Source organism: Carcharodon carcharias, chromosome 3, assembly GCF_017639515.1.
Source record: "Carcharodon carcharias isolate sCarCar2 chromosome 3, sCarCar2.pri, whole genome shotgun sequence".
Lineage (NCBI taxonomy): Eukaryota > Metazoa > Chordata > Chondrichthyes > Lamniformes > Lamnidae > Carcharodon > Carcharodon carcharias.
The window spans coordinates 45436661-46013376 of NC_054469.1; the positions used below are offsets into that span (position 1 = coordinate 45436661).

Consider the following 576716-nt stretch of genomic DNA (forward strand, 5'->3'; position numbering starts at 1 on the left):
AATTTAACAAGATTGGGGATGAATTAGCTGAAAAAAAACAGCATGTGAATAACGCACCTTGTTACTAATGGGAAAAGATCAGCCGCGATCTTATCAAATGGCAGAGCAGGCTCGAGCGGTTGAATGGCATAGTCCTGCTCCTAATTTCTTGTAGTCTTGCATAAACCGACAGCCTCTTGTGGCGAGGAAGAGATTCTCCATGAATTATGAATCAAATAAACAGTAATTTATTTTGATTGCAATAATCGTAGGAATGTTGTGTATTTAAGCCAGGTTCTTTTGCTGTCTGACGTTGTGCTTTGTAGGATGAGACCTTGTGGTGCAATGGGTAATGTCCCTGTCTCTGAGCCAGAAGCTCCAGGTTCAAGTACCACTCCAAGATGTAATGGCCAAGGAAGGTATATTCATAATGCAGCCAAACAGGTTGAGTATCGACTTGTAAATCATTCCAACATACACCAATGGCAGGAGGTAAGAGTGGGCAAGATACCTGGTCAGCCATGTGGTGTGATGAAATGATAACCCCATTAATGACCCTATGTGATGGGGTCACTGTCCATAGCTCCAGGTTACAACATGTATATTGTGATGAGCTCTGATACTTACCTTAATTAGGAGTTTGGAGGCCAGGAACTACAGTTCCCAGTGGGCCTCAGGCCTCCTGTGCATGTGCCAGCCAGGAGATGGCCACACATGCGCAGTTTGTTGATTTTAGACATGTGCTGGCCAGGAAAGGAGCCACACATATGCAGCTAGTGGTTTTTACATCCTCCAGGCTGGGAACTGCCCCTGTGCACACGTGCAGAAGATAAAGAAGAAGAAAAGTGAAACAGCACGAAACTGGAGGTCAGGTGACCTGGAAAGGAGCATCATTTCAGAGAAGGTGCCTTAGGGAGCAGAACACGGGGAGGGGGATAGGGAGAAGGTCCAAAACCAGGGAGTGGGGCAGAAAAAGGTCACAAAAGACGAACATACAAATCAGGAACAGGAGTAAGCCACTAGGTCCCTCGGGCTTGCTCCACCATTCAATAAGATCATGGCTGATCTGATTGTAATCTCAACTCCACACTCCTGCTTACCCCCCAGTAACCTTTCACCCCCTTGTTAACCAAGAATCTATCTAGCTCTGCCTTAAAAATATTCAAAGATTCTGCTTCCACCGCCTTTTGAGGAAGAGAGTTTGAAAGGCTCATGACCCTATGAGAGAAAATATTTCTCCTCATCTCTGTCTTAAATGAGCGACTCCTTATTTTTAAACAATGAGCCCTAGTTCTAGATTCTCCCACAAGAGGAAACTTCCTCTCCATATCCATCCTGTCAAGACCCCTCAGGATCTTAATGGTTTCAATTGAGTCGCCTCTTACTCTTCTAAACTCCAGTGGATACAAGCCTAACCTGCCCAACCTTTTCTCTTAAAACAACCTGCCCATTCCTGGTATTAGTCTAGTAAACCTTCTCTGAACTGCATCTAACGCATTCACATCTTTCCTTAAATAAGGAGACCAGTACTGTACATAATACTCCAAATGTGGTCTCACCCGTGTCCTGTACAACTGAAGCATAACCTTCCTACTTTTCTAATCAATTCCCCTCACAATAAATGATAACATTCTATTAGCTTTCCTAATTACCTGCTGTACCTGCATACTAACATTTTGCGATTCATGCACTAGACCTCCTCTGAATTTCAGAGCTCTGCAATCTCTCACCGTTTAGATAATAAGCTTCTTATTATTCTTCCTGCCAAAATGGACAATTTCACATTTGCCTACATTATACTCCATTTGCCAGATCTTTGCCCACTCACTCCACCTATCTATATCCCTTTGTAGCCTTCTTATGTCCTCCTCACAATTTACTTTCATCAGCAAATTTAGCCACCATTCCTTCGGTCCCTTCATCCAAGTCATTTATATAAATTGTAAAAGGTTGAGGCCCCAGCACTGATCTCTTTGGCATACCACTTGTCACATCCTGCCAACCAGAAAAAAGACCCATTTATGCCTCCTGTTAGCCAGCGAATCTTCTATCCATGCCAACATGTTACCTCCTATACCATGAGCTTTTATTTTCTACAATAGCCTTTGATGTGGCACTTTATCAAATGCCTTCTGGAAATCTAAGTACAGTATATCCACTGGTTCCCCATTGTCCACAACATATGTGACTCCTTCAAAGAACTCCAATAAATTGGTTAAACATGATTTCCCTTTCACAAAACCATGTTGCCTCTGCCTGATTGCCTTGAATTTTTCTAAGTGCTCTGCTATAACATCTTTAATAATAGCTTCTAATATGACAGATGTTAGGCTAACTGGCCTATAGTTTCCTGCTTTCTGTCTCCTTCCCTTTTCAAATAAATGAGTTACGTTTGCTATTTTCCAATCTAATGGAACCTTCCCCAAACCTAGGGAATTTTGGGAGATTAAAACCAATGCATCAATTATCTCAATAGCCACTTCTTTCAAGGTCTTAGGGCAAAGTCCACCCACACCTGGGGATTTGTCAACCCGCAGTCCAAACAATTTGCTCAATACCACTTCCCTTGTGATTGTAATTTTCCTAAGTCCCTCCCTCCCTTCCATTTTCTGATTTACAGCTATTTCTGGGATTGTTACTTGTGTCCTCTATGTGAAGACCAAAGCAAAATACCTGTTTAATTTATTCGCCATCTCCATACTTTCTGTTGTGGTCACTTTGACAAACGGGCCACAGGATTCTCAGGTACAGGTCACGATCGTTTATTCGAGCAATTGCAAGAAAAGAACCATCCCAATGCAGCTTAAGATAGCACTCTGCTAAATTACAAGTGTTCAACATATTTATACATTATTGGTCACATACAAGAACAGTTTCCAGATTCCAATCGCGTCAACATATAGGTTTACATTAAACAGACATCTCTGGTAACAGGTACATGCATCGTATGTCCCTATTTTCTCCCAGGCAGAGACCTTCCCTCCTACCTAAACTGGGACCATCTGTTCTTTCCCTATCTGCTGTAAACAGGCTCAATCTTAATTGTTTGTTACAACCTAAGTCTGACTCCCAGGGCCTTGCTAGTGATTGCAAACCCTGAGGGTGTACCAAGTTCGAGAGTGTATAAGGTTCATCTGGTGCTTTTTCACTGTTTATGTACTTGCAGGCACTGGCTGCTTGGAGATTTCAACAGTATCATTCCCTTACAGTAAGTTCTTACTGTACCCCTTTAAACCGCCCTAACAGTCCCCCCTTTTGGCCCTTGGCCTAGCCCAAGGTAGCCAACTACAGTGGTGCTGTCCGCCCCCTTTACGCACCGCCACCCATTGATGCTGGCCAGTCATCCAACTTTGGGTTGTAAAAGGTACCGTCAGACCATCTGTATCATCTGGCCCTTCAATTCAGGCCTCTGGCTTCTAAAACTCTTTTGCCACCTTCGGGTACGATGAATCAAGTATGTTAAAATATAACTAGTATCAGTTGATTCACAACCAGGGCATGGGAGGTAATCTGAATCCACAGGTGTATTTGTACATTTGAGCTCCAGTTCCACCACCACCATGTGGAGGAACCTGTTTGCTCAATATCCTCTTTTAAGGCTCTAACCTGTTGCTGCAGTGTATAGTAAGTTCTGTATATCTGCTGAGCCTGTCTCTGAATCATGGTTAGGTGCTCGGGTAATAAGGGAATTTCACAGGGCAACTGGTTCAAATACTGACAGGTTATCCTCTCTTGTATATTTTGACCAGTTCCGCTTTCCCTACCCTTGCTGGCGCCTGTGAGTGTAGGCACACTGAATGAATATAGATGGGGCATATCTGGTTGTTCCCATATTGGATCTTCTGCTGCCACATGGTAATACAATATCTCCCATTCCCTGTATATGCAACATGGGTCGGTTCTTTTGCAGTCCATATAGTTTCCATTGTACAGTTTGCTGCTGCTTTAAATCCTCACTTTGCTTCTTCCGTCTCATATATGGGGTGTGCACATACTACTGCAGTGGTTTCCACACTACACCCACCTAATGTAGTGCTAACTATATTTCCTTCTTATGTCTACTGCATATGGTGGAATGTCATGATACCTAATATAGTAATTCTCCCATATAACCCCAATATTTTCTACACTATTTAATATCCTGCCGGGTATTGACATAGGTATGACAGGTATTACTAATACAATGCCTATTAGCATATTATTATTCACTACACACTCAACATTCCATAAGACCATAAGACATAGGAACAGAAATTAGGCCATTCGGCTCATCGAGTCTGCTCCGCTATTCAATCATGGCTGATAAGTTTCTCAACCCCATTCTCTTGCCTTCTCAGCGTAACCTTTGATCCCCTTACCAATCAAGAACCTATCTATCTCTACCATTCATTCTATATATGCATGTTAAACCTCTGAGCTGCCAACTGGTCAAGTCATGATACTTATGTCATGAAAGATGAAATAAATATTCATTAGTTACCCATAAAGAAACTACCCCTTCATTAATCTGTCTTAAATTCTCTCAGGCTTGTTCCAGTGCCCAGGATCCATATGTGTTGCAAACATCATTTCTGCTTGCTTCGTCTGAAATATTTTCCCCTATGTTAATTAGTTTGTTGATAGGTCCTGCATGACTTTCGGGCATGGTAGCCAGGCTTTGGATTAACCGTGTCATGTCTTGGTCTGTATTTAATTGGGTGTTATGAATTCCCTGTCCCCGCTCTAAAATTTCCTTAAGCTTGGAGCTCAAGGTCCGGACCTTCTGGTCAACAGTTGCCAGGTTCTGAATCAACCACTGATGTCCCTGTATTGTATATCATAGAGGCATCATTTATCAGGCTGTGCTTAACGTGGTTCCCTCCCAAACCTGATCACATCCCGCCATTGAACTGAGATGCTTCAGTCATCAGCTGGCCCATTAGAGCCATATATAGTGCTCAAATATGGTTGAGCACCACTGGGGCGGGGTAATTCTGGATATGTTCAAGACTATGGATACCAGTAAATGATCATACAAAACTTCTGATTAACCAGTACCAAACCATTTGTCGATCCTGGATGCATAGCTGGACAAGGTGGGGCAGTTGGTGTGGTTTGAGGGGCTTCAATTATCTCTACTCGGACTGTGGAAGTAGACATGGGAGGTGGCTGGATAGTGGCTCTTTTGGGTGGACCTCCCATGCCCGATCTGAAGCAAACCCTTACTACAATTCAAAAGCACTTGTTCTCCTACTGTTACATTTATCATTCCCCGTTGTGTGTCGCATTCGGCACTGTCCGTGCTGTACCAAAGTTCCTCCTGCGGTGCAGGATGAGCAGTGATGATCCCCGACCTTGTTGCCAGTACTGATACACCCACGACCAGGATTGTAGATCTGCGGAGACATTAACATCGGCTCCCGTTCTCTGGGTTACCACTTGGTCAATTGTCATGTATCTTTAACTGTGTGTAATGCCTCCATTTACTTCCCGTTCTCATATCTACAAGTGCGCATGTATCACCGTCATAATTACCTCATATGGTCCATGCCTGTTCGCTCCAGACTTACTTCGACCATCACTTTATTCCCCACTTGGTCCATTGTTGCTCTTTGGATTTGTCTGTTTCCATATCCTTAATCACCTGTTGGTCTCTGACTTCCTTCCTTAACTCATGCAATTGCTTACGTATTTCCTTCACATAGTCTCGCATCCTTCCTTTTAGTGGTCCTGCATCTTTCACTCCTTCTATGATTCCCTTGGGTAACTGCATTGCTCTCCTTGTCATTATTTCAAATGGGGTGAACCCCGTGGTCCTGCTCGGGGTAGCCCTAAGGCGCATTAGAATATTGGGCCGTTCCCTGTCTCTTGAATTGCTTTTGCGATTGATGTTTTTTTTTAAAGTTCAGCTCATCCTTTCCACCATCCCCGAGCTCTGTGGCTGGTAGGGAATGTGGAATTTCTGTTTAAATTTAAATTTATACATTTCTTTAATGACTCTTCCTGTGAAACAAATTCCTTGATCTGAATCCATCTGGATAGGCACCCTCCACTCCTTCCAGTCTAATGTCTCCTGCTGCCGTCCCATGTCGGACCTCAAATCCTTAAGCTGCCTACACAACTCTACAATGCACCTTCTTATCCTATCTTTCAATGGTTCAGTATCTTCACTTCCAGTGGCAGTTCTCTCTGGGAGCCACTTAACTCTGCATGTGATCATAGCGTTAATCCTGTGGTCTTACTTTTTGTAGCTCGCAGGCACATTAATACAATCAGTAATACATCTATTTAGCCTTTTTCCAGCTTTCCCTTTATCTGTATCCATCTTGTGGTAAATTGTTGTTAAGTATTATTTCTCCATACCCTTCAGTTGCCTGAACTACAGATTCCACATAGTTTTACCTCTGAGTTTTTTTGCCCCTGACCATGATCATCCTAAGATTCTCTTGAGGTCAGTTTCTTTATTGTCTTGATCATTTATAATGTTTCTTTGCTCTTTAGGCCGTATTAACTATTCCATGTCAACAGGGATCTTTGGTCCTTGCTTATCTCCCCCTGTGCACATCCAATGTCTCAGTTGATAGCCAGATTATCAAATTCACTTCCCTTAAAAAAGTTTTGTATATTGTGTCCTCTTTCCCTAACTCTTTTTCCTATTTGCCTCATAACATTTTACACATGCAACAGCTACCATCTTTTCTTGTTCAGGTTGCCTGGAGAGACTTTAAAATAAATAAAATATTCTCAAAACAGTTTTTAAAACAGAAATCAGGCATTGACATGTTCCTTATCTTCTTATCAAACAACATTTTATAGTCTCAGTAGTAACCTACTAAATTGTGTCTGACCCGTTTCTTTTAGAATTATCCCAGATTCATTAACTCGGCCAAAAATTGAATTTCTGCCAAACTTTGTCAAGGTCTTGAGCTTAGCTTCATATTTTGGGAACAGACTTACAAATACAAATACAAAAGCTTGCAGCATTTGAGTTATTGCCAATTGTTGTCAAACCTTTTAAAATGAAAATTCCCTTTTGAGAACTTTATCACGAACCAACCTCAAAATTTTAAACTTTGTAAGAAATGTAATTTACACTATCAAAATTAAGACAACCTCTTTTTCACATGTAATAATTTGTATCCAAGTTAAAACTCCCATATGTTTATCAACACATTCTTTACCTTTGGATAGCATCCTTGTTATTCAAAGAACCTGTTAAATTACACTGTACTTCACAGCTCAAGCCTTGTTCCAACTTCAAAAAACGGTGCTGTTGGGATGCAGATTTCCTTTCATATTTAATTCATCGCTTCAAAAGAACCCCTTTTTATCCATTGGAACCACTTAGATTGTGTGTTTATGCCTTTTGGTTTTCCTAAAATCCCTTGAACTTCAGGTAATTTTTCCCCTCAGAATTTTAGAATACTAACTCATATGGGTTAATATAACTCATATGCATCAATCCCAATCAGCTTGGAAGCTGGTGATAGTAGTCTGCAAGGGGGTGGTACAAAGGTTGGTTCATCTAACCCTGCCTAGCTTCATGATACCTTCAAATTGCGACCCTTTTTGCCAGAAATCTCAACTCAAACCTTACACTCAAAACCCTGGAATATTTCAGTATACTTCTCCTTCAATCCAACATGGGGCCTTCAACCCTAAAGTGCTGAACTACACACACAAATGACAATTTACGGAAGAAAACACATTAAAGCTCACATACAAATGCTTCTTTGCACACAAACATACATACATTTAGAGGTATGTATTTATATTCCTCTATCTTTAACTTAACCACTTAAAACTCATATTCTAAACAAAACATCAAATAGCAGTGGGGAAATAAAGGGATTTTGAAGGTTCCAACTATAGGGACCATCAAACTGACGAAAGCTCACATTTCCCCTGCTACTGCCTGTCAGTGCTTATTAACTTCCTAGGGGTACCCCCCTTTTCTCTCTTTCTGTCTCTCTCTCTCTCTCTTCAGCACAAGCAGCTCTTGTAACTTAGATCAATTCATTTTTTTAAATTACAGAAAATTCAGTAGCGGACCTTGTGGGTCCCAATCATCCATCCACATTTTCAGGAAAATCTTGTCATCCCGCTCGGGATGCAGCTGTCCTGAAATCTGTACATACGTCTCCCACTTCCACTCTGCATAGTCCATTACGGACTCACCCTTCTTCTGTACCAGGGACATTATACACCCCCAATTCATCTCTCCCTCCCCCAAGGCTTCCTCAAAGTCCCCGTGCAGGGCTGTCACCTTCTCCCGATCTGGAACGTCCCCAGGTTTTGCCCAGTCACCACTTCTAAACTGTAGGGGCAATCTTCCCCAAATATCCCCTGGGCATTTTGCCTTCACCAGTATGTGGGTATCAAGGGGGTGCATTGCATGGAAATCTTGCATTTCCCGTAGTTTGGTCCAAAATTCTTGGTTGCTATGCCGAGTTTTAAGTCTCAGCAGTTCTTTAAACAAAACCTGTTTCTCCCCTGGGCTGAATGGTACTTGCTTAACATTCTCTGTAACCCTCTCAATCTCCTCATCCTCCCCCCATTCCTCAGCCCTTTCCTGACTTTACTTTTCCTAACAGTTACTGTCATAGGGGCCATGGAATTCAACACGCACAGTCGGGCGGCTGGTTCGTATGAGGGCAGTTTTGTCTCAACTCCATCATAGGTTTCTCCTTCGGAGCTCTCCTCCTCTTGATCAGTATCACTAAAAGTTGCCGCCACTGTTCTGATCTGTCCTGGATCTGACTTTGTCTCGCTCTCTCTAATCGACTAGAATTTAGTATTAATCTGTCTACACAACTGCAGGTACAAGATAATAATAACCATCACCCCTTTCTTTTCCTTATCCTTTTTCTGCTCCATCCACCACTGTTTTTGATCTCTGGGGTTTCCCTGTGGATTCCACCCCTCCTTCTGCATTTTTGTGATTAGTCTTGACTGTTGTTTCGCTATGAACCTCTTAATGGAGGCCACGGTTCCCCAGTCAAGTTCCATAGCTCTATTCTGTTTTCCTGACGGCCTTCTGTTCTTATATCCCTGTCTGTCTCAGCGTGGTAGGTTCGCGCGGCCCTAACAACTTAGTTATTTGCGGACTACTTGTTTCTCTGGGGTCTGGCCTCCTTGCATGGCTTCAGCTATGGTTTTATTTCAAACCGTAGCCCGCCAGCACAGCACTGCCCCCTATTTTCGGCAGTGGTCTGGCCATCCTGCGTGACTTCGGCACCGCTTGCCCGCCTGTGTGGCTCCGCCTCCTACCCTGGCACCTCCTATCTCTTGTCCTGAGTCCTCCTCCCGATTCTTTTGATACTTGACCAGACCGTTCTCGGATAGGCTTACTGCACTAACTACGGGTGCTAAATAAAATATACTCACCCACTTTGCAGAGCCGTCCCGAGGATCTGATCCAAGTATCCTGCCGACTATGCCAAACTGTTGTGGTCACTTTGACAAATGGACCACAGGAATCTCAGGTACAGGTCATGATCATTTATTCGAGCAATTACAAGGAGAGAACCGTCCCAATGCAGCTTGAGATAGCACTCTGCTAAATTACAAGTGTTCAAAATATTTATACATTATTGGTCATGTACAAGAACAGTTTCCAGATTCTCATTAACATATAGGTTTACATTAAACAGACATCTCTGGTAACAGGTACATGCATCGTATGTCCCTATGTTCACCCAGGCAGAGACCTTCCCTCCTACCTAAACAAGGACCACTGTTCTTTCCCTATCTGCTGTAAACAGGTTCAATTTTAGTTGTTTTTTACAACCTAAGTCTCCAGTCTGACTCCCAGGGTCTTGCTGGTGATTGCAAACCCTGTACAAAGTTCGAGAGTGTATAAGGTACATCTGGTGTTTTTTCACTGTTTATGGACTTTCAGGCAATGGCTGCTTGGAGATTCCAACATGGAACCATAGAAAAGTTACAGCACAGAAGGAGACCATTCGGCCCATCTTGTCCAGCCAGCCCAAGGACACCCAGGTGCCCTTTCTAATCCCACCTTCCTGCACCCAGCCCATAGCCCTGTAGCTTACAGCACTTTAGGTGCAGATCCAGGAACTTTTTAAAAGAGTTTAAAGTTTCCGCCTCTACCACCAACTTGGGCAGCGAATTCCAGACACCCACTACCCTCTGTGTAAAAAAGTTCTTCCTCATGTCCCTCCTACACCTTCTGCCACTTATTTTGAATCTATGTCCCCTGGTTCTAGAATTCTCCATCAAGGGAAACAATTTTATCCTGTCCATTCTATCTATTCCCCTCATAATTTTGTGCACCTCAATCAAGTCACCTCTCAGCCTTCTTTGTTCCAAGGAAAATAACCCCAACCTATCCAATCTCTCCTCATAGCTACACTTTTCTAACCCTGGCAACATTCTTGTAAACCTCCTCTGCACTCTCTCCAGAGCTATTACGTCCTTCCTGTAATGTGGTGACCAGAACTGCACACAATATTCCAGTTGTGGCCTCACCAGTGGTTTATACAATTCCAACATTATATCCTTACTTTTATATTCTATACCTCTGCCAATGAAGGAGAGCATTCCATATGCCTTCTTTACAACCTTGTCTACTTGAACTGCTGCCTTCATGGACCTGCGTACTTGTATGCCAAGATCTCTCACTTCATCTACCCCTCTTAGTATATCCCCATTTATTTTGTAATCCCTGTAACTGTTTGACCTCCCTAAATGTATGACCTCACACTTCTCTATGTTAAAATCCATCTGCCACTTTACCACCCATTCCACCAACCCATCTATATCGTTTTGGAGATTATGGCTACCCTGTACACTATCCACTACTTGGCCAATCTTTGTGTCATCTGCAAATTTCCCAGTATCATTCCCCTACAATAAATTCTTACTGTACCCCTTTATTCCCCCCTAACACTTTCCATTATCATTTCCCCAGACACACTTTCTATAAGACCGCTTTGTTAACTTTTCTTATTTAATTATCTATAGAAACTCTTACTATCCGTCTTTATAATACTAGCTAGCTTTCTCTCATACTCTAATTTTTCCATCCTTATTAATCTTTATGACATTCTTTGCTGTTCTTTGTATTCTTTTCAAGCTTCTGACCTGCCACCCATCTTTGTATAATTATATTCTTTTTCTTTAAATTTGTTATGGTCTTTATTTTTTTTTTAGTTAACCAAGGATTTTAGGTCCCCCTCTTGGAATTTTTGTTTCTCATTGGAATGTATCAATTCTGTGTATTCTGAAGGGTAAGAGATAAGGACAGTGATTAGAAACAGTTCCTGTTCAACAAAGTTGAGGGAAAAGAACAGAGCAATAGGCTCCAAATTAAAGAGATAGAGCTGCAGGGAGCAGACTCGAAGCAAAGTGGGCTCGAGAGAAGCCCTGAAGATCTTTGGAGCAGTGGTGTTTTGCTCGGCATGGCCAAAGGTCTGAAATTGTGCTTGGAAAGTGAAGCTTGAGTGTACGCAGCAATCCTGGAGAAAAGGATCTCAGAAGGCGAGATTGAAACCCTGGAGGTGAATCCTGGTTGAAGCCATCCAAGTGGGACCGATGTTTGGAGTGAATTCTAAGGTGAGTTCTTCGAACATGGAGATTGGAAACACTCGTGAGAAGGACAGTGTTTCAGTGAGACCCTTTGGCTCATGATGTGACAAGCACCTGGATGGATTGTTGAGAAATCTATAGAATCTGCTTCGGTCACATCTGTCATTTACTTTGGAGTGTGGTGTGTCTGACCACAGTTCATCAGTTGGTTCACATGCATTACATACTTACCCTGAATATTAGAGTATAAGACAGATATGGTGAATTGTTTTGATCTTTCCGAATATGTGTGTGTCTTTAAAGAGATAGCTGGGGTGAAGGAATAGTGAATATTTGAATCATTTTCTTTTGTTTGTATTGAGGTCTTTCCAACCTTTCTGTCTGATGTAATATAGTTCATGTCGCTTGTTTACTAAATGCTCTGTTCTTTGTATTAAAAGTTCATCAGCAGACTCCTGTGAATTGCTCCACAGTTTCTGAAAAAATAAATAAAAGTTAGGATTTATCAAGTCAGGTTTCACTCCGGGATCTGACTTGTCCAGTATTAACATCAGCTGGGATCGTAACAATATATAAGTGAATATTGCCACAGCAACTAAAACTTGGTCAGGGGCAGGTTGGCTCAGTTGGTTGGAAGGCTGGTGTGGATCAGATTGGTGCTAACAACACAAAGTTTGATCCCTGTTCCAACTGGGATGGATTTGGGACCTGCTTCCTTACCCTACCTGTGTTGGGGATCACGGCTTGGGGGTTGGACCTGCCTTTGGGCTAGCCAAGACAAAAAAGAAGATTGTCCTTTGTTCCCTGCCAGTACACACCCCCCCCACCCCCACCACCACCACCACCACCAACAACCATTAGCTTTGCAAAAACAATAACACCCTCAACTTCCCCATGAGATTTGTGAAGTTGCTGCATTTGCATATTAATTGTCCATTAAGTGTTTCAGCAGTGGGAGTGAATATTGAGGAGGAGTTGAAGGGTGTGCAATGCCGACCACCACTGTTTTCACCAGCACCACAGCAGGTGGTGCCCAGGGCCCCCTCTCCAAGAAAGGCTCGAAGAAAACGGCAATGAAAATGTTCAGGAAGGATGACAGGAAGCACAGGCGGAACAGGAAGGAAAGCTACAGCATCTACAACAAGGTGCTGAAGCAAGTCCATTCTGACACCAGCATCTCCTCCAAGGCCATGCGTGTCATCAACTCATTCATCAGCGTCATATTCAAGTGGACTGCCAGTGAGGTTTCCCGCTTGGTCCATTACACCAAGCGACAGACCATCTCCTCCAGGGAGATCGAGAGTGCCATCCGCCTCTTGTTGTCACAGGAACTGGTCAAACTTTTCTGAGGACACTAAGGCGGTCACCAAGTATACCAGCTCCTGCAACTAAAAAAAACTTGCCACAGAAAGTTAAGTCTAGCAATTAATATTGTAAATAACCTTTTAACAATATGATAATTCTTAATGACTGTCAATCAAATCTCTTGCACAGAAAGTGAACAATTTAAAGTGTGGAATCTCAATCCTTCAGGTAGTGAATTATTATTGAAGATTTTTAAAAATGTCAATTTTAGTTTTTTTTTTCTTGCTTCTCCTTTTGATCACTTCCTTTTCCCTCCAATCTAATCTTTCTTTCCCTCTCTTTAATTCTTTCTGGACCTGAATCAACTCACTCCAGTTCACCCTCCCTTCCCAGTCCTTGCATTATTAATCTCTCAATCCTTAAATCTCATTGGTTAAGGAGATACACTGTTCATCATGTCATCTCATAAGGTCCCAGATGTTCCGTTGCTCTTGTTATGTCACAATCAGCTCTTCTTCCAGCAACCTTTTGGCCAAAAAATCCTTGAGCAAAAGGTGCAGAAGAATATTTAACTAACTGGGCACACTGCAAGATGCCCTCCTCTAGCAACTTCTGGTCCATTAACAAAAAGGGATAGTGAGCGGTCTGAACCAAGTCCTACTGCATATTCCACCCCTAGTTGCTGAGCTTACAATCTAATTCTATTTTTGCAGGCATGGTAATTTTGAGACCAATTTCTTGTAATGTCATATGCAAAGCAAGATATACCTCGTATATGCAATTAATATCTCAATGAATACTGATAGGACAATTAGATGCAATGCAGTTGGGTATGGTTGAACAATAGATTGGAAAATGAGAGCAAGCTGGCCATTGACATGCCAATCAGCATTATCATCACCAAAGTCAATAGAGTGCAAGGTAGCATCTTTTAATCCTACAATTGGAGAAACATGACATAAATCAAAAAAGAAAATAACAATCCCTGAATATTAGTCAGTCCTTTCATAAGAAAGAAAAGTCAACCCATCGCCTCCAATCTTGTTAAATTGAATTCACTAAATACACTAAGTTGTTATTTATTATGTGATCCTTGCACTGCAACAACACCAACACTGAGTTTGTACCTACATACCAGCTGAGTGTTCAGATTTGAAGATGTTTGCATACAGCCAGATTTCCATCAGCCTCCCCCAGATGGAAAGGAGCTGCTAAGTTCCATTTTCGCAGAAGTAAGATATCTGCTGTAAGCAGAAAGCTATAAAATACCTGTCAGCATTCATGATTAGATGCACAGTGTAATAATACAAGAGGAGCTGATTTTTTACACATCTAAAATTGATTTGGATTTGGAGATAGAGCTTTTTCTGCTTGAGTGGAGTTTTCCTGAACTTCAATTTCAAGATAACCAGCCCCTTCACCTTCCACCAAATACAAAAATTTAAAAAGAGATAAAAAGAATTGTGGCATAATCCATTGACAGGCGAGCTGTGACGAGAGAAATGAACAAGTACAATGGAATAAAAGGAATGAATAAGACAGTTAGAAAATAGGAGAATGATAGTGAAAGATGGTAATAGAGGAAAAATAAGCTATATATTAATGTCACATACATGCTCCACTGAACACTACTTAGATTCATTTTACTGTATTCCAAATAGGAGTTATATTTTTCACTACCTACTTAATTGTGGAGTGGGAAAAAAGTGGAGCTTCATGCATCCATAGTTAAACAAATGCAGAGCCCTGAATTTTTCGCTTGCCAGGCGCACACAATTGGTAGGCCCGGGAGCAGACAGGAAACGAACCCCCGAACACGACCAGCCCCCAACTGCAATTTCAGGCCGGCTGGCCAATTAACGGCCAGCGAGCACGCTGAGAAAGGCACCAGAATGCTGGTGAGGGTGGGGAGAGGGCGGGTGCCGATGTCACCTCGGGTGCTGGTGGGCGCTTCCAGTGAGTTCCCTGAAGGCAGACAGCTGTCCCAGGGAGCTGCAGCCCTCCACAGGATAAACAAAACAACAATAATGCAGCAAAATAAGCCCATGCAGCACAATCAAGCACCTGAAAGCATACCTCATAAAAAAACTAGCCCCAGATATGTCATTTTATTTCCCCACCGAGATTTCATCCTGCCCTGGATCGAGGTTTGAGCAAAAATGTAAAGGCTGCTTGGGAGAATGGCCCATCTGCCAACTGTAAATGTGGACAGGCCACGAAGTGACGCTTTCAATTGCCTCCTTAATGGATTTCATTGGCCACTTAATTGTTGGCGGGCGCGCCCGTTGAGCGAGATATCGCACGAGTGCACGATGATGTCGGGATGCTCGCCGAACATCATCTTGCGCCATTTTGCAGCCGGATGGGTCGGGCACTCACCCGCCCACGGGAAGTAACATTCTGGCCATAGAGTTTTCTGAGGTTGTCTTCCTGGGGTGCATTTGAATAATTGAAAATAGTCCATAAGATCTTCAGCTCTTTTTAATCATTAAAAGGCGGTCTGAATTGGCCCCAGGGCATGTATGAGCTTTGAAGAAAGCTTGCCTGCAGGGCAAGATGTCATGTCAGCTGTTTTTATATGGCAGCCAGTGCTCCCTTCCAGAAGCGAGACCACCACTTAACTTGTGGCAGGTGATTGGCTGTAAGCCCTGTAGCATTGGAATTTCTTGCAACGCTTTTGCGTGTGGATACAATATATAAGCAGACCAAGTCTCTCATGAACTGAAACCTGTGCCATTATATTTATGATGAGTGGGGTAGCATGCCATAAAAATTAACAATGACTCCATATTTACCTGAGATAACATGGGGTGCCTTCTTATTGCTTTTCTTATTGTCTTTAAAGGCTAAAAATACTGAGTCGTCCAAACAATGTGAACAGGTTAAAAGTAAAGTAGGTTTGTTTGCAGACGAAAAAATATATGGAAACAGTGAACAGATGAACTGCAGGAACTCACCAAGGATCCTTAGACAGCACCTTCCAAACCCACGACCGCTACCATCTACAAGGATAAGGGCAACAGATGTATGGGAACAGCACCACCTGGAAGTTCCCATCCAAGCTACACACCATCCTGGCTTGGAAATATATCGATAAATCAAAAAACTGCGGATGCTGGAAATCCAAAACAAAAACAGAATTACCTGGAAAAACTCAGCAGGTCTGGCAGCATCGGCGGAGAAGAAAAGAGTTCTGTTGAAGGGTCATGAGGACTCGAAACGTCAACTCTTTTCTTCTCCGCCGATGCTGCCAGACCTGCTGAGATTTTCCAGGTAATTCTGTTTTTGTTTTGGAAATATATCATTGTTCCTTCACTGTCGCTGGGTCAACATCCTGGAACTCCCTCTCCACTAGCACCAGGGGTGCTCCTACAACACGTGGGTCAGGATTTTCTGGTCGTTGGGCGGGCTGAGCCGGGGCGAGTGGGGGCAGCCGCGAAATGGACTGCCCCCGGCCGCGATTTCATGCTGGCTAGCCAATTAATGGCCAGCCAACTTGAAACATGCGCTACAGCACCCAGCGCTGTCGGGGTAGGGGTGGAGGAGCATGAGCGCGGAAGTTTGCGCATGTATGAATGCACGCAGTAAAAGCTCCCTGAGGCACAGAGCTGCGTCAAGGAGCTGAAGCTTTTCAAAATAAAAAGTAAAGAATTTTAAAATGAGCAGGGGCATATTAGAAATGAGTCTGAAAATTGTTTATTTTTTTATTCGCTGATTGAAACCTCATCCCACCCGTGGATGAGGTTTCTCAAAAAATCCAAAGACCGCCTGGCCGATTCGCCAGTGAGAAGTTTATTTTTAATTAGTTCATTAAGGGCCTTAATAGGCCGCTTAATTGTTGGTGTGTGCGCTGCCGACTCCCGCCCGCGCCCGCCAAGCGAAATAGCGCACAGGTGCATGATGACGTCAGGACACTCACCCGATGTCATCGCTTGTCATTTTATTTTGTTTGGGTCAGGCGCACACCCACCTGATGTGCGCAATATTCTGCCCATGGACTGCAGCGGTTCAAGAAAGCAGCATACCATTACCTTCTCAAGGGCACTTAGGAATGGGCAATAAATGTTGGCCTATCCACTGATGCCCACATCCCTTGAACGAATATAAAAAAACAGCAACATCAGAAGTCAATGCTGTGCTCAAGTACTAGCAGGGAGCCCCACCCGCTAAGGATCAATATGGTACATGAATTCGGGACCATTTCTGGGCACTCTTGAATTTCTAATATGTGCTCCTAGAAATGAAAACATAGCTGGCTAGCTGCTTTTAACCACCAACATAGCACTAAAACCAATATAAAAACAGTGGTAGAGATACAGGGGGCTGAAACTGTTCATTTAGAAAAGAAAATTGGTCCCATCTATCCAAAATTACATGTCATAAAGGTCAGAAATCTCCTGATTTTGCCATGACCCAGGAAATGAGATTGGTCTGCATTCATGATAACTGAAGAAAATCAATGGTTCAGAGCAGCCCAAGCAGTATTAATAAGGCAGCAGACGCAGATTAAAACCCAGACACGCCAGCTCTTGCAGTGTGTGTGACAGCTGCAATAGGCGCTTTTTAAATCATATTTATATTTCTGAGTGTGGCTCACTCACAATGAAAATTTCTCGCTTTGTAATGTTTGTTGCCTAGTCTGTCCAGTGACCCGCATTCACTGCCAATTTAAATGCATTACATTCCCTTTTTAATGATCCTTTTGAAAAATCATTCTTGGGAACATAGTAGAAATTAAGGACTCCCCAAAACAAGTAACTTCCCCGGTGTTGTTTTTTCTGATTTAATTTTTATGTGCAGGATTATGGGAGGAACTGGGGAAAATGCCCAAGAAAACATATTCCTTTACCAATAAAGTTTTGCCAGCCTGAGTGTAACATAAATTATTATCGACATTTGGGACAGAATCTTTTTTATTCCCGTGTGAGCTCCATGCTAAAAGCAGTTTTTATTCAAATAAATCGTTGGTAGGCAACATGGACCTATGTTTGGAGCCCACCCAAGATCAGTCCTGGTGATATTCATCATTATAGAATCAATTTACTGCAGATTATGTTTTCTTCCAAGTTTCCCCATCTTTGCTCCCCCCTCCTATCCTGAAGGTGTTGACATGTACTGGTATGCAGGCATGGCGTTCCAGAGGAGGTGACCATTACAAATGTCATATACTATTTAAAGAAATAAAAGAAGTTCTCTCAGTGTCCTGGGCAACATTCCTCTTTTAACCAACACCAGATAGAAATTGCCTGGCTGATCATCTGATTGTTGTCTGTGGAATCTTGCTATATACAAAATGGCTGCTTTGTTCACCTTCATAGCAACAGTGTTTCTATTTCAAAGTAATTCATTATGTGTGAAGCATCTTGCCAAGAGGCACCATGTAAGGCAGAGCTCATTCTTTCATCAATGTCTGGTGTCTAAACTGATTTACTTTTAAATGCATGAATCCAGGCAGCGAGTGTCAACAACCTATTCAACTGAAGGCCCAGCAGAGTTAAATTTGATTGCATATTCACCTTGACTGGGATTTTCCCATTAATGCTCTTGTCACCCTGCAAGTCTTTCACCGTCGAGTCATCTTAATGGAGGGAAAATTGCAGGCTGAAAAATGCAGAAGCAGAGAACTTTTGCCTATTGTCTACGCAAGTGCATCTTCCAGCATAAGTCACAGGATATCAGTGGAAACCCTGGTTGAATTGTCCACTCCTTTGGCATGGTCGCCAATTGTCTCACCCCCGACTGCCACTATGGTCAATTAACTCAGCACAGATTGGTGATCAAAACCAGTAGTGGATGATTGCTTCTCAGACTGGAGGTCTGTGACGAGTGGTGTACCTCAGGGATCTGTGCTGGGACCATTGTTGTTTGTTGTCTATATCAATGATTTGGATGATAATGTGGTGAATTGGATCAGCAAGTTTGCTGATGACACTAAGATTGAAGGCGTTATGGACAGTGAGGAAGGCTTTCAAAGCTTGCAGAGAGATCTGGACCAACTGGAAAAATGAGCTAAAAAATGACAGATGGAATTTAATGCGGAAAAGTGTGAGGTGTTACATTTTGGAAGGTCAAACCAAGGTAGGACATACAGTAAATGGTAGGGCTCTGAGGAGAGCGGAGGAACAAAGGGATCTGAGAGTTCAGATACATAGTTCCCTGAAAGTGGCATCTCAGGTAGACAAGGTTGTAAAGAAAGCTTTTGGCATACTGGACTTCATTAATCAAAATATTGAGTATAGGAGTTGGGATGTTATGGTGAGGTTGTATAAGACATTGGTGAGGCATACTTTGGAGTATTGTGTGCAGTTCTGGTCACCTAACTACAGGAAGGATATCAGTAAGATTGAGAGAGTGCAGAGAAGATTTACTAGGATGTTGCCGGGTCTTAAGGAGTTGAGTTACAGGGAAAGATTAAACAGGTTAGGACTTTATTCCTTGGAGCGTAGAAGAATGAGGGGAGATATGATTGAAGTTTACAAAATTATGAGGGGTATAGACAGAGTAAATGCGAGTAGGCTCTTTCCACTTAGATTAGGAGAAATAAACATGAGAGGACATGGCTTTAGGGTGAAAGGGGAAAGGTTTAGGGAGAACATTAAGGGGAACTTCTTCACTCAGAGAGTGGTGGGAGTGTGGAACAAGCTACCATCTGATGTGGTAAATGCAGGCTCACTCTTAAGTTTTAAGAATAAATTAAATAGATACATGGATGGGAAAGATCTGGAGGGTTATGGACTAGGTGCAGGTCAATGGGACTAGTGGAATAATATTTCGGCACAGACTAGAAGGGCCGAATGGCTTGTTTTCTGTGCTGTAGTGTTCTATGGTTCTATGGTAAAGAAAGGGTAAGTCTAGAGGGCAGTCTTGTACTGGACAGAGATATGTGTAGAGGCAAGTATGGAGACAGCTCCTAGATTAGACACTATATTGTATAAATGTATGTTTTTTTTATTCATTCATAGGATGCGGGCATTGCTGGCTAGGCCAGCATTTATTACCCATCCCAAATTGCCCTTGGAAGTGAGCTGCCTTTTTGAACTGCTGCAGTCCATGTGGTGTAGGCACACCCACAGTGCTGTTAGGGAGAGAGTTCCAGGATTCTGACCAAGCAACAGTGAAGGAATGGCGATATATTTCCAAGTCAGGATGGTGAGTGGCTTGGAGGGGAAACTTCCAGGCAGTGGTGTTCCCATCTGCTGCCCTTGTCCTTCTAGATGGTAATGGTCGTATGTTTGGAAGTTCCTGTCTATGGACCATTGGTGAGTTCCTGCAGTGCATCTTGTAGACAGTATGTCTTGCAGATGATGCGTCGGTGGTTGTGGAGTGAAAGTTTGTGGATAGAGTGCCAATCAAGTGGGCTGCTTTGTCCTGGATTGTGTCAAATTTCTTGATTGTTGTTGGAGCTGCATTCATCCAGCAAGTGGAGAGTATTCCATCACACTCCTGACTTGTGCCTTGTGGATGGTGGACAGGCTTTGGGGAGTCAGGGGGTGAGTTACTCACCGCAGGATTCCTAGCCTTTGACCTGCTCTGTAGTCACAGTATTTATATGGCTAGTCCAGTCCAGTTTCTGGTCAATGGTAACCCCCAGGATGTTGGCAGTGTGAATTAGCAATGGTAATGCCATTGAATGTCAAGGGTGATGGTTAGATTATCTTTTGTTGATCATTGCCTGGCACTTGTGTGGTGCAAATGTTACTTGCAACTTGTCAGCCCAAACCTGGATATTGTCCAGGTCTTGTTGCATGGACATGGTGGACATGGACTGTTTATAGTTACTAGTAGTTTAATAAACACTTACTATTGAAAAATATAAGACTCAAAATCTCTTCATGAGGCCTACTGAACAACACACATCTAACAGTCCATATGAATCATTTTTACTTTTCACAATGTATTTACCTACCAAGCTCCCATAAGAACCTAATATACATAATATATATATGTAATATAGGGTATTTTAAAATTATTATTAAAGTCTCACAGAGTACTTGATGGTGCACTAAGTTAACACTCATTTCTCTCCCTGGGATCTTAGTACAAATCTGTCATTGACCAAAGGAAAGCAAGCTTCTCTTCTTTCTAAATTGTAATGCTTTGAAATTCAGCTGTTCAATTTTAGCAGAAGTGCTTAACCTTTTGATTTGAAATTCTTTCATATGCTATTTGAGGGATTAACATTTATTTTTAAATCCTTTGACTGCTATTTTAATTGTGCCTCTATTAAAATAGTGATTAAAGAAATTTCAGATGAGCACATTAAACACTAATATTTAAAGAGATTAAGTTCAAGTTATAATTGTGCTAAATATATTTGGTAGGAGAAATACATTTCCCGTTGGAAATGTATTTTTTTTATTTGTTCATGGGATGTGAACATCGCTGGCAAGGACAGCATTTATTGCCTATCCCTAACTGCCCTTGAGAAGACGGTGGTGAGACACTTTCTCAAACCACTGCAGCCCTATTAATGGAGGATATTCCAGGATTTTGACCCAGCTATAGTGACGGAATGATTTTGACCCAGCGATAGTGACGGAACAGCGATGTGGTTCCAAATCAGGGTGATATGTAACTTGGAATAGAATTTTGGTGCAAGGGGATCATTTTCTGTGTTGATTCTAAGACATGCTGAGGGAAAATTGTTCTGGTCAGTGTAAGTAGTGATATGGCAAATACATTCATAAAGAATATATTTAAAAAGTAAGTACACAAACTCAGTAGAGCAATTCCTTTCCCATTATGGAATCTGTCAGTGCTGTACATGACCGTCGGATATTTAACACTATTGTTAGGTCTCCTTTAGGAACACTGGGATCAATACCCTGACAAGAATATTTATCAAGGGCACCAATCTTTAACATAGGAATATAGGAATAGACCATTCAACTGGCTGGAGCCTTACCTAGCACGCAGGAAGATGGAGGTCAATTATCTCAACCCCAGGACATCGATAGGTGCTCCTGAGGCAGTGTCCTAGGCCCAACCAGCTTCAGCCGGGAATTCTGTGGTGAGTAACTCACCTCCTGGCTCTCCAAACCACCTATGAGGCACAAGTCAGGAGTGTGATGGAACTTGCCTGGATGAGTGCTGCGCTGCGCCAACAACACTCAAGAAACTCAAGACACCATTCAGGACAAAGCAGCCCATTCAATTGGTACCCATTCACCACTTTAAAAATTCACTCCCTCCACTGCAGTGGCTGCAGTGTGTACTATCTACAAGATACTTACTAAAAACAAATCAGAGGGAGTGACTGCCCCTGGTGGGGCACGGTAATTAAAAGAAAAATGTGAAAGGAAACTTTACAAAATTAAATCAAAATGTCCAGTTCAGATTATACTTGCAACGACATTAGCAACTGCCCATCGGGGTACACACAACCCTTTCTGCTCATTATCAAATAAGTCAACCAGCAAAACCATGAAGCAACAATTGTAGGGTTCCCACAGTCATGAAAAACCTGGAAAAGTCATGGAATTTGTAAATGTAATAGAAATTGCCAAAAAAAGGCCCAATGTTATTGAAAAGTCATGGAATTTTGTAAAGACATTGGGTGTAATTCCAAGATTTTCCAATGTTTTTCCAATGTCCACTTCCCTCTCTCCATAATTGTTTGCTTCACTTTGCATGCCTGGGATCCAGCACAGGTTTTGTTCTCCTGCCTGACCCTGCCCATTGCCACCACTGATTGTCTGATTTGGAAACTGCCAAAACAACAACAGTTATTGGCCCAGTAGCTTGTCAATCGGAGATGGTCCAGGCACCAACTTAGTTGCTTTGGACACTGCTAGAACAACAGCAGCAAATTGGCTGAGTAGAACGTGCCAGATTCCCCAGCGTCTCATTCTTGCTTGCCTCCTGTGAGGAGAGGTGTATTTGTTAGTGTCAGTTGCAAATGTTTGTTACTGTGAAGGTGGAGGACACAGCAGGCACAGTCTTCAGAATCAGAACACGGTTACAAGGTAAGGCAACAGAATCAAACAACTGGTGGAGAAGACAAAGTTGAAAATGATGCTGCATATTTATTATCAAGACCTACTAGCTCTGATCTTTCACATGAGACCCACAGAAAATGTACTCACCAACAAGAATATGTCCAGGCTTGAAATAATACATCACATTCAAATATTGGGATGTTAAGGTATTTATTTGCAAATTTGATCAACAGTTACTCTTTATTAATTATGTTCCAATTGTGATGCATAAATGCTAACTTCATTTAAAATGTTTTATTTATTACTATAGGCCTAACAATGCCTGGGAAATGCACGTCCCACCCTAAGTGTGTCACCTGATTACAGTCCTTGGATCATGAAAGCCCCAGATCCTCACAAGGTTGTGTGTGTCATATGTCACAAGTCATTTGACATTGGCAATATGGGCAAGGCATTGGTGAATTGTCATGTGTCTGGTGAAAAACACGAAGAGCTAACGTTGGCCATCACAATCAAAGAAGGTGCATTTCCTTCTGTGTCAATGAGGTCTATTGTATCATATTTTATACCAGAGATAGTGTACAAGCTGCACCATCACTATCTTGTGCAAATTTATCATCTTACTTCACCCCTGAAACAGAATTGAAGGCTGAAGTTCTATGCAGAACCACACTATACTTGTCATTCTGCTGGTGATATCTCCAACTTGTTTGAGCTAATTTGACATTGAGATTGCTGTTCATTTTCAGTGTGGAGAGAACAATACAGCCTATTTGGCAATGTGTGGTTTAGGTCCATACTGTCATTACTGAAACTCAGAAACATTGACAGTTATATTCTTCTCTTTGCTGAAAGATTGAACAAATCTCTGCAACTGAAGCAACTAGACATTCATGCTAGATTCTGGGATGGCAGTATAGTAAAGCCTAGCTATTTCATTTCTAAATTCATGAGCCATGCCACTACAGATGATCTTCATGAGAGGCTTGTATCTGTCACACAAGAGTTTGGCACAAGTAATCTGTCACAGCTGTCGATGGATGGGCCCAATGTAAACTAGAAAAATAATGACCATTTTTGTGCAGATGTGAATAAGTAGAAGGCAGAGAAGAAATTGTTAAATGTAGGCAGTTGCAGAATGTACATTATGGATTATGGATTCTGATGTAGATATCTTGTTTTTGATTGGAACTTAAGAGACTCTCTGCAATGTGTATCGCCTGTTTAAAGATTCTCCTGCCAGGTTGGAAGACTATCAATCACTCACTAATTCATCAATTTTACAGGCACGTATGGCTTGAAAATGTTAGTGTCATGTGGCAAGTTCTTCATATTAGGCCACAACTACAGCAATGTATTGAGGCTACCAAAACTGGCAGAATCACCAAGTAAGGATTAAGAAATATGAAACATCACATGAAGCAGTCAAAGATTCTCTGTTCGGGCCAAAAGGAGAATTCTTCATTTCAGTAGCCAATTAACTGGAACTGTTTCTGGCAAATTATTGAAATCTTCTGACCTCTAAATGTAATGAAGAACCTTTTGGAGTGCTTCGTGGAAGGGAATTACTTGCTGATGCAACTACAGTCCTCAACTTGACTAAAGTTAGTGGTATGGACAAGGACAACCTCAAAGAAATCTCAAAGGTGCCTGTGGGATTTGTTGCCAAAGATTTGTTACCACATCTGAAATGGAAGGGAAAGATAAGTGATCAAGCTCTATTTCAGTTCAAACAGGAATGCCAGGCATTCCTTATAAACAGTGTTGGAAAGAGATTTTTTTATTCGTTCAAAGGATGTGGGCTTCATTGGCTAGCCAACATTTATTGCCCATCCCTAATTACCCTTGAGAAAGTGGTGGTGAGCTGCCATCATTTATCCTCTGGTCCACATATCAACCTGGTTGAAACAAGCACTCATTGTATCTCAACCAGTGAACTGCAAGACAACACTATCAACATGTTTGCAGTTGCTTATGGATGTAGGCCGTCATGATGTATATCATTGTGACATGATCCTGAAAGAATTCCAGCAGCTAGTTGACACCTGGAGAATGAAGAAACCCACATTCAGTTCACATCTTTCAGCAAGGAAGGAGACAGGTTGGACACCTTTGCATGAGGAGAGCCAAAATACAAGCATGTATGGGCTGTAATTAAGTTACTCTTTTCCCTATAACATGGCCACATGTCAATGGAATGTATATTCTTAGAGAACAAAGAGTTGGCCATAGAAAACTGTCACAGATAGGAAGGGGGTTAATTTAAAAAAAGCTCTGATTTCTCCTCTCGCCACCTGTCCATAAGCAGAAAGGTGTTTTTATTTGTTTCCCCCTTTTTAAGCAGTGGCATATTTCCCAACCTCTTGGCTTTGGTGTGATCCAATTTTCTATTAATAACCCCACAGCAAACTCAAGATAGGATGAACTCAGAGGGTCAGTTTATTCGCACACTCTCAAACCGCAGTAGGAGGTTCACCATGTTGCTTCCTGTGCACTCATAGAGTAAAAGAGGGATAGAGAAAAGAAAAATTTACATGGCAAAAACCATAGAGAAAAGAATTATTGTTTCACCTGGGTTCCAGCATCCAGAATCTAAGTCCAATGAGGTATTTCTTCACAGAGGTCAGCAGACTGAAAACCGATGCTGTATAATTCACTTTTCCAGTAGTGTTGACATCACACAAGGAGATAGGCACGCAGAGATGAATCAGTCTTGTAGGTAATGGTACAGAAGTTCTGGTAGAAACAGTGAAGATGGGGCCAGGTATTCAGTATGGATGGAGCCCATTTTCTGTGTTGCTGCTAGTTAGTTCATAAAATGTCAGACTGAATTTGCAATATAGCAAGGTAATATAACTGGTTCCACTGGTTCATGGCACATAAATCCTGTCTTTCCACATTACCTTTGACAAGGAATGTATATCCCTTATCTGGGTTCTCAAGATGGTTAAATGTTCTAACCATTAAGACTTGAAAGGAAGGTTGCTGTTTCCTTTGCCGTAGCAGATGGATAGGCCAGCCTGGCTTATGAGATGCAGATGGCCTTTGTATCATTCTCTTTGAATTTGGTCTCTGCAGCCCACAATGTGTTGTTAGTGTCTCTACAGAGATAATGATGTGTAAATTCCTTTGAAACTGCAGATAACTACTTTTGTTCAGGGGTCACAGACAGGTATAGATTCAGCCATTTTAAATGTCTTTGTCCAGTTTTTGAAATAGCTATGAGGATATCTATATCTATTTTATAAAAATATATAGGGTGAGTGTCTTAGTCCTCTCACAAAACCAAGAAAGAAAGAGTGCTTGCTTCAAGGAGAATAATTAAGGAGCATGTTAGAGCTGTGGAAGGTGTCTCCAATGTAGTAACCACTAAAGAACTTTTAGCATCAGCTGGTAGTGCCAGGCAGTGCCATAGAACCCACCTAGAAGAAGAAGCAGCAAATAAAAAGGAAATCCAGAAAGGAGAAAAAAGGAAGGAATTGGAGGGACAAGTGCATAACTCAAACAAATTGAGGCAGATATCAAAGCAAAGCACTACAGCGTGATGCAAATGAAAAAGCAGAAAGTTCAAAATGCATCAGTGACTTGAATAGAAAGCAAAATAGAAGCAAAACACTATGGATGCTGGAAATCTGAAATAAAAACAGAAAATGCTGGAAATACACAGCAGGTCTGGCAGCATCTGTGGACAGAGAAACGGAGTTAACGTTTTAATTCAAACATGACTCTTCTTCAGAATTGAAGGAAGGTAGAAATCTGATGGGAATGTGATGCAAATCCACAAAGGATTACAGTCATCTCCAAGACATACAATGTTCCTTGGACTGCTGTTTTCCCCACATCCTGAGATCCACACTCAGTACCATGCGCTGCCACATGTACACACGCAAGTTCTCTCTTCAGCAGCACCACCTCACCCTATTTCAAAGCTGTCCTGGTCTGTAGTTTGATTTCATCCTTTGTCTCAAAAACACTTTACAATAAAAACTTTTTCTCTTCCTTTCAGGTGTTAAGGAATGCAAGCTCTAACAACTTATGGATACCAACGCCTCCTCCAGATCTTATTTCTCCTTCACTTCTTTCTGACTCCATCCCTTCTTCTAATCCTACCTCTTGCCAAGTATTCACAATACCCTCTGACCTCCCCCCCTTGGATGTACAACAATCGGTACTTAGCAAAGGACTCAGCTTTATCTCCTTACATCCCCACTTCAATGAATTCTGAGCTTGGCAAGACATTGAACTCTTCTTCTGTCACCTTTGCCTTTGTGCTCATTTCTTTCTTTTCATTGAGAACTGTTGGCATGACATCGGCCATCTTAATTTCTCTGCTCCCCTCATTCACTCTAACCTGTCTCCTCTGAACTTGCTGAACTCCATTCACTCAGGTCTAATCCTGGCATTGTTATCCAACCTGCTGACAAGGGTGGTACTGTTTGGTCTGGCATATTGAACTCTACCTTGCAGAAGCTGAGCACCAACTCTCAGACACTTCTTCCTACCTCCTCCCATACGTTAAGCTGTCGTTTCCAGGACTGTCATTGACCTCATCTCCTCTGGAGCTCTTTGCTCCACAGCACCTTATAGTGCCCCAGTGCTGAACAGCCCCGCTTCTACTTCTCCCCAACACTACCTGTTGTAAACAGGACTGTCCTGGTAGATCCATCAGTTCAGCCTGATCCTGCCCCACTGAACTTATTTATTCAACTCAGTTGACTCAATTTTTTTCTTCCCTTGTCCAGTCTTTTTCCATCTACATTCGTGACTCTCTGACGACCTACATTTCAACATTTTCCAGTTTCCCTGGGCTTAACTGCCTCCTCTTCACTATGGACATCCAATCTGTCCACCATCCTCCACCAGGTCAGAGGGCTGTTTGTTTCTTCCTTGAATGGAATCCCCATCCACCATTCCCCTCCGCCTGGCTGAACTAGTTCTTTCATTGAAAAAATTCTCCTTTAACTGGTCTCACTTCCTCCAAATAATAGGTGTTTCTTTGAGCACCCACATGGGCCCTAGTTATGCCTGTGTTTTTGTGAGCTATGTGGAACATTCCTTGTTCCAGTCCTCTCAGGCGCCCTCCGCCAATTCTTTTTTCAGAACATTGATGACTGTATTGGTGCCGCTTCCTGCTCTAGCCCAGAACTGGGAAACTTCATCAGCTTTGGTTCCAATTTCTCTCACTTATACATTGTCTATCTCCAACACTTCCCTTCCCTTCCTCAACTTCTCTATCTCCATTTCTGGAGATAGGTTGTCTACTGATATTCATTATAATCCCACCAACTCCCACAGCTACCTTGACTACACTTCCTCACACCCTGCCTACTGTGAGGACTCCATTACATTCTCCCAGATCCTCCATCTCCATCACATCTGATCCGGTGATGCTACCTTCCACAACAGCACTTCTGATATGTCTTCCTGTTTCCTCAGAGGAAACTGTCCAACCCATGTTAAAAACATTCAGCCCTTTGGTGTCAGTTATCACACAACTGGTGAGCCCTGCGGGTATTCCTGATGACTTCACTGAAGCAGCAGCACCTGGACATGGCAGGTTGCACATTTACTCCCAAAGGAGTTCTACACAGGTCCAACTAAGGCAGGACATCTTTCTGTCCCCGTGATTGAGCTATCTCCTGGCCTAGGATTTTGATTGCTTGTTTTCTATCTATGGCAAGAAATATTTTGTTTGATTAAGCTTTCATGGTTTGATTCACATGAGTCCTTTCCTATGGCTAGTGACTTTGTTTATAGGACCTTTCGATGGCTAACTTAGGCACCTCTCCTACTTCACAAGTCTTAAATATTGACTCCTTCATATTCCTCACTTTGTTTCACCAAGAAAATCTTCATACATTCCAACCATATCAACCAAGGATAACAACCTAATTCACTCTTTCAATACAATTGTATAGCACATCTGCGAGCTTCAAATCAATTTTGAATGCATGGAAGAATATCTGAAAAGATCCTGGTAACAGTTATTATGATAGATTCAATGGTCCCATACTCCCAGTGGGTGAAATTCTCAATCCTACTCACCACCACCTCAAACCATGGCTCGTAGTTTCCACTTCCAGACTCTCACCAACATGATATGCTGATCTGTTATCCTTGTATTTCCACTCTCATCCTAAGGCTGATCAGTGCAGCCACAAAATGTACTCCAGCAGTATTACATTACCAATCAATCCTACACTGAATATAGATACTGTATGAGGGCAATCAACAAATCAAAACTAATTGGAAACCATAAGTTAATAGGGATAAATGATACCACTACAGAAACTACAGAACAAGTGTGATTAATGTTTAAGTAGAGGAGTGAAATGGTGTGATAAAATTGGAAGAACTCAAGATTACTCAGAAACTCAAGAAATAAATAGTTTCAAGACAATACATGGAGCACACACCACTAAAGAGTTGCTAACTCTACCTGGCCTACAGGCCCACTCCAATCCACCCATCCTTTTGTCAAATAGACAAAGAAGAATAATTTGAAAAGTGATGGAGAGGTGCACTAATGTTTCATTGTGCTATGCCAGACAATACAGGTTCACTGATACAATTCTCCATAGTAAGTCTGTAAGAAATTGAATGGCAGAGCAGGCTTGATGGGCAGTGTGGTCTACTCCTGCTCCTATTTCTTATGTTCTTATATTCTAGTACTGGCTATGCTGTCAGGGAAAGGCAACAACCCAAGGCTACACTTGAGGGGAAGGGTGATTCAATCGCAGGCTGCCACCTGCTGCTGCTACTCACCTCCTCAATGGAATGTGTCATGTTTGCTGCTTTGTGCATTGAGGTTACATTCTGACTGCCAAGGTTAAACAACTTGTGTTGAAGACCCCAGAGACATTAGAAGCACTCCAAGTCTATTCTGTTGCGAGTATCTCTTTTAGGTTTTGGCAGCCATCAAATTATATTTTGATTTGAGCTCATCTTCTCCCCTGCTCTTTTTAATCTCGTTACTGACAGCATTATAGACTTGAGATTTTCCAGTTGATAAAAGGCTGCTCGGAAGCAGAATGTGAGCATCTGCGTAGGTACTGTGTAATGTTTCCACTGAATATTGTTTTATTTTAGAAAACATACTTTGAAAGAGTGTTTTAATATTTATGCTACTCTTTAAAAAAATTAGATTATGCAATGAAATGGTATGCTTTTCCATGTGTTTTTTTAATGTTGGTATTTGATATATTGGTATACTATTACATTTTGAATTACATTGCATTAATATTGAGATTTGCAGCAGAGTTGTCCCTTCCAAAAGTCTGAGACCATTGTTCTAAATCATACATGTGGTTTTGGTTACTGTGATTTATTCACTTGCTAGACAGAGTTGGCAGGTTTCCTTTGTGTGATTGATGGTTGCATTGTGTTGGCCTTTGTCAGAAAATTGGAAGCACCTGTTTGAAAAGGACTGAAATGGTAACTGTTTCTTGTGTGACAGAAAAGTGAAGATCCTTACAGGCACGTGTGTTAACTGCATTAAGGGAAGAATAAACCCAAAGGATTTTTTCTCTAGCACATCTTATATTTGGTGAATCTCAGTGATTTATTTAACAGAGGCAAAGTCTCACATCTGTTGGTAAAATCTCTGCTTATTTTCCTGCCAACAGAAAATTGAATGCTGAAAAAAAGTGCTTTTCTCTGCCAATCCAAATGCTCACCGATGTTTATTTGGAGAAAAAAAAAGTATTGGAATCCGCTAATATAATCAATTATTAGGAGTGTGATCCAATCTAATCAGGAATTGACCTGATAGACAAAATCTCATTTCTATAATACCTGGCATCTATTGTATGTCCGTAGAGCACATCTGAAGTGTCGAAAGAACAGAAACTCAAGGGCTGATTTTCATATCACAATGTAAGTCAGTTGTAAATAATTCAGAATTAGCACAAACTTCACCAGAATGGTAATGTGCTAATAACACTCAATTCTCCAGGTTTGGTTTATTTGCACCAGTATCTAAACCTACAGCTGCAGATTTGAATAATGCAGCAAGCATACTCGTGGTGGAAGCAAGAACAATTTTATCTTATGCTGTTTATATCCTCAAGACATTCCAGTGCACTTCAGAACCGATTAATTACTTCTTTGAAGCATAGTCACTGTACTTGCGTAGACAATGATGGACAGAATATTCTGGTCCTGCTAGCAGCAGAAATTATGCTAGGTGGGGAAATTTAATTAAGCGTAAGGCCAAAAATCAGTTTCCTGACATCAGGATGAAGTGTCAGAATCCTGTTCTCAGGGCTTTCTGAGCAACAATGTTGGGAAGCCCTTTTGCATGCATTAGCAAGTCATGCATGCTTATTAAAAGGCCACCTCGTCAGAATTAAGCTTCCCCGCCAGCAGGAAATTAGAAAATTTAGTTTTATGACTGTATATAAATGGCGTGCGCCTGGTGAGCTCCACTTCTTCAACGATGTTGAGGTCAGTAGATGGCTGCTTTCGCCTTCACAGGGACCGCTCATAACTTCACTCATATTAGGTACCAGTAGCACAAGCTGCACGGAGAAAGGGTGGAGCAGAGGTTGGACCTGGGAGGCAGGCTGGGGGTGTGGGGGGAGGAGGAGAAGGGAGGGAGACTGTCCGGTGCCCTTTAAAAAAGGCGTCCTGAACTTTGGCCCCCCTGAGGTAATGGCAGGGGAGGGCAACTTCCTGCCTGCTCCTGCCACAAGATTCAATATGTTCTGTGCGTGTGTAGGCTTTTAAAGGGACATAAATTCTCACAGCCTTTGGAAAAGCAGATAAAAGTGTGTCAAGCTTTACCAAGGTTGAAGGAAAGAAGGGGTTAAATAGGAGCATACTGAAGTGAAGGAAAGGAAACCTTTTTCAGAGAGTCTGCAGATAAATGAGAAGGCAGCCCAGCACACAACCCCATTTAATAGTTGCTGATTCCCCCACTTTCTGTAAACTTCAGCTTATCCAAAACTCTGCTGCCTGTATCATGTGTAATCAAATCGCATTCCCCCATCACCACTGACCTATATTGGCTCCTGGTCCCCAGCACCACAAAGTTAAATTTTTCACCTTTGTTTTTAAATTGCTTCATGACCTCACCACTTCATAATCTCTGCAATCTCTGCCCCTTCTCAAGCTTTGCTCCTCCGACTTCAAATTCTTATGCTTGTCCCCTGCCTTTGTTTCACTATTCGTGAGTGCGCCTTCAGTCTGCTGATTGTTTCTCACAGTTTCTGTTTTTATCTTAGATTTGCTTTTGTGTTATTAATTTACACTGCCCCGCTTTAGTGTTAAAATTAACTTTTTGACTGTTTCTTTTTGTGTCCCTGGTTGGCTCCATCTTAAAAGGAGATCTGCTCATTCCAATGTGTCTCTCTTCCATTATTATTCATTTAAATTCAGTCAGGATCATAGCCAAGTAAGCTGGTGGACTCAATTCTTAAGAGTGGTGTGGGGGTTGAGGAGGGGCAGCGGGAAGAGTGTAGTCATTCTGACTGAAAGCAGACACTCTAGTCATACTATTAAAAAAGACAGACGAATCAGGTATTTGGAAACAAGACTGCACAGGCAGTAAAATGCAGAGACATTGTTCTCTTAATGTTAAGTATGGCTTTGTGCGTGTGTCATTATGCAAATAAGTTACATTGATCAATCAAAGCAACTTTGATCTTAGCTATTACTCTATACCTTTCACTGCATTAGAATAAAGCAGCTTAGTGTTGCAGACCAAGCTTCACTTCATCTATAATAAAAAGCAAAATACTGTGGATGCTGGACTTCAGAAATAAAAATAGTAAGTGCTGGAAAAGCTCAGTAGGTCTGGCAGCATCTGTGGAGAGAGAAACAGAATTAAAATTTGAGTCCAATGTGATTCTTCTTTGGAACCAGAAGTCCAGCACTTTGTTTTTATTTCATCTCATCTAGTTTAACTCAGACCACCTTCAGAGAAAGTGCAAATGGATATACAGTTTAGAGCATAAAAGGGTGGTGCGGATTGGGAAGAGGCAATTGGCAGGGAGAGTTCAGTGTTTCTCCCAATACATAAGTAGAGAGCAGTTTGATCCAATTCTCATTAAGTTGGCCTTATGGAACTGATTGATACCACTAAACCCAAGATATCTATACCGGACCTGATTTCATAATGAACATCATCCCAAAACATTGTTCTATTCTCTCTGCAAATGCTGACTTATTGGGTTTTTCTACCTGTTTCGATCCAGATTTCCAGCATTTTTGTTCTATCTACATGATGCCCCCAGATGCTGGGAATCCTGTAGGTTGGGTGATTTGTGATAGTGTATTCCTTGGCATATCTATTTTTCACTCAGGAATTGTAAGGAAAAACAGCAATCCTGTAAATATGAGAAAAATGCATTGAGTCCCCCTTCTTTCTCACACACATACTGTTACCTTTTCAAAAATAACAATCGCCATCAGATATGTGCACACATAGGGCGGAATTTTACACCGGCTTGGTATTACAGTCCCACCGATGTCAATGTACTTTTGAATGGTTTGTTGCATTTTACAACCTTGCCCCCAAAATACCGCCCATAAAATCAGTTCATTTGCATTATGAAATTGGTTACCTTTATTTTTAATACTTTATTTTTGTTTTTTATTTCAGGGTCACTACAATAAATCACTGGGTGAAAATCATTCTGTAATGACTAGAGTTTCTTCTAAAGCAATCCCATGGAGGAGGTAACAAAGCATCATGGGGACCACAAAGTATAATAGCTTCTGTTGTTTTGTTTGCAGCAATCTTTCATGTAATAATGGCCTGTCTGCTTCATCGTTTCCGCATCATGGTTTTGGATATCATCACTTTGGCCCTTTTAGCATATGATGAGCTTGTTTTCAACAGACAATGGAAAGGGTGTAGTCTGGGGTGAGGTTAAGTCTTCGACACAAAGTAGGTCTCCCAGTTAAAGGAAATTGTCCTGTACATTTCTGCCAAAGCGTCTTCCACCTTACATAGTTTTGCTGTAAGTGAATGTTGTCATTTGCTTGATATTTTCAGAAATAATTTAACTGAATTAGATTTGGAATACAAACGTAAGTTTGATTTAATTCTGTGCAGACAGCGGCTGACATAATTGGCAGTTCTTCTGTTACTGAGCAAATAGGAAAATTTCTTATTTTCATTCCAAATAAAATGATGAAAATTGAACCAAATTAGTGGATGACATCAAGTTAGACTAGGTCAGCCACACATCTAATAGAAACATAGGCCCACAGAAATTTACAACAGGAAAGGAAGTCGTTAGCTCATTGTGTCTTGCTCATAGTCATCTCTTAGTAACAATTTTAATGACCTCTTTTGCTCACTCTAATAATCATACTCTATTCACTTGATCAGTATTTTAAATATTTTTTCGAGAACTCAGTTAAATCTCATTTTAGTTTTCTCTTTTCCAATGGAAAAAGTCACAGTATTTTAAGTCTTCTCACAACTAATAGAACCACAGATGTTTACAGCACAAAAGGCAATTATTTGACCCATTCTTCTGCAGTATTATTTAGTAGTAGGTTCATTCTATGATGCAACACTTGGGAGTGACCAATTAGCACCTGACACAAAGTTATGCAAACAGTGGTGCCCCAATGATTCTTTATATGGTACATATCTGTCAGTATACCAACTGCAAATCTCTTGCTTTCAGACATCTGTCACCACTACTCTGTAACCGGATGCAAAGTAGTTCTACCCCTTTGTCCTCTGCTTTGTACCTATTACAGGATCTCACACTGTAGGACAATGCAAAAAGGAATCTGCATCTTATTATTGTGGTAGTCTCATTGAAGTTTCAACACAATGGGCAGAATTTTTGGGGCGAGAGCAGAGGCAGACAGTTGTATAATTTTGCACCACTGGTTGGGTGTGCTGCTTTGCTAACACCATACCATTTTCCCGGAGGCTGGATTAGGGCGGAAGGTCTACCCATTCGCAAGCAGTGGGTAGCCAATTGAGGCGAGTTAGAGGCCAAAGAAGCCAACAGGAGTTTTCAGGTTGACCTGCAGGCCTCATGCAGCTTCAGGATCAGGCCAGCTACCTCCTTACAGCAAAGTATGGGGTCTAAATCTCCAGGATGTCTTTTGAGGCCCAGCAGCCGTGATTTAATTCAAATTAGTTAAAGTTGTTGAGAGGACACTCAAAATGGAAGTGCCCTCTCTTCCCCTTACTTGCAACTGTAGTATGCAACTCTTCCTACACTTGGTGGGCTTCCTATTGGCTTCTCCAGTTGAGGGACCATCCAAAATCCTTAACTGGTCCATCAAGGGAAAATAATTGCCGGGTGATTGCTCCCATCACATTGCCAAGTCGAGACCCTCATTTGACTCAATGTCCAGATCCCAACCGAAAACATAAAATCCTGCCCAACTAATTTTTTTAATGAAACATATTCAGCCTTTTATTCACTTTATGCATCAGAAAGGGAAAGTGAGTGTGCGTCAATTTTTAAAATTCATTTATGGGATTTGGGCATCGCCGGCTAGGCCAGCATTTATTTTCCACCCCTATTTGCCCTTGAGAAACATCAGTTATACTTCAATGATGATAAATCTCAAAATTCTAGTTAGAGTCTGTACAATCAGAAACAGATTGCTGAATCAAACTGGAGATGAACTGTAGTAGTAAACTAATAAAGGAATGGATTTTATTTAGTCCGGTGAGAGACAGGAAAATATTTGCATTTGCAGAGATCTGGGTGTCTTTGTATTTGAATCACAGAAAGTTAACCTGCAGGTACAGCAAACAATTAGGGGGTCAAATGATATGTTAGTTTTTGTTACAAAGGGATTTGAATATAAGGGTAAAGAAGTCTTTATACAATTATACAGGGCATGGGTGAAGTCATTCCTGAGGAGAAGTGTTTGCAGTTTTGGTCTACTTATTTAAGGAAGGACATACTTGCTCTAGATGGAGTGCAACAAAGGTTCACTAGACAGGATCTTGGGTTAAGGGGAATGTCCTATGAAGAGAGGTGGAGTAGACTAGGCCCATATTTCCTGGAGCTTAGAAGAATGAGAGGTGTTCCAATTGAAGCATATAAAATTCTTAAGGGACTTGACAGGGTAGATGCTGAGAAAATGTTTTCCTGGCAGGGGGAATCTAGTACACTGGGTAACAGTCTCAGAATAAGGGGTTGGTCATTTAGGACTGAGGTGAGAAACTTCATCACTCAAAATATTCTGAAGCTCTGGAATTCTCTACACCAAAAAGTTTGCGGATGTAAAATATACCAAGCAACATTTTGAAGATGTGCAAGGGAATTATCCCCGGTGTCACAATAAACAGGTTATCTGGTTATTATCACCTTAATGTTTGTGTGCACATTGGCTGTCGATGTTTTTTTTACATTATTACAGCAGTGACTGCACTTCAAACTACTTTATTGGTTGTAAGGCACTTTGAGGCATCCTGAAGTGATGAAAGGCGCTACATAAATGCAGGTCTGTCTTCTTTCTCATAGTACTGTTTTAGCAAATGTTGGCAATAGAATAGAGGTAACTTTGTAAACTGGAAGCAGTAAGCAGACATGGTAGTAAAATCTTCAAATTATATAAATACCTGTATTGTGTATAAAAATAGGGAAGGTCAGGAGCAAAAAAGAGCCAACAAGGGAAAATCTGGCTGAACGAGGAAAACAAAAAGAATGTTGGCAAAAAACTACAGGTAGAGGACAAAAAGACAAAAATCTGAGTTGGTAAATCAACCAAGAATTGAAACGTAAAGCAATTAAAATTTATATGCCAAGCACACAACAAAATTAGGATGAAAATTATGATGGCATCATCAGGATAAGCTAAATTATAAATATGTTACTTTATATACCTCTCTGGAGAGTCCATCAGAGAGTTCCTCATATACAATCTTTTGAATAAGCACAAATATGCAGGGTGTAACCAAATTGGCACCTATCTTTATTAAAATGGTCATTCATCGTCACAGTAATGGGAAGCAATGGGAAATAATCAGAGTTTACCCAAATTTCTAAGCGGGGTGCAGCCCTTTGGCAGATTACTGCTTGTTTGAGAATGAGAAACAGTCCAGAACATCTATTGGTATTGTGCAGTTTATCCAAAGATACAGTTTTGTATTTGGCAAAGTTGACCGAACAAAAAGGGAGAAAAATGCAAAGCACTGTTGTTTTCATTAATACAAAGAAACATAAAATGCTCAATGTAAGCCTTTTTTCCCAGTTTTACATATTAGTAATCAAACTGAAAAAATAGCTACAGTAGATTTTCTTAGCACAAGAAACATAATCAAGGTACATAATCAATTTGTCACAAAAAAAAGCTTCATCTGTTCCAACTAACCAAAGATCAGGGGAAAACTCTCTATACAGAGGTAGAGTCCAGTGCACAAGGCTAAACAAGAATCACCAGTCTAAACCAGACTGAGCAAGATTCTACTGAGACCACTTTACATTTTAAGTAAGCATCAGACTGTATGTACATACATACAATAAATAGGTTATACAATCTTTGACAAGTTTAATAAACTTCACAAAAGTACACTTGTACTCAGATAATTACAGATTTCAATGTTCATCTCACTAAAATTCACTTGCAGTAATGCTAACACGATGATCGTTCTCCCTAAAATACTTGGAAAATTGTGTATCAAAAAAATTAAACTATTGATTAAATCAGTAAGGGTGTGAAATAGTAATCTGGACTTAAAATTTTGGTCAAAATAGATCAGAATTTTCAGTATTGATTTAATAATTAACTCAACTAACATTTTGTTGAATCTTAATTTTGCTCCCCTTTTCTTCCGACGACATTGACCTTTGCTAGGGAATGGTCCCACAGATACCAGCAGCTTTCCGGCACATCACTCCAACAGTGATTCTTTACATGAGGCTGGGCAGTCACTACTAGAACCAATCCTGTCTTCAGTCACCATCCACACAGTTCCCAGCAACGGATGTGGGAAAGCACGAAGCAGCCAAATGTCTTGTCCAGGGTACTGAGGCCAACTGGAACATTCAAACTACTACTCCATCCCTGGTCTGTATGGCTTAGTACTAAACTGTGCAGTTCATTTACCCTCTGAGTCATTGGAGCAATGCAGTTAAATAATTTTCATCTCTAATCATTTTATGGGATCTCTTACAGTTGGTTCACAACAATTTGCCTCTGATGAGCAAAATGGAACTGATTAAAAAAAAAAGAATTAATGCAATTTCCGAGTCACGCTTATCTTTGACAAACATGTTGGCATTAATTTGCCCAGTGCTCAGATACTTTTATTTATTTCCCTCAACAGGGCACACATTGTGTTTTCAATGGTTCATTTCACGCAAAAAGGAAATTAAGAAGGTGTTTGCCTATAAAAAGGAGTTAAAACTCTTCACTAACTAGTATGTGCAGTTTTATCTGTGCTTCAGTTTCCATCAGAGTCCCACATTGCAATCAGTCCAGTACAAAATACAAAATTATGTTTTATGAACAGTCCAACTCTTAGACCCTTTTTTGACTAAAATTGTGTACTAATAACACAAAAATAAGCTTGATTTGAGTGTGACAGACTAAAGTGTAGTATAATAAAGTATAATAATATGCTTATTAAGGAATCATACAAAAGAAATTCTGAAAACTTCCAGAAGAGGGTACTGTTGAGGTCTATGAATAGCGCATCGGAACAGAAAAGCAATTCAACTACATCTAACCCCCTTGAGATCATGTTTCTGTGAATAGCAGACCAATGAAAAAACCTGTTTGCATGTCATGTAACACATTGTTGAAAAGTGTACAAAAGGCAAAAAGATCTATAAGATTAAGAATGAGAATGCTTTTTGATTTATATACAAATTTTACTATAGTGACTGCATGTGCATGCTAATATAAGGTGAAAAGTCAAAGCTACACATTACAAAATGACAGATTATAAAATAAAACTTTGAATATATCCATAAAATGAATAGCAATATGAAAATAGAAGTGGCTACCCTAATATGGAGAGGGGTGGAAACTTGTGCTGCTTAACAGCCTCTGAACTAAACAGAATACTGCACCAAAAGCACAAAGAAGATAATGCACTGGGACAAAAACATCAATGTGTGGTGTCTTGTGGAATATGCCGAGGGCATCTGACCAGGGTGTGTTTTGTGTGTGTGAAAGACCCACATAAGACAAGTGCGCCAGAGTTGTGGGCATCTTATGGTGGTTATTCACAGGACTGAGAAAACGCCTTGGGTTCTCTAGGGAGATAACTGCCTTTGTGTTTGGTATTGGTGCAAGCAATAGAACCTTAAGCACACCTTGAAACGGATTCTGAAATACAGCAGATTGTTGCTGACCATCGTGTGACATTTCACACGAATGGCTCTTGTCTTTACACACCCGTGAAAGTTTTGTTCCTGCAGGCCATTAATTTACCAGTCACACATTCAGAATAAATTAAGTTAAAACACTGCCACTCCACAAATTGCTTCAGACGCGCATTGAAAGCAAACCTCTTACTTTTCCACACGCCTCTGCATTTTCCCTGCAAACAGGCCGACTGCTTAAAACGACGCTCTTTCTCCTCAACTTTCCGTCTCCATACCCCCTTTTTCATTAATTATGTGGCCCCCATATTAAAACCCATTTTAAAGGGGGTTAGAGGCAGTGAAAATGCTAGATATGACAGTCCTTTCTCACAAATTCATACTTTTTTCTCCAATGAGATTTTCCATTTTCCTGTGCTACACAAGATGGAGGCACTGTAAAGGCATCTTGCCAAAGTCTTTAAAAGTCTCTTTTTCTCCTCCCAGGCAAAAAATCTGGATGGATGACAGCAAATGTACTCAAGCAAAATTGCCCACTGTTAGGGAATGATGGCTGGGGACCATCTGATCACAGTCAGATTATCTGCACTGGCTGAGCGTTTCCGAGCAGATTTCCTCAAGTCTTTGTACTTGTCCTCACATAGTCGGGATAGTGCCTGCAAAATTCAAAGGTGACAAAGGTTAGAGGTTCAGAGCACAACTGAGCAAACAACTTTGAAACTTAGGGATTGTGTCATGGGGTTCATTTTCCATTTATAGATGATCTTTTACTGAAGGTTATTCAGTCAGTCAGAACTACAGCTGACACTTGTGTTAACAATTCTTATGACTTTTGACCCTCCACACTTCAAATTGTCAGTTGGCAAAATATACTGCGTATTCTGCGTATATATACAAATAACTAGGTTCATTGCACTTAAAGGAAACTGGTCACCGTGGACTTCTGGTTTGCAAACAAGACATGTAAACAGGGGACAATTGCAGGGCGATTATTAGTGGTAGCAGCTATATATAAAAAAATACTATAAGTCTCATGAATATTATATTTAAAAGTTTCAAAAGATCCAAGATGCATCTTTGAAGCATTACAACAAGTATCTTATGGAAAGAACTAACAACACCTTGGGTGTTCCTACAACACATGGACTGCAGAAGTTCAAGAAGGCAGCATTTCATTATCTTTTCAAGGGCAATTAGGGATGGCAATAAATTCTGGTCTAGCCTGGCTGCAGCTGAGCTCTATCCTGTGCAGTGAATGCAGAAGTTCACCATTATGTTGAAACTGCATTCATCTCTTTTGCCTATTTTCTCACCTGCATGTTTCCTGAAGATAAGACTAGGCAACTCCCAACAGTACCTCACCTAAATGCCATTATTCATGGGCGAGTCTAGAGAGTGAGTGGTGAGTATTTAACCATGGGGATTGATCAGGACCACAGGCGTGCCCAATACAGCTTTCACCCAACATGCACACTTGTACTTTCCAGAAACATTAATTGTGTAGCAATCAGGTTCAGCTTTCCACCTCCCTACTACAGGGAAGCAAAGTTCAGTTGCAGTGCACCTATTGCCATCCCAGGTGGCGATCAGCCACCTCAGCATAGACTGGGATATTAAACCAGGGCCTGCTGACTCATTTACACACAATCTTTACAAACTTAGCTATTTCAGAAGCACCCAAGTTCACTTCTTGCACATAATCTGAAGAACAAAACACTGCACAATTTACCACGATTAAATCCTCTATAACCTTTGCTTATCAGCCGCTATAAATGTGGAAAATGCTGGAAACACAGTAAATCATTCAGCATTCAAGAAAAAAGGTGACGGACCCTGATGGACGATTCACCTACCTTTTTCTTTCAGATACTAAACGATTTGTTGTGTACTCCTAACATTTTCCATGTTTACTTCAGGTTTGCAATTTTTCTTTTCAACATGAGCAGTAGTCATTTTTTCTTTTCTACATTTATCACCTGTTTAAGTTTTTGTACTTTGCTCGCGCCTTAAGTTTGGTATAATGAGGCCTGCTCAACACTAATAAAAAATCCCTCAAAGGGTTTCACTGTACAGTTCATGCCCATCATAGGCTACCAATACAGAGACCACTTCCAGTAAAGAATAAACTTTCCTTTATATAGTACAGAAATTATTGTATAAATAACAGTCTTGAAGATGGTAGAATTAGGTAAATTAATTAAGGAATTGCCTATTTGGTCATTAGATGAATTAATGGACACTTCAGACAATTCAGTCTCTGACTTGGCCTCGTAACATTTCATAAATCTTGGTTCCCTTACTCAGCATAGAGGAGAATGATTCACCCCTCCATTCTTCCACATTCACTGGGAACTATAGTCCAAACACCCTTCAGCACTGCTCTGTGGAGGCACAGCCAACACAAGGAACTCACCAAATCAAAACATTATTAGTTAAACATGTGCCGCAACTTAGAAGCTGCTTTTGTGTTTGAAGGCAACATTTAGAAAACCTTGACCCCAGTTGACAGAGAGGCAAGCTGTATCCTTGACTGACAGATGACTGGGATTGAAATAAGCACCTGTTTAGGTCAGGCAAGGCAAATTCAGGCAACAACAATTATTTTTACCTGACCCTGAGACAATGTATAGAGTTCAAATTATCCAGCGTTAGCTTGTGCCACAAAAATGAAATAATTCAAATACCTCCCCAGTGCATTACAATCGGCTTGCGTGTGATTCTAAAAAGCCTGTCACCTGAATACCTGCACCATTAATCATTTATCGTTTTAGTTGCATCTGAGAAAAGTGATCGCTTTGCTCCCTCATGTGTTTTCTCAAATGATTACTACTCTCAACGATCGATCATTGCTGCAACAGGTAGTAATAGGATTACCGTTAATCTCAGATAAACATAGAGTATCTAAATCAATTCAAGCTACTTAAAGAGCCTTCAAATCAAAGTAATTTTCTAAATCTCATTTATATAGATGTGAATCTCAAAGCAATAGGAAAACATCTCACCTTTGAAGTTCTATATCATAATTCACTGTTATGAACAGATTATGGTTCATGTGTGCTTTCAATTACAGAATCAAAAGTAACCTGATTCTGCAACTGAGTGCAGACATAAACCATAATCTTATCAATAAATCAATGCAAAATGAATAAAATCAGCAAAGCTTCAGGAATAAAGGAGTCTTTTAAACAAGTCCTGGGTTTTATGGACAATAGACACATCGTAAAAGTCAAAAATACGAAAGGATATATATATTTCAAAATGATACTGGGCCACCATCAGCGCACACTCCAATATGGCTGCATCAGATACCTGTCTTTTCAATTATATGGTCTCTAACCATATAAGTAAACCAAAAGCTGTACTTTACAGAGGTGAAACTGAATTAATTCTTGGCGAGTGCTGACAAACTGAGACCAACATAAACAGAGAATAATAGGTGACTTGATGTTTGCATCAAAACTGAAGGATACTTAAGGTACCCTTCAACTTAATAGCAAAATTGAAGTGGTTAAAAGTTATCAGGTTCTAGGGGTTGAATCACAGGTTGAGTTAAGTTCTTTAGACAACCTTTTCCTTTTTTTGAACAATCTTCAATTTTTCACTCGCACGCTTTACCGAATGATGTGCATTCTTCTTCGGTCACTATGTATTGCCTTATAGCCACTTAATTCTTTACAATTTGATCAACTTGTCTCTGGATAGTTCTCACAGTGACAGTTCCACATAGGCCAGTAACCCTGCTGCCAGAATGACATTTTGTCATGTGCGATTCACATGTGTGCATATTAAAAGACTATTCCCTAAGACAACAGCCTGTCCTCACCTGTCATCCGCACATGCCAGTGTTCCAGTAGGAATCAAAAGAAAAGTGAATCATGGCCAGAATCTCGCGCTCTCACTGGTGGTGAGCTTACAGAGGGGAAGTGCATTTACTTATGCTGGATGGCGGCATACTGGATCCTTAAGGATTAAGTTCCAGGCAGAAAGACCCAAGGTCTGTCTTCCTGCCCTGCTGCCATTTGAGGCCCATAAGTGGCCAATTAATGACCATTTAAGGATCTCATCCCACCACCACTGGTACCAATGCAGCTGCAGGCAAGCCTGTTGCCATGTGGTGTGCATGACAAATAAAACTGTGCGGCCAGCTTATCAGCTCTGGAGAGGTCCCTCGATCAAAGGCACTCTTGGTGCCTGATTAACGGTCTAGACATCGGGAAGCGGGAGGCCTGCTGAAAGCCACCCCCCTGCTGTTGCTGCTGATCCCCCAGCACCCCTCTCCCTCTGACTCCCCCACCCCATGAAACTGTCCTCCTCATAGACGTTTACAGCACAGAAGGAGGCCATTCAGCCCACAGTGTCCACACTCGTCACAAAGATCTGACTACACTAATCCCATTTTCCAGCACTTGGCCCATAGCCCTGGAGGCTATGCCAATGCGAGGGAATATCTAAATACTTCTTAAATATTACGAGTGTTTCTGACTCAACCACCCTTTCAGGCAGTGAGTTTCAGACTCCCATCACCCTCTGGATGAAAAAATTTCTCCTCAACTTCCCTCTTAGCCTTCCACCTCTTACCTTAGATCTATGCCCCCTGGTTATTGACCCCTCTACTAATAGAAAAAGTGCCCTCCTATCTATCCTATTTATGTGCCTCATAATCTTATACACCTCTATCAGGTCCCCTCGCAACCTTTGCTGCTCCAAGAAAAACAACCCCAGCCTACCCAATCTTTCCTCATAGCTCAGACCCTCCAGCGCAGGCAGCATCCTGGTAAATCTCCTCTGCACCTTCTCCAGTGCAATCACATCCTTCCTATAATGTGGTGACCAGAATTGCATGCAGTACTCCAGTTGTGGCCTAACCTAGCCAGCATTTTATACAGTTCCAGCATAACCTTTCTGCTCTTGTATTCTATGCCTTGGCTAATAAAAGCATGTATCCCATATGCCTTCTTATCTACCTGCCCTGCTACCTTCAGGGATCTGTGGATATGCACACCAAGGTCCCTCTGATTTTGAGTACTTCCCAGGGTCCTACCATTCATAGTGTAATCCCTTGCCTTGTTAGCCCACCCCAAGTGCATCAGCTCACACTTTTTGGGATTCAATTCCATTTGCCACTGCTCTGTCCATCTGACCTCCACCCAAGTTACTTATCTGTGGCCTGGGTCACACTGTGATCCTGGGACTCCAGTGCCTTTCCTTTAAGCAGCAGCCACTGCCTCCCCAGTGGCGCTGCTGAGCACACGAGCTGCCGGCTTCTGATTGGCCAGTAGCTCTTGACAGGCAAGACCTCCGCCCCAGTGATCTTGTTTGCAGGGGAAGATCTGCCGCTGGCCTCACCACTGACTGATTGGTGTGTGCTTCAGCAGGCCCTCCCGAAAAGAGGCAGCGCAGGTCTCTCGCCAGACCTTCAGCCTGCAGGTGAGACCCTTGACGCCTCAACTAGATACTGCACCATGACTGGAAACCTTAACCGATTTCTTCTTTCCCCAAGAACAGAATCCTTTTGGCCAATTGTGAAAGACCTACCAGCACCCTTGAGAGGCACAGGCTCAAGGTAAATGACCTATTATGTTTCATGTTGTGATCAATGAGAATACCAGGGATATTCAGGTTTCTCTTTTCAGAATTATTCAATAATATAACAAAAGTACTCTGTTGGAAAGCAATATCCTCCCAGGATCAGGTCTACAAACGAGCATCATTTTCGGCAACACTGTATAAATACAAAAGGATAACATAAAATTAAGTCATATGGTGCTGCTGGTGAATCACAATGATAGCTGCTCACCTCTAGCTTCTGCGCTCTTTCCCTGCTGAGTGGCTCCAGTGGGAAGCTAAGGTTGTTGGCTTCTGCTAGGGAGCGTAGGTCGAAGTAATACTTTGCGTAAACACTGGAGGGCACATTGATGTTGAACTGTAGCAGTTCCAGAAACTGACGCTCCAGCTCATTCCTGCAGGAAGTAAGTGGAGACCATCAGAAATGCCGTGTGACACCCTCAAACCAAGCACATAAAGCTTGTTTGACAAACCAAGAGACAGCAAGTTATGTTATAAATAAAACACTGGTTCAGCCTCAGCTGAAGCAGTGTATCCAATTCTAGGCGCCACACATTAGGAAGGATGTGAAGTTCTTGAAGCGGTTACAGAAGAGATATACCAGAATGGTTTCAGGTATGAGGGGTTACAGTTATGTTGGGAAACTTGGAGAATGCAGGTAAAAGGAACATGTCCAGGCATTGAGCCTTTCTTGAAGTAAACAAAAGCATGGGAGACTATAATTCACTGGTGCTTTCTCCATGGCAACACCTTGACCAATTAGAGTCAACGTGCCAATCAATCAGCATGCTATTTTCATCAGTATAAATTGTTGCTCCCTTTGAAGTTTGACATCCTTGCATCTGTCCTGATGAGTGCAAGACAAAAAGCTTCAACAGCATGTCTTTTTTTCACCAATAAATAAAAATAAACTGTTTTCAATGACTGAAAGGTCAATAACCAGAGGCAACAGATGTAATATGATGGGCTAAAGAACCAGAGGTAGCATAGGAAAAACATTTTTCACACAATGATTGTTAGTCTTTGGAATTTACTGCCTGATAGGGTAGTGGATACAGATTTAATAGCAGTTTTTAAAGGAAACTGCAGAAATGCTTGCAGGAAGGAGGAAAAAAAACACAGTAATATGAGAGAGCAGAAAAGTGGGACAAACTGGGTTCTTTCTTGAAAGAGGAGTGCAGACCTGATGGGCTGAATGGTCTCTGTGTGCTGCACCTTTTCTATACAAAAAGGCCAAGCAAAAAGAGACATTAAACATTATTGCACAAACAGATACATACGGCACACGCGCTTGGAATTTAAAAAATATCAGGGAAATAGCTAGATCTTGATTTTAGACATAAACATTAAAATGTCTGCAATTATAAGTACAACTCAGTTCTAACATCAGAGTTCTAAATTTCAAACAGACACCATAAAACAGCACAAGAGGGGAGAGCAGTGAGACACCATAAAACAGCACAAGGGGAGAGAGAGAGAGCACTACGACACCATAAAACAGGATAAGGGGAGAGAGAGTGGTAAGACACCATAAATCAGCACGAAAGGAAAGAGAGTAATGAGAAACTGTAATGACTCGATGGAGCAGACAGGTTTCAATAAGAAGCAGATAAAATTTATTACAGAGAGCTTTTTAGGTGCTATATGCTCAATCAGGACTCTCGTCAGGAAGCCCCAGCCGCCAGATTGCCCGTGCTTAGGGATCATTGGTCATAGCCTCCCAGAACGTCACTTGACCCCTGATAGATAGCAGGAGAGGCTATACCTTCAGTTACATTTCCTCCCCCTTTAGTTTTTTACAATTTCTAGTTACAGGGAAATATTTGAATATCCAATGATATATATACACATATACAACTTCAGTTGATTAAAGATCAAGTCTCTGTGATACTCTCCTAATAAGGCTAGAACGGTGCAGCTCTACCACTTGAGGTTCCTCAACAGGATCTGGAACTGCAGCACGAGACACATCAATAGAAAGTGCTAGCTCTGGGTTTGGCAGCTCTACAGAGACATTGCGCTTGTCTATTCTATGTCGATCTGTCACCTCAGAAATTGACATTTCGACGTTGATCACAGGCGGAACAGTTGGTTGTTGGAACGCTTCTCTGGCACGAACATGATCTATGTGCTTATGAACGATTCTATCTTCCACTTGTACTTGGAAAGATAATGGATCAGTCTCTGAAAAAAATGGTTCCATGAACCCAACAGGGTCCACTTCCGAAACTTCGCACGAATACAGTGTCACCTACACTGAATGTGAGAGCTTTGTTGTGTATTTCGTGATTAAATATTTGATTACTCTATCTTTCCCTCTAAATTTGGAAACACCAGGTGTAGGCGGCGTTTCATCGATAATTCAGATGCTGTTGAACCCATAGTCGAACGTGGTGCTGTATGATAACTGAGAAGAAAGCGGGAAAGGCGAAATTCTAGAGTACCTTCTGATAACCTTTTCATACCAGATTTGAAAGTTTGAACAGCTCTCTCGGCTAAACCATTCAATGACGGATAGTAAAGGGGTTGTTTTAATATGCTTGATTCCATTCAGATTCGTGAATTTCTGAAACTCTGTACTCAGAAATGATAATTTCAGGTAGGCCATGTATGCTAAAACAATGATGCAGCTTCTCGATAGTTGCGCTCGATGTTGGCGATTTGACTTCGTATACATCCATCCATTTAGAACGTGCATCTACGATCAACAAAGACTGGTACCTCAGAATGGTCCTACACGATCGATATTGTAGACTAACCCAGGGTCGACCAGGCCACTCCCAAGGACAGGGGGGAGCTGAAACAGGCGACTTCTGTTGTTTTTGACAATGGAGACAGTGCTTGACCATGCTTTCAATGTCACTGTCTATGCCTGGCCACCAGACATAGCTTCGTGCAAGCATTTTCATCTTCGATATGCCTGGATGCGCACTGTGAAGCTCCGTCAAGAGTGGTTCTCTACCTTGTGTTGGGACGACGACTCTTGATCTCCACAACAAAATTCCATCTTGGCAACTCAACTCTGTTTCTGGCTTTGAATGGTCTCAAATGTTCAGATACAGGTGAATTGGACCATCCTTGCAAAACAACATCTTTGACTTTCGACAATATTGGATCGCTGCTGGTCCAATTTCTAATTCGCTTCACACACACAGGTGAAGAATCCAAGAAATTCAGTGATAGCACAACTTCTTGTGGAACAAGAGCATGTGTAATGCTATCTGGTAATGGAAGATGATTGAGGGATCCGCATTTGCAATGTGTAAGCCAGGACAGTATTTAAAAGTATACTCATACGCAGATAATGTCAGAGCCCAATGTTGTATTCTTGCTGATGCTATTGGTGGAATGGCCTTAACCTCACTGAATAAACCCATTAATGGTTTATGGTCTGACACGTGGTGAAATATCATCCATGTAGGTGCTGGTGCAATTTTTTCACGAGTACCACCGATAAACCTTTCTTTTCTAGCTGGGACTAACTCTTCTCGGCTGTGAAGAGGGTTCTCGAGACATAGCCAATGGGACTTTCTTATCCATTTTCCATTCTATGTGATAAGTTTCTTTACTTTCACAAAGGCTTCTTCCTGTTGTGAATTCCATGACCAACAGTGATTTTTTTTTAACAAGTGTATTGTTGCCAATACAGTTGATAAGTTAGGCAAAAAGCGGCTATACTAAGATAAAAGGAAAATGCTGCGGATACTGGAAATCTGAAACAAAAACAGAAAATGTTGGAAAAACTCAAGCAGCATCTATTTCTAGAGTTAATGTTTTGAGACTGTATGACCCTTCTTCAGAGCTACAGAGAAGTGGGAGTGTGGTGAAGTTTATACTGTTAAAGGAGGGGGGGGTGTGGTGGAGCAGGTGAAGCTGGATAGAAGGCCAGCGACAGTTGGGGGGGAGGCAAAGGAGAAGTTGGCAAAGATATCATGACTAAAGGAAAAAGGGAGTGTTAATGGTAGTGGTGAAAGCTAAAAAATAAGAAAGCAGAATGTGACAGTAGCAGAACGAGGGTAGCATTGTGTGAAAGAACAACATGGAACAAGCAACAGATGGCCCTTTTGGTTTAAGGGTGGGGGGGAGGGAATGGTGGTGGGGAAGAAAGGATAGAAAACGGAATAGAATGGGGGATAAAAATGGGAAAACAATGAATAAAAGAATAAAGATAAAATTAAGTGGATAAAAAATAAAAATGAGCCTAGAAAAAAGATTAAAAAGGGATGAGGATGGAGGAGAGAGTTTGTGATCTGAAGTTGTTGAACTCAATGTTAAGTCCAGAAGGCTGTAAAGTGCCTAGTCGGAAGATGATGTGCTGTTCCTCCAGTTTGGGTTGGTCTTCACAGGAACATCACAGCAGGCCAAGGAAAGACATGAGGGCAGGATGGTGTATTGAAATGACAAGCAACATGAAGGTCTGGGTCATGCTTGCGGACAGACCGAAGGTGTTCCACAAAGCGTTCACCCAATCTGCGTTTGGTCTCCCCAATGTACAGGAGACCACATTGCGAGCAGCTGAGGCAGTAGACTAAATTGAAGGAGGTGCAAGTAAAGCGCTGCTTCACCTGAAAGGAGTGTTTGGGCCCTTGGAAGGTGAGGAGGTAGGAGGTAAAGGGCCAGGTGTTGCACCTTCTACGATTGCATGGAAAGGTGCCAATGGAAGAGGATGAGGTGTTGGGGGAGATGGAGGATTGAACCAGGGTGTCCCAGAGGGAGCGGTCCCTACAGAAAGCTGAAGGTGGGGTGGGGGGTGATGAAGGGAAGATGTGTTTGGTGGTGGCATCATGCTGGAGTTGGGGGAAATGGCAGAGGGTGATCCTTTGAATGCGGAAGCTGGTGGGGTGAAAAGTGAAGACAAGGGGGACCCTAACGTGGTTCTGGGAGGGAGGGAAAGGCATGAGGGCAGAGGCGTGGGAGATGGGTCGGACACGATTGAGGGCCTTGTCAACCAAGGGGGGGAAACCTCAGTTAAGAAAGACAGAAGACATGTCCGTTTTGGAAAGTGGTATCATCTGAACAGATGCGACAGAGGCAAAGGAACTGAGAGAACGGGATGTAGTCCTTACAGGAAGCGGGGTGTGAGGAGCTGTAGAGAGGGCTATAGAAATTAATCATGCCAAGGAAGAACTTGAGGACATTGAATAGTGAGGGTGCTTCTTTTATTACCCGAACATTCTCTTCTACTGGATGCAAACCCATGGCATCCACCCCGTGACCCAGATGAGTAATGTGCATTTTTCCTTCTGTAACTGGCTTCCATGAAACTTCTTAGCATCTTCTTCGGGTTGGCTTGATTCAGTCTTGGTTGACCTTGTGATCAGAACATCATCTTGGTATACTACCACTTGGGGAAGTCCTTGCAAAAGACTCTCCATTGTTCTCTGGAAAATAGCACATGCAGATGATACTGGCAAGTGCACTGATAAAGAACCTAGTTGTATGTGTTAATAGTCATGTATTCTCTCAATGTGCTATCCCCTTCTAATTTTTGGTAGGCGTGACTCATATCCAATTTTCTATAGGTCTTGCCTCCAGCCAGCTTTTCATATAAGTCATCTATCCTTGGAATGAGGTACTTGTCTAGTTTTATTGCCTTATTCACAATCAATTTATAGTCCCCACAAATGCGTATGGTTAGGTCAGGCTTCACCACTGGAACAATGGGTGCTGCCCACTTGGAGATGATACCCAGCTTTTCCAACCGGCACAGCTCTGCACCTAAGCATAAGGCACACGTCTGGCCTTAAAGAAACGTGATGTTGCCTGAGGGTCCACATATATCTTGGCCTGCACACCTTTTAACTTCCCTAATTCATCCTGAAGAATCATGTTGCATTTTCTTAGCAGTTCAGGAACTCCAGCTGTTTTCAGGTGAAACATCTCACACCAGTCAAGCTTGACCTTCTGTAACCAGTCTCAGCCTAAAAGACTGGGTCCTTCTCCTTTCACTATTATTACAGGCAGCTAGGCTGTCTGTTGCCTGTAGGACGCTGGTATTATGGTGATACCCTTTACCTGAATAGATTCTCCAGTCTATATATTTAATTTAGCGGCTGTCTGCTGCAGGCTTCTACCTTTATTAAGGTGTTTAAAACTGTGCTCTCCCACCACAGCAGTTGAGGCACCCCCATCCACCTCCATTGCTACTGGCTTCCATTAACTTGGATTGTGACAGTGATAGGTTCGGTTTTTACAGCGGTGACATTATACAGGGAATAAATGTCAGTGTCGGCAGCTTCAGGTTCTGCTGTATTTTTCTATTCAGCCGTGTTGGTTTACGGGCTGTTTCAACTTTGCCCTGCACTGCCTTTTCACGTGACCTTTCTTATGGCAGTAATGACATTCTGCCTCCTTCAATTCAAAGGTGTCCGGTCCGTGGTCACCTCCACATCTTTAACAACTTAACCTAGGAGTCGCTGCTGAAAAAGTGTTTCTACTAGGGCCTTTTCATGTTTCTAACAGCGGATGTTGCCTCTCGTTTCGATGCTACGTCTGGTTTTCATGCTGCGCCCAGCAGTAAGTTCCCGCCCCACATGAAGAACAGCGCCATGTTGTCTGTGTTTCAAAGGCCACAAGTCGCTCACAGCACTTTCCATGGCGAGGGAGGTTTCTAGGGCGTGCTTAAAGTCAATGTCTACCTCAGTGAGTAAACAGAACCGTATGGCATTGTCCTGAAGTACACAAACTAATCGGGCCTGTTGCATATCATTTAATGTGTCCCCGAAGTCGCAGTGTTCTGTCAACTGCTTAACATTTTCTACATACGTTGCAATGGTCTCTCCCAGGGCCCTAACTCTGGAATTAAATTTAAAATGCTGCCTTATTACCGATGGCTTCGGCTGGAAGTGCATTTTCACGAGGTCCATTAATTCATTATAGAACTTAGAATTGTGCTCGCTCGGGGCCGTCAGCTTGCGAATGAGATTGTATATCTTACTGCCACATACACTCAAAAAGATGGTTTTCTGCTTTTCCTCCGCAGTGAATTAGTTTGCTACAAAATAAAATCCGAAGCACTCTACATACTGGTCCCAGTCTTCCATAGTTGCAACATAAGGACGGATTCTGCCGAAGAGTGGCATGACTGGTGAGTAGTCTTTTCTTTTACTTAGGATTCAATGTACTCATGGTAACTAGGCGAAGTACAAGCGCCAGAGCTATTTTACCCTCATCACCAAATGTAATGACTCTTCGAAGTGAATAGGTTTCAACAAGAAACAGATAAATTTTATTACAGAGAGCTTGTCAGGTGTTACAAGCTTGATCAGGACTCTCATCAGGAAGACCCACTCCTCGGATTGTCCGCGCTTAGGGCTCATTGATCGGAACCTCACAAATCATCACATAACCCTTGATAGACAGCAGAAGAGGCTGTAGTAACCTCAGTTACTAGAAACACCATCAAACAGCATGAGCAGAGAGAGAGCAGGGAGACACCATAATAAATTGCAAGGGAAGAGAAACCAGCAACATACTATGAAACAAGACCAGAGGAGAGCGAGCAGCGAAACACCATAAAACAGCACGAGAGGGAAAAGGGAGAGCAGCGAGACATCATAAAACAGGGCGAGAGGAAGGAGAGAGAGCAGTGCGACACCATAAAACAGGGCGAGAGGAAAGAGAGAGAGCAGTGCGACACCATAAAACAGGGCGAGAAAAAGGAGAGCAGTGTGACACCATAAAACAGGGCGAGAGGAAGGAGAGAGCACAGTGCGACACCATAAAACAGGGCAAGAGGAAGGAGAGAGAGCAGTGCGACACCATAAAACAGGGCAAGAGGAAGGAGAGAAAGCAGTGTGACACCATAAAACAGGGCGAGAAGAAGGAGGGAGAACAGTGCGACACCATAAAACATGGCGAGAAGGAGAGAGAGCAGTGTGACACCATAAAACAGGGCGAGAGGAAGGAGAGAGTGCAGTGCGACACCATAAAACAGGAGGAGAAGAAGGAGAGAGAGCAGTGTGACACCATAAAACAGGGCGAGAGGAAGGAGAGAGCGCAGTGTGACACCATAAAACAGGGCAAAAGGAAGGAGAGAGAGCAGTGTGACACCATAAAACAGGGCGAGAGGAAGGAGAGGAAGCAGCGCAACACCATAAAACAGGGCAAAAGAAAGGAGAGCAGTGAGACACCATAAAATAGGGCAAGAGGATAGAGTGCTGGCACACACCATATATCAGCACTGGGGAAGAGGGAGCTATACTGTTGGGGCAGTCTTCACTTGAACCGTCCTGGGTCCAGTGTTCTCACAAGTCCTATAACTAGGGTAACAGAGGGGGGTTTAAACTAAATAGTGGGAGGTATGGATCATATGAGAGAAGATGTGGTAAATTAAATGGAAATAACTGGGTAATAGAGCAGGGTAGCAATTTGGGTAATGATAATCAGAACTTGGCAGGAAGGGACAGAATACTAGCAGATAAGGCCACAGAGATTATAAAATGGTAATAAGACAGAGTGCTCTATCTGAATGTGTGCAGCATTTGTAATAAAATGGATGAATTGTTAGCACACATAGAAATAAACATGTATGACCTGACAGCCAATACAGAGACATGTCTGCCAAATGACCACGGCTGGGACATGAATACTGAAGGGTATCTAACATTTTGAAAAGACAGGAAGCTGTGAAATTGTGGTGGGGTTACCCTGTTAATTAAGGCTGTCATTAGTACAGTAGTGAGATGACGTTGGCTCCAAAGAGCAAGAGGTAGAATCAATTTGGGTAAAGATAAGACATATCAGGTGTGACAGTAGTTTATAGGCCTCCTAACAGTAGTTACACTGTAGGTCAGAGCATACAGGAAGAAATAAATGGGGCGTAGAAGAAAGATGCTGCAATAATCATCTTTAATCAGCATGAAGCTTGGGTGAATCATATTGGCAAAGTTAGTCTAGAAAATGAGTTCATAGTGTGTATTTCTTACAGCAGTGCGTTCCAGAGGCAATCAAAGAGCAGGCTATTCTAAACCTGGTGATGTGCAATGAGACAGGATTAATTAATGACTTAATAGTAAAGGAGCCTCTAGGTGACAGCGATTCTAACATTATAGAATTTCAAGTTCAGTTTGAAGGTAAAAAGTGTGCATCTAACACTAGTATTTTAAATCATAAGGATATGAAGCTGGCTAAAGTAAACTGGGAAACTAAGTTAAAAGGTAGGATAGTAGAGACTTTTAAGGAGGTGTTTGATAACTCTCAGCAAAGGTTTATCCCAGTGAGAAAGAAAGACACTTTGAGAAGGATGCATCATCTGTGGCTGAATAGGAAGTTAAGGATTATGTCAAATTGAAAGAAGCAATGCAAATCGGTGAAGATTAGTGATAGGTCAGAAGACTGGATGAATTTTAAGAACCAGTTAAGAATGATTTTAAAAAAAGGAGGAAAGAAAGCTAGTTAGAAATATAAAAACAGGTAGTACATAAATAGGAAAAGAGTAACTAAAGTGAGTGGTCTTCTGGACAGTGGTTCTGGGGAATTAATAATGAAAAACAAGGGCATGGTGGAAGCATTGAACAGGTATTTTGTGTCTGTCTTCACTGTAAAAGACTTAGAAGACTTCCAAAATATACTTGAAAATCAAGGGATGAATGGGAGGCAGAAACTTAAAACAATTGCCGTCACCAGGGAAAAAGTACTGGGAAAACCTTTAGACCGAATGTATGGTTGCTAAATTTGCTGATGACACATAGGTAGGTAGGAAAGTAAGTTCTGAAGAGGAGGTAAAGAGTCTACAAAGGGATATAGATAAGTTAAGTGAGTGGGCCAAAATTTAGCAGATGGAGTATAATGTGGGAAATGTGTACTTGTCACTTTGCCAGGAAGAATAGAAAAACAATTTACTACTTAAATGTTGAGAGGTTGCAGAACTTGGTGGTTTAGAGGGATCAGGTGTCCTGATACATGAATCAAAAGAAGTTAATATGCAGGTACAGCAAGTGATTAGGAGGGCAAATGAATGTTGGTGTTTATTGCAAGGGGAATGGAATATAGTAAAATATATATTGTAGTAAAAATATAGTAAAAAGTAGAGAAGCTTTACTGCAGTTCTCCAGGGCCTTGGTGAGACCACATCTGAAGTAGTGTGTACATTTTTGGACTCCCTATTTGAAAAAGAATATAAGTGCATTAGAAGCAGTTCAGAGAAGGTACACACAACTCAATCCTGGGATGAAAGGCTTATCTTATGAAGAAAGGTTGAACAGGCTGGGAGAGGTGATCCTGAGGGGACTTGACAGGGTGGATTCTGAAAGGATATTTCCCTTCGTGGGAGACTCCAGACTAGGGAACACAGTTTAAAAATATGGGATCTCAAATTTAAGAGGCAGATGAGGAGAATTTTTTTTCTCTCTGAGGGTCGTGAGTCTTTGGAACTCTCTCTTCCCCTGAGTGTGGTGGAGGCAGGGTCATTGATTTTTTTCTTAAAGGCAGAGATAGATAGATTCTTGACTAACAAGGGAGTCAAAGGTTATTGGGGGTTGGTCAGAATTGAAGCCACAATCAGATCAGCCATGATCTTATTAATTGGCAGAGCAGGCTTGAGGGGCTGAATGGCTACTCCTGCTCCTAATTCATATATTCATAGGAGCCTGGATCTCTGGATTACTAGTCCACCAATTTTACCACTAAGCCACCATCTTCCTCCGGGGGGCACAGTTTAAGAGTAAGAGGTCTCCCTTTTAAGACGGAAACAAGGAAGAAGTTCTTCTTTCAAGGGGGTAGTTTTCTGTGGAATTCTCTTCCCCAGAAAGTAGCGTAGGCTGGCTGATCACTGAATTTATTCAAGGCCAGCTTAGATAGATTTTTAATAGACAAGGCAGTCAAGGGTTATAGGAAAATGAAGTTGAGACCATAATCTGGTGAGTTATCTTATCAAATGGCAGAGCCAGCTCAAAGGGCTGAATGACCTACTCCTGCTCCTAAGTCCTATGTTCCTATGGCAAAATCAAAACATAGCCATATCTGGCTGATTGTCAGACTGCCTTTATAGTCAAGGTTTAGTGCAGCATGCACTATTAACTGGACTACCTGGACATTTAACAAATACATAAAAATCTACATTATTGCATATATAAAAACTAATGTTTGCACTCCTGTCCAGAATTGTTAAAACTTCAACTAACCCCCACCCTGCACCCCCAACAACTATAACAGCATTTGGCAGACATGGTGAAATGATTTACTGGATACAGTTTCAACAATGAAATGTGCTCTTTTATGGGTGGTAGGAAACCCAACAATGACAGAACAGGATTCCGTGTTGATTTTTAAAATTATTCATTCATGAGATGTGGGGGTCGCTGGCTTGGCCAGCATTTAATGCCCATCCCTAATTGCCCTTGAGAAAGTGGTGGTGAGCTACCTTCTTGAACAGCTGCAGTCCATGTGGTGTAGGTATGCCCACAGTGCTGTTAAGCAGGGAGTTCTAGGATTTTAACCCAGCGACAGTGAAGGAATGGCGATATATTTCCAAGTCAGGATGGTGAGTGGCTTGGAGGGGAACTTCCAGATGATACATGGTTCCCATGTATCTGCCGCAATTGTCCTTTTAGATGGTAGTAGTTGTGGATTTGGAAGGTGCTGTATAAGAAACCTTGGTGAATTCCTGCAGTGCATCTTGTAGATGGCACAAACTATGTCAGTGGTGGAGGGAGTGAATGTTTGCGGATGGGGTGCCAATCAAGCGGACTGCTTTGTCCTGGATGGTGTCAAGCTTCTTGAGTGTTGTTGGAGCTGCACTCATCCAGGCAGGTGGAGAGTCTTCCATCACACTCCTGACTTGTGAGTTGTAGATGATGGATAGGCTTTGGGGAGTCAGGAGGTGAGTTACTCGTCTCAGGATTCCTAGCTTCTGACCTGCCCTCGTAGCCACATTATTAAAATGGCTAGTCCAGTTCAGTTTCTGGTCAATGTTAACCCCCAGGATGTTGATAGTAGGGGATTCAGCAATGGTAATGCCATTGAATGTCAAGGGGCAATGTTTACATTCTCTCTTATTGGAGCAGATGATTGCCTGGCACTTGTGTGGTGTGAATGTTACTTGCCACTTGTCAGCCCAAGCCTGGATATTGTCCAGGCCTTGCTGCATTTGGACATGCTTCAGTACCTGAGGAGCCGCGAATGGTGAACATTGTGCAATCATCAGCGAACATCTGCACTTCTGACCTTATGATGGAAGGAAGGTCATTGATGAAGTAGCTGAAGGTGGTTGGTCCGAGGACACTACCTTGAGGAATAATGCCCTGGAACTGAGATGATTGACTTCCAACAACTACAACCATCTTCCTTTGTGCCAGGAATGACTCCAACCCGCAGAGGTTCCCGATTCCCATTGACTCCAGTTTTGCTAGGGCTCCTTGATGCCATACTCGGTCAAATGCTACCTTGGCATCACAGACAGTCACACTCACTTCACCTCTGGTTTGTTTTGTCCACGCCTGAACCAAGGCTGTAATGAGGTCAGAAGCTGAGTGATCCTGGCAGAACTCAAACTGAGCATCAGTGAACAGGTTATTTCTAAGTCAGTACCACTTGAAAACACTGGTGACCCCTTCCAACACTATACCGATGATTGCGAGTAGACTGATGGGGTAATTTGCTGGATTGGATTTGCCCTGCTTATTGTGGATGGGACACGCCTGGGCAATTTTCCACATTGCCAGGTGGAGGCCACTGTTGTTGCTGTACTGGAACAGCTTGGCTCGGGATGCAGCAAGTCTTTAGTACTATTGCTGGAATATTGTCAGGCCCCATAACCTTTGCCGTATCCAGTGCCTTCAGCTGTTTTTTGATATCACGTGGAATGAATAGAATTGGCTGATCACTGGCATCTGTAATGCATGGGACCTCCGGAGGACACCGAGATGCATCATCCACTCAGCACTTCTGGCTAAATATTGTTGCAAATGCTTCAGCCTTATCCTTTGCACTGATGTGCTGGTCTCCCCATCATTGAGGATATTTGTGGAGCCGCCTCCTCCAGTGAGTTGCTTAATTATCCACCACCATTCACAACTAGATGTGGCAGCACTGCTGAGCTTAGATCTGATATGTTGGTTGTGGGATCATTTAGCTCTGTGTTTTGCATGCTGCTTATGCTGTTTGGCGAACAAGTAGTCCTGAGCTGTAGCTTTACCAGGTTGACATCTTATTTTTAGGCATGCCTGGTGCTGCTCCTGGCATGCCCATCTGCACTCTTCATTGAGCCAAGATTGAGCCCCTAGCTTGGCAGTAATGGTAGATTGAGGGATATGCTGGGCCATGAGGTTACAGGTTGAGTACAATTGTGCCACTGCTGACAGCCCACAAGACCTCATGGATGCCCAGTCTAGTTGCTAGACCTGTTCGAAATCTGTCCTGTTTAGCATGGTGATAGTGCCATACAATATGATGGAGAGTATCCTCAATGGAAACTGGACTTCGTCTCCACAAGGGCTGTAAGATAGTCATTCCTACTGATGCTGACATGGACAGATGCACCTGCGGCAGGCAGATTGGTGGTTCCCTCGCCACCTGCCACAAACCCAGTCTATTAGCTGTGTCCTTTAACTGTCAGCTCAGTCAGTAGTAGTGCTACTGAGCCACTCTTGGTGATGGACATTGAAGTCCCCCACCCAGAGTACATTCTGCACTCTTGTCAACCTCAGTGCTTCTTCCAAGTGGTGTTCAACATGGAGGAGTATTGGTTCATCAGCTGAGGAAGAAACATGGTAATCAGCAGGTAATCCTTGCCCATGTTTCACCTGATGACATGAGACTCCCTCCTGACTGCAAACCACTGTGCCGTCACCTCTGCTGGGTCTGTCCTCCCTTTGGAACAGGACATACCCAGGGATGCTGATGGTGGTGTCTGGGACACTCTAAGGTATGGTTCCACGAGTATAACTTTGTCAGACTGTTGCTCGACTAGTCTGTGAGACAGCTCTCACAATTTTGGCACTAGCCCCCAGATGTTAACAAGGAGAACTTTGCAGGGTCGACAGGGCTGAGTTTGCCATTGTTGTTTCCAGTGGCTTGGTCAATGTCGGGTGGTCCGTCCAATTTCATTCCTTATAGACTTTGTGGCAGTTTGAAATAACTGAGTGGCTTGCTAGGCCATTTCAGAGGGCATTTAAGAGAGCATTGCTGTGGTTCTGGAGTCACATGTAGGCCAGACCAGGTAAGGATGGCCACTTTCCAATTCGAAAGGACATTGGTGAACCAGATGGATTTTCATGACAATCGACAATAGTTTTATGGTCATCATTAGACTTAATTCCAGATTTTTATTGAATTCAAATTCTGCCATCTGGCTTGATGGGATTCGAACCTGAGCCCCCAGAGCATTACCCTGGGTCTCTGGATTATTGTCCAATAACAATACCACTATTCTATTGCTAGAATCTATTATAATGGATGTGATAATGGGACACTTACAATGGTCGGATTCGGCAGAGTTAACATGGATTTATAAAAGGACATTCATGTTTGACAAACCTGCTGGAATTTTTTGAGGATGTAGCTAGTAGAATAGATAAGGGGGAATCAGTGAATGTGGTGTATTTGGATTTTCAGCAGGCTTTCAATAAGGTCTCACACAAAAAGTTAGTAAGCAAAATTAGAGCACATGGGATTGGGGGTAATATACTGGTACGGATTGAGGATTGATTAACGGACAGAAAACAGAGAATAGGGATAAATGGGTCATTCTCAGGTTGGCAGGCTGTGACCAGTGGGGATCAGTGCTTGGGCCTCAGTTCTTCACAATCCAAATCACTGATTTGGATGAGCGGACCAAATGTAATATTTCTGAATTTGCTGATGACACAAAACTAGGTGGGAATGTGAGCTGTGAGGAGGATGCAAAGAGACATGAAGGGGATTTAGACAGGCTAAGTGAGGCAAGAACATGGCAGATGGAATAAAATGTGGAAAAATGTGAAGTTATCTACGTTGGCAGGAAAAACAGAAACACAGAGCGCTTCTTAAATGTTGAGAGATTGGGAAGTGTGAATGTCCAACAGGATCTGGGTGTTCTTGTTGATAAGCCACTGAAAGCTAACATGTAGGTGCTGCAAGCAATTAGGAAAGCAAATGGTATGTTGGCCTTTATTGCAAGAGGATTTGAGTACAGGAGTAAAGTCTTGCTGAAATTATATAAAACCTTAGTGAGACAATTGTGTACAGTTTTGGTCTCTGTACCCAAGGAAGGATATACTTGCTTTAGAGGGAGTGCAATGAAGGCTCACCAGACTGATTCCTGGGATGACAGGATTATCCTATGAGGAGAGATTGAGGAGACCGGGCCTGTACTCCCTAGAGTTTAGAAGAATGAATGCTGATCTCATTGAAGCATACATAATTCTTCCAAGGTTCGACAGGGTAGATGCAGGAAGGATATTTCCCCTGGCTGGGGTATTTAGAACCGGGGGCACAGTCTCACAATATGAGGTAGGCCATTTAAGAGTAAGATGAGGTGGAATTTCTTCACTTAGACCGTGGTGAATCTTTGGAATTCTCTACCCCAGTGGTTGTCTAAGCTTAGTCATTGAGTATGTTCAAGACTGAGATCGATAGATTTCTAGATATTAAAAGATATCAAGGGGTATGGGATAGTGCGGGGAAAAGGTGTTGAGATAGATCAGCCATGATCTAGTTGAATGGTGGAGTTGGCTGGAGGGGCTGAATAGCATAACTCCTGCTCCTATTTCCTATGTTCCTATATGTAGGGGACATTATAGTTAGTTAGATATCATTCTCTGCAGCTGAGTGCATGAGACCCAAAGGGTGTGTGCTTGCCTGGTACAAGGACAACTCCCCAGGGCTGGAGAGGAGCTTGGGAGCATGAGGGGAAGGATTCAGTTGTCGTGGTCAACGTGGGCGCCAATGACATAGGTAGGACTAGGAAAGAGGTTCTGCATAGGGAGTATGAGCAGCTAGGAACTAAATTAAAAATCAGAACCAGAAAGGTATTAATCCCTGGATTATTACCTGAGCCATGAGTAAAATGGCATAAGATTAGAGAGTTGAATGCGTGGCTAAAAGATTGGTGTGGGAGAACTGAATTTTGATTCCTGGGGTACTGGCACCAATATTGGGGACAGAGAGAGCTGTACTGTTGGGACGGTCTTCACCTGAACCATGCTGGGACCAGTGTACTGATGAATCATGTAACTCGGGCTGTAGAGAGGGCTTTAAACTAAATAGTGGGAGGAAGATTCACATGGGGAGTGATTTGATAAATTGGAGAGAAAGGAAGAGTCAATAGTGCACACGAACATACAAATAGGGACAGGAATCGGCCACTTGGCCCTTCAAGTCTGCTCCGCCATTCAGTAAGACCATGGCTGATCTGATTTTAACCTGATTTTAATAGTGCAGTGTGGTGATGCAGGTAATGTTAACCAGATTGTGGCAGAAAGGGTCAGAGCATACAAACATAAGCGTGCACCAGCAAATAAGAAAAGAGTAGGGGAAAAATGCAAAAAATTGGCAAGGGTTCCTGCTGAAAAACATCCATGTGTCCTCACCAGGTGAGGACAGAATCAGGATCAGTGGTGGTAGCCCTGTTGTTGAACAATCCACCAACATTTATTATCTAGCTTCACACTTGGGAGAGTGGGAGCAGGGTAGTTTGGGCACAGTATAATTAGAGTCTGTGCCTTCAATAGAGGTGGAGAAGCATGGAGAAAAAAAAGCAATAGTCAACAAGTTGATCTTGATAAGGGTGATGGAGGAGGGATTTAAACTGCAGCTTTATGTTAATCACAAAATGCTGATAAAATAAAAAATCCTTCCATTTAATAACATTTATGCTGACAACAGGAAGTCAAAGTCAATTACATATCATCCATATACTTGTGGAAATAGTGCAGAAACATTACTGTGGAAAGATACACACACGATAGTTTCCTGAAGTAGTGCTCCCAGACGGAAGGCTCACCTTCCAGAAGCACACATATCAGAAATTCAGACCTATGTGGTGCAGGATTTTCCAACCATTACTTATGCGGGTTGTGTGCCAGGATTTTCAAAGTGCACCACAAATGGAACCAAGAGTGGGAACAGGAAATCGGCTCCAGAGCCTTCAGACAGTGGGGGCACAAAGGAACTTGTCCTCGACATAACCTCAGTGCAGGGCAAGGGTTTGGCAACCATTGCTGGCATGACAACAGACAACACCTGAAGAGAGGGAACTAATAAGGGATGTTCGGTGATGAGAATCGATCTAATAGACCAAGTGTCTCCTGTATATTCAGGTTTTGTGGGCATGGCAGAGGTTAAGAGGGACAAGCTAGGTGCAACCAGAGGAGACAATATGAGGTAGTCCAAAGTTAAATTCTGAGGTCCAGTGATGGGATAGATAGCTTCTGAGATTGGAAAATTAGGAAGAGCAATACAGTGCTTCACCATTGAATGGATTTTGACTAAAGACACTCACATGTCTTCCACTGTGATATCTTTAAGGATTTGGCAGTAGTCCACATTCCAAACAGCTTGATCGTCCCATACCTTCGACGCAAGCAGGATAGCCCCCAACACAATCCGTTTCCAGTTGCTGGGGCAGATGTCAATCTCTGCGTATGTTAATAATCTTTCAAGGTACACCTGAAAACAGTTCATTAAAAAGGTAAATATTGCAGAATTTTACCTGGAATTTATCATTTGCTTCTTCCTCCAATCTGAGGGTCAAGATTTGGCTTTATTGACTACTTACATGGGGATCATCAAAATTGACTACAACAACCTGTATTTATATAGTGTCTTTAGTGTGAGTAATGGGGCTTCATTACTGGACACCATCCCCCATCCCCACCCCGCAACTGAACAGCCTGAAACATCGCTAGAAATGGATAACACTCGGGGCTGAATTTTCAGGCCCCGCCAGGGGTGGGAACAGAGGCAGACGGAGCGCAAAAATGTCAATACTGGCCAGCGTGCTGGCAGGATTCTCCCCCAAAGAGCAGGTTTCTGATGAGGCTCATTATGAACTTTGTTAAGTTTCCTGCATCAGTGGGAGCCAGGTTAGGTGCCTGGAGGTAGGCATCCGGTGGCAGGCCAGTGTGGGCCAATGCACCAGGTAGGCCTTGGGGTTCTTCCTCCCTGCCTGGTTTCAAGATTAGCCACACGGCACCCTGTAAAGGGGCTGCCCCCCCCACCTCCACAGTAGCGGCCTAGCAACAGAATCACTTTTTAATTACATTTTTCTGTTTTTCATATTATTTTTATTTTGACTCTTGACTTCACTTTAAACAATGCTCCACAATGCAGAGATCCAGTTAAACAGTAACATTAACACTAATTGTAACAGTATCTGAAACTGCTGAAATCCCATGAACTACTTTGAAGAAGAGTTCTCCCCAGAGCACTGGCCAATGTTTATCCCCCTAACTAGCATCAATAAAAAAAGATTATTAGAACATGGTAGTTTGTGGGAGCTTGCTGTGCGCAATTTGGCTGCTCCATTTCCTTCTTTACAACAGTGACCATACTTCAAAAGTACTTAGTTCTGATGAAGAGTCATACAGGCTCAAAACATTAACTGTATTCCTCTCCACAGACGCTGTCAGACCTGCTGAGTTTTTCCAGCTATTTTTATTTTTGCTTCAAAAGTACTTCATTGGATATAAAGTGCTTAAGGACGTCCTGAAAGTGCATATAAATACAAGTTCTTTCTTCTGTGCACAACATGTTCCATTGAAAAATCCTATGATGTAGCGAGGGAAAGTTGCTTTATTCTGACTTTTCAATGTGACAAGCAATCTATTAATAATCCTGAAAAGTTCCATAAAATAACTTCAACATCAGCTTTTTCCCAAATAAATGATTATCTGTTTTTTGCATCTTTTCAAGAGCAACAGTTTCCTTGCTATGATTAGGTGCTCAAGTACTTCATACAGGAAATAACCAGCACCTTATTTAATAACACAGCCTCTATCAGAAGGACAGTACCAATCTAAAGTGCCTGCACATCATTTCTCTTTCATGCCCCAGCTAAGTATCACATTAATAGTACAGTATAACCACTAGGGCAAGAAATTTTAATCTTTTGATCACAGTTTCTACTGAAGTCAAGACTGTACTTTTGGAATAACTTTAAGATTTTGCCAGAGAAAGGGAATATCAGAAAACTTTCTGCTACACTCTCTGATGCTGCTAACACACTGCAAGTAATCTTTTTCCAGTATCTGCTTCCTAACCAGCATAACGTGCCAAGAGCAGAAAAGTTACGAATTTGCACTGCCATCACTGTACTTTGCCGGTCAGAATACTGCATTAGAAATTCGGACCCTTGACCCCCCCATGACTTGTTAGTCAAGAGCAGCAATACTCTCTGGGAATGGGTATCAGGAAATCAAACTCAACAATCCCCCCTTCCCTCCCCAACAGCTTCTTCTGTCATTTTGGATGGAAAATCTTGTGAACAATACCCAGCTTCTGCATTCAGGCACATCAATTAGTATATTTATTCCTATAGTCCTTTTTCACGATTCCTTGTCCTCTTCCTGCATTAGTAAAATCTTTGTATCCTGTCAGCCATCTCTTGGCACTGAATAACTAGGTTATGTATCAGCTGCATCCAGTCAACACATAGCACATAAGCAACATATAGACACATAAGTTGCTTATAACTGGCTGGTTTGTGCATGGGTGCACTATTACAAGTAGCTATTTGATTCAACTCTTGAGACACACTTAAGATAGAAACTTCAGACTGAGGACTAGAATCAGCTTACTACTTTAGCTTCTGTTTTTTTTTAATTCATTCATTGGATATGTGCTTTGATGACTGGGCCAGCATTTATTGCCCATCCCTAGTTGCCCTTGAGAAGGTGGTGGTAAGCTGCCTTCTTGAACCACTGCAGTCCATGTGGTGTAGGTGCACCCACAGTGCGGTTAGAAAGGGAGTTCCAGAATTTTGACCCAGCGACGGTGAAGGAACAGGGATAGATTTCCAAGGCAGGACGGTGAGTGACTTCCAAGTGGTAGTGTTCCCATCTATCTGCGGCCCTTGTCCTTCTAGATGGTGGTGCTCGTGGGTTTGGAAGGTGCTGTCAGGAACCTTAATGAATTCCTGCAGTGCATCTTGCAGATGGTGCACACTGCTGCTACTGTGCGTCGGTGGTGGAGGGAATGAATGTGTGTGGATGTGGTGCCAATCAAGCGGACTGCTTTGTCCTGGATGGTGTCAAGCAGTATTACATCCATTGCAATCAAACATTTTAAAATTGACCTCTTGTGTTTAGTCTGGAATTTCAGATTAGGTCCATGTTGTTTTTTATTCATTCATGGGATATGCACATCGCTGGCAAGGCCAGCATTTGAAGCCAATTCCCAATTGTCTTTGAGAAGTGAGTTGCCTGCTTGAACCATTGCAGTCCATTTGGTTTAGGTACACCACAATTGCTATTAGAAGGGAGTTCCAGAGTGTTGACCCAATGACGATATGGCTTCAAGTCAGGATTGGTGTGTGACTTGGGGAGAATCTTGCTGTTCCTATGCACCTGTGGCTCTTGTGGTTCTATGGGTATAGATCGAAGGTTTGGAAGGTGCTGAAGGAAGTGAGTAGTTATGTACTATAATCGTAACTGATATAAGCTGAGATGGCTATACACAAAACCCTCTCTATCTGCCACACAAATCACAATAGCAACGTTAGTGGTGATAACAGAATTTATGAATTTCAGTGAAATAACTTCAAAACCCTCTGAAAACATAAGTAAAATCAAGCATTATGTAGTTACATTCAATTTACAGTACAAAAACTTGCCATTCGGCCCGACTAATCAATATTAATGTTTATGGTCCACATAAGCCTCCTCACACGCTATTTCATCTCATCCTATAAGCATATATTACTTGTTTCCCCCTCATGGGGGCTTGTCTAAATTATTCCATGCGGTAGCAATTCTACATTCTCACCATTCTTTGGGTACAGAACTTTTTCCTGAATTCCTTACTGAATTTGTTAGTGACTAGGTTGAAGTTACGATCACAAGTCCACAATGGAAACATCATCTCTACACCTACCCTATCAAATCCTTTCATCATTTTAAATACTTCTATTAGATCACCCTCAGTCTCCTACAGGGAAGATTAGCAACCTGTTCAGTCTACATGGGGTATTGAGAAGATCAGTTCTAAACTGTACGTTAGAATAAAAAGGAAATACATTGCAACCAGGACAAAGCAGCCCGCTTGATTGGCATCACATCCACAAACATTCACTCTCTCCACTCTGACACACAGTAGCAGCCATGTGTACCATCTACAAGGTGCACTGCAGGAATTCACCAAGGATCCTTAGACAGCACCTTCCAAACCCACAACCACTACCATCTAGAAGGACAAGGGCAGCAGATAAATGGGAACACCACCACCTGGAAGTTCCCCTCCAAATCACTCACCATCCTGGCTTGGAAATATATTACCGTTCCTTCACTGTCGCTGGGTCAAAATCCTGGAACTCCCTTCCCAACAACCACATGGACAGCAGCGGTTCAAGGCAGCAGCTCACCAGCACCTTCTCAAGGGCAATTAGGGATGGGCAATTAATGCTGGCCAAGCCAGCAACACCCACATCCCGTGAATGAATAAAAAAAAAGAACTGTTGCTTTAAAATATGAAGCAAAGATTTAGGACAATTACAATGGAGAAAGCATGCAGCATCAGCCATGTAATTGCTGCCGTGATGAACCGGTACCGGAACAAGGATTAAAAAAGAAGTTTACTATACAAGAAAAGCAATTCTGTGGAATTAGGGCAACAAAAAATCTCAAGTTCAGCTACTTAACATGGCACTTCAGTTCAATAATGAGAGACTGCTGCCTTATTGAAGGTGTTGGATACTGTGAGAGTTTAACTGCTGTGCAAACCATGGTTACAACAGTTAATGATGCCATTTAAAGCCTTGCTGCAGCTTTCTAAAGTATCAGTCATTCACTAAGTAAATGAAATGGTACCTGTAACTAATTGGCAATTGTATTTCAAGTGTGCAGCAAATATGGATGAATTTAACATACTGTGCTCAGTCTGACCTTCAGCTACTCAGAGCAAAAAGGAGAAAGTAACCGATCAAAGAAACGGAATCCTGTCCAATATTGGTCTCCCACTGCTGTTAACCCTCCTTTTTGTTTTGTTTGTTTACATAATAACCTGTTGAGCTTACTTGATTTTTGAAATATCTCTATTACAGGCTTAGTTAAAGAAAGATCAACTGCTCCATGAATAAAATATTAAAAATTCAAAGTGAATACAGACAAATCAAGATCACTGATCCTAATCCACAGATTTGTCTCTCCCTGGAGAATGCAAATGGAAGTTATGAGCAATTAGACTGGACCTTGAAATTTGAGACAATCTGCAACCTCTCTCTGTGTACTGGCTAAAAGACCACTTAACTATACTGTACAAAAGGAGTAAAATAATTAAAGAGGAGGAAATCTGTATACCAGCTATAATTGAGTTTACTCACCATTAGGAATGTAAATACCTCCTTTTAGTTAAGTCCCAGATACTTAATATAAAAAAATAGTAAGCAATTTGTCTTACAAGTATTCATCTTATTCCACAGAGTCCTGTAAAACTGAATTTCAGCAGCAGACGGTCATGTATTCTCAGTCAGTTACTGCAGGGCAAGTGCTGAAACTCAGGAAATACTCCAGGGAAAGTGCAAAGGAGTCACTCAGTCACTGAGGGGATTACCTGGGCCTCACTCAACCCAATGCATCCCCCTCTACTATTTAGCTAATAAGATAGAGCAGAAAAGAAAGAAAGCAGTGCATGTAATTGGTACTTTTAATCACATGTTCTGGATTTTCTAAAGCACTTTGCAATCAATGGATTACTTTTTCTTTGAAGTCCAGTTATCGTTATGGAAGAAAATGTGGCAGCCAAATTACACACAGTGAGATCCCACAAACAGCAAATGGATGAACAATGATGTGCTTTTATAGGTGTGGATTGAAGGAGTTGTTCTGAACACTGGGAGATCTTATTTGTCCTCTTTAGATAATACCACAAAACTGATTAAGTGGATGACACCATCATTAAAGTCTCAGCTAAATGCAACTCCAACAGTGCAGCACTCTCTCAGTACTGCACTGAAATCTGAATTGCTCCAGCTCCACAAACTTCAGAGACCTCTGCATTCCTTCAACTCTGGAATCAGCATCCTGATTTTCATCACCCAACTTCTGTGCCTTCATCTGTCTAGATACTAAAGCTCTGGAATTCCCTCCCTAAGCCTCTGGCTCTCTACCTTTAAGGAAATTCTTAAAATATCTTTCTTTTGACACTCACCTTTCCTAGTATCTTTTTCCGTGGTTCAGTGTCAAATTTTGTATGATGACACTCCTGTGAAGTGCGTTGTGATATTTTACCGAATCAGATCCAGTTGGTGTTGTTAAAGTACCACTAGATTATGAACTCAAATCAAAATTGAGGCTTGAACTCACAATCTTCTCACCCAGAGGTGAGAGTGACAGAAACTAAGTTAAACTGAGACAAGATGAGGAATCCTGTAAAGGGGAATATTCATACAAAAAAGTAATAAACACAGTGGGCTGGATTTTACAGGGCGCCATGTTTCCTGCTCCCAATTAAAAAGTCAGTCAGGAACCCGCCAACAAAAAGGCCAGCTGCCCTGCAGCCATTTTATGCTCAGCGGGCCTTTAATGGGTTGGGTTCAGGGCAAGATGTCCAGCCCCAACGAGGGACGAGGTCCTGCCTTAGAGAGCTACTGTAGTCCCAGCAGCACCGGGTTTGAGTGGTGGCCGCTAGTGGGACCACGGGCAGTCCCCAAAGAGGAGGTGATTTTGGAGGCCTTATTGACACGGGGATATCGGCGAAGTCCAAGCCACAGTGAGGTGGTGAGGTTAGGGTTATGGTTTGAGAGGCCAAGGTGGTGGGGGGGGCGGCGGTGGTTAAAGGGAGGGATGTGCTTCTAATAGGTCAGGAGACCTCCTTAAGGAGGTGGTCACCTGCTGCCTTGCCCATCACCTACTCACCCAGTGAAGACTGTCAGGCTACCTGCATGGCATGGGCGTCCCTGCCACAGATAAAATAGTGGCGGGGGGGGTGTGTGTGTGTGGTTGGAATATAGCACTTAAACAATTAATTGGCCACTTCAAGGCCTCAAAAGGCTCAAATGCAGGCAAGACGCCCAACACCTCCTCTCGTAAAATGGAAGACAGGTACACTATAAGTCCCGAATAACTAAAGATACTTTTCAAGCTGTAACTGTTTCTACTCCCATGTTGTAGTTAACAGCAGTTTGATTTCATTTTGTATGTTGGTTGTGGAATCACCAACATTGCAATTCTACTGTTAATATCAAATGCTAAATGTATGTGATAGCGATCCAAATATATGAAGAAATATATATTTTACAATGACGGAGGAAGTCCCAAAGAATATTGGGCAATCCCACAAACTTCAAACATCAGTACTTCAGCAGATTGTTGCTGCCTGACCCCACTCGCCTGCAGTCTGGCCCCATTTTACGAGCAGCATATCGCTCAGGGCCAAGGACAGCAGATACAGTGACAAACACAAGGAAGGTATAATAATTTTCACAATTTTATTGGAATTTATTGCAGAGTAATAGTGGGGTCTGTGTCCACATATGTGCGTGTGAGACTTAATAGAATTAAAGGCAGCTGGTCTGAAGGCTTTGATGTAACAGAAGATGAGCTAGGTTTGAAATGTTAAGTAGGTAAACAAAGGTGTAAAGGGAACATCTGCATTTTTAAATAAACCAGACGAGATTGATTTCAAAGGAGGGGTGAAATGTTTTGCCTAGCCAGGAGAAGTTAAGAAACAGTGTGTTTATTTTTCCCAAATATTACTGGTAAAATTGGTACTTTTATGGATTGCATTATTAGACAGGTAAAGTCCAAAGACATAGGGAAACAATGGGAATTTGCATTCAAAGGGGAAAATATGTGTAAATGAGTGAAGTTTGTGAGTAAGAGAAGGCATTCTAAGATCTAAAACAAGTGTGAAAAAGCCTCCAGCATCTACACCTCAAGTTGCTGTCTACAAAGAACTAAAGTTAAGAAAACTCACTTTGAACTGGATTGTTCAGGGTATCGTGTTTCTTTGCCTGGGTCTTTTAAAATCTGTGTATCTTACTGTTGCCTTAACGAAAGTTAACCGGGAGTTAGATTAATTAGGAGATTTATAAGTTATCATAGCAGTAATTTGTAGATCTATGTGTGTGCTTAAAATCATTTCTTCTATTAATAAAGGTTTACTTTAGTTTTGTCTGAAACCTATAAGACTTGGTGTTCTTGTTCAAGGCACGCATCTTGAAATTTATACAAATTGTAAAATAGTTGTGGCAGTTGTTTCAAGTTTCCCTTTGGGATTTGGGATTTGGCCAGCATTTACCATCAGCTGTGCCATAACACAACAGAGACCTTGATTCCAAGCGAAGAAAGAGAAAGAAGGGCCAGCCAAGTGAGCCCTGTGGTTACACAGCTAAATATTCATAACACAATTTTACAGAGAAAATGGATTGATTACTTTCAAAATTCTATTTCAGCAAAAGACTAATTTCTTTAAATATAGGGCAAACTTGTATGCTATGATTTCCAGTAATTATGTGCGGACAATCAAATTTGCGGTCCAACTCACTCTTTAATAAAGTTGAACACAGATAGCCCTACTGTTCTTTTTATTGCCAATTCCGGGTCAATATGTTTAATATAGTCATAAATTCTAATGACAAGAGATAACCTCAGAGGGTGAAAAGGCAGATTAAATTGAATTCCTTTACACAGAAGATGGTGACTTAGTGGAATGGACGGCCAAGGGAGGTGTGAGAAATGGATTTTAAAAATATTTCTGCAGAATATTGTGTTATTCTGTGCCCGTGTGTGTGTCCGCATGTGCCTGTGTTTTCGTATGATTTAATTAAGCCAGGCAGAGATTAATAGGAGACGTGTTGTCTGGGGGTGTAAAACATGAAAAGGATAGAGATGTTAGGTTTGAGGTACAAGTGAATAGGTTAGTTCTAACATTTGCATTTTTGGATAAGTGGAGAGTTTGTTTAAATATCAAAAAGGAGTTAGAGGTCACAAGAGACATGTTTGCATCTTGCAGGAGTTCCATAGGTAAACAGCCATATGTAAATAGAAGTGGGGTCATTACATTTTATTGACTCAAGAGTAAGGGCAAGATGAAAACATAAAAGATCTTGTATTTGGAAGAATTTGAGTTTGAAAGAGGTGCAAAAACAATGGAATCTGAGATTTTTAAAAAAATTCACTTTTGGAATGTGGGCATTGGTGATTAGGCCAGCATTTATTGCCCATCCCTAATTGCCTGTGAGAAGTGGTGGTGAGCTGCCTTCTTGAACTGCTGCAGTCCCTGTCGGTACACCCACAGTGCTGTTAGAGAGGGTGTTCCAGGATTTTGACCCAGCAGCAATGAAGGAATGGTGATATATTTCCAAGTCAGGATGGTGAGTGGCTTGGTGGGGAATTTCCAGGTGGTGTTCCCATGTATCTGCTGCCCTTGTCATTCTGGATGGTCACAGGTTTGGAAGATGTTACCTAAGAAGCCATGGTGAGTTACTGCTGTGCATCTTGTAGATGGTACACACTGCTGCCGCTGTGCATTGGTGGTGGAGGGAGTGAATGTTTGTGGAAGGGATGCCAATCAATCAGAAAAGTGTTACTGGACTTCTAATGGATGGGTTTTCAGAGTGCCCAGGGAAATGTTTGACAGAGGTGGACGAATGTACAGTAAAATTTCCTAGGCATTGAAACTGGCTAGATGGACGGCAATGAATATTCATTTGTTTTTAATGAGATAATCAAATGAGAGCAGGAGAGGTCTAAATAGCTGATTCGATTTTTCCCCTACCCACAAGAATGCTATATGGATGCCTAGTATATATAAGGCCAGAAAAATTCAAGAGATAAAGCTCGGATAACAAAATAAAGAAAACTATGTTTTGGCTGTGCATACTTGACTTATTCAATTGAAAAGTATTGAAGAGAGACCTTTTTCTTAAGATAATAAGCAGAGTATATCTTGGACAGCAGCAGAGGTAATTCTCTGCTCAAAGGTGTGGGATTGGAGTCCCCTCCAACTGGACTTCATGAAATATAAACAAACCCACAGACACAAGTACCATAAATAAAAGCCAAACCTCAACACAGAAGCAGGCAATACTGTAAGGGGCTAATTTCAAACATTCCGGCATCGCAACAAGAACTGACACAATTAAGAGGCTGGAAAGGAGGGCATTATCACAACAATGGTGCAAGGTAACTGCTTCTGCCTGATATAGTTAGAGGACTGAATCATATACAATGGCACAGAACAGCTGCCATCACATAACCCAGTTATGAAAGATTGAAAGGTTTGGGGCTGCAGTCGGAAGAAGGGTCAGGGCTGGTCACCTTGACTCAGGGCCCACATGCTGAGGGACACACTAAAGCTTGGGGCAGCAGCCACAGAGGCACATCGAGGATAGATTGCTGTCTAAGACCTTTCGGCCACAGTGCACCAAGGGGCTGGGAATTATATAGACACCTTGGGCTGTATGACTCACATTGAATGTATACAGTGAACATTTTTATGTATCAGAATTGTATTGAAGCACCTCAGAGTGCAACATGAACTCTGTAGTCAATTTAAATACCATTGCACTGTCTGACTTTCTGTCATGACCATTGTGAATTGTCCTTTGATTGTACTGAAGCACTTCAGAATGCAACATGGTCAATGTGGAAACCTTGAACATTATTGAACTTCTTGTGATGGCCATTTTGAAATGTTTTGTAATGTTCTTTCAGATATTTTATGAATAAAGTATATTTTTGCCAAAAAAAGGAGTCAGGGCCTACAATCAACACTGGACAGACCAGCTGTATTGGGGATTGTAAATGGTTTTGGCCAAATTGCAGTGAGATTGGTCTGAGGTTTTGTGGACTGCAATCAAGGAGGGGTGTCCGGAACAGTCAACTGGCTCACGGACCTGCAATTCACACCGGAAAGGACCAACTGTGCGGGGGTTTGTTAAGTTATGAGCCCAAATCTGAGGGGTATTGGGGCTGAGGTTTTTAAAGTAACTTAAGGGTAACAACCAAACCCTGGGGTGGGGGGGGGGGGGGTATTTGGGTTGAACTGAGTAAGGTTTGAGCAGAATCATGGGCCAGAATTTTCCCGTCGGCGATTTGGGGGTGGGGCCCACTCACCAACAGGAAAATTATGCGGAATGACATCGGGAGGAACCCACGACGTCATCCCGCCCCATTTAAACATTCAGGGAGGCAGGGGCACAGTGCGATCAGCTGTCCGCCCGCCGACCTGTCAATGGCCAATTGAGGCCATTGACAGGATAATTAAGGAAATTAAAGGCCCTGCCCATCCAACCTTAAGGCTGGCGGGCAGGCCAGGAGCTCCGGCAGGAAGGAGAAAAAACATGAAACCCCATCCACTGGCGGGATGAGGTTTCATGTTCTGTTTTAAAAACCTTTAATAAAGTTTATATAATATTTATTAACATGTCCCATCTCGTGTGACATTGTCACATGAGGGGGATATGTTAATAATTTTTTTATTGTGCTATTTTTGATGATTATTAAACTGTCAGCGCTCTCCCTGAGGCAGCACTTAGTCTCAGGGAGATATGCGCGAAAGAGCACACTTTGACAGTTGGGGAATCCCTCCCCCCCTACACAGGAAGCGCATAGCGTTTCCCGTTGGATGGCCCACTGGGCGGGCTTTAATTGGCCCACCCACTCAAAATAGCGGCGGGGCCCATTTCGGCAGTGGAGTTCGGCTGCCAGCCTGCGGGGCCCGCCTGCCCATTGAGGGCTAAATTCTGCCCATGGGGTTTTGCCTGTGATTTTTTAAGTTGAGGCTTTCTAATAAATCGTGGTGATTTTTTGTGTTTAAGTGGAAGCTGAGGTTAAATCGTGGAGGGATATAAATCGGATTAACCAATTAAGTGTTGTGTAGTGTCAATTTGCATTAGGCCATTAGGAGTTTTTAGTAAACAAATTTGTGGTTGGGTTCACAAGCTCCGTGTCTGTGTAATTTTGTCCTTTATAAAATCCTAAAGTCAAGAACCATCCGTGAGGGGAAATGGGAATGTGAATCTCTTACAAAGACACTTCAGCCTTTTCCATCTTTTATTAGAACATGCTAAATAAAATGGACTCCCAAAATCATTCAGCACCTGTATTCTTTTACCAAGTGACATCTGTCACACTCCCCAGATAGTTCCTACAGCTTATTCAGTAACTCTATCTAATGTATCATCCACATCCACATGCTCTATTTTAACAATGTGTTAAAAGACAACCCTCAACTTATCTTGATATCTGACAACCTGTTCTAAATATAGAACTGGCTGCTCGATGGGAAAATATCCCTCATTGTCACTGAATGCAATTTTGATAGCCAATTCATTGTTTTCTGGATGGTATACAACAGTGAAAGATGTGGTGAGGTATGCCCATGCTTTACAGACACAGAAAAATGTGCTCCAAATAGTCTGAAGTTGGACAAATGGAATATTCAAATTTTGACCCAATTTTGACTGATGAAAACTTAGAACAGTCTGTGCCTTCAAAAGGGCTTCCAGCACAGAGCTTGGCGAGAGCTGGATGAATCTGCTAAACAGAGTTGTTTGCGAAACAGGCTGAAAATGTGAATTTGGTGAGAGCGAACATTTGGAACAGTGGGAGGAAGGAGGTACTAAATAATTTAAACCAAGGGCCAATGGTAAATTGTAAAAGAAAACAGTACAAGTAAACATATGAATAATCAGAGTAATTAATTAGATCCAAGGGGACCAAACAAAAATTAACCAAGTAGGAAGCATCAACATTAAAAGGAACTGAACTTCATTAAATAAACATATGGGGTAGATTAATAATAAATGGGAATAATAAATACATTTATATATCATACATGCATATATGAAACTATAAAATAAACACATAGATATTTAAGCAAAATGATGGGGTAGCGGAGACCTGTTGCCTGCAATTCCTGCACCATGTGGGAACTCCAGGACACTTTTTAATATCCTGGATAACCACATGTACAAGGAGTGTCTCCAAACCCAAGCTCAGGGTTTCTGAGCTTGAGGAGCAGCCAAGGGCATACCAAAGAATGAGAATTTCTTGGAGTGCATGATCGAGGAGGTGATCACTCCGTAACTACAGAGAGTTCAGGGGGTTAGTAAGTGGACGACTATCTGGAGAGGTAGGAGGGAGGCAGGCAGTGTGGGAATCTTCTGGTAGGGTGCCACTCTCAAACTAGTTTTCAGTGTTGAATACCTGTAGGGTGACGACATCTCCTGGAGGAATCTAGAACTAAGGGGAGACACATTCAAAATAAGAGTCTCCCATTTAAGGCGGAGATGAGAAGTATCTTCCCCCAGAGGGTGGTTAGTTCTTTGGAATTTATAAAGGCTAGGTCACTGAAAATATTCAAGGCTGAGTTAGATAAATTCTTCATCCACGAGGGAGTCAAGGGTTATGGGGGGCTGGCAGGAAAATGAAGTTAAAGCCATACTCTCAGCCATGATCATATTGAATGGAGGAACAGACTCGAGGGGTCAGATGGCCTGCTCCTGCTCCCACCTCTTATGTTCTTATCTCAACAGAGTGCAGTCTATAGCACATCCACTGGATCATGGGGCAAAAACTGCACAGGAAGACACAGAAAAGTATGGAAGTGCAGTTGTCACAGGGGATTCAATAGTAAGCAGGATAGACAAACGTTTCTGCAACTATCAATGTGAGTTCCACTTGATGTGTTGCCTCCTTAATGCCAGGGTAAAGGACATCACTGGCCCAGTGCAGAACATTTCACATGGAGAAAGGGAACAGCCAGAAGTTATTGTTCATTTTGGAACTAGCGACATAGGTTGGAAGAGGGGTAAGGTCCTACAAAGTGTTCAATAGCTAGGGAACAAGTTAAAGAGCAAGAACTCAAAGGTAGCAATCTCTGAATTACTCCCAATGTCACATCTTGAGGCATGGGAACCAGTTCTGGGGTAGGAGGAGCCTGTGCAAGATGGAGTTCTACAGGGCTGGGGCCAAAGTCTTGGTGAGGAGTTTAATTGGTGCTCTCGGGAGGTTTTAAACGAATCTATACAATCATATAATGGTTACAGCACAGGAGAAGACTATTCAACCCATCGAGACCTTCCCAGGTCTCTGCAAGAGCAACTCAGCTAGATCCACTCCCCGGCCCTTTTCCCCTTCAGTTGCTTATCCAATTCACTTTTGAAAGCCATTAATGGATCTGCATTCACTAAACTTTCAGACAATGCATTCCAGAGTAAACCACCTTCTGTATAAAAAAAAGTAGTCCCTCACATTGCCTTTACTTCTTTTGTTTTTCATCTTAAATCAGTATCTTCTGGTTCTCAACCCTTCCGCCAATGGGAACAGCTTCTCTCTATCTAATCTGTCCAGGCCCGTCGTGATTTTGAATATTTCTATCAAATCTGCTTTCAAGCTTCTCTTCTCTAAGAAGAATCCCAGTTTCTCCAAACTCTCCATGAAACTGAAGTCCATCACCTCTGGGACCATTCACATAAATCTTTTCTGCACCCACTCTAAAGCCTTCACATCCTCTCTAAAATTAGACATAATACTTCGGTTGAGGCTGAACCAACATTTTATAAATATTCATCATTACTTGCGTTTCTATTTTATACCTCTACTTATACAGCCCAGGATCCCATATGCCTTTTCTATCACTTTCTCAACCTGCCTCACCACCTTCAAATGTACACCCAGTTTTTACTCTTCCTGTACCCCGCTTTAGAATTACCTCTGCAATTTCATATTGCCTCTCCTCGCTCTTCCTACCAAAATATATCGCTTTGCACTCTCTGCATTAAATTACATCTGCCACATGTCGCCCACTCCACTAGTCTATGTCTACTTGACATGTATATTACTGTACTCCCAAGTTTTGTGCCAACTGCAATTTTGAAATTGTGCATTCTACACTCAAGTCTAAGTCACTTATATCGATTAAGAATAGCAGTGGTCCTGGTAATCACTCCTGACGAACACTACCACATACCTTCCTCCATTCCGAAAAGCAAGTGTTCGCAACTATTTTCTATTTCCCATCACTAAGTCAACTTTGTTCCGAAGTTACCACTGTCCCTTTTTTATTCCACAGATTTCAACTTTGCTGACAGGTCTATTACGTGACACTCTATCAAACACCTTTTACAAGTCCATATACCCTACATTAACTCTCTGCATTACCTCATCAAAAACTCAATTAAGCTAGTGAAACATAATCTGCCTTCAACAATTCTGTGCTGGATTTCCTTAATTAATCCATGCTTCTCTAAATGACTTAATTTTGACCCAGGTTGTTGTTTCCAAAAGTTTTCCCACCACAAAGGTTAAACCTGCTGGCCTGCAGTTATCCTTAAACCTTCTATTTGCAGTTCTCCAGGCCTCTGGAACAACCCCGTTAATCAATGAGGATTGGAAGATTGTGGTCAGTACTTCAGCATCCTTGGATACATCCCATCCAGCCCTGATAACTTATCAACTTTAAGTACAGTCAACCATTCTAGTACCCCTCCTTCAACAATTTCTAGTCCACTTAGTATCTCAATTACATCCTCTTTCACTCAGCCTTTGGTGGCACCACCTAACTCCGTAAAGACAGATGCAAATTGCTCATTTAGTACCTCAACTCTGCATCTGCTTCCAGGTATAGGTCTGTTTTTTGGTCCCTAATTGGCCCCACCCCTAATATCAAAGTGGGATTAGATGCTAGAATGAAGCAGCAAAGAGCTGATGCAAGGTGCACAGAGGATTCAATGAGGCACACAACATTATCAAAGAAAAGCAATTCAGAAATAGGAGATTAGACAGAGGGAAGCGGAGGCAAAGGTGAATTGCGAGACTAAGAGGGGTTTACTCTGTATGTGCGGTGTTCGGTTAGCTCAGTTGGCTGGATGGCTGGTTTGTAATGTAGAGTAACGCCACCAGTGTGGGTTCAATTCCCGTACCGGCTGAGGTCATCTATGACCTTCTCAACCTTGCCCGAGGTGTGGTGACTCTCAGGTTAAACTCACCACCAATTGTCTCTCTCTAATGAGAGAGTGGCCCTCTGGGACTACAGCGACTTTCAATTTCAATACTGTGTATGTGTATAAATGCATGAAGTATTATAACTGGGTTGGTAAACGGCGGGCACATGTCACATGATATGATATAGAGGTGATAATGGCGACCTGGCTTAAACATGGGGAGGAATGGACATTTAATGTTCCTTATTAGGGAAGCAAGTAAAAGTGTTTGGGCGGTGATGGGTTAGCAGTTTTGACCAAAGATACTGTTACAACACAGCAAAAAAATTATGTACTTAAGGCTTCAAAGCAGATTCTCTCTGGTTAGAATTAGGAACAATGGATGATCTATTACACTGCTGGATGCATACTATAGGCCATGAAATACCAGGAAGGAGATAGAAAAGCACATTTTCAGGCAAATTGTAGGAAGACATACATTAGTCATAATAATGGTGGATTTCAATTATCCTAATATAAGCTGCACAAACAACATGGTAAAGGGCAAAAGAGTGGGAGAAAATCCTGGAGAATTCAAGAGAATTCTTTTTTGGTCAGTGTGTTTACAGCCCAATGAGGAAGAAGCAGTGCTCAATCGTGTTCTGGGAAATGAAGTGGGCCAAGTGGAGCATGATTCAGCATTTAGCCAAGAGTGAATATAATTGGGTTCAGAGTAGTTCTGAAAAAAAGACAAAGGCAAATGAGAAAATACTCAACTGGAAGAAAACTCAATTCACTGAATTGAGAAGGATCTGGTCCAGGTGGTTAAGGATCAAAGATTGGCGGGTAAAACAGCAAATAATCAATGCGAGTCAGACGCGAAATCTGGGGCATTCATGAAAGACTGGGTTACAATGTATTTCTGCAAATAAATTGGTCAATAGCAACATTAAATAGGAACTTAATTTACGAGACTGAATAGTGTTCAGCACCTACTTACCAACGTGACAATAGCACATTCTGCAGTGAGCTGGGCTGCACTGAATAACGTTCGAACAAAACGGTAAATCTGTTTCTGTTCTGGATCATGTCGATCATAATCTGCTGGCATTTCTGTTTTCTTTGCGAAATAAAAGGAATTTTTATATTAATACAAATTTTATTTTCTTGTTAGTTACAGCTACTTGTACAATACAAATATGTTCTGAAGAGATACGATGATCTCCAACAGGTTCACGTTCTGCCCGAATAATTTCCACTTATCCTAATGTTGCTGATTCATGATTTATGGCCCCCACTGGGAGGCCTCTAATTTTGCTTAGATAAAGACTAGATGGAAAGTGTCAGCACTCTATTTCAACATTCGAGAGATATGGTAGGCATCATAGGTGATGCCCAATGCTGTCCTCACCCAACATCTAACTGAAAGCACTTCCATAAGGGAGGACTGAATAACCATTCATTCAATTAAAGTCATTAAGGCGAACAATATGAATCCTAACGTAACTCAACCGTGTCTGGCCCATCTCCCACGCATCCGCCCTCACGCCTTCTCCTCCCTCCCAGAAACATGATAGGGTCCCCCTTGTCCTCACTTATCACCCCACCAGCCTCCGCATTCAAAGGATCATCCTCCACCATTTCCGCCAACTCCAGCATGATGCCACCACCAAACACATCTTCCCTTCACCCCCCGGCGGCATTCCGTAGGGATCGTTCCCACCGGGACACCCTGGTCCACTCCTCCATCAGCCCCTACTCCTCAACCCCCACCTATGGCACCTCTCCATGCAAAAAGATGCAACACCTGCCCCTTCACTTCCTCTCTCCTCACCGTCCAAGGGCCCCAACACTCCTTTCAAGTGAAGCAGCATTTCACTTGCATTTCCCCCAACTTAGTCTACTGCATTCGTTGCTCCCAATGCGGTCTCCTCTACATTGGAGAGACCAAACGTAAACTGGGCGACCGCTTTGCAGAACACCTGCGGTCTGTCCGCAAGAATGACCCAAACCTCCCTGTCGCTTGCCATTTTAACACTCCACCCTGCTCTCTTGCCCACATGTCTGTCCTTGGCTTGCTGCATTGTTCCAGTGAAGCCCAACGCAAACTGGAGGAACAGTACCTCATCTTCCGACTAGGCACTTTACAGCCTTCCGGACTGAATATTGAATTCAACAACTTTAGATCTTGAACTCCCTCCTCCATCCCCACCCCCTTTCTGTTTCTTCCCCCTTCGTTTTGTTTTTTCCAATAATTTATTTGGATTTCTCTTTTCCCACCTATTTCCATTATTTTTAAATCTTTTATGCCCCGCTAGTCTTTCCACCCCACCCCCACTAGAGCTGTACCTTGAGTGCCCTACCATCCATTCTTAATTAGCACATTCGTTTAGATAATATCACCACCTTCAACACCTCTGTGCTCTTTTGTCTGTGACATCTTTTGATTATCTGCTCCTATCACTGCTTGCTTGTCCCTACAACGCCCCCCCAACTTCTCCCACCACCACCCCCCCCACCAACCTCACCTCCCTCCCCCAACCTTAAACCAGCTTATATTTCACCCCTCTCCTTATATTCGCTCAGTTCTGTGGAAGGGTCATGAGGACTTGAAACGTCAACTCTTTTCTTCTCCGCCAATGCTGCCCGACCTGCTGAGTTTTTCCAGGTAATTCTGTTTTTGTTTTGGATTTCCAGCATCCGCAGTTTTTTGTTTTTAACTAAAACAGACTTCCTGAATGTTCCACACTTAGCAATATGCTTACCAACTGAAGCATCTGGATAGCACTGAAATTCAATTAGTTAATTTACTGGTGACACAATTTGGGAAAATTTGGTTCTTACAATGTGGTAGGATTCATGTTTTGCTCAGATAATGAGCGTGTTCCTATCCATCCAGGATAGGTACCAAGCGAGTTGATGCATGCCAATCTTCAGCTCCTTGTATAATAGCTCAGCAGTGTTAGTTGAAGCAGTGTTAGTTGAAGCAGTGCAGGTTGGGCACCTGTGTTCTTTAAGTCGGTCTCATCAAGAGTTTGGCACTAGGAGATGGTGAAGGGACTGAAACAGCAGAGAACTGGTTTCCTAGTTTGGTGGATTCAAAAAGCAGGATTTCATGCAAGAGACGTGCCAATTTATTCTCCTCCTCAGTAGGGTGATTCCTGTTATCCTCTCATCTGAAACTCATATTTGGGGAGTTGTGGGTACAACCTTTCATCTAATGCCCCCAAATTTGATCTTATTCAATAAAACAATAAAAACGGACCAAAAGATACTTACTGACAACGGGTGGAGCTTCTCGTCAAATATATCTAACAACATTCGTCCATCTGAATCTCTAGGAAAAGAAAATCCTTGATGGTTACAATGGATTTTGACAGACAGTTAACAAAAGGTTAGTAATAGTTCAAATGAATTACTTTAGAATTCCAACGTACCTGTTTCTGATGTGGTAATATATTGCAAGTGCTACACTGTAAAGAAAAGTGAGCATTAGTATCAGTCTTAGAAAATGTTAATAGTCTTTAACCGTGGATAACACAGGTCATTGTTAACATTTCCCACTACTTATTAATTGCAAACTGAAACTGTTACAATGGCAGTAGTTGCTAATCTTTCAGTCGATGCTTGCCCAAGGACAGACACGAAACAAAATCATTTAGCATTAAAAATATTGCCAAGTTAACGTAAGATACAAGTTTGAATTTGAGATGAAAGCAAAATACTGCAGATGCTGGAAATCTGAAATAACAACAGAAAATGCTGGAAAAACTCAGCAGGTCGGGCAGCATCTGTGAAGAGTGAAACAGAGTTAACGTTTCGAGTCCATATGACTCCTCTTTAGAGCTGGATGGCTCTGAAGAAGAGTCAGACAGACTCTAAAACTTAACTGTTTCTCTCTCCACAGACGCTGCCAGACCTGAGTTTTTCCAGCTTTCTTTGTTTTTGTTTCTGAATTTGAGGTTCAGCTGCGAATTATAGGGGACCTCCCGGCGTTCCAATCTTATCAGAATCCCCTTCAGTGAATTAGTGGGACGTTAGACTAAATTTTTGTTTGGCTGACGATGTGGGCAAGGCCACAATTTTGTGCCTCCAAGCAGCTTGCTGGCTTTCCGACAGGGTCCTGCTCCCTGTGATTTTGGGAGAGGAGGCAGGCGGGTCCTATAGCAGAGATGCTTCAGTGTGATTTGGACAAGCTGAGTGAGTGGGCAAATGCATGGCAGATGCAGTACAATGTGGTTAAATGTGAGGTTATCCACTTTGGTAGCAAAAACAGGAAGGCAGATTATCTGAATGGCTATAAATTGAGAGAGGGGAACGTGTCCTTTTACACTAATCTCTGAAGGTAAGCATGCAGGTGCAGCTGGCAGTAAAGGCAGCAAACGGTATGTTGGCCTTCATAGCCAGAGGATTTGAGTACAGGAGCAGGGATGTCTTGCTGCAATTATACAGGGCTTTGGTGAGACCTCACGTGGAATAGTGTGTGCAGTTTTGGTCTCCTTACCTGAGGAAGGATGTTCTTGCTATAGAGGGAGTGCAGCGAAGGTTTACCAGACTGATTCCTGGGATGGCGGGACTGACATATGAGGAGAGATTGAGTCGGTTAGGATTATATTCAGTGGAGTTCAGAAGAATGAGGGGGGATCTCACAGAAACCTATAAAATTCTAACAGGACTAGACAGGGTAGATGCAGGAAGGATGTTCCCGATGGTGGGGGAGTCCAGAACCAAGGGTCACAGTCTGAAGATATGGGGTAGATCATTTAGGACTGAGATGAGGAGAAATTTCTTCACCCAGAGAGTGGTGAGCCTATGGAATTCATTACCACAGAAAGTAGTTGAGGCCACAATATTGTATGTTATCAAGAAAGAATTAGATATAGCTCTTGGGGTGAAAGGAATCAAAGGATGTGGGGAGAAAGCGGGAGCAGGCTATTGAGTTGGATGATCAGCCATGATCATACTGAATGGTGGAGCAGGCTTGACGGGTCGAATGGCCTACTCCTGTTCCTATTTTCTATGTTTCTATGCTTATATATACTGTTACCTGCTCAAATGTGGTAACTAACTCATTAAGCCCCTAATTTAGGGTATTCTCCTGGCCTCAACCAGATTTCCAATCCATCACACCAGGAGGTCGGGGTGCCCTCCCAACAGCAGGGCAGATGGACATTGGAGCTAGGGCTCTGTTCTATGGAGAAGGCTTTGCTCTGAAAATCGGCTGCAAACACAGCAACTGTTGGGGGGATGGTTCTTCTCCCTACTGATCTCTTTTGGCCCTAACTCTCCCGGTCCTTCTTATTTACCTAACTTATGGCAGACAACCAGGAATGGAGGCACACTCACATCTCCCAACCACTTCAGCAGGTCCCACCTCCGATAACGGGGTTGCTGATCTCTTTGTGCTGAATGGCGTCCAATTGCCCCCCCACCCCCCCAGACTCAGAAGCCCACCCGCCTCCTTCAAAATCACTCTGTGGGTCCCACCGCCAACAATTGAGAGTTCCTGACCTGCATTTCAACCTAACTGCAGGACCAGGACCCCCAAGAGTGAAAATTCAGCCCACTGAGCTAACCCCCAAAGCTTTAATTCAGATTCTCATCCACTCCCAACTGACAGTTTCAAAGTCTGCTGTGATGTACTAAGTTTCCAACATGAAATTCATCTAGCCAAATTCAACCTAGTTCTATCAGCAGAAAAGTATCCACAATTTAGCACAAATTAATAATCACATTCAGAAAGGCCACAAAGATGGCTGGTGAGAAAACAGAAACCTCAAACTCTGCACTTTCCTACAATAAAGCTATGATGCAGAGGGAGAATCAAAATAGCATTCAAAAATCCCAACGGAGATTTTATACTAGACTCCAGCAAAGCCCCAGGGAAATGTTATTAATGTGTACTTTCAGCAGTTTCACGAAGTAGTTTCTGCAGGATTCCTGAAGATAGGGCAGAAGACCAGGAGAGACCCCACTTATTTCAAGGCCATCTTTACCAACAGAAATAGCACAAAGCAAAATCAAGTGGTAAAAACCATATTAATCTGGAGATGGTCTGCAGGTTCAAACATAGAGGATTTGAACCAAATCACCAAGTTTTACTGAACTGATGAGGTTGCTTGTTGAACTCAGAAATTCTAAGTCAAGGATAAACTTTGATAGAATCTTAGACTGGAGGAGGTGCTGCACTTTACTAAAGCTACTACCCGCAGTTGGGCGGCAGCTTCAGACCAACTCCATAGTACTCCCAGTTTAAGCTGTAGGGGTTTACAAGTAAAAACAGACCTCCATTTCCACGGTACAGCATGGAAAGGCTTGTGCACTGTATGTAACTTGGCACAGACTTAATTTAGTGGCTCTTGGCATTAGCTAGGAAATCAGAGGAATTCAGAGTGCTGCTCATTCTCATAACTGGTAAGCAGAGTACACTGGGGGTAGTATTTCTCTTCAGGTCTCAGGAAGATAAGGACCAGTGATGGAGTGAAAGGCAAAAGTTAGGCAGTGCAAATCAGTAGCTGCACTCCTACATCCAAGCCACTGACCAAGAGCAGAGAGTTCACCTCTCTTGCTCTCTTGGGTTCCCTCAATAGTAACTAATAACAGGAGAATAACTTGTTGAGGGGGAGGGGCGGGGAGAGATAGTGGTGAAAGCTTCAGGCTACATATCCTCATTGGAGTGTCCCAAAATGTCAAAAAAAAAACCTGTTTGCAAAGTCTTTCTTTACTCTTTATCAAAAGCCTTGGATAGACAGTTTATAAGACAGCAGCTGCTTCACATTGAGTGCTTTCACTGATGGGTGAGAGTTATCACAGGGATGAAAAATACGAGGTGCGATTTACAAAAGTTTTTTCACATACAGAACCCTTCCATCAAGCACCATGAAGATCACTGATTTTAGACAGAAAACACATCTCTGCAAAGAGGCCAAACCAGCCATGCCAAATTCCTCTCAGTAGCAAGCATCTAACACTTACTGTATTGAATAAAAAGCCCTCCATAAGGCCAATGAGGTGAAGGCAATTAAAAGGCTAAGGATTGTCCAATCTTTCACCATGGTAGAGTTCTTGCATCAGGAGTTCTTGTTGAGCCCACTGTTGTTAGTTTTATCCCATGTTCTCAATCTCCCTACAGATGTTCAACTTCCGAGCCAAGTGAAAATTAAATAAATAAAACGCCAAATGTCACCCAGCAATGCTAATGCCACAATAACTGCCAGGAGTCGTTGCCTTGCCTACCCTCTCAGCTAAAGAATGATGTGAAGACATTAACTTAATATGTCAAATATACATTTTGAAATTAATCAAGAAGTGTCTTAGTCATCAGAGTCACAAGCTGACTTCTGCAAAACAGGCACAATGCTAATGGTGAAGGGTGAAGACAATATTTGAACTCCTGATTCTCCAAAAAATAGACTTGATTTGATTGAGTCATTGCACTATAAAATTTGTACAGCAGATGGCAGTGTTTACTGTTAGAATTAGCCTGTGCACCCAAACAACGCAAATAACTGCGGTTGAGGTAAGAAATACTGCCACACATCTCAAAACAGATGCGTTTGAGAGGGGAGCTACATAGAACATTGACAATCCTTTAACAAACATTTAAAATACCCTACACCCATTCTGTATAAAAGAGACCATTAACTCAAAGTTCATATCTTGAATATTGAACTGCACAGAAAATCTTCGCCTTTAACATAAAGGAACATTCACAAGAGTCCCTCCCTTTTGGTGTTTGAGGTAGCAGTGGCACAAATGGCGAGGAGGGTTTAAAAAAGCGGCTATCATAGAAAAAAGGAGCCTGAAGTCATCCCTTCCCCCTAAGATGATCTCAGAATATGGACCCTTTCACTCGGAGGGTGAAGCATGGTTACTCTTGACATAGCCAGATGTAGCTTGATGAGCATCGGCTAGGCCAGTTGCACCTAATATGTTGTGTTATTGTCCTTATGTTACCTGAAGTAACATAGGAGACGAAGCTGGGTTAGAAGTGATAAAGATCTCAGAATGTTTACTAAACAAACCATGTACAGCAACGTATATCCTACAGGCACATGTAGTGACTGCTTTCACTTATTCTATGTAAATACAGACTGGTTGCAATGCTAAACTGTGCTAGACTGGAGTGACTGCTACATGAGACCACACTGTACTAACTGAAAATGGCTTTGAGATTTTATACTGTTGCATCATATGCTCCAATGTCATAATGATGTAACCACTGTGTATCTTAAAGACACAACACCTCTAAATGGCACACATAGCTACAATACATTACTTGAGGTTATACCCCTCGGAGTTGAGATATATTAAATTTTACAATCCCAGGAGGTGCTCAAGCAGTAGAGCACCAAATCTGGCCTTTAAGGCTTGGAGTTAATATTCAACCAGTGCCCCTCTGCGCTAACCATTTTTCACATTATATTAGTCATGTTTCTCAGTATCTGCACAGAGATAGCCATATCAGACTAACCAGGCTGTGAGATTTTCATTCACAAACTGATCACTATTACCTCATATCGGAAATGTACATTTGATTAAAAGCAAAATCGCTAAAGTCCTGCCAAATTCAAACCATCAAATCCAGTGGCTTAACATTATAATAGGACATAGAAATGGGGTTATAGGAGGTAAAATCACCAAGCTTTTTTGTTGGATCTGATCTCACCCACACTTTATCCACTCCTACAAACACAAGATGATGCTCCTAGTTGGTGTAAGTCAACATTCAGCTAGCTCAGCAGAATTCTGAATGTACTACTATTTAAAACTAAACTATTCAGGTCAAACAAGGTCATTTACCTTCCAATGGGTAGTGTTTTATATGTAAATCCACATTAAATTTAATTTGCCATTGTTCCCCCCTTCACGTATTTTGCAATTCCTTTTGTATTTTTTCGATGCCACCTTTACAGTCAACTATCCATCTCCAACTTTGGTTTCAAGTGCAAATTTGACCAATCTGCATTGAGTTTCTGAATCCAGATCACTGATGCAAATTAGAAAGAGTATTGGCCTTCCCACTGACCTTTGGGTAATCCATGCAGGAACTCCCAACTGCCCTGCGCCCCCCACCAACTTGACATAACTTTTAACAATTACCTATTTTTTAACTATCAATTTATTTATTCACTCCAGAGTTTTACTCTGAATACTCACCGACTAAGCTCATGTAATAGCTTTTTTGTGCAGAACTTTAAAAGGTACTTTACAGAATTACATAAGAAACATATGTCACAGGGGATCTCTTTCCCCTTGGGATGCCACTTCATCAAAGTTAGTCAGGTCTATGTTGAATATTTACTAAATTATTATTACAGGTAATCCTCAAATTTACTTATAGTAATAAATTCTATCATTTTAGACAGTACTGAAGGATATTGTCTGCTTTGTCACCTTTTATGAAAAAGGGCATAAAAAATGTGCTTTGCTTCAAATAGACTGGTTTATCAATTCTTATAACGGAACATTAGAGGAAAAAAAGTCAACAAATATTTTTGATATCATGGTTCAAAAGGTCAGAATTAGAGTTCGGGCTTCCTTCCAACACTTTTATGTTCATAGCAATTGGCAGAAAAAAATCTCCTACAAATTGAAACCTACGCCCTTAGCTGTGCTGTATCTAAGGTACTGCACGCTAGATTAACAATTACATTATGATATTGATGACAGAAAATCATGCGAGATGCCAATCTCACTTTTCTTATTCCCTTTGAAAGGTGGCAAATACCAGGCCAAAGCTTTTAGACTAATACTAATGGTCATATTTAATTATAAATAGAATGCACAGAGTAAGATGCAAAAATACAATAACCAGACTAACACTGTTGCAATATGTCTTTAAGGGATAGCAGCATGCCATCACTAGAAGGGAAGTGTGTCATGTGATCCAGTCTCAGTTTCACCTTGGCCTATGAGCAGAACACAGAACCCTGATGCTTATGTCTTCAAGCTTTCTATCCATGTATTTATCCCTAACATCTCCGAAGCATTGACCACACTTGATCAGCTCCGCTGGGCAGGCCACATCATCCACATAATTGACACAAGACTCCTGAAAACAAAGACGCTACTTGGAGATTCAACACGGCAAGCAAGCCCCAAGAGGGCAGGGGAACGCTTCAAGGGCACCCTCAAAGCCTCCTTGAAAAAGTGCAACATTCCCTACCGACATCGGGGAATCCCTGGCCCAAGACCTCCCAAAGTGTAGGGAAAGTGTCCAAGAAGGGACTGAACTCCAAGTCTCATCGCCAAGCGCTAGCTGAAGCCAATCGTCAACAGCGAAAGGAGCACATGGCAACCTGGGCACCCCACCCACCCATTTCCCCTTACCACCGTCTGCCCCACCTGTGACAGGGACTGTAGGTCGCACATTGGACTCTTCAGTCATCCGAGAACTTATTTTTAGCGTGGAAGCAAGTCTTCCTTGACCCCCAAGGGACTGTCGAAGATATATTCTTATGTGCTTAGTTTAAATAAAAGTTCAAGAGTTGCCTTTTAGTCAGGCTGGAATTCGTTAGCAGATGCAGAGAAAAGGGTACATACTGTGATTTTCCAAACACAGAGCTAACAAACAAAATTGCTGAGTTAGTATTTGAATCCACTCCTACGGAAACATTGCAGAAAGTTCCGCTGGACAAGCCCAAAACATATAGCATCGAAGAACTACTCAAGGATGTACATAAGTACGAAGTGATCCTTGCAGGTCAACAGGGTTATGAAGTCCTAAGTATCACTCCAACTGTTGACACACTTATTAGAATGCCCAAACCTACCAAGACAGGAGGAAGGTGTAGCCCTTTTGTGGCAGTAAGGGCCATTGGCAGCAGCAGTGCACTAAAGCTAAGGCCGATGCAGCTACAAAGAGCAATACACTGATCCAAAGAGACCATACAAAACAGGAAACTTAAAGCAGTAAGAATGACCATCTGGTATACCGTTAGCAACATATACATCAGGTGATTGAAAAACTAAAACGTGACGATAATGTACATGACAAGACGAAGTGGTGAACACCAGTTTCATCAATCTCGTGGAAAACAGATGCTGTCATATCGTCCAAAGTATTTGCAAAGATTCAAGTTATCTTTTATTTTTATTTATCCACAGGACATGGGCTTCACTGGCTAGGCCAGCATTTATTGCCTATCCCTAGTGGCCCTGGAGGAGGTGGTGGTGAGCTGCCTTCTTCAATCGCTGCAGTCCTTGTTGTGTAGGTACATCCACAGTGCTGTTAGGAAGTGAGTTCCAGGAGTTTGACCCAGTGACAGTGAAGGAACGGAGATTTATTTCCAAGTCAGAATGGTGAGTGACTTGGAGGGGAACATCCGGGTGGTGGCATTACCATGTCTCTGCTGTCCTTGTCCTTCTCGATGATAGTGGTCATGCTTTTGGAAGGTGCTGTCCAAGGATCCTTGGTGAATTCCTGCAATGCATCTTTTAGCTGGTGTCAAGCTTCTTAAGTGTTGTAGGAGCTGCACTCATCCAGGCAAGTGGGGAGTATTCCATCACACTCTTGACTTGTGCATTGTGGATGGTGGACAGGCTTTGGGGCGTCAGGAGGTGAGTTACTTGTTGCATGATTCCTAGTCTCTGACCTGCTCTTGTAGCCACAGTAGTTATATGGCTAGTCCAGTTCAGTTTCTGGTCAATGGCAAGCACCTGGATGTTGATAGTGGGACATTCAGTGATGGTAATTCCGTTGAACGTCAAGGGACAATGGTTAGATTCTCTCTTGTTGGAGATGGTCATTGCCTGGCATTTGTGTGACACCAAAGTTACTTGCCACTTGTCAGCCCAAGCCTGGATATTGTCCAGGTCTTGCTGCATTTGGACATAGACTGCTTCGGTATCTGAGAAGTCGCAAATGGTGCTGAACATTGTGCAATCATCAGCAAATATCCCCACTTCTGATGGAAGGAAGGTAATTCATTAAGCAGTTGAAGATGGTTTGGCCGAGGACACTACCTTGAGGAACACCTGCAGTGATGTCCTGAAGCTGAGATGACTGACCTCCAACAATAACAATCATCTTCCTTTGTGCTAGGTATGACTCCAAACAGCGAAGTCTGATTCCCACTGGCTCTAGTTTTGCTAGGCCTCCTTGATGGCCCACATGGTCACAGATGCTCTACATCATGGAGACCAAAGGCCAGCAATTGTAGGTCTACCAGCATGCCATGGCCTAGCACTAGTGACAATCCATGGAATCAGTCAGACCTCATATGGCAGATCAACCTCAGAAACTACTATCGCCTTATTTCACAATGTAACGTCAACATACCCGGAATGTTTTGACAAAATTGGCAGTTTCAAGGCATTCTGATATTCTTCAACAACTTCATCACTCACACATGGGTATAGATTGGATGAGAAGGTTCACAGGTGAGACAGTCTGTTGGGCAGGTATAAACAATGTCATTGAAGTCATCATCAAGAAGTGCAAAGCATGTCAAGAGCATTTGCCAAGTCAGCACAAAGAGCCACTGATTCCATATGATGTTCCTACACATCCTTGGTCCAAAATTGCATCCAACCTCTTTCATGGCACTGACTTCGTTGTCATCATTGTCTACTTTACCAAGTACCCCATTATTTGACAATTGCATAATATGTCAGGCATAACTGTCGCATACACACTCTAAGCACTATTTTCTGTTTATTTGTTATGCCTAGAGAGATCACTACAGATAATGATCTACAATTTATTGCTAAGTCATTTCAGGATATAAGGGAGAAGTGGAATATTGATCAACTACTACTTCTCCTCATTACCCTGGATCTAATGGCCTAACTGAATGAATAATTTGCACTGTGAAATCCCCAATTATCAACAGACCAAGCAAGATCTACACATAACAATGTTACATCTGAGAGGGGCACCTTTAAGTGCAACTATGCCAACACCGGCAGAGCTCATATTTGGCAGATCAGTGTGTACCAATTTACCTACTCTTACCCATTGTACTCTTTCAGACACTAGACAGCAACTTTTAGAACTGCAAGAGGTGACCAACATGCATGATAAAAATGCAGGTACAGAATTGAGAAGCTTACAATTGGGACAACAAGATCACACCCAAAATCCCACAGGAGGTACGTGGTACCAAGGATTTGTTCGGAACAAAGGTCCTATGAAGTCATGACATACAAAGGTGCAACAGTGAGGTGTAACTGAGGATGAATCAGGTCTATTCCTGCTCCTCAACCACAGTACATTCCTATTGCGTCTGGCACAAGATCCCAAAAGCAACCAGGAACAACACCCAAAAATGATAACCCCACAGATCGCTGTGAGCAATTAAAGAAACCTCCAGATGAGGTTACCATTACAAGATCTGGGCATACCGGAATTTTATCTCTATGCTTTCGGGACTCATAGGTTCATTAGTTCTATACACTTACGTAATGATAGCTAAACGTGAACATGTATTGTAAATAGTTGTACTTCTTTGGAAGAGAAATAATGTCTTTAAAAAGAAAGGGGGGGTGTTGTAATACACCTTTAATGGATAGCAGCATGTCATCTCTAGAAGGTACGTGTGTCATGTGACCACACAGTTTCACTTTAGCTTATGAACAGAACACAGAATCCTGCTGCTGCCTTCAAGCTTTCGATCCATGTGTGTGTGTTCTCATGTGCCTAGTTTAAATAAATGCATGCACAGAGCAAGACATTAAAAATACAATAACCAGACTAAGAGAGAAGAGGGACTGATCAAGCCCTTGGAGTTCTTCTCGGCCTTCAAACCAAGCACCTTGATGGAAGCTAAGTAGAGATTACCTTCTTAGCTCTCTTACATGGTGTCGGCAGTGCAAAGCAGGGAACCAGGAGCTACAATTATAAAGATACTTTCCTTTGATGTCAAACTAGACTCTATTGATGATCAAATGCTTTCTTCTTAAATATGTAGTTAAAATATTAACCATTTGAAACAGATAACATGTTTGATTGGCTCAAATTGGAATTAGCATAACTAAACAATGTCTAATGTGTTTCAAAAGATCAATATTCTGATTACCTTGAATTTAAAGGTTACTGGGCTGTAGCCCACAAATACAACTTGTTAAATTCTGATGAGATGAGAGAAGACATTCCAGCTCTGGATATTTAAGAAAAAATACTTAAAAGAGAGTCATCTTACTGGTCACATTCTGTACCTACCATTTGATTGTATACTTCAGGTTTGGCTGGCTGACAGTGCTATCATCCAGGAATATGGTGGAGCATGAGCTGTATTTCCTTCTCAATTGTCCTGGAGGATGCTAGGAAGCAAGATGCAAATTAGATTGGGCTGGCTCAAACTGTACTCATTTCACGACAACAGCAGTCCCTTCACATTTTGTCCTGAAACTATTCTAACAGGCTTTACATCTTATTTGGCTTCAGCAACCAATTAGCAGAATACCCACAAGAAAGTGGAACTCCATAATCATTGGAAGTAACAAGTCAGGTCATTTATATTTCTAACTGGAGACGGCAAGAGACCTGCACATGAAAACTCCAATTAGAGTTCTACATTACTCATTGTGTAAATAAGAAATCATCAGTGCAATGCCAAAACAAACCTCTTTAATCATTTGTTTAGAAACAAACAATGTGATGGCACCAATCAAATTGTCACTGTTGCATCACTGGATTATGTTATCAGCCAGAAAAATAAATGGCACACTATTCTTTTTCCAAACAGAAAAGGTTTATATGAGTCTGCTTCCACTCAGCACTGTTAACCGTCTACCTGGCCCACTACTTCAGCACATTTAAGTTCTAGGGTGTGACCTTTTTTCCCCAAAAAGTCATTTCTTAACCTACCATTTTTTTTAGCAGTACCAAAGCATCTATTTAATAGGTGAACAGCCAGCCGATTGTTTCCAAACTTTCTTCAGCCCGCTTCATTCCTGTTCTCATCCTATTCTGCTCAATAACCTTATCACTACCTCCCCCCTTCAAAGTCTTATCACGTCAACTCATTGTATTTCATGCTTTCATTGTGTCACACTGATTATTCCAAGCTCTCTTTGTCAAGTCCTTTAGGCTCAAAACTCGAAACACTGTTTTCCATTCAAATAATCAGTCCTTGCTCTAAGCTCTTATTGCCTCACCTTGCTTCATTCTGTGCTTTCATTGCCCTATCTCCCTTTGCAACCATGTTCTTCCATTTACAGTGGCTTTCATGAATTCTGAGGTTAGAGTGCAGAAGATGGCTGGAAGAAGAGATCAAACTTGGTCAGGTGGTCTGCGCAGTTCAAGTTCAAATGCATCAAGAGGAGAGGGAGAGAATATGGAGACAGGAAGGGAGTGTGAATGTGGAACAGAGCAGGGTGATGAGAGATGCCGCTAACAGAAGATGGAAGCATGCAGCTAGATTGGCTGACAGATAAGACAGGAAGACTAAATGACAGCAGTGTTAAAGGGGTGTTAGGATTTCAGAGGGCCTGGGATAGAAGGGTTAATTTTAAAAAAACTGCCCAGGGTTAAGACACAAGCCCTGAGGTGAGATGCAGGAAGGTCAGTGCTGAGAAACTATAAAGGCATGCTGGATGTTCACGCTGTGAAAATGAGGATACTCTTCCTGAACAAACATTCCATCATGCTTAGAATCACAGATACCTAGAAATTTGATTTCCCATAGGAAGAGGACAAGGCTAGTCCATATCTCTCTGACCTTTTTGAGGAACACTGAAAATTACCCATGACAGTGTCACCATAATGGGATATTGACAAAATACCCCAGCAAAGGAACACACAAAAAAATCATACTGAACAGAACCATAGCTCCCCAGAGAGAGAGAGAGATAGAGAAGGGGAGGATAAGGGAATGTATCACCAGGTTACATGGAGAGAATTGGTACAAGTACTGCACAAAAAGTGTAAATGGCACTAAAAGTTCAACACATAATCCAAATAGTTGATTCATCCTCTCTGAAATATTGTAAGTTCTTGGCCAGAAACATATATGTACAGCTGGAATTACAATCCCTGTGAAGACCTAAGTTTCGACTAAAAACAGGGAATTATCATTCCATGAACTCTTAAATGAGTTAAACTGTAACCTTATTCAGGACCAACTGATAGTGGCACTGGCACTGATGACATTATGTTAATAAACATTTGTAAGGGAAAATCGTATTTATACCTAATATAACACATCATCCTTATTAATATAATAAGGCTTAATAGTGTCTACTGATCCCCTAGCTTGCTACTAAAAGCTTGAATAACATGGCCTTGCATCAGATTCTCTCTTCTCCACACCACCCTCCCCCCACCCACATTTTAATTGAATCTACACCATGCATCATTGCATCCAGCGGCCACAGTTACATGACACGGGATCTTGGATCAAGTCATTGGAAGAAGGCCTATATTTGCAGGTTTGCCACAGCAACATTTCCTGAAATGTTATTGCTGGGGGAACACAGCTCCTAGTTTCTGCTCTATGCCAAACCTGTACTACAAGCCTTCCTTGCCAAATACCTCAGGGTCAGGATTTTTCGCTTGGCATGTGGGCGCAAGGTCCAGAGTAAAATAGCCCGCGATGACATCTGGTAAGCGTCCCAATGCCATCATGCACTCACATGATATTTCGCTTGCTGGGCATGAGCGGGAGTTAGAGCTGCACATGCCATCAGTTACGAGGCCAGTTAAGACCATTAAAAAAGCAATTAAGCTGGGTATTTTACATTGCCTGTGTGATTTTGCAGTCGTCGCACGGGCAAAATGGGCAAGGTGGGCAGCCGACAATTTCAAAAACCTCATCCAAGGGCAGGATAGAAAGGGTCAGCAGCATTACTAGTGCGAGTAATATGGAGTTTTGGAGATAGTTTGCTGCTGGTTGCTCATTGGTGCTCGGCAGCTTCATCTCTGTTCGGGGTTTCATTCTTAGCATTTCCAAGCTTCATTTCAGGACTTATTGGGGCCTGCAAAGATGGATTCAGACTGTGTGGACCCTTCCAGGTACCAGACAGCGTTCCATTACCCTGGTAATGGGGATTGTGGTCTCCGCTGGTGGCACTTCCTCTGAGGAGGAAGAGAGGGGCAGAAGGGAGAGGAGGCCAGGTGTCCCAATGTAGCCTCCATGGGAGGGACCTGTGGGAGGAGAAGTGCAGGCACAGGGGGCACAGGGCCAGCAGGAAATCCAAGGCGGAAAGGGCCACAGAAGATGCCACAACCTGCTGTCAGGGTTTACAGGCGGAGATGCAGTTGCCTCAGTATGTCTGAGGTGCAATGCCGAAGGAGGCCCCGCCTCTCAAGGGAGACCGTGACCTCCATTTGTCAGATGGTTGGGCCTGAGGTCACCTCCAACTGTATGGGTGGACACCACATGGAGCTCTGAAGGTCACAGTAGCCGTCAACTTCTATGCCTCCAGCTCTTTCCAGCGGTCAGCGGGGGATCTGTGTAGCAGCTATCCACAGTTGCATCATGTTGGTGACAGAAGCTCTGTTCAGGTGGGCACTGTCCTTTGTTCTTTACTGTATGGCAGAGGCCAGCCAGGCTGAGCGTGCCAAAGGGTTTGCAATGATTGCTGGGTTCTCCCACTTCCAGGGTGCCATCGATTGCACACGTGGCCATCAAGCACCGGTGGGTCAGCCAGGTGCCTTCGTCAATAGGAAGGGATTCCACTCTTTGAACGTGCAGATAGTGTGTGACCACAGGATGCATATTCTGCAAGTCTGTGCAAGGCACCCAGGCAGCTCCCGTGAAGCTCATATCCTGAGACACTCCCAGGTGCCGAGGCTCTTCAGTGCTCCAGCCCGACTGGATGGATGACTGGGTCTCAAGGGCTATCTGTTGAAGTGGTTCATGATGCCTCTCTGCCACCCAAGAACAGAGACAGAGCGGCGTTACAATATAAGTCTCGCCTCCACAAGAGCAGTGGTAGAGAGGACCATAAGTCTTCTCAAGATGCTCTTTCGATGGCTGGACTGTTCAGGGGGTGCACAACAATACCCCCCCAGAGCGGGTACCACTGATAATGGTTGCATGCTGCGCTTTCCAAAATCTGGCACTGGCAAGGGAGTACCCACTGGAGGAAGAGAATCTTAGCACAGCTGCACAGGCCACAGATGATGAATCCAGTAGTGAGTCAAAAGGGGAGCACGGTGAGGAGAACACTGAGCGCATGGCGGCAGACCTCGATAATCTCCAGGCAGGCAGGGACACCAAGGGCGCGTTGATCCAATGCTCCTTGAACTAGGCTGCCAAAGATCTGCTTCCACCTCATGCCAGGGCTGCCGCCACCATTCTGGATGTCTGAAATGACCATTTCATTTACACCTAAAGTCCAATCAATGCTCGTGCAATAAAGTATTGAGCCACTCTCATCCAGCAATACGTACTGGCGTACCTTGCACCAGAAAGAAAAAAGGTCAAGCGCATAGAGGCCATCAGAACCAAAGCAAATTTACTGTTATTGTCACATTGAAAGCATTACTGGTGTCGATGTCCACACCAGCAGACATAGAGACCAAACATAAATTAACAGAAAATCACCCGTGGACTGTTAGTCTTGTGCTCCTGGTGCCTTTAACTTGCGTTTCTGGGTGCTGCATATTGATCCCTGCACCCCCCCCCCCGGTCATTCTGGACCTCCCTGTTCACCATTGATGGATGTGCACCCAGCTGAGATACTGGGTGCCTCATCCATCTCTCGTACTGGCACCGCCCATTGGAGCTCACTGCTTGTATGAGGGCTTGTAGGTCTGAGTGCAACCCCAGGAACCCCTCATTCTGTTCCTGGAGCTGCTTCTCCGTGAAGGTCACCACTCTCTCAATGGAGGAGGCAGCGTGCTCATCCATGAGGGTTAATGCAGTGCTCAGACATCAGGCTCCGCAATGGAGACTACAGCACGCAGATCCTCATGGATCTCTGCCAGATCCTCCCGCACATCCAGCATCTGCCACCTAATGGACGACTCCAGAGGCTGCCCATCTGCCTGTGACTGAGCATCCTCCTGGTTCCCAGCAGTCCTCTGATTGCCGGTGCCCAGGGCACTCTCTGCCTCTTCAAGTGAGTGTGAAGTGCCCTCACCAACATGCGCCAACATTCTAGCCGCCAATTTAATGGCCGAGGTGCTGGTATCTGCGCTGGTGCCTGGTTCAGAAAGCAGGTGTGATGCAGGTGCAGATGCAGCCCAGTGGTCATCCAGTGTCAGGGGTGGCCCTTCAGGGTCCAGAGAGCGAGGGCATGCTGGTGAATCTAAGGGAAAGCAAGGACATGTCATTAGTTAAAGTCATCACACTGTCACCGTGCATGCCAGACACCCTGGTGAGACAAGGGAGATGTGCATCACGGTGCCATCGTCTTTCAATGATCAATGGGGACTCCATGTTTGAGGCTCCCATCAATGAAGAGGTTACACTAGAATGGTTGTACAATCTGAAACTTTCATCTCTGTGCGCTGAGCTCTGACCTTCGTCTGCCACCCCCGCCTCTCCACGCCCGGTTGCATGGGAAGCGTGCCGGCTTTCCAGCTCAAGGGTGCCCTGCTCGAATCTGGTGAGCAGTAACAGGTTGGCCAGGCCTTGGTTATGACTTGTCTTCTCCTGAAATAACAGAGGATCATTGATTAGTCCACTCTCTACCTGCAGTGTCATTGCAGCCTGGCCAACCCCAAGTGAGGAGCACCTGGCAGGGCACATCCAAGTCGTGGCCATCTAGCCACAAGACACTCAGTCCTAGCAGCCAGAGATCACGCACCTGGCCAGCTCCGGCGTCATTGACAGTTGGCACAGACTCTAGCACCCCTGAGCTCCATGTGGGGGAACGGCCACATCTTAACACTTCTGCACATTGACCCACACCAACACAGTATTCACCCTTCCAGGGCGCAGCAGGTCATTGAACCTCTTCTGGCAGTGTACCCATGTGCACTGCACCACGTCATAGCTGCTAACCAGCACTGCAACCTCCTCCCACACCCTCTTTTGTGTGGTGCGGTGGCCTCCTCCTCCCATCTTTTGGGGGGGGGGGGGGGCGGCGTAAGGGTGTCCCGCCTGGGAGCCACCTCCTCCAGAAGGACCATGAGGCACTCATCCAAAAAGCAGAGGGCCGAGTGCCCACCTGAGCTGCCCTCCTGCCTGGTGTCTCCAGCCGCACTCGACTCCATAACTTGAATGTTCAAGACGCAGAGGAGACTTTCTTCCGTGGCAGCCTGGGCCCTTTTTAAACTGACCGCTGGGTCACCATTGGGCCTGAGGACTAAGAGGCACCTGCCCCCACCGGCCCCTTCCTAACCAGTGGGGAGCCGCGTTTCATGCTGGGCAGGCTTCAATTGGCCCGCCAGTGTGAAATCGCAGCCAGGGGCTGATCACGGGCGGCAGGCCATTTCCCAGCCACTCCCAGGCCCACCGACCTCAAATTTCTGCCCCAGGTGTGTCCAGCATTTGCAGAGTAGTATCACTATGGAGCTCAATAGCATAGCACAGCATTGATAATTCTGTTTGACTGGCTGGAACCTAGGCAATATAGAATTATAAGCAACAGGCAAGTATAAAGAGAAACAAAGAAATGGAGGAGAATGAGAACAATTCAAAATCAATGTAACCACCATGCCATAAAAAAAAATCTATAAGAAACAGGGCCTTACCACACTGAACAAAAAGTCCACAGGACTAGTGCAACAAATGCTTTAAAGGATAAAGGAAAAACTCGAAAAAGATAAGGAGAAAAAAGAAAGGTCATACCATGATCTAAATTAAAAGTAGAGAAAGGAGTGAAAGAAATTGACTGCACTCACACTTTCCTACCCCCACACTTTTCTAACCCAATAAGGAATCAAGCCTAATCTATACAGGAATCAGAAACAAATCTAATGACAATATTCCCCGACGTTTCTTGGCATGTATTCACATGCCATTCTTTCACAGAACCTCAAAGCTACGTAAATGTTGCCCTCTTCTTGTAGTCAAAGTGCTTTCAAGTCCAAACTTGGTGCTACCTAATCATCTTATTTAGTAACCTCCTCTGTCCCAGGTTTCTCAATTTTAATAAAAAACACGGTTTGAATCATAGAATGGTTACAGCAGAGGAAGCGGCTCTCTGCAGGAGTAACACAGTCTCATTCCCCAGTAGCCTTGCAATTGTTTTCTATTCAGGTAATGATCCAATTCCATTTTGAATGCCTCAATTGAATCTGCCTCCACCACACTCTCAGGCAGTGCAATCCAGATCTTAAACACTCGCTCCATTAAAAAAAACTTTCCTCATGTCACCTTTGGTTTTTCTGCTATTCACCTTAAATCAGTCTTCTCTGCTTCCTGATCCTCCTGCCAATGGGAACAGTTTTTCTCTATCTAATCTGTCTAGGCCCCTCATGATTTTGAACACGTCTATCAAATCTCTCCTCAAAATCTTCTCTTCTCCAAGGACAACAGTCCCAGCTTCTCCAATCTACTTACTTAATTGAAGTTCCTCATCCCTGAAACCATTTGCGTAAATCGTTTCTGCATCCTCTCTTAATGTTTTCACATCCTTCCTAAAGTGTGATGCCCAGAATTGGGCGCAATACTCCAGTTAAGACTGAACTACAGTGTATAAAAATTCCCTATAACTTGTTTGCTTTTATGCTATATGCCTTTATTTATAAAGTCCAGGATCCCAAATACCTTATTAACAACGTTCTCAACCTGCCCTGCTATCTTCAAGGATTTATGTCAGTATACCCCCAGACACCCCTGCTCCTGCACCATGTTTAGAAGTTTAGAATTGTATTCCTTATGTTGTGTTGCCTCTTGTCATTCTTCCTTATCAAAATATATCACTTTACACTTCGCTGCAATAAATCTCATTGGTCATGTGCCTGCCATTCCACCAGCCTAAGTCCTCTTGAAGTTGATTACTCTCCTCCTCACAGGAGGCAATACTTCCAAGTTTCACATTATTTGTAACTTTTGAAATTGTACCCAAGTCTAAATCATTAATATAGATCAAGAAAAGAAGTGGCCTGAATACCAACCCTATGGAAAATCCATAAAATGCCTTCCTTCAGTCTCAAAATCAACCGTTCACCGTTCATCTCTGTTTCCTATCATTCAGCCAACCTCTTATCCATGCTTCTGTCCTTTTTATTCCCTGGGCTTTAACTTTGCTGACAAGCCTATTACATATCACTTTATTAAATGCCTTTTGGAAGGCATGTACACCACATTAACTGTTTTACCCTTATCAACTCACTCTGCTATCTCATCAAAAAACTCAAATCAACTTAGTTAAACATGATTTGCCTTAAACAAATCTGCACTGGATTTCCTTAAATGATCCACATTTGCCCAAGTCTGTTAATTTTGTCCTTGATTATTGTTTTCAGTCTAGTCCTTTTACCTTACAGAAAACAAATCTGGTTTCACATAATTTACCATTGAACTCAATTTTACACTTTGTCATGAAAGCCCATTTGAATCTCACAAACATGTACTATCTGAACTAGACCTCAGTGCTGCATTGAAAGGTCACTTGTTTAATAATGGTGTGATTTCATGGTTTATTAAGCGGGGTCCACTTATGCACACACATCAACAGGAGAATTTTCCCTCCTAGGATTTGTCACCCTGAGGAAACACACCAGTAATTGTTGACAGCTTTTCATTTATTAGTAACAGTCAAAAACAATGATCATACTGGAGGAGGCCAGGTTTATTTTTAACTACATAATTTCCTCTGCCCCATTGTCTCTTATATCTCAACCTGCATCTCTCCTCAATTCAGAGAATGGACAGTGCTTGACATGCTCCTCAAGCACCTAACATTCCACTTCTACCTATCACTAAGTTGTCCAACAGCAGCTTGTTTTGACTGTTCCTTCACTTTTCTCCCTATCCTCAAAGGGGTGTGAGGAAATGAAGAGACCCTGCACTCAGCATCTAGCAGGGGACGTGTATGAATTGTTGATGTCACAAACAAGGTTACAAAAATTGTTGTTTAGGCTAATCCAAATGCCTTCTGTCCCAACCCCACCCCTACTATCACTACCTCATGTAACACTAACACTATACCCAGATTCTCCTTTATTATGTTGTGATTTAGCTTTGCATTACCTCTCCATTTTTAGTTAATTCTTTCTTCATTAACATTTTTTCTTATGTTTGGCTATTGTCTCCCTTTTCCCTACAGATAATTTTAGCTCTCACAATATGGTGCCAGCTTCCAAAACCTGACCAAATTTTAACTTCAAGACAACATGAAAACTGAATTTCTTCACTTATTCTTGCCCTTTATAAGTATGGAAATAATATTTTGACTCAAATAGTTTCTTGATAGTACAAAACTTGAGTATTGCTGACAAAAGAATGATAAAGCTTTGTGTCTGGCACTAATAAGGACAGTTGCAAGAATGCCAAGTTTGAGAAAAGGGGTGTTGATTGGTTGACAAGTCAGCTCTGATTGGTTGACGACATTGCCATGGCGAATGCACCAGGGAGCTATTGCCCTCCGTGCTTTTGTTTATTGAAAAAGGTGCAATGCTTGGACATATTCCTTTTGCCTGCAGTGGGCAGGTCCCTGAGGAAACATATCTGTAATTGTTGACAGCTATTCATTTATTAGTAACAGTCCAGGTCCCTGTATATGAATATATGTAGCTTCTAGCAAGCATATGTGAGCCAATTTGCAAAATGGCTGATAATCTTAAATTGGCTGTTAGCACATTTGGGATTGTTCAGCATGTGCTGCCCAATCACGGAATCGCATCTAAAATTAAACATGGGGCTGGATTTTCATCTTCGAGGTGGGTAGCAGGAGCTGGGAAAATTCCCGGCTTGGTGTGTCCATCTCAGAAGAAAGTGCCAGCAAAGTGCAAAAATGATTTATTCTATCGCACCTTTAACCCACATTGGTGAAAATTGGAAACCTCAGGAATGAGGTCAGGAATCCTGGAATCGGGTCCCAGCTGCCATTTTCGCACCTCCACAGAGTCTCCCCGACTCTATGAAAATCCATCCCAACACATTGAGTTTTGCAACGACAGGTTGGTTGAGCATGATCAGTGCTCTGCCTATTGTGAACAGATGAAGGTAACAACGAATTAAAGATTATCAGTCAGGCTCACAATGTAGCTTACTTATGCTTGCTAGAAGCTACATATGCAGAGACCTGTCCTCTGCAGGCAAAAGGAATATGTCCAGACATTGCATCTTTTTTGAATAAACTAAAGCATGAGGGAAATTAGCTCCCAGGTGCATTCGCCATGGCAATGTCTTGACCAATCAGAGCCATTTTGCCAAACAATCAGCACTCCGTTTCTCATGCAATATAAATTGCTGTTCCCTTTGAAATTTATCATTTTTGTGTCTGTCCTGATGAGTGCAACTTTGATTCAAATTAGGGTGATGAACAAAATAACAACAAAATAGTCAGTTTGTTCTAAGAATTTATTTTCCTTGAAGTCAAAATCTTCTAGGGTATCATCTAGCTATAATGACTAAATTCAGTGTCTAGAACAGTTGAATGGCTATGCCCAGACCATAGGCAGAGCCAGAATGCAGCAAAAAAGCACTACTTACGTGGTTTATATAGAGGCTTTTCCGTTTCTCTCTCACTGTAAAACATAGAATAATAAACATTAAAATAGTAATAACAGCTTACATTTAATATCAAAGATCCTAAAGGGCTTCATAGAGGAAAATTAACACCAAACCAAGGAAGGGAAGATCAAGTGGAATGGCCAATGCTTTGGTCAAATAGGTGGGTTTTAAGGAAGGCCAGAGGATTGGAAATTATAGGAAGTAGGGGTGGAGGCATTGCAGGTATGCAGAAGGTGAGAGAGATAGAGATGGAGGAAGGGAAGGGTGTGGAGCTGAATGGATGGTCTCTAACTAGGAAAACAAGAAATAAGAAGAAAGGTTTCAGGAGACAAGAGACAAAAAGTCAGCGTTGTCTCTGGTTATGCCAGCATGTTGACCTGCCTCCCCACCCAGTTGACTGTTTGCTTATATTAGAACCATTATAATGCATCAATTGATTTTGGAACCTGTAATTTATATACATACTACATAAACAGAAAAAGATACAAGAAAGATAGAAGTAAAACTCACGAATATATGGCCAGACACCAACAGAGACAGACAGAACCAAAAGAGGACACAGTAACAGCATCAGATACATAAGGAAAACACATACTTGTAAAACACAGGGTGCCTCATGTAATTTGCTGCTGAAGGTCCAGTGAGTTATCAGAAATTACATTCCTTAAATACTTAAACATCCTGATAATTAATTCATTCATGACTGTAAGAGATGGCCTAACATGTAATTCAATAATGATGTTAAAATAACATTTTCAGGAAGTTATAGAGTTATACAGCACAGAAACAGGCCCTTCAGCCCATTGTGTCTGTGCCAGCCGTCTAGCACCTATCTGTTCTAATCCCATTTTCCAGCAGTTGGCCCATAGCCCTGTACACTATGGCATTTCAAGTGCTCATCTAAATCTTAAATGTTAAGGGTTCCTGCCTCTACCATTCCCTCAGGCAGTGTTCCAGATTCTAATCATCCTCTGGATGAAAAAAATCTTTCCTCAAATCCCCTCTAAACCTCCTGCCCCTTACCTTAAATCATTGTCCCCTGGTTATAGACACCTTTGCTAAGGGGGCAAGTTTCTTCCTATCTACCCTATCTATGCCCCTCAAAATTTTGTCCCTCCTCAGTCTTCTCTGCTCTATGAAAAACAACCTTAGCCTATCCAGTCTCCCTTCATAGCTGAAACATTCCAGCCCAGGCAACATCCTGGTGAATCTCCTCTGCACCCTCTCCAATGCAATCACAAGTTGATGTAGAAATTTAGGCTCAAATTTTTGCAGGCAAGCAGGGGTTCTGCCCCTTAGCTAAAATGGTGCTGGAGCCCCCACTCTGGAAGTCCTAGCCCTGAACCCAGCACCTACCATTTTGACTAGGGGCGGGGTGAACAAGGGCAGGTTTTAGTTTGCACATCCATGGGTCATAGAGGCAGCTGGATGTGTAAAAGCGCAGCTGCCTTCAAACAGGTGCAATTTTCATTAGTGGTATGACAAAAACATGACTGGTAGGTTTTAGACTTGTGAGGAAAAATCTAAAACTTCTGGAGTTATTTGGAGGGTAGGGTACATTTTTGGAGAAGTAGGTCCCTTGTTGGAGAAATCCAGGTGCCCCTTCAGGAGAGGTAAACTGCCTTCTGGGAGAAGTCAGGTGTCGGTTGAGAGAGATCAGGTTCCCTTTGGGAAGAGGTCAGATGCCCTTTGAGATTGTTAAAAGTAGACATGAAGCACATAGAAAGTGCATAAACTCAAGTTGACAATGCATTTAAATCCCAAAACTAAAGAACAGCCCACTGTTGAAAAAAAAAATCAGTACTTTTAATTTCACTAGCTGTCTGTTGACATACATCCCAAGGGCTATCATAATAGGGTTAGTGCTGCATGACTATTTCCACAACCTATCATCACAATGGGGGTCATTAAGTTCACAGTTTTGTTGACAGCTCCAAGCGGTTATGAAGTCTTTGATGGAGGGCTATGAATACAGGTTCTTTTATTTATTCATAGGATGTGGGCCTTGGTGGCCATCCCAAATTGCCCTTAAGGAGCTGAGCTGCCTGCTTGAGCTGCTGCAGTCCATGTGGTGTAGGTATGTCCACAGTACTGTTAGGGAGAGAGTTCCAGGATTTTGACCCAGCAAAGGAACAGCAAAGGAGGTGTGAAGGAACAGCGATATATTTCAAAGTCAGAATGATGTGAAGCTTGGCGAGGAACTTGCAGATGTAGTGCTTCCAGGGGTCTGCTGCCCGTCTTTCTAGACAGTAGCAGTCCTGGGTTTTGAAAGATGCTGTCTAAGAAGCCTTGGTGGATTTCTGCAGTGCATCTTGTAACTGTTACTACTGTGCATCAATGGGGAAGGGTGTGAATGTTTGTGGATTGGGTCTCAATTGATACGAAGTAGAGAAAGTTTAAGTAAGTTATATTGGTACTTGTGGGTGTTAGGAATGAATTTTAGCTTTAAAGTTTAAGTTTGATTTATATCACTGTGTGTTAAGAAAAGGCCAAGTTGGGTTTTAGTTTCACTTTAAAAGATGCCTGCATTTCTAAAGAGATTTTATGACTGTAAGAGAAGTTAAGCAAACACAAGATTAGAAAAACTGGGGTGTTGCTGAGCAACAGCAGTCCAGAGAGGCAGGTCCCTCCCACAGACACACACACAAGAAACTAGAAACAGCAGTTTTTGAGTTCAGTTTTGAAGATAACTGTCAAGCAGAAGCAACCTAGAGGGGGCAGATAACCAGTCCCAGGCTAAAGAAGAAAGTCTCCAAGAATCTAGGGGAACGGTACATGGGAAAGTCCCAAGCAGAACTTCTAGCCAAAGGAAGGACAGGAACCTGGAAAAATGTCCTGTTAAGTGAAGTTAAGAGTGAGGGGCATAGAAAGGTTCCAAGCTTCCAGCTATAAGATAGCTTTTGTAACTTGTGTTATCCTTACAAATCTGTGTATCTTTGTAAAGGTATAGTTGTGGGTGAAGGAGTATTGTAATATAGTTCATCTTTTCTTGTTGAATAAATGTTTTATTCTTTTGTTAAAAGCTCATTAGCTGACTCTTGTGACTCTGTTCAGTAGCCCCTCTCCATGTATCTAAACAAACAAATAAAAGTTAGGATCTAGCAAGCTGGGTTCCACCCTGGGATCAGGCTTGGTCAGTGGTAACCTCAGCTAGGGATCGTCACATAATCAAGTGAGCTGCTTTGTCCTGGATGATGTCGAGCTTCTCGAGTTGCTGTTGGAGCTGCACTCATCCAGGCACGTGGAGAATATTCCATCACACTCCTGAGTTGTGCTTTATAAATGGTGGACAGGTTTGTGGAGTCAGGAGGCGAGTTCCTTGCCTCTGACCTGCACTTGAGCCACAGTTTTTATTTGACTGGTCCAGCTCAGTTTCTGGTCAATGTTAACCGCCAGCATGTTGATGTGGGGGGGGGGGGGGGTGGATTCAGCAATGGTAATGCCATTGAATGTCAAGGGGTGATGGTTAGATTCTTCTCTATTGCTTGGCACTTGTGTGGCGCAAATGTTACTTGCCACTTGTCAGCCCAAGTCTGAATATTGTATAGGTCTTGCTGCATTTGGACATGGACTGTTTCAGGGCCTGAGGAGTCACAAATGGTGCTGAACATTGTGCAATCATCACTGATCACCCCCACTTCTGACCTTATGATGGAAGGAAGGTCATCGATGAAGCAGAAGATGCTTGGGCTTAAGGCACTATCCTGAGGAACTCCTGCAGTGATGTCCTGAACTGAGATGATTGATTTCCAACAACCAAAACCATCTTCCTTTGTGCTAGGTATGACTCCAACCAGTGGAGAGTTTTCGCCCCCAATTGCCATTGGCTCCAGTTTTGCTAGGGCTCCTTGATGCCACACTCGGTCAAATGCTGCTTTAACGTCAAGGGTAATCACTCTTGCCTCACCTCTGGAGTTCAACTCTTTTGTCCATGTTTGAACCAAGACTGTAACGAGGTCAGGCACTGTGTGAACTTGGCAGAACCCAAACTGAGCATGAGTGAGCAGGTTATTTCTAAGCAAGTGCTGCTTGTTAGCTTTATTGATGACTCCTTTCATTACTTTATGGCTGAGAGTAGAGAGGGTGGTAATTGACCAGGTTGGATCGGTTCTTTTTGTGGATGGGGCATACGCGATGGTGGGTATCCTTAAATGTGAAGACAGGGCTTTGTCTCCACAAGGACTATGAAGTGGTCACTTCTAGCCTCAGCCCAGTCTAGCAGCTCTGTCCTTTAAGACTTGGCCAGCTCAATCTGTAGTGGTGCGGCTGAGCCACTCTTGGTGATGGACAGTGAAGTCCCTCATCCAGAGTGCTGGTTGGAGTCACGCCTACCACCCTCAGTGTTTCCTCCAAGTGTTGTTCAACATTTGTTGTTCGGCTGAGGAAAGGGGTCACTACATGGTAGTCAAGTTTAACCTGATGCCATGCGTCTCAATGGGGGACAGAGTTGATGTTTTGTCTCCCAGGGCAACCCCCTTCCGACTGTGTACCACGGTCCCACCACCTCTGCCTTGTCCTGTTTTCCACCGGTGTCCTGTCCCATCAGCTGGACAGACCCAGGGATGGTGATGGTGGTGTCAGGGGCAATGTCTGTAAGATATGATTCTATGAGTATGACTATGTCAGACTGTTGCTTGACTAGTACGTGAGACAGCTCTCCCAATTTTGGCACTAGCCCCCTGATGTTAGTAAGGAAGACTTTGCAGGGTTGACAGGGCCAAGTTGTCCTTTCCACTGCCTAGATCAATACTATGTGCTCCATCCAGTTTCATTCTTTACTGACCTTCTAGGAGTTTGATACAACTGGAGTGGCTTGCTAGGCCATTTCAGGGGGCATTTAAGAGTGAACCCAATTGCTGTGGGTCTGGAGTCATTTGTTGGCCAGGCAGATTTCTTTCCCTAAAAGACAAATCAAGTGGGTTTTTTTATGACAATCAACAATGGTTTCATGGTCATCATTTGACTTTTAATTCGAGGTTTTCATTGATTGAATTCAACTTTCCCATCTGCCATGGTGAGATTCGAACCTTGGTCACTAGAGCATTACCCTGGATCTCTGGTTAACTAGTCCAATAACAATACTACTAAGCCAGCATCAAGGGATTAAGTACTTGAACGAATTTTAATGTACTGAATGAGTTATTATGAATGAGATTTTTTTTAAATAGTGAAGTCATCGATAGACAATCAGAATTTTAGTTTATTTCATGCTCCTGAGGTCTGGCCATGTTGGATTCTGAGTAAGTCGGCATGGAGGGTGTAAGGGTAAAGGGTGGGGTGGAATTGGCATGCTTTGGCACTAAGTTGGCATAAGAGCTATATAGGGCCATGGAGGTGAGCAAAGGGTTACAGGCTGGCATAGAGGTATGAAGGACCATAGCGGGGCATGAGTTTGTATGGATGGGGCCTGGGGAGTGTATGGGGGGGATGAGGGGGTGTGAGGTGCGAGGGCTAGAGACTGTTTTCTTGTTTACTTGTAACTGGGACAGAGCACCATGGCCTTTTAACCTGGCCGCCTCAGCACCCGGCAGCCCATGTGGCTGTCTCCGCGCTGTTTCCGGGGGGTGGGGGGGGGAAAGTGGGCCCAACTCCTGTTAGCACCCATCACCACCAATCCCCACACAGAATGAAAAGCCAACCATTTGGGGCACTTCCTCCCAAGTGGGGTTTGAGAGGATTTTCCTGACTCTGCACTCCCAAAATGGGAGCGGAAATTCAGCCCTTACGCTCCAAAAGTGACGGACTTTCCCCGAGGATGTTGTTTTACGGCTCAAGGGAGTTTTCAGTGAGATGGAATTCTATTCAAAGCAAACTATGCTGTGTTAACATTTTTACTTGCTTCAGCTTTCAAACCTACACACTCAGCAAGGACACAAGTGAGCACCAGCTTCACAATCTTCCAGGGCTGCCACCAGCAGAAGCCAGATTGTACGCTTATCATTAGAACAGAGAGGTAAAACACAGTCTTTGACTTACTCTATCACACCCATTCCTAGCCACCTCATGGATGCTCTAGTAGAATGCTGTCTTGCACTAATATACTTACTCCAAACTGAGATGTGAAGGAAACCATTCCCTTTGACTTGAACTGTGACCACCACTAATGCACTTCAGATTACTTGAACTCATCAACAAGGTTTTATTTAACCTGCTTTAAAAAAAATTAACGACTGCAAATCTTTTGCACTAACTTTAGTGAGTGGATTGAAACATACACTGTCTCCTTTAAAAAGGAGTTTGTTGAATGCTCCCAAGTTTAACACAGAATCAACAGGTATTAAAACTTGATTATCTTTCGAGTTCCCGAAGGGCCTGTAAATTTTTAAAAGCTGCATAACTGCATATCTTTCTCCTCCATGCTGTAAGACTGGTCTTTTCAAATCCATCTTGTATAACTGCAATTGTGTTCTCACTACTTTCTCTCTCCCAATGCTCCTTCTGCCCCAATTCTCAGCTTGACCACTAGATGGAGATTTTGTGCAGGAGTGGTGTTTCATCTCGAGGGAAATGGGGAAAAAAGACTGTGCCAACCATCCTGCCCTGTAAGACATTCTTTCTGTTTGATGATGGCGCAAGTAGATACCCATGAAGAAGCTTCTATCACAGACATTCAAAACAATCTAGTTAAAACAGAAAACGAGACTCAAAGTGAAAGTATACAGCCTATGCTCTGTTGCTAGCTAAGATTAGTAACTGAAGTTCAGCATACATATAATTAGATATATCAACTCTTCTTTTGAATGCTCCACAGACAATATGCCTTTTATAAAGCTTTGATCATTTTTAGTACTTCTTACTTGTTTCAGGAGAGTATATTGTTATTCCTACATCCTCTCACCGTCCATCCAAGCATATTTAAAAATTAGCCATCCATTAGATATTTAATGATCTTTCCATAGCAACACTCAATTGCTAATACCCAAGGGACCTTTAAAAGCACTATGATAACCAGTAATGGCTTCCCATCATTTGCATGCCTTTACACAACAAACAAGTTAAGCTGTGCTCTCTTAGGCAGAATAACTGAGCTTGTTCTTTTCATATCTGTTATTACTGGGAAATGTTACCTTATCCATCTGAGAGTATTACAGTCTTTACAAAACATTTCTGATACATCCTTTTACTAGGCCAGGTTTAGTCACGTAAGATATGGACATCCGTTAGATCAGAGAGAAAGTTGGAAAAAGATTCCTCAGTTTCTGGTGCTGCTATACTGACCCTGTTCTCAAAGTTCCAACACACATACACACACACACACACACACATATACTTTGAAAGAACAACAACAACTACTTGCATTTATATGGCACCATTAATATTGTAAAACATCCCAAGACACCTTGCAGGAGCATTATCAAACAAAACCCAACACCGAACCAGATAAGGAGATATTAGGCCAAATGAGCAAATACTTGATGAAAGGAGGTAGGGTAGAATCAAGCAGCAACCTACACAAGCTCATCTTGCTTTAGCTCATCTCCCATAATCTGTCTTAAAACAGGACCTGTCTTATGCGTATATTGGAGTTGAAGCCTTCATATAAATTCACTCCTGAAGTCAAAAGGAGCTACTCTGGAGAAGCAGTAATAGGAAAGGAATGAAAAAACCTCAAGCCACCTTCTCAGCCTTGCCTGTATTGGTTTACATCACAGCTACTGCTGATAGTTCACTTCTGTGGCAGTGATACCCCAGGTAGGTCAATATAAATGTAGCTAGAGTCAATCGGGGGCTTTTCCGACAGGCTCAACAGTTCAAAAATGTGCTTTGGTGCTCCAAATCTTCCCAAACCCCACACACAGCAGATCTGTCACAAAAAACAAAGTTACCAAGTATGACAGTTAAACAACTGCAGATATGCAAGTGTGTGTACATCTGTTGTCAGTTGGCCAGGTGCATATGACTTGGAATCCACGCTGCATATGAATATTAATGTGAATCGTTAACGAAATGCCTTTTCCTATGAAGCGAATATAGCATAAACCCTTTTCAGTTGCAAAACACTTTTGCTTTTAGACAGTGTGCCTATAATAGAGGAAATTATCACGCGAGGCCAGATGCATTCCCTCATCATGTAAAGCACTGTATTTTCAATATTCAAATTTCACCTTATTTCTTTTAAAACCATTTCTGCTGAGCCAGGTAATAAAATTCAATCTGTGTTTACTCCTAGGACCAAAACCACTGAGCTTAGTTCATGAAGCATATAGGTCGACCATTCATTTATTTTTGAGTTTATAATTAAACTCAACATTTTCACTGTCAGTGGAGAGAGAAAATTATGGTACATATTGATAAGTGGGGCAATTACAAAGAAAAGGCAGGATTTTATGAAATTAGGAAAGCAGCGTTTGTTACAAGTTTTACTCTGCATATTGGCATCAAATGCTTTAAGAAGCAAATTCCGGGTAACCAATATGTTTTAGTGTGCAATATGCTTCTTCTGTGACTATCTTAATTATCAAACCAAATTATTATTGTCATAAAGGCAAAGCTGTAATTGTATTTCACCATCCTAATGTTAAAAAAACTCAAACTGCTCACTTGGGGCCAGGCTAGTCTTCCTGTGAAGCACAGCATTGCAAGAGTAATTACAGGGAGTGGCAGCCAAACTGTTTTTTTTTAGCTGTACTTTCCATTAAGCCATTAAAAACCTCCTCAATGTTCGCAGAGGTGCAGTTGGGACAGCACTGCGTGATGAAGTGCTGAGCCACACAACTAGGAGGATTCAAGCTACGTAGTGAAGGTCAGACTCATTTAGTCAATCTTAGGACATGGGAGTACTAGAACTGAAGCCTCATCCCTAGACACCTTGTCAAGAACAAATAGACTTTAAAAGGAGCCTATTAAATCTGAAGCTTTTTATTCATTTCCAACAGTTCTAAGATGTGTATGAATCAGGATCGCTAAGAGTTTGATGCTTTTTGGCAAATGCTTGATACTAACTCAAAAACAAACATAAACCTTAGACGATTTATTTTATTCAGAAGATGGTTAGACAGAAAGAAACATTTTTAGGTTTCTGACTTTTCAGCTCTTTTATGACATTCCATTGCTTGCCACATTCAGAAGATCGATCCCATTTTAAGCATTTGATTTTAATAAAGGTTTTCCTACATTAATCAAAGCCAAATAAAATAACAAAACAATTAAGAATAAATCACAAAGTGCATTGTACAAGTTGTTCAACAAGGCAGCTCACCATCGTCTTCTCAAGGGTAACTAGGGATGGGCAACAAATGCTGGCCCAGCCAGCGAAGCTCACATCCTGTGAACGATTAAAAAAAAATCACTCCAGTTTCCCAGTCTCTGCTTTGCAAATGTTGATCCAACTGTTTATTCATCTTCTGTTGCTTAGACTGTATAAACACTGCATTTTAAGCTCTTTAAGCTGTCTTATCAAAAATAAAAAACTGCACTTTTCTAAATGAAAAAACTTGGAACAGCACACTTTGTATTTCCACCTGTTAATTCTTACCCTATCGAATAAACTCAAAAGTCACGTTTGCAAATATTTTAATGCATTCTGCATAACTATAAAAAAATTGGGGTAAAGTGGTTCTGCATTTGGCAGAACCATAAATTCAAAGCTGTTTCTCCAACACAATGGAATTCAGTTTAAATCTCTTATCAGCAAGTTACACAGAAGCTCTTGGACTAATTATGTACAGATTTTTGAAAAAGGTTGGAACAGTGCATTTTAGTTTAGTTTTAGCTGGAAAAGGCACTGATGACATGTTTAAAAATTGCAGCAAGTTTTTTTTTTACATCCCTAATCTTCCCCCTTCTTAGTCATGATGATGCAATACTTGAAGAATTTATAAATCATAAACTTGGGTATACTTTGTTTACATCTGCTTTGACCTCTATTAAATTAGTTGAAAGTTTGGCTCATGGGTTAACAACTGTTATGGGGCCGTAAAGACATAAAGGACTAAGGTAAATAAGACTAACTACCTGTCTCAGATTGCTTTCAATTTAGTGTTTGTTTGAAATATTTCCTAATTTATAGATTTTATAGAACTCCATTCTGTATCACATAAATTTGGTCCAACTGTCTTGTGCCGGCATTTATGCTCCACACGAGCCACATCCCACATGATATAACCCTATCAGCATAAACAGTCAGTTGGTAGTACAGAGCTTGAGAATTGCTGAGAAAGAAAGAGACAAGTTGAAGCTTTATGTCTTGCACTCATCAGGACACCGCAAGAATACCAAATGAGGGGAAAAGAACAATTTATACTGTATGTGACGAGACTGCTGACTGGTTGGCAAGTGGACGCTGACCAGTAGGGGTGCTGCCATGGAGAATGCACCAGCGATGGTGGCTTGACGGTTAACTGCCAAGCATTGTTTGAAAATTAAACCAGGCTGCTTGACCCTGATTGGTCATGGCATTGCCCTGAGTAATGAGCCAATGAATGGCTGTCACTTATTTTGTTTAGCTGAAACAGGTGCAATGTGTGTACATGTTCTTTCTGTCTGCAAAGAACAGCGCCCTGTGAATCAATATATGTAGATTCCAGTGTATGCAAATGCACCACACTGCGAGTCCAACTGGCAATCTTAAACTGGTTGCCAGCATAATTCTTAGCACACTGAGGATTATTTAGCAAAAGTTGTCCAGTCATGGAATCATATCTAATGTTGACACTATGGCGGAGATTTTCTGGCCCGGTCGCGGGTGGGACATGCCACGGGCAAGGCAGTGCCCCAGCCAGAAGTCCACTGCCTTCCAGCGGGACTGGAAGATCGCCACGGCGAGCAGGTGCAGAAAATCCCACCCTGTATTTTGAGTTTTGCGAGCACGGGCTGGTTGGGGTATGGTCTGTACCTTGCCTGTTGCAAACAGCAGCAGGGACATGCTGTTTAAAACAATCCGCCAGTCTTTGGAACGTACGGCCTACGTACCTAGCATCACACTGGCACTAAAGTTCATACACCATATAACTCATTTGTGTGATGGGTAGGACGTCTTTTTGGCTTGAGGGCAGCATTTAGTTAGTGGTGAATGCCACTCGTGTTGCTACTGCATAGTAGCAGCATGAAATAGCTAGCTTCACCCGTTGCTCAATTTTTTGATACCTTCCCCTTTCAGGGATATCAGAGGTAAACTGGGCACTTTTCAGGGCTGAAATTGATGACCTTATGCCCATTCATGAGATTGAGAGATATATAGCGCAAAATGATCTGATCAGGGTAGCCCTTATCCCGCAGGATGCCTTTGATGCGCTATATTTTGGCATCAAGCTTGCGTGGTGAGCAAATGGATCAGGCCCTATTTACAATGCTGCCGATAAGACCAATCTTATAGCATGTGGAACTGTAAGAATCCCAACACATATATTGACCAATGAAGGTAGGCTTGTGGTAGTCTGTGTAGAAAACGCTCTGGCAGATCTACCAGCTAGTACGTCAAGGAAGGGGAGTTCATTTGACTGCTCCAATTCAAAGGTGAATTTGAGCGCAGGATGGAGCCTATTAAGATATGTAAGGACATGCAGCTGCAGATTTAAATGTAAGGAATGTATCATCCACATATCGGAAATATGCAAGGGGTAGGACGTTAGATGTCATTCCATCGAAGACATGTTTCTCATGGAACCCAACAAAGATGTCTGTGAGAGCTGGGCCTAAAGTGGATCCCATGGCAGCACCATCTATTTGGGCATACACGGTGTTGTTAAAGCTGAACTCAACTGCGTGAGTTGTCAAGTTCATGAGCTCAATGAACAGTGATTCACAATATGCTGGCGGGTCTAGATTGCCATGATATAGTGCTTCAGCGCAAATATCTATGGCTTCCTTAAGTGGAACATTGGTAAGTAGGCTAGCAGTGTCAAATGAGCACATGGGCACAGCGTTGCTATTGATATGCAAGTCCGGTATGGCCTAAGCAAATGTGAGGGAATCTTTTACCATATATGTGGAAAAGTTGGTCAAAATTGGTTGTAACAATCAGCGTAACTTTCTATTCCTTTCTCATTTTTCTAGTTTCCTCGTAAATGCATCCTTGCTATTCTCCTCAACTAAACTATTGGGTGATAATGCATGCCACATTCTAACCAGTCTGGGTAAAGAAGTTTATCCTGAATTCCCTAATGGACTTATTAGTGACCATTTTATATTTGTGTCCTCTACTTTGGAACTCTCCCACAACTAGAAACATTTTCTCTACCTCTACCCTGCCAACATTTAGATAATCTTGAAGGCCTCCATCATGTCAACCCAACCCTCAGCCTGCTCTTTTCTAGAGAAAAGATTCAGAGAATGGGTCAGCACAGAAGGAAACCATTCAGCCTGTTGCATCCAGGCCTGCTCTCTGTAAGAGCTATTCAGCTAGTCCCACAGCCTGCCACCTTTTTTTGCAGATAATTATCCAATTCAAAAAGGACACTAGTCGACTGAGCCTTTCCTGATAAGCACATCTTCTCAGTACTGATTTCATTCTTGTGAATCTTTTTTATACCTACTCCTGACCTCTTAAACACATTTTTTACCATGGAAACCAGAACTATTCACAGTACTTTTAAGTGTAGATTACCTCGGCTCAAAGCAAGCTTGACATAAATTCTCTGCTTTTCAATTCAATCCAGTGCTTGGTTTGCTCGATTATTTTAGTCATTTATGTACCTGTATTCCTGAAACATCTTGGTCACAAAGTGCCAGGTAATGACCATTTCCAACAAGAGAGGATCTAACTACCTCTCCTTGACATTCAACAGTATTACCATCATTGATCCCCTGCTATCAACATCCTGGGAAGTCACCGCTAACCAGAAATTCAACCAGACCAACCATATAAATACTATGACTGCAGGAGTAGGGAGGTTGGGAGTTTGCAGCAAGTATCTCACCTCCTGACTACCAATGTTTGATCACCATCCTCAAAGCACAGGTGAGGAGCATGAAGGAGTATTTCCAGCTTGCCTCCATCAACACTCAAGAAGGTTGACACCTTCCAGGAAAAAGCAGCCCACTTGATTGCGAACCCATCCACCACCTTAAATATTCACTCACTCGTCACATGTACGTCGTGGCTATCTACAAGACGCACTGCAGCAATTAGCCAAAGTACCTTCAACAGCACATTGCAAACCCATGACCTCTGCCACCTAGGGAAAAAAAAATGAAGCAGAATACCACAACTTGCAAGTGCCCCTCCAAGTTACACACCATCCTGACCTGAAACTCTCATCGTCCCTTCACTGTTGCTGGGTCAAAATCCTGGAACTCATTCCCCAGCAGCACTGTGGGTGTACCAACACCACTACTATGGCTCAAGAAGGCAGCTCACCATGACCTTCTCAAAGGCAAATAGGGACGGGCAATAAATGTCGGCCTAGCCAGTGGTGCCCACATCTCACAGATAAATGTGGGGAGGTGGCAGCGTAGTGGTATTGTCACTGGACTAATAATCCAGAGAGCCAGGGTAGTGTCCCGGGGACCCAGGTTCGAATCACACCACGGTAGATGGTGGAATTTGAATTCAATAAAAATCTGGAATTAGTGAACCCATCTGGTTTACTATTCCCTTTCGGGGCTCCAGGCCCACAGCAATGGGATTCACTCTTAAATGCCCTCTGAAATGCAGCTGCTCAGGTGTATCATCCTGCTCGGTTGGTTCAAACTGCTAGAAAGTCAAAAAGGAACGAAACCGGACAGACCACTCGGCATCGACCGAGGCATCACTATTGACCAAGCTGGCCAGGCCCTAAAGGACATTATCACAGACCCAGTCTAGCAGCTGGTGGTGACGGAACCAACAACGGGGAAAAACCTATTTAACCTTACTTTCACAAATCTACTGTCGCAGATGCATCTGCGACAGGACTGGTAGGAGTGATCACAGCACAGTCCTTGTGGAGGCGAAGTCTAGTCTTCACATTGAGGATACCCTCCATTGTGTTTAATGGTGCTACCACCGTGCTAGATTTTGAACAGACCTAGCAACTCAAAACTGAGCATCCATGAGGGTCATCAGCAGCACCAGAATTTTATTCAACCACAATGTGTAACCTCATGGCCTGGCATATACTCCACTATGCCACCAAACCAGAGGATCAACATGTCTATTCTGCAAATCTATCATGTCTTCTTGTATCTTGTCGCTTTCTACCTCAATATATCACCCCCAACTGCCAAAGAATTGGTATGAATGAAAATCTAACAGCCGGGGTAGAGAATTGAGGCATCTGGAATACATACTTTCCATCAAAAGGTTATTGCGTTACTGCTTTCATTAAAGTTTTTCTCATAATATGATCAAGATATAATTAGGGTTTGCAATGCCTGGGCTCTGTTATACCAGGAACCCAGGCCATCTGAGTGACACTGAAATCTCCAGAAGCATTTAGAGCTAGTTTTTGGAACTTGGTCACTTTCACTTGTGCCTTCCTCTTCTGATTGCGCTCCAATCTTTACTGGCTGTTGGTTTGTTGCATGTGATTTTTAAAACAAAAAATTCAAATTTTTTAACTCCCTCCCTCCTGAGCGGGGTGCAAAACTGCATAGCACAGGGAGCCACAACGGCTTCCAATGGTTCCCCCTCCACTATAGTGGACTGGCAGCTGGGGCCACTTTTTATCCGACATTTTAAAAAGTCTTCAGAAGTGCCTTCATCTCGAGGTGCCCTCTCTTTCACCTACCTACATTGGCAGGTCTTACCTCAGACAATAGGGTTGCTGACCTTCCAGTGCAGGAGGGCCTCCCATGGGCCCTCCAGTCTCAACAGCCCACCTGCCACCCTTACTTGGATGGGGTTCCAGGAGGTGACCTCTTCATTGGCCACCTCTTTGAAAATTGCTCCCAGGAACCTTTCGACAGTTCCAAGATCCCAAGCCAGAATTCAGCCTGGCATTGCGATAGGGAATGAAAATCCCGTCCATTGACTCTGCCTACCATACTCCTATAAGAAACAGACGTGGGTGACTCACATCCATAGTGCCCTAACTTCTCTGCCCAAACCCACTCCAAAAGTTGGAAATGTGTTTAAAAATGCTGCCTGCAAATTTCAATCCAACTCTTAGCTAGAATTTTGCATTTGCAAGATTGCATGTTGAAATTCAGAAATTACTGTAGGTACCTTCTCTCAAAAAGTTCTAAGGAGAATTTGTTTCTATTGTGACCAATGTTGGAGAAGCTATCAGTGAGATTGCACTTAGGTTCAGCCTTGTACTTAGGACTCCAGTTCTGATGAAAAAGTAGTGGGCTAGTACCTATTGTCTAAACAAAGGCAAAGCCAACACTGTTTGCTGTTACTTACAGGTAAATGATACAGCAACTTCAGTCAAAGAGCAGACAAGTGATCAAATGTGCATATTTAACAGTTGCTGTTCAAGTTGCACCGCTCCTATTAACTTCCTGAAAATGGCATCTTGTCCTTAACCTTCTCAGGTTTATTTTTAGAACTTTGTGTTTATCCTTTAAACTCTCCACAGAGAATAAAGCATTGTCATTACAAATGTACCCTGTAATGATGTGAAAAGTGTTAATGAATGCCAATCAGCTTCTCACCCCCTCATTCCTTGAGGTTTTGAATTTGAGCTGTGACGTTATCAATTCACATCATCGGCAAAAATATTTGAGCCTAAGGCTGTAGGGACAGTATGTAACAGTAGACACTATTCGTTGTCCTGCTGCAGTGTCTGGCTCTCATATTAGTGTCTACAGAAAACTGCTGAATTAGTTTTTACCCCACAATTTCTCTGCATGGGTCAGGCAGGGATCATAAAGATTATTTGTTTTCAGTGTAGTTCTGGCCCCCCCCTAGTTGCCCTTTCCCTTTCTCCAAGATACAGTTAAAAAGGCAGCTTCTGAGAAAAGACTGTGGCTGTCTGTCTTCGAGACAGCAAGCCTCTAGAATGTTGAGCTAATGGAAGTTGTTACAAATTAAAAGGTAAAGGTCATGGAAGGTAAATCATGCAATGGCTTGAAGCTGAGGGTATAATCACCATTATGTCACAAAGTTGGGGAAAACCTACTGATTTCCACACTATGGCCAAAGGATTCCTTTGCATGTGTTATGACCACAATAAGTCCTTGTTTTAAGTTGCACTTAGCACCGAGATTTTCGTTTTAGTATTATTTCACTCAGGCCTCGTGACCTGATTGGTGTCATGTTCCTGGCACCGCTCCCTGACCCTCCCACTCACCGTTTTCCCCACTCCCTGACCCTCCCCCTCGCTACCTCTCCTGCTCTCCGACCCTCCCTGTTCAGCACTTCCCTCCCTGATCCTCCCACCGCTTGCTTGTCCCTACAACCACACCACCCCCCCACTCCTCTCCTCCCTTAAACCAGCTTATATTTCACCCCTCTCCTTATATTCACTCAGTTCTGTGGAAGGGTCATGAGGACTCGAAACGTCAACTCTTTTCTTCTCTGCCGATGCTGCCAAACCTGCTGAGTTTTTCCAGGTAATTCTGTTTTTGATCGACAAAGCCCTGTCAGGAAGGAATACTCCCCACTTGCCTGGATGAGTGCAGCTCCCACAACACTCAAGAAGCTTGAAACCGTTCAGGACAAAGCAGCCCCCTTGATTGGCACCACCTCCACAAACATTCACTCCCTCCACCACTGACTCACAATCGTAGCAGTGTGTACCATCTACAAGATGCACTGCAGAAATTCACCAAAGCTCCTTGGGCAGCACCTTCCAAATCCACGACCACTAGCATCGAGAAGGACAAGGGTGGCATGTAGATGGAAACATCACCATCTGGAAGTTCCCCTCCAAGTCACTCACCATCCTGACTTGAAAATATATCACCATTCCTTCACTGTCGCTTGGTCAAAATCCTGGGACTCCCTCCCTAACAGCACTGTGGGTGTACCTACACCACATGGACTGCAGCAGTTCAAGAAGACAGCTCACCACCACCTTCTCAAGGGATGGGCAATAAATGTGGCCCAGCCAGAGATGCCCACATTCCGTGAATGAATGTAAAAGAAAGGCAAGCAGGAGGATTGGCAATTGGGAAGGTTGGGGAGCTGGAGATGTAGTGAGCAGAAAATAAGTACAAAGGATTAGCATAAATCTTTTAAGATAAATATAAATGTTATTTTACTTATGAATATAAGAATTTAGTAATGTACAGTACTTCATCTTACTGGATATAATGTTTCAATTTTTTTTGACAAGAAAGATCCTACAGTAAATGGCAGAACCCTTAAGTGCATCGACTGGCAGAGGAATTTGGGTATACAGGTCCACAGGTCACTGAAAGTGGCAATGCAGGTGGATAAGGTAGTCAGGAAGGCGTATGGAATGCTTGCCTTCATTGGCAGGGGTATTGAGTATAAAAGCTGGGAAGTCATGCTGCAGCTGTATAGAACCTTGGTTAGGCCACACTTGGAAAATTGCATGCAATTCTGGTCGCCACATTACCAGAAGGATATGGAGGCATTGGAGAGGGTGCAGAGGAGGTTTACCAGGATGCTGCCTGGTCTGGAGGTTATTAGCTATGAGGAGAGGTTGGAGAAACTCGGATTGTTCTCACTAGAGCGACGGAGATTGAGGGGTAACTTGATAAAAGTTTACAAAATTATGAGTGGCATTGCCAGAGTAGGTAGTCAGAAGCTTTTTCCCAGGGTGGAAGAGTCACTTACTAGGGGACATAGATTTAAGGTGAGAGGAGAAAACTTTAGAGGAGATGTGCGGGGCAAGTTTTTTTACGCAAAGGGTAGTGAGTGTCTGGAATTCGCTGCCAGAGGAGGTGGTGGAAGCAGGTACAATAGTGGTGGTTAAGAGGCAGCTTGACAAATACATGAATAGGATGGGAATAGAGGGATACGGACCCCGGAAGTGCAAAATGTTTTAGTTTGACAGGCAATATGTTCGGCATAGGGCCTATTCCTGTGCTGTACTTTTCTTTGTCCTTTGTACAGAATCTAACTATAGCTTTTACATTGTTTACAAAAGGAAAATTTGATTTGCTAAATGTTGTTTCATGTAAGTTGAGCGGTGGTGCAGTTATTAGCGCTGCTGCCTCTAAGCTCCAGGGATTCGATCCTTACCTCGGGTGTCTGTCTATGTGGAGTTTGCACGTTCTCCCCGTGTCTGCGTGGGTTTATGACGGGTGCTCCGGTTTCCTCCCATTGTCCAAAGCCATGCTGGATTGGCTATAATTAAATTGTTCCCCAGTGTGTGTGTGTGTCTGTGTGTGTGCACATGTAAGTGTGTGCCCTGTGATGGACTGGCATCCCATCCTGGGTGTACCCTGCCTGGTGCCCAATGCCTGTTCGGATAGGCTCCGACTCCCTGCGACCCTGGATTGGATGAAGCGGTTCTGGAAAAGTGAGTGTTTCATTTACAGTTGTACTTTTCAGGAATGCAACTACCTGTACAACAATTAGTGAGGAATTGCTGTATTATTCTTTTAATAAATCCAAAAGCAGAAGTCTCTGCATGTAGATCCCTCATTTCTGGCACAGCAAGAACAACTCCAAACTGTCTTTCCAGCATTTTTGGAAATCATAACTTCTCTAACTGGCTGAGGGTGGATGAAAACAAGGAAAATCAATTTATTCTATTAGATAGAATAACATCAGCTATGTAATTATTCAAGAACAAAACGAGCAATATAAATCCTTGAAAGCTTACCCTACGCAAGGCTGAATGTCATCCACTCTCTTAATCATAAATAGAGCACCGGTAAAGATTTGTTAGTGGAAGCAAAGTTCGTTGTTGGCCTTTAAGCTTTAGTCAGCTCTTTTGAGGCTTATAGTAACAATTTGGCACTATGCAATAAAACACCTATCTTTGCAAGGATAGCCAACTAAAGCTACACACTATTTGCCACTCCTCAAAAACTCCTGCTGCAATTTGTTAGGTGTCTAATCAACGTCAAATTGCCTATTATGAAACACAGACACGAGGTACGTTGCAGTCAGTCACCTATTCTTTTGAATTATTCAAACGTATTACTCAGGAGAGGCCTGGCTGATTACACAATGTCATCTTAATTAAGTAGTGTGACTGATGGATGAGGAACAGAATTATTATTAAGCATCTTCATGTCTAAAAGATAAAAATTACCTGAGAATACAACTCAACAATCATGTAATTTGTCAACAATAGAAGGCCTCCTATCGATATAGTGCATTATCACCTCCTCAGACGCTCCAAAAACGTTGCAAACAATGGACTGATTTTTAAAGAGTGATTACTTGTTACGCAGGAAACTGTAGGAGCTAATTTTCACACAATAACAAAATGAATGAATGACCAGAGAATTTGATTTGGGGGTATTATTTAGAGGTCAAGTGATGTCCACCACACCAGGATAAAAGGATAAAGTCCAGTTCTTCTTCAAATATTGTCATGGGAGCTTTTACTTTCACTCAAGTGGGCAGATGAGTAAGGCCTCAATTTAATGTTTCATAAAAAAGGCAGCACCTCTTACAATGCAGCATTCTCTGAGCACTGCTCTGAAGTGCAAGTCAACTCTGCAGTGGGACTATTAGACCCCATAATATTGAAAATGGTCTTTCCAAACTTCATGCATCAATTGTGCTATATAAGATGTGCTCAAGTCACATGTGGACTTACCTCTGTGCAGTTCTGGTAATGTAGGAGTATTTTATTTCAGTTGAGAGGGTAGCAACAAGAAAAAGAGAAACAGCTTCAAGTTGATCCAATGAAAGTTTGAAGATTAAACTAAACAGATAATTATGGTATTTGTAAGTATAAGCATTATTGTTTATTATTGTATGGTAAAATTCAGTTAAACAACCTTATCCCTAATGGAGTAACTACTACTTTATGAGTTAAAGACTACTCACCGTCTGTCTGAGACTTGCTCAAGAACATCGTACTCGCACGAGGGTGGTCCGAGGGGTTAAATTCCATGTTTAAATCTAAGGAGAAAGAAGAAGAAAGAAATAATTGCCACCCAGACAAAGTAGTTAACATGATTAGCACAACATCCATTAGCTTCATCCAATCCCTCCATCACTGGCATACCATGGCTGCAGTGCATACAACTTAGAGGATGCTCAGCAAGCTGTCGAGGCTCCTTCAGCAGCAACTCTCAAACCAGTGACTCTGCCACATAGGAGGACAGGAAAGCAGGTCCTCCAAGTTGCATACCATTCTGACTTGGGCATATATCATCATCCTTCATGGTTAATGAATCTGAATTTTGGACTTCTTGACCCGGGTCACAACCTTGACCAAGCCATGTTCATCTTGAAGTGCCAGTTCCCACTCACCCTTCATGTCCCCATAAAAGACAAGGACATAGAAACTTTTGGCACAGGAGGCAGTTATTCAGCCCATTCTGCCTGTGTCAGCTCTTTGAAAGAGTTATCCAAGTATTCCCCCTCCATACCTCCCTGTGTAGCACTGCAAATTTTTCCTTTTCAAAAAAATGCCCAACTCCCATTTGAAAGTTACCCTTGAATCTGTTTCTGCTACCCACTCAGACAGTACATTCCAGATCATCATAACTTGCTGCATAAAATATTTTATTCAATATTGCAGCATGGTGGGATGCACAGGGGAATCCTTGGGAAAGACTTTTTGTGCAATAAACATAATAAAACAGTAAACCAGTTTTTAATATAAACAGAGTGCACAGGAGTAATCTCCCCTGGATGAGAAATAAATTGCTTCTCATCCTCCTGAAAGACTCAAAAGAGATAAAAACAAAAAAACTGCGGATGCTGGAAATCCAAAACAAAAACAGAATTACCTGGAAAAACTCAGCAGGTCGAGTAAACTTGAGTTACTCGAACTCAAGTTCTGTTGAAGGGTCATGAGGACTCAAATCGTCAACTCTTTGCTTCTCCACCGATGCTGCCAGACCTGCTGAGTTTTTCCAGGTAATTCTGTTTTTGATTTTTTTCTCCTGAAAGATTCAATGACTGAAATGTGCAGCAAACTGGCAGTTCCAGGCTAATGAATAGTTGGGCTGAATTCCAGCTGCTAACTAAGCTTGGCAATCACTGTCCATTTCAACCTCCATAGGGGTAAACTAAGTTGAAGTGCGCAATGACTGGCAAGATGGTAGCCTCTGAACGAATTTCTACCTGAACATTACATAATAGGTCAACAACACACCATATGACAAGGAAAATTCATCATCAAATGAAATCACTGCAAAGGAAACAAAATTCACATGCAATTGTGATATACATTATTCTTTTCTGATTGAGTTAATTGTAAATAGAAACCATCATATTAAACATCAATATAAGTCAGGTCATATCTCATAAACAACAGTCATGAATGATTTATAAGCCATCTGTGCCTGTTAAATAAAGTGATATCTCAAGGTTTAGTGGACAGGTTTCAGCTCAGGTCAGATGCTCATTGACAATTTATTTGAAGTCAATTTTATTTTTGTCATATGATTTAGAGTGCAATTCAAAACTTAGCACATTCCAGCAGCAAGGTATCTCTTACATAGAGCACCCATAGCCGAAATGGCGTTCCAAACTTGGAGAGCACTGAGTAAATAGAGGAAGTTATCAGCAAATACACGTGAAACAATGTATATTCCATAAGCAAATAAGTGAGTTACACAAGTTTCCTTCAGACATGAAATGGTCATAAAGATATGTACAGATGAGATGTAAAACTGAGGGCAGGTTTGCCTTCTCAAATGGATGTAGAAGGCCCAAAGCACTATGTGGCAATGAGCAGAGGCAGCTTCAGAGTCCTGACCAATATTTATCCCTCAACCAACAACATTAATAATAGATTATCAGGTTACCCAACAACATTAATAATAGATTATCAGGTTATTCTCAGCTGATTTCTGTTTTTGGTTTCTTATTGTGCACAAATTGGCTGCTTCATTTGGCTGTACAACAACTGTGATTAAACTTTAAAAGTAATTTATTTGCTGTAATTTGCTTTGAGACATGCTGAATATACAAAAGGTACTATATAAAGACCGGTTTATCCTTCCTTTGTTTTACATCAGTACTAAAGAAGAGACATGCTAGCAAAGTACTGACCATGCCCAAACAGCCTGTGCTTGCAAAACTCAAAAGAGTGTCCAACATTAAATGTGATTCTGTGATTGGACAACATCCACTAAACAATCCTGATGGTGCTCCGAATTACACTGAAAATCAACTTAAGATGGTCAGTCAAGCTTACAGTGTAACTCGCTTACGCATGCTAGAAGCCACATATATTCACACACAAGGACCAATACTTTACAGACAAAAGGAACATGTCCACACATTGTGCCTTTTTCAACTAAACAAAAACTTGGAGTCATCCCTGGCTCATTCCCTGGGGCAATGCCTTGACCAGAGTCAACCTGCCCGATTTGAATTTGAACAAAGCCGGGCGGTTAACTGTTCCAATGTTGCATTCTCCATGGAACCACCTCTACCAGAATCCACTTACCAACCAAACAGCACCATCTTCTCATGCCGTATAAATTGTTGTTCCCCCATTACGGTTGGAAAATTCTTGGAAGCAATCCTGATGAGTGCAAGACGAAAAGCTTTGATAGCATGTCTCCTTTTTCAGCAATACTCAAGTTCTAAACTACCAAATGACTAACTCCTTTCTTTATTCAACTCCAAAATTATCCTATTTCATTGACCTCCTTTCAAGACTGAGGAGCACAGTTCTTTTTCTTTCCCCTTAACCGGTTCCATTATAAAGGTGCCAAAGAGCGCAAAAACTTGGAAGATAAGTTGTCTAAATTCAGCCAACAGGAAATGAGAAATGAATGTCAGTCTCTTTCTGTCCATTGCTTCCTGAGCTTAAATGGTCCTTAAGTCCAAATGATGTAGAGGTATCATGCAGCATAGTTAAATTTAGGAGCAAATAAAAAGTGTACGCAACAATGGAGTTGTAGAGAGTGGTGTACTGACATCCCAGAACTTAAGGGTAGCACCAATAACTTGTGATGTTATTACATGTCAGTTGGTTAAAACGGACACTCTCAGGAAATTTGTGAATGCTGATTCTAAGGACATGAGTACATTTATTTCTATTTTATTTAGCTTGTAATTTTTAATGAATTAGCGAACATAACTAGGGAGTCAGGGTTTGCCCATTTGATGCTCTGGTTTGACAAGGGAGTTGCTACAGTTACAGCTAGCTTTCACAAATGATAAGTGCGAAAGTGTAATTTTTAAGCTGCAAGTGGCACACGTGGAAATAACATTATCTTATGGAATGATTTCCACTTTTCAGACATGTGTTAATCATCATGTATTATATATTTTGTAGGCACTTTACAGCCTTCCAGACTGAATATTGAATTCAACAACTTCAGGTCTTGAGCTCCCTCCTCCATCCCCACCCCCTTTCTGTTTCCCCCTTCCTTTTGTTTTTTTCCAATAAATTATATAGATTTTTCTTTTCCCACCTATTTCCATTATTTTTAAATATTTTTAAATCTTTTATGCTCTCCCCACCCCCACTAGAGCTATACCTTGAGTGCCCTACCATCCATTCTTAATCAGCACATTCATTTAGATAATATCACCAACTTTAACACCTTGTGTTCTTTTGTTCTATTGTTGGTGACATCTTTTGATGATCTGCTTCTATCACTGCTTGTTTGTCTCTACAACCACACCAACCCCCTCCACTTCTCTCTCTCTCTCCGCCGCCACCTCCCCCACCCCCCCCCCCCCCACCCCACCCCCCACACCTTAAACCAGCTTATATTTCAACTCTTTCTTGGACTCAAACTCAAGTTCTGTCGAAGGGTCATGAGGACTCGCAACGTCAACTCTTTTCTTCTCCGCCGATGCTGCCAGACCTGCTGAGTTTTTCCAGGTAATTCTGTTTTTGTTTTGGATTTCCAGCATCCGCAGTTTTTTTGTTTTTATCTCTGTGTGTAATTGACTGCCACTACTCTTCAAGAAATGCCTACCTCCTTGAAGAAGTTCTGTTCTTCTCTGCGCCAAGATTTCCGTACCTCTCTTTTGCCTTGCTCACCTTCATTGCTTTCCATTTCCCTCCTGGTGTTTGACAAGGTGTTTACTAAAACCCGCTTTCACAGCCATATCTCCTTTCTCAGTGACTGTCTCCGTCTCCGACTTACCCCACGTGGATTTCAACTGAAATTCCACCCCTCATGTTTCGAAACCACCCAGGATTACAGGTATCTCCGGGACATACAACGTTTCTCGGACTGCTGTTCCCGTCACATTCTGAAATCCACACAGTGCCATGCGCCGCCATATGAACACACTCGACCTCTCCCTCCAGCAGCACCGCCGGACCCTTTTTCAAAGCTACGCGTGCCCCCAGTTTCATTTTATTCTTCGGCTCATCCGACGCCTCAACAAGAAACTTTTTCTCTTTCTCTCAAGTGCTAAGGAACGCAAGCTCCAACAACTCATCGACACCAACACCCATCTAGGACCCTCCACCCCTGCCTGTCCCTCCGTCCCCACCCCATCTTCCAATCCCAGCCCCAGCCGTGTATTCACTATACCCCCTGACCTTCCCCTCTCCGATGCTGAATGTTCAGTGCTCAGCAAAGGACTTAGTTTCATACCCTTACGCCCTCACCTCAATGAATTTCGGACTCGGCATGATGCTGAACTCTTCTTCCGCTGTCTTTGTCTCCGGGCTCACTTCTTTGGGCAGGAGTCCTCTCCCAGTTCAACGGATCCTTTCACCCACCTCCAATATTCTCCCTCCACCTGGACCCCTCCCTCTGGATTCTTACCTTCTCTCGATCTTTTCATTGAGAACTGTCGGCGCGACATTAGTCGTCTCAATTTCTCTGCTCCTCTCACCCATTCTAACCTGTCTCTCTCTGAACTTACTGCACTCCATTCTCTCAGGTCCAAACCTGACATTGTCATCAAACCCACTGACAAGGGTGGTGCTGTTGTTGTCTGGCGCACTGACCTCTACCTCGCGGAGGCTGAGCGTCAACTCGCAGACACTTCCTCCTACCTCTCCCTGGACCATGTCCCCACCACTGAACATCAAGCCATTGTTTCCAGGACTGTCACTGACCTCATCTCCTCTGGGGATCTTCCTCCCACAGCTTCCAACCTGATAGTCACCCAACCTCGGACGGCCCGCTTCTATCTCCTACCCAAAATCCACAAGCAGAACTGCCCCGGTAGACCGATCGTCTCAGCTTGCTCCTGCCCCGCAGAACTCATTTCTCGTTATCTTGACTCCCTTCTCTCTCCCCTTGTCCAGTCCCTTCCCACCTACATCTGTGATTCCTCTGACACCTTACGTCACATCAACAATTTCCAGTTCCCTGGCCCCAACCACTTCCTCTTCACCATGGACGTCCAATCCCTCTACACCTCCATCCCCCACCAGGATGGTCTGAGGGCCCTTAGCTTCTTCCTTGAACAGAGGCCCGAACAATCCTCATCCACCACTACTCTCCTCCATCTGGCTGAACTTGTTCTCACACTGAACAATTTCTCCTTCAACTCCTCTCACTTCCTCCAAATAAAAGGTGTGGCTATGGGTACCCGCATGGGCCCCAGCTATGCCTGTCTCTTTATGGGGTATGTGGACATTCCTTGTTCCAGTCCTACTCCGGCCCCCTTCCACAACTCTTTCTCCAGTACATCGATGATTACTTCGGTGCTGCTTCATGCTCTCGTCGGGACTTGGAAAAATTTATTAATTTTGCTTCCAATCTCCACCCCTCCATCATTTTCACGTGGTCCATCTCTGACACTTCCCTTCCCTTCCTTGACCTCTCTGTCTCAATCTCTGGTGATAGACTGTCCACCAATATCCATTACAAACCCACCGACTCCCACAGCTACCTCGACTACAGCTCCTCACACCCCGCTTCCTTTAAGGACTCCATTCCATTCTCTCAGTGCTTTTGCCTCCGTCGCATCTGTTCCGATGATGCTACCTTCAAAAACAGTTCCTCTGACATTACCTCCTTCTTCCTTAACCGAGGTTTTCCACCCATGGTCGTTGACAGGGCCCTCAACCGTGTCCGGCCCATCTCCCGTGCATCCGTCCTCACACCTTCTCCTCCCTCCCAGAAACATGATAAATCACCCCACCAGCTTCCGCATTCAAAGGATCATCCTCCGCCATTTCCGCCAACTCCAGCATGATGCCACCACCAAACACATCTTCCCTTCACCCCCACTGTCGGCATTCCATAGGGATAGCTCCCTCCAGGACACCCGGGTCCACTCCTCCATCACCCCCTACTCCTCAACCCCCTCCTATGGCACCACCCCATGCCCACGCAAAAGATGCAACACCTGCCCCTTCACTTCCTCTCTCCTCACCGTCCAAGGGCCCAAACACTCCTTTCAAGTGAAGCAGCATTTCACTTGCATTTCCCCCAACTTAGTCTACTGCATTCGTTGCTCCCAATGTGGTCTCCTCTACATTGGAGAGACCAAACGTAAACTGGGTGACCGCTTTGCAGAACACCTGCGGTCTGTCCGCAAGAATGACCCAAACCTCCCTGTCGCTTGCCATTTTAACACTCCACCCTGCTCTCTTGCCCACATGTCTGTCCTTGGCTTGCTGCATTGTTCCAGTGCAGCCCAACGCAAACTGGAGGAACAACACCTCATCTTCCGACTAGGCACTTTACAGCCTTCTGGACTGAATATTGAATTCAACAACTTTAGGTCTTGAGCTCCCTCCTCCATCCCCACCCCCATTCTGTTTCCCCCTTCCTTTTGTTTTTTTCCAATAAATTATATAGATTTTTCTTTTCCCACCTATTTCCATTATTTTTAAATATTTTTAAATCTTTTATGCTCTCCCCACCCCCACTAGAGCTATACCTTGAGTGCCCTACCATCCATTCTTAATTAGCACATTAGTTTAGATAATATCACCAACTTTAACACCTATGTGTTCTTTTGTTCTATTGTTGGTGACATCTTTTGATGATCTGCTTCTATCACTGCTTGTTTGTCCCTACAACCAACCCCCCCCCCCTCCACCTCTTCCCCCCACTCCCCCACCCCCCCCCCCCCCCCACTCCCCCCCCCCCCCCCCCCCCCCCCCGCCCCCCACCCCCCCCACCCCCACACCTTAAACCAGCTTATATTTCAACTCTTTCTTAGACTCGAACTCAAGTTCTGTCGAAGGGTCATGAGGACTCGAAACGTCAACTCTTTTCTTCTCCGCCGATGCTGTCAGACCTGCTGAGTTTTTCCAGGTAATTCTGTTTTTGTTATGTATTATATATTATTGGCTGCAAACCTTGTTGAAATAGAGGATATCTATTTCAAATAAGTTTGACGCTTTCCTGAGCTTAATCTCAGTGAAAGGAAATGTCGTAAAACGGAGAGGAAATTAATTGATCGACTGGAAACAAAGAGTTAGGGTGTTACTCTGACTGCACAAGGGTTGCAAGATACTGGGGTAGTGCTGTGTTCACTTTTGTTCTCAGTATATACCGATGGTTTGGGCTTGGATATATAATACAATCTCAAAATGTGTTGATGACACAAAAGTAGGATGTTTGCCAAAGAGTGAGAAGGACAATTTAAAAATTCAGGAAAACGTAGACTGGAGGAAAGGGCAGACAGGTAGTAGATGAAATTTAGCGTGGTTAAGTATGTAGTGATAAGATTTTGGGAGAAAAAAGAGGAATGTGGGTCTGCACACATAATGGAAAGACACTGAAGTAGTTCAACTGCATAATTTCCTGTAAGTGAGAGTGCAAGTGCATAAGACCAATGTGTTTTATAAATATGGAATTTTTTTCTAATTATGTACTTATATAAAATACTTGTTTGCCCAGTTTTAGTGCTGAATGTAGTCTTGGGAACTTGGTTATAGAAAGCTTTTTAAAACCGCAAACAAAATTCAATGGAGATTCATCAGGATAATGCTAGGGAAGGGAACTAGATTTGATGAGAGACTTCAGGTGTTAGGACTACATCAACCGGAACACAGATGGTTCACAGGAAATTTAATAGACGATGGTAAATGTGAAGAGATCCAACTACCAGCAATGGTTACTGAATAGCTAATGGAAGTGGGAAAACTGGCTATTTTTCCCTTCCTTTTCTTTGGCAGTTAAAAAAAAATTAAACAGAAAGGAGCTCTCTCAGAATGCTGACATATTTTCAAAAGACAATTAATTTATTTTGTTCTTCAAATTGTGTACCATGGCCTCAAGAAAGGGGAGAGAAGAGAGAGGATAGCTTCTGTGATAAATTTGCTGCATTCAATTTGGAAATATAGCAGGGTTTTCAGCCAATTACTGAGCACTGCAACTAATAAAATAGCTCATGAATTTTTAATTCAGAAAAGGTGCAACCCTGATCTCATTTACATTGTGAAAAGGTCTCCTGTCACTTTAAATTATTAAATGATTTATAATCTCTCGGCAGTGGACAAAATTAGTGTTAGAGTCCAAAAGGCTCAGGAAGTGCATAGTACAGTCATTACATAGCAACATTAAATGGCAGTAATGACATAGCTGGTACGTTTAAAGGCAACCAAAAGCCTCTAGAGATTTATTCTATGGATATGAACCCTTACTTGGGCTGAAATTTGCAGTATTTTGAACTGGCAAGCTGCAATTCAACATAAAACAGGAATGAGACCTAGACATCGCTGTGTTTGCTGACTGCTTGCTTTTCCCTCTTCAGGCAATGCATACATTGACTGTCAATTTATCTACGCTATAATCATCATCACACTTCAAAAATTTTTAACTGTCTACAAAACACCATTTCAGAGTTGGCAAAAAGCATAAATGGCAACCACCATCTTTGAGGCCACCATCACGGTGTTTACTGGCCTCATGGCCTGCAGTCATGAAAGGGTCTACATAAATGCAAGTTCATTATTTAGTTTGATTGCTCCGAAATAGACATATCATCTTATAAGAACAGGGAGCCATAGGTAAGAAAACAATACATTTTACATGCTATGGCAGTCCAAATGGGACTAAGTCAGTCAATGGGCTCACCATTTCATTCAAGGAACACATAAATAAAAGAGTTCAATCATTTCATCAGCTTACCCAGGTATCTATGTGAAATGGCAAGGCAAAAAAACACTGCTAAAACGGCAAAGGTTACGCCTAGAAAAAAAGATTTGGCAATTATACTATACAGCATGAGAGATGCAGTTTACCAGCTCAACATTATTTGGCAGTCAAAATGTGGCACTTGAGCCAACAGCAAACCCAACTCCTGCAACTCAGGCTGCAAAGTGATATAAAAGAGAAGCAACCGGTTCCATTATAAAGGTGCCAAAGAGCGCAAAAACTTGGAAGAAGATAAGTTGTCAAAATTCAGCCAACAGGAAATGGGAAATGAATGTCAACACATTACAAGAACAGGAGATTTGGGGCGGGGGGGGGGGGGGGGGGGGGGGGGGGGGGGGGGGGGTGCACGGAATGCTGAAAAAAACCCAGGAACACTTTGCAGAAAACAGAACCGTTGTTTGTTGCCGGACCTGAGAAAGATCTAGTGATCTCTTTGACGTAGAATTTCCCCCCTGATATTAATTTCAGTCTGGCCACCAAGTCTAGAGGATCTTGAGGCATTCCACAACAGTGAAACGTCATCAAGCAGAGTAAGCAGTCAATCACATTGAAGAATTCTCACAGATCGCAAACCAGTAAATGAAATGTAATGAGCATCTTTCACTTGTAATAAATTTTATATGAAATAAAGATTGGGACGTACACATTAGAAGTTGAAATATAAACAAACATTAAAAATTATACATTTTATATTAAAAACAATGGAATTATCATAACGGGAAAAAAATCACCTACAGAAATATAAATATAGTTTTATGGGACCAATGGTTGTACAGCAATACTTATGCCTTAGTACACTGTTAAAAACCTAGATGCAACTTATTATCAAGAAATAACCTTTTCAAGGGCTTTTTTGTTCTTTCCCGTGACGTGGGCGTTACTGGCTAGGCCAGCATTTTTATTGCCCATCGCTAATTACCTTTGAAAAGGTGGTGGTGAGCCACCTTCTTGAACTACGTACTCCCACAGTGCTATTAGGGAGGGAGTTCCAGAATTTTGACCCATGACAGTGAAGGCATGACGACATTACTCCAAGTCAGGATAGTGGGCATCTTGGGCGGGAACTTGTAGGTGGCAACCTTCCTATGCATTTGCTGCCCTTGTCCTTCCAGGAGGTAGATGGTGCAGGTTTGGAAGTTTAACAGCAACATTACAGTGCAAAAGGGGATGTGTGTGTCAGTTCAGTGATTTTGAAAAGATTGCTGTTTGTGGAGATTTCCACAGGTTAATTGCACATGTGCGGACACTGACCGTTTCATCATCATTGCAATTGCAAAATCCAGGCCAATAAAGCTGATAGTCATAGCAGGGATAAAGGCTGCCTTCTTTTTTGATCAAAAACAAATATTTAGGCTTCTAGGATACTTGCTGCCTTCAAACAAAGGGCCATCAGCAATTAACTGTAAACTTAATGGATTTATCACAGTACAAATGTGTTCTGAATATAAATATAGGTATCACAAGGTCTGATGCACAGTAGCATCTAAACTGCAGGGAGACTGCAGGATTTATCCATAGAACATGCATCTTCTATTTGGCTGATTCAAATTACTGTTAATCATGTCATAGAAGGTTAATCGTTTGGTAGTAGAGAACTTGAGTATTGCTGAAATGAGATATGTCGAAGCTTTTTGTCTTGCACTCATTAGGACACTTCACAAGAATACCAATATAAGGGGAAAACAACAATTTATACTGTATGAGATGAGTGTGCTGATTGATTGACAAGTGAACTCTGATTGGCAAAGGCGGTGCCATGGAGAATGCACCAACGATGGTGACTGACAATTAACTGCCAAGTATTGTTTGAAATTTAAACCAGGCAGCTTAACCCTAATTGGTCAAGGCATTGCCCTGAGGAATGAGTCAGCAAGTGGCTGTCACTTATTTTGTTCAGCTGACAACCAATTTAAGATCATCAGTCGGGCTCATAGTGTGGCACATTTGCATGTACTGGGAGCTACATATATTAATACACAGGACACTATTCTTTGCAGACAGAAAGAACATGTACACCCATTACGCTAGTTTGAGCTAAACAAGGTAAGTGACAGCCATTCACTGACTTATTCCTCAGGGCAATGCCTTGACAAAACAGGGTCAAGCTATCTGGTTTAACTTTCAAACAATGCTTGGCAATTAATCATCACTGGTGCATCCTCCACGGCAACGCCTCTACCAATCAGGAGTCCACTTACTAATCACCACTCTCTTCTCATACAGTATAAATTGTTGTTTTCCGCTTATATTGGTATTCTTGTTAAGTGTCCTGATGAGCGCAAGACGAAAAAATTTGATGTCTCTTTTTTCAGCTATACTCAGGGGATTGTCTCAAATGGGCCACTTGCCTCACTGTTAGATTGTACTTTGTCACGCAAATTACAGGATTTCCATGGAGCTTCAGATTTTCAAGGCTTCAACAGCATTTGCTAGATCTATACAGCATCTGTAAAAAGCTGCATTCAATGTGATGTGGGTCTGACAGTTGCACGCCTGCATCTCTCTCAGGTTAAGATTCGTATATTTAGCAATAAGTAACATTCCCTGAACAAATCAATTCTGCCTTTCATGTATTTGATACCCTGAGAGAATATTCTGCCTTGTCAGGCACAACCAAAATACACATGTTGCAAAACTAACTACAGTATTGTAATGAACTGGGAAAGCCAACATGCAAGACATTGGAAAAATGGATTAGAGTCTTGAACAGACAGTAGTCTACTCAAAAGAAAGCCTGGAAAAACTTGCCTGTGTTCTTTTTTATTGCCCTTTATTGCCCATCCCTAATTACCATTGAGAAGGTGGTGGTGGAGCTGCCTTCTTGAACTGCAGCAGTCTAAGTGGTGTAGGTACACCCATAGTGCTGTGAGGGAGGGAGTTCCAGGATTTTGACCCAGCGACAGTGAAGGAATGGTGATATATTTCCAAGTCATGATGGTGAATGACTTGGAGGGGAGCTTCCAGGTGGTGATTTTCCCATGTGTCTGCTGCCCTTGTCCTTCTAGATGGTAGTGGTCATGGGTTTGGAAGGTGAGTTTCTTGGTGAGCTTCTGAGGTGCATCTTGTGGATGGTACACACTGCTGCTACAATGTGTCAATGGTAGAGGGAATGAATGTTTGTGGATGGGGTGCGAATCATGTGGGCTGTTTTGTTATGGATGATGTCGCAAATAGTGCTGAACATTGTGCAATTATCAGCGAACGTCCCCACTTCTGACCTTATAATGGAAGGAACATCATTGATGAAGCAGCTGAAAATGGGCCTAGGACAGTACCATTAGGAACTCCTGCAGTGACGTCCTGGAACTGACATGATTGACCTCCAACAACCACAACCATCTTACCATCTTCCTTTGTGCTCAGTATGACTCTAACCAGTGGAGACTCTCTTCCTTCCCCCCCCACCACCACCCGATTCCCATTGACTCCAGTTTTGCTGCGGCTCCTTGATGCCACACTCGGTCAAATGCTGCCTTAATGGAAGGGCAGTCATTCTAATGTTTAGCTTTCATTGCTTCTGTTTTCTGGTAGGCTTGCATGTGTTTGCTTAGTTTAAATAAGAGATAAAATCCTCGCTATCACAGTATTGTGCGCTGTCAGATTATTAATATTCAAGAGTGCTGCACTGATTAAAAAGGTAAATACGATTTGTACTGATTGTGACCAGCCCAGACTTGGTGCCTCAGATAGGCCAGAAATCAGATTGGAGGGACTATTGGAGACCACTTGAAGTAGTTTCACCTCTATTGAAGACATAGACCTGCTTCAAGTGGTCCTAAAGTGTCCAAAATAGGATGTCACAAAATCATAATATACACACTTGTAAAAATGGGACCATGGAAGGGGGGGTGGGGGGGGGGTGTTTAAAAAAATTCTAAGGGTGTGGGCGTCGCTGGTTAGGCCAGCATTTATTACCCATCTCTAATTGCCCTTGAGAAGGTGCTGGTGAGCCAGCTTCTTGAACAGCTGCAGTCTATGTGGTGCAGGTACACCCCAGTACTGTTAGGGAGGGAATTGCAGGATTTTGATCCACCCCCAGTGAGGGAATAGCGAGTCAGGATCTTGTCCTTCGAGGTTGTAGAGGTCACAGGTTTGGAAGGTGCTGTTCAATGGGCCTTGGTGAGTTGCTGCGATGTATCTTGTAGGTGGTGCACACTGCTGCCACTGTGCATTGGTGGTGGAGTGACTGAATGTCAAAGGTGGTGAATGGGGTGCCAATCAAGCAGGCTGTTTCGTCCTGGATGTTGTCAAGCTTCCTGAGTGTTGTTGGATCTGCATTCATCCAGGCAAATGGAAAGTATTCCATCACACTCCTGACTTGTGTTTTGTAGATTGTGGACAAGGTTTGGGGAGTCAGGAGGAGAGTTATCGCAGCAGAATTCCAAGCCTCTGACCTGTGCTTGTAGCCACTGAATTTATATGACTAGTCCAGTTCAGTGACTGGTCGATGGCAACCCTAAGGATGTTGATAATGGGGGATTCAGTGATTGTGCCATTGAATGTAAAGAGATGGTGAGGTTCTCTCATATTGGAGATAGTCATTGCCTGGCATTTGTGTGGTGCGAATGTTACTTGCCACTCATCAGCCTAAGCCCAAATGTTGTCCAGGTTTTGCTGCATTTGGACACAGCTGCTTCAATATCTGAAGAGTTGTAAACAGTGAACATTGCACAATCGTCAGTGATTATCCCCAATTCTGACCTTATGATGGAGGGGAGGTTATTGATGAAGCAGCTATTGATGAAGCAGCTAAAGAGGGTTGGACCAAGGACACCAGCCTGAGCAACTCCTGGAGTGATGTCCCAGGACTGAGATAATTGACATCCAACCACAACCATCTTCCTTTGTGCTATATATGACTTCAATCAATTAGTTTTATACTGATTGTGGATTCCCTTGGGATTATTTTTCTTTCAGGGGTTTTCCTTACAGATTTTATTACATGTTGCTCTGGCAAATACCAACATATGCACATGATGGGCAGGTCAAGACCCCCTGATTCATCCAGCCCAGGCCACACAACGACAATGCCTTGTATATCACTATGTACACTCTCCAAACCATATGATCACCTGGGAAAGGCAAAGAGATAGATAACCAAAAGCAAATGTTTTTGTGTTGCAAATCATCAGTATTAATACTAAAATTAGAACCCTGATGAAACTTTATCAGTCCGTTGTTTGTTTTAATATATCAAGAAACTGCAGCTTTGTGTACTCTAGCTTCATTCTTCAAAACCCGATACCCTACAGGTTTGTATTTCAAAAGCATGAATTTTATGAATTCAAATGTATATAAGCCTGTAGAAACAATACAAAAAGTAAAGGATGAGAATCTGGAATGTGCACCAAGGCAACAACGATCAAGGCAGAGCCATTTATAATTGGTTAAAGTTCTCTCCAGAGATTTACGATCTTTCAATCCATTTGATTAGCTTACCTTACAACAGTCATTGCATTTCAAAATAATTTATAATGTAAAAGGCTGACAGTTTGGCATAAGCTGCTATCGAATTACAAGATTTATTATGGGTTGCTACCTTGCAACACACTGCTACACTGTTATCATGTTTTTTTTAAAGAGAAAAGCAGTGTAGCTAATAAATATGGGCATCACTCTGGCAAATTAGCAATCATGCACAGAACAAACAAACAAATTCTATTACCCTTGGAGCTATGTTTATGGAGTAAATAACCCTATGAGTTATCACAGGTCCAACAGAAATATAGTTCCAAAGGGAATGATGCAGGGGAGGGGTTAAGGTGATGGCAGACTCCACTGAGCAGCCTGGGTGCGTAATTCTCCCACTCAGTGACATCACATTCTCATCAACATTGAAAGTCAGGCATGAATCACATTGGTGGCAAGCAATGTTAAATTTACATTGTCATTGTCATGAAATAATTTTCACAAATCTGTGGGAAGGCCACCTGATGTAAAACCTGGCAGGGGAACTGATTGGCCAGATGAGGCTATGGTATGTTAAAAATTTACATGTGGGGCAGGAGCACTCCCATCCTTCCCCAAACCCTTGCCCTACCTCACAATAGGCACCCTGCAAAAGAGCTTAGGCTTCCAACCTTGAGCTTGCCTATCACTTGCAATGCTAACAGCAGGTACCAAATCCCTTGTCCAACACTAACCCTACATCAAGGACCATTCCCTTGAACCCTTAGTGTACTAAGGCCCCTGACCTGCTTTCCCTGTCCCAGTCCTTATTTATTCATTCATTATTTATACGACACCTGGAAGTTAAAGTTGCCCGGACCTCATCCTGAGATTCCTGTGGGGTTGTCCCTGCCACCACACACTGTCTGTCCCAAACCCTTCCCCCAGTTAAAATCAAAATCATAGAGTTTGCAGTTGGAAAAGAAATGAACACATTTTATATGCTTTAATTTTCAATTTATTTTCTTCAATAAAATTGAATGATAAATCATTGAGCATCTCAACAATCAGATGAGTATAATTGATTGCACTGTAAATGATAGTTTGGACTAAATGGCAAGCTCAAAAACTGTTAGTGCCTTGAAACATTTAATGTATTTGGCCATCACTTTTATAAAATTAAATACAGTTGGTCATCTAGCAACTCTCATGGCTGTAATCTGTGCACAGTCTGGGAATTTAAAGAGACATTAGGGAGAAAACTGAAGGGTTCGTTTCTTCATGAGAAAAAGAAATCAGTCTCGGTAATTCAAGTATGTGACCAATGCAATGTATACAAATGTGTTCAGGCTGTCTTGCAAAACAACAAGCCAATTCCAAAATGGAAGTGCTTTGGGCTGAGTAAGCCCATAGCTCATATTTCATTCTTCACAACAACTGTCAAAGCACCTTAATTTACCTGATATTAGTTTTTAAAATATTGTAATTCATAAGAAAATAATACTTGTGCCATTTGCTAATAAAGCAAACCTCCAGACAAATCACATTTTAGAAATTTAGAACATTACCGTACAAGACACTGCAGCTCCTTCATAAAACAAAAGAAACTGTATTTTATCTTTGAATGATTATCCATAAAGCTGTCCGACACAAAAGTCAATCTGAATCAGTTTATCGATGTTGAGTTTGAGCTTTTTATTCTGAGTAATTTATCCTTCCTGCATTGGACAGGAGGAAGCAATGAAAATCACACAGACAGTGATCCAATGGGAGGGTTGTTTTCTCAAAAGTCATGTGATGTTTATAGAAAGCATTTTCCCTCTTGCTACAAAAGCCTGCCATTAAATCAATCTGTAGTTCTAGCATGCACTCTAAATTTGAACAACAATGTGGCTGTCTCTTTAAAAAAAAAGCCCTCTGTACAAGGGCAATTAGGGATGGGCAATAAATGCTGGCCTAGCCAGTGATGTCCACATCCGATGAATGAATTAAAAAAAAAGTCACAAGGGATGACATTCATGATTTTTGGACAGAATAGTACTGGTGCTATGAGCAGGGTGGCTTGAAAATATTTAAACCACATTCAGAAGTAATGAGAATGGCACTGGGAACCAATGGGATGTGTGATGAGTCTAGAGAGGAAAGGTAGTAAGAACCAGCTAATGGCTGGACAAGCTTTTTGAGGAGAGAGTTGATGAAAATGATTCTGAAGGTTTTAATTTAAATTCCAAATCATGTTCCTCTTTTCATGTCACATGCTGAGTTCCTCACTTGAGTCAAGATCTAGCCTGATGTGTTTTTAGATTTTTTATTTATTCGTTCCTGGGATGCTGGCATCACTGACTAGGCCACCATTTATTACCCGTCCCTAATTGAGGTGGTGGCGGTGAGCTGATTTCTTGAACCACTGCAGTCTGTGCGGTGTAGGTACACCCACAGTGCTGTTAGGAAGGGAGTTCCAGGATTTTGACCTGGTGACAATGAAGGAATGTCATACAGTTCCAAGTCAAGATGCTGTGTGGCTTGGAGGCAACTTAAATGGTGGTGTCCCCATACAACTGCTACACTTATCCTTCCAGGTGGCAAAGGTTGCAGGTTTAGAAGGTGCTGTCAAAGGAGCCTTGGTGAGTTGCTGCAGTGTAACTTGTAAATGCTATACACTGTTGCCACTGTGTCAGTGATGGAGGGAGTGAATGTTGCTGGACAGGGTGCCAATCAAGCAGGCTGCTTTGTCCATAAGTGTTATTGGAGCCACACTCAACCAGGCAAGTGGAGAGTATTCCATCACACTCTTGACTTGTGCCTTGTAGATGACTCAACAGAGTCAGGAAGTGAGTTACACACTGAGGAATTCCAAGCCTCTGACCTGCTCTAGTAGTCACAGTATTTATATGGCTGACTCAGTTCAATTTCTGCTCAATGTGGACCTCAGTATGTTGATAGAGTGGGATTCAGCGATGGTAATGCAATTGAATCCCATGGGGAGATGGTCAGATTCTCTCTTGGTGGAAATGTCATTGCTTGATACATGAATGTTACTTGCCATTTACCAGCCCAAGCCTGTATGTCGTCCAGGTCTCGCTGCATTTGGATACTGACTGCTTCAGTGTCTGAGGAGCCAAAAATGTGGCTGAACATTGTTTGCACAGTCAAATCAGTCTCTCTCACCTTACCTCACTCAGAACTGTATATAACATGACTGGTGCATAACTTCAGAGAGCACGAAGACAGTCTCCAATGGCTTAGCCTGACGGAAGATTGGCCTACCTAAAGCAAGTGGTGGAAACACTAATTATCTACTTCAGCACTCAAACCCTTGGCTGACATTGGCTATTTTCCTGTCCTTGTTCTCAGCCACTCCTCATCTTCTTAATGCATAGAAAGAATTTTCTCAGGGCTTCTCTTGCTCCATTTATCATAACTTCAATCAAAAAACCCTACATGCATGTCAAATTTTAACATCCAACAAAGAACAGTTATGGCACAGAGTGTGAGAAGCCAAGGAAATTCATCCCCATTGTGCGCAACTTGATAAAAAATTAAAGCTATCAGTAACACCTCACTGGTTTAGTTCTACTTAAAAACTAAGTTTAAGTTCCAGCCACTAACCTAATGCAAAATTATAATTTTTATGCAGTTCAGTTCATACTGCATTAGATAAATGCAGTAGCTTAATCAGAAACACATCTGATTCATCGCTTAAAAAATTTTTTAACTTCAAGCCCTCTAACTAGAAAGTTTTCCAAAAAAAATTTGCACAAACTTAATTAGAATCCAATTTTTGTGATAAAAAATCTTATATGTCTACAGTTTTAACAAACTTATTTACCCACTGACAGTTCAAAGCTCTGGACGCTCACAGTGCTGTTAAATTCAAATCAAATAATTTGCATTGAAAAGGTACAGCTTACAAATTAACATGAATTAGACTGGAAACATCCTACAAGTTTCCTAGCAACTGACATCAAATGTACCAAAAGATGCTGCACATACTGGCAGCAATAGATTTGGCAAAAGATTAAAAATGTGGTTACTGAATTAAATTATTCCACATTAGCTAAAGATACAAGTTTTAGAAAAACAGTTGAGGAAAAAAATGAAAAAAATCTCTCATTTGTTTCAATTCCAATAAGGTTTAATGATATGACAAAAATGCAACAGCAGCAAGCAAGTTCATAAGGCAAGTGCTCCAGACCCTTTCAAGACAGCCATTCTTTTATCTGAATGTATTCGACTCATAATAATTTCAAGGCAACAGCTGCTTTTACAATATGTAAAATATTGGTCTAATTTTCACAGCATTTTTAAATAAATGGCAGGCAGCCTCACAAAGAGCAACGAGCTTCCATTTTACCGTCAGTTCGTACGACATTTCAGTTTTAATTAATTGTGTACAGCCGGCTGATCATAAAACTGCTAAAACAAGACCAAGTTTAAGAAATCTCAGAGCCATCGTGAAACAAAACAGGGAGAGTCTAAGTACCTCCCACTTAGCATTCAACGTGAATAACACTGCTGATTTCCCTCATTATCCTGAGAGGTCACCATTGACCAAAAACTTAATATTGTAGCTACAAAAGCAGATCAGAGGCAAGTAACTCACCTCCTGAAACCCCAAAGCCCATCCACCATCTACAAGGCACAAGTCAGGGGTGTGAGTGAATACTCAATCGAACAGCAAGGGGCAATGGTTGGATTCTCTCTTGTTCGGGATGTTCATTGCCTTACATTTGCAGCACACAAGTGTCAGGCAATCCAACCATCGCCCCTTGATGTTCAATGGCATTACTATCACTGAATCCCCCACTATTAGCATCCTGGGGATTACCATTGACCAGAAACTGAACTGAATCAGTCAAATAAATACTGTGGTTACAAGGGCAGGTCAGAGGCTAGGAATCCTGCAATGAGTAACTTACCTCCTGACTCCCCAAAGCCTGTCCACCATCTACAAGGCACAAGTCAGGAGTGAGATGGAATATTCTCCACTTGCCTGGATGAGTGCAGCTCCCACATCACTCAAGAAGCTTGACACCATCCAGGACAAAGCAGCCCGCTTGATTGGCACCCCTTCCACAAACATTCACTCCCTCCACCACCGACGCACAGTAGCAGCAGTGCGTACCATCTACAAGGTGCACTGCAGGAATTCACCAAGGCTCCTTCGGCAGCATTTTTCAAACCCATGACCACTACTGTCTAGAAGGACAAGGGCAAGAGACATGGGAACACCACCACCTGGAAGTTCCCCTCCAAGTCATTCACCATCCTATATCAAGTTCTGTCGAAGGGTCATGAGGACTTGAAACGTCAACTCTTTTCTTCTCCGCCGATGCTGCCAGACCTGCTGAGTTTTTCCAGGTAATTCTGTTTTTGTTTTGGAAATATATTGCTGTTCCTTCACTGTCACTGGGTCAAAATCCAGGAACTCCCTCCCTAACAGCACTGTGGGTATACCTACACCACATGGACTGCAGCAGTTCAAGATGGCAGCTCACCACCACCTTTTGAAGAGCAGCTAGGGATGGGCAATAAATGCTGGCCCAGCCAGCGAAGCCCACGTCCCATTAAGGAATTTTTAAAAATTCCTCACTTACCTAGATGAGTGCAGCCTCAACAACATTCAAGAAGTCCAACTCCATCCAGGACAAAGCAGCCCGCTTGATCGGCACCTATCCAATGTCTTAAACATCCACTCCCTCCACCACGGATGCGCTGTGGCAGCAGCGTGTACCATCTACAAGGTGCACTGCAGCAACTTGCCAAGGTTTCTTAGACAAATCTGCAATCTCAAAAACCCAGAATAGCAAGGGCAGCAGGTATATAGGAACACCACCATCTGCAAACTCCCCTCCAAGTCACACACCATATGGTGCTGGGTTGAAATCCTGGAACACCATTCATAACAGCACGGGGGCAGCACGCACATTTCCACTCTGTGAAGGTTTTATCCCTGTCACCCATCCACCTATTACATTCAATGAGACATGACCCTTGAATGGCTTTTTGAGGCACACACCCAAAGGTTCAACTATGGATGGTAGACCCACGTGTTGAACTGCAATTTTTAAGATGGTGGATGGGGTGCCAACCAAACTGCATTACCCTGGGTGGGGTTGGGCTTCACGAGTATTTTTGAAGCTGCACACATCCAGAAAGGTGAAGACTATTCCAACACAGTCCTGACTTGTGCTTTGTTGATGGTGGACAGGCTTTGGAGAGATGGGAGGTGAACCCTTTCTGCAGAATACCTGACCTCTTCCAGCTGCCATGGATTTATACGGTTGGTTCAGTTGAGGTTCTCGGGGGACTGTGAACTGTGCCCCGGCAACTGCTTCAATACAAATGGAAGGGAAATCGGCCGGGGCGGGGGGGGGGTTCATGCATAGATATTTCTTTGTAACAGATATTCACATGCTAAGAACTCTATTCCTGACATCAGATTAATTCTTTTCTAGGTTAAGGGAAAGGCACAACTCATTTGAGAGTGGGTTGTTGAAATTCTCCCTTCATAGTTGTAAATCTGGCTGATACTTATTTTGCATATGAATTACTTGCTTGGTTTTGGACCATGGCTTTTGAGCAAAAGATCAAATGAATTTTTTTAATTAGCAGCCTGGCTGCTTTGATGCAAAAGAAGTGATTTGTTCTGTTACAGTAGTTCACAGCATATAGGTTGTCCCAGCATACAAGTCAACCCTATTTTTTTAAATCATGTTTAGGCCTGTACTCAGCATATAAATCTACCCCCACTTTCTGCTAAGGAATGTGACGCTCGCTTTTGGAGTCGGGCTCAATTTTTCACTTTAGAAATGCAAGTTTTACTCATAAGTCAGCGCATGGGATCAAGCAGGCAATAGAGGCCATGATTCTGAGAAAACGTACAGGAATTTAAAAAGTGCAGGCCCACACCTAGCAGACTGCGTGTGGTGAATGGCAAACAGAAATGGGTCCTCTGGCAAAAAGCATCGAGTATGAAGCTTTGCTAACTTGTCAAATAACTGTGCTGCAGTGAGGAAGTTTGGTGTTAGAGAAAAACTAGTGCAAGAATGGAAGAAGGAATCTGCCCTGAAGATGCCTAAAGACCAAATGCGGTGTGAGAACAGGGGCCAGCCACTGGCCTGATTTTGCAAAGCATGCATTGGAGTAGGTCCTGGAAAATCATCAAAATGCATTTCTCATGATGATGAAACCAATGCATATGTACACACTCAAGTGAGTCCAGCAAAGATTTCTGAGGAACAGCTAGTTGGTGCAGTCACTTCACAGAACATAAATGTTGTGTTATGGCAGAAGACAGAAATTACTCTCAGACTACCAAAAGACTTCCATGCCAAATTATGAGTTTCCAGTGATTGACTGGATTTCGCCTCAGACAGGCAAAAGCACGAGTGCCCACTATGTAACTTCAGCAACATGGGTCAAGCGCCCATGAATTTCAATATGCTCAGGAGCTGAACTGTGGAGCGGAAAGGTTCGAAAACAGTTCTAATGAAAACCACAGGACGTGAAAAGACAAGATTCATGGTGGTATTAGCCTGCATGGCCGATGGAACAAAATTAAAGCCTATGGTAATTTTCAAACATAAAACCGTGCTGAAAATGAAGTTTCCTGTAGTTTTTGCGCATGTCCGTGACAGTGGTTGGATAGATGGGGATGAGTAAAGTTATGGATCGAAAATGTGAAGAATAGGCATCCCTGTGGCCTACAAAAAGAATGCAGCTTATTAGTGTGGGACAAGTTCAGATCCCATATAACCAATAAGATCAAGAGGAACCCCATCTTCTATTCAGCTCCTGTGGGCCCCATAAAATTCAGCCCACTGTCTTAACTTCATGTGCTAATCCCACCAACAGAAAAGCACTTCTGTCCCCATTGACATTTCTATTTCATGCCCACTGACTACATGACGGAGTGAGAATCAACATGAATTCCTGCTGGAGACCCCAAAAATTGCTTTAAAACATGCAATAGTCTCATATGACACTTTCACTGATATAGGGCAGGAACAATATTATAATAATTAAGAAAGAATATATCAACTCAAAAATTTCAAATGCATCCTCAGTTGTTCAGTAATGATGTAAGTCTCAGTTAATCCTCCATGTGCTTAGGAATCTAATCATTTCACAAGTCTGTTAAGAAGGATTCTGGCATGCTTAATGAACTTGTTTTGACAGTTGAGAGGTGGGCAAGAATTGTTTAAGAAATCTAATGATTATACAGAGAGCAGCAAAAGACAATCATTTTGGTCATTCTGTTGCTTCTGCAGCAAAAGGTCAAATGTTTTCTTATTCTTTATGTGCCTTCCTTTCAGCAGATGATATAGTTAAAAACAGCACCGCATTTTGCTAGGGACGCAGAGCCAATGACTACCAAACCAGAACCCTGATGTGCCAAGATGGTGTCAATATAAATGAGAATGGGCAGTAGGATTTTCAATATTTTGAGGTAGTACAAGGGAAGCACAAGAACAGCATCATGGATATTCTTTATCGTGGGATATCATTCTTAGCATTGTAACTGACCAGGGGTCAAGGTACAGGGGTCATTTTCTGGTACCAGGACAACAACCTGAAACACTATTTCTCTCTCCACAGAAATTACCTGTCCTTCTGAGCATTTTCATTTTTCTTTCAAATTTCCAGTATCCGCAGTATTTTTCTTTAGTGATAAAGTTTGCATTAAATAGGAGAGACAATGAGATAACCACGAGTAGTAACTGCACAAGTGGATGTTTAGTGAGGAGAGTGTCAGGGTTGATTGCAATGTGTTCAACACTCAAATCGACTGGGCTTAAATATGAAGAAAGGCTGGTGCCTCAGCCAATGGCTAACTGCTTTCAACTCACAAAATTAGAAGTTCATATTCTTGATAATCATGCATGCTCCAACAAAACCATTGCCTCACTAATTTCAGTACAAACTATTCCTCAGAAGAGATTAATTCTGTAAGCCATCTCTCAGCTGTGAAAGGCTCCTCACAGACAAAATTGTTATAGAATTTCAATCTTGGGTATTACAGTTCATTGCTGAATTGCTATATAGTGATCACTTAAAAATATTTTACTTGTAACTACTATTTCTCCCTCGCCCAACCAACACCATGTTTACCTCCTCCTATCCATTGCTAGTAGCAGATCCCTGGTGTAGCAACTCAATGACCACTCTTTATGCACACACCCAGATCATGACCATCAACAGGTTATTGTATTCCACGAGTATTGCAGACAAACCTAATATTCAGTCCACAAGTGCACCTTCCAGCACAATACTGACCAACAGCGTTAACCACAGCTGATTTCCCCCTCCGCGCTCCCCCTAGAAGATTTATAACGATGATGCCAGAACTCAGAGGTTACAGCTACAGGGAAAAATTGGATAGGTTGGGACTTTTTTTTACTTTAGAATAGAGGTGTTGAAGATCTGATAGAGGACTTTTAATTCAAGACGACAATAGAAAGTTTACATAGTGGGCAGTAAATTGACAAATGAACTGTAATGTGAGAAATGAATGTGAGGTGATGTACTTTGACAGGAAAAACAGAAGCCCCACCTTCATCTTAGAAAATACAAAACTGAATGAGCTAGAAGAGCAAAGCGATTGAGTGATACTGGGTGAAGCGGTGGAACTGGATTGGTAAGCCGGAAACTCAGGGTAATGCACTGGCGACCTGGGTTTGAACCCCACCATGGCAGAAGCCAATATAAATCTGTAATTAAAAGTCCAATGATGACCGTGAAACCATTGCCGATTGTCATAAAAACCCATCTGGTTCACTAATGCCCTTTAGGGAAGGAAATCTGCCGTCCTTACCTGGTCTGGCCTACATGTGACTCCAGATCCACCGAAATGTGGGTCTTAACTCTTAAATGCCTTCTGAACAAAGGCAATTGGGGATGGGCAATAAATGCTGGCCGAGCCAGTGATGCCCACATCCCATGAACGAATATTAAAAAATACAGCCTTTTTAAAAATTTATTCTTCGATGGGCAAGGGCAGCATTTGTTGCCTACCCCTATATGCCTTTGAACTGAATGGCTTGCTGGGCCATTTCAGAGGGCAGGTAAGAGTCAACCACATCACTGTGGATCTGGAGTCACATGTAGGCCAGACCAAGCAAGGATGGCAGATTTCCTTTCCTGAAGGACATCAGTGAACCAGATGAGTTTTTACAACAACGATAGTCTCACGGTCACTGTTACCATAGGCTCATGGTCACTGTTACTATAGGCTAGCTTTCAATTCCAGGTTTTTTTTATTAATTGAATTTAAATTCCACCAGCCGTCATGAAGGGACTTGAATCCATGTCACAGACCATTACCTTGGACTTCTGGATTAATAGTCCAGTGACATTACTACTATGCCAGCGCCTTCCTTCATAAGCCTCCAAAAAAGCCCACTAACAGATTGCAAAAAGAGACATCAACCATTAGACTATAAACCTACATTTTAAAAAACTTGCATTTACCATTTTTGCTGTGTCTCACAGACAACTAAGAAAATCTTTTGATAAAACACAGACTTCACTTGCGCAAAATGATATGTCATCCTTTCCATACGCAGATGACACAAATCCTGACAGGATGCAGAAAAAAACCTTGATCACGTACAGGAGAACATAATATCTTGCCATTAAAGGGTCCACATTTTAAAAGGAAAGACAGACTTGCATTTATATAGTGCCTTTAATGACCACCAGATGTCTTAAAACACTTTACAGGGCAATTAAATACTTTTGAAGTAGCATCACCGCTGCAATGTAGAAAATGCAACAGCCAATTGGCACACAGCAAGCTCCCACAAACAGCTTAATGACCAGATAACCTGTTTGTGTGATGCTGATTGAGGGATGAACATTGGTCAGGACAGCAGGGATAACTTCCACGCTTTTCTTCAAAATAGTCCTATGGGGTCTTTCATGGCACTTGAGGTGTCAGATAGGGCCTGGGTTTAACAGCTCATCTGAAAGATGGCAATTCTGACAATGCAGCATTCTCTCAGTACCGCAGTAAGGTTTGATTTTTGTGTTCCAGTCCTCAACTGGGACTTGAGCCCACAACCTGCTGACTCAGGGGTAAGAGCTCTATCAATTGGGCCATGAATGACACCAAGTTAAACTTGACCTTTTTCAAAATTAACCCTCCTGTGCAAATTCAATCACTCATTGGTTTAGAGTTGATTACCAGCAAAGAAGTCATGGGGGAGGTAGGGGGCCTGATACAGTTTTAACCATGATGGGTAAGGACAGTGGAAGGAGAAACCATTGTGAGCTGAATGCATACTGCAAGTGGGCAGTAATTGTTTACTTCAATTACAATGCAAGCACTGTCTTCTGTTTTTAAAAAGGAGGCCAGTGTCACTTTGTGCTGGAAAAGTCCTATCAGCCTCTTGCCTCCACCACTGTATTGAAAACGTTTCCTCCACTGATTGGAATGGGCCTGATGTAAGCTAAAGCCCAATCCTGGTCATGGTTGGCAACACAACACTTTCGCTGGTGGCTGCAAAAACATCAGGTTAAATAAAAGGGTAGCTCGGACTAGTGAGAACTCAAAACTCCTCATCTCTAGGTAATACAATCCAGTTTAGTCAGTCACTTCTCATTTTAGCCAAATACCTTCATTCCGAGATATTATTATCCAGGATAGTTGTCAGTCAGGGGTGGACAGTATATATTTCCTTACACTGTATGCCTGGGAACTTGACCTATTGCCACTGCACAAAGGATGCACAGAGTCATAGAGGTCTACAGCACAGAAGAAGGTACTTCAGCCCATCAAGTCTGCGCCAGTCAAACAAGTACCTAAATATTCTAATCCCATTTTCCAGTGCTATGCCCATAGCCTTGTATACCATGGCATCGCAAGTGCACATCCAAATACTTCTTAAATGTTATGAGGGTTTCTGCCTCTACCACCCTCTCAGGCAATGAGTTCTAGATTCCCACCACCCTCTGGGTGAAAAAATTCTTCCTCACATGCTCTCTAAACCTCCTGCCCCTTACCTTAAATCTATGCCCCCTGCTTATTGATCCCTCCACCAAGGGGAAAAGTTCCTTCCTGTCTGCCCTATCTATGCCCTTCAAAATTTTATACACCTCAATCATGTCCCCCCTCAATCACCTCTGCTCCAGGGAAAATAACCCCAGTCTATCCAATCTCTCCTCATAACTAAAACTCTCCAGCCCAGGCAACATCCTGGTAAATCTCCTCTGCACTCTCTCTAGTGCAATCGCATCTTTCCTATAATACGGATTCCAGAACTGCACGCAATACTCTAGCTGTGGCCTAACCAGTGTTTTATACAGTTCCAGCATATCCACCTAGCTCTTATATTCTATGCCTCGGCTAATAAAGGCAAGTATCCCATTTGCCTTCTTAACCACCTTATCTACCTGTCCCGTTATCTTAAGGGACCGGTGGACATGCACACCAAGGTCCCTGTGATCCTCGGTACTTCCCAGGGTCCTACCATTCATCATGTATTCCTGTGCCTTGTTTGTCCTGCCCAAGTGCATCACCTCAAACTTTTATGGATTAAATACCATTTGCCACTGATTGGCCCATCTGACCAGCCCGTCTATATCCTCCTGTAATCTAAGGCTATCCTCCTCACTATTTACCACCCCACCAATTTTCATATCATCGGCAAACTTACTGATCAACCTTCCAACGTTCAAATCTAAATTGTTTATGTATACCACAAACAGCAAGGGGCCCAACACTGATCCCTGTGGAACCCCACTGGACACAGGCATCCAGTCACAAAAACACCCCTCGAACATCATCCTCTGCTTCCTACCACTCAGCCAATTCTGGATCCAATTTGCCAAATTGCCTTGGATCCCATGGGCTCTTACCTTTGTTGTCGGTCTCCCATGCGGGACCTTATCAAAAGTCTTGCTGAAGTCCAAGTAGACTACATCAAATGCATTGCTGTCATCTACACACCTGGTCACCTCTTCGAAAAATTCAATCAAATTGGTCAGACATGACCTCCTCTTAAAACCATGCTGACTGTCCTTGATTAATCCCTCCCTTTCCAATTATAGATTAATTCTGTCCCTCAGAATTGCTTCCAATAGTTTCCTCACCACTGAGGTTAGACTGACTGGCCTGTAGTTCTCTGGTTTATCCTTTCCCCCCGCTTCTTGAATAATGGTATTACACTGGCTGTCCTCCAGTCCTCTGACACCTCTCCTGCAAGAGAAATCCCAAATTTTAACATAAACCATTCTTATAGCCCATTACAAAAACAGAATTACCTGGAAAAACTCAGCAGGTCTGGCAGCATCGGCGGAGAAGAAAAGAGTTGACGTTTCGAGTCCTCATGATCCTTCAACAGAACTAGGTGAATCCAAGGAAGGGGTGAAATGTAAGCTGGTTTGGGTGGGTGGGGGGGGGGGGTGGGAGATAGAAGTGGAGGGGGGTGGTGTGGTTGTAGGGACAAAGAAGTAGTGATAGAAGATCATCAAAAGATGTCACAGACAACAGATCAAAGGAACACATAGGTGTTGAAGTTGGCGATATTATCTGAGCGAATGTGCTAATTAAGAATGGATGGTAGGGCACTCAAGGTATAGCTCTAGTGGGGGTGGGGGGAGCATAAAAGATTTAAAAATATTTAAAAATAATGGAAATAGGAAAAGAAAAATCTATATAATTTATCGGAAAAAACATAAGCAAGGGTGAAGAAACAGAAAGGGGGTGGGGATGGAGGAGGGAGCTCAAGACCTAAAGTTGCTGAATTCAATATTCAGTCCGGAAGGCTGTAAAGTGCCTAGTTGGAAGATGAGGTGTTGTTCCTCCAGTTTTCGTTGGGCTTCACTGGAACAATGCAGCAAGCCAAGGACAGACATGTGGGCAAAAGAGCTGGGTGGAGTGTTAAAATGGCAAGCGACAGGGAGGTTTGGGTCATTCTTGCGGACAGACCGCAGGTGTTCTGCAAAGTGGTCGCCCAGTTTACGTTTGGTCTCTCCAATGTAGAGGAGACCACATTGAGAGCAACAAATGCAGTAGACTAAGTTGGGGGAAATGCAAGTGAAATGCTGCTTCACTTGAAAGGAGTGTTTGGGCCCTTGGACGGTGAGGAGAGAGGAAGTGAAGGGGCAGGTTATACATCTTTTGCTTGGGTATGGGGTGGTGCCATAGGTGGGGGTTGAGGAGTAGGGGTGACGGAGGAGTGGACCAGGGTGTCCCAGAGGGAACGATCCCTACGGAATGCCGACGGGGGTGGGGGGGGGGGGGGGGGGGGGGCGGTGAAGGGAAGATGTGTTTGGTGGTGGCATCACGCTGGAGTTGGTGGAAGATGATCCTTTGAATGGGGAGGCTGGTGGGCCATTGTTGCATTACTCCAAGAGCATCCCTTTTGCATTTCAGGAGTACATATGTATTTGATTTCCTGAAACAGCTCCATTGTTGCTCCAATAATTTACCAGCAACTTCTCCCAACCTACAGCCCTCAATCCTTCTCTTATCCTTTAAGAGTTAACCTTGTTTGAAGTCTATTGCATTTTTTTTCTAAAAAGCACACGTACATCGTACGTAAGGAAAGAAATAACATGCATTTCTATATTGTTTTTCACAACTTTGGGACAGGCCAAATCACTTTATAGCTGGTCAAGTAATTTTGCATTATAATCACTATTTATGACGACTCGATGGAGCAGACAGGTTTCGTGAAGAAACAATAATGTTTTATTACTGAGACACCCAGGAGGCTTATACCTCGACTCAACTTCTCATCCAAAAGACTCCGCCCCGCCCCACCCAGATTGCCCGTGCTACGAGTTCACTGGTCAAAGCCTCTGCAGTACATCACATGATCCACGATTGACAGGAGGGAGGGACAATACATGCAGTTACCACACTATTGTAATGTAAGAAACATGGCAGCCAACTTGCACCCAGCCCCACTGCCCACGGGACCTTTTACATCCACCCGTAAATATTGTCCTACAGCATGTCTCCAGTAATTTAGAAATTGGCTTCATTTCATCCATAACTTTAATGCATTCACCTTGGAAGGGCTCCAGCTATCTATCCAAGTCTGGTATTTTAGACATGCAACTTTGTTTATAACAAAGCACTGGTAACATTAACAATCACAGCAATGTCAAATCTGCAACCTGAGGCATTTTTTTTAAATATAGCAACTCTATTTTTTTTTAAGCCAGAGATTCACCAAAAAAGCATTACAGAGTAATCCTTTTACTGCTCATCCTCTGCTAATTTTCAGTACTGAGTGGCATCTTTGCATACTATGCAGCTTTCAGGACTGAAACAAACACAATCAGAACTAATTCCTTCTCTTTCGTGAATGCACTTCACGGATGAACAGTTCCGACATCAGCGAAGTGAAAATTGATAACTTTTTTGCTTTGAATTTACAGCACACAGACATTAACATCTTGGGGGACAGACAGGCCATGATAGTCTAACAACCTTCCCACGGTGGTTACTAGATCGGAGTTGCATTGTATTCATGGCCAAGAAGAGAGATTTATGTAGCAACATTTCCTTTTCTATGAATAGGATTTCATTAATGCCTATTGGGCAACATCATGGCCTGCATGGGAAAATGGAATGAGCCATGGAATGCCATCAATGGTAAAAATCCCAGAACCCGCCAAGTGATAAAATGGAGTTTTGATTTACTTAGTCTCTACATCAGTGATGTGAAATTTCCTCATCTTTCCCAATCTCCATTTCCTTCTGAACACATTTCGAGCTTAGATTCAGTTTGCTAAATTTAACTTAGCTGATGACTCAACTCGTTCTCCAATCTGTCCATGAGTTCATCATTATATTGAAGTCAGAGCTTTTCAATCAGCAATCATCTTAATCAAGAAGAGGCCAGCTACTCCAGTTTCTTTTTTGTGACCTTGCGAGGTAGGTAGAACAGCTAAAGGAGTCATATCTTCAACACAAATTTTCTTGTAACTGCAGTTGCTTTTCTGCCCCTCGTGGAAAAAAAAATACAATTTGTAGACTGGATTTTCTGATAAGTGGTTCGGAGAGAATTCTAGCTTCAAATGTTTAAAAAGGTACTGCTGCAAGTTTATTAAAATGGCTTTCTTGATTTATTGTTGCAAATATTTTGGTGCCTATTGTGACAAATAGATTTTGCCATTATTTCAGTGCAAAGGTTACACCAGGGGATAGCACTTCGATTGGGGAAACACTTCTACTCATATCTGTTGCAGCTCATTTGCTTTTACATCATCAGCTGTTAAATTTACAGCACTGAATTAAACACAAAGACGCAAAAGGTCATTCCGTCAATCTCACTCACTGTGTGCACCATTCCTGACCAGTTTACCTTGACATACACACAATAGGGTTTCAAACTCGAGGCCTTTATTTTTACATATTGTGGACTCAAGCACATTGTTCTCTTTTTTTTTGTATTGATGGCACTCTTATCCTTTGGATAGCTGACACTATCAGAATTGTTTGTGTATTGTCAGCCATGACTTAGTTGCTAGCACACTTCCCTTTGACTCCAGGGTTATAAATTCACTTCCACTCTAGAGGTTTGAATACAAAAACCTAGCTTCTCATTCCAACGCAGTAGTGAGGGAGTGCTGCATTGTCAGAGATGCATCTTCAGATGAGAGTCCTCATCTGCTCTCTCAGATGTTCAGAAAAGATCCCACGACACTATTTCAGAGACGAGGAGTGAAGTTATCCCCAGTGTCCTGGCCAATATTTCTCCCTGAATCAACATCATTAAAAACATGATCACATTGCTGTTCATGGGAGTTTGTTGTAAACAAATTGGCTGCTGCATTACCTAGATTGTAACAGTGACTACAGTTTAAAAGTACTTCATCAGCTCTAAAGTGCTTTGTGACATCCTGAGGTCATAAAAGGCACTATATAAATGCATGTCTTTTTTTTCATTTTCACTGACTTTTGGAAGTTAGGACAAGAAGTCCCTGTGAATGTCCATGATTGCATGGAATTCCATAGAGTGTGCTAATATTGTAGGAGATCCCCTATATGCATATCTTTGAAAACCGCAGTGGTACAAATGCTGACTATCAAGTTTAGCCGAGTAAAGATTGGTCCAACTCCCTATTAAATGCAACAGTCAGACTGCTACTAAGTTCTCCTTGCAAACCCATCAACGCTGAACAAATCCTAGCTGTGAGACTTTCCGTCATGTGTAAAAATTTAAAAAAACAGGGTTCAACCTGCACGTATCTCAAAGAGCCTTTCATTCCAGGAGTACAGCAATGCAATCACCATAATACAGGGCTAGAGATCGAGAGTTTGAATCCCATCTTGGCAAGTTGTGAAAACAAATCCACAAAAATCTGCTAAATTACGAATTAGCACCAGAAAAGTAAGTGAAAATTTCAGTCTTGTCATGTAAAACATAAGTGCTTCAGAAATGTACTTCAGCAAAGGCAATTTGCACTCTCCACCCTCCCTCCATCATCACCGGATCTGGCTTACATGTGACTTTGGTGGTTGACTTGTAATGCTCTCTGAAGAGGCCTAGTGAGGTATTCAATTGTACAAACAATCACTAGAAGGTTCACCTTCTCAAGTCAACCAGGGATGGGCAATAAGTGCACCCTTTCCAGCATGTTGAAGCCCTGGACGGCTACTGGGAAAACCTCTATTTATTAATAAAGAGTGCATTGCAGAAAAAGTATTGAAATTTTAACCTGACCACAAATCTGCCTAACATACATGATTGTTGCAGTCAGTATTCTAAAATTTGCTATAAACCCAGGAGATTCTTTTGGGGTGATTGCACTGGGCCAATAATCCAAAGGTCAGTAATTTAATAAATTTGGCAATTTGCAGCTTGATGCCAGAAAAATTGAACAAGTGTTACTAGGTTGTGAAAACCTTCACCCCTAACCTGCTGTGGCCTACACACAAGTTCATTCATACACCATGTGGCTGACTTCTTAATGCCCACTTAGGTGGCAGGGATGAGCAATAAGTGTAACTTTGCTGTGTGAAGGAATAACGGCGTACGGTATGGTCATAATGCAGGAATATGAGGTTAAAAGATTTAATTTCCTGTAAAATTTCACATAAGATATTATTTTTTTCCAAAAGTCAAAACAAGCCTTACAAAGGCATATTGAGGCATAGTCCCTTCGCAACAATGTGAATTCACTGATTAACTAAATCGCAATCAGATAGAAAAATGCGTATAATGCAAGGCACTAACAACACAATCAAGTAAAAGAACTGTAGATTGCAAATTATATCACATGAAACCATCCCATGACTAAGGGGAAAAAATTGATCAGCACAACCATTAACAAGGACAAACCAGGCCATGAATTTGAACAATTATATCATATTATCTTTTACCAAACATGGGAAATTAATAGGGGTGGTCTCATTACAAGCTAAGAAATACCTCTTTATGTAATTTAATTATACAGTCTGAAAATTCACTATAAATATCTGAAAACATTTCAAGTAGATTTAGATAAAAACAAAAACAAAAAAACTGCGGATGCTGGAAATCCAAAACAAAAACAGAATTACCTGGAAAAACTCAGCAGGTCTGGCAGCATTGGCGGAGAAGAAAAGAGTTGACGTTTCGAGTCCTCATGACCCTTCGACAGAACTTGAGTTCGAGTCCAGGAAAGAGCTGAAATATAAGCTGGTTTAAGGTGTGTGTGTGGGGGGCGGAGAGATAGAGAGACAGAGAGGTGGAGGGGGTTGGTGTGGTTGTAGGGACAAACAAGCAGTGATAGAAGCAGATCATCAAAAGATGTCAATGACAATAGTACAATAGAACACATAGGTGTTAAAGTTAAAGTTGGTGATATTATCTAAACGAATGTGCTAATTAAGAATGGATGGTAGGGCACTCAAGGTATAGCTCTAGTGGGTTTTTTTTTAAATAATGGAAATAGGTGGGAAAAGGAAAATCTTTATAATTTAACTTTAACACCTATGTGTTCTATTGTACTATTGTCATTGACATCTTTTGATGATCTGCTTCTATCACTGCTTGTTTGTCCCTACAACCACACCAACCCCCTCCACCTCTCTGTCTCTCTATCTCTCCGCCCCCCCACACACACACCTTAAACCAGCTTATATTTCAGCTCTTTCCTGGACTCGAACTCAAGTTCTGTCGAAGGGTCATGAGGACTCGAAACGTCAACTCTTTTCTTCTCCGCCGATGCTGCCAGACCTGCTGAGTTTTTCCAGGTAATTCTGTTTTTGTTTCAAGTAGATTTAGGTTCGTTCATGGGCAGAATGAATCTCACTTGGTGATTAAGGTAACCTTACTTTACGGATATCCCTCTTAAAATATCATCTCTGTAACAATTAAAGCTTAAACTTGAATTCTCTATTAGAAATAAGATTTAGCCTCTCTTTTCCTAGATCTAATGTTGTGATTAATGATTTCCACCTAAACATTGAATTGCGTGTTTGGTTCTTTTAATAAATTTTTGTATATTTATAAATTTGTCCGAGTTTTCTGCATCAATAACTCAAAGAACCCAACTCCATACTCCCTCTGGTGGGAAGGTACTTAACTGAAGAGCTTTCATCCAGACCCTTATAATATCCCAGAAAAATTACAATCTGGCTGTAATTATTAAAAAAAAAGGCTATTCAGAGGCAGGTAATAATCTCAAATGGCTCTTTTCTTTTGGAGCTGGTGGGAGAGACTGGTCAGTTCTGCAGACCCAATTAAACGTCTTTAGATTCTGACTTTCTCCGCCTGAGGTTGAGGGGTTAATCATGAGGTATTCCTGATCTAGACTAGTTCCACAAAGGGGCTAGGATTGTAATACACCACAGTTGATGTTGCCCAAATCATAAGAATAACATTTTTAAAGAAATACAGGAAGTCTACAATATGCAATACCATTTTCATAGAAAAGCCTGGATCATAAAAGCTTCCGTGGATGCAGTGCAATGGGAATCATGAGAAGTGCAGCAACAGTAAGAGGATTCATGCTGCCATCAGAAAGTTGTTTACTCACGTCTGCCTCCCTCTCAGACATCAGGATTCTTGCATGAAGCTTTATTAACTTTGCAAAGTGGCCCAACTAACAAATAGAAGATTCTTTTGTGACATTCTGCGCTGTGGGAAACAGATCTCCATAATCCTCATACATGGGACTGCCACTTAGTGCTAGAATATTGGTAGGGATGTTTTGAGTGCAGAAAAGTTACCCTAATGATTAAGTTCTCTGGTTCACCTATTTAGGTTGTGCAGCAATCACCCAAATTGTGGATTCCAGTCATTATTTTACAAATTTGGTCAGCGTGTCCTCCTATCTCCTTTGTTTTTTTCTGTTCTGTGGAATCCTGCTTTGAGCACCATTTAGTTTGTAAAAACAACTGCTAGTGAGGGGAGGGGACATTGACACAAGCCAAAACTACATTTTGGTACCAGTCCATCTTCTATCACTGGTGCCACTGTGCACAGGCTCCTTTCAGCCAGACTGAGTTAGCTACCCTCCTCCAGTCTCTGTTAAAGTTTCCATTCAAGCTTAACTATCCTTTGAGTACACAGTAGTACAGCTTCAAACTAATCACATCTGCATGTTACTTATTAAATCCCACATTCAACAATGTAAATATTAGCTTCTGTAAAATTTCAGGAGTGCATTTCTGAGGCTTAAAAATCATCCATCTCTCCTGGGGCTTTAGTGTCATCTTACTCCTCCCCCAGAAAAATCTGCAATAAAGTGCAGAATGAAATTCAAGACAGTTCAACATAGGTCAATGGCCTTGAAAATCAATGTCAAACTCATATTCTTTAATCTCAGCTAACAGTTATTTCTAGGGCCTCATTTAAAGTGATCCTACTTGGGCTCAGTTGCATTTCCACCATTTAGGCCAGTTACACTAAATTTAGCACACAAATGTTGTGTGCCTTCATGATCAGATCAAAAAGAAGAAATTGGCAACATCATTACAGCCATTTCTGGGGCAAACACTGACATTTTGATATCACTCTTTCCATTTCACAATCGGGATCAATCATTGTGTTGCGCACAGGGCTGCAGATTCCACTCGATTTCAAAAGCCCTCTAGTTTCCAAAGTGCATTCGAATGGCCTTTGGTGGTGCTCTTTCCTTTGGGTTTGGTCCCCACAGCAGGAATTAGACTCAAATATAGGCAGAGGCTCCAGTGCAGCCGAAAGGAGCCACATTGTCAGAAGCACCAGATGAATAGTAAATCAAGGCTCAGTCAGCCTGTTGTGCAAGGTTTCAAAGATCCCTTGGCATTAATTGAAGAGCAGCAAGTTCTCAGTCTGCACTGCTGGCATTCCACCCAGCACAACAACAGAAACAAACTGGTCATTCATGTCACTGCTGTTAGTGGAACACTATTGATGCAGAATGGCTGCCACGTCTCATGCACAAAAGCAGCCACTGCCCTCCAAAAACAATTCCATTACTGAAGCACATATGCACCACTTTGCCCTACACAAAGGCAGTTTAAAAAAAAGTTAAAAGGAACATTTAAACCACTTCAGTCATAACGCTCTGTCTTTATTTAAAATGTTGATAAAAGCTCTGGCACTGCAGTTCTCATTTTCCAACATTTACTGGAGGGGCATCTGTATGGACATAGCCATGAGTCTCCCCCCTCCCCACCCCCACTCCACCAGACCCAGTCTATGAAATGTCCAACAGTTGATCTGCAGGCTTTGGGACACACAAGTTTATTGCAATTTTCACCCAGAACGATTGAGAAGTCAGGTAGCAGCATTCAAATGAGGCCCACGAGTTAAAATACCCCAGGACCTTATTATCATCAAAACTCTCAGCCAAAAAACTGACCACCAGTTAAAATTTAGAAACATAGGATTTAGGAGCAGGAGTAGACCATTCGCCCCTTCGAGCCTGTTCTGCTGTTCAATAAGATCATGGCCGATCTGGTTGCAGCCTCAATTCCACTTTCTTGTCTGCCCCCCATAACCCTTGACTCCATTGTCCATCAAAAATCTCTGCGACTCTGCCTTGAATAAATGCAATGACCCAGCCTCCATTGCTCCCTAGGGAAGAGAATTCCACATACTGACGACCCGCAGAGAAAAAAATTCTCCTCATCTCACTCTTAAAAGGGAGACCTCTTATTCTTAAACTGTGTCCCCAGTTCAAGTCTCTCTCCTGGCATCTACCCTATCAAGTCCCCTCAGGATCTTATATGTTTCAATAAGATCATCTCTCATTCTTCCCAACTCCACTGGGCATAGGATAAGCCCTTCATTCCAGGAATGAGTTCAATGGACCCCCTCTGTACTGCTTCTAACACAATTATATATTTTACAAATAAGGAGACCAAAGCTGTACACCATATTCCAGATGCCCTGTAAAGCCACAGTAAAACTTTCCTACTTTTATATTCCATTCCCCTTGCACTAAACGCCAACATTCTATTTGCCTTCCTAATCACTTGCTGTATCTGCATTCAAACTTGTAATTAATGTGCCAGGACACCCAGATCCCTCTGTTCTGTAATCTCTCTCCATTTAAATAGTATACTGCTTTTCTATTCTTCCTTCCAAAGTGAACAAGTTCACATTTTCCAACATTATACTCCATCTGCCAATTTTTTTCCTATTCACTTAACCTGTCTATATTCCTTTGCAGACTCTCCACCTCCCCTTGACAACTCATTTTCTTACTTATCTTGGTGTCACTGGCAAATTTAGCTACCATACTTTCAGTCCCTTCACCTAAATCATCGATGTAGATTGTAAATAGTTGAGGGCCTAGCACTGATCTTTGTGGCACCCCACTAGTTACAGCTTGCCAATCCAAAAAAAACCATTTATCCCTACTCCCTCCTTCCTGTTAGCTAAACAATCCTTTATCCATGCTAACATATTACCCCCTACCCCATGTTCTCCCCTACACCATGTTCTCTTATCTTATGTAGTAACCTTTGACGTGGCACTTTATCTAATGCCTTTTGGAAATCAGAATACACCACATCCACAGGTTCCCCTTTATCCACTGTGTTACTTCCTCAAAAAACTAATAAAGTAGTTGAAAATGATTTCCCTTTCACAAAGCTATTTTGACTTTGCCTGATCACATTATGATTTTCTAAGTACCTACAAGTAGATTAAAGTCACCCATGATTACTGCAATACCTTTCTTATATACTCTATTTACTTTTTCAGTATACTCTGCCCTACAGTGCACCTACTGTTAGGGGGCTTATAAACTGCTCCCATGAGTGATCTCTTACCTTTCCTATTCTTATCTCTACCCAAATTGATTCTATACCTTGCCCTTTCAAGCTGAGGTCATCTCTCACTACTGTACTACCCTTAATTATACAGTCCAATTTCCAGATTTCTCTTCAGGCTAATCCCTTTTTCCTGCTTTCTTCCCATACCCTTTTATAGCTATGTGATTCACCAGTACGTTTTGAAGATTCAGCAGCAATTACATGTTCCAAATGATTCCAATTAATATCTTTAAAGAAGAAAGTTTATTCAAACTTCTCCCTTAATGTTGCAGGTAAGGAAAAGATTAGGTTTAGTTGTGATACAAGCCTAATACTGGGTCACACAAGATAAAGGAAAGCAACCGACTCTGATGGATAATCATTCCTGCTCAGAGGTTGTCCATCACAGAATCTTAACGGCACAGGAGGAGGCCATTCAGCCCATCGTGTCTGCACCGACTCTCGAAATGGGCATTATGGCCTAAGGCCATTGCCCTGCCTTTTCCCTGTACCCTTGCACATTGTTTCTATTCAAATAATCATCTAATACCCTCTTGAATGCCTCGAATGAACCTGCCTCCACCACACTTCCACGCAGTGCATTCCTGTTTCCAGGCAGTGCATTCCAATGCATTCTAAATCCTGTGAAAATTGTTTTTTATTTTAAATTTTTAAAAAATCGTTAAAATCACAAGATATTGAAAGTAGAATTCACTTCAATTTATAACCCCTTCTAGCGCAGTGTACCATACCAGCGTAATTTTAAAGTAAAAACTAAATAAAAGAGATGTTTATGACTACCACAGCTTAGCTATAAACAAAATATTTATGTTTAAATCATGAAACAAACATGTTATGGTTACCTGTTAACAACATATTAAAAGGATATGATTTTTTAGATGTAAAACTTAAAATCTGGATTTACACAAGGATATCAGGTTTCTTGCCTTATGCTGTAACAGCACATAATGTTGAAGTTCCTAAGAAGCCAATGTTTTAAAGCATGGAACTGAGCTTATGTACAGCAAGAAAGACCTGGCTACCAGACCTCCAGGGAAGAAGGGGTAATCAGGCACTCTTAGTTGCTCATTAATTGCAGAGCTTGAGGGAAATCTGGGAGCAATGCAGCATTCCATTGTGGTGATGAATCAGGGAACAAAGAGTAAGCAGCTGCTAGCTTTGTATCTATGTGCTGGATTATCCAGTGACAAACTGTTGGGATATGTTTAAAGAGCAGAGAACAATGCAGGGAAATTATAATAGTAGATAAGCAAATGAAATTTTATTGACATTTTTTCATATAACTACTTAATGCCCAGCCACATCATTCCTTCAGCCCGTACACTTTCCCCAAGGTGGAACTCCCCACTCCAAAGGCACATCCAAAATTAGGAATCCACTGTATGGGAGATAACTGGCCAAGCTTATCACACATGGTGCATTGTGTAACACTATAGGACCAGCCCACATAATAATGTACTTCAGTATCTGATCACAGCAGAGGGTCTTCAGATTATGGATGTACACTTGGCACTAGCTGCATACAGTCAAGTAACTTAGGGACCTCACCACCCTCACGTGGAAGCTGCAGAGCCCTTATGGTGAAGTAGATATAAACAAAACAAACACAGGAGAATCCACTATTAACAAACCACTGTCCTGTGGTTCATATGAACTAACAAATTTGTAGAATGCAATCCTAAAAAATACTAGTAAAAATCCCAGAAACGCAAGTGACAAAATTTGGAATCTAACTTATTCAGTCACTGTGGCCCTGATTATTAAAAATGATCTAAAATTTCTTGGGATCACATCTCCTGACAATAGTATCAAGAAGCTATTCCAATAATACAATACTGTATAGTAACAGGCCCCGATCAAAATCACAAACCCACAGCCATTACCATAGCAACATGCACTACTGCATCCAACTGAATTCTGTTTCACAAAAACAAAAATAGATGTGTTGCAGATAAGATTATAGAACCACGATACCAGCACTGCCTGATTACATTCTGGTTTTCAAAAATTTCAAAATAAAAGGGCTACAGATTGAATTTTTACCTTTACTTTTCAGAATTCATCTATTGAGCATGAAATAAAAGCCTGGCATGCCAAGTCCTTTGCGATGGATTAGTATAGACAGAGTACATGCATCTCTGGATTGCACTCAAATCCTTTAAGTACATATTAGCCATATTGCTAGTTACTGAAAAAGATCCCCTTTAAAATGGACAGTGGCGCTGCACTGTGTATTGCCAAAAACTGCTACAGGAAATCCCATGAACTAGATCGCGTGCATACCTATCTGTGGATTGTACACGAATTGTTTAAGTACATATTAACAATACTGTTGCTTACTTAAAAGAACCTTTCAGAAGGTGTGTTGGGAGTGCCAACGCACAGCATTATGGTTAGGTACAACCCTTTGCTTTGAGGAAGGGAAAGCCTGCAGGTCAGCAACACTAAAGGTGCTCAGCACACCACCTGACTGGCAATACTTGAATAGGTCAACCCTGGCTCAGTTGGCAGCACTCTCGCCTCTGAGACACAAGGTGCCTGGTTCAAGTCCCACTCCAGAACTTGAGCACAAAAACAAAATCAAGGCTGATGCTCCAGTGCAGTACTGAGCAAGTGCTGCACTGTCAGAGGAGCCATATCCTGTCTAACACCTTAAACCAAGGCCCCACCTGGCCTCCCAGGTGGATGTAAAAGATCCCATGAAAGTATTTCAAAGAAAAGCATGGGAGTTATCCCTGGTGTCCTGAAACAACTTTTTATCACGCAATCAAGATCACACAAAAAAAAATCTGGTCATTATTACATTGCTGTTTGTGGGAGCTTTCGGTGTGTAAATTGGCTGCTGCGTTTCCTACTTCAACATTGAATACACTTCAAAAATACTTCATTGGCTATAAAGCGTGTTGAGATGTCTGGTGGTCATGTACAGCACTATGTAAATGCATGAGCTTTTTTCTCTTAAAAACTAATCAAACCCAGCAACAGGTCACCAACTTACCTTCTCAGTGCACCAAAGATGGCTGTCGCATAAAAATGAAGCAAGACAAAGAAAAACTTATTTTGGCTTTAAGTAAAGAAGGTGGGCTTTTCATATCAGCCATCATGGTATAAACAACACACAGGGACACAATTATTGTCCTTTCCCCAACAGCAAAGAATCACTAAAACTGCTGGTTTCCTTAGCTAATATCACCACTGTCAACACCCCTTTGTCCTTTTGTCGATGACATCTTTGGCAATCTCTTCTTTGCCTCCACCTATCAGTGACCCTCTATCCAGTTCTACCTGTCCCACCCCCCTCAACCAGCTTATATTTCACCTCATTTCTATTTTTCCTTAGTTCTGATGAAGAGTCATATGGACTCGAAACATTAACTGTATTCCTCTCCGCAGATGCTGTCAGACCAGCTGAGGTTTTCTGCCTATTTTTGTTTTTGGTGCACTACATCTGCATCCTGGTATTCTATGGTGGTGAGGTGAAACAACACTGAACAAAAAACATACCTGTGAAATTGTTGTCATCAATATTTATCCACTACTGGTACGCTAATGTTTATTCCTTCCTGGGTTCCAGTTCCCTGGGCACTGATTGACAATTGGAACTAGTGCAAGGGCAGTGTCAGATTTAAGTGAATATTAGCAAACGATTCAACTGCACAGTGCAAAGCCAAGCTTGATCTTACTCCCATCCAAAGTCTACATGTGCCCAATTCCAACAGAGTCATGGAATAGAAAGAGGAGGAAGTCTAGTCAATTCTCACTTCCTCAACTAGCATGTTGAGGCCAACTGCAGCACCCATGTCACTAACCTGATTGAAATCAACTGACGATATTGGCCATGAGACAAAACTCAGACCTTCATAACAAAGTTCGCCTATTTTCACCTCAGTAACACCATCAGACTTCGCCCCAGCCTCAACACATCTGCCGCTTAAACCATCACCCATGCCTTTGTTAGACAAGACTATTCCAGTGCTCCCCTGACTGGTCTCCCAACTTCCACCCTATATAAACTTGAGGAACACCAAAAGTCTGCTGTCCATAACCTAATTCGCATCAAGTCCCAATCACCCTCCCTGACCTACACTGGCACCTCACATCCAGCAAGACCTTGGTTTTAAAATTCTCATCCTGGTTTCCCAAATCATTCCATGGCATTGAGCCTTCCTATCTTTTTAACCTCCTCCAGCTTTACAACTCTCTAATTTCTGCACCCCTCTAATTTTAGTCTCTTGTAGGTCCCCGACATTTTAGATTTTAATCACTCCCATCATTGGCAGCCAGGCACTAAAGATCTGGAAATCCCCCCACTAAACATCCAGAGCTCTCTACCTCTATGTCCTTCTTTAAGATTCTCTGACAAAACTTCTGGTCACCTTAAATAAAAACAGGAAATTATGGAAAAAATCAGCAGGTCTGGCAGCATCTGTGGAGAGAGAAACAGAGTTAACGTTTAGAGTCTGTGTGGCTCTTCTTCACAGCATATGGACTTGATACGTTAACTCTTGTTTTTCTCTCCACAGATGCTGCCAGACCTGCTGAGTTTTTTAAGCATTTTTTGTTATTTCAGATTTCCTGCATCCACAGTATTCTGCTTTTCTTTTGGTCATCTGCCCTGTTGAAACCCAGAGTAATGCTCTGGAGGCCCAAGTTCGAATCCCAACACAGCAGATGGTGTAATTTGAATTCAATAAAGATCTGGAATTAAAAGTCTAATGATGACCGTGAAACCATTGTTGATTGTTGCAAAAACCCATCTGGTTCACTAATGCCCTTCAGGGAAGGAAATCTGCCATCCTGACCTGGTCTGGCCTACATGTGACTCCAGACCAAAGCAATAAATGCCCTCTGAACAAGGACAATTAGGAATGAGCAATAAATGCTGGCCTGGCCAGCAACACCCACATCCCATGAATGAATAAAAAAAGCTCATGTAAATCTTTGTTCAGTAATGCTCCTGTGAAGCATCTTGGGCCATTTGACTATGTTAAAACTGCTACATAAATGCAAGCTGTTGTTGGCGTCTAATGGCTTAGTAACTCATTAGGTAAACAAAATAAACCATGAAGCAATGAGCTTCTTTCACAAAACTGTGCAGTGACCAATAAAAATGTGCTGCCTTCGAAGAAATGTCTTTTTAGTGGTTTCCATCTGGTTTCATCAATTCCAAGAATCAGAAAATTAGAACAGTGAAGTGACACAATCCCAGTGGTGGACTATCAGTGGTGCTTGCAAACAAAGCTAAGTACATCCAAATAACTTTAGTAAGCTATCTTGAAAATGAGATTCATAAGCAGTATTGTTATAACAAGTATAGACACTGCTGCCATAATCATTGGAGCAGCTGTTCCCAACAGCTTCCATTGTTGGTAGAACACAACTCCAGGGCTCAATATTGGTCCCCTCCATCTGCCACTAAACTTGATATTGACTCCTTCCATCACTGGTGTACACTGTGGTTGCAGTATGTACAATTTACAATGCAGCAACTCACCAAGGTTACCTCCCTCCTCTGTAACCTCCATCACTGAGGAGTTGAGCGGCAATGTTAATCAGAGAATCATCACCTCCAAGTCATACACAATCCTCACTTGAACATACGGTGCCAGTCCATAAATGTATTTGGATCAATATCCTGGGCTTCTTTAAACAACACAATGTGAGAAGCACCACCACCACAAAAGAGGCGGCAGTTCAAGTATAAAGGCCAACAGCTGTCTCGCCAAGTAAATGAAGATGGACAATGAAAGCAGCCTTGCCAGCATATTGCACAACAAAAACAGAATTACCTGGAAAAACTCAGCAGGTCTGGCAGCATCGGCGGAGAAGAAAAGAGTTGACGTTTCGAGTCCTCATGACCCTTCGACAGAACTTGAGTTCTGTCGAAGGGTCATGAGGACTCGAAACGTCAACTCTTTTCTTCTCCGCCGATGCTGCCAGACCTGCTGACTTTTTCCAGGTAATTCTGTTCTTGTTTTGGATTTCCAGCATCCGCAGTTTTTTTGTTTTTATATCAGCATATTGCACACACCAACAAATAATTTTTAAAAAGTTACTGCCATATTAAGTAGGATTGCTGCTGACCATCAGCTTTTCCACCAACGTGGACGGAAAATAAGGTGTTGAGCCAAGTAAGAGAGAACAGAAACTCTCAGTTTCAATTCCTGGACTTGTCAGGATGCCAAAAGAGATGGGGTGGTGTGTGGATCCCACTGAGCGAGGAGAGGATAGAGCTCAGCAGTGACAGCCCCATGACTAGAACAGCCCCCAACATACTATTTAGGCTCATGCATCAATAATCGTTCCTTGGAGAAGGTACCAGAGAGTAACTGGGACCTTTGAAACCATGCCCCTGAAAGAATTATCACCATCAGCAGAAGGGGTTTATCCCTATAAAGTTTTGGTTTCTACATTTACTCCTATGTGCTGGATTGTATATAATTATTGCCAGTCTTACGCCATGCTTTTTTCACACTACTTTGCTGAGTTCAGAAAAGCATGGCTCAATTTTCAGGTGATCATTGCTTTTATTGATTGGAAACCAGGAGTGCCAGACCATAGCCTTAAATTTAATAAATATGTGATGCATGACTCATATGCTAAGTTAAAAAATAAGCAGTGTTGAGTTCACACCAATTAGAACATGCCAAATAACTGCTGTGCTCACTTTCCAGAGTCCCAGCAACAAAAACGTGGGAAATGGTAAATCCACAATATATAAAGTTGCTACACATGAACCTGACAGATTGCTTGCCTCACGAGTACATCAGTGCTTCGTTGTCAGTAAAGCTGGACTGCAGTGACTTAACCGTAATCCCACTCCCAAGAAAAGCTGGCTGAATTGTGCAGAAAGCAAATGTAGTGTGTTGCAGCATAAATGACTAAATCCATCCAGAGAGTAAACATAAAAATAAACCGCCCATTTCAAATGTGTGTGAACATTTCACCAACAAAGTATACCCCTTTTTAACACAAGGATTTCTTTCATACATACTTCTTTGATTATTGCTGTTCTACTTTATTTCTCGCTCTTAACACCCCACAACCCCACCAACACCCCACCCCACTCTCCCCCAAAGGCATCGATTCCTGGTTGGAGTATAGATCTACTGGCATCTGCCAGGATTTCAGCGAGTAACTATTTCTCGTGTGAGCCTTCCTAAGAAGTGTTGACAGGCTATAAAAGAATGCAGGTATCATAACTGAACACAATCCCCCCCTTCAACGCCATTACAGACAGTTCCAACAGGTCAAGAATGGTTTGAGTGTCAGGAGTGAATGCTTGAGGTGACATGGTATATCACATTAGACGCAACACCCTTCTAATTTATTGTTTTTTTAAACACATAGTAACATGGTAGGACATAAATCCAATGTAGAATTTGCCTCTCAGGGCAAAAAACTTGGGCAACATGCCCCTCTTTACTGCAAAGTTCGAACCCTGTGTACTTATTTAACAGATTTCAGCTAAACAGGTGATGAAAGTCACATTCGACTGATATCTAATAAATTAACAACCTTTACATTTACAGTGTTCCTTACCACATACCCAAAATTATCAGAGTTTTGCACAAGTAACTAATTTTTTGGAATGCAGTTGTGACTGTTATGTCAATAAGTACAGCATCCAAGAATGTCCCACAGGCAAAATGAAAGGAGTCACCTCTCAAGCTACTCGTTAAGAACTTTGGCTTAGCAACTAGGAAAGCTTATTGTTCCACCGTGGGATCTTTTACACAATCAGACAGCTCATAGACATTTTCCATCTGCGATCAGCAGATAGAAATCAGGGCAGGGATTCAGATTTATTTCAGCCCCTTAACTTCGCACACTAGATTGATGGGTGACAAATTCCACCTGAGCTGCAATAGCTGCCCCAGCATAGACCAGGACTCAAATCTTGAACACTCTGGTCTGCATCACTCAGTCACATACGCAGTCACTGAGGGAATATTTGCACGCTAACTTGCCAAATCCAACAGCTCACAAAACCAGCACTAGCTGAATTCTTAAGTTACCTAATACTCCACCTTAATCACTGGTCAGCCTTACGGAAGTAGCAGTGCCATTAAACATAGACATGTACATTGAAAACAATCCCTGTATGGCTAACACCATCCTCCATGGCCTGTGCATCAATGCAACAGTGCTTTTGTACTTACCTCAGCTGAGATGACCTTCCGAGCTCAGATCTGAAACTATCTCAAGGATCTTGTTAGTTGTTTCATGTAGTCATCAGCTGAAATGCAGGGATCACACCATCCTGACTTGGAACTACTATATCATCACTGTCACTGGGTCAAAATCCTGCAATTCCCTTCTCAACAGCACTATGGATGTACCAACACCACATGAACTGCAGTGGTTCAAGAAGGTGGCTCACCATCACCTTCTCAAGGGCAATTGGGGATGGGCAATAAATGTTAGCTTTGCCAGCAGTGTTCACATTCCATGAGCATTAAAAAAAAGGATGTTTGGGATGCAGGGTAGCTATGGGAAGGTTAATGAAGGCAAGGAAGATCACAGCTGTGTTGACCCCTTTTGCTAGCTCCTCTTTCTGAGCACAATAAAGTTGGTCCCTTCTGGAAGTAGCTGTACATCAACAATGGAAAAAGACAGGGTGCATTTGGTTGAGATCTCAGCATTCTCCACCCCCCCATCCTAACTCATGCTTAAACAATGCAACACCACTCCCTGTATCTTAGTGACCATGACATAATAGAATTGTGACCAGTTTGAACGTGAGGAACTTGGGTTGGAAACAACTGTGCTAAACTTAAATAAGGGTAATTACAAAGGAATGAGAACAGAGTTGGCTGCAGTGGACTGAGAAAGGAGTTTGGCAGAAAAGACGGTTGATGAACAATGGCAGACGTTTAATAGTTTGAAATTTAATAGACGAAAATAGCTCATGACTCACGACAAAGATATATCCCAGTAAGGAAGAAGGATTCTAGGAAGGGGAAAAACCAAGTTAGTTAAGGATAGTATCAAATTGAAAGAAAAAACATACAATGTGGCAAAGATTAGTGGTAAGCCTGGGATTGGGAAAGCTTAAAAAAAACAAAAGATGACTAAACAAAAAATGAGGGAGAAAATAAAACTTTGAGGGTACACTAGTAAGTAATATAAAAACGGATAGTAAAAGCTTCTTTAAATATATAAAAAGGAAGAGAGGGGCCAAAGGGAACATGGGCCCCATACAAAATGAGGCTGGGGAAATTTTAATGGGGAGTCAGGAAATGACAGAGGGGTTGAATAAATACTTAGCATCAGTCTTCATGGTAGAAGACACTGATAGCATTCCAAAAATACTAAATAATCAAAGGGCAAAAGGAGGGGGTGGGGAGGAAATAAATATAATAACTATCACTAGAGAAAAAGTATTAGGGAAACTAGTGGGGCTAAAGGCCGATAAGTCCCCTGGACCTGATGGGTTGCTTCCTAGGATATTAAAGGAAGTAGCTATAGAGATAGTGGATGCCCTGGTAGTAATCCTCCAAGAATCCTTAAATTTTGGAAAAGTCCCTGAGGAATGGAAAACTGTCAATGTAACATCCTTATTCAAAAAGGGAGGAAGACAAAAAACAGGTAACTATAGGCCAGTTAGCTTAATATCTGTCATTGGGAAAATGTTATACATGTAATAGCAGAGCATTTAGAAATGCATAAAATAATTAAGCAGAGTTAGGCCTGATAAATTTCTCAGAATTCTTTGAGGTAACAAGCAGGATAGATAAAGGGGAACCAGTAGATGTAATATATTTGGATTTCTAAAATATGTTCGATAAGGAACCACACAGAAGCTTACTTAATAAGATAAGAGCCCATGATGTTGGGGGTAGTATATTAGCAATGGATAGAGGATTGGCTAACTAATAATAGAAGACAGAGAGCTGGGACAAGGGAGGCATTTGCAGGATGGCAACCTGTAACTAGTGGAGTGCCACAGGGATCAGTGCTGGGGCCACAATTATTTACAACATATATTAACGACTTGGATGAGGGAAGTGAATGTACTATTGCCAAGTTTGTGGATGACACAAAGTTGGTGGGAAGGCAAGTGGTGAGGAGGACACAAAAAGTCTAGAGAAGGATATAGACATATTAAGGCAGATGGAATATAATGTGGGAAAATGTGAGGTTATGCACTTTGACCAGGAGAATAGAAGAGCTGAATGTTATATAAATGGAGAAAGACTGCAGAAAGCTGCAACACAGAGGGATTTGGGGGTCCTTCATGCATGAATCACAAAAAGCTAGCATACATGTTCAGCAGGTAATAAGGAAGGCAAATGGAAAACAAAAACAGAATTACCTGGAAAAACTCAGCAGGTCTGGCAGCATCGGCGGAGAAGAAAAGAGTTGACGTTTCAAGCAAATGGAATGTTTGCCTTTATTTCAAAGGGAATGGAGTTTAGAAATAGGGAAGTTTTGCTAAAACTATACAAGGCACCAGTTAGACCACACCTAGAATACTATGAATAGTTTTGGTCCCCTTATCTAAGGAAAGGTGTACTGGCACTAGAGGCAATCCAGTGAAGATTCACTAGGTTGCTCCCAGGTATGGAGGGATTTCCTTATGAGGAGAGGTTGAGCCTTGACAAGAAGACGTAATAATTTTCATAATGTTGGAATTTATTAAGTGGAGTCTTGGTGGGTTCTGTGTGTGTGTGTGCATGCGTACGACTTAATTGAATTAAAGGCAGCTGGTCTGAAGGCTTTGATGTATCAGAAGATAAGCAAGGTTTGAAATGTTAAGTAGGTAAACATGGGGGAAGTTTTTGAATGTAGCTTGTAAAGGGAACATTTGCATTTTAAATAAACCAAGGCTAGCTTGAATTCAAAGGAGATGTCAAATGTTTCACCTAGCCAAATGTTAAGAAACAGCATGTTTATTTTTCCCAACAATTACTGGTAATATTGTTACGAGAGATTTTTATTATTAGAGAGTAAAGTCCAAAGACATAGTGAAACAATCAGAATTTGCATTCAAAGGAGAGAAGGCTGTGTGTAAGGGAGGCATTCTAAGATCAAAAACAAGGGTGAAAAGCCCCCAGCATCTAAGCCTCAAACTGCTGTCCACAAAGAATTGAAGTTAAGAAAACTCACTTTGAATTGGAAAAACAAAAACAGAATTACCTGGAAAAACTCAGCAGGTCTGGCAGCATCGGCGGAGGAGAAAAGAGTTGGCGTTTCGAGTCCTCATGACCCTCCAACAGAACTTGAGTGAGTCCAAGAAAGGGGTGAAATATAAGCTGGCACTTTGAATTGGATTGCTCACGGTATCATGTTTCTTTGCCTGGATCTTTTAAAATCTGTGTGTTTTACTGTTGTCCCCACAAAAGTGTAACTGGGAGTTAGATTAACTAGGGGATTTAGAAGTTATCATAGTAGCATTTTGTAGATCTGTGTGTGTGCTTAAAATCATTTCTTCTATTAATAAAGGTTTAATTTAGTTTTCTAAGAAACCTATGGTCTTATTACTACTGAATTCAAGGCATACATCTCAAAATTTATACAAATTCAGTTGCGCAGCTGTTTCAAGTTTCTCTTTGTGATTTGAGCTGCTCAGCATTTACCATCGGGTGTGCCATAACGGGCCTGTACTGATTGGAGTTTAGAAGAATGAGAGGTGGCTTTATTGAAACATATAAAAGACTCTTAGGGGGCTTGACAGGGTAGATGCTGAGAGGTTGTTTCCCCTTGTGGGAGAGTCTAGGCCCATTTAAGACAGGTGAGGAGGAATTTCTTCTCTCAGAGGGTAGTGAATCTGTAGAATTCTTTACCGCAGAAGGCTGTAGAGGCTGGGTCTTTAAGTATATTCGAGGTTGAGATCAACAGGTTTTTACTCAGTAAGGGAATCAAGGGTTAAGGGGAAAAGGTAGGGAAGTGGAATTGAGGATTATCAAATCACCCTCGATCTCATTGAATGGTGGAACAGACTCGATGAGCCAGATGGCCTACTTCTGTTCCTATGTCTTATGGTGTTGTAGAATCACATCCCAACACAAGTCAGTGCCTTCTTCAGGAAAGGAGAAACATTGATCCAGGTTGTGTGTTAAGAATAACAGTGCTCACCATTATTACGGTGATTAGACAACAGCTTCCAGAGTCCACACATGCTCAGTTAAACGTGGAAATCTGGAGGCTACAGTCCAAGTTCCCTTGCTCAGCCACAGGCTGCGCTATAATAGTGCCTTGCTAATAGACTCAGCTTTAAAATGCAGGAAAGGGCTCGAATTTGTTATACTTAGCCACTATTTATCTTCTAGATATACCAGAAAAATGTTATAGATGGTGACTTCAGGCGTAAATGAATTTTTAATTGCATGATAAGCCTTAATTCCCTGCCATGAACCTCCCTGGCACTGAAAACTCTGACTCTATAAATGCGTAGTCTCACTTCCTTAGGATTCAGTAACTTTTGCAGATTTAAAAAAAAGAAAATGGTTCTGGTTTTTCTTTGTCCCCTTCATCCTTTTCTCTTAATCGACTCTTGCCTTCCCCCCCGTACATGATTTCACATTGAATTAAATATTCTAACTTATACTTTTTGGTGTACATCTCAGTGAGGATTCATCAGTCTGATTGGTGAAGAGCTTTGCTGTTGCTTGCCATACTCACGCACACCATAGGTCCCCTGCAGAGGGTGCCACATTGGATCAGACAGCCAACTTGTCGTTAAAAAATCTGTGGGCAGCTATAAGCATAGTGAATGTCAAGCACTATTCCTTCACCACTGACCACAAAATCCAAGCCAATGAACAGAAAATAGAATTTAAAAAGCATTTCTCGTTTTAGAAACCTAACATTTGTCAATAAATCAGGCATTAAATGGAGCCTTATAATCAGCGTAATTTTCAGCATACAAAGGGTGCTCCCACTTACTGCTTCTCTTCCTCTAAACTGCATGGCAATGTACAAAAACAAGGAGTTCATAAGAAAATTATTTTAGAGGTATTAAAATTTCACCAGAGGAGCTTGCAACAAAATCATGAAAGTAAAAGGGCCCAGAAGAGTGCTGTACTGTTTGCTTCACCAAACCTTCTGAAATTAGTTTGAGAGAGGAATTAAGTTTACAGTGCCCTCAGCTTAAATGACACAGTTTAAAGAAACCATTTGCAATAACATAGCACCTTTCACTTCTTCAGGTTGTCCCAAAGTGCATTCTGAACTATGAATTATTTTTGAAGTGTATTCACTGTTGTTGTTATATAGGCAGACTCGACTGCCAATTTGTGCACAGCAAAGGTCATAAAAATGATGAATGACCAATTTTTGGTGGTGTTGGCTGAGGAAGAAGTTTAGATAGGGATGAGAAGAACTCCCTTCTTTTATTCAAATAGCACAATGGAATCTTTTACGCCCACCTGAATAGGCAGATAGGGCCACAGTTTCATCTCATAGCAGCGCAAATCAGATTAATAATCCATATTACCAATCCTTCCTGAACACCACAATAAAAGTAAGATAATACACTAGAAAACTATACATCTTGCAGCATTCAGGTATTGATTTGTAACTGAATTAAGCTTTTCTGTCTGCCCCATTTCACTTTCTGAATTACCCAAGGTAATTTTCCCCACAGAATGGTTAGGTTGTGGAACTTGCTCTCACATGGGGAAAAGTTTTCCCCCATTGGGGGAGGGAGGGGGGAAGTGCAGGAGCGGGCACACCTCCGATCAGCACCCCCAGTCAGGGCCGTGCCGCCATTTTACATGTGCGGCCCAGTGTGACGTCTGCCAGGAAGCGCTAGGCGCTCCCTGTGCGGGCGCAGGGGTTGGGGGGGGATTCCCTCAGCCAAGAGTGCGCTCTTCTGCGCATGCGTGTAAAAGAGTGCACTGGTCTCCCTAAGGCTAAGTGCTGCCTCAGGGAGCTCGGCTCCAAATTTAAAAAGTTATACTAATGATAGAAAATTTCCCTGACATGTCCCCTCATGTGACACTGTCACATGAGTTGGGACATGTCCATAACTTTTATTGAAATCTTTATTAAAAATTTAAATACCCTCATGAAACCTCATCCCACCCGTGGATGAGGTTTCATGCTTTTACCGAAGCCCACTAGGTCTCCCAGCCTGCCCACCCAACCTTAAGGTTGGACGGGCAGGTCCATTAATGCTTTTAATTAGTTTTTCAATGGCCTCAACAGGCTGTTCACAGGTCAGCGGGCGCACAGCTGACCTGAAAATGGAAATGACGCAGGGGTTCCACCTGACGTCATCCCGCCTCATTTTACATATCGGTGAACGGGCCCCGCCCTCGCTCACCAACCAGAAGATCCTGCCCATGGAGTAGTTGAGGTGAACAGCACAAATGCCTTTAAGGGGAAGGAGGGGAGGGTAAGTACATGAGGGATAAAGAAATGGGGGATATGCAGAGCGGTTGAAGTAAGGTAGAAGGAAGCTTATGTCAAACAGTGGCACGGACCAGTTGTGTTGAAGATCTGTTTCTGTGCTGTAAAGCCTTTATAATTCTCTTGCCCACTGAAATTATTCGACGACCACTGGCTGCCACAACACACAAAAGTGACACAAGTACAACAACTGAACTGGCTACTTTGAAGATACTGCACCACCCTGCTTTCAAAAATTGGGATCACTCAAATATTTCTTTCTGCAATTCTTTAGATTATATGCTATAAAGTGACTTTTTTAACATCATAAAACTGTCTTCACTAGATATTCATTTCAATACAAAGACTACTTATATATAGGGAAAAGTTTTCTATCAAAGCTAAAGGCTTAACCACCAAACAAACTCCTGACATCAAGTTGTAGACATACAAGAATGTTTTTCATGCTGGGCAGAGAATGGAGGGCTTGTACTCTGTGGACAGCAGTGAACACACATGACTAGAACCATTTTAAAAATCCTCTTCAGAACAGTGCAGTGCTATGGGTAATAAAAACCTCTTGGGAACTCATAGGTTACAGATCTGAAAATGAGCTGCATATGATTACATTTTCCGCATTCGGAACAGAAACTATTGCCTACAAAAAACTAGCCTGCTTTAGAAACTGGTTGACACAGTTGTCTAGAACATTATTATTGTAACTCGAGCTTGGATTCCAATTCAGTTGACACTGCCAGAACAAAACCTTCTGTCTCTCCTGGCTGTTACATTTGAAAATTAAATTTGTTTTGGTCACCCACTCCAATAAGACAAAAAAAAATCCACCACATGAACCAAAAATCTCTTGGCATTTAGGTTATTGCACGTTGTTAGCAGAGTGCAGATAGAGTTAAAGTTGCATCTTATTTGTACTGTGTTTGACCTGGATTCTTTGCTCCTTGATGTGGACCTGGACCTATAATCGATGGAGTTTAGAAAGATGAGGGGGGGATTAGATTGAAACTTACAGAATACTGAAAGGCCTGGATAGAGTGGACGTGGGGAAGATGTTTCCATTAGTAGCAGAGACTAGGACCCGAGGGCACAACCTCAGAGTAAAGGGAATACCTTTTAGAACAGATGAAGAGAAACTTCTTTAGTCAGAGAGTGGTGAATCTATGGAATTCATTACCACAGAAGGCTGTGGAGGCCAGGTCATTGAGTGTATTTAAGACCGAGATAAATAGGTTCTTGATTGGTATGGGGATCAAAGGTTACGGGGCAAAGGCGAGAGAACGGGGTTGAGAAACTTATCAGCCATGATTGAATGGCGGAGCAGACTCGATGGGCCGAATGGCCTAATTTCTGCTCCTATGTCTTATGGATCTTGGCTGACAAAAATGGGAGACAGCCCCAAGTGCCACATTCCTTGACAGTGACATCCTACATCCCAAGATCGCGAATGCCCTAAGACAAAAATAAGCAGCTTGTTTTTAGTGAATGGGCTGGCGTGCAGTGCTCTCTTATCATTGCCCACCCCAAGCTGAGAATAAGTTGGATTTTCAAAGCAAATTAGAAAAATCATTTTGAAATATTGTGCACTTACAAACTGCTATTGTTTTAGTAAAATACATCAATTTTGAAAGTCCAAACTGCTTTTTGACTTGATTCTTTTGCCAATTTAATTAAGAACAACTGCTTCTGCAACATGCTTAGTACCAATAATATACAGAGACTAGAGAGGTATTAGCTGTTCTCAGCTAGAATGATATGGGACTTAGTATCTTTGTACTGGAGAGTGGTAAACATATCTAAAGATATTAACCAGGATTTGTACTAGTTACATTTTTGGTCTTTTTAAACTTCTTAACTCCTGAATCATTACAGCCCTCTGCTTATTTGGTGATTCCAAGTCCCCCAGAATCTTGGAGAGTATCTATTGTTGCCTTATAATCCAGATAAGCTTTTGGAGACATAAATAGCAAACTTTGCTCGTTAATTCCTGTAAGGTACTGGGCTATTATATAGTTCCATAAAATTTTACTCCAGTGTTCAAACTGATGAGTAATACAGAATTCATCTTTAACATTTACAGCAAATGTAGCACATAATTAAATGACATAAATCACTGAACAGGCATTGATATATATTTATATATTTGCACAAAAAATCCTTGCATTTAAAGTTGCCTCAAATGGGCAAAACAATAAGCAAATGACAACCCTATTTATTAATCTAATATTTTTCAAATTACTTTGAAACTCGCACAAGTGTTTTTTCTTAAATTCGTCTCTGTTCTGAAGTATTTCAAACAGCCGCTCTGCTATTCTGTGACCATAGCTCGTCATTCAAACAACCTTAATTGCATTTTATTCCAACAAAATGCATATTAATATCACAAAAAACAAATTACTGGGAAAACATTGAGCCCCACAAATCTATAAAAGGAATCAAATACAAACAGCCAAATACAAAATTTCCATATGAAAAAAAATGACAAGTCAGATTCCTTCAAAACTGATTCCATGGAAACCACAAGTCTTGCGACCTTGCATTGGGATAAGCCAGTTGCAGGAGATGAGACTGGGATCAGGCTCAACTGTGTTGTCAAATAACACATTTGCACCCACACCTGAATGGATAATCCAGTGACTCTATTCATTTACGAAACCTTAATTTAAGAAAAGGCCATAACTTTGGGAGGGAAGAAAAAACTTTTTTTTTTTTAGAAAGTATTGATTCATCAATGGTGATAAACAAACACTGCTGGGACAGAATCAATGTTTGTGATCCTAATGCAGTTAAATGTCATGGGTAAGACCAATTTATGATCTGACCTGTTTTGAATGTCATTAATTCTCATTTAACTTTACAGATTTGAAGTTTACAAATAGCATACATGAATTCAGCAAATCAAAACATACGTCACAACTAACAACTTCCATTTACATAGCACCCTTGATATTATAAAATATCTAAATGTGCCTTGCAAATGGAAATTGATAGGGGAACAGGCTCCAAGCTCTGGAGGGAAAGGTTCAGAGGGTGTTGGAGTCCAATCAAAAAGATGGGACTTGAGAAAGCTCTTAAAGGTGAAGAGAGAAGTGAAGAGGCGAAGGAGTTTAGGGAGAAAATGGAAGTTGTTATAGAGGTAGTGTGGGGCAAGACCATGGAATAATCTACAGATGAAAAGTAGTTTAGATTTTGGACACAGTGGGAAGGAAGTCATTGTAGGTCAGAGGATGGGTCGTGGTGGTGGTGGTGGTGGTGGTGGTGTTGGTGTTTGTAGTGATAATGTCACTGGACGAGTAATCCAGAATCCAGAGGCTCAGGCTGATGCTCTGGGGACATGGTTTCAAATCCCACCAGGGCAGATGGTGGAATTAAAATTCAATTAATAAATCTGGAATAGGAAGAGAAACTATTATTGGCTGTCATAAAAACTCATCTCATTCACTAATATCCTCTCGGGAAGGGAATCTGCTGTCCTTTACCTGTCTGGCCTACATATGATTCCAGGCCCACAGCAATGTGATTGACTCTCCAGCTCCCTTTGAAATGGCCACAGGAAGCCAATCAGTTCAAGGGCAATTAGGGTTGGGTAGCAAATGCTGGCCTTGCCAGTGACACCCAAATTTCATCAATGAATAAAGGCAAAAAAAGCAAGCAAATAAAGTATTGAGACAACCACATTTTGAACAATTGGGGAAATCTGGAAGATGGAGGGTAGGGGGGGCCAGAGAGGAGGACAATGGAATGATCAAATTTAGAGGTGACAAAATCTTGGGTATTGACAATAGATAAGATGCAAGATTAAGAATGACATGCTTAGTAGAACAAGATTATAGTTTTGTACGGTCTTGGTCAACCTAAGTGAGCAGCTAAGGAGGATAAAGCAATTAGTGGCAAGGAGGCATGAGTTTATTGCGGAAGCTGAAAATTTGCTTCTCAAAGTTGGAAGCAGCATGACTTGAGGCCACACAGGCAATTTGGGAGAATGGAAGTGGTCATAGGGATCACGAGTGATGATAGAGCTGGATATCATTATCCAGCAGAAGCTGAGCCAGAGCTTCCAGAAAACAAGGTGGTGGTGAAGGATAGAACCTTTGGTCCTCCAGAGTTGGCAGCAGTGTTAGGAAACCATTGCTGGCGATGCACTGGCTGTTTTGAATAAACAGAAACATAAAAGTGCATGGACAATTGAACAAAAAAGGTGAGGCGATGGGGAGAATAACATATTCCACCAAATCAAACACTGCAGAGGCAAAGCAGGACAAGAACGAATATTACTTCATGGTTATGTCATGCAGGATGATCAGGACCATGGTGGTCAACAACAAATAGATCGCCTTATGCAATATAGATGAGTCCATTTAATATCTCATTATTCACCAACTCTGCTAAAGTTGAGTCTACATAAATGTGCTAAACTCTTCATGCTGTCCTAAACTGTTTTGGGTTTGCTGCTGCAATAATTCAAATATATTTTGTCAACAAAAGACCTGAGCAGCAATTAGTGTTATCTCTGCAAAAGAAAAGGATAATTCTGGTTAACATCTTTCACATTATACCTTTCTGTTCAAATTGAAAAATCAAGTTGTGAAGTACCAACCAGAGCAAATGGAAAGAGGAGATAAATTATAAAGTATAATTAGGGGTTGTTAATTTGGTAATGAAAGCTGAGAAACCAAGATGGGTGGGAAGAAGAAAAAAGTAAAAGAGTGAGATGGATTTTAAGCAGGGATCTGGCAAGTACCTGGGAAAACAGATCATTCAAAGAGATTCTGGTGGTACTTTTGCAGGCGATCCAGAGGTGGTGTGTGAGCTTGCTAGTTCGATTGGTTCTGGGTTAGAAGGTTACAGCTTTGAGTATTACACCAGTACTGGACAAAAAAAGTATTATCCAAGCTTAGTGCAGTATAGTGGAAAGGGTGGCACTGAAAAAGTTCCATATGAGACAATAAGTAGTTTTTCTGCCTGCTGAACAATGAAAGGGTAGGGTTACATTTATGGAAAGATGAGGTTTAAATGGGTCAAAATAACCTTCTTAATCCAAACCTATTTAACTGTAATTAATAATGATAAGATCTGCACCCATCAACAAAATCAAGCGCTCCTCAGCTGAAGTATAATATGCATCTTTCTCAATGCACAATTGCCCCATTCTAACTGAACTTTACCCCGTGCCCCTCCATCATAGAATGATAAATATTTATTGGAGGGAAGAGCTTCAAATGGATCAAAGGACTTTTTCTTATCCTTGATCTTTTTACTGCTTTCCTTCAGGTCATAAAGCCAGTTTAATGGAAAAATAATTGGAATTAAAATATAACAGTGATTCTGGTTTCATCCTGCAAACTGTCCAGCTGATTTATGATGTCAGAAATAGTGACTCAATTTTTAAGCATTTGCATCTAATCAGAAAGTATCACTCTTCAACCAAAAAAACTTTTTAATACCTGCCCTCAAATCATAACCATTCACCATTTCCCCTCTCTGCCCAATATAACTCTTGACCACCTCCACTGCCTCTAATTTGTCACGTTGCTTGTCTGATGTTCAGTACTGGATATGCAGGAATTTCCTCCAATTAAACATTGGGAAAATCAAAGTCAGTTTTTGCACTCTACAACAATTCCATTTATGAACCACTGGCTCCATCCCTCTTCCTGCCCAATGTCTAAAACTGAACCCAACTATTTACAAACTTGGCATCATATTTGAAGCTGAGCTGAGCTTCCGACAACATGTTACCTCCATCACTAAGACTGCCTACTTCCACCTCCATAACACTGTCCATCACTGCCCTGCCTCAGTTCATCTGCTGCTGAAACCCTCATCTATGCCTTTGTGACCTTAAGACTACATTACTCCAATGCTCTCCTAGCCAGCCCCTCACCCTGTTCCCTCCAGAAACTAAGCTCATCAAAAACTCTGCTGCCCATATCCAAGCACATACCAGGTCCCATTCATCCATAACTCTGTCCTCACTGACCTACACTGACACTCGATTCAGCAGTGCCTCAGTTTTAAAATTCTTATCCATGTTTTCAATTCATGGCCTTGCTCCTCCATATATTTGTAATCTCCTTGAACCCCACAATCCTCTGAGATATCAGTGTTCCTCCAATTCTGATCTCTTGTGCTTCTCCAATTTCCATTGTTGCAGCTGTGCCTTCAATTACCGAGGCCCTACATTTTGGATTTCCCTCCCTCTCTCTCCTCCATTACGACGGTCTTTAAAGCCTACCCCTTTGACCAATTTCTAAATTCCTTATGTGGTTCAGTATCAAATTTTGTTTGGTAACGCTCATGTGAAGCACCATGGGAGTTGTTGCCACATTAAAATTGATGTAGAAATACAAGTTGGTGTTGTGAGGAAGTAGCTGACCTGTGCTTTCACCTTCCTCAGATATATAAGTTGGTGGCTCAATGCAAAGAGATTAAACTAACATCCTACAAGAAAACACTAACTCTGAGAATGTCCCTTCCATTTGTCATATTTAATAAAATCATACTATATTCAAGAGTGCATGCAGTTAAGTATAATCAGCTATGCATGTGATAGGGAATGGAAAGCTTGTATAAATTAGTAGGAATAAATAATACTTGGCTGATGCATACCTTAATATAGTCACTAACCAAAAGGAATATGACTAATTGACTTTCAAATGGTTACATTTTCATGGGAAAACAGAAAAAGAGGACATTTTCCTCTCACTCATCACCTCACTCGGTTACAGTTCCAGAAGCACTGGGAGCCTTAAGGCTCCTCACTCAAGAGCTCATTATTCATGTGTAAGCCTTGGCAGTGAGCACTGACAGATTATTTGACTGCAACAGCATCCTGCCAAGCCCTGCCTGATGATGTCTTCATCCAAGGTCAAGAAAGAGGTTGCTGGATAATACTCAAGAGCAAGGAACTATCAACTTACCACTCCCTAACCCAGGGACACAAACACCAATTGTAGCACCCAAATGTCACCCATCAAATATCTCAAAGATCAGGGATCAAACTGGTACCTTACAGCTGTTCACTAACTGAGCATTCAGAGAAAATGTTTGACTAAGATAACTGGTTTCCATTTTGCTGTTAGCATTTTCTAATTAATAGATTGTTCCAATGCGACATTGGTTGGGGGCTGGTGAAAGAGAAACTATAGATCAACTGAAAGTTATTGCTATGTTTAAGATGTGTTTAAATTTGCTGCGAAAATGAGCTGACAATTCTCAGAACATGTTACCACACACTCCAGAAACCAGAGACTGCCAATCAAATGGCTCAGAGGGATGCAGCCCAAGAGCAGTTGCCATGCAGGCAAATTATCAAATCAAGCAAAAAATCTTCATGGAAACAGCGCCATCAGGAGACCATCAAGAGGAGAAATCCCGCTGGTCAGATTAGATCCAATCGGTCTGCAGTCAACCTAGTCTAACTAACTGGGGGGGAACTGTATATTTTAAATCACTCTGTATTATTTTCAAGCTTCGGTTTTTGGCAATAAAGCTGTTGAGTTTGTGAAGTTGAGATTCTCAATCTCTCAGACGTTATAGATATCACCAAGGACTGCAAAACAGTCCCACTTGTTGTTTGCATACAAACTAAACACGATCGTATTCTGCATGGAGAAAAAATAGATTCATGGCGACCATTTCCACCTGACAAACAATTCTGTACAATTTTGCAACTGCAAGACAGAAAAGGAATGTTTACAAATATTGAAGGAAAATAATATATTGGAATAATATTTCAGGACACTATTTTTTGATCATTTTTTAAAAATCACATAATTCTCAGAAGTATCTCCTGGCTTAAATTCATTTGGAATCATGTGGCTAAACTAACTGGCAGAAGTTGCATGCAGACAGTTGTAGGTTTAGCCAGCACATTCTGAGGTTAAGCCAAGCGATCTTGCTGCAAGAGTCGTGTTCTCTTTTGCTGAGGTCAGAAGTACTAGCGAGGTAAAGTGATAAGAGGCAACATCCAACTCCAAAAGAACAGCCAACTTTTGATGACACGTGGGGATATCTGAAACTTCCCACTAGAGCAAAAAAAAAAAGCATTCTCTTATCTACTTGCTGCTAAAGCTCATTCAAAAATGTGAAATTACATCCAAACAGAAGTTACTTGGACAAGTCAGCAAGTCTCATGATATTGCTTAGCATGCAGTTTTTTTTTAATGTAATTCTCACTGGCAAAAATACAATTCTACTTGTACCATTGGTTTTTCAGGCGGGTCAGAACTTATCCTATTACAAACCTCCATTTCTAATAATCTAACCTTGATAAACTCTACCTCACCACTACCTCTTTCGAGTTCTCTGTTGCTAAATTATCAGGTTGCTTGTCCAATATCCAATACTGGATAAGCAGAAATTTCAACCAATTAAGACTGAAGCCATTATTTTTGGCCTCCACTCCAAACTCCATTCCCTCACTACAAACTCCATCCATCTCCCTGCCAACAATCTGAGATTAAGCCAGTCTGTTCACAACCTTGGGGTCACATTTGATCAAAAGATGAGCTTCCAACCTTATATTCATGCCATTACTCACACCGCCTATTTCCACCTCCATAGGATCACCCGATTCTGCCCCCGCTTCCCCTCAGCTCATCTGCCTTTTCATGCCTTTGTTAGCTATAGACTCAATTTTTCCAATGCACTTCTGGCTGGTCTCCCACATTCTACCATCCGAAACATCATAAGAAGATCATTAGAAATAGGAATAGCAGCAATTCAGCCCATTGCGCCTGTTTCACCATTCAATAAGATCATGGCTGATCTGTTCATGGCTTTGACTCTACTTTCCTGCCGGCCCCCATTAACCCTCAACTCCCTTGTCAATCAAAAACCTTGTCTAACTCCACCCTGAATATATTCATTGACCCAGCCTCCACTGCTCTCTACAGAAGAGAATTCCAAAGACTAATGACCCTCCAAGAGAAATAATTCCTCTTCAGCTGTCTTAAATGGGGGACCCCTTATTTTTAAACTGTGCCCCCTAGTTTTAGATTTCCCAATGAGAAGAAACACCCTCTCAGCATCTATTCTGTCAAACCCCCAGAATTTTCTACCTTTCAATAAGGTTACCTCTCATTCTTCTAAACTCCAACTCCAATAGGCACAACCTGCTCAATCTTTCCTCACAAGACAACCCCCTTCACCCCAGGAATCAGCCTAGGGAACCTTCTGGGAACTGTATCCAATGGACATATATCCTTCCTTAAGAAAAAAAGAGACCTCAGCTACACACAGCACTTGAGGTGTGGTCTCGCCAATGTGGACTTCCCCACTTTTATACTCCATCCCTCTTGCAATAAAGGCCAACATTCTATTTGCCTTCCTAATTACTTGCTGTGCCAGCACACTAATTTATTGAGATTCATTTACAAGGACACCCAGGTCCCTCTGCATTGCAGCATTCTGCAGTCTCTCTCCATTTAAATCTACTGGTTCCCCTTTATCCACTGTACTTCGTACATCCTCAAACAATTCTAATAAATTTGTCCAACACAATTTCTTTTTCACAAAACCATGTTGATGCTTCCTGATTGTATTATGATTTTCTAAATGTTCTGATATTACCTCCTTAACGATGGATTTTAGTGTTCTTCCAGTGACAGATGTTAGACTAACTTGCCTACAGTTTCCTATTTCCGTCTCCCTCTTTTCTTGAATTGTGGCATTACATTTGCTGCTTTCCAATTCACTGGTACTTTTCCAGAATTTAGGGATTTTTGGAAGATAACAATGTATCCATTATCTCTGCAGCCACTTCCTTTAAGAGCCTAGAATGAAGACCACCAGGTCCAAGGAACCTCAGTCTTTACTCCCATTAGTGTGCCGAGTACTTTTTTCTCGAGTAATGGCGATTGTTTTAAGTTCCTTTTTCCTTTTTGCTCTCTGCTTTTCTACTATTCTTGGGATGCTTTTTGTGTCTTTTACTGTGAAAACAGATACAAAATACATCTTCAAGTCTCTGCCATTTCCTTGTTTCTGCACAATGAATTCCCCAGTATCATCCTCTAAAGGACCAACGCTCATTTTAGCTACTCTTTTCCTTTTTATATACGGATGGTGTGTCCTTCCAGACCCTTTTTTTTTCCAATGGAATGCATCTTTGCTGAGAGTTATGAAACATCTCCTTAAACGTCTACCACTGCTTTCATACCATCATACCTTTTAACCTACTTCCCCGTCCACTCTAGCTAAGTCTGTATTCATATCCTTGTAATTCCCTTTATTTAAGGTTAAGACCCTATTTCAGATCCAAATTTCTCACCCACAAACTGAATGTGAAATTTTAACATGCTATGATCACATTTAGCTAGACAATCCTTTACTATAAGATAATTAATTAATCCTGTCTCATCACACATTACCAATTCTAAAATAGCCTGTTCCCTGGTTGGTTCCAGAGCTTGAAGTCATCCAGAACTCTGCTGCCCAGATCTTGACTCATAGTAAATCCTGTTCATCTATCACTCCTGTGCTTGCTGACCTTCGCTGGTTCCCAGTCAAGCAACATCCTTGTTTCAAACCGTTCTATGGCCTTGCCCCACCCAATATCTCTAACTCCTTCAGCCCAAAACCCTCTGACATATCTGCACTACTTTAATTCTGGGCTCTTGAGCATCTCCAATTATAACTGCTCTACTACTGCCATGCCTTTGGTTGCCTGGACACCAAACTCAGAATTTTTTCCAATCACCTTTCCGTCTCTCTACCTCGCCTTCCTCTTTTAAGCGACTTCGTAAAATCTTCTTCTTTGACCAAGCATTATGTCATGTGACTTACTATCGCCTTTTGTGGCTCAATGTCATACTTTTATAATGCTCCTGTGAAGTGCCTTGGGATGTTTCATTACTTTGTTGTTTTTGTTGTTGGCAATGCTTTTGTTGGAAGCGCGATCCATCTTTACACTCTTTTGAAAATAATGTTAATTAATGCTAAATGGCAAAAAATGAAATAGTATTTTCAGCATTTAACTACAAAGTACAACAATTGGCTAACTAGTCACTGAAACAATTACAGGGTTTGCCAACAAATCCCTGATGAACAATTTTTCTTAAACTGGTTTGGGTGGCGCAGTGAGTTAGACACTGGTCATGTCTCAGTGCTCTCACTCACTTAATGTTCGTCAAAAAGTAGTGAAAACAATTAAGAACAAGCAACCCCAATTATCACAATAATGTGAAGAATTTCTGAGAAAATGCAAGGATGTAGGCGAGTGCTCAATGCTGTTATAAACATACCAAAAATGTGTGTGTTAATTCATTTTGGTTGGTTTTCAGACTTAAAATAAGTGGTGCACTGGAAGCACACTCCAGAAGCTGGAGGCAGGCCTGAATCTCACCTAAAACTGGGCCTTGGACCCCAGGTGCATATTGCTGGCCAGTTGACACTGTCAACCTGGCATTTGGAGGCGGCTCCATCAATTCCACAAAGTTAGGAATAGCATTCCTCCTGCTCCTGTCTCCACATCAGGTTATTATCTCTTAAATCTTAACTTCTTGGTGGCTACCTCCAGCAGTCCCTTTAAAAACAGCTGATTAGGCCACATGTAGACATGATTAGCTTGGCTGTCCAATTTCAGAAGAAACAGGGGTTGGGCCTCTATTTCTCTATGCAAAGCACCTGACCCCTGACTCAAGCAGGGGTTCTGGAAGCCTGCACTGGAGCCTTTGCCAACATGGCACAGAACACTTCTGGTACAGAATGTGCACACACACACACTGGATGTTTAGGCACCCATTTTACAATAGTAAGACAGGCAAGTGTCAATGAAATTCTAGGCAGATGGATTTTTTTTAAACAGTACACAGTGAAGAGAGAGAGTAAAAGAGCACTTCATGCATCAAACCTGGAACCTTCATGGTCTACAAAAGCTGCTAGCTGCTACACTCTTTGCAATCAGCAATTCTCTGTTTTAAATCAAAAATCAGGGCTGAAATATTTTATCTTCCACATTGCTTGCTTACATGCAATCGCAAGATGCACTGCACCTACCAAGTTTCTTACTCCCTTACTGTGAATTTTAAACATGCAGAATAAGTTTAAATTAGAGGAATCCAAGGCATTTGATACTTGCAGAGTTCAATTATGACATGTATTTTCAAGCAAATTAATGCTGTATTCTGACTAATGCATATCCCTGCTGCAATTTTGTCATCTTGTAACCAGAAGTTTAAAAAAGGGGCCAGCAAAGATGAAGAGGGAAAATAAATGTAAAAGAGGTCAAACCAAACAAAGATATTTCACCATAACTTTATTTTATTTCACTTTTTCCATTTAACTGTAACTTCAGCTGAAGGAACGAACGACAAATGTAGCAAAATCATTGCATTACCTGTGGACCGATTTGTCCCTATTTGAAGTCATGTCTCAGTTTACTCTCACTGAGGAAATAAAAGATGCAAGTGTCTACTCTGTTCCAATGTGTTTCCCTAAAAATAAGCAGGTGCACAGCTTACTCCCACACAGGTTAACTGCTGCTATTCACTCCTCCTGTTCATTCAGCTGCTCTCAAATCTAATCCCTATTCATCACTCTGACCTTTCCAGTTTAATGAATCCTAAGCCCTTAATGTAGTTTGAAGTGCCTGGTCTATTTAATGTGGAACTCCAGGATTCAGATTTCTGGAGAAAGCCAAGTTTCTTTTTCCATGACAAAATTCAGAAATGCACTGAGAAGCTGCAGCAACAGACTGTCCACTACTCACTAAAATGAAAGTTTGCAAAAACTGCAATCAGTTTCTAAGTTCTTCTGAAGGCTCAGCCTGTTGATACACCGCCTGGAGCAGTACCAAGCCACAGAGACCATGAAGGTTTGATTCATGGTCCATCTTTGACCAAACGGATCTCAGGCAGGGCAGCAGTAGGGACACTTGAAAACCTTACAATGCCCTAACCATCAGAAAACGTAAGCAGCAGGGCTCCTGTTCCTGATTACTGTCCAGTGACCCCCAACTCCCCTTTGCTGGAAGTACCTACATTCCTGAATATAGAACAAGGGCAAGTTGTCTCAAAACACCTGGCACTTGATTCAGCTTCCCATACATGCGCACATATTCCAGTTATGGGTCGTTAAATAATTATCATGAAGAAAATACTTTCTTTTCCCTCACATCCTCATATGAGCTGAAGCAAACTGTCCATAGTCATCTGCAATGAGGTTAACCCAACACTAGCGAGGGCAAAATTTGAGGTTTTCTTGTTTCTGTAAGAAGGCTTACAAAACAGTGTGTCTAGTAATCTCACTTTGAAAGCAGTCAAGTTAAAATGAGTTGTTAACTCATTCCATTCTGGCAACATGAACGAAATATAAAATTCTCTCCTTTCACTTGCACAAAATTAAAATGCCCACTAGCTCTGCACTCATAATCGAAGTGAAATATTTTAGTTCATCCATACCCTCTCAGGATTTTCAAGACCTGGAACAAAAGCAACGCCAAACTGTAGGCAGCTTGTTAACAAAATATAACTCTGCATTAAAAAATTTATTAAACGTCTAAGTTAATTTTCAGTCTTTTTTTTTCATCAACATGCTGGCTGGCTCCCCAGTTGGAGGTCAAAGAACAAAGAACAAAGAAAAGTACAGCACAGGAACAGGCCCTTCGGCCCTCCAAGCCTGTGCCGAACATATTGCCTGTCAAACTCAAACATTTTGCACTTCCGGGGTCCGTATCCCTCTATTCCCATCCTATTCATGTATTTGTCAAGCAGCCTCTTAAATAGCACTATCGTACCTGCTTCCACCACCTCCTACGGCAGCGAATTCCAGACACTCACTACCCTTTGCGTAAAAAACTTGCCCCGCACATCACCTTTATAGTTTTCTCCTCTCATCTTAAATCTATGTCCCCTAGTAATTGACTCTTCCACCCTGGGAAAAAGCTTCTGACTATCTATTCTGTCCATGCCACTGATAATTTTGTAACCTTCTATCAAGTCGCCCCTCAATCTCCATCGCTCTAGTGAGAACAATCCGAGTTCCCCCAACCTCTCCTCATAGTTAATAACCTCCAGACCAGGCAGCATCCTGGTAAACCTCCTCTGCACCCTCTCCAATGCCTCCATATCCTTCTGGTAATGTGGTGACCAGAATTGTACGCAATATTCCAAGTGTGGCCTAACCAAGGTTCTATACAGCTGCAGCATGACTTCCCAGCTTTTATACTCAATACCCCTGCCAAATAAGGCAAGCATTCCATATGCCTTCCTGACTACCTTATCCACCTGCATTGCCACTTTCAGTGACCTTATGGACCTGCACATCCAGATTCCTCAGCCCATCGATGCACTTAAGGGTTCTGCCATTTATAATTCCTGCCTGTATTACACCTTCCAAAATGCATTTCCTCGCATTTGTCCGGATTAAACTCCATCTGCCATTTCTCTGCCCAAGTCTCCAACCGATCAATATCCCATTGTATCCTTTGGCAATCCTCTTCACTATCTGCAACTCCTCCAACCTTAGTCATCTGCAAACTTACTAATTAGCCCAGTTACATTTTCCTCCAAATCATTTACGTATACCACAAACAGCAAAGATCCTAGCACTGATCCTGCGGAACTCCACTAGTCAAAGCTCTCCATTCAGAAAAGCACCCTTACACTGCTACCCTCTGTCTTCTATGACCAAGCCAATTCTGTATCCATCCTGCCAGCTCACCTCTGATCCCGTGCGACTTTACCTTCTGTACCAGTCTGCCATGAGGGACCTTACCAAAGGCCTTACTGAAATCCATGTATATAACATCCACTGCCCTTCCATCGTCGATCATCTTTGTATCATCTACAACGCGACTCCAAAATGAGCTTTGAAGCGATTTACACTTTGTCACCCCTCCTGGATGCAAGAACTTGCGTTTCCATTCCTCCGCTACTTGTTTGGGTTGGGCAATGAAGCCCAAAACAGTCTTGGAATGCCACAGTTCCACAACTACCTTGGTAACTTTGGAACGATAACAGCACCAACACAGGAGCCAGCAGTCCACAGAATCTGCTGTACTGAAAAGATAACACCATAGGATGACAATTATGCAACCAGCCAAACTAATTTGACCAGACTAACTGCATTTCTGAGGTGTGACTTGGGGAGGCATCGTGGTATTGTCACTGACTAGTATTCCAGAGACCCAGGGAACCGGGGTTCGAATCCCACCATGGCAGATGGCAAAATTTGAATTCAATAAAAATCTGGACAACCATGAAACCATAAAATCCCATTTGGTTCACTAATGTCCTTCAGGGAAGGAAATTGGGCATCCTTACCGTCTGGCCTACATGTGCCTACACAGCAATGTAGTTGACTCTTAAATACCCTCTGAGCAAGGGGCAATAAACACTGGCCTAGCCAGTGATTCCCACATCCCATGAATGAATTAAAAAAAAAATCTTAAACTCTACTAAATAACACCGAAGTGTTTAAAATGTCGTGGCCATATGCAGTATCAGAATCATAGAGAATTTATTCAGTGTTTGGGGCTAAATCTCACTGTCCAATTCTTAGGACTTTAACAGTTATTTAAATTTATTGCCAAATCTCGCATTTGCCTTCATTATTCAACATACCAGACCACAACTAATTGGCTTGTTTGGTTGAAAATACTTTTCAACACTAGTTGTTCTCAGAGTTACATAAATATTAAAATCAAATGGAGAAAGCAAGAGGCACTAAATCACAATGGGATGAATGTTGGCTGAAGAAACTGAATTCTAGGTGGGACAGAATTTATACAGTGAAGGAGATAACCCATTGATCACACTGAACTAAAATTATTTTTTTTTAAAGGCACATTAAACAGGTATGGACTTATCCTGAGATATTATAAAATGATCAAGATTTGCTACTATGTTTTATGGCCCTTTACTTAACTAACACAGTAGTCATAAAGCCGTAACTGATAGTAAAATTCCAGATACCAAGGCAAATTCCTCTTGTCGCTACAATCTTTAAAGAGACTCAATCAGAAACACTTAAAACAAGTTGGGGTTTAGACTTAGGCACCAGAATTTGAGGCACCAGATCCTCCACATTAACCATGAAGAGCAGGACTGGAGCGGGTCTAATGCCTTTTACAATTCCATAACATTCAACTTTTAGATGCTGGAATAATTGTGATGCACGTGCAAAATCACATCGATTTAAATATATTCTTGGATTTATGGTATTTTAAGCAATATATTTTGCTTTACAATCAACTCAGCTATTAAACAAAAATAGCGAACCAATGTCTGTGTAACAGACATAACACCTATAGTTTCCATGGCCATGGTCACAATTATTTCCCCATAGTTTGACCTCAACCTATTTGGCAATCACGAGTCCTATGTGGTGCACCTCACTGCTCAAAGCAGTTACAATTAACTACAGAAATTATGCATGGGGCTGATCAGAATATCCATGATGTCCACTACCTATACATCTGAAAGCATATTATTGTAACAAGGTTCTCAAACACAGAGACACACTTGAAGAGGCTCAGGCAGGACTGATTAAAGTGATCAGTGAAAGTTTTCTCTTGTTCATTTCTGCTGAGCTGCAGGTGATTTCACCTCTGTCAGTTATAAATGATGAGTTGTGGAAGAGAACTGCCTTTTACTCTTTGCATTCAATGGTATAATCTACAACAGCCCTGTGCACACCCCCTGCAGTGCATTCAGAATATAAAGCAACTGCTCTGATTGTTCCAGTAGGTATACAGTTACACCACATCAAAGGAGGTCGGGCTACAGATCTTACTTCAGCATGGTTATAGAGTGTCAAATCAAAACCAGGTGGTCTATTTGGGCAAGGATCATAAATAAGCCCATGCCTGGAGGATTGAAATACAAAGTGTTAGAGGTTTGAAAGAGATGGTAGTAGGCAGTCTTTGTGATGAGGAGGATATGGGGCAGGATTTTGCCATTTGGGTTTGGGGCCCCAACATTGTTAAAATCCTGACAACCAATTGATAAAGGAGATGACCAGAAATCAATCTACTCGGTTTTAGGTTTATTCACAAAGTGAAACATTACAAACGTAGAGTTCCTAACTCTACAACTCACATTAGTGTCTCTTTATAGTTAAGACAAATGGTATGTTGGCCTTCATTGCGAGAGGGCTTGAATACAAGAGCATGGATGTCTTACTGCAGCTGGACAGAGCCTTGGTGAGGCCACATCTGGAGCAGTGTGCGCAGTTTTGGTCTCCTTACTCAAGGAAGGGTATACTTGCCATAAAGGGAGTGCAGCGAAAGTTCACCAGACTGATTCCTGGGATGGCACAATTGTCATACAAGGAGAGATTGGGTTGACTAGACCTGAATTCACTGAAGTTGAGAAGAATGAGAGGGGATCTAATTGAAACTTATAAACTTCTGACAGGGATGGACAGGCTGGTTGCAGGGATGATGTTTCCTCTGGCTGGAGGGGACTAGAACAAAGGGTTACATTCTCAGGGTATGGGGTAGGCCATTTAGAACGGAGGTGGTGAACCTGTGGAATTCTCTACCACAGGAGGCGGCCTGAATATATTTGAGGAGGAAATAGATAGATTTCTGGGTCTAAAGGTATCAAGGCATATGGGGAGAGCACTGGAGTATGGCATCAAGATAGAGGATCAGCCATGATCACACTGAGTGGCAGGACAGGCTCAAAGGGCCAAATGACCTACTCTTGCTTCTATTTCCTACATTTCCTTGAGTAGGTTTCATCATTGGTTGCAGCATCTCCACCTCCTAACTACCCACCCAGTGTCACAACACTGGGAGGAGGAGAGAGGAGGCGGGCAGGAGGAGAGAGAGAGGGGTGAGGGGGAGAAAGTAAATGTGGGGAGCGAGAGAAAGAGAGGAGGGGGCGGAGGTGGGAGAGAGAGTGAGAGGAGAAGGGTGTGAGAGAGGGACGGGAGAGGGATGCAAGAGGGGGAGGGGAGAGGGATGCAAGAGAGGGAGGGGTGGGAGGGAATGTGGTGAGAGAGACTGGGAGAGTGAGGGAGTGAGGGGAGAGGTATGAGAGAGGGGGAGAGAGAAAGAGGGAGAGCTGAAAGAGAGAGGGATGTGTGCGTGAGAGAGAGGGAGGGATGTGAGAGAGAGGGATCTGAGAGTGAAGGGGGAGAGATTATTGGACGTGAAGGGGAGAAAGAAAGAGTGAGAAAGAGAATATGCGGGCAGGAAGTGGTTGGGAAATAGAGGTAGTTGTCATCAGCGTACACATGGAACCTGAAATCACATACAACTGATGTCACCGTGGATACGGTACAAACACGTGTAAATTGAGTTAAGGTATTGATCATCATGGCCATTGACTGGCAGAATAGGCTCTAGGGACTCAATAGCCTACTTCTATGACTTCTATTCTCCATTCAATCTAAAGCTATTTTTTTCATTGTAATGGCTGTACATAAGAACATAAGAAATTGGAGCAGGTGTAGGCCATTTGGCTATAAATCAACCCACTCTGCTTAGGTTCTGCTCTAATTGTTATTATTTCCAGCCTGCCAAAATTGATCATTCATTCCTGAGAAGTTTAATTATTTTATTGTAACTACGTTTGTAGTTTTTCAATCTACACACACAAATAGATGTTAAAACAGAAGTCTGAATGTCCCCATTCAGTCTCAACTGTGCAAATTCTCATTAATTTTTCATCTAAATGGGTCATTGTAACACGTCATTACTCAATCTTAGATTATTAGAGTCAGGTGTGTATTTGAAACTTGTAATAATTAAAAACAAAATTCTAAAATAATTTGGGTAGAAACTAAATTGAGCTGCTTGGGCTCTGGCATCCTTGCCCAGGTGTAATGGGATGAAAGATTTATTTTGATGTAGTTTTTGACCTTTTACAGAGTCTGTTTCTCACAAGCTACTGTGGGACATGAAGTGCTTTCTTGCTTTTGCTGCTTTGTTTGCACTTGTGATGGCAGTATCACTTTAGTGTGCAACATGGTCATTGCTATAAAAATAGATTTGTGTGGTCAGGAGAAATGTTTCGAAGACAATGATCCAATATTAACTATAAGTTGCAACAGAGGGGCGGTTAAAAGTGATTAGAAATGAAACACAAAAACAGAGGTTTTATGACTTGACGTCATTTGACTCCACTAATTTCCCGGAGTGATTTGCCACTGACATATACTGAATGTATGTATTGCAATTCTGCTCATCTTAACTCATTTGCAATATTATTTTTAACAAACTAGTGTTTAATTTTACACATACTGAAAGGAGAAAACTGAGGAAGCATGACATCTCCCCAACATAGTGAGAATTAATAGTGATGTTAACTATAGTGCAATTCAATGAATGGCATGACACTAGGAAGTTCTGAGGAACAAAGGGACCTTGGCGTGTGTGTCCATAGATCTCTGAAGGCAGAGCGGCATGTTAGTGGGGTGGTGAAAAAGGCATATGAAATGCTTGCCTTTATCGATCGAGGCATATATTACAAAAATAGGGAGGTCATGTTGGAATCAAAAACAAAAATACCTGGAAAAACTCAGCAGGTCTGGCAGCATCTGTGGAGAGGGACACAGTTAACGTTGCGAGTACAAATGACCCTTCAACAGAACAATTCCTTAGTTGAAGGGTCAGTCACAAGGGGGCATTGGTTCAATGTGAGGGACAGGAGGATTAGGGGGGATGTGAGGAAAAATTTTTTTACCCAGAGGGTGGTGACGGTCTGGAATGCGCTGCCTGGGAGGGTGGTGGAGGCGGGTTGCCTCACATCCTTTAAAAAGTACCTGGATGGGCACTTGGCGCATCATAACATTCAAGGTTATGGGCCAAGTGCTGGTAAACAGGATTAGGTAGGTAGGTCAGGTGTTTCTCACGTGTCGGTGCAGACTTGATGGGCCGAAGGGCCTCTTCTGCACTATGGTTCTGTGTGAGATGATCCAGGTGTAACTTATATGCTGAGTCCAGATTTTATCCAGAATCACATCAGCAAAATGAAACCAATTCTTCAGCTCTCACATGCCTCTGGGAGTACTCCCAGCAGGCTCAGCGCTGTCATCTCAGGTTTACCCCAATGGCATAATGATTTTGGGGGTCCTGTCTGACATATGGCCAAGATCCCATTTCTATATTTAATGCATGATCAATATTGCTTGGATCGAGGGGTGAAAGATTGCCCACCACTGCCTCAAAATGTCCCATACTCTTCTCCTAACTCATACCTTTGTTGTTACTTCAAAGCTCAACTTCTCCAGTGGTGGTGATGCTAGCTTCCCCAACAACAAACTGGAACTCAGATTCTGAATGCCTAGGCCCATATTCTCCCCCTGCCCAAGGTCCTAGATGACAAGATCCACTGACTTCCTACAGCTCAGTGAATTTATTTCATGATTCTGACCCTCTTCCATTCTACACTCTCTATTCGCTTGTCATCCCTCTCGTCCCCTCAAGTAATGACTTGTCCCAATTACTACAACCCACTAACTGCCATCATTCTTTCAGAAATTTATTTATTCATTCATGGGATGTGGGCTTTGCTGGCTGGGCCAGCATTTATTACCCATTCCTAGTTGCACTTGAGAAAGTCATGATGAGCTGCCTTCCTGACCACTGTAGTCCATGTAGAGTAGATACACCCACAATGCCGTTAGGAAGGGAGCACCAGTATCTTGACCAAGCAACAGTGAAGGAACGGTGATATATTTCCAAGTCAGGATGGTGATAGATTTGGAGGGGAACTTCCAAGTGGTGGCTGCCCTTGTCCATCTAGATGACAGTGGACGTGGGTTTGGAAGGTGCTGTCTAAGGAGCCTTGGTGAATTCCTACAGTGCATCTTGTAGATGGTACACACTGCTGCTACTGTGTGTTGGTGGTGGTGGAGTGAAGGTTTGCGGATGTGGCGCCAATCAAGGGAGCTGCTGTGTCCTGGACAGTATCAAGCTTCTTCAGTGTTGTTGGAGCTGCATTCATCCAGTGGAGAGTATTCCATCACACTCCTGACTTGTGCTTTGTAGATGGTGGACAGGCTTTGGGCTGACAGGTGGTGAGTCACTCATTGCACGATTCCTAGCCTCTGACCTGTTCTTGTAGCCACAGTATTTATATGGCTAGTCCAGTTCAGTTTCTGGTCAATGGGAACCCCCCCCCCAGGATATTGATAGTGGGAGGATTCAGCGATGGTAATGCCATTAAACGTCAGGGAGCAATGGTTCGATTCTCCCTTGTTAGAGATGGTCAGGAGATGTCAGTTTGGTGCAGGAGTTACAAAGTTGTTGGTTCAATCCCACTCCAGGAACTTGAGTACATAATGCAGGCTGACAATTCAGGAGTACTACATTGTGAGGTGCAGTATCTTCAGGGGCAATATGGCTATTGAGGTGGGCTGTCCAGAAAGGATCTGGGGATTTTTCTCTGTACCCAGGTTAACACTTATCCCTCAGCCAACTTACTAAGAAAGCAGATGAACTGGTAAGTTATTCCGTTGCTGTTTGTGGGACCTTGCGGGATGTAAATTGGTTTCCACAGGTTGCCCACAAAACTACAATTACACTTCAAAATTCTTTGGCTCGGAAGCATTTTGCCAAGGAAGATGCCTGTAAAATGAAAGTTTCTTCTTTCTCTCATGATTCACTATCCTCTGGGATTCACTTGCTAAATGTCTCCATCCCTTCAAACACAAGACAAATTTGAGGGGACGACTATGTTTCCCTATTGATCAGTATCCAGTTTTTCTGCTATGCCTTTAATTATCTTTTTGTGGGGAGCAGGCTTATGTTTGTGTATGAAAAATGTTCATTTTAAAGATGACTTCCTTTTCAAACTCAGTCTCTGCTTCACAGTGAGCATTTCTGTCTTCCCATCCCCTTCACCACTCCAAATTGGCTGCCACTTTCAGCCCCATTGCCACCACATTCCTTTTAGCAAGCCACAGGCAGGATATCATAGCAACTACACAATTGCCACCAATGTTATATTAGCATCACTCACCTTAGCACTTACACAGGCCAATGACTAGCATTTCTTAAAACTTTGGCCTCACCACATTAGCAGATTTGGAGCACAGCAAGCTCCCAGGAATAAAGACTCACTTACAGGAGTCATTAAAGAGTAATTCAGGGAGGGGGTAGACGATCCAAACTTTGTTACAGCAAATACTGGTACTGCACTCAAAGATTTGGAAAAGGACAGGATCTTGGGAGATTTCACTTCATGAAAGCAAGAGTAAGGGGCCATGACTGGGCATTGAAGCATAATAAGAAGTGTGAACCTGGTGGTACAAACAACAAGAAGCCCATCAATGCTCTCCGACAACATGCTGTGCATTTTTAGTTGAATGGCCCTGAATATAGTTGGGGTCTCTTAAGTTTTCACTCTCAATCTGCATCTAAACTCTCTGGGCTTAATAAATGTATTTCCTTATAGGAAGAAACTATACACACTCTATATTTCGCCAACAGAAATAATGCACATGTGCTTTTATCAGTTACTTGTTTTGAAGACTCTTAGTATGGCGATGGATGGATACCTGACACCAGCAGCCAGGAAAACATCACAGAGAGCAGATAGTCTGGCCATAATATATTGACACTCACATGAATAGGAGTGAACAAAGGAAAGAAACTAAAAAGTTATACAAGATGAGAAAATATAGCAAACAATAGAAGTCGAGACTCAAAATGCATCATTTTTTATTCCTCAAAAGGAATCGATGCATGCGCACCCACGTGCACATAGTCAATCACAATAAACTTTGTGGAAAACCTTGGCTTAGGCCTTATTAAGAATACCGTGTCCAGTTTTGGTCTCTTACATGGTGGGTAATACAGAGGTCTTGGTTCAGAGCTGTCAGAAGATTGATACTCAGTTTAAAAGCCATTAGTTATCAAGATGGGCTTGGAGAGCTGAGTCTTCTTGCTCTAAAACATTGCAGTTTGCAACACGATTGACAGATATTTAAAATAATAAAGGGACTAGACTGCACATGTGATTACACAATTTAAATTAGGTTACGTAGAATGAGGGGACGTGTACCAGTTATGCAAGTATAGAACTAGGTTAGATAAAGAGATTTTTCTTTTTCTATTAGGTCATTGAACTTTGGTACAAGTTGCTAACTTGCACAGTGAATACAGATTCACTGAAAGCATTCGAAAGGTAGTTGGATGAGTTCCAGGATTACATTAATATCACGACATATAAAGAGTAATTTGATGTTGGGTAATGTGTCTCATGGTCTCTGTAGTCTCCTGGAAATACTGTAGTTTGATTGTCTTCAATCATCGGGGAGGAATTCTTTTAACCCTGGATTGGCCCACAGATTTTTTTTTTAAATCTGCTGTGCAAACTGTCTCAGTAGATTCTATGACTGCTGGTGGGTGGGGAGCATTGGGTTCATAAAGGTTAGTTGCAATATCGCTGCATGGGACGGGCTCAATAGCCTGGTCTTTTCCTGTCTGCCAGTTTTACATGTTCCTATTCCACTTGCAGCATAAGAGATGAAATACTGTATAGGTTAGCACTTAAAGCACTAGCATACTTACACAACTAAATTCAAACATTACATTATGGTGTTAATGCCACTGGCTTGAAATGTTAACTCTGCCCCTCTCTCCACACATGCTGCCTGACCTGTTGAATATTTCCAGCATTTTCTCTTTTTAATTTCAGATTTGCATCATTCACAGCATTTTGCTTTGTTATACATTAATGGTGCCCACCTACATTGGCAGCATTTTTTAAGTGCTGGTGAATTTCACACATTTAGATGCAGGTAATTCTCTTCTGCTTCATGGTGTGCATTAAACAATGCTAAGTTTATAACCCAATCAGTTGTTTGGCATTTATGTTTAGTCAGGCATTCTGTTGCAGTATTTTTTAAAAATTCAAATGGCTGAAGAACATGCTTCACACACATCCCAGATTTTAAAAGTCACACAACTGATAACGCTTTATCCTCAAACTCTGCTGGCTGACGTCTTAAAATAATACCAGTTCATTATTGCTTGGAAATTTGAAGAAGACGGCAGCCATAGTGTTCTGCTGGGTATTTTTTTTAACCGCCCACAGGGGAGGAATTATACAGAACACAACAAAAGATTACAGTGAAGTCACATCCCTACAAATAATGGCCACCACCACTGCTGCATTTTCAAGCCAGGGAATTGAAATGCATCAAGTATCAAGCATTGGCTCTCAGTGCCACCACTGTTTATTGCCATAAGCACAGATAATTGGTGACAGCCAAGGCCTCGTGTTGACATTTCAAGTTATTTTTAATATTAAAAGGAATGACTCCCACAGTGTGATTCAGTTCAGAGTCACTGCAGTTTTGCAACAAGATAAGGTACTGCTCCTCGCATAGCACATATAAATCATGTCAACATCCCCGTGTCCTGAAAATTAGCCCACTGCTAAACCCAGGAGGAGCTTCTACATTACATTTTTCTGAATGAGAATTTCAGTCCTCGGAAGGAATCCATGGCACATATTAAATGTTTTACATCGTGCTGCAAGCAATATATACAAGCTAAAGCCAACCACCATCTGATTGGCATTCTGAGGATTTCACTTGTGGGAGTCTTGGAAGCCATGATCTTTCAACACTGACAAGTCTCCTGTTAGTTTGATTTTTTTGCATTTTAAGTTTCTAAACGACTATCAGACAACTGAAGACAACGGTGAACATATCAAGAAGCAGTTTACAAATCAAACAATCCCACTCTCCCATCTGGAAAAATAGTGTGCGTCAGCAGCCTGATACTTTTGGGGGGGCAGGGAACGAAAGGACAGGGGCAGGACAGTCAGAGGAGAGACGATCTTTAGATAAACTTGCATACTTGCATTTACATTGCACCTTTCATGTCTCAGGGAGCACAGGAATTACTGTAACGTAAGGACAGCAGCAGTCAAATTGCACACAGCACAGTCCCACAAACAGCACTTTGATAACTACCAGATAATTATTTTTAAGCAATGGTGGACTAAGGGATAAATATTAGCCAGGACACCAGGGAGAACTCTCCTGTTCTTCTAAATAGTATCATGGGATAATTTACATCCACCTAAGAGAGCAGACAGTACCTCAGTTTAATGTCTCATCTGAAAACACTTTCAACAGAGCAAGACTCCCTCAATATTGCACTGAAGTGTTAGCCTAGATTCTATGCTGTTGTCCCTGTTCTGGGGCGTCAAACCATAACCTTCAGACTTAGCAGCGGGAGTCCTACTCTTTCTTCTTTTCAAGCTGCAGTAACTAAGCTACCTTGGGAAGTGATTTTTCAACATGCATAAGCCAGCCAGTTCCAAAAGTCAGGATGCTTGCCAGCCACACTATGTCCACATTGTGGGCGAATCAGGAAGCTGTGGTTTGGTGACAGTTGCCATGCAAATGAAAACAGTTCACCTGCAATGATTTAGTTTGAAACACAGTTATGTCTGTAAGTGCAGCAGCCAGTTGGACAATGGAAATATCCCACAAACAGCAATGGAATCAATAGCCAGTTAATTATTTCTTCGTGGTATTGGTTGAAGGAAGAATTTTGGCCGTGGCACTGTTTTAAACATGGCAAATGAGAATGGTCCCATATTGATTCTGGCCTGCGCAGGTGAGGCAGTGCTTGCAATGCTAGAATTGGCCCCTGTGCCTCTGTATTAAGGGGGAAAGAATTGGCCAGGTTACTGCCTTTAATGACTTCTAGAAATGCACTTTTTTTTTTAACTTTAGATTGAGAAAGAATTGGGTTCATCCTTAATAGACATCTTCCCCCCCACTCCCAACGCCTCCTCCTTCCACACTTGCCATCGAGCCCGGCCAGAGGGCAGCTAGCACCTGTGGGGCCACACCCCATGCAAGGGTTAGCTTTTTTTATAATCATTGCTTGTTTTTAATGAGAATTATTCTAACTTCAACCTCAAGGGTCCTTATTTATGCAGAATGGCTACTACTTTTCACTAAATGGCAATACAAAAAAAAGTACTTCAATGTGCTAAACAAACATTTCAACAAGATGTGGCACCCACACCAGATGGACTGCAGAGGATTAAGAAGGCAGCTCACCTAAGGGCAAAAAATGCTGGCCTAGCCAGAGATGCTCACATCTCATCAAATTATAGAAGATACAAATACAAGTGGTTTATATAACATTAGTGTGCACTGAGAGAAAGTAAACAGTTAACTCAAGAGATGTTTATACCTCAATCTTTCATCTTTTGTACTGTACCAAGAACTTCAAAAGCAACCTTTTCCCACTGTGTGTTCCCCTGGGGAGTTTAATTCAAAAACAGAGAGACTACTTCAGTAAGTCAAAGATATCCTGCTGTTGTGTTTCCTCCTAACACACCAAACTACCCTGCATGATGCAGGATAAGCTGCTAAGCAGCAAAACAATCTCCATTCTGGGGCAACCCAGTCATGGGTTTTATTTTAGAAAGAATAAGAGGTCAAAATAGAAGTTCTACATTAGCAGTCACTACTTTACCTAATTTTGTGTTCCCTCTGCACTGGAGGGAAAAAACAAAATGACAACCAGTTTCTATATACTGCCAGTGCTGCTGTGCCTCTAGATATCTGAGGAACAACACAGCACCTCACATGGGTTCCAATGCTGCCACAGGCATAAACCTTTGCCCAATTTGCCAAAATTCTTCCTAACTCTACAATAGGGAACAACTGACCTGCAACTTTGGATGGCAAAAATCTTTTCATAGATCCCATTGGATGATTCATTCATTAATGGGAATTACAATACTTAGTAGTCTACTGCTTACCAGACTCATGTATGTTATCAACAAAGTACCATCTGTCCGATATCTCGAACCAACCCAAACTCAAATCTCAAACCTGGATTGCAGCAAATTTTGACACAAACTGAGCTGCTCACAGGCAAACAGAAGTATTTTCTTGGATCTTAGCCTAACTAAATAGAAAGAACAAGGTGGAAACTAAGAAAAGCTGTGTGAAATAAAGTACTATTGTCAGTAACCTATGCTGGAGTCCATTCTAACAGACCCAAAGTACAATACAAGAAACATGGTCAAGCTGAGCAGAGTGAGAAGAACACAATGACAACTCTGATGCAGATTCAGAGATGAGCTTACTTTTACAATTTAAGTGGGGTTGGGTGGGGGGGGGGATTTCTTTCGATCCAGCTAGTTTTCCATGACTCTGCTCATAGGCAAAATTTGAAAAAGATTCTGGAACTCTATAGCATAATATATCTTTTCCTATCAGGAGACAAAGCAGCTGTGTGCAGACAGAAACTTTTTCAAATATATTGCTGGTCGTACACCATGACAAGGACTGCAATAGTTCAAAGAGAAGGACCACCACGTTCTCGGGGTACCTATGCTGGCCAAGGAATGTAGCTTCACCACGGCCATCCACCTCACAAGAGCAGTTAATCAAAAAATAGCCAACAAACGTTACTATTACAACTTATGCCATTCAATGTAAAAAAAACTGTTCCTAAGGTCTTTTCACAGAGAAGAAGTAGTATATCCAGTGGGGTGGGGGGTAGGGGAGGTGTGGTGGGTGGGGGTGGGGGCGGAGAAGGGCTGAAAAAATGTTTGGTCAAAGAGATGTGCTTCAAAAAGATAGTTTTTTCATTAAGTAAAAGGTAATTCTGAAAAGTAAGGCCAGCTAAAGGTGGAGCAAACGAAGGGAATGGGGGGCATAGGAGGCCCAAATTACCGAGCAAAAGGTGGAGGAGGTGAAGATGGTAGCTGTTCACTGCAGCAATGATAGTGATTTGTGAATGGAGATGAGGACATTTTAAGTTCAGCCTTTTTGCAGAGTCAACAGCCTGGATTTTCACAATCTAAAGTGCGAAAATGGCGGAAGAGGCCGAATCAAGAAGGCCTGTACCCGAGCACAGCACCTGCCATTTTTGTGGGTCAGGATGTGCATTTCATACAGGCAGCTGCCCACAGAATCAGTAGCTGCCTCCACTCATGTAATTTTGCTGTGAGAGGCATCTGAAACCCAAATTAGACCGAACTTGGTGGATTCATTTGGATGGCCAGGTTTCAAGGTGGCCTTGTGGAGAGGTAATGGACCCCCTTGGATATGGTCCAAGGGCCTTTTTGAGAGGTCAAGTGCCATTTAGCATTTGGGATTGCTAAAAGCATGAAGGTGTATAAGAAGTGCGTAAACTTGTTGGAACTGTCAAAAGCAACTGTCAAAAGAGTTCACCTCGACAGTCAAGAGGAATTGTCAAAAATGTTATGAACTGTCAAAAGTGCCAAGATGAATTGTCAAAGGCAGTTATCAAGTTGTCAAGACATTTAAAACTCCTGCCATTTAACTCTCTAAAAAAAAACTGTCCGGAGTGTGGAAAAAAAAAGATTGCTTGCTATTTCACTCGGCCTGTTGACAAGTCTTAAGGAGTACCATTACTGAATTAGTGCTGCATGACTGATTTCACAACCTTCTATTAGCACAGTGGCCTGCCAAATCACAGTTTGATTGACAGTTACAAGTGGTTATGGACTACTAGAAGTTGGACCCTGAATTCCAAAGTTTGTTATTGTAAGAGATTGTGCGATTCAATAAAAAGTTTATTATAATGGATAATATAGCTGAAGGGATATAAATGTAGTAAATGGATTTTTATGAATGAGTTTTTTTTTTTACAGTCTGCAATAGATACTTGCAACTTTTATTTTATTTAATCTTAGCATAGGTCCTGAGGTCTGCCCATGATGGGTGCTGGATGATTTGACATGATAGGCATAAGGGCAAAAGGCAGTAGGTAGGACAGCATGGATCGGCATGAGTTGGTATAGATGCTTATAAAGGAAATTGTAGTTGGGTGGGGGCATAGGTTGGCATGGAGGGTATGAGGGTGGGTAGGGGGCATGAGGTGTCATGGGTTCATGTGATTGGGCAAGGGGAGTGTGTTTGGGGGGGGCTTGGTGTTGAGGGTTGAGGGCTGGTGGGCTGTTTGGTGCCAAGGCAGGCCTTCCGCACTGCCTGCCTCCACGTTTGTTCTAGGGTCACTCGGCCTGAATCCCGAGGAACCCCGACAGCCGGAGTGAAAACCCAACCTTCCGGGCCACTTTCTTCTGGGTTAGGTTTGCAGAGCCAGGAAATGCCCCATTCTGCGCTCCCAACCCAGCATTGAAAATCCAGGTCAACGTAGGTCAGCAAGGATAGGGGAAATGGGAAAGCTCGATTTTGTTTAGAACAGGATGTAGGCAGCAGTTTTGAACTGTTCAGAGTTTACAGAGTGGGGGTTGTAAGGAAGATGCTGGAGTTTAAAAGCAAAATACTGTGGATGTTGGAAATCTGAAATAAAAACTTAAAATGCTGCAAATACTCAGCAGGTCAGATAGTATTTATGGCTAGAGGAACAATATTAATGTTTCCATAAGACATAGTAGCAGAAATTAGGCCATTTGGCCCATCGAGTCTGCTCCGCATTCAATCATAGCTGATAAGTTTCTCAACCCCATTCTCCCGCCTTCTCCCCGTAATCACTGATCCCCTTACCAATCAAGAAGCTATCTCGGTCTTAAATACACTCAATGACCTGGCCTCAACAGCCTTCTGTGGCAATGAATTCCATAGATTCACCACCCTCTGGCTAAAGAAGTTTCTCATCTCTGTTCTAAAAGGTCTTCCCTTTACTCTGAGGCTGTGCCCTTGGGTCCCAGTCTGTCCTACTAATGGAAACAACTTCCCCACGTCCACCCTATCCAGATCCCCCCTCATCCAACTAAACTCCATCAAGTATAGACCCAGAGTCCTCAAACATTCCTCATATGTTAAGCCTTTCATTCCTGGGATCATTCTCGTGAACCTCCTCTGGACCCTCTCCAGGGCCAGAACATCCTTCCTGAGATATGGGGCCCAAAATTGCTCACAATATTCTAAATGTGGCCTGACCAGAGCCTTATAAAACCTCAGCAGCACATCCCTGCTTTTATATTCTAGTCCTCTCAAAATAAATGCCAACATTGCATTTGCCTTCCTAACTATCGCGTCAACCTCCAAGTTAACCTTAAGAGGATCCTGGACTAGGACTCCCAAGTCCCTTTGCACTCCAGATTTCTGAATTCTCTCCCCATTTAGAAAATAGTCTATGCCTCTATTCTTCCTACCAAAGTGCATGACCTCACACTTCCCCACATTGTATTCCATCTGCCACTTCTTTGCCCATTCTCCTAACCTGTCCAAATCCTTCTGCAGCCTCCCCAATACTACCTGTCCCTCCACCTATCTTTGTATCATCTGCAAACTTAGCCAGGATGCCCTCAATACCTTCATCTAGATCATTAATGTATAACGGGAAAAGGTTGTGGTCCCAACACTGACCCCTGCGGAACTCCAGTAGTCACTGGCCGCCATCCTGAGAAGGACTCCCTTATCCCCACTCTCTGCCTCCTGCCAGACAGCCAATCTTCTATCCATGCTAGTACCTTGCTTCTAATACCATGGGCTCTTATCTTACTGAGCAGCCTCCTATGCGGCACCTTGTCAAAGGCCTTCTGGAAATCCAAGTAGATAACATCCATTGGCTCTCCTTTGTCTAACCTACTCGTTACTTCCTCAAAGAATTCTAACAGATTTGTCAGGCATGACCTCCCCTTGATGAAACCATGCTGACTTTGCCCTATTTTACCATGCACTTCCAAGTATTCTGAAATCTCATTCTTAATAATGGACTCTAAAATCTTACCAACGACCGAGGTCAGGTTAATCGGCCTGTAATTTTGCTGTTATGGAAGCAGTTGTTGCCCATCCCTGATTGCCCGTGACAGAGTAGCTTGCTAGGCCATTGCAGAGGGCAGTTAAGAGTCAACCAGAATGCTGTGGGTCTGGAGTCACACATAGGCCAGACCGGATAAGGATGGCAGATTCCCATAGTGAACTTTAGGGTACCAGATGGGTTTTTAAACAACAATTAATGACTATTGCCATGGTCACTGTCCCATCAGTCTACTCTTGATCATCAGTAAAGTGATGGAAGGGGTCATCAACAGTGCTATCAAGCAGCACTCGTTTAGCAATAACCTGCTCACTGACACTCAATTCAGATGCTGCCAGGACCAATCAGCTCCTGACCTCACTATAGCCTTGGTTCAAATATGGACAAAAGAGCTGAACTCCAGAGATGAGGTGAGCGTGACTGCACTTGACATCAAGGCAGCATTTGACCGAGTGTGGCATCAGGGAGCCCTAGGATAAGTGAAGTCAATGGGAATCAGGGGGAAAACTCTCTGCTGGTTGGAGTCATACCTAGCACAAAGGAAGATGGTTGTGGCTGTTGGAGATCAATCATCTCAGTTCCAGGACATCACTGCAGGAGTTCCTCGGTGTAGTGTCCTAGGCCCAACCATCTTCAGCTACTTCATCAATGACCTTCCTTCCATCATAAGGTCAGAAGTGGGGATGATCGCTGATGATTGCACAATACTCAGCAACATTCATGACTCCTCAGATACTGAAGCAGTCCATGTCCAAATGCAGCAAGACCTGGACAATATCCAGGCTTGGGCTGACGAGTGACAAGTTACACTCATGCCACACAAGCACCAGGCAATGGCCATCTCCAACAAGAGAGAATCCAACCATCGCCCCTTGACATTCAATGGCATTACCATTGCTGCATCCCTCACTAGCAACATCCTGGGGGTTACCATTGACCAGAAACTGAATTCAACTAGCCATATAAATACTGTGGCTACTACAGCAGGTCTGGGAGCTTGGAATCCTGCGAGTAACTCACCTCCCAACTCCCCAAAGCCTGTCTGCCAAATTGTTTTTTGCCACAAGTGTAGTGAAAGGTTTGACAACACTTCTACAGGCACAAGTCAGGAGTGTGGCGGAATACTCTCCACTTACCTGGATGAGTGCGGCTCCGACAACACAAAATGATCGACACCATCCAGAACAAAGCAGCTCACTTGATTGGCACCACATCCACATATATTCAGTCCTTCCACCACTGATGCACAGTAGCAGAAGTGTGTAGCATCTACAAGATGCACTGCAGGAATTCACCAAGCCCCCTTAGACAGCACCTTCCAAACCCACAACCACTACCATCTAGAAGGACAAGGGCAGCATATAAATGGGAATGCCACCACCTGGAGGTTCCCTTCCAAGCCACACACCACCGTGACTTGGAAATATATCGCCATTCCTTCACTGTCACTAGGTCAAAATCCTGGAACTCCCTTCCTAACAGCACTGTGGGTGTACCTACACCTTGGACTGCAGCGGTCCAAGAAGGCAGTTCACCACCACCTTCTCAAGTGCATTTAGGGATAGGCAATAAATGCTGGCCAAGCCAGTGACACCCACATCCCATGAATGAATAATAAAAAAAAAACTTGAGATTAGTTTTATATCCGAGATTTATTTATTGAATTTAAATTCCACCAGCTGCTGTGGTGGGATTTGAACGCCTGTTCCAAGAGAATTAGCCAGGGCCTAATACTCCAGTGACATTACCACTACACTAACATGCCCCTGGTGCTTTTTTGAGAGTCAAAAAATGGGGCTGGTTAGTGAACACCTCCAGAGCAATGAATTAGTACTGAATTACTGCAGGTAATAGATCTGTTTCATTTTAAGATAGAAAATGATGCTTATGATCAGTTGTTGAAAAGCAAGCAGTGTCAACACTGTAGTTGGGTCATAATTATATACAACAATCCAAGTTTCACCACTTCATAGGTACATTGGTAGTACTTCAGCATAAAATATTCAAAGCTCGTCTATGACTACACTTGTGACAGAATAGTATGTGTAAAGGTTAGACATCACTGATATAATTGACAACAATTCACCAGTTAATGTCAACAGTAATGGTGCCACAGTGGATGGTGCTACCTAAGTAAATAAACTGCTGATTTTGTTAGTGGGGTTATTTCCAGTTTAACAAATGACAAAAACACATTGCTTTCATCCTAGCCCAATTGATACCCATTACTTAGCTGGCCATTTCTTGGAATAGATAGCAGTCTTGAGCTCAGTTTTATCAAACGAATACCATATCAGTCAGTGACAATGGATATCACAGTGTAAGTTACAGCCAGTGGCCCAGCAGTGGTTGCATCATACTTTCGTTGCTAGCTGCCTTTAAGAATTTTGATGTCATGACACAACCTTGACAAAAGCCTGGCTCAGTGCAAAATGCAGTTGTTAATTGATTTTCAATGCAACTATAATTAGTGACATCAATGTACTAAATCGGAAATGTTCCAATCATTTATTCATATAGTCAAATCAATTGGTAGTAGCTAAAAGGCCTCCTAGTTGAGAGAAGTAAAGACCTTTTCCCCATCAACAAGGGCTGTGTCAAATTTTGTCTGGTTATGCTCCTGTGAAGTGCAATGGGATGATTTTGCCACACTAAAGCACTATATAAATGTAAGGTGATCTGTTAAAGTTCCCACTTTGTTTTCTGTTTTGTCTGTAGTCTAATTATAAAAATCTGGTTGTTTGTGGCATGGTCTGGATCGAAGCTGAAATCGTCAGCACCACTGTGACCAGGCATACCATGTTCGGGCCAATCAGTGCTGCTGGAAAGACTTTGCTGAGAAACTATGGTAGCAAGATTCTTCTGACATTTAGAGCAATTGCAACACCCGTCTTTCTGCTTTGCAAATTAGGTAACTATCCCTTGCTGCCAATTAGGCAGCATTTCATCCACACATGGCACTGCATTGAACAATGTAGCAATAAAACGACAGGCTGGAGCTCTTGGCATCTTGAATCAGCACATTACTTATGTAACTTCAAACACAGTGATACTGTCTGTTATTTGATTGCACATTTATAAAATCCCCTAGCGCAATAATACAATTTAAAAGAAAGCCACCACTTTAACATTGAACAAATGCTCCACCCAACACTGTGGTAGTCTTCTATGCAGCATTATTCCCACAACAGTAACTAATAACAAAATAAAATGAAGTTAAATAAGCAGAAAATGACTTTTTTTCTATGCTACTAAATAGTTTCTCTCAATCTTTTTGTATGAATGCTGAGAGGTATAAAAGTGTAAAAGAAATTACAAATGTATACTTTCTTTGTACAGCTGGGGATAAAGTTGTTGAAATGAACAACAGAATACTCGCACCAGCGATTATTGTTCTGGGGAGGCAGGTTATACAATTAAGCCAGGAAACAGGGAGGCACTGGATGCAGGGGCACTGTGCACATGAATAATAGAAAATAACTCACGGACACATTGGTTGGACACAATGCAAAGCCACTACTGGTGCAGTCCAATTGTTAAGCCTGAGGTAAAATCCTGAGGAGAGAATCCACTTCAGAGGAAGAAAGTAAAACACAGAAAATTACTTGCACCAAGATGATGAAATACATGGATGACATTGAAAATAGTGACATTGGGTACTAAAGGCAGGACTGTTTTCTTTAAACCAGACAATAACTAAATAATTGTAATACCAAACTAACATCTAGTCTTGGTGGACAGCTGAGTGACTGATCTAAGTGGCTAAGGGTCAAGCCCCAACAATTTTCTAAACTGAAATCCATGTTATAGCTGCATGGATTCCACTGCTGCCCTTTTTTATATCTTAAAATGCAAATATTTGAAACAACTGTTCTGTTAGTAGTCATCCCATTCTAATTCACGTGCACATCTTTTACTGTTATTCTATTCATATTAAATTCTAGATACATTTTTACTTAAATTGTGAATGGGATCCTGTCTGGTACACATATTGAATACAACAATGTGAAGGAGTTATCACGAACCATTAACTGAAGTCCTTTGTTTCAACAGTGCATGTTACACCGATCTATATTGTTAGCAACTGCATTATGCAAAGCCAATTAACTCAAGTGCAATTGTAGACCATTGATGGGCCTGTCAAGTTTCTTCATAGTGTCAATCTGTGGACACCAGAACCTAGGCACGTTTTAACAGCAAGTTCTGAAGGAGAGTAGAGCACCCAGCAAGTATGTTTTGCTTCATCCAGCCACACACATGAACATGCATGCCTTCATTTTTTTTCTAATATTTTCTGTTTTTGATTCAGATTTCCAGCGTTTGTAGTATATTACTTTTGCATTTTTGATGGGTCTGACAGGAAGTATAACTGTGCTGTAGATTCATCTTCATGCTGAACTGCTAATTTAGTGGATTTATGGTTCTGCCAGAGTAAATTCACCAAATTGCACCTGAGAAAAGAAATCATATTCAGCTCACTTGTACCATTAAGGTCAACAACTCTGACCAAGCCAGTTCTTTATCAACAACAAAAACAGAATTACCTGGAAAAACTCTGCCAGACCTGCTGAGTTTTTCCAGGTAATTCTGTTTTTGTTTTGGATTTCCAGCATCCGCAGTTTTTTTGTTTTTATCCAGTTCTTTATCCCTGTCTGCCACAAGCATCCAATGTAAATTAATATATCTAATAAAATTAGTAAGATAAATTAAAAGTATCTTAACATGCAAGTTGACAACACCCAGCTCCACATCACCACCACCATTCTCAGCCCCTCCAATGTCTCTCAGTTGTCAGACTGTTTATCTGACATCTGGTACTGGACGAGGAGAAATTTCCTCCAATTAATTGTTAGGATGACTGAAGCCATTGTTATCAGTCTCTGCCACAAATTCTAATGCTCACCCACCAATTCTATCCCTCTACCTGACAACTGTGAGGCTGAACCAGAATGCTCACAGCCTCAAGTGTCACATCTGAACCACAGGTGAGTTTGCAACCACATTGTGCACCATCACCCAGTCTGTCTAGTTCCATCTCAGTACCGCCAACCATTTCCACCTGCTTCAAGTCTTCTTCTGCTGAAACCCTCATCCACTTTTTGTTACCTCCAGACTTGATTATTCTAATGCACTCCTGGCCAGCCTCCCACCTTTTACCCTCCATAAACTGAGGTCATCCAAAACTCATGTCTTAACTTGTGCCGCATGCAGTTCCCCTATCATCCCTGTGCTCACTGACCTACAGTGGCTTCTGGTGAAACAACATCTCCATTTCAAGATTCTCATCCTTGTTTTCAAATCCCTCCACGGCCTTGCTGCTCCCTATCTTTGTAATCTCCTCCAGCCCCACAACTCTCCAAGATACCTATGCTCCTCTAATCCTGGCCTCCAGAGCATCCTTGATTTTAATCACCCTACCATTGGTGGCCATACCTTCAGTTGCCTCAGCTCCAAGCTCTGGAAGTCCCTCCATAAACCACTCCACCTCCTTTAAGACACTCTTTAAAACCTCTGTCTTTGATGAAGCTATTGGTCAGCTGCTCTAATATCTCTTTGGGTGGCACATTTTGTTTAATAATGTTCCTGTGAAGCACCTTGGGACATTTGATCACATTAAAGGTGCAGCATGTTGTTGTTCTTGTTAAAAGTCTTACCGAATTATCCCACCTCCCTTGATGTCACCTTGCTGGGGCATGATTCTGATGAACCAGATGCAGAAGGGAGTACAAGTGACCATTATTCACATGTAGCCTTGACTAAGCACCGATTGGGTAGGGGAATAGGATTTATTGGATTACTCAACAAAGTGCCGGTATAGACTCGATGGTTAATCAACCAAAATTGGGGCGGGGGAGGGGGGGGTACTCACACCAAAAACTCCAACCAAGCATATCTCCGCGTACGTGCACAGTAACGCACACTGACTTTTCCGAAAAACGATTGCATGATAATGATTGGAAGTGGCTGATTTTTCTAGTTTCATGTTCTGAGCACGGAGGCCAGTTTGAATGACCCTGTGTACTGAGATCAGCTATCAAAATACAGACTGGGGATTACGTTTGAGGCCGCCTTTATTTGTTTAGCTCAGCTGCCCACTGGACAAGCTCAGCGGCCCGCCATCGGAGATTTCCTTTTGAAGCAAACACTGGTCTGTGTGAACAATCACTGCACCCCACCTTGGAGCACCAAAGTGAAGGTAGAATTAATCCACCAGCTCATGTAACACAATGTAAATGATAATATCAAGTTATCCTCTGTTGACCTCAAACATCCCAAGCTGAAAAGGCAGGATTGCCATGTTCCACCAGATAACATAACAGACAACAGCTGACTGTATACAGAGAATAGAGATACAACATTCCTGATCATTCAGATTACAGTGGACTCCAGATAAGGACATCTGATCGCAGCATAAATTCCAATGGAGCTAAATCATTTCCCATTCACTCGTCCATTACAGAATTCTTGATCCACAGACAAACACTTTGATGAACAAATTTTATCCAAAAAACTGCCATTTATGGTCCACACACCTCCTCACTATTGACATCCTTTATGTACAGATCACTCATGTTTTATTCATTGTTATCAAGTTATTGAGTCATAGGTTGATAAGAGCCATAATGGCACAGGAGGTTGCCATTTGGCCCATCGAGTCTATACCGGCACTTTGTTGAGTAATCTAATAAGTCCTATTCCCCTACCCTATTCCCATAGCCCTGCAAGTTTACTTCCCTCAAGTGTACCTCCAATTTCTTCTTGAAATCATCCATCGTCTCCACTTCCACCATCCTGGGGATAGTGGGTTCCAGGTTACTCGCCACATTAAAAAGCTCTTCTTCATGTCCCCCTGTACCTCTTGCTGAAAACACTAAATGTGTATCCCCCAATCCTTGTACAACCAGCTAATAAGAACAGTTTTCCTTCGTCTAGCTTATCTAAACCTTCCATAATCTTGTACACCTCTATCAAATCTCCCCTCAATCTCTCTGCTCCAACTCTAACTTCTCCGTCCCAACCTTGTAGCTAAAATCCCCCAAGCCTCGAATCATTCCGGTAAATCTCCTCTGCATCATCTCAAGGACACTTCCAGACTTCCTGTGGTGATCAGAACTGGATGCAATATTCTGGTTGTGGTCTAACCAGAGCTTTACAAAGGTTTTGCATAACTTCCTGGTTTTCGTTCTCAATACCTCTATTTATGAAGCCCAAGATTCCATATATTTTGTTAACTACTCTCTCAATATGTCCTGCCATCAATGCACATGAGTCCCTGGTCCTTCTGTCTTTGTACACGTTATGGGACTGTGCCATTTAGTCGATATTGCCTTTCCCTATTCCTTCTGCCAAAGTACACTTCTCAGTTTTAAATTTCCTCTGCCACTTGTCTGCCAATTCTGCTAGCCTACGTCCTGTCGCAGGCTGATTGGTATCATCCTCGCCGTCAGCCACACCTCTAAGCATGGGATCATTGGAAAAATTTGAAATGTTACTTTGCAACCCAATATCCAAGACATTTTTTTTTTAAAGTGGTTATAGTAATGATTCTTGAGGAACACCGTTGTCTACCATCCTTAAGCATGATCTGCCTTCTACAAAACTATGCTGGCTCACCTTAAATAACTCAAATCTTAAATGCCTGTTTATTTTTTTCCCTGACAAAAGCCTTACTCACCACTGATATTAAACTGAACGGCTAGTAGTTACTTGGAATTTCCTACACTCTTTCTTGAATAAAGGTGCCACATTGGCCACTCCCCAGTTCTTTGACACCTGCCCTGTAACTATGGAAGGCTGGAAGGATTTGGCAAAAACTTCTGTTATCTCCAATCCCACTTCCTTTAGCAACTTGGGATGCAAGTTACCCAGACTGGGCGACTTATCCATTCAACGCAAAGCCAGCCTTCCTGGTACATCCTTCTGATCAATTTTCACCCATCCATTACCTCTATCATCTCCAATTCTACTGATATTTTGTCAGCATCCTCTTCCTGTGTAAAACACTGATACAAAGTACTGAATATTCCAGTCTTGCCCTCCACCTAAGCATAAATCACTGCCTTTGCCCCTTATTGGTCCCACCCCACCTCTCATTACCTGCTTACTATTCATATGCTATCAGAAGATTTTGGGTTCCCATTCTATTCTCTCTATTCCTCATCACTTCTCTATCTTTCCACCTGGCCTTGTAAATGTGCTTTCCAACAGATCAACTGTGCAGTAATTTTATCTGGGGAGAGAGGGGTGAGAGAAGCAGGAGATTCCATCCACATAGCTTCAAGTATCATATAATGATAGTGAACTATTCTTGAATAAACATCTAGTGTAGCTTTCCTGCAAGCCACTAGGCAGTTTTGATTTATTGCAGTTCAAGTCTCAACAGTTATGTATTGCAAAATACTAGCAAAGTTGCATTCCTGAATTCTTAGCCAATGGACAAGTTCAATGTGAGTAAATGACACACCACAAGAGCAATCAGTTACTGTTCCTACCATCACTATTGATGAGTCAAATGGTACTTACAAACTATATTCATTTGTGTAGAATTTCTAGACTAAACAATGAGGAATAATCAATGTTTCCTCTTGGCTTGTTCAAGGGAAGGGACATCACTGGTTAAGCTGACATTTATTATCCATCCCTAATTACCCTCAAGAAGCTGGCTGTGAACCACCTTCATGAATCACTGCAGTCCATGTGGTGTAGGTACACACAGTGCTGTTGGGAAAGAGTTCAAGGATTTTGACCCAGCGAGTGAAGGAATGGCAATATAGTTCCAAGTCAGGATGGTGTGTGACTTGGAGGGATACGTGCAGGTGGTGGTAGTGATCCAATACACCTCCTGCCCTTGTTCTTCTAGGTGGCAGAGGTCATGGGTTTGGAAGGAGCTGTCGAAGGTGCATTGGCAAGTGTCTGCAGTGCATCTTGTCAATGGTATACACTACTGCCATGGCGCACTGGTAGTAGAAGTAGTTGACAAAACATGCTGCTTTGTCCTGGGTGGTGTTGAGCTTCTTTTTTATTCTTTCTTCAAGTGTTGTTGGAACTCCATTCAACCAGGCAAATGGAGAGAGTATTCCACAACATTCCTGACTTGTATCTCAGATGGTAGAAAAGCTTTGCAGAGTCAGGTGGTGAGTTATTCACCACAGAAAGCCCAGCCTCAGATCTGCTCTTGTAACCACAGTATTTGTGGTTGTTTCAGTTAACTTTCTGGTCAATGCTTAACCCCAGGATGTTGTTGGATTCTTGTTGGATTTGGCCATTGCCTGGCAAATTTGGGGCACAAATGTTACTTTCCATTTATCAATTCAAGGCTTAATGCTGTCCACATTTTGCTGCATGGGGACATAGACTGCTTTAGTATCTGAGAAGTTACGAATGGGACTGAACACTGCACTCATCAGCGAGCACCCCCACTTCTGACCTGATGATGGAAGCAAGTTCATTGATGAAGCAGCTGAAGATGGCGAGGCCTAGGACACTACCCTAAGAAGCTCCTCAGCTTCAGGGCATTGCTGCAGATGACTAGGCTCCAACAACCACAGCCATCTTCCTTTGTGTTAGGCATGGCTCCAGCTAATGGAGAGTTTCTACCTTAGTCCTGGGTTGTAGCATCACCAGGTTGGCACCCCGTTTTTAGGTATGCCTGCTGCTACTTCTGGCATTTTCTGTGACAGTCGTCATTGAGCCCTTAGCTCAATGGCTATGGTATACTGAAGGATATGCCAAGCCACAAGATTACAATTGTGTGGTAGAATACAATTCTGCTGCTGCTAATGGTCCACAGTGCCTCATGGTTGCCCAGTTTAAGTTGCTGGATCTGTTCTGAATCTATCCTATTTAGCATGGTGGTAGTGCCACACATACACTGGAGGAGGGCCTCAAAGAGAAGACAAGACTTGATCTCCACAATGACTGTGCAGTGGTCACTTCTGTCAATACTTTCATGGATGGCTGCATCTGCGACAGATAGATTAAGGGCACAGTCAAGTAAGTTCTTCCCATTTGTTGGTTCTCTCACCATCTGCCGCAGACCTAGTCTGGTAGTTTGTTCTTCAGGGCTCAACCAGCACTAATGCTACCATGCCACTTTTAATGTTGTGCATTGAAATCCCCCAACCAGAGTACATTCTATGCCCTTGATGTTCTTCATGTTTCTTCCAAGTGGTGGAAGAACTGAATAAGTTCAACATGGAGAACTCATCAGTTCAGGGAGGGAGAGGGTAATCAGCAGGAGGTTTCCCTGTGCACATTTGACATGATGCCATGAGACCTCACGGGGTTTGGAGTCAATGAACACATTGAAAATTGAATAATTTGCTGCTGTGATGCTTCTCAACTCCCATTCAAGGGACCAGTGTCAAGCAATCCCAAAATTTATGAAATGATGGCAGAACTGAGCAGCAAAATCAGTTTGAATCAGGAAACTATTTACAAAAACAAGAGGTTAGAGGGATTCACGGCAAACATATTCCATTAGGCTTTGCCATACTTCTTGTGGCGGTAGTGGTGGCGGGAGGAGCGGGGGGAAGAACCACCAAAGTGGAGCATATCCAGACAACTCAAGGCCATTATTAATTCAGAGGTTAAAAACATAGCTCAATAAGGTCATAAAAAAGCTAACTGAATTATAGGTATGAAATAAAAGCCCGGATGTATTAAGGAGTCTATGTAAAACCTTAATAACTCAGTAAGAGTACCGCATGAAGGAAGGATATTCATTCATTTATCCATCCATTCATGTGTGCTCTGCCTGAAGGCAGGTCCTTGGCTCACGATCTGGTGATGCTTCATCCTGAGCTGTTTTCATGCCAGTAAGAAATGATATTGAGGCTTTAAAAAGGGTACAACAAAGATTCACTCGGTTGTTAGAATTAGGAAATACGAATACAAAAACAGACTTGGAAAAATTAATCTTTTGGCATTAGAACAATACAGATAGAGTTTAAAACTGTGAAAGGATGGGTCTGGGTAGATGGAATCAGGCTGTTTCTACTAATTGAGAGGTCCAGAATGAGGAACCATAGGTGAAAGAAAGTCTTGAGTTTTAGAACCTAGATCAAAGAAACTTTTTTGCACAGAAAGCTGACAGGTTACAGAATTTGCTTCCATGTCTAGTGACTGAGGTGGAAACTGTGTCAAAATTCAGGGTAAATTGGAAGGAGATGAAGGAAAAAGACAAAGGGATATGAGAACAGGTCAGGTAAATATGATTAGGACTAATTCCTCACATGGAAGGAAAATGTCATTACAATCTGGTTGGGCTGAAGAACCTCTTCTTAAAAGTTGTAACTTCACTTCTCAGGCCCCTGCCAACTTCACTTCTCAGGCCCCTGCCAATGTCAGTCTGCAGCCAACAACTGCAAATGTGATATGAGCTCAAGGACTCATCTTCTAATTGCACCTCCAGTTATGTAGTGATTTTCTGAACGTGAGCTTTTGAAGAGGAGAGGTCAGATATTATATTAAGGAAAAAACTCATCATCTCTCCTTAACAGCTAACCCACGCTCAGGGATCACCATACAACAACTTGCATTTATATTGTGTCTTTAACAGAGTAAAACTTTCCAAGAGTGAAAGAAGTATGAGGTAATACTTGACCTGTTCCATGGCAGAACAAATTAGAGCACAAGAGCTTTTAGAACCTAACAAGCTTAATCAAGCCTCAGTTCCATCGTGTCTCCACATATGAATCCTATTATCCCAAGAACCTACAGAAACATAAAAGCAAAATGCTGTGTACAACGGAAATCTGAAATAAAAACAGCAAATGCTACAAATTCGCAACAGATCTGACAGCACGTTTGGAGAGAGAAATAGAGTTAGCATTTTGGGTCCAAGACCTTTCAGCAGAACAGGAATATTTTGATTTTAATGTCAGTAGTTGCTTACTTAACGTCACGTGTGGAGAATTCAGGAAGGGGTGGGGTTCAATCACATTTAAAAAAGGCAAGAGAAAAGGTTACACATGGTTGACAGTCAATAACCATAAATATTTTAAAATAATGCAACCCATATTTGTTCAAAAGTACTTCACTATTGATGGCAGTTTTGATTACTCAGCTACAAAAAAAGCAAAGATTCATTTCATGTCCGTTAATGAGTTGGAGTTCCACTTTAGAAAGCAACAAATTAAATTATAATTTCTTTATTCCCTCATGAGAAAACAGTGCTGTCAAATATCCCACAGGTTATTAACATTCCTTCCTTTACAGCATGACAGCAACAGACGTAACAGCAATTACTGTACATCAATTATTTGAGATCGTGACATTCCAAAGCATTGCTTCCCAGTAAAGATAAAGGCTGGAATTTTCCAGTCCCTCATGCCGGCGGGTCCCAGTCCCGCCAACGTGAATGGAAATTTCAATAGCTCACTGGTCCCGCCGTGGGGGAGCTGGAAAATTCTGGCCAAAAGGTAACAGGCCCCAACACGAAAACACAAAGCCCCACTACGAACATTTAACATTGTCATTTCTTTTCTTCATAAGGTTATTTTCAGGTCTCCGACAACAACAGGCTGATAGAAAACTGCAACTAGTGGTTTTCTGGGCAAATTAACAACAACTTATATTTATATGGTGCCTTTAACGTAATGAAACATCTCAAGGTGCTTCACAGAAGCATTATAAAACAAATTATGACACTGAGCCACACAAGGGGATATTAGGTCAAATGAGAAAAAGCTTGGTCAAAAAGGAAGATTTTCAGTAGTGTCTTGAAGGAGGAGAGCGAGCTAGAGAGGTGGGGAGGTGTAGGCAGGGAATCCCAGAGCTTGGGGCCTAGGCAACTGAAGGCATGACACCAACAGTGGGGCAATTATAATTGGAATTAGAATTAGAGGAGTGCAGATAATTCAGAGGATTGCGGTGTTGGAGGGGATTACACAGATAGGGAGGGGCGAGGCCATGGGGGGATTTGAAAACAAAGATGAGAATTTTACAACTGCCTGATACGGTAACTGAGCCATACAAAAAAGGGTACTTCACTCACTCAAAGCACTTGTTATACAAGATGTGACCTTAGTTGACGTTATGCAAATCTTTGCACAGGCATCCCACAGTTGCATTAATAAGGCCAACCTCATCATCTGAATCATACATTCACAGTTCCATGTTGTTATAATTCTGCTATCAGGATAAGTGAGCCATTTTTAATAATGAAATGTCACCACATAGACATTGGTCTCTTAGAAGCTGAACTATTCAGACAATACTAAATTGTCTTTGATCTCACAGGCACTACTTTCAGCCTTAAGTGCTCCTGGGTTTGGAAAATGGGAAGAAATCAGCACCAGAACTCCCTTTCCATATCCAACGACCTTCTGGACAGTAGCAGATGAGAAAGTGAACCAAGAGTGTGACTGGGCTCACCTACAATACCTTCTATGATCATTTATCCTGGTATCACACACAGTTTAGGCTTACAGATGAAGAATAGCATTTGGGAAAGATGTTTGACAATAGGTTGCATCTCATCCCAGCAAGAATCAGTGTCTTTGTCAGCCAGTGCTGAGTGATAGCACACTCAACCTCTGAATCAAAAGGTTGTGGGTTCAAGGACCCACTCCAGAACAAATGCTCTTGGCTGACACCTCAAAGCAGAACTTATGGAGTTTGACTGTAGGATGAGGAGTTAAACCAAGGCTCTGTCCACCCTCTCAATCAGACATAAAAGATCCAGTAGCACTATTTCAAAGACGAGCAGGGGGGCCTGGGAATCCTTCCATGTTTGGTCCAATACTTATCCTTCAAATGACGAAAAAAAAATGATTCAGTAATTTTGTCGTTGCTGTTTGTAAAACCAAACGGTTGCTCTGTATCCTACATTACAAAAGTACTTATTTGGTTGTGAAGCATTTTGACACATGCTGAAATCGTGAAAGGCAGTATATGAATGCAAGGCTTTCTTTTATTTAATGAGAAGGGGCAGAAAGATTTACAGCTGTGCTTGTTTTATGGGCAGGAAGTAGTTCAAAGGCTGTCACCTATACAAGACTTTGCTGAAGAATACCCTGGAATTCAAATGGAAGCTGTAATACAGTAATTTCTGATGACACTAATTCCCGTCAGCAACATATGATATGGTAGTCAAGGAAATTAAATGGCCAATTACACAACCTCCTGAACCATAGGAAATGATAAAGAAAACATTCACAGAGGAAAAAAGTGATCAAGCAGTGAATACAGAGTGAACTGACTTCACTACTTCCACTTATTCATTTTAAATATAACAGCAAATTAAAGTATTAAACTGAAATAAATTTAGTGTAAACTAGTTTCTGGAAGGATCATTCCCCCATAGCCTCCACTTCATTATAATTCACCATTTAACACAGTCCTTTTATTAGAAATGATGTAAACCATAAATCCAAAGGAGTTTAGAAACTAGAATTTTCTTCACAAATATTTTTAGCCAAATTTCTTTCCCCCAGATCTTTTCTACTTCTCTCCTGAAAGTGGTGAATCAAATCGAGATACAATTTCCCATTCACTAATCACTCTCTGCTATCTCATCTTGCTCACTGCTCTGCATCAACAGGTAATCAACTGAAAGAGGGCACCTTGGATGATCCCTATCCCGTCCTCATCCTCTACCCAAACATTCTTTCCAGGCTTGAAAAGTCCCAATAGAGCGACACCCAGTCTAATTTCAGCTACACCCTCCCAGCCACCAGACTGGGCCATCCTACCACAGCTCTGGCTAAAAAATAACTTCAGCTCAGATTAGAGATCAAACTTAGAACTTCTCTAATATGCAACACTTGGTACCACACCAGGGAGTGCTTTCACTCGTGGAGCCACTGATAGAATGGGGCTGGGTGGGGGGTGGGCAGAATCAACTCAAAAATACTTTTACATTCTGAGAAATTCTCAGCTTTAAACCTTTCCAATCCATCATTTGTATTTTAATTGGTGTAGTCTTTTAACTTTACAAGAACAGTCGGATGGTTACAGAACACAGGCACCCCAGCAAATGGAATAACTTGAAACCAAACACTTACATCAAATGGCAAATTCAAACAGCCATATTCAGAATAGTTTGGCAAATTTTCTTTGAAGGGAGGGGAGGAAGAAGAGGAGTTAGATGAGCAGTCTGAAGACATTTCACCACCCAACTCTGAATATTGCTACAAGTGTTGCTTGTTGGGTGGCCAACAGTTCAATACTAAATGGTTTACCATCCATATACGTATAAAGGAAAACAACATGGAAGACTAGGCAATGCTTTGCACAGAATCTATGAATGTAACTGTTATTTTGGTTATTGCTAACACAGCAAATAGGGGCCAGTGTTCAGGGAAATAGTTCTGAAAATAATTAATGTCAAACCACCATTATAAGTGATCTTTTTATTAAAACTTTATGGCATATACTGCATACTTACGTATAATTGTTTTAGGCTGCAATACATTTTTGTGTTAACATTTCATTTTTCTCTTTCAATGACTTATTTAGATGAGGAGATCACAAGACTATGAATTTTTCACAGCTGCTTTAATTATGATGAAAACACTGTACCAGAGGCTACAACAGTCAATCCTCTTTGGCAGTTTGACTGTTGTACAGTCAAGCAATTTGTAGAAAACTAAAACAGTTACAAAATTATTGACCACACAAACGTTATTGATTTTAACTCATTTTAGCTTTACTGATGGGCATTTTAGCCATGTTAGCTGTGGTTCAGCCTTCAAGTCAGATAGTTAAGCACCATAATCTAGGCCCCCCTCTGTCCTTTCGGGTGGAAGTGAAAGGTCCCATGGCTTGATTCGAAGAAGAGCATGGGAGTTCTCCCAGTCTCCCAGCCAACATTGAATTTTGAATCAATATCTAAAACGGATGACCTGGTTATTTATTTTATTTGTGGGGCCTAGCTGTGTGCAAACAAGCTTCTGCGTTTCCAACATTATAACACTGACTACTCTTCAAAAATACTTCATTGGCTGTAAAGTGTTTTGGGACACTCTTAAGCTGTGAGAGACACCAAATAAGTGCAAGTGTCAAACGTGGCTTTCTTTTTAAAATAACATCTCAAAATATTCCTCAAACAGAATGCTGAGTGAAATACTTTTGTTTTCTATTACTGTTCATAAGCAATGCATTTGTTTATAAGCTTAATGAAGGCACTACGTAAATAGTTGCTGCCTCAAGATCCATAGCAAATTTGGAATATAAAGTAAAATTAGACTTGTAATCCTGCAATGGAGACATCACACAATATAACAATCTTGCTTAGCGGTCGTTTCCTAAAGGATTGAGGCATTTCCATCTTTTAAAAATTAAGTATTCTGTACAATAATAACAGAAAATGCTAGAAAAAAAACTCAGCAGCTCTGGCAGCCATTTCCAGTATTTTTCCAACATTTTCTGTTTTTATTTCAGATTTTCAGCATCCTCAGCATTTTGCATGTAAGCAAATTTCAGTGAAAGCATAGTCAGCCTTCCACAGTGCTCAGATATGGCTGCTAACTTACGCTCACCTTGCTTGTGCAGCATTTGACAACATTTGAACGTTTGCAAGAAATTACATCCGCACAACTTTTGTGGTTAACAATTATTTATTTCCAAACCTAAAAATTGCCAAAGTTATGAAACCAACACCTCATCTCTGAAACCCAAATCTGGGTGGGTGGCATCATTAAAGTTGCCTAATGGAGAGCCAAATATCTCTGGTTGAGCACTGGGGATCCACACGCCCATTCCATGCATCTATCCCAACCACAAGCTGCGCCTTAAAATTACAAACTACATGTTGATCCTTTAAATTCCAGTCAATGTTGATATTGGGGGTAACCAAATACAAATCACTAGAAATGCATGGAATTTAGATCTTCATAGATGCAAAATAGCCAAATGCACATTACTGTGGTAACTGATTTATAGTTTGATTCAATAGCGGTGAACACTGCAGAGCTTGCAATCGTCAAACCCACTACTAAATTCCTCCTCCACCCCACCTTAAACTTCAAACAGTGTCTGAAGTTGCCCAATAGTGTTGTCTGGGGAAAATAAAAGGAGATTTTAAGCCAGGTTAAAAGCTTGGTCAGAAGTGGGTTTTAATGAGGGTCTTAAAAGAAAGAGAGGGAGGTGCAGGGCTTAGGGAGGGAATTCCAGAGCATAGAGCCAAGGCAGATTTAGGTGCAGCTGCAAATGCTGAAGGAATACATGAGGCTGGAGTCAAAGGAGCACACAGTAAGGGAATGGAGGGAATACAAGGCCAGGAAGTTTAGATTTAAGACTTTGGGGGACAAGGATCCAATGAGGATTGAGGCAACAGGAAAGACAGATATATTACTGGAGAGGATACTGGCAGACAATTTTTGGATGAGCTGAAGTTACAGAGGATGGATGGAAGGCTTATAAAATTGAAATAATCAGTTCTGAAGTTTAGAAAGCAAGAACATTTAGGGATTTGAGGGCCAATGGGCTGAATTTGGCAGAGGTGGGATGTGTTACAGAGATGAAGCAAGTTTTTGTCACGAGAACATGGCAATGGAAATACAGTTCGTGTTAGACTGGAGAGATGAGATTGCAAACATTTAGTTCAGTCTGAGGTACTGGCAAGGGGAGGGGAATGGAGTCAGTCGCATGAATAAGGAACTTGTGGCAGAAGCCCACACTGATAGCTTTGGACTTGCAAATAATTAGTTGGATGTAAAGGAGGGGGACTCCAGAGGTGAATATGCTGGGGTGGGATGGAAATCCATTGTGAGATATGCTCCATCCATGGTCAGAGCAAAAAATAATTTCCTGGAACAAGTGGTTCACAAGCTTGCCCAAGGTGCCATAAATTACCTGGGCTTAGGCAAGAACTATCAGTGGGATATCATAAATGCACACTTTCCAGCATGGGTCATTGGACAGTGATTAGGAGCAAAAACCCTGGCTCATTTTTGTTCTCTAATTACCCATGAAATGCCACAGTGCTTCTCAAAGTTAACTTATCAGATGTAATAAATCTTATTGGGATTGCTGGCGGGCATGGTAGTGAAAAATAAATGCAAGTTCTTTCAATTTCTCTTAAGTGCATGACACCTCAAGCCATTTGCAGAGCCTTTATAACTGCCTAAACTGAAATGTTTTTTTTTAAATATAATATAATAAATCTATAGTTTGCCATCCAATGCATTCCTCAGCCAGCTTCTTATCTTCTTTAGGACAAGAACACCTGATCTAAAATAGCCCACACTGGCAGCATGCCTCATGTTAGTCGTGATAATTGAAAACAAATTCTTCAAGAGAGGGATGTGTCGGCACAAAATCTGAGGGGGGTTTTATTCACAGTGGCAGTAAATATTGGTAGACAGATAGAAAACTTATTCAACTCCTCATGCTTATGGTTGAGTCACAGCAGCACTGTACCAGATTGGTTCAGGGAGGAGGAGGAACCTAAGTAGTCTGAAGGAGGAATACCATTCAAGTACATACTCATTGCAGGGTTAAGTTACAGAAAATGAATCACTGTTTCTTATAAATCTGTAGAAGTGGACTACTGCGGAAATAATTTTATACTGAATAATTCTGATCATTTTAGAGTTATTTGCTATTGCTTGCATAGATTACAAAAAGGCCACTTTCTTCTTAATGCACCATCTAATTATATCAGGCACATGATATGAAAGTCCTATATACGTATATAAAAAAGATAGTTACGATTTGTATCCTTCTTGATATTTTATGAACAGAATGCAAGAGCGATTTTGAGCAGTCAGTAGTTTTATTTTGGACCGAGGAACAGTGGAGGTTATATGGCATTTGAATCTAATTACTAATATATAATTGTCCCCAGAATTTTGATAATCCACGATCCATAATAGCAAAGCATCACGCCTCAAACGGGCATCAATACTTAACACACAAATAATTTCTCTTCTTCCCCTTTTATTTTCAAGCCTGCTTTCATTTTTTTAAAATCTCTCCCTGCTGGAGAAGTTCATTTTGTAATTGTGAAGGCAAACATACTCCTTAGAGTAATTATATAATGGGTTCCACACTCACTGAATTCTACCTTCATTAGAAAGGAATATATTCATACTAATGAAGATGGATCACAACCAATTCATGGAAGCAACTTACTGTAAAATACCTCAAAAAAAAACTCAAGCTTCATTATCTTCAGTTAAAAATATCCTGCACATGAAAATGTCAATCACATTGACACCCACAAAGTTTTCTTCCTCCTTTAACATAAAGAAGCAATTGTGTGTTCCAAGGATAGGTTGGTTAAGTGAAGAACTTTAATATACAAGATTAGAGCAAAAGAATGAATAAATCAAGTAGCAGTGAGAGTTGAACTTCAAGGGAAACCATCCCCTGCCTATGCTATTACAAGTGGACCAACCCTCTTCCTTAGATAACAAGATCACAGCATCAGTGAAAATGGGGTTAATTCATTCAGAAATGTCCTCACATGCAGTCAAGCATCAAGTGAAGAATGGCCAGGAATGGATAAGAGAAGTTAGTTAATTGTAAGTGATGTTCAGTAGCTGTAATAGAAGGAAACAACAACCAGTAGTTTAATTGACTGCCACTGCTCTTCAAGAAATGCCTACCTCCTTGAAGAAGTTCTGTTCCTCTCTGCGACAAGATTTCCGTATCTCTCTGTTGTCTTGCTCACCTTCTTTGCTTTCCATTTCCCTCCTAGTGTTTGACAAGGTGTTTACTAAAACCCGCTTTCACAGCCATATCTCCTTTCTCAGTGACTGTCTCCGTCTCCGACTTACCCCACGTGGATTTCAACTGAAATTCCACCCCTCATGTTTCGAACCCACCCAGGATTACAGGTATCTCCGGGACATAAAACGTTTCTCGGACTGCTGTTCCCGTCACATTCTGAAATCCACACTCAGTGCCATGCGCCGCCATATGAACACACTTGACCTCTCCCTCCAGCAGCACCGCCGTACCCTTTTTCAAAGCTGCGCGTGCCCCCAGTTTCATTTTATCCTTCGGCTCATCCGACGCCTCAACAAGAAACTTTTTCTCTTTCTCTCAAGTGCTAAGGAACGCAAGCTACAACAACTCATCAACACCAACACCCATCTAGGACCCCCCACCCCTGCCTGTTCCTCCTTCCCCACCCTTTCTTCCAATCCCAACCCCAGCCGTGTATTCACTATACCCCCTGACCTTCCCCTCTCCGATGCTGAACGTTCAGTGCTCAGCAAAGGACTTAGTTTCATACCCTTACGCCCTCACCTCAATGAATTTCGGGCTCGGCATGATACTGAACTCTTCTTCCGCCGTCTTCGTCTCCGGGCTCACTTCTTTGGGCAGGAGTCCTCTGCCAGTTCAATGGATCCTTTTACCCATCTCCAATATTCTCCCTCCACCTGGACCCCTCCCTCTGGATTCTTACCTTCTCTCGATCTTTTCATTGAGAACTGTCGGCGCGACATTAGTCGTCTCAATTTCTCTGCTCCTCTCACCCATTCTAACCTGTCTCTCTCTGAACTTACTGCACTCCATTCTCTCAGGTCCAACCCTGACATTGTCATCAAACCCGCTGACAAGGGTGGTGCTGTTGTTGTCTGGCGCACTGACCTCTAACTCGCGGAGGCTGAGCGTCAACTCGCAGACACTTCCTCCTACCTCTCCCTGGACCATGACCCCACCACTGAACATCAAGCCATTGTTTCCAGGACTGTCACTGACCTCATCTCCTCTGGGGATCTCCCTCCCACAGCTTCCAACCTGATAGTTGCCCAACCTCGGACGGCCCGCTTCTATCTCCTACCCAAAATCCACAAACAGAACTGCCCCGGTAGACCGATCGTCTCAGCTTGCTCCTGCCCCACAGAACTCATTTCTCGTTATCTTGACTCCCTTCTCTCTCCCCTTGTCCAGTCCCTTCCCACCTACATCCGTGATTCCTCTGACACCTTACGTCACATCAACAATTTCCAGTTCCCTGGCCCCAACCGCTTCCTCTTCACCATGGACGTCCAATCCCTCTACACCTCCATCCCCCACCAGGATGGTCTGAGGGCCCTTAGCTTCTTCCTCGAACAGAGGCCCGAACAATTCCCATCCACCACTACTCTCCTCCGTCTGGCTGAACTTGTTCTCACACTGAACAATTTCTCCTTCAACTCCTCTCACTTCCTCCAAATAAAAGGTGTGGCTATGGGTACCCGCATGGGCCCCAGCTATGCCTGTCTCTTTATGGGGTATGTGGAACATTCCTTGTTGCAGTCCTACTCCGGACCCCTTCCACAACTCTTTCTCCGGTACATCGATGATTACTTCGGTGCCGCTTCATGCTCTCGTCAGGACTTGGAAAAATTTATTAATTTTGCTTCCAATCTCCACCCCTCCATCATTTTCATGTGGTCCATCTCTGACACTTCCCTTCCTTGACCTCTCTGTCTCAATCTCTGGTGATAGACTGTCCACCAACATCCATTACAAACCCACCGACTCCCACAGTTATCTCGACTACAGCTCCTCACACCCTGCTTCCTGTAAGGACTCCATCCCATTCTCTCAGTTCCTTCGCCTCCGTCGCATCTGTTCCGATGATGCTACCTTCAAAAACAGTTCCTCTGACATGTCCTCCTTCTTCCTTAACCGAGGTTTTCCACCCACGGTCGTTGACAGGGCCCTCAACCGTTTCCGGCCCATCTCCCGCGCATCCGCCCTCACTCCTTCTCCTCCCTCCCAGAAACATGATAGGGTCCCCCTTGTCCTCACTTATCACCCCACCAGCCTCCGCATTCAAAGGATCATCCTCCGCCATTTCCGCCAACTCCAGCATGATGCCACCACCAAACACATCTTCCCTTCACCCCCCTTATCGGCATTCCGCAGGGATCGCTCCCTCCGGGACACCCTGGTCCACTCCTCCATCACCCCCTACTCCTCAACCCCCTCCTATGGCACGATCCCATGCCCACGCAAAAGATGCAACACCTGCCCCTTCACTTCCTCTCTCCTCACTGTCCAAGGACCCAAATACTCCTTTCAAGTGAAGCAGCATTTCACTTGCATTTCCCCCAACTTAGTCTACTGCATCCGTTGCTCCCAATGTGGTCTCCTCTACATTGGAGAGACCAAACGTAAACTGGGCGACCGCTTTGCAGAACACCTGCGGTCTGTCCGCAAGAATGACCCAAACCTCCCTGTCGCTTGCCATTTTAACACTCCACCCTGCTCTCTTGCCCACATGTCTGTCCTTGGCTTGCTGCATTGTTCCAGTGAAGCCCAACGCAAACTGGAGGAACAACACCTCATCTTCCGACTAGGGACTTTACAGCCTTCTGGACTGAATATTGAATTCAACAACTTTAGGTCGTAAGCTCCCTCCCCCATCCCCACCCCCTTTCTGTTTCCCCCTTCCCTTTTTTTTCCAATAAATTATAAAGATTTTCCTTTTCCCACCTATTTCCATTATGTAAAAAAAAACCCACTAGAGCTATACCTTGAGTGCCCTACCATCCATTCTTAATTAGCACATTCGTTTAGATAATATCACCAACTTTAATTTTAACACCTATGTGTTCTATTGTACTATTGTCGTTGACATCTTTTGATGATCTGCTTCTATCACTGCTTGTTTGTCCCTACAACCACACCCCCCCAAGCCCCCCCCCCACCCCACCCCCCACCACCTTTTTGTCTCTCTATCTCTCCGCCCCCCACACACACACACCTTAAACCAGCTTATATTTCAACTCTTTCTTGGACTCGAACGCAAGTTCTGTCGAAGGGTCATGAGGACTCGAAACGTCAACTCTTTTCTTCTCCGCCGATGCTGCCAGACCTGCTGAGTTTTTCCAGGTAATTCTGTTTTTGTTTTGGATTTCCAGCATCCGCAGTTTTTTTGTTTTTAAACCAGTAGTTATGGCTCATAGCAAATGTTCTCAGTAATGATCATCTCCAACAGGTCATAGCCATGCACACATGGGGTCTGTTCATTTTGTGCAAAATATCCAGATTATCACATTTCTGTTACCATTTTTCAAACTTCCCTGTTTGAGATTTTCCTGCAATTCTTTAATACTGCTTGCTGGCGTCATTCAGACTTTCCCCATGAGCTTTTTATTATGATGTCAGGACTGGATAATAACAGATTAAACCAGCCAGAAGAGAAGGTTCTACCAAGAAATGTTGTGCAGTTTTCCCACATGTTTATCCCTGCTGCATCAATTGTGTGCTAACTGCTGCATTTTACCTTATTAACACAACATGAACTTGTAAATGCAACAGAATCTTCACAGCAGTAATTTCATGAGGGTTAGCAGGTACATGCAAACAGTTAACCAATCTTAATTTTGATCTTCAACTGGCAGAGTTATGTGCCATAAAAACAAAAAACTGCGGATGCTGGAAATCCAAAACAAAAACAGAATTACCTGGAAAAACTCAGCAGGTCTGTTATGTGCCAGTCTAGTTATCTTCAGTCTTTCTATTCAACTCGATCTATTACAGAGAGTACACAGTAACTGGATTCCACTGTCCTTGTAACCTGCTCCAGTATGCAATTTTAACTCGAGAGCCAATTCCAGTTCTCCATTTCAGTTTCTCTTCAACTCCTTGCAAGGCTATCCATAATACATGAGAAATCCCAGGTGGTCTTGCAAGTCCTGTCAACATTTTTCATTATAAATTCCTATGTCCATTGTCCAAATTGAAACTGTCACGTAAACTCAATGTAATTATGCTTTCCCTCCAATGTCATTAGAGGCAGAAGGAACATAGGCAGTCCCATAACTATTGGTATGGGTATACATAATAGATAGAAAAATAAGTACAGAATGCATGATTTTAAAGGGGAGACGGGAGAGAGAGAGAGAGAGAGAGAGAGAGAGACTGAATTATGTTTGTACAAACTTACCCAATGCCCCATCACATAGCCATACCTCAGCTGAAGATTACACTTCAACAAGGATCCACATAAAAGGCTCTTAAAAATGAGAGACATGGCATTGAAGACAACCTATTGGTTTGGATAGGGAACTGGTCAAATGATAGGAAATACACAGAGTAGAGGCAATGGATATATACTCAGATTGTCAGAATGTGACGAGCGCTGCCCTTCAGGGATCTGTACTGCGCCAGCTTCTCACTATTTTTATAAATTATTTCACTGAAGGTTCAAAGAGCCGTTGCTGATAATACAAAGTTAGGTGGCACAGTAAATTGCAACTTTCTGCTCCTACCTGTGCTAAGAGACATAGGTTAAGTGAGTGAGCAAAATGTTGGGAAGTGTGGCAGCCTCCAATTTGGACTCTAGAAATATAGATCAGAGTACTTTCTAAATGAAGAGAAGCTGGGAACTATGGATGAGGGTAATTAGGGATGGACAATAAATGCTGGCCTAGTAAATGATGCCCACATCCTGTGAAAGAATAGAAAAATATTTTTTTTAAATGAGCAAAGAGATTTAAGAGTTCAAGCACAGAAATCATTAAAAGCTAGTGAACAGTTGCAAAAATAGTTTAGAAGGTTAATAAAATGTTGGCCTTTATCTCAAGCTGGCTAAAACAAAGGGTGGAAACCTTCTGCTCTTTGAAAACAATGACTCTTTTCACTGCCAGCTGCAAACACTGAATATCCAAGAAATGAACAGAAAATTTAGAAATTCATGTTTTACATACAATTAAGTAGGCCAGAATTTTCCTGTTGGTGATTTGGGGGCAGGGCCCACTCGCCAACAGGAAAATGATGCGGGATGACGTTGGGAGGAACCCCCGACATCATCCCGGTCTCTTTAAATTTTTAGGAAGGCGGGCGGACAGCTGATTTCTCTGTCCGCCTGCCGATCTGTCAATGGCCAACTGAGGCCATTGACAGGATCATTAAGCTCATTGAAAGACCTGCCCGTCCAACCTTAAGGCTGGTGGGCAGGCCAGGAGCCCCAGCGGGCTTCTGAAAAAGCATGAAACCTCATCCACTGGCGGGATGAGGTTTCATCTCAGGTTTTAAAAAGTTTATTAAAGTTTCACTCATATTTATTAACATGTCCCACCTCGTGTGACAGTGTCACATGAGGGGGACATGTCAATAATGTTTTTCTTTCTCTGTTTTTAAAGTTTTTTTAAACATTCAGCACTCTCCCTGAGACAAGACTTAGTCTCAGGGAGCAGTGTGTTTTCGTGTGCATGCGCGAAAGAGCGCACTTTGACAGATGGGGTATCCCCCACCCCCACCCCCCCCCCCCCCCCCCCCCCCCCCCCCCCCCCCCCCCCCCCGCCACGCACAGGAAGCACATAGCGCTTCCCGTGGGCAACCCGCTGGGTGGGCCTTAATTGGTCCACCCACTCAAAATGGTGGCCAGCCCCATTTCGGTGGTGGAGTTCAGCTGGGACCGGTGGGGCCCGCTCGCCCATCAAGGTCAAAATTCTGGCCATAGTTTTTTTCCTCCTTCCTGAAGGCTTTGACTCTGATCCATGGCTAATCCATGGGCTTAGCCACCCTGTGGTATCCGATCCAAATGCCCATTAATCATGTGCAAGTCTCGACATTAAATTTCTATAAGCTATTTTACACAGGGTGTATCAATGTTGAGCTCAATTCTTTCCTTACACAAACACACTTCCAGCAAGCCTCAGTAGATTTATATCAGAAGAATCCTGGGCAATTATTCCTTTCCTAACCTGCTCACTGAGGCCAATGGTAGCATTGCTATTACTGTTGTCAGCTAACTCAACCCAGACCAAAGATCAAAACTCTGACCTTCTAGTCCATCAGGCTCAGCTATTCACTGGTTAAACTTTGAGCCACCAGCAGAGCAGTCAGTTGAGCTGTTTTAATAGCGCTGCTCAACAATTTACACATTTCAAACTTTAATTCTTTTCCTTTATACATAATATCTTTTTTTTCCTATTGCAGTAATCTATTCAAGATTGGCAATTAATATATTCTCTGCTTCTGCTCAGCTTCACAAACTCTAATGTGCTCCCTTGGTGCTGGTCCCTCAGTTTTATTCTGGTCTTTCACTCTGTTTTGCACTACTGGTTTGCAATGGTCCTACAGTTTCTGTCATTCTTTTCCAATACATTAGTCATACATATAAGGTTTCATCTTAAATTGTTCCATCTGAACGGTCGTTGATAGATCATTCCCATTTTTTCACATTTAATCAGGCTGACAGGAGAGAAAGCTCTCCTCTTGCATAGTTCCTCCTTCATGGCAATGTCCTCCACCATAATCATCCACCCCATTCATTCTTCTATTAAATGATTCTACTGTCTACATTCTTTAGATTGCAAACCCTCAGTACTTAATAACTCTGATCTTCTGGCAGGGCAGTAGCTGAATAAATACATCTTGACCTATACCATGTCCTTCAACTGGGTCATTATTATTTAAAGACATGGTTTCATCATTTCTTATATGGCTCCTTGAATGGTTCTATCCACTGACATTCTTAGGCCCTCACTTTCTTTTCTGACATCAAGTGGATTCCTGCGTCATCTCCACTGGTAAATCTTGCTCCACAAATCTCAAATGCTCCTCCATCTCAATCATATCGAATTGTAATTGCCTATTCATCAATTCATTCTTCCCCAAAACCTCAAAATAGCTCCTTTAATCTTTTCTCCATTTCATAACCTGCAGGCTTTTAAAATCCGAGCTTAATGTCACCTAGATAATTATTGCTCGATTTACTTTGACGACTTCTCTTTCACTTTCTCCCATAACTGTGACATCCCCCATTATTGCCCTTCACCCTGCTTTTTTTTTTAAAAAAGTTTAGTAGGACAATAAATTCCAAAAACTTTTGATATTGTATTTCTCATATGAAAATAAACACTACCATGAAGCATAAATTTGAGAGAGAGCAACCAACGAACATGGTGTTCTATACCTCAATATTTGATGTGAACATTTCTTTTCTATAGCAATCTCAGATTTTTTTTTATTGGATGGGCATGCCCATTGCATTCCATTTCCAAATACATTTGTTGAATTCCTGTGTCCAACTCATCCTTCACTTCTGAGTGTTAAAAATCCATTATCTGATATGGTTTACAAAAGGGATAAATTCACCCTCACTCCCTAAGAGCCCACGTCTGGACCCATTTAGTGAATTACCCACAAGGTTAAAAGCATAGCCAGATAACTAGTCATGGAGCCATTGCTTTGATCAAGCAATGAATAATCTATTGATTTGAAAGGCATTGAATCATAAAAAGTCAGTTGAGTGCGCAAGAAAAATACAAAAATTATGCAAAATACATTAAACCTACAACATTTCACTTCAGTAACCAAAGGCTATTCTCGAGATCCATTTCTATGCATGGCCTGATCCCAGTTCGTCTCAACTATTTAATTACACTGATCTTAATTCAAATGATACCCTGGAGGTCTTATCTACCATCTGTTATCTTTATTTTAAATTACGGTGTGGCTTTTCCAGCTATTGAAGGGTGTAACTAAGCCTCACGTTTTGCATCTGTGTAAAGTGCTTTTTGCTTCACATGGACGCTAAATTGTTGGTGTAAATGCTCAATGTAACTCCAGCGTGTAAGCAGCACAAGATTCCCTTGGGATATGTTATGATTTGCTTCAATTTGACACCACATAAAATGAATTTCCAATGTGGTCTCATGCATTAGGCACTCAGAGTGATTCATTACACATCCTCAGCACTTTTTATATCTACCTTTCAACAAGTGGTTAAAGAGGATTCCTATACGATCTAAATACTTAAAATTATACTTAAAATTATAACTTTGGGCAGGTAAGTTTTCCTAAATACAAGAATTACAGCGCAAAATCAGATCATTTGTCCCAGCAGTTTTACGCACCTGTTTATGCATCACATGAGGCTTCTCAGGCCCCTCTTCATCTCAACGACATCTACATATCTTTCTATTCCTTCCTCCTTTATGTACTCATCCAGATTCCTCTTAAATGCATCCATGCGTTCTCGTCATCCGCTCTCCAAGGGTGCAACTTCACATAACAACCACTTGCCAAGCAAAGCAGTCACTCCCGAATTTCCAAAAGGATCCACTGGTCACTTTCGCATATTTATAGCCCCTAGTTTAAACTCCCCTGCAGATAGAAACATCTACTTGTGATGAAAAGTGTTAGTCAGCCTAGCCAGTGACTCGCACATCATGTGAAAAAACGTGTAAAAAATATATAAATAACCCAATTTATTATAGATATAAAAAGAACAATTAAAGTCCAGCTAGGCAGAAACCAAACACTATAACAAGTTTCATGTTTCAAGCTGCAGTATGAATGCACCACAAATCACCCTGTGAACCATCACCATAAGTTAATATTAGTATGGCTTTTTTTAGGGATTCAAGATTAGAAAGATTGCCTGGTAATATTACCATTAGGAGAATATGCCATGGAGATCAACAGTTTTTTGTACTCATGATTCACAGCTTCCAGAAATGCAGAATGAATGTTACAATTACCCTTATACAACCTCCAGTTGGGGATAATACACTGTGCACAATTACCGTCAAGGTCACTTCAAGGTCAGTTGAGAGAAAACAAAAATAATAAAAGGTGCTATATAAATGCAAATTTTATCAGGATATCCCAAAGTGCTTTACAGCCAAAGAAGTGCTTTTGAAGTGTAGCCACTCTTATAGGAAATGCAGCACAATTTGTGCACGGCAAGCTCCCACAAATAGCTACTTGGTAATGACTCTTTTTCCTCTGGAATCTACTGCCTAAAAGGATTGTAGAAGTAAATTCAACCATAACTTTCATAGGGGAACTGGTCACCTAATTGAAATGGCAAAAAAATGCATGGTTCTAGGGAAAAAAATAGGCATAAGACTAGTTGGATTGTTTTTTTTTTAAAGAGGCACAGGCACAATAAGCAGAATGGCCTCCTTCGGTGCTACATCTTTCTATGATCCGATAATCTGTTTTAATGATATTGATTGAGGGATCAATTTTGTCCAGGACACCGGGGATAACTCCCCTGCTCTTCTTTGAAATAGTGCCAATGAATGTTTTACATCCACCCATGGGGGCAGGCAGAGCCGCAGTTTAATATCTCATGCGAAAGACATCCCCTCCGACACTGTACTACTCCCTCAGTACTGAACTGGACTGTCAGCCTAGACTTGTGTTCAAGCACCTGGAGTGGGGATTGAACACTCAACCTTCTGACTCACAGACAACGATGCTAAAAACTGAGTCACAGCTGGCACTGAATTTGAAGAAGACACAATTCAGAGAAATAAAACAAATTCAAGCTTTCAGTTCCTCATGACAGCTTTTTGGGTCAGTCCATTCCAGAAACCAATTATACCCAAAGGATGAAAGTGACAAAAGACTCTACTTTATCAGTCAAGTAAATAAAAATTAGGCCACAGCTTCATGGAGATGCCAAGGAAAAATTGAGCTCCTATAAAAAGGGTTGAGATAAAGCTAGGAGAAAAAAACCTTTCAAAGATAGATCGACTGTTTGCCGTGGATAAATAGATATTCATTGATTAAAGATAAAATTTATATAAAACATTTCAGAATGCAGCTGGTGTTGCCAGCACTGGAGGTCTTGCATGCTCAGTGATGGATAGGACACTAGGTTGGAAGTTCACCCAAAACAGAACACTGAGGTTGTGTCTTAGCTGGTGTAGTGTTGAACAAGATGACTTCTGTTTTGCTGGCATTCAAGGCTGGGTTTTACCAGCTCTTTGGGGACAGGCTGAGAGGCGGGAACGCAGACAGAATGGCACAGGAATGGGTCAACTGTCCAACACCTTCCTGCACCATGCTATTTTTCCAGCAACAGGAAAGATGGCAGGTCAACTGTCACCTCGGACCCCAACTGAGCCAGCTCAGTGGGTGCTTAAGACCTCTTACTGCCTCTGCAGGCATTTTGCCCGCATCAGGGGGCCGACCATTGCTTGGAGAGACCACCCAGTGGACTCTGGATGAAGAACTCATTTCTGGGCAGTCCATGGCCCTCAGAGGGCCCCAGCCTGCCCCCTCCCATCCCAAGTGACAATGGCCACTTCCATGATACTAGCGATATCTGCCCCCCCACATCCACCCGATCACGAGAGCATGCCTCCCAGGCTCTAGTGAGCCCGGACTCTTATTTACTCGTCTTTTAACGTCACCAGCCATTGATGATACCTCATCCTCCAGGTGCAGCCCCAAGCAATGGCCACCGCTAAATGTGGCATTGCTAAGCTACTAGCCGTATGAATAGGCCGGGAGTTCTTGGGGGTCGGTGGCTTACTCAAATGCTTAACATTGTGTAAGCATTTGGACAATACAATGGTACTTGTTCAGCCCTAGTTGGAAACTCAAGAAACAGATTCTATGCCCATCCTAATGCATGGTTGTTGTTGACAGGAAACAAATGAACGAGGAATAGAAGATAGAGGGTGGAACCTTGAGGCACTCCTGATGTGACCATTAGGGATAGGAGAAGTGCATGAAGAAGAAGAAAATGTGGTTTAGCCTACGTGTGCCTCCAGTTCAACATCAACATGGTTGACACTCAACAACCTTCTGAAGTAACCTAGCAAGTCACTGACGTTCAAGGTAACTAGGGATGAGCAATAAATGCTGTGATGCTCACATCCTGAGACTGTTCTTTACTTATTATTCTACAAGTTGCTGGCTCAAAATTATTAAGACAGCACCAAGATGCAAAGCCAGTTAATGCAATTCTGACAGTAATGGTTAAAGGACGAAATAATGGCCAGAACATCAGGAGAAATATTTACCCTTCTTTGAACCAGGCCAAAGGATCTTCAACATCCACCAGAATAGCTTTAATGTGCTACTCATCGAGATTCCGCACCACTGGATGTCAAATCTACAGCACCTCGTAACAACAAAAATTCCCAAAGAGAGTCAGTTAGCAAAGTTTTCTGCCATAATTTTGGTAACCTGTCCCAAAGCATATAAGGAGGGGAATAACTTAATAAAAATAAAAGTGGATGTTAGCAATGAGGTGCACAGTTTGCTGCAATCATCAGATCCACAAAGTACCACCTCCTCTCCTTCCTTTCAACAGTAACTTTGTATTTCATAAGTGGAGAATGATGGCATTTTTTAAAAAGGGTATATGTTTGCCATTAAAAATGTATTTTTCCACCTCAGCATACTGTCATGCAACTTTCAATTGTCCACTTATAGTCTGACAGATGACACATAGCAATCAGTATTCCATTCTATTATCACAGCGACAATGGCGCAGGATGTGTGGGGGGAGAGAAACATTTTCATGACTACATAATACATGTTCACCCTCACTACTCAAAAAAATACACAATCTGTGAGACACAGGCTAGTGTATAAATCTTTTTGATTAGTTGCACTGTCCAGATGGAGAAAGGGAACGGGGGAGGGAGGGACTTCCTAAAGCCAGGGACAACAAAACATCTGTTGACGGCGTTAAAACCTATTCAATTCTTTTTAAATTGTAGGAAGGCGGTGGAAGGAAAATATGATTTCGGGCAGGTTGCCAAAATAGGGCAAGAACTTTCCAAATGCACATTCTTTTCAGATTGTTATTGTGTGAGAGCACTGCAGCTTTAAGCCCCAGGCTCCAGCTCAGGGAGAAGAAAGGAGTAGCCTGTTAAGTCATACAGTTCTCTCTTTGTGTTGGGCCCATGTCCATTTAAAGGCTTGCCTTTGCTCACTGCTATCAATGATTTATAGATCTGAACCATATTTCTAAGACCAATGCAGATCCTGAATATCCAGTATTTAGAGTAAACTCTACGTGCGTCCCATGCAAACAGACGCTAGGCTGCAGATTAAATACACGAGATGAGCGTATGCTCTTTAAAATGTAACCCTGGACACAAAGATGAGGTGATGGCATCCAAAGGTTAGTGTGAGGAAAATATTCAGCATCAGATCAGCACCTACCACTGGCACAGCCATGACATTTTATACCTTAGGAGGTACTGTTTGCAACAAGCTCAATTAGGGATCTTCCCAACTTCTGGGTGTTAGGAGATTATGTAAAATCACAAAATTACAGCACAGAAACAGGCTGTTCAGCCAACCAGTCTGTGTTGAAATTTATCCTCAGCACCAGCACTTACTTCATCCCCCTTCAACCACATGTCTAACGTATTCTTAAAGGTTGATATGAGCACAGTTTCAATCTCTGGCAAAGCATTCTACAGTCTTGCAACCTTGTGTAAAAAAAAATTCTCCTAACCGCTGCCCTAAATCTTTTGCACTTAATCTTCTATGTCTCCTTAGCTACCAGAAATGGTTCATTTATAGAAACAGAAAAGTGCTGGAAATACTCAGCAGGTCTGACAGCATCTATGAGGAGAAAAACAGAGTTAATGTTTCAGCTCGTGATCTTCCAACAGAACTGGATGAGGCAAAGGGTGAAATGAAACTACGAAGGAGAGCTTTGAGATAGAGTGAGTCAGTGATGCGGAAGACAGTGGTTTAGAGTCATGTGATGACACATGACGCTGAGTGACAATCTCAGGATGCAGCAAGAGCTATTTTTCAGGGAGCACTGAATGTCTAAGAGATATAAACTGAGTTTGGCCTTTGGCGCGCCCGGGGTGGGGGGAGGTTGGCCATCAGAAGACCCCTTTTGACTGGGGGAGCCCTCCCCTTGGGGCCCGGTGACGTCCAGCCTCTCTCCTCCTGGCCTATCCCCCCGAGGTCCCAATGGTCCCCCTCATGATCCCCGCAGACGTTGCCTACATGCCCACCACCACACCCCCCGCCAACCCTTGCCACTTACCAGTCCTCCAGGTCCCAGGGCTTAGTTCCAGACAGCTCCCTTACAGCCACTGCAGCTCTGTGCCTGGAGGGACTGAAGACCTGCCAGTCTGATTGGCCGGCAACTCTCCAAGGCAGGTCTTCCTCCCAAGTTGGGGTAGAAGTCCAGCTTTATGCCAATCAATCCCCGTTGTGGGTAATATGGCATCAGGGCTGCTGGAGTCAGCAAGGATGTGTTCCCCACCAACTCCTCGGAAAATTCAGGCCAATGTTTCAGGTTGTGGCCTTTAATAAGAAGCCTTTTTAACCCTGTATCATCCATCCCTTTATAATTTTAAGCACCTCTTTCCAATTCATCTGTGAATCTCCTCTGCTGCAATGGAAGCAGCCCCAATTTTTCCAGTTGTACTTCATATTTTTAATCTTTAGCAAGTCAACATCCCAGTGAATGTGCTGTTGTCTCCACATCCTACCTGTAAGTATAAAGCCCAAAATTGCACACATTACTCCCAAGGTGGCCATGAAAAGTTTTATATAGATCCACCATTGCAAAGTTTTTTGTTCATTAGATTCCACACCTTTTGCCACAAAACACTTTTATTTATAGTCTTATCCTCTTGAGGTACTCCTTTTAATGTCTTGTGAACCTGAATCCCAAAGCTCCACAGCATTTCCACATGACACTTTTTACTGTGGCTTTTAGCCTTTTTAAAAAAAAAACACAAAAACGCACCAGCTCATAAGTGGCATTGAATTTCATCTGCTACCTACATACTGAATTGCAAGATCCACTTACCCATGTACGATGGTGAGTCAGTGGTCCAAAAATGATACCACCTGGTGCAATGAAAAATGGCATAGATTGGGCTCTTCCTACCTCAGTGCTGCTCCTGTACGCCTGCCCACTGCTGTTACTGCTGCAGTGATTGAACAATGCCTCCCTCAAAGGCTGTTGCTCTAAGCACTACACGTGGTATGAATAGTGTGCGTTGGAGGAAAGAGATTTTAGACCTGTGGTCCCCAAAGTTCTTCAACATTTGGCTTTACCTTGTGTCATTTCTGGGTCTGTAGTAGACTAATCGATAGGGATAGGGTGTCAGTTGTAGCTCAGTTTTTAGCACCCTCGCCCGAGTCACAATGTTGCGGGTTCACCCCCCACTCCAGGTTTTCAGCACAAAACTCATGGCTGACATTACAGTGTGGAGTTCTGCTGAGGGAGGACTGCACTGTTGCAGGTGTCTTCTTTCAGGTGAGATGTTAAAGCTGAGCCCCATCTGCCTACTTACTTGGGTAGATGTGAAAGGTCCAAAAGTGCTACTTCAAAGAAAAGCGGGGAAGTTATCCCCAGAGTCCTGGCCAATATTTACTCCTCAATAAATATCACAAAAAAAAGATTATCTGGCCATTGCCATATTGCTGTTTGTGGGAGTTTGCTGTGCAACAACAATGACTACACATCAAAAGAACTTCATTGACTGCAAGGTGCTTTCAGGCGCTGGTGGCTGAGAAAAGTGCTATAGAAATGCAAGTCTTTCTTTTTTCTTTGCTCTGATGTTAGTCAGCAATATTAGTTTCATTGCATTTCAGCAATAATTGTTTCACTGCATTGTGCAACTAGCAGGGTGGAAGAAGGCAAACCAGACAGACAGTGATCTTTCTTCGTCTAGCAATTTGTATGTTCTTCCTGTTGATACTGCCACTGTACATTGTGAGCTGTGGTAGCAAATGGTAGGGGAGTTGTAGTGGGAAGTGGGGATGGAGAAAGAGAACAAACTGTAAGGGAAAGCACACCACCCGTTTGAGTTAGAAGGTAGTTGAAAGTTAGCATGTTGAACTGAAGTGGGGGCTGGGGAGGGAGAAATAGAGTGCAAAGTGTCAGCACTAAGTAGAGGTGGGGATTATGGAAGAAGAGGAACAGTTTAAAGTCAGAGCAAGGGCAGGGGATTATGAACCAATTGGGGATTAATAGAGGGAATTTGTAGTCACTGTGCAATTTGTTTTAACCTTGTTGAGATAAATCTTATTTCTTGCTAAAATTATAAAACATTTCAAACAGTAATAGAGCAAAACAACAAATTTCACAGCTGATGAACAGATTTCAACTGAACACTGCTCAACACACCCTCTGATTGTGTAATGTTAACTGGGTACACAGAGGAGGAATAAACAGGTCCATTTTGGGTTGTCAGGCTGCAACAAGCAGGGTACGGCAAGGATCAGTGCTTGGACCTCAGTTATTCATAATCTATATTACTGAGTTAGATGAGCGGACCAGGTGTAACATATGCAAATTTGCTGATGGGGCAAAGTTAGGTGGGAAAGTAAGCCGTAAGGAAAATGACACGAGACTGCAAAGGGATATGGGCAGGTTAAGCGAATGGACAAGAATATGACAGAAGAGATAGAATGTGGGGAGTGTGAAGTTATCCATTTTGGAAGGAAAAGGAATAAAGCTGAATTTTTTTTTTAAATGTTAAGTGACTGGGAAATGCTGGTATCTAGAGAGACTTGGGTGTCCTTGCCCTTGCCACAAAGTTAACATGTAGGTTAGCAAGCAACTGGAAAAGCAAATGGTAAGTTAGTCTTTATTATAAAGAGATTGGAATATGAAGGTCATGTGTCTTTATGGTGGTTGGGAGGGAGGAAGGGGATTGGGGTTGCATGTGCTGCATCCTAACCTGTAGCTGGAGGCATGACCTGGAGAGACTGGGAATGTTATACTTCCAACGATGTCCTCAGGGTCACGACCAAACCCAGTCAGATCTAGGGCCTGGCCAGAGAGCAGGAATGGTAGATCACAAGCAGGTGACTGCAGCTGGAGACCCACGGGATCGGATTGAACCCTGCCATTCCAGGAGGTGGGGCAAGAAGCTTAGGGTAAGGGAGGCCCAAGGCTTCCCCGTGAGTTTCAGAGGAGCACTCCTGCAACAAAACCCAAAACAAAAATCAAAAAATTACAAGTTTCTTCTGGCTCACAATCACCCTCCCAGCAAGTTTAGCAACATGGAAATCACTACTGCTTCCCAGCTCAGGCCTTAGACTAAAATAGGTCAGTTCTGGCTGACATTACCCTGATTTTTTTTTTATATTTGTTTTTTTTTATTCGTTGGGATGTGGGCATGGCTAGGCAAACATTTATTGCCCATCCCAAATTGCCCTTGTTCAGAGGGCATTGCTGTGGGGCTGGAGTCACGTGTAGGCCAGACCAGGTAAGGACAGCAGATTTCCTTCTCTAAAGGACATTAGTGAACCAGGTGGGTTTCCATGGCCATCCTTAGACTTTTAAATCCAGGTTTTTCTGCTCGCCGTGGCAGGATTCGAAACAGAGGATCCCGATTACTAGTCCAACAACAATAACCATAACACCATTGCCTCCGCTATATGTCTGCGGAGTTAAACAGGGCCTAGCCAGGTTGGGGTGGGTGTGCTGCTTACTTGCCCAATAAAAAGGTTAATACTGAGACATGGTGGAAAAACAGTAGCATCAGGAGATGCAAGTCATTCCCCTCATCCTGTTCTTGTTAGTTGGAGGGAGTTGGAATTCAGAACAATATACTTAGCACAATGAGAGGGTCAAAACACATTGCACAAAAAACTGCTACACAAAAAAAAAATGATTTTATAGGTTAGTTCACTGGCACTTCATTGGAGGATGTACAGCCTAAAACCAGTGTTGGGGAATAGAGGTAAGTCAAGAAAGTAAAACTGCTTTTTTGATTCACTTTTAATATAAATTCCATTATCCAAGATTATATAAGTTTGACAATTTGATAAACTTTATTAAACAAGGATAAATCATTAAAACTATTGGAATGGCACAAATTACAGTCAAGATCTTCTAGCATTTAATGTAACAAAAATAATGGCTTAAAAACAAAAAACTGCGGATGCTGGAAATCCAAAACAAAAACAGAATTACCTGGAAAAACTCAGCAAGTCTGGCAGCATCAGCGGAAAAGAAAAGAAAAAACATAATGGCTTGTTTTATTTATATTACATTGTTGACTTTTTTAAAAAAGCATCACACTTAACCTGACAGTAGATTTAAGGTATCCAATCACATTTTTCGTTAAACGATCTGATTACAACAACTAGAGCCTGGAGGATTCCAGAGTCATTTCCTGCTCCATGCTGCTTTGTTTGTCTCAGCCAAAAGCAGTGGTGGACACAATACAACTGACCTCAGCAGCCCCTAGCTGGAGAGGGGAATGGCAACTGAAATGCACATTCTCAATGGCTGAGCAGAGATCTCCCCCTTCCCCTCTGTTGAAAAACTCAAATGGAGATCAGACAAGGCCAGAACTGGACCTGCCTCTGCACTTCAACAGGCTGCCAATATTCATGACCAATGCTTATACATGCAAAAATGCTCAAGGGTTACCTGCACTTGCAAAATTGCATACCAGTGTGCGTCACTGCCTTCAGAACAGGAAGGGAGAAAAACTGGATGTTAAACTAAAAGACAAAGGGGTCCAATTTTCATTAACACGTACAACACGGAACAAGAGACAGCCACACAGAGATCTGCCATTTTACAAAACAGTAAGTATATACCAGACTTTGATATAGATTGAATTGAAAATTCACAACCATACCCTCAGGACATTCTGATTTACAAGTTTAACTCCTCTCTAAAACACCAAAGGCACTTTGAATAAAACTAGCCCAGCGCATACCATTCATAATGCAAGTGTCAATCACCACCACCTCACAATAATGCAGAATTACTTAAATCATGCCTTCCACCTGCATTAAAAGAAAATGCTAGATAAACCAGGAACAGTAAAATACTGAAAAGGTGCAAATTGTTTTATCTAAACAAGGTCAAAGATTTGAGCCAACAGCAAATTCTAATGGATCATTTGGATCATAAAATAACCCTCTTTCTTGAAACCATTCTAATTGGCCAAGGCTGAGAGTGTCGCTAAGAAAACACTTTTTTAAAAAGAGCATTATTTCTAATGCATTTTTTTTTTAATTGGCCAATTTTTTTTTTCAGGGATAAAAGCAAGATACTGCAGATACTGGAATTAGTTCAATGTTACCGTCAAGATGCCCTATGTACTACGATAACTGTCAAGCCAAACAACTTCTTCAAGCACTCTTCTATTTGTTTACATTTGAAGAGAAACAGATGGTACTGGTGTGTCTGTAAGTTCCTACAGAGACTAAAAGTTCTCTTACTTCATATTCCACATTTTTCCATTTCCAACTTGCATACAAAGAAAAACAATTGAAGTCAGGGGTATAATCTTCAAACATAAGATAAATGGCTATAAAATTATCAAATGTTTCATAAAAGCAAAGATCTTTTATAATTTCATGCTTCTAAGTTTCCCCTCAGAACTCTAAAAGGTAAATCATGGGTAAACTGGACCTCCTCAAGCTATACAGACCTTCCACTGCCAAATCTCAATCTCACATTTCCCTGTATTAAATTGCACCTGCCATTTCACAACTCAGTGATCAAGGTTGCCAAGATCCTTTCGAATTTGTGCACACTGTTATTAGCCATCAGCTCAGCTGGTGCTACGTTTACCTCTGAATCAGAAGGATGTGGGTTCAAGTCTCATTCCAGATGCGTGAGCACAAAAATCATGTCTGACACTCTAGTGTGGTGCTGGGAGTGCTGCACTGTAAAGAATATTTTGAAGAAGGGCAGGGAGTTTTCCACTGTATCCTGGTCAATATTTATCCCTCAATCGACACCACTAAAAAAAAAGATAACCCGGTCATTATTACATTTCTGCTTTCTCGGAATTTACCGTACGCAAATTAGCCACTGCATTTTTGTAAAGTATTCCAGTTCATCCTGTTGTCATGAAAGGTGCAAAATAATTACAAATCTTTTCTTTTTATTCAACTGCTGGAAAATCAGCCGAGGATAGAATCAACTAGATAAAAACAAAAAACTGCGGATGCTAGAAATCCAAAACAAAAACAGAAATACCTGGAAAAACTCAGCAGGTCTGGCAGCATCGGCAGAGAAGAACAAAGTTGACGTTTCGAGTCCTCATGACCCTTCAGGGGTCTTCGGGACTCGAAACGTCAACTTTGTTCTTCTCCGCCGATGCTGCCAGACCTGCTGAGTTTTTCCATAGAATCAACTTGAGTTGGATGATCAGTCATGGTCATAATGAATGGCGGAGCAGGCTCGAAGGGCCAAATGGCCTTCTCCTGCTCCTAGTTTCTATATTTCTATAAACTTGACCACCTCCCACCATGGTCAAATAGGCTGTAAAAGTTCATCGCTTTGCCTCGTACATGAAGAATGGCCACAATGTGAGTCATAGGCCATAGCACTATATCCCAGTAAACAGTATCTGGAGAGGGGTTGGATCAGGAACTGAGCAAATTAAGAAATACGTGATGGTTGCAGCACAGATTGAACATCATGTAGGGAAATTCCCGAGGGCTTTCAAAAGTGAAACGAAAAAATATGGGCAAATTGTTATTTTCCTGCCTCTGTTCTGCTTAACATAACTTTGTCAACTATTATAAACACAAATGAGTTATACTGGATCTAATACAGCATTCAAATCAGGAAGTAACTAACAAATGGTTTACCTTTCAACTAGTCACTGATTTACTTAGGTTAGAATCCTACCTAAAAGGTGAGGTGGCTTTTGTTCAGAAAGCCTCAAATATGCCATACTTATGAACACTGCAATTTGCAACTCAAGAAATCACGAAATATTACACAAATATCACTATAAAAATACCCCAAGACCAACAACTTGAAATTTTCTGTTATCTAAACAAGTTTTCAAGACAATTTAAAAACAAACCACAGATGCTGTCAGACCTGCTGAGTTTTTCCAGCAGTTTTTGTTTCAGATTTCCAGTATCCGCAGTATTTTATATTAAAAACAAATCTATCCACTAGACAACCAGCCGTGCAAAGTTTTTTAACTCTTTTTCACAAAGAGTAAAGATATTATCTAATTTCTCAGAAACACCTCAGAACACTTCAGACTTTGCTCTGAAGTGCTGTGATTGTCATGCTGGCCTCTATAACATAGACATTTATGCATCTGCAGAATCTCCATTTGACACTCAGATTAATATATCAGACAGTACTTTCCCACTCGTGATCATTTCACTGCATCAAGAAAAATGTAATTGCTCACTCGTCCTCAAAACAGCAGAATATAAATTACAATGATTATTGTTTCCTCTGAAAATTTGTACAAGCATGTTTGTTGGGTAAGGGTCATCACACTGGACGATCAAGTGAGAGCATGTAATTACATATTAATGATCCTGCAAACAGCAAATAACCAATCATATACAGACTGCCAGGGGCAAGGGTGGTGGCTTAAGGAGTAGCGAAGGAATAGAAGGGCAAAAATCAATCATAGCTATTGTGCTGCACAACTGCTGGTTTGGAACAGTTGTTTGATCTGGGAGATGAGGAACAGAAAACAGCACCCATAACGTCTGACGTATTTGCCCCGCTTGAAGCAAGAACAGATCTCATATCCAAAATTTAAAAAGGATACAGAATCACTTAAGAAGGTGCAAAAGAAAATGATTTACTTGAATCGCACCCGGACTGAGAGGATATATCTATCAGGAAAGATTGAACAAGCTCAACCTCTTTTCTCTAGAAAAGACTCGGGGGTAACCTGATAGAGGTCTTTAAAATTATGAAAGGGTTCAATAAGAGATGATGTTGCACTTGCAGGGGAGAACAGGACCAGGAGCCATAATTACAAGATTGTCACAAATAAATCCGATTAGGGAATTCAGGAGGAACTTCTTTATCTAGGGACTGATTAGAATACCACAAGGAGTATTTGAGGCAATTAGCATAAATGCGTTCAGGAGGAAGCTAGATAAACTCGAGGGAGATAGAGATAGAAGGATATGTTGATGGGCTTAGTTGAAGGAGGGTAGGAGGAAGATTGTGTGGAGCATTAACACTAGCATGGACCTGTTGGACTGGATATCCTTTTTCTGTGCTGTAAATACTGTGTACCAGTTCTGTGTAAACATCTGGCCATTTTTCCTGTGCTAGTAGATACTGAATTTCTGTGATTTAAACAGGTCAATAATGTAATCTGAAGAGTTTATAGAATTTTCAGTTCTTTTTTGAGCACACAGAACTTAATACTTCCTTACACAAAAGGGATATGAAGAACCGCACATTGATTTTAAATTGGCATTTAAAGGACAAATGCTGCCACAGAACCTTTAGTATATTCCACAAGATGATGGCAGTATGTTATAATCAGTGACATGGGGTCTAAAAACCTGCTTCATTCATGTGGCACAACTATGCCAGGTACAGGGCATGGGTGGGCGGAGGGGGGTTTGGGAGGGGTGCAATCGGTGAAGGCTTTGCACCAAAGCTGCATTTTAAAAATACAGCCTCATTCAGACTCCCAAAAATAAAGTCAGAGTTTATCTGCAAATCCAAGCAATCTATGCCAATGTGAGGGTGAGGGTATCAGCTGGCAAAAAGCCAAAGGTAACTTCCTGTTCCTCTTAAATCAAAAGCTGCTGAGCAATTGCAGTTTAAAAAAAATGCTACTCCTTGAAGAGCAAGTTTTTTTTATATTACAGCTTTGTTTGTTGAGCGACATAAATTTTTCTTCCTATTACCATCCACCAGTCTGAGGTGTTTCACTGACCTCTGCAGCTACACAGTGCAGAAGAATGGCCCACCCTATCTGGGAACTGGAGAACAAGGCGAGCTTCCAGGGCAGTCATTAGGAGAAGTGTCTGACTATAATTGAAGCAAAAGGCACAGATCACCATTACCCAGGTGGGCTGATCCACAGATTCTCAATAGTACTGCCGCATGCCACAAAGAGACTTGACACGTGAGGACATTGTCCAGGACTGGGCTTGCTGTATCAGCAGAAAAAAAGTAAGCAAGAGATTAGAACTTGAAGCACAAGTCCAGGTCACCGACGTGTAATTGGACATCATGCCATGAAATTAAGTGTTATGGCCTTGAAGGTCAGAGCTGCAGTAAAGTTTACATTCTGCACCATGAAAGTGTGCCATCCTGAAATATAGCAATGCATGCGAAGCAAAGCACAAGCAGTAAAGTTGCATGGGGCTGGCATGGGTGAGGAGAAACCTTTTCAAAAAGCCATGTATGGGCCACCATGAGATACATGGTATTACTGGGTGCTGTTTCACAGCCCCATTTCCTCCAAGTATATTGCCATGTGATCCAGGAATCCTCTCATGTCCCTTAGACAAGAGAAAGGGTGAGTGGACAGCTATGTTTAAAGTATTGAAATGATCATAGGTGGAAATTTCAAGCCAGATAGTGCTACAAGGTTCCTTCCACTGCACCTTCCAAACTCTCAGCCTCTACAGACTAGAAGGACAATGGCAACAGACGCATGGGAACACCACCACCCACAAGCTCCCCTCCAAACCACACACCATCCTGGAATTAGAACTATATCGCCGTTCCTTCGCTGTCACTTCCTCCCTAACAGCACCATGAATGCACCTACAACATATGGACTGCAGTGGTTCAAGGTGGTGCTCACTACAACCTTCTCAAAAGCAATTTAGAGTTGAGCAATAAATGCTAACAAGGCTCACATCCCAAAACGAATATACAAAATAAATGGATACCTCTTTCAAAGAGCCAGCACAGGCACAATGGGCCAAATGGCCTCATTGTGATGTATCATAGCATAATTCTATGACATGCAACAGCCATCTTCGGAAAAGCACAGTTCCAAAAAACCACAATAAGGTGAAGTTTTTGATGGCTTTCATTGCAGGAGGAACACTGTCCAAGGTACCAGGGGAACTCTTCTCCTTGATAAAAACAAAAAAACTGCGGATGCTGGAAATCCAAAACAAAAACAGAATTACCTGGAAAAACTCAGCAGGTCTGGCAGCATCGGCGGAGAAGAAAAGAGTTGACGTTTCGAGTCCTCATGACCCTTCAACAGAACTTGAGTTCGAGTCCAGGAAAGAGCTGAAATATAAGCTGGTTTAAGGTGTGTGTGTGGGGGGCGGAGAGATAGAGAGACAGAGAGGTGGAGGGGGTTGGTGTGGTTGTAGGGACAAACAAGCAGTGATAGAAGCAGATCATCAAAAGATGTCAACGACAATAGTACAATAGAACACATAGGTGTTAAAGTTAAAGTTGGTGATATTATCTAAACGAATGTGCTAATTAAGAATGGATGGTAGGGCACTCAAGGTATAGCTCTAGTGGGTTTTTTTTTAATAATGGAAAAGGAAAATCTTTATAATTTGTTGGGAAAAAAAAAGAGAAGGGGGAAACAGAAAGGGGGTGGGGATGGGGGAGGGAGCTCACGACCTAAAGTTGTTGAATTCAATATTCAGTCCGGAAGGCTGTAAAGTCCCTAGTCGGAAGATGAGGTGTTGTTCCTCCAGTTTGCGTTGGGCTTCACTGGAACAATGCAGCAAGCCAAGGACAGACATGTGGGCAAGAGAGCAGGGTGGAGTGTTAAAATGGCAAGCGACAGGGAGGTTTGGGTCATTCTTGCGGACAGACCACTAGAGCTATACCTTGAGTACCCTACCATCCATTCTTAATTAGCACATTCGTTTAGATAATATCACCAACTTTAACTTTAACACTTATATGTTCTATTGTACTATTGTCGTTGACATCTTTTGATGATCTGCTTCTATCACTGCTTGTTTGTCCCTACAACCACACCAACCCCCTCCACCTCTCTGTCTCTCTATCTCTCCGCCCCCCACACACACACCTTAAACCAGCTTATATTTCAGCTCTTTCCTGGACTTGAACTCAAGTTCTGTCGAAGGGTCATGAGGACTCGAAACGTCAACTCTTTTCTTCTCCGCCGATGCTGCCAGACCTGCTGAGTTTTTCCAGGTAATTCTGTTTTTGTTTTGAACTCTTCTCCTTTGTTGAACAGCAGCAGGACCAAGATGAACCACTCGAACAAGCAGATAGGCACCTCAGTTCAAAATTTCATCTAAAATGGAGCTTGATCCCTCAACCTGCTAACCCAGATGGACACAAACCACTGCATCGAAACATTCGGTTAAAAAAAATGCTTCTTTTGACTACAGTATTCTTATTACGCCTTATCAAGTCACGTAGCAATTTTACAATGTTTAGCATGCAGCTTTTCAAATGCAGCAAATGTTGGCACCCTAACATTTGTAATGATATTGCAGATTGTATGCAATGAGCTTCGCCTACAATGGGCATTGACTTTGTGAATGGCAATACAGTGAACAATCCTGTCAGAGATCACTAGAAAAAGGGATTCAACTGGTAAAAGCAACATTTACCTTTGTAACAGAATCAGAAGAAAGCTTCAAATACATAGCAGGCCTGTCTTGCCTGTCTTTCATCTGTCCTCATTCCAAGGGTTGGCCTACGTAGTAAGTAGGAAGACTTTCAAATTTTCAACTGCATTTAAAGAATGGCGGTTTGTGCTTACAAACTATCGCAGTCGTGGCTGTATGATTAATGACCTACAGGCCATTAGATTGGGAGGACTATGTTCTACTTTTAAATGCTTAATTCCATTCAACTTTATTGTAAAAGTTGTGTTGCTTTCATGCGTCAAATGTCAGCCAGGGTACCCATATTCCTTAAGTTACAATGGGAATTTAGGCCAATCTAGGCCCCTCTATAAATGTTTACACAACTTAAAAATGAATCAGTGGTGCAAAAATATACAAGCAAACTCCAGAATGAGAATGAACATAGATATCCATCCTCATTAGTGTCATTTCCCAACACAATTCTAATCATTCAAGTAAATTATCTCATTGATGTACCTACAATAAGAAATAGTAATTATATTGCACTTTCAGCATAACAAAGTGTCCCAAGGCACTTCACAAGAGTATTATAAAAGAAAGAAGTATAACACTGAGTCGCATAAGCAGATGCTAGGGCAGACGACCAAATGCTTTGTCTAAGAGGTAGGTGTTAAGCAAGGCAGAGAAATTTACGGAGGGAATTCTCAGGCCCAAAATGTATTTTTTTAAATAATTACACAGATTACTTATTGAGTATACTGTAATCAAGGGCTTGGTAGTGCAATGCCAAACTCTATTTTTCTGAGAAACTGGGAGGGGAATTTTGGGAATTGAGTGATTAAAACACTCAATTCAGGCGCACATCTTTAGGTTAACTTGAAAAAGGAAGTGTACTTCCAGACAGAGTTCTTCATTACTGATATTCCAGGTTAGGTGATTAATGATAAAACTTCCTGCACAATACATATGACACAGGGCTGCTACCTACTGCAAGTGTTTATGCGTTGACAGCAGTAATGTCAAACAGTCACTTCTCCAGTAAAATAAACACTCAGGTAAAAGTCCTTAAAACTTTACTTCCAGCCATTCATACACTACAGCACTTAGAAGCCTGTGTTTGGATTACATTTCATGAATTCAGGGACCAATAAAAATGATTCTATATGACTGATCTTATCCTTAGAGTTTTAAGAACTAACAAACACATTAACTCAACTGTAATAAACACAGTAGGAGTAGCAACATCATTACTGCTCCTAATAAAAAGCTCTAATTATTTACCCAACATATTCATAAAAAAATCCTTATGAATATCTTCAAACCACATGTTCACTATAGTAAAGTGCAGAACTACTCAACTAATTAAAGTATTGTGCCAGAGTGACTTTCTTCTCTCCCCTCGTTGCCATGCAGCTAATTATGATTAAGGCTGGGCTTTTGTCCTTGAAATTTCATGGAAAACACATGAAAAATAAACTCCACTTAAAAGGTAGCCCCACAGTGCAGGCTACCAATAATACTAAATTAGATGTTAAGCAGCAGATAACATGTTTGTCTTTCACAGAATTGCCAGGGCCAGCGAAAAGGGTATTGTTTGTATTAACTAATGATGACTGGTAAAAATATATACATCTACTTATGCGATGGTATTACGCATTCAGTGTCCATTATCACCACTGCTTCTGCCAATCGAGATCACATTTGACTGGCTGAGGCGATGGCCTTTGTCTCAGTTCTTTCTGACGACCATTGAATTTTATGCCTCAGTTGATACTTAATCAACTGTTAATAAGAAGGAGAACATTTCAAAGATCTACTTCAGTCTTGCAGAATGGGCAAATGACATTCAGCACAGGTGAATGTGAAGCTGCACTTTTTGGTAGGAAGAATTGGGGGGGGGGGTTGTCATTTCTTGCTTGGAAGCTGCAAGTCTAGGTAGGATAGAAGAACAAAGGGATGTCAGAGTACAAATACAGCAATCACTAAAAGCTGCACCACAGATTAACAAGGGCATTAGAAAAAAAAGGCAAAGCAAGTGCTAGGCTTTATTCCTAAAGGGCTAGGAATGAGAAGTAGGGGAATTATGCTGAACCTTTATCGAACCTTGGTTAGACCACATTTAAGAGTACTGCGTAGAATTCTAGTCACCATATTACAAAAAGGATATAGAAGCACTGGAGAGATTGCAGAGACGATTTACAAGTTGACGCCAAAAAACGTGTGGGTATAAATATCAGAAAAGAATTGACAAGCTGGGTCCCTTTTCTCTTGGAAAAAAAAGGCTGAGGGGTGACCAAATAGAGGTCTTTAAAATGATGAAAGCTTTTGATAGAGTGGAAACAGGGAGAATGTTTCCTCTTGTGGCGAATAGCATAACAAGAGGCCATCAAGATAAGATAGTCACCAAGAAATCCAAAGGAGAATTCAGAAGAAACTTCTTCAACTAAACAGTGGTGAGAATGTGGAACTCGCTACTACAGGGAATGGTTGTAGTAAATAGTACAGATGCATTTAAGGAGAAGCTAGATAAACATATGAGGGGGAAAAGAATCAATGGTTACAATGGTAGATTAAGGTGAGAAAAGATGGGAGGATTCTCAAGCAGAGCATAAACACCAGCATGGACTGGTTGGGCCAAATGGCCTGTTCCTTTGCCAGATATTTTATGTAGTCTGTAAGAATAGGCTTGGCCTAATCTGAATACCATCAATTAACTTATGTACAGATTCTAAAGGAAAAGATCATGAATACATTATAAAACCTACAGAAAGGCACTGTGAAACAACAGCTCACTGTACAGCACCAAGGGCTGATCCATTACAGGGACTAAGGGGCTGGATTTAAAACTACACGGCAAGGTGAGGGACCCTGAAGTGCCCCAGTCTGCTTCCCCCCACCCCCACCATTTATTATGCCAATTAATTCTCGTTGCAGCCAATTAGCAAACATTCAGTGGGAAGGAAGACAATCATGGGTGCACAGGGAGCTTGCATCTTGACTAGAAGCCCTTCCCCTGGCTCCAGACCAACCTTGCAGCTATTATCAGGTTATTTGCAACAAGAGAGGCTCTAGGCATCTCCTCTTAACATTCAATGGCATTACCATTGCTGAATCCCCCACTATCAACATCCTGGGGGTTACCATTGACCAGAAACTGAACTGGACCAGCCATATAAATACTGTGGCTGCAAGAACAGGTCAGAGGCTCGGAATTCTGCAGGAAGTAACTCACCTCCTGACTCCCCAAGGCCTGACCACCATCTAAAAGGCACAAGTCAGGAGTGTGATGGAATACTCCCCACTTGCCTGGATGAGTGCAGCTCCAACAAATACTCCAAAAGCTCGACACTAACCAGGACAAGGCAACCTACTTGAATGGCACCCCATCCACCACCTTCTCAAGGGCAATTAGGAACGGGCAATAAATGCTGGTTTAGTCAGTGATGCCCATATCCTGTGAATAAATAAATGCTTATCATTCCTGTTTTAGATGCCAGAGTACAGTCAGCTGGCGACTTTGAGTTAATATAAATATTAGTAGTGATGAATTTTTGTTACAGCTACACAGTGGAATATGAATCACACCTCACTTTGATTACATAACTTGTGGGTTCTGAGGATTGGCATTGTAGGCTGGGACGTCACGCGGCAGAGGAGTAATGCAGAGGCCTCGGCTAGAATTGTAAAGGCCCCCTTCTCTCAGAATCAGTCATTAGTATTCATTGAAGGTGCAAAAAAAAAAAAATGTTTTAATGTCATTAAAAATCATAGAGACACTGTCCCCTTCCCCAGCAGAATCTGCTGGTTCATTCATCAACATTCCCAGTGGCAAGACTTTTCTGGCACCCTTATGCCCCTTCATTTTAGCTGGCCTAAAAGACTCTCAAACCCTTTTACATCTGACGCCTGAAAAATGCAGCAGGCAATGAAAAAAGCTTAATAGCTTGCTAATAAATTATTTCAAAATGGCGGGCAGGCTGTCGATTTCAGTGCTTGTGCGCCTCACGTGATCTGAATGCTGATGTTGAGTCGCCAACCTAATGTCATCATGCCAAATTTTTCATCAGCATGGGGCGGGGCGGAGGTGATAGCGACAACATGCCTGGTTTGGGAATCTAAAATCCAGCCCACTGTTATAAAACAATTTTATTTAGCTTACCAGCTGAAAGAGAGCATTCAAAGGGGCCATCAATATAAGATAACCACCAAGAAATTCAATAGGGAATTCAGAAGAAACTTCTTCACCAAAAGAGTGATGAGAATGTGGAACTTGCTGACACAGGGAGTGGTTGAAGCAAATAGTATAGATGCATTTAAGGGGAAGCTAGGCAAACAAGAAGGGAATCGATGGCTACGACGATAGGCTTAGATAACAAAAGATGGGAGGAAGAACCTATCAGGGGTGCTGGGACATGGAAGTATAAAGTTTAGTTGGCAAAATGTTTTGAAATTCTGTTAAATCCTTCCCTGGTTGACTATATCGGAGGGAACCTTATAAACGATGTTAAACACATCTGGTAAAGTAAAAGAATGGCCTTTCTTCCTGCAATTGTTCTTCAGCTAGAAGACTCATGTATCCTTTTCCTGATATACTGGGGGGCAGAATCTTCAGCCCAGCAAGCAGGGGAGTGGGGTGGGACCACTCGCCGAGGCGTAAAGCAATGCAGGGTGACGTTGGGCGTGCATCCCGATGTCACTGCACGTCACTTAGATTTTCAGTTCGGCGCTGTCAAAGGCCTATTAGGGCCATTTAAATATCCATTAAACTAATAAACCGAGCTGCCCGTCCAACCTCCAAAAGGTTGGTGGGCATACAAAGAGCCCAGGCAGCCTTTGCATTTTTCATGGAACCTCATCCACAGTGGGATGAGGTTTCATGAAGGTTTTTTAAAGTGCTTTAAAAGTTTTTAATAAAATTAATGGACATGTCCCAGTTCATGTGACAGTTTCACATGAGGGGATATGTCCTTAAAATTTTTGTTTACTTTCACTTATGAAACATTGATTAAAGATAACTTGCGCGAAAGAGCACACTCCCAACTTAGGGAACACACCCCCCCCACCTCGCACAGGGAGCGCACAGTGCTTCCAGGTGCATGTCATGCTGGGCAGGCCATAAAATGGTGGCGCAGACCCAATCGGGTCCATACCCGCCTCCACACACCCCCGACATGGTGGGGGCCGAATTCTACCCCTGGTTCTCTGTGTATAACACACATACTACTTTCAGATGAATCTGATCTGGTGGTTTATTGATGGTTCTGGGTCTGTGGGTGATGTTAGTATTGCGGTGTGGCCGTTTGTTGTTCTTCAAGGCACAGCTTTGCCTGAGATGTGAAAAGGTGCTATAATATGTAGCAAGAATTGCATTAATGAAATTTTCTTCCCCCGCAGTATGTATGGTAGTAAATTGCTCATGTCACTTTTCCAATAATTCAGAAAACGCAAGTTCAAACTCCACCTTGAGAATCCAAATTCAGTTTAATAACCTGGGAAGAAAAGGATGCTATCACTAAAAGCTATTGGATTGTTGTAAAACCCAATACTTCACTAATATCCTTTAGAACATGAAACCTTCTGTCCAACATGCCCCACAACTGCATGAAGTGGTCTACCAAGCCTCAAAATTGTATGAAACAGGGCAACGAGGGCCAGACAATAAATGAAAGCCTTGCCAGAAATCTTGAGAATGGCTACAGTTAGGCACCTTCATTTGATTTCCTGTTGATGCCTGCCTAACTAGCTGCTATTACATAAATACCCTTCCATTATACCATGTTTCAATGCAGCAGCATTCTCTCCAGATCAGATACCAGAAGTCCCTTGAGCATTGCCGCCCTTTTTCCTAAAGTAGATGTCAATTTCAGCTTACACTCACAACACAAAGCGACAGTATTGTCAAGTGAGTTCGAAATTCAACTCATCAGCAAGCAGTTCCAGGATCACAAATATCTTGTTAACCCACTATCAATGGTTTCTATATTTCATTGAATTGTACATGCAGTTAATGAGAAATGGCCATTCCAGACATCGATCCTTTTAAAGGTCATGTACCATTTGTACTATCGTGGATCTTCCCATTAATTTAATCAAATTAAATGAGCTGTAATTGAAAAGGTTGGGGGGGGGGGGTTAAAATAATGATGGAATAACATTTCAAAAAAATTTAACTGCTCAAATCTTTCTATGGTCTGTAAAAAGAAATGAAATAGAAACCCATGGCAGATACATAACTGGCCCAAATCTTCCTGGAGGATGTACGAGTGTGAAAATTGGCTAGCAAACTTGGAGTGAATCTTCAAAACTTACTGGACAATTAATGCTGTTTCCTTTGCACAAACAACATCTCAACCTTGGCCTCCCCCCTATTTAGGAACTTGCTGGATTATATATTAATTGTCCATTCAATGCGATGCAAAAAGTTAGGGCTCATAATTAATAGAGCAGGCACCCTTTAACAATATGATCATCATTAATACTATGCCAAACAAACTCTCCAGGTCAGAAAGAAAACAATTTAATCTGTTCAGTCTCGTTCCTGCATTTAATAAAATTGTTAAGAGCTTAGAAGTTTCGCATTTTAATTCTTTCGTTATTTTCATAGGATAGGAACATAGGAGCAGGAGTAGGCCATTCAGCCCATCGAGCCTGCTCAGCCATTCAATACGAACATGGCTGATCATCCACGTCAGTGCCTCCCCCCCCGTATCCCTTTATGTCATTGGCATTCAGAAATCTGTCAATCTCTGCTTTAAACATACTCAATGGCTGAGCTTCCACAGCCCTCTGGGGCATTCCAAACATTCACAACCCTGTGAGGAAAAAAAATTCTCCTCATCTCGGTCTTCAATGGCTTCCCCTTTATTTTGAAGTTATGTCCCCTGGTTCTAGACTCCCCAACCAGGGAAACAACTTATCTGCATCTACCCCGTCCATCCCTTTAAGTATTTTGTAGGTTGCAATGAATACAGGCCCAGTTTCCCCAATCTCTCTTCATAGGGCAGTCCTGATATCCTGGGAACAAGTATGGTGAACCTTCAATGCACTTCCTCTATGACAATAATATTCTTCCTAAGGTAAGGGGGCCAAAACTGCACTGAGTACTCCAGGTACGGTCTAAACAAGGTTCTGTACGATTGAAGCAAGACTTCACTACTCCTGTACTCAAATCCTCTCGCAATACAAGCTAACATACCATTAGCCTTCCTGATTACTTTCTGCATCTGCATATCAGCTTTCAGTAACCTATGGACAAGGACACCTAGGTCTGCTTGTACATCTACACTTTATAATCTCTTACAATTTAAGAAATACTCTGCACATCTGTTCATCCTACCATAATGGATAACCTCATATTTTTCCACATTATATTCCATCTGTCATGTTTTGCCCACTCACAGTCTGTTCAAATCCCCTTGAAGCTACTTTGCATCTTTCTCACAACATACATTCCCACCTAGCTTTGTCTCATCCGCATATCCAAATTATTGATGAACATCGTGAACAGCCGGATCCCCAAGTATTGGTCCTTGCTGTATCCCATTAGTAACAGCCTGCAAGAATAATCCGTATATTCTTACACTTGGTTATCAGCCTGTTATCTGATCCTTAAATCCATACCTCTATATTACTTCCTATCCAACGTGCTTTAATTTTGCTAACCTGCCTCCTGTGGAGGACTTTATCGAAAGCCTTCTGAAAATCCAAGTACACCACGTCCACCAACCCCTCTCTACCAATTATGTTAGCAACACCCTCAAAAAGCCCTGTTCCTGTCTTTTTTAATCTCTCTCTATCCATTATTTCCTTCACTCTCTATTTCTCTTTGTGTTTGATGTGACTCTAATCCCCCACCCCTACTACATTGTTCCTCTATTTCTTCCCCACCTTTGAAATCTCATTGGTTAAGGAGACAGGCCCGGATTTTCCGAATCCTTTGCAGGCGGGACCCCAGCCAGAAGTCCACTGACTTGTGGTGGGCAGGTGCAGAAAATCTTACCCATAGTTTTAGTCCCATCATTCACCGCGAGCCCAGATACTTGGTTACAAAGCTCACACTTCCAGCAAATTAGGATACAAAAGGTTTGAGCTGAAGCATACAGGAGAACTGCTAACTGCAAAACTGTTGATGCTTTATTTCAGCAAGATTTCACTCATTATCAATACCATCTAACCTCGACCAATTCCATCCCACAGAAGATGTCATCTTGAAGTAGCTTGCCAATATTGTACTTGGGGCCATCAATACTCTGTAAATTTTTAATACATTAAAGAAAACTCATGCTGTCGTAAGAAGTCATTATAAACAATTTAATATAAAAGCAAAATACAGCAGATGCTGGAAATCTGAAATAAGTATAAGAAGAATAAAATGAGTAGGTATTAATAACAGAGAAAGGGTCAGCGATGCCTGAAAGCAAAAACAGGAGAACAAAATACAGAATAGCATTTTGGGGGCGGTGGGGGAGGAGCATGAGGGAAAGATGGTGAATTGAAATGGCAAATCACCGGAAGGCTGGGGTCATGCTTACAGACTGAGCGAAGGTGTTTCACATAGCGGTCACCCAGTCTGCGTTTTGTTTCCCCAATGTGGGGAGACCATGAACTATGTCCTCCATTTTGAATCCCTCTGCCCCACAACCGGAACACCCCTCAACCCAAGTGTAATGATAACAATGAACTGAGATTATCATGTGCCTGAATTGTGACAGAATCAATATGTGTGCAGCACAAGGTAACTATAATCAGCACATTCTATTTTCAAACAAGCAGATTATTTTCCAGGAACTTGATGTCAACGTGACCTATTATACTCCAGCCTCTGACATCTCTAATTCCTTATTAATACCAATCGTCAATTCACTAAAAGAATGATTGTAAAGATTCTCTCTTGTCCACACCTCTACGTCACTAAACTTCACATTTGCCAAGTTTTCTGTCCCATCCAACACAATTCCACCACAAATCTCCCACTACTCCCCTTGCCCAAGCTTTCTGAAAGGACCATTTCCTCAGCTACAATTCCACCAACCCCAATCCCACTTGTGCTTCCTCAAGCAATTTTTCTTCCCAGCTTCACATATCCTCTCTCTGAGAAACAGACATTTGCCTCTTCTATACATTGCTGTGTACACAGACTGGGTGACCACTGTGCCTGATAACTCCAGTCTGTCTGCAATTGTAAACCTGATCAAGTGTAGAAGAGGGTGCTGAAATCCCAGATACTTGCCACTTCAGCAGCTTCTTCCACACTCATTCTGATCACCTACTTTGTTTCAACCAAACACAGCACGAGCTTCAGGAACATCTTCCTCTGCAGGTCGATCAATTATTGCAATTCTTCCTCCTATTTTTAATGCTAATTTCCTTTCCTCGGTACCATTTTCCTTTCTTTTATTTTCAAGGCATTCCAACCACCCATACAAAAAAAAAAACTGCCTTTGTGTATCATTAAGCACTTCTCACCTCTTTCCAGTCTCTGCAATTATACATTCCTATAATTTTAAACGAATCAGTATTCGCTTCTCAATAATATTTAGAATATTGATAGTTAACTTTTACCCATTGCTCTTCCTCCTGTTCTTTGTTTTGACCAGTCCTGTAAAGGAGTTGGCTAATGAATCATATCTGAACACAAGAACAAGAAGAATGAGTAGGCCATGAAGCCCCTCAAGCCTGTTCCGCCATTCAGTAAGATCATGGCTGATCTTCTACATCAACTCCACTATCCCACCCTATCCCCATATCCCTCGATTTCTTTAGTGCCTAAAAATCCATCAAACTCAGTCTTCAACAGAGCATCCATAGCTCTCTGGGGTAAAGAACAAACCTTAATTAAAGAAATTTCTCCTCATCTCAGTCCTAAATAGCTGACCGCTGACTATGCCATTTCAACATGCCATCCTGCTCTCATGCACACATGTCCATCCTTGGCCTGCTGCAATGTTCCAGTGAAGTCCAACACAGACTGGAGGAAGAGCACCTTATCTTCCGATTTAAGCACTTTACAGCCTTATGGACTTAACACCAAGTTCAACAACTTCAGACCATGAGCTCTCTCCTCCATCCTCACCCCCTTTTTCCTACATTCATTTTTTTTTTAAATCTACCTATTTTTATTCATTTATCAATGGTTTTATCCCACTTTTTATCCCCCCTTCTACCCTATTTTCTTTTTTCCCCACCACCCCCTCAACCCTTCCCATCCTTACAGCCTTGGTTCAAACATGGACAAAAGAACTGAACTCCTGGGGTGAGGTGACAGTGACTGCCCTTGACTTGAAGGCAGCATTTGACAGAGTGTGGCATCAACGAGCTGCAGCAAAACTGGAGTCAATGGGAATCGGGGGAAAGCTCTCCACTGGTTGGAGTCCTACTACAAACACCTAGCAACAGTCCTACCTAGCACAAAGGAAGGTGATTGTGGTTGTTGGAGGTCAGTCATCTTGGCTCCAGAGCATCACTTCAGCAGTTCCTCAGGGTAGTGTCCTAGGCCCAACCATCTTCAGCTGCTTCATCAATGACCTTTCTTCCATAAGGTGAGGTGGAGACATTCGTTGTTGATTGTTCAGCACCATTCGCGACTCCTCAGATACAGAAGCAATCTATGTTCAAATGCAGCAAGACCTGGATGATATCCAGGCTTGGGCTGAGAAGTGGCAAGTAACATTCACGCCACACAAGTGCCAGGCAATGACCATCTCCAACAAGAGAGAATCTAACCATTGTGCCTTGACATTCAATGGTATAACCATTACTGAATCCCCCACTAACAACATCCTGGCGGGTTACCATTGGCCAGAAACCAAACTGGACTAGCCATTTAAATAATGTGGCTACAAGAGCAGGTCAGAGGCTAGGAATAGTGCGATGAGTACCAACTCCTGACTCCCCAAAGCCAGTCCACATCTACAAGGCGCAAGTCAGGAATGTGAAGGAATAGTCCCCACTTGCCTGGATAAGTGCAGCTCCCACAATACTCAAGGAGCTTGACAGCATCCAGGACAAAGTAGCCCGTTTGATTAGCACTACATCCACACATTCACCCCCTCCACCACCGACACACAGTAGCAGCAGTGTGTAACATCTACAAGATGCACTGCAGGAATTCACCAAGGCTCCTTAAACAGCACCTTCCAAACCCACAACCACTACCATCTAGAAGGACAAGGGCAGCAGATAGATAGAAATGCCACCACCTAGGAGTTCCTCTCCAAATCACTCACCATCCTGACTTGGAAATATCACGCCATTCCTTCACTGTTACTGGGTCAAGATCCTGGAGCTCCCTTCCAAACAGCACTGTGGGTGTTATCACACCACATGGACTGTAGCGGTTCAGGGAGGCAGCTCACCACCGCCTTCAAGGGCAACTAGGAATGGGCAATAAATATTGGCCCAGCCAGCGAAGCCCACTTCCCATGAATGAATATTTTTTTTTAAATCCCCTACTTTGTTCCTTGTTCCATGTTGTTCTTTCACACAATGCTACATTTGTTCTGTTATTATCACATAGCGGCATAAAGGTAAGAATGCACAATCAGCACTTTTTTAAAGCACTAAACAATACCATTAACACTCCCTTTGTCCTTTAGTTCATGACATCTTTGTCAATCCCTCTGTCCTCACCTATTGCTGGCCTTCTATCCAGCTCCACCTGCCCTACCCCCCTTCAACTGTATAAATTTCATCACATTTCCACTTCTCTTCAGCTCTGAAGGAGGGTCACATGGACTCAAAATGTTAACTCATTTCTCTCTCCACAGATGCTGCCAGACCTGCTGAGTTTTTTCAGCATTTTCTGTTTTTGTTTCAGATTTCCATCATCCACAGTTTTTGCTCTTATCATAGGCCTATTCTACTCGATCTCTCTTCACAGTACAACCCTGTCATTGCAGGAGTCAATCCAGTCAGCCTCCACTGCACTGCCACCAAGGCAAAGATATCCTTCCTTTAGTAAGGAGACCAAAACTATACATGGGTATGGTCTCAAAGTTACTGTTATACTCCAACTCCCTTGCAATAAAAACTAACAAACCATTTGCCTTCCTAACTGCTTGGAGTATCCCGTTAAAGCATTGAGCCACTACACTAAAATAAACTCCAGCAAAAATGGAAGAGAATCCATTACCAAGATCCTTTAAACCAGCTTTATCCGGAGTCAGTTTGACACAATCTTACAGGGATGGTTGTTCCAAGTTTTCTGTAAGTCAGCATAAAGAAATTAGTCAGCCGACTCAATGTCAACATTGTACCAAAGCCAAGTGTTCTGATAAAGCTCAAAGAGATATGGATAATGTACACATTGCACTGCTTGTGCAGCAATACATGGAACGCCTAACAATAAAATTGTTTTACAGCAGCTGCTAAGGTTCTGGTAAATATTGCTGATTAGTATTGGCCCAAGATGTATTCCTTTATACAGGATACTTGAAATGAGAACCCTGGATTTCAAGTAAGCCTTTAGGATGTTTTCAGTTTGCTTATCTTGTTCATCTTCGCCTTGAAGGTTTAACATGTTCTTCATCTGCAGGGTTTGATAGGGTTCTGGTCGGTATTTAGGCGGCTGCTAAGACTGCTCTGCACCTGGAAGGCTCTGCCACAAATGACAGGATACCACAGATGATTGAGTTTTGGACGAGTTGCTCGCTCAGGATTTCCTCAGCTTGCATTTTCTCCCCCTTCTGATATGAACTTGCTTTCGAAGGAGGCCACATTTTTTATTTGGTTGTACCAGGTGCAGCAATCCCAGGCAAACTTCTCCAAGGAATCGAAATCGATATCAAAACTCCAAGTGAAGCCTACAGAGAGTGTCCTTGTAGTGTTTCCTTTAACCACCAGAAGAACGCCCAAACCTCAAGCTGTCCATTGAAAATTCGCTTTGCTAAGCAAGTGTCAGGCATTCTGGCTACACGACCAGCCCAACTCAGTTGTGACTGTCTCAATGTGGTGCGAATGCTTGGCATACCAGCTCAGGTGAGCACCTTAGTGTTTTGTCCTGCCATCTGATCTTCAGGAGCTTCTCAATGCAGCTGAAATGAAAGTGATTGAGCTCCTTGGCATTACACTGCTACACAGTACAAGTCTCGCATGCATAGGTCAGCTTGGGCAGGACTATTGCACTGTAGACTTTCAGTTTGGTTCCCAGACTAATGTTTTAAATCTGAAGGCTACACTAGCTTTGGCAATTCTTGTCTTGTCATCAGTACAGACAACTTGAGAGAGCATGCTGCTGAGATAAGTGAACTTGTCCAGAACATGTCAGCAGTGGATATATTCTGAAATCTTGGGCTTGAGAAAGGACTTTCCTGGAGCAGGCTGGTACATCACTTTAGGTTTCTTCATGCTGATGATAAGGCTAAGTTGGAGAACAAGTCCATGCAATGTTGCATATCTAGCTCTGAACCAGCAGCTCCTGCACAACCATCCGTAAACAGGTGTCATGAAGATGTGCTTTATGCCAAATAATGATTTTTAATTCATTGGCTGGAAACTTGAATTGAACTTTTAAAAGTAGACTTTTTAAAAATAAAAATAACAGACTAAAGTGACCTGAACCCACAGCCCAAGATAGCTAACCCCAACTTGCATCACTATATGTTACACATTCCAATTAATTGGAGCAGAATCAGAGTCTGAAAAACCCAAAGACAATGACTTCAGGAGAGTATTTCCTGTCTCATTAACAAGCCATCTATGGCAATCATCTCAGGCGTTCAACTGTTGGAGGTGGACCATTAAGACTAATCCCTTTGACAATGGGACTTGGCTAAATTAGCTTCCAGACATCAGCTAATCAAGTCTCCTTTTGGAATACGCGTACAATGTATTTTTTTGAATTTCCCCCCTGCCACCTCACCCACCACTAGTTGGAGAAGGTAGATCACATGGCATGTTAACCCTTTGTATATTTTGTATTTCTATATTTTAAGTGAATGTTCTCTCAGCAGAACTGAGGACAAGTAGCTTAGGGAGAAGACCTAAGTGGAGCCCCTCCTGTGTCCTTTTTTCTCCAACACACTGGTAAGCTTTGAGCCATGTTTGCTGACTGAGATTATCCAGGGATGCCCTGCCACAGAGATTTCGAAATACAATCCAACCCAGCACTACCATCGCCAGGAGAACAACCAACTCAGTTACCTATATCTTTGAATCATTGAATTCAGTCTGAAGCCAGTCAATTCACCAAACTACAGGTTATATGCTCTTTCACTTTTTTTTAAATGGACTCTAATTTGGCCAACCTATCCCTTCCCACTCTGTAATCTGTAGTTGTGTGTGGATGAACTTCGAGTACGCGAAAGTCAGTGCATATTTTATTATTTTACTTAGAGCAGTTCAAGTATAAAATATAAAGCTATCCTCTTTCTTTGTTAAACTCAAGAAAAACTGTCCTATTGCTTCTTTTATGATCACCGCATAAACAGCTTAGTTTATCACTAAACTGGAAAATATATCCTTTTCAAACAAAAAAATCTATTGCCATCAAATGAGGAGAGGGCAAAGAGAAACCAGGTCCTCACCTGATCATAACACAGGAAATTGTGAATTATGTTTTTGGAGAGTTTGATCGTTGCCTGGAATCATCTCAGATTGAGCAGCTTCCCATCCATACGATTTCTGATTTTCACACCAGGATCACCATTATGGAAGACATCAGAGAGCATGGCAGAGAAAAAAAAACATGAAGAGGACTGTTGCTCACATGCAGACCTGCTCAACTCCATCAGTGATTTGGAATGTGTCAGAAAACTCACCATTATCCAAGGCACGAGCAAACCTGCCATCATGGAGCTGCTGAACCGTTGTGATGAATTTCTCAGGGCAGCTGAATTTCTCCAACATCTTCCAAAGGCCCTCATAGCTGAATGTGTCAAAGGCCTTGGCCAGGTCAACAAACATGGTGTATGTCCTGTTCTTGGCATTTCTCCTGGAGTTGCCTAACCGCAAACACCGTATCAGCAGGTCCTTGACCTTTTCTGAAGCTGCACCGACTCTGACAGCAGATCCTGGGTGAGATGTTGCACTTAAGCGGTTCAGAAGGATTCTGTTAAACATTTTGCCAGTGATGGAGATTCTTCTGTGACTGTCGTAAGGTTGACAAGTTCCATTCCACTTGCACAGGTGGACATTGGAGATATCTGTATATTCTTGCAAGATGGTTCCTTGTCCCACCTAGATTGAAAGAGTGCAGTGAGCTTCTTGACCAGGTATTGACGTCCAGGCTGGATGGCCTCAGCTGGGATAGCATCTGTTCTTGGAGCTTTGCCATGAGACAAGAGTTTGATTGCATTCATCATTTCTAACAGAGTTGGAGGATCATCAAGGCAGCAGTTGATGGCAACCTGCGGCAGCCTGTTGATTAGCTGTTCATTGATGAATGAAAGCCTATTGCTTATAGACTTTTAGACGGGGAACTTCCATTTTATCCATCAATATTTATTTGATTTTGTACAAACTTATACTTGCAAGCAGTTCAACTACATATGTGCCAACCTAGAAAACTAGCAAAAAGATGGCCAATATGTATCTTGTAACTTAAGCATTGGGCATAAACAATATTTGGAGGAGAAAAAAACAATCATAGTACAGTACAAAAGGGAGACATTTCAGCCCATCTTGCCTGTGCTGGCTCATTGGGCTGAATTTTCCCAGCCATGGAGTCAGGGGGTGGGGGTCCTTTGAAATAGCAGGTAGCCACAGCAAGATGTTAAGTTCAGAAGGTTGTAAAGTACCTAATCGGAAGATGAGGTGCTGTTCCTCCAGTTTGCGTTGGGCTTCACTGGAACATTGCAGCAGGCCAAGGACAGACATGTGGGCATAAGAGCAAGATGATGTGTTGAAATGTCAAGCAACAAGGAGGTCTGGGTCATGCTTGCAGACTGACCAAAGGTGCTATTCAACACAGTCACCCAGTCTGCATTTAGTCTCCCCAGTGAAGACCACATTGGGAGCAGTGAACACAGTACACTAAATTGAAGGAGTCGCAAGTGAAGCGTTTGGACCCTTGGACGGTGAGGAGGGAGGAGGTAAAGGGGCAGCTGTTGCACCTTCTGCAGTTGCATGGGAAGGTGATGAGAAGTTAGGGGTGATGGAAGAGTGGACCAGGGTGTCATCAAGGGAACAGTCCCTATGGAATGCTGACAGGGGGTGTGAGGGGAAGATATGTTTGGTGGTGGCATCATGCTGGAGTTGGTGGAAATGGCAGAGGTTGATCCTTTGGATGCAGAGGCTGGTGGGGTGAAAAGTGAGGACAATGGGGCACCTATGGGCTCTGGAAGGGAGGGGAAGGGTTGAGGGCAGAGGTGCGAGAAATGGGACGGACACGGTTGAGGGCCGTGTCAGCATAGTGGGTGGGCCCCTTGGTTAAGGAAAAAGGAAGACATGTCAGAAGCACCATTTTGGAAGGTGGACACTATCTGAACAGGTGCGATGGAGGCAGCGGAACAGAGAGAATGGGATGTAGTCCTTAGAGGAAACAGGGGCTGTAGTCGAGGTTGACAGCGCTGAACTTTTCCAGCATTTTTTGTTTGTATTTGCCAGAGGAAATGGATTCTAATTACTTTCTCTCTCAAAATAAGAAGTCTCCCCTTAACTTTCTTGATCCAAGAAAAATGCCAGCTTCCTCAAGCTCTCCACAAAACTGATGTCCCTCATCCTGGTACCATCCTAGTAAACCTCCTCAGTGTGTTGTCCAAGACCTTTACATCACAGAAAACATATGAAAACAAGAGAAATCCAAAGACTGAAGACTCAAAATTGGTGGTCTATACATCTTGAAACACTTTGAATTTTTACAGTTTGACTCCTTCACTCAGTTGATCCTGACACTGTTCCTCCACCTACCCAATTTATGCTGTTATTTTGCTTCTCCCCCACACACCATTCTCAGTTAATGATGATATTCTCATTCATCCACCACTCCAAAACATTGCTCCCAGCTTCTCCATCAATGTCTTCAGCCGTCCTCCCCTCTTCACTTGTCTGCTGCCTTCCATTCCCTCAGCATTACGCCAAGCCAATTCCTGTGACAAGTGATTCCAGCCCATGTCCTATAGATAGGAGCTCTTGATAGCTTTAGAATTTCTGCCTACAATATACAGATGCCTGTACCACTTCATCAGAAGCAGGACAGAGGGGGAGAAATCTAGTATGCATCCATTTGAGTGATGTTGACATGTTGACGATGCCCCAAAACACTGATGCCAGTGTCACAGTGCAAAGGTTAGATTGCCTGCAGCTTTGCCACTTCTTATACACTGCTGCACACCATATTTCCAGCGCCAGAGGCTGATTTTTTTTTCTCCGCTCCCACCACGCTATTCCTTCACTTATTTCCTTTTTTTTTTACGTATTCTACTCATTTCAGCCTGGAGCATGTTCCAAATTATGGATCTTGGCTCTTTTCCCAGGCTTTTTAATAAAAGGTGATTCCATGAGGCTGGTAACATGAGGATTCACAGGGGATTACCTCATCACTGGGAGACATGAATACTTGGAGGAGGTTGTTCACTTCCAATACCATTGCTGGGACGGAACAGAAACTCCCAATTTGGTGCATTACAACAGTACATTAATTTCAAAGCTGCACCAATCCACATACAATGGAAGTGTTGCTGAAGTCTTCCTGAAAGTAATTTTGCTTTTTTTTAAAAAAAAAGGCTCACGGTATTTATAGGAACACCGTATTCAGGAAGGTGTCTGTTTTAATTAATACACAAAACAGTGATATAAAAATTGTGATGTTTGTGTCACTGCCATTTTGTATACATTGAGGTGAAGCATTTCTGCTATTTTTCTAAAGCAGAAACCTGGTTCAATAAACTTTGCATCTTTAACCTCAAGACGGTGGCACTTAAGTTATATATTTTTTATAAAAGCCTTTGCTAAAAAGTGATATTATATGGTCATTAACACATTATTGTCTGTGGGAATTTCCTATGTATAAATTGGTTACCCCTCCATTACAACAGTGATTACACTTTGAAAGGACTTTGTTGGCTGTAAAGAGTATCCAGAAGTCCTGAAAGCTGCGATAGGAGTGCAAGTCTTTCTTTCTTGCCTTTATATCAAAATGCAAAAAATTTAATCACATGACTTCTATGTGAGGTTATACTATCAAAATGAAACACACCCAACTCAGCTGTTTTCCCTTTCTGCCCAGTGACCAGGATTCACAGGGAGGGAAAAATATCAATTTTCACTAAAAATAGATCCATTAAAGCACTCTGTACTCTGAAAAAACATGATGCCTTAAATAAACTCCAAATGCTGGTACACTGGTTGCCAAAAGCAGTGGCAGTGCCTCCAAATCTTCAGTTTTATATAATCTTTCCTTTATCCTAAAACTTCATGTTGGTTTTGTTTAATCAGAACCATTGGGTCTTCAAATCAGTTATCTATATAGTGATTCTTAAGCCATTTTCTTTTTTCTCATTTCCTAGGTGTTTAAGTCTCTAATTGTTTATTTCCTTTTTTTTTATTATTTTCCAGTTGTAAAACCCAAGTTTTCTACCAATCACATTCTACCAAATTTCTGAATTTACCTACAAAATTAGCTCACGCAACGTAACCTTCCCCACAACTGCACATGCAACTCAACCTATCCTGCTGAGTCTCTGAACATTGTGGATTTCAAGTACACTCCTCCACTAGCTGGTTCTGCCTTCCCATAGCAACCAGCTAAAACTCATACGAATCTGCTTGTCAACATCCCTAGAGGTGCGCCATTGCTACATTCCTCAGCATAGGAATCAGAGACACTGCTTCCCCCACCTCCAGCAACCACCTTTCCCAAAGAATTCGTAAGTGCTCCCAATGACTTGTGCGCTATACATCTCAAACATTTCTGACAGAGAAAGCCATCAAACTGAAATGATCAAATCTGCATGTTATGTTACTAAGTTGAAGCAAAAGTAGAATAGTTTAACTTGAAGTCATGAAGAGTTGCGCATTAAGGCAATTGTCTGAGGGGAAACCTATAATAAAGCGAAATGAATTGGAATAGCTTTAAAGCCATATTCACATAACTATTTAATGATTATTTCTATTATGTACATATGCTCTATATATACATAAAATTTGTAACTCGAAATAAAATCAAAACTTTGTCTAAATATCCAATTCCATCTGAAAATTAGTTTATTAAATCAGTTGTTAATCAATCTAAACTGAAAAGGTTTATGGTTGCGTGTATTTCTACGGGCCAAGTACCAACGATCACTGGTGCTTTTGGGCTGTCAGCAGCTACAATCTAACAGGCTTCAGACTTATGTAGGGCTAATCGAGCTCTGTTCTTCAAAACAGCTACCCAGCTACAAATTCAACCACTACAGGACAGAGTGAAAAAGCAGAAAATGCTGGAAAGATACAGCAGAGGGAAAAGACAATATTTACCTGCCATATCTTTCCAAGAGGCTGACTGGTTTACTTAGCATTGCTAGTAATTTCCATTTTACTCAGGTTTTCAGCCTTTGAGGGATTTTAATTTTATAAAAAAAAAGTGCTACGTGAGCTCTCCATATTCATTCATACAGAGGATGGAAATCTGGTCACTGCCAGGCTTTCATTTTTTAAGTTTCCTTTCCCGTTTCCCTGAACTTAATTCCTTCTCTGCTTTATATCACTCAACAGAACGTGTGCTTATTTTCTTGTCCAGTTATTATTTTTTGACGGGTTTCAATGGCTCCTTCTGAATTTGCGCGCTTGCAAGTAAAATTGCAACAGCATGTCAATCTTGCGATTTCAATCAAATGAAAAAGAGTAAAATACTGATGAAATGCAAAGTTACAATAATATGGCAACGTCCTATTCAAATGGCACAACCTTACTAGTCAACTTCTTGGTAACGGCACGGGTATATGATTGCTATACAGCTGCAGAAGAAACCTGCTATTTTCTGGAAGGTTGATGAAAGGGTTTTCGCTTTTTTTTTTGCAGTAGCTCGAATGCCTGACCTTTCATTGTGCACTGTATAACTTTGCTGAAGTATTCCTTTGTACTAAAGAAAATTACTTCCATTGTAACAAGGGAACAGCGGTATTCATTGGCCTAAGTACATGATGAAATAAAGTGAATCAGAAAGAGGCAGCACCACCACAATCTGCTTCCAAATGCAGTATTATTCAGACCTTAAAAAGGGCAACTGCTTTACTTTATTTGTGGGGAAGAACAGCAGCGTTTCAGTTTCATTATGATGACACATGCGAACAATACAACAATGCACTTCAAAGTGACTTGTGTCACCCCGTCGTCAACTGCAAACAAATGAAAAGCACTTCAATGATTTTTCACGAAGTTGCTCAAACTAAAGAGCAAAAAGTGAAATTTTCCCCATCAGTTTACTGAAACTTACTGCTGGAGCCAATTTGAGTGCACAGATTACAAATAAACTATAAAAACCTCATTGCTGTACACTTCCTTTAATGGACGGAAAATAAATAGAATTAACAGTCACAGTTTGGAAGAAAAATATGAGTTCTAGCAACATGTGTTTTTTGATGAACAGTGTTGGTTTCCAAAACAAAAACAGAATTACCTGGAAAAACTCAGGAGGTCTGGCAGCATTGGTGGAGAAGAAAAGAGTTGACATTTCGAGTCCTCATGACCCTTCAACAGAACTGAGTGAATATTAGGAGAGGGATGAAATATAAGCTGGTTTAAGGTGTTTGGGGAAGGTGGGGGGGGGCGGAAAGAGAGGTGGGGGGGTGGTTGTTGGGACAAGCAAGCAGTGATCGGAGCAGATAATCAAAAGATGTCACAGACAAAGGAACAAAGAGGTGTTGAAGGTGGTGATATTATCTAAACGAATGTGCTAATTAAGAATGGATGGTAGGGCACTCAAGGTACAGCTCTAGTGGGGGTGGGGTGGAAAGACTAGCAGGGCGTAAAAAAATTAAAAATAACGGAAATAGGTGGGAAAAGAAAAATTAATATACATTATTGGGAAAAAACAAAAGGGAGGGGGAAGAAACAGAAAGGGGGTGAGGATGGAGGAGGGAGTTCAAGATCTAAAGTTGTTAAATTCAATATTCAGTCCAGAAGGCTGTCAAGTGCCTAGTTGGAAGATGAGGTGCTGTTCCTCCAGTTTGCGTTGGGCTTCACTGGAACAATGCAGCAAGCCAAGGACAGACATGTGGACAAGAGAGCAGGGTGGAGTGTTAAAATGGCAAGCGACAGGGAGGTTTAGGTCTTTCTTGCGGACAGACTGCAGGTGTTCTGCAAAGCGGTCGCCCAGTTTACGTTTGGTCTCTCCAATGTAGAGGAGACCGCATTGGGAGCAACGAATGCAGTAGACTAAGTTGGGGGAAATGCAAGTGAAATGCTGCTTCACTTGAAAGGAGTGTTTGGGCCCTTGGATGGTGAGGAGAGAGGAAGTGAAGGGGCATCTTTTGCGTGGGCATGGGGAGGTGCCATAGGTAGGGGTTGAGGAGTAGGGGGTGATGGAGGAGTGGACCAGGGTGTCCCGGAGGGAACGATCCCTACACCTACACCCATGCATACGCAAAAGATGCAACACCTGCCCCTTCACTTCCTCTACTCTCCCTGTTACCTCCTTTAAAAATTCAGCAAAGTTGTTTAAGCAAGGCTTTCCCTTTTGAAATCCATGCTAACTACAGGTATCCCCCTGTTTAAGTGCATTCTTGTTTTAGCACAGTTTCTCAAATAGGGAATTTACCTGAACAGCGCAGCCACAATTTGAACTTTGAATGTCAGGAAACATTCTGCACATGCGTGAGGAACTGTGCTGTAACTGCACAGTGTTCCAGTCTGTTCTTTAAACACTTCTTGCCACTTTGCTCACCACCATGATCCCAAACACCCCATCGCAGATTCCCATTCACCTGCCTTCCCAACCACCCATCGCTTCCTAGCCCTCCCGCTCACCTATACCCTTGTTGCTTCTACTTGCCGCCCCCTCTACTTGGCCAGCAGGCAGGGAGCAGCGAGATGGCCAGCAGGCAGGGAGCAGCAAGAAGCTACCAATATTCAGATGCAAGGGCCTGCCCACTGCAGGCAAAATGAATGCGCCCAGGCATTGTGCCTTTTTAAAAATTAAACAAAAGCATGGGTGAACAATAGCTCTCTGGTGCATTCTCCATGGCAATGTCTCGACCAGAGCCAACTTGCAACTAGCCAACTAATCAGCACCCATTTCTCATGAGTTTAAATTCTGTTTCCTTTAAAATTTGCCATTCTTGCATCTGTCCAAATGAGTGCAAGATGAATAGCTTCAAGAACATGTCTCTTTTTCAGCAATAAATCCAACAGGGAATTCTTTATCCAGAGAGAGTGGTTAATGTTGAACTTGATATCATATGGAATAATTGAGACAACTGACATAGATACATATAAGGGGATGCTAGATTAATACAAAGGAGAAATAAATATAAGGATACGTTTATTGGGTGAGATAAAGAAGAGGAGGCTCATACGGAGGCTAAACACAGAAATGAACCAGTTGGGCTCAATGGCAGGTTTCAGTGCAGTAAATACCATGTAAATATTTCAGGTACTTTAGAAAGTCGAACCATCCCTAAACAGTACTAAGACCTCATGAGCTTTTTTAAGAGGCATCATCCTGGTAAAACATATTGACATACTTCTGGCACTTAAAGGGTCAGACAAGAAAGTAGCATTGTGGCCATGATCAGATCAGCCATGATCTTATTGAATGGCATAGCAGGCTCGCAAGGCTCCTGCTCCTTTTCTTGTATTCCTTATGTTCTTATGATTATAACCAAGAGATGTGCAATTCTGATAGCTTTACTATATCTTACTAGAAAACTCAGTGTGTCTTCTAAGAAGAATTACATTCATTGGAAGCTCCATTATGTCTGTGCTAAAAAAAAACGTAATAGATGGATATAAATAAAATGCAAACATTCCCTACATAATCCCCTTTCATAAATCCACGTTAACTCTGCTAATCATATTATGATTTCCCAAGTTCCCTATTTATCATGATCCTAATAACAGATTCTAGCATTTTCCCCTATGACCGATGCAAGGCTAATTTGACTATAGTTCCCTATTTCCCCTCTTCCTCCTTTCCTTGGTATTATGATTATTTGCATGCAACAAATAAATGCATATGTTCTAGGTTGAAATAGTTTTCAGAAAAGTCCATTGGTAGATTAGGGACTGCCCAAGACCACTCCAAAAGCACCAGTTCCATTTTATTAAAAAATGGAACATTTGTAGAATTTTGTTCATAAAGTGCAAACACATGCAACACCAGAGATCAATGGGTCAAAGCGAGCAACTCTGGCACCAAAGCAATGCACAGAATGAAAGTTACGAAACGTTGTAGAAATATCAGAGGGAGGTAAACTCAGGTAGTCCCACACAACTTCCAGTGATTAGTTGTAGAAAAAAAGAGAATAAGGCTGCCAGCGAACCTGTTAGAGATGCATAACTTTACAACAAGCTAATGTCAGTAATGTTAAAGTTCAAGTGAATTCTTGTAAGCTATGAAAATAACAGAAAATTAATTCCAGTTTCCTGACATTCAAAGAAACAAAAGGGCTGGAAATGAAGGCTGACTTAGTGTGTGACAAATACCAAAGAAGTTGCAAAACATTAGCATTAGCAACTCTTCTGGTATGAACAAATATATTTCCAGCCCAGCTAAAAGTTTCATCCCATTTGCCTTTGGTCTATTTGCAATTAGAATTTTAATGACAATTTTACTAAGAAAACAAAGCTTAAAAAGGGACAATTAAAAAGGAGATTCAGTTAGGTTCAATTTCTCAGCCCATTATGCAACTTCACTCCTGCAACTATCCTAACCACTACAGCAAGTTCCAGATGCACACAATCTATCAAGTGAAACCCAAACCTCTTACATTAAAATCAAAAGATTTGTAAATTTGGCTGTAACAACGGTAACATTACTTCCCCAATAATACTAGCATATCCTTCTTGATACAGTATCTAACACTTGCCCTAGCAACACCACGTGCCAAGTGCTTAATCATGACAAAGCTGTTTTTAAAGAGAAAAAAAATGTGCATCTATGATATTAGAATGATCCAGTGAAGTATCAAAGTGTATGTATCAGTAATATGGCTCCTGGGGTAATACAGCCTACTTCCAGCAATGTCACTCTAACTTTCTCGTCCAGGGCTGCAACCCAGACATCTCACGTGAGGGCAACTCTCAGAAATGTTACAATATAGAAAGATGGAAAACAAGTCAGCTCCAGGGGTCAATCATCACACTTCACATGCTTGGATATTGCAGCTTGGATTTTGACAGCAAGCTAACTGCACCATTCTCATATTTCATAACATCTAGGCCCATGCACATACATGCTGTCGTCATGTATTATGTAAAGCTATTGTATCATAATGCCTAGTGGGAATAATGGAATGCTCAAGTGTGAGGTGATGTCACAACATTATTACACTATAGAATGACATCAATGTACAATGATAAAAATACAAGGAAAAGAAGCAAGTGTAGGCATAAGGGCCCTCAAGTCTGTTCCATCATTCACTAAGGTCATTGCTGATCTTTGACCTCAATTCCACCTTCCCAATCAATGCCCATATCCCTTGATTCCTTATAGTGTTCAAAAGTTCATCCATCACAGTCTTGAATATACTTAATGACTCAGCATCAATGACCCTGTGAGCTAGAGAATTCAAAAGATTCACAATCGTTTAAGGGAAGAGATTGCACCTCAGCTCAATCCAAAATGGCCGACTCCTTATCCTGAGGCTACGATCCCCAATTCTAGATTCCACAGGCAGGGAAAACAGTCTTTCAGCATGTATCCTGTCAAATCCTCTAAGAATTATGTAGGTTTCAATGACATCACCTCTCAGGTTTTTAAACTCCGGAGAATATAGGCTTATTTGACTCCATCGCGCCCCACTGGATAGCCCCCAGTAATCAATCTAGTGAACCTTCATTGCACCCTCTAACTATTGTTTTGGACTTAGCCACATCACTCTCAACTTTTATGAAATTTTATCATATTATCAGACTGCTCCAAGATCCTCTACCATAAGATAATAAATAATCTTATCCTGTCTCATTACACAGTACTAGATTTATAATAGCCTGTTCTTGAGCTGCTTCCTCAACAATTTGCTCCAGAAAATCATCTCAAATGCATTCTATGAACTCATCCGCCAAGTTTCTTTTGCCAATTTGGTTTGACCAGTCAATGGGAGGGTTAAAGTCCACCATGGTTATCGTATTACCCTTATTTCCAGCTCCTTGAATTTCCTGATAATATACGCAGACCGACATGGTTTGGGCCCCTATAAACTACTCCTACCAATGTTTTCTACCCTTTATTAGTTCTTAACTACACCCATACTGAACCTGCATCCTGACTTTCTGGGAGAAAATCCTATCTTTCGATTGTCTTCATCTCATCTTTGGTCATTAGGGCTACCTCACTTCCTTTATCATTTTGCCTGCCTTACCTAAAAATCAAAAACTCTGGAACATTTAGTTTCCAAACTTGACAATCCTGCAATCAGGTCTCAGTAATGGCTACGAAATCAATCAGGAGCAGGAGTAGGCCATTCAGCCCGTCGAGCCTACTCTGCCGCTCAATAAGATCATGCTGATCTGATTGCGGCCTCAACTCCATGTTCTGCCTACTACCAATAACCTTTGATTCCCGTGTTAGTCAAGAATCTATTTACTTCTGCCTTAAAAATATTCATTGACCCTGCCTCCAGCAATCTCCAGGAAAGAGAGCTCCAATGACACACGACCCTAAGAAAAAACGTCTTCTCATTTACGTCTTTAATGGGAGATCCCTTATTTTTAAGCTGTGTCCCCATATTCTCGTCTCTCTAACAAGGGGAATCATCTTAAGAAGCCATATGGGATACTTGCCTTTATTAGCCAAGGAGTAGAACATATGCTGGAGGTTATGCTGGAAATGTATAAAATGCTAGTTAGGCCACAGCTAGAGTATTGCGTGCAGTTCTAAAATCCGCATTATAGGAAGGATGTGATTGCACTAGAGAGAGTGCAGAGGAGATTTAACAGGATGTTGCCTGATCTGGAGAGTTTTAGCTATGAGGAGAGATTGGATAGACTGGGGTTATTTTCCTTGGAGCAGAAGAGATTAGGGGGGGGGGAAAATCATGATTGAGGTGTATAAAATTATGAGGGGCATAGATAGGGTAGACAGGAAGGAACTTTTCCCCTTGGTGGAGGGATCAATAACCTGGGGGCATAGATTTATGGTAAGTGGCAGGACATTTAGAGGGGATGAGAGGAAGAATTTTTTCACCCAAAGGGTGGTGGGAATCTGGAACTCACTTCCTGAAAGGGTGGTAGAGGCAGAAACCCTCATAACATTTAAGAAGTATTTGGATGTGTACTTGCGGTGCCATGGCATACAAGGCTATGGGCCTAGTGCTGGAAAATGGGATCAGATGTTTGATCGGCACCAACTCGATGGACCAATGGGCCTTTTTCTGTGCTGTAGACCTCTATGACTCATCCTTTCAGTATCCACCCTGTCAAGTTCCCTCAGAATCTTATATGCTTCAATAAGATCACCTCTCATTCTTCTAAACGCCCAGCCTGTCTAACCTTTCCTTCTAAGACAATACTCCCCATCCCAGTTATCAGTCAAGTAAACCTTCTCTGAACTGCTTCTAACACAGTTATATCCTTTGTTAAACAGGGAGACCAAAACTGTATGCCATACTCCAGATGTGATCTCACCAACGCCCTGTACAACTGTAGCAAAACATCCCTACTTTTATATTCCATTCCCCTTGCAATAAACACCAACATTATATTTGCCTTCCTAATCACTTGCTGTACCTGCATACTAACATTTTGTGATTCATGACCAGGACACCCAGATCCCTCTATACCTCTTCAATCTCTCCCCATTTAAGTTACATGCTGCTTTTCTATTCTTCCTGCCAAAGTGGACAAATTTACATTTTCCCACATTATGCTCCATTTGCCAAATTGTTGTCCATTCACTTAACCTACGTCCCTTTGCAGACTCCTTATGGCCTCTTCACAACTTACGTTCTTATCTTTGTGCCATCAGCAAATTTAGCAATCATACTATTGGCCCCTTCATCCAAGTCATTGATATAAATTGTAAATAGTGAGGCCCCAGCATTGATGCCTGTGGCACTCCATGTGTTCAACTTGCCAACCTAAAAATTACCCATTTATGCCTTCTGTGTTTCCTGTTAGCTAAACAATCCTCAGTCCATGCTAATTTATTACCCCCTACACCATGAGCTCTTATTTTGCATAGTAACCTTTGATGTGGCACCTTGTCAAATGCCTACTGGAAATCTAAGGACAATATATCCACAGGTTCCACTTGACGCATGATGCTTGTTACTTCCTCAAAGAACTCCATTAAATTAGCCAAACATTGTAGCCCTTTCACAAAACCATGTTTGACTCTGCTTGATTGCATTGAGATTTTCTAAGTGCCTCGCTATAACCCCCTTAATAATAGATTGCAGAATTTTCCCTGTGACAGATGTTAAGTTAACTGGCATGTAGTTTCCTGCTTTCTGTCTCCCTCTTTTTTTGACAAGAGGAATCACATTTGCTATTTTCCAATCATTTGAGGCTTTTCCAGAATCGAGGGAATTTGGGAAAATTAACACCAATATATCTACACTCAGCAGCTACTTGTTTTAAGACTCTCATCACTGGTCAGCTTTTACTTCTAATAATGCTCTCAGTATTCTTTCCCTGGTGATTATAATTGTTTTAAGTTCCTCCCTCGATTTCACCTCCTGATTCACAATTATTCCTGGGATGTATCTTCTACAGTGAAGACAAACGCAAAGTATCTGTTCAATCCATCCGCCATTTCCTTATTTTCCATTATTAATTCCCCAGACTCACTTTCAAACATACTTACCTCTACTTGTGTCATTAATTCATCTGTCTTATTACAGATGTTTGTGCATTCAGATACAATGCCTTCTATTTTAGCTTTTTACTATTTTCCCCTCTTGTGGGCTGTCACCAATACCCTATTACTGTTCTTAAACTCTATGTCCCTTTCTGCACAATCTGCTTGATTTTACTAGAGTCACTACTCTGCTCTGCAGCCTTAACTTTTCTCATCAGACTTATAAACTTATCATCACTGAACCTCCCTTTCCCTTTATAAGCTAAAAGCCCAAGTTATTTCGATATGCCAGGGCATTGGATCAGCCACATTTAAGTGGAGCCATCCCAACAGAAGAGCCCCCACTTGTCCCAATACTGGTGCCCCGAATTGAAATCCCCCGCCTCCCACAATCTTTCAGCCATGCACTTAAAACCTCTAATCTGTTTGTCCCTATGCCAATTTGCAGGCGGCTCAGGTAGAGGTAGTGTTTATTATTTTGTACCTTAGCTCCTCAAGCTCCATCAGCAGAATCGTTTTCTAAGTTATTGGTTCCAATGTGTGCCACAGCAACCAGGTTCATCCACCCAACCACCTTTCTCAAAATTTTTCTTAAGCCACTGGAGACACACTTAATCCTAGCACAAGGCAGGCAACATAACCTTTGGGACTCCCAGTCATGACTGCACAGAACAGCCCCAACTACATTATTCTCTATCCCTAGCATGCTCATTTTTCCCTCCTCAGCCTTCCCCCGCACGACTTGAGTGGCCTCCTGTACCACAGCGCCGTGGGTCAACTTGCCCATCCTCCCTGGCTTCTTTGTTCTCTTCCACACCATTCGCAAGTATCTTCTATATATTTCAGAGGATGTGGGTGGTGCTAGCTATGCCAGCTTTTATTGCCCATCATGCCTCATGAACAATGGCAAACACCCAGGCTCCTCCGCCACAGTCTCTGTGGTCCCCTTACCGGTCTTGTGCCCTGGACTAGCGCTTTTCCTGATCTCAGGGGGAACTGCCCAAGGTCGAGGTGGCCCCATGTAAAATAAGCCTTCCTATCACCAGTTTAACATTCTTCCAGCTGCTGCGAGAGAGAGAGACGTGGGCTACCGAAGCTGGTGACTAAATAATTTAGAAAAGCTACTGCCAGGTGAAAGCCTGGCACTCACTCACAGGAAATGGAACAATAGAACATGACCTGCCGTTCTCTTTTAATAGAGTGCTTCCATTTCCTGCATGAAAACTGAAATACACTGACTCTTAATTTTCCTTTCCCTTCTTTTGGTGGAAAGCATGAAAAGCAGCATGAACAGTTGATTGTCTGGTCAGCTTTCCAGAGCCAGCATAGTTATTTATAGAGACACAGAAGCAGTAAGTTTACAAAAAGCCACAGGTGAAAGGGGGGGATGATGGTAGAGGTTTGGAGAGGGAGGGAATGGGTGGAATCATTGTGTTTACCACTGTTGCAATCTAGCAATATAATTCTAAACTTCTTTTACAAAAAGATGAACTGATGGCTAGGACTCGAGGAAAGCTTGTTCTATAACAAAGACAACCTCCTCTCAAGCTATTCTCAGCTCAGTTGAACCACTCGGTCTTAGAGGCAGAAATTAAGAAACAGAACTTCAAAAGGAGCAACCACTGTGCAATAGTGTTTCTCAAAAGTTAATATCCCATACAATGCTACCAAACTCAACTAATGTGTCAGCAATTTATCCAAATGATTTTTGAGCCCCACTGGTCATTAATTGTCTGGGAAGCACTGCAAAATCATAGTTTCACTTGCAGTCACAGCCCAACACATCTGCTAGGGCCCCAGCACAACCATCTCTAAAGGATGCTACAGATAAATACATTTAAGAATTAGCTAATTGCCAAATTGTTTAGTGAGCAGGATTAATAAAGTAAAGCAACATAACATAGCAAACCCTTCCATGCATACCAATATCAGCCGATATTAATACAGTCCATGTCAGTATACTGGAACAGCCCAATCCATCCACATAGTGGCTGTCGTGGCATGAGAAATTTCACTTGGATTGTTAGATTTGCCATCTTAACCACACATTCTACTCCTTTCCTTCCAGGCAGAGTTTCCATTAAATGGTAACTGAAAATACAAACATACTCTACCCATATACATTTGTCCACTGAATATTTTCAGTTATTTCTATCTGCATTTGGACCAAATAATACAGTTTACTATACGATGAGTTCAAATTACACCCCTCCTATGATATATGTGTAGCAGGGCTACTGGTTTACTTTTTGGCAGATTGTACCATAATTAGCTGACAAGAGAAAATGTGAAAGGGAGTTTAGAGGCATAGATGTTACCACCATGCCCCACAGACTAGTACTTACTCTGGCACTGTAGTTACTGTGCAAGTGTCCTGCAAATTATAACTTCTAAGGAGCTGCAACTCTTGAGATCAGAAGGGTCAGTAACAGCATAAGTAGCTGCATGTGATGGGAGGTGAAGGAGAAAGAATACACTGGCAGAAATCAGTGATAGATCCAGAATGCCAGAAACAATTAAGCATTACAGGTGGAGTGCATCAAAAGATACTGAAGTCAGGCTGAAAATGAATCGGATCTTTTGCTCCACTTGCAAAATATACCAAATGGCAGTAAATTTGAAATACTGTGATATCACTGGAAGTAACTTCTTACTGAAGACAGAAACTACTGAAGGTGTGCACCCAAAGTGTCGATCTATTTTTTCCTGTTTGCTGCGAACAGACCTGCTATGCATGTCCTTATTCTGCTTTCATTTCCGACTCTGGCATTCAGCCTTAGTTTCTAAATCACTGTGGAACTGGTAACAACTCACTGCAATTATTGCATGTATAAAATAATTCAGGGTTGATCGCACTTAAAAGGGCACATCTTAAAGAAAAGTATCTTTACAAAAACAATTAAGTTACATCAAACACATAACTTTAGGCTTGCACATGACATGATTAAAATTTCTTCAACAAGCTAAAAAAAAAACAACCAAATGACCAAATGCTTTGTCTACCCCCCCCCCCCCCCCCCCCCCCCCCCCCCCCCCCCCCCCCCCCACCAACCCCCGGCACCCCCCAACCTCCCCTCTCCCCATCCCCATTGTGAAAAGGGCTCCTTCAAACAGGAAGTGATGGCTAAATTTTCTAAATCAGCTTAATTATTCATGAAGCCCTTACACAGAGTTCTAAAAAAATTTGAGGGAAAAAAACCAACTTGCTGGCTTATCTGCTTCACACCCACTTCCAGCAAACTTCTGTTCAATGCAGCAAGGAAAAGCATATACCTATGCTCCTAATACTGACATTCAAAGTGGGCTGTTTTACATGCAAGCATACCTCCATCATGCTGCTGATATTAACAAAAAAATGGGTACTGAATCTTCTTCTCTACTTTTTCTACATTAACATTCACATTGTGCAACACAAAGCATGTTGACAAAGTTTAAAATATGTAAAATTCATGGAAATTTTAGTGGACTATATTAGCTTCTCAGGTCAATGTTGGTTATCAGCTTAATCTTCCTAAATCAGAATCACAAAATCACACAGTGCAGAAGAGACCGTTCGGCCCATCAAGTCTGCACCAACACGTGAGAAACACCTGACCTACCTATCTAATCCCATTTACCAGCACTTAACCCATAGCCTTGAATGTTATGACTTGCCAAGTGCTCATCCAGGTACTTTTTAAAGGATGTGAGGCAACCCGCCTCCACCACCCTCCCAGGCAGCGCATTCCAGACCATCACCAACCTCTGGGTAAAAACGTTTTTCCTCACATTCACCCCTAAACCTCCTGCCCTTTACCTTGAACTTGTGTCCCCTTGTGACTGACCCTTCAACTAAGGGGAACAGCTGCTCCCTATCCACCCTGTCCGTGCCCCTCAATCTTGTACACCTCGATCAGGCAGCCCCTCAGTCTTCTTTGCTCCAACAAAAACAACCCAACTCTATCCAACCTCTGTTCATAACTTAAATGTTTCATCCCAGGAAACATCCTGGTGACTATCCTCTGCACCCACTCCAGTGCAATCATATCCTTCCTATAATGTGGCGATCAGAAATGCACACAGTACTCGAGCTGTGGCCTCACCAAGGTTCTATATAACTCCAACATGATCTCCCTACTTTTGTAATCTATGCCTTGATTGATAAAGGCAAGTGTCTCATATGCCTTTTTCACCACCCCACTAACATGCCCCTCCACCTTCAGAGATCTATGGACACACACGCCAAGGTCCCTTTGTTCCTAGTGTCATGCCGTTCATTGAATACTTCCTTGTCAAATTACTCTTTCCAAAGTGTATCACCTCACACTTTTCAGGGTTAAATTCCATCTGCCACTTATCTGCCCATTTGACCATCCTGTCTATTTCTTCCTGTAGTTCAAGACACTCAATCTCACTGTTAACCACCTGGCCAATCTTTGTGTCATCCGCAAACTTACTAATCCCACCCTCTACAGTCACCTATGTCATTTATGTAAATGACAAATAATAGGAGACCCAGCACAGATCCCTGTGGTATGTTTCCAGTCACCAAAGCATCCTGTGGGAAAAAGGTCAATCATTTTCAGTTTAATAAATGACAAGAAATCAAAGTCAGACAAACAGAAAAATCAAAGCAAGTGGTGTGTTTTCTCTGGCGAAGGTTAAAGAAATAGGGAAGGCAAGGCCATAGAAGGTAAAACATAAGAATGGAATTTTTAAAATTTAAGATGTTGGGAGTTGGAAGTTCAATATAGGTCAGCGAGATTAGGGCAGATGTCAAGAGCAGGACTTGGTGCAGAATAGGATACGGAGAGCAAAGTTTTCGATCAGTTGATTTTTATGGAGGCGCATGTTGACAGGAGTGCACTAGAATTTTCGAGTCCATAAGTGATAAAGACACGGATGAAGGTTTCAACAACAGATTCACGGGGCAGGTGAAGTTACAGGCAATCGCGATGGAGATGACTGAAGGTCGGAAACTCAAAATGGGAAGGAATAAGACAACATTGTTCTGAAGAGCCTAGTTCAGCCGAAAATACCATTGGTGGGGGTGTGGAGTTTGTTGTGGTGCAAAATAGAACAGCGTTGTTCTTTCTAATATTGAGCTGAAGGGAATGGCAGTTCATGCAATGTTCGATGTTGTCAGAGTGCTTGCCCAACAATGAGGCAGTGGAAGGATCAAAAGAGGGATTAATGCATCAGTGTGCATGTGGAAGCTAACCTCCTGTCTGCTGACCATGTTACATATGAACATATGACATAGGAGAAGTAGGCTATTCGGCCCCTCGTGCCTGCTCTGCCATCCATTAAGATCATGGCTGACCTGCTTGTGTTTCGAATTCCACATTTCCATCCACTCCCAATAATCCTTGATTCCTTGCCCATCAAGAATCTATCTATCCACCTCTGCCTTAAAAATAGTCAATGACCCCGCCTCCAACACCTTCAGAGGCAAAGAGTCCCAAAGTCACACTACCCTCAAATAAATTCTCCTCATCTCTGTCCTAAAAAGGCAACTACTAACTTTAAAACAGCACCTCCTCATTCTGGACTCACCCACAACAGGAAACATTCTTTCTACATCCATCTTGTCAATACCGTTCAGGATCTTATATACTTCAATCAAGTCACCCCTCACTTTTCTAAACTCGAGTGGAAACAAGTCCAGTCTATTTAACTTTCCTTAAAAAGGCAACCCTCTCATTCCAGCTATCAATCTAGTAAACCTCCTCTGAACCACCTCCAACGCATTTACATCCCTCCTTAAATAAGGAGGCCAAAACTGCACAAAGTATTCAAGATGTGATCTCACCAATGCTCTGTATAACTGAAGCAGGACATCCTTACTTATACGTTCAATTTCTCTTGTAATAAAGGATAGCATTCCATTAACCTTCTTAATCACTTGCCCTATCTGCATACTAACTTTTTTGTGACTCGTGCACTAGAACATCGAGATCCCTCTGCATCTTGGAATTCTGCAGCCGTTTTCCATTTAAGTAATACTCTGCTTTTTTATTCTTCCTGCCAAAGTGAGAAACTTCACATTTTCCCACATTTTGCTCCATCTGCCAGATTTTTGCCCACTCACTCAACTTATCTACATTCATCTGCAAACTCCTTTCCTACCTATCTTTATATGTCATCTACAAATTTAGCTACCATGCCTTCATCTAAGTCATTGATATAAATTGTAAAAAGTTGAGGCCCCAGCACAGACCGCTGCGGGACTCCACTCATCACGTCCTACCAATCAGACAAAGGCCCATTTGTGCATACACTCTGTTTTCTGCCAGCCAGGCAATCTTTTTTCCATGTTATTATATTATCCCTACATCATGAGCTTTTATTTTCCACAATAAACTTTGATGTGGAACCATATCAAATGCCTTCTGGAAATCCAAGTACAGTACAGCTAAAGGCTCCACTTTATCCACCGCGAATGTTGCTCCTTCAAAGAAATTCAATAAATTGGTTAAACATGATTTCCCTTTCACAAAGCCATGCTGACCCTTTCCGATTGCCATGAATTTCTCTAAGTGCCCAGCTATAGCCTCCTTAATGATCGATTCTCACAACTTCCCATGACAGACATCAAGCCCAATCTCCACCCCTCCATCATTTTCACATGGTCCATCTCTGACATTTCCCTTCCCTTCCTTGGCACCTCTGTTTCAATTCCTGGTGATAGACTGTCCACCAATATCCATTACAAGCCTACCGACTCCCACAGCTACCTCGACTACAACTCCTCACACCCCGCTTCCTGTAAGGACTCCATCCCATTCCCTCAGTTCCTTCGCCTCCGTCGCATCTGCCCTGATGATGTTACTTTCAAAAACAGTTCCTCTGACATGTCCTCCTTCTTCCTTAACCAAGGTTTTCCACCCACGGTCATTGACAGGGCCCTCAACCGTGTCCGGCCCATCTCCCGCGCATCCACCCTCATGCCTTCTCCTCCCTCCCAGAAACATGATATGGTACCCCTTGTCCTCACTTATCACCCCAACAGCCTCCACATTCAAAGGATCATCCTCCGCCATTTCCGCCAACTCCAACATGATGCCACCACCAAACACATCTTCCCTTCAGCCCCCCGGTGGCATTCCGTAGGGATCGTTCTCTCCGGGACACCCTAGTCCACTCCTCCATCACCCCCTACTCCTCCACCCCCACCTACGGCACCTCACCATACCCACGCAAAAGATGCAACACCTGCCCCTTCACTTCCTCTCTCCTCACCCGCCAAGGGCCCAAACACTCCTTTCAAGTGAAGCAGCATTTCAGTTGCATTTCCCCCAACTTAGTCTACTGCATTCGTTGCTCCCAATGTGGTCTCCTCTACATTGGAGAGACCAAACACAGACTGGGCGACCGCTTTGCAGAACACCTTCGGTCTGTCCACAAAAATGACCCAGACCTCCCTGTCACTTGCCATTTTAACACTCCACCCTGCTCTCTTGCCCACATGTCTGTCCTCGGCTTGCTGCATTGTTCCAGTGAAGCTCAATGCAAACTGGAGGAACAGCACATCATCTTCCGACTAGGCACTTTACAGCCTTCCGGACTGAATATTGAATTCAACAACTTTAGATCTTGAACTCCCTCCTCCATCCCCACCCCCTTTCCATTTCTTCCCCCTCCCTTTTGTTTCTTCCAATAATTTATATAGATTTTTCTTTTCCCACCTATTTCCATTATTTTTAAATCTATACCTCTTATGCCATTAGTCTTATTTCACCCCACCCCCACTAGAGCTGTACCTTGCGTGTCCTGCCATCCATTCTTAATTAGCACATTCTTTTAGATAATATCACCACCTTCAACACCTCTTTGTTCTTTTGTCTGTGACATCTTTTGATTATCTGCTCCTTTCACTGCTTGTTTGTCCCTACAACCACCCCTGCCCCACTTATCTCCTCCCACCCCCCCACCTTAAACCAGCTTATATTTCACCCCTCTCCTATTCTTATTTAGTTCTGTTGAAGGGTCGTGAGGACTCAAAACGTCAACTTTATTCTTCTCCGCCGATGCTGCCAGACCTGCTGAGTTTTTCCAGGTAATTCTGTTTTCGTTTTGGATTTCCAGTATCCGCAGTTTTGTGTTTTTATCTCTGTGTTTAATTGACTGCCACTTCTCATCAAGAAATGCCTACCTTGAAGAAGTATTGCTCTTCTCTCCGACAGGATTTCTGTATCTCTCTTTTGCCTTGCTCACCTTCATTACCTTCCATTTCTCTCCTGGTGTTTGACAAGGTGTTTACTAAAACCCACTTTCACAGCCATATTTCCTTTCTCAGTGACTGTCTCCGTCTCCGACTTACCCCACTTGGATTTCAACTGAAATTCCATCCCTCATGTTTCGAAACCACCCAGGATTACAGGTATCTCTGGGACATAAAACGTTTCTCGGACTGCTATTCCCATCGCATTCTGAGATCCACACACAGTGCCATGCACCGCCATATGAACACACTTGACCTCTCCCTCCAGCAGCACCACCGCACCCTTTTTCAAAGCTGCGCGTGCCCCCAGTTTCATTTTATTCTTCGTCTCATCCGACGCCTCAACAAGAAACTTTTTCTCTTTCTCTCAAGTGCTAAGGAACGCAAGCTCCAACAACTCATCGACACCAACACTCATCTAGGACCCTCCACCCCGGCCAGTCCCTCCATCCCCACCCCATCTTCCAATCCCAGCCCCGGCCGTGTATTCACTATACCCCCTGACCTTCTCCTCTCCGACACTGAACGTTCAGTGCTCAGCAAAGGACTTAGTTTCATACCCTTACGCCTTCGTCTCAATGAATTTCGGGCTCAGCACGATGCTGAACTCTTCTTCCGCCGCCTTTGTCTCCGTGCTCACTTCTTTGGGCAGGAGTCCATTGTTTTTAAATCTATACCTTTTATGCCATTAGTCTTATTTCACCCTACCCCCACTAGAGCTGTACGTTGCGTGTCCTGCCATCCATTCTTAATTAGCACATTCTTTTAGATATCACCACCTTCAACACCTCTTTGTTCTTTTGTCTGTGACATCTTTTGATTATCTGCTCCTTTCACTGCTTGTTTGTCCCTACAACCACCCCTGCCCCACTTATCTCCTCCCACCCCCCCACCTTAAACCAGCTTATATTTCACCCCTCTCCTATTCTTATTTAGTTCTGTTGAAGGGTCGTGAGGACTCAAAACGTCAACTTTATTCTTCTCCGCCGATGCTGCCAGACCTGCTGAGTTTTTCCAGGTAATTCTGTTTTCATTTTGGATTTCCAGTATCCGCAGTTTTGAGTTTTGTCTCCCCATTCAACGGATCCTTTTACCCACCTCCAATATTCTCCCTCCAAATGGACCTCTCCCTCTGGATTCCTACCTTCCCTTGATCTTTTCACTGAGAACTGTCGGCGTGACATTAGTCGTCTCAATTTCTCTGCTCCTCTCACCCATTCTAACCTGTCTCTCTCTGAACTTACTGCACTCCGTTCTCTCAGGTCCAACCCTGACATGGTCATCAAACCTGCTGACAAGGGTGGTGCTGTTGTTGTCTGGCGCACTGACCTCTACCTCGTGGAGGCTGAGCGTCAACTCGCAGACACTTCCTCCTACCTCTCCCTGGACCATGACCCCACCACTGAACATCAAGCCAATGTTTCCAAGACTGTTACTGACCTCATCTCCTCTGGCGATCTTCCTCCCACAGCTTCCAACCTGATAGTCACCCAACCTCGGACAGCCTGCTTCTACCTCCTACCCCAAATCCACAAACAGGACTGTCCTGGCAGACCGATCGTGTCAGCCTGTTCCTGCCCCACGGAACTAATTTCTCGTTATCTTGACTCCCTTCTCTCTCCCCTTGTCCAGTCCCTTCCCATCCACATCCGTGATTACTCTGACACCTTACGTCACATCAACAATTTCCAGTTCCTTGGCCCCAACCGCTTCCTCTTCACCATGGACGTCCAATCCCTCTACACCTCCATCCCCCACCAGGATGGTCTGAGGGCTCTCAGCTTCTTCCTCAAACAGAGGCCCGAACAATCCCATCCACCACTACGCTGAATTTGTTCTCATACTGAACAATTTCTCCTTCAACTCCTCTCACTTCCTCCAAATAAAAGGTGTGGCTATGGGTACCCGCATGGGCCCCAGCTATGCCTGTCTCTTTATGGGGTATGTGGAACATTCCTTGTTCCAGTCCTACTCCGGCCCCGTCCCACAACTCTTTCTTCAGTACATTGATGATTACTTCCGTGCTGCTTCATGCTCTCGTTGGACCTGGAAAAATTTATTAATTTTGCTTCCAATCTCCATCCCTCCATCATTTTCACATGGTCCATCTCTGACACTTCCCTTCCCTTCCTTGACCTCTGTCTCAATCTCTGGTGATAAGACTGTCCACCAATATCCATTACAAGCCTATCGACTCCCACAGCTACCTCAACTACAGCTCCTCACACCCCGCTTCCTGTAAGGACTCCATCCCATTCTCTCAGTTCCTTCGCCTCCGTCGCATCTGTTCTGATGATGCTACCTTCAAAAACAGATCCTCTGACATGTCCTCCTTCTTCCTTAACCAAGGTTTTCCATCCACGGTCGTTGACAGGGCCCTCAACCGTGTCCGGCCCATCTCCCGCGCATCCGCCCTCACGCCTTCTCCTCCCTCCCAGAAACATGATAGGGTCCCCCTTGTCCTCACTTATGATCCCACCAGCCTCCCCATTCAAAGGTTCATTTTCCGCCAACTCCAGCATGATGCCACCACCAAACACATTTTCCCTTCACCCCCCCCCCGGCGGGATTGTTCCCTCCGGGACACCCTGGTCCAATCCTCCATCACCCCCTACTCCTCAACCCCCAACTACGGCACTTCCCAATGCAAAAGCAAAAGATGCAACACCTGCCCCTTCAATTCCTCTCTCCTCACCGTCCAAGGGCCCAAATACTCCTTTCAAGTGAAGCAGCATTTCACTTGCATTTCCCCCAACTTAGTCTACTGCATTCATTGCTCCCAATACGGTCTCTTCTACATTGGAGAGACCAAACACAGTCTGGGCGACCGCTTTGCAGAACACCTTCGGTCTGTCCACAAGAATGACCCAGACCTCCCTGTCGCTTGCCATTTTAACACTCCACCCTGCTCTCTTGCCCACATGTCTGTCCTTGGCTTGCTGCAGTGAAGCTCAACGCAAACTGGAGGAACACATCATCTTCCGACTAGGCACTTTACAGCCTTCCGGACTGAATATTGAATTCAACAACTTTAGATCTTGAACTCCCTCCTCCATCCCCACCCCCTTTCCATTGCTTCCCCCTCCCTTTTGTTTCTTCCAATAATTTATATAGATTTTTCTTTTCCCACCTATTTCCATTATTTTTAAATCTATACCTTTTTTGCCATTAGTCTTATTTCACCCCACCCCCACTAGAGCTGTACCTTGCGTGTCCGGCCATCCATTCTTCATTAGCACATTCTTTTAGATAATATCACCACCTTCAACACCTCTTTGTTCTTTTGTCTGTGACATCTTTTGATTATCTGCTCCTATCACTGCTTGTTTGTCCTTACAACCACACAGCCCCCCCCCCACTTCTCTCTCTCTCTCCCCCACCCACCCACCTTAAACCAGCTTATATTTCACCCCTCTCCTATTTTTACTTAGTTCTGTTGAAGGGTCGTGAGGACCCGAAATGTCAAATTTGTTCTTCTCCGCCGATGCTGCCAGACCTGCTGAGTTTTTCCAGGTAATTCTCTTTTTGTTTAAGCTACCTGGCCTATAGTTTCCTGGTTTTTGCCTCCCTCCCTTCTTGAATAGATGGGTTAGATTTGCTACTTTCCAGTCTGATAAAACCTTCACAGAATCTAGGAAATTTTGGAAAATTAACACCAACGAATCTACTACCTCATTAGCCACCTCTTTTAACACGCTAGAATGAAGTCTTTCAGGACTCGCCAAATGGCAGCATGTCAATGAGGAACATAAGGCTATAAATGCATTAGAAACAGTTCAGTTCAAAGAAGATTCACTCAACTGATGCCTGGGATGGGGGGCTTACCTTATGTGGAAAGGTTGAACAGGCTAGGCCTGTATCCATTGCAGTTTAGAAGAATGAAAGGTGATCTTATTGAGGCATACAAGATCCTGAGGGAACTTAACAGGGCAGATGCCGAAAGGATGTTCCCCCATATGGGAGGGACTACAGCCAGGGCACACAGTTTAAAAATAAGGGTCTCCCATTTAAGACTGAGCTGAGGAGAACATTTTTCTGTCAGGGGATCGTTAGTCTTTGGAATACTGTTCCCCCAGAGAGTGAAGGCAGGGTCATTGAATATTTTTAAGGAAGAGATCAGTAGATTCTTGACTAACAAGGGAGTCAAAGGATATCGGGGGTAGGTGGGAATGTGGAATTGAGGCTACAATCAGATCAGCCATGATCTTATTGAATGGCCTGCTCATACTCTTAATTCATATGTTTGAATGAACAGGAGGCCAATGAAGGACCTTTTGGGTCTCTACAGGGGAAGAAAAGCTATTGATAAAGATGCTGTAACTGCAAATAGATGCGCCAAGCTGGATATCAGTAGAGAGGCACTGAAGAAGAAGGGCACATTCATCACTCAAAAGCAGTGTAGAGATCTTGGAGGATAGAAAATTCATGAGATTAACTTGTGCTGTTTTAGTGCAATGGTAAAGGTGGAAACCTAATGAAAGGATTCAAGAAGATAGTTGTAGGAACTATGTGCACATAGATATGTGAAGGAAGAAGATATTCAAGGAAGCAAAATAGAAAACAACTGAAAACGCTCATCATCTCTGGCAGCCTTCAAGAGAGAACCAGAATAATCATTTCAGATCAATAGTCCTTCAGAATGGGAGTAAGATGGAGCCCGAGGAAAGGGAATCATTTAAGCGTCAGACAGACAGGAAGAGAAGTTAGGTGGTCAGCATTTTAGTGGAAATTAGAACAAAGAAGCTGGAGGTGGGTCTCAAGAAAAAGATGTGCTTGAATAAGGCAATGGGAGATGATGGAGAGAAATTAGAGTTCACACAGGGTTTCAGGGCCAGAGCACAGAGGCCATTAAAGAAGCTTGGCTAATGTGAAAAGAAGGGTAAAACAATAGAGGTGGCTGAACAAATGGTCTCTTGGTGACAAAAAAAACGACCTCCTCCCATTTGTTGTTAGAGGGTGGCAACAGGGGCATCTAACAAGGAGGTTGAGGAGTGGAAAAGACTGTGGAGTACCTTTGCTCTCAAGGATAATCCTGGTGACCTTGGCAGGAGAATGAAGCCCTCTAGAGCTTGAAGTTACAATGGATGGCTAAACCAGTGGTACATCTGATAACAATCATGTCTGCATGCCTTGGAATTGAAGCAGAGAAATTGAGGACTGCACTGAGAGAAACTGCAGCAGCCTTTATCAAAATGTTATCAGGGGGGCAAAACTACTGGTAAATTCTGATATGATTTGCACAATCATGGATATAGCTATTACACCTCTGCTTTTGCTAAAGAATGAGTCTGCAAAAAAAAACATTTACTATGACTGACAGTCTGTAAACAAGTCACCCCTTTCACTTTAAATCTTCATCTCCACATCAAGTTTTGCAAGGGAATTAAACCATGACAAGCATCTCCAAGTCTAAAGACTTCTGCTCATATGACCAGGAAAGAATTTTGAAAAACACCACAGTAGAAATTCAGGAGCCTTTTTCCCCCCGGCTTATTCTAATTCAAAGGCAGAGCTGACCTATTTAAGAACTGCCTTTGAAGTATTTGCTACTTTTTTTTTCTTTCCCGTGAACAAGCAGCATATGGTAGACTTCCTTCTCTTTGCTGCAGTCCAAATCTGTTCATGTTATGTAAAGGTTATGTAAACTATCCTGCCCTCTGAAATTCTCAAACTAAACCATTGCACATTGATGCATCCCTCACTTTAAAAGCTTTACTTTAAAGGCCTCCTTTGCCAGTTTCAATCATCACACCCTGACTGTACCCTCCTGCAAATTACCTTAACAAAAACTTGCATTTATATAGCATTATATAAAACAGCCCACCACATTTCACAAGAGCATTATTTCACAAAATTTGATATTGAGCCACATAAAAAGATATGAACACAGCCGAACAAACCCTTGGTCAAAAGAGGTAGGTTTTTAAGGAGCAATTTAAAAAGGAGAGAGCAAGGCGGAGAGGTTTCTAGAGGGAATTCCACCGCATGGATGAGGGCTTCAGCAGCAGGTCAGCTGAGATAGAGTAAGAGGCAGTGTTAATGAGTTGGGAAGCTCAGTTTAGGTTGAGTGGGATGCTGAAGTTATGAACAATCAGCCTCAACATGAGACAGTAGCTGGGGAGGGAAAAGGAGAGATTGATGAACAGTGGCAGATATTTAAGGAGATATTCGATTCTTCCCAAGTAAAATTTATTCCAAAAAGAGGAAGAAAGATGTTAAGAGGGGAAAAAAGCATCCATGGCTAAGCTAGGAAGTTAAAGATAACATAAAGGCAAAAACTAAGGCATACAAATTGCAAAGGTCAGTGGCAAGCTGGAAGATTGGGAAACCAAGTGAATATTGGTCCCTTGGAGGTTGAGACTGGGGAGTTAATAGTGGGGAACACAGAAATGGCAGAGACGCTTAATTTTGCTTCAGTTTTCACGGTGGAGGACACTAGTAACATCCCAATAGTAGCAGGTAGTGCAGAGGGTATAGAGAAGGAGGAACTTAGAACAATCACCATCACTAGAGAAAAACTGAGCAAATTATTAGGATTAAAGGGTGACAAGTCCCAGGACCTGATGGCCTACATCCCAGGGTCTTCAAGGAAGTGGCAGCGGAGATAGTGGATGCATTGGCTACAATATTCCAAAATTCCCTCGATTCTGGAAATGTTCCAGTGGTATGGAAAAACTGCTAATATTCAAGAAAAAAAAAGAGGGGGGGGCAAGGGCAGAAAGTAGGAAACTATAGACCAGTTAGTTTAACGTCTGTCGTTGGGAAATTGTTGGAATCTATTATTAAGGAAATAGTAATGGGGCATTTGGAAAGAGAAAATGCAATCCATCAGAGTCAGCATGGTTTTATGAAGAGTAAATCGTGTTTGACTAATTTACTAGAGTTCTTTGAAGATGTGACAAGCAAAGTGGATAATGGCGATCCTGTAGATGTAGTATATCTGGACTTCCAGAAGGCCTTTGATAAGGTGCGGCACAAAGAATTAATACCCAAGATGAGATCACACGGAGTTAGAGGGTAATGTATTAGCTTGGATAGAGGATTGGCTAACAACAGGAAGCAGAGAGTCAGGATAAATGGGTCTTTCTCTGGATGGCAAACTGTAAATAGTGGGGTGCCACAGGGTTCGGTCCTTGGGCCCCAACTATTTACAATCTATATTAATGACTTGGATTCAGGGATAGAAGGTACTATAGCTAAATTTGCAGATGACACCAAAATAGGTGGGAAAGTAAGTTGCAATGAAGAAATAAGAAATTTACAAATGGACATGGACAGGTTAGGTGAATAGACCAAAATTTGGCAGATGGAGTTTAACGTGGATAAGTGCAAGGTTATCCATTTTGGTTGGAAGAATAAAAAGGCGACTTATTATTTAAATGGAGAGAAACTTCAGAATGCTTCAGTGCAGAGGGGTCTGGGTGTCCTCATACATGAATCGCTGAAAACTAGTATGCAGGTACAGTAGGTAATAAGGAAAGCAAATGGAATTTTGGCATTTATTGCTAAAGGAATAAAGTATAAAAATAGGGAAGTGTTGTTGCAACTGTACAAGGCATTGGTGAGACCGCACCTGGAGTACTGTGCACAGTTTTGGTCCCCTTACTTGAGGAAGGATGTAATTGCATTGGAGGCAGTTCAGAGGAGGTTGATTCCAGAGATGCAGGGCTTGTCTTATGAGGATAGATTAAGCAGTTCAGTCCTATACTCGCTAGAGGTTAGAAGGATGAGAGGAGATCCAATTGAGGTATATAAGATGCTAAAGGGGACAGACAAAGTAGAGGTGGAGCAGATGTTTTCCCTTGTGGGGCATTCTAGAATGAGGGGCCATAGTTTTAGGCTAAGGGGTGGTAGATTTCAATCAGAGATGAGGAGGAATTACTTTTCTCAAAGGGTCGTGAATCTGTGGAATTCACTACCTCAGTGCAGTGGATGCCGGGACGCTAAATAAATTTAAGGAGATAGACAGATTTTTAATTAGTAACGGGTTGAAATGTTATGGGGAGAGGGCCGGAAATTGGAGTTGGAGGCTTAAATGAGATCAGCCATGATCATATTGAATGGCAGGGCAGGTTCAAGGGGCTGAATTGCCTATTCCTGCTCCTAGTTCTTATGTTTGAGTTTATGGTGGAAGCAATGTCTTGGGCCTTCCCAACATTCAATTTGAGGAGATTGTGGCTCATCCAGAACTAGATGTCAAACAGCAACTTGTATTTAGATATGAGGAGAGGCGATGGCGTAGTGGTATTGTTGCTGGGCTAGTAATCCAGAGGCCCAGGATAATGCTCGGGGGAACCTGGGTTCGAAGCCCACCACGACAGATGGTGGAATTTGAATTCAATAAAAATCTGGAATTAAAAGTTGTTGGTCCACTAAGGTCCTGTCGTCCTTACCTACATGTGACTCAAGGCTGGGTATCCATGAGGTGCTCTGGACCATCAGCAGAACTGTACTCAAACACAATCTGTAATCTCATGCCATATCTCCCCAGGGGATCAACCCTGGCTCAATAAAGAGCGTAGGAGGGCATGCCAGGAGCAGCACCAGGCATACCTAAAAATGAGGTATCAACCTGGTGAAGCTATAAAACAGGACTACTTGTGTGCCAAACAGCATAAGTTCCATCGTAAGCCCAGAAGTGGGGATGTTAGCTGATGACTGCATAATGTTCAACACTATTCGTGACTCCTCAGATAGTAAAGCAGTCAACAAGGACAACATCCAGGCTTGGGCTGACAAGTGGCAAGCAACATTCACGCCACACAAGTAGCCTCTGACTGCTCTTCTGGGAACAGTATCTACATGGATAGTCCAGTTCAGTCTCTGGTCAATGGTAACCCCCAGGATGCTGATAGTGGGGATTCAGCAATGGTAATGCCTTTGATTGTCAAGAGTATGCACCAGAAGTCAGATTTGGAGAAGGGCAGAAATTTTGGGGAATTGTATGGCTGGAGATGCTTACAAAGATAGGGAGGGGTGAGCCATTAAGGGATTTGAAAAAAGGGAGACAATTTTAAAATTGAGGCAGTGTCAGACCAGGAGCCAATGCAAGTAAGTGAGCACAGGGGTGACAGGTGAATGGTTCTTGCTGCGAGCTAGGATACACAGTCAAATTTCGGATGAGTTCAATTTTATGGAGGGTGGAAAATGGAAGGCCAGACAGGCCTGCTTTGGAATAAGCAAGTCTAGTGGTATCAAAGGCATGGACGAGGCTTTCAGCAGATGAGCTGAGGTGATGCTAGAGAGGTGGAAGTAGGTAGTTTTAATGACAGAGTAGATATGTGGTCAAAAGCTCATCATTACGTCAAATATGACACTAAAGTTGAAACCAGTCTGGTTCAACCTCAGTTGCCAGGGAGAAGGATTGCATTGGTGGTTAGGCAATGGGCTTTGTAGAAGGGACCAAGGGCAATTGTTTTTGTCTTCTAATATTTAACTGAAGGAAATTTCTGCTCATTCAGTAGTGGATGTCACGCATGTAGTGTAACAAGTTAGAAACAGTGGAGAAGTCAAGAGAGGTGGTGATGAGTTGGAGCTGGGTGTCAACAATGTGCATGTGAAACCTATGCTGTGTTGTCAAATTATGACATTGAGGGGCCGCATGTATGTGAGAAATAGGACAATGCCACGGATAGATTCTTAAGCCCCTCAAAGTAACCTGAAGAGAATTCATTGCAATGATTCTCTGTCTATGGCTGGATAGATAAGAATTGAAATTGAGAATTGGTTAATAGACAGGAAATAGAATAGGAATAAATAGGTCTTTTATAGAGTGTCAGGCGGTGACTAGTGGAGTACCACAGGGATCGGTGCTTGGACCCCAGCTATTCACAATATATACCAATGATTTGGATGAGGGAACCAAATGTAATATTTCCAAGTTCACTGACGACACAAAACTAGGTGAGAATGTGAGCGGTGAGAAGGATGTTAAGAGGCTTCAAGGTAATTTAGATAAGTTGAGAGTAGGCAAATACATGACAGGTGCAATATAACGTGGATAAGAGTGAAGTTATCCACTTTGGTAGGAAAAACAGAATGGCAGAGCATCATTTAAATGGTGATAGATTGGGTATTGGTGTGCAAAGGAACCTGGGTGTCCTTGTACATCAGTCACTGAAAGCAAGCATGCGGTGCAGCAAGCAATTAGGAAAGCAAATGTATGTTGGCCTTCATTATCAGGGGATTTGAGCACAGGAGCAAGGATGTCTTGCTGCAGCTGTACAGGGCCTCGGTGAGACCACATCTGGAGTATTGTGTGCAGTTTTGGTCTCCTTACCTAAGGATATATTTGCCATATGCAGCAATGCATCACCAAACTGATTCCTGGGATGACAGGATTGTCACAAGAGGAGAGATTGGGTTGACTAGGCCTGTATTCACCAGATTTTAGAAGAATGAAGGGGGCATGTCATTGGAAAGCTTAAAATTCTGACAGGGCTACACAGGCTGGATGCAGGGATGATGTTTCCTCTGGCTGGGAGGTTTAGAACAAGAGGTCACAGTTTCAGGATACAGAGTTAGCCATTTAAGACTAAGATGAGGAGAAATTTCTTCACTCAAAGGGTAGTGAACCTGTGGAATTCTCTACCACAGAGGGATACAGAGGCAAAGGCGCTGAACATCTTTTAAGAAGGAAATAGATAGATTTCTAGACTCTAAAGGCAGCAAGGAGTATGGGGAGAGAGCAGGGGTATAACTTAGAGATAGAGGATCAACCGTAATCATGTTGAATGGCAGAGCAGGCTCAAAGGGCTGAATGATCTACTCCTGCTCCTATTTTCTATGTTTCAAAAGAATGGGACCAGGCAAGTGCAGTCCCTCCTAGCTGGATGATAGAGGAGGATTGTATGGTCAACCATGTCAAAGGCTGTATACAGGTTGAGAAGAATGAGGAAGATAATTCATGTGGCCTCAGTCATTTGTGACAGTCAAAGGATTGTTCTGGTATGCTTGGGGCAAAAACCTGATTGGAGGGATTCAATCATGAAATTCTGGGAAAGATGGCCCAGGTAAAGGAAGTGACATATTCAGACATTCAAAGGATTTTGAACAGGAAAGGAAGGTTCCTGGAACTGTATAAAAAGCTGGTTAGGCCACAGCTCGAGTACTGCGTGCAGTTCTGGAATTCGCATCATAGGAAGGATGTGATTGCACTGGAGAGAATGCAGAAAAGATTTACCAGGATGTTGCCTGGGCTGGAGAGTTTTAGTTATGAGGAGAGATTGGATAGACTGGGACAAAAACAGAATTACCTTGAAAAACTCAGCAGGTCTGGCAGCATCGGCAGAGAAGAAAAGAGTTGACGTTTCAAGTCCTCATGACCCTTCAACAGAACTGAGTGAATCCAAGGAAGGGGTGAAATATAAGCTGGTTTAAGGTGTGGGGGGGGAGAGAGTGGAGGGGATTGGTGTGGTTGTGGTTGTAGAGACAAACAAGCAGTGATAGAAGCAGATCGTCAAAAGATGTCACAGACAACAGTACAAAAGAGCACATAGGTGTTAAAGTTGGTGATATTATCTAAACGAATGTGCTAATTAAGAATGGATGGCAGGGCACTCAAGGTATAGCTTGCTCCAGTCCTACTCCGGCCCCCTTCCACAACTCTTTCTCCGGTACATCGATGATTACCTCGGTGCTGCTTCATGCTCTCGTCAGGACTTGGAAAAATTTATTAATTTTGCTTCCAATCTCCATCCCTCCATCATTTTCATGTGGTCTATCTCTGACACTTCCCTTCCCTTCCTCGACCTCTATGTTTCAATATCTGGTGATAGACTGTCCACCAACATCCATTACAAACCTACCAACTCCAACAGCTACCTCAACTACAGCTCCTCACACCCCGCTTCCTGTAAGGACTCCATCCCATTCTCTCAGTTCCTTCGCCTCCGTTGCATCTGTTCAGATGATGCTACCTTCAAAAACAGTTCCTCTGACATGTCCTCCTTCTTCCTTAACCGAGGTTTTCCACCCACGGTCGTTGACAGGGCCCTCAACCGTGTCCGGCCCATCTCCCGCGCATCTGCCCTCACGCCTTCTCCTCCCTCCCAGAAACACGATAGGGTCCCCCTTGTCCTCACTTATCACCCCACCAGCCTCCGCATCCTCCGCCATTTCCGCCAACTCCAGCATGATGCCACCACCAAACACATCTTCCCTTCACCCCCTCTATCGGCATTCCGTAGGGATCATTCCCTCCGGGACACCCTGGTCCACTCCTCCATCATCCTCTACTCCTCAACCCCCTCCTACAGCACCACCCCATGCCCACGCAAAAGATGTAACACCTGCCCCTTCACTTCCTCTCTCCTCACCGTCCAAGGGCCCAAACACTCCTTTCAAGTGAAGCAGCATTTCACTTGCATCTCCCCCAACTTAATCTACTGCATTCGTTGCTCCCAATGTGGTCTCCTCTACATTGGAGAGACCAAACGTAAACTGGGCGACCGCTTTGCAGAACACCTGAGATCTGTCCGCAAGAATGACCCAAATCTCCCTGTCGCTTGCCATTTTAACACTCCACCCTGCTCTCTTGCCCACATGTCTGTCCTTGGCTTGCTGAATTGTTCCAGTGAAGCCCAACGCAAACTGGAGGAACAACACCTCATCTTCCGACTAGGCACTTTACAGCCTTCCGGAATGAATATTGAGTTCAACAACTTTAGGTCTTGAGCTCCCTCCTCCATCCCCACCCCCTTTCTGTTTCTTCCCCCTTCCTTTTGTTTTTTCCAATAAATTATATAGATTTTTCTTTTCCCACCTATTTCCAATATTTTTAAATATTTTTAAATCTTTTATGCTCCCCCCACCCCCACTAGAGCTATACCTTGAGTGCCCTACCATCCGTTCTTAATTAGCACATTCATTTAGATAATACCACCAACTTTAATACCTATGTGCTCTTTTGTTCTGTTGTCTGTGACATCTTTTGATGATCTGCTTCTATCACTGCTTGTTTGTCCCTACAACCACACCAACCCCCTCCACTTCTCCTCCCCTCCCCCCCCACCAACCTTAAACCAGCTTATATGTCACCCCTTCCTTGGATTCACTCAGTTCTGTTGAAGGGTCATGAGGACTCGAAACGTCAACTCTTTTCTTCTCCGCCGATGCTGCCAGACCTGCTGAGTTTTTCCAGGTAATTCTGTTTTTGTTTTGGATTTCCAGCATCCGCAGTTTTTTTGTTTTTACCTCTGTGTTGGATAGACTGGGGTTACTTTCCCTCGAGCAAAGGAGATTGAGGGGGGGATCATGATTGAGGTGTATAAAATTATGAGGGGCATAGATAGGGTAGACAGGAAGGAACTTTTCCCCTTGGTGGAGGGATCAATAACCAGGGGCATAGATTTAAGCAAAGGGGCAGGAGGTTTAGAGGGGATAAGAGGAAAATTTTTTTCACCCAGAGGGTGGTGGGAATCTGGAGCTCTCTGCCTGAAGGGGTGGTAGAGGCAGAAACCCTCGTAATATTTAATAAGTATTTGGACGTGCACTTGCGATGCCATGGCATACAAGGCTATGGGCCTAGTGCTGGAAAATGGGATTAGAATAGTTAGGTACTTGTTTGACCAGTGCAGACTCAATGGGCCAAAGGACCTTTTTCTGTGCTGTAGACCTCTATGACTCTATGAGGTTGGAGGTGGGGTTGTAGTTTACAAGGATGGGGATGGGGGGAGCCAAGAGTGGGTTTTTTGAGGAGCGGGGGTGACAATAGTCTGACAACGCGGAGGCAGCCTCGAGCTAGGCGCAGTCTGCATACATGTAAACTCTCTGTTTTCAGCAGATGCTTCCATCAGGCACAGAGATGAGAGTTGTTACAGATAAGAATGGCTAAATGGCCTATCTTAATTAATCAATGCCAGCTAATCTGGGTGTACCCACTCCACATGGAGTGCAACTGTTTACAAAGGTAGCTCACCACCACCTTCAAGGGTAACTAGGGATGAGCTGTAAATGCTGACCCAGCCAGTGGAGCCCATGTCCAATAAATTAATTTAAAAAGTGTTATTTGATGGTGTTAGTTTAGTAAGGAACGTTGGCTTGGGCATAGGCATGTACAAGACGAGAAAAGATTATTACATCCAGCCAGTCTTGGTGTCTCCCGCATCCACATCTTTGAACTATGTGATCTTCTACATCCACCCAGAAGTGGGTAGGACCTGAGTTGGATATCTAATCTGCAAAATGGCACATAAAGTGCTTACAGATAGGAGAAAACACATTCTACATATGGATCAGCTAAAGGAAAAGAATGTGAACATATATACTTGTGCTGCTGTTCTATGGACAGAAAAAAAGAAACCATAAGACCATAAGACATAGGAGCAGAAATTAGGCCATTTGGCCCATCGAGTCTGCTCCACCATTCAATCATGGCTGATAAGTTTCGCAACCCCATTCTCCTGCCTTCTCCCTGTAACCTTTGATCCCCTTACCAATCAAGAACCTATCTATCTCGGTCTTAAATACACTCAATGACCTGGCCTCCACAGCCTTCTGTAGCAATGAATTCCATAGATTCACCACTCTCTGGCTAAAGAAGTTTCTCCTCATCTCTGTTCTAAAAGGTCTTCCCTTTACTCTGAGGCTGTGCCCTCAGGTCCTAGTCTCTCCTACTAATGGAAACGTCTTCCCCATGTCCGCTCTATCCAGGCCTTTCAATATTCTGTAAGTTTCAATCAGATCCCCCCCTCATCCTTCTAAACTCCATCAAGTACAGACCCAGAGTCCTCAAATGCTCCTCATATGTTAAGCCTTTCATTCCTGGGATCGTTCTCGTGAACCTCTACTGGACCCTCTCCAGGGCCAGCACATCCTTCCTGAGATATGGGGCCCAAAATTGCTCACAATATTCTAAACGTGGTCTGACCAGAGCCTTATAAAGCCTCAGCAGCACATCCCTGCTTTTATATTCTAGTCCTCTCAAAATAAATGCCAACATTGCATTTACCTTCCTAACTACCACGTCAACCTGCAAGTTAACCTTAAGAGAATCCTGGACTAGGACTCCCAAGTCCCTTTGCACTCCAGATTTCTGAATTCTCTCCCCATTTAGAAAATAGACTATGCCTCTATTCTTCCTATCAAAGTGCATGACCTCACACTTCCCCACATTGTATTCCATCTGCCACTTCTTTGCCCATTCTCCTAAACTGTCCGAATCCTTCTGCAGCCTCCCCGCCTCCTCAATACTACCTGTCCCTCCACCTATCTTTGTCTCATCTGCAAACTTAGCCAGGATGCCCTCAGTTTCTTCATCTGGATCATTAATGTATAAAGGGAAAAGTTGTGGTCCCAACACTGACTCCTGCAGAACTCCACTAGTCACCGGCCACCATCCTGAGAAGGACCCCCTTATCCCCACTCTCTGCCTCCTGCCAGACAGCCAATCTTCTATCCATGCTAGTACCTTGCCTCTAACACCATGGGCTCTTATCTTACTGAGCAGCCTCCTGTGCGGCACCTTGTCAAAGGCCTTCTGGAAGTCCAAGTGGATAACATCCATTGGCTCTCCTTTGTCTAACCTACTCATTACCTCCTTAAAGAATTCTAACAGATTTGTCAGGCTAACTAAGAGCAGGAGGAGGCCATTCGGCCCTTTGAGCCTGCTCCGCTATTCATTATGATCGTGGTTGATCATCCCACTCAATAGCCTGCTCCTGCTTTCCCCCCATACCCTTTGATCTATTTTGCCCCAAGAGCTACATCTAACTCCTTCTTGAAAACATACAATATTTTTGGTCTCAACTATTTTCTAAACTCCACCAGCTGCCATGGTGAGATTTGAACCCATGTCCCCATAGCATTAGCCGGGGCCTCTGGATTGCTAGTCTAGCGACGTTACCACTACAATCAACTCCCCCAAACAAATATAAAAACAAAAAAACTGCGTAAGATCGAAATCCAACACAAAAACAGAATTACGTGGAAAAACTCAGCAGGTTTGGCAGCATCGGCGGAGAAGAACAAAGCCACCTCTCTCTTATTTTTACTCAGTTCTGTTGAAGGGCCATGAGGACTCGAAACGTCAACTTTGTTTTTCTCCGCCGATGCTGCCAGACCTGCTGAGTTTTTCCAGGTAATTCTGTTTTTGTTTTGGATCTCCCCCAAACTATTCACTTGTAAAGCAAAAACATATGGCCTAAATCTTCTTTGGACAGAAACCTGTTCCGTATTGAAGTATTAGCCTCGACTAGGTGCTCAGATCTAGGTTCAAACCACAACTTTGACATGGGCGAATGTCACCAACTGAGCTAAACTGACAACATTCATTTTAAGGTGAGGTAAATCTTGCCTAGACTGGAAACATATTTAGTACATATTCACATATCTACATCCCTAATCACAGTAATCAACTAAGTACTTGCATAACCCAAACAACATTAAACCATGATAAAAATTGAGGTGGGATGATTTTATGGGCATGCTCTTGTGGTTTCTCAGCTGACGCCTACAACACGGGCAACTGAGACTTCTATCCGCCGCAACCTCGCAAAGCACCAGGTCCCCTCTGAGCAGAGGCTTCAGTCCACGCCAGAAACGAACACGGTTGAATCGACAAAACACACGTCTCAAACCAAGCAGAAAAAAAACATTCCCAAAGTGCCCACCCGAGTCACAGAGCTCTCACTGGATCCTTTAACACACAGAAAAACTTGTAACTTGAAACATCTTCCCGGATACGGTCGGAAACTAAATTCATCCGGAAGGGGGAGGTGGGGGGGGGGAAAGGTAAGGCAATTGGAACAGCGGGGAGTCACTTATCACCAAAGCCCGTCCACAGCGCCAGCCACTACTATTCGGTTCACGTCCAACCGGGGGGGGGCGGGGTGCAAGCTGCACTCCTCCCGTGATGTAAAGGCGCGCATTAACCTAGAGTGACCGGGGGGGGGGGGGGGGGGGGGCGGTGGATTCCTCATATTCACTTTCTTCAACAAAATTCCCTCAGTGCTTATAAAATTGTGAAGCGATAAAGATTTATTTAACCTGGTAGAACTCGGGAGTACTTGTAAAGAGAGAGAGAGAAAACAACCGGTCTGCCCAAAGTCTGCTCTCATCTGGACGCTTCACTTATGTCCGTTTAAAAAAGGAAATCAGAGCAGACAGCGAGAGATCAGCAGTTTAAAAGGTTTTTTTCTAAGAGTGGCGGTCAGCTCATGTCGCTTCTTCGCACCCCACCCCCCCACCCACCCATATTTCAGACTCCCTCCGAGCAACAGCAGCAGAAATGTAATTTTGGGGAAAAAAAATAAATAACGATGAAATAAACCTAGAACTTGATCATGTCGGCACATCGGAACCTAGGACGAGATGAGCAGCGCTGCTTCCTAGTTGAAGCTTTGACCACCCTGAGGAGATGGACCAATCACCTCCCCCCCCCCCCACCCCCCCACCGGCCGCAGACATGTTCTGGAAGACTTCAGACAAGATCAGAGAGGGGAAGGGAAGGAAGGAGCCAGGCCCCAGACTGGGAGGGAGGGAACAGCAGCATCGAAAACGTACCGTCCACCGCCTCCCTGTCGCTGATGTGCTGCAGGTTACAGCCCGTGTCCTCCCGGCTGATGTCGGTGTCGGTGCGGTAAGTCTCCAGCCGAGCGTGGTTCCTCCGCAGTTTGGGGCTGGACGAGACGCAGCATGAAGTGGTATTCCCCATTCTCTCTCCCTCTCTCTCTATAGCAGGATGCTTTATTTTTCGGATTCAGACCGAGCCAAAGGGAGTGGGATTTCCACACAAACACAGACAGAGAGAGAGGAAAAAATATATAACAGGGAGAGGGGGGGAAAAAAAATCAGTGTCCAATCAGAGATACACCCTCATCCGGCCGGAGCTAGCACTGCACAGCCATGGAAAAGAAACCGGCGAGCTTTCCCCCTCTCTCCTAAGACTGACCGACCCGACCGGAGGGAGCTCTGCCAAAGCTCAGCAGCTGATCTCCCCCTCCAGCTCCTTCATCGTTTATACCAAGTCATTATTATTGGGTTTTTCCCCCATCCCCAATAACACTAATTAGAAGTCAAACTGTTTACGGTTTAAACGTCGTCCAAGGTAGAAACAAAAACAAAGCGCACACACACAATCTTCAGGTGGAGCTTCACATCATTGTTGCTGTATGTCTGTGTGTGTGTCTGAAATGGTGACTTATCCTCCAATACAGCCACACAGTAACAACAGCGCAGTGTAACCAATCCGCTTAAGGAGTTCCGGTTCAAGGGTAGCGATTTGCCGGTGAATACAAACTGATACACTGTAACCACCCCAGGAGATACATCCGACACCCGTAGAGGGAGGTGGCTACATACAAAACTAGCCCCCGCAGCATTTTAGCTTGTATGGGCAGAGGTGTGCAAAATCCGGGGGGGAAAAAATACTCCATCTGTTTTAATTCGACACGTTCCAATCAACTCTTTTTCTCACACGTTACAGATGTTGAACGTGTTCCTCAGTACAATTTCTCCCCACCCCCTCTTTCTTAAATATAGGCTTAAGTTAAGTCCCCACCCGCCCCCCCAATGTTCGCCGACAACTCTCCATTATCTGGCCCCAGTGACCGTGGCTTGCGCTGGCCTTGATAAATGAGTGTTAATGGCTATTCGGCCACTGTGTATTACAGATAAGCCCCATCCTCTGCTTGCTTAATGTCTGCACTGGTGTACTTTCCGCCAAGGGTATCTAAGTATAGGGATCTGGCTGATTTTTATTCCTGCGTAAGCCCAGAGGTATAGTTCCCCCTGCTACTGCCCCAGATAAATACCTAATTCCGCACAGAGAAAAACTGAATGCGAGACCTTTTGAGTCTGAGAATCACAGAATGGTTCCGCACAAATTAGGCCATTCGGCCCATCGTGTCTGCACTGGTTCCCCAACAGGGCAATTTACGTAGTTGCACGCCTCACTCCTTCCTGCATATTTTTCGTTTTCAGATAGTAATGTCTTAAATACCTCAACTGAACCTGCTTCACCACAATCTCAGGCAGTGCATCCCAGATCCCAGCCACGCATGAAAAAGTTTCTCTTCATGTTGCCATTGCTTCTCTTGTCAGCTACCTTAAATCTGTACCCTCTCCTTTTCAATCCGTTTTTCCCTTTCAAGTCTGTCCATTTTGTATATTCAGGCTCTACCAAATCCCCTCTAAACCTTTTCTCTGAGGAAAACAGTCCCAATCTCTCCAATCAACCTACATAATTGAAGTTCCTCTTCCCTTTTTGTGAATCTTTTCCGCACTCTCTCTAATGCCTTCACATCTTTCCTAAAGTGTGGCACCCAGAACAGGTACACTGCTCCAGATGAGGCACTCCAGTAAATGCTATTCACATCAATTCAAATGTGACTTGGCTATCCCATGAAGCAGGATAAATAACTTTGCATGGACCAGTAGAGTGTCCTGAGTCATGTGTCAAATCTCAGTTGCACCATCTGTGGGTCTGCAGACTTAGTGGGTCTTATGAACAGGTTTAGCAGAATGAGCTTCAGGGCAATTAGGGATGGGCAACAACTAATGTTGGCCTTGTCAGGGATGCCCATATCCTATGAAAGAATAAAAAAAGTTTGTGAACCTAGATGATCCTTCGCACAAGCAAACTCCACCAGGTCTTGAAAGAACACTCCTGCCAGCCTAATCTCTTGACCAGGGAATGATATGTCTTGTGATACCGTGTGAAAGAATTTTTAACTTATCTAATGGGATAAAAACCTCTAACATGTAAAGATCTAAGTTAATATTTAAGTATGCTACAAACTACCAAGTTAATACAAGAAAGAGGATAGTTGAGAAGAGTAAAGTTATTTTAATGAGCGATAGAAACAAAAGTTGGTAAATGCAACACATAACAGCTTCATGACCCTGTGTCAGGAAAGGCACAACAGGCAGTGCTCATCTTGACACCGTATTTGTAAATAATCAAGACAAGGTACAGCAAATTGAAGTCATAGCAACCCTAGGGACAGTGTCCACAGAATAATCGCATTTAATATTTTATGTTTGAGAAATAATGTTAGTGTTGGTGAGAGTAATAAGTGGGTGGCCAGGACTCAAGGACTATTACTTTTTCTAATTTTCATGTACAGAGAAAGAACTTGTATCCATATTGCATCTTTGGTGATCTCAGATCATTCCAAAGTACGTTACAATGAAGTACTTTTGAAGTGTTGTGTAGGTAACCACAACAGCCAATTTGCACACAACAAAGGTCCCACCAACAGCAATGATCAAGAAAATCTGTTTTTAGTAATATTGGTAGAAAGATAAATATCAGCTGGGTCATCAGAGAGAATGCTCCTGCTCTTTTTCAAATACTGCAACAGCATCTTTATACACCTACAAAAGAGGACTGACAGAGCTTTGATTTAACATCTTGTCCAATGGGGCTATCTTCAACAGTGCAACTCTCCCTTACTACTGCAATCAAGGGCTGATTTTTCGACTCCCTGGTGTTGTGGGCAGAAGGCAAATTGCTCCTGGTGCCAATTTTGGACTTCATCTTTTAGCAAATAATCATTAGATTTTATAATTAAATTAACAGGTTGAATCAAGATGCTGAAGCTGAAGGCTTGGTCTGAAAGGTGAAACTGGAATCAACTTTTCTAACATCGGAGAATGACTTCAGGGAATGGAATTTGTTTTCCCTGAAACAAAGGTCCGATGTGAAACGTGGCAAGATAAGGATGAATTTTCCCCATTTTCTTCGCGTAAAAAAGTCAAAGTAATGGAGGATTTGCAATGCTTATAAAGTCAAACTCTGTTTACTAAATGAAAATTTACTGTGTTTGGTGTCTCTAAATGATGTAATTGAAAATTTACTGACTGCCAGTTTCACAAAACTAAGGACACAGCAGGTTCAATTATACTCAGCAACTCACTTAAATTGAAATTGTTGCATTCTTGGCATGCAGTCAAAGAATGTAATCCAAAGAAGGTGCTACATGCTTTACTTCTAGTTGTGAGCCCCTGACCTGAAGTTGAATGCATACTTGTAAAGACTGAGCATAGAAGCTGCTTGATGTAATTTAATCAGTGGCACATCATTCCTGACGACAGAACTGAAAGTGGGTGCCCCTTCTGCTTTTGTGTTGGAAGCCAGGGTCCACACAATTTGTGTGAAAATCTAAAGGACCAGCATCGGGCAGGTGAAACACATGCAAATGTGTGGCCCAAGCAGGCTTTCATTGGACAATTCTACCATCGGGTATTATTTAATATTATTATTTAAATAGTGAGAGATTGCAGAATGCTGAGGTACGGAGGATCTGGGTGTCCTGGTACATGAATCACAAAAAGTTAGTATGCAGGTACAGCAAGTAATCAGGAAGACAAATGGAATGTTTTCATTTATTGCAAGGAGAATGGAATATAAGAGCAGGGATGTTTTGCTACAGTTGTAAAGGGTATTGGTGGGACCACATCTAGAATACTATGTACAAGTTTTGTCTGTTTACTTAAGAAAGGACATAATTGCATAAGAAACCGTTCAGAAAAGATTCACTCGACTGATTCCTGAAATGAGGGACTTATCCTAGATGCTAAAAAGATGTTTCCCCATTTGGGAGAGACTAGAACTAGGGGACACTGTTTAAAAATAAGGTATCTCCTATTTAAGACAGAGATGAGGAGGTCTCTCTGAGGTTCGTGAGTTTGTGAAACTCTCTTCCCCAAAGACCAGTGGAGGTGGGGGTCATTGAATATTCTTAAGGCTTAGTTAGATAGATTCTTGATTGACAAGGGAACCAAAGGATATGGGGGATAGGAAGGAAAGTGGGGTGGAGCCACAATCATATCAGCCACGACCTTAGTGAATGGCGGAGCAGCTAAGGGGCTGAATGGCCTACTCCAGTCCTAATTCGTATGTTCGTAGGTGACAGTTCTGCAGGTCCGAGCCACCTGGACAAGCAGGGAGGCTCTGCATCAGGGCCAGAGGATCCACGTCCACTTCCATTCATTCTGCAGTTTGGTCAATTTACATTTGCAGAATGTGCTCTGGGTGGGGGATTTCAATGTCCATCATCAAGAGTGGCTCGGTAGCACCACTGCTGACTGAGCTGGCTGAGCCCTAAATGACATAGTTGCTAGACTGGGTCTGCGACAGATGGTGAGGGAGTCAACAAGAGGGAAAAACACACTTGACCTCATCCTCACCAACCTGCCTGCCACAGATGCATCCGTCCATGACAGTATCATTAGGAGTGACCACCACACAGTCATTGTGGAGAAGAAGTCTCACCTTCACATTGAGATACCCTCCATCGTGTGGCACCACCACCATGCTAAATGGGATAGATTTCGAACAGATCTAGCGACTCAAGACTGGGCATCCATGAGGTGCTGTGGGCCATCAGCAGCAGTAGAATTGTACTCGAACACAATCCGTAACCTCATGGCCCAGCATATCCCCTACTCTACCATTACCATCAAGCCAATGGATCAACCCTGGAACAATAAAGAGTGCAGGAGGGCATGCCAGGAGCAGCACAGGCGTACCTAAAAATGAGGTGTCAACCTGGTGAAGCTATAACACAGGACTACTTGCATGCCAAACAGCATAAGCAGCCAGAGATAGACAGAGCTAAACCATCCCACAACTAAAGGATCAGTTCTAAGCTCTGCAGTCCTGCCACATCCAGTCGTGAATGGTGGTGGACAATTAAACAACTCACTGGAGAAGGAGGCTCCACAAATATCCCAATCCTCAATGATGGAGGAACCCAGCACAGCAGCGCAAAAGATAAGGCTGAAGCATTCACAACAATCTTCAGCCAGAAGTGCTGAGTGGATGATTCATCTCGGCCTCCTCCAGAGGTCCCCAGCATCACAGATGCCAGTCTTAAGCCAATTCGATTCACTCCCCATGATATGAAGAAACAGCTGAAGGCACTGGATAGTGCAAAGACTATGGGCCCTGACAATATTCCGTCAATAGTATTGAAGACTTGTGCTCCAGAACTTGACGTGCTCCTAGCCAATCTGTTCTAGTACAGCTACAACTCTGGCATCTATGTGAAAAATTGCCCAGGTATGTCCTGTACACAAAAAGCAGGACAAATCCATCTAGGCCAATTACTGCCCCATCAATCTGCTCTCAATCATTAGTAAAGTATTGGAAGGGGTCATCAAAAATGCTATCAAGCAGCACTTGCTTCGCAATAACCTGTTCACTGATGCCCAGTTTGGGTTCCACCAGGGCCACTCAGCTCCTGACTTCATTACATACTTCGTTCAAACATGGACAAAAGAGCTGCAATCCCGAGGTGAGGTGAGAGTGACTGCCCTCGACTGCCCATTTGAGTGTGGCATCAAGGACCCCTAGCAAAACTGGAGTCAATGGGAATCAGGGGAAAACTCTCCACTGGTTGGAGTCATACCTGGCACAAATGAAGATGGTTGTGGTTGTTGGAGGTCAGTCATCTCAGCTCCAGGACATCACTGCAGGTGTTCCTCAGGGTAGTGTCCTAGGCCCAACCATCTCCAGCTGTTTCATCAATGACCTCCCTTCCATCATAAGGTCAGAAGTTGGGATGTTCAATGATGATTACACAATGTTCAGCACCATTCATGACTCCTCAGATACGGAAGCAGTCCATGTCCAAATGCAGCAAGACCTGGATAATATCCAGGCTTGGGCTGACAAGTGGCAAGTAACATTCGCACCACACAAGTGTCAGGCAATGACCATCTCCAACAAGAGTGAATCTAACCATCACCCCTTGATGTTCAATGGCATTACCATCATTGAAACCCGCACTATCAACATCCTGGAGGTTACCATTGACCAGAAACTGAACTGGACTAGCCATAGAAAAACTGTGGCTACATGAATAGGTCAGAGGCTAGGAATCATGCTATGAGCAACTCACCTCCTGACTCCTCAAAGCCTGTCCACCATCTACAAGGTAGAAGTCAGGAATGTGATGGAATACTCTCCACTTGCCTGGATGAGTGAATAGGATTAGGGAGGTAGGTCAGGTGTTTCTCACGTGTCGGTGCAGACTCGATGGGCCGAAGGGCCTTTTCTGCACTGTGATTCTGTGAGTCAGCTCTGACAACACTGAAGAAGCTGGACACAGTCCAGGACAAAGCAGCCCGCTTGATTGGCACCACATCCACAAACATTCACTCCCTCCACCACTGACGCACAGTGGCAGCAGTGTGTACCATCTACAAGATGCACTGCAAGAATTCACCAAGGCTCCTTAGACAGCACCTTCCAAACCCATGACCACTACCACCTCGAAGGCAAGGGCAGCAGGTAAATGGGAACATCACCGCCTGAAAGTTCCCCTCCAAGTCACTCACCATCCTGACTTGGAAATATATCACGATTCCTTCACTGTTGCTAGATCAAAATCCTGAAATTCCCTTCCTAACAGCACTGTGGGTGTCTCTACATCACGTGGACTGCAGCAGTTCAAGAAGGCAGCTGACCACCACCTTCTCAAGGGCAACTAGGGACGGGCAATAAATACTGGCCCAGCCAGCGAAGCCCACATCCCATGAATGATCTTCAAAAAAATAATCTTCATAACCCTCATTCCCCTTCAAGCTTATGCCCCCCCATTACTCCCCCTCATTAAAATATATTGTCCTGGGAGCCCCACCACCTCAATCATATCCAAGCCCTTTACAAGTATAATTTGAGATATCAGAGCAAAGACATAGATCTGATTGTCCTCCAGGCTCTCAGGGAACGGTGGGAGGTGCTCTTCCCATGAGATGGCTACAGGAGACCTTCCTGCCTGACCAAGGCAACCTGGACAGAGATTGCAGAGGAGTATAGCAATCATGGGGACCCAAGATCATGGGTGCAGTGCAGTCCTTCGATCCGCCACATAAGTGTTATGGTGGCATGGGATTAGCCCTCTTAGGGCATATTTGTGTGAGTATGTAGCTAGGCTGGGCAGGTGAATGCGTGATCAGCCTCAGGACCACGTGACACTTGACACCAAAGCATACGGCAGTTTGGCTTGAGTAAGTGATGGGATATAAAGTCACACATCAGTGGACCACTATGTGTGATGGGGTGAGTGCAGACAAGGGAGTCAGATGACATTGCTCAAGTCACTAAATCTCCGTGTTCTCCTGCAGGACAAGCAGACCCACAATCAACAGAAATGGGTGAAGGCAGGAGGAGAGGTGCTTGATCTCAAGGGCCCTCACCCCTGCTGAGTGAGAGGTTCCCCAGATTGCTGGGGAACAGAGAGAGCAAACCTGTAGCTGACAGTGAGGCTGGAGTGGCAGGGCAGCAGAGTGAGACATGTTCCAACCTGATGCTGCTAAATGGGCACTCAGGACCACATGAGGAATCAATGGAACCTTAATGTGTTTTCTTTTACAGGTGCCCGTAATCCAGACCCCAGGCTCAGCCACTGGAGACTGAAGACTCTGCCTCTGGGGAATATGTCACCAGTGACCCAGGGGATGCACTGCCTCCTGGCTGTCCCGCATTCTCCACCAGCTCAGCTACACCAACCTGGGTCACGGAGGGGTCAAGTGCAGAATAGGGGCAACATACTGGTTGGCACAGCACAGACATGTCCCAGCCACTGAGGGAGGCTGTAATAGCCGTGGTCCCAGACACTCGCAGGATTGCTGGGGATCAGGCCCCCACTGAGCCCCACACTGATGACAGGCCTCTTCTGATCATGGGCTCAAGAAGCCTGCTGGAAATGCAGCAGAGGTTAGACAAATATATGGCAGAGATGCCAGGGGTTATACGCAGGTTTGCACAGAGTATGGAACGTGCCATCGGTTCTGCAACGTCTGAGGCATGTGAATGCATGGCTTCCCCCATGGAGAGGTTGGCAACTGCCTTGAACAGCCAGGTCGAGCAATTGTTCCATATGTGCTCTGACCTACACTCCGTCACAGCATTAGCTAGGCGAGGTGGTGGGGGGGAACAAGGCAGCTTGACCTCCATCCAGGTGTCCTTTCTCCTCAAGGAGAGAGGGAGGTGCCATTATGCACCCAGATAGAGGAGCAGCACATGACAGCTGCCTCTCGAGGCACTCCCAGGATGAGTGTTCTCTCCTCATCCCCTCTGCCATTGACCCCGTTGCCTCCAGTAAGGGTGTAGAGGAAGTTGCTCCTGCACCCACACAGGACACTCCCAATAGGACAGAGCTCTCTAGGCCCCGTACTCCCAGAGGACACAGATCAAAGATAACGCAGGCAATGTGGCATCACGTTTAGCAGCCTGCCTGCATCTCAGCTGCTGATGTCAGATTCGCACCAACAAGCAGTGATAGGGAAAGAAAATTTAAGAATTTATGATAGAACAAAGGAATGGGTGTTTTTATGAAATTCACTCTGTCACCTGTAAATATTGCACAATATATTGTTTCCATTTTATTCATGTATGCATCTTTATCCTTTTCAGGGACTTGGTTAGTCAGAGACCTAACTACTGGCATGCCTCATGGTTGACACATTGATGCCTGCAGGAGAACGTTAGACATCTCCTTCATTGTGTAGGAGACTTTATGTTCTGTGTTTGCAATCAGTCTTTTATTTAATGTTCATGTATGTGTCCATTTAGATGGTCTACAGTCTGTGGGACATAGAGAAATATGCGGGCTCTGCAGAGGTTCCATGATATGCAATGTCAAAGAGATTGACTGGCATTATATTCCACAACGACAATTGAACTGCCTTATATGAAGTCAAGCACCTGTAATGATGGAGCAGGTTCTGAGATTTCAGTCATTACAGGCTGCTTGACGTATGCCCACTGGTGTATCTGGTACAGTCTTCCGGAGCAAGTGTGTATGACCGGCGTCCACTCCTCTTGCTATTCTCGGTGGTAGAGGATGCAGGTTCAGAGGTAACTCCTGTGGGGGAGGCTGGCAGTGGGTGATAGACATCCTGAACAGGCAAACTGTCTGGGTGTTGGGAGAATGGTCATGTAGGGTCCTCAATCTTGGGTGAATCTCATGTATGTGATTTTATCCCTGGTATCCCTGGCATGTCTCTCTATGGCCTTGTCATCCTTTAGAGACTCATAAACATTCATGTTCTCTGTCACCCTGATGCAAGGGTTTGCCGTGTTGCATGGCCATGTTGTATAAGAGTCTCCTTGAAACCCTATGTGGTGTGCACTACGAAGGCCCTCCGGACCTCTCAAGACTACAGAAGCGCATTTTCAACCTGTCCATGGTCTGTTTGATGATGGCTCTAGTGGAAGTTTGGACTGCATTGTGGTACTCTTCTGCTGTGCTATGGGAATGCCTCACTAGTGTGAACAACCAGGTCCAGAGGAGAAAGTCTTTGTCGCCCAGGATCCAGCTGTTAATCTGGGCAGGGGTCTCGAGAAGCTTGGGAAGCTGGGGGTTCCGCAAGATATATGGATCATGAGAGCCCTTGGGAAATGAGTTCAGACCTGCATGATTCTTTGCCTTTGGTTGCAAAGCAATGGGACGTTTATAGAGTGGAAGTCCTTGTGGTTCACATATGATGTTAGCAGTCCCCAGGGAGCTCTAATGGCAACATGAGTGCAGTCAACGAGCCCTTGCACTCTAGGAAAACGAGCAATGGCTGTGAAGCCCATTGCTCTGGTAACCTGGCTGTGGTGAACCTGATGAACTCATTGGCACAACAGAAGATGGCATTGGTCACCTCTATGATGTACCTGTGAGTGGCAGTCTGCAAAATGCCATGTCACCTATAGAGGACTAGAAGCAGTTGGTTGATAAAATATATTGCTGCAGTCACTTTGGGGGCCACTGGCATGGGTTTGCTGCCAAATCCATGTGGCTGCAGGTCTTGCTGCAGTTATATGTTTGCTTCCTGACAACCAAGTCAGTGACCCTTCTTCTCTTATGCCTTTCCTGGATGGCTGCCTCCCGAGCACCCTCCCCCTCTGGTACTGCCTGCTATTAGCCTTGCAGCCTCAGTTGTTGACAGGCCTCCTTTGTTGCATCTTCTTCTTCTGCTCCTGAGCTTGTGGTAATATTGGATGTATGAGACCCATAGGTATTCCACCAAGTAAGCCATATGAAAAAGGCAGACAGTGATACGAGAACATGTATGTCCATGTGTTACATCCATACAGCTGCTGAACAATGAGATTTTCCATTCCTCCCATTGTCCACACCCAAAATTCCACCAATCTCACACTGGCCTCCTCCCACTTGGATCTACACTTCTGGCAGCTACAAGTGAGTTTTTGAAAATGGCCAGCCACAGTGTAAGTGACCCTCACTTTGCAATCCGTGACCCTTCACCCTCCCTGTCACTTTTGACTGTGCCCCCTTCACCCCTGACCCTCCCAATATCCTTGTATGCCTTCTCTCTGTAACCCTTGAACCTCTCCCATCACTCTGGACCCTGTCATTATGGAAATGTGCATGCCATCTCTCCGCACTGAGCCTGCCCCCATCCCCATCAAGATTCCTCCTCTGATCCTAGACCCTCCCCGCATCATTCTTAGAGTTTCTGTTAGATGACATGACCCACCCTACGAAACTTTGAATACCCCTACCTCAGATTGGACCTGTACCCCACCCCCCCCACTACTAAATCAAACTCCCCCCATTACTGTGAACATTCCCTCTGCCAGCCAGCACCCTGAGGTCATAAGACCCACATGTGGGCAACACTGACCCCATCCTTTAGGCCCCTCATGTTGTGTAACTGACTGCCCCCACCCACCCTGACCACACCCAAGATGCCAGGCCCTTCCAATTGCACACTTCCACACACACACACAAACACACACCAATACCACTCTTTATCCTCCCTTGGAGCCCTTTTCTATTCCTCCATATCCCGACCCCCACCCACTGTTCCCCCCCCTCGGATCCCCCCTTCCACTCCTCCATTTCCCAACCCCACCCAGTGTTTCCCCCTCAGAGCCCTCTTTCACTCCTCCATGCCCTGACCCCAGCCTCCGTCCTTCGTTGGACCCCTCTTCCACTTCTCCATTTTAACAAACATGAAACCCATGCCACAAGGTTTCTGTGCACCATTGACTGAATCTTGGAGGTAGGACTTAATTTCAAATATTTTAATATAATGAATATTAATGGCGTGCAAATGTAGTGCAAGTAAGAACCTGTCATGGGACGGCGCAAGACCCAACCTGCCACTGCCACACCTCTGACTTATTATTCAGCTGCTGTGATTTTGACATTTCTGCTCTGATTAACTCAGCCCGCCCATCATGTTTCCCATTCCCAGAGTCTTCATTAAATTCTGCTTATTGTTTTCTAGAAAAAAGAATTCCAGGAACTCAGATATATTTTAAAAGTAAAAGCTTATAATGCTCAAGAATGGAATATGTAGAGTCAGATTCAAAGAATGATGACAATTCTTTGAAAGAGCTATTTAAATAATCGCACACCCCTACCCTTTGCCTGTAGCTCTGCAATTTTCCTCTTTTAGATACTTATCCAGTGCCCTTTTGAATGTTGAATCTGCTTCCATCACCTCTTCACAAAGTGCGATCCAGACCATAACAAACGCCACATAAAAATAATTCTCCTCATCTCACCGCTGGTTCTTTTGCCAATTATCTTAAATCTGTGTCCTTTGGTTATCAGCCCTTTTTTTAAATTCATTCACGGGATGTGGGCTTCACGGGCTGGGCCAGCACTTATTGTCTATTCCTATTTGCCCTTGAGAAGGTGAGCTGCCTTCTTGAACCATTGCAGTCCATGCTGTTAGATAGGGAGTTCCAGGATTTTGACCCAGCGACAGTGAGGGAACGGCGATATATTTCCAAGTCAGGATGGTGAGTGACTTGGGGGGGATCTTCCAGGTGATGGTGTTCCCATCTATCTGCTGCCATTGTCCTTCTAGATGGTAGTGGTCATGGGTTTGGAAGGTGCTGTCAAAGGAGCCTTGGTGAATTCCTGCAGTGCATCTTGTAGGTGGTACACACAGCTGCTACTGTGCATCAGTGGTAGAGGGAATGAATGTCTGTGGATGTGGTGCCATTCAAGTGAGCTGCTTTGTCCTGAACGGTGTCAAGCTTCTTGAGTTTTGTGGGAGCTGCACCTATCCAGGCAACTGGGAATATTCCATCACAGTCCTGACTTGTGCCTTGCAGATGGTGGACGGGCTTTGGGGAGTCAGGAGATGAGTTGCTCATCGCACTATTCCTAGCTCTGACCTTCTCTTGTAGCCACAGTATTTATATGGATAGTCCAGTTCAGTTTCTGGCCAATGATAACCCCCAGGATGTTGGTAGTAGGGTATTCAGTGATGGTAATGCCATTGAACATCAAGGGGCAATGATTGGATTCTCTCTTGTTGGAGATAGTCATTGCTTGACACTTGTGTGGCATACCACTTGTCAGCCCAAGCCTGAATATTGTCCAGGTCTTGCTGCATTCTTTTACATTGAAAACAATTTCTTGTTATTTAATCTATCAAAATCCTTCATGATTTTTGATAAGTCTTCTCTTAACCTTCTCCGGTGTGAGGTGAACAACCCCAGTTTCTCTTTTCAATCCACATAAGTGAAATCTTTCACCCATGGTACCATTCTATTAAATTCCCTCTGCACCCTCTCGAAGACTTTGACATTCTTCCAAAGGTGTGGTGCCCAGATTTGTAAGTTGGTGCCTAATCACTGATTTAGAAAGGTTTAGCCTAACTGCCTTGCTTTAGTACTTCATGCCTCTGTTTATAATGCCAAGCACTTACTATTTTTTTAAACAGCCTTCTCAACATGTCCTGCCACCTTTAAAGATTTGTGTACATATGTTTCAGAATCTCAGAATCACAGAATTTTAACAGCACAGAAGGAGACCATTTGGCCCTTTGTGTCATCAGGAGATAACTGAAGAGATAGTGGAGGCGTTAGTGGTGATCTTTCAGGAATCACTGGAGTCAGGGAGAGTCCCAGAGGACTGGAAAATCGCTAATGTAACCCCCCTGTTTAAGAAGGGAGTGAGGCAAAAGACGGGAAATTACAGGCCGATTAGCCTGACCTCGGTCGTTGGTAAGATTTTAGAGTCCATTATTAAGGATGAGATTTCAGAATACTTGGAAGTGCATGGTAAAATAGGGCAAAGTCAGCATGGTTTCATCAAGGGGAGGTCATGCCTGACAAATCTGTTAAAATTCTTTAAGGAGGTAACGAGTAGGTTAGACAAAGGAGAGACAATGGATGTTATCTACTTGGACTTCCAGAAGGCCTTTGACAAGGTGCCGCACAGGAGGCTGCTCAGTAAGATAAGAGCCCATGGTATTAGAGCCAAGGTACTAGCATGGATTGAAGATTGGCTGTCTGGCAGGAGGCAGAGAGTGGGGATTAGGGGGTCCTTCTCAGGATGGTGGCCGGTGACTAGTGGAGTTCCGCAGGCGTCAGTGTTGGGACCACAACTTTTCCCTTTATACATTAATGATCTAGATGAAGGGACTGAGGGCATCCTGGCTAAGTTTGCAGATGATACAAAGATAGGTGGAGGAACAGGTAGAATTGAGGAGGCAGGGAGGCTGCAGAAGGATTTGGACAGGTTAGGAGAATGGGCAAAGAAGTGGCAGATGGAATACAATGTGGGGAAGTGTGAGGTCATGCACTTTGATAGGAAGAATAGAGGCATAGTCTATTTTCTAAATGGGGAGAGAATTCAGAAATCTGGAGTGCAAAGGGACTTGGGAGTCCTAGTCCAGGATTCTCTTAAGGTTAACTTGCAGGTTGAGTCGGTAGTTAGGAAGGCAAATGCAATGTTGGCATTTATTTTAAGAGGACTAGAATATAAAAGCAGGGATGTGCTGCTGAGGCTTTATAAGACCACATTTAGAATATTGTGAGCGATTTTGGGCCCCGTATTTCAGGAAGGATGTGTTGGCCCTGGAGAGGGTCCAGAGGAGGTTCACGAGAATGATCCCAGGAATGAAAGGCTTAACATATGAGGAACGTTTGAGGACTCTGGGTCTATACTCCAATGGAGTTTAGAAGGATGAGGGGGGATCTGATTGAATCTCACAGAATACTGAAAGGCCTGGATAGAGTGGGCGTGGGGAAGATGTTTCCATTAGTAGGAGAGACTAGGACCTGAGGGCATAGCCTCAGAGTAAAGGGAAGACCTTTTAGAACAGAGATGAGGAAAAACTTCTTTAGCCAGAGAGTGGGGAATCTATGGAATTCATTGCTACAGAAGGCTGTGGAGGCCAGGTCATTGAGTGTATTTAAGACCAAGATAGATGGATTTTTGATCGGTAAGGGGATCAATGATTACGGGGAGAAGCCGGGAGAATGGGATTGAGAAACTTATCAGCCATGATTGAATGGCAGAGCAGACTCGATGGGCCAAATGGCTTAATTTCTGCTCCAATGTCTTATGGTCTTATGGTCTCTCCAAATGAGCATTATGACCTCGTGCCATTGCCCTGCCTTTTCCCTTTGCCTCTGCACACTGTTTCTGTTCAAATAATCATCTAATGCCTTCTTGCATGCCTCAATTGAGCCTGCCTCCACCACACTTCCACGCAGTACATTCCAGACCCGATCCACTCGTTGTGTGAAAAAGTTTTCTCTCACATCACATTTGCTTCTTTTGCAAATCACTTTAAATCTGTGCCCTCCCATTCTTGATCCTTTTACAAGCAGGAACAGCTTCTCCTTATCTACTCTGTCCAACCTCCTCATGATTTTGAAAATCTCTATCAAAGCTTCTCTTTGCCTTCTTCTCTCCAAGGAGAACAGTCCCAACCTCTTCAATCTATCTTCATAGCTGGAACCATTCTTGTAAACTTTTCTGCACTCTCTCCAATGTGTTCATGTCCTTCCTATAATGTGGTGCCCAGAACTGTACACATTACTCTAGCTGAGGTCTAACGAGTGTCTTATATAAATTCGGCATAACCTTCCTGCTCTTGTACTCTATTTCTCTATTAATAAAGCCCAGGATACTATATGCTTTATTAACTGCTCTCTACCTGTCCTGCCACCTTCATTGATCTATGCACATATACACCCAGGTCTTTCTGCTCCTGCATCCCCTTCAAAATTTCATCTCTTATTTTATATTGTCAGTCCATGTTCTTCCTACTAAAATGCATCATCTCACACTTCTCTACATTGAACTTCATCTGACATCTATCTTCCCGCTGCCCCAACTTATCTATATCCCCTTGAAATTCTACACCATCCTCCTCACAACACTTCCAAGCTTCGTATCATCCGCAAACTTTGAAATTGCCCCCTATACACCAAGATCCAGATCATTAATATATATCCAGAAAAGCAAGGGTCCCAATACCAACCCCTGGGGAACTCCACTACAAACCTGCCTCCAGCTCGAAAAATATCCATTGATCATTATTCCCTGCTTGTTATTTTTCAGCCAATTTTGTATCCACCTTGTTACTGTCCCTTTTATTCCATGAGCAATAACTGTTCATGACTCCCTTTATAATTGAACCTTTTAGTTTATATTGATTAGTCTCCTTCTTCTTGCCAAAATGCAACACCTCATACCTCTCTGCATTAAAGTGTCTGCCATACGTGTGCCCATCAGTGGGAATGATTAGTTTAGACTATGATGTGTATACAAACCTACAATTCTGGAATTATAAATTCATTGTTTCTATTCTAATACAAATGGCATTTGATCAATTCCATATTAACTGAAACTATTTTAATTGATAGGCTCCACATTACATTGGGCAGAAAAAGATGCTTTTACATTCTAAATTGGAAGGTCTTGTGTGGTTGCATCTTTAATTTATAACATGTTTAAATTTGATTTTGAGTCATTTGAACACCTAGGGCATTTTACGAGAAATGCCTGTCCTATAATCCCATCCCTACATATTTTGGCATGGGCACTTTGAAAGCCTGTGATACTGTAGGAACTATATTCAGAATAAACTGTTGTACAATCTAGCATGGCTGCCAAGGTCAGTTGTTGCGTTGTCAGTATGGTCCGTATCTCAGGTCTGTTCCTTAACCCCCATCCACCATTAACTATCAGAATCAGCCGGCAGAACTTATATAGGCACATGGCCTGGTGCCCACATCACAACTAAGGGATTATGTCACATCCCTTGATTTCACAATGAAAACCATAACAATCCTGTGACAGGAGAGGTGGACGAAGTACAACAAAGTGGTACATTTGTATTTGAGAGAGCCACAAGGAGAGAGTTTGAAAGGAACTGCGTTCATGAAATCTGGCCAAACCGGGACAGATTTCATTGAAGACAATATCGGAAACTCTATGTAAAGGCACAATGTCAATCGTTGGAGAAGAAGAACATTCAGAGTAGAGTGACAAGAGTCAGCAAACAGAAGGTTTCATTACAGACTGTGACTGAGTGAATGAAGACAGCCTTTAATTGATAACTATACTCAGAAAGCATTTGGTTAAAAAGTTCCCTCCTTTTGAAAAAGTAGTTAGAACCCTTAGAAAAGAGCAGGAATGAGTTGTGTATTGTTTATCAGACAACTAGCTTAGGGTTTCAATTCCAAAAGAACATCTTCTTTAGTGAGAGTGCACTAGTAACCTCTGTTAATACTGAACTGAGCAATTTTAGCCTTCCAGTTTCAGGATGTGTAAAGAGTCCTAAAATCCATAGCAGTGTGGAATCATTCTCAGTTTCCCTAGTGAAGATTGTTGCAGAGAAAGATGAAAATATCAATCATCCCCCCCCCCCCCCCCCCCCCCCCCCACCATACATACACCAACAATAATTGCGTTAATGAATGACCTGCCATAATTACTTATACTGTCTCACATGCTGACAGTTCTGTGGAAAGCCTTAGTATTGGAGAAAGCATGGCAAAGGTTATCAAGGACACCCTTGATCAAATTAGCCAAGCATTCATCCAGAAAGCTATCTCCTTGGCTGCACTGTGGATGACGTCACTAACAGGAACACAGGCTAACAGCCAGGAAACTGTGTGCTACCCCCTGGTTGCTGTGAGATTCAAGTTTATTAATAAAGTATCCAATTCAAGGCAGAGAATTTCAAACAGGGGCACCTTCTTCAAGAGTACGTGGCCAAAACATCAAGAGAAAATGGACATGGCCAGTTGGCTTTTCTCAAATCTATCTTGGAAATCATAATTTCAGTTTTCATTGGATTTAAGAAGTTGAGCTGAAATCTGTATTTGCCTCAGCAATGGGTAGTCCATGGGTCTCCTCGCCTTGGACTTAACTGGGGTGATGGGGTCCCCACCCGCCACCCTTTCACTTGATTAACTGCTCTCCCGCCATGCGGGAGGAAATTAAATTCCTCCTGTCTTTGTTTTTGTATATTACTATACTTTCATTTTATTCCAATAGATCTCCCATGGCATTGCACAAGAATAGTGCAGACCATTTTGAAATTTTTCAGGTCAAACAGGGTAGAGGATAATTGAACAAGTCTGGAGCTGGGAATGGTGGAAGTTGGAAGGTGAGGAGACAAAGGGGAATGTTAGAGTAGTGAGGGGGAAAAAAGGAAGGGAAGGGATTGGGGAGGGGAACAGAAAAAGAGGGGAGAGAGAAGATGGTGAGTGGAGACAGAGAAAACACTGAGGAGAGGGGAGTAGAGAGGGGAGGGGAATAGAGAGTGGATAAAGAGAGAAGGGAGCATGACAGGGCATGCTGCCAAAGAGTAATTTTGATCAAAAGGGACAGGGATTGAATTCTGGAATTGCAAGCTATTGCAGGAGGTAAAATACAAATGGTGGGATGTGATGCTGTGGATGGGAATTACAGTTGGGGGACAATTGCAAAGGAAATGAAATTGAGTAGGGGTAGCCTTTCAGGAGCAAGTTTTCAGGAGAAGGGATTGGCAGCCAACCGGGTAGTTTGAAATGGGAAATGCAGCTTGTTGAGAGAGGGGAGAGCTTACCAGTTTGATGCTCCTCATTACACATGTTTCCAGGAAATAATCCCCTTCCTGCTGCTCCTACTCTTCCTCCTCATCAGCCTTCTCCTCATCTGCTCCAAACCACCATTGTGTGGCGGATCCATGTGAAAGCAGGACAGGGGGACAGGAGCTAAAAATAGGTGAGCATTATCTCCCCAGGATTCAGGAGACAGAGAAGAGACTGGGAACTGCCTGCCTCAAGCTTTACAGTGATACAATGTCGAATGTCGTGTTGTCACTAATATGCCACCAGCTTTGTTATCCCTCGCAGCAAGATCTGCATGTCCTCTTATGAACTGTATGTCTTCTCCTCATAGGGAATCATTTGTTTCACAGGGGTAGTACCCCTCTGGTGGTTGCCTCTGCTTGCACAGTAAGCCAGTTTCTCCTACTTGAAGATAGAGTGAATGAAGAAGGCCAACAGTTGAGGGAAGTGCACCAAATGGCACCTTAGAGCTTGAAGTTAGAACTCCCCTAATTTAGAGCGCATTGGGAAGGGTTAGTTATGCAATTGTTGCTTTAAGAGGGAAAAAAAGTGTCCTGTTTCCCAAAGCAGACAAGGAAGAAAAGGGTGGGTATCCAGTGTGTTGCCTTCCCTATCCTGAAGTTGTTGGATTCTTTACAGGCAGATTTTCCTGCTACGGTCATAATTCTTGAAAAGTATGATGAAAAAATTGGCGTTACTTGCAATAAAGTTACCTGTGAGTCAGGTGAGTAAGCCAAATGCCATTCCTTTCTTACCTGATTGTTCCTCTTATGATGCTGAAAGTTGTAAGCTGAACTGTCACTTTAGTTTCCACGCACCCAGCAAATTACACCCATTTTAAATGGTTTACATCAATTATTATTATTCAAATAAGCAAGCAAATAATTTGACCCAGGAAACATGTGTAGGTATCTCTCCAGTCTATCAGCTACTACCTGTAGCTTTTCACAAATGTCTGAATATCTAAATTTTTGTCTCTGCTCCATTAAGCTGTAAAATAATATTCATACCGGCTATTAAAATGGACAATTTAAAAGATCATATGTGGTATTGGAGATGAGTTTGTACAGTGCCTTGGTAGGAATTATGCCATTCCAGCAACATTGTAGAACAATCCATATGGGGAAAAGGCATCTGCATTTGAAAATGGAATTTATTCAATGACTACAAATGTTTCATTATTTGGGTTATCTATTTGCCTGTGCTACTTCGTGAGCACCCTGTCATTTAGTCTATTCTGGCAAGTATCTTTGTTTTGATTTTGAGGGTAGAACCTTATGTCATATACATAAAGCATTTAAAATGTTAGTTGGCCATTATGGTACATTAAATTAAGTTATTTGGTGATTACAGGTCCCAGGACAAAACAGTGCTGCAGCCAGATTCAGGATCATATTCTGACTATCAGCTTGGATTAGATGGTAGCACTTTCCTAACCTTTGAGTTAGAAAATTTTGATTTCAATCCCACTGTGGACTTGAGCATATAATTTAAGGTTGACAATGTAATGCAGTACCGAAGGAGTCAGAGGTATGATGAGGTATTAAAAAACAGTCCCTTCTGCCATTCTCAAGTGACAACACTATTTGAAGTAGAGCAGGGAGTTCACTGGTGTCCCAGCCAACAATTTTCTCACAATATCACCAAAAATAAATTATGTAGTCATTCATGTACTTGTTTGTGGGATTATATTGTCTACTTTATATGCAACCGTGATCTCCATTGGTTGCAAAGGGCTTTTAGATATCCTGACTGTATGCAAGATTATATATAAATGGCACTCCTTTTGCTAGTGTGAACTGGATGCAAACTCACAATCTGGAGGAAAAAGCATATCCACAAGTCTGTCAGCATCTGGAAAAAAAAATACTCCACTCCTTGGTAAAATATGATATCTAACAAAATGTTTTGAGGTAGACCCATTCTGATGGATTGTCCACTGTTAAAAGATTGCCTGACATTTTCTCCCCCTTCTTCGGATGCTGTGATTTTATTTCAGATTTCCAATAGTTTTTAATTTTTGTAACCAGAGCTGAAAGGACAGTGTACTAATCTGCCACACCATTCAATCACCTAAACTCTGTGGAGTGTAATCTTCACAGTGCCAATTCTGTTTTACAATTTTGAAGGTAGTCCTGTTCTTTTTGTTTAATGCTTGCCTGCTTTTCAATATTACAAGCAAATTCCTTTGAACCAGTATCTGAAACTTGTCCAGATTTAATGAAATTTAGGTTGCAAATAATCATCAGATGTTCACAAGTACACTTCTTTATGTTATAACACAAATCAGATGTGAGTAAATGTGCGAGTGTCTCACATGATAGAATCCACAAGAGTATAACAGATGGCTTTCTATTTCTGTTGCGCTTAGTGATAATTTGATCTAGTTCTAGCACATACTATTTGATCTGTGACAAGTACATTAGCTTCACCTAGGGCCTGTCCTGTCCCTCAAATCACTTGCCACACTTGCGAATCTTCACCTGTCAGCAACTAATTGCTTATCATTTCCCAACTTTACAACAGTCAACTGCTCCTATTCATTTTGTTTCAATCTAAAATTACAGACTTGGAGCAAAATTCAGTACATTTGCAAAAATAAATTAACCTTTTCCATCCATCCATTTTATGAGCATCATGTTTTGCAAAAATCAAACAAATTATTCCTTTGGAGAAGATTAGCAAATATTATCAAAATGTATTTATGCATCCACTTTTTAGAGGAAATATCATAGCCAGAAGTTTTTTAAAAGTTTATGTATTACACCTTGACAAGAGCAGTTAATGAGTTCTTATCTTAATGTGGAGCTATCAATGAACTTGATATTAGTTAAAGCTTTTAGGCAAACAAATGACTCCATACATATATCTCCAAACAACCTTTCACACAGTTTTTGTTTGTGGTTTAATTATTGGGTGTTCCTGGATGACTAATGAAAGTACCGCTCTGTTGAGTAGTGTGTGTTGTATGAATGGCTATCAACAGATTTCCCAAGTGCTTTGTGCAGTATGCGCAAACATGTTGGGTGTACAGAGAAATGCCCTAGGAATTTGATTGCACAATGCATATTTTACATGTGTAAAATAAATGCTTAAAGAGTCCCAATGTGGGATGGTGTGAATGCACTCATTGTTCACCAGAAATTCACACCTGCCATATTGGATTGGTAGGAGGGAATACAGTATCAGAATAGATTTGTGATTAACATAAAAGAAAGTCCAAAAGTATTTTTTTTATTCATTCATGGGATGTGGGCATCACTGGCTCGGCCAGCATTTATTGCCCATCCCTAATTGCCCTTGAGAAGGTAGTGGTGACCTGCTTTCTTGAACCGCTGCAGTCCAAATAGTGTTTCATAAACACATAAGTAGTAAAAGGAAGGATAGTCAAAGGAAGGTTAGGGGTGATTAGGGGTGAAAGAGGAGATATCCTTGTAGAAGAAAAGGACAATGCTGAGGTGCCAAATTGAGCACTTTCATCTGTCTTCACTAAAGAGGATGTTACCAATGTAACTTTAAAGGACCAATATTGGATAGGATAAAAATTGATAAAGAGAAGGGCACTTAAAAGCTTGACAGTCCTCAAAGTAGAAACGTCACCCAGTCTGAATGGGATGCATTCTAGATTATTGAGGGAATTGAGGGTGGGAATTGCTAAGCCTCTAATGTTGCACTCATCCCTGTTTAAAAAAGGGATAGATATGGCAATCACAGGCCAGCCAGCCTAATGTCAGTAATAAAAACAAAAAAACTGCGGATGCTGGAAATCCAAAACAAAAACAGAATTACCTGGAAAAACTCAGCAGGTCTGGCAGCATCGGCGGAGAAGAAAAGAGTTGATGTTTCGAGTCCTCATGACCCTTCGACAGAACTTGAGTTCGAGTCCAAGGAAGAGTTGAAATATAAGCTGGTTTAAGGTGTGTGTGTGGGGGGCGGAGAGAGAGAGAGAGAGAGAAGTGGAGGGGGGGGTGTGGTTGTAGGGACAAACAAGCAGTGATAGAAGCAGATCGTCAAAAGATGTCAACAACAATAGAACAAAAGAACACATAGGTGTTAAAGTTGGTGATATTATCTAAATGAATGTGCTAATTAAGAATGGATGGTAGGGCACTCAATGTATAGCTCTAGTGGGGGTGGGGAGAGCATAAAAGATTTTAAAAAATTTAAAAATAATGGAAATAGGTGGGAAAAGGAAAATCTATATAATTTATTGGAAAAAAAAGGAAGGGGGAAACAGAAAGGGGGTGGGGATGGGGGAGGGAGCTCAAGACCTAAAGTTGTTGAATTCAATATTCAGTCCGGAAGGCTGTAAAGTGCCTAGTCGGAAGATGAGGTGTTGTTCCTCCAGTTTGCGTTGGGCTTCACTGGAACAATGCAGCAAGCCAAGGACAGACATGTGGGCAAGAGAGCAGGGTGGAGTGTTAAAATGGCAAGCGACAGGGAGGTTTGGGTCATTCTTGCGGACAGACCGCAGGTGTTCTGCAAAGCGGTCACCCAGTTTACGTTTGGTCTCTCCAATGTAGAGGAGACCACATTGGGAGCAACGAATGCAGTAGACTAAGTTGGGGGAAAGGCAAGTGAAATGCTGCTTCACTTGAAAGGAGTGTTTGGGCCCTTGGACGGTGAGGAGAGAGGAAGTGAAGGGGCAGTTGTTGCATCTTTTGCGTGGGCATGGGGTGGTGCCATAGGAGGGGGTTGAGGAGTAGGGGGTGATGGAGGAGTGGACCAGGGTGTCCCGGAGGGAGCGATCCCTACGGAATGCCGATAGGGGGGGAGTGAAGGGAAGATGTGTTTGGTGGTGGCATCATGCTGGAGTTGGCGGAAATGGCGGAGGATGATCCTTTGAATGCGGAGGATGGTGGGGTGATAAGTGAGGACGAGGGGGACCCTATCATGTTTCTGGGAGGGAGGAGAAGGCGTGAGGGCGGATGCGCGGGAGATAGGCCGGACACGGTTGAGGGCCCTGGAAATCCTTGGTTAAGGAAGAAGGAGGACATGTCAGTGGAACTGTTTTTGAAGGTAGCATCATCGGAACAGATGCGACGGAGGCGAAGGAACTGAGAGAATGGGATGGAGTCCTTACAGGAAGCGGGGTGTGAGGAGCTGTAGTCGAGGTAGCTGTGGGAGTCGGTGGGTTTGTAATGGATATTGGTGGACAGTCTATCACCAGAGATTGAGACAGAGAGGTCAAGGAAGGGAAGGGAAGTGTCAGAGATAGACCATGTGAAAATGATGGAGGGGTGGAGATTGGAAGCAAAATTAATAAATTTTTCCAAGTCCTGACGAGAGCATGAAGCGGCACCGAAGTAATCATCGATGCACTTGAGAAAGAGTTGTGGAAGGGGGCCGGAGTAGGACTGGAACAAGGAATGTTCCACATACCCCATAAAGAGACAGGCATAGCTGGGGCCCATGCGGGTACCCATAGCCACACCTTTTATTTGGAGGAAGTGAGAGGAGTTGAAGGAGAAATTGTTCAGCGTGAGCACAAGTTCAGCCAGACGGAGGAGAGTAGTGGTGGATGGGGATTGTTCGGGCCTCTGTTCGAGGAAGAAGCTAAGGGCCCTCAGACCATCCTGGTGGGGGATGGAGGTGTAGCGGGATTGGACGTCCATGGTGAAGAGGAAGCGGTTGGGGCCAGGGAACTGGAAATTGTTGATGTGATGTAAGGTGTCAGAGGAATCATGGATGTAGGTGGGAAGGGACTGGACAAGGGGAGAGAGAAGGGAGTCAAGATAACGAGAAATGAGTTCTGTGGGGCAGGAGCAAGCTGAGACGATCGGTCTACCGGGGCAGTTCTGTTTGTGGATTTTGGGTAGGAGGTAGAAGCGGGCCATCCAAGGTTGGGCGACTATCAGGTTGGAAGCTGTGGGAGGGAGATCCCCAGAGGAGATGAGGTCAGTGACAGTCCTGGAAACAATGGCTTGATGTTCAGTGGTGGGGTCATGGTCCAGGGAGAGGTAGGAGGAAGTTTCTGCGAGTTGACGCTCAGCCTCCGCGAGGTAGAGGTCAGTGCACCAGACAACAACAGCACCACCCTTGTCAGCGTGTTTGTCCCACTAGAGCTATACCTTGAGTGCCCTACCATCCTTTCTTAATTAGCACATTCGTTTAGATAATATCACCAACTTTAACACCTATGTGTTCTTTTTGTTCTATTGTTGTTGACATCTTTTAATGATCTGCTTCTATCACTGCTTCTTTGTCCCTACAACCACACCCCCCCCTCCACTTCTCTCTCTCTCTCTCTTTCTTTCCGCCCCCCCCACACACACACCTTAAACCAGCTTATATTTCAACTCTTTCTTGGACTCGAACTCAAGTTCTGTCGAAGGGTCATGAGGACTCGAAACGTCAACTCTTTTCTTCTCCGCCGATGCTGCCAGACCTGCTGAGTTTTTCCAGGTAATTCTGTTTTTGTTTTAGCCTAATGTCAGTGGTGGGGAAACTTTGAGACAATAATGCTGGGACAAAATTAACTGGCATTTGGAATTGCAAGGGCAAATAAATGAAAGTCAGCATGGATTTGTTAAAGGCAAATCTTGTTTGGCTACCTTGACTGAGTTCTTTGATGAAGTAACGGAAATGTTTGAATGGGTGATTCAGCAGATGTTGTGTACATGGACTTTGAAAAGTATTTGACAAAGTATGCCATAGTGTACTTGTTAACACAATTAGAGCCCATGAGATTAAAGGGACTCTGGCAACTTGGATTTAAAATTAGCTAAGGGATAGAAAGCAGAGAGTAGCACTGGATAGCTGTTTTTCACAAAGAGAGAGGTATACAATAGTGTTCCCCAGGGGTGAGTAATAGGGTAACTGTTCTTTTCGATTAATGATATGGACTTGGGTGCATAAGACAAAGTTTGCAGATGACATGAAACTCGGAAATGTGGTAAACAATGAGGATAATAGTGACAGACTTCAGAAAGCACAAAAGCTGATGAAATGGAGATGGAATTTAATGCCGAGAAGTATACTGTGATGCGTTCTGGGAGAAAGAATGAGGAGAAGCAATATTAACTAACTGGAGAGTAAGAACAGTGAGATGTGGATTATTGGTACCAAAATCTTTGAAGGTGGCTGACAAGTTAAGAAAAAGTAGATGGGAGCCTTTGCTTTATGGAGGAATATAGTGCAAAACCAAGGCTAAACGCTGATCAGGCCTTAGCTGGACCACTGTGTTCAATCCTGGGCACCACACTTTAGGACAGATGTCTAGGCCTCACAGAAGGTGCAGCAGAAGTTTACCAGAAGGTTACCAGCGATGAAGGATTTCAGTTAAGAGGAGAGACTGGAGAAGCTGGAGTTGCTCTCCTTAGAACAGAGAAGGTTAGCAGGGGATTTAATGGAGGTATGAGTAAATGAGGAGAAACAGTTTCTATCCAAAAGTGGCAGAAAGGTAACCAAAGAACACAGATTTAATGCAATTAGCAGAAGATCCAGTGGTTACATGAGGAAACATTTTTTAAATAGTGAATTGTGATTGTGAATCTACTGTCTAAAAGTGTGGGGAAGCAAATTCATTGGTAGCTTTTAAGAGAGAATTGGATAGTATTTGAATGGAAAAAATATTACAGGGCTGTGGGGAAAGAACAGAGGAAGATTGTTTCAGTGGAAGAGCATTTGAGTAACAGCAAACATAATATCATCAGGGTTAAAATAGTTCTGGAAAGGACAAAAAAACAATCAAGTGTAAATATATTTAACTTGGAGGGCTAACTTCAGGTGAGTTGAAAAGGGATCTGGTTGAGGTAGATTGAGTAGTTCTACCAATGAGCTGGCACATGTACGATGGACTGAATGGCCTCCTTCTAAGCTGTTATCATTCAATGATTCTATGATTCAACCTCATCCATTGTTCCTTGCTTTTTATTGTGTTCTGTAGCCTCTGTGAAGCACGAACTAATTATACATGGACTATCCATTCCCATTTATGAAAAAGACAGGAGTACATAGCATCTCTATTTTGAGATAGTCCTGTTGCCTAATCGAATTTTAGCTTCAAAATAGTTGCACCACTTCATGATTCTAATTATTGCATAAACATGCATGTGTTATTGCATTAGATATGCTTGCCAATTATGTTTCAAAATCAGGGCAGTGGAGTAGTGCTCTGGTTCCTCATTGTAAACAGTTTTTCAGCAGAGTCATTTTAAACTTGCTGTTAAAATCTGTATCACTTACAATTAAAAAAGATGCAATATGGATAAACAAATCATGATTCTATAACAGTTTATACTATTACTGCTGAACACAGTGTTTCTTATTGGCTGAATTCTGACAACTTTCTCTTCTTTGTCAGGGGGTAGGGATCATGGGTATATACTCAAATTAGAAAAAAAGTGATGAGTGGAATCCCACAAGGATTTGATGCTGGTGCCACAATGCAGAGCTATGAATCCAAGTTTGTTGATGACACAAATAATGTTGGCATATTAATTAGTGTAGACAGGGGCATAAAACAACAACGAGACATTGATAGAATAAGTGAGCAAAACTGTGGCAAAATGATTTCAACACAGGTAAATGTGCGGTCATCCAATATGAACCAAAAAAGGACAGGTTTGAGTATGTTTTTTAAAAAACGGTGAGAAATTATGAACAGTGAAGGACCGAAGTGATTTAGAGGTCCATAGAGTCAATGAGCCATAGACCAATAAAGCACAGAAGACACCTCTCAGCTGATCCTGCTTGTGCAGGTTTTTTAGTAGAGCAATCCGATTTATCTCTCTCCTCTGCTCTTTTCCCTTAGCCTTGTAATTTTTTTTCCATTCAACCTGGTTCTCTTTCGAATATTCCCATGGATCTGCTTCCACTACTCTTTCAAGTAGTGATTTCCAAATCACAACATCTCTTATCCTCTCTCTTTGCTCTTCTTATTCCCTGTTTTAAACTATTCAGCATAGTTCTCTACTGTATTATTCTGAACCTTTACATTATCATAAGCCTCCATTTTCTGTCCCATTTTAATCTCTATATATTTAGTCATCCAGGAAGCTCTACCTTTTGATGCCCTTTTCCCATCATGGAAATGTGTCTAAATCATATTCTCTTTGAAGACCTCCCATTGTTCACTGCTTTTTTTGCCTACCAATTTTCGATTGCAATCCACCTCAACCAGATCCCTTTTCAACTCACCTGAAGTTAGCCCTCCGAGTTAAATATATTTACACTCGATTTTTTTTTGTCCTTTCCAGAACTATTTTAACCCTGATGATATTATGTTTTCTGTTACTCAAATGCTCTTCCACTGAAACATGCTCCATTTGTCCTACTTCATTCCCTAGAATGAGATCCAGCACTACTCCCTTCCTCATTGAGCTAGAAACCCACTAATCATGAAAGTTCTCTTCTACATTCTTCAGAATTCCTATAGGATATAATGGAATAATTAAATGCCCCCTTTACTACTATCCTGTGGCCCTTGCGTCTTTCTGAAATTTGCTCCTCCATCTTCTTCCTGTTATTTGGCAACCTGTCGTATATATCCAGTAAACATTTTAGCTCCTCTATTGTTCCTTAATTCTAATCAAATAGAATGCAGTCTTTGACAGTCCAACAACTCAAAACTCACTCACTTAAAGTTAAAATCAGGCCCATCATTTCTCTTTGTTATGTATGCACCTGGTTGCTGTTTTTTTAGATAACTGAATTATCTCCAAACAATGCAGTGATGACTCTTGTTCTAAATCCAACAGTTTATTTCCAGAACTTTAAAAACATCTCAGGACTTACAGGAGTTTCCAACACAGTCTTTACTGGATCCCATATCCTTTCCTGAACATTCTCAGTCTGGTATCAGACTCTCTATTAACTCTCTAGCTCCATCCACAGGCTTAAGCAATCAGGTAAGTGTATAGGGATCACTGAACCAGACTAGCATAATCAAAAATAAATGAAACAAACCATTGAGTACGACACTCTTCAGTGTTTTAACAGTTCATTTGATGTATACCATCAGCCTCCCTTTTTCCTTCCCTATTTTTTTTTAAATAACGTAGCCAGAAATATTAAGTTCCCAGTACTCCCCTTCTTTGAGCCAGGTGTCAGGTGAGGAGGAGCCAAATGGTTCCCCTCTTTTGCCTCTCCTCGTTTGGCTGCAACAGATTTTTTTAAAAGGATATATTTGCCAAATACTTGTGTTTACATGCTATGACCATGATCTGGCAGGTTTTCTTGAGCTTTTTTAATGTTTTTATATTATACTTAACCTGGTCTAAGTAAAATAATAAAAACGACCTGACTATCACATATGCACACAGACACTCAAATATAATGGGGAGGATAGATTAAATAATTTATAGTCCAGTAAAATTAAAGGGTATATGGATCTTGAGGTTTAGTGACTGGCTGGCTTCAGGCTGAACTCAGTGGCCCTGCTGCTTTTGCTGCTTTCAGCATTGAAACAGTTTAAAGCTTTAGACAGACAATTTTTCTATTCTTCTGGAGACAACAGCATTGGGTTGAGTTCTTTTTAAAATCTCTGTCTGTGGCATCTGAATAGTCAAAATCAGCAGACAGGGTTCAAAACTTAGAAGTTGGATGGAGAAAGAGAAAAGGCACTCACTCAGGGCCTTGTTCCTTCAGAGTCTGTTGCTTATTTTGTTCTGTAGAGAAAGCAGGTGCTTAAACACGCAAAAGGTTGTCTTGTCACATGACCTCACTCCAACTGCCCAGTGACCCAAAAATGGTCATGGCTAGTGTATTCCAGCTACCTTTATAAGATCATGGCTGGGAATTCCTCTCAGCCAGGGTCCTGTTGTCCAAGTGATTATGTCCAATAGTTTGTTTCTACCCAGTGGAGTTTCCAGGTGATTGTCTTGGCACTTTACTAATGGGCTAGGAGATGCCCCCCCCATTCATTTCTTTCAAGGCCATTGTACCTGGTGCAACTTTGCAGACAGGTTGTGTCACTGGAATCTGGCTTTAGTCTTTTCAAAATAATCAGTTAAGTATTTCTAGCCAGTAAATTCAAAAAACATTTTTTGATATAAATTTCACAATACAGATCTGTTATTGCCACTTTTTCATAGCTGTGCCTGCAGCTCACCACACTAGGAGCATTTGTGCACATGCACTCCAACCCCATTTTAGGCTGCTTTGCAATTTCCAAATTTCTGAATTATTCTTTACTCTCTCATTTTATTTGTCACACAATCCTCTAATTTCTCTTCCCTGATGTTTCATCCTGATGCTATCTGCCTACCAAATTAATTTACCCTTCCCCCACAACTCAAGGACATTGGTGCAGCTGTGTTGACATGCCACTCAGCTTTTTTGAACAGGTCCCGCCTGTCCAGAACTGATCCCTTTGCGCCAGAAATCTCAAGTCCTGCCTCCTGCACTATTTTTCCAGCAATATGTCAACCTGTCTTATCCAACTGTTCCTGTACTTGCTAATGCTTGGCACTGAGAATAATCCAGAAATGACTAACTTTGAGGACAAATCTTTCATTTCCTCCCAGATCTTTAAGTTCCTGAAACTCTCTGACTACAGGACCTCACCCTTTTCCTTCCTGTAGTTCCTACATGAGTCATGACTTCTGGTTGTTCCCCTTCTCCATGCAAAATATTCACAGTCAGTGATGTCCTTTATTTACTCTGGCATCTGGGAGGCAACTCATTGTGTGGAACTCAGGTCAGTGCCTGTCTATTCCCATGGCTATCAGATTCCCTATGATCTGTGCACTTCTGCGCTTTTCTGCACCCCTCCTTGTGTAGTCTTTTCTCCATAGTGCTAACCCCCCCAGCTTCAAGATGCCATCAACCTGACCCATGTCTTGCGTAGTCTTTTCTCCATAGCGCTAATCCCCCACCCCAGCTTCAAGATGCCATCACCCTGACCAGTGTTCAGCATTGAAAAGTAGAGGGCCTCATACTCACGGTGGATTCCCACATTGCTGTCTCATCCTATCCTGCCAGTTGGCCACCTATTTACCATCCTCCTGAACTGTCTCTGGTTGCAGAGTGACCACCTCCTGGAACATGTGTTCTAGGAAAATCTCAGCTTCCATATTCCCTGCAATGACTTCACTCTGCTTCTCAAAATTTAGAAACCCTAAGCTTGTGTACAAACAACTCGAAGAAAGCCCTGCAGACACAAAGGATCCTGGAGTTCTCACATGGCAAAGGAAATACTGGCAAAGAACTTCAGCTGTCCTATCATTTACTTAAGAGTCTCTTCTTCCTTCTTGGAAATGTCAGCATCGCTGGCAAAACCAACACTTTTTAATCCATCTCTAATTGCCCTTGGGGAGGTGTGGTGAGCCACCTTCTTGAACCTCTGCAGTCCATGTGGTGTAGGTACACCCATAGTGCTGTTAGGAAATGAGTTACAGGAGTTGATCCAGCAACAGGGAAGGAACGGCAATACAATTCCAAGTCAGAATGGTGTGTGGCTGGTAGGGGAACTTGCAGGTGGTGGTGTTCCCATGCATCTGCCGCCCTTGTTCTTCTAGGTGATAGAGGTTGTGGATTTGGAATGTGCTGTCGAAGGAATCTCATTGTCACTGTCTAGCAGATACTCTCAACTGTGCCTGCACAGTTCGGTGCCATCAGCAAATATCTCCAATATATACTTTTGGAGACACACCAGTTATAATTGGCCAGTCAGTCGAGTCTATGTACATACGTATTGTGCAAGCATTGGCCCTGAACTTATGATCTGGATCAGAATCTCTATTTCCAACTGAAATCACACAAAAAGTTATCAACTTACCTCCCTAGGATTTTACAGGCCCATCTTCCAGTGCAGGGTTCCACCAAACTCACATAGTGCAGCAATCCTCGCTGGGAGCAGTGGAGAGAATCACTGTAGAAGCTACACCCCCTTTTTATGGCACTATCTGTATTCCAGTAAGTAGTGAGTTTAAATGTCCCAAAGCCATTTTGAAAAGCTATGGAGAGACGGTAACTCTGTAAGATAAGTGGGTGAGGGGGTAGGGTGGCAGGTGGGAGGTGAGGGGGTAGGGTGGCAGGTGGGTGGGTAAAAATGTAGTGTAGCAGGTGGGTGGTTGAGGGGGTAATAAGGAGACCAAAACTGTACATACTATTCATTATGTTGTCTCACCAATGCCCTGTATAACTGAACCATAACATTCTTACTTTTATTTTCAATTCCTCTCGTAATAAAGGATAGCATTCCATTAGCCTCCTTACATATTGTATCTGCATACTAACCTTTTGTGACTCATACACAAGAACACCTAAATCCCTCTGCACCTTGGAATTCCACAGTCATTCTCTGTTTAAGTAGTACTCTGCTTTTTTATTCTTCCTGCCAAAGTGAGCAACTTCACATTTTCCCACATTGTACTTCATCTGCCAGATTTTTGCTTATTCACTCAAATCATCTATATTCATCTGCAAACTCCATATATCTTCTTCACAACAAGTTTTCCTACCTTTAGCAAATCTAGCTACCATGTCTTCACACCCCTCATCTAAGTCATTGATGTAAATTGTAAAAAAGTTGAGGCCCCAGCACAGACCCCTGCGGGACTCCACTCGTCACATCCTGCCAATCAAAGGCCCATTTATGCCTACTCCGTTTTCTGCTAGACAGCCAAGTCTTCTGTCCTCTTATGCTATAAGTTTTTATTTTCCGCAATGACCTTTGCTATGGCATCATATCAAACGCTTTCTGGAAATCCAAGTACACTATGTCTACAGGCTCCCCTCTATCCACCCACATGTTTACTCCTTCAAAGAATTCTAATAAATTGTTTAAACATGATTTCCCTTTCATAAAACTGTGCTGATCCTTCCTGATTACCTTGAGCTTTTCTAAGTGCCCAGCTATAACCTCTTTAATGATCAGCTCTAACACCTTCCCCGCAACAGACTTCAAGCTAACTGGCCTATAGTTTCCTGTTTTCTGCCTCTCTCCCTTCTTGAATAGAGGAGTTATATTTGCTACTTTCCAGTCTGATGAAAACTTTCCAGAATCTAGGAACTTTGGAAAATTAACACCAACGCATCCAATACCTCATTAGCCACCTCTTTTAATACCCTGGGATGAAGTCCATCTGGAACCGGATGTGTCAGCCCGCAGCTCCATCAGTTTGCTCAGTACTGCTTCCCTCGTGATTGTAATTTCACCAACTTCCTCTCTCCCCTCCATCTCCTGATTTGCAGCTATTACTGGAATTTTTTTGTATCCTCTATAGTGAGCACAGAAGTAAAATATTTGTTCATTTCACCCGCAATTTCCTTATTATCTACTGTTAACTCCCCACTGTCACTCCCTAGAGGGTCAACACTCACTTTATTTGCTCTTTTCCTTTTTAAATACCTGTAGAAACTCTTGCTATCCGTTTTTACATTTCTAGCTAGCTTCCTCTCATACTCTAATCTCTTTCTCCTGATTAACCTTGTAGTCATTCTCTGCTGATCTTTATATTGTGACCAGTCATCTGACCTGCCGCTCATCTTTGCACAATTATATATCTTTTCCTTAAGTTTGATGCTTTCCCTAACTTTTTTAGTTAACTATGGATGGTGGGTCCTCCCTTTAGAATTTTCCTTTATAGTAGGAATATACTTATTCTGAGTATTCTGAAATATCCCCTTAAATATCTGCCACTGCTTCTCTGTTGATCTATCCTCTACCCTGGTATCCCAGTTCACTTCAGCTAGCTCAGTTTTCATGCAATATAGTTGCCCTTATCAAAGTTTAAAATACTAGTCTTAGACATACACTTCTCCCTTTCAAATTGAATGTAAAATTCAATCATATTGTGGTTGTTGCTACCTAGGCGTGCCTTTACTCGGAGGTCATTAATTAATCCTGCCACATTACACAATACCAAATCTAATATAACCTGCTCTCTGGTTGGCCTCAGAATGTGCTGCTAGAAAAAACTATGTCAAAAGCATTCCATGATCTCCTCATCCAGTCTCCTACTGCCAATCTGATTTTTCCAGTTTATATGTAGATGAAAGTCACCCATGATTGTTGCCATCCCTTTATCTTAAGCACCCAATATTGTATACTTTGTTTTACATTGTGGAAACTGTTAGGGCACCTGTAGACCACTCCCACTAGTAACGTCTTTCCCCTACTATTCCTCATCTCCATCCTAACCAATTCTACATCCTCATCTCCTGAACAAAGGTCATCACTAACTATTTGCACAAATGCCATCCTTGTTTAACAGGGCTACCCTTCCACCTTTACCTCACTTCCTATTCTTCTTGAATGTCATATACCCCTCAATACTCAGGACCCAATCCCTGTCATCTTGCAGCCAGGTCTCCATAATGGTTATCAGATCATATTTATTTACTTCGATGTGCACTATCAATTTATTTGCTTTGTTATGAATTTTAACCGCATTCAGATACAGAACCTTTAGCTTAGCCTTTGTTATCTTTGTGACATCTAGTCTTGATTCTTTGTGCATTCCTAGGTTTTTTTCTCTGTCCCTTCCTGCCATTCTCCAACCCACATTTCCCATATTACAATTTTCCTCTTACCTTGTCTCTACTCTTTGATATACCACATTGTTCCACATTTGACCCCTTGCCCCCACTATCTAGTTTAAAACCCTCTCTACTTCCCCAGTTATACGGTTCTCAAGGACACTGGTCTCCCAGTCCAGTTCAGATGTAGACTTCCCAACGGTACAGTTCCCACTTTCCCCAGTATTGGTGCCAGTGCCCCACAAAGCAGAACCCACTTCTCCTATACCAGTCTTTGAGGCTCACACTCCTGCACTGCTATCCCCTGGGTCCCCTTACCCACCTCACTTGCAGTCACACCCTCCTGACCAAATCTGAAGACCCAATCCTAAGTGGTGTGACTGCCTCCTGGTATAAAGTCTTCATCTCCCTAATTTCATGTACCCTGTGGCACTTTGCAAGTGGTTCTGGTAATAATCCAGAGATTATAACCTTTGAGGTTCTGCTTTTCAATTTAGTACCTAGCTCCTTATATTCTCTATGCAGAACTTCTTTCCTGGCTCTACCTATGTCATTGGTACCTACATGGACCACAACAACTGGATCCTCCCCCTCCCACTGCAAACTCCTCTCCAGCCCTGAGCAGATGTCCTGAACCCTGGCACCGGGCAGGCAACCCAGCCGTCTGGACTCTCACTCTTTGCTACAGAGAACAGTGTTAATCCCCCTCACTAAATTGGCCCCTACTACCACTACATTCCTTTTTGCTCCCCGCATTTGAATGGCTTCCTGTACCATGGTCAGTCAGCCGATCCATTCTGCAGCCCCCACTCTCATCCAAACAAGCTGAGACATCAAACCTAATGAATAATTGCAGAGGCTCACACTCCTGCACTGCTATCCCCTGGGTCCCCTTACCCACCTCACTTGCAGTCACACCCTCCTGACCAAATCTGAAGACCCAATCCTAAGTGGTGTGACTGCCTCCTGGTATAAAGCATCCAGGGAACTTTCCCCCACCCGGAGGTGCCACAGCTTCCAGCTCAATGACTGTGGAAAATTCCCTCAAGCCACAAACACTTACTGCAGACATGTTTGCCCTGGATCACAATGTTGCAGCCTTGACACTTCACCTGACCTGCCATCCTTAATATGTTTTAAATAGTTATATTAATCACTTATTTATGTAGCTTTTTAAAATATATTTTGTTAACTTTACCATCAATTTGTGTACTATTTTAAACTTTAGCAATAGAATAGAACTTACCCACTTACCAGATACTCACCCATGTAGTAGAGCAAGAACCAATTCCAATGGGGTGAGAAAGATAGATAAAGAAAACACCCATCTCCTTTCCCCAACTCCCCCTCTCACCAAACTCCAAGTTTTCACTCAGTTAGTCAGCTGTACTCCACTTGTCAAGGCTGCACTAAAGAACCTTGAATTTATAGTAAACTGGGGCTACAGTGACCAGATTCAACCAGTCAGCTAATTAGATACTCAGCTCCTTCGGCTGAGAGTGAGTTTTCCCTGTCTAAACTGTAAGAAAGAAAGAACTTAGTTTGCTTACACAGTACTTTCCAGTTACTGCTAATTACAGACTAGATTAGATTTTAAGAGTAAAACTTAAGATCAATATTAACACTTAAAACTCCCCCTCTCACCAAACTCCCAAATCTTCACTCAGTTACCTCAGCTGCACTAAAGTCAGGCCAGAGCGGTAATCGGGGGGGTGGGGGGGGAAGGTTGGGGAGGTTGTGGGGGTAGTCATGTGGTTGGGATTAATCAGGTGGCTGAGGAGGTATAGAGCGGTCATGGGGTAGTCAGGTGGTTGGGGGCTGCATCTGGGGGAGTTGACAATTCAGGGATTCGGAAGGGTGGTCAGGGGGGTGGTGGGCGATTCATGGGGGTAGTCGGGGGTGTAGCCTGAGATTGGAGTGGTAGTCAAGGGTCAGGAGTAGTCAGGTGGTCAGAGGGGTAGTCGAGCATTCAGGGTAGTCAGATGGTCAGAGGGATAATCTGGTGGTCGGGGTTTATCGGGGGTCCAGTGGGGATAGTTACTCAGTAGTATAGATACTCAGGAGTTAGAACTGGTTTTAATCCTTTTAACTTTTCCTGGGTAACTGTTCTGGTAAGTGAGTCGGAACTATCTGAAGTCTCCAACTCTAACTCAGAGTTTCAGATGGTTCCAGATATAGGGGAATTGCCCAATCACAAGTCCAAACTTCCAGGACAATTTCTGCCTGGTCAGTGCATTGGGACTTTCAAGGGGGTGCCTCAGCACACCTTAGGATGTACTTGCTATTAGTCGTAATATTTGGAGACTGGATGTGTCTCACACATCACCCCCGCACAGCAACACTCCCACAATACAGAAGTTCCTATGACTAAAGTTCTTACCTGGACATATCATTACACCTGCGGGTTATGACCATCCAGAGATCAGAAGTTCTGGGCCACTGAATTGTCTGGTGATGTGTATTCCTTGTGTGGATTTGAATTACGTATCAAAATCCATACCCCCATACGTACATTTGAAGGTGCAATGCCTGTTTCAGTATTCTGCAATATTTATTTGCCCACCAGGTGGAGTGCCAGCCAGTTTTGTGCAGATTTGGAGTCAGTGCTTGTCATTCACACTTCCCTATAGAATAAGAATTGAGCAATCAGTGGTTGGTTTCATTACACTTGTGTAATTTTGCTGGATATATAGAACAAATGCGTTTTTAAAAGCAAGTCACACTGCTCAAAAAAGCAGGGAGTTTAGAATTGAAAATCAGTCTATTCAACAGAAAAATAATCCACCAAGACAGATAAAGACACACATGCTAACAGGATATGGCTTAGTTCACCTTTCAGGTTAGGTTAAAAAAGTAGTTATGATTGTGGCACTGTCAACCTTATGATTTAGAATGGGAGTGATCAGTTCCAGGTCTATGACAGGGTTGGGCCTGTCGTAAAGTATGGAGTCAAACAAGCCATAAGAGAACATGGGGCACAATTAGGCTCTGGACCATCCATATTTTGGGTACAACAAGGCCTCCCAAACTATGAAAATGGTCTCTGCAACATGTGTACTTCTCATCTTCTTCATATAGGGATGTGCAATGCAACCATCTGCAGCAACCTAGATGGGCCCTTCCTGCCTGGACTCTACATGAGCAAATTCATGAATGATACCAGTAACCTTGGGCTGGATGTTATAGGGCACTGCAGTCCCTTGCCCCTCCCTACTAAAAGGTTAAAAGGCAATCCACCCATTTTCCCAACTGTTGCTCCATGGCTGGGAGCAGTATTAATTGCTTTAAGGCGAGATATCCAGCCCTTTCTCGAGATGAAGTTCTGTCTTAAAGAGCAGCAGGCCAATCATGTTGGCCACTGCTGGGGCAGTCCCCTCGCACTGAAGAGCCCAGGTAAGACTGGGGTCAGGGGGCTCGTAAGCAGGGTGTGGGGTTGCGTTCAAGAGGCCAGGGGGTGGGCTTAAGAGGAGGATGACCTTGGGGTGTGCTTCCGATGGGCAAAGGAGGTCTGCCCCCTTGCCCCTTAAGGGCCTTAATAGGACCAAGGGCAGGCCTGACTCTTCCCTCGGCCTCTGTAAAATTTCATGCAGGTTGCAGGCGGGTAGCTCGGTGTGGGGAAGGCCACCCACTGGATTTTATGTGCCCCCCTCGCCTTCAAACCTGTGGCGTAAAATCCAGCCCCTTCAAAACTAAATTCCCCATTTGCCAACAGTCCCACCTCTTACCTCTCCTCTGTCACTGAGCATCATGTCGTCCTCTTTCCCACAATGCAAAAATGAAAAACCAACATAAAATAATCCAAATTTATTAATTAAATTGTGCCATAGCAAATTCAAAATCAGCCTAATGCATTCCCTGAGTGCCTCTTCCATGTGCATTGGCCTCTTCTATAGTGTTCCCCAGTGGCTACAGCCTGTCTGGTGAAAGGCTGCTGACTTACATTGCAGAAGACTGCAGATGGTCTTTGGGGCACCCGCAAGCAGCTCTGAGTGTAGAAGGCCCATCTTGGCCCAGGTGGCAGCAGCCTGGGCTGGCTGGCTGACAGGCAACAGCAAGGACACTGGCAGAGTGGCAGGGGCGGGAGCAGGAATGCAGTCATCCTGAGAGAGGACAACAGGTTTATACAGCATGGAGCCACTGCTAATCTCCCTGCGGCGGTGCCGCAGCAACCCTAGCCATCAGTTGGTGCAAAGATTGCTGGACTGCTGTGATGCCAGGGAAGCTCCTTTGCACACTGTAATCCACAATCATGGTGGCAACAGTCAGAGCTCCCATGGCGACACCCAGATGTTGGGTGGACGGTGCTTGTCCTGCACTGGAAGCTGGGACATCAAGTGCTACATCATGGTTGATTCCGCAAGTGTGTCGATGGAGGTGGCCACCCATTCCGTGTTGGAAAGGATGGGCTCCAGGCTCCGTGCAAGCTCTGTACAAAGTTGGTGCTGGGCTCCTCCACGCTTCTTGGCGCTAGGAACGCAGGGTTTCCAGCAGGCTTCCCAGTGCACCAAGCAACTTGTTGTGTACACTGTTCAGCCTTCTTCGTGTAGGAGGTGGAATTGTCCCAGATTTACACTAGGTGCTGTAGCGAGCGGGTAAAATTACCTTTTATCCATCGGCCGCGATGGTGGGTTTTCACACCGTGTCGCTCCAAAGCAGCCACATTATTTATGCGCCGCCAGGAAACACGCCATTTCCATGGTGGTCGGGCTCTCATTCGCCGCTCGCCATCACCTCACTGCCGCATCACGCTGGGCACCATATTTAAAGTCCAGCCGCAAGCACACATCTCAGTGCTTCCAGACCACCGCTGCTGCATGCAGGACATGGCCCTGAAACTGTAGAAGACAGCAGCCCCAGGTTCAGCGATGCATCCCTCGAACACCTTTTGGGCGCCGTGGAGTTCCGCTGGGATGTCCTGTACCCCGACTCTGGCCGCAGGATGGGCAGCAGCAGCACTAACCCGGCTTGGGAGGCGGTGGCAGCAGTGGTCAGCGCCATCGCCCTTCAGAAGAGGACAGCCACCCAGTGCCGCAAGAGGATGAATGATCTCCTCCGTTCCGCCAGGGTAAGACACTCTTCTCATCACTCTCAACTCACACACTCCACAGGGCCCTCGCTCACTGCCGGTTCAAGGACATCACCGTTCACTCTCTCTCACATATCTTCATTGGCTTCATCCCAGCCATAGGACCACTCACCACCCAGGCAGGCCAGGCCGACTTATCATCTGGACTGGTACACGTCCTGCTTATACTCTCTCCATCTCTGTTCATGCAGGACAAGCTGGCACATAACAAGAGGGAGAGATCGCAGACCAGTGGCGGAATGCCCGAAATCAAGGTCTTCACAGACTTTGAAAACAGAGCCGTCCAGCTGGTCAGCGAGGATCTTGGCCGGTCCTGTGCTGATGGTGAGGTCGGCGGTTGGTCTACCAAGTGAGGGTCCAGCAGTGCAACATTCATCAGACAACCATGCTGTGAGTGATGTCCCCTGTTCTGCAGGCTCCTGCCATACACTGATTATCTCCCCTTGCTTTCACATTGACATCTGCCGAACAGCCAATGGAGTCCACGACCCAGGGCCTCCAATCAAGCCCCAAACAAACCTCAGAAGAGGAATCTGGAGGCAGCCTCCCTGAAGTTCCATCACAGCGCTCACCCACACCCTCCACCAGCGCAGAGACACACATCTCGGTGGGACCTAGCTTTAGAATAGCCTCAGGGTCACAATCTGGTAAGCACCTCGCACTTTTTGATCCACAGCTGGCGGCAGCAGGGACTTCCCAGGTTTCTGGCACTAGGAGGGCTGCTGGAGGCCAGAGATTTGCTGAGACCAAGTCAAATGCCAAGCCTCTGGGCTCGGTCATGTCACAGTTGCTGGAGCTGGAAAGGCAAGCTCGGGAACATCAGGAAGGGATGTCCGCTGCACTCCTCAGATTGCAAGGCATGATGGAGGAGTCCGTCCCACCTTCAGTCTGAGGTAATAGCGCCGGCATGCCAATGCACCGAAGTCAACACTGGTAAGATGGCAGCTGCCATGGAGACCTCGGTCCAGGACTTCGCTCCTGAACTGCTGCATGGGCTCAACTCCATCGCTGATGCCTTGGTTGGCCTCCAACAGTGATTACACAATGGGATGCTGGACAGCTGGATCTCACTCCAGCTACCCCTGCTCCATAAGGAGTAGGCCTGGGGCCCACAGGCACCCATAAGGAGGAGGATTAGCAGGTGCACACTCCAGGCCCATCCATCCAGGTGACTCAGAGAGTGCCCAGCCCATCCGACTTCCCGCTTTCTGTGATTGCAGCAGCTCCAGCTCCAGCTGCACAGGCTAAGGAGGGTGCCACTGCCACACAGCAGGACCCTAAAAGCAGGCCAGGGCCCTCTAAGTCTCGGCCCTCCAAAGGATGCCCGCCAAAGTCATCACAGACAGGGCGTCACAGTCAGCAGGCTGCCTCCACCTCTGCTGTGGATGTCCGGGGAGCACCAAGACATAGCGGCAGGATTAGGAAGGTTAAGGAGAATTAGTTGCACAGCCTGGGCACAAGTGTTAATCACTTGTACGTAATGTTCACTATTGTCAATGAACTCCCAGGAATATCTCCCTCCCTGTGGCTCCTTGTTCTGATGAGCAGTGCTCTTATCACTCAGATGTGAAACCTTTGTGCACAAGATAAAGGCAGGTGTCTCAGTCCAGGGCCTCTTCCCTGTGCTTTGTGTGGCCTTCAGGCCAAAATGATGGTCCAGCCTCACACTCCCTGGAAATATTACTGATGCCTGCACCTCGGTGGTGCTTGTCATTGCTGCCAGAATATTGTGGGCAGAAGCCACAGAGTTCTCTCATTCTCTCTGTGTGCTCTCAACACCTTTAAGGAGGGGCTGGCCCCCATCCCTTCTGTGTCTGTGACCACTGATGCTGTGCTTTGGCTCCTGAAGGGCTCAGGTGCTGAAGGTGGACAAAGGGTCAGATGCTTCTAAAGTTTCCTGGCTGCATCTCTATGATATGACCTGGATCACAGAGCGCAAGCAAGCTGCCCTTGGCCAGACAGGAGTCAGACATTCACAGAGGCTATGTGAAGATCTATGGAGTGTCCTCACTGCATGAAATCATCATCCTCCTGCAATCGAGTGACTATTAGGGCCTCCACTGCATCTCCATGACAGGAACATTCTCATAGAGGGTACTCATGCTGCCATAAACCAGACTGGAGTCAAACATTCACAGATGCGATGTGAAGATCTATGGGGTCACCTCACTGCATGTTGTCATCATCCTCCACAAATCTAGCAGCTATGAAGGCCTCCTAAACATGCCAACCTCATCTAACCATTGCGAGGACCTCATCCCCATCATCATCGCCTTCGAGGACCTCCTCAAACTCATTCCCGTCAGGGTCCTCCTCATCAGAGGTGACGTGCAGCTCCTCCATCCCCTCCTCAGCCAACTTGTCTCCCCGTTGGAGAGCCAGGATGTAAAAGACGCAGCAGATGATGACGAAGCATGGCACCCTCTGTGGACAGTACTGCAAGGCTCCACCATACCTGTCCAGGCACCAGAACATCATCTTCAGCATCCCGATGGTCTGCTCCACCAAGATGCGAGTTGCTGCAAGAGCCTCATTATAGCGTTGCTCTGCTGCAGTCTGAGGGCACCACACGGGTGTCATCGGCTACGGCCTCTGTGGGTAGCCCTTGTCCCCAAGGAGCCATCCCTGCAGCCTCTGTGGACCCTGGAAGATACCAGAGATCTGTGATCAACTGAGGATGTAGGCATTGTGCACACTTCCAGGAAACCGTGCACACATCTGCAGGATACGTTTCTGGTGGTCGCATACCAGCTGCACATTCAGCGAATGGAACCCGTTGCGGTTGATGTAGTTCACTGTGCGTTGCGACGGAGATCTGAGCACCATATGAGCGCAGTCAATCGTACCCTGCACCTGTGGAAACCTGAGATCTTGGTGAATCCAATCACACTTACATCCCAGCTATTCTGGTCCCGGGCGCAATGCACGAAGTTATGTGCCCTCGCAAAGATGGCATCCGCGACCTCATGGGTGCATTTCTGAATGAAGGCTTGTGAGATCCCACAGAGATCACCTGTGCTGCCCTGAAAGGAGTCAGTGGCATAGAAATCTTCACGGCCACTGACAGTGGATGTCCTCCATGTCCCCGTGGCACCAAATGCTGCAGTAGCTGGCAGATGTGACCGACCAGTTCCCTAGACATACGGAGTCTTCAGCATCACTGGTTCTCAGTCATCTGCAGGAATGAAAGACAGCATCTATAGACCTTGGGCGTCTCTAGGTGCCCACCTGCGATGGCTGGCTGTGGCTCGTGGGTGGTGTGTGCCGGAGCCCCAGCCGCCTCCTTCTTCCTGAGATTACTGCTCCTGCCTCTGCACATCCAGGAGCCTCAGTCGCTCTCTCCTCTGTCATCTTCACTCACTGTGTCCCATCAGACAAACAGCTAGTTCACCAGGCTCCATGATCCTGATATACTCCTCCTACAGGATGAAAGAGAGACACGTGGTTAACATGGGTGTACTAAGAACCTGTCCTGGTTAAGTGTGATGGCCCCTTAACGCTTCCCAGTTAGTGCTGGTCACCACTTGGATGGCCAGAGATTAGCACTGCATGGCTGCCCTGTTGGCTTGAACCATGGGGGACACTGGTCCAAACCAGAATGCTGACATTGCAAGGGGCTGTGAATGCCTCCAGCAGTGACTGCTCCATGACCAGCTTTAGCAAGGAGATTGTGCAACGTGTGCAGTCATTGAACTGTTCTGCAGTTCACTAAAGTGCTCATGAATTTGCTGTCTGTGCCGGTGGGTGGGGAGCTGGGGGAAGCTCTGGAGCACTTGATGGCACTTTGATGCCTCTGTGTTGCTTGAGTGGGCAGATAAGCTAGGAGGCTAACTCCAATCATATCAATGTGGCTGGGCCTGAAATGTCTGAGTTATAGAGCAATGGTCACTTTATAGGTTTCCCAAATACATGGTCACTTCCCTCGCCCACATGACCCCTCACCCCGAATGCTTGTGTGACATATTCAACAGCAGGGCTGCCCTTAGCACCCCCGCCCCCGCTACGAGTCGCCTCAACGGCAAGGCTGCCCTTAATCCTCCCCTCCGCCACGCGTCACCTCAACGGCAAGGCTGCCGTTAACCCCAACCCCCGACGCCCCTCAAGCTTGAAGTCTAACAGGCAACACTGGTGAGCACTGCACAACATTACTGTGCATTCACCTCCGAGTTCCCCTCAAAGTGCAGCCCGCCAAGTGCATGCATTTTATGTGTTGTTGTGAAACACGCCGGCGTGTTCTCCCGCTGACGTGGATTGACCATTCTGGGGGGTGGGGGGGGGTGGTGATTCCGTCAGGTAATGATTCACTGATGTATGACAATGAGGTTCCCGACGTCCGATGCTAGGAAATGTGGCCCACCGTTGGCAGGCTGAGCGGACGATCGCGAACTGGTTTCCCACTGTCGTAAAACCGATCGCGCCATATTGTCCACTCATGCCACTGATCACGCCCGACACTAGTGGGCATGGAAAATTCCGCCCAGGGTCACCCATCAAAATCCTCATCTGAGTTGTCTGCAGTAGAACTAGTGAATGGTCTCTCCTTCTGGTGCGCTGGCACCTTTGCTACCCTTTCACTCAGCCCCTGGCTCCAGCGCGCTTTTGCCTAGTGTCTCATCATGTGCAGATTCTGCCTCGATGCTATCCTCTAAATTACATGAATTAGCATCTGAGCCGGTGGCTGTGACTGTTAAATCAGGTAATGGTGTTCCTTCACCTTCACTTTATTTTTGCTCTTTCTGCCTGGCCAGGTTACAGTTATTGAGTGTCTGAAATGATAAAGGGACAAGAGTTTGAGTTGTGCTGAGGGCAGGTAAGAGAGTAAGAAGTCTATGCTTACACCAGTCACGGCTTTTAAGTCAAAATAAATTAAGGGATGAGGGAGAAGTGGGCTGACAGAAGGAGGATTCGGTATGCAGATATCTTCACCTTCAATTGCTTCAGCCCTGCCGGTGGCCACAGCTGGCCTTTCCCATATTGACCAGCGTGGACTCCTCCAGGTGGGCTAAAGCACGGAGATATGCCTCTTCCCCTTCCATCAGTGTCTGGGCCTCCTGTCGTGCGCCATCTTTGTATGCAAGAAAGAGGGAAGTGTGTCAGTGAGTATCATGCAATATTATTGGATGATGTAGCTGTCATGGTTGAATAGCTGGCAGTGTGAAATGTGTGTGCAAGGCTTTCAAGAGTTCTAAGTGTGCGAGGGTGAAGTAAAGAATGTGAATGCTGGGTAGGAGTCCTGATTGATGGATTGCTGGTAAATGAGCGATGGTGGTGTAGTAAATTAAGCAGAGGCTGAAGCTAATGGTGCAGTTGGTAGGATATTTGAAGATGCACACACTGACTGTGACAACTCGTCTTTATCTGTGGCCTTGTGAATGATGTCAGTGATATGTTGTCAAGGCAGCTGTTTATGGAAGTAACCAAAATGGCACATCTGAGAGAATATCTTTGGCAGGGTTTAAACTTGTAACAGTGTCCCAAGGTGAACCTTTCATGTTATTGGCTCATTCCAAGTTACCGTAGGGGACATCTACCAGATTAAATAATCCATAGGGCAGCAAATAACAGTGCTATGTTTGCAAGGGGCAGCACTTCCCTTGTGGAAAGGAGACATCACTTGATCACAGGCCAGGGCTTTCATCAGGCTCCCTTGAATACACTGCAGCAAGGATGACACCCATTCGGATATCAGGACTCCTCATACATTGATCCATTGGTCCACAGGAACAGAAAGGTTGTGCACTCAATTGATATTCAAATGAAACATAATTATACATATCAATGGTTATTAATCAGGAAGAATTTTCTTTAGGCCATGTATCTGCATCTTTTCAAATGGAAAAAAAACACCAGGGAGAATAGCTAACTCTCCCTATGCTTAACATGTAAAGCATCCATCCCAAGGCACTTCACAGAAGAGTTATTAAATAAAATTTGACATCAAGCCTCATAAAGAAATAGTGGAGCAAAAGCAAAACACTGCGGATGCTGGAATCAGAAATAGGAACAAAAAATGCGGCGAATTCTCAGCAGTCAGGCAGCATCTGTGAAGAGAAACAGAGTTAATGGGCGGAACCATCCCAGATTTGCTCTACGATGTTTTACCTGCCGGTCGCAGTGGCAGGTTTTCACGCTGTATCATCCCAAACCCGCCATATTATTTATGCATTCCCAGGAAACACGCCATTTGCATGCCGGGCAGGCTTCAATTTGCCTGCCACACCGTCACCTCCTCTTCATCACACCAGGTACCACATTTAAAGTACAGCTACGTTCAGTGCTTCCAGACCAGGGCTGCAGCAAAGGAGACATGGCCCCAAAAGGCAAGAAGACTGCAGCCCTTGAGCACCCTTTGGAAGCCATGGATGCCTGTTGTGATGCCCCCTATCCCTGCTCTGGCCACAGGAGGAGCAGCAACATTACCACTACGGCTAGGTAGGTGATGGCAGTGGTGATCAGTGCCAATGCTGCACAGAAGAGGTAGGCCATCCAATGCAGGTAGAGCTTGATCTCATCCGTGCAGCCAGGGTATGGCAACCATCTCATCACTCTAAACTCACACACTTGAATCCATCACACATTCATTGGCATCTCACTCACTGCCAGCTCAAGGGACATTACCACCCATTCTCACACACAAGCCCTCACATGTCCATCTGGCCTCTTCTCCTCTGGAGACTGCCTCCTCAGGCATCACCATCTTGAGGCCACTTGCACAGATCAAGATGTGCCCCCCCACCCCCCAACACACACAACCTGGGCTACCCTCCTTCCCCTCGTACAGCCCTCATTCTCCCCTTGCCTGAGGCCACTTCTCCCCCTTTGCAAAGCAAGCCCTAGCCCTGCAGCCGTTGAAAAGCCAGCCACACATGGCTGATCTGGTAGGTAGAGACCTGCCCATGAGCCCCACTAAAAGTGATGTGGCGTGGTATGCGAAGCCTGGTGCTGATGACTGTGAGTGTTGACTGAAGCAAGGTCGGCACACAAACCCTGAAGTCCTGAGCGAAGTGCAGCCCACCAAGTGCACGTTGCTTATGTGCTGTTATGAAACACTTTGGGGTGTTTTACTGCCGACATGGGCGGACGATTTAGCAGTGGGGCAATGAGTCTGATGGGTAGGCCTAATAATGATATGCTGCTTACAATGAAGTTCCTGACATCCGATGGCCATCGGCGGGCTGAGTGGACGATTGTTAACTGCTTTCACCCAGCCATGAAATTGATTGCGCCATATTGTCTGCCCACACCACTGAACACACCCAATTCCAGCGGGCACGGAAAATCCCGGCCAATGTTTCAGATCTATGATACTTTATCAGAAGAAATATTGGGACAAGTGAGAGATAGGTTCTTGGAGTGTCTTAAAGGAGAAAAGAGAGGTTAAGAGGTGGAGAAACGTAGAAAGGTAATTCTACAGCTTAGGGCTTAGGCTGCTGAAGGCACAGCCACAATAGCAAAGCGCTTGGAAGTCAATTATGTTCAAGAGGTTAGAACTGAAGGAATGCTGAGACTTCGAGGGATAAGTGAAGAGAAAACTCTTTGTGTTTACATAATTTTCCCATCCTGCTTTGAATAGTGAAATAGTGACTTGTGTCATATGGGAAGGTTTTTCTGAGATCATCAACCATTGTTTATAACTGCTCCTGAGGCCCTTGGTGTTTGACATACCAGAATAAAATTGTTGGTTTGAAAATTGTAGACAGTGTACAGTGCCAGTAGGCGAGTCTCCCCACCAGATGTTTGGACTTGTGAATTCAGACCCCGCGTTTATCCTGTCTGCCACCTCCAGCCGAGCAGATGGCAGAATTCTCCAGGAGGGATTCCAGACAGGGCTTTCTTCCTTTGCAGTGCTTCATGCAGAAGTACCACCAAATCAGCAGCTGAGAATAGGGAGGTTCTGACTTGTTGACTCACTGTTTCAAATTTTCTGCCCAGTATTAATGAAACGTTCCCTTTCAATAACTAGTTGGAGTTGCAGCTACAGGCTGATTCCCATCCACAGCTATGGCAAGCTGCTGCCTCTGCAGCTGGCAGAACCAGTCCAGGCCTCAAGCTCACTGTGTATACATAATGAAGAAGGTCGCCAACTCTGCAGGATTGGTCTAGAGTCTCCAAGAATTGAAGATCAATCTCCAGGACACTGCTGTGCGCAACCCTGGAGAAAAATCATGCGGACATTAAAAAAGGATTTTTTTTGTCATTTCCTTTGAACGTTTCTCTTTACCAGATATAAAAATATTGAAAAGGGGAAAAAAAGAGTGTTTGGCTCAAAGTCAAGCATCATCCAATCAGGTAATAAGTCTTTTTGCTTTCCAATTGCCGTAGGAAAGCAATGCGTCACAAGGATGCTGGCCAACTCATGGCTGGAATGTGGGGCAGGTCATGTGATGAAACCTCCAGGAATACATTTAACCACAGTTGGCAACCCTAATAATCGCGGTGACATCTAGAAATCTCCCCGTATTGGCCAGGCATCATGTGACTGAGTGCTAATCTCACTGATCTCCCTGCTTTAGCATTGGGTTCAGAAAACTGAAGATGAATCTAGAATAGGGCCAGTAGACTTACAGCAATAATTGTGGATAAGGTTCTATAATGGCCTATAATTAGTTACTTTCAGACATATTCAGGCCTCTTTGGAAACCCAGTATTTTTCTTGTGTTTGTTTGCACTGCAACAATCATGAGAGAAGGCCTAGAAACCAGGCAAGATTTAAAGCAGTTTTTGCACAGAAGTAAAATGTGATTAGTTTGGTAGCATGTGCTATTGCAGCATAGTGTGAAGCACATGTACTATGATGGGAACACAGGAACTTTTAGGAAAAGCCATATACACTGTCACGGTTCAGAATTGTTTGGTCATTTTTCCATGAGAAATACTTGGGATATTTGTTAGCGGATTGCTTTAGCAGGTGAGTAAGAGTTCTTCACGGACACCCTGGGCAGAAAAGACTGTCTGGCTTGCTTCCTCCCTTTCTCTTCTTCCTCCTCCTCCTTATGCTCATGCACCTCAGCTGCTTGCTATGCACCTTGTGGCAAAGGCTGTCACGCATGATAGAAAGATGGCGCAGCATGTAGCAGACCATTGCAAATCTTGATACAACTTGGGTGAGCAGAGCAAGGCTCCTCTGGAGAGGCCCAGGCATCAGAAATGTTGTGGCAGCACACCAACAGTCTGCCTTATCACATTTCATGTGGCAGCATGGCTCTCTCATTGTACACACATTGTGCATGCATGCCATATGGATTGTGCACCATCTTGTCAGCCAAAAGCCCTTGTCAGCCAATGGGCACCTTTGGGTTTGCTGTAGTGCCTCACATGCAGCTGGCTCAGTGGACTAGGCATTGACCTGCATGACTTACTGCCTTCAGAGATTGGAGTCCCTTTTTGTTGTGGAATAAGGCAGAGTTCACAGGCGGTGCCCACAAAACAATGTGCACCCGGCACCATGGGAAATCCTGCAATCCTAGTAAAGCCATGTGCTCACTCTGCCTGCCTGTCTCTGGAAAGAGAGAATGAAATGAATTGAATAAAGAGCCTCAGTTGCCTCCCCTTTGCAACAGTGTGTGTTGCAAATATCTCCAGCTCCAACCTTGAAGGAGTCAGTTGCATATCATTACCACAGTCACCTTCACAGCCACTGGCAATGCAGTTATGGCAGCTGGAGGTGACAGATTTCAGTGAGGAACTAAAGCTGAAGCTCACTCTGAAGCACAGATATCTCACACTGAGGTTCAGGTAGGGGAATTCCTCATTCTGGGAGGATATGGCCTGCAACTGAGAGCCATTCTTCTCTTTCTCCTTTTTCCAGCAGCTTTTCCTGCTTTACATGGCCTCTGTTCATTCTCCCAGTAATGTTCCATTCAAAGGGGAAAATGCCCACTAGTGCATCCATGCCTGGGAGCAAGCAGTTTGTGCAAATTCTTTGAAGTCAGCACATATCACTTCCTGAAAACTTTAGCAACTTGAAACAGTAAAAATAACCAAACATTTTTGTAATCCTAGCAATAGCCAGAATAAATCAACCAATTTCTACCTGTAAATAGTTGATGATCTCTTTGAATTATATTGGTAGCGAGTCCTTCCTGCTGCCGAATACTTGTTCAGCTGTGCGAGATTAAGAGAGGATGTTAGGTGGAGGGTTGAGCTCTAAAATGACATCAGTGATGTCAACTCAGCATTACACGCTGGTTGATGTAATGATCTGCCTGTTCTGTTTACGTCCGGCAGTCATTTGTTGCATATGCACTAACACTGGCACCAATATGGTGCCCAGAGTGAGTCACCCCACAAGTGTACGTTTGTGCAGGGATACCATTTTGGAATTCTAAGGGCACTCAAACAGCCCAAATAACGTGCTAATATTAGGCCAATTTCTCACCCATACCTAGTACACTTATCTGAGGCTGCAGTTTATAATCTATTCAGCATTTGGCTCTGTGCTACCTGCTTTGTTTATTGCACAATAAGTGCTTAGGCTAAATGTTTATCTTGATTCTAGACCTGCTATTCAGGTATAGAGAAAAGATTACCTTTCCTTTCCCTCACATCTGCTCCACCGCTAAAAAGGTGAAAATAAAATAATGCTGGGAAAGGCTGACTTTTTAAATCATCCTTTTTTTTATTAATTCACCGGATATGGGCTTCGCTGGCTGGGCCACCATTTATTGCCCATCCCTAGTTACCCTTGAGAGGTGGTGGTGAGCTGCCTTCTTGAGCCACTGCAGTCCATGTGATGTAAGTACACCCACAGTGCTGTTAGGGAGGGAGTTCCAGGATTTTGGCCCAGCCACAGTGAAGGAATGGCAATATATTTCCAAGTCAGGATGTTGAGTGACTTGGAGGGGAACTTCCAGGTGGTGGTGTTCCCATTTATCTGCTGACCTTGTCCTTCTAGATGCTAGTGGTCAGGGGTTTGGAAGGTGCTGTCGAAGGAGCCTTGGTGAATTCCTGCAGTGCATCTTGTGGATGGTACACACTGCGGCTACTGTGCGTTGGTGGTGGAGGGTGCTCTTAATGCATTCTAATAGACATTTGCAATTTTAATATGTAGTTTGGGCTAAGCATGCCTGAAAGATTAGTTTCTCTAATCAGTTGGTCATCCATAGGAAGATGAGAGTGATTTAAATGTGGGATGGGCAGTTGCTTTGCTCAAACCCCAAACAATGGTCAATTTATTAGCAATGTCTGGCAGTCAGGAAAATACCGAATGCAATTGAGTTGGCAAAATCTTTGTGAGTTCTGAGAGCCTGGGAGAGAAACTTTCTGAGCGTCAAAAAAGGCAACAGAAGTCAACAGCCTGGATTTTCATCTGTGAGTCTAGTGTGCAGAGTCAGGATAATTCCTGGCTCCATAAGCCCAACTTTTAAAAACACTTGCCCAGATGTCAGGTTTTCGGTCCGGATGGTGGGCTATTTTAGAAGTTGGGATGGCCGACTCCAGAAGTAGTGAGGAAATGCCAGGTGCGGAGGCTGGCTGGGCGGAAGGCCTGCCCCAGGACTCCAGCACTGTGTTCAAAAATCTTTTAAAAAGAGTAAAACATAAATTGTCCTTCCAGCCCTCAACCCTCACACCCCCCTCACCCCCCAAACATTTTCCATGCCCCATCCATGACAATCCATGCTACCTCATGTCCTGTACCCAGCCCCATGACCCTTTATGCCAACTCATGCCAACCCATGCCCACCCCAAAAGTCACCCTTTGCCCTTACACCTAACATGCCAAGTCACCCAGGATCCAGCATGGGCAGACCTCATGATCCATGCAGAAATGAGAGAAAATGAAGTTCTATTAGATAAAGTTAGATGAAAGTGGCAGAAGTGCCCGAAAATTGTAAGCCCTGCCCCTGGACATGGCACTTCCCATTTTTGCAGGGGGGGGGTGAATGGGGGCAGTTTGCATTTCATGAATGCGCAGCTCACGGAGGCAGCCGGCCGTTTAATCATCAGCTACCTTCACTGAAGTCAGGTTTTGGTAGCCCAGGCATGTGAAACCTGAAGTGTGCAGAGCAGACGTTGTGAGAGCATGTCTGAACTTTGTGCATTTCTTTAGATAACCAGGGTACCCCTTTGGAGAGTTAAAATACTGCTTTGGATCTGGTCCTGGGACACCTTTGGGGGAGTTCAGGTGCCCTTTGGAATTGCTAAAATTAGGCATGAATGGGCATAAAAAATACATAAACTCATTAACTGTCAAGCTCTTTGGAACCATTAACAGAGCTGTCAAAATGAACTGCCAAAACTGTCAAGAGAATCTGTCAAGAGAACCTGTCAAAAGGTCCAAGAGGACCTCTCAAGAGGACCTGTCAAAGGTGTCAAAGGGACCTGTCAAGAGGATCTGTAAAAAGTGTCAAGAGGAACTTAGATTTTAGGGGCTTTGATGTATAAAATATCTAAGTTCTGATTCTTAATTTTTAACTATGGAGTCCTCAGTTGTGCCATGAAAATATAATAATTTTCATAGTATTATTGTGATTTATCGTAAAGGTAAGTTAATAGTGGGGTTTGGATTAGTTTCTCTGTGTGGATGTGTGTGTGTGTGTGGTGGCGGGCGGGGGGGGGGTGGTGGATTTAATTGAATTGGAGGCGCTGGTCTGGAGCTTTTGAGTTATCCAAAGGGAAGCTAGATTTGAAATACTAAATACATAAACATGGCTGAAGTTTTAGAATGTGAGGTGTGAGGAAAATTTGCATTTTTAGATAAATTAGGTTAGTTTGAATTTCAAAGAGATGATAAAAAGCTAAGCCAAACAGTGTGTTTATTTTTCCCAAAGGTTACTGATAAAATGAGTACTATGAAAGATTTATATTATGAGAAAAGTAAAGTTGCAAAGACATGCAATAACATTGAAATTTAGATTAAAAAGGGAGAAATATGTATAAAAGAGATGACATTATGTGTAAGGGGGAAAGGGTCCTAAGATCTAACACAGGTGTGAAAATCCTCCAGTTTCTATGCATCAAGCTGCTGTGTACAGGAACCGAAGCTAAGAGAATTCACTTTGAATATCACTGCCCAGGGTATTGTGCACTTTGCCTGTGTCTGTTGAAATCTATTTTGTTTTACTGTTGCCTTAATAGAAGTGTAACTGGGAGCCAGATTAATTAGGGGATTTAGGAGTTATTATAGTAGTAATTTGTAGAACTATGTGTGTGGTTAAAATATTTTCCTTTATTAATAAATGTTTAATTTTGTTTTGTGAAAAACCTCTAAATCTCAGTGGACTTTTTAACTATTGAACTCAAGGCACACCTCGCAAAATAAAATACAAATTGCAAAACAGTTGTGGCAGCTGTTTCAAGTTTCCCTCTGGGATTTGAGCAGCTCAGCATTTACCATTTGCTGTGCCATAACATAACAAGGTACAAATAACTAGTATTTATGAATCAAGTAGAATTTATTAAGCAATATGTTACAAATACTTAATAAAAACAGTGAAGACAATATGAAAAGTTTTTATCCCTCAAGGCCCTAGAATTCCTCGAGTGCTGCCAGCACAGGTGTTACCATTCTTCTTTTATCTCTGAAGTGATGATATGTTGAACTGTGTCTCAGAAGAATCATATCACAGAAGCCATGGTAAGACCATGCCAATGAAGACACTGATTTTCCAAATTTTGACCCTGATTGTCACTGTTCTTCATTCGTTATTTGGTAATAGTCCAAATTAACCTCTTTAATTGGCTTAGGGTGAGGGTCATCTGGTGTCACCCAACCTCTGTAACTAGAGTCATGTAGACTAAAGACAATGTCCTCCCTTATTCCTTCAGCCACTGGAGATACATTTATTGTGAACAAATGATGCATCCTTGTAGATACAGCTCAGTTATATGAACAATTTTACATCCTTTTATCAATAATGCAATCTATCGTAAACATTCACATCAACATATTTTAACCCATTCCCATGGATACTAGATCCTTTAAGAATAAGTGTTAATAATTCCTACTATAATGTCAGAAAAATAAATGCCTTTCTTTTAAAATACAGGTGTTCTGTCCTACAGATATGGTTAATCCATTAAGGCATTTAGTAAACCAAGCTCTGATAACACATATAGCTCTTGTTTAAGATAAGGTGTCATCCTAAGCTCAAGCTGGTGAGCTCAAATATTTTGTATTTATTCAAAGCTGACATGAAAGCTCTCAATTACAGTGTAATTAAAACAAAATACAACACCTTGAACCCAGACTTTTTGGTACCTTTAAAGTAACAAAATCCAACAGGAATCATTTCTTACAAGTAATTGCCTTTCCGTCCTCAGCTTGCCTTAACAGTAAATTGTCCCACAAGCAGAAATTCAAACTAAACTGTTGAAATGGTGGTCGAGGTAAAATCCATGGGTTCAAACCAACATAAAACCCTAAAAATTAGTAGCATTATCAAAATCTTACAAGCTTTCAAAAACACCTGTCAAACTGTCAAGGCATTTAAAAGTCCTGCTCATTAAATGTTTGAAAATAATGTCTGGTGTGTTAAAAAAAAATCATGCTTGCTATTTCACCCTGTTGATATATGTCTGAGGGCTTCTGTTACTGGATTACTGCTGCATGACTGATTTAACAACCATCCATTATCCCAGTAGGGTGCCTACCATTCACAGTTTGATTGGTGGTTATAGACTATTTAAAGTGGGACTATGAATTCCAACACTTGTTAAAAGGGAATATTGCACATTGAATGAAATGTTTGTTGTTCTAAGGCTTTATGTAGTTGAAGGAATGTAAAAGTAGCAATTGTTTTATGAATAAGAGTGTTTTTTTTCAATATAGTAAAGTCTGCAGTTGACGCTTAGATATTTATAGAACTTCATTTTATCTCATCTCTGCCTGGGTCCTGAGGTCCTCCCATAGTGGATACCAGATGAGTTGGTATGGTAGGTGGGTGAAGGTGTGGGTTGGCATGGTAGGTATGAGGGGCCATAGGGGTACATGGGCATAGGTTGGCATGGAGAATTTGAGGGGCCATGAGGGGTGGGTTCCAGAGCATAGGTTGGTATGGAGGGTGTGAGCATTTAGGGAGGTGAGTACAGGACATGAGGTGGCATGAGTTGGCACATATGGGGCATGGGAAATGTGTTGGGGAGTGAGGAGGTGTGAGAGGTGAGGGCTGGAAGGATGTTCTATGTTTTATTCTTTTAAAAACATTTTTGACACAGGCCTTATGCCCAGCCAGCCTCAGCACCCAGCATTCTCCTCACTACTTTCGGGGTCACCCACCCCAACTTCCAAAATAGACTGTGCCCCCAGATTGACTGAAAATATGATGTCTGGGCAGCTATTTCTAAAAGTTGGGTTTGAGGAGACAGGAATTCTCCCAACTCTGCACACCCAACTCGCAGATGAAAATCAGAGCCTAAGCATCTGTTGTGCGCTTCACTATATTGAAAAAAACACTCTCATTCATAAAAACCCATTTACTATATTTACATTCCTTCAATTACATAATGCCTTATAACAACGAGCATTGGGATTCATAGTCCCACTTCAAAGAGTGCATAACCACCTGTAGCTGTTAATCAGACTAAAATGGCAGATACTCTATTGTGATAATGAATGGTTGTGAAATCAGTCATGCAACAGTAATTCAGTAATGGAAGCCCTCAGACAGGCAGAGTGAAATAGCAAGCAATAATTTTTTTAACGTTCAGAGATTTAAATGGCAGGACTTTTAAATGCCTTCATAGCTTGGCAGCTCGCTTTGACAAGTGCTTTTGGCAGTTCCTCTTGACACTTTTGACAGGTCCTCTTGACAGTTGCTTTTGACAATTTTGACAGCTAATTTTGACAGGTCTATTGACAGTTCCAATGAGCTTGACAGTTAATGAGTTTATGAGCTTTTAACGCACTTTATGCTTACATTTAACAATTCCAAAGGTCACCTGACCTCCTCCAAAGGTGTCCCAGGACTAACTCCAAAGAGGTAACTTACCTCTTCAAAGGCATGCTCTGGCTATCCAAAGACATGCACAAAGTTCAGACCTGCTCTCACCATGTCTGCTCTACACACTTCAGGTTTGGAGAAATGGAAAGGAGGCCCCAAAGGCAGTTAGTATCAGGAAGAAGAATTGTCCAGTCCCCCAGAGCAGCCACCTTCTGACAGAAATCAAAGTGTGACATCACAGGAAAGCAGATAAATGGTTGGTTTGTTCATATTTTGCTTGTTTATCTTTAAAAACTCATCCTTTGATTCAAATTTGGGGAGCAGAGAGAACCCGACCTGTGGGAGACATCTCCACTAGGGAGCAGATGAAAGAGAGGGCGAATCTTGGGGCCTGTGCCTACCTTCGGGGAGCAGAGGGAACCAGGTCTGACCTACTTGGGAGTGATATCACAGGAAAACTGTAAATTCATTGGCTGGTAAGAAACTGCTGTTGGGCAGTTTCTTTAACTAGTTAAAAATTAGAAAAACATATTATTTTTAAAGAAGTAGTTACTTAGATTGAAGTTAGAAGCACAAGCAAGGGGGAAGTAAAGTTAAGTCAAGACCAAGTAAAATAATATAAGCAAACCAAAGTAAAACAAAGTTAATGTAAGTCAAGTAAAATTTGGGCATGGCAGGGGAGCTCGGTCATGCGGAATGTGCACCCTGTAACATGTGGGAAGTCGAGGAACCTACCTGTGACCTAGACGACCACATGTGCAGGAAATGTCACCAGCTGCAGAAACTTGAACTCCAGATTTTGGAGCTCGAGCGGTTGCTGGAGTCACTGTTGTGCATCCGTGAGACTGAGAGCTAGGTGGATAATACGTTCAGAGAGGTGGTCACACTGCAGCTTAGGAGCATAGAAGCAGAAAGGGAATGGGTGACTGCCAGACAGTCCAAGAGAACCAGGCAGGTAGTGCAGGAGTCCCTCAGGGTCCTACTTGCTAATCGGTTTTCCATTTTGAATACTAGTGAGGATGATGGTTCCTTGGAGGAGCGCAGTCAGAGCTAAGTTTGTCACCACAGGTGGCTCAGCTCTACAGGAGGGGAGGAGAAAGAAAGGAAGAGCGATAATGTTAGGGGATTCATTAGTTAGGGGAACAGACAGGCATTTCTTGGCCAAAGATGTGAATTCAGGATGGTATGTTGCCTCCCTGGTGCCAATGTTAAGAATGTCATGGAACGGCTGCAGGACATTCTTCTGAGGAAGGGTGAACAGCCAGAGGTTGTGGTCCACATTGGTACCAATGACTTAAGTAGGAAAGTGGATGAGGCCCTGAAAGCAGATTTTAGGGAGCTAGGAAGGAGACTGAAAAGCAGGACCTCTAAAGCAGTAATCTCTGGATTACTCCCAATCCCACGTGCAAGCAAGTATAGAAATAGGAAAATTGAGCGAATGAACACATGGCTGGAAAGCTGGTGTAGGAAGGAGGGCATCAGATTTCTGAGGCATTGGGACCAGTTCTGGGGAAGGCGAGACCTGTACAAGCCTGAACAGGAGCAGGACAAAGATCCTCACAGGGAGGTTTGCTAATGCTGTTGGGGCGGGTTTAAACCAGATTGACAGGGGGATGGGAACCTGAGGGCTGATTCAGATGGGACAAAATCAGAACAGGGAACAGGAGACAGAAAATTAGCAAGTGACTGCGATAGACAGAAGAAGCAAAGGTTAAAAAGTGTACAGGACAGGAATTTGGCAGTGTTGCAAGGTATATATGTAAATAGAAGGATTTTACCAAATAGAACCAATGAGCTGAGGGCACAGATAGACTCATGGCAAAATGATATCATTGTTATAATGGAAACTTGGCTTAAAGGGAGGCAAAAATGACAGCTCAACATCCCTGGACATAATGTTTTCAAGCAGGATAGAGAGAAGGATAAAAGAGGTTGGGGAGGTGGCGGGGTGGGGGTAGCATCGTTGGTTAAGAAATCAACTACAGCTTTGAGGAGTGATGATATAGTAAAAGAATCATCAAATAAAGCCATATGGGTTGAGCTCAGAAATTAAAAAGGGGAAGCCACATTGCTAGGAGTGTACTATAGGCCTCCAAATTGTGACAGGCAAAAGATAAGGCTGAAGCATTTGCAACAATCTTCAGCCAGAAGTGCCGAGTGGATAATCCATCTCGGCCTCCTCCAGAGGTCCCCAGACAGATGCCAATTCAATCCACTCCATGCGGTATCAAGAAACGGCTGAAGGCACTGGATAGTGCAAAGGCTATGGGACATAGTATTGAAGACTTGCGCTCCAGGACTTGCCACGCCCCTAGTCAAGCTGTTTGAGTACAGCTACAACACAAGCATCTACCCAGCAATGTGGAAAATTGCCCGGGTATGTCCTGCACAAAAAGCAGGAGAAGTTCAGCCCACCCAATTTCTGCCCCATCAATCTACTCTCCATCATCAGTAAGGTAATGAAAGGGGTCATCAACAGTGCTATCAAGCAGTACTTGCTTAGCAATAAACTCACTGATGCTCAGTTTGGGTTCCACCAAGGCTGCTCAGCTCCTGATCGCATTACAGCCTTGGTTCATTGTTAGGAAACAGAGATAGTTTAAGTAAGTTATATTGGCATTTGTGGGTGTTAGGAATGAGTTTTAGCTTTAAAGTTTAAGTTTGATTTCTATTTCTTTATCTGTTTGTTTAGAAAGGTCAAATAGAGTTGGACTTTAAAAGGCTGCTTGCATTTCTAATAGCCAAAATATAATACTTGTCGGGTGGACACACGCCCGACCCGACCAAATGTAAAATGACGCGTGATGATGTCGGGCGAGCGTCCTGATGTCATCATGCACACACGCGATATTTTGGTTGGCGGGAATGCGTGGAAGTCGCAACGTGCCCACAACAATTAAAAGGCCATTGATAAGGCAATTGAATTGAATTTTTCGCTGCCCGTCCAACCTTACAGTTCTAAACTCTTCATCTCCCTGAGGCAGCTCTGCGCCTCAGGGAGCTTTTCTAGTGTGTACCTGAGCGCATGCACGAACTTGCGCTCTCACCTTCCTCCCCCCCAGCATCCCCACAGACAGCACTGAGTGCTGCGGCTTGCTTTTCACGCTTGGCGGGCATTAATTGGCCTGCCAATATGAAATCACAATCTGGCCCAGATCATGGGCGGCAGTCAGCGTTCTGTCCGCCCCCGCCCACCTCTCCTGAGCCTGCCCGACGAGGGAAAAATCCTCCCCAATGAGAAGTTTACAACCCCTATAAAGTAAAAGTAAACACACAAGAGTAGAAAAAAATAGTGCTGTTGCCTAACAACAGTGGGGGCAGATACACAGGTTCCACCCACAGACATACACACAGAACTAAAAAACAGCAGTTTTAAGTTCAATTGAAGCCAGGACCCCAGAGAGACTGGGGGAAGGAACTGCAGATTTCCCAAAAGAACACAAATTTTCCAAGCAAAGAAAAGCCCCAAAACTCCAGGAGAATGGAAGAGGGGAAAGTCCAAAGGAGATTTTGTAGTCAAAGGATGGAGAGGAACCTGGGAAAAAGCCCTGTTAAGTGAAGTTAAGAGTGAGGGGCAGAGAAAAAAGCTCCAAGCTTCATATTTAAAGTGAGAACAGCTTGCAAGAAGCAAGAAGATTCAAAGAGACAACTGAAGGTCTGTAATTATTTGCTATGAACATGTGAAGCAGTGGTGTACTGTTAAGGCTGAGTTGGTGAGAGAGACTACATGGAAGTCAGCTTGAATGCATTCGGTGACCCAGGGAAAAGGAACATCAGAAGGAGAGTTCAAAACCCTGGAGGTGAACCCTTGTGGAAGGCGTCTGATAGAAAACATCAATTTGGGAAAAGATTCCAAGGCGAGGTCTTGTAGAGTGTAGATTGGCAACCCTTGCATGAAGGACAGAATTCAGTGAGACTGGTTGACTCACGGTGTGAGAAGCATCTGGGGGGAGTTGAGGAGAGATTCATAGCATCTGATTGAGGTGGCAACCTCTGGTGTGTCTGACCACAGGGTGCCACAGATTTACATGGACTGCGTACCTGCTATGTACATTAGATTATAAGATAGCTTTTGTAACTTGCGATATCCTTACAAATTTGAATACATCTGTAAAGGTATAGTTGTGAGTGAAGGAGCATTGTAATATAGTTCATCTTTTCTTGTTGAATAAATGCTTTATTATTTTGTTAAAAGTTCATCAGCTGACCCCTGTGCCTCTATCCAGTAGCTACTCTTCGTATATCTAAACAAACAAATAATAATTAGGATCTATCAAGCTGGATTTCATCCTGGGATCAGGCTTGTCCAGGGGTCATCTCAGCTGGGGATCATAACGTTCATACATGGGCAAAAGAGCTGAGCTCCAGAGATGACATGAGAATGACTGCCCTTGTCATCAAGGCAGCATTTGACCAAGTGTGGCATTAAGGAGCCCTAGCAACACTGGGGTCAATGGGAATCAGGGGGAAAGCTTCCTGTTGGTTGGAGTCATCCCTAGCACAAAGGAAGATGGTTGTGGTTGTTGGAGGTCAATCAATTCAGTTCCAGGACATCATTGCAGGAGTTTCTATGGGTAGTGTTCCAGGCCCAACCACCTTCAGCTGCTTCATCAATGACCTTCTTTCCATCGTAAGGTCAGAAGTGGGGATGTTCTCTTATGATTGTACAATATTCAGCAACATTCACAACTCTTCAGATACTGAAGCAGTCCAAGTCCAAATGGAGCAAGACCTGGACAATACCCAGGCTTAGGCTGACAAGTGGCAAGTAACATTCGCACCACACATGTGCCAGGCAATGAACATCTCCAACAAGAGAGAATCTAACCATTTCCCCTTGACATTCAATGGCATTACCGTTGCTGATTCTTCTAAGAATCCTTAGATTCTGGAAAAGTCCCAGAAGATTGGAAAACTGTCAATATTCAAAAAGGGAGGGAGACAAAAACAGGTAACTATAGCTTAACATTTGTCATTGGAAAAATGTTAGAGTCCATTATAAAGGATGTAATAGCTGAGCATTTAGAAAAGCATTATGTAATCAAGCAGAATCAGCATGGCTTCATGAAGGGGAAATCATGCCTGACAACTTATTAGAATTGTTTGAGGAGATAACAAGCAGGATAGATAAAGTGGAACCAGTAGATGTAATATATTTGGATCTCCAAAAGGCGTTCGATAAGGTACAGCACATAAGTCTACTTAAAAATATAAGAGCCCATGGTGTTGGGGGTAATATAAGCGCATGGATAGAGGTTTGGCTAACTAATAGAAGACAGAAAGTTGGGATGGGGGGCGCGGTGGGGGGGCATTTTCAGGATGGCAACCTGTAACTAGTGGAGTTATACAGGGATCAGTGTTGGGGCCACAATTATTTACAATGTATATTAATGACTTAGATGAGGGAAGTGAATGTACTGTTGCCAAATTTGCAGATGACACAAAAATAGGAGGGAAAGAAAGTCGTGAGGATAACACAAAGAGTCTGCAAACATTCTCGTTAAAGAGGAGGATTATGAAATATTAGTTACAATAAGCATGATGAGAGAGGAAGTACTGGAGGGACTGACTTCCTTGAAGGTGGCTAAATCACCAGGGCCAGATGGATTGTATCTGTTCTGTTGAAGGGTCATGAGGACTCGAAACATCAACTCTTTTCTTCTCCGCCGATGCTGCCAGACCTGCTGAGTTTTTCCAGGTAATTCTGTTTTTGTTTTTGTTTTGGATTGTATCCAGGCTGTTAAAGGAAGCCAAAGAGGAAATAATAGATGTAAATGACTCCTGTTGCGAATTCAGCTGATAAACTTGAATTAGTTGTTAGTGTAACCACTAGCACACTCCGAATTGCTCAGCAATGCTGCCCAGTCATGGAATCACATCTAACAGTGGATATTGTCATGAAGAGATTAATGTCTATTATGTTATTGGCTCACCATCACTTTCTCAAGGGCTATTAGAGATGGACAACAAATGGTGGCCTTGCCAGCAGCTCCCACATCCCAAGAAAGAATATAAAAAGTGGAGACTAATGCTAGAATCTAATAGCAGATAAATCCTAATGCCCAGAACTATCAGGTGGATCCTTCTGCAGGGGAAACACTTCCACTTGAAAGCATTTGCCTGTGAATATGCTGAGCGACATGTATATGCTCATTTAAAGATAGCTCTGCCTGTTCATTTAGTGTCAAGCCAGTGTCCCTCTGTGCTCTCTCACCTCCTATGAGGAGATGAGCTGGAGACATAGGGGGACCCTGTGCACATCCAGAAAACTGCCATTGCTTTAGGAAAATGCCAGTTAATTGGTGCTATAATATCCTTACTTGGCTTCCTGCCTCTACTGGGCTGGCCGCTGTCTGGCAAGTAGCTAATCTTTTGGAAATGCAGCCAGAGACGGGAAAATGTTAGAAAGCCATACCGATACACTTCTTAAAAGATTTCCTGGCTGTCCTGGCTTCAAGCCTGTCTCTAAAAGCCTAGGAAAATTCCTCCACCCCCAGTCTTCCAGAATAAGTTGACTTGACTCCAATCTCCTATCCCAGGCTTGTTTTCTTGAAACTATTTTTTTTTTTGTTCATTATTTGAATGGAACAATCTGTGGAGACCAGCATTAAAACTGGCCAGGAACCTGGAAATATCCTGTTCTTTTTCCCCTTTTTCTGCACTTGTCCATTTTGTTCTTAAACAATGAAGTGTTTTATTTCAATATCTAGTGCTGGTTTTGGTTAAGGCCCTCCTTGAAGGTGTTGAATTATGCTGGGACACAGTTCTACTAATGCCTTACAGACTATTCTTCCTGTATGAAAACTCAGACTGTGTTGATGGCTGGTTACTTGATTGTACGGGTGTCACAGTTGGACTCAATCCTGTCCAAGCAACTACCCGTTTTTAAAGTTTACTTGTTCTTTGAGAGAATGCATCACTGACAAGGCCAGCATTTGCTGCTCATCCTTAACTGCCCTTGAACCGAATGGCTTGCTAGGCCATTTCAGAGGGCATTTGAGAATCACAGCCCTATTGTTGTGAGTCTGGAGTCACCTGTAGGCCAGACCAGGTAAGGATGGCAGATTTCCTTCCTTAAAGGGCATTTGTGAAGCAGATGAGTTTTTACATCATTCAGGATAGTTTCATGGTCACCATTACTGAGACTATCTTTCAATTCCAGATTTTGTTCGCTGAATCTAAATTCCACCAGCTGCCATAGTAGGATTTGGGCCCATGTCACCAGGGAATTAGCCTAGGCCTCTGAATTACTAGTGCAATGACATTACCACTATGCCACTGTTTCCTCCATTCCAGCAGGTACCTTGGGTAACTATCAGAAGCAGAAACCTTGGTTAAATTGTTCCTTTCTCCCTGGCCCAACAAGATTGAAATGAATTGCCAATTCCTCTTAAAAACAAAAAATGGCAGATGCTGGAAATCCAAAACAAAAACAGAAACAGAAATACCTGGAAAAATTCAGCAGGTCTGGCAGCATCGGCGGAGAAGAGCACAGTTGACGTTTCGAGTCCCTTGATTTATTTTGTTTGGAATTGAATCCGAATCAATTTTTTTTTTTAAATAGTTGAAAGATTTTTTAAAAGTTGAAATAATCAGAGTGTATAACTAGATAAGGAACTTTGGAGTATCAATGAAAATGTATTTAAATGCTATGAAATGAATCAAGAACATAAGAGTCCCCTGCCACGAGGTGTCAGTGTAACACCACAAGGCAGAAGATTTGAGTTTTAGAAAGCATTTGGATTCTTGTACTAACACCCTGGTTACTAAGGCCTCTTGGAGGCCCTGCGGTCATTTGAAAACCTAACAACCATTGGAGGTTGTGTGAATGGAGGAAGCAAATGGAAAATTCCATTCAGACTGAGAACTGTTCTGTCTCATATGGTCAATACCGTGTGGGTGGCAACACACCACCAGAAGATACAATTTCTCTGTAAAAGGGGGAATTACTTAATTGAGCAAACATAAATTGGTGAAGCTTTGATGCAAATGTGTACGTGATGAGTGTTTATTGTGTGAGTCATGTTTTAGCAATGTTCACAAGCTCTGCAATAACAAGCGTAAGGGGAAGGAGTCTGCTGGATCTAAGGTAATTTTATTCCATATATGCAAAGTGGGATTACTGGGTAATGGATCATTCCATCTGGTTTTTGCACAGTAAATGAATTAAAGAAAAACAGACACAAAGGACTGCCAATTGTGGTCAAATTGTGAAGACTTTCCCATAAATTGTGACTCAGTGGCTAAGCACTGGAGCCGAAAACCTAAAACAATTATTAAAAAAAAATCACAATATGCATTTCTAACCACCACTTCCTCTTCACCCATGGATATGTGTCCATGGTAACGAAAACAATTGAATCTGTTAATGATCACAAACCTTCATTTCTTAGATTACGTAATCTCTTTGCTTTGGTTTATATCAACACGTTAGGGGTAGAATTTTCCACACGGCGTGCAGCCCAACACGCTTGAGCGTGAAATAGCGCGCGACATTTCAGGTAGCAGGTGCACACGAGAGTCAGCAGCGCGCCCGCCGACAATTAAGAGGCTTATTAACGCCATTAAAGTAGCAATCGATGGTGATTTTTCACTGCCTGTCCAAGGTTACAGTTGGCGGATGTGCGAATTGGCCAGGCAGCGTTTGCATTTCTGAGGAAACTTCATCCAAGGGTGGGACGATTAATTTGAAAAAATGTTTTGAGACGTTTTCATCATCCATATGTTTAGGCGTCCCATTCTGACGCGTGGACATTTTTTCCCGATTTTACATTCTGTTTTTATTGATTTCAAATTCATCAGCTCCCTGAGGCAGCTGCCTTCAGGGAGCTTTCCTTCCCCCTCTCCCCCACGAGACTTTTGCGCTCGCCCTCCTCCCGACCCCACCCCATGCAGCGCTGAGCCTTTCAGCGTGCCTTTCACACTGACCTGGCCGTTCATTGGCCAGCCAACATGAAATTGCGGTCGGGGGCCGTTAGCAGTCGGCAGTCTGGCCCCCGGCCGCTCCTGGGCCCGCCAATCACGGCTGCCCGCCAACCGGAAAATCCTGCCCTAGGAGATTCTTAAAATCTTTATTTTGGAATATTTTCAAGTTAGGGCACTTAGGAGGGCTGCTATAAAGCATGGTACAAAAATATATAAATGTTAATTTTCAATTTAAAAAAACATTTTTTGCTAACATTGAATCCATAATTTGCAGCCAGCCGTTTAGCATGCATTAACGGCACTAATAAATTGAATGCAAATTTGACAGAAAATATAGTTTGACATTAACATGGTATGCTTTTTAAACCAAAACGTTAGATGAAGAAAGTAGGGTTTTCTGCTTCTGAAGGTAATGGCCTATATATTAGGCAGTGCAGCACCCATTTTTCAGGCACATACTGGCCTACTAAGCCCCCAATATGGTGGGCAGGAAGCGTGTGCACATTACCTGCTGGATGAGCACTGCCAACCATTGCTGAAGGAAAGAAAAAGGCATCCAGAGTCTACTCTTGAAACATGCATTTGTCCCATTGCATAGAAAGGGCTCCCTGCTTCAAAAATGATCTTGCCCAAGGCAGCTCACACCAACACAAGGTCCACTCAGAAAAAAACAGGCCATAGAACCAACTACCTACCTCAGGTAGGCTTTGCAAATTTATTTAACTGAATATGAAGCTCAAAGGAGCTGCAGTGCTCATCCCAACACTTAACAGAATCTCTCTACCACTTACTGCCATCTCGATCATTGTTGGCGTTGCTCCTGATTCCCCTCACTTGCCACCATACCTCTAGTCCTGACCCCTCCCCGCCAAAAGCTTCTTACTTTCCACCATCTCATCCTCCAATCCTGAACCTTGTCCTCCAATCCTGTGCCATTCCTGCCTTCCTCTCCACCACCTTCGACCTTCTAATCTTTCCTCTCCTTGACTGTGGTCCCTACACCACACTGCAGCCATGGATGTACCTGGATTCCTACCACAATATCACTACATATTTGTACAGAACAATCCAATCTTATATGAGTAGGTGACACATTTAATTATACTCAAGTGCATTAATTTTTGGTTTTTAGAGTCTTGCCTAGACAGTTGTGGGTTTGCATTGTTTCCATTTCAGTCCATGACATGAGCAAATAATGCAATGATACTTCATTGCAGGTAACAAGCATGTTTTTGTTCCAGGAGGCAGTCACACCCCCGTGCCTAGTGTCTTCTGATTTGGTCCATGGTCAAGCAAAGGAAGCTGTGACTGCAAGTGAGGCAGATATGGGGATTGAGGAGGTAGAAGTGAAGAAGCCTTAGCCCTTGCAATTGTCCACCATGTTCAGAGTTCTTGCAGCTTGTATGATCGGGGCTGCAGGGTGGATGAGAACTGACTATGGCATTGTGGTGCAGAGAGCCATTCAAGTGCGGGAAGTAAATAAAAATGTAGTGGTATCAGAGCACAGAATAATCAGGGGGATCAACACAGCTCTCTGCAGCTTAAAGCATGAGTCTAGAAGGATGTGTTGCATGCCTGGTGCCAGGGTTCAAGATACCTGCTCAGGGCTGGAGAGGAATTTGCAGTGGGAGGGAGGCAGATCCAATTGTTGTGGTCCACGCAGGTACCAACGACATAGATTGGACAAGGAGAGAGGTTCTGCTTAGTGATTGTGAATAGCTATGGTTTAAATGAAAAAGCAGAACCATGAAAATAATAATCTCCGGATTACTACCTGACCCACAAGCAAATTGTTGCAGGGTAAATAAAACTAGAGAATTGAATGAGTGGTGTGGGAGAAATAGGTTTTGACTCATTGGGCATGGGCACCATTACAGGAGAAAGTGGGATCTGTACTGTTAACACAGCCTTCACCAGAACCGTACTTGGACCAGTGTTCTGCTGAGTCATATAATTAGAGAATTAGTGAGGGTTTTAAACTAAGTACTGGGGGTTGGGATCACATGAGGGATAATAATCAATGTGGCAGAAAGGGACAGAGCACATAAACTTAAGATTTTACAAGAATGGTAAAAAGACAAGTTATAAGTCTCTGGGCTGCATTTTACGTGCCCCCAAGGGGTGATTTTTCAGTGCCGCCATATTTAAATAGCTAATCAAGGGCCAATTAGGCTTGTTCCCCAGCCAATTGACCCTGATAATATATTGTCAGCACCATAAAATGTTTGGCATGGCTACTCAGGCAGGAGTGGGCTGCCCGATTTTTTACCAAACTTTTTCAAAGGGTGGGAATGAAGGGGGGCGTTCTATCTTCGTGGGCTGCCCTTTTCCAATCTGGGGGCAGCCCCTCTTAAGGTAGAACCCCCCCCGATACCCCCTTCCTTACTATACACCCACAACCTTAAACCCCGCCTACCACCCCCTATCCCTCCCATTCCTGACATGCCCAAATCCTCCCACCCAAGACCCTGGACTTACCTGGTTCAGGATCCATGGGCCTTCTTCCCTTCCTCTCACAATCCTGGCAGCGCCCACTAATGCGCTATTAGCACTGCTGGGGCTGATGGAGCTGGTGGCCAATCAAATCCCCAGTGAGGAACAGAAGTCCCAACTGGCCCTTGTTTAGTCCACCGCAGTGTGTTATGGCTGCAGGGTGGGCTGGCGGGGAGCAAGTCAGCTTCATGCCACCTTTGATTCTGGGGGTGCGGTGGGGGGGGGCGGGGGGGGGGGGGGGGGGGTGGTGGGGGGGGGGGGGGGGGGGGGTGGCGGGGCAAGCCATCCATGTCCCTCCACACCCCCTGCCATAATATTCAACCCACTATATCTGAATGTATGCAGCAATCATGACAAAACAGATGAATTGATAGCAAAAATAGAAATAAATGTGTATGGACTGAGCCAGTTCAGAGATGTGTTTGCAAGGTGACCAAAGCTGAGACCTAAATATTCAAGGGTATTTGACCTTTTGGAAGGACAGGAAACTAGGAAAATGTAGTGGGATATCTCTGTTAAGTAAGATGACTTTAGTTCAGAAGGTCAAGGTGCTAACAATGGCTACACTGTAGGACAGAATATACGGAAAGAAATAGTGGGGGCTTGTAAGAAACGTACTGTAATAATCATCGGGGATTTTAATCTTCAAATAGATTGGACAAGTCAGATTGGCAAAGGCAGCCTGGAAGATGAGTTCATTCAGGACAATCTCTTAGAGCAGTACATTCTAATGCCAACTAGGGAGTAGGCTATTTTAAACCTGGTAACTTGCAATGAGACAGGATTAATTAATGAGCTCATAGTGAAGGACCCTCTAAGCAACAGGTTTCATAATTTCACACATTCATTTGTTGTGTTCTTCCAAAATTAGCTAGACCCTGGAAAGGTCCCAGCAGATTGAAAAATTAAATGTAACACCTCTATTCAAGAATGGAGGGAGACAGAAAGCAGGAAACTATAGGCTAGTTAGATTAACATCTGTCATTTGGAAAATGCTAGAATCCATTATTAAGGAGGTAATAGCGGAACATTTAGAAAATCATAACACAATCAGGTAGAGTCAACATGGCTTTGTGAAGAGGAAATTATGCATGACTAATTTATTACAGTTCTTTGAGGAAGTAACAAACAAGGTAAATAAAGGGGAATCCATAGTGTGGTGTAGTAAGATTTCGAAAAGGCATTTGGGTGCCACATCAAAGGTTACTATACAAAATAAGAGTTCATAGGACATATCAATATGGGTAGAGGATTGGTTAGCTAACGGGAAGCAGAGAGTAGGGATATTTTTGTGTCATTTTTGACTAGGCAAGACTAGTGGAGTACCACAGGGATAAGTCCTCAGATCTTAACTATTTACAATTTATATAAATGACTTGGATGAAAGAAGCAAATATATGGTAGCTGAATTTGCTAATGACACAAAGATAAGAGGGAAAGTAAGTTCGCAAACGGACATAAAGAGTCTACAAAGGGATTTAGGTAGGTTAAGTGGATGAGCAAAAATTTGGCTAATGTATAATGTGGGAAAATGTCAACTTGTCCACTTTGGCAGGAAGAATAGGAAAACAGGATGTTATTTGAGCAGAGACAGCCTGCACAACTATATGGTACAAAGGGATCTGGGTGTCCTGGCACATGAATCACAAATAGTTAGAATGCAGGTGCAGCAAATGATTAGGAAGGCAAATGGAACATTAGCATTTGTTGCAAAGGGAATGGAATATAAATATAAAAGCAAAATACTGCGAATGCTGGAAATCTGAACAAAAACAAAAATACCTGGAAAAACTCAGCAGGTCTGACAGCATCTGCGGAGAGAAATACAGTTAACGTTTCGAGTCCATATGACCCTTCATCAAAACTGAGGGAATATAGAAATGAGGTGAAATATAAGCTGGTGGAGGGGGGTGGGACGGGTAGAGCTGGATAATGGGCCAGTGATAGGTGGAGACAAAGACGAGATTGCCAAAGATGTCATAGACAAAAGGACAAAGGGGTGTAGATGGCGGTGATTTTATCTAAGGAATGCGCTAATGGGGACATGAAGGGTAGCAAGCAGGACAAGCTAGTGGCAGGTGGCCCTAGTGGGGGTGGGGTGGGGGGAAGGGATTGGAATGGGCTAAAAGGTGGAGATAAAACAATAGATCGAAATAAATTTTTAGAAGGTGGGAAAAGAAAAAAAAATTTTTTTTTACATTATGAAAAAGGGGGATCAGAAAGGGGGTGGGCATGAAGGAGAGAGTTCATGATCTGAAATTGTTGAACTCAATATTAAGTCTGGAAGGCTGCAAAGTGCCCAGTCAGAAGATGAGGTGCTGTTCCTATAAATGTAGGGAAATTTTGCTACAGCCTTAGTTAGACTGCATCTGGAATACTGCGTACAGTTTTGGTCTCCTTACTTAAGAAAGGATATAATTGCATTAGAAGCAGTTCAGAGAAGTTTCACTTGAATGATTCCTGAGATGAAGGGGCTATCTTATGAAGAAAGTTTGAGCAGGTTGGTCACTTAAGTTTAGAAGAATGAGAGGTGATCTTATTGAAGTGCATAAGCTCCTGAGAGGTCTTGACAGGGTGGATTGGGTGGAATTTTCCGCTCCCATCGGCGGCAGGTACGTTTGGCTAAATGAGCGGACAATATGGTGACAAGGCCAAAAATTGGTTTTACGCTGTCATGCATTGCATGCTGGGTGGATTCTCATGGACGTGGCTGCACTGCGAAGCAGCTCACTGAGGGTGGGAGGCCTCCGTTGATGTCTTGGGTTTGTTTCAGAACATCACGGTCTTCGCCATGGGCTGCTACAGATGATCGGCAAGGGGTGGAGGGGAAGAGGAAGATCCAGCTGTGAGTGGGAGAGGAACGTCTAGGTTTGTCTGGGAGAGGAAGATACACTGGGGGCTGGGGGGGTGGCGGGTGAGCTTGTGGGGGCTAGGGACTACAGGGTGTAAAGGAGGAGAATGCAGCAAGTGAAGAGAGAAGTGTAAGTTGGGAGGAAGGTGTAAGGGAAGGAGCTTGGAAGAGGGATGGAGTTTGGAGGGGGGAGGAGTTTGAAGGGGAGAAGCAGTCCAAGAGGAGGAAGGAGTTCAGAGTAGATGGGATTCAGGGGGGAGGAAGGATTATGGGGGTGGAAGGAGTAAAGGTGGAGGAGGGAATAAGGGTGGAGGAGGGAGTAAGAGGCGGGTAGATGTCCAGGTGAACGTGCAACGGAGGGGTCTGTGGAGTCAATGACTATCTCCTGGGAGCAAACTGAGGGTGGGTGTGGTCAGAGGGACTGGTGAGTAGGAGAGGGAGCAGCATAAGCTGGAAGGGTGGGAGGCCAAGGGGGCAGTGGTAGTGGTAGAAAGGGCGGCTAGGGTGGTTAGTGGGGACTTGGAAGCAGATACGGACCCTGGGGTGGGAAAGAGGAGGTCACTGAGTTCAATGTGGATGGGGGTGGGATTCTCAGGAAGGTAGGGAGTATGCACATTCATCTGGACATCCTGGAAAGAAAAGGGTTTGGGTTGGTAGGTGACGGGTAGGGAGGTGGAATGTGATCCCGGGGGGGCGGGGGTCAACAGTGATTGGAGAAAGGACATGGGTGACTGGGAGAGGGGAAGGGATGGGGGAACTGACCAGAAACATGACGACTACCAATTTTCTCAAATCAAAAGTGAGCGGTGCCTCGTGTTGGACAATGCTGCATGGGACTGTGGTCAGTGGGTGGGCGGAGATGCGAGTCAGCTCAGATGGATAACTGAAAGAGAACTCCAGTAGGCAGCATAGAAAATGTTCAGGACAGTGAGATGAGAGTGATGGAAGAAGGCTCCACGTGTGGTGGGAGAGTGTTCGCATGAGGCTCTGAAAGGCCCTGCCACACACACACTTCTCCCTCCAGAATCACTCATGGTTCATGCAGCTGAACTGCTAGTGGGGTTTGGCGGGGGGGTGCGGTTGCAGGAGGAGGACTCCTGAAGCCTGTAAATGAAGCTGAAAGACAACATTACACATTATTCAGTGAAAGTGAATATATTTTCAGATTATAAAGTGACAAAATGTGGTCACCCGTGCAACCTCGTGACCAGAATTTAACTTTTCTTCTAGGTGTTGCCCTGACATCTGCAGCAGGGGTGGAGACAGCCTGTCTAATGGAGTTACGGAGGACCGGCAGGAAAGTGGAGTTAAGGCCACAATCAGATCAGCCATGATCATATTGAATGATGGAACAGGCTCAAGGGGCCAAATGGCCTACTTCTGCTACAGTTCCTTATTTTCTTATATCATTTCTGATCAAAAGTTTCCAGGCTGTATCTCCAAATCTGCAAGAAAAACACATTGGAGCTTCCTTAGCATAGGGGATATGAATCATAGGAAGTTCCCAGCAACAACTGTATCTTTTTATTTCATGGGAAAACACAATTCACACACATTTCAGTGGGGGTAGATCTCTATTTGATTTCCAGCATCAATTGGGTTGCATAGCCATACACTGAGCAATAATTTGACCACAGAACAGAGTCTGACTAAGATCCACTTAAAAAGTGAAGTGCAGGATTAGGCCAGTTAGCCTTTTGAGCCTGTTCCACCATTCATGCCTGGCTTGTATCCGAATTCCATTCACCCAGCTTGGCTTCCTATTCCTTAATACTTATTACTAAAAGAAATTTATCGATCCCAGATTTAAAATTATTAATTATGCTAGCATCCACTTCCATTTGTGGAACAGATTTCCAAACTGCCACAATCTAAGAGTGAAGAAATGTTTTCTAACTTCTCTCGTGCTCTGATTTTTAAAGTAATGCTGCCTTCAGCTGCCCCACCAGTTTTTCTCTATCCCTATTAAATCCTTTCAAAATGCAAAAAAATCTCCAATAAAATCATCCCATGAGCTATTGTGTTCTAGGAAACACAAGCCTATTTTTTTCTAATTTTACCTCATAATCTAACCTGGGTGCCTTTTTAACACTTCTTTGATCCTGCAGCCAACTTCTTCAAAGGCCAATATACCTTTTCTAAGGTGCTGTGCCCACGGCTATACACAGATCTGGTCAAAGCAAGCTGCAACAAAACTTACTCCCCTTCATAGTCCAGCCCTTTAATTATAAAGGGTATGATTACATTAGTCTTTTGATTATTTTTGTCACAAGCATTTTAGTGACCTGTGCACATGGACGTCTAAATCTGCTTGGCTTTCTACTGTTCCTAGTTTTTATTCAAAAAATACTTAGGTCAATCCTTCTTTGGTCCAAAATAGAATCATGCTTTTTTGTGTTGAAATTCATCAGCCACAATTTGCCCTTTCACTTAAATTATCAATGTCTCTTTGAAATTTAATGCTCCCATCAACAATACCTTACCATGCCACCAATCTTTGGGTTGGATTTTCGCGACTGAGGCAGGTAGCCGAAGCCGTGAAATATCCTCACATGGCAGAGAGGCCTTGATTAAAAGTGCAATTTTCCCTCCCCGAGGATGGGGCTGTGTCATGTGATCAAGTTGGGCCTGGCAACCAGAAGCTGATTGGAGGCGGAAGCGGGCCCCAAGGATGAAGAAGGCAGATCATATCTTGGGCCCGATATAAAGGGTTGCTCTCTAGACGGCATTCCTACTGTGAGGGAGGAAGCTGGTGGAGTGTTGCAGGTTCGTGGGAGGAGACATCTGTTTGCAGTCAGATGAGTAAGAACTGTAATTGTTGGCAAACTGGTTAGTTGCACTGGAAGAGATGGCCCATTGTGGATCTCCCATAGGAAACTATAGATTTTAATGCTGCCGATTTGTTCTTGTTTAATGAAGGACCACGCAGCAGTCACTTTTGCTGGCAAAGCTTCACAAGACAAAGCCCTGCAGATGGCTGCATTTTGGCAGCTTCAGCAGGTCTGAATTCACAGAATCACAGAATCACACAGTGCATAAGAGGCTCTTCGGCTTATCGAGGCTGCACCGACACGTGAGAAACCCCTGACCTACCTACCTAATCCCATTTACCAGCACTTGGCTCATAGCCTTGAATGTTATAACGTGCCAAGTGCTCATCCAGGTACTTCTTAAAGGATGTGAGGCAACCCGCCTCCACCACCCTCCCAGGCAGCGCATTCTAAACCGTCACCACCCTCTGGGTAAAAAAGTTTTTCCTCACTTCCCCCTAAACCTCCTGCCCCTCACATTGAACTTATGTCCCCTCGTGACTGACCCTTCAGCTAAGGGGAACAGCTGCTCCCTATCCACCTGTCCATGCCCTTCATAACCTTGTACACCTCGATCAGGTCGCCCCTCAGTCTTCTCTGCTCCAACGAAAACAACCCAAGTCTATCCACCTCTGTTCATAACTTAAATGTTTCATCCCAGGAAACATCCTGGTGAATCTCCTCTGCACCCACTCCAGTGCAATCGCATCCTTCCTATAATGTGGCGACCAGAACTGCACACAGTACTCCAGCTGTGGCCTCACCAAGGTTGTATACGACACCAACATGATCTCCCTACTTTTGTAATCTATGCCTCGATTGATAAAGGCAAGTGTCCCATATGCCTTTTTCACCACCCCACTAACATGCCCCTCTGACTTCAGAGATCTAAGGACACACACGCCAAGGTCACCTTTGTTCCTCAGAACTTCCTAGTGTCATGCTATCCATTGAATACTTCCTTGTCAAATTACTCCTTCCAAAGTGTATTACCTCACACTTTTCAAGGTTAAATTCCATCTGCCACTTATCTGCCTATTTAACCATCCCGTCTATATCTTCCTGTAGCACTCTGCATGAAGTGAGATTATCATGAGATTATCAGGGGCTGAATTTTAGATGTCACATGCAAAACATTTACCCTTTCACCACCCATCTAGCAAGGTGTGGACACCCAAATATGTCTTGTCCATTGCCCTGACAGTGGCACGATGTTATTGCAGATGACTGTGACTCAGAGGGAGCAGTCCAGTAGGAGTATGAGTTCTTGGGAACCCACTGTGTGGGAAGCACTTACTGCACATGCACAGTTGCAATCTTAGGCCTGGATTTTCGCTCCCGGGTCAGGAGCACAAGACTGGGACATATCCAAAAACCCAACCTGGGAGAAAGTGCCCCGGAGGTTGAGATTTTGGTTCTGGTGTGGCAGGGTTCCCTGAGAGTCAGGCTGCACAACACTGGAACGAATAGGGAGGATGCCAAATGTGGAGGTGGGCTGGGAGGAAGGTCTTCCTCTCTGCCCTGGCATTGTATTGAAGTTTAAAACAACAGCAAAACGTATAATAGCCCTCTAGCACTCACCCCTCCCACCCGCCTCATCCCCCCACACATTCCCCATGCCCCCTCCAGGCCAATCCATGCCCCCCATCCACCCCCATGGTCCCTCATACATTCCATGCCACCTCATGCCACCACCCATCCCCCATTGCCCCTCATACACTCCATGCCAACCTTTGTTCTTCTGCCCAGCCCATAGACCCCCATACCCTCCATGTTACCTCATGTCCCCCACCATGGCCCTTTATAGTCTATATGCCAACTTAGTGCCAACTCATGCCCCCACCCACCACCCTTTGCACTTATACCTACCATACCAATTCACTCAGTATCCACCAAGGGTAGACCTCAGGAGCCATGCTGAGATGAAATAAAATAAATCTCTAAGAGCAGGATTTTCCAGTCGTCGGGTTGGCTCAGCGGGGGGTGGTTAGAGTCTGAGTACTAACTGTCAATCACACTGGAGCTGGCCAAGGGGGTGAACCCTGGCTGCTTGGACTGAGTGTCTTGCAGCTCGAAGGCAATGGTTTGGAAGTGCCCTGCCAGGTGCTCCTCAGCTGGGATTGGCCAGGCTGCAATGGCGCTGCTGGTAGAGAGTGGACTAATCAATGTTCCTCTGCTGTTTCAGGAGAAGATGGCCCATAACAAAATAGAAAGATCGCAGATGGGTGGAGGTCCCGTTAGCCTCCTAATCCTCTTGAAGTATGAGCAAGACACCCTGGAGCTTGAGAGCCAGCACGCCCCATGTGCAACCAAGCATGGGGAGGTGAGGTGCCAGACGAAGGTAAGAGTGCAGCGCACAGAGGTGAGAATTTCAGCTTGTGCAACCATTCTAGTGTAGCCTCTTCATTGATGTGAGCCTCAAACCTGGAATCCCCATTGATCATTGAAAGATGATGGCACTGTGAAGCAGAACTCCATTGTCTCACTAAGGTACCCAGCATGCACAGTGACAAATGTGATGCCATTAAATAATGACATGTCTTTGTTCTCCCTTTTAGATTCGCCAGCAGGCATTTGCTATGCCGACCCCAAAGGGCCACTGCTGACACTGGAGGACCACTGGGCATCATTTGTACCTGTGCCATACCCACTTTCTGAAGCAGGCACAAGTGCAGATACCAGCACCTTGGTGGGCATTAGAGCGGCAGCTAGTATCTTGGTGCACATTGGTGAGGGCATTCCACAATTGCTTGGCAGAGGCAGAAAGTGTCCGGGGTGCCGGCAGTCAGAGGACTGCTGGGGACCAGGATGATGCTGAGTCGAAGGTTGATGATGAGCCTCCGGTGTCTCTGGCAGATGCTGAATGTCCAGCAAGATGTTTGGGAGGATCTGGCAGAGATCCATGAGGGCATGCGTGCCGTGGTCTCCATTGTGGAGGAGTCTATGCGGAGCATGAGCACTGCGCTGACTGCCATGGCCAAGTGCACTGCCTCCTCCATTGACAGAGTGGTGACAATAAGACCATAAGATGTAGGAGCAGAAGTAGGCCATTCGGCCCATCGAGGCTGCTCCGTCATTCAATGAGATCATGGCTGATCTGATAATCTCAACTCCACTTTCCTGCCTTTTCTCCATTACCCTTGATTCCCTTACTGATTAAAAATCTGTCTAACTCAGCCTTGAATGTACTTAACAACCCAGCCTCTACAGCCCTCTGTGGTAAAGAATTCTACAGATTCACTATCCTTTGAGAGAAGAAATTCCTCCTCATCTCTGTCTTAAATGGATGTATGCTTACTCCATTTGCCTTCCCCGTTACCGGTGAACTTGGATGTTAGCTTTTTGTGATTCATGCACGAGGACTCTCAAATCCCTCTGTACACTGGCTTTCTGCAGTCTTTCTCCATTTAAATAATATTCAGCTCCTCTATTCTTCCTGCCAAAATGCATAACCTCACATTTTTCCACATTATATTCCATCTGCCAAGTTTTTGCCCACTCACTTAACCTGTCTATATCCCTCTGTAGACTCTTTGTGTCATTCTCACCACTTGCCTTCCCAACTATTTTTGTGTCATCTGCAAACTTGGCAATAGCACATTCACTTCCCTCACCCAAGTCATTAATATATTTGTAAATAATTGTGGCCCCGATACTGATCCCTTGGCACTCCACCAGTTACAGGTTGCCATCCTTAAAATGCCCCCCAAATCCCAACTCTGTCTTCTATTAGTTAGCCAAAGAGTTGGGATAAGGGGGGCTCTCAGACTCTCATGAAGAGGTAGCTCCAGGGACAGAATGAGGGGTTCCTGGGATTGCGTTTGGACTTGCAATCCCTCACAAAGTCACTGACCTCAGGTGGTCAGTGACCACGTGGGAGATGAATGAGGCACCCAGTATCCCAGCTAGGTGCCCCTCCATCAATGGTGAGCAGAGAAGCCCAGAGTGACCTCATATTGGTGCACAAGCTGCCTATCGTCTCTGCGGGCTCCTCTGCCCCTCTGCCAGTGACCGTGACATCTGATGAGTCTGCGGTGACTGGGGAGATGCCAGCCGTGGCACTGGCCGCTCCCTCCCAGGTGGGGCCGGCACAGGCTCCACTGGCCAGAAGACGACTGCCAAAGTCATCAAAGCCAACAAGACAGCAGAGTCAGCAGCTGTCTCCAATGCCGGTGCCAGTGAAGGAGAAGCACCTAGACGTAGCACTCACAAACATAAGTTAAAGGCACCATGAGCACAAGAGGGACAGGTCATGGGTGATTTTATGTTCATTTTTGTTTACTTTATGCGTATAGGTCTGATGTTGAATCCCAGAAACGTTTCTGTTAAGATTATTGAACTGTCAGTGATATAAATTGTGTTTTTATTGTCATGGCCTGAGTATGCTTCACCTTTTTATTTTATAGATGTGGGGTATGTCAGTATGTAATGCTGAACGTAGGTGGCTCTGAATTTTATTGCACAGGCACTGAGTGTTCTTTGTGTTCAAATGGAAGTGTCCTTTCAGACATCCAGAATGGAGGCAGCAGCACTGACAAGCATTTGAAGCTAACCTTTGGTAGCTCAGCTGAAGGAGCATTGGATCAAAGCATCCCTGATGCCCTGACTCCCTGCAGGTTACCGAGATGTGGCTCCACACCTTCAGCATTCTCCACACCGTGCTCTTCTTCAGATTCACTACTGGACTCATCATCTGTGGCATGTGGAGCTGCTTCATGATCCTCTTCCTCTAGTGGGTCGCCCCCACTGCCAGTGCCAGATTGTGCAGAGTGCAGCATGCACCCATGATCAGTGACACCCGCTCTTGGGGGCTATTGTAGTGCTCCCCCTAAACAGTCCAGGCATCGGAAGCGAATCTTGAAAAGACCTATGGGCCTCTCTACCACCGCTCTTGTGGAGGCATGACTTGTATTGTAACACTTCCCTGCCTCTGTTCTTGGGTGGTGGAGAGGCGTCATGAACTACCTTTTCAAGGGATAGCCCTTGTCACCCAGCAGCCATCCAGCCAGTCGGGCTGGAGCACTGAAGAGCCTTGGCGACTGGGAGTGTCTCAGGATGTAAACATCATGGGAACCTTGCACAGCCTTGCAGAATCTGCATCCTGTGGTCACACACCATCTGCACGTTCATGGATTGGAAGCCCTTCCTGTTGACAAAGGCACCTGGCTGACTTGCTGGCACCTTGATGGTCACATATGTGAAGTCTATTGCACCCTGGACATGGGGGATCCCAGCAATCGTTGCAAAGCCTCTGGCTTGCTCAGCCTGTCTGGCCTTGTCCGTATGGTAAAGAATAAAGGTCACTACCCATCTGAACAAAGCTTCTGTCACCAGCTTGATGCAACTGTGGACAGCTGATTAGAAGATGCGACACAGATCCCCCACTGATGCCTGGAAAGAGCCGGAGGTATAGAAGTTGAGGGCCACTGTGAACTTCAGAGCCACTGGCATGAGGTGTCCACTCACACAGTCAGAGATAATCTCAGGCACAATCATCTGGCAAATGGAGGTCACACTTCCCCTTGAGAGGCAGAGCCTCCTTCAGCATTGTACCTTGGACATATTGAGGTAGCTGTATTGCTGCCTGTAAACCCTGGCAGCAGGATAATGGTTACTTCTGCGGTCCCTTCTGCCTTGGGCTACCTTGTGACTGCACCTCTCCTCCCACAGGTCCCTCCCCTAGAAACTGCATAGGGACACTTGGCCTCCTCTCCCTTCTGACCTTCTCTTCCTCATCAGAAGAGGTGCCACCAACAGATGCCACAATCCCCATTACCAGGGTAATGGAAGGCTATCTGATACCTGGAAGGGTCCACATGGTCTGATTCCTCCGTGGGCCTTTGGAGACAGCAATAAGTCCTGAAACGAAGCCTGGAAATGCAAAGAATGAAGCCCTGAACAGAGATGAGGCTGTCAAGTACCAATCAGCAACTAGCAGCAAACCATCTACCAAATTCCTCACTACTCAAATTGGTAATGCTGCCAACCCTTTTTATCCTGCCCTTGGATGAGATTTGTGAAAATGTCGGCTGGCCATCTGCCTGTTTTGCCCGTGCAATGAGCTGGAAATCGCACGGGCAAAGAAAAATCACAGTCAGTTGGACTCTTAAGGGTCTTAAGTGACTGCTTAATTAATGGCAGGTGTGGTTCAGGCACCAGTGCGCACACACCGAGCGAAATATTGCCCGAGTGCGCGATGACATAATCACGTGAAATTTTATGTCTGATCGAGTCGGGCGCGCACCCACCTGCGGGATGTAAGATTCTGCCCGGTGCCTATTGTAGACTTTATTACATTTACATTCCTTCAACTACATAATCCCTTATAAGAAGAAATATTTAATTCAAGTGGATAATCCCTTATAAAAGCAAGCATTGGAATTCATAGTTCCATTTCAGAGAGTCTATAACCACTTGGCCCAGGCACCCTACTATGATAATGAAAGATTATGAAATGGGTCATGCAGCACTAATTCAGTAATGGCAGCCTTCAGGATTATGTCAACAGACAGAGTGAAATAGCAAGCAATTTTTTTTAAACACAACATTTTTTCAAAGATCTAAAGGGCAGGTGTTTTAAATGCCTTGACAGCTTTACAGTTTGATGGTTTATTTGATACTTTTGACAGTTCCAATGAACTTGATAATTAATAAATTTATGCATTTTTACAGACATTCATGCCTAATTTTAACAATCTCAGGAGCACCTGACCCCTTCCAAGGGACACCTGACCTCCCTCAAAAGGAATCTGACCTTCCCCAAAGGTGTCCTGGGATCATAGCCAAAGGAGTATGTTACCTCCTGAAAAGGGTACACCACTCTAAAGGAATCCACAAAGTTTAGACTTGTTCCTACCAGGTCTAGCCTGCGCACATCATGTTTTACACACCTGGCTCACCAAAATTAGACCTGACTGGAGGCAACTGCTGATTTAGATAGCAACTGCCTCTGTGAAACGTGCATACACAAATCTTTATGCAAGCCTATTCCTAACCCTGCGAAAGTGGTAGTTGCCATGTTCGGGGTAGGACTTCCGCATTTCGGCCTCTTCTGCCATTTTCACAATGATGGAGAAGCTCTCCATTATTGCAAAAATCCAGGCCTTAGTGTCAGTGTCAGAGTGTGAACTTGACAAAGACTAACAATAAAGCTCAAGTAACCCATTTTTAGGTCTGTGCAGTCTTTTTTTTGAAAGTTCTTGTATCTAGTGCACCTATCATTTAGTAACTGTTCCCTCTGTAATACATGCTTCTTATGATTCAGTAAATGATGAAGATATATAAGTAAATGAGATTCTCATCTTGTGAAAAATTAATTGTAATATTTAGTTTAAGGGCACTTTTTGGTAGAAACTAATAAAAAAACTATTACGACTAAAATATTTAAGAAACAAGCTCATTGCCCAATGTGCGACTTGAATCAACGACCCTGGGAGTAAGGGTGTCATCAGCTACCAAATGAACTACACAGGCTTTCTGCATGAAGTCCTAACACACTGGATCTAGCCTGAGGCAGCAGCACTCATAAAATCTCATTGAGATTGAGACCCCATTACAGATTAGGAACTGGGGTGAATTGTTGCCAGCAAATTATGATTTTCTATGTGCTACAGTGAAATAGATGCCGATCTAAACTCCTGCTGCTGACCAGAAAGGCCCCAGGAACAGTTGCATATGCACCAGTAGCAGCAATGTGGGCCCAGTGTGCATGCGCAACTGTTCCCGACGGCTTTCTGGTCGGCGGCAAGAGTTGTATCAAATGCGCGGCTAACACTCAGCAGGTAAAGCAGCAACTTGCGGAGGGAGGAGCAGATGAAAGGTGATAGACCTGCTGAATATTTCTAATATTTTCTTGTTTATATACCTCATTCTTTGACCCACGCTCTCATCCTCTATTATCTTCTTTCTCTGCAATAAACACTGGCATAAAGGGCGGATTTTCGGTCCCAGTTGGCGTCGGGCATCATGGCAAGTTTGAGTGGACAGTATGGTGGGAAGGCCAAAAACCAGTTTCATGCTGTCATGAAACCAGTTTGTGATCGTCCACTCCACCCATGTCGGGCTGCATTTCCCGTCGCAGGACGTCGGTATGGTAATTATGGTTTTGTTAAATGTTGGACTGTACCTTTAAGAATAGTCCTGTGATGTAAGATCACATGATCTGTGTAAACCAATATGTTAGCAACGCAGGCTACCTCCACAGTCAGAGTAGAGATAGAGGTGGAGTTGAAAGCACACGTGTAGTTGCTGCTGGCTGTATTGTAAATAAACCTAGTGTTTCCACTTAGAAAGTTGTCAGCAGATCAACTCTATTACCAATAGGTGACTCAGCCACATTACAACAGTTGGGAATGTCATTTTAATACATCTGCATAAGCCCTGCTTGATGCAATCATTCCCCACGCTGTATCATCCAGGCGCTCAAGCCGACGTGTTTCACTGCAGCATTTCTAAGGTGTGCACCTGCTGAGTTGCACTTCAAGGGGAACTCAGAGGTGAGTGCTCACTAACATTGTGCAGCGCACGCATGGGTCACCCATTCGACCTCAAGGTCGAAGCACCGCACATTCAGGCCAGTCGCTTTTTACCAACTGGCTGTCAGTGTGGTGCCAGGGCAAGGGTTGCACTGCGGTTGTGGTGGGGGAGGGGAGGGGGGGAGGTGGAGGATGCAAGGCAGCATGCTGTGAGGTGAGTTGTGGGGGGGCAAGGCAACCTGGTGTGATGGTAGTGTACAAGCACATGCGGAGGCCAGGGGGGGAGGGAGGAAGAGGGAAACCTTGTATAAAGTGACCATTCCTCCGCAGCTGAGACAGTTCAGATGCATCCACATTGACATGCTTGGATTCAGGCCTTTAGCTTATCTGTCCACTCAAGTAACGCAGAGGCTTGAAACTGCCACCAAATGCTCCAGATCTTTTCATCCCTCAGGTACAGACTGCAAACTAATGAACATTTTATTGGACTGCAGAATAATTGGATGACTGGGCACGTTGTACAATCTCCTTGCTAAAGCTGGCCATGGAGCAGTCACTGGTGGAGGCGCTCACATCCCCTTGGATTGTCATCATCCCAGTTCAGACCAGTCTCCCCGATGGTTCAAGCGAACAGTGCGGCTTTGCAGTCCGGCTTAGGGTGAAGCTGCTGCCAATCGGTCAGGTGGAGTGGGGCGGAGGTGGGTGGGGTTTCGGGCAGCCATGCAGCGCACTAATCTCTGGCCATCCGAGTGGTGGCCAGCCCTCTCTGGGATGCATTAAGGGGCCTTCAGACTTAACCAGGAGACGCTAACCCACACATTTCTCTCTTTCAATCCTGCTGGAGGAGTACATCAGGATCATGGATCCTGATCTAAATGTATGCCTCATGGCTTACAGGGAGCAGAGATTAAAGAGAAGAGAGCGACAGGGGTGCCTGGCTGGGCAGAGGGAGGAGCGGCACTCTCAGGAAGAAAGAACAGCTGGGGCTCCCGCGCATGCTGCTGAAGAGCCATAGCACATCATCGTTGGTCAGTGTCTAGCTAAACCCAGGGTCTATAGACAGCGCTTGTCATTCCTGCAGATCACCGAGAACCAGTGTCATTGAAGACTGCGCATGTCCAGGGAACTGGTCAATCACATTGCCACCTGCTGCAAAATGTGGTGCCATGGGGACATGGAGAGGCTGTGAAAGTGACCGCGGCACTCAATTTTTACACCAACAGCTCCTTTCAGGGCTCCACAGGTGACTTCTGTGGGGCATTGCAAGCCTCCATGCACAAATGCGTCCATAAGGTCATGGACGCCATCTTCGTGAAGACACACAACTTTGTGTCTTTCGCCCGGGATCAGGAAACCCAGGAGTGCTGGGTGCCATTGACTGCACTCACGTGGTGCTCAGGTCTCCGTGGCAACAAGCGGTCAACTATGTCAACCGCAAGAGCTTCAATTCACTGAATGTTCACACTCAGCTGGTGTGCGACCATGAAAAATGCATCCTGCAGGTCTGCACAAGGTTCCCAGGGAGTGCCCATGGCTCTCAGTAGGTCTCAGACCCCTGACGTCTTTCAGGGTCCAGAGAGGCTGCAGGGTTGGCTCCTCAGGGACAGGGGCTACCCGCAGAGGACGTGGCTGATGATGCCTGTGGGGCGGCCTCAGATGGCAGCAGAGAGAAGGTACAACAAGGCTCATGCACTTTGGTGGAATAAACCATTGGAATGTTGAAAATGAGGTTCTGGTGCCTGGACCGGTCTGGTGGAGTCCTGCAATACAGTCCACAGAGGGTGTCATGCATCATCGTCACCTGCTGTGCCCCTTCACAACCTAGCACTGCAACAGGAAGACAAGCTAGCTAAGGAGGAGATGGAGGAGCTGCACGTCTCCGATGAGGAGGACGTCAACAGGAATGAGGGTGAGGAGGACCTCAAAGGTGAAAATGAGGCTATTGCACAGGCCAGATGAGGTAGATGTGCATGGGAAGCCCTCATAGCTGCTCGATTCTTGGATGATGATGATGACTTACAATGAGGAGACATCATAGATCCTCACATTGCATCTGTGAAGGTTAGACTCTTATCTAGCTGATGATAGCACACACACCCTCTGTGATAAGCCTCCTGTCAAGGAGACATAGCAGATGCCCATAGTCCCGACATTCCAGGAGGATGATGATGACATGCTGCGGGGACACTCCATGGACCTCCACATAGCTTATGTGAATGTCTGACACCTGTCTGGCTGATGGAGATCGCATGTGCTCTGTGAACAGGGTCATATCATGGAAATGCAGTGGGGAAACTGTAACTTCTTCCCTGTAACATCCTTTGTGAGCTGAGCCCTTCAGGACCACACTGTCACTGGACACAGAAGCTGATCAGATTTGGGGGCCAGTTGCATCTCAAAGGTGCTGGGCGCACACAGAGAGAATGAGGGAACTCTGTGTCACCGGCCTAGGACATACTGGCAGCAAAGCTTAACCCCATCGAGGTGCAGGCATGACTGATGTGTCCAGTGACAGTGAAGGCACAGCATCAGTGTGCTGGGGATGTTGCACAAAGCACAGGGAAGAGACCCTGGACTGAGACACCTGCCTTTATCTTGTGCAGGGACCAAGGTTTCACATCTGAGATACACAAACACTGCTCATCAGAACAAGGAGCCATAGCAAGGAGACATTCTTGGGAGTTTATTTACAATAGTGAACAGTATGTACAAGTGAATAACACCTATGCTCAGGCTGTGCAACCATATCTTCTTAACCTTCCTAACCCTGCCGCTACGTCTTGGTGCTCCCCCACAGCGGAGGTGGAGGCAGCCTGCTGACTGTGGTGCCCTGTCTGTGATGACCTTGATCGGTGTCCTTTGAAGGGCCAAATCCTGGAGGGCCCTGGCCTGCTTTTGGGGTCCTGCTGTGTGCCAGTGGAACTTTCCTCGGCCTGTGGGGTTGGAGCTGCTAGGGTCATGGGACAAGGGGATTCGGATGGGCCGGTCACTCCTGGAGTCATCTGGGTGGATAGTCCCGGGGTGTACACCTGCTGATCCTCCTCCCTCTGGGTGCCTGAGGGCCCCTGGTTGACTCCTTGAGGAGAAGGGGAAGCTGGAGTGAGATCGAGCTGTCCCGTGCCCCTCTCTCATTGACACTGTTGGAGGCCAACTATAGCGTCAGCATTGGAGTTCAGCCCGTGCAGCAGTGCAGGACCAGTGTCCTGGACCAAGGTCTCCATGGTGGCCACCCTCCTACCAGTGTTGACCTTGGTGCTTTGGCATGAATATGTGATCATCTCGGACTGAAGACAGATGGACTCCTCCGTCACGCCTTGCAATCTGAGGAGTGCAGCTGTCATCCCTTCCTGCTGTTCCTGTGATTGTCGCTGCAGCTCACACAATTGATTGAGGACTGAGTCCAGAGGCTCATCACCTGACTTGGACTCAGCAGACCCCTTGCCTCCTCCAAGTGCCGGTGACCTCAGTTGTCCCTGCCTCCATCTGCTGTGGAAATGACTGTGTATTGTGCTCGCCAGGTAGTGAACCTGAGACTTCTGTGCATGTAAGTCCCACCGAGGTGTGTGTCGCTGTGCTGGTGGAGGGTGTGGGTGAGCGCTGTGACGGGTCTTTGAGGGTGCTGTCCTCAGGGTCCTCATCCGAGGTGCTGCTGGCACTGGAGTCAGGGCCAAAGTAACCTGAGAGCGATGTGGCAGATATGCCTATGAGAGAAAGTGGAGATTATTAGTGCATGGTCGTCGCGGCACACGGACAGTGGACTCACAGTTGAGTTGCCAGAGGGATGATCTGGTGTATGATCCTCACTTGGATGCTAGGCACTGACCTCACCATCACCGCAGGAACGGAGAATGAGGAGCTTGATGTCCGGCCCTCCACCCCAAGTCTGGGGCTTCTCCCATTGATTGTGTGCGATCTTGTCCTGCATAAAGACAGATGTAGAGAGTGTGAGCAAGGCGCATGCCAGGCCAGATGTGAAGGATGCCAGGCATGCGTTGTGCGTGCTGATTGGAGCCATGGACGGGATGCAGAGGCGACCTCCAGAGTAGATGAGGCCAGATGGTGATGTGAGGGTCTGTGTGACAGAGTGAGTGGTGATGTCCCGTGAGCTGGCAGTGAGTGAGAGGCCAGTGAATGTTGACGGGCTTGTGAGTTTGTGAGTTCATCGTAATGAGATGGTTGATTTACCTGGTGGCACGGATGAGATCATTCATCCACTTTCTACACTGGATGGCCGACCTCTTGAGGGAGCATTGGCACTGACCACCTTTGCCACCACCTCCCAAACCAGATTGGTGATGCTGCTGCCCCTCCTGTGGCCAGAGTGGAGGTAGGGGACATCGCGGCAGGCTCCGTGGCACCCAGAAGGCAACCAGGGTTTGCAATCTTCTTGCCTTTAGGGGCCATGTATTCTGTTCAGCAGTCCTGGGTTGCAAGCACTGAGAGGTGTGCGCAGGGCTGCACTTTAACTATGGCGCCAAGTGTGAAGAAGCAACGAGATGATGACATGCCGGGCAAATCGGAGGCCACCTGCCTACAAAACACCATGTTTCCCGGGAATGCATTATTAATGAGACAGGAATGGGATGATACAGCGTGAAAAGCTGCCATTGCGGCCGACAGGTAAAACATCGTTTTCCCCACCCGCTACTGCACTTAGTGCAAATCTGGGACAATTCCCCCCCAAAGTAATTATTTAATAAGACCGCCATTTCCTTGTTTTATTAGCCGCAAATTTTTTTAAAGGGCCCACAATACCCTTGACCAGCTTAAAGCTGGAAGCACAGGATCTCTTTATTTTCAGTAATATTTTTCCCTCAGCTGTAGAAAGACCTACAGTGCTTGTAAAATACACCATTTCTCATCACATATTCGTAGGATTCTCCGAGAAGTGGGAAAGCAGGTTTTTTCCATGATGCAAAAGAATTTCTTCCATTTTCCATCTGACCTGAGAATAAACCACTGAATAAAATGTAAGATAGAAGCAAAATACTGCAGCTGCTGGAGATCTGAAATAAAAATGTGAACTGCTGGAAACACTCAGGAAGTGTGGCAGCACTTGTGGAGACAGAAACAGAGTTAACGTTTTGAGTCCAATAAGACTCGTCTTTGGACCTGAAGGTAAGCAAAAATGTGATGCAATTTATGCTGTTGCAAAAGGGGGAGGATCATGTGGAGTAAGAAAGGGAGGGTCAGGGATAGGTGAGGAGATTAAATTTTAAAGGTGTCATGGAACAAAAGGCAAAGAGAGTGGGAATGATAACAGTAAAGGACCAAAGCATTAGTGCAAGGTAGGCGTTGTTAGCAGAATAAAGGCCAGCGTGGTCTGAAAGCAAAAACAGGAGAACGAAGTACAGAGTGGCACTAGGGCAAAAATGGAGGACAGAGTTCATGGTCTAAAGTTGTTGAGCTCAATTTTGAGTTCAGACGGCTGTAAAGATTGGAAGATGAGGTGCTGTATCTCAAGCCTGCGTTAGGCTTCACTGGAACATTGCAGCAGGCCAAGGACAGAAACGTGAACATGAGAACAAGGTGGTGAATTGAAATGGTAAGTGACCAGAAGGTTAGGGTCATGCTTGCGGATTGAGCAGAGGTGTTCTGCAAAGCGGTCACCCAGTCTGCGTTTGGTCTCCCCAGTGTAGAGGAGACCACATTGTGAGCAGCAAATACAATAGACTAAGATGAAAGAAGCACAAATAAATCGCTGCTTCACTTGGAAAGTGTGTTTGGGGCCTTGGATGGTGAGGAGGAAGGAAGTGAAGGGGCAGGTGTTACACCTCCTGTGATTACATGGAAAGGTGCCAAGGGAAGGGGACGTGTTGGGGATGATAGGAAAGTGGACCAGGGTGTAGTGGAGGGAATGGTCCCTTCAGAATGCTGATGGGGAGGGGAGGGGAAGATGTGTTTGTTGGTGGCATCATGCTGAAGGTGAAAGAAATGGCAGCGGGTAATCCTTTGACTGTGGAGGCTGGTGTGGTGGAAAGTGAGGACAAGGGGAACTTAGAAAAGTTCAGTGATTTAAAATTGGCATGAAAAATTGGACAGATGCAGAATTCCATCACAAGCATTAGAATACAAATCCCAGCACATTAAGTGATAAAATAAGATTTCACCAGACTCCTGCCATAACCCGAGTGAATGGTCCAGGAGAACCTACCGGAGAAAGTTAAGTATCCATTTATGCTGGATAACCACTATCGTTGGAGCTGATGGTGAAGGGAACAGGGGAGAGGATTTTAAACAGATGAGTAAAAGAAAAGAAGCTGGGTATATTTTTCTATTCCAGGATGATCCTGGAAGAGTGAGAGGTTTTGACAGAAGAGAGCAGGACCCAATAATGATTCATGGGGTCTAGCTGGATCTGGCTAAGCTAGTTGTCTCCCAGATCCATTCATGTTTGCATGCACTGGACTTAAGGGACCAGAAATGAGGGCCATGCCAGGGTGAGAAATGTAATGGGAAACAGAGTTAACATTTCAGACCTTGACCTTTCATCGGAACCTGGTAAAGTTAGAGATGTAATAGGTTTTGAGCAAGGTGTGGGTGGGACAAGAGCAAAAGGAAGGTCTGTGATAGGGTGAAACTCAAGAGGGATTGAATGATAGAAGAGTTTGTCTTCCAGGGCCAAAGGGAATGGTGATGGGGCAAGAACCCCAGGGCCATATACTTATTGCAGTTTAGAAGAATGAAAGGTGATCTTATTAAAACATATAAGATCCTGAGGGGATTTGGATAGGGTAGATACTGGGACGGTGTTTCCACTTTGGGAGAGACTAGAGCCAGGGGATGCAGTTTAAGAATGAGAGATCTACCATTTAAGATGGAAATGAGGATTTTTTTCTCCTAAAGGGCCGTTGGTATGTGGAATTCTCTTCCTCAGAAAGCAATGGAGGTTTTATTGAATTTAATCAAGGCAGAGTTAGACAGATTTTTGATAGACAAACAAGTGAAGGGTTATGGGGATAGATGGCAAAGTGAAGTTGAGACCAGAACCAGATCAGCCATGATCTTATTGAATGGAGGAGCAGGCTCAAAGGGCTGAATGGCCTACTCCTCCTAAGTCCTAAGTTCCACGACTCACTAGTGACAAAATAATGACACCTGTAGTGTTCAATTGTTTACTTGTTCTGACTTTGATTATGTGAGTCTGGTAACTGACCTAAGCTCACAGTGCTTGATTGGTTAAACTGGGTGTAGACTCAGAGAGCAAAGTAAGCAGACACTTACAGAAGCTAAATCTGAGGTAAGTATGAGTGCAGATATTTTGTGATTGCAGAGATATTTTAAAACTCTCGTAAAAACCTGTCGTACAGTTAGAAACTAGTGTCATCTCTGCATTGCTCTGAGATTTATAAAATAGACAACAAACAGAGAGTAATGGTTAATGGGTATTTTTTAAGCTGGAAGAAAGTTTGTAGTAGAGTTCCCTAGGAGTTGGTATTGGGACCCTTGCTTTTCCTGATATATATAAATGATCTAGATTTTGGTGTGCAGGGTACTATTTCAAAGTTTGTGGACGATGCAAAACTTGGGAGAATTGTAAACTGTGAGGAGGACAGTTGTGGAACTTCAAAATGACATTGACACATTGGTGGAATTAGCAGATAGGTGGCAAATGAAGTTCAATGCGAAGAATTGTGAGGTGGTACATTTTGGTACAAAGAACATGGAGAGACAGTATAAAATAAAGGGTACTATTCTAAAGAGTGTGCAGGAGCAGAGACCTGGGTGCATATGTACATAAGTCATTAAAGGTGGCAGGACAGGTAGAGAGAACTGTTTCTATATATTCTGTATTCTAGGCTTCATTAATAGTGCATAGAGTACAAGAGCAGGGAGGTTATGATGAACCTATATAAGACACTGGTTGGACCTCAGCTGGAGTATTGTGTTTAGTTCTGGGCGCCGCATTATAGGAAGGATGTGAATGCATTGGAGAGAGTGCAGAAGAGGTTTATGAGAATGGTTCCAGGGATGAGACACCTCAATTATGAGGGAAGACTGGCAAAGTTGGAACTGTTTTCCTTGGAGAGGGGAAGGCCAGGAGCCTTGATAGAAGTTTTCAAAATCATGAGAGGTCTAGATAGAATAGATAGGGAGAAACTGTTGCCGTTCGTAAATGGATTGAGAACCAGAGGGCACAGTTTTAAAAAGTTTTGCAAAAGAAGCAAATGCAAGGTGAGAAAAAACATTTTCACACAGCGAGTAGCTGTGATTGAAGTGCTCTGCTTGGAAGTGTGGTGGAGGCAGGTTCGATTAAGGCATTCAAGAGAGCATTGGATGATTGTTTCTACTTAAATAATGTGCAGGGCTACAGGGAAAAAGCAAGAGACTGGCACTAAGTTAAAATGCTCAGAGAGCCGGTGCAGACACAATGGGCCGAATGGCCTCCTTCTGCACTGTAACACTTCTGTGATTCTGTGAAACCGGCGAATACACTCAACAATGCCAAAGTGATGGGGATGACGGTTGGGACTTCCCACGGCAGAGTCCCCTGTGTCCTCAGTTCAGAAATGGCCTGCTGACATGCTATAGGAGGCAATAATGTCAGCCTCCACATTGATATAACTTGGCGAGGGGTGCGGGGTTCCTAATCAGGAAAAGAGCTTGGATTATGAAGAAATGTTGATATTGTTTTAAAATGAAGACTGGAAGTCTGCCGGGGGCAGGTGGGAACTGAAAATATGCTTTTAGTCTCATTGAGTGCTGACCAGTTCCGCACAAATGATTTTTGCCCCTCCAGTGAAATTTCCAGACTCATGCAGGACAAATGCTGAATGATACCAGACATGATGAAAATATTTGAAGGAGATGCACTGTTTGTACAATGACTATGTTTTAGTTAGTGTTAAAATATTGCAATTGTAACAATGCTCTGGATTTCATGGCTGCTGTCTTATTGAGAACCGGATTTAGGCACCTAAGTTAAGCTGTTGTAGTCAGAAGAGCTGTCACTAATGCTAGTATTCACATTGACAAACAGGATTGCAAAATCCTCTTAAAATGAAACCTGTTTCCCTGAGCTTAAAAGGTTATGGAGCAAAATAGGAAGATTTAAAGCACAGATGAAGGCCATTTGGCCCATCATGTCCATGTCGGCGATGAAAGTTCAATGCCATTTAGACCCACCTTCCAGCTCTTTGTCTATAGCTCTGTAGGTCACAGTACCTCGAGTGCATAATCATATTTTTTTTTAAATACAATGGAGGTTGCTGCCTCTACCACCCTTTCAGGCTGTGCATTTCTGCCTCCTGCCATCCTCTGGATGAAAATAATTCTCAACTCCCCTTTAATCCTTCCACCAATTATTTTAAATCTATGCCCCCTGGTTTCTGACCTCTCCACTAATGAAAATAGGCCCTTCCTACTTTTATACATCTCAATTAAATCTCCCCTTAGCCATTGCTCTTTTGAAGAAGTCTGGATCGCAAGGTTCCTTATTCGAGGGAAGTCCCCAAATGTTGGTCAGGACGACTTTGCAGAACCAACTGCGCGCCTTTGTTTTGTCTGTGGCCTAGGGCCGACTGTCCCATTTTATACTTAATCAAGTTTTTGCAGAGTTTAAGAATTAATTTCATACTTATTTGGGTTTAGATAGAACTGTGTGGCTTGCCAGGCCGGTTCAGCAGGTGGGTAAGAGTCAACCACATTACTGTGGCTCTGGAGTCAGATAGGCCATGAAGGATGTGATCACAGTAGAGAGGATACAGCAAAGATTCAAAAGGATGTTGCCAGGAATGGAGAATGTTTGCTCTGTTCCAATGAAAACCAACTCTGCCTTTCCAATCATTCCTCCTACTCAGATTACAGCTGATCCATACCTCAACTCCATTACCCACCTTTGATCCAAATCCTTTGATACCTAACAAAAGTGTATGGATCTTTGTCTTGAAATCTTTAATTAACTCAACAACCATCACATTTTGGAGAGAGAATTAGAGACTTCTACTTCCCTTTGTGTAAAAATGTGCTTCCTGATTTTATTCCTGAATGCTCTAGCTCTAATTTTAAAATTGTACATTTTTGATAGCTTCTCTTTGAATACACTTATTATTTCAGACACCTCAATTAAATCACACCACAACCTTCCAAAGTCAAAGGAATGTAAGCTGACTTTATGCAGCCATAACTTAACCCTTAAGACCTGGTATCATTCTGATGAATCTGTGCTGTACTTCCTCCAAGACGTGGGGCCCAACCCTGAATGCAATACTCCAGATGAGATCTGACCAAGCTCTGTACATCTAAAGCACCACTTTCTCTCCTTTGGATTCCAGCCAACTTCCGATAACATTTCAATTTCCATTAAACTTGCAATTTCTTTTTGTGCCTCTGTCTTCAGTCCCTGCCACAAACTCTGTTTCCTAGCCACCAACTCCATCATGGCCACTGTCTGAGACTCAACCAGATCATTTTCAGCCTTGACCTCCCATTTGACCCCAAGATAAGCTTCCAACCACATATACATTCCAGAACCAAAACTGCCCACTTCCACGTCCAAAAAAACCACCTGTCTCTAACCCTGCCTCAGTTCGTCTGCTGTTAAAACCCTTATTCATGCTACTGTTACTTCTAGTGTTGACTACTCCAATGCTTTCCTGGTCAGCATCCCATTTTTAACCCTCCATAAAATTGAGCTCTGCTGCTGTATCCTAACTTGCACCAAGTCCTATTCACCCATCACTCCTGGGCTTACTGACTGGTTGTGGTACAACAATGGCTCAATTTTAAAATTCCCATCCTTGATTTCAAATTCCTCCATTGCCTCAGCCCCTTCCTCTCTCTATAACCTCTGACAGCCTTGCAACGCTCCGACAGGTCATTCCTCCATTGGCCATAAGAATAGAAAAGCATAATTTTGTTAAATAGACTTTGGGCTGAAGCCTGTTTTCTTGTCTAAATCTTGAGTTTTGTAGTCCCAACCTGGGAAGTATCTAGAACCCATGTAAATATGTTTAAAATATATATATCAAAAAATAATTATGCAGCCCACTCCCAACCTATTTCCATGCTGAACACAACATTCAATTCTTCAAAACAAAAATAAAAATAAAAATACCTGGAAAAACTCAGCAGGTCTGGCAGCATCTGCGGAGAGGAACACAGTTAATGTTTCGAGTCCGTATGACTCTTCAACAGAACTAAGTAAAAATAGAAGGGAGGTGAAATATAAGCTGGTTTAAGGGGGGTGGGACAAGTAGAGCTGGATAGAGGGCCAGTGATAGGTGGAGATAACCAAAAGGTGTCATAGACAAAAGGACAAAGAGGTGTTGAATGTGCTAATTAAGGGTAGAAAGCAGGACAAGCAAGGTACAGATAGCCCTAGTGGGGGTGGGGTGAAGGAATCAAAATAGGTTAAAAGGTAGAGATAAAACAATGGATGGAAATACATTTAAACATAATGGAAATAGGTGGGAAAAGAAAAATCTATATAAATTATTGGGAAAAAAAGGGGGATCGGAAAGGGGGTGGGTATGGAGGAGAGAGTTCATGATCTAAAATTGTTGAACTCAATATTCAGTCCGGAAGGCTGTAAAGTGCCTAGTCGGGAGATGAGGTGCTGTTCCTCCAGTTTGCGTTGGGCTTCACTAGAACAATGCAGCAGGCTAAGGACAAACATATGGGCATGAGAGCAGGGTGGAGTGTTGAAATGGCAAGCGACAGGGAGATTTGGGTCATGCTTGCAGATAGACTGAAGGTGTTCTGCAAAGCAGTCACCCAATCTGCGTTTGGTCTCTCCAATGTAGAGGAAACCGCATTGGGAGCAACAAATGCAGTAGACTAAATTGAGGGAAGTGCAAGTGAAATGCTGCTTCACTTGAAAGGAGTGTTTGGGCCCTTGGACGGTGAGGAGGGGGGAAGTAAAGGGGCAGGTGGTTGCACCTTCTGCAGTTGTATAGGAAGGTGCTGTGGGAGGGGGTTGAGGTGTAGGGGGTGATGGAGGAGTGGACCAGGGAGTCACGGAGGGAACGATCCCTGCGGAATGCCGCCCGGGGGGTGAAGGGAAGATATGTTTGGTGGTGGCATCATGCTGGAGTTGGCAGAAATGGCGGAGGATGATCCTTTGAATATGGAGGCTGGTGGGGTGATAAGTGAGGACAAGGGGACCCTATCATGTTTCTGGGAGGGAGAGGAAGGTGTGAGGGCAGATGCGCGGGAGATGGGCCGGACACGGTTGAGGGCCCTGTCAACCACTGTGGGTGGAAAACCTCGGTTAAGGAAGAAGGAAGACATGTCAGATGAACTATTTTTGAAGGTAGCGTCATCGGAACAGATGCGACGAAGGCGAAGGAACTTAGAGAATGGGATGGAGTCCTTCCAGGAAGTGGGGTGTGAGGAGCTGTAGTCGTGGTAGCTGTGGGAGTCAGTAGGCTTGTAATGGATATTGGTGGACAGTCTATCACCAGATATTGAGACAGGGAGGTCAAGGAAGGGAAGGGAAGTGTCAGAGATGGACCATGTGAAAATGATGGAGGGCTGGAAATTGGAAGCAAAATTAATAAATTTTTCCAGGTCCAGACAAGAGCATGAAGCAGCACAGAAGCAATCATCGATGTACCAGAGAAAGAGTTGTGGGAGGGGGCTGGAGTAAGACTGGAACAAGGAATGTTCCACATTCCCCATAAAGAGACAGGCATACTGGGGCCCATGCGGGTACGCCACGCCTTTTATTTGGAGGAAGTGAGAGGAGTTAAAGGAGAAATTGTTCAGTGAGAGAACAAGTTCAGCCAGATGGAGGAGAGTAGTGGTGGATGGGGATTGTTCGGGCCTCTGTTCGAGGAAGAAGCGGAGAGCCCTCAGACCATCCTGGTGGGGGATGGAGGTGTAGAGGGATTGGACGTCCATGGTGAAGAGGAGGCGGTTGGGGCCAGGGAACTGGACATTGTTGATATGATGTGGGGTGTCAGAGGAATCACGGATGTAGGGTGGGAAGGGACTGGACAAGGGGAGAGAGAATGGAGTCAAGATAGCAAGAAATGAGTTCCGTGGGGTAGGAATTCAATTCTTCAAGGTTCTTCACTCAGATTAGAGGGTAAAGCACAGGTATGAAAAACTGTGAAGGGAGATACAAGCTTTGAAGACACAATTATTTTCCAGGGCCATCTGAGGGCATCTTCCCCATAAAATATTGACCTTTGGCACTGTTTTTCGTGCATTTTTCAGGATTTTGGAGGCTACAATGAACATCGTTGCATTTCTTTAATCCACTGTTTTATTTGCAAAACAGCCTGATATTTGCCATTTGAAACTTAAATACTCTGTATTTTATTGTTTCCCGTCATAGCAAATAACCTTATTACTGGGAGAATTTTTTAAAAATTATCCAATAAGGAATAGGGAAATTAAATCTGGTTTTCTTAATCATTGCATGCATAGCTACAGACAGCCAATTTACTGTTGGGTACACTGCCCTCTGCTCCTACCCTCAGACAACTGGTATCTTTCCAGGAAAGGCTGGTGTATGCACGCTGGAAAGTCTTAACTTTTACATTAAAGTAAGATTTTCTAATTAATCTTAAGCACTTTTTTTATTTAATAGTGAAAAGAATTTAGAAACATAAAACACAAAGTAAGGAAATTTGGGTATCCAAAAGACCAATGAGACTATAATTTCCTATAGTTGTCCAGCCATCACGCACAACTCTTCTACACATTACAATCATTCCGCCTCCATAACTCTCCAAACAGTCCTTTTTCATCCTGACACTATTCTCTTCCAGCGCCTCAGTCCAAGGTTTCCACCCACCCCACCTCCATTTTTTGCCAGCACTCTCCGTTTCATGTTACAATTTCCCCCCACACCACCAAAATTCATTTTGGCATTCTTTTCCTTTCCCAAATTTCAACTGGTTCTCTTCTCTTCCCCAGCTGGATTTGACCTGGCACTCATTTCCCTCACACCGCCACCCCTCCCCTATCCCCTCCCCAATCAATGCCATGCTCAATTTTTCCCCTCAGTACTGACCTGGGCTGTTACTGGAATCTGATTGTCACTGTTGTCAAAAGACCAAATAGTGGAATCCAAACTTGAATGAGACTCCTCTGTCAATATCAAATGTGGACAGTCAGCATTTACACCAATAAGGAAGAAACCTTGAATAGAAATTGCAATCCTACAATGAAAACTGATGTAACAGTTTTTCAGTGTGATGTGTTTGGCTCTTTCCAAGTTCCTGATCAGTCTGAATCTGTGATTCTTGCTGGCAAATAGATTGAGACATGACAGTGAAGATCTTATAAAAATAGATTTTCATCTTCACCACCAGGGTAACAATCTGGCAAGACAGATTGCATGCTTTTTATAGAACCCACCTGATTTTCATTGCATATTTCATTGTAATGAAAATCAGATGGGTTCTACCCCACCAGATTACCTCCCAGGTGGTGAAGATGAAAATCAACCGCAAGTTTAACAGACCATGCACCAGGGTGGATCAATGGCATAAGAAGTTCATTGCAGACTACTCCAAAGTACCACATAAACTGTAAGTAGAAATAGTACATGACAGAGTGATAGAACTAAGGGGTAAGTTGAAAGAGACCTGAATTGGTAGTTGTCCCATCACTCACAATGCAACTTGACAAGAAACAAAATGAATGGCATGCTGGGTAATGTTGCCTAATTGAGTAAGTACAAATCTCCAGCAGTCAGTGCTCTGCTTTGACTGAATCTGAAATACTGCATTTTACTGTATACTGTTCCAGCTGCTGCAACATCCAAATCATAAAAAGCAGTACCAAAGTCAGCAGCAAGGCTAATTCTGTGTTTGAAGGATGAGCTATAAAACAACCACTGACATTCCTATAGGATAATTTTATATTATGTATATATTATGTGATATGTTTCAGAATGCTTTACAGGATAGTCGATAGTCAGTAGACACCAATTGGGGGAAAGAAAAGGTCTAGAGGCAATGATATGGCTGAAAAAAATTACTCAAAGAAAAATAATACTTTCATCACAGCGTTAGTACAGCAAATAGTAATAATATTTACAAGCCAAATGCAAGATAAAACTGCAGAAAAAAATGTACGCAGTTTTTGAGACAGTCCAAAGATTTTTTTGACATGCTAATTTAGGTGGAAGGATGTGGTTGCTTTGCTTGGTACAATAATCTGGCTGTTGGGGGTGGGGTGGGAGGATGGGATAGTTGCTGACATGGTGACTCAGTGTCCATACTGAACTTTGAAAAGCCAGGCAAAGCATTTTGAGTAAGGTGAGAAACGTTCCTCATACAAGTTGTAGAAGCAGACAGACCAAGCCTTTCAGTTGCCCACTTCTTCAGCAAATGAGAAATCAAAGAGACGGGTGGTGTCTGTCAACAAAAACGTTGCTGCTCCATCACATGCAAACTCCAGCAGCTTTTCTTCCAGCTTTTTTGCCAAGGTAATGGAATTCTGGGAGGTAATCAGGTTACTCACATACTTCCATTGTTTGGCTGCCAATTTATGATCTCACATGCCTGTAAGCACTGCAGTTGCATACTTTCCCAGATGAAACTAGTAGGCCAATATCTTTTGGGCATTTTTTTTTTTACGTTTAGAAATACAACGTCGGTAGCAAGTGAGAGAGGAATAATGACAACTGTTCTTTGAAGCATACCGCTTTTGCCACTGAAACATACGGGGCAGAATTTAATGTAGGTGATGGGGTATCACCTGCCAGCTGGAGAGCCAGCTAGAGCACTCTTTGCCTCTTTTCAGGAAGGTCCACCACATTAAATGCCAATCTGGCAGATAACTGGGCAGCGGCAGGCCTTCCCCGGGATCAAGGGCCCAGTGGTGGAAGTTCTGCCTGCCTGCCGAGAGTGCTGGCAGCCCTTCATTACCTAGAAGTGGTGCACCCCCCCCAAGGCCCAGGATTGTTGAGTGACCCAGGCCACATCGGTGAGAGGGAATTACAGCGTGGGGATCCGAGGACGGAGAGGGGGTAGTTGGCAGCAAGGGTAGCGGGTGGCTCTAAGCAGGTCCCTCCTTCCCAATGCCAGGTCCCTCGATCAGGTACTGAGTGCCTTTGAATGAGGGATCCTTGCACCCCGCACCCCATTGCAACCCCTACAACCCCAATGCCGGAAGCCTGCAAGAAACCCAGCAGGGTTTGCTTTTCAGATTTCCCCTATGGCAAGTACCCCACCTGCGTCTGATCAATACCAGTGGTTGCGGGATGAGGTCCTTAAGTAGGTATTAATTGCCCACTTCAGAGCTACAACTGACAGCAGGCCAGGAAGGCCATCCATGAGCCTTCCAGCCACGGACTTGACTGGGACAGAGGTGGGGTGCCCACCCGCCACCCTCCCACCCGATTAAATTCTCCCTGCCACCAAACCCGCCATGGCGGAGGGCGTCAAATTCATCCCAGGAAGTTAATGCCAAGTCCTTGCATCATATCGAGTACGTAGCCAGGTTTTGCAAACCATTGCTGCAAAGATGCCTTTTCCTGTCATGTCAGGTTACTTTCAAATACTGTTTTTTCCATGTAGGGCATACAGACTTCACCAGCTGGCTACAGACTGCAGTTTCAGTCAGTTCAAGCCAGCTGTGAGCTAATTCTGAATGTCCATCAACACGACGTCAATCCCGTGAAAGATGATATTGTCCAACCTTACATTTTGCTGCTTCCTCCTTTCCCACCCTTATAAACACAATTTCTAAATGGTTGGCATCACAGATTACTCAGCAATGGTGGGTGGCATTTTGCACTTAGCCATTTGGCAAGCTGGTCAGGAAAGAAGGAGCCTTGACTGACTTCTCCAGAACAGTGACTGTCGTTTTGGAGGTTTTCTTTTTGAATGGTGGAAGCACACAGCTCCTGTTTAGGAAGTTATGTGGTTTATTTATAGTGCTTTGGGAATGTCTTGTGCTGGCTTTACAGCTACCATTTCTTCATTGGAGAGTGTCATGAGGCAATGACTGTGAGATGATCTGGATGCTAATAGAGATAAATATGCACTGCAGGTAATATTCATTACATTGCATAACCTTCCTCTTCGGGCAACTCTTTTCCAACAGACAAGTGCCATCTTTACTGTTTCATACAATTATAGAATAATACCACATCAAAATAGAACGTTTGGCTCATCATTCCCTGTGCCGCCTCTTTCGTCAAGCTATCCAATTAGTTCTACTCCACCACGCGCTCCACAAAACCTTTCACGTTTTTCCATTTCAAATATTTATCCAGTTTTCTGTTGAATCTCATTATTGAATCTGTCTCTGCTGTTCTCCCTTGTAGTACTTTCCAGATCATAATAACTTGCGGTGTAAAAAAATTCTTATGCCACCCCTAGTTCTTTTGTCAATTATATAAAATCTGTGCCCTCTGGTGCTGGAAATAGTTTCTCCTTATTTATTCTATCAACACCATTTAAATTTTTGAGCACCTCTATTAAATCTCTTCCTAACCTTCTCTGCACTAAGAAGAAATTCTTACTTTTCTAATCTGTTTATGGAATTGAAGTCTTTCATCCCTGATACCATTTGAATAAATGTCCTCTGTATCCTCTCTAAGGCCTTGATATTCTTCCTAAAGTATGGTTCCCAGAGTTGGACACAGTACTCAGTTGAGAGCTAGGGCTGGATTATATGCTGAGGACAGGCTCCCTGCACCTCAGTGTAAATGTTGGGGGCGGCCCGCTTCCGCTTAGCCAGTTCACCCCACTTTAATTTTTCAGACAACGGCCCTTTAATTAGTATGAGACTGGACGTCTGTCTGTCTCCAGGAGGAAACTCCGCCTGATAGTGCTGCCGGCCAGTTGGAGGCTGGCAGCTTGGCACATTGGCAGCTACAAACAGGAAGGGTATCCAAAGCTTGTACTTCAACTCAGCAACTCTGAGACTGTTATGATCCTAGACCAGACCCCCAAGTTTTTGTAAGATTCAGTTAGGAACCAATACGTTTTGTTTAATGTGGACAAAGTTTGAGACTCAAGACACTTGCTTATGGTGAATAAAGCTACAAGAATCCATGGGTTTTGAACAAAGAAAAATAAACTTTACTATACAAGGTCAGAAAGATAAAACAATTTACAATATCCATCTTGTACTCTAACATTCAGGTTTAATATGAGGTACATGTGAATTAACAGGAAAACTGTAGTTGAACAGGCAACACTGCACACAAAATGGAAAATGTGACCAAGGCAGAGTCTACGGATTTCTCAAAAACCCACCCAGATGTCAGTAACACTGTGAGTCAACCAATCTCACTGAAATACCATCTCTCTCATGAAGGGTTCCCGTCTTCACCTTTGAAGAACTAACCTGGGAATTCTCTCCCAAAGCTGCTCCAACTCGGAAGGCATCAACAACAGCCCACTTCACAGGATTTTGATCTTGTCTCCCAAGATTCCATTCCCCTGGATTCCCAAGTATGTCCTCAAACATCAACTCATAAGCACAACTTAAGCTTTTTGACCGTGCCAAGCAGAACACCACTGCTCCAAAGGGGTACCTTTGCCGCAAAAGCCCATAGCACAGAGTCACCAACTTTCTGCTGCCTTCTTAGATCTTCAGGGCTTCTCCCAAGCCCTCTTCAACTAAAGTCTACTACCCGCAACACTTTTCCTGTTTGGAATCTGTTTCTCTGCTCTTCTCTTTTTAATTAAACTGGAACCTTTTCCTCTCCCTGTCCCCACTCCTTTTGGGACCTCTCCCTTGTCCCCTCTCCTTTTGGGAATCCTCCCTGTCCCCACTCCTTTTGGGACCTCTCTCTGTTCCTCTGTAGCTATGTCTGGGAGAAGAAGATGTACCAAGGGGGTCGGAGAGGAAGGTCTACGTTCGACTTGGGGAGGATGGTTTGTCGGGGGCAGGACGGTGAGGTTGCGAGGGGGAAACAAAAGTGTCGGGGAGTAAGATTGGGTGGGGGGTGAGTATGGGGAGGTGGGGGGTAACTGGGGAGAAGACAGCAACTGGGGAGGTAGGTGTAAGGGGAGAGGAAGGTGTAAGGGAAGGAGTTCGGAGGGGGGAAAGAGTCCAGAGAGGAGAAGGAGTCCAGGAAGAAGGAAGGAGTCAGGAGAGGGGAAAGAGTCCAGAGGAGAAATGAATCCAGAGAAGGAAAGGAGTCCTGGGGGAGGAAAGAGTCTGGGGGGGAGGAAGAAGTCTGGAGAGGGGTAAGATTAAGGGTGGAGAAGTAAGAGTGGAGGAAGGGGGAAGGACCCCGGTGGGAGGGGGTGAGGAGTCCAGGGGGCAAGGGGTTCCAAGGAGGGGAAGCAATCCCAAGCAAGGGATGTCCAGGTGAACATGCAAGGGAAGGTTCTGTGGATTTGATGACTGCCTCCTGGGGAGTGAACTGAGGGTGGGTGTGGTAGGAAGGAATGGTGAGAATGACCAAGGGCAGAGTGAGTGGTATGGTGGGAGGGTGAGGGTGTGATGGTATTGGTAGAAGGGACGTCAAGGGTGGTTGGTAGGGACTCAGAGGCAGACACAGACCCTCTGGGTGGGATGGAGGAGGTCGAAGAGGTTAATGTGGATGGGGGTGGGATTTTCAAGAGGAAAGGAATGTGCACGTTCACTTTGACACTCCTGAAAGAAAAGGGTTGTGGCTGGTAGGTTACATTGGGGAGGTGGAAGATGATGCCAGGGGTGTTGATAGTGATGGGGAAAAGAAAATGGGTGACAAGGGGAGGGGAAAGGACAGGGAAGTGAATGAAATACTCAATTGCCACAATGCTGTCTAAATCGAAAGTGAAACGAGAGTCGTGGTGGGTGAGATCAGGTGCTGCATGGGAATGTGGGTGGGCGGAGATACAGGTCAGCTCAGATGGACAACTGAGAGCGAACCCCAGCAGGCAGCATTGAAGTGAGTGTTATGTGGGAAGAATCTACATGCGTGAGAGAGAGCTTGCAGGAAGCTCCAAACAGCTCTTCCTCCAGAATCACTCGTGGGCTGGCTGCAGCTAGTGCGGAGGGTGGGGGGTTTGCAGGAAGATGACTCAGAAAGCCTATAAGTGAGGCTGAAAGATTATACATTATTCAGCGAAAGTGAATATATTTTCAGATTGTAATGCGACAAAGTCTGTTCATCCTTGCAACCAATTGTGATCAGAATCTCTTAGCTTTTCTATGCCTTAGACTTCTAGGTGCTGCCCTGACATCTGTAGCCAGGGTGAAGACAGCCTGCGCAATGATTGGCCCTGTTGCCTCTGATGACTTTGGCATGCGTCCTCTGGAGAGCTGAGGCCTTGAGGGCCCCGGCCTGCTTTGGCTGACCTCCTGAGTGCCAGCTGCTCCCTCTGCGGTGACAGAAGACGAGGTTGAGGGGTCACAGGCAAAGGGGACTCAGAGGGAGAGGACAGCCACTGAGATTCCTGTGTGGGTAACCCAAGACTGTCCAGCTGCTGCTCCTCCTCCCTTCGGGTGCTCGGGGGCCCTGCCTGACTCCTTGAGGTAAAGAGCACCTGGAGGGACACTGAGGTGGCCCGTTTCCCTCTCACGTTGCTACTGCAGGAACTCACCCATGACTCCTGCGATGGAGTACATCTCTGTGTTATGCTGGACCTGGGCCTCCATGGCGTCCATCATCCTTTCCATGGAGACCTCCATACACACACATGTGGGAGCCCCTTCATCAGAGAGCAAGCGGACGCACTCTTCCAACTCGTGTGCCATTATGTTGAGGGCTTCCAACAGCTCTGTGTGAAGTTCCCCTGCCTTCTGCTGACTCTCCAAGATGAGCTGGGAGGCCGAATCCAGAGATCATCATCTGACTCGGACTTCACAGACATCTCCTCCCTAGCAGTCCCCCGAGTGCTGGGAAGCTCAGCTGAATCTGCCTCCTGCTGCTGCGGAAACATGTCCTTGTGATGGCCACCAGATTGTGAACCCAAGCCTGCTGTAGATCTAGGCCCCACCGAGGTGTGTGTCTCTGCAGGGTGTGGGTTAGCGCTATGACGGGTCTTCCAGACTGCTTGTTTTCAGCTCTTCAATGGAGGGGATGTCCTCTTGGCTGGGGATGAGGACCTGGATGGAGTGAGGGACTGTCTGGCTAAGGGTGTCAGCTGCTGGCAGAGCTCCCTGTGACCGAAGTAGAGATAATTAGTGCATGGCAGCAGAGTCAAAAGCAGGAGAGAGAGCACTCACAATTGCATTGAGAGATGAATGATGTGGTGTGGGAGCCTCACGAGGGTATTCACTGCTGACCTCACTGCACCGCAGGCACGGTCCATGTCCTTACCAGTCAGCGCGAAGGCACGTTCCTCAAAGTGAGTGAGGGGCCTAATGTGGGCCACTCCATCCCTAGTCTGGGACCTCTCGCTGCTGCTGATGTGAGCCAGCTTCTCCTGCATGAAAACAGATGGAGAGAGTGTGAGCAGGACGCATGGCACTGTGTGGAATGTTTGTGTGGTGAGAGAAGCCATGCATGGGATAAGGATGCGAGTTTGAGAGGGTATGAGCCTGATGGAGATGTGAGGATGTGTGTGAGAATTAGTGATGTTGTTCCTTGAGGTGTGAGATCTCGGTGGATGTGTGATGGGATTGTGAGTGTGTGAGCTGGGAGTGACAAGGAGAGTGACTTACCCTGGCGGAATTGATGAGATCATTCAACCTCTTTTGGCACTGGATGGCTGTCCTCTTTTGTAGGGTACGGGCGCTGACCACTGCTGCCAGCACCTCCCATACTGGATTGGTGACATTGCTTGCTGGTCTTCACCCAGTGCTAGGGTAGAGGACATCATGGTGCACCTCCATAGAATCCAAAAGGTGCTTGAGGGATGCGTCATTAAACCGGGGGACTGTAGTCTTTTTGCCTTTCGGGGCCATGTCTTCTGTGCTGCAGTCCTGGACTGGAAGCATTGAGAGGCGTGCGCAGGACTGCACTTTAAACATGGTGCCCGGCATGAGGAAGTGGTGAGGTGATGGTGTAGCGAGAGAATGAGAACCTGCCTACCTTCAAAACAGCGTGGTTCCCAGGAATGTATGATTAATGAGGCAGGATTGGGACAATGCGGCGTGAAAAGCCACCATTGCAGTTGATGGGTAAAATGTTCTTTTTCCTGCCCACTACTGCACTTGGTGCAAATGTGGGACAATTCCGCCCATAGAACCAAAATTCCATACTGTCTTTGAAACTACAAAGGGTTTTGAATAAATAAAAACTTCTTTTCAATTATGGAAACAACACTTATGAACGTTTATCGCATCATTTGGACCGTGGTGTTTATGCAGACTCTGATGGAGAATTAAAATTGATTCCACTATCCTGCTCTCTCCTGCGATTTTATTGCAGCAAACTGAACCTTTCCTAAATGTACTTTACCTTTATAGGAATTCAGGGCAGAGGGCAATCTTTCTGGGCTGCCCTTGCATTCCCATTACCTATGGATTTCATAGTGGCATCAGCAAAGGCAGAGTTGTCTGGAGATCCACTGAACTTAGAATATCTTACAAAAAGAGAAGCAAATGTTTATTATAAACAACAAGAAATCACTTTTTCTCCTGAGCCACAGGAGTTCCAAATTCAATCCCCAGTCTCTGTTGAATTAGCATGAGCTTGACTTGCATTCCCTCAAGTTTGGGGCTTTGAAGGATGATCCAGCAAAGTCGTTTGGAATAGCTAACTTGTTCGATGGATACAAATCAAATGTTTCCTCTGATGGGGAATATAGAACAAGAGATCATAATCTTCAAGTTACGGGACACAGATTTAAGGTTTTGGACAAGAGATATGGGGGAAGAACCTTTTTCACGCAGCAAGTAGTAATTAACTGGTCTCAGGCACCACAATATGCACAACTACAATTTTCCTCAGTAATCACAAGTAAGGGAGGTAATGAGGTAAAAATCATTACGGTTCCCATTCCTGATGAGCTGAAATCCCTGCTTCAAGCGTGCAAGGATGTAAAACTAAAATAAATTTAGTCTCAATGCAATGGATCCCACAGTGAAGTAATATTCTTAGAATAGATTTTCATAATTGCTGCGATCTGCATGTCAACAGATCCTTGCTTGAGAATGCGAGCTCCAGCAACACGTGGCACAAAATCCTGAGGCTTCTTGTTGCAATGAAATATCACAATCCATCTATACTAATGCCATATCCATAGCTAACTGCTCTGACAGCTGTGATGCCCGGGCAGTGCTATTTACATTGTTTTGAACCTGGCTGTTCTCCATGTCAGGTTGGCTCAAATCTGTACAAACTTGACCCAAGAAACCTTGATGGAGGCCAACTGTATTCAAAATTTGTCTCATATCTAAAGCTTCTTGCTTCAATTAATAATCAGTTTTGATTCTTCTTTTCATATTTGAGCTTTCCCTGAAGAGAGGATTTGCCATACTTCATGTATACTTAAGACACTTAGAGCATCCAGTAGATGGATAAACTCACCTTGTCAAAGTTCTGAAAGAACCTTGCACAATTTGTTCATGTTGTGGACAGAGACCAGTGTGGTTACATCAGAATTGTGCTATCCAGCTTTGCCCAACAAGCATTTTAGGGGTGGTAGTATGGAGAAGTGGTACAAAGCTGAAAAATTGTGGCTGGGTGATAGATACAAGATGATACACTTTTATGAGTCTGTTGGGTCCCAACAAAGGGAAAAATACTGATATGGTGCTCATCCAACAAAAATATTTGCATCAAAAACAGAAAATACTAGAAAAACTCAGCAGGTCTAGCAGCACCTGTGGAGAGAGAAACAGAGTTACTGTTTTGAGTCCGTATGACCCTTCTTCAGGGCTAAAGAGAAGTAGAAATGTGATGAAATTTATACTGTTTAAGGGGATGGAACAGGTGAAGCTGGATGGAGGACCAGCGACAGGTGGAGGCAAAGGAGAGATTGCCAGAGATGTCATGGACAAAGGGAGTGTTAATGGTAGTGGTAAGGGCTAAAAAAGGTGCTGATAGTGGCATTAAGGTAAGAAGGCAGAATGTGATAATAGCAGAGCAAGGGTAAACACTGTATGAAAGAACAACATGGAACAAGTAACAGAAGCCTCTTTTGGGGGTGGAGTGGGGAGGGGGCAGTGGTGGGAAAAAAGGATAAAAAATGGGATAAAATGGGGGATAAAAAAAGGGGATAAAACTATAACTGAGATTTCCCACCCACTGTGGTTGATGCGGCCCTCCACCTTGTCTGACCCATATCCTGCGCCTCTGCTGTCACAACTTCCCCTCCCTCCCAGAACCATAAGGTCTCCCTTGTCCTCACTTTTCACTCCACCAGCCGACACATTCAAAAGGTCATCCTCCACCATTTCTGCCAACTCTAGCATGATACCACCAACAAACACATCTTCCCCTCACCCCCCCCCCGTCAGCATTCCATAAGGACCATTCCCTCCAGGGACCACCCTGGGTCCACTCCATCACCCCCAACACCTCATCCCCTTCCCACAGCACCTTCCCATGCAATCACAGAAGGTGCAACACCTGCCTCTTTACCTCCTCCCTTCTTACCATCCAAGGGCCCAAACACTCCTTTCAGGTGAAGCAGCACTTCACCTGCACCTCCTTCAATTTAGTCTACTGTATTCTCTGCTCCCAATGCGGTCTCCTCTACATTGGGGAGACCAACTGCAGACTGGGTGACTGCTTTGCGGAACACCTTATGTCTGTCTGCAAGCATGACCCAGACCTTCCTGTTGCCATTTTAAAACACAATCCTGCTCTCATGCCCACATGTCCGTCCTTGGCCTGCTGCAATGTTCCAGTGAAGCTCAATGCAAACTGGAGGAACAGCACCTCATCTTCCAATTACGTACTTTGCAGCCTTCCGGACTCAACATTGAGTTCAACAACTTCAGACCATGAACTCTCTCCTCTATCCTCGCCTCTTTTTTCTACATTCCTTTTTATTTTTTATCCACTTATTTTTATTCATTCATCTATTATTTTATCCCTTTTTATATCCCCACTTTTATCCCATTTTCTATCCTTTTGCTGCTAAACTTGCTGAGTTTTTCAAGCATTTTCTGTTTTTGTTTCAGATTTCCAGCATTCACAGTATTTTGCTTTTATCAAACATATTTGCATGCTTGAGAACATCTCCTATGGAACCTTCAAGACATTCTTGAAGCGTCCCCAGCTGGGTCCTATTCTGAGGATTCCTCTGGCCCTTTGGTTGGTGGGCGTCCTCAGTGCTTCATTGGCATTGGGGTTTTGCTTTCATCAGTCAACAGAGGCAGCATATTGAGGATGCTGACTGCTCAGGACAGGCCCGCTTTGAGCCAGTGCTGGGGTTCTTTCAGCCAAGGCAATAGTTTTCTGTGGAAAATAAAATACACTGCTGATGACCTGGAGCAACATTCTCTATAGGCTAGGTGGGTGTGTGGTCGTGTAGCAGTCCAGTATTTACTGCACGGGGCATAATTAAGCGATGCAAAAGAAGCAGTCCCTTTAAGATGTGCAGCAATTTTAAAGGGACCACACAGTGCAACAAATAGGCAAGGGAAATTAGAAAGAACAGTGATCTGGAACCTAATTTATTTTTAATGAGAGTGCACAGGTGCCACCTTAGCCTCGTGTCAGAAACATAATCTCACAATTCATGGCCAGAAGCAATGGATATATTCAGTTCAGTATAGTGTCCATATTCTGTTTCATGGGATTATGAAGGTTGATGGAACCTAAGGCTTGTGCTTGTAGAGGAAAAGTAATTGTTTGGCATTTGCTGGAACCTTGTTTGTCCAGTCAGTCAATGACAGATTATTTTGTTTCAGACACTAGGGTGCAGGTTGCACATTTGTAACAAAAACAAGAGAAAGTTATGTGAAGGCTCCATAAATTGATGCTTTATCCCTGGGTTTTCAAGCATTTGCAGAATGAGCTTTTAGCTCTGTATCCAAAAAGAAGTGGACACTTAGCCAAGTGCTCAGAAATTGTATATTCTCTCTCTGGAACAAAAGAGGATGTCACTAAACCGAATCCAGAGAGTGGATTTTCAATCTGGGGTTTGGGAACCCAACAGCCAGATCATTTCCGGGTCCTCACCCCACACCAGGTCTACATCACAGAATTGTTACAGTGCAGAAGGAGGCCATTCAGCCCATCACATCTGCACCAGTGCTCTGAATGACCATTTCACCTAGTGCCATTCTCTTGCCTTCTCCCCATAACCCTGCAGATGGTTTCCTCTCAAATAATCATCTAATTCCCTCTTAAATGCCTTGATTGAATCTGCCTCCACCACACTCTCAGGTAGTGCATTCCACTCGCTGTGAAGATTTTTCTCATATCAGATTTGCTTCTTTTGCCAATTACTTTAAATCTGTGCCCTCTCGTTCTCATCATTTATTGTGGTGTATTTTCCCCCTATCTACTCTGTCCCTCATGATTTTGAACATCTCTATCAAATCTCCTCTCAGCCTTCTTTTCTCCAAGGAAGAGTCCCAACTTCTCCAATCTTACTTCATCACTGAAGTTCCTCATCCCTGGAACCATTCTTGTAAACCTCTTCTGCATTCTCTCCAATGCCTTCACATCCTTCCTAAAATGAGGTGCCCTGAACTGTATGCATTACTCCAGCTGAGGCATAATGAGTGTCTTATACAAGTTCAACATAACCCCCTTGCTCTTGTACTCTATGCCACTATTAATAAAGCTTAGGATACTGCAGTCTTTTTGATTGGTCTCTCCCCCTGTCCTGCCACCTTTAATGACGTATGCACATATACACCCAGGGCCCTCTGCTCCTGCACCCCCTTTAAAGTAGTACCCTTTATTTTATACTTTCTTTCCATGTTTTTCCTTCCAAAAGTTATCACCTCACATTTCTCCACATTGAACCTCATCTGCCACCTATCCAACCATTCCACCAACTTGTCTACGTCCTTTTGAAGTTCTACACTGACCTCCTCACAATTTACAATGCTTCCAAGTTTTGTATCATCTGCAAAGTTTGAAATTGTTCCCTGTACATCAAGGTCTAGATCATTAATATGTATCAGGAAAAGCAAGGGTCCTAATATTGACTCCTGGGGAACTCCACTACAAACCTTCCTCCAGTCCGAAAACATCCATTAACTCTCTGTTTCCTGTCACTCAGCCAATTTTGTATCCTGTCCCTTTTATTCCATGAGCTATAACTTATCTCAGAAGTCTGTTATGCAGCACTGTATCAAATGCCTTTTGGAAGTCCATGTACACCACATCAATGTACACCACCTCATCAACCCTCTACTGCAACACTAGATGATCACCAATGCAATGCTATTTTTATACACAAGGTCCTACCTGGGCCAGAGGCAAGCTCAGCACCTCAGTGCTAAACACTGTCTAGAGGTAGGAACTGGCTCTAGAGGGTGAATCTCAAAGACAGATGGCAGCTTGATTGGGCTTGCTGTTGCCTTGCAGAATAGAGCAGGCAGGAGTGCAGAGGATTAGCAGCATCACAGACCAAAAAAAGTGTTCAAACGATCTGTCATCTTCTCGATCCATTCTGCTCAAGCGATGACAACTCTGTGCCACTGCTTGAGCACCTCAGTTAAAATTCCCTTTCTTTTCAAAGTGTTAAATCCACAGCTGTGCACATATATGCCCCAGACCTTTTGCTCTTCCCATTGTCAGACTTGAAAATTTCCTTCTGTCCCTCTCCAGTCCGTTAACAAGCTCTACAAGGAACTTAATAGGCAGTAAAGTCCAGCCCAGGTGTCCAAAATCCAATCTGAAGGTCAGGATGCTCTAAGTAAAATTGGCAATCTCTCCAACGTTGACAATAGTATGGAAACTAACTAAATTAATTAAATGGAAAATACCAGGTAAGACTAATGAATGTTTGATTGGAATCATCATTCCCAAATGGATAGATTTAAATAGTAGTAAATATCTTTGCAAAAAAACAATGGATGTTAACAGTGCCAATTGGGTATACCAGAGTTTAACATCAAGAACGTGACATTATTATCCAAGTTAATAAACAGTGGGATGGCACAAAGGTAGGAAAGTATGTTGTGGAGAGGACTTAAGGAGGTTGCAGACAGATATAGATAGGTTGAATGAGTGGGCAAAGATCTGGCAAATGGAGTATAATGTGGGAAAATGTTAAGTGGTTTGCTTTGGCAGGAAGAATAAAAAAAGAATACCACTTAAACGGAGAATGATTGCAGAGCTCCAAGGTGCAGAGGTATCTAGGTGTTCTAGTATGAGTCACAAAAGGTTAGTTTGCAGGTATAGCAAGTAATTAGGAATGCTATCCTTTATTATGAGAGGAATTGAACATAAAAGTAAGGAGGTTATGCTTGTTATACAGGGCATTGGTGAGACTACATCTCGAATACTGTGTGCAGTTTTGGTCTCCTTATTTAAGGAATGATGTAAATGCGTTGGAGACATTTCAGAGGTTTACTAGATTGATACCTGGAATGACTGGGTTGCCTTATGAGGAAAGAATGGATAGACTAGACTTGTTTCCACTGGAGTTTAGAAGAGTGAGGAATGTATTCAAACAAGGAGCAGCAGGCCATTCAGCTCCTCGAGCCTACTTCACCATTTAATAAGATCATGGCTGATCTGACAGTAACCTCAAATTTGAATGCCCCCTACCCCCAGTAACCTTGCTTATCAAGAGTCTATCCACCTCTGCCTTTAAAACATTCAGAGTCTGCTTCTACCACCTTTTCAGGAAGAGAGCTCCAAACACTTATGGACCCTCTGCATGAAAAAATCTTGCCTCATCTTGGTTTTAAATAAGGGCGACTCCTTATTTTTAAACAGTGACCCCTGGTTTTAGATTCCCCCACAAGAGGAAACATCCTTTCCACGTTCGACCTGTCAAGATCCCTCAGGATCTTATATGTTTCAATAAGTCGCTTCTTGCTCTTCTAAACTTCAGCAGATACAAACCTAGTCTGTCTAACCTTTCTTCATAAGGGTGACTTGATTGAAGTATATAAGATCCTAAACGCTCTTGACAAGGTGAACATGGAAGGGATGTTCCTTCTTGTGAGTGAGTCCAGAACTAGGGGGGCACTGTTTTAAAATTAGGGATCGCCTCTTTAGAACAGAGATGAGGGGAAATGTTTTCTCTCAGTGGATTGTGCGACTTTGATACTCTGCTTCAGAAGGCAGTGGATGTGGGGGTCATTGAATATTTTTAAGGCGGATGTGGATAGATTCTATTTATAAAGGAAATCAAAGGTTATCAGGGGTAGTGGGAACGTGGAATTCAAAATACAAGCAGATCAGCCATGATCTTATTGATTGGCGAGCAGGCTTGATAGACCGAATGGCTTACTCCTGCTCATATTTCTAATGTTCTTATGTAAAAGCGATTTCAAAAAGCCACTGAAAAGAAATAGGGCAGTAACTTCCTGAGCTTCCCAGCGTCATATTGGGTGGGTGGAAGATGCGCTGGGGAATTCCCTTTGGAAGTTCACAGGTAAGATTTTCACGGCAATTGCCCAGTAGTGCAAACTAGGCAATTGCCCTACACTCGGAACCATCCGAAAATGCCATTTAAATCAAAAACTTCAGATGATTCCAACTGGGTTCCGACAATAGTTGCCCGGAAAATTTTAGAAGGGTTAAAACCACTTCTAACTTTAGGGTAACTAATGTACAGACCCACACGGGACTCCTCCAACATCCCCCCACCCCCGACTACCCATCTGCCAGTCTCACCCCCCCCAACGGGAACTCCTTGACTACCCCCCAAAGGGGAATCTCCCAAACACCTGACCCTGACCGCACCCCTCCGGGATCTCCTACCATCCATGACTACCCCACTTCACAGAATCCCCTGTCCCCCCAGTGGGCTGGCTTTCACCCTCTCCACCCTCCCAGGCCTGACAGGACCTGACCCAAAGCCCGACACCCTCACCCCCCAATAGGTCCAACCCACCGCTGCCTCCACCTACCTCCGCAGACCCAATTTGAGGCCCCCCCCCCCCCACCAAGGCCTGACACACAAAAAAGTGGCGTGGCCTCCTGCATTTCGGCTCTCCTGGACTTCGACGCTGAGCTCCTGGGACACGCTATATTGGTTAGATCTCGGTCAGCCCGAGTTGGAAGGTCAGACAAGATGTCTTCGAAAAAGAATTGAGGTATGTAATTGGGCACGGAGTAGCAATCCAATGTGATTGCCACTCTGAGGAAATTCAGACCCAACAACATTTATCTTGTGTATGAGATGCCTATTGAAAGGAAAGAAAAATAATGGAAGTTGTGCTTCAGATTGAAAACATGAATGAGAAGTATGAATAATGAGAGGTGATCTTAATGAAACATATTTTAAATGTCTGAGGAGGCTTGAATGGGAGGATGTTTCCTCTTGTGGAGAAATCTAGAACTAAGGGCCACAGTTAAAAATATGAGATCTCCCATTTAAGAAGAAATTTCTTCTCTCAGAGAGTTGTTCGTGTTTTGAATTCTCTTCCCAGAAAGCAATGGGGGCTGGGTAATTGAATATATTCAAGGCTGAGTTAGACAGATTTTTGATTGATAAGCGAGTGAAGGGTTATGGGAGGCACGCAGGAAAGTGGAGTTAAGGACACAATCAGATCAGCCATGATCTTATTGAAGGTGGAGCAGGCTTGAGAGGCTAAATGGCCTACTCCTGCTCTGATTTGTTATGATTTTATGAATGTTCTCTCATTTCAACTGAGAGAATTTCAAGAGACATTTTTAAGTCCCTGTAAGTGATTTTGCACATCATTAGGTATTCTATTATTTTGGAGATGTTGAACAAAGCATTTACAAATAATTTTCTCTCTGTAGGACTATTCTTAAAAAAACTGAACTTGGCTTTCTTGATCAAGTATGAAATTTATATTTAGGATCTCGAAACTTTTTTTCAGATTTTTAAACTTGCACCAAAACAATACTTAAGACTATAAAAAGCATACCAAACAAACACTTATATTGCTGAAGAGACATGCTGTCAAGGCATTTCGTCTTGCACTCATCAGGACAGTTCACAAGCATACGAATAGTAAAGGGACCAACAATTTATACTACATGAGAAGAGTATTGATTGGTTGGAAAGTGGACTCTGATTGGTAGAGGCATTGCTATGGAGAATGCACCAGGGAACAGTTAACTGCCAAGCTTTGTTCAAATTCAAACCAGGCATCTTGACTCTGATTGGTCAAGACACTGCCATATGGAATGAACCAAGGAATGACTGCCCCCCAAGCTATTGTTTAGTTGGACATGCTCCTTCTGTCTGCAAAGGACAGGGCTTTGTATGTTAATATATGTAGCTTCAGGCATGTGTAAGTGAGCCACACTGTGAGCCAGACTGATAATCTTAAATTGGTTGGTAGTGTAATTCTTAGCACAATCAGGGTTGTTTAGCAAATGTTGTTAATTGCAGAATCACATCTAATGTTGGTCACTATATTTTTAATTTTGCAAGCACAGGTTGGTTGACTATGATCTTTACTTTGCCCGTTGTGAACAGCCAAAGGGACGTGCTGATTGATACAATCCACTAGTAAAAAATGCATCTGTAATAAATACCATATGTTTTGAAATTGCTGATTGTCAACTCATCCAGAAGAAACAGGAAAAAGCAGAAATAAAAGAAAAGTGCAAACATTATTTTTCATTCTTGGCAAGTTATCGTTATAACCATCACAGTTGCTTCAGAAGGTAATAATTGACTAATCAAGGCAACCAAATTTGCACATAATGTGTGTGTTCTTTAAACTCAAGCAACAAACCAGAGGTGTTTTGTAACCAATGTGGTTCTATTAAAACCTATTTGCGATCCTTGAACTACATAAGCATAGACTGAGAGCAGTACAGAGCTATATTTCACAAAATAACATGTATAAATGAAAGTCAGAAATTAACTATAAATTCCAATTGTTTTGCAAGCTACTGAATATAACACTCTCTTTACATAGAATTAGCCAATAACATACATTTTTCTTTTCTAAATCCCCCCTTTTAAAGGTAGTTGCTTTTTATATAGGGACATTTTTTTCTGAATTATTTTATTCAATTACCTTACATATTTTCTATTTATATATAATAGGGCACTAAAAGAACAATAAACACCTATAAAAATAATATTACATTGTATTCTTCAGGACAGCATATAATGCGCAACACATAAAAATCTTAAATGCAAATGCTTAACAAATAGAACAACTTCAGCAAGTACTGCATTACATTGTAACAGGGTACATTATATGTATATACACATTTAACTAATTGTTTTTACAAAAGTTTTTTTGTTCATTTTTTCACAATTTTAGTTATACAACAACACTTAACAAAATATATTACTGTGAATAACTTCTGAGAAATGTTACAGGTTAAAGGTTCTGATGTTGTCTACTTAGTTTTGCAAAGCAAAAAATAAAAAGCAGTCTGAAGCTGCAGAGGCTTCATCTTCAAAGAAAGATGCTGTAGACATCAAACTGGTCAGAACTCAGATTACAAATACTACTCTGATTTATCACAATAAAGTTCTTTCAAAGTTTTGAGTTCCTCGATTAGCTGCTTGTTTTGGGTTTCCAGCACTGCAACACGACTCTCCAGACACTTTACATATTCCTTTTTTCGACGTCGACATTCTTTGGCAGCCTCCCTGCAAACAGCAGAAGCAAAAAAGGAACGAGAAATACTTGATTTGCTATGCAACATCAGGTCTTCTGGAACAATTCCAGTATTATAGGTCAACATGATTCTGCACCCCACCCACCCCCCCCACTCCCAAACTTGCAACTGAATTCATAGGCTAGGTTAAAATACAAAGCAAAATGGAGTACATCATGCTCAAAAGTGTCCCTGTCCCAACTCCACCTGGTAGTCCATGGAACTGCAACATCTCATGCCTGGGTCAGAGTTCAAAAAGTATGAAAGTGGCAGTTTGAAGCTGTTAATCTGTTTTATGGCAGTACAAGTCTTTTAGGGCCTTGAGCTCCTCGATAAGAGTCTTGTTTTGATTTTCAAGCACAGCGACTCGATTTTCAAGACACTTGACATACTCCTTCTTCTTTTTGCGACATTCACGAGCAGCCTCCCTGGAATTAACAGAAGGCACATCATAGCGACAGCCGAAAAAGGGAAGAAACCGACTAATCTGTATACTTTGTCTTTGTAATGCCATCCTTAGAGTGCCACTTGAGGATCCCCAGTCCTTGAGCTACGACCTGCACCAACCAAATCAGAAGCTGCTGGCTTTGCCAAATCCCTCGCAACACTCCAACAATCTAAATCATATTTATGGGATTATTTGCAGCCAACCAGTATGAGTGTCAGGAATGGGATGCAGTTGACTCATCCCCATCGAGCGACTTTTGACAGGTGACATACCACATCAAATTGAAGTATTGCATTCAGATGTAAGTTTCTGTCTGGATTGAAGTATATAGCCACAGCAGTGAAACAAGTAATTCATCCACTGTTCCAGGAAGCATCATTTTTTTTTGGTTTGTAACACACAAATATGTGCATAATTATTTAACAGAATGAAAATAGACCATATTAAAATTTGTATCAATCTAAACATGTTAACTAAGACTTTTTAAAAGCAACAAGAAATGCTCATTCTTCAAGTTATGAGATGACACAATCAAAAAGTGTCAAAAATTCTATCAACCAGTTGTCTATAACAATACTGCAAAAATTGTTGGCTCTTTGTTCATTATTATCATGTTTTTCCTCAGTCATCTTTTTATAAAGACATGAAAAAAGATGACAAAAAATATTGACTAAAATATACTGGGAAAGTGAAAACAAAATAGGAAATATTTGAAATTCCAGGGTAACACAAATAAGCTTTTTAATATTTTCATCTGTTTGCCAATTATAGCAAAATAAAATGCCTCTGTCCCAACTCCATCAGGTAGTCCATGTGACTGCAATGTCTTATGCCTGGGTCAGAGTTTAAAAAGGTATTAAAACAATTGTATGAAGCTACTTCTGTGCTTTTTGAACTCTGACAGAGGTGTAAAGTGGTTATACTTATGAATGCCTTTTCTCTAAAATTAATGAGGGAAATATAGTGCCAGATCAGCTACTGAAATCTGAGACAAAATGTTTACAAAAAGTATGTAATCTACCACAGCGATCATATTACAATGAAAGTACCCGCCAGCTGCAATTATAATGCAATCCTTAATAAGGTAAGCATTTTACATGTGATCTTGGCTGCATGGTATCACTTTAAACACTTGTAACAACTAAATGCAATAAGGTTAAAAACTTTAGTCTATCGTTTTTAAAACCAATATAAAGCATGATGTCAGGCACCCTAATACAGTTGATAAGTTAACAGCCAACAACATATTTTTATGAAAAAAAAGTTGAAATATTTTAAAAAGTTTTAAAAATCCTTCCGGTTTTTTCAACTGTAATTTCTCCTTACTGCTGAAAAATGAAAATAAAAATACTATTATGGATATATGATTATCTTAGAATGCTAACATTTCAGGCTATATTTTGTAGCTTAATATTTGTGGAAATATTTTTGTTGCTGAAAAGAGAGACATGTTGCTGAAGCTTTTGTCTTGCACTCCTCAGGACAAATGCCCCAAATTTCAAACCATCACAACAATTTATACTACAAAAGCAAACAGTCAGACTGTTTGGCAAGTCGACACTGATTTCTCCATGGGAAAGCCTTGGCCAAGTAACAGGGAACTATAGGCTCCCCAAACTCTTGGGTAATTCAATAAAGGTGCAAGGCTTGAACATATTCCTTTTGTTTGCAGATGTGTCCCTGGGTATGTTTTCTGCAAACAAAAGGAACATCTTCAAGCTTTGTGCCTCTTTTGAATTACCTGGGAGTTTGGGGAGCCTATAGCTCCAGGTTGCTTTCTTTATGGCAACGCCTCAGCCAATGTTGACTTGCCAACCAATCAGCATCCTTTTCTCCTCTAGTATAAATTGTTGTGATCGTTTGAAAATTGGCATTCTTGTGTTTGTCCTGATGAATGGAAGATGAAAAGCTTCAGCGACATGTCTTTTTTCAGAAATATTTCTGTAGAATTTCATACTGGTTATTTATTTATTACAAATCTTTCCATGATGGATAAAACTGGAACTTCATCAAACATCCTCATTCAACCACTACTTTGATTTTTTAAAAAGTCAAGTCAATTCTTGTTTATGTACAACAATGGCAAGCTTGACTCTCAGCTTCCCTTTGCCCTTGTCTTGCATGTCCCAAGCAGTACTTCTTGCACGATGGAGCATCAGTGAAGAGTGTTCAAGCAACAAAATTAAGTCAGTCCTGAGTGCAGCTGCATACAGTTTCCTTTGAAGGCAAGGTCAAGAATTCTTTTCTTGTATACTGAATGAAGAGCAATGACTTAAGAGGTTCAAAATGCCTCTGTCATAATAGAACAGATTAATATAGTTACACAATGAAAAATTCATGCAGGAGGAAATAATAGGAGGAATAACCATTGACAGGCAGTAAGGTAATCTACTGATGCATGAGGATAAAGCAAAACCAGGGACATACCAGGAAGAGGGCATGCTACTGACCCACAGCTAGTTAGATTACACATAACTAGCGTATGGCATGACTAGGACAAGCAGGCACTGCTACATTACAATCAGAGACCATCAATCTGTGTATGTAAGACTTCTATTGATGTAACTTTACTTTTTCTAAAATCCACTACATGAAAACAATGTGAGTGTTGTAGCAAAATATGCTTATAATAACAAATTGTCAAAAGAAAGCAAAGATGCAAAATATCTTTATTTAATGAAACTGAGCACATTCTGAATTTTCATCAAAATATTAAAATTGTACACTACAAAGACAACCTTTAATTTACTGATGCCTAAAAGGAAAAAAATACACTTGCCTATGTATATTTATAATATACATGATACACACACAGTAGTTACCACCCAAAAACATTTTTAAAAATTGAAAGTATTTGCAAAGTTCAGGCAGAATTTTCAATAATGATCACTGTTATTGTAAACCAGATTATATTACACAGTGAGAAGACAGGTTTCCAAATAGTCACATTAGAAGGCTGATGCAAATGTTGACCAAAGAAACTTCATGTCATTTTGGCACAGTGTGAGAACATTTTGGTATAAGTCATCAACCGCTGAAGATACAGCACTTAGATCAGTTCCTTGAATTAGAATATTAGACTCTAAAGAAGTTCCCCGAGGCTGCTATGTTGTCAAATGTCACCTATGCTGCTATCTGAAGTGCCAAATGAAGGACATACATTTTTCTTTAGGAGGCAGTGAAATATCTAGGCCAGCATCATGTTACAAACAGAAGGTGCAGAGCTAAAGAACTGAAGAAACCTATTTTGGCCTGGTTTCTTAGAATATGGCAGTACCACTCAAAGGAAATCCAGATTATATGGAGTTACACTATAACATTTAAAAACTCCATTATTTTGCAGTGACATGGCCTTGGATCTTTTGGACACTTCCTTTCATCAATGGGCCTGTATGGATAAAAACCTGTCAATGCACTGTCATTGACTAATGTAGTTTGCCATAAAGCATTACAGGGGACAGTCTCAAGCAGTAGTAACAAGTGGCAATTTTCTTGAGGGCAAGTGGCTGAAGCCACTGGTGAAGATGTAGGTTTTTAAAAGAAGATTTAAGAGAAGGTTAAATGCACCAAGATAAAGAAAATTAGGAAGTCACTGAGCATGGGAACCAGTTAGCTGATGGCTCTTCCTCCAATGGTGGAGACATGCTGGGGATGAGAGAGGGTAAGACATGCAACATTCAGAGGTCTAGCAATTCAAGAGTGTAGAACTTGAACAGGATGTAAAGCTCAGGGAAGTTGTAAGGCAGCAATGCCATGAAGAAACTTGAAAATGAAGACAAGGGACCAAATTTTCATTTGGGTGTGGAGGTGTGTTTTGGTGTGCAAATAGCTACACTGTCTTTTTTTGGAGAAAGTCCAATTTTCCTCTGCATTCCTGACCCCGTGCCATTTTCCTCTGGCCTTTTTGCAAGCTGGGAATACCTAGTGTGCAAAATGTGCACCTGCCCCTGCTGAGGTCAGGATCCCCATTTTAAATGGGGGACAAAAATCGTATTTCCTCCTGCACACCATTTACATTTGATGATGCAGGATTTTGGAAGCCCATTAAAAGCACACCAGGTTTAAGAGATCGTGAAGAAAATGGAAAGCCTGCCAAGGTGTCTGGAACATTCTGAAAGGTAAGTGTAAAGTGTTTTCACACCTTCAAAAGTCACTCTTACAGAATCACAGAATGGTTACAGCACAGAAGTAGGCCATTCAGCCCATTGTGTCTGTTCTGGCTCTCTTAAGGAACAGTTTACCTAGACAGAATCACAGAATGATTGCAGACGGTGCTGTGAGGAGTGTATTGTATTGTAGATGTGTTTTTATGCAGTGATTCATCCTGTCCTTTAAAGATAAGTTGACCTTTACATTAATCAGCTTTGTGTATTTGTTCACATGCATCACAGTGCTTTGTCCAATGAAGAAACCGTCATAATACAGTGAAAAATGTTACAAAATGTCCTGTCAGCCTGTGCTATCATCTTTTCTAGTGATTTAAATGCCTCTGGCTGATAAAAAAAAAAACTGGTTTTGACATTTGAAAAAAATCTATTTGACCAAAATCTAACCACCTGCTCCCTTACATTGGTTAACAGGTACTCTGCTTTGAACCTGAAATGAACACCTGTTCCTTCCCAGGGAGCAGAGAGCTATGGCCATTATCAATACTTGGCTGAGTTTCAAGTGCTAATCAGTAGGTGTTCCATTCACTGAGAATGAATGAGTTTCATTAAGTTGTAATAACAGGTTGTCCCTTTGATGTGATTCTGATTTGTTGACACAGTTAATAGGATTACAAGTATAACAAGGTGTTTTTTGCATGGTAGAACCCATTTTTTCTCACGATCAATGGTATGGCGGCCTTTATTAGATAGTGAGAGGCTTATTCTTTTCCTCCTAAGGAATGTAAAATATTTTCTATTGCTATTGCAAGGAATCTGAGGACTGCACATAGTGCATACTGGCTGAGTGACTATGGAAGCATGGAGGTGGCATGGGTGATCTAAAGAGAGCATGGAGTTGGCATGAGTGATCCAAGCAGGCATGGAAGATACATGGTGGCATGTGCTGATCTCAAAGGCATAAAGGAAATATGGTGGACATAGATGGCATGGACTGGCATGGAAGATGGGTGGGGGGTGAGAGAAGAGGTTTAGAAGGCCTTTAAATATTATGGGGAGCTGCGATACTATGTTGGAGAACCGAGGCAGACCTTCTAAATAGCCTGCCTCTGCACCCACCCTCCTCATGCACTCAAGTGCGTTTGCAAACTGCGCTGTGAACCCAATGCTGGAGTGAAAAGACAAAAATGGTTTGCAAAGTCACTCAAGGATCAGGTGGACAGTTTGAGAGTATCAGAAGTACACAAGTTGAGTTTTCCTGAGCCCAGAGGAAAATTCAGCCACAGGATTTTATAGTTGATGCACAGGGGAACACAATGCAATTTTCACATATTCACTGACGATACCCAACTCGATTTCACCCTCACCTTTCTTGACCCCTCCACTGTCTCTAAATAGTCAGGCTGCTTATCTGACACCCAGTCTGGGTGAGCAAGAAATTTCCTCCAACTAAATATTGGAAGTCATCCCCGTTAAAAACTCTGTTCCCTTGCCACTGATTCCATCTTTATTCATGGCAATTGTCTGAAGCTGAACTAGATGTTTGCAACTTTGGTGTTTTATTTGACCCTGAGATGAACTTTCTACTACACATCTGCACCATCACAAAGATTATTTCTTCCTATTCACCTATTTCCTTCTTAACATCACATGACTCCACCTTTGCCTCAATTTATCTACTGCTAAAATCCTCACCCATGCTTTGTTACCTCCAGATTGACTATCCCACCCTTAGCCAGCCTCCATAAACTTTAGACCATTCAAAACTCTGCTGTCCATGTCCGAACTCACACTAAATCCCGCTCACGCATCAGCTTTCACATCTTTACATTGGCTCCCAGTTAAGCAATGCCTCGATTTTAAAATTCTTCTTGTTTACAAATTCCTGCATCACCTCATCCCTCCCTATTTCCAATTTTCTTCAGTGCCGCAACCCCATTTAATCTCTGTGCTTTGCCAATTCTGGCCTCTTGAGCATTCCCAACTTTACTCACTCCATCACTGACAGCTATGCCTTTAGCTGCCTAGGTTCCAAGGCATGGAATTACTCACTAAATCTCTCCGTCTCTCTCTCTCCTTTTCCTCTTTCAAGATGTCCCTTAAAACCTCTTTGACCAAGCTTTTGGTCATCTGATATCTCCTTATGTAGCTCACTGTCAAATTTGGTTTAATAACACTCCTGTGAAGTGCTGTGGGATGTTTACTTACATTAGAGGTGCTATATAAATGCAAGCTGTTGTTGGAACACATGCCAATGGGGATCAGCTGGAATTGGAATGTCAGCTAAGCAGGAGTAAAGGGATATGGCAAAAGTATCAATAAACAGCTTGATTATTCAGCTAACAACAACCTGCACTGGCATTACTCCTGAGTTCAATAACCAATATTAGCTACTGGTACTGACTTAAGTTGTTGCTGGTACAGAGTCTACAACAATTGGTTGTAGAGGAGTCTTTTCACTCTCTGCAAAGTTGTCTTCGCAGCACTATAAGCATCACTCATAAAATTAAAGAGATTGCTTGGCCAAAGTCCCTCAAAATAGTTCAACTAATGTATGATTGTCTCTTTTTCTGACTGAGGGAATGAAGCAGGTATTACTGAGCTGGATTCAAAGGTCTTCCTCTCTCAAGGAGATCAACTGAGATTGGATATCTATCTTCCCTAAACCTCGTCAGCTTGGACCTATCCAATAGTAAAGCATAATGAGAAGTCTATGAGAATAATGGAAAGTTGGTACTTTTGCAATACAATGAGGACAGGCATCCATTCCAATGATTTTGGCAATCTCTAATTTCTATAGCTCAGGGTTAAGTAGGTGTGATTTGTAGGAATCAACACTGAATGGAAAACACAGGTAATAAGATCTATGGTGGTGATTGGCTCTAAACAAATGTAAAATCAGTGCACACTTGAACCAAGAATAAAGCTCCAAAATCAAGAATCATTAAAACTGGTTTAATTATTTTTATGAATAAAATACCCCATTTCTCATTCAGTACATACTCTACATTACAGAATATATTTTTTAAGATGTTCAATACAGCTGATAATACATATTTTCTGAAATCTTACCTGTTTTTCATTAGCCTGAGCTCCCGTTTACGTGTAGCCTCTTCTGCTAGCTGTTGTGGACTGTGCAATGTCCCTGGCGAGGTTGCCATCACTACTCCCTGAGGTAAGGTAGTAGTTGGGGTTCGGATCTGGTAAGTTGGCATATCTCCTGTGGCAGCTGCAGAACAGAAGTTTAATTTTAATGAGATATTGGCCAGCAGCCACCTTAAATCTTCATTCTACACATATTTACTTACATTCTTTTCAAAGGTAAATCACCAGATCATTTCTTACCCATATCTTTCCTCCCCACCAGTTTACCAGTTCTCAGGGTTACCAGATGCAATGTGCAGTTCTACTGCATCTTTACCATGATTAAATTATCATGAGAGGTTTCACAGAGAAGCAAGGAAAGATGGCTCAGTCGACAAGAGGAGGCTTTTCAAAGGCAGAAAAGGAAGGAAGCATACCCAAAAGATTTAGAGGTAGCTGTCACTGAAATGCACAGGAAGCCAAAGTCAAAGGGCTGAAGGGCACAATGAGCAATTTAGCAGAGGCTATTAATGTTGAGTGAGGAGAGGCGCGAAAGAGTTTGATTTCAGGAACATGGATTTTGAGAGGCTTGAAAGAGTTTTGTATACAGGAACATGGATTTTGAGTTAAGTGTATTGGAATATAGAAAACCTGCCAATCATCAACAACAGGTGATGGGTGAGCAGAATTTAGCTGTGGCTGGCAAAGTTCTGAATCAGTTGTAGCTTGTGTAGGATGGAGGTGGAAGGCAAACTTTAAAGAAGTCAAGCCTTGAGGTAATATAGTAATGGAAAATATATATATATTAGTTCACCACTGCTTCTAGGAGCAAACAAGAGTTGTGAAGGGAAAAGCAATCTCAGTGATAGAGAAGATACAGAGTTTGGAACTCAGTTAAAGATCAAATCAGATTATATGCAATGCACAAGGTCTGGAGGAGCTATTGAATAGGAAGATGGAGTCAAGGTAATGGACTAAAGGAGTTGATGGCAAAAAAATACATTTTCTTTATTTCAGTGGAGAAAGTGTATAACTATTACTACTTGATATCAAACAGACAGACTGACAAACAGAATTTGAGGATAGTGGTGGAGAGGCAAGCAAGACTTAATCAACCTACATGCAGAAAGTGTTTACGTGTCCACAGATAATATTGCTGAGGAACAGCGCCATATGCATGTTGCCAAAAGAGTGGGTGAAAAATGAAAATTTTAGGTACTCAGTAGATAACTGTACAGTGCTAGGGAGGAGTTAATGAAAATCCACTTTTTACAGTAGGACATATAAAGTTGGAACCAAGAGAAAGCGACTCCCTGCAAGACAATGGAGAAGCCATGGAAGATGGAGTGGCTGATTATGTCTTCAGAAAAGTAAAGAAGGACAAAGGAAGATAATATGCCACATGACTGCAGTCACAAAGAACGTAATGGATAACTGACTAAGGTGACCTTGATGCTGAGTATAGGAAAAAGGTGGCTCAAGGATTCAAAAAGGTTATAGGAGTAGTAAGCAGAACTTGATGTCAATAATGCATTAAGAGGACTTTGGAGAGGAAAAGTTTAGGGGGCAAAATTTTGAGGTCGGTGGGCAGATGCGGTTGGTGGGCGCGGGAGCGACCAGGAAATGGGCCGCTGCCTGCAATCAGCTCCTGACCGTGATTTCATGCTGGCGGGCCACTTAAGGCCCACCGAGCGTGAATGGCGGCTCTCCAATGGTTGGCAAGCAGCAGGCGGGGGCGGAGGCCATTGTCCAGGTTTAAAACTGGCATGGTCAGGCCTTGGAAGGCTACCGGCGACGAGAACTCCAGTCTTGTCAGTAGGCGAGTATAAATTATGGATAGTAATGCAGCTGCTGACGCCAGGCGGGAGGGCAGATTGGATGGGCACTCATCTCCTGGGTTTTCTGATGTTTGCCCCGCGGTCCTCCTGGAGGAGGTGGCTGCCAGAAGGGACACCCTTGTCCCCAGGGATGAAAGGCGGAGGCTACTGCACCTAAGGAAAAGAGCTTGGGAGGAGATGGCAGTGCTGGTCAGCAGCCATGATGTGGTGCGGTGCACCTGGGTCAAGTGCCGCAAGAAGATTAATGACCTGCTGCGCTCAGGAAGAGTGAGTGCCCTTTTGGCATGGATCAATGTTGCGAAGTGTTATGCCTGGTCATCCCCCAGTGGAGCTTAGGGATGTTAGAGTCTGGGTGCCAATTGTCAATGACACTGGAGCTGGCCAAGGGTGTGAGCCCTGATTGCTTGGACTGAGTGCCTTGTGGCTTGAGGGCCATGACGCAGGTGTGTCCTGCAAGGTGTTTCTCAGGTGGGGTTGGCCAGGCTGCAATGGCGCTGCAGGTAGAGAAAGGAATAATCAATGTTCTTCTGCCCTTTCAGGAGAAGATGGCCCATGACAACATTGAAAGGTCGGGGACCAGCAGAGGCCCAGCTAACCTCCTAGTCCTTTCTAGATACGAACAGAGGACCTGGAGAGGCGCATCGGAAGCGCATTTTGAGAAGACTTATGGTCCACTCTATCACTGCCCTTGAGGAGGAATGACCCGTAACGCTGCTCTGCTTCAGTTCTTGGGTGACAAAGTGGCATCATGAGCCACCTTTTCAACGGATAGCCCGTCACCCAGCAGCCATCCATCGAGTCAGGCAAAAGCACTGAAGAGCCTCGGCACCTGGGAGTGTCTCAGAATGTAAGCATCATGGGAGCTGCAAGGGTACCTTGCAGAGATTTGCAGAATCTGCATCCTGTGGTCACGCACTATCTGCATGTTCATCGAGTGGAATCCCTTCCTGATGACATAGGCAGCCGCCTGATCTACTGGCGCCTTGATGGTCACATTTGTGCAGTCGATTGTACCCTGGATGTGGGGGAGCCCAGCAATCACTGTGAAGCCTCTGGCTCGCTCAGCCTCGCTGGCCTCGTCCGTATGGTAAAGAATAAAGGTCAGTACTCACCTCAACAGAGCTTCTGGCACCAGCTTGATGCAACTATGGACAGCTGATAGGGTGACTTCACACAGCTGATTGAGATCCCCCACTGACCCCTGAAAAGAGCTAGAGGCATAGGTGTTGAGGGCCACTGTGACCTTCAGAGCCACTAGCATGAGATGTCCACCCAAACAGTCAGAGGTGATCTCAGGTCCAATCATCTGACAAATTGAGGTCACTGTCTCCCTTGAGAGGCAGAGCCTCCTTTGGCATTGCACCTCAGACATATTGAGGTAGCTCCTGGCAGCAGGATAGTGCTGTCTTCTGCGGCCCCTTCCCCCTTGGACTTCCTGCTGACACTGCGCCCCTTGTGCCTGTGCTTCTCCTCCCACTGGAAGCTGCACTGGGACACCTGGCCTCCTCTCCCTTCTGACCCTCTCTTCCTCCTCAGAGGAGGTACCATCAGCAGAGACCACAATCACCACTACCAGGATAACAAAAGGCTGTCTGATGCCTGGAAAGGTCGACATTGTCTGAATCCTTCAGGGGACTTTGGAGACACCAATGGGTCCTGAAATGAAGCCTGGGAATGCTAACAATGAAGTCCCAAACAGAGATGGAGCTGCCAAGTACCAATGAGTCACCAGCAGCAAACTATGTACCAAACTCCCTACTACGGACACTGGCAATGCTGCTGACTCTTTTTATCCCACCCGTGGATGAGGTGTTTGAAATTGTCAACTGTCCGCCTGCTCGTTTTGCCCATGCAACGAGCGTGAAATTGCATGGGCAACGAAAAATCGCTGTTCACAGAATCACAGTGCAGAAGAGGCCCATCAGCCCATCGAGTCTGCGTCGACATGTAAGAAATACTTGACCTACCTACCTAATCCCATTTACCAGCACTTGGCCCATAGCCTTGAATGTTATCACGTGCCAAGTGCTCATCCAAGTATTTTTTAAAGAATGTGAGGCAACCAGCCTCCACCACCCTCCTAGGCAGCGCATTCCAGATCGTCACCACCCTCTGGGTAAAAAGGTTTTTCCTCACATCCCCCCTAAACCTACTGCCCCTCACCTTGAACTTGTGTCCCCTCGTGCCTGACCCTTCAACTAAGGGGAACAGCTGCTCCCTATCCATCCTGTCCATGCCCCTCATAATCGTGTACACCTTGATCAGGTTGCCCCTCAGTCCTCTCTACTCCAATGAAAACAACCCAAGTCTAGCCAACCTTTCTTCATAACTTAAATGTTTTATCCCAGGCAACAGCCTGGTGAATCTCTTCTGCACCCCCTCCAGTGCAATCACATCCTTCCTATAATGTGGCAACCAGAACTGCACACAGTAGTCTAGCTGTGGCCTCACCAAGCTTCTATACAGCTCCAACAAGACCTCCCTACTTTTGTAATCTATGCCTCGATTGGTAAAGGCAAGTGTCCCATATGCCTTTTTCACCACCCCACTAAAATGCCCCTCCGCCTTCAGAGATCTATGGACACATACACCAAGGTCCCTTTGTTCCTCAGAACAAAGCATGCTGAAGTCCCCAATACCACCTGAATGCTTATCTCGAATTTCGATAATTGGAGTGTCATGCTGTTCATTGAATACTTCCTTATCAAATTACTCTTTCCAAAGTGTATCACCTCACAATTTTATCTGCCCATTTCACCATCCCATCTATAGTTTCCTGTAGCTCAAGATACTCAACCTCACTGTTAACCACCTGGCCAATCTTTGTGTCATCCGCAAATTTACTAATCCTACCCTCCACATAGTTATCTATGTCGTTTATATAAATGACGGATAATAGGGGACCCAGCACAGATCCCTGTGGTACGCCACTGGACACGGGCTTCCAATCACATAAAGCAGCCTTCTGTCATCATCCTCTGTCTCCTACAACTAAGCTAATTTTGAATCCACCTGATCAAATTACCCTGTATCCCATGTGCATTTGCCTTCTTTATAAGTCTCCCATGTGGGACCTTGTCAAAGGCTTTGCTGAAATCCATATAAATTACATCAACTGCGCTACCCTCATCTACACACCTGGTCACCTCCTCAAAAAATTCAATCAAATTTGTTAGGCATGACCTCCCTCTGACAAAGCCATGCTGACTATCCTAATCAAACCTTGCCTCTCCAAGTGGAGATAGATACTCTCCTTCAGAATCTTCTCCAATAGTTTCCCTACCACTGATGTGAGACTCACTGGTCTGTAATTACCTGGTTTGTCTCTACAACCCTTCTTAAATAGCGGAACCACATTAGCTGTTCTCCAGTCCTCTGGCACCTCCCCCGTGGCCAGAGAGGAATTAAAAATTTGGGTTAGAGCCCCTGGGATCTCTTCCCTTGCCTCCCTTAGCAGTCTGGGACACAAATCATCCGGACCTGGAGATTTGTCCACTTTTAAGCCTGCCAACACCTCGTCACTCCCTATATCAATTTGCTTAAGAACCTTGCAGTCTCTCTCCGAGTTCGATACCTTCATCCTCATTCTCTTGGGTGAAGACGGATGTGAAGTATTCATTCAACACTCTAGTGATGTCATCTGGCTACACCCATTGAGTGCCCCCTTGGTCCCTAATGGGCCCTACTCTTTCCCTGGTTATCCTCTTTCCATTGATATAGAATATCTTGGGATTTTCCCTACTTTTACCAGCCAGAGCTTTCTCATGTCCCCTCTTTGCTCTCCGAATTGTTTTCTTAAGCTCCACCCTGCACTGTCTGTACTCTACTAATGCCTCTGCTGATTTGCTCCCCTTGTACCTGCTAAATGCCTCTCTTTTCCTTCTCATCGTATCCTGAATATCTCTGGTCATCCATGGTTCTCTGGGCTTGTTACTCCTTCCTTTCACCATGGAGGGAACATGTTGAGTCTGCACCCTCCTCATTTCCTTTTTGAACACCCCCCACTGCTCTTCTGTAGATTTCCCCACAAGTAGCTGTTCCCAGTCTACGTTGGCCAGATCCTGCCTTATTTTACTAAAATCCGCTCTCCCCCAATCCAAAACATTTTTTGCAACTTGTCTATTTCCTTGTCCATAACAAGCTTAAATTGTACCATGTTGTGGTCGCTATCACTAAAATGCTCTCCCACTATCACCTCAGCCACCTGTCTGGCTTCATTCCTCAGAATTAGGTCCAGCACTGCGCTGTCCCTTGTTGGACCCTCTACATATTGACCTAAAAAGTTCTCCTGTACACATTTCAAGAAATCCACTTCATCCAAGCCCTTAACACTATGTTTATCCTAATTAATGTTGGGAAAGTTGAAATCACCTAATATAATTACCCTATTGTTATTTTTTTAGTACACCTCCACAAATTGTGCACATATTTGCTCCTCAATTTCCCACTGACTATTTGGAGGTCTATAATAAACACCTAACAATGTGGCTGTCCCCTTTTTATTCCTAAGCTCTAACCACAAAGCTTCATTCGATGCCCCCTCCAAGATATCATCTCTCCTTACTGCAGTGACTGACTCCTTAACTAATAGTGCAATACCTCCTCCTCTTTTACCCCCTCTCCTGTCTCACCTGAAGATTCTATATCCCGGAATGTTGAGCTGCCAATCCTGCCCCTCCCTCAACCACTTCTCTGTGATGGCTACTATATCACAATTCCACATGTCAATCCTCACCCTTAACTCATCCATTTTACTTGTAATACTCCTGGCATTAAAGTAGGTGCCATCCAGCCTTGCCTTACTCCCTTGAAACTTAATGCAGCTGTACTCCCTCTGACTTGTTAATTGGCTTTTTGATGGCTTTAAGTGGCCTCTTAATTAATGGCGGGCGCAGCTCCAGCAACCATTTGTGCACGCCGACCAAAACATCGCACAAGTGCGTGATGACATTGGGATGCTCACCCTACATCATCACGTGCTATTTTACGCCCGTTTGGGTTGGGCACGTGCCTGGCCGTGGGATGTAAAATTCTGCCCCAGATGTGCGATTCTGCTGCCTCTGAACTACCTGCTTAGAAATATGAGTAGCCCAATAAGGACTTTGAAAAGAAAAACCCTCACCATTTGTAGGAAAATGTTCGATCTCTGCTCAGTGTCATCAGTACTGGAAACTCAGCAAACTGGGGAAATCAAACTTGTTTCACACCACTGCTTGAAGGTTTTGCATCACTGTAAACACATCATGCTACTGTGATGCCTTATGAACATCAGGATTAATATATTTTAGTAATTTAAAATAATCATAATGAATCTCTCAATTAAATTTTCAAATCACAGCTGATCTTAGTTTTAATCGCAAAATGAATTGATAGGACTGCTGAAGGGGTCAGATACAATTATTAAACAGGTAGAGCAGAAAATAAGTGCAATAAAATAATTGAGGGTAATTGTATCTTGGGATACTCAAAGTAAATAATAAGCCCATTGCCCCATCTCACTATGATGCACAGTAACCAATGTTACAGGGACATCTTCACCTCCATTTTTGCTATAAATTGTGAAATTAAATCGTGTCATCTGTTGGAAATTGTTCTATACAATTAAGTCAAGCAAAAGTCCAACCTACATTAAAGTACAAGTTCTCCTTCAGTTCATAAACATCTAATTATATATCTATAAATATGTTAGGACTGTTAATTGATACCAGTAAACTTCTGCGATTATCCCACAATTAAAATATTAATTTCCAAAAATATTAATGTATTAATCACAGATTAATTGTGATAAATGACAGTCCTATTCCAAGTGTGACTACTGTGCACTGGGTTTCTGAATCTTTGTATTTGATGTAAATTAAAATTAGCAGAGGTCCTAATACAGATTCCTGGGGCACGTTATTCTGTTCTTCCCCACTTGGCATAAATCCTGATGAGTACTTATATTTTACTCTTCAGCCTCCTGTTTAGCTATTCACTAGGCTTATATTCAATCCTGAGTTTTGAGTTTAAACAAGAAACTGTTTTGTCTGAAACTTACTCCAAAACCTTTGTCCCACAGAAGGAAGTGATAATATTTTCCAAATGCATCCTTTTGTGAGTACTCAAAAAGAGTGGCCTTTAATCGAATTTAAAACCTTACCAGAGACTCAGGTTGGGATTTAACAGATAATCAATTATTACCTTGGAAATCAAAATACTGCTTTTTATCGCAAGGTGTTCTAGTTTAGAATCCAGACACACTATCACATTAGTGAATTTAAGAATAGTGCCATTTTCCCTATAAATTTAACTACTTCTTTGTCTAATTAAAATGTGCATGTTATTGCTTTGATAGCATGGGATGTGTTGATCTACCTCCAATTTTCTTGGTTGGAGAAAAACACAACAAACTCTATAAAGAGGATAAAAGAGCGCGAGAAGAGGGACGGAAACACAGGATAAAAGCGAAAAAGTGATGTCACAGGAAAGCTGTGATCTGATTGGTTAGTAGGAAATCTGCACCAAATTTGAAAAAAAAAACACTGCAAAGCTAATTAATAAATTAATTAACTAAGTAGAGATGGCTGGGCAGGTGATGTGCTGTAGCTGTATGATGTGGGAGCTGGCAGATCCCATTGCGAGCCGTAGTGACCATATTTGCAGCGAGTGTTGGTTGCTGGAGGAACTCCGGCTCAGAATTGATGAGCTGGAGTTCGAGCTCCGGACGCTGTGGCACATTTGGGAGGGGGAGAGTTACCTGGACACTTTGTTTCAGGAGGCGGTCACACCCGGTAGATTAAGTATCTCAAATTCGGTCAGTGGTCAGGGCCAGCAGGGTGTGACTGCAAGTGAGGCAGATAGAGGGATCTTGCATTCAGGAACAGAGGAGCCTCAGCTCTTGACCTTGTCCAACAGGTACAACGTACTTGCTCCCTGTGTGGATGAGGAACAGGGCTGTAGGGAGGATGAGCCAGCTGACCACGGCACCATGGCACATGAGGCCATTCAAGAGGTGGGAGCAGAAAGACAAATGATAGTTGTAGGGGATTCTATAATTAGGGGAATTGATAGCATCCTTTGTAAGCAGGGTCGAGAGTCCCGCATGGTATGTTGCCTGCCTGGTGCCAGGGTGAGGGCCATCTCTGACCGGCTTGAAAGGATTTTGGAGAGGGAGGGGGGAGGATCCAGTTGTTGTGGTCCATGTCAGGACAAATAACATAGGTAAGACTAGGAAAGAGGACCTGTCTGGGGATTATCAGGAACTAGGAACTAAATTAAAGAACAGATCCTCAAGGGTTATAATCTCTGGATTACTACCCGAACCACGTGCAAATTGGCATAGGGACGCGAGAATAAGGGAAGTAAACACGTGACTAAAGGAGTGGTGCGGGAAAGTGGGATTCCATTTCATGGGGCACTGGCATCAGTATTGGAACAGGAGGGATCTGTACCGTTGGGACGGTCTCCACCTGAACCGATCTGGGACCAATGTTCTAGTAAAAAGGGTAAATAGGGTGGTCAACAGGACTTTAAACTAGAAAGTGGTGGGGAGGGGAGGGAGGGAAGGGTAAAACTCCAAGAAGTATGACTAATGGGAAACAAAGCAGCAGGTAGGCATGTGGTGGGGGAGGGGTGGATTCAACTTCATGGAAAATTTTGAAAAAACTGAAAAGGAAGGAGAGCCCAGGAGAGGCTATTAAGTCTCCAGAACACAAAATAGGACAGAGTGTTTGGAAAGGGCTAGGAATCTAACTTCAAGCACATCAGATAAAGGGACGAGATTGAGAAGGGGGGCGGGAAATACAGGACTGAAGATGTTGTATCTGAATGCACGCAGTATACGAAATAAGGTAAATGAGCTTGTGGCGCAGATTGAAATTTGCAGGTATGTTGTGGTGGGCATCGCAGAGACATGGTTGCAGGGGGATCAGGACTGGGAGCTAAATATCCAAGGATATACATCCTATCGAAAAGATAGGCAGGATTGGCAGAGGGGGTGGGGTTGCTTTGTTAGTAAGAAATGAAATTAAATCGATAGCAAGAAATGACGTAGGGTCAGATGATGTAGAATCTGTGTGGTAGATTTGAGGAACCGCAAAGGTTAAAAAAAAAACATAATGAGAGTTATGTACAGGCCTCCGAACAGTAGTCAGGATGTGGGGCACAAGATACACCAGGAGAGAGAAAAGGCATGTAAGAAAGGCAAGGTTACAGTGATCATGGGGGATTTCAATATGCAGGTAGACTGGGAAAGTCAGGTTGGTAGTGGATCCCAAGAAAAGGAATTTGTGGAATGTCTACGAGATGGCTTTTTGGAGCAGCTTGTGGTGGAGCCCACTAGGGAACAGGCAATTCTAGATTTAGTGATGTGTAATGAGGCAGATTTGATAAGGGAGCTTAAAGTGAAGGAACCCTTAAGAGGAAGTGACCATAATTTGATAGAATTTACCCTGCAATTTGAGAGGAAAAAGCTGGAATCAGATGTAATAGTATTACAGTTGAATAAAGGTAACTACAGAGGCATGAGGCTGGCCAGAATTGACTGGGAGATGAGCCAAGCAGGAAAGACAGTGTGGAACAGCAATGGCAGGAGTTTCTGGGAGTAATCTGGGAGACATAGCAAAAATTCATCCCTAGGAAAAAGAAGCATACTAAAGGGAGGATGAGGCAACCGCGGCTAACAAGAGAAGTCAGGGACAGCATAAAAGCCAAAGAGAAAGCAAACAATGTGGCAAAGAGCAGTGGGAAGCCAGGGGATTGGGAAGCCTACAAAGACCAACAGAGGACAACTAAGAAAGAAATAAGGAGGGAGAAGATTAAATATGAGGGTAAACTAGCCAGTAATATAAAAGAAGATTGCAAGAGTTTTTTTTAGATATATAAAGGGTAAGAGAGAGGCAAAAGTGGACAATGGACCGCTGGAAAATGACGCTGGAGAAGTAACAATGAGGAAAAACGAAATGGCGGAGGAACTGAATAGGTACTTTGCATCAGTCTTCACGGAGGAAGACATGAGTAACATCCCCGAAATTCAAGAGAGTCAGAGGGCAGAGGTAAGTATGGTGGCCATTACCAAGGAGAAGGTGCTAGGAAAACTGAAAAGTCTGAAGGTGGATAAATCACCTGGACCAGATGGATTACACCCCAGAGTTCTGAAGGAGATAGCTGAAGAGATAGCAGAGACATTAGTGGTGATCTTTCAGGAATTACTGGAGTCAGGGAGGGTCCCAGAGGACTGGAAAAATCGCTAATGTAACCCTCCTGTTTAAGAAGGAAGTGAGGCAAAAGACGGGAAATTATTGGCCAATTAGCCTGACCTCGATCGTTGGTAAGATTTTAGAGTCCATCATTAAGGATGAGATTTCAGAATACTTGGAAGTGCATGGTAAAATAGGGCAAAGTCAGCATGGTTTCATCAAGGGGACGTCATGCCTGACAAACCTGTTAAGAATTCTTTGAGGAGGTAACGAGCAGGCTAGACAAAGGAGAGCCAATGAATGTTATCTGCTTGGACTTCCAGAAGGCCTTTGACAAGGTGCAGCACAGGAGGCTGCTCAGTAAGATAAGAGCCCATGGTGTTAGAGGCAAGGTACTAGCGTGGATAGAAGATTAGCTGTCTGGCAGGAGGCAGAGAGTGGGGATAAGGGGGTCCTTCTCAGGATGGCGGCCGGTGACTAGTGGAGTTCTGCAGGGGTCAGTGACCACAACTTTTCCCTTTATACATTAATGATCTAGATGAAGGAACTGAGGGCATGCTGGCTAAGTTTGCAGATGATACAAAGATAGGTGGAGGGACAGGTAGTATTGAGGAGGCAGGGAGGCTGCAGAAGGATTTAAACAGGTTTCGGAGAATTGGCAAAGAAGTGGCAGATGGAATACAACGTGGGGAAGTGTGAGGTCATGCACTTTGGTAGGAAGAATAGAGGCAAAGGCTATTTTCTAAGTGGGGAGAGAATTCAGATATCTGGAGTGCAAAGGGACTTGGGAGTCCTAGTCCAGGATTCTCTTAAGGTTAACTTGCAGGTTGACGTGGTAGTTAGGAAGGCAAATGCAATGTTGGCATTTATTTCGAGAGGACTATAATATAAAAGCAGGGATGTGTTGCTGAGGCTTTATAAGGCTCTGGTCAGACCACATGTAGAATATTGTGAGCAATTTTGAGCCCCATATCTCAAGAAGGATGTGCTGGCCCTGGAGAGGGTCCAGAGGAGGTTCACAAGAATGATCCCAGGAATGAAAGGCCTTGTTAAAGGCCTTCTGGAAGTCCAAGTAGATAACATTCATTGGCTCTCCTTTGTCTAGCCTGCTCGTAACCTCCTCAAAGAATTCTTAACAGGTTTGTCAGGCATGATGTCCCCTTGATGAAACCATGCTGACTTTGCCCTATTTTACTATGCACTTCCAAGTCATCTTTAACATATGAGGAATCTTTGAGGATGCTGGGTCTATACTCAGTGGAGTTTAGAAGGATGAGGGGGGATCTGATTGAAACTTACAAAATACTGAAAGGCCTGGATGGAGCGGACTTGGGGAAGATGTTTCCATTAGTAGGAGAGACTAGGATCCGAGGGCACAGCCTCAGAGTAAAGGGAAGACCTTTTAGAACAGAGATGAGGAGAAACCTCTTTAGCCAGAGAGTGATGAATCTAAAGAATTCATTGCCACAGAAGGCTGTGGAGGCCAGGTCAATGAGTGTATTTAAGACCGAGACAGATAGGTTCTTGATTGGTAAGGGGATCAAAGGTTAGAGGGAGAAGGTGGGAGAATGGAGTTGAGAAACTTATCAGCCATGATTGAATGGCGGAGCAGACCCAATGGGCCGAATGGCCTAATTTCTGCTCCTATGTCTTATGGTCAAACTCCAGCTTTATCTCTATAGTAAAATTTGCCTGTGAAGTTTGCTCTCTCTTGCCTGCCATCCCATTTCTCTTAACCATTACAACAGTGTGCTTGGAAAAGTGTTACCAAGTGGCATTCTGTGCATTTTTCCAAGACAAAAAGGTATGCAAGGACAACCCACATTTAAAGGTCATCTTTAAAAAAAACATTTAATAATGAATACTGTGCTAAGGGCCAGAGTGGTGAAGAGAGTTGAGATGCTCCACATCCACAAAAAATACCATGTTGTCAGTGTCTCAAATTGTCTTTCCTAATCAAACTTCTTTTGCCCCACTTCATATGCCAGTCCCTGTTAAGAACTGTGGGCAGAGATGTGAAGACGGGTGTTTGGCCTTCTAAACCAGATAGTTTCAGGTTGGTAAGGCTCATCAGCCTTAATTGGCAGTCTACCTAGAAGTTAACTCTCAGATTTCAAAACCCCAAGCTATACCCATGTAAAAGTTGAAATCTTTGAGATCGCTTTCTAAGCAAAAACTTAAGGGTCGACTTTTACACAAATAGTATTTTCGAGAGGTTGATATGTGTGTTTGATTTCGATCCACATGAAACAAAGGCCAAAACAAAATTTTGAGTAAAATCCAAAAGAGACTATTGCTCAATCAACTCCGTAAAGTATGAAGTCATTGGCTTACTTTCAACTAAAACATGCCTGCATAGCGCACCTAACATGGCTCTCAAAAGTCAGACAAAGTAATGGGGGGGGGGTGCTTACGCCATCCATTTATTCTCTCTCACTTTGTTTTTATTAAGGAGCTTAACCCCAACCACCACCCCCCCCCCAACCCCCACAAATTAGTCACCATGTTTTTTCCTCCCCCAACTCCCAGCCCTGCCACCATTTGCTGTGATGTCGGGGAGGCCCTGGGATATCCGGGCCTAATCCCAGCCCCAAACTGGGAACACAGGTTTTACTTTTTGAGAGCTAATGAACCATTATAAAGCAAAATAAGGGAGGAGGGAAACCTTCTGGGTCTGCACCGAACCACATTCCCCATCGCGCTTAGCCCCAGCACCATCGTTCCAGCAGTTTCAATGATGCCTGTGGACCAGGAGAAAGGAAGGGTCACAACATTAGAAAATGTCACACAATGACCCCCAGGTCTTGACCTAGGCATTGATGCAGGAGGATTGCACTGAGTCGGACTCACAAGGGTCTGATTGACAAGGCCAGAGCCTCCACTGCTCCCCCACAACAAGGCTGAGGGCAATAGTTGAGGACACAATGTTTGGAGGTTAATTTATTTAACATTTGATCTGGAGGTTGGCCCCTGTATCTTGTTTTTTAATGAATAAGAATAAGAAATTGTAGAGATTAAACTTTGGTTCTGAAACTTTTGGGTATTGGTCCCTGAAAAACTACGGTTGACTTTTACATGAGATAAATGAAAAATTATGATTTTTTTAAGCCAAAAATGATGGGTCAACTTTTACACTGGTATATACGGTCCTGGGAGAAGCTCACTCAGGATCATTGCACCTGTCCTAACTAAGTAAAAAAGGGTAAAAGAATGCAGCCTTCTTCAAAAGCAAAAGCATACCAGAGGCAGAAAGAAATTGAGAGAAAAATGCCAATCCAGCAGCTCATCCAAAACTCAGTCGTCTGTGTCATACAATCCTGTTTGCAGCAGAACCTTCCAGGTGCAGGTGGGCCTTAACACTCACCTATGTATCTACCAAAAATTTCAGATGATGGACATGGTCATCTTCACTTCAAATGAACAACATAATATGTTACTTTGAAGCTAGTCAATTTTTTCCCTCAGTCAATTTAGTTCATCATACAAATTTGAAGTTTGCTCAGAAATCTTATTCATTATGTGATCAAAAACATATGTTGAAGGAGCCTGATTTTTGTCCAGAGAGGTTCATATTTCATCAGGTATTTTATTTTGAATACCTTTTGTTTGCATTATATGTCAACAACTCATCCCTAGGCTAGAAACAAATATCAAGCAATTCAGTTCTTAAGAAGTTTATTGTGCTTGTTATAAGAATAATAACCATTGCCAAGGCTCACAGGAAATCTTTTGCACCCACATCTGACCATTAAACACAATATTTGACTGTACAGATAGATTTTAAAGAGCTTGTCTGACCTAAGATTAACTCACGTCATATCGATTAGACACATCTTTTTCTTTAAATATATTGACTAACCAATATGGTTAGATATTCCCAGTGCCAACTAAATATTGCGAACTCTGAAGAAAAATTAGGACTGTCAACTGGTTAGTTAGCATCTATAATTAATGCGCTTAAAAAAATTAATCTCCAAAAAAAACATGTTAATTGTAGAAGTTTACTGCAATTAATTGACAAATATAGTTACAAATTGTATAAGCCCTCACGAGTCAGCTCTGATATTTACTTGTGCTCATTACTATAAAACATTTGATAGCATTAGTCAACTGTACTATATCTCAAGCAGAAACAACCAATAGCTGCACATTGTACAGAAAAATGTTGTTGACTAAGCAATCCACCTAGAAGATACTTTAAAGAATCAGATTACAAACTTATGACAAAATTATCAATTTATCAGATTATTTTATTTTGCATAGCCATGATTCCGACACATACAGTGCAAAAGACAAAATGCAGACTGGAGCCAGAGAGTGGTAAATAGTACAACTAAGAGAACTCCATAACCATTATGAACATGATGCCTTATTGATAAATAGCACAGTTCTGAAGAAGAGTCATCTGGACTCGAAACGTTAACTCTGTCTTCCTCTCTACAAATGCTGTCAGACCTGCTGAGTTTTTCCAGCAATTTTTGTTTATGTTGTTAATGAGTAGCCAGTCAGTTACAGCAAATAAAGAACTTTAGCAGGCAACTTTTACTATCACCAATTTGCAGAATTAATTACACTGTATTGAGTAATTGATACTTTTTGATTAAAGATTCATCGATCACAAAACTTTTGTATTATTCTTTGCAGACAGAAAGAACATGTACACTCATTGCACTGGTTTCAATTAAACAAAATAGGCAACAGCCATTCTCTGGTTCATTCCCCAGGGCAATGCCTTGACCAGAGACAAACTGCCTGGTTTGACTTTAAACAAAGCTTGGCAGTTAACTGTCAGTCATCAGTTAACTGGTGCATTCTCCATGGCAACACCTCCACCAATCAAGGTCCACATGCCAACCAATCAGCACTCCCTTCTCATGAAATGTAAATTGTTGTTCCCTTCACATTTGGTATTCTTGCAAATTGACCTGACGAGTGCAAGACCATGTGTCTTTTTTCAGCAATACTCAAGTTCTGTACTACCAAATGACTATTCACAAAACTTTTTTAATTTAAAATTTCTTTCTGTCACAGACATGGCTCCTTCTCTTTCATTTTCTAATACTGCTGCAGACCTCACCATACATGCCTGTTTGGGTATTTGTCTGCATTTCTTCCTTGGCACTGAGTTAGGCTCATCATTCTTCATTATCTCTTCTTTTCCAGGGCCTGCCTCAGCTTTGGGAGGGGAAGGGTACTAAAAGCGGGTATTAAAATATTGCGTACACACATCACCTTTTGTTAACAGGATTGTGACAAAGTTGTATTTTACTAGAGGTATGGATAGACTCAGGAGACTTCAGTATACATTTTATAATGCTTGTAAAAGTCAGACCAACAGCCTACTGGTAAAGAATTTACAATATACATTATCAATATCAATGCACTTAGCACAGTGATAAGCAAATATCCATAGAATCACACCAAGACAAACTAAAAGAAAATGAAAGCATGAGGAGAGGCTCACACAGTTACATGGTTCCTGGGAGAGGCTGCTCTATCCAGAAGTGTCTTTCAGAAGATTTATTCACAAACTGGCTAACCTGCTTCTTATTAATCATAGGTAACTAATGCATGGTGAAAGCAGTTTATAAACTGAGCTAAGGTCACAAGCCAATTATTTTCTTCTTGCATCCTGATTAACATTAATGGACTGGTCAGATGGGAAGAAAAGTGGTAAATGAACTTCAATCCAGAGAAGTGTGAGATAATGGATATGGGGGACAAACAGGGTAAAAAATATTCAGTAAATGGTAGGATTCTGAGAAGATTAGAGGAACGGAGAGACATAGGAGTGTATGTCCACAGATCTATGAATGTAGCAGGACAGGGAGATAAGGTGATCAAGAAGGCACTATTTTCGTTATTAGCAGAGGCACAGAGTATAAGAGTGAGAACGCTCAACTAGAACTGTATAAATCATTAATTAGAGTGCAGCTAGAACACTGCGCACAGTTCTGGTCACTGCATTACAGGAAAGATGATTGCACCAGAGAAGGTACAGAGAAGATTTAAAAGAACCTTGCCATGAATTAAGAGTTTTAGCTATGAAGAGAGATTGGATAGGCTGGAGTTGTTTTCTTCAGAACAGAGAAGGCTGAGGGGAGGTTTATTTGAGATGTATAAAATTACGTGGGGTCTTGATCAAGTGGCTAAGAAAGATTTATTTCCATTTGCAGAGAGGTCAATAACAAGAGGGCAAAGATTTCAAGTAACTTGTGTATTGATTGGAGGGCAGTTGAGGAGAAACACCTCCATTCAGAGGTGGTGAGAGTCTGGAACTCACTGCCTGAAAGGGTGATCAAGGCAGAAACACTCATCACATTTAAAAAAAAAATTTGGATATGCACTTGAGGCGCTGGAAGGTGGGATTGGACTGGGTAGCTGTCTTTCGACTGATATGGACAAGATGGACCAAATAGTCTCCTCCTGTGAGGTAAATATTTCGATGTTTCTAAGAATGGATAGTTATGCTGATAGAATTGGATGAAGAAGGATAGAAGGAGACTAGTGTGGAACATAAACATGGTGTAGACCCGTTGGGCTGAATGGTCTGTTTCTGTGCTGTAAGTTCTATGTAACATATTCAAAATAGCAAGATTGACAAATTTTACATTCATTGAAATTACTTTGCAAAATTATAATCAGTTACATAAATTATTAGTGACATGGATTGAGTCACAAAAAGGAATTTGTACTTGCTTCACTTGGAGAGATGAAAAAGTATTTTGAGAAACTGAAATCAGATATTTAAAATTTCAGTTTGAATGTTTATATATAAAATGTACAGCTTATTTTTAAACAGTGATTTGTACATAGTAGGAGGAAATTACAGGTATGTTATGCATTTTCTTCTATACATATACAGAACCGTAAATTAAATCTTGGTTCACATACAGTGAAGTAAAGCCTGCTATTAAGTAAGATACACGGACAATAATGAGTTCAACAATAAACAGAATGGATTCCAATTACTGCAATGTTTCAAAATCACTTCTTCCAAGATCATTTTTGCATCGTGTACCAAATGGCATCATTGTGGTGTTTTATCAGGAAGTTGGACACTGCTTTATATCAGGAGTAAGTACTATACCTTATAATGTAGATTAAATATTGTGCTGTTAACAGTCAGCTGATTAAAGTCATTGCCTTTAAGAATGTCATGCCTGACTGTAAATAGATGTATGCTAAGTTAATTATTTCTACAGGTGATGTACATTTGAAGTTTAGTGCTTATACATTTCTGGTTTTAGGAGAAGAAACCAGCATAAAATCATGGCCTGCCTTTCTCTTCACACTCACCCCACCTCCCCACCTTCTACCAAATGATTGTATATAGTTTGGCAATATTTTTTTTTGGAAAAATATACTTTATTCATAAAATATCTGGAAGAACATACCAAACCATTTCAAAATCACCATCTCAAAGGTATAATCAGGTTCAACTTTTACAACAAGTATCACAAGGTGCATCAATACAATAAATGAATATTACAATCATTTGCAGACATTCATTTTGAGCTGTAGAGCTCGAGGGGCTCTAAACAGTTCCCAGTCCCTCGCTGCACTGTGGCAGAAAGGTCTTAGACAGCGACCCTACCCCATTGTGCCTTTGCGGCTGCTGCCCCAAGCTTTAGTGTGTCCCTCAGCACGTAGTCCTGGACTTTGGAATATGCCAGTCTGCAACACTTGGTCGGGAACAACTCTTTGCACTGGAAGACCAACAAGTTTCGGGCAGACCAAAGAGTGTCTTTCATTGAGTTGATGATCCTCCAGCTGCAGTTGATGTTTGTCTCGGTGTGTGTCCCTGGGAACAGCCCGTAGGGCACAGAGTCCTGTGTCACAGAACTGCTCGGGATGAACCTTGACAGAAACCACTGCATCTCTCTCCAGACTTTCTTTGCAAAGGCACAATCTACAAGGAGGTGAACAACGGTCTCATCCCCACCACAGCCACCTCGAGGACAACGTGTGCCGAGGGGGTGAGACTCCTGGCGTGTAGGAAGGATCTGACGGGGAGGGCCTTTCTCACCACCAGCCAAGCTACGTCTTGGTGCTTGTTGGAAAGTTCTGGCGATGAGGCATTCGGGCAAATGACTTTGACGGTCTGCTCGGGGAACCATCCCACAGGATCCACCCTCTCCTTTTCCCGCAGGGCTTCTATGACGTTATGTGCTGACCACTGCCTGATGGACTTGTGGTCAAAGCTGTTTCTCTGTATAAATTTTTCCACGAGGGACAGGTGGTACGGCACGGTCCAACTACTTGGAGTGTTCTGTGGCAGCGTGGCCAGACCCATCCTTCACAACACCAGGGACAGGTAGAACCTCAGCATGTAGTGACACTTGGTGTTTGCGCACTGAGGATCAACGCACCACTTGATGCAGCCACACACAAAGGTGGCCATCAGTATGAGGGCGATATTGGGCACGTTTTTTTCCCCTTTATCTAGAGGCTTGTACATCATGTCCCTGCGGACACGATCCATCTTCGACCTCCAGATAAAGCGAAAGATGGCTTGGGTGATTGCCATCGTGCAGGAGTGTGGAATGGGCCAGACCTGCACCACATACAGCAACAGCGAGAATGCCTCACACCTGATGACCAGGTTCTTACCCGCAATGGAGAGGGAGCGTCGCTCCCACATGCCCAATTTCCTTCTCACCATAGACACTCGCTCCTTCCAGTTTCTAACGCATGCTTCGGTCCCTCCGAACCATATCCCCAACACCTTCAGGCCATCAGCCTATATAGTTTGGCAATATGCATGGTGACAAAGTGACACTGGATGCAAGACTTACGCATAAATTCATATTTTATTCAGGGGTTTGCTCCTGGTGAAGCACTGTTATATTGAAGTTGGGAATGTTTAAATGATAAAAACATTGCACATTTTCCAGTGGAAAGGATTAAGAAATGTGAAAGGGAACCCTCCAGAGATTTCTGCTGGGAACTAAATTGAATGTTTTCCTTACTCACAGTGGGCAGATAAAATAAATTTATATTCTCAACTCTCAGTTTTGCATGCATAATTAAATAAGTGTGTATAAAATAGAGAAGCAGTTCTTTACCTTTACTGTCCCTTCTATTTAAGGCAAAAGGGGAAAATATTAAAAACAATGAATCTGCTTTTTTAAAAAAACTTTTTTAAAAACAAGTACCAATTCCTTGAATGTGTTTACCTCTGTACATAAAAAGAAATGCAGCTTGTGTAACTTTTAGAATGCATTAAACAATAAAAGGGACTATTTTAAGTCATTGCTACCAAAATCCCTTCCCCACTTCCTGGTAATCCCCTCAGCTGTGTCTGTGGTCAGCTCTTTTACAAATTTCTTTGGATATGGAAAACTGGCAATTGTGCTTTTATTCCCCATCCCTAGTTGCCATGAAGTGCTAGTGGTGGTGGAGATGATGCCTCATCTTTGAACCACTATAGTGTCGGTGCTATTGGTGCTCTCACAATGGTTTTAGCTAGGGAATTCTAAAATATTGGTGCAGTGACAACAAAGGAATAGCAGTGCAAATCTAAGTCAAGATAGTGTGCAACTCTGACGGGAACTTGCAAGCAGTGGTGTTTCCCATGTCTTTGCTACTCTTATTCTTGTTTATGGTGTTAAAGGTCATTAAGCTGGGAGATGCTGTTAAAGTAAGGATTCTGAGTTCACTGGCAGGAATGCTGATCAAGCAGACTGATTCATCATGAATGGTGTCAAATTTCTTGAATATCAAGGTAAGTATTCCTTCACATGTCTGGCTTTAGTATTGCAGATGGCGGAAAGACATTAAGAGGGCAGCTACTTGAACAGCTTTGTGGTGATGGAATATATGTTGGTCAAGTCAAGTATCTAGTTAACAATGATCCCTCCTTTTGGGATGATGTTGCCCTTGTAGGTGGTTAAGCCTTTTCCTGGTGGATGGGCATTGTCTGGAACTTATCTGCCATGTGTTGTTGCAGAAGATCAGATAGTTTATACAGCAGTTTATATTTTAGTTGCTTTCAGAGTTACCTTAGAAAAAGTTGTAGAGTTTGTGATTTTCACGAAACAAAATTCTAGTCTCTTACACTCCCCCTAAAAATGGTTTCCCTAAGTGCTTTCATCTACAGTGATTTTCCTTCAATATTCAGAAGCGCAGATGGGTAGGGTGTAAAAACCACGACTCCTAGTAGACTCTGAATGACCAATTTTGTTATTAATCCAGAAAACAAATCTACAAATTAAGATACAAATACATGCTGGGAACTATAAGCTACTGCTGTTACTGCCGAGACTACACAATCCAATCCCCACTACCTTAAATGCGAACCTAATTCTCCATTGAACACTTCCACATTATTATCTGCCTTCAGTTCCTCCTTGTCTAGTCCAATGCAACTTTTTCACAACCTCTTGTATAAAGTATATTTAAACTCTGTATGAATCCTCCCTATTGTTGAGGCCACAGCATGGTCTACGACAATATCAAAAAATATTATTGAGGTTCAATTCATGCCTTCCATTAAAAGTCTTAAATCAATAAAATAATCACCTTTAAAAAGGTGTTATTACGGTGATACAAAACAATCTGGGAAGGAACAACATTTTTGTACGACTAAAGAAAATTGCTGCTGATACAGGATATCTGAAATCGATACAGAACAAAAAGGAAAGACTAGCAAAATTTTCAGCTCGGCAAGCCAGGGCGGGGCCCGCTCGCCAAGGCGTAAAATGACACAGAGTGATGTTGGGTGCATGTCCTGACGTCACCGCGCGTCATTTAGATTTTCAGCTCGGCAGGGGCACAGCCAACTCGGCTGCGCACCCGCCGAACTGTCAAAGGCCTATTAAGGCCATTTAAAAACTAATTAAACTAATAAACTGAGCTGCCCATCCAAACTTAAGGTTGGCAGGCAGGCAAAGAGCCCTGGCGGCCTTCACATTTTTTATGGAACCTCACCCACAGACGGGATGAGGTTTCATGAAGTGTTTATAAATTGGATAAAAATTTTTATAAAAATTAATTGACATGTCCCAGCTCATGTGACACTGTCATGAGGGGACATTTTTAAAAACTTTTTTCTTTTCTTTATTTATATTTTTAAAACTTAACTAATTGGTGCTTCAGAGAGATTCCTGCACTCTTTCGTGCGCATGCACAAAAGAGCGCAGGCCCCAGCTCAGGGAACACGCCCCTCCTTGCCCGCACAGGGAGCGCTCAGCGCTTCCAGGCACACATCATGATGGGCGAGCCTTAATTGGCCTGCTCAGCGATCGGGTCCATGCCCGCACCTTGCCCAACCTCCCCAGTGGGGGGAAATTCTCCCCAATGTTATAGGGTGTAAAGCAGAAAAGATTGAATGACACTAGGGTGCCTTTTTGTTGGCATTTTTTTAGAACTCATTACAAAATTATAAGGTATGATGTATGGAGGTGTGAGAATACTGAGAAATGTTTTATAAGATCCGTAAGAAATAGAAGCAACAGTAAGCCATTTGATCCACCAAGCCTACTCTGTCATTCAGTAAGATTATGGCTGATATTATTGTAGCCTTAACTCCACTTTGGTGCCTACCCCCCATAACTCCTTGGGTGGAATTTTCTGTGCCTGCTGGCGTCAGATGTGTTTGGTGGCATGAATGGACAATATGGCCAGAAGAACAAAAATTGGTTTTATGACGTTGTGAAACCAGCTTCCAATCGTCCTCTGCCCATCAATGGTGGGCCGCGTTTCCCACCATCAGACGACGCGAACCTCACTGTAATACATCTGCATACCATTATAAACTCAACTCGCCAGATTCATCCCCCAACACTGGAAAATCCGAGCATATCAGCGTGACTACACACTGATGTGTTTAACAACAGCATGCATAAGGCATTGATAAAAGTAAAATACTGCAGATGCTGGGAATCTGAAACACAAACAGAAAATGCTGGAAAAACTCAGTAGGTCTAACAGCATCAGTGGAGAGAAAAAAAAGAGTTAACATTTTGAGTCCTTATGACTCTTTTCCAGAGCTAAAGAGAAGTAAAAATGTGATGAAATTTATACTGTTTGGCGGGGGTGGGAGGTTGGAGCAGGTGAAGCTGGATAGAAGGCCAGTGATAGGTGGAGGCAAAGGAGAGATTGCCAGAGATGTCATGGACAAAAGGACAAAGGGGTGTTAATGATAGTGATACTGGATAATGGAGGTGCTGATGGTGGCATTAAGGTCAGAAAGCAGAATGTGATAATGGCAGGCACTCTGGAAAGAGCAACATGAACAAGTGACAGATGGTCCTTGTGGGAGTGGGGTGGGAGGGGAGGAGGAGATGGTGGTGGGAAAAAAGATTGAAAATAGGATAAAAGGTGGGGGTAAAACAATGAATAACAATGAAAATAAATAAAAATAAGTGGATAAAAATGAAAAAATAAAAATGAGAATGAATATTGAAAAAAGGGGGAGAAGATGGAAGAGCTAGTTCATGATCTGAAGTTGTTGAACTCAATGTTAAGTCCAGAAGGCTGTAAAGTGCCTAATTGGAAGATGAAGTGCTGTTCCCCTAGTTTGCATTGGGCTTCACTGGAACATTGCAGCAGGCCAAGGACGTACATGTGGGCATGAGGGCAGGATGGTTTGTTGAAATGGCAAGCGAGAGGGAGGTATGCTCGCGGACAGACCAAAGGTATTCCACAAAGTGGTCATCCAGTCTGTGTTTGGTCTCTCCAATGTAGACGAGACCGCATTGGGAGCAGCGAATGCAGTAGACCAAATTGAAGGAGGTGCAAGTGAAGTGCTGCTTCACCTGAAATGAGTGTTTAGGCCCTTGGACAGTGAGGATGGAGGAGGTAAAAGGACAGGTGTTGCACCTTCTGCGATTGCATGGGAAGGTTCGTGAGAGGGAGATGAGGTGTTGGGGATGATGGAGGAGTGGACCAAGGTGTCCCGGAAGGAATGATCCTTACGGAATGCCGACAGGGGGTGGTGAAGAGAAGATATGTTTGGTGCTGACATCATGCTGGAATTAGCAGAAATGGCGGATGATGATCCTTTGAATATGGACCTTAATGGGGTGAAAAGTGAGGACAAGAAGGATCTTATCATAGTTCTGAGAGGAATAACAAGGCATGAGGGCAGAGGCAAAGGAGATGGGTTGGACACGGTTGAGGGCCTTGTCAACCACAGTGGTTAAGGAAGAAGGAAGACATGTCAGAAGCACCATTTTGGAAAGTAGCATATGGGATCAGATGCGACTGAGATAAGGGAACTGAGAGAATGGGATGGAGTCCTTACATGAAGCAGGGTGTGAGGAGCTGTCGTCGGTGGGCTTGTAGTGAATATTGGTGGACAGTCTATCACCAGAAATTGAGACAGAGGGGTCAAGGAAGGGAAGGGAAGTGTCAGAGATGGACCATGTGAAGGTGATGGAGAGGTGGAAATTGGAAACAAAATTGATAAATTTTTCCAGGTCCAGACGAGAGCATGAAGCGGCACCAAAACAGTCATCAATGTACCGAAGAAAGAGTTGTGGGAGGGGGCCTGAGTAGGACTGGAACAAGGAGTGTTCCACATACCCGAAAAGAAACAGAAATAGGCATAACTGGGGCTTTCCATTTCCCTCCAGGTGTTTGACAAGGCTTGTACCAAAACTTGCTTTTGCAGCCATATTTCCTTCCTCAGTGACTGTCTCCATCTCCAATTTACTCCGCGTAGATTCCAACCGAAGTCCCATCCCTCATGTTTCAAATCCACCCAGGGGTTCAGGTATCTCTGGGAGATAGAACGCTCCTCAGACTGCTGTTCTCGCTGCATCCTGAGATCCACACTCAGTGCCATGCGCTGCCATATGAACACACGCGACCTCTTCCTCCAGCAGCACAGACTCATCTTGTCTCAAAGATGTCCTTGTCCCCAGTTTCATTTTATTCTTCATCTCATCTGATGCCTTAACAAGAAACTTTGTCTCTTCCTTTCAGGTGCTAAGGAACGCAAGTTCCAACAACTCTGATACCAACACTCATCCAGGATCCTCCCCCCACCTTCCCGTCCCTCTGACCCCACCCCATCTTCTAATCCCAGCCCTTGCCGTTTATGCACCATACTGTCTGACCTTCCCCTCTCTGATGCTGAGCATTCAGTACTCAGCAAAGGACTCAGTTTCATACCTTTATGCCCTCAATTCAATGAATTCCGGGCTCGGCACAATGCTGAACTCTTCTTCCGCCGCCTTCGTCTCCGTGCTCACTTCTTTACACAGTAGTCCTCCCCCCGTTCTGCGGATCCTTTCACCCGCCTCCAGTATTCTCCTTACACCTGGACCCCTCCCCCTGGCCTCTTACCTGGTCGTGAATATTTTCATTGAGAACTGTTGGCGTGACATCAGCTGTCTCAAATTTCTCTGCTCCTCTCACCCACTCTAACCTGTCTCCTTGTGAACTTGCCGCACTCCGTTCTCTCTGGTCCAACCCTGGGTGGTGCTGTTGTTGTCTGGCTTACTGACCTCTACCTCGCAGAAGCTGAGCGCCAACTCTCAGACACTTCCTCCTATCTCCCCCTGGACCATGACCCCGCCACCAAACATCAAGCCACTGTTTCCAGGACTGTCACTGACCTCATCTTCTCTGGAGGTCTTCCCACCTCATAGTCTCCCAACCCCAGACAGCTTGCTTCAACCTCCTCCCCAAAATCCACAAAGAGGACTGCCCTGGTAGACTGATCATGTCAGCCTGTTCCTGCCCTACGGAACTCATCTCTTCTTATCTTGACTCCACTCCCTCTCCCCCACTCCAGTCTCTTCCCACCTACATCCGCAATTCCTCTGATGCCTTACGTCATATCAACAATTTCCAGAGTCCTGACCCTAACCACCTCTTCACCATGATGCCCAATCCTTCTACACCTCCATCCCCCACCAGGATGGTCTGAGGGCTCTCCGCTTCTTTCTTGAACAGAGGCCCGAACAATCTCCATCCACCACCACTCTCTGTCTGGCTCAACTTGTTCTCTCACTTAACAATTTCTCCTTTAACTTGTCTCACATCCTCCAGATAAAAGGTGTGGCTATGGGTACCCACATGGATCCCAGTTATGCCTGTCTCTTTATGGGGTATGTGGAACATTTCCTTGTTCCAGTCCTACTCAGGCCCCCTCCCACAACTCTTTCTTTGGTACATTGATGACTGTTTCGGTGCCGCTCCATGCTCTCGCCTGGACTGGAAAAATTTATCAATTTTGCTTCCAATTTCCACCCCTCCATCACCTTCACATGGTCCATCTCTGACACTTCCCTTCCCTTACCACTCTGTCTCAATTTCTGGTGATAGACTGTCCACCAATATTCACTACAAGCCCACTGATGACAGCTCCTCAACCCTGCTTACTGTAAGGAGTCCATCCATTCTCTCAGTTACCTCACCTCCGCTGCATCAGTTCCCATGATACCACTTTCAAAAATGGCGCTTCTGGCACATCTTCCTTCTTCCTTAACTGAGGTTTCCCACCCACTGTGGTTGACTGGGCCCTCAACCGTGTCTGACCCATCTCCTGCGCCTCTGCCCTCACATCTTTCTCTCCCTCCCAGACCATGATAGGGTCCCCCTTGTCCTCACATTTCACCCCATCAACCTCTGCATTCAAAGGAACATCCTCTGCCATTTTTGCCAACTCCAGCGTGATGCCAGCATCAAATACATATTCCCTTCACCACCCCAACCCCACCTCCCGTTGGCATTCCATAGGGACCATTCCCTCCGGGACACCCTGGTCCACTCCTCCATCATCCCCAACAGCTCATCTCCCTCCCACGGCACCTTCCCATGCAATTGCAGAAGGTGCAACACCTGTCCCTTTACCTCCCTCCTCCTCATCGTCCAAGGCCCTTTCAGGTGAAGCAGCGCTTCATTTGCACCTCCTTCAATTTGGTCTATTGCATTCACTGCTCCCAAAGCTGTCTCCTCTACGTTGGACAGGCCAAAAGCAGACTGGGTGACCGCTTTGCGGAACACCTTTGGTCTGTCCGCAAGCATAACCCAGACCTTCCTGTAGCTTGCCATTTCAACACCTCATCCTGCTCTCGTGCCCACATGTCCATCCTTGGCCTGCTGCATAGCCCAGTGAAGCTCAACTCATATTGGGAGAACAGCACCTCATATTCCGATTAAGCACTTCACAGCCTTCCATATTTAACATTGAGTTCAGCAACTTCAGATCATGAACTCTCTCCTCCATCCTCACCCCCTTTTTTCCTTATTCATTCTCATTTTTATTTTATCATTTTTATTCAGTTATTTTTATTTATTTTCATTTTTATTCATTGTTTTACCGCCACCATTTATCCTATTTTCAATCTTTCTTCCCACCTCCCCCCACCCCACTCCTACAAGGACCATCTGTCACTTGTTCATGTTGCCCTTTCCAGAGTGCTTATCCTTGTCCTGCCATTATCACATTCTGCTTTCTGATTTTAATGCCACCATCAGCACCTCCTTTAGCCAGGTTCACTATCATTAACACCCCTTTGTCCTTTTGTCCATGACATCTCTGGCAATCTCTCCTTTGCCTCCACCAGTCACTGGCCTTCTATTCAGCTTCACCTGCTCCACCCCCCCTTAAACAGTATAAATTTCAATACATTTTTACTTCTCTTTAGCTCTGAAGAAGAGTCATAAGGACTCAAAATGTTAACTCTTTTTCTCTCCACAGAGGCTGTTAGATCTGCTGAGTTTTTCCAGCATTTTCTGTTTTTGTCATGTATAAGGTGTGCACTTGGCAGGCTGCACTTCAAGGGGAACTCGGAGGTGAGTGCACAGTAAAGTTGCGCAGCACTCACCAGGGTCGCCTGTTGTGCTTCAAGGTTGAGGTGCCACGCATTCAAGCAACGGCACAGGCAAATCACTTTTTCCATGACTAGCTGACAGTCGGTGCCAGGGCAGAAGTTACCCTGCAGTTGAGGCAGTTTGTGGGGAGATGCAATGGCTGCACTGCGGTTAAGGCAAATCAGCGCGGGGGCAAGGGCTGCACTGCAGTTAATGCAAATCGTTCCGGGGTAAAGGGCTGCACTGCAGTTCAGGCGACTCGGGCAGGGGGGCAAGGGCTGCACTGCGGTTCAGGAGACTTGGTGGGGGGCAAGGGCTGCACTGTGGTTGATGGTAAGCACAAGCACATGCAGAGGGGAGGGAAGCAGCCACGCATTAGGGAAAACCTTGTATATAGTGACCATTCGTCTGCAGCTGAGGCAGTTCAGACGCAGCCACATTGACAAGCTTGGAGTCAGGCCTCAAGCTTATCTTCCCACTCAAGCAATGCAGAGGCATGAAGTTGCCATTAAATGCTCCTGAACTTTTCACTCCTCAGGCACAGACTGCAAATTAATGAGTGCTTTAGGAGGCTGCACAACATTTGGATGACTGTACAATTTCCTTGCGAAAGCTGGCCATGGAGCAGTCACTGGTGGAGGCACTCACAGCCCTTTGCAGTGTCTTCAGTTTGGGTTTGAACCAGTCTTCCCCATGGTTCAAGATAATTGTGCAGCCTTGCAGTCCAGGTTAGGAGAATGCCTGCGGCTGAGCTGAGAACATAGCATGCAATACAGTGGACGAAGCTGCCGCCAATTGGTCAGATGGAGTGGGGCAGAGGTGGGTGGGGTTTGGGGCAGCCATGCAGCGCACTAAACTCTGGCCATCCAAGTGGTGGCCAGCATTCTCTGGGAGGCATTAAGAGACCTTCAGACTTAACCAAGAGAAGTTCTTAGAACACCCAAACACTTCTTTGCCTTTCATCCTGCAGGGGGAGTACATCAGGAGCATGGAGCCTGATGACCGAGCTGTATGCCTTGTGGTGTACAGAGGTAGAGATGATGGAGAAGAGAGCGACAGAAGCGCCTGGCTGGGCAGAGGGAGGAGCAGCCTCCTCAGTAAGAAGGGGTGGTTGGGGCTCCCACACACGCTGCCGAAGAGCCACAGTGCGCCGTCGCTGTTTAGGCCCAGCTAGACGCAGGGTCTATAGACGTCACCTTTTATTCCTGCAGATAACCGAGAACTAGTGTCACTGAAGACTGCACATGTCAACGGAACTGGTCGGTCACATGTGCCAGCTACAGCAGGATTTAGCGCCTTGGGGACATGGAGGGCATCCATTACCCATGGCCGTGAAAGTGTGGCGCTCAATTTTTACACCAGTGGCTCCTTTCAGGGCTTCAGAGGTGACCTCTGTGGGATATCACAAGCCTCCACCCACATTTTAGTGAAGGCACATAACTTTGGCATTTAGCCCAAGACCAAGAAAGCCAGGATGCAAGAGTGCTGGGGTTTGCCCAGATCTCAGGTTTCCCATTGGTGCAAGGTGCCATCGACTGCACTCATTGAATCTCAGTGCAGAAGAGGCCCTTCGGCCCATCGAGTCTGCACCGACATGTGAGAAACACCTGATCTACCTACCTAATCCCATTTACCAGCACTTGGCCCATAGCCTTGAATGTTATGACGTGCCAAGTGCTCATCCAGGTACTTATTAAAGGATGTGAGGCAACCCACCTCCACCATCCTCCCAAGCAGTGCATTCTGGACCGTCACCACCCTCTGGGTAAAAAAGTTTTTTCTCACATCCCCCCTAAACCTCCTGCCCCTCACCTTGAACTTATGCCCCCTTGTGATTGACCCTTCAACTAAGGGGAACAGCTGCTCCCTATCCACCCTGTCCATGCCCCTCAGGTGGTGCTCAGATCTCCGTCGCAACAAGCGGTCAACTATCTGTGAACCTTTGACTCAAGTCTGGCTGATGGCAGCACACATACCCTCTATACCCTCTGTGATAAGGATCCCGTCATGGAGACTCAGTGAAGGCCCTAATAGTCACTCCATTTCAGGAGGATGATGACGACATGCAGTGAGGACACTCCACAAATCTTCACATAGCCTCTATGAATGTCTGAATTCTGTCTGGTCAAGAGCAGCTCGTTTGTGCTCTGTAATCAGGGTCATATCATGGAGATGCAGTCATGAAACTTTAAATGCAACTGATCCTTTGTCAGCTTTCAGCACCTGACCCTTCAGGAGCACAGCGTCACTGGTCACAGATGTTGCCGAGATGGAGGCCCAGCCCCACCTCAAAGGTGCTGAGAGCACATAGAGAGATTGACAGAACCCTGTGACACCTGCCCACGACATTCTGGCAGCAATGACAAGCACTATCGAGGTGCAGGCATCAGTAATGTGTCAGTGAGTGTGAGGTCAGACCATCACTTTGGTCTGAAGGCTGCACAAAGCACAGGGAAGAGGCCCTGGACTGAGACCAAGGATTTACATATAAGTGACACTAACACTGTTCATCACATGGCTCCTTAAGGAGCCATAGGCTGGGAGACATTCCTGGGAGTTTATTTACAATAGTGAACATTATGTACAAGCGGTCAACACTTGTACAGGCTGCACAACTACATCTTATCCTTCCTAATCCTGCCGCTACATCTTGGTGCTCCCACAACATCCACAGCAGAGGTGGAGGCAGCCTGCTGACTGCTACGCCCTGTCTGTGATAACCTTGTTGGGCGTTCTCTGGCGGGCCGAGACCTGGAGGGCCCCAGTCTGCTTTCGGGGTCCTGCTGTGGCACTCTCCTCAGCCTGTGGAACTGGAGCTGCTGGGGTCACGGGAAGAGAGGGTTCAGATGGTCTGGACACTCCCTGAGTCACCTGGGTGGATGGCTCCATGATGTTCACCTGCTGATCCTCTTCCATATGGGTGCCTGACAGCCCCTGGCTGACTCCGTGCGGAAAAGGGGTAGCTGGAGGGAGCCTTCTCATGTTGACACTGTTGGAGGCCAAATATGGTGGCAGCGATTCAGTTTAGCCCTCGTGTCAGTGCAGGGCCGATGTCCTGGACCAAGGTCTCTATGATGGCTGCCATCCTACAAGTGTTGACCTCAGTGCATTGGCATGCCGATGCCACCACCTCAGACCGAAGGCGGACGGACACCTCCATTGTGCCTTGCAAACTGAGGAGTGCAACAGACATCCCTTCCTCACGTTCCCAAGTTTGCCTTTGCAGCTCCAGAAACTGAGGTATGACCGAGTTCAGAGGCTCGTCATCTGACTTGGACTCAGCAGATTTCTAGCCTCTGGCAGTCCTCCGAGTGCCAGAAACCTGGCAGGTCCCTGCCGCCGCCTGCTGTGGAACAGACAGTGCAATGTGCTCACCAGGCTGTGATCCTGAGGCTACTCTAAAGCTAGGTCCCACCGAGATGTGTATCTCTGTGCTGGTGGAGGGTAGGGGTGAGCGTTATAATGTGTCTTCAGTGAGGGTGCCTTCAGATTCTTCTTCCAAGGTGTTTTTGGGGCTTGATTGGAGTCCCTGGGTCGCTGACTCCATCGGCTGTTTCCCAGAAGTGCCTGCAAAAGCAAAGAGAGATAATTAGTGCATGTCAGTGGCCTGTGAAACAGGACACATCACTCACAGCATGGTTGTCTGATGGATGTTGCACTGTGGATCCTCACTTGTTACAGCACTGCCGACCTCACCATCAGCACAGGAATGATCCAGATCTTCGCCAGCCAGCTGGATGACCATTTTCAACATCCATGAAAACCTTGATTTCAGGCATTCCTCCACCAGTCTGCGACCTCTCCCTCCTGTAGTGTGCCGGTTTGTCTTGCATGAATGTAAATGGAAAGAGCGTAAGGGGGATGCCTGGCAGACCAGGTGTTAAGTATGCCTGACTTGTGGGTGGTGAATGGTCTCATGGATGGGATGAGGATAATGAAGGTATGTGTGAGGCAGTGAATGGTGATGTCCCTTGAATTGGCAGTGAGTGGGATTCTTGTGGATGTGTGAAGGGTTTGTGATTGTGAGCTGAGAATGATGAGAAGTGTGACTTATCCTGGCAGAACGGAGTTCATCCTTCATTCTCTTTCAGCACTGGATGGCTATCCTCTTTTGCAGGGTGTTGGCACTAACCACCGCTGCTGCCACCTCCTAAACCGGATTGGTGATGTTGCTGCCCCTCCTGCAGCCAGAGCAGGGGTAGAGGACATCACGGCGAGCCTCCACTGTGTCCAAAAGGTGCTCGAGGGATATGTCACTAAACTGGGGTGGGGCGGCTGCAGTTTTCTTGCCTTTCAGGGTCATGTCTTCTGTGCAGGAGTCCTGGCTTCCAGCACTGAGGTGCGCGCACAGCTGCACTTTAAATAGGGTGTCTGGCGTGATGAAGCAGCGAGGTGATGGTATGGTGGGTGAATGAGAGTCCACCCGCCATCAAAACAGTGTGTTTCCAGGGAACGCGTGATGAATGAGGCAGGATTGGGACGAAACTGCGTGAGAATCCGCCATTGCAGCCGGTGAGAAAAACATTTTTTCCATCCGCTACTACACTTAGTGCAAATCTGGGACAAGTCCGCCCCTTGATTCCCCCATCAATAAAAAAATCAGCCTTGAATATATTCAATGATCCAGCATTCACTGCTCACTGGGGAAGAGAATTCCAAAGACAAACAACTGTTTGAGAGAAGAAATTTCTCCTCATATCTGTCTTAAATGGGAAATGACTTATTAGGAAACTATGCCCCCTAGTTCCAGATTCCCCAATGAGGGAAGCATCCTCTCAGCATTTACACTGTCGAGCCCCCTCAGAATCTTATACTTTTCAATCATCACATCTCATTCTTCTAAACTCCAATGAGTCTCGGCCCAATCTGCGCAACATTTCCTCATAAGACAACCCCTTCATCTCAGGAGTCAGCCTAATGAACTTCCAATGCAAGTATATCCTTCCTTAAGTAAGGAGTCCAAAACTGTACACAGTACACCAATGCCCTGTACAGTTGTAGCATGACTGCCCGACTTTCAGATGTCATCCACCCCTTGCGATAAAAGCCAATATTCCATTTGCCTTCGCAATCACTTGCTGTACCTGCATGTCAACTTTTTGTGATTTATGTACAAGGACACCCAGGTGCCTCTACACCACAGCATTCTGCAGTCTCCATCATTTAAATAATATTCTGCTTAAATATTTTTGCCAAAGTGGACAGCCTCACATCTTCCCACATTATAGTCCATCTGCCAAATTTTTGCTCACTCACTTAACCTACTCATATCCCTTTGCAGAATTTTTGTATCCTCCTTACAACTTGCTTTCTTACTCACTCTTGTATCATTTGCAAATTTGGCTACAATACACCCAATGCCTTTGCTTCTTGATTTTATTCTAAAATTAAGGTGTCTTCTACTGTGAAGACATACAAAATACAGCCATTTCCTTGTTTCCCATCATTAATTCCCCAGTCTCACTCTTTAGGGGACCAACCTTCACTTGAGCTATTCTTTTCCTTTTTTATACTTATCGAGGGATCTACTGACTGTTTTTGTATTTCTCATTAGTATTTTTCTCTCATACTCAAAATTACCTCTATTATTTTTTAGCCATATTTTGCTGATTTCTAAAATGTTCCCAATTCTCTGGCTGACCACTAATCTTTGCAGCATTATAAGGCTTTTCTTTCAATTTGATATCATTCTTAACTTTCTTAGTCAGCCACAGATGGTGCACCCTTCTAGTGGAATCTTTCTTTCTCAATAGGATATATCTTCGTTGAGAGAGTTATATGTCCTTGGTCCAACCATCTTCAGCTGCATCATCAATGACCTTCCTTCCATCATAAGGTCAGAAGTGGAGATGTTCACTGATGATTGCACAATGTTCAGCACTAATTGCGACTCCTCAGATACTGAAGCAGTCCATGTCCAAATGCAGTAAGACCTGGACAATATCCAGGTTTGGGCTGACAAGTGGCAAGTAACATTCACGCCACACAAGTGCCAGGCAACGACCATCTCCAACAAGAGAGAATCTAACCATCGCGCCTTGACATTCAATGGTATTACCATTGCTGAATCCTCCACAATCAACATTCTCTGAGGATCACCATTGACCAGAAACTGAATTGGACTAGTCGTATAAATACTGTGGCAACAAGAGCAGGTCAGAGACTAGGAATCCTACGGCGAGTAACTCACCTCCTGGCTCCCTGAAGCCTGTTCACTATCTACAGGGCACAAGTCAGGAGTGTGATGGAATTCTTCCTCACTTGTCTGGATGAGTTCAGCTCCAACAACACTCAAGAAGCTTGACACCATCCAGGACAAAGCAGCTCTTCCACAAACATTCACTCCCTCCACCACTGGCCAGCAGTGGCTGCAGTGCGTACCATCTACAAAATGTACTACACAAACTCACCAAGGCTCCATAGGCAGCACCTTCCAAACCCACGACCACTACCATCTAGAAGGACAAAGGCAGCAGATACATGGGAACACCACCACCTACAATTTCCCCTTCAAGTCCCTCGCCATCCTGACTTAGGAATATATCTCTGTTCCTTCATGTCATTGGGTCAAAATCCTGGAACTCCCTCCCTAACAGCACTGTGGGTGTATCTGCACCACAGGACTGCGGCGGTTCAAGAAGGCAGCCCACCACCACCTTCTCAAGGACAATTAGGGATGGGCAATAAATGCTGGCTTAGCCAGCAATACCCACATCCCGTAAATGAATAAAAAAAACTTCTTAAATGTCCGCTACTGCTTCTCCACCATCTTATCCTTGAACCTATTTTCCCATTCCACTTTAGCCAACTCAGTTGTCATATCCTTATAATTGCCTATATTTGAGTTGAAGATTCTATTTTCAGATCCACATTTCTCACCCTCAAACTGAATGTGAAATTCTATCATGTTATGATAGCTCTTACCTAGGATCCTTTACTATGAGGTCATTAATTAACTCTGCTTCAGTACACATTACCAGGTCCAAAATAACCTGCTCCCTGATTGGATCCAGAACTTATTTCTCTAAGAAGCTGTCTCATTTATTCCAATCTATAAGCTGATGAAAATCACTCATGGTTATTGCAGTTCCTTCCTTACAAGCCCACAATGTTTCTTTACTTATACTCTGTCCTACAATGTAGCTACTGTCAGGGGACCAACATCTATTTCCACCAGTAACTATTTGCCTTTGTTATTTCTAACCTCCAACCAAATTTAATTATGTGGTTCAATATATATAACAAATTTATATATTTTTAGAATTCCAGTTCTTTAACAAGAGAATGGTCATCAAGTAAAAAGGCTCAAATATCCTGGGGTTCAGATAATCTCTAATTTATCAGGTTTGTGCTAAATTAATTACTCAGGTGCCTTGATCTGGACCAATTTCATTTTTTGAGAGTAAAATTAATGTACTTCATGTGCTGGATCAATTCACATGCTCACAATAATCTTTACATATGGAATCAAACAAATCATTGACTTTGACAAGAAGCATCTGTTAAAAAGTGGAACAGTGTAATTTGGGTTTCAAAATTTTGGCATCACACACAAATGGTGCAGACCTTCAGACACGTGGGAGGAACTGCAACCAGCTGGACTTCAGTGACACAGGGAAATTGTAGCTCAGTTTCCTTAATAAGCATGTCTGTATAATAGCCTGGAAATAGTTCCAGTAAGAAGTATTTTCTCATCTACCACACAGGGCAAACCTGAAAAGCAGTGAAACAGAAAATGAAAATACCATGACAGATCTTGTAAGTCACAATGCTGTCCGTTCCTGAATTGGTAGAACCACTCACAATTGCACCAGAGTGTTTGAAGAGAAAAGCAGGGTAGGGTAAAATTGTCTAATCAACTTGAGGATTGTGAAATTTATTCTGTTAGAGGAGGGAAAAATAACATAATCGCACCTCTCAAATTTAGAAAGCATTCCACATCAAACAAATTGCTTTGGAGCGCAGCCACTATTATTGTGAGTTCTGCATGTCGCAAGGCCCACAAACAGCAATGAGATGAATGGATCAGCTTATTTTTGGTTTTATTGATTGAGGGAACAACTTTGGCCTGAAACCAAGAAAATCTCTGTTCATCTTAAGTAAGTGCCATGGTATCTTTAACATCTATCTGGACAGATACAGAAGTCCATTCGTGGTTTAACATCTCATCTGAAGGATAGCAGCTCTGACAGTGCAACATTCCTTCATTGCTGCATTGAACTATCAGCTCAAATTACGGGCTGACATTCTGGAGGACCAAAATCAAAAGGACATGGATACCAGAGCTGAGTGCTAGAGGAGAGCAACTGCCCTAAAAATCAAGGCAACGTTCACTTGATATGAAACAAAGGAGACCTAGAAAAATTGAATGCCTTATGTGCCTGGAATCATTTCTTTTATTCATTCAAGAAATGTGGGTGTCGTTGGCTAGGCTAGCATTTATTGCCCATCCCTAATTGCCCTTGAGAAGGTGGTGGTGAGCTGTATTCTTGAAATGCTGCAGTCCATACTGCACCCACAGTGCTGTTAAGGAGGGAGTTCCAGGATTTTGACCCAGCGACATTGAGGGAACGGCGATATATTTCCAAGTCAGGATGAGTGGCTTGGAGGGGAACTTCCAGGTAGTGGTGGTGTTCCCATGTATCTGCTGTCCTTGTCCTTCTAGATGGTAATTGTCGTGGGTTTGGAAGGTGCTGCCTAAGAAGTCTTGGTGAGCTTTTGAACCCAGAAGGTGGTGGTGCCTGGAATGATACCTGACCCCTGAAGAATATGGTCACAGTAGAAAACTTAAGTGTTTAGCTCCTTTCAAAAATGCAGCCCATGCCAGCTTACAGAGAACTTCAGTAATATCCAAGTTTGGGCTATGACAATGTAGGTAATGTCTGTGCCATCTAAGTGCCAGATAATGTCTACCTAAAAGGGGAGAAAGCCCATTCATTTTCTGTGACCTTCTACAACACCACCATCACTGACTCCCAACAAAACGCTTTGGGTCCACCACCTGGAAGTTCCCCTCCAAGCCACTCACCATCCTGACTTGGAAATATATCACCATTGCCGTTCCGTCACTGTCACTGGGTCAAAATCCTGGAACTCCCTCCCTAACAGCACTGTGGGTGTACCTATACCACATTGACTACAGTGGTTCAAAAAGGCAGCTCACCACCACCTTCTCAAGAGCAATTAGGGATAGGCAATAAATGCTAGCCTAGCCAGCGACGCCCACATCCCTTGAATGAATAAAATGATTCCAGGTACAGAATGCATTCAGTTTTTCTAGGTCCCCTTTGTTTCATATCAATTGAATGTTGCCTTGATTTTTAGGGCAGTTGCTCTCCTCTAGCATTCAGCTCTTGTATCCATGTCCTTTTGATTTTAGTTCTCCAGAACGTCAGCCCATAATTTGGGCTGATAGTTCAATGTAGCAGTGAAGCAGTGTTGTCTTGTCAGAGCTGCTATCCTTCAGATGAGATGTTAAACCATGAATGGACTTGTTTGTCTGTTCAGATAGATGTTAAAGAACGTTAAAGAACCCATGGCACTACTCAAGGTGAACAGAGATTTTCTTGGTCTCAGGCCAACATTGTTCGCTCAATCTATAATACCAAAAATAAGCTGATCCATTCATCTCATTGCTGTTTGTGGGCCTTGCGACATGCAGAACTCACAATAACAGTGACTGCACTTCAAAACAATTAGTTTGATGTGAAGTGCTTTCTAAATTTCTGAGAGATGCAATATGTTATTTTTCCCTCCAGCATTGTGGGAGCTATTTATCCATCGTCACAAGGATTACAACAGTTTAAGGCAGCCCAACACCACTAACTTCTGAGTAGCTAAGGATGGGCAATAAATGTGGCCTTGCAAGTGTCTACCACCTCCTGATGACAAGTTTTAAAAATTTACCACAATGGAGTGGGAGGCCTGGTGCAGTATGGAGATTGGCAGATGATTCCAGCCTCCTAAATTAAACTAAAATAAGGTCACACCACAATGAATCCAGGCTGGAAGATGGGTTAGAGGATTCCATAGCTTAGTGATGAGGAATAAGGGAGGCACACACTGCCATATGCTTGGTGGAGCCTAGAAAATCCTAATTGCTATGCATCTATGATAGAGTAAAATATGTGGGCAGGCTGGAGTTCTAGGCCTGGATTTTCATCCTTGAAGTGGGAAGGGGGAGTCAGGAAAATTCCCGGCTCGGCCTGCCCGCCTCAGGGGAAAGTGCCCACAAAGGCAGCATCTTCAATGTTGCAAGCTAGAGTTGAACCAGCTGACCTGGAAAGAAGTGTGGAAGCAGCTATAGGAGCTGCTGTGGAGGCAGGCTGTTTAAAGGCCCTCTTTGGTGCTGTGGGACTATGTCCCAGTGAAAAATACACAAAAGCCCTCCAACCCTCACCCCTCACACCCCCTTCACCCTCCGAACACTCCCATTCCAGGCCAGCTCAATCCTCTCCGCCTACCCTCTATGCCCCTCAGGCCCCGTATAAGACCATAAGACTTAGGAACAGAAGTAGGCCATTCGGCCCATTGTGTCTGCTCTGCCATTCATTTAGATCATGGCTGATCTGATAATCCTCAACTCCACTTTCCTGCTTTTCATCATAACCCTTGATTCCCTTACTGATTAAAAATCTGTCTATCTCAGCCTTGAATATACTTAATGACCCAGCCTCTACAGCCATTGGTATGCCAAGCGCTGCCCTTCCACCCACCCCACTGTCTCCTGATGCTCCTATGCCAGGCTCTGCACTTCCACCCAGCTCAAGCTTCTCATGCCCACATGCCAAGCTCTGCTTTATATCCCTTCATGCCCCCTATGCCAAGCACTGGCATTTCCATGTCCACTTCCACTGGCGCTGTACAATTTCTAGAACCAATGAACACCATAATGTACAGTAGGATCTTAGCTCTCAGCCAAGCCTCATTATGTACGGTTGGTTGAGAGCCCAGACAGCTGTTTATGTAAAAGAACGCCTGCTTCCCAGAGGAAACATTGTTTGATTGACAGTTCAGTGCTCTCTGATCTCTGCAGTCAATTTCACAATGTTTGTTGACATTAGTTAAGTGGTTTCAAGGGTTTGTGGTTTTTGAAGCTTCAAAGGGCCTGGATGATTGACCCTTTTATTAGCCTCGGCCAGACTTTTTTTTCTCATAGGAGAAATTTATCAATGGATTATATTTTCCAAAGTTTTTTTTTAAACAGATCCCATTATACACTATGCTGTTCATTGGTTCTAGAGAATGTACAGTGGGTCAATGGTCAATGGGCATGGAAGTGCTAGGGTTTGGCTTGGGGGCATGAAGGGTTATAGAGGGTGGATGGAAAGCACAGCTTGGCATGGGGGCATGAGAGATGAGGGTAAATGGAAGGGCAGAGATGGCATTGGGGACATGAAGAGGACCTTTTGAACTTGACTTTTAAAAGGTCCCCTCATGCACACAAGGGATCACGACTCCTCTAAGGGGCCATGAACCATGACTCTTTAAAAACCTCATCACCTCAATGAAAAATGTGGAGGAGTGGGAGATAACTATCTCCACAACAGAGCCAGCAAGGTCAGGAGTGCCAGGTGTGGGCTTTTGACAGGAAGCAGTCTATACCCTTTAAAGGCATCCGGAAAATTAGACAGCCTGGGGATGGGGTTGGAAATCCTGGGATCTGGACCCATCCACCATTTTTAAAGGGCTCCCGAGTCATAGAAATATAGAACTTAGGAGTAGGAGTAGGAGTAGGACATTCAGCCCTTTGAGCCTGCTCTGCTATTCAATAAGATCATGGCTGATCTGCTTGTGTCTCAAGTCCACTTTGCCGTCTGTCCCCCATAACCCTCGACACTCCCTTGTCTATCAAAAATCTGTCTAACTCTGTCTTGAATAAATTCAATGACCCAGATTCCACTACTTTCTGGAGAAAAGAATTCCACATACTAGCTACCCTTTGAGAGTAAAAAATTCCTTATCTCCATCCTCTCATTCTTAAATTATGTTCCCTGGTTCTAGTCTCTCCCAAAAGTGGAAACATCCTCCCAATATCTACCCAACTCCAGCCTCAGTAAAAATCAAGGCCCTTGTCTCAGCAGCCTTTAAGGACCGTTTGGGTTGTGACAAAATGCTCTAGCTTGGCCATGAAAACATTACTCCCACCTGCTTCCAGGACAAGGCAAGTGCAAGTGTGGTCAATGCTTTGAGTGAAAAGCACTCAGCTCCAAATATTACGTAAGAACAGGTGATCTGCAGATGGAGAATAAAAATATCAGGCATTCATTGTGACACCTCTGACTGAGAAAACAAGTGACCTCACACTTCAGTTTGCAGCAGTCCTACAGACCTGCTTGAGTGGAACCTGCAATAGCACTGAGAGCGAGGCAAATGTCAGAATAGTGTCGAAGATACAAAATTCCTCTGTTATTTTTAATTCTCACCAGCAAATTTATTGAACACCAGTTGATCGTTTAGCTGATGAAGGTTTGAACTGTCAAACAACTTAATTTTAAACAAAATATAAATTTTGAAGGAAATTCTTGAGCAATGTAGTAATTGTACAATTGCAGACAACAATTTAAACTATTAAAATAAAAATATTACTTTCACACTAATACTGCATACATGAAACTGTAGCAGATCAATTTTGTATTCACAACTGCAATTTGAAGTCAAGTCTTGAGAGATCATACCAATAGCCTTAAACTTTCACATTTGCTTAGAAAAATAATTTATTTCTCCTCATCTAATGCACAAGTTCATCATATAATTCCGAATGCACTTTTAGTTGGCCCCTAGAAAACAAAGTGTAAAGAAATGGAAGAACTTCCATGCAACTTACAAAAGCTTGTGCTCTCAGTCAGAGAATGGCTGAGGTATTGTTCTGAGAATTGTTCTCTCTCACTCATGGGAGCAGCTGTTAAGAGACTGTTGTGTTATATTGACTCCTTCAGCTATAATTTAAAAACAAAACCAAAACTATCAAAGTTCTAGAACCAGGCACACTCAACAATTACAACAGCCTTTATTTTCAAACCTCTTGCCATTCCAAACTGAGATGACTGAGAATTATTGTTTCCTGTCTAACATCTTGTTTGTTACTATGCAGGATTTAACATTTTCAATTGCATGTCTGGCACATTGACCCAATATTTACAGTGAAGTGCGGAAGAAGTGAGGGTGTTTGTCTGCAACAGGGAAAGCAAGTCTTGCCGAGTTTAATGGCAGAACCTCTATCGTTTTTTTTACTGTTTCCTGCCCAGCAGTTAGTAGATGGAGAGGCTGGCTGTCTGTTAGGCAGGGAAGCTAGTGTTAGAAAGCCACAAGGCAGAATGGCTGGGGACAGTCCCCAGCAATTAGAAAATATTGGGGCTTAACAGGTTGGGTGTAGAGAGCTGCAGCAAAGCGGGAGAGAGGGAAAGATCAGGTGCAGTGATTGGAATCAGCAAATTGTGGAGGGGCCATTTGAGGGGAGAGAGGTCAATCACAATGGGGTCAAGAGGTCTTGCCAGAAGATTTGCTCCAGGGGCTGGAGTAAACATTCCTGTAACTCTTGGCCCTAAAAAGCACTTACCACCTGCTGGATCTACCAGCTCCAGCCTCTGCCAAGTCTCCAGAGACCAGAAAAACCCAACCAACATTTGTTAACTCTAACACCTCCCAAAATCTGAGGAATGGAGATTCATTAATATATTGTAATAATAGAATGGTCTCTGCGGAACAGGTTACTCAGACACTCACAAACCCTCCACAATTAAATTGGAAGTAAGCGCATTTGCAGCAGGCTGGGGTCAGTTACCAATTTAACACCCCAGCGCCCGCCAACGGTCCTCTACCACCCATCTGGAGGGCGGGGTAAAAGTAACACCCTTCCAACACCTCCCAGTGTTGTAGGATTTTTACTAGCGGAGTGAAAGAAAGAAAAAAAAAACAGAACTGCATTCATACAGTGCCTTTTATGACTTCCGGATCATTCCGATGCTTTACAGCCAATGAAGGTTGGAATTTTCCAGTCCCCCTCACAGCCACTTTGCATCCTGTTAATGGAATGCAGATGAAGACCCTACAGGAATCGTCCACCCTGTCCAATTGTCCGTATTGCCAGTGGGATATCATGCCAGTCCAAAACATGTCAAGGCCAACATGGCATGGGACTTATCTGAAGGAGGCCTGGGCAACCTGTGGAGATAGTGATGGAAGGTGGTAGGCTCTAGCGACTGTGGACCCTGGAACACCACATGCAGCTGTGGGTGGGTGAAGCATCTACCAGGTAGATCTTCCAGCTGCAGCAGCTTCCAGAAGGTGGATCATCTGTCTTCAGGATCTTCCAGGAGGTCCATCTTCTATCTTCAGGAGCGTCCAGGAGGTGGATCTTCAGCGGTGGGTCAGTTGACATCTGGGCACCTTTTAAATATGGCGCCCGGATATGTTGGCGGGGCACAAGCCATCCAGCCTGACCCACCACACAAAACGTCCTGAAACCCCCGACTACATAATTAATTAGGTCGCGTAATACGGTGCAAATTCACACCAGCTTTCATGGCGGGAAACACTCAGTACCCGTACCTGCCCCCACCATGGGACTTAGTCCCAGAATGGAAAATTCCACCCAATGTGCTTATGCAGTACAAATACAGTTAAAAGAAGTACGACAGCCAATTTGCACACTAAGTTGCTGATCACCAAATTCAATTCACAGCAGACACATGCCTTTATTTTCCAACAACAAACATTTGATAGTTTCCTGTTATCAATTAGATTTCTAAATGCAGCAAAACACGGACAACATTCAAGGTTTGGGTGGTAAGTGGCATGTAACATTCACGCCACACAAGTGCCAGGCATTGACCAATAAGGAAGTTATGATGAATCTGTATAAAACACTGGTTTGGCCTCAACTGGCATATTGTGCCCAAAGATTCATGAGAATGGTTCCAGGGATGAGGAACTTCAGCTATATGGATAGATTTAGAAGTTGGGCCATTCTCCTTGGAAAATAGAAGATTAAGAGGAGATTTGATAGAGGTTTTCAAAAATCATGAGGATCTGGTCAAAGTAGACAGAGCAGAAATGTTCCTTTTGGATGAAGGGTCGAGAACCAGCGGACACTGACTTAAGGTGACTGGCAAAAGAAGCAATGGTGACATGGGAAAAGAGTTTTTTTTCTTACACAGCATGTGATTAGGATCTGGAATGCTCTGCCTGAGAGTGTGGTGGAGGCAGATTCAACTGAAGCCTCAAAAGTGAATTGCATAATTATCCATGCAGAAATAAATTGCAGAGATACTACAGGAAAAAGGAAGGGAGTGGGAGTAGGTGAGCTGTTCTTCCAGAGACCCAGCATGGACACAACAGGCTGAATGTTCTCCTTCAGTCATAGAGGTCTACAGCATAGAAAAAGGCCCTTTGGCCCATCGAGTTCAGTGCGACAACCATTCTATGATTTCTATGATCTCCAACAAGAGGTAATCTAACCATCTCCCCATGACATTCAATAGCATTACTATCACTGAACCCACCACAATCAACATCCTGAGGGTTATCATTGACCAGAAACTGAATGGGACAATCCACATAAATACCATGACTACAAAATGAGGTCCAAGGCTGGGATTCTGTGGGTAACTCTTTTTTGGCTGACATGGGCATGAAGGGTCGAATGGTCTACTTCTGTGCTGCAAATTTCTGTGATTCTATTTACCTTTCCATCTTATGGATTTAATTTTTGAAAAGTGTCAGGCTTGATTGGTTAATGACATAATTCCATGGAAAAATAATATAACTGTCAATTTGTAACTGATTCATAATTTGGTCATAAAATACAAATACAGAAAGAAAGACTTCCATTTACATAGCATTTTTCACAACTACTGGATGTCTTAAATTACTTTACAGCCAATTAAGTGCTTTTTGAATTGTAGTCACTGTTGTAATGTAGGAGATGCAGCAGCCAATATGCACTCAGCAAACTACCACAAACAGTAATATGATAATGACCAGAACATCTGTTATTGTGATGTTGACTGAGGAATAGATATTGACCAGGACACCAGGAATAACTCCCCTGCTCTTCAAAATGGAATCTTCTACATCCACACAAGCAGGCAGATGAGGCCTTGGTTTAACGCCTCATTTGAAAGACAGCTGCTCCGACAGTGCAGTGCTCCTGCAGTACTGCACTGGAGCATCAGCTTTGATTTTTATATTCAAACCCTGGAATGGGTCTTGAACCCTGAACCTTGTGATTCAGAGACGAGAGTGCTACCAACTGAGACATGGCTGACAATGCACTTCATGTTAAGTATATAACTCATTTGGCCTTTCAATCAGACCTAATGTGTAAGGCTAATTTTTTACATCACTTTTGTTTTAACTATAACACAGAAAGGATTTATTAAAATGCCCTTGAGAAAGTCTTTTTCCCTGTCAAATTTACAAAGGCCCTTCTCAAAATCGCTGATAAGAGCTTTCAAAACACAGGTTTTTATCACAGCTGGGGTTTGCCGTGAGTACATACATTAGGGGATGGTTTAAAATCAGAGGATGGTTTTGGAGGGCAATAGTAAGTAATAGTTTGGTGTGAAAAGCATACGAATAAGGGCTTTCTTCTATGGTAAACCATTTGCAATAAATGGGTCATTGTAAAACATGAGCTAAGGGTTGCTTTTGGCTGAAAGAGAGCCATAAACTAAAAGAGTACAATACAGATGCCATGTTTTACTCAGTTAGAAAAAAAAGGGAATAAAGCTGCATTGAAAACCCTGGGAAGCCTGGAGAAGCCATTTAAAAATTAATTAAAGTCATTAATTGAGCTGCCCGTCCAACCTTAAGGTTGGCGAGCAGGCGAAGAACCCAGGCAGCCTTCACATTTATCATGAAACCTCATCCACGGGCAGGATGAAGTTTCATGAAGGTTTTATAAATTAAATAAATTATTTTATTTACGTTCATTGACACATCCCAGCTCATGTGACATGTCTTAAAACTTTTTTTTCTAAAATTTTTAAAAGTCAGAATAATCTGGAGATTTCTGCGCTCTTTCGCACGCATGCTTGAAAGAGCACAGGCCCCGACTCTCCCTCCTCCCCCGCACAGGGAGCGCTCAGCACTTCTGGGTGTGTGTCACGCTGGGCGGGACTTAATTGGCCTGCCCATGCAAATTGGCGGCGCCAGCCAATCGTGGGCGGCAATCGGTTGCATGCTCGCCCGCACCCATCCAACCCCGCCAATGAGGAGAAAATTCTCCCCTTGAAAACAGTGTACACAGATGACACTGAGCTCTACTTCAACACACCCTCTCTCAACTCCTTCACTGCCTCCAAATTGTTCCAGTAGGCAACGAGTAGAAATTTTCTCCGACTAAATATTGGAAGAGCAAACACACTCTCTTGGGTCCCTGCACAAACTTGAGTTATCTCCCTGGTAACTGTATAGGTTTCCTTTTATTCGTTTACAGGATGTGACTATCGCTAGCTAGGCCAGCATTTATTGCCCATCCCTTATTGCCCTTGACAAGGTGAGCTGCCTTCTTGAACCGCTGCAGGCCATGTGGTGTAGGAATACCCAAAGTGTTGTTAGGAAGGGAGTTCCAGGATTTTGACCAAGTGACAGTGAACGAATGGCGATATTGTTCCAAGTCAGGATGGTGAATGGCTTGGAGAGGACATTGCAGGTGGTGTTCCCATGCATCTGTGGCCTTTGTCTTTCTAGTCGGTAGAGGTTGCAGGTTTGAAAGGTGGTGAGTTGCTGCAGAACATCTCATAGATGGCACACACTGCTGCCACCGTGTGCCAGTGGTGGAGAGAATTAATGTTTAAGATGGTGGATGGGGTGCCAATCAAGTAGGCCACTTTGTCCTAGATGGTGTTGAGCTTCTTGAGTATTGTTGGAGCTTCATGCACCCAAGCAAGTGGAGGGTATTCCATCACACTCCTGACTTGTGTCCTGTAGATGGTGGGCAGGCCTCGGGGAGTCAGGAGGTGAACTAAATTATTCCCAAACTTGGAGTTGAATTTTGCTGGATGGGTCATGATCAGCCTCAATTCTGGGTCAAGAACCTGGGAGTGGTATGGTGGGACATCAGTCACCAATTTCCTGGAGGTGGCCAATTAAAAAGTCAGTCCAATTAAGTATGGTGGCTGGACCAAGGAAGATGATGGCCCAATAGGAGGGCCCACAGTGATGTTTGGCCATCAGCCCCACTGGAAGAGCTGAGATTTGCAGAAGAGGGAGACCAAAGGGTGTCTAAAAATGGAGGCACTCATGAAGGCCTCCTTCATCTGGAATAAAAGGTGGCACCGTATTGTAAGGGGTTTCAGGCTGGAAGGAAAACTTTGCTGGACGAATGGCTATGGTTGCCCCGGACCCCTGTGAGCCTTGCAGGTCCTGACACATTAATTTAATACAGTCTGAAGTGGCCCACTGACCTCAGAGTGAAAGGCCACCTCCAAGAAGCTGGTGGGCTCTCCACTTAGCGGGTTCAGTTGTGGGGAAAGGAGGGGTGATGGAGAGGGAGGGGTGCCTCAACACCAGAAAACTCTTACAAAAATACCTGGAAAAACTCAGCAGGTCTGACAGCATCTGCGGAGAGGAACACAGTTAACATTTCGAGTCCGTATGACTCTTCTTTTGCTTTTACCAGAAAACTCTTGTTGCTTTGGAGAGTAGGCCCTAAGTAGAACCTTAATTGGCTGATTGGCTGCTGGCTTCCATAGGGCAGGCGAATGATGTTATTTCTAATCAAGCCGTAGATAGTTATCCAAAGGTGGGAGGGGGTCAGGGAGTCATCCCAAGGCAGCTTTCTCCTAGTTTCCCAATTCTTCTCCCCGACCTCCAAACCTGTCACCACGGTGCCAGGAAAATTCAGCTCCTGATGTCATGTCTGACCGCAAGTTAAGCTCCAAAACTACATATCCAATCCATCACCAAGAACACCTATTCCCACGTCCATAACAATCCGTCTTTGTCCCTGCCTCAGCTCATCTGCTGCTGAAACCCTCACTCATACCTATTACCACTAGACTTGATCATTCCAAACCATTTCTCCTCCAGTATTACAAGAAGTTCTTCCTCTCCAACTCTGGAATCTTGTGTATCCAAATTCCCCAAGTATGGTTGCCAACCTTTCAGGATTGTCTTGGGAGTCCCCAGGAATTGAAGATCAATCTTCAGGACACTGCAGTATGTAATCCTGGAGAAAAATCACAGGGGCATTAAAAAAAGATAGGGCAGGATTTTCAGGTCGTTGGGCGGGCATGGCGGGTGGGCCCGGGAGCATCCAGGAAACGGTCCGTTGCCTGCGATTGATTCCCGACAACATGCAATGGAACCTCCCTGAAGAGAGCTGCCCCAGGGAGCTGAAGAATATAAAACCCTTAAATAAGGATGTGGAAAATGTGAAAAAAAAGTCCTCAGAAAGGACTCACTCACATGACCATAGACATAAAAAAAATTGTCAAAACATTTTCATATTTTCAAAAATTTATGTCAGAAACCTCATCCTGCCTATGGAAGAGAAATCCTCAAAAATGCAAAGGCCACCTGCCGATTCGCCCACCCACCAACTGAGCGGTTGGACAGGCAGCGAAAAATAGCCATTAATTAATTGATTAATGGCCGAAATAGGCCTCTTAATTGTTGATGGGCTCACTGCTGACTCTTGTGTGCGCCTGCCGACCAAAATATCTTGCGAGTGCGCGATGAGGTCAGGACGCTCGTCCGACATCATAGTGCACTATTTTACACCCGATCAGGTCAGGCGCATGCCCGCCCGTGGGACATAAAATTCTGCCCATAGTTTTTGTTCAATTTTCTTTGAATGTTTCTCTTCACCAGATATAAAAATATTGAAAATGGGAGAAAAAAATCTGTTTGGCTGTCTTACAGGTATCATCTAATTGGCTGATGAAGTCTTTTTGCTTTCTGTTTGGTGTAGGAAAGCAGGCTGGAGCATGGGGCAACTCATGTGATGAGACCTCCAGGAATATATTTAATCACAGTTGACAACCCTATCCCTAAGCCCCACTATCCTCTTGGTCCAAGGCTATGAAATTCCCTCCATAAGCCTCTCCCCAACATAGGAAGGAACAGTAGGCCATTCAGCCTGTTGAGCCTCCCCCGCCATTCAATTTGATCATGGTTGATCATCTACTTCAATGCCGCCTTCCTGCACCATCTCCATATCCCATGATGTCATTGGTCTCCATAAATCTATTGATTTCTGTCTTGAACACGCTCTATGATTGAGCTTCCATCATAGCCCTCTGAGATAGACAATTCCAAATATTCACCACCCTGTGAGTGAATAAATTACTCTTCATGTCATTTTCACATGGTCCATCTCTGACACTTCCCCTCCCTTCCTCGACCTCTCTGTCTCAATATCTGGTGATATACTGTCCACCAATATCCATGACAAGCCTACCGACTCCCACAGCTACTTCAACTACAGCTCCTCACACCCTGCTTCCTGTAAGGACTCCATCCCATTCTCTCAGTTCCTTCGCCTCCGTCGCATCTGTTCTGATGATGCTACCTTCAAAAACAGTTCCTCTGACATGTCCTCCTTCTTCCTTAACCGAGGTTTTCCACCCACGGTCGTGTTGACACGTGTCCGGCCCATCTCCCGCGCATCCGCCCTCACGCCTTCTCCTACCTCCCAGAAACATGATAGGGTCCCCCTTGTCCTCACTTATCACCCCAACAGCCTCCACATTCAAAGGATCATCCTCCACCATTTCCGCCAACTCCAGCATGACGCCACCACCAAACACATCTTCCCTTCACCCCCCCACCGGTGGCATTCTGTAGGGATCGTTCCCTTCGGGACATCCTGGTCCACTCCTCCATCACCCCCTACTCCTCAACCCCCACCTATGGCACCTCCCAATGCCCACGCAAAAGATGCAACACCTGCCCCTTCACTTCCTCTCTCCTCACCGTCCAAAGGCCCAAACACTCCTTTCAAGTGAAGCAGCATTTCACTTGCATTTCCCCCAACTTAGTCTACTGCATTTGTTGCTCCCAATGCGGTCTCCTCTACATTGGAGGGACCAAACGTAAACTGGGCAACCGCTTTGCAGAACACCTGCGGTCTGTCTGCAAGAATGACCCAAACCTCCCTGTCGCTTGCCATTTTAACACTCCACCCTGCTCTCTTGCCCACATGTCTGTCCTTGGCTTGCTGCATTGTTCCAATGAAGCCCAACGCAAACTGGAGGAACAGCACCTCATCTTCCGACTAGGCACTTTACAGCCTTCCGAACTGAATATTGAATTCAACAACTTTAGATCTTGAACTCCCTCCTCCATCCTCACCCCCTTTCTGTTTCTTCCCCCTTCCTTTTGTTTTTCCAATAATTTATATAGATTTCGCTTTTCCCACCTATTTCCATTATTTTTAAATCTTTTATGCCCCGCTAGTCTTTCCACCCCACCCCCACTAGAGCTGTACCTTGAGTGCCCTACCATCCATTCTTAATTAGCACATTCGTTTAGATAATATCACTACCTTCAACACCTCTGTGTTCTTTTGTTCTTTTGTCTGTGACATATTTTGATTATGTGCTCCTATCATTGCTTGCTTGTCCCTACAACCACACCACCAACAGCCCCCCCAACCCAAACTTCTCTCCCCCCCCCAACCTTAAACCAGCTTATATTTCACCCCTCTCCTTATATTCGCTCAGTTCTGTGGGTCATGAGGACTCGAAACGTCAATTCTTTTCTTCTCCGCCGATGCTACCAGACCTGCTGAGTTTTTCCAGGTAATTCTGTTTTTGTTTTGGATTTGCAGCATCCGCAGTTTTTGCTTTTATCTCTATATAACTGTAGCAAGATATCCTTTTTCCTGTCCTCAAATCCTCTCGCGATGAAGACCAACATGCCATTTGTCTTCCTAATTGCTTGCTGCACCTGCATGCTAGCTTTTAGTGATTTGTGAACAAGGACACCCAATTCTCTTTGGCCACCTGCACTTCTCAGCCTCTCACCATTTAAGAAACATTCTGCCTTCTTGTTTTTTCTATCAAAGTGAACAGCTTCACACTTGTTGACATTATGTTCCATCTGCCATGTTCTAGCACATTCATTTAGCCTATCCAAGTCCTTTGAAGCCTCCTTGCATCCTCCTCACAACTTACATTCTCCCCCAGTTTGCTGTCATCAGCAAATTTGGAAATAATACAATTGGTCTCTACATACAAATCATTTATACAGATTGTGAACAGCTGTGGACCTTGCACAGATCCTTGCGGTACCCTACTAGTAATAGCTTGCCATCCTGAGAATGATCAAACAGGAGAGCACTGTAGTCCATAGATAACTATTTTTAAATACATTTATTCCTTTTGTGAATATTTAGTTATCTAATGATCAATCCAAATCTACAGTGCAAAATCTGAAAAGCTGCTGGCAAAGCAGGATATAAAAATGGAACTGCAACATTTTAACCTTTTGTATCTAGTGAGACTTGTGCTGGCAGCAAAAATCTTAATTTCTGCCTTCCAGTACTTCCAATAATACTATGCATTTGTTGTGCTTAAAAAATTGAATTATCTGCTTACATTAAAAAACATAAGTGACACAATGAAGAGGAAATTTACTGCTGAAAATTGAATCATCAGACAACTGAATGAAGCAACTTTGAATTAGGAAAAGTAGACTGGATTTTTCTTCATAACTTTTTTAAGCATACATTACACATCCCATTATGCCAAGGATATAAAAACCATGGAAAAGTACAACAATCCTTGACTAGAAAGATGCCAGATCTAAGAAATTATCATAAATGAAACAAAGAATTAAGCTTTTTCATTGAACTAGAAATTAAGGTATCCAATAAAACTGAACATCTTGGAGATCATCATGAGCTACAAGCTTAACTGGACCATGCATATCAACATTATGGCTATAAGAGCAAAGCAGAAGCTGGGAATACCATGACAACTGGCTGACTTCTTGGTTCCCCAAAACCTCTCAGCTTGTCTAACGTCTAAAACTCACAGGAATGTGATGAACACTCACTACTTGCCACCAAAATACTTATGAAGTTTGATATCATTCAGGACACAGTACTTTTCTTGATCAGCTCATGTATCCTCATCACCAATGCACTCCAGGATTCACTGCATGAACTCGTCCTGGTTACCTTGACAGCACTCCATTCCTTGCAGGCTGTATTACTGAGAAGGACAAGAGCTGCAATGTCATGAGAATACCATCACCGTGCAGGACAGCATGTGAGCAGCAGCACCAGGAATACCTAAAATTGGGGTTTCCAACCTACTGAAGCCACAACACAGGACTACATGCATGCTAAACAGCAGACACAACAAGTGGCAGCCAGAGCTAAGCAATCGTACAAGCAATAAATCAAATCAAAGTGCTATGATCCTGCCACATCTAGTCATGAATGGCGATGGGCAATTAGGCAACTAACCAGAGGAGGAGGTTCCACAAGAATTCCCATCTTCGATGGCAGAGCTGAGCATATCAGTATAAAAGGCTGAAGAATTTTCAAACATCTTCAGCCAGAAGTGCTGAGTAGATGATCCATTTCATCCTATTGATGTCCCCTCCATCACAGATGCCAGTCATCAGCCAATTCAAATCACTTCAAGTGATATGAAGAAATGGCTGATGGCACAGGATGGTGCCCTGACAACATCCCAGCTGCACCACTGAAGACTTGTGTTCCAGACTAGCACCAGAACTAGCCATGCCCTGAGCAAAGCTGCCAGTATAGCTACAACACAGGCATCCACCCAGCAATATGGAAAATTGCTCAGGTTTGTCCTGCCCACAAAAAGCAGGTCAAATCCAACTCGGCCAAGTACCACACCATCAGTTTACTTTCAAGCATCAATAAAGTGAGGGAAGATGTCGTCAACAGCGCTATTAACAGCACTTGCTCAGCAATAATCTGTTCACTGTTGTTTGGTTCTGACAGAGTCACTTGGCTTCAGATCTCATTACAACCTTGGTCTAAATATTGGTAAAGAGCTGAGCTGCATAGGTGAGGTAAGAGTGATTACCCTTGACATTTGACCAAATTTGGCATCAAGGGGTCCTAGCAAAATCGAATTCAATGGAAATCAGAGGGAACACGCCTCTCTGATTAGAGTCATACCTAGCACTAAGGAAGATGGTTGTGGTTGGTGGAGGCCAACCATCTCAGCTACAGCACATGGCTGCATAAATTCCTTAGGCTAGTGTTCTAGGCCAAACCATCTTCAGTTGCCTCATCAACGCTCATCCTTCCATCAAAGTCAGAAATGGGGATGTTCACTGATGATTCACAACTCCTCAGATACTGAAGCAGTCTGTGTCTGCATGCAGCAAGATATGGGCAACGTTCAAGCTTGGGCTGATAAATGGCAAGTTGCATTCACACCACACAAGTGCCAGGCAATGACAATCTCCAACAAAAAGAAATTATAGCCACGCCCCAGCCCCCCACTTGATGTTCACGAGCATTAGCTTTGCTGAATCCCACACCGTCAACATCCTGGGAGGCTACCATTGATCAGAACCTTAACTGGGTCAGCCTTATAAATACTGTATTTTCAAGAGCAGGACAGAGGCTGGGAACTTTGTAGTGAGTAACTCATCACCTGACTCCCCACTGCCTGTCCATCAGCCAGAAGGCACAAGTCAGGAGTGTGATGTAATGAACTCCACTTACCTGGATGAGTGCAGCTCCTAAAACACTCAAGAAGCTAGACACCATCCACATCAAAGCAGCCACTTGATTGGCACCCCATTCACCACCTTAAATATTCACTCCTTCCAGCACCGACACAGTATGGTGGCAGAGTGTACCATGTACAAGAAGCACTGTAGCAACTCACCAAGCAAGGCACCTTCAGCAGCACCTTCCAAACCCACGATCTCTATTAGCTAGAAGGGCAAGGGCAGCAGATGCATGGGAACACCACCACCAGCAAGTCCCCCCGCCACCCCAAGTCATGCACTATTCTGACTTCGAACTACATTCCTGTTCCTTCACTGCCACTGGGTCAAAAATCTGGAACTTCCTTCCAAACAACTTTATGGGTGTGCTGCACCACACGGACTGCAGCAGTTCAAGAAGACAGCTCACCAACACCTTCTCAAGGGCAATTAGGGGTGGGCAACAAATGCTGCCTTTGCCAGTGACAATCCCATCCCAGGAGCTCATATAAAAAAAAAACACTAAATTTACCTGCAATTTACTTGACTTGACTTGGGCACATTGCCATTCCTCCATTGTCAGTGAAATTCCTTTCCCAGCACCATATGGGAACACCATCACCACAAAGAATGAAGCAGCTCAAAGAGAAGCCCCATTACCACCTTCTCAGGAATAACTAAGGGCAGAATAAATGCAGTCCTGTCATTGTAGCCTAAAGTTCAAGGACAAATAACGTAAAAATTATGAAAGGTTCAAAAGAGTAAGTAATTGAAAGATATTTCCAATGGTTGGGATATCAGTCTTGAGGGCCATAAACTGAGAATTATTGTTAGAACAATAAAGAGCAAAAAAAAAATACACATTCAGACACAGGCATACAATCACAAAAACACACACAGTAGAGGAAGAGAAAACAGCTATTTAAAATAGAATTGGATAAATATTTCATAAATATGAAAATATATGGCAAAGTGTAGAAATATTGAATTTCCAGTTTAATAGCAGTGGAACAAGCACAATGGGACAAAAAATCTCTCTGGTTTTAAAATTTATCACAACAAACAGAATTTGGCAGTAACACCATAGCAACACAAAACAGTTCTCTGACTCTATTCAGACGTCAATAAGCTTCTCCTTTTCTACTGAATATTTACATTTCCCTGCTGACAACAAATTCCAGGAAATCAAATGACGTCAGCAAGCTGAACTCAATAGGCTGAGGAATCTACAATCCAAAATATACAGAAAGGAGGGAAAGTACATAAACAAATTCTTCATTAAAGCAACTGCTTAGAAAATTACTGCACACCTGACATTTAACTACCTCACAAGACAGACAAATCATGCTTCCTTGAATTGATTTATACCAAACATGTTTAACTGGTTTAATAAATCTTCTAGAAGGTATCATTCGTTCAACAGTAGAAAATTTAAACTGGTATAGCAGAAAGCCTTTACAGCAAAACACATGATATCTGTGTGAAACTTAAAGTTATGAGATACTTCTCAGAGAAAAAACAGCAAATAAACTTTGATACAAGGCACATTATCTTATATATTTGTACCTAACCAAAAGGCTTTTTGCCACATTGGGAAAATATCATTAACACTACAAAATAGAAAGAATGATATTTATTCCTTTCCCTTATTAATGCTAAATTGCTTCGTAGCAAAAAACAATTTTTCAGTAAACTGAATGAGAAAAAAATTCATCTATGCTAATATGTTAATATTCTCAAAATACAGATATGCAATGCCAGAACTGGAAATTGAATATGCAAGTTTATCTATTTACTGAAGTATTCTAAAGTTATAAGTTCCCTCTTTTACGTATAGAAATGGTATAGTATCTTGCTGTTACTTTACCTGTTTCTGTATCATCCTGTGTCACAGCCATGCCTAACCCTTACTATGCAGACTGCTTCTTATCTCTCCCCATCCATTCTATGTGAAAGGTTCTTAGGCAACAAGCTTTTATAGGATTACAGTAAGAAACAATGACATCAGAGTGACATCATTGCCTTTCAACAACAGGCTCCTAACTGGATCCTTCCTATGCTGCGAAGGTCAAAAACAATAAGTTGCCATTGTACATTGTTTGATAACTTTCATTATAATGTTTTCATTATTTACACACATTATTATTTTTAAGAAGGTAAAGCATGCCTGCTCTGTTGAACAATTTAGTTTGACAAGGATAAATATTAAAGTCATTTTAACTTTCAGACAGAATTACAGCTTTCTTTATTTTCTATATTCTATATTTTCTATATTCTAGAACAATAAAGTTCTACAGCAAAGAAAATACTTTGAAGAAATCTTAACAATAATCAAGTAAAGCATTTGTTGGATAAACGTTGCTTATTTAGAAAGGGCTCCAACTTTTAACATTTAATAGCTTTCAACAATTTTTCCACACATAAAAGACAAATGCTTGCCATATTGCCTTAATACCTCCAGAAAAAATACACTTGTTTAACTTTGAAGAAAGATGATGGTGGAATTTTCCAGTTCTGCCAGCGGTGGGTTTCGTGGCAGGCAGAAGGGGAAAATTCAAAGAGAGGTCAAAGGTTGGAATCCAGATGGAAGGAAATCAATTCAAGGGGCAGAATTTTGCCCTTGGTGGGTGGGTGGGCCCCACCGGCTCAGCAGCTTGCGGGCAGCCGAACTCCACTGCCGAAACGGGGCCCGCCGCCATTTTGAGCGGGCAGACCAATTAAGGCCGGCCCAGCAGCCTGCCTGACAGGAGGTGCTATGCGCTTTCTGTGTGGGGAGAGGGAAGGAATCCCCAACTGTCAAAGTACGATTTTTCGCGCATGCGCACGAAAGAGCGCACTGCTCCCTGAGACCAGGGAGATTACTGACAGCTAAAAAAAACTCCAAAAATGGAAAAATATAAAAATTATTAACATGTCCCCCTCATGTGAAAATGTCACACAAGATGGGACGTGTTAATAAGAAACACGTAAACTTTATGAAACTTTTTAAAAACGGACATGAAACCTCATCCCGCCGGTGGATGAAGTTTCATGTATTATCAGAAGCCTGCTGGGACTCCTGGCCTGCCCGCCAGCCTTCAGGTTGGACAGGCAGGGTCTTTAACAATCTTAATTAGCCTGTCAATGGCCTTAATTGGCCATTGACAGGTCGGCGGGCGGACAGCTGATTTTGCTGTCCGCCCGACTTCCTGAAAATTTAAAGGGACCGGGATGACGTTGGGGGTTCCTCCCAACATCATCCCACAGCATTTTCCCGTTGGCGAGCAGACCCCGCTCCCAAATCGTCGTCGGGAAAATCCTGGCCAAGATTTTTTTCCCTCACCACTTTCATGGCGGGTTGAGGGCGGGGGGTGTTGGGTTTCCAGCTGATTTATGTTGGGAACGCCATTTGCAAGCATTACAATGTCACAAATACTCATTAAAAACATAACTCACCAGAATCACGTTCCTCGTCCCAACTGCACACCACGCCAGTGGGAAATTAGACCGGTCTAAATCATGACCAGATATAAGTGGTGTGCAGCTGTCCGTCCTAATTTGCTCATGTCTTAGAAATGAGTGCAACATTCAAAAGCTAACAACAACAGCGCTACTCTGGTTTCCCAACAATGCCAGTGTTAAACCACGCTGGGGGGGTGTAAGGTTGCTCTGCTCATGGTGGGTGCCTCTGTACTCCGGGAGGAGAGTTCTCAGTGTGTGCTGCACACTGAAACAGAGACCAGCAGAGACATAAGGCTCAATGGGTATGGTGGGTGAAGAAGCATATCAGGATGCATCATGGGATTACCCATGTTTGGCCAAGTTGCGGATATATGTTATAAGTGTTTGCAGTTTAGAAAAAAACTAGAATGCATATGACCTTTTGGCCAGGACTGGAAGCTGATAACTAGCCTGTGGATTAGTCCATGATAAGCTAAGGAATGTGACTTGTGGGTCAGGATAAAATAAGTTGATGAATGGTCTATGAGTTATACTGTAATAAACGGACCTCAGGATCAAGATATGCAGGTGACTAGGCACAGCAGCAAAATATCAGGATAGATAAGCAAACTTCATGTTTTGGAATGAACTGTGAACATCGTTTGTGCTAAAGGTCAGGTCATTCAGTGATTGTTTTGCAAATTCCTCCGGAACTGCGGAGATGGTGAACGGTCATTCTGTGTTTATGTTGTAGACTCATTTGTAATTAAGGATGTAACAATTAGACATACAAGATAAGAACATTGTGAGTTAATGATGAGTTACCTCAAAAGATGGGGTAAAAGGATGTGAATGCGTTGGAGAAGAGGTTTACAAGAATGGTTCCAGGGATGAGAAACTTCAGTTATGAAGGTAGATTGGAGAGGTTGGGAAATCTTCTCCTTGGAGAGGAGAAGGCTAAGATGAGATTTGATGGAGATTTCAAAATCATCATGAGGGGGCTAGATAAAGTAGATAGGGAGAAACTGTTACTGCTCGTCAAATGATCAAGAACAAGAGGGCACAGATTTAAAGTGATTTGCAAAAGAACCAAATGTGAAGTGAGAAAAAACTTTTTCACGCAGTGAGTGGCTCGAGTATGAAATGCACTGCCTAGAAGTGTGGTGGAAGCAGGTTCATTCAAGACATTCAAGAGGGCCCTAGATGATTATTTGAATAGAAACAATGTGCAAGGGTATGGGGAAAAGACAGGGGAAAGCACTAAGTCATAATGTTTATTTGGAGAGCTGATGTAGACACGATGGGCTGTATGGTCTCCTTCTGCATCGTAACGATTCTGTGATATATAACTGACAGAAAATGTGTAACTTCGAATAGCCTTTTAGAGCATTCTGAAAGAACATTTCCTTGTGTACAGGTACTAAATAAAGAACTGCTGCTGATCTATCTAAAGCCGACTGTGTCGTGTGTCTTTTAGGTACTCCACAACAGTGGGGCTGAGGGTGGGGGACAGATGATGGCAAGCAGAGGGGAGACCGAGGGTGGAGAAGCTGGAGCCCGATATGGAAGATGAGAAAGCCGACACAGAAGGGGGTGGATGAAAATTGAACTGTATGAATGGGAGGGGATGTACGCAGACTCTAAAATAGTGGAGGGGTGGGCGGTGGGGGCTGTGTTAGTGTGCACAAGAGGGATGAGTTGCACAGAGACTCATGGATGTGGGGTGTGGGGGAAGGAGACTGGGTTGTGATAAGTCAAGAAGGAATGAGAAAGCTCATTGAAAGACAGTCATAAAACCTGATCTGGGGCCGAGGAGTTAGAGTGACAGCTTAAAGGCAGTCCTGGGGTTTTGTGTACCTTATTATCAGGGTGAGTGATTAAAGGCAGCCCTGGGGCTTTGCGGGTCATGCTACAGGGCTATGCATTGCATGTACATAGTAGTCCTGTCCAAGGCCTGTGTGCTCAATGGGAATAAGGCACAGCTTGGTGTGCAGGGTGTGTTCATTACACCCATGGGTGGTGATGGGATTGTCTGGCTCAGTACTGGGCTGAAGATGGGATGGTCATGGTTAGGGAAGGCATCTGCAGCCTGTAAATGGGGAAAAGGCAATGGGATGGGGGGGAAACTCAAAGCTCTCCTGGTGGTGGGGGGTGGGGGGTCTCCTCTGTACGTCACTGTGCACATAGCCTCAAGATGGGAAAGAGTGAGGTCCACATGGGGCATGGGGGCATCAGCAAAGATGGACTCAAGTGTGGGAGGGCTGAAATAGCCACCACAATAACAATGGGATCTAGGGTTACTGGGGTGGCTGGAGAATAACAGGAGGGAGCATGACTTGCACATTGTGAGGTTCCAGAAAGATTGGATACATCTGAACACTGACAGGGGAGGGTCGAAGCTGATCTCGAAGTAGAAATGCAACACCACCATCTTGAAACCCCAAAGTTATTGCACAGTTTGAAATCAAAATTGGAAAAGACTCTGCATGGGAGGGGTCTGAGGCAGAATGGGAGAAGCCCACAGCTGGACTAAGAGGTCCTTTCAGGGGGTACCCTCACACTGCTTAGAGTCACAACATTGAAATAGAGTCAGAGCTGACAGAAAAGAGGAAGACTTCCTTGAAAAGGCACAATTGGAGCCACTGCCTTTTGATGCGCTTTAACGAGAGACTCCAGAAGTCATTGGCTTCACAATACAGTTGCTTCATTTGAGCACTAATAGAGAGGTACGTGAGAATAGAAAACCATAAAGGAAGCACAGCTGCTGCATTCTTGCCAGATCATCAAAGAAAGTCTCTAATGTACTTTCTCCAATTGGCATGGATAACGGACCAAAGGGCATCCAGTCATTGCTGAAGCGCAGGTTGAGCTTAACTGGTATACCAGATCAGAGATTGCACGAGTGCCTTTGGTAAAGTGGCACATTTCCTGAATGCGTCCAAACCTTTTCCAACCCCTGTGGGATGAGATGTCAAGTATCAAGGTTGGCATCTTGGTCACCTAGAGAAGTGAGTTTGTGCCTCAGCTACAAGGCTGTATCAACGAAAAGCTAGTAGCACAGACACAGCTCTAGGGCATGACAGTGGCTGTCTACATGAAAGTGGGAGGTCTACTATATTTGCTCAGTATTCATTAATCTGTTGCATCTATCAGTCCACAGGGGGACGGTGGATTGAATAATGGAACCTGCGTTCAATGCTGCCTTCTTAATAGCAGTGATCCAATTGAGGAGGAAAAAGGCCTGGTGCCATCTAGGGTCTGAGAGGAGGACCTGTCTGAAATCCATGATCCAGAGGATCCCCAGCAAGACCCAGAGGATGAGTAGGTTAGATCCATCCCATGTAGGAGACTCGCGCGACCAAGGACATACCAAAGAAGAGTTTCCTATCTGGAGATGAGCAAAAAACAATGCCACACTTGTCAAGAGACATGGTGGATTATATCTGCCACATTCTGTGGGAGGATCTGGGAGGACATCCCGTGCCAGTGCTCCTGAAGGTCACTACCACACTCAGTTTATTTGCCTGCAGATTATTCCAAGGATCTACAGGGGACCTATGTGGCATCTCACAGACCTCAGCACATAAATGTATCAAGGAGGTGACAGTAAGGCTCTACAATATGTGAAGTTCACACTCGATGAAGCATTTGGACCACTCAGGTGGGACTCTGCAGTACTCTCCACAGAGGCTGTTCCACATAATCATGGTCTGTTGCGTCCTTCACAAACTAGCGCTTCAAAAGGGGGATCCCTTGCCAGAGGGAGATTTGGGGGAGGCTGAGAGCTCCTCGGGCGACAGAGGGCAGGAACGGCAGGAACTTGAAGACGGAGATCAGGGTCAGCTTCCACGTGAGGATGCCATTGAAGAAGCAGGATATGGAAGATGTGCTCATACCACACTTATAGCCACAAGATTCCAGGAGGAGTAAGGTGCAGGCAACAGGACAGGGCCACATTCCTCTGTTCCTTAGTGCCATGCCAGTGCATTGAAAGGCCTTTACAACCAGTAACATAGAGAGCAAGTTCAGCATTTGGACTTGCACCTTCAACCCTCTATCTCTAGTCTTTGGAAAGATCAGCAGCAAACCCTGTACCCATGTGGTCTGGGAAGTAAAAGTTGGTAGACAGTGCAAACACTCCGTCACAGGACTTGATACAGAGGTCACCACCTTCATGAGAAACTTTTAGCAGACATTATAATGCGCGAATGGTTGGAGAGACCATCATGGCTGCAGGTCTTGTGCTTTGGCAGTACCAATGATAACAGCCATCTGATTTTGAAAAACAATCACTGCTAACCCTCCAAGGCTATAAAGCATGATTAATGGGCCAAATGGCCTTCTGCAGGCAAAGATTCTGTGATTCTGTGAACTCCATGTTGTCTTGTAAGGAGTAGAGGTTACTAATGCATTTTGAAAACACTTCCAGTAAAGAGTTTGACACATCTCCCTTTCATAACACAAGGGTCAAGAAACTATCAGGAGTCAGCTACATATCACAGGAATGTGAGGCTCACAAAGGGAGGCAATCACTGAGTGGGAGCATAATACCCTCATAATAAGAGGGTGCACAGATGCATTTGCATGACGCTTTCAAGTAACAAGACCATTCTTGTGAACAGCAAATGTATTTACAAAGGTGCATGATATATACAGTGATTGAACACCTGTGATCCAGAAGTAGTGCGTAAAGAGTATCATTTTTCCTAATATTACTTTTGGATATTGTGTGTGTGTGTGTGTGTGTGTGTGTGTGTGTGTGCCTAATTTAATTTAACTGAAGATAGTTAGACTGCAAGGTTTAATTCACCAAAGGGGTTAGGCGTAAAGCAGGCATTTTGAAATGGAGATGGGCGAGCTAAGATGAGATCCAAATACATGATGAATTGTTAGCTGTTGAACTTCAAAGAGGCATAACAGGAAGTTTTACAACGGAAAAAGTTGTAAAATAAGGCAAAGTTATTAAGTTTCTTACGTCCGTAAGTGCCTACCATAATGACAACATGAAAGATTTTTATATTCTGGGAAAGGTAGCTTCCGAAGAAAGTTTAGAGATAAAAGGAGAGAAAATAAATTGGAGGGAAGATTGAAAGCTGTAAGGCCTTATGACATCGCGAAAGGTGAATTGTGCAGAGACATAGCTATGAAAAAGCAGCCTCTAGCCACCCCTGAGAAGTGCTTGCTCGTACCAGAAAGCATGGTTTTGCTTTAGCTTTGGATTTCCATTGTCGAAGGAGAGGAAAGCCTTGTGAAGTACCTCCCTTATAGCAACAGTGTGTGCCTTGTGGCAATATTACCGAATGTTTTATAAATTAAGAATCTTTTTGGATTGTTGCCCAAAATGGGTGTTTATTTTTGAGTCTAGCCAAGTAGAAATCTTTTGGAAAATGTTATAAGACAAAATTTAACTGTGTAACTAATCTTGTGTGTTTATGTTTACTTTTCTTTCATAATAAACATTTTAATTTAATATTTAAAATCTCCAAAAGTTGTAGTGGAATCTTTACTTCTGACTTCAGCGCACTTACCTTCTTGTAATAAAAAATACAAATTGCAAATCATTGTGATAGCTGGGCCAAGTTTCCCTTTGGGATTTGGTCAGCCCAGCAATAACCATCTGCCATATCATATCAGATGTCAAAGTTTCGTAATATTTCCTGGTACAGCAGAGGTGGTGGCAGCCTGGTGACTGCTACACCTTGTTGTCTTTGATGACTTTGGCAGGAGTCTTCTGGAGGGCCAAGACCTGGAGGGTTGCTTTCGGTCACCTGCTGTGGGGCAGCTGCACCCTCCTCAGCCCGTACAGCTGGAGATGATGGGATCACAGGTAGAAGGGATTGGGATTGGGTAGACATTTTTGCAGTCACCTGCATGGATGGCCCCTGGGCCTCCAGCTGTTGGTCCTCCTCCCTATAAGTACCCAGGGACCCTGCCTGATTCCCTGAGGAGAAGGGGCTCCTGGAGGGAAGTCAAGGAACCCACTCCACTGCCTAGCTACTGATCGATCTCTAACAGGCGGTGAAAATTCAGAGTTGCGAGAGGCAGTCAGCAGACTAGAGCAAAGGATGGAGGAGTCCGTCTGTGTTCTGTCTAATATCGTGACTCCAGCATGTTAGAGATGGCCGCTTGCAGAGGCTCATCATCTGACTCAGACGTAGTGGGTGCCTGATCTCCAACTGCCAGAGACCAGGGCTGTCGCCACCTCCAACTGCTGCAGAGACATGTCAGTGAGGCATTTCCCCAGAACATGGCCCCGAGCCCAATCTATAACCCATCGGGGTGTGTCTTGTGTTGGTGGAGGGTACAGGTAAATTCAGTTACGGTTCTTCATCTGATGCATCCTCCTCTTGAGATGGCCTGGGAGCTGGGGCTTATGTTTGGTCTGGAACTCTGCCTGGGCCTGCTGGTGTCTGTAAGAAAGAGAGGATAAATTTAGTTCATATGCAGGCAGAATACAGCATTGCATGTCACTTACTGTGATTATCAGGATGTGATCAACTCATGGAGGGCTCATCCATACTGGTTTGCTGGGAGAGGCCGATCGCGCCTTCCTGACAGGAGGTCATCTTCACCTGCCAGTTTGACGGCATCCTCCTCAAACTGACACAGCTCCTGGACATCTGCCGCCCTCCTCCTGTCTGAGATTTCACCCTCCAGCTGTGGGTGAGCTTGGCCAGAAGGAAATAAATGGAATGAAACGTGATGAGAAGAGATGGAGGAGAGGCTGAAAAGCATGCATACCTGCTGTGTGCTGAGTCCTCCCAGTTTAGGGCTGAAGATGGAGTTTATCGGTATGATAGATCATAGATCACTGATCGTTGTAAAAACCCATCTGGTTCACCTAATGTCCCTCACGGAAGGAAATGTGGCATCCGTACCCGGTCTGGGCTATACATGGCTCCAGATCCACAGCAACGTGGTTGACTCTCAACTGCTTTCTGAAGTGGCCTAGCAAGTCACTCAGTTCAAGGCCAATTAGGGATGGGCAAGAAATACTGACCTTGCCAGTGATGCCCTCACCCCATGAAAGAATAAAGAAAAAATGCTGGTGACGTTAAAGTGCCTGTGAGAGAATCAGTGCTGATGTTTTCCCGGCTAATATAGTGTGAGATCCCGTGCAGTTTAACCATTTGAGTGCATGATGCCATTATGAAACTGTGAGATTGGCATGAGCTTAAGGCTGACTTACCCTGATGGAGCAGGTGAAATCATTCATCCTCTTCCTGCACTGGATAACATTTCTTGGGCAGGTGACCAACGAGCTGACCACCCTTGCAACCACCTCCCAGGCTGGCGAGAAGAGGCTGGTGGGCCTCCTAGAGCCATCACTCAGTTGGAGGACATCCCGGTGCTGGCAGACTACATGGGTTAGGGCCTCAAGGGAGTCACTGCTGAATCTGAGAGTAGCTTTTTTTCATTGTTGAAACCATCTCAAGAAGTTTCCTGCACACAGTTGGCCTGCTGTAAGTAATGCGCATAGTCAGGTGGCGTTAAAATATGGTGCCTGGACCTTTGACCTCATTAGGTAACAGCGGGGCGGAGAGCTACTTGCTGATGCATAAGTAATGAGCTTCCGAATGTGAACTCAGGCGTGAATTCCTGCCCACTACCCAACGGGAAACACGAAACAAAACCTGCTGACCAATGTACTTAGTCTCCGGAAATTCCGCCTGATATTTCTACCCAGCATAAAATCTGACCCTTTGATTCTCCTTCCACTCAGACCAGCTCCGGTGATGTTACCTACAGTTTTATTCACTTTTATGTGGTGTAATTTAGCTTGGAAGTCAATCAAGAGCCACCTGACTTGCAGAAAAACACTACCAGTTGAACATGCAGCAAGAGTTTAATGTAGTTGTACTAGACCAGTAGCCCAGAAGTTGAGTTCAAATTTCATCATGATATATTGAATTCAATTTCACAATTTATCTAGCAATTTGTGGACTAGCATAAAAAAATTACCATGAAAGCTACTGCATTGTGGTAAAATCCCAATTGATTCACTCACGTGCTTCAAAGTAGGGAACCTGCACCCCCTAGCTAGTCTGGATTTTTACAACTCTAGTCCACATAGCGTGATAGACTTGGTGTCCTCTAAAGTAGCCTAGTCACTCAATTATACAAATAAACACTCACAACAATTGGCAATGCCCAATAATGGGCTAAAATACCATCCTACCTGTGTTAATTATACACAGTCTCTGGAGTCACTCAGCTCTGGATTCATGCCCAGGCTATTTCAGACTCTAGATCGTTCCTTCCAGTCAGTGACAACAAAAAACTATGTAGCGTCATTAATATAAAATTGAAGTACTAAGGGTGCTGCAGATATAAGTACAAATGCACCAATACGTTATGTTGCTAATATTTTGCCTCTACTCAGCTTGGCTTGTACTTAACTCTCATCTACACTACATGGTTGATGCTGAATGCTCTCAGTAAATAGCCTAGCAATCCACAAAGTTGTTAAAAATATAATTAGAAAAAAAAAATAAGAAAAGTAGGAGATGAGCCCATCAGCAACAACCCAGATTTTGTATAACAACAGGATACATGAAATGCCAGCTGAGTTGACCCAATAACATCTAGACACTGATGCACATCAGGAAAGTTGTTCTATAAGCAAACAAACCACCATCTTGCAACAGTTGTACTTTTAGAGTTGCATTTATCAGCCAACATCCCAATCCCCTCTGTCACCATTGCTAAAATATGCACCCCACCCTGGCATTAGGACAAACCCACCAGAGGGAGGCACAATGGTACACAGTCAGGTGCAAGTTCTCTACAGCAGCCCATGACTCTATTAAATACAAATGATTGAGGTACAACAATGACATGGCTAATCAAGATCAACTATTCTTTTGATCTGAAAATTTAGTACACCTCCACACTGAAGCCAGAACTAAGAGAAACAAGTTACATACAGGTTGTACTCGGTGATGAATTGCCAGACTAGACCTGTGTCAGGCACTGAGTTGACCTCATCCTCACCAACTCAGCTGTCGTAGACAGATATATAAAACAGCAGTGGTCAGACAATCCATTTGGAGACAGTTTCATTTCCATAATAAAGGCACCTCCATCAGATTGATGGATTTAGATCTGTTGGAGACTAGTTACCAGAGCTGCTCTGCAGGGATCGGCATTAGGACTATTACTCTTTACTAGGTCTATCAATGATCTAGATGCAGATATTGAGGACCACAATCTGCTAGCTCGTTACTGCCAAATGACATTTAACTTGGAAAAGTGAAGAGTTACATACATCCTTTTTAATACTTTTTCCTTCTGGATGTATATATACATCCAGAAGAAAAAAAAACATTAAAAGAGGCTAAGATAGATAGATATTTGTGCAAATTCTAGTGCATAGATCTTTAAAGATTCATAAGCAATGTCGTGAAGCAATACCTAAGGAGAATAAATAAAGTGCATTTATAGGACAACAACATCTTGCATTTCTATATCATACTATGGCATTTTCAATGTGTTATATAGGACAGATTAAGGATAGATCTGGGAGCTCAAAATCAGGACATTGGTAGCCAGTGCTAAGTGGTCATAGAACCAATAAATCAAAATCCTGGAACTCCCTCCCTGACACACTATTGGTATACCCACACCGCATGGACTGAAGCAGTCCAAGAAGGCAGCTCACCACCATCTTCTCAAGGGCAATTAGGAATGGACAATAAATGCTGGCCTAGCCAACGACATCCACATCCCATGAATAAAATAATAAGCACTACAGCTCGACCACATCCAGTGAAGAATGATAATGGAGGGGCAATTAAATGGGAAGAGCATGTGATATGAACATTCCCTCCCACAACTATAGCAGAGCCCAGCACAAGTACAAAAGTCAAAGAATCATAGATCTAAGAATGATACAGGACAGAAGGAGGCTTTGCAGGCCATTGTGCCTGTGCTAACTCTTGAAAACAGTTCAATTTCCAGCCCTTTTCTCACAAGCCTGTACTTTATTCCCCTTCAAATGTTTATCCAATTCCCTTTTGTAAGTTATTATTGAATCTGCTATCACCACCCATTCAGGTAATGTATTCCATATCATAACACACTGCATTAAAAAATTATTTTGTTTTTCTGCCAGCTACCTTAAATCTGTGTCCTCTGGCTACTGATCCTTCTGCTACTGAAAAAGGTTATTGCAGAAAATAAAAGCTCATGTTGTAGGGGGTAACATATCGGCATGGATAGAAGATTGGCTAGCTAACAGGAAGCAGAGAGTTGGTATAAATGGGTCTTTTATTGGTTGGCTGGATGTGATGAGTGGTGTGCCACAGGGACCTCAACCTTTTACAATTTAAATAAATGACTTGGATGAAGGGACTGAAGGAATGGTTGCAAAATTTGCTGACGACACAAAGGTAGGTAGAAAAGTAAATTGTGAAGAGGACATAAGGAGGCGATTAAGTGACATAGATAGATTAACTGAGTGGGCAAAGATCTGGCAAATGAAGTATAATGTGGGCAAATATGAAATTGTACACTTTGGCAGGAAGAGTAAAAAAGAGGCTTATTATCCAAATGGTGAGAGATTGAGCTGTTCCGGTGGGACGGGCTTCACTTGAACCATGCTGGGACCAGTGTCCTGGTGAACTGAATAACTTGGGCTGTAGAGAGGGCTTTAAACTAAATAGATGGGGGGAGGGTTCTGAAAAGGGGATACATAGGCTTACAAAGCAAAAGGATATGGCAGCCTTGCGAGGCAGCTATTTAGGTAATCAGTGTGACAGAGAGACACAGAGTGTACAAATAAGGTCAAAGGGGGAAAAAAATGGTAAAAAGACAAAATTAATGGCCCTTTACTTAAATGCACGTAGTATTAGGAACAAAATAAATGAATTAACGGCACAAGGTTCATGGGTATGATCTTATAACCCTTACGAAGACATGATTACAAGGAGATCAAAGCTGGGAACTAAATATTCAGGGGTATGTGACTTTTCAAAAGGACAGGCGGGAAGGAAAGGGTGGTGGGGTATCTCTGTCAGTATGAGATGGAATAAGTATGATAGCAAGAAATGATCTTGGATCAGAAGATGCAGAATCCATATGGGCGGAGGTAAGAAATAACACGGGGAAGAACTGGTGGGAGTAGTCTATAGGCCCCCTGACAGTAGCTATACTGCAGGACAGGGAATAAATCCAGAGATAATGAGGCAATGTAAAAAAGGCAGTATATTAATCATGGGTGACGTTAACCTTCATGTAGATTGGGAAAAATCAAATTGGCAGAGGTAGACATGAGCAAAATTCAGGACAGTTTCCTAGAGCAATATGTTGTGAATCCAACCAGGGATCAGGCCATTTTGGATCTGGTAATATGTAATAAGGCAGGTTTAATAAATGATTTCAGAGTAAAGGATCTCTTAGGAAACAGCAACCATAATATGGTAGAATTTAGCATTCAGTTTGAGAGTGAGAAACTCGATTCAGAAACAACTGTGTTAAACATAAATAAGGGTAATTACAATGGAATAAGGGCAGAGCTGGCTGGAGTGGACAGTTTAGCAGAAAAGACAGTTGATGAACAATGGCAGAAGTTTAAGAAAATAGTTCATGACTCTCAACAAAGATAGTGAGGAAGAAGGATTCAAGGAAGGGGATAAACCAACCATGGCTAATCAGTGAAGTTAAGGACAGTATCAAATTAAAAGAAAAAACATGCAATGTGGCAAAGATTAGTGGTAAGCCAGAGGATTGGGAAAATTTTATAAACCAACAAAAGATGACCCAAAAAAGAGAGGGAGAAAATAAACTTTGAGGGCAAACTAGCAAGTAATATAAAATAGACAGTAAGAGCTCCTTTAAATATATAAAAAGGAAGAGAGAGGCCAAAGTGAACATCAGCACCTTACAGAATGAGGCTGGGGAAATAATAATGGGGAACCAGGAAATGGCAGGGGAGTTGAATAAATACTTTGCTTCAGTATTTAAGGTAGAAGACACTAATATAGCATTCCATAAATACTAAATAATCAAGGGGCAAAAGTGGGGGAAGGAAATAAATACAATAACTATCACTAGACAAAAAGTACTAGGGAAACTAATGGGGCTAAAGGATGATATGTCCCCTGGACCTGATGGGTTGCATCCTAGGATATTAAAAGAAGTAGCTACAGAGATAGCAGATGCACTAGTACTAATCTTCCAAGAATCCTTAGATTCTGGAGAAGTCCCAGTGGATTGGAGAATGGCCAATGTAACACCTTTATTCAAAAAGGGAGGGGGACAAAAAGAGAACTAGAGGCCGGTTAGCTTAACATCTGATATAGGGAAAATGTTGGAGTTTATGACAAAGGACGTAATAGCAGAGCATTTAGAAATACATAATCTAATCAAGCAGAGTCAGCATGGCTTCATGAAGGGGAACTTATTTATTAGAATTCTTTGAGGAGGTAACAAGCAGGATAGATAAAATGGAACCAGCAGATGTAATATATTTTAATTTCCAAAGGTGTTTGATAAGGCATCGCACATAAGGCTACTTAATAAAATAAGAGCCCATGGTGTTGGGGGTAGTATATTAGTATAGATAGAGGATTGGCTAACTAATAGAAGACAGAGAGCTGGGATAAGGGGGGCATTTTCAGGATGGCAACCTGTAATTAGTGGAGTGCCACATGGATCAGTGCTGGGTCCTCAATTATTTACAATATATATTAATGACTTAGGTGAAGGAAGTGAATGTACTATGCGGATAACACAAAAATAGGCGGGAAGGCAAGTGATGAGGATGACACAAGGAGCCCACAGAGGGATATAGACACGTTAAGCGAGTGGGCAAAAACTTGGCAGATGGAATATAATGAGGGAAAATGTGAGGTTATGCACTTTGGAGAAGTGAGAGAGAATAGAGGAGCTAAATATTATTTAAATGGAGAAAGACTGCAGAAAGGTGCAGCACAGAGGGATTTGGGAGTCCTTGTGCATGAATCCCAAAAAGCTAACGTATAAGTTCAACAGGTAATGGGGAAGGCAAATGGAATGTTGCCCTTTATTTCAAAGGGAATGGACTATAAAAATAGGGAAGTCTTGCTAAAACTATGCAAGGCACTAGTTAGACCACACCTAGAATACTGTGAAAAATTTTGGTTCCCTTATCTAAGGAAAGATATACTGGCATTGGAGGCAGTCCAGAGAAGGTTCACTAGGTTGATCTCAGATATGGAGGGATTTTCTTATGAGGAGAAGTTGAGTAGGCTGGGCCTGTACTCATTGGAGTTTAGAAGAATGAGAGGCAGCCTTATGAAACATGTACTGTTTTAGAGGGCTTGACAGGGTAGATATTGAGAAGTTGCTTCCCCTTGTTGGAGAGTCTAGGACCAGAGGACATTATCTCAGAGTAAGGGGGCGTCCAGTTAAAATAGAGATGAGGAATTTCTTCTCTCAGAGGCTAATCAATCTGTGGAATTCATTCCCACAGAGGGCTGTAGCAGCTGGGTCATTAAGTATATTCAAGGCTGAGATAGACAGATTTTTAATCAGTAAGGGAATCAAGGGTTATGGAGAAAAGGCAGGAAAGTGGAGTTGATCAGCCATGATCCCATTGAACGGTGGAGCAGACTCGATGGGCTGAATGGCCTACTTCTGCTCCTACGTCTTATGCAGAGTTCTGAGATTCAGAGGGATCTGGGTGTCCTAGTGCAAGAGTCACAAAAGTTTAGTATGCATCTACAGCAGATAATTAAGCAAGTTAATAGAATGTTATCATTTATTGTAGAGAGGTTATGCTTCAGTTGTATGGGACCACTCCTGGAGTATCGTGTACAGTACTGGTCTCCTTAAGATGCATTAGAAGCAGTTCAGATAAGGTTTACTAATACCAAGAATGGATAGATTGCCTTATGAGGAAAGGTGGGACAGGTTAGGCTTGTATCCACTGGAATTTAAAAGAGTAAGAGGTGACTTAATTAAAACCTTTAAGATTCTGAAGGGTCTTGATAGGGTGGATGTAGAGAGGATGTTTCCTCTTGTGGGAGAATCTAAGACTGGGGTCACTGTTTAAAACTAAGGGGTCGCTCATTTAAGGCAGAGATGAAGAGAAATTTTTTCTCTGAGGGTTGTGAGTCTTCTTCAAAAGGCAGTGGAAGCAGAGTCTTTTAATATTTTTAAGGCAATGCTAGACAGATTCTTGATTAACAAGGGGGTGAAAGGTTATTGGGGGTAGGCAAGAATGTGGGGTCAAGGTTACATTCAGATCAGCCATGGTCTAATTAAATGAGGTGCAGGCTCGAAGGGCCTATTCCTGCTCCTATGTTTGTGTGTATGTTCATAATTTCACCTTTTTAACTATCAAAACCTTCATGATTTTGAACACCTCTATTAAATCTCCCCTAAATTTTCCCTATTGTAAGGAAATCCATGTTATGTAGCTTCTCCAGTTAAGTCCCACATCCCTGGAAACATTCTAGTAAGGTCATTTAAAAAAAAAAACAAACCAAGCACTAGATTTTATTTTTAGAAGGATAGAATTGAAAAGTAGGGCAGTTAAATTAAACTTGTACTGGACCTTGATTAGGCCACAATTAAGACATGCAGTTCTGGTTGCCATATTATAGAAAGGATGTAGAGGCACTGGAGAGGGTGCAAATAGGATTTACAAGGATGATACCAGAAAAACAAGGGTACATATATCTGGAAAGAATTGACATGCTCGGTCTCTTCCTTGAAAAAGAGAGACTGAGAGGTGACCTAATAGAGGTCTTTCTCTCTATATCCACTCTATCAAAATCTCTCATAACTTGAACGTTTCCTCTTGTGGGGAGAGCATAACTAGAGGCCACCAATATAAGATAGTCGCTGAGAAATCTAACAGGGCGTTCAGGAGAAATGTCTTCAATCAAAGAATCGTGATAATATAGAATATCCACTATCACAGTGGTTAAAGTGAATAGTATAGATGCATGTAACGGGAAACTAGACAAGCATATGAAGGAGAAGGGAATAAATGGTTAGAACAGGAGATTGAGATAAGGCAAGATGGGAGAAAGCTCGAGTGGAGCACAAACATTGATAGGATTGGTTGGGCCGTTTGTCCTTTGTAATCTCCTCTGCAACCCCTCTAAGGCTGCTATGTTTTCAAGCAGCTTCAATGAAAAATAGCTGAAATTACTTTGTCTTCAATAGAGTTCCATACCAGCATAGATGCCAGTGTTCAGCCAAATCAGTTCCCTCCATCTGTCATTAGAAACAGCGGAATATGTTCCTTCCTCTCTCTGACAATTTCACTTCCATCTCTGCTGACTTCATATACCTCTCTACCTTTGTGAATGAGGCACTTAATTGCCAGTGTATACTTGAAAATTGCAGGCTGATGCCACTTAATTTAATGCCTTCAGAAGAGCAGCAAGAAAATATGATGAGCCATCTGGCTCCGAAACCTTGATATTATCTTTTTGAAATTTATGGTTAAAAATGTAGTATGGTTAAAAATGTAGTATCGTTTCTATGATATAAAGCCAAACTTTGATTCTGTTACCAATTACTGAGCAATACAAATTCATACTGTTGACTGTAAAATAGCAGAATTAAAAAATGCTTCTCCATTATCTTTTGAGCAGTCACACAAAGCATGACTGGTTGATATAGGATAGAATTGCTTTAGACCAGCTTTTCCTTCATCCCATTGAGACTAACAAAGTTGTCCTATGCACAAAACTCATGAAATTTAAATCCAGGTTGTCTGGTCAAAAGCCCAGTGTTTTACCAGAGTGGTTGTTAGGTTGCCTTTAAGGTTACAGGGATGTAGAAACAAATATGTCATCTGCTATTTTTCTAAATTACAGCAATGATGAATACTTGCAGCTTTTCTGATAAAGCAAGCCTTTTCCCTTTGTTAGAGTGTCAGCTTTCAACAAACCCCTTTAGTTCTTCAATGCTTTTCTTCCAAAACACGGCTGCAATATCATCTTGTCAAATAAATCTACTTCTCATACCTTGAACAACAACTTGGCTGCCTGGAACAAAGAATTGTTGTGTCCCATCGCTTGACTGTGTAGCATATTGCACAATGGTTGCCCCAGGCTGAGGTGTTCCAGCATTTGTCATTGTAAGTGTCTGTAGTCCCTGTACACCGTCAGCTCCCGGATTTGCAATCTGGATAGTTCCACCTTGAGCAATGGCAACTATAAAGAACAGATCAAAGTAATGTGAAAATGCCAGACAAGGATCAGTTAGCCAACCAAGAAGCGCAGCTAACATGCCAGAGAATTAACTCTTCTGGAATTAAAAAGATAATTTTAATAAACCTTTAGATTCTGAAATAACATAGAAAACATACTTTCAAATAAAGTTTGTAACAGTAGATTTATGCATTCGATACCATGGTCTAGCCGTTTTCTTTTGAAATTTTAGCCCCAGCTTTCTCCCTCCCTGAACTTTTGCAGTATTGTGTAATAACATGTACAGTTGCCTAAAACTCACACAACTATGAACCTAGAGAGCAAGGGAAGCATCAGAACCCTGGCATGGTCTCAGCTGGTACGCACACATGCATGCATGCATACACTCTCTCTATAGCAGGACATTGAACAGTAGTCTGATTTGACCCCTCAACTGGTTAGGACATTGAACCAATTGTAATTGAATTCAACTCATTATGCACAGTGCAAGGGACAAACATAAGGACCTTCTCTGTATGGCTTTTTGACCATTAGATCAAGGGGGGAGTTCCTAGATGCTGCAATTCAAACAACATAATGTTAATCAACAAATATGCCTTGCTAATGCTGTTGAAAAATGACAGTGCATCACAGTAAGAGGTAAGAAATTAGATTAAGTAACTATTTAAGTTCACTGATGCAAGCATTGATACATCAATAAATATGATAAGTTAAAACGATAGTACATACTGTATTGGCCAGTACTCGTCTGGTAGATAGATGTTGGTACTGCCATTGTAGTAATAGCAGCTGTTGCTCCCTCTTCCTCGGATTTTTCTTCATCAATCTTTGGAACGCCAGGTGCATCAGAAGATAATTCATTTAGGATTTTTCTGAAATAACATTATCTAAGTTCAGCTAACTGCGATATAAAAGAAAGATTGCCACAAATGTAATTTTACTACTTATTAAAAAATCTTAAACCTTGGTTCTTTTACAACATCTTCAAAATGCAATTCTACAGAATGAAAAGCTAAAACTAATTACCAAATGCACTAACTCCACCAAATGAATATGGTTAACTCAAGGATTCCCAATACTTCATTGAAGGAGCAACTAGGAATCACAATGAAAAATGAATCATATAACTATTCAGAGGTGAAGCAAATTATATTCGCAAAATAAAACTTATTTCAGAAAACAAATGCAAGTTGAGGTTTCCATAAGCACAATTGTTTTCACAACTATGTTTTTGACCAGCAGCTGTGAAAAAATTTACATAGTTAAGTTAAAAAGTGCATCAAGCTCAAACCAAATTAGTTGGACTCCAGCATCTATGCAGCTGGGAATCTCAGGGGTCGGCTGTGTGAGATTGTCAACAGGCACTTTTGGGTGATAGATTTCAGCATCATCATTTCCATGCAAGTGCTGCCCTCCACCAAAATTGAGAATGAGAAAGTTCATGGAGTATCCTATTCCCTTTGTTGCCCGCTTGTATGCCAATTGATGTGACATGATTACAGAGATTTCTTGGGAAAGATTGCCCGAAAATAAAATGATGCCCACAATCAGCCCAATTTTATCCTTACAATTAAAATATGTAACATCTCAAATTTTACTTCTACAATTGGGACATACGGCATGTGATGCATAGACATAATTTCTTATAAACTATTTTAAACGACTTTATACTAACAGACAGATAAGCTATTTTGAACAGATTTTGAATACAAATTACAGGTCTAACCTCAGACAATATCTAAAACATTGCTTTATCAATGAACTTTCCTCCACTATAGGATCACAATGATTTGTTCACTGATGATTACACAATGCTCAACACCATTCGTAATGCCTTGAATAATCAAGCAGTCCATGCCCACTATAAGCAAGACCAGGAAAATAGCCAGGCTTGGACTGATAACAACAATAACTTGCATTACAAACAAAATTTGACATCGAGCCACATAAGGAAATACTTGAACAGATAAAGAAGAGGTTGGTCAAAGAGGGAGGTTTTAAGCAGCTTATTAAAGGAGAACAGAGAAGTGGAGAAGTTAAGGGAGGGAATCCCACACTAGTTAGCTAAAAGCACAGTTGACAGTGGTGGAGCTTTGAAAAACAAAAAGGATGTGCTAAAGGCCAGAATTGGAGGGGCGCAGAGCTCATACAGAAGGATTACAGGAGGGATCAGCTAGGGCATGGGGACATTTGAAAGCAAGAATAAGAATTTTTAAATCGAAGTGTTACTTAACCAAAAGCCATGAGAAAGCCAGCAAGCACAAGGACGATGGGTGAAGGGAACTGCATGAGTCAGAATAAGGGCAGCAGAAAGGTAGGAGGCAGGGTAGCAGAACTTTGGAATAGTCTTCCTTTACAGCAACTCATCCATGAATCTAAACTAGTTGTCCATCACCAGTGTACATAGCTGCAGTATGTAGAATGCAGGATACACAGCACAACTTGTAAAGACTACTTCAGTCGAATCCCCTATAGGCAAATACATCGGGGGAAATAGGAATACCATCATCTCATAGGTACAGTCTAAGTCACATGCTATCCTGACACAGCCACAGAATGCTGTTCCCTCTTCACTACTGGGTCGGAATCTTGAAACTTTTTGCTGTGGAATTTCACCTCAATCGACTGCAACACTTTAAAAGGCCTACCACCACCTTCTCAAAGGCAACTGAGGATGGGCAATCAGTGCTGGCCTTGCCAACAATGCCCACATCCCTAAGATAATCTTGTTTCAATCAATTTAAAAACTGTGTAAACAAAAGCCGCACTATACACTTAACACGAAAATACAACTATAAGGTAATCTTCTTATGTTACACTAATACACAGACTACTCTTGCAGATTGATTAGCATTTTCAATTTACATGCAATCTTTCAGCATTACTCGAATACTTGCAAGCAAAGTTCAGCAGTCATCATTTTACAATGACCAATTTTCAGATTCGCACAAAATAAATTAGTAATCTCCCTATTCTAGAATCCACTTAGAAAACATCGCAACAACTGCAGCTTTACACCTCATGTAATGCAGACAAATTTCCTCTAATCCTAGTCTAGTCCTGAAGCATTGCAGAATGACTGTTAAGAATCTTGAATGTGGTTCAAATGATCAATTGTTGAGCATCACCACTGTACACTGCAAGTTATTGTGAGGTCACTTGAAATATTCTTAACTTACAGGTAGCACCCTGTATAGTACTCCCTTTTAGCTTAATGAGCAACCCAATTTTCTTCCTCTCACAGATTCATTTCAATGAGCATGAAAAATTTGTTTAAAGACAAAATATAACCTATTTTATTCTTCTACATAGTTCATTTTTATTAGCTAGAGTTAATTATGGGCAAAAATAAGTTTTTCTTCTTTCACGGGATGTGAGCAATGCCAGCAAGGCCAGCATTTATTGCCCTTCCCTAACTGCCCTGGAAAATGTAGTGTGTAGCTGCAGCCGTTGTGTTGCGAAAGAATTCCTAATGCTGTTTGGGAGCAATGCTGAAGAATAGTGATACATTTCAAAGTCAGAATGATGTGAGACATTGTGAGGATCATGGAGATGGTGGTGCTCAGGTGTGCCTGCAGCCGTTGTCCTATGAGGCAGTAGAGGTTCCTGGTTTGGAAGAGGCCACTGAAGAAGCTGCATCGTGTTGTTGCAGTGTATTTGCAGATGGTACACCACAGCCATGTCTTATTTACTAGATTAGAATGACTTAGGCAGTGATGAAAGTGCTGAAAACTTAGTTGAAACTGACACTACACAGGAAATTTATGCCATGATCCTAATTCTGTGTATGTGAACATGAATGGAATTTGGGCGTGTTAGAATCTTGCCCTTTGGCCTCTATCACGGTTAGGCTTGTACATACTTTTTGATAGCCAAAGGGCGGAGCGAGTGAATGTTTGAGGTGGTACATGGGTGTCAAATCAGATAGACTTCTTTGTCCTGGATAATGCTGAGCTTCTCTAGTGTTGTTGGAGCTTCACTCATTCCGGCAGCTGGGTATTATTCCATCACACTCCTGACTTTGGCTTGCAGAAGGGGGACATGCTTTGGCAAATGAGGAAGTGAGTATCTTGCCGCAGAAAACTCAACCTTTGATCTGCTCTTGTAGTTGCAGTATTTATGTGGCCAGTCCAGTTAAGTTTCTGTTCGATGGTAATCTCCAGGATATTTATGTTGGGGAATTTGGCTATGTTAGTATGCCATTTAATGTCAAAGGAAGGTGGTTAGGATCTCTTGTTAGAGATGGCCATTGCTTGGCATAACTGTTACCACTTATCAGCCCAAGCCTGAACGTTGTCCAGCTCTTGCTGCATGTATCTGAGATATATCTTCTATATCTGAGGAGCTGTGAATGGAACCTAACTTTCTGCAATCTTACTCAATACACTTCTATTGTCCTTACGGAAACTTGATGCGGGTACAATTGCCTTTGCATAACCAAGAGAAAAGAGAATCACATTAGCAATATAATGACCCATTTTCTTGGACTCGAACTCAAGTTCTGTCGAAGGGTCATGAGGACTCGAAACATCAACTCTTTTCTTTTCCGCCGATGCTGCCAGACCTGCTGAGTTTTTCCAGGTAATTCTGTTTTTGTTTTTGATATAATGACCCATGTTGCTACAGTGAAGAGCCAACATAACATAATAAAAAGAGATCAAAAATAGTCTTAAGTCTTCATGCTCCCTCCCAGCACAGGTACATTCAATGGGTGCATTTAAAACTGGTAATCTGGTTGTGTCCCCCAAACAGTTTCAGTCATCGGTGGTATGTTATGGGGAATGGAGATGAGGCAAATGCAGAGTTTTGGGAAGCTCTCTGATCCAGGGTAGTCACAGCTCATCAGCAGATACTGTCCTCTGCTTCTGGGAAAGCTCCAGGCCAAGGAGACTGCACGCTTTTGCAGGGCCAGCTTACCCCATTACAGAGGTAGTCCAGCCCAGAAGCCCTGTTAAGCAGCAATGGCTCCAATACACCGACTCTCATCTCCTCAACCATGCGGTCGCGTTACATAATCCAGTTCCAACTGAAGAACCGATTCGTAAAAATGGGGAGTTAGGGAATTTACTGCTGCACTCGACACAAGTTTCAATTGATGTAGTCAAGCTGAACTGGGTAATTCCCACATGACTAATCACTGTTTTGGAGGCTTCATCTCCCTGTCCATGCACAGCCTTCTTTTAAACCATCACTCAACATTGGGAAAAACAATTCCCTCGTCTGACCTTATGATGGAGGGAAGGTCATTGATGAAGATGGTTGGGCCTAGATCACAGCCCTGAAAAACTCCTGCATCGATATCATGGTACTGAATTGATAAGCCTCTAACAACCCTACCATCTTCCTTTGTAGTAGCCATGACTCCAGTTAATAGAAAGTTTTCTCCCTAATTCTCATTGGCTTCAATTTTACTAAGACTTCCTGAGGCCATATTCAGTCAAATGCTGCCTTGATATCAAGGGTATTCATTCTCACCACACTCTGGAATTTAGTCTTTTGTCCATGTTTGGACCGAGGCTGCAATGAGGTTGAGAGATGACAGCTTATGGTGCAGCCAACCTGTAAACCTGTGCAATTGTTGGTGAGTATTTGCTGCTTGGCAACATTGAGAACCCTTCAGTCAGTTTGCTGATAATTGAGAGTAGGCTGTTGAGGTAAGTGCTGTTTGGATTTGTTCTATCTTTTGACTGGAGTTGTCTGAGCAACTTGTTGAGTAGGTGTCAATGTTGCAGCTGTATTTTAAGTTCTAGATTACAAGTCTTTAGCTGTACAATGGCGTGATGTTGGGACCCATCATCTTTACTATAATCCACTACACTCTGCTATTTCTTCTTATCACTTGGGAGTGAATAGCGCTGGCTGAAATTCAGCTTCTGTGATTGTGGGGACCGCAGGAGGCCAAGATGGATCATCCATACAGCACTTGTGGTTGAAGATGGTTGCAGATACTTCATATGTCATTTGCACTCACATGATGCACCCCCACATTAAGATGATATTGATAAAATCTCCTCTTCCTGTTAGTTGTTCAAATTGTCCATTGTCATTAGTAGTTGGATGTGACAGAACTGCAGAGTTTTGATCTTATCTGGTAGTTGTGGGATTACTCAGCTTTTTCTATAACAAGCAGCTTCCACTGTTTAGGATGCAAGCAATCTTATATTGTAGCTTCACTTGGTTGGCAGCTATTTTTTAAAAGATGTATGTTCTCCCACATTTCTCAATGAACCAAGGTTAATCCCGTAGCGTGAAGGTAATTGTACAGTGATGAGTTAGGCCATGAAGTTATAGACTGTGTTGGAATACAACTCTGTGGCTGTTGATGGACTACAGTGTCTCATGGATGCCTAGCTTTGAACTGCTAGACCTGTTCTAAATCTATCCTATTTAAGCAGTGATAATGCCACAGTGTGATGAATGGTGTCCTCAGTGTGAAGGTGGGACTTTGTCTCCACAAGTGTGTGCAATGGTCATTCCTATGAATACTGTTATGGAAAATGCATTTGAGACAGGTGAATTGGTGCAGATGACATCAAATAGGTTTTTCCTTCATGTTGGTTCTCTCACCACCTCCTGCAAGCTCCATCTAGAAGCAAAGCCCTTAAGCTCAATCAGTGGTGGTGCTACTGAATCAACAGTCATTGAAGTCCCCACCCAGACTAAATTTTTATGCAAAAACTGTAAATTATCCACATTAGTGCATTTCCTATGGCATTGCTTATGGCTAGTTGGAGGTTAGGAGGGATATTGTTCATGGTAACTTGCAGGGAAGGTGGGGAGATTAGGACAAATTGGGGATGCAGTGCTTGTGTTAGTTAATTGAAGAATATAAAGTGGGGGGACTTATTTTTAAACAAACCTTTATCATTAATGTGGATGTGCAAAGATGTTGCCAATTTCCAATATGATCTCTGTCTTGCATGTCTCCGATTCTCTCCCCTTCTTTCATCTTCTAATTTTTCGTTTCTCTGTTTTTCCTAGTTGCATGTCTGTCCTCTGTTGCACCGTTTTTTTGGTGTTGTTCAGATACAGCAAGTGATTAGCAAGGCTATTGGAATGTTGTCATTTATTGCAAGGGGAGCGGAATTTATTTTTCAATTTATGCGATGTGGGCATCGCTGGCGATGCCAGCATTTATTGCCAATCCCTAATTGCCCTTGAGAAGGTGATGGTGAGCTGCCTTCTTGAACCGCTGCAGTCCATGTGGTGTAGGTACACCCACAGTGCTGTTAGGAAGGGAGTTCCAGAATTTTGACCCTGCGACAGTGAAGGTACAGCGATATATTTCCAAGTCAGGGTGGTGAGTAGCTTGGAGGGGAATTCCCAAGTGGTGGTCTTCCCAAGTGTCTGCTGCCCTTGACCTTCTAGGTGGTAGTGGTTGTAGGTTTAGAAGGTGCTATCTAAGGAGCCTTGGTGAGTTCCTGCAGTGCATAGGTAGTACGCACTGCTGTCAATGTGAGTCGGTGGTGGAGGAAGTGAATATTTGTGGGTGGGATGTCAATCAAGCAGATGCTTTGTCCTGGATGGTGTCAAGCTTCTTGAGTGTCATTGGTGCTGCACACATCCAGCTAAGTGGAGCGTACTCTATCACATTCTTGACTTGTGGCTTGTAGATGGTGGACAGGCTTTGGGGAGTCAAGAGGAGTTATTCGCCATAGGATTCCTAACCTCTAAGTTGCTCTTGTAGCCACAGTATTTATATGGCTAGTTCAGTTCAGTTTCTAGTCAATAGAAACCCCCAGGACATTGATAATGGTAAGACCAATGAATGTCAAGGTACAATGGTGAGATTCTCTCTTGTTTGAGATGGTCATTACCTGGCACTTTTGTGGTGCGAATGTTACTTGCCATTTGTTAGGCCAAGCCTGGATATTGTCCAGGTCTTGCTGCATTTGGACATGGACTGCTTCTATATCTGAGGAGTCGCGAATGGTGCTGAACACTGTGCAATCATCAGCGAACATCCTCACTTCGGACTTTATGATGAAAGGAATGTCACTGATGAAGCAGCTGAAGGTGGTTGGGCCCAGGACACGAGTCGTGGAACTGAGGTGACTGACGTCCAACAATCACAACAGTCTTCCTTTGTGCTAGATATGACTCCAACCAGCAGAGAGTTTTCCCCTGATTCCCACTGACCCCAGTTTTGCTCAGGTGCCTTGATGCCACACTCAGTCAAATGCTGCCTTGATGTCAAGAGCAGTTGCTCTCATCTCTAATAGTAGGGACGTTTTGCTACAGTTGTTTAAGGCATTGGTGAGATCACATCTCGAGTACTGTGTACAGTTTTGGTCTCCTAACACATTTGTATTCTTTCTTAAATATGAAGCAATTGAGAGAAGGCTCACTCAACTGATACCTGGGATGGGTTGTGGGGGGGACGGAGTTATATTGTGAGGAAAAGTCGGACAGGTTGGGCCTGTACCCATTGGAGTTTATAAGAATGAAAGATGACCTTATTGAAACATAAAACATTCTGAGGGCACTTGACAGCATAGATGCTGAAAGGATGTTTGTCATTGTGGGAGAGACTAGAACTAGGGAACACAATTTAAAAATAAGGGGTCCTCCACTTAAAATGGAGAGGAGGATAAATTTTTTCCTCTCAGAGGGTCTTGAGTCTTTGGGACTCTTCTCAGAGAGCAGTGGAAGCATTGAATATTTTTAAGGCATAGGAAGATAGAGTCTTGACTAACAAGGTTATCGAGGGTAGGTGAGAATGTGGAGTTGAGGCCACAATCAGAACGGCCATGATTTTATTGAATGAATGGTGGAACAGGCACGAGGGGCTGAATGGCCTACTCCTGCTCCTAATGTCTGTTTGTTTGTTCTTTTTCTTGCTCTTCTCTCTTTTATTCCATTGTATTTTCTCCCTCTCTTTTATCAATAGAAGGTGCAAGCACCAGTTGGTGGGAGCTCTGAGTAGCCGTTGGCAAGGACACCGAACACGATTGTAGGTACAATGGTATATGGGAACAAACTGGCCAAAAGTTGTAGACCTGTTTTGGGGCAATCGATCATAAAGCAAAGGACAATGGCAGAAGGAAAACACGAAGTAGGAGGAGGCGCTTTTACAACTACACTTGTATATTTGTACTTCTGGCACAATGAAGCCCACACACAACTAACTGATTTTGGTGTAAGCCACTAAATTAAAGAAAAATGACAATTAATTTTAATCTACAAGGCAAATCCTCTGGCTCACCCATACGTAATGGAATAAGAGAATTATTTGTTAATAAATAATTGCAGAAGAACAAGTGAATTCCTGAATTCATAGAACAGTGGGGACACAAAAAATGTTTTTAATTTATTGAGCAAAGAGTATCAGTGAAATTAATAAATGACATAAAAACAGTTAATGAATCAATTTACCATGTCCACTGAATTAATAAATTAATTTTACCTAACAACAGAACCATCAGAGGTTCTCTATTGCCTGAAAAGCTTTCATTGTATTTATATAATGGGAAATGGGAAAAGAAAAAAATTCAAATTAGCATGAGGGAAAATACTATTTCCCTCTCAGCTTCACTTTCTGAAGTAGAAATTTAAAAACATATTTAAAAATTTATTCCAACTTACATTTAATCATAATAAAACATTAAAAACAAACATAAATATTGTTATAAGCAGACCCATTGAGCAAAAGCAAAACAGATCTCTTCAGGTACACAACTCGTGCTTTAACAAATACTGATAATAAACTTTACCTAAATAAAGCCTTTGAACTATTTCCCTTGTCTTTAAAACATTTTTACAAAACAATTAAGCAGTTGGGCTTACAAAGTGCTTTTAATGCATCTTGAGAAATTTTCACAGAGCTTGCGGGACTGCAGAACTGCAGGCTCTGAAAAATACACATCCAAGGCCAGATTTTTTGGAGAGGCTGAGGCAGGTATCTCAGAGGTTTGTGGGGCTGGAGGAGGATACAAAGATAGCGAGGGATGAGCCCATGAAGGGATATGAAAACAATGATGAGAATTTTTTTAAAAATCAATATGTCGCTTAATTGGGGCCAAGGTGGGTGAACTGCTGCAGGGTACTGGGTGATCAGGACTCAAGTTAAGAGTTAGGACATGGGCAGCAGAGTTCTGGAAGACCTCAAGTTTACAGAGGATAGAATATGGGAGACAGGCCAGGAATGCATTGGAATAGTCAAGTCAAGGGGTCACAAAGGCATGGTTGAGGGTTTCAGCAGCAGACAAGGTCAGGCAGGTGCAAAATTGGGCCATATTATGGAGATAGAAATAGGTGACCTTGGTGGTGGCACGGATATGTGGTTGGAATACATCTCAGGGTCAAATATGACACTGAATTTGTAAGCAGACAATTGCCAAGTAGAGGGGCAGAGTCAGTGCTGTCATGAAAATACAATAATTTTCATATTACTGTGATTTATTGTAAAAGTGGGTGAATAATGGGGTTTGCATTAGTTTCTCTGTGTGTATATGTGTGTGTGTGTGTGGGATTTAATTGAACTGGAGACAGCTGGTCTGGAGGCTTTGAGTGATTAACAAGAAACTAGGTTTGAAATGCTAAATACATAAACATGGCTGAAGTTTTAGAATGTGAGGTGTAAGGAACATTTGCATTTTTAGATTGGATTAGTCTGAATTTCAAAGAGATGGTAAGATGTTACACCTAGTCAGAAGAAGCGAAGCCAAACAATGTGTTTATTTTCCCCCAAATGTTACTGATAATATAAATCTTTCATAGCACTAATTTTATGAGAAAATTAAAGGCCTGAATTTTTCCCATGTCAGGTGGGCTTGGCGGGAGTGGGTGGTTGCTGAGCCGACCGCGGTTGGCTCTGCACCACCATTTTACACAGGTGGACCAATTAAAGCCTGTCCAGCATAATAACCGAGTGATAGCGCTGAGCGCTACCTATGCGGGCAAGGGGAGGAGGGAGAATCGGGTCCAGCGCGTAAGGATGCTTCAATCTCCCTGAGGCACGGAACTGCCTCAGGGAGATTGAAGCGCTTTTGTAAAAAATAAATAAATGCAATAAAATTGCAATGATACATGTCCCCTCATGTGGCTGTGTCACATGAGATGGGACATGTTTTTATTTCTCAGAAAAAGTTTTTATTTAATTCGGAAAAGCTTTAGGAAACCTCATCCCGCTTGTGAGACAACGCGATGAAGTTGGGACACATGCCTGAAGTCAGTGTGCGTCATTTTACGTTCTGGCATGTTGGGCCCGCCCCCGCACGCCAAATGTAAAATCCTGGTCAAAGTTGCAAAAACATATGGGAACAATGGAAGTTACATTAAAAAGGGAGAAATATGTATAAAGGAGATGAGGCTGTGTGTCAGAAAGAAGGCATTCTAAGATCTGACACAAGTGTGAAAAGCCTCCAGCCTCTGTGCATCAAGTTGCTGTCTACAGGAACCGAAGCTGAGAAAACTCACTTTGAATATCACTGTCTGGGGTATCATGTTGCTTTGCCTGGGTCTGTTTAAATCTATTTGTTTTCTACTGTTGCCTTACGGAGGTGTAACTGAGAGCCATATTAACCAGGGGTTTTAGGAGTTATTATAGTTGTAAATTGTAGACCTATGCACGTGCTTGAAATCTTTCTTTTTGTTGATAAGTATTTAATTTAGTTTTCTAAAAAAAACTCTGAAGCAGTGGTCTGATTACTTCTGAATTCAGAGCGCGCATCTTAAAAATAAAATACAAACTGCAAAACTGTTGTGACCGCGTGAACAAGTTTCCCTTGTGCATTTTATCCGCCTGGCACACATCATCTGCCACGTTACAACAGTGGATAAGGAATGGAGCTTGTGGAGGGGAACCAAGACAATGGCTTCGGTCTTTCAAATATTTAGCTGGAGGGAATTCCTGCTCATCTAGGACTGGATAGTGGACAAGCAGTCTAACAAATTAGAAACAGTGGAAGATCAAGAGGTGAGGTAAAGCTTGGTGTTATCGGCATACATGTCTAAATTGATGCTGCATTTTAAGATATTTTGCCGAGTGACAGCATGTAGAAAACAAAATTGAGGGGACCAAGGATAAATCCTTGGGATCACCAGAAGTAACTGTACAGGAGTGGGAAGAGAAACTATTACAGGTGATTCACAGCGATGCTCACATCCCATGAAAGAATAAATTAAAAAAACAATTACATTGAAAATTAACAAAACAGAATGTTATGAACAATGTGCTTATGAACAATGTAAAAGAGGCTGCAAGAAGCCATTTTGTGTGGCAGTGTGAGGGTCTATACCAGCACATGGTTCTCAACTGAACCAGACATGTGAGAGCTGGGGTTCCTTGCCATCGGAGTTACAGAGTAAGGCATTCAGAAAATCATTCCTGGACTGCTGAGAAGAAACCAGGCAACCTTCTGGTGTTGGTACCTGCAGTTTCCAGTATATAATGGAGCCTAAGCTCTCTCCAAGAATCTGTTCTACCTATTAAGTCCACCCACAAAGGAAAATTTCAACTATTCGACTTCACAAGCCATCATAGCTGCTAAACCGAACCTGAAATCTCAACCCCTCCACTTTGGAAAGAAAGAATTCAAGCAACAGTATCTCAGAACAAAAACAAAATTACCTGGAAAAACTCAGCAGGTCTGACAGCATCTGCGGAGAGGGATACAGTTAACGTTTCGAGTCCGAATGACTCCTCATCAGAAATAAGGAAAAATAGAAAAGAGGTGAAATAAAAGCTGGTTTGGGGGGGGACAGGTAGAGCTGGATAGAGGGCCAGTGATAGGTGGAGATTGCCAAAAGTTGCCATAGACAAAAGGACAAAGAGGTGTTGACGGTGGTGATATTAGCTTATTATGTCCCCATTTCTTAGCACATTTCTTAGCTAATGGCCCTCTATCCAGCTCTATCTGTCTCACCGACAACCCCCCCCCCTCCCCCGCCTTAAACCAGCTTTTATTTCACCCCTTTTCTATTTTTCTTTAGTTCTGATGAGGAGTCATTCGGACTCGAAACGTTAACTGTATCCCTCTCTGCAGATGCTGTCAGACATGCCGAGTTTTTCCAGTTATTTTTGTTTTTGTTCTGGATTTCAAGCATCCGCAGTATTTTGCTATTAACAATATCTCAGAGGCCGATTTGAAATCTCATTTTATGTATCTTATTTTCTTTATGTGTATTTTAAACTTTGAATCTGTATTTTATTAAATAGCTTTATCATTTTTACTTAGGTAACTTTCAGCAATTATTTTCAAATAAATTAACCTTGGTCTGGTTTAAGAATAAAGCTTGAATGCCAGGAAATGCCTTTTACATGTTTGTGTCATATGAAAAAAAACATGTCTGCAGTTCCACCCAGCTGGATCAAGGTGGAGAAGCCCAATTGGAGGTTGGAGATGGGATGGTAGTACACAAGGATGGTGGGATCAAGGGTTAGTTTCTTGAGGAAAGTGGTGATGGGAGCAGATCTGAAGAAGAAAAGAACAGTATCTGAAGCGAAAATGATTATCAGCTAACACAAGAGTTAGGAAGCAAAAATCAAAGTAAAATACTGCGGATGCTGGAAATCTGAAACAAAAACAGAAAATGCTGGAAAAACTCAGCAGGTCTAACAGCATCTGTGGAGAGAAAAATAGAGTTAATGTTTCTAATCTGTATGACTCTTCTTCAGGAAGCAAAGTTGGGTGGTCAGCAGCTTAATGGGGATAGGATTGAGGGGGCAAGTGGTGGAACTTATGGAAAAGATGAACGTGGAGAGGCAATGAGGGAGATAGGAAGAGAAAATATAACTTCAGCGTTATGGCAAGGGGGGAATCTTAGAGGAAATTTGGTCCAGATGGAGGGCCAAGGGTTATAATTGGGATTTTGAAAGTGCAGTTTTAAACAAATTGAGAAAATGTTTTTCCCAGGGGCGGGCACAGAGGAAGTAGGATTGGGTGGGGGAAGTGGGGTATTGGTGGAAAGCAATACAAGGAAATGATCAGAGACTGCCTTACCTGTGACTGACAAAATGTGAGTAGCGAGGCCGCATGAGATGTCAAGGTCAAGGAAATGGTCATAAAAATAAATAATGATGTTTGCATGGCGGGCAAGATCAAAGGAGAATAGGAACGCATTGAATTCAGAGGAGAGAAAGAGCACGACAGGTTGAGATGGAGATTGAATTCACCGAGGATGAGAATTCACTTGGTGCAGAGGCTGAGGGAGGAATACACTGCAGATATCTCACTGAGAAAATTTTGTGATAGTTGGGTGAGCAGCAGAGATATAGAGGTTAAACAAGAGATGCTCAAGGAGTACCAGAAGAATAGAGGGACAGACCAAAATGTGATTTGCTAATAAGAGCTACACCATCAACATGATGGTCTATGCAAGGCAAGTGGTAGAAGGTATCGCAGGCTGACAGGCTTCATTAAGGAGGCAGGTGTTAACAGCAACCTGGCTGAGGGTGATAAGACCATGATTTCGATGACATCAGGGGAAAATAAAAGTGGAATGATGACAGGGTGAGGCTTTAGGAGAGATAAAGAAAAAAGAAGCAACAAGGCAGAGGAGAAAAATTGTGGAAACAGAAGTGATGGGCTCAAGTTTGGCATAATCAGCGATGTAGCCAAAACATACGTAGGTCTGGTTACGTCGTAATTATTGTAATGCATATATCCTGATAAACAGAAGGCCTTCTCAGTGACACTAAGGACTGAGATGATCCTGTAGTTCCTGCGATCTCTTGTGTTACATTTGTTTTTGTATAATGCGATGAGTTCTGCATCACCCATGCCCCGTAGAACAGATCCTACCTTCCAACAGAGGAGGAGGAAGTCATGAAGGTGCAGCAGTAGACAGGACTTTGAGCTTGAGGACTTTGGTTGGAATTTCATCCTTACCGGTGCCTTTCTGTTTGCTAAGCAATCAATGGCATTTGAGAGCTCAAGTGATGAGGATTTTTCATTGTTGTCATCACCATCGGTGGTCCCTCGATTCGAGAATGACATTTACTCAGGGTCGCGGGTTTTGCCATGGGTCTTCATGTCACTGAACAAACCTATTCTCAATCCGCGTATCTTTGGGCACATGGGAAAGACATCAAACAAGATAGCGGGATCCAGAATGCAGAATTTGCTTCCTTTTCTGTCCCTGCTCTTCCTCATCATTAAAACATTGTAGCTCAAAGCATAATCCAGTTTAAAGGACATTGCTGTCATTTTGAACGATTGGTAGCATGTTCCTCCCAGTCATCAACGTCAATGCTGCAATGCATCAAGGCAAGCTCCAGGGTGTCTTTGAAGCATTTGCCTTGGAACAATGGCCATTTGAGAGTTGAGAAATCAGGGTCTTGGGATTTGGGGGGTGCTTAGGTGGGTGGTGATAGGGAGAGACTGTTTTCAGTCATCAGACACAATGTCCAGACCAATGAAGTTGATTTTCTAGGAGTTTTGCCTGAATATTTGTGGAACTGGCTTCAAGAAAGACACTAGCACTTGTTCCACGGCTGTCCCATTGAATTCAGAGGATGCAACAGAGGCATTGCTGATGGAATTTCTAAAGTAGTTTTGTGTTGCTGCACACAGTTCAAGTCTCACTGCAGTAGGGGAGCATAGTGACGACAATTGCTCTGTACACTAGGACTTTCACTGATTTGGAGGTCTTTGTTGTCAAACACTTGCTGCTATAGTTTGTAGAAGACTGAGTTAGCTCGGCTGATCTGGTGTTGGATCTCCTTGTCAATGGTGGCTTTTTAAGAGAGGTGGCTGCAAAGGTATGGGAAGTGTTCAATATATTCCAGAGTCTCTGATTCAATGAGAGACTGATGACACTTCATCTACAGCTCAGCCTTAACCAATATGCCACTGTCATCACCATTTATGCCCCGAGCCTGATGAAAATGTTAAGAAGTTCTGTTCTGACCTTAAAGAAGTCTGCACTGTCATCTCAAAAGAAGAAAAGATCATACTTCTGGCAGACTTGAATGCCAGGGTTTGCTATAATATCTGGAGCAGAACCATTGGGAAAAACAGAATAGGAAAAGTCATGCAACTAGTTCTTTATCTAACTCAATCATGACAGGAAGCTGTGAGAGAGTATCAAACACTGACTGGGAGATGTCCATCTCATGTAAGTACAGCTCACAGTTGTGTTCAGACATCTGCTGACTTCTGATAATGAGCACGTCACCATCTGCCTTGGTCTTGGAACCAAGCTACTGGTTTATGAAGCCTTCTCACCACCTTATTGCATAGCTTTGAAACATGAGCTTACAGCTATCAGGAAAGGTAGCTCAACAACATTGATCTTTGCTGTTTACAGCTCAATTTGGGTATCTCAAAAAAGAAGATCATGAATGCAGCAGTCCTCTCAAAGGCAAACCTCCCAAGTATGTTGCTACTGATCGAACAGAAAGGATGAAAGACAGTTGCATACCCAAGAATTTTCAGTGTGGCATACATATGAACAAACGAATTAGGAGCAAGAATAGGCCATTTAGCCCCTCTGCCCTTGCCATGCCATTTCATAAGATAATGGCTGATCTGAGTGTGACCTCAGTTTAAAGAAGGTTTACTAGAATAATACCTGGAATGGGCGGGTTGTCCTATGAGGAAAGGCTGGGCAGGCTAGACTTGTATCTGCTGGAGTTTAGAAGAATAGGAGGCGACTTGACTGAATCATATAAGATCCTGAGGGGACTTGACAGGGTGGATGAGGAAAGAATGTTTCCTCTTGTGGGAGAATCTAAAACTAGGGGCCATTGTTTAAAAATAAGGAGTCACCCACTTAAGACAGAATTGAGAATTTTTTTTTTCTCTCAGAAGATTGAGAAGCTTTGGAATTCTCTTCCTCAAAAGGTAGTTGAGGCAGAGTCTTTGAATATCTTGAAGGCAGAAGTAGATAGATTCTTGATAAGCAAGGAGGCGAAAGGTTATCAGGTGCAGGCAAGAATGTGAAGTTGAGGTGAAAATTAGATCAGCCATGACTTTATTGAATGGTGGAGAAGGCTCTAGAGGCCAAGTGGCCTACTCCTGCTCCTAATTCATATGTTCATATACTCAACTATACTTTCCTGTCTACCTGCTAGAAACTTTGACTCCCTTGTCAATCAAGAATCTATCTAACTCAGCCTTAAACATATTCAAATGACCCTGCCTCCACTGCTCTCTGGGGAAGAGAAGTCCAAAGTCTAATGACCCTCAGAGAAAAAAAATCATCCTCCTCTCCGTCTTTAATGGGAAATCACTTATTTTTAAACAGTGTCCCCTATTTTAAGACTCTCCAACGGGGAAACATCCTCCCAGCATCCACCCTGTCAAGTCCCCCAACGATCTTTTTTATTTCAATCAGATCACCTATCATTCTTCTAAATGCCAAGGGATACAGGCTCAACCTGTTCAACCCTTCTTCAAAAGACAAACCTTTCATTCCAGGAATCAGTTGAGTGAACCTTCTCTGAACTGCTTCTAATGCAGTTAAAATCAGAGGTACTATAGTGGAATAAATTTGGCATGGGTGGAGTCTTGGATAGAATCTGCATGGAACATCGGCAAATTGATGTCCAAATTTGGAGACAGGTGTATTGGGTGAGTGACGTCCAAAAGCTATTTGAAGGGTAGAGTATCAGAGGATCCCCTGATGGGATATTTGTGTGGGAATGAAGAATGAAGATTTAATGCATGCAGCATCAACAATCAACACTCCTAAGTCAGGCGTAACACAGTGATATGCAAGGAAATGCTCCTCTAATCCACCTGAACAAAATATTTCAGCCCTAACTCCAAAATGGGCATACCTTGCTTCATTAATGTGGCATTTTTTTTCATTCCTCACATCAACCAAATATGTTTACATCGTCAATTAATGTCAAATGACAATGAGAAAAGGGATTAAGACCACAAACTCATTTTATTTGATGTCAGAGGGATCTTTCATTTCAGCAATTTGGTTTGAATATATAATGAGCTCCAGAAATGAAAGGTCAGCATCTAACCTACAGTGCAAACAGGTTCATTTCCAGAACTAGGTTTATCATTAATTCAAATACTGACACAGAGAGGTTATCAGTCTGGGCTTGATTTCTGTGACAGCTTTAGCTTTTTCTTGAAGATCCTCAGGCAGAAATTTATTTTTGCGTAATGGGGCAGTAGGACTACAATATTTTATGTTGATCGGAAAAAACATTTTATTGTTCACGTGTGAAGCGTTACAATTCTTCTTCATTCATGTTGGAACATCATATGCATCTATCTACAATAGGAAGCTGTCCAAGCTTTATGTCCCATGCTGGTAGACAATGAGAATACACAGAGAAACAATGAGAAAATCAAAGTGAAAACAATAAGAACTTTAATTTCATACTAAAGTTATACAACACCATGGAACAGTTACCAATGTGAATTATGGGATGCTAAAGCTCTTCAAAGTGCAATGCCCATTCTTTGACAAATTGCATCTAAATGTTTTATTTAACCTATGAGTGGTACTGAATGATTTGAAGATTCCAGTGGACTACCAAGTTATCACCTGCATTGGCTTCTCTTGCTGCTCCTTGCTCCTGTGCTGTAACTGCTGGAGTACCCCAAGGAACATTACTTGGCCCCCTCTTATTTTTCATCTGTGGCCACCCCAGGCTAATAAAAATCTCAATAACCTTCCTGTCACTGGCCTAAATTAGCTCCCAGTCAATTTTAAAATTCTCATCCTTGTTTTCAAACCCCTCCATGGCCTTGTCCTTCTCCATGTCTACAACCTCCTCCAGTCCTACAACCCTCAGAGATCTTTTCAATCCTCTGATTTCTTGTTCATCCTCAATTTTAAACTGCTCCACCATTGACAGCTGTGCTTTCAACTGCCTGGGAGCTCTGGAATTCACTCTCTAAACTTCTTTGCCTCACAACCTCTCTCTCCTTTAAGAAGCTCCTCAAAATGTATCTCTATGACCAAGCTTTTGGCACCAATCCTAATAACTCATCTGGCTCGGTGTTGAATCTTGTTTGATAATGCTCCTGTGAAACGCCTTGGAATGTTTTGTGTTAAAGGTACTGTGTAAGTACAAGTTATCATTCAAGTCAGCAATCTAGTATTAGGTACAAATCTATAACCATCCCTCAATGAATAGGTATGAGCTGACTGTATAGTATTGCAAAGCTTCCATTTTAATATTGACTCAGTTTTTCCAAAAATTAGGAGATGAAAAAATTTGGCAAGCAACAAAACCACACTGCAACAATGCGCTAGACTTCTCAGCGCAAGAGAGGTTTAATCCTTTGAATTAGAAATGATTGCATGGTGTATAAGTATGCTTTCTCAAAATGAAGAAAAATTTTAGGTCAGTTAAAGAAGAAATGAAACTAATTGTCATGATTCAACATATAATTATAATATGCTATTCTTACATTCTACAATTTATAGTTCTTAAGAATTTTTTTAAAATTCATTCACGAGATGTGAGCTTCACTGGCTGGGCCAGCATTTATTGCCCATTCCTAGTTGCCCTTGAGAAGGTGGTGGTGAGCTGCCTTCTTGAACCGCGACAGTCCATGTAATGTAGATACACCCACAGTGCTGTTAGGAAGGGAGTTCCAGGATTTTGACCCAGCCACAGTGAAGGAAAGGCAATATATTTTCAAGTCAGGATGGTGAGTGACTTGAGGGGAACTTCCAAGTGGTAGTGTTCCCATCTAGCTGCTGCCCTTGTCCTTCTAGATGTTAGTGGTCGTGGATTTGGAAGATGCTGTTGAAAAAGCCTTGGTGAACTCCTGCAGTGCATCTTGTAGATGGCACACACTGCTGCCACTGTGTGTCGGTGGTGGAGGGAGTGAATGTTTGTGGATGTGGTGCCAATCAAGTGGGCTGCTTTGTCCTGGATGTGTCAAGCTTCTTCAGTGTTATGGGAGCTGCACTCATCCAGGCAAGTGGGGAGTATTCCATCACACTCCTGACTTGTGCCTTGTAGATGGTGGACAGGCATTGGAGAGTCAGATGAGTTGCTCGTCGCACGATTCCTAGCCTCTGACCTGCTCTTGTAGCCACAGTATTTATATGGCTAGCCCAGTTCAGTTTCTGGGCAATGGCAACCCCCAGGATGTTAATAGTGGGGGATACAGTGATGGTAATGCCATTGAGCATCCTGAGGCGATGGTTGGATTCTCTCTTGTTGGAGATCTGATACAGCCTGAGGCTATCATTTAATTTGTGGAGAAGTAAAATATGTAGTATGTAGCAGAAACCCACAGATGAAGAAGCAATGAAATTTTAAATACTTCAGGATTTTTCTCAAGTTTTTAAAATCATACCTGTAGGAAGGTCGTCTAGACAGAATTTCTCTCCGTTTTTGAGAGTCAGTCACAACCTCAGCGGAATCGCCAGACTCGTCCGTTTCTGCTATAGTAGCTACCTATAAATAAAAGTATGAAACACAATAGTAAAAGCAATTGGTAAAATTAAATTTCAAATGGTTGTTTAAAACAGTCAAAATGCAGTAGAACCTCATCATTTCAATCCCAGTTAATTGAAAATAGACTTCTTGTACACCCAGTTCTAGGCAGCAAATTCTGCTCAGCAGAGAAAGCCAAACTTGAATAAAATGATTTTTGACGATAACCTGTTTATTTTGAAAGCTTTATATTCGTATTAAGGAAGTTAAGCTACATACTAAACTGACAGTACATTATGGTAACATATACCTGTACATCACAAATCTATCTTTTCAAGGACTATACTTGGCTATTCTACATGAAATACACAATATACATAGGGCAAACTGATTTCTATGTTTATTAATTCCTGTCTCAGCTAGAAACAAAATTGTTGATTTAATTAAGGTGAGTTCAGACAGTAATTAGGTACAGCACACAGGTCTGACCTCCATATTATAAAAAGGATACATGGGCGCTAGAGAAAGTACAAAAATGATTGACAAGGTTGATACCAAAACTGAGAGAATTAGCAAAATTCTCTGCTCCTGACGGCAGCAATAATTCTGGTGGGTGGGGCCATTAAATTTGGCTTGATGGAAAAAGTCAGTTTCCCGCTGGCAGGAAATTAGTTTGGAGTTCTGTTCTCCTGAATTGGATGGCGGGTTTAAGAGGGTCAAGCTTCCCACTGATCTGTCGGGAACTACATTTGCATTCATTTGTATTGCATGAATGCTCATTAAAAGGCCAACTCGCCGGAATTAAGTTCTCCTTTCAAATTAAGTGCCCCAGCAGCTGATAATTAGAATGGACTGTTTCACGACTGTATATAAGTGGCGTGCACCTGGCGAGCTTCAGTTCATTCATGATTTTGAAGTCCGTAGATGTTGCATGCTCCTTCTCGGGGACATCACATAACTTGATTTGAGTTCCATTAGCAAATGCTGCGCCAAGGCTGGACAAGGGAAGCAGGCAAAGACTGGACAAGGGAAGCAGGCAAAGACTGGAAGAAGGGAGCTGGGTGGAGGTGGTATGATGGAAAGGTGAATCGAAGGCTGGAAAGGGGAGTCAGGCTTACAGGGGAAGGGTGGGGGAGGTAAGAATGTTCTCAGAAGTGTTGGGGGGGCGCGGTTGGGGGAGAAATGTCTTAGAGGGTGGGGGTGATGTGGGGGGGGAACTCAGGATACAGGTGATAGAAGGGAACAGTTACAGCCAGAGGGCAGAGTGGAATGCGGTAAGGTGGCAGATCCAGAATGAGAGTCTGTTAAGTGAAGGTCTCATCGGGTGGGTCACTGAGGGGAACAAGACAGGTGGCTCAGGTAATGGGAGGGGGCAGGATCAAGGTGGACATGGGGACGATAATGGGTGTCAGCTCTGGGGGGGGGAGATTGTGATAGGGTCCAGGGTAATAGTTCAAGGGTGACAGAGGGGAGAGGATTGGTGATATTGAGTGACTCAATGGTGATGGAGGGGAAGTTGGTGCATGACTGGGTGGGTAGAAGGTGGTGGAGGGAGTTTAAAAGGTGAAGTTCACCATTTTTCAAACTGACCTTGATCATGCAGTCAGTAAGTCAGTGAGATCCCTTGAAGAGGGAGGATGGTCTTTTCAAGTGGGTAGAGTTCAAGGTGACCGACTAAAGGGACACCCTAATAATTACGAAGCAACTGGATGTCAAAGATACTCACTTGCGCTCTCCTCTCTTATGGTGAAGCCTGCATTGCAGCAGGTTTGTTCCCAACTCATGGACCTCAGAACATGAAGATGCCAGCAAAGATTAGAGCTGCTGTTCATTCTGAGCCATTTGCCATCAGTGCAGCCAGAGGCAAGGTGAAGGGAAGGAGGGAGATGGAATGCCTGCAAGGAGCACGGCTGGCAGGTGGCAGCCAACTCGTGACTCTAAACCTCTAACCTCTCAGGTAATAGCAACTGTTGACAAGGGATCATGTGGTTAGTCTTTTTTTAAATTCATTTACGAGATGTGGGTGTTGCTGGCTAGGCCAGCATTTATTGCCAATCCCTAAATGCCCTTGAATGGTAAGAACACCTGCTGTCAAGGCAATGGTCCCTGTAGAGTTTTGAGGGTACTAGAGACAAGCAGAAAAATGTCTGCGTGAGGCTTTGCACATGGCTCTAATCGTGTATGAACAGGAGGAACACTCACCTCTGGTTCTCCAAGATGTCCTTTACCTGGAAGGGGTGGGGTGGGGATGCCATGCCTAGACAGAGGCTTGGCGAAGGGCTTAGCACTTGCCTGCTGGCTTTGAGATGGAGGGAAACCTGTAAAGGATATATTCATTTAATGTGTCATTTCAACTAGTTCACACATCCACTGAGATGTCGACAATGCAGGCTGCAGGCGACCCTGCCTTGATAATGACTCTCATACAGATGAAGAGAAGAGCCCGTCACCATTTGGCACAGGGCCATGAGGAGCAAGGGCCTAAGCAGCAAGAGGCAACAGTGCCACTATAAGGTCAAGAGGCTGGCGAACATGGACCATTGCAATGGTGAGCATTGGACTGACCATGGGTGCATCGACAGTGATGCTCTTATGTAGAGGTGAACGAAAGGCAATACCAGAGGCACCCGTGTACGTCCCGGGATACGATTGCTCACATCAGCAAGCTTCTCCAGTAGTAGCTGAGCCCGCAAGGACTTTGGAGGAATAGTGTGGAGCTCCTGGGTTGCAATGAAAGTGTATCCAAGTGCTGTTTAAATATGGCACCAGGACCTTCAACCCCATGAGGTAAAATCGGAGCAGGCAGATTCGTCGAGCCCCTCGCAAATGCATAATTAATGAGATGAAAAATGGAAGATCACACTTGTTAAACTGACCTGCCACCCAATGGGAATCACACCAACTTTCCCGGCCACCACAGGACTTAGGGCGGAATCATCCCAGATTTGCACTAAGTACGATAGCTGGCGGGTAAAACGATGTTTTGCCTGCCGGCCGCAATGACGGCTTTTCACGCCCTATCGCCCAAACCCGGCGTTTTAATTGTGCATTTCTGGGAAACACACCACTTCCATGGCAGGTGGACTCTCATTCACCTGCCACGCCATTACCTCGCCATTTCAGCACACCGGGTGCCATATTTAAAGTCCAGCCACAAGCACACATTGCAGTGTATCCAGCCCAGGACTACTGCAGGGAAGATGTTCATGAAAGGCAAAAAGACTGCAGCCCCCCGGTTTAATGATGCGTCACTTTAAGGCCTTTTGGACACCATGGAGGCCTGCCGCAATGTCATCTACTCCTGCTCTGGCCGCAGAATGGGCAGCAGCGTGACCAATCAAGCTTGGGAGGTGGTGGCAATGTTGGTTAACCATTACCCTTCAAAAAAGGACAGCCACCCAATACCGCAAGAGGACGAATGATCTCCTCCATAATGCCAGGTAAGTCACTCTTCTCATCACTCTCAACTCACACACTCAAAACCTATCAGACATCCACGGGGCCCTCATTCACTGCTGGTTCAAGGGACATCACCATCCACACTCTCACACACATCTTCACTGTCCTCATTCTGTCCATGGGACCACTCACCACCCACACATGCCACATACACCTATCATCTGGTCTGGCAGGCGTCCTGCTTACACTCTCTCCATCTCCATTCATGCAGGACAAGCTGGCACACGACAAGAGGGAGAGATTACAGGCTGGCAGAGGAATGCCTGAAATCAAGGTCCTCACAGACTTTGAAAAACAGAGCCATCCAGCTGGCCAGCCACAATCTGGAGCATTCCTGTGCTAACAATGGGAACGGCGGTCCTCTACCAACTGAGGATCCAGCAGTGCAACATTGATCAGACAACCACGCTGTGAGTGATATGTCTTGTTTCACATGCCACTGACGTGCACTCCCCTTGCTTCTGCACACACATCTGGGAAATAGCTGACGGGCCTCCAATCAAGCCCCAGGGCATAGCAGTCAGCAGGCTGCCTCCACCTCTGCTGTGGATGTCTGGGGAGCACCAAGACGTAGTGGCAAGTCTAGGAAAGTTAAGAAGATGTCATTGCACAGCCTGGGCACCGGTGTTAATCACTTGTACATACTGTTCACTATTTCCAATAAACTCCCAAGACTACCTTCCTGTCTATGGCTCCTTGTTCTGATGAGCAGTGTTTGTGTCACTCAGATGTGAAACTTTTCTGCACAAGATAAAGGCAGGTGTCTCAGTTCAGGGCATCTTCCCTGTGCTTTGTGCAGCCTTCTGACCAAAGTGATAGTCTGACCTCGCACTCCATGTACACATCAGCGATGCCTGCATCTCGACAGTGCTCGTCATTGCTGCCAGAATGTTGTGGGCAGGCATCACAGAGTATCGTCATTCTCTCTGTGTGCTCTCTGCACCTTTAAGATGGGGCTGGCCCCCATCTCTTCAGCATCTGTGACCAGTGATGCTGTGCTCCTGAAGGTGAAGGCAGACAAAGGATCAGACGCTTGTAAAGTTTCATGGTTGCGTCTTTATGACATGACCTTGATTCACAGCGCAAGCGAACTGCCCTCGGCCAGACATTCTCAGAGGCTATGTGAAGATCTATGTCCCCACTGCATTCATTCATGGGATGTAGGCCCTTGTTCAGAGGGCATTTAAGAGTCAACCACATTGCTGTGGGACTGGAGTCACATGAAGGCCAGACTAGGTAAGGACAGCAGACTTCCTTCCCTAAAGGACATTTGTGAACCAGATGGGTTTTTACAACAATCAACAATGATTTCATGGTCACCATTAGACTTTTAATTCAGATTTTTATTGAATTCAAATTCCACCATCTGCCATGGCGGGATCCGAACCCAGGTCCCCCAGAGAATTACCCTTGGTTTCTGGATTACTAATCCAACGACAGTACCGCTACGCCATTGCCTTCCATCATCCTCCTGCAATTGAGCGATTGGGGCCTCTACTGCATCTCCATGATGGGAGCATTATCACAGAGGATACATGTTTTGCCATAAGCCAGACTGGAGTCAAACGTTCATAGATGCAATGTGAGGATCTATGGTGTCTCCTCACTGCATGTCGCCATCATGCCCCACAAATATAGCAGCTATGAGGGCCTCCTGAGCATGCCTGCCTCATCGTCGCCTTAGGGGATCTCCTCACCCTCATCCCCGTCGACATCCTCCTCATGGGACAAGATGTCCAACTCCTCCATCTCCTCCTCAGCCAGCTCCTCCCCCCGTTGTAGTGCCAGGTTGTAAAGGGCGCATTAGACAATGACAATGCGTGACACCCTCTGTGGACAATATTGCAGGGCTCCACCAGGCCGGTCCAGGCATCGGAATCTAATTTTCAGCATCCCGATGGTCTGCCCTCCCAAGTTGCGAGTCGCAGCAGAAGCCTCGTCACACCTTTGCTCTGCTGCAGTCTGAGGCCACTGCATGGGTATCATCAGCTATGTCCTCTGCAGGTAGTCCCTGAGGAGCCATCCCTGCAGCTTCTGTGGACCCTGGAAGGCTTCAGGACTCTGTGACCAACTGAGAATGTAGGAGTCATGCACACTTCCTGGAAACCTGCAGGATGCGTTCATGGTGTCACACACTAGCTGCACATTCAGCAAATGGAATCTCTTGCGGTTGACATAATTGACCATGTGTTGCAACGGAGAACTAGCGTGACGTGATTGCAGTCGATGGCACCCTGCACCTGTGGGAAACCCAAGATCTGAGCAAATCCAATCGCTCTTGCATCTTGGCTATCCTGGTCCAGGGCAAAATGCACAAAGTTGTGTGCCCTCGCAAAGAAGGCATCCTTGACCTCATGGATGCATTTGTGGGCAGAGGCTTGTGATATCCCACAGCCCTGAAAGGAGCCACTGGCACAGAAATTGAACGCCGCAGTCACTTTATCACGGCCACTGGCAGTGAATACCGTCCAAGTCCGCATCCTGCAGTAACTGGCAGATGTGACCGACTAGGTCCCTAGATATGCGCAGTCTTCAGCGATACTGGTTCTCGGTCATTTGCAGGAATGAAAGGCAGCATCAACAGACCCTGGGTCTAGTTAGGCGCCAACCAGCAATGGCTCACTGTGGCTCTTAGGCGGCGTTTGCAGGAGCCCAGCTGCCCCTCCAGAGGGTGCTGCTCCTCACTCTGCGTAATCAGGCACCTCAGTCACTCTCTTCTCCGTCGTCTTCGCTCTCTGTATGCCACGAGACATACAGCTAGATCATCAGGCTCCATGCTCTTGATGTACTCCTTCTGCAGGATGGAAGAGAGAGACGCGTGGGTTAGCATGGGTGTACTAAACACCTGTCTTGGTTAAGTCTGAAGGCCCTTTCACACATCCTGGAGAATGCTGGCCACCACTTGGATGGCCAGAGTTTAGTGTGCTGCATGGCTGCCTGAAACCCCACCCACCTCCGCCCCACTCCGCCAGACCGATTGGCTGCAGCTTTGCCCATTGGACTGCATGCTGTGCTCTCAGCTCAGGCATTCTCCTACCTGCACTCCACTGTCAGCTTGAACCATGGGGGAGACTGATCCAAACTGGGATGATGACATTCCAAGGGGCTGTGAGTACCTCCACCAGTGACTGCTCCATGGCAAGGAGATTCTACAACGTGCCCAGTCGTCCAACTGTTCTGCAGTCCACTAAAACACTCATTACTTTTCAGTCTGTGCGCAAGGGATGAAAAGCTCTGGAACACTTGGTAGCACTTTGATGCCTCTATGTTGCTTGAATGAGCAGAGAAGCTGCAGGCCTGACTCCAATCATATCATTGTGGCTATGCTTGAGCAGTCTCAGCTGCAGAGGAATACTTTATACAAGGTTTCCCTTAGGTGTGGCTGCTTCTCAAATCCAACACACACACACACCCACCCCCCCACCCCCACATGCTTGTGTGCTACCTTCAACCACAAGGTAGCCCTTGCACCATGCCACCACCAATCCCCCACACCCAAACGTGCTTGTGTGCTACCTTCAACCACAAGGTAGCCCTTGCACCATGCCACCAACCACCCCCCTGCCCCCCACCCCCCCCAACCAAGGCTCTTGATACACAGGGTAGCCCTTGCACCCCTACCTTACCTCCCCCAACGCACTTCAACTTTGAAGCTCAACAGGCGACCCAGACGAGCGCTCCGCAACATTACTGTGCACTCATCTCCAAGTTCCCCTCAAAGTGCAGCCCACCAAGTGTATGCCTTTTATATGCTGTTGTGAAACACGTTGGCATGATTGGCGTACAATCCGGCAGGGAGGGGGAGAGCAATTCCAGCAGGCTGGCCTTATAATGATATGCCAATGTATTACAATGAAGTTCCCAATGATGTCATGAAACTGATTTTTGACCTTCTCGACATATTGTCTGCTCATGCCACTGAATACGCCTGACACCAGAGGGTACAGAACAACCCATCCTTAGTCTCCAGAACGGAAAATTCCACCTGATGTACTTAACACTAAACAGGCTCAAGCTCTTTCTCTAGAAAAAATAACAACGAGGGGTGATGGAGGTCGTTAAGATTAAGAAAGGGTTTGATCAGGTAGATATAGAGATGAATCCACTAGCGGAGGAGACCAAAACCTGGGGCTAAAAAAGATCATCAGCAATAGCGAGTTTAGGCAAAACTTCTAAAGCAGCCGACAAATGCGGGACTTGCATACCACAAGGAAGAACTGAGGTGGCGAGCATAGATGCATTTAAGGGGAAGCTAGATAAGCACATGATATAAAGATAAAGAAGGATATGCTGATAGGGTTAGATAAAAAGAAGTCAGGAGGGTTTGTGAGGAGCACAAACACAGATACAGCCCATCTGGGATGACTGGCCTGTCTCTGTGCTGTAGACTCCATTTAGCAGCAACAACTTGTATTTATATAGTACCATTAATATAGTAAACATATCCGAAAGATCTTTGAAGAGACACAATCAGTTACAAATCAAGGAACAGTAACAATAAGCTTGGTCAAAGAGAGGGTTTTAAGAACGGTCTAAAATGAGGAGAGGGTTGTGATGAGGCAGAAAGTTTAACGAGGGAATTACAGAGCATTGTGCCAGGCCAACTAAAGGCAAAGATATTAATGGTGAGGCGAACGGAGGAACTTGCAGGAAAGGCCAGTAAAACATGAAGTGTTAGAAAACTGGACTAGGTCAGACAGGGAGAGGAGAGGTCATCGACAGATAAAAATTTCAGGATGAGAATTCTAAAGTTTAGGTAACAGGAAATGGGAAGCCAACGTAGTTCAGGGAAGACAGACCTTTCAATAAGTTGAGCTTCAGAGACCGTGGAGGATGGAAAACTGATTTAGAGAGCAAAATGTTAGAAATCGAAAACATAAATGGTTAAAAATTCCCCTGTTCAAAAAGGCAGATGTGATCAAATTTAGCATAGCAGGTTATACCATTGTAGAAGTTTTACACCAAATTTAAAGACAAAAAGACTTGCATTTATATAACGCCTTTTGTGACCTCAAGGTGTTCCAAAGCACTTTACAGCCAATTAAGTATTTAATAGTGTAAGTACTGTGGTAATATAGAAAATGCAGCAGGCGGTTTGCACACACCAAGGTCCCACAGTGGTAAAATGTGATAAAAAAGGATTATCTGATCTTTTAAGGTGTTGACTGAGGAATAAATATTGGCCAAAACAACAGGCAGAATTCCCCTGCTCTTCTTCACAAAGTGCCACTGCATCGTTTACATCCACTTGAAGGTAGACAGTGCCTTGCTATGGATGTTTACAAGTCATGAAAAAGTACATTTTTCTTCCATACATGCTGTTCAGCAATCGTAAAGCTATCGTTAATACTGAGAACTGCTTGGTGCGTGATACACAACTCATGTTAAGGTGAAATGAAAATGAAAAATGCTGGAAAAGCTCAGCAGGTCTGACAGCATCTGTGGAGGGAGACAGATCTGAAGAAAAGTCATATGGACTCGAAACGTTATCTCTGTCTCTCTCCCCACAGATGCTGTCAGACCTGCTGTGTTTTTCCCACATTTTTTGCTTTTGTTTCAGATTTCCAGCATCCGCAATATTTTACCCTCATGATAAGGTGACCTGTGCTTTCAGCAATTGTTAGCTTGTGCACGCATTGTGTCAATAAAGCCCTGGAAACTCTCCAAATTACAGCTATACCTGATAAAATGGCTATGGAGCAAAAAGAATACTTCCATGTGAACACAGCTCTAGCAACACCGAAGTTCATCCAGGACAAAGCAGCTCATTTGATTGGCACCTCACTTTGCCACTGTAAACATTCTCTCTCCAGCACCAATGCATCATGGCTGCAGTGAGTACCATCTACAAGATGCACTGTAGCAACTCAGAAAGGCCCCTTTCAACAGTGCCTCCCAAACCCATGTACTCCACGCCCTCGAAGGACAAGGGCAGCAGGCGAATCAGAGCGCCACCTGCAAGTTTCCCTCCAAGTCACAAACAATCCTGACTTGGAACGATATCACTGTTGCTCCATCATCACTGGGTCAAAATTCTGGAACTTCTGGGGTCACCACACAGACTGCAATGGTTTAAAAGAGCAGCTCATCACCACCTGCTGAAGGCTAATTAAGGATGAGCAATAAATGCCGGCCTTGCTAGTGACGCCCACATCCCATGACCAAATAAAACAAAAACACGTCTTAAAATTTAACGTTTTTAGATATTTTACGCAGTAATAGCAGATTTGCATTTGCATAGTATCCAAGTTTCTGGAAAAAGTTATAGTAGTCTAAAACCATAGCTAACCTGTACAGTCTGTATCTGTGGTGATTGTATGACAGAGGGTTGTGCGGTTTGGATTACTCCCTGGACCTGCACAGTCTGGCCTGAAGGCAACTGTACAACAGTTACAGCTGGAGACCCTGAAGCAACTTGAGTACCAGCTACAGATACCTGCAAAGAAACAATACACAAGTAGAATAATTGTTTAGTTAGCATTTATTTCTCACTAAATAATATGCACTAAAACTATATTTATCTTTCATCTTCATAATTATTTTATGATAATTATTCATTGCCTTTTGATTACAACAAAAAAGTTGTTTCACTTAATTCTAAGTCTCACTTAACCCATCATCCCTGTGCTCACTGACTTACATTGGCTCCCAGGTAAGTAACACCTCTAGTTAAAATTCTCATTCTTGTTTTCAAATACCTTCCTAGGCTATCTCTAATATCCTCTGAAAACTGTGTGCTCCTCCAATTCTTACTTCTTAAGCATCCTCAAGGAAAACAATGCTATGTCATTTTACAAAAAACCATTTATGAATAATTAAACAATGCGGTAGCCATAAACATTTGTCAACATATTTAAGTAATCATTTTGGCAGTAATAGTTCAGGTCAAATTCTCTTAAACTTTTTCTGGAAGACAATAAAACAAAAAAATCAACTCTGTATACCATATTAGAGCCAGTACAGATCTCTGAACTCAAAAAAGCCAGTCAGCCTCAGGCAAGTATACAGTGCCACATGCCACTGCATCTGGTACTAAACGTATCCAGCCATTATAAATCTGTTAGCAACAAAGCTGATTAATTATTGAAGCAAATTTTGAATAGGGCACCTCGACTTCTGCAGCACTTAAAAGCCAATTTCTATGCCAACATCTACCAAATTCTATGAAAATACAGACTCAGCGACAAGTCTATCCCAAACTCTGGGTGTTACACTCTCTGTAAGCATCAGCCTTGAATCAGGACATTCTCAGCTTCGAAATGTTTCGAAACATTAACTCTGTTTCTCTCTCCACAGATGCTGCCAGACCTGCTCAGTTTTACCAGCATTTTCTGTTTTAAGTTAAGATTTCCAGCATCCGCAGTATTTCACTTTTATTCTCAGCTCAGGGTTAGGTCATGTTTCAAGCCCGGCTCCAGAACTTGAGTATACAATGCAGCATTGCACTTAAGTGCAGTACCGAGGTGCTTCTAAACTGCTTTAGGTACCATCTTTCAGGTGAAACTTTAAATTAAGCCTCTGTCTGCCTGCTCAAGTGGACATTAAAGATCCCATGGCACCATTTAGAGGAACGTTGTGGAGTTTACCCAAAATCCTGGATGGTTTTAATCCCTCAACCCATAAAAGATCATATATAATTGCAGGTTATTTCTTTAATATATTTAATATAATTTAAATAGCGATATATTCTAAGAACAATTGTGTCTTTTCATTGTTTAAGAATGGCTGAAGTACCCAAAAATAGCTAGCTGGCTTTGGCTATAAAGCAGTGTCAGCTGACTTTTCACAGCTGTGTCACATGACAGCTAAGCATCAAGTAGTGGCTTTACCAGCTATCCTCATCTCCATGGAGTTGCAAATTATTAATCTTCATGTATTCATTTCTCACAAACTTGATCCATTAAACTAGATTTCTGTAAAACCAACTGCTTAGAGAGCCCAGATCTATAGTGACCATAATCCTATTTGTACACCTTATCGGCAAGTGAATTGTGCAAGTGAAATACACGAAAATTCAATGGGGATTAGGAGAAACTGAACAAGCATTAGTTTGAATATATTTTTTCATTCCATACTCTGACTTGGAGATCAGTCCCTATGATACTTTAATGCACAAATTAAAACATTAACACAGAATTCACCATTGCTGCTCAATAGTCATAATATTTGTTTCAAAGAATACAAATAATAATCTACATGTGCACATTTTATATATATTTGTTGAAAACAATTGGAATTAGTTTGAAAATATTTCCAGTTAAAGGTATTGTAAAGCAAACCTATAGGGATTTCCAAGTTCAGACTTAAAAAAACACACACACAAGCACATACAACGATTGCTCCCTAATTATTCAGCTGCTCAGAACATAGCTGACCCATATCTTCAAGGAATGATTCAATCCTTGTCAATGCTAAATTGATTGATTTTAGCCACAGCAACAGTAGTGATGCCACAATTAGGCCCTGAGCTAAAGGGGATTTCAGTATGGGTGCCTGGTCCTGATTATTATACAGTACTGATGGGAATGCATGTGCATGATGCTCGGCAAGGACAGGAATCTGAACTTCATTCTGATGCTTCGTCAGATTGGAAACCTCTATTTGGGCTCACAAATGAAGGTTTAAGTGCTGGAGTGCAACCAAGCTCTATGCATTTAGGTAGTGAGGAAGAACTGACAGAAAATAAGAATGAAAGAAAATATTTCTATTGAAGCGTCAAGTCCCTGAAAATGGTAAAAGTCCTTCAAGAGACAATTTATGCTTGTTATTTTCAGATATATGCATGGCCAGTCAAATGTCAACCATGGTTCAGTGGTTATACTCTCGCCTCTGAGTCAGACGTCATAGGTTCAAGTCCTACTCTAGAGACTTAAACGCAAGGCTAGTACTCCAGTGCATTGCTCAGAGGGTTCATTAAACTTAGGCCCCATCTCCCCTCAGGTGAACAAAAGGATCTTTTGGCATTATTTTGAAGAGAAACATGGGAGTTCTCCCCACTGCCCTGACCAATATTTCTCTTAACCAACATCATGAAAAACAGATTATCTGGTTATTAACACACACATTGCTTTTCATGCAACCTTGCTACGTATAAATTCCCCAACATTACAAAAGTGACTACATTTCAAGAAGTAATTTTTTGGCTGTAAAGTGCTTTAGATGTCTTGAAGTTGAGAGAGACAATTTATAAAGTTACTTCTTCCTTCTTTTCTTCCCTCCGATTTTAAGTACCATTGCAGAGTTGAGCACAAAAATCAAGGCTAACACTCAAGCGCAGTACTTTTTTTTATTGATTCCTTGGTGTGCTGGCTAGGCTAGCATTTATTGCCCAACCTTAATTGCCCTCGAGAAGGTGGTGGTGAGCTGCCATCCATGTGGTGTAGGTACACCCACAGTGCTGTTAGGGAGGGAGTTCCAAGATTCTGACCCAGCGACAGTGAAGGAACGGCGATATATTTCCACATCAGCATGTTATGTGGCTTGGAGGGGAGCTTGCAGGTGGTGTTCCCATGCATCTGCTGCCCTTGTCCTTCTAGATGGTAGTGGTTTGGAAGGTTCTGTCTAAGGAGCCTTGGTAAGTTCCTGCAGTGCATCTTCTAAATGGTGTATGCCGCTGCCACTGTGCATTGGTGGAGAAGGGAGTGAATGTTTGCGGATGGGGCATCAATCAAGCGAGCTGCTTTGTCCTGAATGGTGTCAAGCTTCTTGAGTGTTGTTGTGGCTGCACTCATCCAGGCAAGTGGGGAGTATTCCATTACACTCCTGACTTGTGCCTTGTAGATGGTGGACAAGCTTTGGGAAGTCAGAAGGGGAGTTATTCGGTGCAGGATTTCTAGCCTCTGACCTGCTCTTGTAGCCACAGTATTTATATGGCTAGTCTAGTTCAGTTTCTGGTCAATGGTAACCCCCAGATGTTGTAGTGCGGGATTCAGCGATGGTAATGCCCTTGAATGTCAAGGGGCAATAATTAGATTCTCACTTGTTGGAGATGGTCATTGCCTGGCACTTGTGTGACATGAAAGTTACTTGCCACCTGTCAGCCCAAGCCTGGATATTGTCCAGGTCTTGCTTCATTTGGACATGGACTGCCTCAGTATCTGAGGAGTCGTGAATGGTGAATATTGTGAAATCATGAGCAAATATCCCCAATTCATGATGGAAGGAAGGTCATTGATGAAGCAGCTGATGGTTGCTGGACCTGGGCAATTTTCCATATGGCCGGGTAGATGCCAGTGTTGTAGCTGTACCGGGACAAATTGGCTAGGAGAGAGTCCTGGAGCACAAGTCTTCAGTACTGTTGCCGGAATATGGTCAGGGCCCGTAGCCTTTGCGTGATGCAGTGCCTTACTGAGGGAATACTGCACCGTTGGAGATGCTGTTTTCATATGAGACATTAAACCAAGGCACTATTGACCTGCTCGGATGGATGTAAAAGATCCCATGATGTTATTTCAAAAAAGGACAGCGGAATTATCTTCTGTCCTGACCAATATTTATCCTTCAAACATCATTATCGCACTGTTGTTTCTGGGAGTTTGCTGCACACAAATTGGCTGTCACGTTTCCGACATTACAATAGTGGCTACATTTCAAAAAGTACTCCATTGGCTTTAAAAAGCTTTGAGAGGCCCAGTGATCGTGAAAAGTGCTACATAAATGCAAGTCTTTCTTTCTTCTTAATCTTGTACTTATGGCCTCTCATTCTGATCTCTCACAACTTTTGTCATTTTTGATTGCCATGTGTTATTCTGTTGTGGAAAGACACAATGTTTCAAGTCTTTCTGCAAATTTGATTTTTTTTCCATACCAGGCAGCCCCTAAAAGAACCTCTATTGGGTCATATTAAAACCCTCACTTCCTATAATTTGAAGTCCAATACTTCATACAGTAATCTAACTGAGGCCTTCTTTAGGACTTACATACTCATCATCAACAATTCCTGTCATTATTTGGAAGTGTACGGGTGATGCTTTTAACCACACAATCCCTTTATATCTTTTGCGCAACCATACACAGACGGTAAGCTAAAGGGGCCAACTTGTGCACAGCCTGTTTGCAAACTTCTGTGTTGCTGCAGCTTACATAAAACAACGCTCATCGTCATCTCATGGTTTTTATATTCTTGATCTCTTCTGTTGAAAATAAAATACTTTTAGTTTTTTTTTTAAGCAGCCCTATCAACCTGAGATGATGTTTTTGTGAACCTACACCCCACTTCCATTCTGAGTATAATTAGTGTTTTCTTGTTAAGCAAATTACATTAATTTATTAATAAAGAATTTCATCTTACCACTTTTTAGCCAATTCCCTACATTGACTCAGAGTCCAGCAACACCTTGAATTTATAACTCAATCTTGTGTTAAAATCCTTCCATCGCCTTGCCCCTCCCTTGTTCTGCAACCGTTCCGGTCTTATAAGCCCTCTAGATCTCTGCATTGTTCCAATTCTAGTCTCCTGAACATCTCTGATTTCCAGCTCCCCACCATCTTTAGCCATCAACTCAGCTACATAGGGCCCCAAATTTAGAATTTCCTCCCTAAACCTCTTCACCTTTCTCTCCTCTTTTAAGATGCCTCTCAAACCTACTTCTTTTGGTCATCTATCTCGATATTTCTTTACATGATGCAATGTCAAATTGTTTGAAAATGTTCCTGTGAAGAGCTTTTAGGCATTTTGCATTAAAGTTGCTGTATAAAGATGATTGTCATTATAAATATCCCTTTGCAGGTTCATTTAGTCTTTTAAAGAATTAACTATACCTTCTATAATTTTGACACAACTCCTTCTAGGCCGATATCCAAATCGTTGATATACATGGTGAACTTATAATGACACCTAGATCTGAATCATCTAACTAATTTTTAATCCAGTTCTCTGTCCTCCACCTAACTCCATACTCTTCAATCTTCTCTAGTAATCTTATGAATGATATATTGTCACAGGCTTTCCTAAAGTTCATGCACACTACAATGCTTACCTCATCTACTATGTCTGTTACCTCTGCAAAGAATTCTCTGAGGTTTGTCAAGTATCCCATTGTCTTTTGAAATTCATGTTGGCTACCTCTAACTATCTATAAATATAATAATTATAGCCTTAATTAGGGACACTTAAAATTTTCCCAATCAGAATGAAAGCTAATTCATCATTGCTCCCTTTTTAAATTGTGTGCTACATTGGCCACACTCTATTCACCCTATATAAATCCTCATGCAAGAGAGCCCTAAAATATAATTTCTGAGGCTGCCGCAATTTTCTCCTTCACCTTCCTCAGGATCATGGAATGTATCTCATCGGGTCTGAGGCTTTATACTTCTTCAACCTAACTCACTTATCTAAAGTTTCTTTTCATCCATTATAGCATCATTTGCCTCATTCTCAACGACTTCAGAATTAAAACATTCCTTTGTAATAAAAATTGTGAAAAACTGTCCAATACTTTACTCTGGAGTGTATTAGAATCATGTAAACTTGTTCTTTCTAGTGAAGAAGCATTCATGGAATCATGTTCCTAAATCTATTGTCTCTTGCATTTCACTTCTGTTGAAGCTCTAGAAAAGAAAAAGAATGCTAGCTACTGCATTGACGTTGCGTTGCCCATGCCTGTTTCATGAATTGCTGTACATAGCCAGGTCCCAAGTAGCTGAAGGCTTTGCAATGACAAATACTTGCTGTTTCTTTCAATTAGGCACCATTCAGCTAGAACAACTCCTTCAATGAACTTGCTCTGTTTTCAACTAAACTAGTTGTGTTGTTCACTGTATCCTCCCCCTTGGACAGACAGGGTGCATAATATCAAAGTATCACATTAAAAAAAGGATAGAATGTATGACTTAAAAATGCAGACTAAAAAACTGCACACCACATTCCAAATATTCTCTCACTCTCTAACCTTTCTTCACTTGGAGACTATGTTTAGTCTGAAGGGATTGCAACATGGGAAAGGGGAAGGAGAACACAGAATAACTCAGGTCATAACAGAGCAGGACACAACAGGCTTCAAAAGTCTCCTATCCTTTTGTCCAAGTGTTTCCAAACAATTGCCCCACACCTGACTTCAGAACTGCCAAGAATATCCACCCATTCCTTACAAATGCTTTTCAGCCCTTCCAAACTGAATCCTATTATGGCAGCTTGTTTTTCCATCTATGTATTCTGAGTGCTTCCCTGTTCATCTTACTAGCCAGAGTACTTCCTTGACAGCCAAGACATGGGCAAAAACGTTAGCGAGTGAGAAGTGAAAGAAAGCGAGAACTGAAGAAACTAAACAAAAGAGGTTTGATGTGGGAGAAGAAAAGTGACAAAAGTTAAACAGGAGACGGAGTCAATCCATTCTCTCTGAAATTCTAAGGTAGTGGCTTGTGTTCATTACATGGTCTTTCTCACCACCTGAATAAATGCTATATTTGCCATCTGAACAGCATGACTTTCTATACGTGCAATGTAACATCCAAAAAGTAATATAATTCAATCTTCTTTTTAGGCATAGCAACTATTGCAGCATTACCTGCGCAATGGTGGGAATTTGAGTCTGAGAATTCTGAGCTTGTAATTGGATAGATTCGCTATCTGTCGCAGAATCTGTTACACTGCCATCTTGATGAGATTCAACAACTGATTCCATGGTCATTTGTCTAAAAAAAAGCAAGTCACAGATGTTACTGAATTAAAAAGTACAGTACATCACGAACATAGAACACAAAGGAGGTTACCAACAATCAACTATTTTTGCTGCAAATCTGTTGGACATGTTCTATTTTGGGGATAGGCTGAGAGAAGTGGGGAGGTTACTTAAGGCTTGTATTGTGTTTGTATTCTCTAGCTATGTATTCCAAAACCAGAAAATTATATGGAAATTATAACACAAACAGATTGTTCAGTTTAACCATTTCATGTTGTTGTTTATTCTCCATATGAGCAATAGCCATAATCCCATATGCTCCTCCTGTTCTCGTATCTCCATTTCCTTTTCCTGTAACCATTTGTCTGATAATCCATTCTTAGATTCTGACAGCCCCAAAGTCCTCTGTGTAAAAACAAAAGTTCTCTTGCTCTGTCCTGAATCTACAATCTTGTATTTATGCCCCCTTATTCTAGGCCACTCAACCTCTGGAAATGGGCTGTTTCAATCTACTTTCCCTTAGCCACCTCTGTTCTAATAAAAACAAACACAATTTCTCAAGTCTTTTTTTATATTTCCTTCCATCAGGCAGTGTCCTAGTGAATGTGCACTGTACACACACTGTCTCAACACACTTTCTATGACGTGAAGACTGAAACTGCATACAGTATGCCAATAATGTGATCTTACTGGTTTTATATAAATTTACCAGTACATTGGGACCTCTATCTGTGTAAACCTCAGTATCCTCCAACTTTCTTATGGTATTATCCACTCCAGGTGGATAATATCTTGTGAAGATAAATCCTCAAATCCCTCCACTCTTTCATATTGTCCAGCTTTACCTCCTTCAAGTTCACTAACTAGCTGTTTATAAATCACTTTTCCCCAAGACAGATGGCTGAAGGATCTTTCAAACCTAGTCTGTCTAGTTTCTGTACTAATGGGTTTTACCAACTAGCCATCAGAAGAACTTTGGAAATGTTTCGCTATGAAATAGTGATACAACAATTTAAAAAAACTTTCAGTTTTTTATTGATCACATTACACATCATCTGAGCAAAAAAAAACTGTTTGCTGTAATTCTGAAGTTAGTATGCACATATTATAAGAGCCTTCTGATGCATCAGTGGACAAATACAGTACGACGGTGAAGCATACAGACCAGAAAGATACTATGTTCATTCTTTGGATTATACTGCTAGCTGATGTCAATCAGCACGGATACCACAAAGGAAACTGATATCCTGAGGCAAGGGGGAGATTGCAATGCAGCAAATATGGCTGTAAAATATGTGTGGATAGCATTGATCCATCTGTGAAGGTCCACAGTTGAGGAGCCAAACATTCAATTTCCACGCTTAGAACTGAAGAATGGTCACTTGAGCAAGGCACCAAAACTGTGGTTATATGGGAAATGACACATAATTGCTAGTGTACTGAAAGAAGACTTTTTAAAATACAGTTAATCTTAAACCAGTTCATGTGTTGAAATTATGACAATTTTATAAAGCATCTTGAACAAAATGTCCAGTTTATCGTCTTTAAAGCTACTGCAAACTTCATAAAAAGTTGCAGATTTTTTTAAAAATCAAATTTCAAAAGATACTCACCCTGTGTTTCCAAGATTGTTGTGTTTGTATGCGGTCACTAGCTACTTAGGAAATAGGATTTCACTTTTGACTTGCTTCAGAAATATTTTTGTATCAATTACGGAGACATCAGTGACATTCTGCCATCTTAAAGTTTCAAGTTCATTCAGCTGCTTCCTTTATGAAAGAAAAATGCAGGGCATAAACTGGGAGAAACAGCTGTGGATAAGCAATGACAGCTTGGAAACTGAGATTAACCTCTAATAAACCTGTTTTGCAAACAAATCTGGGTTATTTACTAAAATGTTGTTGCCTAATTCTTTGTATGGTATGTTAATATATATTTTGGTTATAAAGAATCTATTTTTGTTCAAAATAAAAATATTTCAGGTATTGAGCATTTTAACTTTGAGCAATTTCAATATGCTAATAAAACATAGCAATTCAACGATCATATCATCAAACTAAACTTCACGATTTTGCTTAACATGTTTTGATAACGTTTCCATTCTGTTGTGTATCCACAAGATTTCTAGGCTATATGTAAGTAAATTGTAATGCTGAAACATAATAGTTTCTGAATAAATTTTATGCTACTAACCAAAAGTCAAATTTTACAAAGTAAAGCTACAGCTTCATGATGTGTTTTACAGTTCCAGGTAGGAAACAAAAGTTCAAGTTCTGCTTCTAAATAATGCTACTGGTACTTCTTCCAGAGATCAAATTTCATCACTCTCAAATGGACTATCCAATGAAGGGGGAAAAGATGCTGCAAGTGCCCTTCTTGCACCAATTAGCATGCCTCTTGCCCTGCCCTGTCTTGTCCCACAGATGCTATAAGATCTGCTATGTATTGTGTTTAACTAAATTAACAGTTCTTTGAGGAAGCAATAAGGCAGGTGAATAAAGGGGAATCTACAGATGTGGTATATTTGGATTTCCAAAAGGCATTTGATAAGGTGCTACATCAAAGGTAACTATATAAGAGTTCTTGGTGTAGGAGTAACAAAATAGCACGGATAAAGGATTACTTAGCTAACAGGAAACAGAGAGTAGAGGAAAATGGGTCTTTTCGAGTTGGCAAGCTATAACTAGTGGAGTGCCACAGGGATCAGTGCTGGGCCCTCAACTATTCATAATCTATATCAAAGGCTTGATTGAAGGGACCGAATGTATGATAGCTAAATTCACTCAGGGTTCTGCGTGCAGTTCATGAGACATTTTATTGACATTGCCCACACGCAGGGTTGCCAGGTTCCACTGATTTCCATCCGCTTAGGTTTTTCCTACCGGGATTAGTAAAGTGATATGCAGCAAAGCACCAGCACATGAAGTGAGGTGCGCGCTGATTGCATACAACATTGACTATGAGAGCCATGTGCTCTCTCTGTGTTCAAAGCACCGCTGTGGTTCAGTCAGTACACCCTGCAAATTCTTATTCAGGGGGTCATGGTCAGAGCATGTCCGATTTCAATCTTGCAGCCCACTGAGATGGAGGAGGGCCACTCATGCGGCCCACTCACTAGCCTAGGTTGCCCATTATTGAGGTAGAGTGTCTGCAAAGGGATATGGACAGATTGGGCAAAAATTTGGCAGATGGAGTATAATGTGGTAAAATATGAACTTGTCCACTTTGGCAGGAAAAATAGAAAAGCAGCATTAATCTAAATAGAGAACTCATTGATACAAAGGGAGCTGGGTGTCTTGGTACATGAATCACAAAATGTTAGTATGCAAGTAGAACAAGTGATTAGGAAGGCAAATGGAATGTTGGCATTTATTGCAAGGGGAAAGGAATATAAAAGTAGGGATGTTTTACTTTAGCTGTACATGGCCTTGGTGAGACCACATCTGGAATACTGTGTACAGTTTTGGTCTCCTTATTTGAATAGGGATATATTTGCATTAGGAGTAGTTCAGAGAAGGTTCACATGACTTTGGGCCTATACCCATTGGAGTTTAGTCTAAGTTATTGGAGAAGATTCTTCGAGACAGAATTTACTACCATTTGGAAGTAAATGGGTGCATTAGTGAGAGACAGCATGGTTTTGTGAAGGGGAGGTCGTGTCTCACTAACTTGATCGAGTTTTTCGAGGAAGTGACAAAGATGATCGACAATGGAAGGGCAGTGGATGTTATATACATAGATTTCAGTAAGGCCTTTGATAAGGTCCTTCATGGCAGACTGGTACAGAAGGTAAAGTCGCACGGGATCAGAGGTGAGCTGGCAGGATAGATACAGAATTGGCTTGGTCATGGAAGACAGAGGGTAGCAGTGGAAGGGTGCTTTTCTGAATGGAGAGCTGTGACTAGTGGAGTTCCGCAGGGATCAGTGTTGGGACCTTTGCTGTTTGTGGTATACATAAATGATTTGGAGGAAAGTGTAACTGGGCTAATTAGTAAGTTTGCAGGCGACATCAAGGTTGGAGGAGTTGCAGATAGTGAAGCGGATTGTCAAAGGATACAACGGGATATAGATCGGTTGGAGACTTGGGCAGGGAAATGGCAGATGAAGCTTAATCTGGACAAATGCAAGGTAATGCATTTTGGAAGGTCTAATACAGGTAGGAATTACACAATAAATGGCAGAACCCTTAAGTGCATTGACGGGCAGAGAGATCTGGGTGTACAGGTCCACAGGTCACTGAAAGTGGCAACGCAGGTGGATAAGGTAGTCAGGAAGACATATGGCATGCTTGCCTTCATTGGCAGGGGTATTGAGCATAAAAGCTGGGAAGTCTTGCTGCAGCTGTATAGCGCTTTGGTTAGGCCACACTTCAAATATTGCGTGCAATTCTGGTCACCACATTACCAGAAGGATATGGAGGCATTGGAGAGAGTGCAGAGGAGGTTTGCCAGGATGCTGCCTGGCCTGGAGATTATTAGCTATGAGGAGAGGTTGGAGAAACTCAGATTGTTCTCACCAGAGCGACGGAGATTGAGGGGCGAAATGATAGAAGTTTACAAAATTATGAGTGGCATGGACAGAGTAGATAGTCAGAAGCTTTTTCCCAGGGTTGAAGAGTCAAATACTAAGGGATATAGACTTAAGGTGAGAGGAGAAAACTATAAAGGTGATGGCGGGGCAAGTTTTTTACGCAGAGGGTAGTGAGTGTCTGGAATTCGCTGCCAGAGGAGGAGATGGAAGCAGGTACGATAGTGGTGTTTAAGAGGCAGCTTGACAAATACATGAATAGGATGGGAATAGAGGGATACGGACCCCAGAAGTGTAAAATGTTTTAGCTGATGGGCAACATGATCGATGCAGGCTCGGAGGGCCGAAGGGCCTGTTCCTGTGCTGTACTTTTCTTTGTTCTCTTTGTTAAACATACAGATCGTGAGGGGACTTGATAGTGTAGGCACTGGGAGGATGTGGGGGAGACTAGAACCAGGAGACAGTTTAAGATTAAAAATTCTACCTTTTAATACGGACATGAGGAGAATTTTTTTCTCTGAGAAGGTTGTTCGTCCGTGGATTTCTCTTCCTCAGAAAGCAGTGGAGACTGGGCCATTGAACTTAAGGCTGAGTTAGTCGGTTGCCCATGCCTCACAGCACTAGGGAAGTAATGTGAGAGCCACTGCCTGGTAGATTTTGATCTTTGTTTTGAGAAAAATGCCGTGCTCTCTTCAAAGCCTGTGGGTGAGCCTGCTGAATTCTGAGCTTGCTTTTGCCCGGCAATGGACGACTTCATCATGTACTCTGGGTGGAGGACTTCAATGTCCATCACTAAGAGTGGCTCTGTAGCACCACCACTGACTAATCTGGACGAGTCCTACTAGACTGGGTCTGTGACAGGTGATGAGGGAACTAACAAGAGTGAAAAACCTACTTGACCTCATCATCACTGATCTACCTGTCACAGATGTATCTGTCCATGATGATATTGGTAGCAGTGAGCACCGCACTGTCCTTGTGGAGACAAAGTCCCAGTTTCATAGTGAGGATATCCTCTAGCATGTTGTGTGGCACTACCACGGTGCTAGATAGGATAGAATTCAAACAGATCCAGCAGTTCAAAACTGGGCATTCATGAGGCATTGTGGGCCAACAACAGCAGCAGAACTGTGGCATCTGTACCCTCAAGGTCCAATATATTGCTCACTCTATGTTATTATCAAACCAGGGGGATCAACCATGGTACAATGAAGAGTGCAGGAGGGCATGCCAGGAGCAGCACCCAGCATATCTAAAAATGAGGTGTCAACCTGATGAAACTACAACATAGGACTACTTGTGGACCAAACTACGGAGGCAGCATGCGATAGGTAAAGCTAAGCAATCCCACGATCAACGGATCAGATCTAAGCTCTACAGTCCTGTCACATCCAGTCATGAACGTGTTACTCCTACACCATGAACTCTTATGTTATGTAGTTACCTTTGACGTAGCACTTTATCAAATGCCTTTTGGAAATCCAAATATACCACAACTTTTATTCACCTGCCTTATTGCTTCCTCAAAAAACTGTTAAATTAGTTAAACACAATACATAGCAGATCTTATAGCAATTAAACAACTAACAGGAGGAGTAGTTGCCAACATTATTCCCATCCTCAATGATGGAGGAGCCCATCACATCAGTGCAAAAGACAAGGTTGAAGCATTTGCAACATTCTCCAGCTAGAAGTGCCAAATGGATGATCCATCTCAGCTTCCGCTTCAGGGCCCCAGCATCACAGGTGCATGTCTTCAGCCAATTTGAGTCACTCCACGTGATATCAAGAAATGGCTGAGGGCACTGGATACTGCAAAGGCTATGGACCCTGACAATATTCCAGCAATAGTGCTAAAGACTTGTGCTGCAGACCTAGATGTGCCCCTAGCCAAGCTGTTCCTGTACAGCTACAACAGGGGCCTCTACCAACCCAGCAAATCCCACATCCTGTGAATGAATTTTTGAAAAAAAATGTGGAAAATTGCCAGATATGCCCTGTGCACAAAAAGCAAGACAGATCTAAGCTGGTCCATTACCACACCATCATTTTATTCTCGATCATCAGCAGAGTGATGGGTGTCAACTGCGCAATCAAGCAACACTTACCCAGCAATAGCTTGCTCATTGACCCTCAGTTTCGGTTCCGCTAGGGCCACTCAGCTGCTGAGCTCATTACAGACTTTGTTCAAACATGGACAAAAGAGCTGAACTCAAGAGGTGAGGTGAGGGTGACTGCCTGTGAAATCAAGGCTGCATCTGAACAACTATGGTATCAAAGTCTCCATGGCTGGAGTCATACATAGCAAAGGAAGATGGTTGTGGTTGTTCGAGGTCAATCATCTCACTCCAGGACATCAATGCAGGAGTTCATCAGGTAGTGTCCTAGGCCCAACCATCTTCAGTTGCTTCACTGTTAACCTTCCTTCCATCATAAGGTCAGAAGTGGGGATGTTCGCTGATGATTGCACAATGTTCAGCATCATTCATGACTCCTTAGATAGTGAAGCAGTCTACGTCCAAGTGCAGCAAGACTTGGACAATATCCAGGCATAGGCTGATAATTGGCAAGTGCCAGGCAATGAACATCCCCAACAAGACATAATCTTATCATCTCCCCTTGACATTCAATGGCATTGCCATCGCTGAATCCCCCACTATCAACATCCTGGGGGTTACCATTGACCAGAAACTGAAATGAAGGAGCCATATAAATATTGTGGCTACAAAAACAGATCAGAGACCAGGAATTTTGCAGTGAGTAACTCACCTTCTGATTCCCCAGAGCCTGTCCATCATCTACTAGGCTCAAATGAGGAGTGTAATGGAATACTCTCACACTCGCCTGGATGAGCGCAGCTCCAACAACACTCAAGAAGCACGACACCATCCAAGACAAAGCAGCCCACTTGATTGGCACATCCACCACCTTAAGCATTCACTCCCTCCACCACTGATGCACAGTGACAGCTGTGTGTACCATCTACAAGATGCACTGCAGCAACTCACCAAGGCTCCTTCGGCAGCAGCTTCCAAACCCATGACCTCTACCACCTAGAAAGACATGGGCAGCAATGCATGGGAACACTACCACCTGGAAGTTCCCCTCCAAGCCACTCACCAACCTGACTTGGAACTATATGTCCCTTCACTACCACTGGGTCAAAATCCTGTTGCTCCCTTCCTAACACTGTGGGTGTTCCTACAACACATGTACTGCAGCAGTTCACGAAGGGTGATGGACAATTAGGGATGGGCAATAAATGCTGGCCTAGCCAGCGATGCCCATATCCCATAAACAAATAAAAAAATTCTATAATGGTTATGTGGAGAGTCCCAAGATAGCAGAACTTCTGAACTGAATTGAGGGGTGTACTGTTGATTGTGACAATGGGGTCTTGGAGTCTGTGGCCAGCGCAGGTTGGTACAAGACATATTCTACGGCTGATATGTTCTGTTTGGGCAGAGCGGTCAACAATAGCTGGATGTGCTCCAGAGTGTGCTATGATGGCACAGTTGTCAGCAGAATTCACTTAATAGCTGTTCTGTGATTTTTGTGCAAGCCTTGAGTTTTTGCAAATTGAAGTGGCTGCCTGAACTGAATATATACTCTTGTCGGGATCCTTGAGTGCCTACCAGAGCATGGCCGAAAAATAGATAGCAAACAGAAATGAATCAATTACACAGCCTTGCTTGGTGCTATTGGTGACAGGAAAGACATCTGATAAGGCACCATTCTGAATTGCACTGGCCATCATGCCGTCATAACCTGGTCATCTTTTCAGAGCAGACATGTTGGTACAGCACCTTCACTGGGCCTTCATGTGTCCAAGGTCTTGGTCAGGTCAACGAATGCCATGTAGGAGGTCCTTGTTCTCTTTGCAGGACTTCTCTTGAATTTGACGCTCCAGAAAGATCACGTTCCTCATCCAGCACGAAAGTCACACTGTGATTCTGAGTACACTAAGTCCATAAAATGAGTGACAATTCCATTGAGAATAATTCTTGCAAGAATTTTCCTGCTGTGAAGGGAACTAAAACACCACAATGATCATCACAAATGGACTTGCTTCCTTTCTGTGAGTTATGGAAGCCTTCTTGTATCCTTGGGCACAATGCCTTGGTTCAAAATTAAGCAGAATAGGCTGATGAGATTCCTAATCATGCCTGCACCTCCATACTTGAATGCTTCAGGTGGAATGCCATCAGCTCCCGGAGACTTACACACAGACATTTGCTTTACTGTAACTATTTTATAATTCTATTCAATATTCTATAAATCTATCACTCCTTCATAATTCGGTATTCCCTTCCAGTCCTATACACCTCCGAGATCTTTGTGCTTCCCCAGTTCCGGCTTCTTGCGTACACCCATTTTTTAAATCTCTCCACTATTGGGACCCATGCCTTCAGCTTTACAGGCCATACGCTCTGAAATTCCCTCCCTAAACCTCTCCATGTTCATGAAAACCTACCTCTATTATCTGCCCCAATATCTTGTGTGGTTTCAAGTCAAATTTTGTTCAATACTCACTCCTGTAAGGTATCTTTGGATGCTTTAAAGGTCTTATAAAAATGCAAGTTGATGTTAGGAAATGTAGTTTGACAAATTTAGGTCTCCTAAAGAAACCATTTTACATTCAATGGCATCAGTCTCTCAAGTGAGCACCTTACTCATATGAGAGTTGACTCACACTGTTCTATATCTACTTGTACAATAGCATAATCCAGAGATTTAAGAATAACTGCCATGAGTATATTTCTTTCATGTGTATTTCTTTAATCTCCAGGACATATAACTGTGTTATCTTTAGGTGAGGTGTGTTAATTGTATATTAATTGGGTATTTAATTGTATTTAGGTACTGGGCATTAACTGGGGATTTACCTGTGGTCATATATATTGGAACAGGCTAAAACTGTGGTTGTTGAACTGGAGATATACAATATGTAACGTATGCCTCAGTAGATAAAAACTTTTATATGTATAAGACCAGGTTTCAGCTATATCCTTTACCACTTGACTGAACTGTAGCAACGTGAGTCGAATATACAGAAATTATGACTAGTTGCACTTATGTCCATCAGTATAATGAGCCTTCACTCAATATAAAGATAAACGAATGTACGTTGTGACATCCTTTTGACTTATGTCTGTGTTTGATTTTATCACAGTCCTTCACAGTCTCCATTTTTAAAATTTTGATGCCAGTGCCAGCTTTAAGTCAAAATTGACTATCCTTCAACAGAGCAACAACCTAATTTGGTAATGACCTAAGCCAAGTTCAAATAAATAGGGTTCTTGTTGCACAAAGTGCAAACAATTGCTAGAATGACAAATCATCTTTCATCATATCCAAGGCTCTATTTACAACAACCATATGAAATTTAACCTAACCCCACCAGCCCTGTGAATTTAACTTTCCAAGAGCCAAGTTTAGCTCAATATAGTAGTGTATTTTTTTTAGCATATACTGCACCAAGGTCCAACTTCTCATGACAGCATATCTGAAATCATAGACGCAGACGTTTACAGCACAGAAAGAGGCCATTCACCCGATCGTGTCCACAACAGTCAACAAAGATCTGACTACGCTAATTCCATTTTCCAGCACTTTGCCCATAGCCCTGGAGGCAATGCAAGTGAAAATATAAATACTTCATAAATTTCACAAGAGTTTATGACTCAACCACCCTTTCAGGCAGTGAGTTGCAGACTCCCACCACCCTCCAGGTGAAAAAATTTCTCCTCAACTCCCATCTTAGCTTTCTACCTCTTACCTTAAAGCTATGGCCCCTGGTTATTGACCCCTCTACTAATGGAAAACGTGCCTTCCTATCCACCCTACCTATGTCCCTCATAATCTTATACACCTCTATCAGGTCCACTCTCAACCTTCACTGTTCCAAGGAAAACAGCCACAGCAATCTTTCCTCATAGCTTAGACTCTCCAGCCCAGGCAGCATTCTGGTAAATCTCTTCGGCACCCTCTCCAGTGCAATCACATCCTTCCTATAATGTGACCAAAATTGCATGCAGTACTCCAGTTGTGACCTAATCAACGTTTTCTACAGTTCCAGCATAAACTCCCTGCTCTTGTATTCTATGCCTCGGCTAATAATGGCAAGTATCCCATATGCCTTCTTAACCACCTTATCTACCTGCCCTGCCACCTTCAGGGATCTGTGGATGTGCACACCCAGGTCCTGTGATCTTCAGTACTTTCCAGGATCTTACCATTCATAGTGTAATCCCTTGCTTCTTAGTCCTCCTCAAGTGCATTACCTCACATTTTTCCAGGTTGAATTCCATTTGCCACCGCTATGTCCAGCTGAGCAGTCCATTGATATCCTCCTGCAGTTTACAGCTATTCTCCTCACTATTTTCCACCTTACCAATTTTCGTGTTATCCACGAACTTCTTGATCATACCTCCTACGTTTAAGTCCAAATCATTTAGCACAAACAGCAAGGGCTCCAGCACAGAGCCCTGCAAAACCCCACTGCAAACAGACTTCCAGTCACAGAAATATCCCTCTACCATCACCCTCTGCTTCCTGCCTCTCAGCCAATTTTGGATCCCATGGGCTCTTACATTATTGATCAGTTTACCAGAGGGACCTTATCAAAAGCCTTGACGTCCATGTAGACCACATAAAATGTATTACCCTCATCAAAACTCCTGGTTACCTCCTCAAAAAATTCGATCAAAATTGTCAAACACAACCTTCCCTTAACAAATCCATGCTGACTATCCCTGATTAATCCGTGTCTCTCCAATTGCAGATATATTCTGTCCCTCAGAATTCTTTCTAGTAACTTCTCCACCACCGAGGTTAGACACTGGCCTGTAATTTCCTGGTCTATCCCTTCCTCACTTTTTTAGTAATGGGACAACGTTAGCAGAACTCCAGTCCTCTGGCACCTCACCTGTGGCCAGAGAGGATTGAAGATTATTGCAAAGGCCCCTGATATCTCTTTCCTTGCCTCCCTCAACAGCCTGGGATAAATCTAATCCAGGCCTGCAGATTAATCCACTTTTAAGGCCGCTAAACCCACCAAAACCTCCTCTCTCTCTCTCTGTTAATTTCCTCTAATATTTCACAGTCCTCCACCAGCATCATCCTTTTCCATTGCGAAGGCTGATGTAAAGTATTCATTGAGGACTGCACCCACGTCTTTCAGTCCCTAATTGGTTCTGCTCTTTCCCTAGTTATTCTCTTGTTCTTTATATATTTAAAAAACCCCTTTGGGTTTTCCTTTATTCTACCCACCAATGCTTTCTCATGCGCTCTCTTAGCTGTCCTAATTTCTTTCTTAAGTTCGCCCCCTGCACTTTTTATACTCCTCTAGGGATTCTGCAGTATCGACCCCTTGGTATCTGCCATAAGCTTCTCTTTTTCTCTTAATCCTAATCCTTATGTCCCTTGACAACCAGGGTTCTCCGGACTTGGTCCCCCAACTTTGTCTTTACAGGAACATATTTGTCCTGTACTCTTGCTATTTCCTCCTTGAATGCCTCTCATTGCTCTGACACAGTTTTATCTGCAAGTAGCTGCTCCCACTTGGGCCAAATCATATCTCATCTTAGTGAATTTGCCCTTTCCCAGTTTAGAACTTTTATTCCTGGCCCAACCTTATCCTTTTCCATAACTATCCTAATTCTAACTGAGTTATGATCACTATCTTCAAAATGCTCCCCTATTGATGCTTTCCACCTGCCCAGGCTCATCTCCGAATATTAGGTCCAGAACTGCTCCCTCCCTTGTTGGGCTTTCTACTTCCTGGCTAAAAATGTTCTCCTGGATGCAATTTAAGAATTTTGCTCCCTCTCTACCTCGCACACTAAAGCTACCCCAGTTAATACTTGGGTAGTTAAAATCCCCTACTATTACTGCCTTATTATTCTTACACTTCTCTGAAATTTGATTACATATTTGATCCCCCATCTCTCACTGACTGTTTGGGGGCCCATAGTACAAACCCAACAGTGTGTTTGCCACTTTTGTGTTTTTCACTTTTATCCATATGGCCTCATTTGATGATCCTTCCAAGATATCATCCCTCCTCACTGCTACAATTAATTCCTTGATCAATATTGTGACTCCCCTCTCCTCTTCTGTCCCCCTCTCTATCTCTTCTGAATACCCTGTGACCGGGAATGTTGAGCTGCCAATCCTGCTCTTCATTTAGCTAGGTTTTGGTCACAGCTATGATATCATACTCCCAGGTGCCTATCTGTGCCCTCAGCTCGTCTTATTCCATAGACTCCTTGCATTTAGCCTTGCTAAACTCAATTCTTTCTTATCTAGCCTATGTTTCCTCTGCCTTCCAGACTCACTTACTAGCGTTTTAACTCCTAATTCCATGTCAGCTTCTCTACCCTCTGAACTACTTTTCAGGATCCCATCCCCCTGCCAATTTAGTTTAAATCTGCCTAACAGCATTAGCAAACCTCCCTGCAAGGATGTTGGTCCCGTCCCTGTTCAGATGTAACCTGTCCAACTTGTACAGGTCTCACCTCCTCCAGAAACAGTCCCAATGCCCCAGGAATCTAAAGCCATCCCTCCTGCACCATCTCTCCAGCCAAGCATTCAACTGTTCTATCCTTCTGCTCCTATACTCACTACTGTGGGAATAATCCGGAGATTATGACCTTTGAAGTCTTGCTTTTCAATTTCCTACCTAACTCCATAAAGTCTGCTTGCAAGACCTCATTGCTCTTTCTTCCAATATCACTGGGACCAACATAGACCACGACCTCTGGCTGTTCACCCACCACCTTCAGAAAGCCCTGCAGCCGTTCTGTGACATCCTTGACCCTGACACCCAGGAGGCAACAAGACCATCCTGGAGTCACATCAATGGCCACAGATGCACCTGTCTACTCCCCTCACTAATGAATCCCCTACCACTATTGCCCTTCCACACTTTTTCCCGCCGCCCTGAGCAGCTGGATCACCCACAGTGCCATGGCCTTGCCTCTGGTTGGCCCCACAAAGAGGAACCATCACTCTCATCATTTTCCAAGGCCGAAAAATGATTTGCGAGCGAGATGCACTCGGAGGATTCCCTCACTATCTGCCTGGTCCCCTTCTTCTGTCTGGCAGTCACCAATTCCCTATCTGTTTGCACTTCCTTAAGCCACAGGGTGACGTCCTGAAACGTGCTATCCACAAACCTCTTAGCCTCGTGAATGCGCCGTAGTGCCCCCAGCTGCCACTATGTAGTGCCCCCAGCTGCCACTCAAGCTCCAAAACACAGAGCTCGAGTTGCTCCAGTCGGAGATACCTCCTGCGCACAGAACGCCAGGAGTGTCTAGGATTTTCCACATAGTGCAGGATGTGCAAATCACAGGACTGAGCTCCCCAGACATATCTTAACTAAATAGAATATGGACCCTTGCTTTTATTTTACCCTACTACTTGAATATAGACTAGATGCTCAAGGTGCTGTTGACTGCCTGTCCCAGGGTCCTCCTCTCACATTCTCCTCATCCTGAAACATGACAAGCCCACAAGCACTTTTGCTCCCTTAACTGTTCCACCATGCTGTCAATTGATCAACACCAACAAATCCCTCTCCCGTATCATATCTAGTAATGAATTTTCGTTTGTATTACCACTATCCATTTTTCTTACTCAAACTGATTATTTTGCTTTTGCCCATCTGAAATGATATCAGACATTGGTTTGCTTCTAAAATTATGCAGGCCCCTATTTATTTGATCAGGACTGCTCCTAGCAGTTTACAGCCCCTCCCATGAGAACAGCAGCTTTGTGGTAATGTTACTGGATGAGTAACCCAGGGTCCCGGACTAAAGCTCCGAAAATATGAGTTCAAGTTCCAAATGACAGCTGGGGGAATTTAAATTTAATTAAATAATAAACGTGGAATAAAAAGCTAATCTGAAATAAAAAGCGCATCATCAGTAATAATGATCATGAAACTAACGGATTGTTGAAAAAACCCACTGACATCCAACAGGGGAGAAAATCTGCCGTCCTTACCTGTTCTGGCCTACATGTGACTCCTGGCCCATAGCAATATGGGTGTGGCCTTTGAAATGGGCTAGCAAGACACTCACAACTTCTCATTAGGGATGTGCAATAAATGCTCGCCTTGTCATTGGTGCTCATATACCAAGAACGAATTAAAAATGCTGCTCTTCTCTTGATCTCCCCATTTTTAAGTCATTAGAGTTCACAGCAGCAACTCATTAAAGATTAGAATCAGATTTGTCAATGGTACAATGAATTCGACATAAGCATTTTAATGTGGACAATGAATGTTCTAAATGCAACATACTTTTAATTGCACAAGTTCACAAGAAGTACTATATCACATTGGATTATTCTCACATTTTCATTACATTTTGCGTGAAGTTAAAATAGTGCTTTGCAGTGGAAAAAAATCATGAAGTTTTGTGGTTTTATTGCTTGCAGTCTTTCATCAGAATTCCCTTATATCATTTGTCAAATTGTATATTACAGTAACTTTTTTATTCACAGGTACAAAATTTGCAAAATTGGGGGCCAAAAAATTAACATTTTCTATAACAAAATATTTAAAGTCACCAGAAATTATTTCAACCAACCATACCCCTATAATGGTTTACTATTTGAGGCTATAAAATCAGTCTTACTCAAATACAGTACAAAAATAAGTATATCAAAATTCCTATGTACTAGATTCAAGCTATTGATAAAAAAAACTTTAAATAGGAGATTTATTTAAAAACACATAACACCAGCAATATATAGCAGTTCACCAAATGATTACAAGCAAAACTTTACCTTCTCTTTTTACCAATACATAGAAATACATAAAGTAATAACATGGAAACAGGTCAATCAGCCCAACCAATCCATGTCAGCATTTATCTTCAAACAAGCAAGCAGCTCTCATCACTTTTGTCCACCCTGCCCCATTAACCCTTCAAATGTGGTAATCTGCTTGTGTATTTCCAGTGCTTTCCAGTTTTCCTTCAGATTTCCAGCATTTGCTGTGTTTTCCCCTTTTATTTTCAATTATGAATATTACATACAGTACAAAGAGGAACAACTACAACCACCGGTTCTCAATTGCAAAGATTTGCCTTTCTCCAGAGCAGTTAACAATTTATGTCCATTTTGATTAAATAAAGACTTGCATTTATATAGTGCTTTTCGCACCACAACACACCTCAAAGTGCTGTACAGCCAATGAAGTGCTTTCGAAGTGTAGTCATTATTGTAATTTATTTTATTCATTCTTGAACTGAGAATTTCACTGGCTCAGTCAGCATTTATAGCCCAAGCCTCGAGAAAGTGGTGAGCTACCTTCTTGAACCAATGCAATCCTTGTGGTGTAAGTGCCAGGGAGTTACAAGATTTTGACGCAATGGCAATATAGTTCCAAGTCAGATGGTATATGGCTTGGAGGGGAACTTGCAGGTGGTGTTCCCATGCATCTGCTGCCCTTGTCCTAGGTGGTAGAGGTCACAGGTTTGGAAGGTGCTGTCATAGGAGCTTTGGTGACTTGCTGCAGTGCATCTTACAGATGGTACACACTGCTGCCATTGTGTGCAAATAGTGGAGGGAGTGAATCTTTATAGTGGTGGATGGGATACTGATCAAGCAGGCTATTTTGTCATGGTTGGTGTTGAATTGCTGGAGTTCAGTTGGAGCTGCACTCATCCGGGCAAGTGGAGAGTATTCCAACACACTGCATATTGTGCTTTTTAGATGATGGACAAGATTTGGAGAGCTAGGTGAGTTACTCACTGTAGAATACCCAGTATGTAACCTGCTCTTGTAGCCATAGTAGAAATAGAGGCACAGGAGTAGGCTATTCAGCCATTAGAGCTTGTTCTGTCATTCAATAAAATCATGGCTGATTTTGTTGTGGCCTTAACTCCACTTTCCTGTCTGCACCTCCCCCATGCCCCATAACCCTCAACTCCCTTGTCTATGAAAAATTTGACTCTGCCTTGAATAAATTTAATGACCTGCTTCCACTGATATCTGGGGAAGCAAATTTCACATACTAACGACTCTGAGAAAAAAATTCTCATTTCAATCTTAAGAGGGAGACCCCTTACTCTTACAGTGTCCGCTGATTCTCGTCTCCCCCACAAGTGGACACATCCTCCTAGTACCTATCTTGTCAAACCCCTCACCATCTTATGTTTCAGTAAGATCACTTCTTCTGAATGGGTGTAAGCCCATTCAACCTTTCTTCACAGGATAAGCCCTTCGTCCCAGAAATGAATCTAGTGGACCTTCTCTGTACTGCTTCTAAAGCAATTACATCCTTTTTCAAATGAGACCAAAACTATACACGGCATTCCAGATGTGGTCTCACCAATGCCCTGCAGTTAAAAATTCCCTATTTTTATATTCCATTCCCCTTGCAATAAATACCAACATTCCATTTATCTTCCTAATCAATTGCTGTACTTGCATATTAACTTCTTGTGATTCATGTACCAGGTCACCCAGATCCTTCCATACTACTGAGTTCTGCAATCTCTCTTCATTTAAATAGTATACAGCTTTTCCATTTTACTTGCCAAAGTGAACAAGTTCACATTTTCCCACATTATATTCCATCTGCCAAATTGCTGCCCACTCACTTAACCTGTCTAGATCCCTTTGCAGACTCTGCCTCCTCTTGACATCATACTTTCCTGCTTATCCTGATCAGCAAATTTAGCTACCATATATTTGATCCCTTCGTCCAAATCATTAATGTAGATTGTAGTATTAATATGGCTGGTTCAGGTGTTTCTGATCAATGGTATCCCCAGAATGTTGATGCTGGGGGCTTCAGCAATGGCAGTGCCATTGAATGTCAATCCTACTAGAGGTGGTCATTACTTGGCATGAATGTTACTTTCCACTTATCAGTCCAAGCCTGAATTTTGTCCATCTCTTGCTGCATATGGACATGGACTGCTTCAGTATCTGAGGAGTCACAATTGCAACTGAACACTGTGCAATCATCAGCAAACATCACCACCTTTTAAAAATGTTATTCTTTCATGGATTGTGGACATCATTAGCATGGCCAGCATGTGTTGCCCATCCTAATTGCCCTTCAATTGAGTGCTTTCTTGGCTTTTTCAGGGGCAGTTAAAAGTCAATCACATTACTGCAGATCTGGAGTCACACATAGGCCAAGCTTGGGTAAGCGTATGTGGGTAAGCTTGGCAAAACATTAATGAACCAGATAGAATTTTAAGACGATTGATGATTATTTCATTTTCATCATTACTGAAACTAGATCTATACTCCAGATTTATTAATTGAATTTAAATTCCACCAGCTGCTGTGATGGGATTTGAACCTGTGCCACCAGGCCATTAGCCTGTGCCTCTGGATTGCCAGTCCAGTAACATTATCATTGTGTCACCGACTTAGCACATTCAGGATTGTTTATTAAGTATCCAATCGTGAATCACATCTAATGCTAGACACTATGTTCTGAATTTTGCAAGCACAGGCTGGTTGAGTCAGGTCAGTACTTTGCCTGTTGCAAACAGCTGAAGGAATAAGCTGTTTGATATGATCCACCAGTCATGGGACGTATGGCATCACACTGGCACTGAACTTCACATACATCACTCATTTGTGTGGTAGGCAGAAAGTCTTTTTGGCTTGATGGCAGCATCCTGTTAGTGGAGAATACCAGCATAAATAGTAGCAGCATGAAACAGCTAGCTTCACCTGTTGCTCAAATTTTTTATACACCTCTGGGCACTTTTCAGGACTGAAAGCATTCATGAGTTTGTGATATACAGTGAGCAATTATCTGATCGTGGTTAGCACTTATCCCAAGGATAGCTTTGATGTGCCCTATTTCGGCATCAAGCTTACATGGCTCAGGCCCTACCTACAGAGTTGCCAAATAAAGCCAATCTTAAAGCGCATGCAACTGCAGGAATCCCAACATGCATACTGACCAGCGAAGGTGGGCTTGTGATGGACAGTAATAAAGTACCCATTGGCAGGTTTCGCCATTAGCATGTCGAGGAAAGGGAGCTCATTTGACGACTCCATTTCAAAGGTGAATTTGAGTGCAAGATGGAATCCATTAAGGTGTGTAAACAGAAATGCGATTATGACCAGTTTTGTGATGTTAATTAAGGGGTATTGATCCCAGAATGACTTCTAGGCAAGTGTGCTTTGAATTTGTTGGGAACAGGTCCAGTAATTTAATAAAAATGTTAAAATCCCATTAATTTGTATCTTGCAAGCAAAGTTCTGCATTTGACAATTCGAGCAAAAGGCAGTCCTTTTTTCTTGACTATGATGGCTTAGGAATGATATAGCACAGAAAGAAGCTAGTTGCGTCAATATATCTTGCCTGTTCTTTGAAGGAGTTAGGCAACTCGTTCCACTCTCTGCTCTATTCCCAACGTATGCAATTTTTTCCCTTCAATTCTCTTTTGAAAAGGACTATTCTAACTTTCAGGCTGTGTATTTCACAAAACAACTCAACATAAGAAATGTTTCATGTCGCCTTTTTGAAAATCACCTCAGTTACTCTATAGAAACTACCCATAATTTTTAACACCAATGTCAAATCACTTCTTGACCTTCCCTGCTCTAAAGTGAATGACTCCAACTTCTTCAGTCTCTACATAACAGAAGACACTCATCCCTGGCATCATTATAGTAAATCTCTCTTGCAACCCTCTCCATGGACTTGACATCCTGCCTAAAGTGTCCACAATTCAACACAATATTCCAGCTAAAATGTATCCAATGTTTTGTGAAGGTTTAGTATAACCATCCTTGCTTTGTGCCCTATGGTTTATGAATAAAGTCAAGGATCCAATGTGCTTTTTTCATCTTGCCTAGACTTTTAAAAGTAGACATTTTGTTCAGAATTAAAAATTCTGTGAAACATTGTCACCAATTTAAGTTGAAGAACCAGATCATGAAGTCTTCAGCACAGAAGCACTACATACAATACACAGGAATATAATTTCATTATAATATAGACTGTGGTGAACCATGTAACTAAAGGCCAGTTTAATGTCAGTGATGGGAAAACCACCTTTGTCAAGGGGCAAAATTTGCAATTGGATAAGTTTGAATTAATAACAAACTGCTACCACAATTTTGTTAACGCTACCTTGTGTCTGTCAAACCTGATTGAGTTCTATGAAGTAGCAAAGGGTTGATTAGAGTACAGTGAATGTTGTATGTTGCTCTGGACTTCCAAAAGGCATCTGATACAATATTACATAACAAATTTATTCATAGACATTAAGCACATGGGGTTGATGGGACAGTGGTGACCCTGACACATAATTGACTAAAAGATGGGATGCAGAGATTTGCAGTGAATGAATGTTTTTTTCTGATTGGAGAGATCTTCAGTGGGATCCCCCAGAGGTCAGTATTGGGACCATAGTTTTTCTTGTTATATGAAAAGGATATGAACCTGGGAACAAAAGTATAACATTTAATTTTGCAGTTAAAAAAAAAACTCAACGTAATGAATAATGAGGATAGTGCCAGGCTTCGGTAAACTGACTGAATGAGTAGACATGTGGCAGTTGAAAGTTAATTCGGCAAGTTGAAGTGATGCATTTTGGGAGGATCGCCATGAAGAGACAGTGTAAACTAATTAGCACTATTCTGAAGGGGGTGCAAAAGCAGAGGAATATGAAGGCACACATTTGCAAATCTCAGAGAAAGTACCAAGAATGCATGAGATACTTGACTTTGTAAATAGGGGCATTGAGCAAGAACAAGTTGTGCAAAATATTTACAAAGCACTCAGACTTCAGTTGGAGTGCTGTATACAATTCTGTGCACATTTAAAGCAAGATGTTAAGGCCTGGAGATCGTAAAGGTGATTTACCAGAATACCAGGAACGACGGACTAAATCAGCTGGAGTTTAGAGAAACAGAGCTTATTCTTAGAGTACAAAAGGTTAAGAGGAGACCAAATAGAGGTATTAAAAATTGAAGGATTTATAGACCAAGTAGGAATAAACTTGTAGTAACCAAAACTCATATGTTCAAAGTAATTCCCCTATAAGGAGGCACCCCCACACCATGCACCCCCCCACCCCCAAAGTTTTAGAACACACTAACCAAAAGTGATGGACTCAGACTCCATTGGAGCTTTCAAAAGGAAGTTTAGACTGGTTACAGCACTGGAGGCTATTCAACCTGTCATGTCCATGCGAGCTCTGTGTAAGAGCAGCTCAGCTAGTCCCAGTCCTCTGCCCTCCACACGTGGCCCTGCAAATTCTCTCTTCAGGTGCTTATCCAATACCGTTCTGGAAGTCACAATTAAATCTACCTCCACCTCTCTCAGGTAGTACATTCCAGATTCTAACCACTCACTGTGTAAAAAAAAAATTTCCCTTATGTCCCCATTACTTCTTTTGCCACTATTATTATTCTCTGCTTCTCGATCCTTCCGCCACTGGGAACAGCTTCTTTCTGTAATTACTTCGTCTAAACACCAAGAAAGTTAGAAAGCTGGGTGAGAATAAATAATCTTTTCTTTTTACAACGGTGTATGCACAATCAATAGTCTAATTGCTACAAAAAGCAAAGCATGAAGATATATGTACACAAATCACAGGTATAAGAGGTGGACACTCTATCACAAAGTTCTCTCCTAAAAGTAGAGAAAGTCATGGCAAAACATCATAAATACATAATTTTACCAGTTTCTGAAAATTTAAGTCTGTAAGATCCACTTTTTGTACCACATACGGTTTTATTTCAATATTCATAGTATTTATATTGTTAAATACTGAATCAATTACTCCTGTCATACTAAATTCTGCATATGTTCATAACGCACGAACATCACATTTAGACGATTAGAACATTAGTTCAATTGATCTTGATTTGGCCATTAAAAGGAGCACAAGTAGTAAGATCCTCAAATTACTTAAATATGTCCTCAAAACATAGTAAGTAGTAGAACTGAATGATAGAAAGTAAATGGTTAATGCTAATTTAACCATCACAAATCATTCCTCACCAGAGGGAAAAAGACAGGCCTCCAAAACCAAAAGCCAGGAGACAGTTCAGTAAAGACATAAATACATCCTGCCTTGTTGAGACCTGCACAAGGTAAAGAAGCACTTTGCTGGCAAAGACACAAGTTGGGAGTAAACACATGACCTGGATATACAGGTGTCAGTGCTTCAGACTTAGAGGACATCAATACCAGAGCTGGGCGTGATGCTCGAAAGCAGAAGCAATGAATGTTATGAACTATTTTAGGTGTGGGGCGTGGTTAAGGATATTTTAGAATTAGTCTGACACTGTTCAGCATAAGTTCAGTTCTAGTTTTTCAAGCAGTACTTTCTCCCATTAAATTAGAAAGAACTTCTCCTATAGTGAAAATGCACAGAAACAAAAATTGTACGGCTATACAAGCAGACAAATGTTACTTAGATTTCTGAGATCAAGGGAGGCAAGATGCAAGTTAGCTGGTCCAAGTTCAGCTATTAGCACAAAAGGTGAAATTACTAGGGCAGATGATCCAGGAAGAATGGATAGCACCTATGCACAAAGGATCATCCCTTTGATATCCCAGAGAACTAACACCATTTTCCCAGTGGAAGGTTGGAAGCCAATTCAGCTATACCATCTCATAAGAAAATCTTGCAAGTCCTGGAAACATTGTCAACTACAAGAATTAAAACTTTAATCTATTCAATAAACTGGTTATCTAATGCTGATGGAGGAGGGGTGAGTCATGTGAAGCATAAATACCAGTATGGATCAGTTGGACTGAAAAGGTCTGTTGTAACTTTAGTTAAAGGAACTAAATTTGAGTATCATTCGCTCCTTACCATAAACTTTACAGCAATGCCCTGATGGCTCCTTGACAAAATGTTAAGATGAAATGTTAAGGAAATCATCTGGCGCTCTTGCTAATTTTCCCAATAGCACTTCCCTATAGAAAGCTTGAGAATGCTTTCCATCCCTAATTACTAGAGAGGTTGTTAGTGAACTTGAGCAGAAAGTATGAAAAAGATTGCCTATGCACTGTAGTTAGGGGTTGACATGATTGGGATTGCTAAAAGCAACGTTAAAACAATGTAGTGATTTGCTCATTATAATATGAAATGTTTTGAAATCATACAAAAAAAGCTGTCATGGAACATTGGTGTACTGAAAAAGACAACACCAAATCACATCATGATGGTATAATCAATTTGTGCTTGTGGTATTTGCAATTTATTTTTTTAAAGCAGCATTTTTCCCATACATACATCTGTTAGGAATCCATTCCCCTACAAGACAGTTTATAGAAAAATTAAGTTATAGTTGAATAAAAAGCTTGTGTTTTTGTAGTACTTTTCATGGCTTCTGGATGGCATTAAACATTTCACAGCCACTGAGATACTTTCAGAGGTGGTCACTATTGCCATACCAGCAAAAGTAGCAGCCAAGTTGCACAAGCATTTACAACCAGCAAATAAGATGCCTTTGGTGGTGTTGGTTCAGGCATACACGATGGATAAAAATTTTGGAAAAAATTCCCTGCTCTTCTTCAAATAATGTGCTGGCTCCTTTACACCAATCCAAACATGAAAATGAAGCTTCGGTTTAACATCTCTGAAAGATGGAGCCTCCAACAATGCAGCATTCTCTCCTTACTACCCCCAAGTATCAAAATGGATTGTGCTCAAGTCCATTGTGGTGAGGTGGTTTCATGGCCACATTGGTCATTCAGACAGCTCGAGAGTAAGTGCAAAAGAAACCAAAGTATTGCTGAAAAAAGATACATGTTGAAGCTTTTCGCCTTGCACTCAGGGCACTTCACAAGAATACCAATGTAAGCGGAAAGCAATAATTATATTGTATGTGAAGAGTGCTTGGTTGGCAAATGGAATGATTGGTAGAGGCACTGTCATGGAGAATGCACCAATGATTGTGACTGACAAGTAAATGCCAAGCATTGTTTTAAATTTAAACTAGGCGGCTTGAGCCTGATTGGTCAAGGCATTGCCCTGAGGATGAGCCAATGAATGGCTGCCACTTATTCGCTAACTCATTACTCATTCCGCAGGGTACAGTCCACTCGCCAACCAATCAGCACTCTCTTCACAAAAAGTATAAAGTTGTTGCTTTCGCCTTCTACTGGGATTCTTGCGAAGTGTCCTGACGACTGCAAGATGTAAAGCTTTGATGTCTCTTTTTTCAGCAAAACTCAAGTTCTGCATTACCAAACAAATTTTAAAAAGCTTGAATCAAAACCCTAACCAATTCAACGCAGGAAGGAACAAAAAGTTTGAATACTGAACGATGAAAAAGCAAGGTGGTTTGAAAAGACTTTAACTTTGTGTTCTCTCTCAGATTTTTGTATGCTTTCTTGGAAGTAAAATAAAATGTTACTTTAATTATAAAAATCAACATACGTGCCACACACAAGAGTTACCGATTTTCTAAAAGGTCTTGACTGAATTACAGAAAAGTACTTATGAAAATTATATATGCATTTATTTCTATTTCAGGCAACATCAGAACTGTGTAAATTGACCTAAGCCAGCAGAAGTGAATCTTAAGATTTGCACACTAGTTTGTGCAAGATGAAGTTTCTCTTCTGGTGTAATTTTGAATTTTAGCATCAAATTTCTCCCAGACTCCACAAAAAATTTTACCAATCATTATAAAAGTACACAATGTAAAAATATGTTAATTAACCAACTGCCATAATGTTTTTATTCTCTCTTTAATAAGCAGCAAATGTTGATGAGGTCAGGGAGGTCTGGTTGGCATGTTGCATTTTTAATAGCTTAACTTTCAACTGTTCCTGTTTTCTTCTGATAAAATTATCAACAGGTCCTTCTTAAAAATATCATACAGATTTGAGATCAAGTTAACATTGGAGATGTTCCTTCACTCAGTAATTAAATGCCTGCCAAAGTTACAGCTAATTCCTGTATTTATACTACAGAAAGTGCATTTTGCAGAAACTGACATCTGAACCCCAGAACTGTAGGAATACTGTGCAAGAAATAATCTTATAAAAATCAAAAAATGCCAGCTTAAGGACCTCCTCAGCAACAAAACACAAATTATTGAACCTGTATAATCATACACCACAGAAGCTCATTCAGTCCCTCCTGGCTCTTTGAAAGAGCTATTCAATTAGTTCCACTCCCCTGCTTTCCCCATACCCTTACAATTTCTCCCTTCAAGTATTTAAACTATTGAAACTGCTTCACCATCTTTCAGGTAGCGCACTCCAGGTCATAATTGACAGCATTTTAAAAAAATCATCTTCCCTCTGTCAATCTCCTTTCTTATATCCACAAGCTCTTCTTAAATCGAACCTCTCTACTTACTCCATCAATACCCCTCAGTTTTCAACACCTCTTTTAAATCTCCCCTTCACCTTTTCTGCTCTAATGAGAAGAATCACCAAACAATTACTTTATTATATAAATCACAATTGCAGATAAATGGCATAACGGCAATTATTCCAGTGCACACATTTTAAACTGCTTTGGACAACAGATCCTGGCTACAAATTTGTCTTCCAACTCAAAAAAATGCAATATATCTCCTGGTTTGGAGAGGGGGGGTGCAAATTTGTGCACTTAAACGCCATCACCATGTTCACTAAATGTGTGCAACTAACTGCCATCACAACATTTTCTATATGTAACATACAGTACTCTTCCCTCAACATACACACAATAACCAGCTTGGCTAATTTGACTTTTGGGACATATCGGGATTGGGGGAGGGGGGGTGGTGCAGTTTGAAGAAGTGGATGAATGTGCAGCTCCCGCACAACTGCAGTTCTGCCATAAGGTTACAGCTGAGCCAACCTCAGTACATTTCCACGCTGCAATACCATAGGCTGACGAGCAAAAGGACACTGCAAGCAAACCCCACTTGAGTCACTACGCCATTTCTGGAACCTTCCACAACAAATCAAACCGCCGCCATTTTATGTCCGTCTCGAGCAAGAACTACATTTTCTTTTTTTTTAAAACATTTACAAATAAACTACTTTTTTTAAAAAAAGAGCGACAGTCACGCGTTTAAGTTCTTAATGTGTCCGGAAACGTAGGCAAATTTATTTTTGAATACTTTTTAAAAATTAAAAGCCAAGGCACCGATGGATCGGAGTTGCAGTTAGCTATTCGAAAATTTGAAAAAGGCTCCTTGCAAACCGCAGCGGCGTATTTATTAATAAGGAGGCGATCAAATTTACGCCAACCGATTCACACATGAATACCCCCTGAATTTTTGGCTAACAGGTCGTTTTTTTTAAAAAAAATGGATTCAAAGAGTTAAAACATTTTGTTTGAACAAATCTGAAATTGGAGGGGGAAGAAAACAGGTTCCAACAGCCCGTCGAGGGCTCCACAATCCAGCTGGTTTTAAATAAAAACCCCCCATCGTCATGTCAGCCGCTCACCACCCCCCCCCCCCCCCCCCCGAACTGAACAGACGTCGGAAACTTTTCAAAAGGCAAAATACCATTTCTGGCGCGATGTTGGCCGTTATATTCCAGGGGTTGTTTTAAAAAAGAGAAAAAAAACCCGCACACATTCGGCGCAAAATTACAAACGTCGATTCGACAAGCGCGATGTTTTATAATTGGAAAAAAAAAAGGGGGGAGAGAAAAATCTCAAATAAACGAGCAATCTGCTGAAATAATCTGTATCCAGATGTCGAGTAATTTGTCCTGTTCTCCCTTTCTCCGACATATTGGCTTCGCCACGATGTGATCAAACCCGCCCCGGGTCTCCTCGGTGCCAAAGCAGGACTGGCGGCGGCGATGAGGCTTTTCCCTCTCGCCTCTTAAGTAAATTTCCCCGTGTGTCTGTCTGTCTCTCTCTCTCTCTCTCCTCACTCACTCAACACACACACACACACACATCGACAGTCTCGGTCGTATTTTCTGTGACAAAGTCTAACCAAGGATAACGTCATGTTGTTACACTGTAGCAGATCGTGTTGTCGCAAGTGGACAAACGTCAGGAGCTTACATACAAAAAATGGGCGGCTAAAGTAACAGGAGACACGGTGAGCACCGCTCCTGTCAACTCAAGAGGAGGGGAGAGGGGAGCAATACAAACCCTCCTCCCCACACACGCATATATCTATATACATAAAATGGAAATGGGGATGGGGGTGGGGGAGAGAATTCAACCCCCTCCCCAGCTGAAAAGAGCAATTCCATACTTTACATCGGCTTCAGATCTAACGAGGTGGGGAGGGGGGAAAAATGCCTCCAGCTGGGAAGCTGCTCTTGCGGGGGGACGGGGTGGTTGGTGGTCGTAAGGCTGAAACCTGAAAATGTGTAAACTTTCATGTATTCCTCAAGTACAATGATCAGTGAGTTCGAACTTTAAAATACAAAACACACACAGACACACAATAAAAAAAAACTGCAGGGCATTCCGTTTGCAAAAAAAAATCTACATTGATCGGTGGCGCCTTTGCCCGATCCTGGTTCGTTATCTGCTATTTGAAGAATTTAAAAAACGCCAGAGTGCAACTTGCAATGTTTCCCTTGCAAATTGCGGTTTAAACATCGGTCTGTAATAAAACATTGAATGGGGGGGGGGGGGCACTCATTGGAAGCCGCTGCCGTAAAAGCAGTTTCACTAAAAAGCAATCTGCTCCCGCGACTGGAGTATTTTTATTATTATTGAATACACAAGTGGAGGAAGTGGAAACGATCACCTTCAGGGAAAAAAATACACTCGCACTCAAAGACTAGTCGGACAAAATCGTGGAGGAGAAAAAAATAGTATATTTTTATAATTATTAAACGTTTCCTCTCTTCCTGTCAACTCTACCCAGCCCGGCCTCTCTCTCTCTCTCGATTTCAGAAGTATTTCAGAGCCTGAAAAGATCAGGGGACGGGATAGAGAGTTTCGTCAAACACACAGAAACCACCCGCCCCCCACCCCCCCTTTCACCACCGCCTCCAGAAAGACCCTGGATCGAAGACACCGATCCCACTTGCGCTGAGCTGCAAGCTCTGATCTTGGTCGGCGGCATCTCTGTCCCCCCCGACCCCAAAAGAGGAGAAAAAAATTAAGAGGAAGAGGGGAGGAATCGGGGAGAGAGAGAGAGAAGAGAAAAGGGAAGGGGATGCCGAGCGGCTGCCACATTCTTCTTCTCTCTCTCAATGTCCCCAGCCCGAGGTTTCTTAATTTTTTTCCCCCCTTTGCATTAATGCTACGTGCATTCTGTGCGTCTAAGTGTTGGTGCCACCGTCTCTCAATTGACTTCTTTCCCTCCGTCTCTCTTACTTACCCCTTACGTAGTTTTACTCGTCACTGATTACGGTGCGCCAGGAGTGGATGGCTCTGCTGATACGTAGCCGCCACGTCAAAAAAATACACTGAGAGCGTCACCTCCAGTCCCCTCAAACCAGGCGAGGCCGCAGCACCCGCACCGCGCGCAACCCCCCGATCGCTGCGCCGCCGCCGCCGCAACTCGACGCCCGATTGGCCCGCGCTCCCAACGGACCGGCCTTCCAAACCTCGCGAGAGGCCCGAGCCTCGCCGCGATTGGTCTGGCCGGCCTCCTTCACGCACTCGGCCGCCTTCTCCGCCTTCCTCTGCGCCGAGCCCGGATCTCATTTTCTTGCTGTTTGGCTTCTTTCTCTTATTGTTGTAGCCGGAGGAGGGGAAATGGGAGGGGGGGGGTTAATCCAGGAGGCGGAGGAGGTGGTCGGTGGGGGAGGAAGCAAAGAAAGAGAGCGATAGCTAGGAAACCTTCTGTTTTTTTTCCCCCTTAAATGTTTGTCAGCTGGCTAGCCGGGTTTTATTAAATGCTCATGTCAGTCGGATGTGGGGATTTGCGACTGGAAATAGATGGTAAACGTTAGTACTCCCATAAAACGTCCATCTCAAGCCGCTAAAAAAAGCTATCCAAAGTAGTGATGGCTTCTCTTTCCTTCTCCCGCCCCGAAGGGAAGCTGTAAGAACAACTATCCCCAGATTCGCCGGTTTTCATGGTTCTTACTGGAACTCTTTGGGAGCGCGCGTACGATTAATCGGTTGGTTTCGAGCCCGGTCGGCCGGAATTCTGCTTCAACCGATTTCCAGGGGTGTTTTGGAGTGTCCCCGTTACTGAGCCTATTTTGAAATATTTAAAAACCGGGAGCAGTTGACGCATTGCGGAGTGTGGTCGCCTCCATGTGGTGACCGGCTGTTATTGTGGATGCTGCAATTCCAGAACCTGTACTTGCTTCAAAAGATAACACTCTTACCCTCCCCTCCTGCCCCAATTTTCTCCTTAGCAGAATGAACTGAAGCTCCAGGCATATAAACCCTTTAAAAAACGTGGGTGGGCATTCAACAGTATTTGTTAAAGTCCGTTTGAAAGAACTCATTCCACGTCATTTGGTTCTTAGATGATTGATTTTTTTTAAATGTAATTAAAAACGATGCTGGAAATACTCAGCAGGTCAGGCAGAAGCAGTGGATAGAGAAACAGTTAACGTTCCAGATCGATGGTGACCCTTCATCAAAGCTTCTGCAGTATGTTGCTTTTGTATTTGAATGTATTTTACCTCCATTCATCTCCCCAGCAATTTTCTGATTGTCCATTACTCCTTGTGTGAAGACACAAGTATACATTGATTATGGAATGACGAGCTGGCACCATAACTGGTACAAAAGCAAAATGCTGTACTGTGGATACTGGAAACCTGAAGCAAAAACAGAAAATGCTCTTTGGAATGGGTCATATTGGATTAAAAACGTTAACATCGATTCTCTCTCCACTGATGCTGCCAGACGGTCTGAGTTTTTTTGGGCACCTTGTTTTTATTCTAGATCTCTTGCAGTAGACAGACCACCTCAAATTACCCTGGAAAGGCAAAATATCTCAAATTTGAACAACAGGTTAAGGAAACGGTTTCACGAGTCTACTATGCCATGGCTATTTGAGTTGTATTTCCCACCAACTGCAGTCATTCCAAAATGCCGATCTGCCTATCACACAGTTGAACAACATCGTGTTTGAATTTCATTGCCAGTGTGATGTCAGGAATGTGGGCTGTATGTTCCAGCGATTAGCTGATCGAATCAGACAGCATGCTCCTATAGTTGTTTGTTATAGACAGAACAGACCGTACTCAACTGGCTTGCACTTGCAAAATCGAAAACAAAACATCTACCATTAGATGTGATTCTGTGATTGGGCAACACTTGCTGAACAATACTGAATGTGCTAATAGCTACACTATGCATCAATTTAAGATTAACAGTCGAGCTCTTAAGGTGGATCATTTATGCTTGCTAAAAGCAACTGACATTCACATGCAGGGGCACATTCTCTGCAAATGAAAGGAATATTTCAAGTCTTGCACCTTTCATGAATTACCAGGAGCTTGGGGAGCCTATAGTTCCCTGTTGCTTTCTCCATGGTGATGCCTCATCCAAACAGAGTCAACATGCCAACTAATTAGCGCCCTTTTCTTCTGTAGTATAAATTGTTGTGATTGTTTGAAATATGCCATTCCTGCATTTGCCCTGATGAAAGCAAGACAAAAAGCTTCAGCAACATATGCCCCTTTTCAGAAATGTTGAAGTTCTGTATTTATATAAAATACTTCTAGTTCAGGCATAGCATCATCAGTTGCTCAGTAACCCTCTCTCCAAAGAGAAAAGTTGCTCACTGAGTTTTCTTCTTGTTCAAAAGAAGCTTGATTATCTTAATGTTTATTGGGCTCATCACTTAAGAAAAAAACTTGTTTTTATTTAGGGCCTTTCGTAAACCGGGATATCCCAAAGTGCTTTACAGCCAATAAACTACTTTTTGAAGTGTAATCATTGTTATAGGAAATGAAGAAGCCAGTTTCTGCACAGCAAACTTCCACAAACAATAATGTGGCAACGATCAGATAATCTGCTTTTTTGTGATGTTGATTGAGGGTTAAATATTGGCTAGGATACAACTAATAACTCCCCTGTTCTTCACAATAGTGCTGTGGCATCTTTTACATGCAGCTGATGAGGCAGAGGGTCCTCTGTTTAATGTCTCATCCCAAAAACAGCACCTCTAACAGTGCAGCACTCCCTTAGTACTGCATTGGTGTTTCAGCCTTGATTTTTGTACTCAAGTCCTGGAATGGGACTGTGAACCCATAACCATCTGAGAAGTGAGAATGCTATCAAATGAACCACAGCTGACACTGACCTGGATACATATTGTTCTCCTCAAAGTATCTATTTGTGCAAGTGGTTTCATACTATAAATCATAGACCAATTGGGATTATTTGCTTCCATCAGGTTCACTATGGTGCTTGGAACCTTTTGAAATATGTTCAGCAAATGCCAGTTAATTAAATTCCCTGTGTTCAAAAGAGAGAAAAAAATAAAGTTAGTGTTTGTCCCATGCAGAATAATATGCAAGTTTTGGTAAGGGCTTATTCTGCAGCCAATGAGCCACCCATACTAAAGTACAGTTGTTGTTGTAATGTTGACAACAATGAGACTATTCATTTCCCCTGGTGACAAAATTGCCTTCCCAGCTGCTGTGAAAGAATTGAAATATTGTATACAATGCAAAGTTCCACCCTTTTATATGTTGTCATGAAAAGGCAGAGCTAATTGCATCTTGCATAGGAATCAGGACAAGATGGACAATTGCAAAAAGAAAGCACTCCAAAGACTGAAAGTAGAAATTTATATAAATCAATCCGGTGCCTCGTCTTTTTCCAGAATGCCTATTTACCAGCACACAATCCGAATGAGAATCAGAGTACTTAGACATTTAGTTATTTTGTTTAAGGGAAGTAACTAGATCTAAAATGTGTTGCCTGGCCCACTGAACTGATTAAGGAAGGTCGCTGATTATTCAGATAATGGCCAGGCTGAAGACGTTATCCTGGGGAACTCCAGCAGTGATGTCCTACGGCTATAGTGACCAACATCTAATAACCACTTCTGTCTTAATTTACGTTAGTTCGGTCTATTTTAATTCAAACCCTTAAGTTTGTACAGCAGTATTAAATCGAAATATTGTCTCCTTTGCAAGTAATAACTACACATTGCGCAAGGTGAGTTATACTGTAGTGCTGCAACAATTGGTAACATTTCTGCGTACATCCAGAGTCCTGGATTTCAGCAAGTGTGGATTAGTTTGTTTTACAGTACTTGAAATTCTCAGGAGCAGTATGACCGGGACAAGTAAGGGTAGATAGCAGTGAACATTGAATGACCATTCCATTTCAGCAGAACCTTTTGCGTTATCTAAAGCTCGGGTTTCAGGCATTCTTTCACTGTCGCTAGGTCAAAATCCTGGAACTCCCCAGTAGTTGCCCTTCCCACCAAAGCAATATTCGATCGAATATGGATCACTGACCCCTAGCAAAACTGCCCAACAGCAATCAAAAGGTAAAATAGAGGCTAATGCATGGAGGCATACTTAGCATAAAATAATTTTGAAGCCTTTAAAAAGGAGCCATTTTTGTTAATTTTTTGGGTTGATAGCACTTAGGCAACCCTTAAGAGTTTGAATTAAAATAGACCGAACTAACGCAAATTAAGACAGACGTGGTTATTAGATGTTGGTCACCATAGCTCTAGGACATCACTGCTGGAGTTCCCCAAGATAACGTCTTCAGCCTGGCCATTATCTGAATAATCAGCGACCTTCCTTAATCATAACGTCAGGCAGGGCCAGCGCAAGGATATTTGCTGCCCTAGGCGAACCTTCAGCCTGCTGTCCAGCACTCCCAAAAAGTGGTGGGTAGTTGTGAGTGGTTGTTATCCATGGCCTGCCCTCGCTCTGGTCTCAGCCTCCCACTGTTCTGCAGCACCATGTTCCCTCGGTGCTACATTCCCACATTCCGCTCCTACATCACCGTGAGATCAACAAGGAGCTTTCCGACTGGTTGAAAACGCAGAACCGGCACTTTTGATTAACCGGCATCGCCCATGCTGCACACATGCTGAATAGATAAACAACGTTTAAACGATAATAAAAAAAACTTTTAAATTAACTTTTTTGAATTCATATGACATGATGACTTAAATCCTAGAAACCTGGGCGAGACACTGATGTACTAAGCAATGCTGAGATTTGCAATCTTTATGATTCATGTGGCGCATTCAAATATACAACTGACAAACGCCTGTATTATCATCGAGCAGGAAAAATTAGAGCTGATGCCATAAAAAAACGTCTGGTCGTTTTGAAGCGGTGTTTTGAGACAACTCGATTGCTCCTGCGACGATTTCTCACGCATCGTCTTCTTTGCCTTTACAATGTTAGTATGATCGTGCTGCTAAACGCATTCATCCCCTAAGGTTTCCTAATCATTGCTGTTAAACATGCAAATAGCTCTTACATCTATAATATCTGAAACTAATAGTTCATTTGTGATTATTTTCCTTTCATCATATGGAGCCTCATCATATGGAACAGTACTGCTGTTCCAAAATATTTACAACCCTAAAAATTGATTTTCCTGACTGTGATGAATTCTAAACTGTAATTCGCTTCGAATAGCTTCTATTGATCTTGTGGTTTCAAACGCAAACAATTGTTTCCCTTGCTCCTAGTAAAAAAAGCCCTGACTGTTTCTCCTTTTTATAATTATGTCTTAATCGCATTAATATGACATTGTGCAGGGATTCCCAACTCTTTGTGATCATATGGAACAAAAGATCTAAACTGGAAATCAACAATTACTCTGGTACAAGTAATAAGTTAAAAAAAACACCCTGCAATTGCAAATAAATTCCAAAGTACATCTGCCTGATTAGATTGTTGGTGCAGAAATTATGATAACAAAGAATCTCGACGCTAGAATATCCATAAAGCAAAATGCTACACAGCATCATCGTCCAACAATTGAATATATGCTGGCAGCTGTGCATACCACAAATTTTAATATAGTGGTTAAGCTAGATTATGGCACAGAGGGTTTATTGCCATTTAATAAGAGATCTCAATGTATCAGACTTGCCAAGTTCCATCAGCGCTGCATTAATAGCCGTTCGAAATTGAAAAGTTACCTTTAGTGTTATAATTTTAAAAATATTGCCGTTCAGTTGCTAGGCTTTGATTTCTTATCAAAAACTTAATTTAAATATTTGCATTTGATTTCTGCATGTGTTACTAGATGCAATAGCATTTGATCAATTGTGCTAATTTGTCCCAACTCTCCCCCATAATACATCTTGGAAAATAAATAAAACACAAACGTTCGATTGAGTTGAATAGAGACACTTAAAAAGCCAATTCAGGGTAGTTTAAATCTTTATCAGAATATTGTATGCAATCTGCATTACATTAACTGCTTTTCAATAGCATATTGACTGTAACTAAAAGATGCCGGTGGGTACGCTAGTATATTACCACAATGGCTACGCTAGGTGGCCTAGCCGGAACCGCAACTCATGTTAAACGGCTATTGAAACAGTGATGAAGATAACATTTTAACATTATTTCTGAAAGGAAAACACCGCTCGCGTAATGAACACATCCCTTCATTTCAGTATGAATAACCTAGTCTGTTGGATAGTGGGTGGGGGAGGGTTGGTGGGAAATGCTGTTTCCTCATCAATACAAATCCGGCTGGCTTTCAGTTCCCTTTTAGACGCACAATTCCAAAGTCACAATGTAAATCTACATCTTCTAAATTTATGACCCATGAAGTACTGGAAGGAAGCTTCTTCTATCTGCACCATCCTTTAATAATTTTAGATGTTTCTACTATACTTTAACATTGAACGGCAGGCTGCATGCATTTATGATAAATAAACAGTTTTATGGTAAATTTAGTGTTTTTAAAGAATTGAATAATTTTCATTGTGTTTGTTTTCTAAATTTCTACTGTAAATGCATGTGTTGAATAACGAAGGCCTTATGAAGAAATTGGGCAAATGCCCAGTCTGCTTTGTGGTACTGGCTGATTTGTAAATGGCAACTTGAAAAAGATGGAAAGTATCTTTTCTCAGTTTTCTGCTAGTAACAGGTCCCTCATACTGGTCAATGATGTATTCAGTTTGAGTCTTATGCACTTATGGCACTTTGGAAATGTGACACATCTAAAGCTACACTTTCAGGTTTGAAAGGTGAAACACAATATGTAATCTGTATACAAGAGCTAGTCTGTAATATATACGAAGAGGCTGTATGATAGTAAATGATAGAATCGGTAAAATGTGGAATAGGGTTACTCTTGCTTAATTTCCTGTTGTTTGCTATGCAGTTAAGAATTCCAGTGATGTGGTCCTATTGTGATCAGTGTGGAGCCATATGTGCTGCAGAATCGCAACCCAGGCTGAGGCATGATAAATTTCTACAGACTCATTTTGCATTCCTGAATAGCCTTCCTCATCAGATACTCAACACTGAATCTTATCAGCACTATTGGTTGAGCAGGGGTGACGAGAACCAGGATATGAGGGACTTCCTTCCTAGGGTTGCCGACCCTTCGGGATTGGCATGGAGTGTCCAGGAATAGAAGATCAACCTCCAGGACACTACTGTATACAGCCATGGAGAAAAATTGTGGGGATATTAATTTTTTTGTCATTTTCTTTGAACATTTGTCTCTAACAGATATAAAAATATTCAAAATGGGAAAAAAGACTGTTTGGCTGACAGGCAAGCATCATCCAATTGGGTAATCAGTCTTTTTGCTTTCCAATTGGTGTAGGAAGGTAGTACATCACAAGGATGGATGTGCTGGCCGACAAATGGCCGAAGTCTGGGGGCAAGCATGTGATTAAACCTCTAGGGATACATTTAATCACAGTTGGCAACCATATTCCTATTCCAATGGACTGGTAATTCTTGAAACTGCCTCACCAATGGCTTAACAATCCTTTCCCTTTTATTATTTTCCTTCTCCCCAGAATTCTTCAATATCTCTCTTAACGGGATCACCAAACATTAGCCTCATACAAGGAACTCTGAATTTATAGTAAATGCAAAATACTGCCGATGCTGGAAATTTGAAGTAAAAAGAGAAAGTTTTTTTTTGAAAAACTGTTTCATTAGCTGTGAATTTATCCTGCACATATGAGTGTGAATGTTTCATGTTGTCATCTTCCATCCAGTTCATCCTGCAGATTTTATAAATGAGGTGTAAGTTGGGTGTAAGTCTTTTAAGAAATACTTATACGTTATCTTGTTTTTATTGATTTTTACATATAACATTTAAAACATATATTTAATAAATGGTTATGTGTTATCTTACTTGTTGTTTTGCATAATAAAATTTAAATTTTGTAATTGAAAGCAAAACATCTGTGGCCCGTACGGGGATCGAACCCGCGACCTTGGCGTTATTAGCACCACGCTCTAACCAACTGAGCTAACCGGCCAATATGCGTAACTAGGCCCATCTAATTTTAGTTATAGCTGTGTTATAGTTATATTATACAAGAATGATTTTTAAGTGTAAAAAGGATAATTAGGATGTTAAAAAAATTTGAATTCGGTTTTTTTCTGAAAGTTTCCAGACTTACTCCATCTGGTTGTAATTGTGTCCATTCTGCATTTGACAGATATTTTAAATTTAAATGCGGGTTCCGCACACTTCATTTATTTCCAGTGTAAGTGTATTTTCTGTAAAGTTGCTGATTCTATTGATTTTATTAATTATTACTCCGCATGGGTTAATATCCAATAAGATTCCTTCCCCCCCCCCCCCCCCCCCCCAACCTTTCGCTCTTAGCGATTTCAACACAATTGCTAGAATCCATTTTTCTTTCCTGTGTGGAGTACTTGACACTTGGCCGCATTAAGTTTCACCTCCCTATGTTTACTGGGGCCCAGAGTTTGGAGAACAGACGGGGAAGTGGAAGGAACCGAAGTCCGGTACAATGTATAAGGGATCATGGAATGTGGAAGCTTGTGGAGTTGGTCCTGCAGAAGCACTGGAGTGGGGATCACAAGGATCTGGCATGATTTTTAAAGAAGGGTGAAGGAGAATGACGGTTGGTCTTCATGAATCCTCATTCAGAAATTCTGGAAAAGAGGCTTCTCAGCTAAAAAAAATAGAAACGCTGTACTAGTTATTTAAATTGCTTAAATCATCTCCTTAAAATTTCCGGTACTATCACAGTGAAAGTGCAGCAAGTTCAGTGAACTTTAACAGACATGTCAAACAAACCCAGCATCACATAAACCAAGGGCAAATCTCTTAAAATCCAAGAGATTTGGTAAAACAATTATGTGTTTCTATTTTTTCAAACATACAACAATATGGATTTCCAGCATCCGCAGTTTTTTGTTTTTATAATATGGATCAACAGTTGGCTCATAAACCTCAGTAAAAACAACAATTTCTATTTATATTGTATCTTTAAGGTAATGAAAAGTGCCAAGTCACTTCACAGGAGCATTATAAAACAAAGTATGACACCAAGCCACATAAGGAAATATTAGGTCAGATGATTAAAAGCTTGGTCAAAGAGGTAGGTTTTAATTCCTCATTTATTCTATCAAAAGTCAGAGCCGTTTACTATATTACTGCATCTGAAAATGCTTTACAAAAAACATTTATCCCCATATGTGTTCAAGAAGGAAGCCATTTGGCTCATCGTGTCTGCACTGGCCAACAAAGATCTGACTACACTATTCCCATTTTCCAGTGCTTGGCCTGTAGCCCTGGAGGCTATGGCAAAGCAAGTGAATATCTAAAAACTTCTTAACTGTTACGAGAATTTCTGACTCAACCACTCTTTCAGGCAGTGAGTTCCAGACTCCCACCACCCTCTGGGTGAAAAAATTTCTCCTCAACTCCCGTCTTAGCTGTCTACCTCTTACCTTAAATATATACCCACTGGTTATTGACCCATCTACTAATGGACAAAATGCCTTCCTATCCACTCTACCTATGCGCCTCATAATCTTATACACCTCTATCAGGTCCCCTCTCAACCTTCTCTGCTCCAAGGAAAACAATCCCAGCCTATCCAATCTTTCCTCATAGCTCAGACCCTCCAGCCCAGGCAGCATTCTGGTAAATCTCTTCTGCAACCTCTCCAGTGCAATCAGATCCTTCCTATAATGTGGTGACCTGAACTGCACGCAGTACTCCAGTTGTGGCCTAGCCAGTGTTTTATACAGTTCCAGCATAACCTCACTACTCTTGTATTCTATGCCTCGGCTAATAAGACCATAAGGCGTAGGAGTGGAAGTAGACCATTTGGCCAATCAAGTCTGCTCCGCCATTCAATGAGATCATGGCTGATCTGATAATCCTCAACACTTTCCTGCCTTTAGCCCATAACTCTCAATTTCCTTACTGATTAAAAATCTGTCTACCTCAGCCTTGAATATACTTAACGACCCAGCCTCTACAGCCCTCTGCGGTGAAGAATTCCACAGATTCACTACCCTCTGAGAGAAGAAATCCCTCCTTATCTCTGTTTTAAATGGGCGCCCCCTTACTCTGAGATTATGTCTTCTGGTCCTAGACTCTCCCACAAGGGGAAACAACCTCTCAGCATCCACCCTGTTAAGCTCCCTAAGAATCTGATATGTTTCAATAAAGTCGCCTCTCATCCTTCTAAACTCCAATGAGTACAGTCCCAACCTACTCAACCTCTCCTCATGAGAAAATCCCTCCATCCCTGAGATCATCCTAGTGAAACTTCTCTGGACTGCCTCCAATGCTAGTATTTATTTCCTTAGATAAAGGGACCAAAATTGCTCACAGTATTCTAGGTGTGGTCTAACTAGTGTCTTGTATAGTTTTAGCAAGACTTTCCTATTTTTTATACTCCATTCACTTTGAATAAAGGCCAACATTCCATTTGCCTTACCTATTATCTGCTGAACTTGTATGTTAGCTTTTTGGGATTCATACACGAGGACTCCCAAATTCCTTTGTGCTGCACCCATCTGCAATCTTTCTCCATTTAGATAATATTCAGCTCCTCTATTCTTCCTGCATAACCTCACATTTCCCCACATTATATTCCATCTGCCAAGTTTTTGCCCAAACACTTAATCTGTCCGTATCCCACTGTAGACTCTATGTGTCATCCTCACCACTTGCCTTCCCACCTGTTTTTGTGTCATCCACAAACTTGGCAATAGTACATTCACTTCCCTCATCTAAATCATGAATATATATTGTAAGTAATTGAGGCCCCAGCACTGATCCCTGTGGCACTTCACTAATTACAGGTTGCTATCCCGAAAATGTCCTCCTTAATCCAATTCTCTATCTCCTATTAGTTAGCAAATACTCTATCCATACTAATATGCTACCCCCCCAACACAATGGGCACTTATCTTATTAAGCAGTGTTATGTGCGGTACCTTATTGAATGCCTTTTGGAAATCCAAATATATTACAACCACTGGTTCCCCTTTATATATCCTGCTTGTTACCTCCTCAAAGAATTCTAATGCATTTGTTAGGCGTGATTTCCCCTTCATGAAGCCATTCTGACTCTGTTTGATTAGATTATGTATTTCTAAATGCTCTGCTATTACATCCTTTTTAATAGAATCCATTATTTTCCCAATGACAAATGTTAAGCTGACTGGCCTGTAGTTACCTGTTTATTGTCTGCCTCCCTCTTTGAATAAGGTTGTTACATTGGCCGTTCTCCAATCCCCTGGGACTTTTCCAGAATCTAAGGATTCTTGGAAGATTACTGCCAGTGAATCCACAAATTCTGTAGCTACTTCCTTTAATATCCCAGGATTCAACACATCAGGTCCAGGGACTTATCAGCCTTTAGCCCCATTAGTTTCCCTAGTACATTTTCCCTAGTGAAAGTCATTGCATTTATTTCCTCTCCCCCTTTTCTCCTAGATTATTTTGTATTTTTGGAATTAAAATAGTATCTTCTACTGTGAAGACTAATAAAGGCAAGCATCCCATATGCCTTCTTAACCACCTTATCTACCTGCTCCGCTATCTTCAGAGATCTGTGGAAATGCACACCAAGGTCCCTCTGATCTTCAGTAATTTCCAGGATCCTACCCTTCATAATGTTATCCCTTGCCTCGTTAGCCCTCCCCAGGTGCATCACCTCACAATTTTCCCAACTGAATTCCATTTGCCACTGCCCACCTGACCAGTCCATTTGATATCCTCCTGCAGTTTACAGCTATCCTCCTCACTATTTACTACCCTACCAATTCTCGCATGACCTGTGAAGTTCTTGATCATACCCCCTACATTTAAGTCCAAATATTTATGTAGACCACAAACAGCAATGACCCCAGCGCCAAGACCTGCAGAACCCTACTGGAAATAGACTTCCAGTCACAGAAACTTCCCTCTACCATTTTCTGCCTCTCAGTCAATTTTGGATCCAACATGCCACTTTGCCTTGGATCCCATGGGCTCTTACTTTCTTGACCAGCCTGCTATGAGGGACCTCATCAAAAGCCTTGCTAAAGTCCATGTAGACCACATCAAATGCATTACACTCATCAACACTCCTGGCTACTTCCTCATCACAGTCACCACTGATTAAAACAGCTGCCTCCTTGTAGGATGAAACTACATACATGTCATTCCGCAGCCATCTAGGAATCCAGGAGATTTGTCCTATTGTGGCCAGAGGTGGAAGAAGAATCACCGGAGCAGGCTTTATGACTGGCAGTGGATTTGGGAAACTCCCTGAAAATTGAGGGAAGCACCTGGAGACAATTAATCAAAGGTCCTACTCAGTGAAACAAGAAAAGGTGAATCTATTGGAGGCTAGAAGCGACTGTGCACTGCTTGTTATAAGGACTTATTCTGTAGAGAGTGTGATGTGTGACAAGTATAAAAGAGGAGTGTTCCTTTCAGTAGTTTAAACAAGGAGTTGCCTACAAAAATAGTGTTTAGTTAATTAGCACATTCGTTTAGATAATATTACTAACTTCAACACCTCTGTGTTCTTTTGTTCTTTTGTCCGTGACATCTTTTGATTATCTGCTCCTATCACTGCTTGCTTGTCCCTACAACCACACCACCCCTCTCCACTTCTCTCCCCCCACCCAACACGTGACCCCCCCCCCCCCCCCCCCCCCCCCCCCCCCCCCCCCCCCCCCCCCCCCCCCCACCGCACGACCTTAAACCAGCTTATATTTCACCCCTCTCCTTGGATTCACCCAGTTCTGCTGAAGGGTCATGAGGACTCGAAATGTCAACTCTTTTCTTCTCCGCCGATGCTGCCAAACCTGCTGAGTTTTTCCAGGTAATTCTGTTTTTGTTTAGTTAATAGTGTTTTTAGTCGTGTTACAGTTAAAAAAAATTAAAGCAAGAAACTGTTGTGCCATCCTTTCAGCTATTGTTTGAATTTCTTTTTAAATGTTATCAGTCTCGACAGGGATGGTAAAAATTCTCTGTAATTTGATTACAGACACATGCTTATTGGTTTAAAAGTATGGTACTCACAGCTCCATTTATTTAAATTTGCTTGAATTTGGCCTAGTCTTTAACCATAAATCTCACTCATGATATTTTCCTGCTGTTGACAGCTTTGTAGGTGGGGAATAGGCTTAGATATGATGTCTCCCCTCCCCAAAAAACAACATCCTGCGGCTCACCATTGACGGTAAGAGGTTTCAAGACCAGACAATAAATTTTGGAAAGGGAGATACTGAATGCAAAGGTATCAGGACAATTTATTAAGCCACAAACTTAACAAAAGAAAGCAGTCAATACTTGATAGTTTAAATGGTTCTTGCTTCTCTCTTCTCTCCCTGTCTTTTTGAAATCCATGCACTGGGTCTCTTGCTGTGAGTTCTTTTATCCCCTGTAATGAGGGGTCATGCTGTGTTTTCATGTTGCCATCGTGCTTTGATCTTGTTATTTCATTTGTCACGAACAAATGTCCCTTGGTCACAATGAACAGGATATCCTCAACACCTAAACATCATTAATTTTTTTCCTGTATAACCATATGCTGAACTTAATAATCCTTGTACTCATTTTGTTATAGCTCCAAAGTCCAATGATGTAAACATTTCAAAGCATATCCTTTCATCACAACTGGTAACATAGTTCAGATGTCTGTCCTTACTTGCCTTTTGCTTTTCACACTACAGCTTCAATTCCTATTAGTGTGACTTCAGTTTGACTCAAGACACATAGGCCATATATCCTAAGCATACATTTAGAATTAGCCTTTCATCTACCAAGAGTTCATGCAACATACATATAAAAAGGAAATTCATAACACAAAGTATAAAAAGTAGAAATAGTGTAAAAATGTTCCCATTTCCTACATGACCGGAAACTTAACTTGCCCAACTGTATAAATAATGAGGTGACATGAGCAGGTGAGAGGCTGGGAATTCTATGGCAAATGACTCCTCCTGGTGCCCCAAAGTCTGTGAATCATCTACAAGTATGGAATACTCTCCACTTGCCTGGATGAGTGCAGCTCCAACAACACTTAGGAAGTTTGATACCATCCAGCCTGCTTATTCGGCACCCCACCCTCCAGCTTAAACTTTCACTCCCTCCACCACATGCACACAGTAACAGCAATATATACCATCTACAAGACACACTGCAGTGACCTCCCATGCCTCCTTTGGCAGCACCTTCCAAACATGTGACCTCTCCCACCTAGGGAAAAGGGCAGCATATGCATAGGAACACCACCATCTGCAAGTTTCCCTCCAACTCACACACCATCCTGATTTGGAACTATATTACCATTTCTTCACCATTGCTGGGTCAAAATCCTGGAACTCCCTCCCTCACAGCACTATGGGTGTACCTGTACCACACAGCTACAGTGGATCAAGAAGGCAGCTCACCACCACCTCCTCAAGGGCACTTAGGAATGGACAATAATCTGGCCTTGCCGTGACGCCCACACCCCATGAACAAACTAAAAAAAAAAGGAAACAGCAACCACACGTATGAAAAAAGGCACGGTATCACTGGCTGCCAGCACCTGGAAACAAACTGCTGTGCAAGTTCACCACCTTCAGGATAATAGTAAGAGAAGAAAACTGGGAGAAAAAAATAGTGTGTGGCCTTCATTAAAATGGCCTGTGGTTTTAGAATGTTTTAAATTTTTTTCCAAGAGTTTGAGTATAACTCTCTGTATCCATTTGTGTAAAGAGCAAACAATTAGAACATCTGAACAGTTTAAGGAAATACAGTATCTTAAAGATGGTGAACAAGGTCTTATGAGTTATTTAACAAATGGTAGTGAAATTGCAGTGCAAGCAAGTTAACTATTCAAGAGATTTAGTCTATACATTTGAGAGGCCTTTTAGTTTTGTTCTGGCAATGGCTAAAAGTTTGAAATAATCACACTTTTAGTCTCAAAATGATGGAGCTCCATCGAGTGTATTTAGTTCTCCATGTGACTGGTGGACTGATACGTTGTTGCTTGGCACCTGACTGCAGTGCAGCAGTGAATGTGGCACCCTGGATGCGTGTACGCAGAACTATTAGTTTCTAAGTCTTTACGAATAATATAACAAAATAACAGCAAAGCAATCCGTTCAAAGATATGGTTCCACTTTTAAGCCATATTTGCTATTTGGAATACATTAATAAGGTAACATATTGTTGTATTGGTTGAGATACTACTCACCTCTGCTGTTTTAGAAGAAGTTTACCAACAGTTTATTCAGTAAATATAAGAGGCCTTTGTACTTACCTAGAATAAGAAAAGACTCAGGACAAAACTCCAATGTAATGATGCCTCAAGTGCACAGTAACACTGGCAATTGAAGGTATAGTCTTTCCTACTGCCTATCAGGGGTCACATGTTTGTTTTTGGAGGCTCCGACCAATAAGCCCTAAGCACAGGTAATCCGGGGCAGGGGGGGTTGGTGGGGGGTGAGGGTGGGGTGGGGGCCTGGTTTTCTAGCCAATGCTTCTGAAAAGCTCTCTGTAATAAAGTTACCTGTTTCAAGTAGAAACCTGTCTGGTACGTTAGATCATGACATTGGTGACGAGAGTAAAATAGCTCTAGTGCCATACCTTGTCTTCTGAACGTGAGTACATCAGATCTTAAGAAAAAAAGTAAAGTATACTCACCAATCATACTAGTCTTCAGCAGAATCGCCCCTTATGACACTGCTATGGAAGACTGGAGCCAGTATGTAGGGAGCCTTGGCTTTTATTTCATGGTGAACAAAATGACTGCAGAGGAGAAGCAGAAAGCAATCCTTCTGAGTGTATGTGGTAGCAAGACATACAATCTTATCCGCAGTCTGACGGCTCCAAACGCACCTAATTCTAAGTCTTTTAATGAATTGGTAGATCTCGTGAAGACGCATTTTCAGCCAAAGCCATCCGTAATAATGCAGAGGCTTAAGTTTAACTCCAGAGTAAGGGCCAGGGAGAGTCCATCGCAACCTACATAGCGAAGTTGAAGCAGTTGACTGAGCACTGCGATTTCGGAGGCACACTTAATGATATGTTGCGAGACCGATTAGTTTGTGGAGTTCACAACGATGTCATTCAACGCCATTTACTCACAGAAGTTAACGTCAATTTGAAGTGCGCCATGGAAATAGCACTAGTCATGGAAAGTGCTGCAAGAGAATCGCAGGCTTTACAGCATGTACAACATTATGCCGTTCTTCAGTTGGGGTGGGAACCCACTGCTGGGCGTGGCGTGAAAACCAGAGACACAGCAGTGAAACGAGAGGCAATCTCTGCCAGAAAAATGAAAAGGAATAATGGAAACATTTCAGCAGCGACTCCGAGGTTCATGTGTGATAGATGTGAGGGTAATCACATATCAGAAACCTGCAGATTCAAGGAGGCAGAATGCCATTACTGCCACAAGAAAGGGCACATAATAAAGCAGTGCAGGGTGAAATCGAAACAGCCCATAAGGCAGCAGACCAAACTAATTGAAGTGAATAACATAACTGAATCCGAAGCCTCCAATATCGACATCTATTTCCCTTACAATGTCACAACAGTAAAAACTGAACCTATTACCGTTACAACCCAAGTGAATGGGAAGCCACTAATAATGGAGGTAAACACGGGAGCCTCAACAACAGTGGTGGGAGAGCACACATTTAAATACCTAAATGAAGGTACCAGCCACTGAATCTGCAGCGAACAACAGCTCAATTGAAGACATACACTGGAGAATCCATACAGGTAAAGGGCATCGCCGCAATACCTTTGTCCTAAATGCAACAGACAGCCCAGCTTCCAGTGATCATCAGGTGAAGGATCTAGTCTTCCGGGCCATGACTGGTTACAAAAAATTAAGCTCAACTGGTCAGAAATATTTCACTTGAGAACAGGAGGAATTCCTGAACTGTTAAGGAAATATGACAGTGTATTTTGTGATGAATTAGGAAAGTTAAAAGGCTTGCAAGCAAAAATATATGTAGATTTTCAGACGACACCCTGTTTCTTTGAGGCCAGACCTCCTTATGCGTTTAAGGAGAT

General features: G+C 43.0%; 3 protein-coding genes, 1 long non-coding RNA gene and 1 other non-coding gene across 13 annotated transcripts; 2 read left to right on the plus strand and 3 right to left on the minus strand.

Annotated features, from left to right (window-relative positions):
- The first annotated feature begins 12497 nt into the window (after positions 1-12497).
- Positions 12498-12857, plus strand: LOC121275989 (histone H2B type 1-L-like). The gene has a single exon (XM_041183933.1). It carries the CDS (start codon positions 12498-12500, stop codon positions 12855-12857), a length of 360 nt encoding a protein of 119 aa, XP_041039867.1.
- A 23778-nt stretch (positions 12858-36635) lies between these two features.
- ccny (cyclin Y) lies at positions 36636-302795 on the minus strand. Of its 3 annotated transcripts, none has more exons than XM_041184299.1 (10): positions 302127-302795; positions 121884-121958; positions 102080-102114; positions 91744-91844; positions 81017-81052; positions 80859-80916; positions 78580-78699; positions 61998-62164; positions 44811-44973; positions 36636-39669 (listed from the first exon to the last, which is right to left on the minus strand). In XM_041184299.1, the coding sequence occupies exons 1-10, from the start codon at positions 302275-302277 to the stop codon at positions 39553-39555; spliced, it is 1023 nt and encodes a 340-aa protein (XP_041040233.1). In that variant the 5' UTR covers positions 302278-302795; the 3' UTR covers positions 36636-39552. The 3 variants fall into 3 exon arrangements, with proteins under 3 accessions (XP_041040233.1, XP_041040235.1, XP_041040234.1); XM_041184301.1 differs by lacking the exon at positions 302127-302795 and adding an exon at positions 242831-242998; XM_041184300.1 differs by lacking the exon at positions 302127-302795 and adding an exon at positions 232407-232425.
- On the plus strand, positions 302030-305375 carry LOC121276188. The gene is made up of 2 exons (XR_005942625.1): positions 302030-302202; positions 305146-305375. It is a non-coding gene; the product is annotated as an uncharacterized LOC121276188 (long non-coding RNA).
- Positions 305376-413804: 108429 nt separating this feature from the next.
- On the minus strand, positions 413805-559778 carry LOC121275697 (cAMP-responsive element modulator-like). 7 transcript variants are annotated; one of them, XM_041183266.1, is made up of 9 exons: positions 559654-559777; positions 533481-533636; positions 531754-531880; positions 524535-524681; positions 514707-514807; positions 495208-495350; positions 494293-494481; positions 422458-422614; positions 413805-414823 (listed from the first exon to the last, which is right to left on the minus strand). In XM_041183266.1, the coding sequence occupies exons 3-9, from the start codon at positions 531874-531876 to the stop codon at positions 414679-414681; spliced, it is 1005 nt and encodes a 334-aa protein (XP_041039200.1). In that variant the 5' UTR covers positions 531877-531880; positions 533481-533636; positions 559654-559777; the 3' UTR covers positions 413805-414678. The 7 variants fall into 7 exon arrangements, with proteins under 7 accessions (XP_041039200.1, XP_041039202.1, XP_041039206.1 ...); XM_041183267.1 differs by lacking the exon at positions 413805-414823 and adding an exon at positions 414948-415259 and having other exon boundaries at positions 559654-559778; XM_041183268.1 differs by lacking the exons at positions 494293-494481; positions 495208-495350; positions 514707-514807; ... (2 more) ...; positions 533481-533636; positions 559654-559777 and adding exons at positions 463080-463191; positions 476775-476869.
- A 7841-nt stretch (positions 559779-567619) lies between these two features.
- trnai-aau lies at positions 567620-567693 on the minus strand. Its single transcript has one exon. It is a non-coding gene; the product is annotated as a tRNA-Ile (tRNA).
- Positions 567694-576716: the final 9023 nt, after the last annotated feature.

Excerpts from the sequence above, each read along its gene's own strand:
- LOC121275989 (XM_041183933.1), top strand. The coding sequence starts at position 12,498 with ATGCCGACCACCACTGTTTTCACCAGCACCACAGCAGGTGGTGCCCAG.
- LOC121275697 (XM_041183266.1), bottom strand. The coding sequence starts at position 531,876 with ATGACCATGGAATCAGTTGTTGAATCTCATCAAGATGGCAGTGTAACA. Across the intron at positions 495,351-514,706 it reads TCTAGACGACCTTCCTACAG|AAAAATCCTAAATGAATTAT; the intron begins GTATGATTTTAA and ends ATGTTATTTCAG. Across the intron at positions 422,615-494,292 it reads CAGCCAAGTTGTTGTTCAAG|CTGCCACAGGAGATATGCCA; the intron begins GTATGAGAAGTA and ends TCTGTTCTGCAG.
- ccny (XM_041184299.1), bottom strand. The coding sequence starts at position 302,277 with ATGGGGAATACCACTTCATGCTGCGTCTCGTCCAGCCCCAAACTGCGG. Across the intron at positions 102,115-121,883 it reads GAGCAAGTCTCAGACAGACG|TGAGAGAGAAACGGAAAAGC; the intron begins GTGAGTAGTCTT and ends TATGTTTTACAG. Across the intron at positions 62,165-78,579 it reads AATGTGCTATTGTCACGTTG|GTGTACCTTGAAAGATTATT; the intron begins GTAAGTAGGTGC and ends AACTGTTTTCAG.